A 519059-nucleotide genomic window follows, 5' to 3' on the forward strand; every position below is an offset into this window, starting at 1 on the left:
ATTAGCAGAATCTATGCTTGTGTTGTTCACCTATGTGTCAGTGTTTCTCCTCCCCATACTGCATCTGAAATGTTGCAGCAGACAGCCCTAGCAACATATCTTGCAGCCAATAGTAAATTGCAGAGCATGCTAATTTTAGCATGTGAGCAATGCAGGATCTCACAGTGTTCTGTCAGTGGATCATGGTGCTGTCAGTATACATGTGAGCAGTCCTATACCCTGTATTGTTCATTCTATTGATCCTGGTGCTACCAACTTGCTATATTTGGCATTATTCATTTTTTGGTACTGTCTGCATTATTGTGTGCAATCCTGTGAGCTTGCACAATAATCATGCTGCTACCTGCCCACAGTCTGTTCAGTTTCCATCTTGTCATTGATCTCTGTACAGCAGCACTCTGTCTGTACTACAGCGTCATAAAGTAATCATTAATATGCCTGATGTGTCATCAGAGAAAGTCGTTTCGGCTCAGAGCTGTGAATAATACTGGTTACTGCATGATGCATGCGGTCCTGTGCGGACATGCTGCCATGCATACTGGATTGTTCCTATTCCGTCGAGTCATTCTGCTCCCCTTTCTCTAACACGTTTCACGTTGAACAATGCAGTAACACACAAGGTTATTTATTAAACCGTGAATTGTCTGGAATTCAAAGTGAGTTTGAGATATCACAGCAGATAACTATTACTACCATTTTTTTTATATAGTAATAGATATTAACGGAAAGCATCGCTGACTTCAAGAGGTTTTAATTTCAGCACGTTTGGCCTAAAAGTTGAAATTCCCTTTACATTCCAGGACATACTTGAAAACCGAGATAAATGTCAATGTATCCATCCTGGTACAATATTGTATAAATAAATACATTTCGGACAATTCACACTTTTGAAAACCTCTAGATCAGGGGTCCTCAAACTCCGGCCCCCCAGATGTTGCTGAACTACAACTTCCATGATTCTTTGAATTACATAGATAGCCAGAGAATCATGGGAGTTGTAGTTCAGCAACATTTGGGGGTCCGGAGTTTGAGGACCCCTGCTCTAGATTGTAAGCTCTTTTGAGCGGGGTTCTCGCCAACCTATTGTTCCTGTAACAATGTGTAACCGTCTCATTTATTGTTAAATTTCCGCCTTTTGTTATATTGTACAGCGCTGCGGAATAAGTTGCCGCTATATAAATTATTACTATTATTTATATAGCGCCATCAGATTATGTAGCGCTGTACAATGGATATAATGACGATAATACTTATAACCCAGAGACTGCAAACACAACTCCCACAATGCTTTGCTGTGGTTGGCCATTAGCTGTGTGTTTTACTGTAATGAACAGGCTGCTGGTGTTTAATAATGGGGGGGGTTACCTCTTGGGGTCTCCCACACTCAGCTCTGTGGCCCCTGGCCCTGCAGGAAGCCCAGGGGCCACGCCCAGCCTGGAGTAGCACACAGGGTGTGTGAGGAAAGACAACTCAGTAAAGGAGGGAGGGAAGGGGGAGAAGCTGCACATCGGTTGCCATGGCGACAGTGACGTCATACCACCCTGCATCTCATTGGAGGAAACCCCGTGGCTCAAGCCGCAGCCTACCGTTCAACCTAACCCTCCCTTCTCCCCCTCGAGCCGCTGCCCCGCCCCAAGCTCCCGCGCTCCATTCTGATTGGGTGAGCCGGGTGAAGGCGGCCGGAATTGGCGGGCGTCCCCCCGTGCTGTGATTGGCCGAGGCTTCTTAACGCCGCCCCCTCGCCAACGCCTGTGGTAGTCGGGTTAGGTTGAAGCGGGAGGGTTCCTTGTGAGCTGCGCCTCAGTCTCCGGGTTTTCTCTTGTCCTTCCTTTTTTTTCCCCCTTTCCTTCCTCCGCCGGCCAGCGGCTCGCACTGTGAGGAGGAGCGCACGGTGAGTCCCACGGCTTCATAGTCCATCCCGCCATACAGCCAGGGGGCCATGGCTGCCGCCGCCTCCACCGGGGCTCCGAGCGCTGCCATGGCCGCCGCCTCCCGATACACGGTGGGGGCCCCCCGCTGCGGTCCCTGCCCGGTGCCTGGCTCCCACACCAGCCTGTCGGATGGAGCAGCACGGGAACTACACTTCCCTTGATGCTTAGCGAGCCTCTCACACCCTGACCAATAGGCTGGCTGAGCATCATGGGAAACGTAGTCCTTCACAAGCTAAGGCTGAGCCTTTCTTGATTCGCTGCCATCCCAGCAAAGCATGGTGGGAGTTGTAGTTCTCCACCAGCTGGTTTCTCCCTCTGGCTGGCCTTGGAGTTGGCCCTCTTTGTGCACGGGGTGCTGGGAGAGATGCTGTAGGCATTTAATATTTGTCATTTGTGTGTGGTTTATTGAATTGTGCAATGTATTAGAGATCTGAAGCATGTGCGGCCAGAAGGTGGTTCTCTAGATATAAAACTACGACTCTCATGATCCTTTGCCATCGTCTTTCCATGGCTAAGCATCCTGGGAGTTGTAGTTACCTTTTTGGCCGTCCCTGGCCAAGGTCTAATTTTAGAGCTGCTCATTGGGTGTGAGGGGGTTGCTGCTGTTACTGCCTTGTTCACTGCCAGTTTTTATGTATGTATGTATGACCAGCTTGTCGAAATATTTAGTATGCATTAACATTTATTTTCATTGTCTATATTAATTGAACTTCGACAAATATTTAAAATACCAATTAGTTTAACATTACAGCTGGCAGATTTTGCTGCACTTTATGCTAGTACAGTGTAAAAATGAATTGTCTGACAAGCTGCTGCGGTTTAATTACGCAATGAGTTTTGTTCTCCTTTAATCTATATCTGTATGCAGATACACTTTATCCTTTTAACATTCCAGGTAGTATGGGTGGCTGTCCCCAGGGCAACTGCATGTCATGCCATTATTCAAGGCACATCTGTAGCTGAACTGCTATCATTGGGCACACAATGTAATATTTCTCATCGGTCTGTCAAAATGTATGTCTAACGTGTGGAGCCTTACCAGGATATGAACTGTATTAAACCTTGACGGCATCATTCGATGTCTGCGTGCAGTCACTAGCCAGTTATATCTGGCATTGTGAAAGTGACCTTTCTGCTGTCATTCCTAGATCCATAGTCTGAATTGCCCCCTCCATGTGTTAAATCCCCTACCAGGCTTTATTCTAATATTTTTTTATTTTATATTTTTTTTGTGACAATTATCTCTCATGGCTTTGTATAGTAGCTTACAGCTTGCGTGTTGTAATACCAGCCCATGAGCTGCATGGAAGCCCAGTACAAGCATTTGTGATCTGCAATAAATGGGTTAAATGCAGCATGGTATAGGATTTTGTGATTTGACTGGTTATGTTGCAGTGCTGGGAAACCAGGCTCCCCTGAGGGGAGGGAGTAGAGGAGGGAGAGGCAGTCAGGGCGGGGATGATCCATGCAGCCTGGAGACAAAAGGCAGGGCAGCCAGATATGTTTCTTCTCCTCCCCCAGCTTGATTTCCGAGGCCCTCCCTTTTCACTTACTCATCCTTTAACTCCTTAGCTGTTGGCAGGTAGGCAGTTAGTACCTTGACATCTGTATGATTATTCTGTGTTGGGTTTGTTTCAAATCTCTTTGTAAGTATCTCCTAGTTTTTATGCTGGGTTATTTTAATCAGCTGCTCTCCTGTTTCCCTTGACTCCCAACATTTTAAAACCTGGTCATTTAATGTCTCTTCTCTAATGTCAGGGTCACTACATCCTTTTTAAGATTCCTGTAATCCATAACTGGACATGTTTGCTTAGGAATAAAGTCCCTATCTCGGCTGTTGCCTACAGTGTTTTTTTGGATTTTGTATTTAGCCTTTTTACTTGACATTATGTGGTATAGGCAATTGGTAATAAAGAATAGTAAAACGGATGCTTTCCAAAACTTGCCGAATATAGATACCTGACTTTTTTTTGTCTCCCTACATGGTAACTATTCCAGATAAATTTCACTCCAATTTTTTTTTGTCTCCTTGTACTGGTAACATCACTCACAAATGTATAAGTCGTTGATATAAATTACACTTGTTCGGTCTATGAACTCCCCTGTGGAGGAATATCCTACATATTGCCCTGTCGATGGTTATAAGCAGGGTTATAAATGGTGCATAATATATTAAACAATGCCTTGCATCAACTGCAGTGCCCATCAAAGTGTAGCCAACTGTGAGGTTCAGATAAGTATATCTTAAACTGGGCATTTTTTCTAATACCCATAGGTGTTAAATTATTTCTTCTATTGGAAGAGTACCTTGTTGTCCACTGCAAAAATGCTTTTTACAAAGTATGTAGGAGAAATTAGGCAATTTAAGCCATTATGTTCTATGTAAAACTAAGCAGAAGATGATGCTCTGGATTAGTAATCAAAAATTTGTTTCCCCAAAAGACAGTTTTTATTAAGATGGTTTGCCATCTATCCTGGTCCTACTGGATGCCTGGTCTCCACTGAAGTAGAATTTGCTAAATCTGGCTATGCTAAGAGCAACTCGCTGTTCTTAGCCAATGAATTTGATTACATATGCATCAGAATTTGCACAAAATGGATATTTGCATGACTTGACATTAATCTGACACTCCAGTGACACTGCTGGGGATGGAGTTACATCTCTAGCAGCAAATGGGCAAAACATGGTATGTGCAGGATTTCAAAGCTGCACAAAGACTCCAGACACTGAGACTACTTTAAATGACTGCAGTGATCCTGGTCCCTGAAGTAACTTGATCTGTTTATATTAGGTGTTATTGTACTTTGTGGCCTACAATGGGTTTGTTTTAAATTTGTATTGAGGGAGGAATTCCTAAAATGCCATAGGAGATTTTGAACTGTATCTTATTCTGTAGAATGTTATATATGGTTCTAAAATTTATATTCTATTTTCTACAGGTATTGGCTGTCGATCTGTATTTATATCCAACTAGTTGACCACCTTTTAGCTCCTCTCCCACTTTTTTTCTTAATCACTCCATCTCACACGAAAGCCATGACAGACAAAACCGAGCTTATCCAGAAGGCCAAGCTGGCTGAACAGGCTGAACGCTATGACGATATGGCTGCCAACATGAAGGCAGTGACAGAATTTGGTACTGAGCTGTCCAATGAAGAAAGGAACCTTCTATCTGTTGCCTACAAGAATGTGGTGGGTGCAAGGAGGTCAGCCTGGAGAGTAATTTCCAGTATTGAGCAGAAGACAGAGGGCTCAGACAAGAAGCTGGAGATGGTTAAAGAATACAAAGAAAAAGTAGAGTGCGAGCTCAAGGATATCTGCAAGGCTGTTCTGGTAAGTTTCTCTACCCAGCTATTAAAATGGCCAATTGCTTAAATTTAGCATTGACAAATGAAAATTAATCTGCTGGTTTAACATACTCTAGCTACCTGGCTTTGGCTGTCACCCATAGCCAAACCTCCTGAATGTGGTCTCATGCAGGAGAATTTGGATTGCCCTATAAAGCAAAGCAGGGCCATACAGGTCAGTTCTCACTGGGTAAAAGCATCAAGTGTGGCCCTCAGTCCCTGGTGGTTTATTCTACTGATACACCAGACTTCTCCTGCAGGAGAGACTATTGTCCCTGGTGGGACCCAGGTGCGTTATCAAACCTGTACAAAAAGTTTGTTCTGTTAATGTGAGATAGTGCTAGGTCACTCCTGCAGCCATAACATTATGGCCGGATGTAATTTTATGTCTTTAATAGTAGAACTGGTCAATTTCTGGCTGATTCTGTTTAAGAGATCAAAAGGCCGACTGTAGACTCTTGCATTAGAAGTCATACCTTTTCAGAATCCAGTTGCTGATATCCTTGTGTATGTCAGTTAGAATGGCTGCCAAATACTTCTCAAAGTTCAGCCTTCCTTAAAGGGACACTCCAGGCACCCAGACCACTTCTGCCCATTGGAGTGGTCTGGGTGCCAACTCCCACTACCCTTAACCCTGCAAGTGTAATTATTGCAGTTTTTTTTTATATAAACTGCAATAATTGCCTTGCAGGGTTAACTCCACCTCTAGTGGCTGTCTACTAGACAGCCACTAGAGGTCACTCCCTCCTTCATAGCACAGAAAACCTGTGCTAGAGCATCGCTGGACGTCTTAACGCTGTGAGGACCTCCAGCGTCGCTCAATTTCTTATAGGAAAGCATTGAAACGCATTTTCAATGCTTTCCTATGGGGAGCTCTAATGCGCATGCACGGCGTTTTCACCCCTTCAGCTACCGGGGGGTTTGAGGGAGAGGGGACCTGCAATGCCAGGAAAACTGATTGCTTTCCTGGCACTGGAGTTTCCCTTTAATGTCTGCAATAAGGTTTGTTGGGTGGCCAGCAATACATTGACAAAAGCTTTTACCACTAGTGGCAAGGATGGCAAACAGACACTGAACACAAACTCAGTGGTTCTTGTCTTTTACTGCATTTGTAAGAATCCTAACTTCCAAGGTGACATGGGTTCTACTTGATTAGTAAGACCCTTCCATGCCAGACATACTTTGCTTTCACTTTATGTGGAATAAAGCTATATGTAGGTAGTATTACCTCTCGGCCTTTAGTATGGCTATCTGTCCTGTAGATTGGAACCTTCATATCCCAGAAACACCTGTTTAACCCCTTAAAGGGAAACTCCAGTGCCAGGAAAACGATCCGTTTTCCCTGCACTGGAGGGTCCCTCACCCTCCCACCCACCAATCCCCAGGTACTGAAGGGGTGAAAACCCCTTAAGTCACTTACCTGAGGCAGCGGCGATGTCGACCGAGGAGACCTAATGCGCATGCGCGGCAATGCCACGCATTACGTCTCCCCATAGGAAAGCATTGAAAACGAATTTCAATGCTTTCCTATGGGAATTTGAGCGACGCTGGAGATCCTCACACAGCGTGAGGATGTCCAGCGACGCTCTAGCACAGGTGTCTAATAGACAGCCACTAGAGGTGGAGTTAACCCTGCAAGGTAATTATTGCAGTTTATAGAAAACTGCAATAATTACACTTGCAGGGTTAGGAGTAGTGGGAGTTGGCACCCAGACCACTCCAATGAGCAGAAGTGGTCTGGGTGCCTGGAGTGTCCCTTTAAGGACCAAACTTCTGGAATAAAAGGGAATCATGAAATGTCACACATGCAGTGTCCTTAAGGGGTTAATGGTTGTGTATGGGATAAGATCACTCCGTTGATATTCCTTAATGGAATCTTTCGTTGTCCAGGAAGGACTTGTCTGAAGCTCGTGTTGGCTTCTCAACCTGTGCAACATTGGGAACTTTGCAGAAGGATGTTCGTGTCCCCTATAACAATCCCCCAATGTACCGACATTCCAGAATTGGTTACCCAGTTTTGTCCCTGTGGGAATGACAGACCTGAACACTGATGTGCTGTTCAGACTGGGCTCAGAACCACTTATCTATTCTGCAGACCAACAGAACGGGCAATTTTGACTTTCCATTTAGTAAATCTGCTATGAAAGTAATTATATATTTTCTTCTTTCTAACTCTTAAACTGTTGGATTTGTTTTCCCACTGTGGTTTCAATGTTTGGTGTTAAGAATATCATGGGTATCTAATTCACTCAGGCAGGTGAAGTTGATACAGTTGCATGGCAACATTCACATACCAGCAACATTCCTCTAGTGCAGAGTTTCCCAATTGGTGTTCCGTGAGAACACAATTGGGGTTCTACCGTGAATTGCCACATTCAAGATGGCCGCCGCTCCCTGCTGATCCCAGGTCTGAAACAGCAGTTAAAAGATTGCAAGACTGCTGTTATGCCCGCACCGTCATCCACTCTGTGATAGAGTGGAAGCATTCAGGCAGACACTCGGCTCACAATATTGTCCATAGGAGAGTATTTCTCTTTACATTATTTTTCAGTGCAGTGTTATTCATACAAACTGATTTAAACAGAACAGTAGGAATGAGTCAGAAATACTGCACTTTTTTTTCTCTGTAAAAAAGTAAATCCGGCATATATAACACGTAAAATAGTATGGCATGGAAAGTGAGAGGATTTCTTCTACGGCATTTATTGATAACTGTCCTTTAGAGGAGTGCCCATTGTGGCATATGGGGATAGGTTTATTTAATTTTTTTTTGTAGATTGTGCTAAGTTTGCAGCTATAAACAAATTACTGGGTTGGGCTTACATAAAGTTATTTGTAAGCGCTTTATAAGAAACAGCATCCAATGTGATGTTGGTATACAATGTCAAAGGGTTCCATGGGAAAAATTAATTGTGAACCCTTGCTCTAGTGTCATCTTTATGAAAATAAAGATACTCCTACAAATTAACCTATTGCTGTACTGTTAAGCTGATGCTTATGACTTGCAAGAGATAGTAAAGGCAAATTACATTTTTGAGCTCATTGAACTGGCTTCTGTAGTTATAGTAAACCTTTGTTTGCCTAGCATGTACTTGTTTGTGTTGTGCATTGAATTGGCAAAGGTTTGCTTCTTCACTGGAAATATGTTCAATTGCGTTGAGCACCCAATTTGGCTTTCTAATAGTCACTAGGGGTGTTGGGATTGAAAAAAAATGAAAATAGTGCTTTCTAAAACTGCAGTTTTCAATGAAAGGATGTAGGATCCCTGCACCAAAATAAAGATGCCATAATTTGTGCCCACTGTCCCTTTTTAAACGAGCAGTTTAATTGTAAATGGGTCTTGCCAAGTAAGAAATGGCCCCATAAAAATGCATAGCACCAAAGGGTCCTTGCCTCATAACTGTTAAAATACACTGTAGCTGTTATAGTTATGTATCTCTCTCAACATTATGATGGATTCCCTGTCCATTGTGACCAGTGTCTGCAAAATGGCTGGTTTTACAGCTTTTTAGCATTCTGAAATACTTGCAAAGCAGAGTAAGAGTCTAAGGCTCCCTTTTCTAATGTATGTGAATAGGTGGGGTTTTTATATAGCCTTATACGGTATACAATTATTAAAAGACATGCATTATTGTATGCACTTGAACTTAAAGCAGAGTAACTCAAGAAAGCTTGTTACAGTAGATGGTTATTCCGATAAAGGAAATGCAAGATACTGCTGCAATAAATACAGCTTGCATCTGCATTATTTGGCTAATGTAGCTTTTACAGAGCTCTGTGTAGAAATATTGATTTAGATACTAATCATTCCTTGATAAACCGCCCAAGCCTGCATTACATGTCTGTTCCCTGTGGGTTAAATTCCTGGGTCTAGCAGCCGTGGAAATTAAGAGTGTCCTCACGTGCTATGCTGCAAAAGCACAATCCTCTCTTCGGTACTTTGTTCACTGAAAGTGGGAATATGAGGGGTCCTGGTCAAATGCAGCTATAGCTTTAGAATATAACCTTTTATGGAATTTTAAAACTACGAGAACTGAAGCAAATTATAATTGACTTTACTAATTATGCATAAAACAAACATTTGACTTCAGATGCCAGTTCCAAAAACTATGCAGTTTTCAGTGTCAAAAGAAATTTGCACTAAATGTTAGTTTTCTTTATTACATTTTTAGAACCAGAAGTCTGTCATTGAGTGCTTTTTTTTCAGTCAACTAGATTTCATTATACTCCGAAAATTCTGTAATCCTCTTGCTACTTTTGCCCATGTGGTGATTTTCATTGTAGTAGGGGACTTTGATTGGTGTTTGTAGTGTAGTACTTCTAGGGAGCTTTTGGTTTTCAGCATATAACTGACTTGTTTAAATTTTTTTGTCCAATCCTTAAGACCGTTAAAATTATAATATAGCTTTTTAAAATAAACGCTTTTATTCTTTGTCTGCTTATCTTCTCCCCTTCCCTGCAATATTTGTGTTGTACTTTGCTGCATTGTGCAGGAGTGGCGCCATTCAGACTTGCTGGATCAATAGTCATTGGAGCTGCATAAATCCTGTCTCTACTGCAGTAGCAAACATGCTGCAGATATACAAAGTCTTCAGACACTGCAAACGTCTGGCATGTGCTAAAACAGCAGTTTATTTTTAAGCTGCTCTAGCAGTGCAGATTGCTTTTGCTGATTCTTCTTCCATCAGAAACCAGGATATTATAGTGAAAATTAGCATCAACATTGCTTGGGTTAGGACATCATTGCAAAGTTATTAATATCTAACCAGCCTTTTTAATAGACTGCATCATGTTAGTATTTAAATCTACACAAGTGGCCCAGGCCACAGATGTGGCAACAAACTTCACGATTTTATTAGCCTGCAATGTTCTAAATTAGTGCTTCTCCCACTGACGTATGCTGGAGGGGGATGCTGAGCTACCATACCTGTACCTGGGGACATACCTGCATATGTGGTGGGAGTGCCCACACGTAAGATTCTGGAAGGCTATTAAAGACCTATTGACCCAGGTGTTTTCCAGAGCTCCAGACCTAGACCCTTCAGTATTTCTACTGAATAGATACATTGATGGATGGTCCAGAAGAGAACAAACACCGATACATAAAATTAAATTAGCCGCACGAAGGGCAATAGCATACACTTGGCTAAAACAAGTTGCCACACATAGCAAGCGTGAAGGCTAGAATCAAAGATCCATTTGATGGATGACCTGACTTCTAGAGTGCGGGGAACCACTAGGGCTTTTCAAAAACTATGGGAACCATGGGACAATCCTCTGGGCACTTAACAGTGGAGGGGAAGACAGTCTCATCCGTCCCCTGGATTACGCAGCATTGCAGGACAGTTCTTGTGGCCTGCTGCCCCTACCAGGATTTGGACCCTCCCTCGCGCCCCCTCTCCCCCGCTCTCACACTACTTCTTTCCTTTTTTTCTTATGCTCTCTCCTAAATCGACCAATTCTGGGACAATGCAAGCATACTTGGAATTCTTATAACGTACAAATGTTCCATGAGAACTTGTGAAGATATATACTACTTTGAAGACCAATGTCTTGGCTCACAATGATACTGCAAACCTTGTAAAGATACTTTGACATACTTTGTCTAGTATGTTTCTGTTAAAATGTGTAATTGTATCATGCCATGACAATACTTGTGCATTTATGTAATATATTTTGAGTCTGTTTTGGCTCCTTATGCTTACGAATGCTTTCTGCACAATGAAAATGTTTTAAAAAAAGTTTCTCTACTGGTGTACCTAAAGCCATCTAAGAGTACCACACATAATGACTTTAGGGATGTAATAAGTTGGAATGCCTCCATTAAAGCGACTGTCAGTCCTAACTTTCCTTTCTCTAGACTCCTACTTTCTTCCTCTCTCCAAATGTTTTCTTCCTTCCTGATCCTCTTTATAAAATATGCAAAATAACTGCACCTAACCAATAGTTGCAAAGTAAGGGCTGCTTTCTCATATTTTTCCTACTTTTGACAAATGGTAGAGCTTAAAGGACCACTCTAGTGCCAGGAAAGCATACTCGTTTTCCTGGCACTAGAGTGCCCTGAGGGTGCCCCCACCCTCAGGGACCCACTCCCGCCCGGCTCTGGAAAGGGGAAAGGGGTAAAAACTTACCTTTTTCCAGCGCTGGGCGGGGAGCTCTCCTCCTCCTCTCCGCCTCCGTTCCTCCCCGTCGGCTGAATGCACACGCGCGGCAATAGCTGCGCGCGCATTCAGCCGGTCACATAGGAAAGCATTCATAATGCTTTCCTATGGACGCTTGCGTGCTCTCACTGTGATTTTCAGTGAGAATCACGCAAGCGCCTCTAGCGGCTGTCAATGAGACAGCCACTAGAGAATTAGGGGGAAGGCTTAACTAATTGATAAACATAGCAGTTTCTCTGAAACTGCTATGTTTATAAAACAATTAGTTAACCCTAGCTGGACCTGGCACCCAGACCACTTCATTAAGCTGAAGTGGTCTGGGTGCCTAGAGTGGTCCTTTAACGCAGGGGTAGGCAACCTTTTAGCAGCACTGTGCCGAAATAGGATTGTGATGTAGTGTTGTGTTGGTTGCCATATTCTGCTTGTTATTTATACTGTAGTTGATTTTGTATTGTTTGTGCATATGAGCTTTTGTATATGTTCATTAGTAGTTTGTAGTATAGTGTATGGGCGCTACTTGTGGAAGTGTGGGTGTGGAGATGGATATGTCACATAGTGTTTGATGTGTGGGGCTGTTTGGGGTATTTTATGTGAGAGGCTGCATGTGGGGTTGTGTGCATATGTGGATTGTCATTGGTGTTGAGTTTGTGCGGATTGTTTGTGTGGGCTATTCATATTTGTATGAGTTATTATGCAGCACTGTGGGTGGGGACCAGGCTGGCCAGGTACATGTCAAGGACAGGAGCTGCAACAGCAGCTGTGAGCTGCTCTATTCCAGTGTGGATTCCTATTCACAAGTGCTGGAATTAAGTGATCTGAGATCACTTCCTCTATGTGCTGCAATGCATAAATTGAGTTTTTCCCTTCACCTTTTTATATTGGCAGATATCGGAAGTATCCCTGGGACTCCTTATAGGCCAGAGCCTGTTTGGCTCTAGCAGCCTTGAGTGCCATGCAAAGGCACCTTCAGACCTGTGCATGGCATTTCAATTTCTATCAGCGTGCTACAGATAAATGCAATATATGTACAGAACTGACATGAGCCCACCGCAGACTATTAAAAATATCTTTCAAGCAGAAGCTGCATATACATATTTCATATCACTTAAGTGATCATGGTGGTTGGAGTAACTCTTTAAAGAGGAATGGCAATTTCCTCAATTCTAGTATAATTTAGATGCTAAGTTAATTGTATGCCATGCTAAAATAATTGTAAAATTCTCTCATCTTTTCATTTGCATGCAAGTATTCAAATGAGTTAACATTTGCAGTGTTTTTTGTTTTACACTTGCCTCAACTGTTTTCTTTACCCTAGTAAAGACTGGAATGTCATTTATGATGGATTAGGTCCCTTATTTTTGTAATGACTGGCTGTAGCTGTCGGAAAACTGTCAGTGTTTTTTTTTTTTTTTTTTTAATCAAATTAGTATCTTGGGTTAGTACAGATGCCAAATAGCACATTCCATTAACTGGTTCCAAGTCAAATGTTAATGAAACCAAGCCAGAGAGACTGTCTAGTGTTAATAAATCGGAGCAGTATGGTACATCATAAAGACTTGCGTATGGATCCTTTAAAGGGACACTATATGCACGCAGACCACTTCAGCTCATTGAAGTGGTTTGGGTGCAATGTCCCAGTCTCACTTATTCCTGCAATGTAAACCATGTCATACAGCTTTGGTTTCCTTACTTATGCTGGATGTCATCACGCTCTACATGAGGACATCCGGTGTCCATTATATCCCCATAGGAATGCATGGAAGCAGTGCTTTGCTTTACTTTGTGGGAGGGTCTAATGTGCTTGTCACACATGTGCATTAGCCCCGTTGGCTGCTGTCGGAGGAGGTGGAGCGCCAGTGTCTCTGGTAAGGTTTTTTTTTTAACCCTCGACAATGCAGTGACGGGTTGGGGGGCTGCAGATGTAACTAGTATGGGGGGCTGCAGATGTAACTAGTATAAGGAACATTACTTTGTATTTCTTACACTATAGAATCACTTTAGGATCTTTTTTTTTTATCAGTTTGACACCAATTAGTCTGAGTGGTGGAAAGCTAATGGCGTCCTAGCAGGGGTAACTTTTTGATTCTTGGTGTCATTTTTAAATATTCAAATATAATATATAAATATTCAGTTTGTCTGTGCAGTGCTATGGCATGTTATATGAAAAGTATACAGGTAATGGTCAGTATTGGTGTATTGGTAGATCTGTCAAATACAGTTTTTGTTTTTATTTTGTTTTTTCTTAAATGCAAGGATCCATTGCTAACAGTTTAGATAATGGTTCTGACATGGCACATACTTTAATTCTAGTAAAATGCCACCTGGTCAGTGTCTGTGTGGAGTGAATCAGGGTGTAACTTAATGTGGTTTGCTCATCCCATGGACTCTCCATGGTCTAAAGACAAGACTTTAGTAGATATTCCCTCAATAGAATCACAAAAGCTTTTTTAATTTATTTTTTGCTGATATATCTAAAACCAGCTCCCAAAGCTGGACTGAATCCTCCCTTTTATTCCTCAGATCAGACTTCCCAATGAAGCTCAATGAGAAGTCTTTGCAAGGCAGGTGCTCTGAGCAATTACTTTCTGGTTTGTTTAGCTCAGTGGAGCTAAACTCAAAAGGAAGTTACTGTTCTATCAAATCTCTCCCTACCCTTGTCACTTCCAATGATTGAAATCAGCTGGATCCTGTGCTGCACATACATGCTAGCACTCCTGCTACTTCTCCACAGCAAGGTCCTGGATGGTAAGTAAAGCTAGTTTTACGTTTTCATTGTAGTTAGTGCATTCACTAAGCTTAGGACATGGGACATTTAGGGTTGGGTGAGGGTTAAAAGTAGACTTGGGTAAGTTATTTTAACCTGTGATCTTATTCTAACCCTTGGGGTAAGGGTTAAAATAGTGTTAAAAATCACGATTTATAGATATTCCCCTAATGTGAAATATTACTATTACAAAACAAAAAATATTACTAAACAAAAAAAAATCCCTAACCCTAATTTGAACCCCAACATTAACCCTAAAGGTCCCATGCCCTAAGCTTGGTGAATGCACTAACTACAATGAAAGTGTAAAACTAGCTACTTACCTTCCAGGACCTTGCTGTGGAGGAGTAGCAGGAGTGCTAGCAGGCATGTGCAGCAAAGAATCCAGCTGATTTCCCTCACCGGAAGTGACCGGGGTAGGATTTTCACGGGTAGGGAAATTTGATAGAATACCAGATGTCTGACACCCAGAAGGTGTCTTTTCAGGTTAATTTATCAATGACATTAAAATTTCCACTTTTTGTAGATTGGAAAAGACTCTTCACACGTATAGCATTTCGCAAACTAAAGTACCGGAGTATTCCTTTAAACGCAGCACTTGTAGTGAAGCTGGGAACACCTACTCACCTGCAGTTACTATATTTTGACATGCTGCTATTTTCAGTGATAGGGACTGAATTTTATATAGTGCAGCCTAGTTCTGGATGACAACTTGTTTAGCAGTATATCTAAGGACTCCTATAAAGTACATCCCCTTTTTTTTTTTTTTTTCAATCATCTTGTACTTGACCTATTCATGTTGTGTAGACTTTCCAAATGTAAAGGTAAATGCTACTCAAATCTTTACTGTATTCCTAATGCTATAGTTGCCTAGTCAGAGTAGCATTGGGAACATGATGCGAAAGTATTCAATCACATGCTTCTCATAGGAAAGCATGGAATTCAATGCTCTCCTATGAACTGCGATTGACGTCCTTATGGACGTCAAACATCCCATGACAGTTTATTCTGTTACGGCACAAGAGCCTCTAGTGGCTGTCAGTGTAACAAGATAGAAGTGTGCTTGACACTTTAAGGTAAACATTGCTGTTTCTTCCAAAGGCAAGATCTTTCAAGAAGTCTAAAACTATAGAGCCACGGCACAAAGATCACTTTAATGAGATATGGTTTGGGTACATTTGGTGCTCTTTAAAGCCTACTTATAGACTAGATTAATGCCTCCTGATCAGCCCTCTGTTTATTATCCTTATACTTGGACTAATGGGTATAGTTGTCAGTTTGTGTCCGTTACAAATTCTAGACTTAATGGTCATTACTTCGCCTTACTAGTTTGTGGTGATTGGCCACAATATATTCTGGTTTTCTTGGAAAAATATATATACAAAATGGGTAGTTTAATGATTCTGCTAATGTACATAAGCAGAAATCCTTAAACTACCCATTTTGTATATATCTATGCTGTATGGTTATCATATGGAAGATAACCTTGGGAGGCTGTGTACTTAAGTTTTTGTATTTTATTTGCACATTCACTTAGAAATTACACGTCAATTTGCAGTCTCTTTTGAGATTTCATAGAAAAATGACTTGTGGTAAATTAATTGCTTCTTTATAAAGTAATCTGGGCCATTTCAATGAGTCTTTCCAGTGACATCGAAAGACCGATATGAGCTTAGTTAGGGCTGTTGGGGACCTTTAAAAAGTGGGGTTAAACATTGACATATGCTTGTACGAATATCTGCTAGAGGTTGTCCCTTCATTTTAAAACTGAGGGAGACCAACCTTTAAATATTTAAGTTCTCTCCCTTTTCCTCCAGCACAAGACAAGACATTCCAGTGCTTTTGAAGTCTGAGATGAGACCACAGAAAATACCTCTTTATCCTGGTCTTTGGGGTCTGAGCTTATTATATAATTGTCCTGCAGGGATTTATTGGATATTTTTGCTCAATCCTCTGTAATAGTTCCACGGATCAGATACTATTTGGGTTTATGAAGGAAGATGTACCATGTGATTGGTCTAATGACTGAATGCACTAGTTTGTGGATTGAGCTTTCTGTGCTGACCAATAAAGTGGGGACCTGCATGGTGTATATGTGGAGAGTGGCATGGACATAAGGAGATTGTATAGGCTTCTTCTGGAACAGTTCATTAAAGCAACACTCTAGTATCGGGGGCACAAATGTGTATTCCTGACCTAATGTTAAAACACTAGCCCCCACTTTGCTCCCTAAATATCATAAAATCTTACATTCATTTGCTGAAATCAGAAGTGACTGTCTTGGCCATAGGAAAGCATTGGATTGGCTGTGATTGCCAAGGAGGTGTACCGGGGACGGAGTCAAATGCCACCTGGCCAATCAGCATCTCATCAGATGCATTGAATCTGAGGAAAGTTTAGGGTCTCCATGCAGAGGGTGGAGGCACTGAATGTCAGTGCGGCACTGCCCCAGGAAGTACCTCATCTATAATGTAAATACTGCCCTTTCCCTGAAAAGACAGTGTTTAACTGCAAGAAGCCTGAAGGGACTGACTATACTCATGAGCTGTAGCTGTCCTGTTGACTATAGTGTACCTTTAAGACTCCTAGCTTCTGGAAGTTGTAACTGGATTGTCCATGTCACCTAGACAGACTCCTAAGTAAAGGGTTTTGTCAAATCCTGTAATACAATTTTTTTTTTTTTTTAAATGATCACCTAGTGCATAACCTTTCATGTCCCTTCTCTTCAAGCAGATGTCAAGCCTATTTTTGTTGAAGGTCTTTTGATTCATAAGAAAGTAATTTGTGGAACTTATCATTAGTGCTGCTCTGAATAGCAAAGTATACTTTCACACCATGCACATGAACCAGCTGATTCTTTTCAGTATTACAATCTGTCTCTGTCAATTGTTCATGGAAGACCTGTATTTGAAGTAGAATTCATTGTTATGGACCAAAACCAGAAAATGGGCGGAAAACCTTTTAGATTAACCAACTATAGATATGCCTAGTTCTAGCTGTCACATTTGCATAAACAGTTTCTCTTTAAATTGTCAATTTCCAGTTCTGCTAACATTTTAAAGTTAATTTTAAGAACTCAGTGCTCAGTCAATAAGCTGTGCCTGGGCTCCTTGGAAGCTTCTAGCTCTATTGGAGATGGTGACTGCCTGGTTAACCCAAAGTAATTATCAAATCTTGTAATGGTTAATGGCTGAGTGCCAGGACACTCCTGACATCATAACCACTTCAGATCGCTTTAGTGTTTGATGCTTGGAGTGTTCCCAGAATTTACACTTTTGGTACATTTTACTCCTAAATCAGGACCCACTTTAAACACTGATCATTTTAATTAAAGCAAATTATTAAAGCTTAAATTCCATGTACTCAATGTAACCTGCAACTGTGTACTTTGTGAGGAAGCTTGCAGGTTTCACTGCAAAACACTCTGCAGTTATATGCCTAGGACCCTATTGCACTATATGCAAATAGTGTGGTGCTTGGAATGACCCTGTACACTACAGTAATGTGTGTCCCATGCAGTCTTAATCATGGGCATTTAGAGCTCAGTCTAGTAATCTGATACTCCAGAAACTGCATGGTGAAAGACTATATTGAGTTTTAGTGTCTTCAGTTTAAAACTCTCAAACCAGACCTGTCCTTTCAAAGTGTTTTGTAATTTACCACAACATTATGGCTAAATACCAGTCAGGTTAAAAGAAACACTAGTTTTTGGGAAATTACAAAAAATATTTTTATTTTGTTTTTGAAAACTGACTAAATATATTCAGGCTTGTGGGTGGAGTGGGGAGCTTTTTTCTTTTCTTTTTTTTTTTTTTATGCAATTGTAATTTCTTAACTTTTAAATGTATTCAAAATGTAGTCCTTGTCACCACAACCCAGTTCAGTCCATGCACAGCCTGGCCAGACATTGCAGTCAGCATGATAACCATGGCTGGCTGGAAACTGGAGTAACTAAATGTTTTCTACATTTTGCCTTATATTCACACCTCAAAAAAAGTTGTGCAGGTTAAAGTAAACAAACTTTGAAAATCCTGTGAGACCGTTGCCCTTTAATAATGCAGGGCTGCAGATGCCAATTGTGGTGCTCGTGTTATGCCGGCGAGCGTCAGCTGAGGATTCTCATACCAAAATATGTGCAGTGGACGTTAGCCAGCCTGGAACTCTTGTCGAAACAAGTAGATACACATCCAGCAGCAATATAAAATCTCAGTACATGCAGAGTTTCAAACTGAAATGCTTCAGACACTGATGCTGTCGTGTTTGGAGTAACACTTGTGTTCTATTTTTCTTCACATCACAAATAGATTTGGGAAAATATAAGGATAAGTAAACCTAAAAGTTCTGTGAAATGGTTTCCTCTAAGTGCTCTCCCTGGAAAGTTTGACTGTTTCTAACCCCTAGTCTCCATTCTGTAGCTCACAATGAGCCATTCAGAGACACAAATGTTAATCTCAGATGATTAACTGTTTACTGTGTTTCAAGTGAATTCTTCCAGGCCAACTGTATCTGCAGGAACTAGCATATAAAATCATTACATTCTGACTCATTTGTAGCACTTTAGATGGTTACAGACAATGCCCAAGCTTTTAATGAGTCAACTAGCTAATATTGTGAACCCTTCCTGGGCTGAATATTTAGAGACTAATGAAATTCCTCAGAATAAGGCTTATCCTGCTTCGTCTGGTTGTGGCCAGGACATTCACCCATAGCTTTCTATTGTGATTGTTCTGATCGTACTTCAATATTGTATTGAGTCCTCGAGATTCATGGATCCCAGGCTGTTGAACTGTTAACTGTAATTTTTAGTAGTAATGAAAGTTGCATGCAAGTCTTACAAAAACATGGCTTTACCACAGTCTAAATTTATTGAAAATAATAGTTAAAAATGTATTGTGCCTTTTTTGGGGTTTTGCAATTCTTGCAAATGAATACTCTACCTCTGCATTATTTTCTCCACCTGGTATGGTTAATTTCTGAACATTTAATTACATACAGTGGGACTACTTCTCAAGCATATTGCACATTCCTCCTCTCATTGCTAGGGATACCATAATGCAAATTGAATCTTTAATTGGTTTCAGAAATATATATTCCACACTTGGGTTTTCTTTTAAACGTGCAGTGCATAACCATAAACTAGTTAATCTTAAGTTATTTGTGTTGCTAGTTTTGTTTATCAATTGTTAAGATCACTGCTGTTTACTTTAACTTGAAGCCATTTTAATGTAACATTTTTCTAAATTGTTTTTAGGAATTGCTTGATGGGTTTTTAATACGCACATCCAGCCAGGCAGAGAGCAAAGTTTTTTACCTGAAAATGAAGGGAGACTACTACCGGTACCTTGCTGAGGTGGCTACTGGAGATGACAGAACCAGTAAGTATTGAACATGGTCTTTAATATGTTGGTGATCCACTCCAGTACATGGCATAGGAATATTGGTAGACCCTGGTGTAACTGATGAATGCATTAGTATAGTGAGCTGTTGGTTTCAAAGGAGCCTACAGACACAGGAGGCAATCTAAATGGTATTCTGGTCTGTTTGTATGCATAGATCTTGTGGAAACTACTTCAAACACTAAGTTTGTAAGACTAAATTTGCTTATTTGAACACTTCAGTGAGTCATGCGGCTGTGCACAATGCGGGGGCCTGTAACTTTCTTGCTCTGCTCCCTCGTGCACCTTGCAGTGGTGCTAGGGTATGTCACTCCAACCCGGATCACTATATAGCATGCGAGGGAGCAGTGCAAGAACATCTTGAAGATTATAGCAACTCCACTCTTCCCTAGGGGAAGGATCCACTCCAGTTTTCCCAAAGGTAGAGGCTGGGTGAACTTTAAAATAAAACAATTTGTCAGTGTTGGAGTATTGGTGTTTTAAGTAAAAAAAAAATACAAGTCCTATTCAAGGCCACAAGAAGCCAGAATCGAAAAACTAATACATTGAGTACATATCTGATGTGAGATGTTTTATGTGCTTTTTATCCCCCCACCCCAGTCTAACTACAGCTGGTCATGCCTCCATAGCAGAGATGATCAGCCAATCCAGTTCTTCCCTATTGGGAGGCTATTGTACATGCAGCATCTTCTCATAGATACATTGAATCAGTGCAGCTATATGGTAAACATTCAGCATATCCATGCAGAGTGGAGAATCTGAACATGTATACTGTACACTGTGCAGCCCTGGACTGGTAAAAGCCTTAAGTGGTAGAGGTGTTACGAAGCAGAAATGTCAACACGGCCTCTTCTATGAAAAAGCTGTTTACGTTAAAGCCTTCTGGGACAGGCTACAGACACTAGAAACACTACATTTAAGTGGTAGTGGTTCTTGTGACTAGTCTGGAAGTGTCTTGTTTGCAATTATCCCCATCTTTCAGGTTTCCAAAGTTTCACAGCTCACTGTTTCTTCCCACAAGGTCTTGCCTCCTATATGATTTAACAGATGCTTTCCACTTATCACTTCTCCCCAGCTGTAATTTCTGGTGCTGTACATCATTCTCTAAAGCCATATACCTTCACAACCTAGCTAGTTGTATACTACTTTTTAGTAGTGTGGTGCAGGGACTTTTTTTTTTTCCAACCATTGTTCATTTTAAGGTCAATAGGTTAGTTTTATAGGTATGTGAATATTGTCAAACATTTGTAAAACTCATAGCTGATCACTTCGTTCTGTAGTAACATTTTTGTAATTTTCCATAGCCGCAATAAAGAATTCCCAAGATTCCTACCAGGAGGCATTTGAAATCAGCAAGAAGGACATGCAGCCAACACATCCAATTCGCCTGGGCTTGGCTCTGAATTTCTCTGTATTCTACTATGAGATCCTTAATAGCCCAGAAAAAGCATGTCAGCTGGCCAAAGCCGTGAGTAAAAGTAGCAGTTTATAAGGAAACATTAAAAAAGCAGATTGACACAAAGCTTGTTTATAAAACATTGGTTTTCTTGTGGAAAGCACATGCCTGTCTCAGCACAATACATAATTTTGTATTCTTACCAAACACAGAAACCAGTCTGCCATGTTTAGTTCGAGATCCTTAATACAACTAATGGTTAATTTGAAACTTTTTGCGGAGTAACTTGGTTTTTCAGGAATATACAAAACAAACTTGTCAATTTTCATTGAGACTTTGATTTTAAGGTAATATATTCTTTTTATGCAGGCATTTGATGATGCTATTGCAGAGCTTGATACCCTGAATGAAGAATCCTACAAAGACAGTACGCTCATCATGCAGTTGCTTAGAGACAACCTAACAGTAAGTATCTGCTTTAAGTTGATAGGGTTGCTCACGAGGCACAGATTAAAATATGTAACCATGAAATGTCTTCAGAATAGACAATAAAACCGTACTGGGGATGAGAATGGGCTTTTACATGTTAACGTTATTCAAAACACTCCTAGCACAAGCACTACATACTACCATTCTAAACCGGTTTGACTACTTACAATGGGATGGTGGATGGTCCCAGGGCACTTCTGGCACCATAACCACTAGTGGTTATGGTACTTGGATGTTCTAATTGTCTTTACTTCAAAATTCTATTGTGATTCCCTGGCGTCTCATAGAATGTATCGTGAAAACTGCTAATCACTCAAAGATCCCTTAATGATATGCTTGCAGTCTTTGTAAAAATGATTTTTTTTGTTAATGTGCTTAGATAGCATGACTTCAATGTCTTCCAAAGCTATAAATGAAATTGTATCTTCAACCAGTGCAATAATGTTAGCCAAATACATAGCTTTGTATAGAAGCCTGTTTCATGTTAATAATTGCCCCTATCCCTGTAGTCAATGGGAGATGTAAACTCAAATTGATCAAATAAATTGGATAGATTACAAAGGATATTGTGGTTAAATGAGGCAAAATTTCTCAAACATAATTTGGCTAGATCACCCCTTAACACTTCGGCAGAGTTGCTGTACACATGGAATTGTGCTGTATTCAAATTTAAATAGAACAAATGGAATTGTATATTACTTTTCTTTGTAGTTATGGACATCTGATACTGCAGGAGAAGAGAATGATGCTGTAGAGCAAAGCGAAAACAACTAATCCGCTGGCACATCTTTATCCCTGAAGGACCCTTTTTACACGTCTCCATTCCTTATTGCTCCACGTGGATTTCCTATAGCAAAGAAAGTCCATCCATCTGTAATGGAAATCAAGTTTATAGTCTTTTCACACTGCAGCTTTGGGGAAACTCCATTCCTTAAATTTTTTTTTTTTGTTCCCCTCCCTTTTTTTAATTTGTCTTTGTCAAATTTTCTGGTGTGCGGTTACTGCTGTAGAAAAGTATTAATGGTTTCACTCATGTAAAAATTAATAAAAAATGCACATAAGTAATTTCCAGACACTTATGTAGAGGACTTTAAAGCCTATCTGGTATTTAAATAAAAAAGAAGAAAAATTGGAACCACCAGTTTCTGCAACTGACTTTTTTCTTTTTTTGTATTATAATGTAAAATGTATGAAACAAATGTAGTAAACAACTGCAACCAACCTTCATTCCCCTCCCTACATATTGCATTTTGTTTTTGTTTGTTTCCAAATACACACATTTAAGTCATCACTGTGCCCAGTTTTATTTGTTTCTTATAAAACGATGTCCGTGTTCTGGTGTATTTTGGGGTACTTAATATTTTTCAAATTCGGGTGCTTCTTGTATAACCAGATTGCTGCTGGCAGGGCTTGTTTATATACATGTCTGGCGGCTATATGGTTATCGTATCAAAGGCTGCTCGTGTAGTTTTGTGGACATTTCTAACACCTTGTCTTTTTTAATTTTCTCCTATTTTTGGGGTTTTGTTTTGCTGCTGTTTGACAACCTCTGCCTCCAATAAATCATTACACTCCTGGTTTTGGTGTCATTGTGGTTACTTAAGGTATATTGAGTAAACAATGTCATTAAAATTGTAATTTGTAAGGCTGCTGAGTAGAATTTCATCTGATATCAGATTACCATGGGTGAGTTGGTCCCAAGTGGATTAAGGTTTTTACTTTTTTTTAAGCTAAACTGTTTACTGTGTACTTTTAAGAATTATTCAGTTTAGAATTTTTGTTATAAAGTCTTTTGAAAAGACCCCACAGGTAAATTACAGGCAAAGCAATTTACTTGGGCACAGAGTAAAAGGCATTTGATTAATGTGTACCAGCTGAAACACAGTTGCGCACAAGTCTAGTATTTATAGATTTGTCAAGGTGTTAGCTCGGAGTCAAGATAAGGGCTTATCTGTTCCAGAATAATTATTTCTACAAACTGCACCTTTTGTACCTGTATGGGGTAGAGAATGAGATTAGGAGTGTTTTTCCTCCAATGCACGGTGTACTTAGAATGTACTGTATTGTGATTTCATTAACTAAATCCAATACACATCTGAAAAACAAAAAAGCTAGCGTTTCATGTCACAAGTTGTAGGTGCTGTTCAATGTATGTTAAAGTTCCGTAAAAATTTACCAGCTTTTAAAGTGGCAACACTTTGCAGGGCTTTACAAATTTTATAGTGAGAATATTAGTTTATTGACAGAAAAAAAAATGACAACAGATACAAGATGTAGCTCTTGTATCAAATGTACATGAAGGCGTCTTCATCAGATAGCATCCATTCAAATGCTAAGTTTGTAGTCTACTCCACCTACCTTAATCCTCAGATTGTCTGCTCATTTGAGCAGCACCTTCACTTCTAAATATCCCAATTTAATTATTGTAAAGTGCTTCCAAATTGATCCTATATAAAGGATATTACTGCTATGTAACACAAGCGGTTTAGGCTAAAAGATGCTTAAAGAAAACGATTAAGGTTATAGCATTTTGGATAGTGTAAGCTATATATTCAATGCTATAAAGTAGCCGCTTTTATCTTCCATACTATCTTAATAGTTACAAAGATATCTGTAAAATGCTAGAAGTATGTGAAGGGAATTCTCCCAGATTTCTTTTGCCTTTTAATCTTGGCAATCTACCAGCCATGCAACTTTTATCTCTCCACACTTTCCCTCTCAATATCCAGCTTCTGACACTTTATCAGCGATTGTTTGTTTGCCCTACTGTGTGGAATGTGGGCATCTAAAATGGAACTTTCACAAATTACATTTTATCCCTACTTTATTGTATGTATGAAAGCAAAACTAGTGTGCATTTAAAAAAAAAAATTAAGAGGGACACACAAGAAAGCAAAGCCTTAAAGAGAGAACATCCGATGCATTGGTTAAGTCTTGTTTATAATTTGGTCATTCGCAAATTGTAGCACATTAAAGTTCTAATGGTAGTTGGCAAATATTTCGGATCACCTAGTTTGCCCAAACTTTGCAACGAAGAATTCCTTCCAATTTAGTGAATATCCATGCTAGTTTTTTATCTTGTGTTTTTTTTGGTTTGTTTTTTTTTTTTTTTTTTTTTTAATGAACAAGAAAGCAAAGTGAGAACTGTAGCCTTTCTATAAACTTAATTTTAAATTGTGAAATAGAAGTTGAATTACTGCTTGGGCTATACTTTGTAAGGGGTCTGTAGCCTCAGTCGTTGCAGGTTATATCCTGTTGGACTTAAATGTAATTTTTTAATAAACATTGGAAAACAAACTCAACAAACGATTGCTTAAGATAATCTCTTGTGCATAACTTCAAAAAACCTATAAACAAATTACAATGGGGCCATAAATGGCAAGATTGGTGTAGTTGCCAGTTTTATACTATATTTTAGTTGGAGCATATTAAATCCTGAGGTCCTTTAAGAGGCAGTTTATCCAATTTCCTCAAATGTTCTCATCAGCAGTGAGGATGTTATGAATAGCTTGTTCCTTATGGAGTTGGAATAATTATTGAAGCCCATGATAGAATAGTTTTAGTAATTAAATTCCTAGCAATCATTTGTAAGCTACAAAATAGTGGTTACCAGACCTTTTCTGCTTTTTATTTAGGGAGACCACTCTAAATGTAGTAGAGCTACTGCTGGGGAGCCCTTTGCTTAAATCAGTCGTAGAACTATTCCAATTAGGTTGAACAGTGTCACCTTTTCATATTTAATGAGTTATACCATTTGGGATATAAAATCTTTATTCCCTCTCCAAGCTAGTTAGGGCAATTATTTATTTGTTCCCATTGATAATTTTGACAAGGGCTTTATTATGTATTGATAAAGTTGTTTTCAATATCTCTAGGTGATATACTAGTATAAATGTGACACTTAAATAATTCAGGCAGAAGTAAAATTAATTGGTTATATAACAAAATAAGTGTGTATGGCGCTTCAAAAAAAAAAAAACAAGAATATACACAAACTAAATAACAAATTGGTAAACAAAGTGCCTCCCCACACTCACTATAATGTAGAAAATGTAAATATTTACAAAAACCGTATGCAAGAGTAAATAAAATATTTTTAAAATGTATCAATAGTAAGAATAATTTTTTTTTTTTTTTTTTTTTAAATACACATATTCAAAATCTAAATTCAGACCATTTGGGGGGGAAAGGGAACTGGTCTCAGAAATCCACATCACCAAATATCCCAAAAGGAATGGTGTCAGTTCCATGGCTCTCTGCAAAATAAGATGAAACAATGTTCCATATACCCCTTCTATTAGCCACATGTTCACGAACTTTTTTTTTTTAAAAGCCCTTTAATGGTCAAACCTATTTATTGAAGCCCACAAGGGAAACAGAGGAGGAATATGATGGAGGATTGACACGTACTCAACTGTTTGATGGCCTTTAGGGTACAATATACACTGAACTTGGCAGAAAGTTTAGTGACTGTGTGTTCCATGCCATTATGAAGGATTGGACCTCAATGGAAAGAGCCAGAAATTATGTTGCAGCTGGTTACAGGATGCCGGAATTGGTATATACATGTATTTTATTTTTTTTATAATGGGTATATAAGCTGCACACCAGGAAAAATCTCATTAGCACTGGAAGAAGGCCTCCGATCTGAAACAGGTTTGCTGCTTCTTGATTGCAATCCTTGTCCTAGGATACTGTGGGTTTTTAGATCTTTTTGGGAGGGGACTTAGTGTAATCCCATCACTATCCTATTTAGTGCCTTATTAAGTTTGCATCAATAAATATAATATTTCTGCGGAACAATCTGGAGTCCTGCATCCTGTCATGTGGAAGTGGATCTTGTTGCAATACGTGGCACCCTTGAGCCTTTCTTACAGAGCCTGGCATGGTTCTGTGTCATGTGAGGAGAATTTTAACCAAAATTCATCAGTTAGCCTAGAAAATGATTTGTCATTCCATAATTATTCTATATGGATATTACCTTTTCCAATATGGTAGATCCAAAATCTTGAATTCCAAAATATCCAATTTAGATTTAATGCTATGGATTAAAAGTTTTTAATAAACTCCCTTGATCCTGTTAAGTGTTTCAAGATAATGTCTTTTAACTTTTGGTATACATCCTGTTGGACTTGATATTTAAATGTGAAGTGACTCCTTAATTCTTCACAAGCCCATAACTGCTTGTTTAACCAACGTTGGCTCTTGCCAGTCCTGCATTCGATACTAATTTGGTCGCCTCTGATTTTTTACTGCAGGGGGTGGAGTAGTGCAGTTAGCTTACTAGGGACACCTTTGTTCAACTAGACAAGAGTTTTGGGAACATACTTTGAAACTGACTGCGCTGGGTGCTAATTTTAATATATTCTATTATAGTTAATGCCCTAAGTGGAGCTCATGTTGTTCTTGTGGTGGAATGCTAGAAGATAATTGCGTTACACATAAATTGTAGCCAGCTTGGTCAGTCCAAGTGAATATAATGTGAGCAATGCTCAACCCAGTACCGTTTAGTGGAACTCACCTGTTCTATATTTCTCTCACAATACCATGACATATTCTGATGTGTTAGAGGCATCATGGTTTTGGCCCAAAAACCTCAGTGTTCTATAAAGGGAACTGCAAACCAATCTGATTTCAGGGCGCATTCCAGTATAGGAACAATGTATCATACCAGCCCCATCCCAAACAATAGGAGTACTTAAGGTGAAAAGTGGGTATAATATTTTCTTTCCTGTGTATAATGAGATTGTGAAATTTTGTGAATAATATATTTTATGTATATTTAATGACAGATGTCTAACACATCATCGGAAAAGACTAAGTTGTAGGTTCAAAAGAAAACATCTAATGTGCTAGTTGTTAAAATTCTATTACCAGATGAATAAAAAAAAAAATAATCTTACTCTGAAGAAGCATTGGGAAATCTAAACCGGAAATGTATTTGTTTCCTGGTTCTAGAAAAACGACAAACATTTTCTTAAGTAAAAACAGCAGCAATCCAGTCTGTTATAAATAAACCTGATTGAATCGAGAACTGGTTCTGCAAATACTTTCTAAAAAAAAAAAACATGAATGGAAAAAGTGACAAGATTCCATTGCCTTGTTGTCAAGTGACTTTTCGGTCAGTACATTAAAATAAAAATAGAAAACAGGATCACCTCTTTAGTTTTTGTTGAAGAAAAAAAACAACAGAAACAAGCTGCTAAATTAACATTAGAAGGTGGAGTACGGATGCTAATCATTTGACCTATGTCAGTGCGGGAAAGAATCCACATAGACAAAAGCAACCACGTAGACAGAGAATAAGTATATTACCACTAAAATAGATCTGTGGGATATTTAATCCTTAGTGAATTTTCACACAATAAAAATCTCAATACAATATACAATTGTTCAATTGTTTGTAGTGAAGAGGTAGTAAGCTTTGCGATAAACATGGACATCTCCCCCAGTTCTCCCTCTCAAAGCTTTTATGGAGCACTGTTTCCCAATAAAACATGTTCAAGAGTGTAGTTGGTCTGGTTGCATTTTGAATAGCCCTATAGCTCAGTAACAAAGTTATCCCCGGTATTTTCAATTCCGGACAAACTCTAACCCACACAGTTTAGCTGGGTCGTATTTGCCAGCTGCCACTGAGGTCGGTATGTGCTTTATCCAAAGATATTTAGAGATTTCTTTTAGTGCCAATTAAAATTCACTAGACATTGCTGTAAACGGTCTAATTCCGTCTTTATTTAAGATTTGGTTGACTGGGTGATGTCTGCAGCTTTGTAAGTTTAAATCTATAACTTACACTGCCAGGCAGCTTTGTTATTGGTGCAAATAATATAGACGTCTAAAGAAGGATATTATAGCATTAGAAAAAGTGCAGAGGCGGGCTACAAAATTAAACGAAAAGTGAATACAAATACAAAAAAAAACAAGTCCTGCGCTCACTCCCATCACTGTAGGAACCCACCTGAGGGGGTCTGCCTTGACATTGGCAGGCGGGCATTCCCTCCAATGGCCATTGGAGTAACTAAATGACCTCCAGTTGTTTAAATATACATAGGGATTTAGGAGAGAGCACAGGTAACTTCTTCTTTGGTTTTTACTGTATGTATTGGGGCTGATGTGTACTGTGGTCGTTGCTGCCGCCCAGAACTGATGGGAGTGAGCACAGGACTTGTTTATTTGTATTTGTATTCACTTTTTGTATCACACAGAGACTCTTTCTCTTGCGGTTTGCGGTTTTGACACTTATGTTGCGAGGTGTGAACATTCTAAACTAACATTCTAAATGAAGTATTGGGGTGATCACCGTTCGGGAGGTGAATTAATTTCCTTTGTGGAAGCACTCCCAAACGGGGAGCGGGCACAATAAACTAACATACATGTAACACATGTAAAAGAGAAGGGAGTTTCACGAACAGGCAGCGGTTCCGCCACAGTGGGGTTCTACCATCAACATTAATAGCATCCAGGTTAGGATCTAGTACACAGTTAATGTCCCCAAATACAAAAAACAGACCTTTTCGCATCTCGAGTTTGCATACATTTTTTCTCAATAACTGGGCTTGGTCAGTGCTGGGAACATAAAAATTTGCCATGGTAACAGGAGTAGAATTAAGAGTACCCAATATAATTAACAGTCTACCTTCTTTGCTATAGTACTGATTTTCATATACAAAGTCCCACTCTTTGTGTATCAATATGCTGACTCCCTTTTGAAGTGCAGGGTGGGTGGGATTGGCTCACAAAAATTTGTTTTCTGTAAGCCCATAAAGGTGGGATTTGTCCTATGCATTTCACTATTTGCCCATCCTTGCAGGGTAGTATTTAGCCCTGAGCAGTTGTTTGTGTGTTTGAATGTAAGCATGTGTTTGTATGGAGTATGTGTGTGTGAATGTATAAGTGAATTTGTGTGGTGTTATGTGTTTTTATGTACTGTTGTAGAAGTTTAGTAAAAGATACACAGATTCACACACTGACATCCATGCAAATACACAGATACACACATACTGTCACAAATGCAGATACACAGACACACACTGACACACATACATAACACACACACAGATATACAGGTACACACACTGACACACATGCAGAATCACAGACACACAGAATGGCACACATACAGATACAAAGACACACAGATAGATACACACACACACAGTAGCACACATACTCACAGGTACACACACTGACATGCATGCAAATACACAGACACATAAAAAGACTTACAGATACACAGAATGACACACATACAAATACAATGACACACAGATACACATACAGGCACACAGATAGATAGACAAACACACATACCGACACAGATAGATACACAGATTCACACACAGACACACAGATAGATAAACAGACACCGAGACACAGATAGATTCACAGTTTAACATACAGACACACAGATAGATACACAGACACACATACAGAAACAGGTAAATACACAGACACATAAAAAGACTTACAGATACACAGAATGACACACATACAAATACAATGACACACAGATACACATACAGGCACACAGATAGATAGACAAACACACATACCGACACAGATAGATACACAGATTCACACACAGACACACAGATAGATAAACAGACACCCAGACACAGATAGATTCACAGATTAACATACAGACACACATACAGAAACAGGTAGATACACAGATTTACATATAGATACAAGGGCCCTTTGATCGGGGAGAGAGGTAGCTACGACCTGGGGCTGCAGGAGAGGCTGACCTGTAAGGCAGATTGCCCCTCCCGCGAGTAGGTTGTGTGGAGCGTTGCTGCGCGTTACCACGGCAATGCTCCACACGCCATTCTGCGTGCAGGAGGACAGGAGACAGCCTGCAGCCAGATGATCTGCAAGCTGTACAGAAACAAAGGTAAGAAGAAGGGTGGGGGGGACATATAGATTTCATTTATATATATATAGTACTATTAAAAAAACATTTGCTACCTGTACCCTTCAACCACTGCCACACACACAAAGCTGGCCACACTCACATAGCACTCCACACACACACAGCACCCCCCACACACACAGCACCCTACACTCACATAGCACTACACACACACACAGCACCCCACACTCACATAGCACTCCACACACACACACACAGCACCCCACACTCACATAGCACTACACACATACACACACAGCACCCCCCCCACACACACATAGCACTACACACACACACACACACAGCACTTCAAACTCACACATACTGCACCTGTACACACAAACACATACACGGAACCCCTCACTGCAGTTTGTGTGTATTCAACAGTCTGTATGTATTCAGCAGTCTCTGTATGTGTATTTAGCAGTGTGTGTGTATTTAGCAGTCTGTATGTATTCCTCAGTCTGTTTGTGTATACAGCAGTCTGTTTGTGCATTCAGCAGTCTTTGTGTGCATTCAGCAGTCTGTGTGTGTATTTAGCGGACTGTGTGTATGTGTTTGTATTCAGCGGACTGTGTGTATGTATTCAGCAGTCTGTGTGTGTGTGTTTGTATTCAGCGGACTGTGTGTATGTATTCAGCACTCTTTGTGTGTATCCAGCAATCTGACTGTGTGTGTATTCAGCAGTCTGTGTGTGTCTATTCAGCAGTCTGTGTGTGTGTGTGTGTGTTCAGCAGTCGGTGTGTGAATGTATGTATTGTATATATGTATTGCATTTGTTGGAGGTACTAATAAATATAAGCTTAATTGTATCTATAATTTACGTTTTGTATTCCTGTGAGTTGTTGTGTAGGCAGGGCCCCAGTGCAATACTTTGCCCGGGGCCCATAATGTTGTTAAGATGGCACTGCTGACATCACTAAAGGGGCCCAGTCATGCTGTTGAAGGGCCGCAGTGCTGAATCCTGAATTTACTGAATTGGTCACCGAAAGGGCCCCCTTAGCTTGCAGGCCTCGAGGCAGCAGGCGGTAGTTCCGTTGCTGCTCATAACATTAAATGTAAGTATTTTAAACTGTGACATTGGTCTCAGGAGAAATGTGTTATTTGTAGTGTAGTGTAGAGGAATGTCCATAGTTAGTCAAAACCTGACATATTGCTGCTCACAACTTGTTGAATAAAATGTTATCACTGACTGAAATGTATTTTTCAATCTATTGCAATGAGTGATGTGAATTTCCTTAGCCAGCCACATGAGGAAACCAGGTATGCCCTGGTCCTTTCATTAATTGGGATAGACAAGCACAGTGCGGGACAAAAATCAGAGTAGGATTTGACAGATAAAGAATTTATTTGTAACTAGTTCAATTGCTTGTTGCAGGGACATATGATAACTGAGTCTTGGGAAATTAATCATGGTAATTTCACAAAGGAACGAGTAAAAATAGAGGAATTTTATTTTCAAAATGACAACTGTTCAGCGTGCGGATAATTTCAAGAAATTTCAAGATTAATTGGAAGTCACCGTCGTCCCGACCTTTCAGCTCCTGATTACTTCCTGTAAGGATATCTGAAGGAGCGGGTGTACAGTAACAAACCGCATACACTTGAACAGCTCAAGGAGAATATCTGTGCAGATATTCTATCGCTAAAGCCTCAAACATTACCTCATGTTATAAACAATGCAATCGAAAGAGTCCGAATTTGTGAGGCGGCAAATGGAGCTCATCTAAAAGATGTCACCTTCCGTACCTAGTGAAACAAATCTCCAGACGTTAAGACGTTAAGCATTCAGTGTATGCACTGTCATTGAAATTAGTTCATTAATAAAAAAGTTATTGGCTCCTCAAACCCTATTCTGAATTTTGGGCCACTCTTTATTATGGCAAAGGACTTGGAGAATTTTGAAGGACCGTTACTAGAGTTGAGTAAACACCTGGATGTTCAGGATCGCCGGGTTCGGATGAACTTTGGCAAAAAGTTCGAGTTCGGGACGAACTTTTGGGCACTAAAATGGCTCTAAAAAATTCCTGGAAAGGGCTAGAGGGATGCAAACGGAAGTAAAATGTATTGCCTAAGTACTAATATACTTACCCAGTGGAAGAAGAAGAATGTTACTTAATCCACCAATCAGAGAGTTATGAGTCAAATTAAACCGCGTGGAAAAATTTCAAAGAACTTTCCCACGCTGTGTAAAATGACACAGAGCACTCTGATTGGTGGATTTCAAGCCAACCAATCATAGTGCTGTGACAGGTAAATGTAGAGACTTAACTGTCAGTCTGTCATTTACCTGTCAGAGCACTCTGATTGGATGGCTTAAACCCACCAATCAGAGTGCTCTGAGCCTAATTGCAGGGTGGGGCAAGGCTTTATAAGCCTTCCCCCGCCCTGCAGAGCTCAGTCTGCACGGAGCCTTCCATGGGTGAAGATGGATAATTTTTTTTGCGCTTGTTTTTTTTTTTTAAGTGAGTCGGTTATTATGGATTTTTATTTGGCCTTTTTTGGGGCTGAAAAAATAAGATTTTAGAAGAAAGAAAACAATGGTAATGGTAAGTTTTATTTTATTTTTACAGGTACTTAGTTAAAGGTCCCCCCCTCATTATTTTTAGGGTGAGGGGGGTAGGTAGGGGTTAATTTTTGGGGGGAGGGGGGTGACTAGGGGTTTGGGGACCCCTAGTCAGCCGGGCGGGGGTTACATTTTTATTTAGGGCCCCCCCCTGCCGCTCAGGGATGGGGGCCAGGGGGGAGGACAATAGGTCCCCCCCTTATTCTAATTTAGGGCCCCCACCCACCGCTCAGTGGTGGGGGCCAGAGGGAGGACATTAGGTCCCCCCCAAATTTTATTTAGGGCCCCCACCCACCGCTCAGGGGTGGGGGCCAGGGGGGAGGACATTAGGTCCCCCCCCTAATTGGTATTTAGGGCCCCCACCCACCGCTCAGGGGTGGGGGCCAGGGGGGAGGACATTAGGTCCCCCCCCCCAATTTTTATATAGGGCTCCCACCCACCGCTCAGGAGCATCGTGGGAAATGTAGTCCAGAAACAATTTATGGTGTCAAGGTTAGCCATCACTGTTCTAGAGGGTTGGTTGCTTGAAATTGTACATGGATTTTATATTTTATTTACGGATAGACTTTAGCACAGCACATTAATTTCCATGTCCCACAGATTCATAATATTGTAAAAAAAAAAAAAAAAAGTTCATATTGTATATAGACAGGTTATTTACTAAACTGAAAACATTCTCTAACTGCGTTATTTCCCAGATTGTCTAACATGGGAAATTCCCCATTCACTTCCTGAAAATTCTCAATTAGATGTTAAAAATAATCAAAGTAAAGCTATAGCCAAGTTGGAGAATCTTTCCTTATTAAGTAATTTTAGTTTAAATTTTGCCATTCAAATATACATTTTCTACAGTCAGGAGTTTCAAGAATACATTTTTTAGGGTTATTCACTAAAGTGTGAATTGTTGATAATGCAAAGTAAATTTATATTGTATTTAAATTTTAGACCAAAACAGCCATATTGGAAAACTGCTTCAAGTCAGCAATGTCCCCAGTTATCCTAAATTGTAAAAATTCAAGTTGAATTCGCTTTGAATTCCAGACAATTTACACTTTAATGGAGGCAGGATCTGAATGCTGAGCAGAACAGATGCAGATTGAAGAAGCTCCTCTGGCAACCAAGAATTGGAAGCAAAAAGACCACAGTTTTAGTCACCTTTAGGCATTCAAATCCAATTTGTCACTTGGGGGAATAGACCTAAGGCAACCACAGATCTCGCTCTGAGCACAACAACTGGTTGTTTTACCAAATTTTCAGACTTTGAATTTGACGGCCTGGTTTTCTAGCACAGGCCAGGAGACCAGGCCAATCTTGAATCTTGTGTACTCCCGTGAGAAGTCCATACTCAGCTATGCTGCTTTCCATCCTTGAACTGGTAGAGGTTATCCCAGTCTACCCATGTCACAGAGCATGCCAGCACTTGTTTGTGCCCGTAGTGTCCTGGGAGCGGGTCCTCTATGGCTGCTGCTCTGATGGTGCTCTCGGCTGTCTGGATCTGGCGTCCTCCGTCGGCGCTGGGCTCCGCGATGGTACCGCCATGGAAAGAAGGTGCCCACCAAGTGGACGCCCGTGCAATGTGTAGAGCCAGTTGGAACAAACCGGGGGTGCTGGAGGAGTAAGTAGGAGGAGCCTTGGAGCAACTAAGATGGCTCCAGTTCCTGGCTCCTCCTTTACAGCTACTGGGGGTTCTGGTGACAGGGAGGTGGAGGCTGGTCAGAGCTCTCACGATAAATTCATGATAATATCCCTAGCACATACAGTACGTTCTTTCGCACTCTCCGGAACTCCTAGAAGGTTATGTGTACTTTGCTTAAACTAATCATCTCCCAGGCACAGAGGTACAATGCACAAAACATAAAACACCCCAAAACATATACAATATTACAAGGGACCCCCACAAGTCCTATATTCCCAGATAGCCTGGATCTGAGCACCCAAAGCGTTAAAAAAACGCTCATATCCCACAAATACAGTTGAATCGTCACCGGGGTAAAGTTGTGGCTGACCGCACACGTGGCGTCTGCCCAAAATAGTTCCAGGGGGATGGGGCCGGGCCGCCGGGCCGCCGAGCCGACTGGCAGCCATGAGATTTAGCTCCGGACCCGAGCACATGAAAGTGGCACAAAAAGTGGGTGTAGACCGCTCCCTAGACGACTTCTCTGCAGTCACGCAGAAGAGCATAACCCTAGCTCCAGAATGATAACCACGAAGAACATAAGAAACGTTATTCACAGGGACTCTTTCCCTGATGTGGAAGAGCGAATCATTTATTGCGAAATTGTCCGGTTCGTCTATCTCCACCTTTGGGTAAACTTAACATTGCCTTTGCATCCTGGAAACTCGCAGCCCCATCATTTTCCTATAATCACTCAATTCCTCTTTCCCTACAATGGGAAGATTAATAACAGGTCATCATTGGCAACACATTTTTTGCATGGTCAGTGCTTGGATATACTGGTGCTTGCCCCAGTCTCCTAGCATCCTGGTGTCTGATCCTGGTTCCTGATTCTTGTTCCTGATCCTGGTTCCTGATTCTTGATCCTGTTTCCTGATCCTTGTTCCTTATCCTAGTTCTTGTTTCACAATAAAACTTCTTGGCTTCTGACCCTTGGCTTTGACCCTGACCACGCTTCTTGACCCAACCCTTGACCTCTGACTTGCTGCTCCCAATTCATGGATTTCCTGGCTACTGACCTTCGGCTTATCTTTACTTCGCTCCTTTGCCACCAGTCCTGACCATTGGACCACCCAACACCACTTCCCATCTGCTTCTTTCTGGCTTCATCGCTTCCTTTGTAAATAAAGGCACCCATGCCCTTATAGCCCTATCAGGTTCCCGTATCACTCTCGGGCATTTGGGAAAGTCGCGTTTGCAAGGGGCTACCGTTCCATTGCAACTGAGTTCATCTCCAAGGAAACCAACTGGTAGATTGTCACAACCACTAGCCTCACTGTACCTCTAGCTCATAAATTCTTGGACCTTGCCTCCACACTAGAGTGAGCACCGACATTATTCCTGACTGCCCAAAATGGCTAACAATCCTAACATGAAAAAGGTGACAGCGAGGTATATGAAGCCGATTATGCGCATTGGTGACTTTCGAGAAGCATTCAACTGGATTTCTTCTGCCTTCTTGCAGGGTTGCATCTACGACTTCAGTGGAGAGGAAAGGGAGCAGCACTTTAACCCAGGCAAGCCTTCCATCAACACTTCCTAGGCAGTGAGCAATTTGGGTGATTACTCCAGTGCTGGAATAAGTGCCTATTGGGCTGGTGCTAATGATTATGATGGGCCAACTGTAGACTCTTATGGACAGAAAGCACTAAAACAGCCATAACTCCAACATAGATAGATAGAGAGTTTGCGTGGTAGGTACATATGCTTGCCACCAAAACGTATAAATATATACATCACATGCATATGAATATCTGCTGGTAAACATGTTCACTGCCGTTCACTCTTGTTGGGTGGCTGGGTCCTTTATTTGCCGTAAAGCCCCCGTTCCTCTTTTCTACCTTCATGTCCCTCTTTTCCAGGAGGTCAGAGTGGTGCAATGTGTATGATAGAGTCACAGAGCTCCACAATGATCATAAAATGATATGTGAAGAGTGCTCAGACTGCATATTGCTGTCAGTTTGATGCCTCACTAAATGATTCACACATACCGTTCCCACATTGCTGTAAATTTCATTTCTGTGGAGCAGTGCGGTGCACACACATGCTCTGCTCCTAGAATTATGTTGCTATGGAGCTCAAATAGGTTCTACCATATATGGTACAGTACATCCAGGGTTATTCCCAAGTGTGAATTGTTGTGAATAAAGAGTGGATTTTAAATTAAGGGCCTTGACAGCCGAACAGAAAACATAGCTGAAATGGACATGGGAACAATTATAGATCACAAGCTAGGCAACAGTATGGAATGCTGGTCTGCCGTGGCAACAGCTAGTAAGAGAAATTCACATAATTAAAATATAATTTTGCGTCTTTATAAATCAATAGTAAGTCCCTGCATTAAATATGTGTTGTGTGATTTTTGGCACCAGTTTTAAAGGGACACTATAGGCACCCTTACCACTTCAGCTCATTAAAGTGGTCTGGGTACAGTACTACTGCACTTAGTGCTGCAATGTAAAACTTTGCAGTTATAGAGAAACAGCAATACTTACATTGCACCAATAAGTCAGCCTCTAGTGGTTGTTTACCAGACAGCCACTAGAGGTGCTTCCGGGATCTTATTGGACTTAGGTCCCTTAACTGACGTTGACTGTTCTCAACGTTCTTAATAAGGACATCCAGCATCAGAGATATCCCCATGGGAAAGCATTGAAGCATGCGCAGTAGGTCCCCACTGTGGGATGATGTCAGAGCAGGTGGAGCGCCTATCCAGTGCTGAGGGACTTAGACGCTGGGATCGGGTAAGTAAATAAAGGGGTTTTAACCCTTTCTTGGCCGGGGTGGTAGCTGCGAGGGAGGGTGGAAGGCCGAGGGAGCTATAGTGTTAGGAGGAAAGGTTTGTATTCCGAACACTATGGTATGCCTTTAAAGTGCAGAGGTGAGCTACAAAATGAGTAAAGGGGTGGAAAGCATTAGTTATGAGGAAAGGCTAGAAAAACTGAATCCCTCTGAAGGAATATGATATCACTATACAAATATATACAGGGACAGTACAAACTATGCTAACCTGTTCATTAGGAGGAATCAGGGCCGGATTTTCCTATAGGCTAACTAGGCTTTAGCCTAGGGCCTCAAGATCAAGAGGGGCCTACATTCAAATTGTTAGCAAAATTAAAATTACACTATTCTAAAAACAGTGAACACTAAAACACTGAACCGAAAATAAGGAGAAATTCTACGCATATGATATGACCAGTGGCGTACTGAGGGGAGGGCGTGTCCGCCCCGGGTGCCACTTACTAGGGGGGTGCCCGGGGAAGACTGCAATGCCCCTCCTGTCGCGATCGCCGAGACCGGCGGTCTGCAGTTCCGCAATGTGCAGAGCTGCAGACCATGGATTTTGCGTGAACTGCCCAATCAAAACGTTGCCGCGGGTTACCACGGCAACGCTCTGATTGGGTCTCGCAAGATCCATGGTCTGCAGCTCTGCGGAGCTGCAGACCGGAAATAAGGGCCACCGGACCACCAGGGACCCCACCGGACCACCAGGCAGCCCCCACTGGACCACCAGGGATTTAAGGTAATTTTTTTAGTCACCCCCCTCTCCTCATCACCCCCCTCCCTCCAAAATCACCCCCCCTCTCCTCATCACCCCCCTCCCTCTCACAATCACCCCCCTCTCCTCGTCACCCCACTCCCTCTTACAATTACCCCCACTCTCCTCATCACCCCCTCCCTCTCACAATCACCCCCCCTCTCCTCATCACCCCCCTCCCTCTTACAATCACCCCCCCTCTCCTCATCACCCCCTCCCTCTCACAATCACCCCCCTCTCCTCATCACCCCCTCCCTCTTACAATCACCCCCCTCTCACAATCACCCCCTCTCCTCATCACCCCCCTCCCTCTAACAATCACCCCCCCTCTCCTCATCTTGCTTTTTTTTAAAATGTATTATCCGTGCCAAATTTTATATAAAGGTTAGTACCAATCACAACATGTTTCATTTAACATATTGATATATATCACAGTAACAATGTATTTTATTGTCTCTCATGTAATTTACAAACTTAAAAATGGGAGGTGAAAGGGCCTCATAAGTGGAATAGCCCTAGGGCCTCTTTTCATCTAAATCCGGCCCTGGGAGGAATATACAACAAACAAGCTCTGTGAGTCTCTCACAATGAGTTTTATTGCTGTGAAGCTCTGTGAGTCTCCTACAGTGAGTTTTATTGTTGTGGAGCTCTGTGAATCTCTCACAGTGAGTTTTATTGCCGTGGAGCTCTGCGAGTCTTTCACATTGAGTTTTATTGTTGTGGAGCTCTGTGAGTCTCTCACAGTGAGTTTTATTGCTGTGGAGGTCTGTGAGTCTCTCACAGTGAGTTTTATTGTTGTGGAGCTCTGGTTTTATTGTTGTGGAGCTCTGTGAGTCTCTCACAGTGAGTTTTATTGCTGTGGAGCTTTGTGAGTCCAACACAGTGAGTTTTATTGCTGTGGAGCTCTCACAGTGAGTTTGATTGCTGTGGAGCTCTGTGAGTTGTATTGCTGTGGAGCTCTCACAGTGAGTTTGATTGCTGTGGAGCTCTGTGAGTTTTATTGCCGTGGAACTCTCACAGTGAGCTTGATTGCTGTGGAGCTCTCACAGTGAGTTTGATTGCTGTGGAGCTCTGTGAGTCTCTCACAGTGAGTTTTATTGCTGTGGAGCTCTCACAGTGAGTTTGATTGCTGTGGAGCTCTGTGAGTTTTATTGCTGTGGAGCTCTCACAGTGAGTTTGATTGCTGTGGAGCTCTGTGAGTTTTATTGCTGTGGAGCTCTCCCAGTGAGTTTGATTGCTGTGGAGCTCTCACAGTGAGCTTGATTGCTGTGGAGCTCTCACAGTGAGTTTGATTGCTGTGGAGCTCTGTGAGTCTCTCACAGTGAGTTGTATTGCTGTGGAGCTCTGTACAGTTTTTGTATTATCAGAACAGAAAGTGAACTGCCAGAGGTATGAGAGGAATCCTGATGAATGTATCCAGTAATGAGGTCAGTGACAGCCTGTGACTGTATGTTGTACACAGGATAAATCCGCCCAGCCTCACTATACATCCAGCCCTCTGACTCGGACTATTTTCCAAGCCGGTGACGTGTTAGATACGTCCAGGACGTGCTTTTGTCAAATGACTGATGGCCTGTGCGGGGCGGATCACAAGCCTGCCTTCCCTGCAGTGTGGCGGAATGATCCACTGTGGTGAGATGGTGTTCCGGTCCGGTGTGTGGGATGGGAGCTTGTTAGATGAGCCTGTTGTATGTCAGCCCGGGGAGTGTAGTATCCTTCCGCCGGTACTGGGCGCCGTGTCCTGAGCGAGCTGTCCGCAGGAAGAGGGGGGTCCCTGCCGTACTCTACATGAGGTGCGTGTCCCGGGTGGGGGGCTGGGTGAAGGCTCAGTGCGGGCACTCCAGCTGCTGCGGACTACCTTTCCTGGGATGCTCAGTGCTAGTTCCCTAAGCATCATGGGAGACGTAGTCCACAACAGCTGGAGTGCTGGGGAGTAGGTTAGTAGATGGCTGTTCATCTCTGTGAGTGTGTTGCTCTTATTGATTTTGTTCTGTAAAGTGTTATTTATTTATTTTAAAACCACCTGTTTATATTATGGTTTATAACCAGGCTTGGCCTCCAGCTGTTGTAGGACTACACCTCCCATGATGCTCTGCCAGCCTTAATGCTTACAAAACACCATGGGCTTTGTAGTTGTTACACCTAGGGTTGAACATTTTGGTCACCCCCTGATCCATATTATTATGTCTAAAATGAAAAGTTCTAAACCTGTTGCCATCAAAACGAAATGTATCTTTTATCTCTATTTCGAATTCTGTCATAGAACTGCTTTCAGTTCACAGGTTTTTTTTTTTACATGTTTGTCAATTTCTGCTTGTGATTTAGTCACGATGGGTACTTCCCATTTAATCCCCAAGTACAAGAATTATTTTTTATATTTTTGTTTATTTTTTTAAATGGAACATTTATACTTTATAAGAAAGGGTAAAGAAGGAGAAAAGAAAGGGGTAACATTTATATTCACTAGTTTGAATTTTCAGGAATTAAGTGTGATTTCTTTTTAATTTGTAGGTCAAATTAGACGAGCTGTGTGTGCCATACCAAGGCTGCTATATATTTAAACACCGTCCAGTGCTTGATTGTGTGACCAAGTACAGACCAAGTTGTGCAGTATATGAGCATCTTTGACGTTTTATATCCACAGCCCAGAAAATAGAATTCTGACAGATTGCTGCCATTATAGTCCTCTTTTAGAGGTGCGATACGCTACACTATGCAAAGTTGTTATGGTACTTAGAGGGACAATTCAAAGACATGCTCTGTCGTATTATTGTCTTCTTATGGACAAACTACAAAGGTTGCACTGTGCTATAGTGAATGGAGATTAACCCCTTAAGGACACAACTTCAGAAATAAAATGGAATCATGACGGAATATATCCGTAATGCGTCCTCAAGGGGTTAAGCACCCAGTTTTTCAGCCTCATTTTGACTAGGTATTTTAGATACCTTCTCTCATCTCCTATGTGCTATACAGTGCCCCTCAAAAAAATAACAATACCTGCTATACAAATTATGGTGTTATGTGTCCAGTACATTTTGCTATTGATTTTCCAAAAATGCATGCAAAAAATAATAACAATGGGAATATTATGTGTTTGGACTTACAAAACTATGGAATTAAATGATGGCAATTATGATACTTCCATCTAGGCAAGTTGTCCACTTGATTGTGGGATTTTTAGTAAATTTTTAAATAAAATTCTAAATTAAAATTCTCAATTTCTTTTTCCTTTTTTTTTTTTTTTTTTTTTTTTATATTTTAAGTCAGAAGAAGCCATAAAATTATTTATAGATATAAATATAAAGAACAATGATGACTGTAATATCACACTTTATATATTTGTATAGTTATCCTGTTGTGTGTGTGTGTGTGTGTGTGTGTGTGTTTTATTTTATTTTTTTTGTTAATACAGATTGGCAAACTAATTTGAGGATTGTTCTACATGCACAGAACGCCGAATAGTGATTACAACACAAACCAACCATTGGATGCACAATTTTGATCTGTTGTGGAGCCGACCATCTTTGAGCATGCACGAGTGTATGAAACTGTTGATTGGTCCAACTATTCTTTGATACTTTGCCCCTTCCTTCATGTGAGATCAGGCAGAAGGTTTTTGGGGTCAAGATGAAGCCATGCTGGTGTTTAGGATGGTGCATTCTTGTTACACTGCACTTTATCGTTCTACTTTTGCCGCAACTGCCAAATGCTGAACGTGTGACATCTGGATATCCGCGTGAAGACACTGGAAAACACCACGGTAAAAAGAGTTTTTGTATATTCACTTTTGTTTGTAACAAGTTAATACTGTGTAAGGAGCATGTACTGAAACCAGTCCTCACTGGCCAGAAGTGATCTCCATTTTTATCGATGTACAGATATTTAATGATGGGCAATAGATTCTTTTTAACAAGTGGTGAAATCATATCAAATAAAATACAAAATTTTGAAGAGGGTCCTGTATGGCTAATACATGAATTTGAATTCTTCAGTTGCTGCTTATCGTAGTGTTAGATCCACTGCTTCTTAATGAGTGACTGGGAGAAGCTTGATTTAGGTCTGTCAAAATGTGTTCTCATGGAAACCCGTTTATTTATTATGAACGGAGAGGTTGATGGTGGTTTATTAAAGGTAACAACATGTGAGAGAGGCAGGTTACATTTTTTTTATTTACGTACCTGATCCCAGCGCTAATGTCTCTCTGCGCTGGGTTTTGGCTCCGTCTCCTCCGACGTCCTGCGATTAGCTGGCGCTAAGGCGCGGCAAATGCCATGCTCGCATCAAGCCTCCCCGTAGGAAAACATTGAATCAATGCTTTCTTATAGGGAGAAATCTGATGCTGGATGTCCTCATGCAGAGCGTAAGGACGTTCAGCGTCCATTACTGGACCAAAGGTCTGTTGACTTAGTGCTGCAATGTAAGCATTACAAGTTCTCTGGAACTGCACTGTTTAACATTGTGCAATAGGGACACTGCATCCAGACAACTTCAATAAGCTGAAGTAGTCTGGGTGCCTATAGTGTCCCTTTTAGACACTAAGCAGTTGCCAAGGATAAGTGAGAATCCAAATTAAGGTCTTTATGAGAAGATCCAGAAACACCAAACGATTATTCCTTAAAACAAAGCTAGAGTCCATTAAAAGATAGGGAACACAGAGTCCAAGTCAGCAGGCAAATTGAGGAAATCCTTAGAACAGTGGCAGGCACCCTTTGGCATTCCAAATGTTGTGGACTACATCTGCCATAATGTATTTACAGCCATATTGCTGACAAAGCATCAGGGGATTTAGTGCCCAAGCTCTGGAGTTCTGAAGGTTGCCTACCCCTGCCTTAGACCTGGGCTCGACTAATCTAAGGTCACCATGGTGACTAGGATTTTCTTCCTGGTGCCTGGGATTTGTCAGCCTATTCAACAGAGACAGTGAGGATGAATGCAGGTGGTCGGCTGATGAAGAGTGGAGGAGGCCAGCTGTGGGAGAGCAGAGAAGAGCGTGGGGCCTGGCAGTGCCGGATGCATGCAGTGAGGGAACTGTAATTCTCTCTAATGCAACCTGCAGTGATGCTGGGAACCGGAATATGACGTTGCACCGGCATCACTAAACAACGCAAGAGTGAACAGAGCAGGAAGATGACAGCAGCCCCACTGGTTCCCAGGGAAAGCAGAATTACTCCAGTTCTCCCAAAGGTAGGGAGGCTGGGTGGATATATATATATATATATATATATATATATATATATATATATAATGTGTTTAGGTGACCGGTCCCCCTCTGATTGCATGAGCGCATGTTAAAGGATATTATCCTTTTTTTTTTTTTTTTTTTTTTTTTTCAATGCTGTGCCGGTCTTGCCGTGGCTGGCCCAGCCTTCATAGCTGAGATAATCAATCTTGATGATCTCAACCACACCAATGCTTTCCTGAGGTTATTGTGCATCTCTATGGGGAAACATTCAGCGCCTCCATGCAGAGCGTGGAGATGCTGGACATAGGTCTAAGAATCGCCTCTAGTTTTGTTACTGGGCAGTAATGTAAACACTGCCTTTTCTCTGAAAGATACATGAAGGGTAAAGCACACAAAGCTCTGACTATAATGGTGCTGGAACAAAAGTGAGGTAATTGTATCTCAAAAATCTACATTGAATACATTATGTATCTTTGGGATATGGGATGTATTCAATGTGTATGGGGGAAATTCAAGGTAAGTAATTTTTCCCATTACAGGTTTATGTTAAACTCTCCCTCCTTTCCTTGTTGTCCTTTTTTGTTCCTGACTTCATCTGCCAGGTACGGTCATCACTACTGTCATTTTGCAAATGGGAAAGAATACTAAATGGTATTTGTGGTGGTTCCCACAAGAACACAGGGTCTTCCATAGATAATCTTTCACCTGTGCAGTGATATAATCATGTTCTGCGCATTGTGCAAGACAGAGCTGGTGGAAATGGCACGGAAAACTCTGTTTGCCAAAGATTGGTGAGACAAACTAGTGACTCCCTACTTTGCCTCATGAATAGGTAGAGCGAGCGCGTGTTTTTTTTTTTGCTAGAAAGTGCACCGAGTGTGTAATGGGATGCTGGGCTCTCACCGCAGCAGCTTCGGGCTGTTGTAATTAATTGGAAAAGGAAACGGAGGAAACACGGTGCAAGTCCTGGGGAGACCAATGTCCGAAGCCCTACTCACTGTAGCTGCACTTCACTACAGCTAGCATGGACTCTGCTCTTTACCACTTGGCAATGTAAACTCCTTCCCTAGGGCTCAGTGTCCTCTTGCATTGTGCAATAATGCAAGTGGAATTTTTGAGCTGGGCGAGTTATTAAAATTTTAACATATTATTCAGAAAATAAGGCCCAACTTGCCAGCTTGGAAGAGTCATGTTATTTATTTTTTCTTCATGCTGTTTTCCGATATTCAGGGTTCTTGTGGTCTACTGTTTTTGATTTGTTTAACCCAAAATTAGCCCCCTGTCTCCTCCTCCAAAGTTTGCCTTGGCTTTGCCTTAGGACGTTCTATGACTTGCAGTGGGCAGTTAAGTGACTGGCTGAGCGTGTCAGCTGATGTCAGCCAATCCCCAGCTGCCCAGGTAAACCTTCTACTGTACGGCAGATCGACAAAGTGAGGCAGTGCTTAAGGGCACTGAGATCCCATCTTTGGGATTAGACCATTCAAAATTGGTTTAAACCTGAAAGTAAGAAGGCACCCAGCATTGTAAGTCTTCATACCAACTTCATTGAGATGAAGTTATTATGGGGGCTGGGGTCAACTAGAAGTGTTCCTTTAATTGATAAATGTATAGGAGCAGGACTAAATTGCTTTAACATCAATCCCTGCCACCCACATCTTTGATGCAGATACTATATAGAATAATGTGGAACAAAAAAATACATCTCAGTACTCTAGTCTCTACTGAGTACCAGGAGCCTCTTCATGTCTACTGAGGAAAATAATTACTGTGATGTGTTTAGACATTGACATACGGACTTTTTTTTTAAGGGTCCACATGGTTTATTAAAGGAGCTATAGAGAATATCTTTGCGTTGAGTTGGATACACAATACTGAATTACAATTAGAACAGGTATAGTTTTTTTCTGTGTCCGCTTCAGCATGGGACCAAACATATAAAATGTTTTTTTTTTTTTTTTTTTTTTTTTTTTTTTTATATTCTTCCTCTTTCTGTGCTATGCTGCAACCCTAGAATTTCGTCCTTCTTCAAATACATGAATAGCACTGAGCTATAATTCCCATAGGTAGTAATGCAGGTGTTTGCACACCTCCATGAGGGATTTATTGGGATATTTCTTGCTGCAGGGACTGGTTACTATCATCTCCTGGAGGAAGACTTTACTACAGACTGGTCACACCCTGTCTTTCACATGGCTAATAATATAAATGTGACTCTTACTGTCTGTGTATTCCAAATCATACTTTCTAGTCCACTTATTAGGACTATCACTGTGTGTGTGTGCCTAAAACATAATGCCTGTCTTTACTCATTTGCATATCAAACTGGGAACTTTTGGGATCGTTGTGGAAACATGATTTTGTGGGTTTCTGTGCACTTTCCAAAGTCCAACATGAGATCCGCAGGTGATCCAAAACAATCTGTTATATTATATTCCTGTCTCTCTTGTTTATATTTGTCCTCCACAATCGGCTCTGAACTTATATTATAATTTCACTGGGAAGTAGAAATTCACCCCTGGTGACTGTCATGGACTCTAGAAGCTTGCTGTGGTGAGTAACTTTTTTTAATTTCTGGCTAGTAGTGTAGGACTTGGTGTGTGTCTATATTGCTCCATGGATTAGTTTGGCTTGGATTGGTTTGCATTGCAATGTAAGGTAAGTATTTAATTATGTCTATTCGAGTAGGTAAGGACAAAATTAAGTAAATTGTTTCTGTGTGATTCACACCCTGGTCATGCAGTGATTCATGCACGCTTATTCTATGCACATACTATGATGTTTGTCACATGCTCTTTGGCTCACACTTACATCATATGGTGGGTGGCTGATTGCATTTTGTACAAGTAACAACTGGGAGCAGTTTCCATGGTGAGTGTTTTACAGTGTCATTTAAATTTCCTACCTCAATTTGATGACTTCTATGTCTACAATAATTGGAACATTAGAGTTACATCCAAGTGTTTTATGTATTTATCATTGCAGAATATTTTAACCCAGTATAAATAAACCATATAAAAAAAATTGATTCATAACAAAACAAAATACAGTAGGCTCTGAGAGTCCGTTCTGCAGATTTAATAACAGATGAACTTCACAGCTGGCCTGTGTTGAGAACCAGTGCATTTCGCAACTGATCATGTTATGAGATACCAGTGTGTGATTTTTAAAGGGATACAGTAATACTTCATTGCAATGAATAGGTATTCTGTGAAAAACAAACTTAATAGAACACGACAATTCCCATAATAAATATCGAAATGAAGTTAAGACAGGGGTCCCCTGGTGCCTTCTTACCTTTAGGGGTTTAACTGTTCATGAACTGTTTAACCCCAAAGTTGGCTCTCCAGCACTGTTCCTTCATGTAGCCGTCCACATCCTCTTTCTCTATTTCTGGTCAAGGAAGCATGGCCTTTCGCTCGGCAGGGTTGAAGTGTCAGCAGACTGTTCTAAGCAAAGGCTAAACAGTGGCTCCCCATTCATAAAACGGGTACATACCCTTTTTTAAATTTGTACAAAAATTTTTTTTTGAATAGAGAGCTACTGATTGGCTTAAAGCACCGGTGGCAGGACTTTCTTCTTGGATCATAATTGGAGAAAGGGGATGTGGACCGTTACAGGGATGAGCGACACTGGAGAGCTAACTTAGGGGTTAAACCTTTCGTGAATGGTTTAACCCCTTGTGACAAAAGCTCCCATACGTTGGCCGAGTATCTCTGCTCAGATCCAGTCGCTGAAGCTTGATTTGGGTCTTTCCAGAGTTCTTCCACCTGACTACGCTGCAGGTATCGCTTCCTCTGCAGCTCTCCTTCCAGGCAGGTATATATGCCTCTACCTGCACTGGGATTAGCTCCTGCCTTTACTGAGGCACTTTCGCCTCTAAGCCTACTTTACTCCCATGCTACAAAGATCAAGCAGCCAGGCAACAGGTCCGAAGACTCCGTTACTGGGATCCCCGGACAAATCCACACATGACACACCGTTCCAAAAGGAACTAACATACAATTCCCTTTTTTTTGGTGGGGGGGACTAGTCCTTAAACATGCGGTGACAAACATTTACAATATAAATACACAGAACATTGGAGAAGAAGCAGTTATAATTAATATACTATATTAATACATGAACTTTATAATACAAATAACATTTGTATTTTTCAACTCTGTAAATCTGTAATATTGTAAACTTGTTTACTTGCTTATAGAGGAAGTTCATCTTAAGGTTCTTTTAAAGGACCATTATAGGCACCTAGACCACTTCAGCTCAATGACGTGGTCTGGGTACCTGGTCCTCTTGGTTTTAACCCTTCACATGTAAACATAGCAGTTTCAGAGAAATTGCTATGTTATCATCGAGGGTTAATCCAGCCTCTAGTGGCTGTCTACCTGACAGCCACTAGAGGCCGCTTCCGCGATTCTAACTGTGAAAATCACATGGAGATGACGCTGACATCCATTCGGCGCGGACATCGGCAGGGGGAGGAGAGGTCACCAGTGCTAAGGGAGTCTGGCGCTGGATTAAGGTAAGTGGCTGTAGGGGTTTTAACCCCTTCAGTCAAGAGGGTGGGTGGACCTAATAACCCTATAGTGACAGGAAAACAAGTTTGTTTTCCTGACACTGTAGTGTGCTCCTTTAAGATTTCAGGTCTTAACTGAAGCCTCTGATGTCCACATATTTGTCATAAAATCTATATGCTATTCTGCATTTCCTAGTTTTGAAAAACCTAGAACATAATTAAATGGACACTTTAGACACTGTAACTGCTTTATCTCATTGACGTTTTTAAGGTGCCTTGAGTCCTACTTTACGGTTTATGAGCAGTTTACCTCTGAGTTAGGTTCCTCAAGCTTAGCTTAATGAGTGCCATCTGAAGCTTCATACTTGAGCTTCTAGCACCCTGAGCTACTTCACTCCTGACAATATAACTGCTTTTGCTATGGTGCTTGGAGTGTTCCATTAAAAACACAATTCATTTCGGCTTTGAAAAGTTTAAAATCAGTTAAAGGTACCTGTCATGACAAACACAACTTCATCTTAATTTCATCTATATATTGTTACTCTTGCAGAATTACTAGCAGCTGTTTTTCAATCTCTGATTTTAGAGAAATCTAGACATTTTCCCCCTTTTGTGAGTTAATTCAGGCGGTGCCGATCGGCCCAGAGATACGAAGGAGGTGCTCTCCGTGTCTGTTATTAGGAAAATTATCTTGTTTGGGTCATCATGCTTGCATTCATCTGAAGTGAATGCAATGCCTGCAAGTGGAAGGAGGGGCAGGCTCTGTGTGAGAGCAGCAGCAGCAGCACGGTGAGAAAGAGCCAGAATGATTTATTGCAGGATATTTGTCCAGTTGATCTAAGAATGGAGAGTGAAAGAAAACAGATACTTTTTAACTTGTTCTGGAGAAGCAAATCTGTGCTTCCTATACAAGGGTACAAAGGAGGTGTGTCTTACAGCAAAGGTAACACCTACTGAAAACATGATTGATTGCTCTCCACAGGAGACAATGAAGTTAAAATATGGGCTTTTAATGCTATTAAGGGAAGAAACACTTAATTGTATTATGAGTCAAGCCAAACCTATCTATCATGACATGTACACTTTAAACTCACCTTGATAACATCGCCAGGAGAGTCTGCTTTCTGCAGCTACAACCTGCCTCTGATTAGTATTGGGACAAACCATGCATGCGCAAAGCATTCTAAATGTTATATCTACGTAGCAGTCAGTCCTGATTCTACAGAAGGAAGGTGTCAGAGAACATGATGAATCATGAGACCTTGTCAGGTTGACTGGTATAGAAGCACATGTGTGTTATACTCCCCTGTACATTGTACCTAGTAACTGATTCAGTACTTTTTGCTGAGGTGTGTAAGATTAGAATGGGGACCAAAATGCTAGTGAAAGTTTATTTTCAAATAAAATCCATCCTCTCTGTTATACATGATTCCTGTTTTGTGCAGACATTGCTTATATTCTAAAAGGAAAAAATCTTGCTATTGCTATTTGTGTTATTTTAAAATTGATTTTAAATGTGTTGTTTGCATATTCTTTATTTTAATTTTCAGCCAAATAATTTTGTGATGGTATTTGATACAAATTAAGTCCATCACCTGTGAGGAATCATGGACTTTCCTGCATATCCAATCTTGCTGCATTTGTGTTTTGTTTTGTTTTTGTTGTTGTTTTTTGTGTTAAACCATGTTGTTTTGGGTGTTGGAAAATCCCCGGTAACTAAAAAGGAAAATAGGAGGAACATGACGTGAATATGTGAATTTGTTTACTTGGCTTATTTTTAATCTCGCTCCTTCACGCATTGGATTAGAAAATAGGGGTCAGTTCCGGTCTGACGTTTTTCAGGGATATCCGCACTTTCCTCTCCATTTTTGTAGTGTATTGAAATTACTATAATTCTCTACCAACCGTTAATGTATTTAGAGACTGTTTATGGATAATAATAGTGTCTGAAAGAATCCTGTCTGCCCAGTTGATGGATTGCGTCTAATGGACATACCTTATTTATTTGTATATTTTGATTGACGACCTAATGAGTCTAGAAATGTTACCTTTTTATTATTTTTTTTTACTTGAATGAGCAGAACTCTGAATGCTCACTTGCTCCCCCACTATTTTCTCAGCAGTTAGAGCTGGCAGATTGATCAGAAAACAAAATGTGCATTAAAATATGTGCAATCTGCTCCTTGTTGTTTGTGCTATGCTCAATGCGGCCTCTGGACGTGGGGGAGGGAGAATATCTGCTCAGATAGATAAGGCGAGGATTGCAGTTCCCCTTGCTGTTCACTCTTCTTATCACATGCAGACGTAAGCTGGCAACCAAACAGAGGAAAACTAGTTATTCTACTGAATTTCTGCCCATATGGTATAATTCCTGCTCGTTTTAACCAAAAAGATGGACACTGAGGAGGGAAATAGTGTTGGATCACTTTAAAGAAGATTATGGAAATACTGATAGGATAAGGTATATATTTACTAAACTTAATGGTAATTCTGTAAAAACATAGTTACCTTGTTGTATCGAAGATTCTTTTTCTTAAGGGAGTTTCACAGCTAAACATTCCCATTCATTACTATTACAGGATGGGGAAACCATTCGCAGTGCATTTTTAATGCAGCCTATTGGTTAGTAAGTTATCACGGCCGTGTTCAACTGAAAATTCCTTTCTCCCAGAATGTTAAAAACAACATTCTTATTTTCTAATACCATTGTTTCTCTAAGTCTGTGGAACTTTTGTATGTTTGTAATTCTTGTTCGTGCTGGAATAAAAGGGAATCATGACATGTCACACATGTCATGTGTCCTTAAGGGGTTAAAAAAGTGACTTCCATTTTGTCTTTTTTTCCCCAATTGTACAGCGCTGCGGAATTTGACGCTTATAAATGCCAGTAATAAATAAATACCGGTCTCCCCCACCATTAGAATTTTAACCTAATTCATTACAATCACAAGATATACATGAAACAAAGCACTACTTTCCCTCACGTAGGATCTCTGGCATGTAGATGAGTCCACCAGTGATGTGAGCACCTGGAATATGAAGCCTCGGGATATGTTTGGTCTGAGGAAAACCATACCTCCCCATCTTTCTCTAGCTCAAGCATCCCAAAACAAATTCATTATTATTATTGCCATTTATATAGCGTCAACAGATTCTGTAGCACTTTACAATATTTTGAGAGGAGGGATTTAACTATAAATAGGACAATTATAGGAAAACTTACAGGAACAATTTGTTGAAGAGGACCCTGCTCAAACGAGCTTGCAGTCTATAGAAGGTGGGGTATAAAAGACATTACAACAGGAAATGGCAATCAGAGTGGGAGTGAAGAGAGCTGGAGGAGAGTGTAAAGTGCTGCCCTTTAGGAGAGCGCAAGAGTCAGATATGTGAGGTAGCGGTTACTCTCAGAGACTCGGATGGGTTTTAAGCCACTTTTTAAACCATTGAAGACTAGGGGAGAGTCTGATGGCAATAGGCAGGCTATTCCATAGGAAGGGAGCCGCCCGCGAGAAGTCCTGCAAGCATGTGTTGGACATACGGGTAGGAGCAGCGGACAGGACAAGATCACGGGCAGAGTGGAGTGACCGTGAAGGGCCATAGAATTGGTCAATGATTTATAGGTATGGGTCAGCACTTTGAATTGACATCTATAGGATACAGGAAGCCAATGTAAGGACTGACAGAGGTGTGAGAGGACCGACTAGGGAGGAAAATCAGTCTGGCGATAGCATTCATATCAGACTGTAGCGGGGCAATACGGCTTTTGGGAAGACCAATTAGGAGAGGGTTACAATAATCCATGAGGGAAATTACTAGCGCATGGACAAGCTATAGATTTGCCACCATTTCGGTGGCTGAGTGCATTTGTGCCCTCTAAACTGGTGAGGGAGCAAATTTATTTAATAAACAAACGTAACCAGCATGAGAGAGGCAGAGGGAGCACACAAAAGGAGGGAGGAGTGAGCAAATTGCGATTAAAAAAAAATTATATATATTGTTTCTTTTCTTTTACTAAAATACATTGTGCATTCGTCTTTCTGTGTTCCAGGGAGCCTGGACTCCATGTTGTCAGACTATGATGTCATATCAATGTCTGGCATCCAGCAGCACTCGCTGCGAAAGCGGGACTTGGAACCAGAATCACACGTAGAGCGCATGCTGAGCTTCTCCGCTCTGCACAGGTAACTGACTCTCTATTTTATTACTACTTTTTATTGTGGCCCTAAAAGCTCTGAAAATGTTAGGCCAGTAATGCACGGAAATAAGTGTAATGTTTAGAATTTAAAAGAGTCAATTTTCTGTAATGGGAGTTCTTTAACAAGTAAAAAGGAGAGCACTCCTACGGGGAAATCGAAGATGGGGAGCACTCATAAAGAGGAAAAGTACCAAAAGAAGGGAAAAGTGCATAATGAGACATGTCTCCTTTTTTGATAGAACAAAGAAGAGACGTGTACATATGGGAAAGAAAACAAAGTTGAGAAATGTGCAAAAAGAGGTGATAGAACAAAGTGGAACATTCATAAAGAGGAACTAAAAGGAAGGGGCGGGTGCGAAAGGGGAAATAGAGAAAAGAATAGTGTGTGTGTGTGTAATGAGGAACTAGAACAAATAAGAGTGTATCATATGGAGTATTAGAGACAGATGAAATGGTAGGAGAAGAGACAGTGTAGGATGCATGCAGAGCGAAGAAGAGAAAAATAAAGGATAGAAAATAAAGTTTAAATGGGAGAGGAACAGAAAAAAGGTCTAAATAAAAGGACAGGAGAAATAATAAGTGGCGTACATACGAAGAAGAAGAGGAGAGAGAGAGAGAGAAGATGGGGATACACCTAAAGGATAGCATTCCTAGTAAGGATTCTAGAAGCAATGTGACCTCAATGACTGAGAGTGGCAAAAAAGGAGAGATCGGACATAAGCGGATGATTCGGGGTACCTAACAGTTAGAGTGGCAGTACTCATTGTGTTCTCACACTTGTATTTTATGAGTTGAGACCCTGTTATTCTCAGAATGTGTACGTGGCATAATCCCTTCAGTTTAGTATTAAAATATGGTCTATACAGCTTTATCAAAATCTGTAGACACAATACATAGAATCTCCTCCTTGTTTTATTAAGTAGGATGTGCATATTGGGGGGTGGAAATCCTGCACAGTAGCTTATTTTCACCTCACCTGCACTGGAAGCTGACTTTATACATTTCCATTTAATTTTTTTTTTTTTTCTCCAGGCATTTTAAACTGTATTTGACATCAAGCGCAGACCATTTATCACAAAACCTGAAAGCCATCGTGTTGGACGGGGACAGCAAGGAGACAGAGTACCAAGTCAAGAAATCTGATTTCTTTACAGGGCATGTTGTGGGTTAGTATTATTCATATAATACCGCTCTACACTCTCTATTTTGGGCACAGACCCCTCTGTCCCTCTTTTCTATCCTCTGTTCTAGGAGTTCCGTATTGTTTGTTTGTGTGTCCGTGTATAACAGATTACCATAGCAATAACACTCACAGTAATGTGTCTTTAACCCCTTAAGGACCAAACTTCTGGAATTAAAGGGAATCATGACATGTCACACATGTCATGTGTCCTTAAGGGGTAAAGTACACTAGACATGTTTAGAAACCTGTCTGGCTGTGCAAATATGATGCATTGTTCTTGTTCTAAATTACATTTAGCTGCAGAACTTTCATGGTCTGAGGTTGTCCGCTGATGAACTTCACCCAATGAATGTCCCACTGTGCAAAGAATATCAAAGATTTGAGATTAGCCAGCCTGGAATTGGGTCATGACGTACAAGTGTCTCTGCCAGAGATGGCGTTACCTCTGGCAGTAGTATAAAATATGTCTGTATGTGCGGGGTTTTATATTGAAAAGCTCTAAATAAAGACTCCAAGTTTCATGAACTCGGGCCATGTAGGCAGAACGCACTGTGTGGCCGCATTACCTTAGGCTGCGTGGCCCGAATGCTCCATGTGACCACGCGGCCTGAATAGATATTGCTTACCTTTGGTCCTGCGAATGGCTCCCTCTGCTGGTTCGCGGGACAAACTGCAGCCACTATAAATAAAATTTTAAGCCATGACGTCATGACCTTAAAGGGACCACATCATCTAGGCAACCCAATGCTGTTTGGGGTCGCAGAGATAACGTGAACCAATGGGAACTCTTTTTTGAGCCTATTTAGGGCTTGTTTTAGCCTCCAATAGTTGCCCTACCAAGGTTTCTTGTTAGATCCTCGTTTAGTGCTCCTAGAGATTCCATTGTGATTTCCTGTGTTTGACCTCGGCTTCGTATTTGACTTGTAATTTCTGGTATCCTGGCTTCGTATTTGACTTGTGATTTCTGGTATCCTGACCCGGCTTTGTCTTGCCCTCGCATATTTCTGTATGCCTGACCTTGATTTATTTTTTACCTTGATTCTCGCTAATTTAATACGTTAAGTATGGCTATTCTAAGGTTCGGTAATACGTCTTTTGGATCCACCTTTTGTGGGTTTCCTATTTTCTGCGTGTTGGGGTACAACTCCCGTGACACTCCAAGCACCATGACTACTTCAAATAATTAAAGTAGTCCTGATACTTGAGAGTAACCCTTTAAGGAAAGCTGTTCAATGTGAGTACATAGATTTGCAGAATGGCAATGGGATTGAGGTTTTCTGAACTTGCTGTGAAAAGGTGCATGTTATCTCTGCAGACACGTTCAGTTAACTTGGATTATTATGTTATTTATAGAGCGCCAACAAATTCTGCAGCGCTTTACAGTGAGTGGACGAACAAACATGTAGTTGTAACCAAACCAGTTGGACACACAGGAACATAGGGGTTGCTTAATGAGCTTACATGCTAGAGGGAGTGGGGTAAAGTGACACAAAAGGTAAGGAGAGACTAAAGACAGTTGCAAGAGAGGAATCAGTCGGGAGCTATTAACAGTTTAATTGATACTTTTATGAAGAAGTGGGTTTTTAATGATTTTTTTTGAAGGAGTGGAGACTGGGTGAGCATCTAACTGAGGAGGGAAGTGAGTTCCACAGGAATAGTGCAGCCCTTGAAGTCTTGAAGGCGAGCACCAGAGGTGGGAGTACGGACAGAAGATAGACGTAAGTCTTCAGCAGAGCGAAAGGGCCTAGACGGGACATACTTGTGTATTAGGGAGGATAGATAGGTGGGAGCAGCATTATGTAGAGATTTGAAAGAAAGAACCAGAATTTTAGATTGAGCCCTATATCTTACAGGAAGCCAATGTAGGGACTGAATGGTGAGGAGTGGGAGGTGCGGGTGGACAGGCAGATGAGCCTCGCCGCCGCATTCATTATGGACCGTAATAGCGTAAAAGTTGGGAGCATATAAGACCACTGAGAAGCGGATTACAGTAGTCAAGTCGAGAAAGGACAGTGGAATGGACCAGCACCTTAGTCGCATCTGGTGTTAAGTAGGGTCGGATGCGTGTAATGTTTTTGAGATAGACTAAACTTGAGGAAGGAGAGGTCGGAGTCAAAGAGAACACCTGGGCAGCCATCCAGTTAGAAATAGCAGAGAGGCAGTCAGAGACACTAGTCGAGAGTACAGATAGATTTGCGTGTCATCCGCATAAAAATGATATTGAAAGCCAAGGGGGAGGCAGTATAGATAGTCATATCTTGTAGACCGATCTTGCGGAGGATGAGAAGAAGCTGTTGATGATCAACAGTGCCAAAGCCGCAGAAAGGTCAAGGAGAATTAGGATAGAGTAGTGACCATGAGATTATGCAGCGAGTAGATCATTGGATACTTTGGTCAGTGCCGTTTCCACAGAGTGCCCAGCATGGAAACCAGACTGAAGCGGGTCTAGCAGAGAGTTGGACTCAAGGAAGTCTGTCAATCTCTCATACACAACTCTTTCAAGGATCTTGGACGCAAAAGGCAGTAGCGAGATGGGATGGTAGTTGGATGAGGAGTTAGGGTCAAGGTTGGGCTTCTTTAGAATTGGGGTTATAGTTGCATGTTTGAAGAGCGATTGAAATATGCCAGAGGAGAGAGAGAGATTGAGAATTTTAGTGAGAGGTAGAGAAAGAGAACAAGACAGAGTACGGATGAGATGCAAGGGCATTGGATCTAGGGAGCAGGTGGTGGGGCAGGAGGACTTCTTGACTCTATAATGGCAATCAGATTTCTCATTGGATCATTATTATGTCTACATACATATTAATTATATCCTTTAATATTCTGTTTATGCATTAAGGCACCCAAGCCTTTTTTATATTTATCTATAGAATCTGATGACACAGCCTCTTACTGTTAAGAACCCTTTCCTCTGCTGTAATTAAAAACGCCTTTCTTTCAGTCTCAATGGGTGACCTCTTGTCTGCTGTATATTTCTGCTAATAAACAGGTTAGCACATAGTGGTTTGTACTTGCCTTGTATATATTTGTATAGTGCTATCACATTCCCTCTGAGGATGCCTTTTTTCTAATGAAAACAATTTCAGGTTTTGTTTTTTTAGCGTTTAGTCATAACTAATGTTAGTTTGTAGCTCGCCTCTGTACTCTTTCTAGTTCTGTAACATCCTTTTTTTTTTTTTTTTTAAAACGGGTGCCCAAAATTTTACTGCGTATTGAAGGTGGGATCTTACCATTGTAATTGTTTCCAAGGCCTTTTTATTTACTGTTATCCCTAACCCTACCAAATTTAATGTATAAGTGGCTTGTGGGTTCCTTATTCCAAAATGTTTCTTTTATTTGTATTGAATCTCATCTACCACTTGACTGCCTTTCCCCCAATGCATCCAAATCCCTCTGTGAGGAAGCTATATCCTGTTCAGACTGTATTTTCTTCCCTAGTTTTGTGTCAGGTGCAAACACACATGACTTGTGTCCTCTTGAAGATCTTTATAATCCTATGTTATAATTGCTTTTATCTCAATATTTCAAAGGTCTGTCGAATGTCCCATTTCAGAATAACCACTTTCTTTTTATCTCTATTTCTTTCTTTTCTTTTTTTGGAGTGTTGCTTTTAATAGCAATTTTTTTGTGTGTTTTCTTTTCTTTGAGAAGAAGGAATTGCAAACAGTAATAATGGTAAGACGTGTATATGGGAGCAGTGGATGTAGGCAGTACAATTGTTGAATAACACACACTCTATGCTTCTTTTAAAGGAGAGCACGATTCAAAGGTTTTCGCTCACATTGGAGATGGGGATTTTACAGCACGGATAACAACAGATGGAGAAGAATATAACATAGAGGTATGCCTGATTTGCATATTTGCCAGGAAATAGAAATCATGGAAAAACAATGTTTTACTGTATTTATGACAATTTAAAAAAAATAATACTTTCTGCTGATGCATTAGAACTAGTTGCACACAAATTCTTCCATTCAGTGCAAAACAATCCCTCTCCACCCCCGAACAAAATATGATTTTTCTAAATAAAGAGTTCTCTGCGATTTGGTTTATTTATTCCCCCAGGCCCCCCTCCCCCATCTAATTTGTATGTATTTGTGTACACATTAATGCTTTGTTTGTGTGTTCATACAAGAAACACAATATCACAGTGTAATTGTGAATGTTACCCATTCTGCAGGTCATCGAAAGATGCAGAATTAGATGAAACATTACATTTGTTTGCATTAGCCATAGTGTGTGTGTGTGTGTGTCTGATGGCTATTGACAGATCAATAGTGTACGAAACACTTAGAAATGGGGCTAGGAGCCAGAAGAATTGAATGATGGATGGCATGATAATGGGATTGAGAAATCTGCTTGTCTTGCAGTGTACCAGCTACAGCGTGGAGATCCATCATTTAGTTAGTTTTGTGTTTTAGCTTGCTCACTGTGTTCTCATTTACGAGCTGCAGTATTAGTCACTTGGTGAACGGTGTGAGCCAGTAAGGGCCGTTGAGGAATGGAAATGAAGCCCTGGTAAGGAATGTATCCCTGCATAACCTAAGCAACCACCGCATAAGATGCAAACTGTATGATATCCATCCACCCACTACAGTAATACATAGCTACTTGGCATCATACACTGCGATCTCACCGCTACATATTAAAACATGAAGAGGGGCTAATAGGTGAGGGCCTCTAAAAAACAATGGTTGGCAGGTGTGTGGCAGCCATTCAGTTTGTTAATGAACTGCCTCACGAGAGAGGCTATCCTGTAATAGCAAGTGCTTGCTACAATTACATAGTGTACTTTTATTAATGTCCTCTCCAGCTGCCTCACAGTGATGGGCATTGCAATTGCTGGGCACTGCTGTCCCTTGCCTTGTGGGACCTCGATATTGCTATTTCTATGACGTCACCCTACTGGCATCTGGAAGCAAGATACAGGGGCCGTTGCCAAGAGCATAAGTGAAGTTATCGTGTCCTGTACAGCAGCTGTCAAGGAGTTACACAGCAAAAAGCCTGCATGGCTCTCAGACTGGAGCACAGATTAATTAAAGGGAGAGACCACCAATAATCTATTTTTGCATATCGATGGGCAGGATACTTGAAAGTGGTGGAAGTTGATCTATACATTGCGCTTGCTGAATTGCTTGCAAATGTATTGCTTAAAACATTTCCTTTTAAATTTGAATTCCATTGTATTTGATGCTATTACATAAAATGTAAACACTGGTTTAAATAATAAACCATGGTTTTCCCTAATATTCTAAACAGAAACCCCAAAACATTTCATCTATACGTGTTGGGGATAGAGGGGATAACAAGTGAAATCTGTAAAACAAGAACTAGTGCAATATGTTTGATAAAAGTCTCCATGCTGCTGTCCAGCTTCTATGGCTGCGATCAAGACTAATGAGGTCAGCTAGCCCAATGCTTTCCTATGGGGCTAGTGCGCATGCATGGCAAAATGCTGCGTGGCGCCAATCAGATCCACTTTATGAGACCATCAGTCAGAAATAGTATCGTTTTACTTGGCTATATCTGAGGGAAGCACCTCTAGTGGCTGTGTCTGTCAGAGTGACAACTATTAGAGGCAGAACAGTCGTGTTTTACATTGCAGAGTTAAACAAACAGGGATATGGCATACAGACCACGTCATTGAGATGGTGGTGGTCTAGGTGCTTGTAGTGTCCCTTTAACTATCTTTGCTTCATCTCAGAGAATTGCTGTCAAAGTAAACAGTTTGTCAGGTGTAGTGTTTGGGTACTTGCCATATGTACGCGCATATAGCTTCATGTTAGTGTTCTGCTTTCAGCCGCTGTGGAGGTTTGTTGAGAACACCTCAAGGGACAGCATGTTAGTCTATCGATCAGACGATATCCAAGACTATTCCCGTCTCAAGTCCTCGAAAGTCTGTGGGTACGTCAAACCCAAGGAAGATCTCTTCATGAACGAGCAAGACACCGATCAGGACGCAGAAGGTTTGTAGATTTTCTGGTCTGTATGTTTTCACCCTATATATTTGGCAGTGTAGATTTTATCATCCTTTCACATTTAGATCTTTACAGTGTAATGATTTATTCAAAGCATTGACCATAATTAATTCCAGCACTGCCACTTGTCTATCATTGGTTAAGCTATACCTATGTAAGATTTCCAAATGATCATAAAATGCATATTCTCTCTCTTCTCAGCTCATTCATTTCCTGACATCTTTTACTCGCCCGGTAAAAAAGTACTGCGATTGTGTGGGTTGAGTCTTTTCAGACTTGCCTTGTAAGCAGCAAGGAAGCAGGTTCTTGGCCTAGAGAGTAGCCTATTACCTAAATGTTCCGTTTGTTGGCAAGTTTGAGCCATTACTAACTAGACTGGTGACATAAGCTTACAGAAGCAATTTAGGAAGAAGATGGGATGACACCTCTGTTCCATTTCGTTTATTTTACAGATATTTTTTTACAAATAAGGGAAAGCTTTTAATAGAGGTTACAGAACTGAAGTGGCTATTAAATATATACGTTTGGGATATTTGTCTTTGTTATAAGTAGGAATACATGTCAACTCCTTAAAATGAATCTGGCACTCATTCAGATAGGTATGGAATCGGTCTAAACATTATGCTGATTAAATTGCCTGCAGATGTGCAGATTAAAACATACTTACAGCACCCCTCATAGGCAGCATGGTGTCCTTGAATAAACAGAGTGCTTGCATGTGCAGCTGTTCCCGCACTCTGTGTGGAATCTTAAGATGGCAGGTGCACACTAGGGGTCGTAGGATGCTGCCAAAGCATTTGGGCGTAGGCGTCTGTATATCTCCACAATTGCAGCCTTTAACCAAAAAAGTTAAGAATAATGTGTAGTCATTTTGTATCTATGCATTTGCTAGCTCAATGTATAAGTGGCGAATAAGAATATTGAGTCAGTGGGTTAAAGGAGAGATGTACTAAGTAAGGGCAGGTGGAATGGAGGGGAATTAAACTAAGTAGGGGGGGATTAACGGAGATGGAATGGGGTGGGTAGATTCTGAGTGGTTCAGATAAAATGTTACCATGAAGATAATCGGGTAGATTAGCATAGATGAGTTGATTTTTATTTTATGAATTTTAAAATATTCTTTAAAGGGACCTTTAACCCCTTAAGGACACATGACGTGTGACATGTCATGATTCCATTTTATTCCAGAAGTTTGGTCCTTAAGGGGTTAAGGGAATGTAACCGATATTTTTAATGAATTTTGCCTTAGCGTTAGCGTTATTTATTGCACATTGATGATTTATTAGATCTTTGTGTCCTATGAATCTTTGAAATTCAATTTTCATGTTACGTAACCAAATCTTACCAGTAATTATTAAATGTTTGTTCACTGTTGGCAATTGGATGTTTTTAGTGGGCTTCAGGTACTGTAAGCAGATACAAGGTTTATATTATAAATTGTTACTCACATTTCAATACTTGGCATCAGCAAAACACACTTCATTCTGATTGAACTGCTACTTAATCCATGGTGTGCTTGTTCTAAAAACAAACCTGGATCTATACAGCTAACAGCTCATCCATGTGAAAAAATCCCAAAAGTACTAATCTATCCACATATGGCTAATTCTAGTCAACCAATGTGAAATTAGCAGCTTAAACCTTTCCTTGACATTAATTCCAGAGATTTTATTTCATTGACTTTTTAATGATGATGATTATTATTGTTGATTGTGATCTCCCTAACTCCTACAGCATCCCCTCCACTGATTACAATGTACTAAATAGAGAAAGTAGCTTAAATTATTTTATTTTCTTTGACCCTATCTCTGTTTTCTTGCTATGGATTACTGCTGTCCCTTCTCCTTCTCCTGGTTTTAGAAAGGATGCTTTAAGGATGGATGCACCATTAAGCTTACCTTGCTTGGTGGCAAACCTGGTCTCCATGTAATTATTTTCATGCATTCACACTCTGCACCACCATGCAATTATATCTATTCATACACATATTGCACCACTGTGCGCTTAAATCCCTGCATTCACACTCTCTGCACCACCATGCAATTATATCCCTTCATTCACACACTGTACCACCATGCAAGTATATCCCTGCATTCGCTGTACCACCATGCAATTATAGCCCTTCATTCACACACTGTACCACCATGCAATTATATCCCTTCATTCACTGTACCACCATGCAATTATATCCCTTCATTCACACACTGTACCACCATGCAAGTATATTCCTGCATTCACTGTACCACCATGCAATTATATCCCTTCATTCACTGTACCACCATGCAATTATATCCCTTCATTCACACACTGTACCACCATGCAATTATATCAGTTCATTCACACACTGCACCACCATGCAATTATATCCCTTGATTCGCTGTACCACCATGCAATTATATCCCTTGATTCGCTGTACCACCATGCAATTATATCCCTTCATTTACACTGCACCACCATGCAATTATATCCATTTATTCGCTGTACCACCATGCAATTATATCCCTTCATTTACACTGCACCACCATGCAATTATATCCCTTCATTCGCTGTACCACCATGCAATTTTACCCCTCATTCGCTGTACCACCATGCAATTATAGCCCTTCATTCCCTGTACCACCATGCCATTATAGCCCTTCATTCGCTGTACCACCATGCCATTATAGCCCTTCATTCGCTGTACCACCATGCCATTATAGCCCTTCATTTGCTGTACCACCATGCCATTATAGCCCTTCATTCGCTGTACCACCATGCAATTATAGCCCTTCATTCGCTGTACCACCATGCAATTATAGCCCTTCATTCACTGTACCACCATGCAATTATATCCCTTCATTCACACACTGTACCACCATGCAATTATATCCCTTCATTCACACGCTGTACCACCATGCAATTATATCCCTTCATTCGCTGTACCACCATGCAATTATATCCCTTCATTCACACGCTGTACCACCATGCAATTATATCCCTTCATTCGCTGTACCACCATGCAATTATATCCCTTCATTCGCTGTACCACCATGCAATTATAGCCCTTCATTCGCTGTACCACCATGTAATTATATCCCTTCATTCACTGTACCACCATGCAATTATATCCCTTCATTCACACACTGTACCACCATGCAATTATATCAGTTCATTCACACACTGTACCACCATGCAATTATATCCCTTGATTCGCTGTACCACCATGCAATTATATCCCTTGATTCGCTGTACCACCATGCAATTATATCCCTTCATTTACACTGCACCACCATGCAATTATATCCATTCATTCGCTGTACCACCATGCAATTATATCCCTTCATTTACACTGCACCACCATGCAATTATATCCCTTCATTCGCTGTACCACCATGCAATTTTACCCCTCATTCGCTGTACCACCATGCAATTATAGCCCTTCATTCCCTGTACCACCATGCCATTATAGCCCTTCATTCGCTGTACCACCATGCCATTATAGCCCTTCATTCGCTGTACCACCATGCAATTATAGCCCTTCATTCGCTGTACCACCATGCAATTATATCCCTTCATTCACTGTACCACCATGCAATGATATCCCTTCATTCACACACTGTACCACCATGCAAGTATATCCCTTCATTCACTGTACCACCATGCAATTATATCCCTTCATTCACTGTACCACCATGCAATTATATCCCTTCATTCACACACTGTACCACCATGCAATTATATCCCTTGATTCGCTGTACCACCATGCAATTATATCCCTTGATTCGCTGTACCACCATGCAATTATATCCCTTCATTTACACTGCACCACCATGCAATTATATCCATTCATTCGCTGTACCACCATGCAATTATATCCCTTCATTTACACTGCACCACCATGCAATTATATCCCTTCATTCGCTGTACCACCATGCAATTTTACCCCTCATTCGCTGTACCACCATGCAATTATAGCCCTTCATTCCCTGTACCACCATGCCATTATAGCCCTTCATTCGCTGTACCACCATGCCATTATAGCCCTTCATTCGCTGTACCACCATGCAATTATAGCCCTTCATTCGCTGTACCACCATGCAATTATATCCCTTCATTCACTGTACCACCATGCAATGATATCCCTTCATTCACACACTGTACCACCATGCAATTATATCAGTTCATTCACACGCTGTACCACATGCAATTATAGCCCTTCATTCGCTGTACCACCATGCAATTATAGCCCTTCATTCGCTGTACCACCATGCAATTATAGCCCTTCATTCGCTGTACCACCATCTAATTATAGCCCTTCATTCGCTGTACCACCATGCAATTATAGCCCTTCATTCGCTGTACCACCATGCAATTATAGCCCTTCATTCGCTGTACCACCATGCAATTATAGCCCTTCATTCGCTGTACCACCATGCAATTATAGCCCTTCATTCGCTGTACCACCATGCAATTATAGCCCTTCATTCGCTGTACCACCATGCAATTATAGCCCTTCATTCGCTTTACCACCATGCAATTATAGCCCTTCATTCGCTTTACCACCATGCAATTATAGCCCTTCATTCGCTGTACCACCATGCAATTATAGCCCTTCATTCGCTGTACCACCATGCAATTATATTAGTTCATTTACACTGCACCACCATGCAATTATAGCCCTTAATTCACTCACTCTGCACCACCATGCAATGAAATCCCTACACACACACACACACACACACACACACACACACACACACTGCCCCTTCAAATATGTGTGCTCACACACTCTGTCTCCATGTAATAATATGCTGTGGCTCCAGTACTCTCATATAGTCATTGTCCTCCAGTTTTGTATGAAGAAGGATCTTGGCGGTAGAATTGGGTGCTAGTAGAAACTTGAAGAAAGTTTGACAAAACCCAGTGCGGAACTCACTTCTGCAATAAGCTTTAAGGGATACGCTGTGTGCCATTAACATTTCAAATCAGAAATATATAACTAGCTGTATTGAAAGAAAAGGAAATGTAATGTTTTAAATGTCTTAACCATGTGAAATGGCCACCTTTTGTCAGTCCCACCGACTGGTAAATACAGCCCTTGGAACAGTACACAATCCGCAAAGTTAGTCAGGTAATAATACCTCCATCACTGCTCTGGGACACAAAGATAGTGTTCATAATGACCTATATTGGTCCCTTGAGTGGTGAGTCATATTGTTAAAGAGCCTTTTAGGGGTATGCTAATGGTCTGTGAGCTGATACACATTTCACATATTTTAATAACAACATAATCAGTCCAGGAAATGGGTGAAATGGCAGGATTTCAAGAAACTACGGTACATAATTTATGGACCTACCACAGAGCTGAGCTACATCAGATTATTATTCGTATCCAGCAAAAAAAAAAAAAAAAGGTAGAACGGTTTATTGAATGGGTAAAATTGTAGATTTCATAATGCAAGAAGCTATAAAACTGTAGATTTGTTTTTTTTTTTTTTACCATTATATTGTATTTTTTTTGTTTGTTAGATCTCTGGAATGAATATACATCTTTGTTTTCAGGGTTTATGTACTTAACTGTATGTTGAGTTAACAGGTGACTCACAACATTTTAGCTAAAATATTCAAGTTTAAAAACACCTGCAATTCAAACTTTCTGTTTTCCTTTTTGCATCTGTTTTTTTGGCCTCAATTGTGGAATGTCAGATTGACATTTAGTGAATAAAGACTGGTGTTTGGAATCTTTTGTTGATTTTAGTGAATTCTAATCGTTTTAATTGTAATGGCCATTCTGTAATAAAATACTAAACAAGTCGATAGCACCGTAGTAGACGTTAACATGAGTTTTAAGAGGGGCAGCTTCTAAATGGACAGTTGGTAAAGAATCTTTAACATATTGGATATTAGAAGTGTTAAGGTAAAGGGGAATCTTAAACTCAAATGTTGACACAAGGTCAATTCATTTTTTTTAAATTTTTATTATTTATTTCTACAAGTTTTCATGTAAGTCATCTGTATAGAAAGTGAGTGCTTTTACGTCTTTAGTTTATATGCCCTACATAACAATGGACTGCTTGATACTTATATAACTGTAAACTGCAGCCAGACACTTACAATTTGAGTGTTGCTTGAAACATGCAGATAAAAATCATAGTTAATGTCTTGTATGCTATGCTGCCTCTAGAACACTATTGATCTGTCCTGAATCGTATGGGCCATCTAAGAAATGTTTTATAAATGTTGCCTTTTAATTGATTTTTCTTCTTCCGGAATGGAAGTAGTGTGCTTCCTTGATACTGTGTAGAACCTTGCAGCAAGAATTTGCTCTTTAATAATGCATCCTTACTGAGAGCACATTATTCTAAACCAGACTGTAGGCTAGCATGACATCATTTGGTCTGTCATATTCTGTTGATTTGAATGAAGCATTAGCAAGCACAAACACTGACCGCTTCCTGTGCTCAGTAGGGAATTCTCTTCCAGTCGAAGTGTTAATGATGATGCCATATCCTGAATCTACAATCAAAGGCAGCTTATTATTCTGAAGAAAACTAAAACTACAAATGGCAAAGTCTCCACATTTCTCTTCTTAGCATAATAGTAAAAAAAAAAAGCAACTTTCTTTTACAAATAAACCTGCTCTAAATTGTTTCAGTCCGCATACCTATGGCGTGATGGCAAATAGAAACTTTGTTTCGACGCATTAATAAAGATAAATGATAAATAACAGGAAGGAGATAATCTTGAGTATTTCCTTTTCCACGCACGGTTTGGACAGATAAACACATTTTTTTTTAAATTTGGTTGTATGGAATCAGTTTCTTATTTAAGTGCTGGATAAGACCCTTGGGGGGCTAGATGCGGTCAGTAGCTTCCTGATTGACGTCTCTGGTGAAGATGAAGGAACATCCGCATATTATTGCCACTTGTGTTTAAAAAGAAACGGAAGAATGGTTTTCTATGATCTGTATCTGGGGTGGACGTGAAGATTGCTTTGAGTACCACAAATGTGTTTCCTTGTGCTAGCAGATGTGATCACCAGTAAAAATAGACAATAATAAGGAAATGATGACTTGATGATTAGTCACTTCCGCTAGGAGCATTGATCTATGTTAAATGAATATTAAGAAGCCGAATTGTCCTTCATACTCAAATGTAAAACCCAAATGGAGACAAATGACTGGGGCATTACACAGCTTGATAAATGCTGATTTTTAGACTGGCTATATTATTTTACCTAACACATCTGGGTGTACACTATAGACCGCAGTAATTTGACATGGCACAACTTGATATACACTAATAGACTGCAATGGTTTTACATAGCACATCTCGATGTACACTATAGACCGCAGTGTTTTTATATGGCACAACTTAATATACACTAATGGACTGCAATGGTTTTACATAGCACTACGCGATGGACCACAGTGATTTTAGGCCGCACTGATTTTATATAGTACATCTCGATGTACACTATAGGCCAGGGCTATGCAACTTTAGACACTCCAGATGTTGTGGACTACACTTCTTCATAAGACCACCCTCTCTACCACTCCACTTGCATTTTTGTCACTTTTACTCCAAAAATACTCTTGTGTGTAATATCTCAGGATTTAGGTCAGGAGTTGGCTTTGTACAGCTGGAAAGTACTAACAAGTCTCAGAAATCCAATATGGTGTAGCGCTGTATGTGCGTGTGTGTGTATATATGTGTGTAGCGCTGTGTGTGTGTGTGTGTGTGTATATATGTATATATATATATATATATGTGTATATATATATATATATATATATATATATATATATATATATATATATATATATATATATATGATCTACCTTAAGACAATATAAAATAAGTAGTTATGGTATCTATAGCTTGATACCTAAAAAGGAATAATAAAAAAAATTTTTTTCCAATAGTGTAAAATGTGATGGTATGATTACACTTGGAATAAGGAATAAACTTCAGCGATATGGAAAGTGAAAGTAAAGGTTATGACAAAGGTTTGGAATGCAAACCAGGAAATGAACGGCACATGCGGAAGTGAGCTTAACGTTCTCAGGAGTTTTGGAACGCAAGTGCCGCCCCCGGTAACAGTGATGGCGAATGCGCGTTTTTAGTTGAGTGAACTACAACACCCGTAATTATTAGCTTTGTTTGCTGATGGCATGACCAGCTGTCATTGGAGCAACGTTGCCGTTTGTAAGAAAGGGGCTATGACATCATACAGGTACAGTAATCAGCGAGATGGAAGTATTTTAAGGAGTGACAGAGCAAACAGATTTAAGATGCAGAATGTTTTTTTTTTTTTTACACTGCAAAAAATATACAAACATACTACTAGTTATTTAGGCCAAAAGCTCTAAAAGGCTTAAGGGTTGTGGGGGTGTCTGGAGTTTCCCTTCACGTTAAATGAGTCATGTCCTGGTTTGGCGAAAGTTCATTGCAGAAGCTGCACCGTCTTGGTATTTGCAGTAAATGCTTGAACGTCAAATGGGAGTATTTTATATATTTAATTTAATATATTGTTGTATCTTTATTATGCCTGGAGTGTCCCTTCCAGCAGTGCATTTAAAGCATAGCTATTTTATCAGATGACAGAGCAGGCACTTAGTCTTCAACAGTGCAGTAAGTTGTTGCTTTAAACTGTTTTACTACATATATAATATACTAAAAAACACACACAAAAGTTTAGTTTCTCAGTAACTTCCATTTAAGACATTCCGTTCTAATATGTACTTTCTATGTGTTAGCTTTGTGGCCTCTATTAATTTTATGGTTACCATAATTACTTACTCTGAATTTTATTTTGTTTAAAGGAACGTCCCAAGCACCATAACCACTATAATGCACCATTTTAGAACAGTTTTGATTCTTATCTGGGGTCTGCCAGGCATGCTCTCCACTTCCAGTACTTCCTATGGAGAGCTGTAAGCTCCTAAGCAAGAGCTTCTATTGGCTGTCCTGAGCCAATCTCTGCCATGCAGGGGTAGCTCATTGGCTGAGGATGAGCTGTACAGTGAACACACTGTTGTGGTTATGGTGCAGGGGAGCGTCTTGTTATGAGGGTCTCCTGCTTGCTCAGCTGCGGCTTGTGAACACATTTCTAAATGTAGACCAGAATAGTAACTCTGTAGTTCTGCAATTTTGAAATTAAATTGCCGGTCCTCGATTTGAAAGTTTCTGGTTGGAGTTGATGCTTAAACTCTTCATGGTGTGTTACTGGCAAACAGGGTTAGGTTGGTTCAGTGCACGTTCTATCTTTTTATGGAAATCTGTTTAATGACTACAGAGTACCTATCGGTCAGTGCCCACATGGATTTGATGGAACCATAAAATCTCAATAGTACCCAGTTCGACATGTAAAAATATATTTACTTGTAAAAAAAAATAAAAATGGGGTTATGTTACGCTATTTGGGACATGGTATGAAGGAGGAAGCAAAGTTAGAAATACCAAAAATAAAAAGTTCAAAAACTATGAACAAACTGTCTTAACAAAAGATATAAATCATTGCTTAACCTCCATGTTATTCCTTTCCTAAAACAGAACATCTGCACCGGGAAAAGAGGCAGAAATCTGGGCCAGACCCTTTAAAGAACACTTGCAAAATGCTGGTGGTAGCCGATCACCGTTTCTTCCAGCACATGGGGCGCGGAGAGGAGAGCACCACCATAAACTACTTAGTAAGTAAAATTACATAAAATGCCAACACGTCACAGCCTGCTCTATACAGTGAGAAATGAGACAAATCAATCCCACATAACAATGTTCTGTACAGAAAAAAAGCAGTGGGCGTAATTATTCAATAGGAGAAAAACAGTCAACAGTGTATACAGAAGGGAAGGTCGATTTCTACATGTACTGACAATATAGACTGTTTTCATAAATATATATGATGGTTAGATGTTGGCGTAAAAAGAGATGATGGGGTTAGGGTAGACAGTGGGGTGGGAGGGGGACTAATTGTGTGCTATAAAACATGGCTTTAGAGGGAAATGAATGACTACCGGTAGTTTGGTTGAAATGTCTTTGCATGTGAAGTAACTCTTTGGAGATTTCCTAATGGACTAGCGACTAACTGGACAAGAGTTGAGGTTGGGAGTGGGAAGACTATAGATGAAGGTCGTCCATAAAATAGATGGGCTGGCAAGGATCAGCTATATTAGGGAAGTTTGGAGCACATATGGGGAGAACTAGTGTACAAAAATCTTTTTTTTTTTTTTTCTTTTCAGTAGTCATAAAGGATTTAGTGAGACGTGAGAAGCACTTAACTCAAATCTACATGAAGCTTATCTTCCTTGTTTTATGCACGGTTCTCCCATTGAAACAAAAGGAAGGTCAGGATTGAAATCTAGGTCACCACTTGCTGTTCCCTCTAGATTTGCTTCAGCAGGGTTTTTCAAACTAATTTTATTTGGCTTTGCTTAACAATTCAGTAGCTATACCCCCAATGAAAAAAGGCATGCATTTATTGCTGCATTTTTTTTTTCTTCTTCTCATTGTGGGTATATCAAAAACAACTTGTAAAAGCTGCAGATCTGCTGTTTACAGCATTTGCAAGCCCTGTTCTTCTAACACAGCCCAGACTTTCTGCGGCTGTCCAGTTAGACACCAATGCAGCACAATTAGAAAGCTGAGCTGATCAACCAGGAAGTAACAGGACTAGTTGCCTGATTGACAGCCAAAGGGGTGTTGCAAGGTTAATTTATAAATATGTAAATTTCTGTTGAAATATGCCCTTTTTGTAAAAGGGGGGAAAAAAGTACATCCTCTTCACAGATAAGGCACTTCAGCTAGCTATTTGGAGAGTTCCTTTAAACAGTAGTTTTTATCAGGGCGGAAACCACAAAATCATTTAGCAGACCAGCTGAAAAGTACAATAGGCTAAACTGTACTTCAGCTACACAATATTTACATGAACTTCTGTATTCACTTTGGCAGATTACTCACCGGACGTTTGTTGTTCTATAATTTTAGATTGAGCTGATTGACCGAGTTGATGACATCTACAGAAACACCTCTTGGGATGCTCAGTGGCAAGGATATGGAGTACAAATAGAGCAGGTATGATTCAATTTCAAATGAATAAATAAATGACTTATTCCATTTTATCTGCATTAAGATAATACAAATATTGGTTCAGTCTTCACATGTATCCATCTGTGGCTTCGATTTAATATGTTTGGATCACAATCTGCTGTAAAAACCCATTTCAGATGTTTTATCTATAGACTTTAATGGTGACTTCTGGATATAAATAATGTAAAAAGTATTTTTTCTAACATATTTTGATGTTGATTCAAATAAACTAGATTCAGGTCTATGTTGGGAGATGTATACCTTAAAAGCTTCATACCTTTTATTTAAATGCTGATTTGTGCAAACATACAGTAACAATGTTACAGCACTTAGCTGAACTCATTTCAAGTTTTGTAATATAGCTGGTCCTCACTTTGCGACCTACCTGTTTTGCAACGGCTCGCACTTACGACCAGCTCTTTAGCGTGGGGATTCAAAGGATTCCTTTACTCCAGTCTGCTGCTGCTGCTGGCTCTGCCCCTGATCTGCCTGCTTGGCTCACCTCATCAGAAGTGTTGTTCTGAGCCAATCACAATGCTTTCACATAAGAAAACATTGGATTGTCTGAGACTGTCAAAGAGGCAGATAAGGGGCAGAGCCAGCACAAGCCAAACACAGCCCAGGCCAGTCAGCATCTCCTTATAGGGATGCTTTGAATCAATGCATCTCTATGAGGAAAGTTCAACCTCTGCATGCAGAGGGTGGAGGCACTGAATGTCAGTGCTGCACAGTATGCAGCACTGCCCCAGGAAGCACCTCTAGTAGCCATCGAAGGAGTGGCCAGTGGAGGTATCCCTATGCTGTAATGTCTTTCTCTGCAAAGACAGGGTTTACTGCAAAAAGCCTGAAGGGACTGATTATACTCCCCAGAACAAATACAATAAGCTGTAGTTGTTCTGGTGACTATAGTGTCCTTTAAATTAACTAGTCTTTACCTGCTGTGGGACATAAAGAGACACTACTTTGACGAAATTAAAAAATAATTTGGGGGGGAAGGGGGGGGTTGCGCCTGGGCATCATGGCGGCTGGCTGCAATTCAAGTGAGCTCCTGTACAACCTCACTAACTAGCCTGAAAAACAGGCAGCCAGCCCCATCAACAAACCGATCCAGCAACGCACAGTTACCTGAAGTCCAGGGGGAAGCTCACGCCACCGGAGCAAATTGCCTACGGAGATCCCGCTGCGGCCTGCCGACGGAAGGGCGAACCGGCAGATAGCCCAGACCACGCGGCACAGCTGCACGTAGGATCGACATACTCCCCGACCACCCCCACCCAGGACCGGCGGGGCTTTCCCGGTCCCCACTGGGGCAAGCACACGCCTGGAAAGAGACCAGCCAGTGGACACGAAACACACAAGGTGAATCCAAAATGGCTGCCGGGCGGAACACTCAGCAAGAGCTACAAAGCACGGAGACACAGGAGTGGCTTGCATCCTTCAACGACCGGTTTGAGGCAATATGCCAGCAATTCTGGGACAGACTAGCCAACAAATCTTGGGTGATATCACCCCCTGCCACCTCACAGCCCCAACAGGATAACCATCGTAGCCAGTCACCCACCTAAGCTATTACAGTCCTCACAGCGGAACGCTCGTCCACCCGCACCTCCAGCAACACAAAGGGAGATAAAAGCTGGCCGCCTTGCCCGCTCTTCTTCCAAGCCGGGGGCTCAAAGGGTGACAACTCCCCACCGCCGTCCATACACCCATGGGTCTATGCACAACTCGGTAGACCCTAGGGCCCACGATCCTGAGGATGGGATCAATGGACTACAGGTCAGGGCTTCCACAAAGGCCTTGGGCCGAAGAGGCAAGGTACAGGGGCCTCGCAACTCCACTACCTGGCAGCAAACCAGCACCCAGACCACACAGAGCTGGAAGCTGGAAAGGTTATGGGAAAGGACAATCTTGTCACCCATGGCATGATCTGTCTAACCACAGGACAGGGAAACCGCACAAGGGAATTGACTGAACGCCTGGCAGGCAGGATCCCAGCGGCACCCGCACCCACAAAGCATGAAATAAGCCTTTTTCTCAGTTAACATAAGCGATGACGTCCCTAGAATAAAAAGTCACCCCCCCCTCCTTGCGAAGCCAAGAACCGCGATCACCGGTCTGCACTTAATAACTGATCTGCTACTCTCCCAGACCTCAGTGGTATAATACTCACCCACCTACCATATAAAAAGCACATATCCCTGCTAGTTCCATAGCTAAAGCGAGCAAAGCGTATGTTAAACAGGGCATGCAAAACAAGCGCCTGATTTGTAATATGCTTGGAAATGGGTAACTATCAGCTTTCGATTTTGTTTTCTCTTGGATTTATTAGTTGATTTGACACATGTATACCGTACCCTAGTGGAAACACCTGTAAAATTAGCCTATCTTGTATACCCTATAATGTTTATGTAACTCCCACATGGTTAACCGGCTACTGTGATATGACGTACCTTACCATATTGCCTTTCTAGCGAGTTAACTTGTTATTATGCAACCAAGCATTAATTTACTAGATCAGTATGTCGAATCGTATAAGCCTGTTCAATATTCAACCTGTTACATATCCTGATTATCAAAACAAAACTAAAAATGTGCAATGTTTTTCAATGCCATACCAATGTCTTAATGTGTCTGCATATTAGTTTGCGCCAGCTGTTGTGGCGAAGCAAATGTGTTGTACTCACTACGCACAAATAAAATAAAGATTGACAAAAAACAAAAAATGTAAAAAGGAAAAAACAATCTCTATTGAGTAGCTATACCCCAATTAAATGAAAACATGTTCCACAGCCCAAATAAAAAGTAAATAAGTTAAATAAATAAAAGTTTAGTACATAAACCCCATTGAAACATGCATTCATTTAAGTGTGCATTTTCTTTTTACCATAGAAGTCTCTGCAAGGCAGGTGCTCTGGGCAAATTCCTGCCTCCTGAGTTTAGCTCTGCTGTGTTAAACTACCAGGCATGTTGGCTTTGAAGCTATTTTACAGTTTTACATTTTCTGTATACCTCTCTGACTATTTTGGCTTTAAATTTGAAAATAACTTGGAATTTTTGACAATGATCACTTTAGTGAATAAATCTATATAATATGTATATCCATAGATTTTTATATACTGTCTTATTTTAATCTAGTGTTTGGCCATTATGTGTAGTTGGTGCTTAGTCACCAAAAGGTGGCGGTCAGGGCCGCCATCAGGGGGTGACAACCACGAGTGTTGTCACGGGCCCGGTGGTCCTGGGGGGCCCGGACTGCTCTGGCAGTCTCAGGCCCCACTTTCCCTCTCTGCACACACAGATAGCGAATATCGCTATCTATGTGTGCAGCCACGGGCCCCCAGCTCCCTGTTACCGCAGAGGGGGCCCAGCAGACTGCCTTTCCTCTTCTCTTCTCTCTTCTAATAACTCTTGCGAGACCCGGTTACCATGGCAGCGTTCCGCGGGTCTCGCGAGAGTTATTAGAAGAGAAGAGTAGAAGCAGTGTGCTGGGCCCCCTCTGCGGTAACAGGGAGCCGGGCCCCCCCCCCCACCGGACCACCAGGGATCATGGAATCTCCCCCCTCCCTGGACACAGGTAAGCAGGGAGGGGGGAGAAACATTTAATTTACACTAACACAACACACACTCTGCATACACTAACACAACACACACTGCGGCCAGACCTTGTGCTTTGTCAGGTGCCCCAAAATTTCTGATGGCGGCCTTGGTGGCGGTAACCTTAAAAAATGTAGACAACTAGCCCATAGACTCATACACATACATAAAGGGGCACTATAAATACTTCAGATCATTGTAGTGGATATGGTACCAGGATTGCCCTACAACCTATTGAAACCAAGAGGTCTTCAGGCGTTTGATACTTTTAAACAATATGTGTAGTCTCTAAAAAAGTACCCTATATACTCGAGTATAAGTCTAGTTTTTCCGCACATTTTTTGTGCTGTAAAACCCCCACTCGACTTATACTTGAGTCAATGTCTGTATTATGGCAACTTACATTGCCATAATACAGACCAGGACCGCCGTGCTCATTACAAGCCTGGTGGTCCTGTTGGGGGCTGGCAGGAAGCGTTTACTTACCTTTCCTGCAGCTCCCTTCTCCTGCGTTCTGGTCAGCTCCCTTGTAAATCTCGCAAGAGCCGCGGCGTCAGAGCGTTGCCATGGGTTACCGTGGCAACGCTCCGCGTGGCACGCAGACCGCGAGACTTACAGGGGAGCTGACCGGAACGCAGGCGAAGGGAGCTGACAGGAGCTGCAGGAAAGATAAGTAAACGCTTCCTGCCAGCCCCCCTCCTGCACAGTACACACCACTGGACCACCAGGGACAAAAAAAAATTAAATAATAAAAAGATAATAATAAAATAAAATAAATGTAATAAAAAATATTAAAATTAAAAATAATTATAATATTAAAATTAAAAAATTGGAATTTTTAAATAAAAAAATTTAAAATAATAAAAATGCCCTCCCCCACACAATACACACACACACTCTGCATTATATACACACTCATAAAAACACACACTCTGCATTCACACAAACACACAGAGTGTGTTTATATAATGCAGAGTGTGTGTGTGTTTGTATGAGTGTGTGTGTGTGTATGTTTGTATGAGTGTGTGCGTGTATAATGAAGAGTGTGTGTTTGTATGAGTGTGTGTGTATATAATTAAAAAAATCACAGAATTTCATAGCCCCAAGTTTTACCCTCGACTTATCCACGAGGCATAGCATGTTTCACAATTGTTGGTCACAAAACTGCACTCGACTTATACATGAGATCGACTTATACACGAGTATATACGGTAAAGCCAATTTCTTCTGGCCAGGGTGGAATATCTTTTATTTGATCTAATTTTGGGTACCACTGACCACTTTAGTTAAGAACTCATTAAACAGGAGAAATGCTGAATGACTTGACAGCAAGGAGTAAGAAATTAAGAGAAAAGATAAGATTTTGAACAAAAAGGTATTGAGCTAGAAGAAAATGAGCAAAGTTGTGAAAGGAAGACCTCCGAATCCAAAAGCATTTAAGGAACACATGGACAAAAAAGAAAGAGAACCTTAATTCTAGTGTGAAAGACACATAAAACGGCTCCTAATTCAAAGATGAGTTAAATAGAGTAAATGGTTTTATACTACGCTTCAGGAGACTCGGTGGAAAAAGTCATGGATTACAGAATTATCATTTTTGTTAGTGTGCAACACTTTTGTGCAGGTGATGTTATAGAAGAACACTGCAATTCTACGTGTCTTGATTGATTGGATAAAATTAACAAATGCTAAATATCAGCGGCATCCTACCTCTCACGAACTAACCAACGCCTGCATCGCCATCGGCACATAAACCTGAAGCGGCCGATGCCTTTTTTTCAGCCCCAAAGCAAGAAATACCGCAACCGCGACACCAAGGCCTACCACGTGAGCAGCCAGCCTCTAGTTACCTTAGGCGGCCTCACACAGTGGAGCGACCCGGACACGGCAGCACTGCTGCTAGCCCAGCCTGAACCCCACACTGTTGCAGGGATGGGCAGGAGATCCAATAAAACGCCGGCGGGCTACAGCGGGACCCAGCGCGACATTAGCCAGATGCTGCAAACCCCGGCCACAGTCATGGCGGCGAGCTCCCGGGAACACTCACCCCCGCAAGACCCCCCACCCACGGGATCAGGCGGTCGGGCCTCACGACAGAGCCCAACACGGTCTGAAGGTGAACAACAACTCACGCAAGAGGTACCAACTCCGGCCTCCAAGCAAGACATTCAGGAGATGCTCACTAGCCTACAGCGCAACCTCAGGAGCATGTGGGAAGCAGACTTAGGGGTACTCACTACCGAGGTACAGGCCGTTAAGGTACGCACCCATGACAATGAAAAAGAAATATCTGACCTTAAAAAAGACCTAAAGGCTCTGAGAGACCAGGTCCAACATATACAAGCGACCCAAACAGACACAAGCAAACAGATGAATATACTAGACGACAGGGGAAGACGGAAAAACATCAAAATACGGGGAGTACCAGAATCCATCCCCCTAGAAGAACTACCGCACTACGTGCGGCGACTGGCAGCCTCCCTCCTGACGGCGACACAAGCCAAACGCTTTACCTTTGATGGGGTATACAGAATAGCAAAACCACCACAAGCCCCAGCTGCAGCACCACGCGACATAATACTCCGATGTCAAACAATGACTGACAAGATCACCCTGTTAGCGGCACTGAAGGGACAAACCCCTTACAAATTTGAAAGCAGCCACATATCATTCTTCCAAGATCTATGCAGAGCCACAATGCTGTGGAGAAAATCTATGCAGCCCCTGACGAAGATCCTACAGACAGCAGGCCTCACTTACAGATGGGCAACACCAAGGTCCCTGTGGATTACCAAGGAGGAGAACTCATTTAAAGCCACGGACCCAGCGGACATACCCACCCTACTCACAGCACTGGGCCTCCCACCACAGAGCGCAGCCAACCAAGGGACCCACCGTGCACTCTCAGACACAGCGGCTTCCAATCTTCCACCTGAGCCCAGAACTCCAAGAGCCCGAAGACCGGACTAGATACCTGAACCGGGACAATACTTACCGTAAAAGATTTTCCTTGGTGTAATGTTTGGCAGGAAAGTTTTGCTCTCATCCCCTGCCGACAGCTGTGGACAACGTATAATTGTGTTTTTTAGTTTTGCTTTTATCTTTATTTGGTTGTTTTTCTTCTCCCTCCTTAACACTAACGCTCTGTCTAGTTAAATGTGCAGAAAAAGGTTAAGTCGACGCACTCCAGACGGTGCCTCACATAGACAGGCTAGACACCTAGAAGTAATAAGAAGGTCAGCCAGCACCATGACGCTTACACCCCCCCCCCCCACACTACCCTGGGGACAAAGGGTAGGTTACATGAGGGAGTACCACACATAACTCCACTAGACTGACACAAAGGGGCAGACCAACAACTTCAAACAGTCAACCCTGACTGTACCCCAGCAAGACACAGACCATCACGCCCCACACCACCCACCACTCTCACGCAGACGAAAGTAAGCACACACAATATCACTCCTAGAGACGGGTGGCTTCATAGAGCTCACCCCCTATCAGAGATTTACCACCACTCAGGCGTCAACCTAAGGCGCGACTCGCCATAGACCACAAACCCATCACTGGTAGAGACAGTAAAAGCGCTATAACCAAACAGATGGATATATTAGAAAAAGGTGCACAAGACGACTCGACCTCAACGGTAGAATGTTTTGGAAAATGTGAAAATTACTTGTGTATGCTGTTGTGGCACACTATACTATGTTTGTACCCCTGACAACGCACCGAAAAATAAAGAATTAAAAAAAAAAAAAAAAATTAACAAATGCAGTGACCCTTAAGTAGATATCTCCCATGGAACAAATTTCTGGGTGGATAATGAGAACACCATGGGTCTTCCTTGATGTGTATCGGTCCTTCTGTTGATTGGACTACATAAGAGTATGTTGAACATGTCCAGCAACTGTATAAAACTGTCGCCTGTGGTGCGCATGGGCAAATCAGAATTTATTAACAACTTCAAATGCTACGGTTGTTGGGAATCCAGATTTCCACCAATTTTGTGTTGAGATCCTGAGAGGTTTTTTTGGCGGATCTTCCAATTTTGACGACTATGACCGATATTTTCCAAAGAGGGGCAGCAACCGGAAGAGACGAAGAAGTCACTTCTGGAAGTGACGAAACTTGCCTTTATCTGAAGTGGAAAATGTGAAGGCTTTGACGAGATTTTTGTCATCTTTTGACTATTCTTTCTCAACAATTGTTTCAATTCGGAAACGTCTATTATTTAATATCTAATATTTATTTATATAGTTTCATTTAAAAGTGAAAGAAGGCAGTATGGTCAAGAGACGAAAGCTTGGAAGAGAAATGCGAAGGGGTGTTAATTGCCAAAGCTTCTACAAACTTCAGACAAAATAAAAATTTAGGTTAAATATAAGAAATTAGGTCATTGTTTACTGTAACAGCCAACAATGAATACATGAGTTTGCTGAAAGTTTAAACAGAAATATTTTGACCACTAACTATTCAAACTGCTTTGTTTTGAGGCTGCTACAAAACACACACAAGTTTTTTTTTACAAACTTGGTTAATTTTTTATTTTGGCAATTCTGCTGCTCACGAAAGCACTTAAAGTCAAAATACCATAATTATTGCTAAAATTGAAGTCTTAAAAAAACCAAAACATTAAAAGGTAAATTGTTACTTCTTGACTTTTTGCACTGTTAATGTGTGTGTGTGTGTGTGTGCGCTTTTTGTCTCCATGTGCATTATATGCTAGGCTTTCCTGGCACAAGCAGTGCATAAAATCCAAATGTCATAGGCGCGGGTGTTGTAATGGTATATACTCACTGATCCGCCACATTATTAAAATCACTGAAGGTGAAGTTAATGACGTTAATTATTTTGTTAGTAGCATACTAACAAGAGGTAGGAAATATTATTAGGCAGCAAGTGCACGGTCAGAATAAAATGTCTTTGTTCATTAGAATATTCTAAGTCTATTGTAAATTTAAAGCGGACGTTAACTCGTTTAAAGAGACGTTCGGAATTAAAGACCAGTCCTTTTCTCAAGTATGTAATATGAATAATACATTAAAATTATATTCAAAAACTATACATTTAAAATGTGAGCGAAAAATACTTGCATTTGAGGTTCATTTATTTACCGCATATTCCCGTGGTCTATAATATTGAGCTAGTTTTTGTTTTTATTAATATTAAAAGGACACTATAGCTTAATGTAGTTGTTCTGGTGAGTATGATCATTCCCTGCAGGCATTTTCATGTTGTAATTACCTGAATCTCGTTAATATTCAGAAATATCTTCCCTTTCAAAGGTGATATTAGTTTTGGGAAAAGCCAGAAGTTGCAGGGAGCCAAATCTTTCAACAGATTATCGACCATCTCTGACGCGTTTTATTTGCTCTGCACGCATTGCATCGACCCCAAAAGCCTTCTGAATCATCCAAATAGTCTCTGCTGAGTAATGTTCAAGATTAACTTTAAGTTTGATTTGAACACCGTATACATGCTCACTCGATGGCGTCTAGTGCCCCCACTGACTAGTACAGTGAAGTCATCATTGTTCACGCATGCGCATTCCAGTCCACTTTCCTTGGCTGCCAGGTTACATTGATATCGTGCAAACAGTTCTCGTTATATTAACAGTTGGACTGTTTCTGGGCAGAGCTCATATATATATATATATATATATATATATATCATTTCAGATGATTTGTTTAGTTGCACTTATTTATTTAATTTATAGATGCTGACTTTTCAAATCTTTTTCAGTAAAGAATCTTGGATTTGTTTAAATATTCTTTCATTCTATTTATGAACTGTAAAGCCTTGAATTCGAACACTGGGAGCAAGTTATATTCCCAGACTGTGGAAGGCTGTAGCTCTCTGCCTAGCAATGGTCAAATTGTGCAGACCAATAATATGAGTCAAAATATCCTGCAGGTGATGTATTGCAAATTCTCACCTTGTTTTAATTTAATAGTTACATTAGACATTGGGGATGATTTTGCTACCTGTTCCCAACCCTCACACTCCACCAAGAGGCCGCCAAAGCTCTGCTTTGATCAATTCCTGTGGTAGGTCACAGTACGATGAGATACCTCAAACCTGTAGCACCTTGTTGACTAACGAAATGTCGTTTTCACTCCTGTTTGAGGTACCATTTCTGTTCTATTGTATGTTCTTCATTTGTACACACACACATGCTTGTGCTATGTCTGAATGTATATTTCAGTATGCTGCGCATGTACCAGCTTTGATCCCCTTCCTGCTTGTTACATTATGTACTTGTACCTTGCTTAAATCACTAATAAAAAGAGGATTGGAAAAAAAAAAGATCCTGCAGGTAAGCAAATGGATACCAAAAGCTGTCTCTGTTGTCACAACACGCAGAGACAGCTCGCTCCATTGCATACTGACTTTAACTTATGACTAGCAGGCCATGTTAGATTTGGTATGACAAGCTGACATCTTTTTGTCATGGTCTGTTTCATGTTAGATTTATTACATGCAATATGTAGATTTGGTAACTATGGATGGTTTTTCTTACATTTTTTTTATTTTATTGCATTCACAATAACATAAATACAAATAGAGTATGTGATCCTGGAATGTCTCTTTAAAGTATGGCTCCTAAATGTCTGTCGTAGATTGTACCAATATTTAACCTCTTTGTGTTAGAAAGCTTTTAGTGTAGTAGTTATGGTCAGTGTATTCAATCAGCAATTGAGTGCAGTAGCAAACTTACTGGGGCTGGCATGCCCAGGGTTTGCCAAAATACATTTCTGTCACTGGATGCCATGTAACATTGGTACACCGCACTGATCGAATGTTAGGGTTATGGGTAATGTAGACACTGCTAGGCTGTAGCTGATGTTGAGTTAAATCATCAAAGCCTTTTGTGGTTGTGATGCGGTTTCCTATTGGAATAAAGCAAGCACAGTAGGGTATAGAGATAAGAAGACGGGCACAGATGGCATGACAGTGAGATGGTTGACGGGAGAAGTCCTTGGCAGGAAAGATTGAGCTGGTGAACAGAAGGCTGGGGGCCCTGGTTAACCAAATGACGAGACTCAAAGGAACAGAAAGAGGAGTATGCAGATATAAACCCTTTCTGTGCTGAAATGATGTGTAGAACAAGAGTTCTGAAGCAAGATACAGAGCTCACTAGTAAAAATCCTAGTAATGCTGAGTATTTCGTAAGATGGCATTTTAATGAATTCACATTTATATCTCTTTTGTTTTTTAAATTAACTTTTATATAAATTTCTCTACCGTGTACAATGACCACATATCTTTACAAAATATGTATACACTGACAGCCACAATATTAATGCCTCTAACAAGTGAAGTGAATATCATTGTTTATATTGTTACAATGGCACCTGTCAAGGGGTGGGATATATCAGGCAGCAAATAAATAGTAATTTCTTGAATTATATTTATTGGAAGCAGGTAAAAATGGACAAGCAAAAAGATCTAAGTGACTTTGTTAAGGGCCTTTATAGTGATGGCTAGACAACCAATAACCGAATCTTCAAAATGGCAAGTCTTGCGGGTGTTCCTGGGATGAAGTGCTTAGTACCTAACAAAAATGGTTCATAGAATGACAATTGGTGAACTTGCATCAGCATCATGGGCATCTAAGGCTCATTGATGCACTTCAGGAGGGAAGCCTTGCCTGTCTGAGCTGATTATACAGAAGAGCTACTGTAGCTTAAATTGCTGCAAAATGTAATACTGGTCATGATAGAATGATGTCCGAACACACCGTGAATAACCTTTATCTGTGTATGGGGCTGTCTAGCCACAGACTGGCCATCATGTCCATAATGACCTAGATTTTGTTGCAGACCACATACACCGTTTCATGGCAATGGTATTCCTTGATGGCAGTGGTCTCTTTCAGTAGGATAATGCACAATGCACCACTGCAAAAACTGTTCAAGAATGGTTTGTGAAACATGACAATAAGAGTTTAAAGTTTTGCATTGTCCTCCAAATTTCCAGATCTCAGTCCAATTTAGCATCTGTGGTATGTGCTGGAACATAAATCCATTCCGTGGAGGCCCTAGCTTGCAACTTGCAGGACTTTAAATGATCTGCTGCTTATGTCTTGGTGCCAGATAACAGAGCACACGTTCAGAGGCCCTGTGTAGTCCATGCCTCGACACATCTGAGCTGTTTTGATGGCATGATGTGGCCCTGCACGATATTAGGCTGGTGGTTTTAATGTTGTGGCTCATCAGTGTATAAATGTGTGTGTGCATTGAGAAGTGCACGGTTTTTCGTTTATTGTAATTGATTATTAATTGCCAACTCTACACATATACCAAGATAAATACTTTAGTGATGTCAATCATTCATTCCAACAGAAGGAAAATATAATTTGTCAGAGGATTATCTCCTGACCAGCTATGATCTATATATGATTGACTCCTAAGTATTTCCTTGCCTGATTTTTAGGCCTCGTTTGCACAACCAACCTGTTGCTTCTTGTGGTTTTTCACATAGATCATTGTACACAAGGCACCAGAAAATGTTTCCGGTAACAAAAAACATTACAACATGGCAAAAAGCTGGCCAGACGAGAAGAAAGATGCCTGGGATGTGAAACAACTCCTTGAGGTAAGAGGCTCCTGTTATCAATAGGACAATATTTAACACCAAGTAAGTAAATCAGTAGTCCACAACTCCTTTCTTAGTTAAAAGCAGATTATAATTGAGCACTTATGTAACTTTATTTAGTATAAAAACAAACTGGGAGCTGATATGTATTTCTTTTAATTTGTTCTTTATTTTTTTTATTTTTTTTATGTATTTTGTCATTTATTTTCTGCTGATTCTCATGCTGACCACGCAGCAGTCGCCCAGATCACTTTACTTTTCTTCTATAGAAACTGCAGGGTTAAATCTACCTCTTGTGGCTGTCTTCCTGTCTGCCACTAGAGGCGCTTCTGCTGCCCTGACAGAGTATATCAGAATCACGTGAAGCGGAAGCCCATAAGAAAGCATGGAATACAATGCTTTACTATGGGGAAGCTTGCATGTGTTTGGGACATGTCCCCAATGCTCCTGTATGAGGATTGGTCCTCTGATCATGCCCCCTCGATCACATTACAAGTGGTGGCGAGGTGAGCAGTGTTGAAGGAATCTCAAACTGGAATAAGAAATCCTTTATTAATTTATATGGCACATGGTGGAGGGGGTGGGAGAGGATCTCTATAGAAGCAGCGACAGGGGCACTATAGGTTTTTATTTCTAACAATATGGTGTGCATTTATATGCGAACAATAAAGTGTTCCTTTAACAGAGGTATTTGTTTATTATGAGTGGTCCTAAAACAGGAGTAATCATTTGTGTAAGCAGCGAGATATCTCAATGGATAGAGCAGTGTGCAGTGTCTTGAGTTACACAGCAACAATGTCAACTTAACCATTGCTCTTTTTTTTAAAGTTGGTAAAAATGAGTTCCACAAAGCTGGCTAATAAAAAAAAATAAAATACAGTGATTTACTGTGGCAGCACAACACACTGGTCAGCGATCAGTGGTAGCAACCTTGTCTAACGTGCACCCATGTGATTTCAGCAATTCAGCCATGATATATCGGAGAGAGCCGCTAAGGTCTGTCTGGCACATCTCTTTACATATCAGGATTTTGATATGGGGACTCTGGGACTTGCGTATGTCGGCTCACAAAAACCGAACACCCATGGAGGCATTTGCCCTAAAGGTTAGTGAATCTCATTAAACTCGCATTTCATCTTGTTTTAGTCCTTTGCTTCAATGGATTGGGTTCGCTCCCTGAATCATAGCTTATGTTGCCAGCTCTGATAAAACTTTACTACTAAAAGTGCAACTTAATATTTTCCTTAATTGGAGCACTTTGTTTTGGATACAATGGCATGCAGTTTTTTTATAAAGCATTCCCGTTTATTACATTCCTGGAACATGTGGCTTAAAGTGAAGAATTCAGATTGATCTAGATCAGGGGTAGGCAACCTTTTAGCAGCACTGTGCCGATATAGGATTGTAATGTCCCGTATTGTGCTGGTCCTATTTTTTTTATTTTTTTTTTAATTATTCTGCTTGTGTTATTTTTACTGTAATTACTTTGTATCGTTGTATTTGTGCGTATATAAGCTATTATATTGTATATGTTCATTAGTAGTTTATGGTATTGTGTATGATACATATGAATGTGGGCTGTGTATGGGTGCTGCTTGTGGAATTGTGTGTGGATGGATATGTCGCATTGTGTGTTTGGTAGTGTGTGGGGGCTGTTTGGGGTATTGCATGTGAGAGGCTGCATGTGGGGTTGTGTGCATGTATGTGGATTGTTAGTGGAGTTACGTTTGTGCGGATTGTGCGTGTGTTTGTGTGTGGGCTGTTTGTATTATTTGTATGAGGGGAGGGTTATTCTGCAATTCTGTGTATATCTAGCAGTGTGGGTGGGTTCCAGTGGGGACCAGGCTGGCCAGGTACAGGTCAAGGACAGGAGCTGCAACAGCAGGTGCGGGCTGCTCTACTACAGTGTGGATTCCCATTCACAAGTGCTGTGAGGAAGTGATCTGAGATCACTTCCTCTATGTGCTGCACTGCTTAAATTGAGGATTGTCCTTCACCACCTCTTCGTATTAGCAGATATCTGAAGTTTTACTGGGACTCCTGATAGGCCAGAGCCTGTTTGGCTCTAGCAGCCTTGAGTGCGGTGCAAAGACACGTTGAGTGCCATGCATGGCACTAGTGCCATAGGTTGCCTACCCCTGATCTAGATGGTAACTATTATTTATTGCACTGTCTACTGTTTTTGTTTATTCTTTTTTGGGGGTGGGAGGTATTATTCAAATACAAAAAGATATGTCCTGCGCTCACTCCCATCACTCCTGGGCAGCAGCAATGACTACAGTACACATCAGCCCCAATATTTAGTTAAAAACCAAAGGGAAAAAAGTTACCGGCGCTCTCTCCTTAATCCCTATGTATATTTAGATAAATGGAGTCATTTAGTGAAGATTAAGGAGAGAGCGCCGGTAACTTTTTTTTTTTCCTTTGGTTTTTAACTGTATATTGGGGCTGATGTGTACTGTAGTCATTGCTGCCGCCCAGGAGTGATGGGAGTGAGCGCAGGACTTATCTTTTTGTTTTTGTATTCACTTTTCGTATCACACAGCTATGTTACAATGCAGCCGCGCATCCCATGTGTTTCCTATTAAGGGTTAATAAGTATATAGGGGTGTATATATATACCCCTCTCTGTCTCAGTGGATATATTTTTGCCAGAAGCTCAGGGAAGCAAGGTGAAGGGTCAGTGTAGGACCCGCTTGGGGGGTCTACCTTGACGTTGGCAGGCGGGCATTCCCTCCAATGGCCATTGAAGTAACTAAATGACCTACATTTGTCTAATTATACATAGGGATTAAGGAGAGAGCGCAGGTAACTTTTTTTTTTTTTTTTTTTTTTTTTTTTTTCTTCTGTGGGAGGTATTGTAACTACATGCTTTAACTATCACCATAGCTTCCATATCTCCGTTGTGGTACTCCATAGGTTAAAGAAATACACAAATAGAACACTAAAGCATAAAAAGGAATTCTAAAGACAATACGTTAATACCTGCAGTTCTCCTTCATCTGAAGACCAGGGGATGTATTCAGCTTTATACAGAACTGCTGTTTTAGGTTACCTATTCAGAAAGTTAAATTCTAGTTTTCTTTACTGCAAGTTGTTGGTGTACTCCATAATTGCTGCCGTGTTTCAGAATTGTTCCTTTGTTTTCCTGATTAAAAGTTGTATTTCACGTTTTGCTTCTGAGTCTTCATTGATTCTCTGCTTCCATTTTCTTCTTCCTCAGCTTATGAAACTGAGCTATCACGGAAGCCGATCTATTTAAACACCGGCCTAACCAGTACCAAGAACTATGGCAAAACCATCCTTACCAAGGTGCTGTGCTCACAGTAATTACTAATCCCTTTTTGTGCAATTTGGGTACATAATTCTAAAGTTTACATTTTAAAACGGGCAAAATGATTTTTGACATCGGATAAGCCAAATGGTGAAGTTGGTTATTCTGTATTTCAGCTGCAGCTAAGCCACCTTGAGCTCATGTTGGTTGCCCAATACAACCAAGGCAAATAAAAAGAAAAAAAATGAAATGTATTACACATTTAACATTCAAATAGGCCCTCCGGTCTTCTTTCTTCTTATCAGCCTAACTTGTTTCTATTCTATACTTTCCTTACTTACATTTTCTCGCCCCACAACCTTTTGTCTCAATGTACAATTCCCCCCCCAGATTGCTAGCTTACGGGACGGATTCTCTTCTTTCTAGTTTTGTTCTAGTGTGTCTATGTATCTCGTTTCTATTATTACCAATGTTATTTTTTTCATAAATTGTAAAGCCCCATGGATAATAGTACTATACAAGAACTGTTAAAAAAAAAAAAAAAAAATGCAAGGTATAGTTGCCTTGTAATTCTTTGGAAAGACGTCGATTTCCATGTGTTCCAGCTCCTATAATTGAGAATGCAGCTTCATGGCCGTCTTGTATATAAAACTTTAATGCAGCCTTTAGGGGGGTAGTGAAAATATCTGTCTTTGCACTGCATTAATATCACTTGTTTTCATGAGAGATCTTGTTACAGGGAAAATATCTGTATCAGAAGGTGAAGGCAGACTGGTTTTTAAAAGTGGTTTCCCCCCCCCCCCCCCCCCCACCCCCCCTCTGTTTGTTCAGGAAGCAGATTTAGTCACTACTCATGAACTGGGTCACAACTTTGGTTCTGAACATGATCCAGACAGCATGGAGGTGTGCGCTCCCACTGAGGAACGCGGCGGGAAATATGTTATGTATCCTATAGCTGTGAGTGGAGACCATGAAAACAATAAGGTACAATTACTCTGTTCTGTCGTAATAATTCCTAATACCCAATATTATCTTTCCGTCTTATCACATGATAAGAAACACTGTGTACGTGTAGTAGCATGTTTGAGCAGGTTCCTCAACAACATCTGTTCCTGTGCATTCAACTTGTCTTGCTACAAATACTTGTCTGTTAGTCCACCTATTGACCAGCGCTGCAGAATTTGTTAGCGTTGTATAAAAAGTAATTATAATTATAAGCTTGGAAGCCATGTCCTTTTTTGTGTTTCATTTTATCTTGATCTTTCCTTTTAACTACTAAATAAAGTGCAGTAGAAATTGTAGAATTTCTGTAAATTACTACTGTTTTTTTGACATCCCTTGTTGGGCTTTAGCCTGTTATATTTATGGGATACTATAGGCACCAAAACAACGTTGGCTTAATGAAGCGTATTTTTGTTTAGATCATGCCCCTGCAGTCTCACAGCTCAATTATCCACCATTTAGGAGTTAAATCACTTTGTTTATCCAGCCCTAGTCACGCCTCCCTGCACGTGACTTGCACAGCCTTCCTAAACACTTCCTGAAAATGAACCTCAATATTCCTAGGTTCCTTGATTGCACGGTCTGTTTAATCTAGAATTCCTTATCTCCTTGCCCTGTTAATAGCTTGCTAGACCCTGCAGGGGGCTCCTGTGTGTGATTAAAGTTCACTTTACAGAGCAGCAGATAAAAACTTCTAAAGCAAATTAAAATCTGATCGAAGAGTGATTAAACTAAACGGCAGTGACACTGCAGGGCCATGATCGATACACCAAAACTGCCTCAGTAAGCTAAAGTTGTTTGCCAATAGTATCCCTTTAATCAGCCTATAGGTATTTTCTTTAAAAAAGCTTCATACAGAAAAGATTGATGTCTCTAAGTGGAATCTGTGAAAGTAAAGTGTGGGTGTTTTGTTTTGTTACATTCTTAAAGGACCACTCTAGGCACCCAGACCACTTCAGCTTAATGAGGTGGTCTGGGTGCCAGGTCCTTCTAGGGTTAACCCATTTTTTCATAAACATAGCAGTTTCAGAGAAACTGCTATGTTTATGAATGGGTTAAGCCTTCCCCCTATGTCCTCTAGTGGCTGTCTCATTGACAGCCGCTAGAGGCGCTTGCGTGCTTCTCACTGTGATTTTCACAGTGAGAGCACGCCAGCGTCCATAGGAAAGCATTATGAATGCTTTCCTATGTGACCGGCTGAATGCGCGCGCAGCTCTTGCCGCGCGTGCGCATTCAGCCGACGGGGAGGAGAAGAGGCGGATCGGAGGAGAAGAGCAGGAGGAGATCTCTCCGCCCAGCGCTGGAAAAAGGTAAGATTTAACCCCTTTCCCCTTTCCAGCGCCGGGCGGGAGGGGGTCCCTGAGGGTGGGGGCACCCTCAGGGCACTCTAGTGCCAGGAAAACTAGTATGCTTTCCTGGCACTAGAGTGGTCCTTTAATGCAAGATAATTCTGCATTGTTTGTCTCCCATATTGCCCTCATACAGTGCACTTTATCAATCTGCGCAGGCATATGTGATGTACAATTACATTGTAATAATGCCGCTTTATCCCCCCGGCAACATAATCAGAATGGGGAAGGACTTCCCCTATCATTAAACTGACACTGTTCTTCTCTCTGGATGGGTTTTCTGGCTGAATTCGTTTAGCACTGTACAGGAACCCACCAGAACTAGACATAGTAAAAACTAATAGAAACCAATCCAGTTCTGAGTCTCCAAGCCCTGTCAGCTTCACCAGTTATAGTTTCAACAGTCATCGTCTAAAAGAAAATAAATAAAAGTTTGCTTGTACCTTTAACTATTTACTCCTCACTCCTACATTAACCATTTAACCGTTCTACTACTATTTATTACAGCTGGGCGCTGTCCTTGTCTCCCTGCACGCAGTTCTTTATAACTGCAACAATTTGCTAAATTTATTGCAGCTGTAGGAAGGACTGCCCAGTGTGTCTGATGTTAAAGGCGAAGTTTATTTGCCATGCTTTGCTGTCAGCTTTTCTGTACAGTGTGCGCGTGGTGGGTGGGTGGGTATGTGAGGTGCACATCCCTACATTCCCTTTTTGTGTGTTTTTAGATGTTCTCCAGCTGCAGCAGAGAATCCATTCTGAGAACGTTGATGACTAAAGCTTCTATATGTTTCAAAGAACGCAACAACAAGGTGTGTGGGAATTCCCGGGTAGACGATGGTGAAGAATGTGACCCAGGACTGTTGCACCAGCATGACGATCCGTGTTGCACGTCTGACTGCCTGTTCAGGGAAGGAGTCAGTTGCAGGTGGGTAGCAAGACCACAACAAAGTGGCAACAGTTCCACAGCTCTGGGTGCCTGGGTTGTACCAAATCCTTACAAAGCAATTCTTTAAACATACCGTTGGTAGTCTGACACCTGATTTCAGCTTAATTTTCAGTGTTTCTTTAGTCTGAGCGAAAGAAAAGTTAGTTCCTTAAAAATGCAGCTTATGTAAAACTTTTTCCATCCTTTGATTGCATGCTACCCGAATATACTAGAGCCCAGAGTAAGGGTTTCATCTATAGTAAGCGTTCTGTAAAGAACCTGCACAATCTGTGATGGAAGAATGAAAGTACACCAAAATATCAGATTAGCAAAACGGATGTATTCATACTGCACAATAATGTGCAATGAGCACTGTTGAGCGCGTTCTTGTTTCTTTACATGCTATTTTTGAGTACTAAGTATAAAGCTTAGCATTATGTTTTGGTGTATATATATATATATATATATATATATATTTTTTTTTTTATATCATTTTAGTTTAGACCCATATTTATTTCTTGAACATGATTGTATAGATTCTCCGGGTACTAAACTGCTTTGTTGTGGGGTGAGAGCCCGGTGCCTGGCGTCTACTAATGCTGATATGATACGTGTCTCCTGATGTTTTAGTGATCGAAACAGTCCATGCTGTAAAGGATGTCAGTTTGAAACTGCCCAGAAGAAATGCCAGGAAGCCATTAATGCTACATGTAAAGGAGAATCCTATTGTACTGGTAGGTGGTTGTAGTCCTGTCTCTTCAGAATCCCTTTAAAATTTAAAATTTCAAATTATTTGCTTCTAATATTTTTGTATCCTCTTACTTTTGTCTAAAGATCCATTTGTCTGTCTAAACATTTCATCTTATCTTCCTTGTATGTCTGTCTCCCTGCCTATCAATCTGTCCAACCTGTGTGACATGGTGGGTGTGTCTATACAGGCTCACGTATCTCCAGTTGAACATGTTTATTTATATATAAAATAAATAAATGATTATATATATATATATTTATAATCATTTATTTATTTTTCTTTAGTCTTTGATTTCATAGTATTCATAATCACGCAACAAAAACAAACCTACAAACAGATTATGTCATTTGTTCCAGACTTTATAGATCATTTACATATAAAACTTCATAGATGGTTACTACAATGAGACAAAAGGGCAAAAAGAGCCTAATTAGTGGTAAACCTAGAGAACCAACGTTGAATTGAGATCAAAATAAAACATGAGAAGGAAAAAAACAGAAGGAGCCTGGAAGCTAGAAAGGGGCACTCACAGGCAAGGGGTTAACCCTAAAGGAACTACGAAGGTAGTATACACAAAAAGGAGAATAATGAGTACCCTGGTGTAACTAATACATAACTTTTAATAAAGCCCTTAAAACGTGGAAGTCACCACCAACAGTGTGGCTCAATATAGTTAATACATAGCTTTTAATCAAATCTTTAAAATCACAAGTGGAATTAACCACCTCCAATATAATAAAAGAGGAGCTGTTCAAAAGTTGTCAGTCTCCTCAGAGCAAAAAATCTATTAGTGCACAGGACTAATATTCTAAAAGTCCTAAGTATAACGGCAGCAGTACAATAGATGATTCATGCTATAAAGGTATAATTAATTGCCCTTAAGGTATCCGTTAGTATACCTCTAACCACTAACGGATACCTTAAGGGCAATTTTGCCTCCTCGAAATCCCCTCCATCGATTCAGGCTCAGACCTATATTATTTCCACGGAGGCTATTTCCCCATCAGTTAATTATACCTTTATAGCATGAATCATCTATTGTACTGCTGCCGTTATACTTAGGACTTTTAGAATATTAGTCCTGTGCACTAATAGATTTTTTGCTCTGAGGAGACTGACAACTTTTGAACAGCTCCTCTTTTATTATATTGGAGGTGGTTAATTCCACTTGTGATTTTAAAGATTTGATTAAAAGCTATGTATTAACTATATTGAGCCACACTGTTGGTGGTGACTTCCACGTTTTAAGGGCTTTATTAAAAGTTATGTATTAATCAAAATAAAACATAAACCATTCCTTGTGAGGGAAGGAGGGGTGGATAAGGACTCCAGTCCATATCCAGTCCATATTTTTTGTTTGACAAGCGGTATAGTTCTCATGTCTATTAAATTAACGATTTCACACTGATTACAGCCATTTTCTCCCATGGTTAGGTACCAGCAGTGAATGCTTGCCACCTGGAAATGCACCAGATGACACGATCTGCGTAGATTTAGGAAAATGCATGAGTGGGGAGTGCAGACCGTTCTGCGAGATAGCAAACAAAAACCTTACGTCGTGTGCCTGCAGTGGTAAGTGGATCAGCAATACAGCCTCTGCTATAGCTTCAGATATTGAAGTGCCTTCCTACTGAGAACTCACAGGGTTTCCCAATTTAACATCAATTTTCAACCTCACTGTGTATCCTAAGCCATGGAGAGCCAACTGGTAGAACTACTAAGGCCATGAAACATCCCAGGAGCTGTAGTTAGACAACTTTTTCAAGCAAAAACTTAGTTATCCGTGAAGGGTGCATGTATTATATGTTAAAATACAAGTTCCCTTCACAGAAACATATTTTTGATAAAACAAACAAGAATGGCAGATTAAGAAGATTGGACTAACAACTTAAAGCCTTTCTGCTTGTTACTGTTGATAAAACGGAGTTTCTGTCTAAAGGGTGTTATTTTCTTAATCCTTAGTGTTTTGCTTTCAGAAATTGAAAATTCCTGTAAAGTCTGCTGCCGAAATCAGAGTGGGATTTGTAGTCCCTACGACAACGGAAATCCGCCATTTCTATATTTACGCAAAGGAAAACCGTGTACGGTGGGGTTCTGCGATATAAATGTAAGCTATCTGCTTCCTTCTCCATGAAATCTGTTTGTTCTCTCAACTTTCACAGGGTCCACTGTCAACTTTACTTTTGTAAAAAGGGGTTTTTAATAAAATGCCTCAAATGGGAATTTGTTATGAACACCCACACATTAGGGAATTAATCCAAACTAATATTTTACAAGTAACCCTCCCTCCTAACTCTGTGTATTAAAAAATAGTGACTTCTCATTTACCTTAAATGTGGCTACGTAATAATTTTCCCCTTTCCACATTTATGCATATGTGAGATGTTTATTAAGACATAGGGGTTGGCAGCGTTTTGACTGACTAGGAGATTTTACTCAAGGTTGGGAAAGACGCCTAATGAGTCGAAACACTGCCAACACCTGAGTCTGCTTTGGATCATCCAAAGTAGTGGGATGTGTTGGAGAGAGGCGTGTGCAGTCCCTTTTCTGTGTACATACCCTTTCCATAATTAAACTGAACCTGCTGTGCATATGTTACAGTACAGCATTGATAGCAGCTGAAGACGTGTTGGTGGTAGGGACCGGGGGGAGGGCATAGTGTGGTCCTTGGGTTATATATTGTATCTTATATAAGCATGTAGTTTTAAAAATTCCAGCAAGGTTATTGCAAATCTAGAACAACACATGATTTATTGTTATTTACCATGTATTCCCTTCTTTGTTGTAAAATTTATAGTGTCCCAATAGTGTTTCTGAACCTGTTGAAAGCAGCATTGCCGATTTTAAAGGATATTTGTTTTACCTCCCCAAATTTTTAGAAAACATTATGGAATGAGGATACAGTTGTAAATGTATCTGATTTTGCTTATTTAATCCTGAGCCGCAATATCTATGCTGTTTTGTGTACAAACGATGTATCTTCGTTTTATGTAAATTGTACACTTTTTAAGATGTTTTAGTAAGTAGGCTAATGATACCAGGGTGGGTTGGGGTGGAGTATGTCAAATAAAAACACGCACTTTTTATTTTATTTTTAAATACCCTGTAATTTCAATATGCTTGTTGTGGCTGTAATGAGAAAATAAACGAGTATGCCTTCATGCTAAACAGTAAGTTTTCTATTCCACTGAGTATGGAAAATTCAGTGTTTAGGATTTTGTGCCATGCTGGTTTTTGCTGGCAGAATAGACCTCCGATTAATGTAATGCTATTCATTCAGTAGTTATCAGCTTACGGTTGTGGTGGTTGTCAGGTGGGTATATAATCCTAGGTCACTCTTACCTTCTCCTGGGTAGAGGATTGCATTTTCCAACTTCTACCTGGGAGGGCTCTAATAATTTGTATTCCTAACGCTATAGTGTTCCTTTAAATACAAACCTGTATTCCTAATGCTTTAATGAGATACTCACTATAGCAGTAAAAATGTAGTTTTGTCCCCCCCCATCTCCATATGAGTGACCGAAAGGCCAACACAAGGGAAGACACAGGCGACTCGAACCCAGAAACCCTTAAATACACACACGACCACCACGCAGTGACTGCCTGCACCGCGACCCAACACCACACTACCAGACATGTAAAACACGCAAAGCAAAGAGACGCCAGCGCCCTTCATATATAATATGGAAAGGCCCACTCCCAACAACACTAACAAGAACAACTAATTAGGGAAGTCCCACATGCCCAAACCTAGCAGTTCATACCACCTGACCACCAACATTTAACTGCAGGTCCAGACAAAGGAATACGCACTGACCGCAAATTGACAGGCTGTGATAGGAGAGCAACCCACCTGTGTTATAAACCAATACAAAATATCTTCATGTTATATGTTCATCACCCAGTTTGCCTAGAGGCCTTCGAGTCTCCTTTTATGTTGTTAACTAGGAGATCTGCGCATCTCGATTGACCTACTGTTATGCTGTTTTCTTGAAACCTGCGCGTTTATACACACTTATTTCCATAATTTTCTATGAAACATTTGAAAAAAACTTCAATAAAAAGAGATTTACAAAAAAAAAATGTAGATTTGCTAACCTCTTCTCCGTGGCCAGCCACTTCTCCATGATTGAGATCCCTATCTTGATGATCTCAGCCAATGCAACGCTTTCTCATAGGGAAGCATTGAGAGGCTATTGTGCATGCGTGGCAAAATGCCATGCTGTGCCAATCCGAATAGAGATTCATTGAAGCAAACAGGACCTAACCCAGGAAGTCCCTCTAGTGGCTGTCAGAGTGACCGCCACTAGAGGTGTTACTGGGCAGCATTTACGGTGCACAGCCTGCAGGGACATGCTATAGACACCAGAAACCACTATATTAAGATATAGTGATTCTGATGACTGTAATGTCCCTTTAACTCTTAATTTTTTTAACCGTAGGTATGGTTTTTTTGTTTTGTTTTTTTATATGCTTTTGTTTACCTCTGGTTGACCCTCTACTGTTTCACTTGTACGATGGTCAGAGCACTCTTCATATTATCCTATAAGACCATGACTGTTGTAATGTTCAATGTACAGGCTAAATTATCTCTTGTAAATCTCCTTCCAAGTTATCGCCTATGTAGCCGGTGTGGCTGTTTGCTTTCCAGCACTGTGTTTTCAATAAGGATATTAGATTATTGTTTATTTGGGAAGGTCCTGAAGACCGCTGTGCTGAATTTGCCATGTACTAGTGCGTTATCAGCCCCAGTCAGAGTGTTGTTAACCTGTCCCTATTCACACAGGGGAAGTGCGAAAAGCAAGTTCAAGATGTGATCGAAAGGATATGGGATTTCATTGACAAGCTCAGCATCAACATGCTAGGTATGTTTGTTTTTGTAATTTTGTTTTGTAACTAAACTTTATCATTAAAGGGATTCTCTAAGCACCAAAACAACTTTAAGTCAATGAAGCTGTTGTACAGATCATGCCCCTGCAGTCTCACTGCTCAGTTTTCTACCAATTAGGAGTGAAATCTATTTTGTTTCTGTTTATGCAGCCCTAGCCACACTTCCCCTGTCTGTATCACGCTCTCACTAGGCCTGCATTAGAAAAAAAAAGTTTCATTTCGGATGTAACATCAGTGTGTTTAATTTAGAAGTTCTTATTTCCTGCTCTGTTGATTGAACTTTAAACACACACGGGAGGAATCTGAAGGCTCTCGCATGCTTTTTACATTGCAGGACATAATCCTGAGTTAAAAACACTGTGCAATAAAACAAGTTTAAACATTAGATCTCTCTTTACAGGAAGTGTATAGGAAGTCTGTGTAGGTCACATGCAGAGAGCCGTGACCAGGGTTGCATAACCAAACTAATTTTACTCTTGAATGGCAAGAAATTTAGCAGTGAGACATTACGGACATGATCTATACATCAAACTGCTTCATTAAGCTTATAGTGCCCTTTTAAATTCCAGCTAGGAAGTGTGTGTGTGTGTGTGTGTTTATATAATTTCTATTTATTTATTTTTACATTTACAGACCACCCCTTCTTCACAAACCCTTCCGCCTCTGTTCCTGGATGTGCAAGCTTTAGCTTCAATTTGTCAGGCTAATTGGAATTTTTTTTTCCAGCTTTGCTATTTTGGCATAATCTTTGCATGTAATTTGTCTGCTATTTGCCATCTATGTGAGTGCTGTGTTGCTGGGTGATTTTGTCCCTAGGACATTATCTGGACTTAACTGGTTTCCCATCTCACATCCAATAAATAGATAATAGGGTTCTCGGTAGAAGGACCCTATTATCTACAGGCATCTCCCACATTCTACGAGAACACCTCCAAAGAGAATAATCATCAATATTTAGCCACCACCTTGTGTGACCCTTAAACATATGACTCTCTTGGTTACATTTACACTGGGAACATTTTTTTATTTTTTTATTTCTATCTGCAATTCTCACACTCGGGTAAGCTGGTTAGGGACGTTAGCTTAATGGGACCTATTTTATCTTGGCAAAGCTGAGCCTAAGTAGTAAATCTTAAATTCACACACCATTATGCAGGGTTAGTAACTAAACCGTGAATTAATGTGAATTCACAAATTGCAGAATTTTCACATTTTAGGCCAGTCTGCGAGGATTCTCACTTTGCTGTTTGGCCTAAACATTGCCATTTATTGGTTAATTTATAGTGTTGGGGACAGGGTCACACAAAAAATATATATACACAAGAGAGGATTTTTCTGAGGGTTCGTTTTAAAGATAAAGACATGTCAAAGAAGTAACTGCTAAGCATGATCGGGCCTGTGTTCTGTTCTAGATTACAGCTCTCATCACTCCCAGCCATTTGGTGGTTGTTTAGCAGTCTGAAAAGACCTGTGGATGCTGTTATCGAGCAGTGGTTTCAATGAATAAGATTTGTGATAATCATGGATTAAATTAGAGATTTTCTTGTTTCTCTCCAGGAAAGTTCCTTGCAGATAATATTGTAGGCTCTGTCGTTGTATTTTCTTTGGTATTCTGGATTCCGCTGAGTATTCTTGTCCATTGTGTGGTAAGTAAGAGTCATATCGTACATTGTGCACAATGTCATGTAAACTTTATACTACAGTTAAAAAAAAAAAAAAAAAAAAAGTGTAATCTTTTAGCAGGAAAATATTTATATGTTTATAATATATTTTATTATTTCGTTGTCATTTTAAAGAGCCACTTAGGGCAATCAGATCAGTTACTTGATTTAAAGAGGTCACGGTGCAGTGGACCTGTATGTTTCCATTGCAGGGTTAAAGGGATACTATGGTGTTAAGAATACAAAGATGTTTTCCGAACACTATACTTCTCTTTGCCCGGCACTGTAAGGATTAATAAACCCTTACTGCACTGACCCGATTCCATTGCCAATCTCCCTTGATGCTGGCATCGGCGCTCCACTTCCTGCAACGCCTCCTGGGTGGTGTTTTATCGCTAATGCACATGTGTGGCAAGCGTCACAAACCCACTAGGCCCTAGAAATAGAAAAGCATTGATACAATGCTTTCCTATGGGATTTTACTATCGCTGGATGTCCTCATGCAGAGCAGAAAGTGCCTGTAGTGGCTGTCTGGTTGACCGCCACTAGCAAGGCATGCTTAGTCCTGCAATGTAATTATTGCTGTTTCTCTGGAACTGCAATAATTAATATTGCATGACTAAAAGGGTCTGGGACACTGCACTGAGCTGAATAATGTCCCTTTAACACACCTCTAGTGGCTGTCGTCCTTACAACCACTAGAGGCACTTTTGCATTGAGAACGGAGTCAAACTTGCTTTTCAAGTTCTCCTAGAGCAGCATTTAATTGGTGCAGGGATTTTCTGAGACATTTGAATTGCTGAGATCATCAAGATTGATGATCTTCTCTAAAGAGACGAGGCAGCCGTAGATTGAGCAGCACGGCAATGGAGAAAAGGTAAGTAAATGTAACTTTTCCATACACTCGGAGGGATCTGGGGATGGCGCCAGACACCTAAAAAGCTACAGCTTACTACAGCATTAGGAATAGAAATGTTTGTGTTCCTAACGCTGTAGTGTTTAATTTAATACTTTAAAATATATATTTTTTTAAACCTAATTTTTTATTTTGTAGTCACAATTTTTAATTCCTATGAACCCATAGCTTAAAGGCCAGCTTTGCTTGCTTTCTCATATGATTGTCATGTTGATGTGTGGTGCAGTGTGTAATCTTGGTTGCTGGGTAGGATGCGAGTTTCAGAATTTTCAATTTTATGTCTCTCTTGTCTTATCCAATAAACGTCTGTCTGATGGTGTTTGTCAGATCAGATTGGTAAGAATGCTGAAAAATGTAATAGCAACCATGCTGCAAATGGATTCAGTTTGATAGCCCTAGAGAACGACACTTTGAGCACGAAATAACTTTATCGCTCCTGTGCACTGTGCATAAAGGTTAACTCTTTCAAGCCCTCATAACTATAGTGTGCTGCTTCTTATTCGATGTCTAATAATTCTTTTTACACTCTTCAAATTGTCTTACGGTAATAACAAGCTATAATATGTTGATTATTTCATTATAATAGTTAATGTATACAACTACTGAGCTGTGATGTCACTAATGGGATATTTTTTTTTAATAATATTGTTTCTTTTGATGTTCATATGATTGAATTCCTGTTAGTGATCAACATATTTTCATTTCTCAATTTCTTAGGATAAGAAACTGGACAGGCAATATGAAGAAAACACCAAATCTTTATTTTTACCCAGCGTAAGTTATCATTACTTCTCCTATCTATTTATCTGCACAAGTTTGGAAAGCTTTGTCAGTGTTCGCTCTGTTTATGTAGATTGCAATGCCAGCTCTGCCCTGCGTGGTTCTATATTAGCAATGCCAGCTCTGCCCTGCGTGGTTCTATATTAGCAGCGCCAGCTCTGCCCTGCATGGTTCTATATTAGCAGCGCCAGCTCTGCCCTGCGTGGTTCTCTATTAGCAGCGCCAGCTCTGGTTTGCATGGTTCTATATTAGCAGCGCCAGCTCTGCCCTGCGTGGTTCTATATTAGCAGTGCCAGCTCTGGCTTGCATGGTTCTATATTCGCAATGCCAGCTCTGCCCTGCATGGTTCTATATTCGCAATGCCAGCTCTGCCCTGCGTGGTTCTATATTAGCAGTGCCAGCTCTGCCCTGCATGGTTCTATATTAGCAACGCCAGCTCTGGTTTGCATGGTTCTATATTAGCAGCGCCAGCTCTGCCCTGCGTGGTTCTATATTAGCAGTGCCAGCTCTGGCTTGCACGGTTCTATATTAGCAGCGCCAGCTCTGCCCTGCATGGTTCTATATTAGCAGCGCCAGCTCTGCCCTGCATGGTTCTATATTAGCAGCGCCAGCTCTGCCCTGCATGGTTCTATATTAGCAATGCCAGCTCTGCCCTGCGTGGTTCTATATTAGCAGCGCCAGCTCTGCCCTGCGTGGTTCTATATTAGCAGCGCCAGCTCTGGCTTGCATGGTTCTATATTAGCAGCGCCAGCTCTGCCCTGCGTGGTTCTATATTAGCAATGCCAGCTCTGCCCTGCATGGTTCTATATTAGCAGCGCCAGCTCTGCCCTGCGTGGTTCTATATTAGCAGTGCCAGCTCTGGCTTGCACGGTTCTATATTAGCAGTGCCAGCTCTGCCCTGCGTGGTTCTATATTAGCAGCGCCAGCTCTGGCTTGCATGGTTCTATATTAGCAGCGCCAGCTCTGGCTTGCATGGTTCTATATTAGCAATGCCAGCTCTGCCCTGCGTGGTTCTATATTTGCAGTGCCAGCTCTGCCCTGCGTGGTTCTATATTAGCAGCGCCAGCTCTGGCTTGCGTGGTTCTATATTAGCAATGCCAGCTCTGCCCTGCATGGTTCTATATTAGCAGCGCCAGCTCTGGCTTGCATGGTTCTATATTAGCAGCGCCAGCTCTGCCCTGCGTGGTTCTATATTAGCAGCGCCAGCTCTGGTTTGCATGGTTCTATATTTGCAGTGCCAGCTCTGCCCTGCATGGTTCTATATTAGCAATGCCAGCTCTGCCCTGCGTAGTTCTATATTAGCAGTGCCAGCTCTGCCCTGCATGGTTCTATATTAGCAGCGCCAGCTCTGGCTTGCATGGTTCTATATTAGCAATGCCAGCTCTGCCCTGCGTGGTTCTATATTTGCAGTGCCAGCTCTGCCCTGCGTGGTTCTATATTAGCAGCGCCAGCTCTGGCTTGCGTGGTTCTATATTAGCAGTGCCAGCTCTGCCCTGCGTGGTTCTATATTAGCAGCGCCAGCTCTGCCCTGCGTGGTTCTATATTAGCAATGCCAGCTCTGCCCTGCGTGGTTCTATATTAGCAATGCCAGCTCTGCCCTGCGTGGTTCTATATTTGCAGTGCCAGCTCTGCCCTGCGTGGTTCTATATTAGCAGCGCCAGCTCTGGCTTGCGTGGTTCTATATTAGCAATGCCAGCTCTGCCCTGCATGGTTCTATATTAGCAGCGCCAGCTCTGGCTTGCATGGTTCTATATTAGCAGCGCCAGCTCTGCCCTGCGTGCTTCTATATTAGCAATGCCAGCTCTGCCCTGCGTGGTTCTATATTAGCAGCGCCAGCTCTGGCTTGCGTGGTTCTATATTAGCAGCGCCAGCTCTGGTTTGCATGGTTCTATATTTGCAGTGCCAGCTCTGCCCTGCATGGTTCTATATTAGCAGCGCCAGCTCTGGCTTGCGTGGTTCTATATTAGCAATGCCAGCTCTGCCCTGCATGGTTCTATATTAGCAGCGCCAGCTCTGCCCTGCGTGGTTCTATATTTGCAGTGCCAGCTCTGCCCTGCGTGGTTCTATATTAGCGGCGCCAGCTCTGGCTTGCATGGTTCTATATTAGCAGCGCCAGCTCTGCCCTGCGTGGTTCTATATTAGCAATGCCAGCTCTGCCCTGCGTGGTTCTATATTAGCAGCGCCAGCTCTGGCTTGCGTGGTTCTATATTAGCAGCGCCAGCTCTGGCTTGCGTGGTTCTATATTAGCAGCGCCAGCTCTGCCCTGCGTGGTTCTATATTAGCAATGCCAGCTCTGCCCTGCATGGTTCTATATTAGCAATGCCAGCTCTGGCTTGCATGGTTCTATATTTTATTAGAAGTGCCACCTCTGTAGAATGCCTTTAGAATAAAACTTTATTTTGAAGAATAACAATTCATTATTCCTACTTTTCTCTGTTGCTGATTAATGTGGAAATAGAATGCGGAGATGATGAGCAGTATGGACTCTGCTCCAGTGCGGATAGTGAAGCCATTTCCTTCCTCCCAACCCACTCCCCGGTTCCAGTCACTGCAGCAGGTTCCGGTTGCGCCAGCCTCTGCCTCGGCCTGCAAGTCTGACCACCAAAGAATGGATACTATACAGGAGGATCCAAGCACGGATTCTCACCTTGATGATCAGTTTGACGAGGACCCCTTTCCTGCTAGTGGCTCTCCAGCAAAGTCCTTTGAGGATCTGACTGATCACCCTGTAATTAGGAGTGAGAAGGCCTCTTCCTTCAGATTACAGCGGCAATGTCGTGTGGACAGCAAGGAGACTGAGTGTTGACCCAGCACCCCGTAGGCAACTTAGACAATCATTTCATTTGTCCTAAAAGCTAGGCAGGTTAACTGTGGGTGGAAACAAGACCAAAACAGTGTGACATCAGAGGAAATGTGAAGAGCTTCTTATCATTATGGTTAAGCCCCATCAAAGCCAGCCCTTATTCCTTATGGAACTTGCACTCCAGTTGCTGCTGGGTTAGCTATAAGTGGGCCTCCAGCTGTTTAAGGTCTACATCTCTCATCCTTTAGCAGCCACTTGCTTTGTGGCTGATGGGAGTTGTAGTCCTTTTTACACTGGACACCTGTTTTATTGAGTACTTTAAAGTCTGTGCCCCACTTTCCTTTGCTGAGGAAGCTATAAAACTGGTTAACCCAAGAGAATGAAAAATTAAGATCTGGAAAGATGTCCGCTTTTTTTGGGTGATAAAACAATCATTTCAATGTGCTGCACACTTACTGAATATAGTTATAAGCTGTGATTTTGTTTGGGTCTTTGAATGGTAGTGTAATTTTTAACAAGCATTTGTCTGCTTCATGTCTTTGTGCCTTTGTAGAGTGATCCTTAATAGCAGGGTTATTCAGTTTGGACTAAAAGTCCCATCATTCTCAGCCAACAGATGGTGATGCCCAAGAATGGTGGGCTTTGCTTCTCAATCCATAGCTGGAATGCCATGGGCGAGCACATCCGTCATAACCCTTTAATTGCTTGTGGGCATTCAGTGTGTCAATTCTGTTCTTATCCTAAGGGAGTTCAAGTTATGTCAATATTCAAACAAGATTCCAGAGAAGCCATCAATTGCCAAATATCAGAGCACTTTGTAAAATAGAGAGAGGGAACATTCCTATATATGCTTTTCTATGCTGACTGTGTGTGAATTTCATTGCTTTTTTTTTATACGCCCCGTTACATGCTTTTCTTAATATCTTGTTTGGCAAAATCCTGGATGCTGTTTTTCATTTCACTCATTTTGCATAACCACAAAGCCTGATGTTTGACCATTTCCCAGTTATTGACCAAGCCTGAATGAGACCACTGCAGAGCTGATTTAAATTAAATTCTATGATTTATTGTGGCTGGGCTGAGGTTAAAGCCTCCTGACACGTTTTTTTTCCTCTCTAGTTTACTTTTCTTATTGACTGATCACTTAGAGGACAAAGAACATTCACAACTTTATCCAGAAGTGTCTCCTCTTCTTAAATTTTCAGTGCGCACTTTAAAATAAATCATTAAATCTATTTACCATTAAACATAGCCTTAATTAAGATTTGCGTCTTGTGTCGCTCCCAGTTGTCTTGATGTATTGTTTTCTTTAATGAATCCTCTATTACCCCATCTAGTGGTTTGCATATTTTTTGTCCAGTTAATGTGCCTATATCATTTTGATTTCTTCTTGCACAGTATAATAGTGACCTCTCAGTATGTGCACTGTACAAAGGATTTTAAGTTCATAATTTCCATTACAGATTGCCTTGATATACTAGTAGGACTGGAGGAACGATAAACTTTTATACAACGTTAGACTGATGCGTTCTAATATTGCATTTATTTAATCTGGGTCAGGGTGGATTGTATTAACCTCAATTTTTACCGTTGTGCTTTAACCCACTAAAAGGTAAACTGTCCACTCCTGATATGTGATTTTTTTTTTTTTTTTTCTTGCTTCCCTCCCCCTCCCCAAATTTTGAGTAATAATAAAATGTACTCGGCGGGATTATAGAACAATAATTCCAACATAGTGCGGCCATTGAAGGAATCCTGCTTTGTCTGACAGTACACTAACGTTTTTAAAAACCAGTGCCATTCCCTGCCATGATCATAACTGCAAGCTGGTCACTATAGACTGTAAGGTAGCTAGCATGAGCCGTATTTTGTATCAGGAAATTCCATCTTGATAGAGGATATATAAAGACTAGATTGCTGTGACATAATCAGTCACTGGAATACTCCTCTAGAAATGACACCATTAAATAAAACCTTGATAATCATAATTTGTGTTTTACATTTTAAAGAAAACAGAACAGAACATGAATCTGGTGTTTACATTTTGCAGTTGGTGTCCAGTGCAGTCCAGGCACAGGCAGTGCACACAATTCAAATGAGCAGAGAAACAATGTTTCGGTTTGTCCTCTTCCTCTTTGTTCAATAGGCAACATGTATAATCAGGATTGACAGGGAGCCACGTCTAAGGCATTCCAGAAAAGCTAAAGAGTTTAGTATAGTGGTGCGAATATCTACATTAATTTTATTTTTTTTAATCACAAACATTTTTGCTAACTATAGGGCAGGCATAGGCAACCTTTGGCACTCCAGATGTTTTGAACTACACCTCCCATGATGCTTTGCCAGCCTTATGGGGGATGTAGTCCCCAACATCTGGAGTGTCGAAGGTTGCCTATCCCTGCTATAGGGGATAAGTAAAAATACTGGGAAGTAAGTGTCCCTTTAAGAGGTAAAATAAACCAAATTATTCACGAAGTATTGGAGGTAAGTTGATGGTAAATAGATTTAATTGCTCATTACACCCCCTTCCACCAATGGGTTCACCCTGCCACCCGTGTAATATCTACGTATATATTTTAACATACCTCATTCAGTAATTGTTATTGATGTGGTTTGTTTGGTCACCAAGGAGCTAATTTAAAATACAGTTTTAACTTGTTTTACCGTCAATCTTTTCCTGCAGCTTCATTCTAAAGTGCAGGGTGTTCTGCAGCAGTAAAATAAACGAGGATATTCCATAATTGTTACACGTGCATGATTTCTCAGTGGGCTATAATTATACGAAAAGGGGGTTTTAGAATAAGGCAGCTTGTACTAACCGTTATTAATTCAAAACCACGTCTGTCAATACGAAGGTGTGTTTATTTCAATTGGCAAAGGAACTCTAAGCACCATAACCACGACAATGTGCCATAGTGGTTATGGTGCCAGGAGTACCCCCCCCCCCCCCCCCCCCATCCCACACTCCCGAAATGTAAGCAGTGGGGTTTTCTGAGTTTCATTGGCTCTTCGTAACAGGATTTAGCTCTGGAAAGATGACACATTAGCAGAGAGCTTGAGCTGGTTTCCATCAGCCAATGAACAAAGCCCTGCTCCACCATGCTTAGCCTAAAGTGAGTTTATGGCTCATATGGTCGGCGACCAGCACCCTGCAGACCCCAGTTAAGAAGTCAAATTGTCGACTCCTTATATTAGGTCACCAGTGCACTAGTGGTAACATAATCGTTACAATGCATTGAAGTGGCTATGGTTTTCGCAATGTTCCATTTTTGTGTCTGCATATTTCATTTCCTGAAAACCCTCTGCCATGTTTATTCATTTGTGAGTAAATTGCCTTGAATTCATAGTGAATTTTATATTATAGGCCACAAAAGACAATTGGAAAAAAAATGTCCACGTCCATTATTTATTCCGTTCATTTATTTTGGCCTACATTTTTAAATTGTCTTTGAATTCACTGCAAGTCACACTTTAACTGTTGTATTTAAGGGAGGAAAGAACTTTGGTTTACTCGCTAGCCTACCCTCAGTTTGTATAAAGATGGCTGCCTGCAGATGTCCCCATTCTAGTGTGTGCGAATCGGCCTCGCATTTTCCACAGCAGCATCTGATTTCAGAACCCAGGAGCATTCACGTCACGTTTTCTGTGTCATATTTTTGTAATGTTTTCCAGGAATTTACAGGCTGCTAATATCCTATAGTATGATAACTATAATGGGCCGTTAACGGGCTTTGGTGATCCCATAAGTGTATACACATATTTATTTGAATTTTGGATACTGAACATCTATAGTGGTGAAAACCACAGAAAGATAAACCAAGGACAATTTTGAGTGTAATCTTTCAACACCTTTTTCCTGTAGTGGTTAAAAGGAATTCTAATGATCACATTTAAAGCTTATACGAGCGTTGAATTGCTAGCATTATTTTTTGTGAATATTTCTACACAGTATTAAACATCTAGGTCTTTGATTCATTCATGTTTTTTTAGTTTTAAAAAAAAAATCAGCAAAAATTGACATTACATATCTCTTATCGCCCACCTGCCGTTTTTCATATATTTGGTTGTATATGGTTTTTGTAATTTGTAACATGAAATTTCTTACAAAATATTAATCGTTTGCTTTTTGTGTTTTGTATCCCTCTAACCACTATCACGGTACGCCGTACCCAAGCGCACCCGCAAAGGATAGAATTCTAAGTACTGTACATTTATTAGCAATTGTTAAATCCACGTTGTAATTATAATCAAACTAATTTCAGACTAACACTGATGTTATTGTATTGTAAAGTCTATAGCGAACTGCTGTAAATGTCACTTAATTTTTTTGGTTAAGAATTGTAAATGTATTTGTGCCTTACAACATGCTTTTAATACAAACTTTTTGTAATTCGGATATTTCAAGTGTTGATGTTCTTTAACAAAAAAAATTAATTGTTCTCAAAGTGGCAAAAGTCGAGCGCATTTTCTATTGTGTGTGCATTTTATAAAGATGTATATTTTTTACTTCAGTTGACAAGTCTTAATTTAAAAAAACTAAACAAACCAAAACCAACTACAGGTGCTACAGAAGCGGTACAATGTATTATTTTATAAAGGAATAAACATCCTTTACAGAGGTGCTTGATAGTAGGTTTCAGGTTTGACAAAGGCCAGCACTTTGGTCATATCTTGTCGCCGGTGCTGTTTGCACAATAAAGGAATGCTTGTTAATTGTGAGATGTTGGGTCATTGTTTTTTTTTTTTATATCTGCTAGTTTGTAAGAAGTCATGTTTGCTGACTGTGGCTGGTATATTATTCGGTATTGGATTTATAGAGTATTAAATACATTTTGGTAACTTTGTGCCTCAGCGTCTAGTTAGTACCGTTTAATATTCACCCCTTCTGGACCACTGATATCAGGACAACAAAGGATTTGATCTCAAAGGGTTAAAGCACATTGGTGTTGTACATTTAAAAAAATAAAGTAATAAACAGGCCCAAAAATGGTGATCTGCACAAATTCTCAGTACATTGCCTCTGGTGTCTGAGTTCAGTATGGAACCCAGTGAGTACAGAGTATTGTGTAACCAGTATTATTGGAAACCGGCGTCACAGATAGGTGTGGTGACTGTGGTCTGTATAGAGAGGCACTCTGTAAAGATATTTAGAACCTGTAAAATATGAAAAGTAATTATTAACACACTATTTGATTCACCCAGAATCACCTCTGGTGTCTAGTTCTTTGAATAAGACTCCACAGGTAAGTCTGGGGTAAATCTATTTATACTGGTGTCGATTTAAAATGATCTTGATTCGGGTGAACTGAATGAAAACCGATTTAGTCTAGTTTCCAATCACTCCAGAAAAGTAAAACAAATGCATCCCTACATTCTGCATTATCCAACAGTGTAATCTCTTCGATAGGTGATTCTATAGCAATGCTGCACTCTTATTTTTAATTTATTATTGGACAAACTAAATTTCAGTAGTTTGCTATAATTGACATCACTTTCTTATTCCCAGTGTGTCCAAGTATCCATTCAGAGCATGGGTGGCTAGGACAAGTCCATGCCTGTGAATTTGCAATGGAATTCTAGGACTCTGTTTTCTTGTCATGAAGCAAGGAGGCTTCGGGGTTTAAACTGTCCACATCGTTCCAGTAGGGGAGGATAAAAGGGAGATCTGAAGCTTTCCGCTCCAAGATCTGCCACAGCTGGGACTCCACAAATCTATTTCCTTCATCTGATAAGTGGAGCCCATCAGAGAGATATAGTGTAAAGTCCTAGAGGGAAGAGGAAAACAAATCTATAATTACAGAACATCAGAACATTTTCTACATGTTTGCACTTTATGTTAAAACAAACGCTTATACTATATCATTTAGATTAATCATTCAATCCCGTGAGTGACAAAGGTTGAAAACCAGCATTGTGACAGTGAGGATGTCATTGTTATATAGCTAAATGACTTTCTTTGAAATTCCAACACAGTCATGAGATATACATGACACAAAGTACTCATCTGAAAATCTGCTCCCCATGTGCTGCTGAATTATCTATTGTATTCAAAGAATACTGGGAGTTGTAAGTCATCAACATCTAGAGATATATGAAATAATGTAGTCAAAATTTCAGGTAAGACCCAATATACGGCAATGTGTGCAACCTCTTGAGGTAGGCAAACCTAATCGCTCCAGATTTTCACTACATGTCCACTGATGCTTTGCCAGCTTTATGATTAAAAAAAATAATTATGGGAAATGTATCCACAACATGTGGAGTGCCAAAGGTTTCCTACCCCTGACTTATAGTCACTTAAGTTAGAATTCACTTATTCTCTAGGGACATGTTTTTGGTTTTATTCATCCTTATTTTTATTTAAACAAACAACAAACCAAAACAATATAGGAGATATCACTACTCATCCTACCTGGCCACCTTCTTGCATTGTAGTCCACAAATCCAAGATTTCTGTTCCACATTCATTGGCAACCTGAATGCATGCTTTGGCATACACACCGGCTCTTTCATTGGATCGATTCAGTTTACATCCTTAGTAATGAGAATAGACGGGGGTCAGATATAGATGAAGGTGCAGGTGAACTGCAGTCAGTGGTCTGCAATCTACTGTTCTGAGAAGCAATAAAGCTAACGTATTCTGTTATTTAAACCACTAATGTTTTAACCACAATGATCAAAGTTAGCAGCACTATAACCACACAGTCTCTCTGCCCATTCTCATATTCATATCTGGGGTACACTTTACAGTTCAGAACAAAAATACACCCCAAATATTTTGCTCCCAGGAATCAATTATATTCTACATGTGTATTCTCTCTCTCTCTCTCTCTCTCTATATATATATATATATATATATATATATATATATATATATATATATATACATACACACACACACACATCATAACATTCTCTACATGTTTGCACTGTATTTTAAAACACCAACGCTTACACTATATCATTTAGATTATTCATTCAATCCTGTGAGGGACATATATAGAGAGGAGGGGGGGGGGAGAGAATAAAATAATGGTGATTTAGTTGCCGCAGCATACATGTAATGCATTTTTGGCAGGTTCTACTCCATACTAACCTAAGTACTGCACTGATGAGAAATCACACACTTTCTCCCTCTTTTAGTGAGAGTGTCGGAGAGAAACGTGGCAGTGATAGTAAGTGTGAATTACCTTTTAGGTGACATTCCTTCTCCCAGGCTGGCTCGTAAAGGGGAGGAGGTGTGATCAAGATAATTCTATCTCCAGTAATGTCAATAGACTTTAGATATTGTATCATACTTTGTAAATTGTCTACATATTCCTCCAAGGGGATGTGTTGCTGTGGATTTTCTTCTATTTAATGTAAAGAAGGGAAAAAAAAGCACAATTATTATATTGTTTAATGTATCTTTCAGAGTGCCTCAGTATGTCCTTATTATTAAAGTGAAATTCTAGACAGGGGAGGTATAATTATATACATATACGGACCGTAGGGGTAATTGACACAATCAGACTCACAAGATAACATGGCAAAAGGTATCATTGTTAAAAACATGTACAGTATATAAATTAACCTCCATTTATTAGAGGGTTACCAGCTATTCGGAATCGAAGGATTCTGCTTATCCCATGTTCCGAGCAGAGGGGGCCTTTATGTACAGGATACGTTTGCCCACATCTATCAGATGTTCAGTAACATAACAGATACAAAGTGAAGAGATGTAATACCTTTTAGGGAGCTGTCATTAGCTCCAAAAAAAATTGTAACTGCGGCTGTGTTTCCAGCATGACAGCCCTTGGAGACCAGCCTGGGTAAGATCAGTTTAGCCCATCTTGTGTTGTAACCGGACAGTCCTCGGTTTATTACATCACATTTCCTACATGGAAAACAAAATTAACAAAAATTCTGTCCATAATCATCTCTGGAATAATCTATGGCGCCTTCTCCCAATTAAGGTATGAATAGAAGAAAATACCAAAGATTTTGGATATTTAAACAGAAACCGTAGGCACTGTATCTGCTTCATCTCATTAAACTGGTTCTAGTGTCTGGAGTCTCCTGTTACTATAATTACTTTCAGCAGTAAACAGTTTTTAATGTCCCTGGCAGTCCATCCCCTCTGTGCTCCTTTGGCTAATAAGGAAGTATTAGCCTGAGCAGCAATGGGCAGCTGTGATTGGCTGAGAGTGTCAGCTGACTGCTTTTAGCCTGTCAGAGCTCCAACTGACGGTATGAATGGGTATGACAACAAGGAAGTGTATAATCTCTGCCTTAGCTACACATACAGAAGGGGCTGGACTGTGGGTGGCTAGGGATCTCTTATTTTGTGGCATTCTGCCTGAACATGGTGCAACACTGAATGGAGGGACAGTGCCACGGCACTCCAGGCACTATAACCAATTCAAGGAGATGAAATGATTATAGTGTCCCTTTGAGTATTTAATAGATCTACTCATATAGAAAACATGTATGTATTTATCCTGCATTTTTTATTTTTTGGGGGGGGGGAAAACTGCTTACAAAATCTGAATACTTGCTGTCTACAGCCCCTTCCCAGGCTTTTGCAAGCTTACCTTCTCCCCCGACTCCAGACACATAGAGTGCTTTACATTTTGACTGTTCCTTTAAAACCTTGCTCTCCCCAATGCTATCTTCTTATAAATAAACCACGTTCACCAATCACATACACATAAGGACATATACACATTTATATTGTGCTACACCCACCTGATTAGCTTATTAGCGAGAATTGACCCCCATCCATTTGTTTCAAACGCAAACTAAAACAAAGAAACAGTCAGCATGTCACTATATAGGCTGTATTACTACACGTAACAATTCTACATCAGGTAACCTCATTGTCACCATTGTGTGTGCTGTTCCCATTATGTGTATTGTGCACACACTTTGGGGTGTACAGCAGCATTTCTATTAATACGACCATGTTCTGGGTCTGACATCCTTATTCTTTTTTTCTGTATAAGTAATTTAACCTGCAAGTATTATAGATAGATTTGTGCACAAGTCACCTGAAACAAACAAAAGTCCTGTTAATCTAAGCCCGAACAAATCGATCTGTAACGTAAATAATAGACGGCTCAATTTATTTGGGCCTAACTTGACAGGAATTGATTTGTTTAATGCAGAGAAAAGGATTTGTGCACGTCTAATTGCAAAATACACATTTTATTAAGTACAGCTGATTCTTAAAGGGCCACTCCAAGCACCATGATCACTGCAGTGATTTAATGTGGTCATGGTGCCTGGAGTCCGTATATACAGCGTTTGGCTATGAAACACTGCACATACAGAGTTTAACTCCTTTGCTGCCGGAGGTGTAACTCCACTTATGACAGCATCACTGGGGCATCATTAGCCAGCCCAGACCTTAAGTACAAAGCTGTCTAATATCAGTTCTGTGCATATATCTATGCACTAACACTTTTTCATTGGTGAGAGTGGTCAGCTGACGCTCTCAGCCAATGAATGGTGATGGCCAGGCCTTGTCCTCTCCAGCTCTGCAGAAGTGCATTGCAAGACTTCCAGTGAGCCTCAGGGCTCGGCGAGGACCCAGGTAAGGGGACAAACCATGGTTTGCCCCATTACTAGGGAACTGGGCCAGTTCTGATTATTTGAAAAACTATTTAATCACATGGCTGCAATGCCAGGCATATAGGACGCATGCAGACATAGTGCAGATGTTTGTTTGCAAAAACACTAGAATAAGCAATATGCACAATGTAAGTGACGTTGAGAGTGATGAGATGATTGATGCCACTAGTGACCTCCTTGTGTTTTCCTGCACTACAGCCAATACAGCACTGTGGCTAATCTTTAAACGGCTGGGCATCATGGCAAATGTAGGTCACAAATATCTGGGGTATCTATACTAAATGTTTTGCATATTAAAATTAGACCCCTCTGTAGGGTACAGTTTTCATATACACAACCTGTAACAGGAACACCAAGTCCTCCTACAGTAGTGAGGGTTTGTCCATATGACTTACTATACTCAGCCCAATTTATTATATTGTAATACACACTGATCAGCCACAACATTAAATCTCTAGACAGGTGAAGTAAATAACATGGATTATAGCATTACAATGGCACCTGTCAAGGGGTAGGATATACTAGGCAGCAAATGAACAGTTAGTTCTTGAATTTCATGTGTTTAAAGTGCATACATGTATTATTTCCAGTAAGATGTATTATCCAACCTATTGTGTAAAATAGAATATATATATTTTTTCCACACCCAGGGTTCCCCAGTCCACGATATCTTCGAAATACCTACAGATTGTTTTGGCCGAGAGAAATCCACTAACCAAATGTAATTTATTCCGGATTGATGTAACTGACCTCACATGGCATTCAAACTGTACATAGTACATTTTCCTTGTAGTGCCCTACTACATGTTAAAATATCTGCTTTAGAAAACATGACCGAACAACAAACCCCTTTACAGACCAAGCTTGAATCATTTCCAGTTATGTGTGGGAATGCATAGAAATGCTGGGGGATTTGGAAAATCATTGATTAGCAGTCTAGAGTTTTAGTTGTTCAAATAGGCCGTTTCATTAAAACATGATCTATTTTTTGCTTCCTTTAAAGCAATCTTTGAGACAGCAAACTTGGAAGTCTCTTCTGAACCAAACTAAGTATTTGCAATTATGACACACATTCTACAGAAAGGGATTTGTGAAGAATGTTACTTACCTGAGTAATTGAATCTCCAAACAAAACGATACGAGGCCAGGAAATCATTCCCCTATCGAGAACAAGAGAAAAACCAAAAGATATACGTATCTGAAGTTCCGGTTAGTGTAATTTGGGCTGCTGGAATCAAGATCGGGAGATATTTATAAGTTGCAAAAGTAAAGCAATCAACAGGAATATTCTGTTGGTTTCCATGGTAATTGCTCTATTTCTATACATAAAAATAAGACTGCCAGGTTTATTCAGTAAACTGTGAATTTTAGTGAATCAAAATCCAAATGGCAAAAGTCTATAATAGCGAAGATATAACAATAACAGACTGGGAGATTTTCCTAAATGTTCGCCTACATTTGAAATGTAATTGGCTGTAATTGGGATATTTTATTGGTTTAAAGCATGGGTTCTCAAACGCCGGCCCCCCAGATGTTGCTAAACTACAACTCCCATGCTTCTTTGAATTACATAGCTAGCCAGAGAATCATGGGAGTTGTAGTTCAGCAACATCTGGGGGGCCGGAGTTTGAGGACCCATGGTTTAAAGGAACACTATATTGTTAGGAATACAAAACTGTACGGCATTAGACCTTCCCCACAGGAAAGCATTGAACCAATGCTTTCCTATAAGTTTTTTTAAAGACACTGGATGTCCTCATGCACAGCGTAAGGACATCCAGTGCTAAACTTTGTGTAAATGCAGGAAGTTCCTCTAGTGGCTGTCTGGGAGACCCCTACTAAAAGCAGTTCTAACACTGCAATGTAAACGTTACAGTTTCTCTAAAACGGCAGTGTTTTCAGCTGCAAAGATAAGGGGACAGTGACTGCACCAGGACCACTTCAATGAGATGAAGTAGTCTGGGCGCCTGTAGTGTCCCTTTAATAATGAATAATTCCTAGTCTAAGTGTTTTCAGTGGACAAAGAGTGAGCAGTTAAATCACCAACTGTAGAACTGTTGTTCTGAAAACGACGTCCGTGGCATTAATATAGCGTCAACATATTCACAATATACACACACATTCAAAAACACACACACTACACAAACCTGGCACACATTACACAGTCTGCATGCGCACAAACACACTATGGGGCTACAGGCGGTGAATCACTCTGGGATATCCAGGGACAGGCAACCTACGGCCCTCCAGATGTTGTGGACTACATCCCCCTTAATGCTATTACACCCATAATGCTTGTATAGCATCAAGGGAGGTGTAGTCCAAAACATCTGGAGTGCCAAAGGTTGCCTATGCCTGCAGTATTCCATAGTGAAACACTGGACATTCAGACTGCAGCCACCATAACCACTTACAGTCACTGAAGTGATTATGGTGCTTGGAGTAACCTTTTAACCCTTTGCTAACCAATGGACACTGGAGCACTCCACTCAACTTCAGCCCAAACCTTGAAAATGACTAACAGATATAACAGGAATAAACCATTGTGTTACTACCCCCACCCACGCTAAGACCCTGAATAATGAAATCACAGGACTCACACTGACTCTTCCTGCAGCTAGACCACAAGGAAATAGTTCCGGTAGGGGGCGGGGACAGAGGATGTCAAGTGATCACACCAGGCCACGCCCAGTACACCCAGCAGTGAAGTCCAGGAAGCTCAGGCGGGCTTGTGATAGTGTGCGGAAGGACACAGACGAACAGCTCACTGTGAACAAATAGCACCAGATACTTTGGATTAATGTTATCACAGCCTGCTTTATAGTTTACAGTTTACACAGGGGGGGAGTTATGTCGCTTAATTCATCCCCTGGGGGGGATTTACTCTCGTGATATTTTCAATAAAGATAAAATCTGTGAAAAACTCTTATAGACTCCAAAATGTAAATAATTAACATTCCAACACAGTAAAAACACAAGACAAAGCAGGGACTGGAAAGTCTTATTTTCTCTCAGATTTATGTCAAAAGGTGAAACTTTAAAGAAACATGAAAATGTACGATTACATTTTCTTTTTACAATTTTGTAGCAGATATCTCAACTTGCAAAAATGCATTTCAGAGAGGTGGCTTCACCAGCTACTGCTCCCCTCTCCCCAACAGCCACCAAACGTATCAACACCTTGACAAACAGATACACACACTAATATACATGTGATGTAATTCCAGTAAAATACAAGTTTAGCAGGCTAAGATTGCCACAAGGCATATGTATGTATATGTGTTTGTAGTATCAGTTGGTTAATTACACGTAGCTAAGATACTGTCATCACTGTACTGACCAGGTGCAGGAATGTAAGAACTGGAATTACGCGTCCCTCTCCTTTGTATCAGATGAGCCACGTGGTTAGACCGGATGGATGAGTTTAGACTCTATTCATTAAATAGGTTAAGGGTATGTGTGGGTGTAGTTAATTGTGGGAGGAGCTACAGTGCTATATAAGGAATGTACTCTATGTATTCAGTACTCAGACTTTGCTGTATTTTGGTGACGCTAGTCCCTCTGAGTCCCGATCGGTGATCCAATAAAGAATCTCTTCCTTCCTGAAGAAACCTGTGTCCATCTCTCTGTGCTTGGCTTCCGTCAGTTTCTCCGGTATCATTTGGTGCATTGGCCGGGAAGCTCATCGTTCAACGGTAGCTGAGAGGCAGAGGCGTGAGACGGTCTATCTTTGCCCACGTTCTCTACGGCTGCACCCCTGAACTTCTGCGTGGACCTCCCTTCGTCTCGGCGCCACTGGTCTGTTGTCCAGGAGATCATCGGCCTCTACGTAAGAAGTGCTGGGGTGTCCCCGTCGATGAGTGTGAACTCAGGTTCAGGAACGAGGAGGTAAGACAACTGCTGTTTTAGACGGCAGGACCCGCTAGGGGTATACCGATTGTGCGGTAGGCCCAAAGGGGTTTTTGAATCTGTGTATCTGCCCCCTCTGTCGGAGGGAAGGAGCGAAGGCGCACCGCTCGATCGAACGCTCTTTAGTCAGACCGTTTGATTTGGTTAGTCAGGCGGGGTCCTGGTGTAAGATAGCCCTAGCCGGACACCGGTGTCTTGTCTAGACTAGCGTTCTAGGGTGTATATTACGTTCGCTAGGTCGGAGGGACCGGGAGACTAAGCGGCGCCTGTGTAAATTCGGTTCGCTAGTTCTCATCCTATCTGGGCTAAGTGGGAAGGCGTGTAAATTTGGAACCCACTAGACTTTTGATAGTACGACTAAGAGGCGCCTGTGTAAATTCGGTTCTCTAGCTCGCTATGTATATGTGGTGATTGGGCAGTGTGGCTAACCAAAACGGGTGTATATAGTTTTAGGTAGTCCATTCAAGGTACTGGCCAATAGTTTAGTTGGGAATTGTAAATGTGTTAACGATTGTTTTAGTAAAGTGTATATCTTGTTAGATAGCGCGAGCTCAGCCGTCTAGCGAGAGTGTTAATAGTGTGTTGCTGTATTATAGTGCACGGTACCATAACCCTGTATATTTACTGACATTGTATAATAAGTACTAATCATTGTCGTCCATTGCATGTTTTAACACCATAACCACTAATAATTGTATTGTGACCTTAACTTGTGCTTTGACCTATGCTAACCGTACTGTAACCGCTATTTGTAAAAGACGATGTTACTGGGTGTGTTATAGACGGGTAATTCGTATATAGAGAATTATAGCGTGGGTGACTGTGTAGTTACGCCAAAGGGCATAATATTGATTATATAGTGACTGGTGTAGCAGCTGTGTGTGTATGGGAATTCCCTGAGTGTTTATTGTTATTGTGTACGTTTCACTTGGTAACCGTACCACGTGGTGCTGTTGCCAGAGGAAACGGGTGTGACTGTTGAATAGTACGCGTGTATAGTAATCGTTGTCGACGACGTTCCACTGTTAAATATGGGTGCGTCGCAGTCAACGATTCCGGATCCCTTAGGATGTATGGTTAAGAATTTTAAAAAGGGATTTAAAATTTGTGATTTTGGGGTAAAGATGTCTCCTGTACGTTTGGTCACTTTGTGCACTAGGGAGTGGCCTACTTTGGTTGCGGCATGGCCGCCACGTGGCAGTTTGGATCCAACTCTGGTACAGCGCTTACACGTGGCTGTATCAGGTAGGCCTGAACTTTACGGCCAGTTTCCTTATATTGATTGTTGGAGACAGGCCGTAAATGACTCGCCAAAATGGCTCCAGACATGCCACGAGGAGCAGTGTCGCCTCATGGTAGCTAGGACTTGTTCGTCCACTAGGACTGGTGTTAGGCCCATTTTGGACACGCCCCCTGAGTCCGAGATTCCTTTGCCGCCCCCTTACTTTCCGTTAAGAAGAAGTGACGCAAACGCAGGAAGTCCTGTAACCCTTCCCTCATTACCCTCATCCACTTCCGCTTCCTCCTCCAGTACAGGATCCACCCCCCCTCGTACTAAATCTCCCCTTCCGGAACCAGAACCCACCCCCATTAGAAACGAATATCCTGATTTGGCGCCACTTCAGACTTCCGGTCAAGCTTCATCTAGCTCGGCCCGAAGTGTTCTATTCACTACCTTTTCCCAAAACCAACCTCCCACATCCCCATGCCCTATCTCTCCCCGACCGGAACCCATGACTGACGCTTCCCTACGTAGCCCCATCCAAACCCGACAGTTGACTGGTGCCCAACAATTAAAGCACTATCAGATGCCTCTTCGCTTAAATCCCGGGTCAGCTTATATCGATGCCGCAGGTCAAATGGCACACGCTGACCCTGTCTTCGTATATGTCCCTTTCACCACTACCGACCTTTTAAACTGGAAGACCCATAATTCCTCGTATACTGAGAAACCACAAGCCATGACTGATCTGTTCACCTCAATAGTACAGACACATAATCCGACATGGGCTGATTGCCAGCAGTTATTAATGACTTTATTTAACAATGAGGAAAGGACAAGAATAAATCAAGCAGCCATTAAAGCATTAGAGGATAGAGCCCGTGCTTTGAACCAAGCTAATCCAGCAGCATGGGCCGCAACACATTATCCCAACACTGATCCCGATTGGAACGTAAATGGTGCTGATATGGTTCAACTCAGAGCCTATAGAGACGCTATAATTGCTGGCATGAAAGCCGGAGGAAAGAAAGCCATTAACATGTCGAAGACAGTTGAGGTGATCCAGAAAAGCGATGAAGCGCCCAGTGTCTTTTATGACCGATTATTGGAGGCGTACCGCTTGTACACCCCCTTTAATCCGGAAGACGCAGACAATTCCCGAATGGTTAACTCCGCCTTTGTCAGCCAAGCTTACGGAGATATTAAGCGCAAGCTACAAAAGTTAGAAGGGTTTGCAGGTATGTCAATCACCCAACTAATGGAGGTAGCTAATAAGGTTTATATGAATAGGGAAACAGAAAGCAAGAAAGAGGAGGAGCGCAAGATGCGTAAAAAGGCTGATATGCTAGCGGTAGCGATCGCAGGCGTAGATAAACGGGGCCCAGATAGAGGCAATAGTAGATGGAGTAGGGAGCCTTTGAGTAGGGATCAGTGTGCGTATTGCAAGGAAGAAGGGCATTGGAGGAACGAATGTCCGCAAAGAGAGCAGTACGAGAGGGTCCTACCCAGGGCAGGCTACGGAAACTTTAGAGGCAGAGCGAGAGGTAGAGGAGGCCCCGGAGGGAGTAATGGTTATAGAGGGAGTAATGGGAACAGAGGAAGTGTTAGGGAAGACAGATATATTCCAGCAGCGCAAAGGTCCCGCGATAGAGAAGGTAGGGACTTCGTAGGATTGGCTGACACGGTCATGGAGGACTATTGATACCGACCGGGCTCCATCCCCCTTGGTCGAGCGGAGCCTATGGTCGATGTATCAATAGGGGGGAAAAGGAGTGCGTTCATGATCGACACTGGTGCTGAACATTCAGTGGTGACTAATCTAGTTGCTCCTCCATCTGGAAGGACTATTACTGTGATAGGAGCAACTGGAAGAAGTGCTGAAAAACCGGTTCTTAAAAGTCGACTCTGTACATTGGGAGGCCACGTAGTAAAACACCAATTCCTTTATATGCCTGAATGTCCAGTCCAATTGCTGGGACGTGATATGCTATCCAAATTACAAGCGCAGATTACGTTCCTACCAGATGGAACAACATCTTTAAAGTTTAATGGACCTTCAGGTATTATGACTTTATCCGTACCAAAGGAAGAAGAGTGGCGACTTTATACAGTGTTGACTAGCCAAAACCCTAGGAGTGATGAGATATTATTTAACATACCAGGAGTTTGGGCAGAGAACAACCCACCAGGACTGGCCCGCAATATTCCACCTATAAAAATTGAACTTAAACATGGGGTTTATCCAGTGAGCCTGAGACAATATCACATCCCGCAGAAGGCTAAGAAGAACATACAATCCTACCTGGATAAGTTCATACGGTATGGTATCCTAAAATTCTGTACTTCCCCCTGGAACACCCCATTGCTGCCTGTTCAAAAGCCCGGCACAGATGAGTATCGACCTGTGCAGGACTTAAGAGCAGTCAATGATGCGGTTGTTAGTATACATCCAGTTGTACCCAATCCATATAACCTGCTTGCTTTAATTCCGGGCGGGGCTACTTACTTCACAGTTTTAGACCTCAAAGATGCCTTCTTTTGCCTCCGAATTGCCGCAGAAAGTCAATGTATTTTTGCTTTCCAATGGGAGAACGCTGTAACGGGCTCAAAACGCCAAATGACTTGGACAAGACTGCCCCAAGGGTTTAAAAATTCACCTACCCTATTTGGTTCAGCCCTAAGTCAAGATCTATTGGATTTCGAGTCCATCCCAGGAGAGTGTGTATTGTTACAATATGTAGATGACTTGTTGATAGCAGCAGTTACAAAAGAAATCTGTCAGCAAGCAACGCACGATCTACTACACATTCTCTGGAAGGCAGGATACAAGGTGTCTAGAAAGAAGGCTCAGTTGTGTTTGCCAACTGTCAAGTATCTGGGGTTCCATATCTCTGAAGGTCAAAGAATTATGGGGCCAGAGAGAAAAGAGGCTGTCTGCCAAATACCAATACCCAAGAATAGAAGACAAGTGCGAGAATTCTTGGGGGCAGCAGGCTTCTGTAGGATATGGATTCCCAGCTATGCGATACTGGCAAAACCTCTGTACGCAGCTATCAAAGGTACAGAGCACGACCCCTTCCTATGGACCCAAGAACAGCAAACGGCATTTGAAGATGTGAAGAAGGCTTTGATGAGTGCCCCAGCATTAGGTCTACCTGATCACACACGACCATTCTACCTGTATGTACACGAGCAAAGAAGAATGGCTGTGGGAGTATTGACACAGTACTTGGGATCATGGCAAAGACCTGTTGCCTACATGTCTAAACAATTGGATGCAGTGGCCAGCGGACTTCCACCTTGTCTAAGAGCCGTAGCTGCAGCCGCCCTGCTAGTAGCTGAAGCCGATAAACTAACTCTGGGTCAAGAACTTTATGTACGAGTCCCACATGCAGTACAGACGTTGTTGGATTACAAAGGAAATCATTGGTTTAGTAATAGCCGTATGACCAAGTATCAAGCAATGTTGTGTGAAAACCCAAGAGTGCATTTAGAGACTGTAAACACCTTAAATCCAGCTACCCTTTTGCCACAACCTACTGAAAGTCAACATGATTGTTTGGAAGTAATGGATGAAGTATTCTCAAGTAGACCAGATCTTCGTGATTTTCCCATCCAGAACCCCGATGTTCAATATTACACCGACGGCAGTAGTTATGTGAAAGAAGGGATCCGCTATGCAGGATATGCAGTGACAACAATAGACAAGGTGATAGAAGCTCGGCCACTGGCGAAAGGAACATCAGCACAAAAGGCAGAATTAATAGCACTAACACGAGCGTTACAATTGGCTGAAGGTTTAAGAGTAAATATCTATACGGACTCTAAGTATGCGTTTTTAACCACTCATGCCCACGGAGCTTTGTATAAAGAAAGAGGACTACTGAATTCAGAAGGCAAAGAAATCAAGTACGCAGCTGAAATCCTACAACTATTGGAAGCAGTGTGGGAGCCGAAAGAAGTCGGTATCATACATTGTCGAGCGCATCTGAGAGGAGATGGTGATGTAACCAAGGGAAATCGGATGGCAGATAGTGCAGCTAAGCGTGCTGCTGAATCAGGAAGACAGGAGTATGTAGGGCATATAGCTGCTCTTATACCAACTCCACTGTCCCAATGGACTCCAGTTTATACAGCTCAAGAAGAGGAGTGGTTAAAGACTGAACCGGGAAAGTATCTGGAGAACAAGTGGTATCAGCTAGAAGATGGAAGAATAGTTATACCAGCATCGCTAGCGGTAGAAATTGTCCAAAATTATCACAACGGGACACATTCTGGGAGAGACAGTACTGAAGAATCTCTTAGAAAACATTTCTACATACCAAGATTGTCCAACTTGACTCAGGCCATTGTACGCAGATGTGTAACGTGTGCTAAGAATAATGCAAGACAAGGACCAGTAAAGCCACCAGGAGTTCAGTTTATGGGGGGACTCCCCATGTCCGATCTACAAATAGACTTTACAGTGATGCCTAAATCGGGTGGACATCGTTACCTGCTGGTAATTGTGTGCACCTATTCAGGCTGGGTAGAAGCATGTCCTACTCGTACAGAGAAAGCAGGAGAAGTTGTGAGATTCCTGCTACGAGAAATAATACCCCGATATGGACTACCCTGTTCTATAGGATCGGACAATGGTCCAGCTTTTGTTCACCAGTGCCTACAACAACTGACTCATATGCTTGGTATAAAGTGGAGGCTTCATACTGCATATAGACCCCAGAGTTCTGGTAAGGTAGAGAGAATGAATAGAACTATTAAGAACCAGTTGGCTAAAATGTGTCAGGAAACCCAACTTAAGTGGAACGTTCTCTTACCCATAGCTTTATTGCGAATCCGCAGTACCCCTACCAGAAGGATGGGCCTCTCTCCTTTTGAAATCATGTATGGGCGACCACCTCCCGTACTTGGTAACTTAAGGGGGGACTTGAGTCAGTTGGGAGAAGGAATTACCCGGCAGCAGGTTGTAGAGTTGGGTAAGACTATGGAGGAGGTACAGAAATGGGTACAAGATAGATTACCTGTGAATATTTATCCCCCTGTTCATAGTTATCATCCAGGAGATCAAGTGTGGATTAAAGAGTGGAATAATGTACCGTTAGGGCCCAAGTGGAGAGGTCCTTATGTTGTTCTTTTGTCTACCCCTACAGCAATAAAAGTAGCAGAAGTGACTCCGTGGATACATCACTCCAGGGTTAAACCAGCAGCAGTCGATTCTTGGCAAGTTACAGCAGATCCAGAGAATCCCTGCAAGATCCGGTTAAAACGTACTACTCAGTCGGAGTAACGAGGAATTATTGTGGATTACAAATTTTATTGTTACAGGTGTGAGTGAGAAGGCCATAATAAAGCCTGTCCGCTTACCATCACATAGTGTATAAGCCAGGAAAGTCTCGAAGGGACACCTGTGAAGATGAGCAGAACTCCATTCCCTGCAGCCCCTCACATCCTGGAAGCTGAGGCGCCATCGCACGGACGAAGACTGAGGATGACGGCGAAAGATGTGCTTTTGATAGTGTTTATTTATATGTGTTTTTATATTCAGGAAGGTAGAGGTACCGACACTCCTAGCTGTGAGGTATGCATTAAGACTACGAGAACAGGTAACCATATTTCCCAAACCCTAATTTGGCATTCACAATACGAATGTAAAGGAGATGTATCGAGATGTAGATACTTAAATATAGATTATAGTGTGTGCCATTTAGGAGTAGGAGAACCTAAGTGCTTCAGTCCGGAGTATCAGCCTCGTACAATTTGGTTGACTCTCAGGAATGGAGATCCTCAGGGGACCCTAATTAATAAAACGGTGTTAGAATCCGTACATTCTTCGGGTGTTCTGCTATTTGATGCGTGTAAAGCGATATCGAGTGGTAGAAAGCCGTGGAATGTATGTGGGGATCTTAGATGGGAGAGGACGTATGGGTCTAACGATAAATATATTTGTCCCAGTAGCAAAAATAAATATGTGAGTCCTAGATGCCCAAATAAAGACTATAACTTTTGTCCATATTGGTCTTGTGTGGGGTGGGCGACTTGGGGACAGACAGTAGACAAAGACATGATTGTTACTAAGTTGCCTACCAATCCATACTGTAAGTCTATGGAATGCAATCCAGTCCATATTCTTATAAATAACCCCGACAAGTTCTTAGATAAGTATGGAAATTTATTTGGGTTTCAAATATACGGGACGGGTTTAGATCCTGGGACATTATTGTTTATAGGGATAGAGACTGATACGGTATCCTCCCAGACTCATCAAGTATACCATTCCTTTTACGAAGAGATGAGTATAGATAATAAGATCCCCCATAATGCTAAAAACCTGTTCATCGATTTAGCTGAAAGTATTGCCGGTAGTCTTAATGTTACCAACTGCTATGTGTGTGGAGGTACTAACATGGGAGACCAATGGCCTTAGGAAGCAAAGGAGGTAATGTCCGGTTCTGAGGCAGTTCAACAATTAATATCTTCACAAGCCGATTATCAGATGAGTGTTAGAGGTAAATCTGAGTGGAGATTAAAGACCTCCATCATAGGTTATGTTTGCATAGCAAGGAAAGGAATAATGTATAATACTTCTGTAGGAGAATTAACTTGTCTAGGGCAAAAAGCTTATGATGATGATACAAAGAATACAACTTGGTGGTCGGCTTCAAATGTCTCAGAACCATCTAACCCGTTTGCTAGATATGCCAATTTAAAGGATGTGTGGTTTGATCTATCCATCACATCTACTTGGAGAGCCCCAGCAAATTTGTACTGGATCTGTGGTAAGAAAGCCTATTCGGAGCTGCCACAGGACTGGGAAGGGGCATGTGTGTTGGGTATGCTCAAACCATCCTTCTTCTTGTTACCGATTGAAACAGGTGAGACTTTAGGTGTTAAAGTGTATGATGTGAATCATAGGAAGAAAAGGGGACCCATAGAGATAGGCGCCTGGGAAGATGATGAATGGCCTCCCCAGCGTATCATAGATTATTATGGGCCAGCCACGTGGGCTGAGGATGGTACCTTTGGTTATAGAACCCCTATTTATATGCTCAACCGTATTATAAGGTTACAGGCGGTGGTTGAGATTATCACTAATGAAACATCACAAGCGCTCAATCTTCTAGCGAAGCATAACACCAGGATGAGGACAGCAGTCTACCAAAATAGATTAGCCTTGGATTACCTTTTGGCAGTAGAGGGAGGTGTATGTGGGAAGTTTAACCTAAGTAATTGCTGTCTTCAAATAGATGACGAAGGGCAAGCAATAGCTGAGCTTACTAGCCATATGGTTAAACTAGCGCATGTGCCTACTCAGGTATGGAAAGGGTATAATCCAAGTAGTTGGTTTGGTAGCTGGTATGAGTGGTTTGGAGGGCTTAAGGCAGTGGTAGGTGGAGTCCTACTGATTTTACTGTTGTGTCTACTCCTGCCGTGTCTTATACCCTTAGTAGTTAGGTCTGTGCAAAGCCTGATAGGAAGTATAGCAGAGAGGAAGGCTGCTGCACAGATAATGGCGATATATAAGTATAAGGCTTTAGATCAGGGAGAAACTATGCAGGAAGATGAGTGTTGAAAAGATTCACATCATAAGATAAGTCTGGTTTGGTTCAAGGTAACTTGCGGTGTAAGCAAACCAAGGTTAAGTGATGCCTCAAGTAATTGTGAAATATCAGAGGCATCAAAGGGGGGAATGTGATGTAATTCCAGTAAAATACAAGTTTAGCAGGCTAAGATTGCCACAAGGCATATGTATGTATATGTGTTTGTAGTATCAGTTGGTTAATTACACGTAGCTAAGATACTGTCATCACTGTACTGACCAGGTGCAGGAATGTAAGAACTGGAATTACGCGTCCCTCTCCTTTGTATCAGATGAGCCACGTGGTTAGACCGGATGGATGAGTTTAGACTCTATTCATTAAATAGGTTAAGGGTATGTGTGGGTGTAGTTAATTGTGGGAGGAGCTACAGTGCTATATAAGGAATGTACTCTATGTATTCAGTACTCAGACTTTGCTGTATTTTGGTGACGCTAGTCCCTCTGAGTCCCGATCGGTGATCCAATAAAGAATCTCTTCCTTCCTGAAGAAACCTGTGTCCATCTCTCTGTGCTTGGCTTCCGTCAGTTTCTCCGGTATCATACACACACACACTCTGATACACACACATTGACACATAGACTCAGATACATACACTGACACACAATCAGATACACACAGTGGCACATACCCTCTAATACACACAGATGCATACAATGAAACACACACTCGGATACACACAGTGGCACATACACTCAGATTCCCACACTGAAACTCAGATATCCACACCGACACAGAAATACACACTGACATACACACACACACTGACACACAGATACACACACAGACACAGATACACACACTGACATACAAATACATACTGACATACACACAATCTGACACACATACATGTCATACTATACAAAGACAAAAAGGAAAAAAGGGGTGGCGCTAATTAACAATGTGCTGATAGTGCAGCATGCAGCAAAAACACCTAAGTGTAAAGTCACTTAAATACACTTACATATACAAGTAAACAAAACGGGAAAAAAAAAGGTGATTGCGCAAGTTGAGTATAGCTCCACAGGTTTTGTAGAACGTCCCTAGGTTCTGTAAATATAGAACTCCAACATAGGGTAATATGTTTAAACATAAAGTATAAAAGTTGATGGTGGAGCGAAGCGGTCGCATGCTCGAGAGGCTCCGTGACTGAGCGAAGAAATCAACCCGTTTTGGGGGACACTAACCTCTAAAACTGAGACCTATCCCCCTATAACAACAATGGGTCGAAAGACGAAGAAGCTGAAACCGGACCGACCCAAAACAGGGGCCACAATAGGCGATCTGTTCCGGCAGGCAAGAAGCGCATGTGGGCCCAATATGGCCGCCGAGCTAGAAGAGCTCTCAGACTCCTCCGGGGACTTCTACCAGGAGGAAGCCTTCAGTGGCCTACCCACGGCACAACCGCCGCAATTAAGCAGGAATCCGGGCGACTCGGAACCAGTAACTGCAACCTTACTGAAAACGATGCTGGGAGAGCTACAGAGAGCCCTGCAGGCAGATGTAGCACAACTGCGAGCTGACCTAACGGGCTTGGTAGGCCGCATTGACACAGCGGAACAAATCTCTGCCCAACACTCCCATGAGATTGCCGAGCTCAAGCAGGAGATATGTGCCCTGAAGCTACAGCAAGCGAAAACAGAGCACCACTTTGCGGCACTGGAAGACTCCAGACGCAACAAGAACTTAAAGGTCCGAGGTGTAGCAGAGGGAGTCCCTGCAGAAGAACTCCCACACTTCGCCAGGAGACTAGTGGGATCCTTGATACCCCCCAAACAGGCCAAAACAATCAACATAGAGGCGGCTTTCCGCATCCCCAAGCCCCAGAGAGCACCAGAAAAGGCGCCCCGAGACCTCGTGGTGAGGTTTAAAACTATTACTGACAAAATGGCGCTCCTCGCAGCCCTGAAAGGGACAGCTACGTACAACTTCGAAAATATGGACTTATCCTTCTATGCCGACCTGTCGGGAGCCACCATGCAATGGCGCAAGTCCATGCAACCACTTACCGGCCTGCTCCGGGCGCACCAAATACCATATCGTTGGCGTCCTCAACGCAAGATACAGGTACTGCACAAAGACTCAGCCCACCTAGTCACAGACCTCCAGGGCGCAACAGCGCTGCTAAATACACTGGGACTGCCGCAGTTGGAAAAGCAGACAGCACCAAAGAACCAGGGGAAACACAAATGGGATCCGGCCAGAATTACCCCGTTTGTCCCACAGGGAAAGGGCACAGCTACTGCAGGCACCAGCACGGCCCGCACATAGTAGGGGCCAAGCTCACCCCATCTTTCCAGTCGGTCGTATAGACCCATACAGCACTACTCAGCAGCAACCTCTGGACTGCCATTGCCAAGGGGATCACTAGATTGCTTGATACACGCATTTATCCCGAGACTCACCTCCAAGTCTGGAGCCAAAACGGGGACGACAATCCTCACATCAGACGCCTCGAGCGGGGCCCCCCCAGACTGCCAACTTACTGGACTTTCACCAGCCAGAACCCAGATCCAGGAACGTCGGTCTGAACGGGACTGTGTGACCCATTGGATGGTATACTAAGGGACAATCTGCTAAACGCTTCCAGTCATGGACTAAAATGTGGGACAATCACTATAGGGCACTAACTTTTTACGCTGACATCTTGTGTTTTGTTTACACTTCTACCCACAACACAATTTCACACACTAAGGCCACAAGGAGACCACGACCCATAGCATTCTTAACGTTAATCTCTAACACACAAAACCCTACACACAGGTTGCGCACATAACCCTCGTCAGAGTTACTGCCATTCTATTTTTCTTTTGTACTAGACCTCGCCAATCTCTGAGCTAAAGTAGCCTTTATACTGTGTAGCTAGGGACAGTTATCAGCTTAATCTGCAGTTACTTACGTTTATTATGTTGATTAGACAGTTAATCCACTCATATTACCCTGTAAATTTAGCACAGCTTACTCGTGAACACAATGGCCTTGTCCAGTTACCGTGAGCCATTCAAATGAAAATATTCAGCTGTCGCACACCTTGCACTCACTGTACATGTTCAGGTTAACCTAGCCTCACAGGTAATATATTGTGGTTATATGGTGTTTCCCACGTGCATTATCGCCACCGTTTAATGTTGTTTTACTAAATTTCTACGCAAAGACGCCTAATCGGGACTGTACATTGCCCCAGGCGGGAATTGGCTGAACGGGACATTTACCACCTCGGATGGGACAACCGCCCCATACCTCCCATCGCTCCTAATCGGTGTCTGAATATACAATGTGGCGAACATGTTTTATTCTAGGCCTGTTGCCCACTTGCAATACCTTGCTCCTAAACATGATAACTAGCTGTCGACTAACAAAGCGATTGTTTAGCCAATATATATATAGTGTATAGCCTAATTGTACAATATGTTCCAAGCGAAACTTTTAATACAAACTGAGCTGACATTGCATGCCACAAAGCGTTCTTAAATGCTCTTCTCTTTACCTGTACAGGTTGGTGCGGTGGCTCAAGCGGGATGTTTAAGCACGCTTTGCTAACCATTTGTCCGTTTACTTTATGCTACTATAAATGACTAATCGCCGTAGTTGAGATTATATTATACAAAAATGCCTTATAGTACTTGTTAACTTGTTAACTGACTTAAAGCAACAGTTGCAATCAACCTGTTTTATTATGTACACGAGCTGACTATCGTTTACCTAAATATTACTTTACAAAAATTGTGCAGAACATTCTACATGCTACCCAATGGTTAAATATTCTGTTTATATGCTGGTCAAGCTGTTGGGGCTTGACAACCTCACTTATTATATTTTCATGCACGCAAAAATAAAGAATTTAAAAAAATAAAAAAATAAAGTATAAAAGTGAGAAGCTTGGAAAAACCCACAATTTTTAGAGCATTTATGAGTTTGCTCTAAACTATGCAGGCAGAATACATCAATCATACTGCCATGTTTACATTTGCAGCCACCCTCCTGTTAGCTTACCTTTGTTTCCAGGAGTGTGGTTTGATTGGGGTTTTGTCCTGGCTGAGGATGATGGGAGTGAGCATGCAGCAGCAGCAGCTCACTCCAGCCTCTCCTCTGCCTCTGTGTAGCTGTATGTCTCTGCTGCCTGCAGCCTCCTCCCGGGGAGACTCTCTGTGAAGCAGGGAAGAAGTGACAGGCTGTGGTTTCCTTCCTGGGGATGGTCGGCTCTTAAAGGGCCGCGGCAACTGACCGGGCCCCTGTTTAGTGACTATTCGGAGGGATGTGGACGCAAATCATATACAATATATGATATTCATTGTGTGTGTGTGTGTGTGGCGAAACCGACCGCGCCACGTGTCCTTGGAGGGGGCTGCTTGCTCGCCTCTTGCCTTCTGACTATGGCCCGGGAAGATGTGGCCCTTTAATTACAAGATTTGGGCATAATGGATTTTTGGTGTGCTGCTGCTGGCCCTTTAACTCCCAGAGAAAGGGTTTGTACTTTTAAATTGGCAATTCGAATGCCGTCGAAGTGCCGAAGTAGTCGAAGTGGCCGCCATTTGAAAAACGAACACGTGGCGGCGGCCATCTTGGTTCATTCCATGCGGTCAGCGGTATGTGTAGCCAAATTCATGGAACTGAAATCGGCTACACAGTTCTGCGCGAACACCACTGAGCCTTACCTTCTCCCACAGTGATTTTGCAGCCGCAGAGACTAAGTCCCGTTCGAAGATTCGAACGCATGTTGGAATGGGACACTTATGAGTAATTTTTTCAGCCTGAAATAGACCGACCGCACAGCCCAAATCTATGGAACTGTTTTGGGCATGAAAATGTGTTTGCGGTCGGTCCTAAAGGACTTCCATATAACTTTTTAACCCCTGAACCGATTGCCCTGGTTTTTGAGTATGTGTTTATTTCCCGCATGCTGATTATGAAAATGTATGCTTTATGTTTGTGGCATGTATATTTTAGAAGTTATAAATATTGTGTAAAAACTGTATTCCTCTACCTGTGATAGTGAGATTGTTATAGTGTAATTTAGAAATAAACAAAGATGTTTAAATGTCTATCTGTTCCTGTCCAAATTATAGAAAATTAAATTGCGTATATACGCTGAAGTAATTCAGACTGACACACGGAGTTCAGGTTAAAATAACTTCGAGGAAATTTATTGGCAAGTGAAGCAAGAGCGGGCTCGCAGGCCCTTTTAAGAGGCATTTTGCGTCATCATTGATTATCAGGATATCAGTAAATATACATCATTAATTGGATTAATTGTTAAGTGTCTGGGTTAGTGTCCACCTATCAATATAATTAATTGGCTCAAAAACTAAGTGGTTAGCTAGGTGTCCACCCACCGATAGGTGGTATTGTTCTGGACACGGGTGGGGACAGAGGGCCCAAGCGCCATCTTCCCTAGCATGAGGTTTACTCGGTGGAAAGGGGGGCTTGAGCGTCATTTTACACAGTCAGTGATGTCAGGTCTTGTGGTCAGGTGCAAGGTTCTCTTATGAATAGAACATTTCATTAGTACAGTGTTCTCATGGCCTTCAAACTATACTATGTTGCAAGTTAAAGGAAATTCAGCAGTTCCTGGGTTAGTCATGTCTTTATAGAGAATACAGTCTCTGTTCATTGTATTAAATGTGCTGGGAAATTCTGTCATGTAATGTAGGTTTAAAATGGAGAAGTCAGGTTATGAGGACAAAATGGAGGTTTTGTCACAGTGTGGGGTTAAAATGGAGTTAGTACAATAATTCAATACAAGTTCAAGAAAGATTTTTTTAATAATTCTACATCAGTCCCCCCTATGAAATGTTAGATTCTAAGAGATAAACTTTATTTGTTAATACCAGAAGACGTGTTAGCCCAAAGGCACAGAAACCCCGTGGCCGCTAGCTAGGTGTTAATGCAAAGTGCAATTCTGTCCCTGACTCTGACCCTAACAGGCTAACTCATCGTCAGTATGGCTCTCGAACACTTCACTCCCATGGGTGGCCCATGGTGGCTTGCCCACCACTTCTCCACACGGGGCCTTTACCATTCACTGACAGATGCTGTCCCTAAGCTGGTCCCTTCCTAGAACTCTCGCACTTTATCAACAAAAGGGATAGTTTGCAGCGGTAAACAGGGTGAGTTGAGATCTTGGAAATCTTGGTCATCAACTTCGAGGTGTGTGAAAGTGGGTGCCGCTTGGTCAACAGTCTTCATGAGGGATTTTCTCAGACAAGGGAGGACACAACAAAAGAGAAGAGCAAAAAATAAAAAGAAAAATTAGTATTGCTATACCAATATGCATTAAAGCCTTTTGCCATCCTGTCATCCAACCACACCATCTTTCCCAGGGATCTGTTATTCCAGAATTCCTTTTTAACTCTTCAGAGAGCTCATTCAATTTTTCTATGGCTAAGGTAACTTTACCATTAGGGCCTGTGTTTTCTGGGATGTAGGTACAACATGTCATGGTGTCGGGCAAAATTTTACATACTCCTCCTTTTTCGGCTAGAATCATATCTAAGGCCATTCTATTTTGGAAGGCCATTTGGGATGTGGCCTGCAACTGTTCGGCTAATCCCTGGAGGGCATCTCTGGTATAATTAACAAAGCGCTGTTGGTTATAATAAATGTAATTTATCCAATTTAAATTCTTGTTTGCGGTAACTATGGTAAAAAGTGATTCAAATCCTGCAGCAACTTCATCTCTTGCTTTAAATTCATTGGGCACCCCCCTAGGTACCCCAATGGCATCAATATAAATGTGAGGATCAAAGCTTCCTTTTACTGGGGCTTCGCGCTTAACCTTAGTGTGACTGGACTCATGGGTGTTGAGGTGTGTGTCAGAGATAATGTGTATGGGCATAATGGCTTTAGCCAAAGTACACTCCCCCCACCATTCTTTGTCCATTCTGGATCTTAGCTGTAAATCCCCACACAACCAGTAAATATCCCCTAATGATCTAGTATGAAACTGCAACAAGTTCATGGAGACATTTCTGTAGGTAGCACAATACCCCTTAGAGAAGTTACCCAAGAATCTACCAATTCCATCATAATTAGCATAACAAGTGTAATTACCTTTATATACTGTAATACCATCTGGGGGTTTGACATCCTTGGTTAGAAGAGGATACTCTACTGTCCATGCTTTACATATGGACCTGTTGAAATCGTAGTGATAGGCAAAAAGACTCAAAACACATTCTTCTATATCTACTGGCAGGGTTAAAGGCACAGTGCCCAGATGAGGCCGGGCACCGCCACACACATAGCATGCGGTCTTGTTATGCTTATTGGCATTATATTTCATCCATTCTAACCATAGATTAACATCATTAAAACCTGTTTCAGCGGCCATGGTATCTTCAAAGGTGGGGTTAGCAATGGCCATCATGTCTTGGAAAGTCTGGATATGTGGTTTTAATGGATTAGGGACCATATGAGTGGCCCCTTGCCACTCAGAAGAGTTGCACATATCTTTGAGGTAGAAATGCCCTAACTTGTTATAGGAACCCTTTTTACAATACATTCCCATTACATATTGGTCTGCATCTGTTGGACTTGGATGCTCAATATTGAGGATTAATTTCATTGGTGTACCCCCCCCCCCCCAGGCTTTCTCAAAGTCATTCTCTGGAGAAGGGATCTACCATGGTCGTCTACTTTAGATAAGGCACTTTTTGGTTTGTAACCCCAGGCAGGCCCGGCATTCCATCCCGCCGCCCCCCAATGGTCACAATTGTGCCCCCATTGTTTGTCAACTACACAAACATATGGGTCTTTTGCATGAGGGATATCTCTATACATATTCTGAATTTGTGATGTAGGGAATGGGCATTCTACGATATCACAATAATCAAAGGTATAGGTAGCCACATGGGTACATGATGAATTATACCAGAAGGTGTACCCACTAACATCTTTGGTGATGGCTACCTGCTGGGCCTTAATTAGACTAATTAATGAGATTATGTACCAGAGGTACATGGTTGTGCGGTATCTGCTTCCTCTGGGAAGCGTGGATCCAATGTGGCCTGCCGGCCAATTTGACGGAGGTTGCGGTGATCAGGAGAACTTGGAATGGACTGTCAAATCTTGGTTCCAGGGTATTTTTCCGCACAAATTTCTTGACCAGAACCCAATCTCCGGGAAGCAGGTTGTGGGTACCTGTATCCAAATCGGGATCTGGAATTGAAGAGAAAACTTGGGCATGTATTTTGTTTAAGGCATTTGCAAGTTCAGTTACATAGTCTACTAAAACATCTGATTGAAGCTGTAACTGTTGTGGATAATAGCAACCTAGTCTGGGTGCTGTCCCAAATAGAATCTCATATGGGGATAATGAGTGCTTCCCTCTAGGTGTGTGCCTAACGCTGAATAAAGCTATTGACAGGCTTTCTGGCCAGGGCATCTTTGTTTCTTGTGACATTTTTAACATTCTGGCTTTTAAAGTGCCGTTCATGCGCTCTACTTTACCACTTCTTTGTGGGTGGTAAGGGGTGTGAAAGGCTAGGGTCACCCCCAGAGCAGTCCAAATTTCTTTAGTCACTGTTGCTGTAAAAGCTGGGCCCTGATCACTTTCAATGACTTCTGGAAGTCCAAATCTACATACAATATCTGCAAGTAGACGTTTTGGCAGTGATATTGGCCACTGGGTAAGCTTCTGGCCAGCCTGAGAACATGTCCACTATTACTAGTGCATATTCATGAGGGCCACTCTTGGGCATTTGTATATGGTCAATCTGAATTCTCTGGAATGAGTACATGGGTTTTGCCAGGTGTTTTGAAGGCACCTTGATTGGTTTTCCTGGATTGCATTTTGCACAAATGACACAGGCCCTACAGAAGCTGTTGATCAATGTTGTGATTCCAGGTGCTTCATAATACTTTTGTATGAGGGCGGCCATTAGGTCTTTTGACAAATGTGCAGGTCCATGTGCCCATTGGACAACTGCTGGATATAAATTTTTCGGAAGGCAGAACTTGAAGTTGTTGTAGTATATTCCGTCCTTTAGGATAGCGCCTTTCTTCTTCCATTTCTGGATTTCTTCAGGGGTAATTGCAGCTTGCTGCTCTCGCAAAATTCTGAGATCGGTAGGAAGGGTTTGCAAGGTAAAAATAGGAACTTCTTCTTCTTGTCCGGACACTTCTTCATCCACTTCCTGCAAATCTCTGGCCGCTTGCTTAGCAGCTTGGTCAGCCAAATGGTTGCCCTTTGCTTCATCTGTATCCAACTTCCCATGTGCCTTGACTTTCAAAACGGTCACTTCTTCAGGGAGTAGGAGGGCATCCATTAGCTCCTTGATTGCAGAGCTGTGTTTGACTGGTGTACCGGCAGTGGTAAGAAATCCCCTTGTCTTCCAAATGAGGCCGAAGTCATGTGCCACACCCAGAGCGTATCTTGAATCTGTATAGATGTTGGCACGTTTTCCTTGGAAATTTTACATGCTGAAGTCAGGGCTTGTAATTCAGCTTCTTGCGCAGACATTGCTGGCGGTAAAGATGAGGACTTGATAACTTCATCTGTTGTGGTTACGGCATATCCTGTATGGTATTTTCCTTCTTCATCAGCATACCTTGAACCGTCCACAAACAGGGTAAAATCTGGATTTGGTAATGGATTCTCATGCACAGTTGGTAAGTGTCTTGTCTCCATTTTCATCTGTTCAAAACAGTCATGAGGTGTTTCTGGGTCATAATCATTCACTATGACCAGATCTTGAAATTCTTTTTCCAGGAAATGGCGTGGCCATGCTTCAAGAAGGTCAGTTGTTGGGTATTTGGCAATACCATTTTCCTGTAGCTGTGATTCATCCATGGTGGCCCATAATTTTGCCATGGGCCCAAGATCATTCCATGACCTTGTTTTTAGCTTGGTAACGGGGACATGTGGGATAGCAGTATCCCAATGACGGTACAGGTAATTGAGTTCTGGAGGTAGTTGGATCAGGACCATGCTATTGCCTTCAGAGTCACAATAGAAATCTTGAGCAGTGAGCTTCACCTCTATCCAGTGATAAAGCTCATCTTCATAGCAGGGTTCAGGAGTAATGTTTGGCTTGTACCACATGGTACAGAAGGCGTAATCCGGGCCTTCACAAAGAGGTGTATTTTCTTCATAAAATGTTAAATCTGGATGCATTCTCTTGATGCACCCGCAGAGAAGGTAGATGTAGGTTTCATCCATGATAAACCCATAGTATATACCCCCCTCAGGGAGTGGAAGAAGAGTGGATGGATTAAGAACTTGACATCTTTGTATGGAAATGTTGTCGGGCAGAAGAAGATGACATTGTAGACGCAGGTGTCTGGCAGGAGACACGTGCTTGAGCTGGACTTGGTTGATAATGGCAGAGATATCATGAGGGGCCAAAACAACCAGAGGGTGACCGAGGACCAGGTCTGCAGTTCTTTCAATACGTTCTCTTGCAGCAAAAACAGCCCTAAGGCAGGAAGGAGTCCCTCTGGCCACAATATCCAGCTGGCAGGAAAAATATCCAATAGGCCTTTGGCGGCCTCTTAAGTCATTAGTTTGGGTAAGGACTCCTGTAGCATGGCCTTGTCTCTCAGAGACAAATCATTTGAAGGGTTTGGTATAGTCTGGTAGGCCTAAAGCAGGAGCTGATGCAATGGCACGTTTTAGAGTGCGGAAATTGTCCAGAGCTTCATTGGTCAGGCAAAATGGGTCTGACTTGAGTGCATCATAGAGAGGTTGCATAAGCAGAGAGGCCTCTGGGATCCATGCTCTGCAGTAGGAAATGAGGCCTAAGAAGGCATGAAGAGATTTTGAAGTCCTTGGAGGTGGAATATCCAGTACTGCTCTTACTCGGTCCCGAGTGAGATGTCTGGTACCTTGAGATAGGCAATGACCAAGGAAAATTACTGAAGGTTGACAGAACTGCAGCTTGAGGAGTGAAGCTTTGCATCCTTGTTCTGCTAAATAGCAAAGGAGACTAATTGAACAGTCTTCAGTTGTGGGTATATCATCTCCACAGAGCAGTAAATCATCCACATACTGGAGCAAGACAACTTCCGGGTGTTCAGCTTGCCATGGGTCAAGGATGGAGCACATGGCTCTTGCAAATTGACTTGGAGAATTTTGTGCCCCTTGGGGCATGACAGTCCAGGTATACTGTTGCATCTCATGGGTGAAAGCAAACAGGTATTGACAGGTTGGATCCAGTGGAACACTGAAAAAGGCATTAGCCAGATCAATGACTGTGAAATACTTTGCAGATGGTGGGACTCCAGAGAGCAGAGTGTGAGGATTTGGTACAAGAGGGGTGTCCAGGACAGTTGCTTCATTGACAGCACGGAGATCCTGAACCATCCTGTACTTTTCTGGCTCACCTTTTGGAGTTTTCTTCTTCACAGTAAATAATGGAGTATTACATTCTGATTTACATTTCACTAGAGCACCCTTCTCCAAGAGTGCTTTGATTTGAATTGAAATGGCTGCAGCCTGTGCTGGTCTTAAAGGATATTGTGGTTTTCTTGGTAACTTAGCTCCTGGAATAAGCTTTACCACCACAGGTGGGACATTGAGGTGACCTATGTCCTCTGGGCCTGAGGACCATAATTTAGCAGGCACCTTTGTTTTTAACACATCTGGAAAGTTGGACCTCTGTTCTGCTGCTTCCCCACGGGGTTCTTCTAAATGTAGCATCAGAGGTAGGGAGCACAAGGCTGAGGTGTCTGATTCAGATAGAGGTGTAGACATTTCTACTTGTCCATCTGGAGTGAAGGTGATAGATGCCTGCAGGCGTGAGAGGACATCAGCGCCTAACAGGTTAATTGGGCATGTGGAGGATACCACAAAATGAGCGAGCAGGCTAGTGCCAACTCGTAGTGGAGTTGTTAAAGGACTGTGTCTTGGCTGGCCATCCACTCCAACACAAGAGACATCAATATTTGACAGAAAAGATGGGTCTGGCAGGTCTTGTTCTCGTAGAACACTTCGGGCTGCACCTGTGTCAACAAGAAATGTGGTGGGTTGGCCTTCAATGGGTAAAGTTACTGTAGCAAGTGGCCCCCCCTTGTCCCCTGTAGACACTGCCATGACAGGGGTTAATGACACAGGCTTGCCAATTTCCTAATCATCTGGTTCAACTATTGGAACTGTTTTTGTGGCTTTGGGAGCCGGGGCAGGCTTAGGCAGCCTCTTGGGTTCTTTCTTGGGTTCAGGGCAATCACTTCTAAAGTGTCCCTTAGCCCCGCAATTAAAGCAATGTCCATCCTCCGGAGGGGTAATCAACATCACTTACAAGCAGATCTGTACTGAGGTGGCGGGCCATGCTGGGCCAATATGCATCCCCGGCTTTAATAGCACAAATGCTTAGTAAATCACGCCATGCTGCGGAATATGTCTTTTGAATTTGAACTATCCCTCGGTAAAAAGGCATAGGCTGCTTTTCTGGGTCAGGGAGTGATTTCATTAAAGCACTAGCTTGGGTAGGATTAAAGGCAACATATTTAGGAGGGGCCCGTTCTCCCCGACCCTTATGTCTAAAAGGATCATCGATGGAGCCTTTGGCCGGGGCTCCCGCAGCTTCCGATGAGACCTGGGACTCCCTGTCCTCCTCTTCCTCCTCTATTTCTGCGATCTGGGGCCTTCTGCGTGAGGGGACCGCTTGAGGTGACAGAACCGGGGGATGGGAGGGAGTCCCAGCTGCGGGGGTGGCTAGTGGGTCATGGTCTTGGGATAAGTAGTCCCCGGGAAGCACCGGCATCAGGGGTGCTGAATAACTGGGGGCCGCCATATTGGAGGCGTGAAAGGAAGCCGCTTTGGGGTTAAGGGAAGAAGTGGCGGCCATGTTGGATGTGGGCACATCCGGGGCAAACTGTGCCGGACTGGGCATGACCGGAACCTGGGGAGTGGCTTGGGGAAGGGGGTATGGGTAATTTGGATAGGGCAGGGACATGGGGTATGGGAAGGGGTATGGCCAAGCCATCTGGGTGGGGACCGGGGCGGAACCTGGGGAGGGCAGGAGAGTTGGGTAGGGGTTTGGGAAGGGGGTGGGAACTTGGGCCGTGGTAGGGGCGGGTAAGGGAGAGGACGGAGAGGAATTAGTAGACGTGGGTGTAGAAGGAGGAGCCAGAGCAGGTGTAGTAGGATTGGCAGCAGCAAGGGAGGAGGGGTTAATTAGTTGGGCGGAGGCAGGTGGGAGGGTAGGATTGTTAACGGAGAGAGAGTGTAGAGAAGAAATGGCAGATGAAATATTAGGATTAGGTACAGAAGGTAGTGCAGGGATGGATGAGGATGATGGGAATGTTAGGGATGGGGAAGGGGAAAAGAAAGATCCATCAGAATTCAGGACCGGGCAGACAGGGGAGGTGACGGGATGGGCATCGGGAGGATTGGGAGTGGGGAACATAGTCAGCTGGCTATCACCTATTGCTGACTGAACCTTGGGGATAGACATCCCCTGGGCGCCATTTTGGGGCGTTGGCTGAGGGAATGTCCCAGCAACACAGTTATTATGATACACAAACAATTTCACACCTTTGTGATTTATTTCTTCCTCAACCCAACCTTCTTGCTGAATAGCCTTCGCTACTCTGTACCACGCTTCAGCAGTCTTTAATAAATCGTTATCTGTGAGCTTGCCTTTCTTCTCTGTCAGTAATCTACGCCAGCTTTCTGGCTGCAATCTACCACATGAAGGCACAGCAATTTTACACACTTTAGCAATTCTTTCAACACCTTTAACCATCTCCTCTCCCTCTCTGTCTTCAACTAAATCACATGCGAGCCAGCCCTTACTGGGCCTACTCAATTCCTGCCCCATATTCCCCCCTTCCCCTATACAGGCGTCCCAGATACAGGGAAAGAAAAGAAAAATGAACCAGAACGTCTACAATGCTCGACTGCCACTCAAGAAGGGTGGGTCCCCCTCAAGTGCGTCTTCCCAAAACGTAGACTAGTCACTGAATCCGCCTACCCGGGGTGGTAGACACGGATTGGAGCGAGGTGAGAAGTGTGTGACCAATCACTTCTCTATCAAGAGAAATAGGAGTGGATAGAGTACTAATACAGGAAGTGTAGGAAAGGTAAGAAGTAAAGAGAAATTTTAGAGACAGACACAGGAGTTTGAATGACTCCTAATTAAACAAACAGGACAACAATACAATTGAAATACAGTGCATGCATCACAGTTCAAATAAAATCAACAACAATTCCTTTCCTTTACTCGTGTGACCTAAGTCACCTCCCTCAACCTCGTAGTGTCCCCGCTCGGAGAACGACTTTCGTAAGTCTCACTACCAGCGGCCACAGGAAACAGCAATCCTCTCCGACCCGAATCCTGTCTAGCCTCCCTCGTTACAGCAGTCCACAAAGTGTGGCCACCTCTATCCTCACTCCCGTAGTGCCCCTATGAACCCACTCATAAGTCTCACTACCACGTGGTGCGGGAGACAAGCAATGCCTGCTTGAATCCGCCCGCCACAAATAGAAAAATTGGATATCCACCAGCCTCAGCGCTCAAAGCTGTGGGTTACCACCTCTCTGCAAGCAGAGTTACGTGCACAATGAAGCTAGCTAGGCTATCAAAGTGACACAAGAAGGATCACAGGAAACTATGAGTCTACACAATTTCCACAGTTCCAACACACCTCTTTTTCCATACAGCCACAGCCACGAGGCTCCTAAAAGAGGTAAACAGGCAAAGAAGACCCCCAGGAAAACTTCCACAGGTCAACCCCCCTTTTTCCTTACAGCCACAGCCACGTGGCTCCTAAAAGGAGTAAACAGGCAACAGGACTCCAGGCAAATCCCCCGGGTCCACCCCCCCTTTATCCCAAAAGGGGCAACAGACAAACACAGGACCCCCAGGCAAAACTACCACAGGTCCACCCCCCTTTTATCCCAAAAAAGGGGAAACAAATAAACACTCAACCCGGGCACTCAGCTAAAACAGGCCAATTCAAACACACCCAGGCAACAGATAGACTAAATGCAGGTAAACAAGTGAGTAACGAGACCCCGGGCAAGATATTACCTGTCTTTGATGTCCTCCCGGGAAGCAATCACAGACACGTGGACGGGTCAATCAAAGGGGCCGGAACATACCGGTGGCTCTGCAGAAGTCTCTACCGTGTACCTGGAGGTGATCAATCTCCTTTCCTTCCCCCCGGATTCCTCCGTCCAACAGCGTCTTCCTCAGGACGGCTCACCGGCCAGACATAGCCCGGGGCCCCACGTTGGGCGCCAAATTTGTTATAGTGTAATTTAGAAATAAACAAAGATGTTTAAATGTCTATCTGTTCCTGTCCAAATTAGAGAAAATTAAATTGCGTATATACGCTGAAGTAATTCAGACTGACACACGGAGTTCAGGTTAAAATAACTTCGAGGAAATTTATTGGCAAGTGAAGCAAGAGCGGGCTCGCAGGCCCTTTTAAGAGGCATTTTGCGTCATCATTGATTATCAGGATATCAGTAAATATACATCATTAATTGGATTAATTGTTAAGTGTCTGGGTTAGTGTCCACCTATCAATATAATTAATTGGCTCAAAAACTAAGTGGTTAGCTAGGTGTCCACCCACCGATAGGTGGTATTGTTCTGGACACGGGTGGGGACAGAGGGCCCAAGCGCCATCTTCCCTAGCATGAGGTTTACTCGGTGGAAAGGGGTCTTGAGCGTCATTTTACACAGTCAGTGATGTCAGGTCTTGTGGTCAGGTGCAAGGTTCTCTTATGAATAGAACATTTCATTAGTACAGTGTTCTCATGGCCTTCAAACTATACTATGTTGCAAGTTAAAGGAAATTCAGCAGTTCCTGGGTTAGTCATGTCTTTATAGCGAATACAGTCTCTGTTCATTGTATTAAATGTGCTGTGAAATTCTGTCATGTAATGTAGGTTTAAAATGGAGAAGTCAGGTTATGAGGACAAAATGGAGGTTTTGTCACAGTGTGGGGTTAAAATGGAGTTAGTACAATAATTCAATACAAGTTCAAGAAAGATTTTTTAAATAATTCTACATCAAGATTACCGTATTTATCGGCGTATAACACGCACCTCATTTTAAGAAGGAAATTCCAGGAAATGTCCCCCCTCATCCCATAGTGTTCCCCCCCTTTCCATAGTATTCTTCACCCCCTCCCATAGTATTCTCCACCCCCTCCCATAGTGTTCCCCCCCTCATCCCATAGTGTCTCCCCCTTTCCATAGTATTCTCCCCCCTCCCATAGTATTCTCCCCCCCTCCCATAGTATTCTCCACCCCCTCCCATAGTATTCTCCACCTCCTCCCATAGTGTTCCCCCCCTCATCCCATAGTGTTCCCCCCCTTTCCATAGTATTCTCCACCCCCCCATAGTATTCTCCACCCCCTCCCATAGTGTTCCCCCCATCATCCCATAGTGTCCCCCCCTTTCCATAGTATTCCCCCCTCTCATAGTGTCCCCTAGTGCACTTTCCTTCCCCTTGTCCCATAATTATTTACCTGTCTTGAAGTGTGGGCCGGTTTCACTGCGCGCACCACGGTACTGGAACTTCAATTTCAGGTTCCGGTTTCCGGCGGGACTGAAAGGTAGTGTGCACACTTCCTTTCAGTCCCGCCGGAAACCGGAACCTGAAATTGAAGTTCCAGTACCGCGGTGCGCGCTGAACACCGGCCCACGCTTCAAGACAGGTAAGTAAATATGGTATATCGGCGTATAACACGCACACATCATTTCCCCCCTATTTTCAGGGAGAAAAAGTGCGTGTTATACGCCGATAAATACGGTACCCATTGTGTTCAGTAATCATGATGTAGAATTATTAAAAACCTTTATTAAACCTGTATTGAATTGTTGTACTAACTCCATTTTAACTTCATTTCATGACAGATTCTCCATTTTAACTTCATTACATGACAAGATTTCCTAACAGCATTTAGAATACTGAATAGAGAATGTATTTTCTAGAAGAATATGACTAACACCGGAATTATTGAGTTCCTGTAACATGCAACAAAGTATAGCCAAGGCCATGAGAAAGCTGCTCTAATGAAATGTTCTTTCATAAAAAAGGACCCTAAACCTGATCACGAGTCTGACATCACTAACTACCCAAAACGGTGCCAAGTACTCAAAATGGCTAACTGCCAGATTCCCCCTCCCATCGAGAGAGCCTCGTGCTAAAGAGCAATGGCGACTGAATCCTTGTCAGAAATTACGACATCCCATGATGGCCCCACTAGCCACTCAAATCCCTAAGCCAATTACTAATACAGATGGGAGGGCATTTAACTTATCACTTAACACATAGACCAATTAATGATGTTTATTTGTTGTTATCTTGATATTCAATGATGATGTAATTTTGCTCTTATAAGGGCTTGCAAGCCTGTTTTTTACCAGATGCCATTACATTTTCTCGAAGTGCTTTTAACCTGAACTCCGTGTGTCAGTGTGAACTTACTTCTGCGTATACGCAATTTAATCATCTCAGATTTGGACAGGAACAGATAGACATTTAAACATATTTGTTTATTTCTAAATTAATCTACATCAATTTGGCGCCCAGAACGTGGGGCACCGGGCTATGGCCTCTGGCCGGTAAGCCGTCCTAAGGAAGACGCTGTTGGACGGAGGAATCCGGGGGGAAGGAACGGAGATTGATCACCTCTGAATACACGGTAGAGACTACTGCAGAGCCTAGCCGGTATGTTCCAGCCCCTTTGATTGACCCGTCCAAGTGTCTGTGACTGCTACCGGGAGGACATCAAAGACAGGTAATATCTTGCCCGGTGTCTTGTTGTTACCCACCTGTTTACCTGCATTTAGTCTATCTGTTGCCTGGGTGTGTTTGTATTGGTCTGTCTTTAGCTTAAGTGCCCGGGTAGAGTGTTTATCTGTGTACCCCTTTTGGGATAAAGGGGGGGGGTGGACCTGTGGTAGTTTGCCTGGGGGTCCTCTGTTTGTCTGTTTACCCCTTTTGGGATAAAGGGGGGTGGACCTGTGGGTGTTTGCCTGGGGGTCCTCTGTTGCCTGTTTACTCCTTTTAGGAGCCACGTGGCTGTGGCTGTAGGGAAAAAGGGGGGTGGACCTGTGGAAGTTTTCCTGGGGGTCTTCTTTGCCTGTTTACCTCTTTTAGGTGCTGGGTAGCTGCAGCAGTAAGGAAAAAGAGGAGGGGGGAATCTGTGGAGGGGTGTAGACTCATTGCTTCCTGGGGATTCCCCATGGTGTCACTTTGATAGCCCAGCTAGCCTCATTGTGCACATAGCTCTGCTTGCAGAGAGGTGGTACCCTCCAGCTTCGAGTGCTGAGGCTGGTGGAATTCCAATTTTATTTGTGGCGGGTGGATTCAAGCAGGCATTGCTGTCTCCAGCACCACGTGGTAGTGAGACTTACGGGTGGGTCCGTAGGGGCGCTACGGGGGTGAGGATAGTGGTGGCCACACTTAGTGGACTGCTGTAACAAGGGAGGCTATACAGGATTCGGGTCGGAGATGGTTGCTGTTTCCTGTGGCCGCTGGTAGTGAGACTTGAGGAAGTCATTCTCCGAGCGGGGACACTACGAGGTTGAGGGAGGTGGCTTTGGTCACATGAGTAAAGGAAAGGGATTACTGTTGAATTTATTTGAACTGTGATGCATGCACTGTATTTCAATTGAATTGTTGTTTTTAATTGGGAGCCATTCAAACTCCTGTGTCTGTCTCTACTTTCACTTTACTTTTACTTTTTACTCTACTTCCTGTGTTATTTACACTTTACACTCCTATTTCTCTTGTGAGAGAAGTGATTGGTCACACACTTCTCACCTCGCTCCAATCCGTGGCTACCTCAGGTAGACGGAATTAGTGACTAGTCTACGTTTTGGGAAGACGCACTTGGGGGGACCCACCCTCTCAAGTGGCAGTCCAGCATTGTACACTCTGTTTAAAACCTTCTTTCCTCTATATCTGGGACGCCTTTTATAGGGGGAATGGGACAGGGATTAGAAAAGCCCAGTAAGGGCTGGTTAGCGTGTGATCTAGTTGAAGACAGAGAGGGTGAAGAGATTGCTAAGGTGTGTAAGATTGCTGTGCCTTCATGTGGTAGATTACAGCCAGAAAGCTGGCGTAGATTACTGACAGAGAAGAAAGGCAAGCTTACAGATAATGCTTTACTGGTACAGAGTAGCAAGAGCTATTCAGCAGGAAGGTTGGGTTGAGGAAGAACTAGATCACAAAGGGTTAAGAATGTATGTATATCATAATAATTGTGTTACTGGAAGGCTCTCCCAGCCAGAGCCCTGTCATGGCGTCCAGGAGGTGACCACTCCCATCATCCCGTCAGTAATGACCGAAATGTAGCTGACCACGGTCACCATCCCCATCCAATCTTAAATGCTGTGGGTTTTTTTGTATTTTGTGTTAGCCATTAGATGGTAAAAGCCAGTTTCACTGAGAGTATTACTAAATGTTGTGTTTTTGTGTCTCTTTGCTTTTGCAATAATTGTAATGTATCTATCCTTCTGTTTTGTTACTGTCCTTCCAGCATTGACATGGTTAAAAAAGATTCATGCTTACAGTCTCTCTCTCTTGTTCCTCTCTCCCACTTCCCCCGCCTCTCCCTCCTTGCCTTCTGTGAGACGCGAAGGGGGGGGGGAGTGAGGGGGGTGGCATTCTTGCGATTCAGTTTTTTTTGTCTCTTCAGTGTTAGCAATGGAATTTGTCTTATTTAATCCGTCAAGTCTGTCCATAGTTTGGTATTTCATTTTGCTGAACAGAATGTTGCTTCTCTGATTTATTTTATTAGGCTATAATTTAGTGTAAAGCTGAAACGCCCTAAAAGAAAATGGCCCCTAGAACAAAAGAAGGTTGTCCTTAAGTGACTGTAGCGGAGAGCCGATCTTCCACAGCTATTCTCCACTAGCGATCCCAGTGAGGCTCAGGAACAAGGTGATGATAAGTCCACAGGCAAGGTTTCTAGCAGGTAAAATCATACAGCAGTATCCCCATCGCAATCCCAATAACTGGACGACACACAGTTTCAGGAGCAGAACTGCTGGCTGTTACATCCAGCCTGCCTTTTATTCCAAATGTACACATACAGGCCACACCCCGGGGGAGGCATAAAACAACCAATAGTATCATGGGTACATCCCCCACATCCCCTCCCCTTAGTATGACACATAATCCCATTATTGTACAGTTTCAAATATAACTTTTACCCAATATTTATAACTCCTGCAATATTAGTGCTACAAACATAAAACATGCATTTCCGTGATCAGCATACTTCAATTGGTAATACTTTCAAAAATGGTCCCAATCCCTCCAGTAGATCAAAAGTTAGCTGGAGGTCCCTTTATGACCGACCGCAAGCACATTTTCCTGCCCAAAACAGTTCCATAGATTTGGGCTGTGCGGTCGGTCAATTTCTGGCATAAAAACAGCTAAGTCCCGTTCGAAGGGTGTTCGGTACTTCGACGTTAGTCGAAGTGTCGAAGTGGAGCGGATGGTACGGGTCGGCGGTGTTCGAAGGTAAAATGGCCGCCGCCACGTGGTCCTTTGTTCGATGCCGTGCACTTCGACGACTTCGACCGCTTCGACAAGTACTTCGGCACTTCGACGGTATCCGAAGTGCCCATTTAAAGCTGCAACACTGCCTTGAGGTAATCCATAATACAGGAAGGGGCAGCCAAAACAGGGTTCAGCTACACTGCTCCCCCTTGCCCACAAGCCGGCATACACAGTCTGATCCAACACGGATCGGCTTGGGGATGTCCGGGGGCTCACGGATCATTTTTCCAGGTCAGTTTGTCTTGACAACCCGTCAGCATTTCCATTCTGCTTACCCGGGCGGTACTGAATATTAAAATCAAAGGGCTGTAGCGCCAAGCTCCAGCGCAACAGCCTGGCATTGTCCCCAGCCACCCGGTTCAGCCAGACTAACGGGTTGTGATCCGTGAGCAAGGAAAAGGGCTGCCCATACAAATAGGGCTGCAGTTTCTTTAGGGCCCACACCACAGCCAGGCACTCCTTTTCGATGGCGGCGTAGCTTACTTCTCGAGGTAACAGTTTGCGACTGATGTAAGCCACTGAATGTTCTCCGCCATCGGCCCCGACTTGACTCAGTACTGCCCCCAATCCAAACATAGAAGCGTCTGTGTGAACAAGAAAACGTTTAGTTGGATTGGGAGCTGCCAAGACAGGGGCATTTATCAGTGCATTTTTCAGTTGTTGAAATGCCTGCTCACACTCCGGGGTCCAGTTTACTTGGCGGGGAAGGTTCTTACGGGTCAGGTCAGTGAGGGGTTTGGCCAGGGCGCTATAATTGGGAACAATCTTCCTGTAATACCCCGCTGTCCCTAGAAACGCTAAAACCTGGGTCTTAGTCCTAGGGGTGGGCCACTGGGCTACAGCCTCTACTTTGGCGGATTCGGGTTTCTGTTTACCGCACCCTACTCTATGTCCCAGGTACTGTACCTCAGCCATTCCGATACTGCACTTGGCCGGCTTCAAGGTCAAACCTGCTTCCCTTATCCTATCTAGCACAGCTCCTATGTGAGCTAAATGTTCCTGCCACGTATTGCTAAAAATAGCAATATCGTCCAGGTAGGCACAGATATAGTCCTGAAATCCATCCAGGAGCCAATCCACCATCCTTTGGAAGGTGGCTGGGGCGTTTTTCATCCCAAATGGCATGACCTTAAACTGGTACAAGCCAAATGGGGTGACAAAGGCCAACTTCGGGATGGCGTCTGGGGCCAGGGGGATTTGCCAATAACCTTTACACAAGTCAATAGTGGTGAGGTATTGGCCCCTGGCCATTCTGTCCAGTAACTCGTCTATCCGGGGCATCGGATAGGCGTCGGATACGGTCTTCTCGTTCAATCTCCTATAGTCCACGCAGAAGCGGGTCGTACCGTCTCGCTTTGGTACGAGGACTACAGGAGATGCCCAAGGACTATCTGAGGGTTCAATCACCCCCAGTTGGAGCATCTCGTCGATCTCCTTACGCATGTTTGCCCGTACCGCTTCTGGGATGCGGTAGGGAGTCTGGCGCATAGGTAGCTGCCCTGGGGTCTCGACCCGGTAAGTTGCCAGAGGCGTGTATCCAGGTACATTAGAGAACGTGTCGCGTTTCTCTTCTAATAGTCGCTGTACCTCGATCCGCTCCTGTGGGCTCAGCCGATCTCCCAGCGCAACCTCCCCTAAATCCCCGGACAACTGCCCATCCCCCAGCAAATCGGGAAGGGGTAAGCTGTCAAACTCTTCCGTGTTAGGGGCACAGATGGCGGTTACCTCCTCAGTACGCTCGTGGTAGGGCTTCAGCATGTTCACATGGAGCATGCGTCGCCCCCCAGTCCCTGTGCAGGGGCCGATAATATAGGTGGTGTCACATCTTTGCTCCACCACCTTATATGGGCCCTGCCAGGCGGCCTGTAACTTATCATGTCGGACAGGTTTTAAAATTAGTACCTTCTGCCCGACCTGAAAGCTACGGTCCGTGGCTCCCCGATCATACCATGTGCGCTGGCGGGTCTGGGTCTCCTGAAGGTTTTCCCTTATTGTCTTGGTCAACGCTTCTAGGCGGTCCCGAAAGGCCAACACATATGGTATGATGGGGGTGCCGTCTGTGCTCCGGTCTCCCTCCCAATGCTCTCTAATAAGATCTAATGGGCCTCGGACCCTCCTCCCAAACAGTAATTCAAACAGGGAGAACCCTGTGGATTCCTGCGGCACCTCCCGGTATGCGAATAGGAGGTGCGGCAGGAATCGTTCCCAGTCCTTGTGGGTCTCTGCGAAGGTTCGGAGCATCTGCTTCAAGGTACCATTGAATCGTTCGCAGAGCCCGTTCGTCTGGGGGTGGTAAGGGGCACTGATAATAGGCTTAATGCCACAGATCCTCCAGAGGTGTTGGGTGAATTCTGCGGTAAACTGGGTACCCTGATCCAAGATAATCTCCCTGGGTAATCCCATCCGGGAGAATATCCGCATGAGGGCATCCGCGACCGTTTCAGCGTGGATGTTGGTCAGAGCCACTGCCTCTGGATACCTGGTGGCATAATCTACTACCGTTAAAATATACCTTTTTCCTGACGGGCTAGCTTTACTGAGGGGGCCTATCAGATCCACCGCTATTCGGCTAAAAGGTTCCTCTATTATGGGTAAGGGGTGAAGTTTAGCCTTCCTGCGATCTCCCCTTTTTCCCACTCTCTGGCAGGTATCGCAAGTCGTGCAATATCTGCGTACTTCCTGGCTAATCCCTGGCCAGAAGAAACTCTGGGTTAGTCTGTACCTGGTGCGACTAACCGCTAGATGTCCGGATAGCGGAATATCATGCGCTATCCGGAGTAATTCAGCCCGGTACCGCTGCGGTACCACTAATTGTCTCCTCGCTATCGGGTCTGACCCGGTAATCTGCTTGCTGGTTTCCCTGTACAAAAGTTGTTTATCCCAGATAAATCTCTCTCCCTCCGCCCCGGGGGGACCCGTGACAACCATGTCCCTATACACCTGAAGCGTGGGGTCTGTGGCAACTTCAGCTACAAATTCATTAGGTGGAGCCCAGGGGACACATTCTAGAGGGGGGGTAGGGTTGCTTACCTGGACCTCCGGCAGTGTGTTGTGGTCCTGGGTGCGGGCCTGTTGTCGGGTGACTACAGGGTTGACCTCCCCTGTGGTGGGCGACTGGGGCTCAAAAGCGGAAGTGAGCCTCCCCAGATCGTTCCCCAATAAAACCTCCACCGGTAAATGCGGCATCAACCCCACCTCCACTTCCCCTGCCCCCGCTCCCCAATGTAAATGTACCCTTGCTGTAGGTAGCCGGTACACCGCTCCCCCAGCTACCCGGACGGCAACAGTTTTGTTCAGTTTTTCCTGATCTGAAATCAGGTGGCTCTGTACCAAAGTGATGGTGGCTCCCGAATCTCGTAACCCCCGGACTGCTGTACCATTCAGATATACGGTCTGTCGATGGTGCCGTAGATTGTCCACATTGGCCTGGACAGGATCTGCCTCGTGCAGTACCTCCCATTGTTCCACAGTGGTAATGGGGACTGCGGAACCATACGGGGTGGCAACTAGGTCCTGGTAGTGGTGGGCTGCGGCCGCCCTGGGTGGAGGTGGGCCTGGCCGAATCCAGGTGGAACGGTCCCGCAGCTGTGGACATTCCCTTTTATAATGTCCCCACTTCTGGCAGTGATGACAGGGGCCAGCGGTGGGTTGTCGGAACCTGGGCTGTGCAGCGGGTGGTGGAGGTGGTGGTAGTGGTCTCGGTGGAGCTGGGGTGTAGGTGGTTCCCCCGAATGTTTTAACAGTTGCTTTGGGAGCTGCAGGTTTTTGTTGCCTGCGGGCATCCAGGTAGTCATCTGCTTTTCTAGCAGCCTCGGTGAGGGAGGTAGGGTTTCTGTCCCTTACCCATTCCTGGACCTCACTGGTTACTCCTTCATAGAACTGCTCCATCAGCAACATCTGTATTACATCCTCCATAGAACGTGCCTTGCTAGCTTGCACCCACCCGAGTGCTGCCCTCTGTAATCGGCATGCCCACTCTGCGTGCGAGTCCTTCTCTACTTTCTTTAAATCCCGGAATCTCCGCCGGTATGCTTCTGGTGTTATAGCATACCTGGCAAGTATAATTTCCTTTACTTTGCTGTAATTCCGTATTTCCTCATTAGGTACAGTCCGATATGCCTCTGCTGCCCTCCCGGTTAACCTTCCGGCCAAAATAGGTACCCAGTCCTCTGCGTTAATTTTATGCAGTGCACACAGTCTCTCAAAATCTTGCAGGAAAGCGTCTATATCTTCCTCTGCCTCCACATATGTTTTAAAAGCCTGGTACGGTATTTTAGGCTTACCTTCCTGTGGCACATTACTTGCAGAGCTTGTTCTGGAACTGTTGTCGCCTGTGTCCTTAGGATGAATTCTTGTACCTCGGACACTGTCCTGGTAATAATTTCTGCTGGGGGGTTTTCCCCATAAAGGGATAGCCTGAACTGAACCTGCCTCTGGAATTCCGATTCTTGTGGTGTTCCTCCCGGCTCCCTCTGTGCAGGAACTGAATCGCCCTCCATTCTGTACTCTGCCATGAGTTCTGTAACAAGTACCGCTTTCTTCTTGTTGCTGGCTTGTATACCCCTTGCCTCTAGGAGGTCCTTTAGCGTGGAGCGTTTTAGCGCAGAAAAATCAATCTCCATCCGTACTCCATTTACGCTTGTTCCTCTGTGAGTCTAGATCCCAGCGCTGCCAACCAATGTAGCGGAGAGCCGATCTTCCACAGCTATTCTCCACTAGCGATCCCAGTGAGGCTCAGGAACAAGGTGATGATAAGTCCACAGGCAAGGTTTCTAGCAGGTAAAATCATACAGCAGTATCCCCATCGCAATCCCAATAACTGGACGACACACAGTTTCAGGAGCAGAACTGCTGGCTGTTACATCCAGCCTGCCTTTTATTCCAAATGTACACATACAGGCCACACCCCGGGGGAGGCATAAAACAACCAATAGTATCATGGGTACATCCCCCACATCCCCTCCCCTTAGTGTGACACATAATCCCATTATTGTACAGTTTCAAATATAACTTTTACCCAATATTTATAACTCCTGCAATATTAGTGCTACAAACATAAAACATGCATTTTCGTGATCAGCATACTTCAATTGGTAATACTTTCAAAAATGGTCCCAATCCCTCCAGTAGATCAAAAGTTAGCTGGAGGTCCCTTTATGACCGACCGCAAGCACATTTTCCTGCCCAAAACAGTTCCATAGATTTAGGCTGTGCGGTCGGTCAATTTCTGGCATAAAAACAGCTAAGTCCCGTTCGAAGGGTGTTCGGTACTTCAACGTTAGTCGAAGTGTCGAAGTGGAGCGGATGGTACGGGTCGGCGGTGTTCGAAGGTAAAATGGCCGCCGCCACGTGGTCCTTTGTTCGATGCCGTGCACTTCGACGACTTCGACCGTTTCGACGAGTACTTCGGCACTTCGACGGTATCCGAAGTGCCCATTTAAAGCTGCAACACTGCCTTGAGGTAATCCATAATACAGGAAGGGGCAGCCAAAACAGAGTTCCGCTACAGTGACATCAGTCCCAAGTCCTACTCCTATCATGCTCATCCTATCTTAAGACATGCTGTCTTCCATAAAACCCACATATAATGAACAGGAAAGTTATAATTACAAAAGGGAAAAGCCAGAGAGTTGCAATAATTTAATTTAATGGTAATACAATTAAGGATTGGTCTCAAAATGTTTTAATCTAATTGAAAAGGAACCAGTAAACATTACAAGCCTAACTATTAACAAATGGACAAGGTGGGAGTGTGTTCCAATCTGTCTTTATTGGATAATGATTGCCTCCAAGATTAAAGACTGACTAACATAATTTTTTTGTTGTAAGCCCAGATATTTTATTATTGCATATGCATAGAAGTTGAGACTTTGGGCATTATAGTGTATTGATTCTAGATCTGTTACTAGCAGCAAGTGCTTGGCCTTATGCCTATCCCACGCATGCTTAAACACTTTTACTGTGTTAACCTCTACCACTCCAGTTGGAAGGCTATTCCATGCATCCACTACCCTCTCAGTAAAGTAATACTTCCTGATATTATTTTTAAACCTTTGTTCCTCTAATTTAAGACTATGTCCTCTTGTTGTGGTAGTTTTCCTTCTTTTAAGTATAGTCTCCACTTTTACTGTGTTGTTTCCCTTTATGTATTTAAAATGCTTTTATCATATTTCCCCTGTCTCGTCTTTCCACCAAGCTATACCTGTTAAGATCCTTTAACCTTTCCTGGTAAGTTTTATCCTACAATCCATGAACCAGTTTAGTAGCCCTTCTTTGAACTCTCTCTAAGGTATCCATATCCTTCTGAAGATATGGTGTCCAGTACTGTATACAGTACTCTAAGTGAGGTCTCACCAGTGTTCTGTACAATGGCATGAGCATTTCCCTCTTTCTACTGCTAATACCTCTCCCTATGCAACCAAGCACTCTGCTAGCATTTCCTGCTGCTCTATTACATTGTACATTGTCATTAACAGCCAGAAACTGGAAAACAAGAAAGGTGAATTAATGTATAGCTATTTATAAGCCTAACAAAATCTCCATTATCTTTTCCATTTATTTCGCAGAAGACAATGTTATTTGTCTATTTTGTATGTTTAAAAAAAAAAAAAAATACATTGTCAGTGAAGAGTAGAATGAGTTTTATCCCATTTGCGAGACATAAAATTGTGATAGTGTATATTTGTGATATAAGTAAGAATTACATTTTGAGATGTTAGAAATAAATAAAATAAAGAACGGAGAGTCAGGGATAGCGTCTGTCTCCACGGGCACAAGTCTGGTGTGGGAGATGTAGTGGGTTAGCCACTGCGGGGCACCCACAGAGTGAAGCGTTCGAGGCCTGTGCAGACAAGATGAGCATGTTAGCCTTTTATTATTTTTCTCTAGGGAAAGCATAGGGCCAGTTAATAGTTATTGTACATGGGCTATTTGCAGCCTCCATAGCGGAAGAGAATCCTACCTGCCTCCTAATTTCTACCTAGTCTTGATTTCTGATGTATCCTCCACTGCTACATCACCTGTCTGCTCCCTTACCTGCCCACCCCCGCTTACTCCTTCCACCGATCCCTCCCCTTCATCTACAGACCCCTCTACTCCACTTTCTCCTCCTACTCCTCCCTCTACTCCACCTACTCCTCTCTCTTCCTACTTCTCCTCTACTCCTCCTCCCTCTACTCCACCTTCTCCTCCTCCTACTCCTTCTTCCTGCTCTTACTCCTCCCTCCTCTTTCTACTCCTCCCTCTACTCCACTTTCTCCTCCTACTCCTCCCTCTACTCCACCTTCTCCTCTCTCCTCCTACTTCTCCTCTACTCCTCCCTCTACTCCACCTTCTCCTCCTCCTACTTCTTCCTGCTCTTACTCCTCCCTCCTCTTTCTACTCCTCCCTCTACTCCACTTTCTCCTCCTACTCCTCCCTCTACTCCACCTTCTCCTCTCTCCTCCTACTTCTCCTCTACTCCTCCTCCTCCCTCTACTCCACCTTCTCCTCCTCCTCCTCCTTCTCTTACTCCTCCCTCCTCTTTATACTCCTCCCTCTACTCCACCTTCTCCTCCTTCTACTCCTCCCTCCTCCTCCTACTCCTCTCTCTACTCCACCTTGTCCTCTTCCCCTCCTCCTACTCCTCCCTCTACTCCACCTTCTCCTCCTCCTACTCCACCTTCTCCTCTTCCTACTTCCCCTGTCCTTCCTACTCCACCTTCTTCCCCTCTCGCTCTATCCACTACTCATTCCTCCATCTCCCCACCACCATATCTATATCCTTTATATGCTTCCTCCCTTCTTATTCCTTACCAATTTCCTCCGCCCATAGACAACTCTGCCTCTACCTGACAACATTATATTTTGAAGAAAAGTTGCTCTGGCCACTCTTCCGCCACTTCCCAGGGGGGAATACCACACTAACGAAAAATTATTCAGACTGGTGGAAGTGCACTTCATCATAAAAGTGTTTTGGGCACTTCCAAGGAAATAGTGCGGTCCTGACCCAGATACCCATGGAAGTAAGACACCTGTATCATCACTGGGAGGTGGCTGTCCCTCATGTTTTCTTCACTAAGTCCCCAGACATCTCATGAAAGGAACCTGACTCATTAGAACTAAAACATGAAACACTAAAAATCGATATCAGCTCTCTACAGAGGGGGGTCAGCAAGAGAACTGTAAATAGAAAGACAAATACCCCCAATCTCACACAGAAATAGGTGAGGAAACCTCTTCTACTGCTCCTCATGGTTGCTTTGAACAGATGAAATAAGAAACAAGACACCTCTCAACAGGGCATGCAGTAGCTTTACCAGATCCTGACTCCACTCTGTTTGAGGATAAAAGAGGAAAGGTACCATACTGGATTTGCTGTTGCTACAGAAGATCAGGTACGTCAAGCATCTTCACTTTCCTCACCCACATCTGCTCAAGACGCTGAATTGACAGCCTTCTCAGTGGCATGCAAAATGCCTGAAGGAAGACATGCCAATACCTACACTGACTCAAGATATGCCCTGGGTGCGGCACATTATTTTGGATCAATCTGGAAGATAAGAAGCACCACTCAGCTGACCAAGCTGCCAACCAAGCCACAAGTGCACCAAGGGAAGTGGGCAGAAGGGTGTCCGCTGAAGAAACTTCTATACTCACCATGTAGATCCTATCCACAGATCTCAAGCTTCTGAAAGAATGACAAGCAGCTGCTGACCCTGAAGAAATACAAAGCTGGAAAACAGAAAGGGGCAACCCTTGAACACGGGCTGTACTCCAACACTCTCAAGTTCTGTTTACCCAAAAACATGTACTGGACAGTGGGCCCATGGATTTTTTTATACCTATCCAAGACCCTCATGAACTCTTTGATCCCTAAATACTCTGAAGCACCTAGAATTACTCCTCTAATCATCAGTTACTGCCGATCCTGTGTCATTTGTGCCAAGGACAGCTCAGGCAGAAGAGGAGGAGAATCCTAAGCACCTAGCTAACTCTCACTATCCCTTTCAAGAATCCAAGTGACTATATCCAGGTGCCAAAGAGCTGCTGGGTCAAATATGCACTAGTTATAATAGACATTTTGTCAGGATGGCCAGAAGACTAGCCGGTCATCAATGTGACAACCAAGACCATATACCCAATAGTGCATTGTGAAAGTTGCAGAGATCACTCAGTGGATTCACTGTTCCAGATTCAAGACTCTCTCTGCAACATGGGAAGTAACATTTGTTGATTTTGACAAACCTTTGACTCTAAAGGAAAAATTACTTGTTAGAAGACAAAAAAGATATCAACAAGTAGGTGGTTGATGGCCATAATAATGCCTGATCACCTGCCATCGATGGAAAGCCGAGGACCCCAAAAGGAGACCTCGTGAAGCTAAAGAGATCCAAACGCCAAGCTTCCTCAGGATTATTTGCCCATCCTGAGTTTGTGGTGATATTAATATTGACTAAATGATCCGAGTCCACCTACACTGATGTAGTGTGGGACAGGTTTAATACTATGATGAATAAGCAAATGTGCCCTAGCCAAGGTTATTATGTCCATACACATAATACATGACAAGGTACTCTTGACACACCACATTCATGCTTCAAGAACACAAAGAGGAGCACCCCTCTAAAGGAAAGTTTGAGTCCATTTTCCCAACCGTCACTGCTAATAATAATATTTTTATTTGCATTTATTATATCTATTGCAACCAACAACGTTTTGTCAACTACACCAGAGATGCCCTCCAGGGCTTGGCCGAATAGTTGTAGGCCACATCCCAGATGACCTTCCAGAACAGAATGGCCTTAGACATGATTCTAGCTGAGAAGGGGGGGTGTATGTAAATTACTACCTGTCACCATGACTTGTTGTGCCTATACTCCAGATAACACAGGTCCATATGGTAATGTAAGCTTGTCTTTTTTATGATGTCCCTCTGAAGAACTAAGAAGACTTTAAGAACCGTTACTTCATAGGGTTTTGTGCCTTTGGGCTAACATGTCTTCTGGAACTAACCAATAAAGTTTATCTTTTTTAGAATCTAACATTTCATAGGGGGGCCTGATGTAGAATTATTAAAAACCTTTATTAAACCTGTATTGAATTGTTGTACTAACTCCATTTTAACTTCATTTCATGACAGATTCTTCATTACATGACAAGATTTCCTAACAGCATTTAGAATACTGAATAGAGAATGTATTTTCTAGAAGAATATGACTAACACCGGAATTATTGAGTTCCTGTAACATGCAACAAAGTATAGCCAAGGCCATGAGAAAGCTGCTCTAATGAAATGTTCTTTCATAAAAAAGGACCCTAAACCTGATCACGAGTCTGACATCACTAACTACCCAAAACGGTGCCAAGTACTCAAAATGGCTAGCTGCCAGATTCCCCCTCCCATCGAGAGAGCCTCGTGCTAAAGAGCAATGGCGACTGAATCCTTGACAGAAATTACGACATCCCATGATGGGAGGATGCCCCACTAGCCACTCAAATCCCTAAGCCAATTACTAATACAGATGGGAGGGCATTTAACTTACCACTTAACACATAGACCAATTAATGACGTTTATTTGTTGTTATCTTGATATTCAATGATGATGTAATTTTGCTCTTATAAGGGCTTGCAAGCCTGTTTTTTACCAGATGCCATTACATTTTCTCGAAGTGCTTTTAACCTGAACTCCGTGTGTCAGTGTGAACTTACTTCTGCGTATACGCAATTTAATCATCTCAGATTTGGACAGGAACAGATAGACATTTAAACATATTTGTTTATTTCTAAATTAATCTACATCAATCATATCACAGGCAGAGGGGAGGATTTTGTGTGGGAGTGTCTGTGTGTATTGTACAGATTGATTGGTTGTTCTGTAAAACCCTGTGGGCTGTACTATGTTTGTGGATTGGGAATAAAAGAGACTGTATGTGCCAGTACAGTCAGATTCTGCTTGACCCTCAAAACAAAGTGTCATCTCGTTATTGGGGGAATTGGATTGTATGCTGACTGCCAGGAGTGTAAACCTTTCGTATGGGTTTTTCCTGTTCGTCTGTTTCCAGTATTCGTGTGTTTCCTGTTCGGGAGATTGGTGTAGTAGATATAGTCCCAAAGGAGACATATTTTCTTTCTTTAGGTCTTCTTTGAAGTTATATGTAACACAGTTCAATGATAAAGCGGGAGAGGCAGGCACGTGCTAGTCTAGGGCGTCAGCCTCTTCCATGAACTTTGTGGAACTAACAGACACGGAAAAAACCTCCCTGTCTATCTGAGTGAGCAATCTGAGGTGCTTTAAAATTTGAGGCCAAAATAGTCAATAGTACAATAGTCAAAATAGTGAGAGAATAGCTGACTTGGAGAGGGTTTCCAGTTAACCTATTTGATCCTAAGATTTTGAATTCACTTTGAAGTTCGTGTTTTTAACATCTAGGCACTGGCGTATATACCGCGGTCGCAGGGGTCGCAGCTGCGACCGGGCCCGTCACTCTATATTTCTCATGGCAGCATCACTTATGGGTAGTTCCTCCCGTAGCAATCGATTAGATTAATTAATTAGACTGATCGGTATAAGAGTCCCTCCTCCCCTTACACCACAGTCCAATTATAAAGCTGAAAAAATAAAATAATGGGCGGGAACCCTAATGCTGCCATGAGAAATAGCCAGGAAAAGAAAATTACGGTAAGTTTGTCATAAATTTTCTCTATTCCTGGCTAATCATGGCAGCATCACTTATGGGTAATACCCAAGCTCACAGAATTATAGGGTGGGAATAATAAACCGAGAAAAAGACACTAAACAGACTCTCATGCTGCAAAGAAATTTAATATCAGTGGGATAAAGAAACCGTAGACAGAACACTCTTCCCAAAGGAGATGGAAGGAGAGGACACGTCCAGATTGTAGTGTTTTATGAACGTCATTGGGGAAGACCAGGTGGCTGCCCTGCAAATATCATCGTATGGAACCTCTGTCCAATTAGCCCATGAAGTCGACAATGCTCTGGTAGAATGTGCTCTTATCTTCATGGGAGAAGACTGACCTTTAGAGATATATGCTTTCCTGACTATTAGCGAAATCCAATGTTTAAATGTAGATAAAGAGGCCGCCTCACCTCTCCTAGCTCCTGAAGGTAGAATGAAGAGTAGGTCAGCCTTTCTGTATGACTTAGAACTAAAAAGGTACATAGACAGACAGTTCTTAACATCCAAACGTTGCCACCTAACTTCCTCTTGAGAAGTAGGATTGGAGTAGAATGATGGAAGGACCACGTCTTGAGAGAGATGAAACTGAGAGACCACCTTAGGAAGAAACTCAGGTCTTGGTCTCAGACACACCCTATCCTGATAGATCTGTAGGCATGAAGACATGGTAGAAAAGGCTTTAATCTCCAAAATTCTTCTTGCGGAAGTAATAGCCACCAAAAACAAAGTTTTGTAAGGGTAGTATCCAGATTTTCAATGAGGAACGAACAGATCATCAGTCAGGTAGTTGAGAACCAGAGGAAGGTCCCAAGGAGGGGTTTTGAAGGAGGTCCCAACCTGAAAGCTGCCTTGAAGAATCTGGAGATCAAAGGATCCGAAGCCCATGAGATGTTGCACAATGCCGAAAGAGCTGAGGACTGAACTCTAAGAGTGCTGAGGCTAAGGCCTTTGTCCAGACCTTCTTGGAGGAAATCCAAGATCTGATAATTGCGAGGATGCAAGAAGTCAGCGTTCTTGGCCGAAGCCATTCTCTAACTATATCCCAGATCCTATGGTAGCACGAGGAAGTAGAAGCCTTCCGAGACTGCAAAAGGGTATTGACCACCACTTCCGAAAGACCTAATTGTTGAAGTCTTTCCTTTTCAAAACCCATACCCCCAACTTGAGGCGTTACAGATGAGGAAGGGAGATTGGGCCCTGAGTCAGCAGATCCTTCATTATTGGAAGAGGCAAAGGCCTTCCCTGACTCATCATGGTTAAGAGAGGAAACCATGGCCTTCAACGCCAGATTGGAATTATGGCAATTATCTTTTTGCCTTCTGTCCAAACCTTCCACAGGACTCTGGGTATCATGGGTAGGGGAGGGAACGCATAACCCAGATCGAATGACAAAGGAAGAGAGATAGCGTCCTGGCTCATCACCCGATTGTCTGGATGGAGAGAGAAGAAATTCTCTGATGATTCCGGTAAGACGCCAACAGGTCGATCTGGGGTATGCCCCACCGATGGGCATGAGAAGACTGCCGGATGAGGTCTCCATTCTCCTGGAAGAATTTCTGTTCTGCTGAGGAAGTCCGCAGTAATGTTCTCTGAACCCGGAAGATAGATTGCCTTCAGACCTTTTAGACTGTTCATGGCCACCTTCATCAAGGGAGCTAGTTCCTCCAAGAGCAATCTGCTTCTTGTGCCTCCTTGGTTGTTCACATACAAGGCAACCGCTCGGTTGTACGTTTTGATTAAGACCCAAGAATCTTCATTGGGAGGAATACAAAATTGGCTTTGGAAATAGCTCTTAGTTTTCTTAGATTTGAGTGCAGGAGACTCTTCTCGGGGTCCACGTCCCTTGTTTCCATGTGGAATTGAGGTGGGAACCCCATCCAAAGGAACTGGCATCTGTTGTAATAACGTTCCAAGGAGGTTCCTCCAACGGGAAGCCAAATTCTTCTTGCTCTTCCACCAGTTCAACCCTTTTCTTACCGGCAGGGGTAGAGTTATCCTTTGCTCCAAATCTGTGTCTACTCTGTTGAATTGAAGAAGGAAACAATTTTGAACAGGGCAAAACTTCCATTGGTCCCATCCTAGAGCGCAGAATCTGAGAAATTTCACATGATCGCAGTTTATAAGGATTTGGTAGTAGGCGTCCCTCAAGAATATAGAGGTCATCTAATCCCCTCTTTTGATGCTTTTTAAGATGGTCTGAAAAAATATTCCATTTTGGACGTTCTTACGTCGAGCATGGAGTTCACTCCTTTTAAGTTCAGGATGAGACGCCACTTTCCTTGGGGTTTTGGAGCCAAGAAGACTGAGTAAACCCCTTGGAACCTTTACTTTTTTGGAACTTCTTCTATAACTTTTTGTTCCAGAAGAGTAGAAATGCAGACCCTCATGGCCCTTCGTTTGATGCCCGCTGACACCTTTGATTTCCTGAAAAAACAAGGAAGACCTTCAGAAGTTTTTCCCAGAGGTTCTAGCTCCTCTTACTCTGGAAGCCTTATTGGTCGATGAATGGGAGAAGCTTTTCCAAGAGGAATTTCTAGAATACTCCCTTCCCGGTTTATAGCTTCTCCTGTCCCGAAAGGACCGATCCTTGAAGCGTTTAGTCTTCCAGGAAGAGGAAAAAACCCTTTCTGCTAACTTGCGTCAAAAAAGCTCTTTTTGCCATCTGCAGCCTTTTGTATGGCATCCTCCAGAACCTTACCGAATAATACATCTCCCTTGAATGGAAGACCACACAAGGATGCCTTGGAGGCATAGTCGGCTCCCCACGAATTAAGCCATAAAGCCCTTCTAGAGGCCACAGTCAGGGCCATACTTTTAGCAATCATACGAGTGGTGTCTAGAATTCAGTGGCAAGACTTAAGTCCTTGAGACTCTCCAAGAGATGTTCCCTACCGACTCCCCGATCAATGTCCTCCTCCAAATTAGCGAGCCATACTCTTAAGGCCCTTGAGAGAGTGGTTAGAGCCACTGCAGGATGGAGGGCGGAGTCCAGGGCCAAATAGGATTTCATAAGATCCCCATCCATACGTTTTTCCATAGGCTCTCTAAGGTAGGCCATGGAGTCGATGGGGAGCGTAGTTTTCTCGCCATATGAATCACAGCAGCATCTACTTTAGGCACTGAGTTCCATAGTTTGCAGTCAGTGGCAGAGTAAGGATATATCCTTGTGAACTTATTTTTCAAGGTGGATTTCCTTACTGGCTTGTTCCATTCTTGAAAGATCGTGTCCCTGATTGAAGAATGTACAGGGAAAGTAGGTCTATTAGGCTTTAGGTCCTCAAAGAACCTGTCAGCCTCTCTCAACTCCGACTTCTCTTCCGTGAGACTAAGAGTGTCTCTGATAAGGGTAATAAGTCTATCAATAGGCATAGGTATATTCAACATCCTCCTCACCATCATCTGAGACCTCCCACAAATCAGGGTCTTCATCAGAGCTGGAAGACTGAGGTTCCGCTCTGCGTCTCTTACACTGACCACCTTTCACCATGGTAGACTTAAAGCCATCAACAATAGCTTAGGAAATCCAGAGTTTAGGGTCTTCCTGTGCAGGACACAAACAGTTAATGCATACGGTTTTTTTCCCCCCTTGATTTTCTTGTGAGAGAATCCAAATGTTTGCTGGGGCTGAAACAAAGCCATAGATAAACATATATTACAGGCTCAATCTGGCACTCTTTTAAAAAAAAAAAACAAAAAAAAAAAAACATGGTGTAAAAGATTATTGGCTCACCTATGTTTTCTAGAGAGGGATCTTGCAGAGGCAGAGGGGGAATCCATACTAAAAAGTGAAATCAAAGGAAATGTAAAACCACAAGTCCCAGCAAAACTCAGAGGCAAACTGACAAGGAAATGTCCAGAAATTTAAAAATCACAAGGACAAAAAAGGAATCCTACCTTCTGATAACAGAGACCCACTCCACGCAGCCAATAGCAATGCACAGACCAAGAGAGGAGAATCAGAGCGCTCCAGATCGCCAACAGCTGATGCAGCATGCAAGCAGAAACTCAGAACCCACAGGTTCAAATACTGCCGTGGAAAACCGACAGTTCCACTAATGCGCGGACCGCTGGAACGCACACCATGCGTTCCAGACCGTCGCGTCACAACTGTATGACCCACACATCACTTACGGTCCAGCCGGACCTGGATGCGACGTCACTTCCGCCCACTGGAACGCACTACTGCGTTCCAGCAATCAAAACACAGAACGAACATCCGCTGAGAGCCCCAGAAAACCCGACAGCCAAAGGTAAAACAAGGAGGCAAGAAGTAAAATCACATGGATATACTCTAGTATGGATTCCAAGAAAACTGCCTAAAGCGATGGGGGGATATTAGACCCCAATTTATAGGGGCAATGACAACAAAAAGGGGAATTTTTAAGGAAGACCAACCCCACAAATTACCTTGAAACTGTGTCTCCCTCAGAACACCAATGTAAATCCCACGTAGCAGTCCAGTACTTACACTGAACCTGACCCAGTTAGTTCTGCTCATGCAGGCTGTTTACTGGGTCCTTCAAATGAAGAGAGGCTGAACTCCATTTGGAACAAACCCACGACAAACGCAGGAAGGTGGCCAAAAAGAAAAAGTGTTTAAAATCCTGTAGAATCAGCTAAGGACAGGAAAAAAAGACTGTGAGGAGGGACTCTTATACCTATAAGTCTAATTAATGAATCTAATTAATTTCTATCCTGTGACTGCTAAGGGAGGAGCTACCCATAAGTGAAGCTGCCATGATTAGCCAGGAAATGGTTTGTCAGTAAAACCAAAAAATTCAAGAAACCACTGTGGTACAAAATAAAATAGTAAAAAACTAAAAGTTAGCATTTAGTGATTATGAAAAAAACCCAGAGTGAGGGAGACAGAATGATCTAGAAGATCAGGCAGAAAGAGGCTAAGCAAGTTATAAGAGCTTCCAAATCACACACAGAAGAGAAAATAGCACAGTCAGTAAAAAAAGGGGACAAAACATTTTTTAGATACATAAATGAGAAAAGGAAAGTAAAACAAGGATTAGTTAGATTAAAAACAAAAGAAGGAAGGTATTTAGAGGTCTAGCGGACTGCCTCAATTAATATTTTTGTTCACTGTTTACAGATGAAAATGAAGGAAAGGAAAAAAGGACAAATGAGTCATGTGTTACATGTGAGTTTACAGAGGAAGAGGTTCTATTTCAACTGTCAAAAGTAAAGACAAATAAGTCAATGGGACCTGATGGAATACACCCAAAGTTATTAAAAGAGCTTAGTGGTGTACTAGAAAAAACATTAACAGATTTATTTAGCCCCTTAAGGACCAAACTTCTGGAATAAAATGGAATCATGACATGTCACACATGTCATGTGTCCTTAACCCCTTAAGGACCAAAATTCTGAAATAAAAGGGAATCATGACATGTCACACATGCCATGTGTCCTTAAAGGACCACTCTAGTGCCAGGAAAGCATACTCGTTTTCCTGGCACTAGAGTGCCCTGAGGGTGCCCCCACCCTCAGGGACCCCCTCCCGCCCGGCTCTGGAAAGGGGAAAGGGGTTAAATCTTACCTTTTTCCAGCGCTGGGCAGAGAGATCTCCTCCTGCTCTCCTCCTCCGATCCTCCTCTTCTCCTCCCCGTCGGCTGAATGCGCACGCGCGGCAAGAGCTGCGCGCGCATTCAGCCGGTCACATAGGAAAGCATTCATAATGCTTTCCTATGGACGCTGGCGTGCTCTCACTGTGAAAATCACAGTGAGAATCACGCAAGCGCCTCTAGCGGCTGTCAATGAGACAGCCACTAGAGGACATAGGGGGAAGGCTTAACCCATTAATAAACATAGCAGTTTCTCTGAAACTGCTATGTTTATGAAAAAATGGGTTAACCCTAGAAGGACCTGGCACCCAGACCACTTCATTAAGCTGAAGTGGTCTGGGTGCCTAGAGTGGTCCTTTAAGGGGTTAATCAACATTGTTAACAGGAGTAGTCCCAGAAGATTGGAAGTTAGCAAATGTTGTGCCTGTAACAGAGCTCCCTGTACCCTGGCTGGGTACCTGTGCCAAGGACCGCTTCCTAGCAGTCGCCCTGGCTTGATTGGGACCCTGGAACCGCTCCCTTCCTGGAGCCGAATGGGGATTTCAAGATCAGGGACAACAAGGGTTTACTTCAGGGAGATCATGCCAAACTAATCTTATTGATTTTTTTTATTGGGTAACTAAAATAATAGATCAGGGTGGTGCAGTAGACATTGCTTACCTAGATTTCAGTAAGGCTTTTGACACTGTTGCACATAAAAGGCTTATCAATAAACAGCAATCTTTAAGTTTTGATTACAAAAAGAGGGTTGTAGTCAATGGAGTATATTCGAAGCTTGGGCTTGTCACCAGTGGGGTACCTCAGGGATCTGTACTTGGACCCATTCTCTTTAATATTTTATGATATTTTAATAAGATATGTTACAGGGTTGATGTTCCAGGAGGGATAAGCCAAACAACAAATGATTTAGGTAAACTAGAAAAATGGACAGAGTTGTGGCAGCTGACATTTAATGTGGATAAGTGCAAGATAATGCATCTTAGACGTAAAAAACCCAAGGGCAGAGTACAGAATATTTGATAGAGTCCTAACCTCAAGATCCGAGGAAAGGGATTTAGGAACAATTATTTCTGATGACTTAAAGGTAGGCAGACAATGTAATAGAGCAGCAGGAAATGCTAGCAGAATGCTTGGTTGTATAGCGAGAGGTATTAGCAGTAGAAAGAGGGAAGTGCTCATGCCATTGTACAGAACACTGGTGAGACCTCACTTGGGAGTATTGTACGCAGTACTGGAGACCGTATCTCCAGAAGGATATTGAAACTTTAGAGAAAGTTCAGAGAAGGGCTACTAAACTGGTCCATGGATTGCAGGATAAAACTTACAAAGAAAGGTGTATAGCTTGGAGGAAAGACAAGACGGGGGGGGGGGGGGGGGGGGGGCGGAATGTGATAGAAACATTAAAATACATTAAGGGAACCAACACAGTAAAGGAGGAGACTATATTTAAAAGAAGAAAAACTACCACAAGAGGACAAAGTCTTAAATTAGAGGCGCAAAGGTTTAAAAATAATATCAGGAAGTATTACTGAAGTGGTAGAGGTTAACACAGTAAAGGAGTTTAAGCATGCGTGGGATAGGCATAAGGCTATCCTAACTATAGGGACTAATAAAAGTATTTAAAAAATTGGGCAGACTAGATGGGCCGAATGATTCTTATCTGCCGTCACATTCCATGTTTCCATGTAAATTATTTTAGCATTTCTTATGTTAAAACCATGTTTTTTAGATGTGTCTTATACTATTCCTGCTTGATGAGACCCAGAGTTTTATCTAACTGGTTTTAAATCAGTTACACCGTGTTAATAAGAAATTATGTTCCTACTCAAGATGATATTGCCCAAGCTGGCATGTTTGGTAGGGCAGAGGTGGCTAAAATTAGGGAGATACAAGTACCTAAAGCTGTACTCCTCGTTGTTGCTGCATGCCATGCTTCTTTGGCTACTGATGACTTCATATTTCAGAAACGGTCATTATTACTAAACAGAGTGTTGGAGGATCCAGTAGGACATGTGTAATAAGGAGCAAAAAGCATGTATTGCGCATTGTGAATTAGGATACCTGTCCATGTCACTGATCATGACGAAGGGGTGTGTGGAAATGGCAGTGGAAACCTCTCCTTTTGCAAAAGATTGGCAGTTACATGAAGTTAAGAGAAGGTAGTCCTTACTTTGTCTCGTGTTATCTGCAATTTCAAGTACAGTCACTCTCTATGAAAAGCTCTAAAGCGAAATAGCAGCTTTAATATGTGGAGTGTTATTAAAAGAAAACCAAGAATATGAGAACATACAAACGCTTAGAGAAACTCAGTAGCTTGCCCTTTGGGAAATACCCGCTCAGGTCTCAAAATAGTTTTTGCTCACTTGTGCCATTACAGAGAGAACATTCTGAAGCATATTAGACTGAACCCACCCACAAGGGCAGTCCAGACCGGAAATGCCAGCAAGTTCTCTCTGCACAAGAGATACAGCAACCCCAGATTATCGTTTCGGCCTTCTTTGGTGGGGTGTAGTAGATACCCTGCTAGGCACAGTTAGCACGGGGTCCACATCTGGTGAACCCTTTTAACTTGAGGAGAGACAAGTTAATGCACAGCAACAATTAAAGGGCTGATTATGTCAAATTAAATAAAAGATCCCTGCATGCACACAAACTTACAGTAAAAGATTATAAAGGTACAGTGTTTGCATTTACTCACACCTACTATGTTAGAGACATAGTAATGCATCATAATTATCACAACACGGATGTAAATCAGCCCCCCACCCCCACCAACTAGGAAGCATATATTTGCATATTGCGGTCTCAAAAGGAATATACTGCCTGGGACTGGGAAGCACACGCATAGTACCAGAACTTGTTAACCAACACTTGAGACATGTTTAATCCCCTTTTGCAACCAAGTTCATTTTGATTCAATCAAGTCTGAAAATAAAAACCTTTAAAATTTATTTGAAATAGGAGAAGGATGCACAGCTATAACAGACATAAAATAAAACCACAAAATCCATGTAAACATCGCAGTTCTGATACAGCTTACAAAAATAAGATTTGAATGTATACAAATATGTACAATTTTCATTTATTTGAAAGAAAAATCTAACCCTTGGCCTTTCTGCAGAGATTACATGGTATCGCTTTCCTTCCAATATTTCAGACAGGTGTGATAAAAATAGATAGATTAAGTGAGCAAATGGCCAGTTTATAGCTATTAATATAGAATCCTGGGGCATTTCTGTGAAGGCACTTTCCTAAAATAATTTCCACACAATGTTCTCATGCAACTAGTATAAGGGGAGATTACCAATAGTTCCTGTTTAACCAATGAGTTGACTCGGTCACTGCCGGAATGCAGCAATGACATGTGATCTACACGTTTTAATAAACCTTAGTATTCCAAACATTTACTGGCTTCCAGTCCAAGTAGAACTTTGATGTGTTTAACTTTACAGTTGCCACCAGACTATCAAATGCCGATAGTGAAGGGAAACCATCACTTCTCTAGAAATGACACCAATGGGGAAAAAATTCAAATCACCTTTATCTTGTCTGAACTTTTTTTTCCGTCATGAGATAGGTTTTCTTTTAAAAGTATATTAAAGATTTAGCAAATGACATGAAAATCCAGCTCAGTCTAGGCACAGCTAGAGTACGCATACCTAATGAGGAGAAAGGAAATGGTTCTGTAAGCTTTCTCTGTGCTGACTGACAAGGACAGAGCTTATAACAATGATTGACAGGGAGCTAAAAGGGAAGCGAAGCACCTAGTGGCAGGACCCCAGTTGTAGAGTTCTACATTTTATTTTATTATACACACATATATATATATAGCGTGTATGTGTTGTGTTCAATATGCATATTTCATAATGCTTATTTCCTAATATTTAATACTTTGAAGAGGAAAGAAACAATCTTACCAAAAAAAAAAAGGTAATTTTAATGATAAATTATTATTTTTAATCCTACAATTCTGACATTATGAAAGTACAATGGGACAATCTCTATAGAAATAAAGAAACAAACAAAAAGATGTTAAAAAACAAAAAACCCGAATCCAATAGAGACATTGTGAAGATTAGTATTTTACAAGTTTGCCGGACAGAGAGAATCATACAGTCGCTGCGCCGATGACTGAACCAGTTCCCGCAGAGTCTCATCTTCATCGATTCCTTCCTCACACTCCACAACCTGGAGAATAAAAAATAAAACAGCACATAATTTAGCATATCCCATAGTAGAGCCACATGTCTAAACCGCATAGCACCAGTAGAGATCATCTAACACTATTTGTTAATAGTGACTATTGTCTGATTAGCCGTTCTGTCCAGTGCCGGCTGTGTAATTAGATCAGTTAAAAAGACAGGATGACCTGTGGCCCTCATTTAACAGCTTAACACTCATTTCACCATATGAACTAGTCACAGACATGACAAAACCTATACCTACATCTACCTTTTGGTCACCCCTGGATTATTTATGTATGATTACACCCCCACAATTACAGTCTATGTTGTCATTTTCAAACATTGCACTGGGTAAACATGCTCTCTGGCACACATACATGATAGAAGTCGGGGGCGTGGCTTGGCAGCCGATGAAAATGGCCGCATAAACTTTCCCGCCGCCCGGGTCCCGACTCAACAGCACAATCTTACCCGCTACCCTGCCGACATGGGGAGACCAAACAGGACCCCACAGACCGGGAAGACCCCAGAGCCCAAAAAGGGACAGCTCACCTCGTCCCTGCACCAGTTCCTGGTGACCCCCACGGACCTCACGACACAGCCGCATGGCGCCGACGGATCAATGGCGTCGGAGGAGTCCGCGCCTTCCTCGCCGGCATCCGACCTGCACACGGGAGGCTCGGAAAGACCCCCGTGGTTAGACCTCCTGAGAGCTCTGCCCACCAAGGAAGACCTCCGCTCGGCCACCTCAGAACTGGGAGCTACAATCAGGCAGGACATCCAGGCACTGAGGGCTGACATGCAGGGCCTGTCAGACCGCGTAAACCACATGGAGGCAGCCTGAGAGAAGCCCAGAACAAATTAGCTGAGGCTGCAGAAACCTCCTCAGAACAGGTACGTGGCATGGCCCTTCATATTGAGGACCTGGACAACAGGGGGCGCCGCAATAACTTAAGGCTGCGAGGCCTCCCTGAAACTGAGGACTCCCCCCAGCAGCTACAAGAAAGCCTCCTGGAAATACTAATTGGGATCCTAGGCCATGACCACCAGGCACCCATAGAATTTGTAAGAGCTCATAGAGCCCTCCGTCCTAAGGGCACGCCAGATAGCCCACCCAGGGATGGAATTTTGCCTTGAAGGAGACTATCCCCTTAAACAAGCAAGAGGCCAGCAAACGCTCACCTACCGGAACCAAGACCTGCAACTCTTTCCAGATTTATCACCGGCTACCCTGACCTACCGACGTGCTCTGAAACCACTCACGAGGGTACTGGTGGCCCAACAGATCCGGTACAGATGGCAGATGCCCACGGGGCTGCTAGTCCACACGCCGAGAGGTCCATTCCTGGTCCGCACACACAGCGACTACATAGCACTGGGCACAGAGCTCCAACTGCCCGCCATCAACATGAGATGGCCTGACCCATTGGACATCTATACCACCGCAAGAAACCCCTATCCGAGACCGGCGCTGCCGCAACGCACTCGATGGGGACGCCAGGTAGAGGGCACCCACAGGTACCGCCCGCTAGAGGGCATGACTTTCCCCCCTTCCCCCCCACACTGCGTCCAGCCCTGGCCGCATCGCACCAGCCTGGCCCTCTCTAGGGCACAAATAGTCCCGTTACAGGACTTGGACGCTGTCCCCAGGTACAAACTTAGCCAACCTACAGATTGGACACCCCACATTGGCACCCTGTCTCTCCGCCCCTCAGAACAGCACCTCATGCCGGGCGGACAGTTGCTGACCCACACTCCACCTACAGCCAGGCCACACAGAAGCGTCACCATGGACATAAGGGCCCGGTCTACCCCGATGGGGTTGGGTGGGTTGGGGGATGTGGCCCAAGGGACTGTGGTACCTGGTAGTGTCCGCCAGTGTTGACACTGGCCCGCTGGGGGCGCCTATTGCACTGTGTCTCTGTGGCACACGTGCCTGCACATGCCGAAATTGCCCACTGCATTGTACTTAACTTGCATATAAGCCAGCGCATGCTACAATTATTTACGGCGTTGCATATCACACGCACACCCGCACGCACAGGTTACAACTACCCTCTCCGCTGCAAACCACTGTTTATGCGCCCGCCATTACTAAAGCTGCCCACTGCAGAGCGGATAACATGGCATAGACGCCCACGCATGCTAAAATTGCCTACTGCATTGTATTGACCGCTGTAAACGTGCCGGCACATGCTCAAATTGCTTCCTGGCTGGTATATAACCCCGTATGCACGCCGGCGCATGCTCAAATCCACCAGTATCCTAGACATCTGAGCTGTAGAAAGGGGGTTAATGTCGGGACCCGGGGGAGAGTTCCTGCAGACACACAAAAGTATCACCAAGAGGTCATAGTTCCAGCTGGAACCCGACCATACCCTGGGAGACTCGCCCCAGGGACGCGACAGAAGTTTTTCACAGGTTTAAGTTACAACTGTTAGTGTTTGTTGTGATCCTCAGCCGCCTCTGTTGGCTGGTTGACAAGGCGCCTTTCACTCCCCGCGAGGTCGGTGTCTTCTGTATAGGGGGGGTCATCCCCCACTCCGGTTTCCGGGCCGGGGGATTTCTACCCCCCTGACACCAGTGCCTCTGCTTTATTACAGGGGCGGAACCCTCCGCACCCCGCCGCGTGGCGATACCCGCTACCCAGCTCTGCCCTGCTTGCCCCGGACCGGGCTCTACCTACCTGGGCCCCCACAGACCGGGGCGACTTAGACACTCGTGGGACTTGACAATATGGCTACACCCGCACACAAATACGCACCGGCCCCACTCAACTTCCTATCCCTAAACGCTAAGGGCTTAAACTCCCCCGAAAAGAGGTCACACGCACTACGCCTCTGTCAGAAAACTGGAGCCCGTGTGGTCTATCTCCAAAAAAACCACTTTAAAACCAACGCTGCTCCGAAACTCTGTAACCACATATACACCCAAGGCTTCTACAGCAATAACCCGGACGGGAAATCTAAGGGGACAGCAATACTCCTACACAAATCCATACCTTCGTAGCTGACTCGACCATGACTGATAACTTGGGCAGATATGTATTTGTTAGGGGTAAAATCCTGGATGAAACCTATACCTTTGCCAACACCTACGCCCCAAACACGCGACAGGACAAATTCCTCCGGGACACACTCCGGGCCCTCCACGACTTCACCACAGGCTGTCTAGTCCTGGGAGGGGACTTCAACATCGCTCTACACCCGACGATGGACGCATCCAGGGGCCACTCATCGACACATTGCCACTACACAAACCCAAAACCACGACATGGCGGCTCCACGAAAGCCTTCTATCCAACCCGCAGGTGGCCCAAGACGTACAACAAGCCCTGACGAACTACTTCGCCGAGAACTTACCACAGGACACATCCCCCCTCTTGACATGGGAGGCCCACAAGTGTGTGATAAGAGGGATCCTCATCTCACACTCCTCTGCCCTGAAAAAGGCACGGGAACATATGATCCCAGAACTAACTGCCAAGATAGGGACTCTAACACAGGCCCACAAATGAACACTAGACGACACACTTCTCGGGGAACTCACAGCAGAACGTGAAGAACTAGCACGGATCTTGCGGCAATCGTACACTAGGGCCCTCCAGCGCACTAAATCATTCTTCTATACAGAAGGAGACAAGTGCGGCATGTTGCTAGCCAGAATGATCAACAAAAAACGCTCCATGACATATATTGCACGCATGCGTGACACCGCAGGCCAACTACACCACATGCCAAACCAAATCGCTACAGCTGTAACCCGCTTCTACACGGACCTTTACGCGACCCCCCCCCACGCCCCTCAGGCAGACCCTAACTTGGGAGCGACCCGCATGAACGCATACCTCTCTAAATACACCAAAACTAACCTCTCCTCAGACGCAGCGGAGGCCCTAGAGGAGCCCCTGACGGAGGGGGAACTGGCCCTGGCCATCAAATCCTCGAAGACAGGCAAAAGCCCAGGCCCAGACGGCCTCCCCCTCAAATACTACAAAACCTTCCTGGCCACATTGTTCCCCCAATTTATCTCAGCCTTCAACTCTATAACAGAGGGAAATACTATCCCCCAGCAAACACTGGCGGCCAATATTGTCCTGTTGCCAAAGGAGGGGGGAGATACCGAACGGTGTACGGGCTACCGACCGATATCGCTACTTAACTGCAACCTACGCCTATTCGCTAAAATACTAGCTACAAGGTTGAAGCCACACATACCAGACTTAATCTCTCCTGACCAAGTGGGATTCGTCCCCCACAGGGAAGCCCGGGACAATACGGTCCGGGCCCTCTCCTTGATCCACCACGCTCAGCGCACCTCGGACAGCCTTCTCCTCCTCGGACGCGGAGAAGGCCTTCGATAGGGTGGCGTGGGACTATCTATTCTCGGTACTGGAACATGTCGGCCTGGGGACCCATTTGCGCCAGTGGATAGAATCTCTTTACTCATCCCTCACGGCCAGGGTGTGCATAAATGGGGTCTATACAGACGCAATCCCGGTCAGGAACGAAACAAGGCAGGGCTGCCCCCTGTCGCCGCTTTTATTCATCCTGGCCCTGGAGCCCTTCCTACAAGTGGTAAGGGACAACCCAGATATCTCAGGGGTGACGGTGGAGGCGGACCACCACAAAATCGCAGCATATGTGGACGATATGCTATTTTTTATAACTAACCCAGAAATCTCCCTCCCAAACCTCATGGCAGAGTTTAAGACCAACCTCAAGATCAATTACGCGAAATCCTCTATACTCAACATTGGCTACCCCCGGAGGAGGGCAGACCAAATCCGACGAAACTTCCCCGTCCAATGGCAGGACACAGCTATTAAATACCTGGGTGTGAAGCTCACGGCCGACCTATCCAAACTATACCATATGAATTTCACCCCACTGATGGGAACCTTACGGAAGAACCTGACAGAATGGGCCACACCTCACTTTTCCTGGCTTGGCAGGGTGGCCATTGCCAAAATGAACATTCTCCCACGGGTACTTTACCTATTCCAGACACTACCAATCCCACTCCATACCACCTTCTTCCCGGCACTCCGCACCATCCTCATTAAATTTATCTGGAAGGGCACTAAACCCAGACTCAAGTACACACAACTCACACTCCCCAAAACAGCAGGAGGCCTGGCCGTTCCTGACCTCAAACTGTATAACCAAGCATGCCACATGCAACGGGCCCTGGAATGGGCAAAAGAGGGGATTAGCAAACCCTGGAAGGCCATCGAAACACACCACGCAGGCAGGCCCCTTTCAGCCCTCCTGTGGCTGGACCCCTCGACTGGTAGGCGGTTAGTTTACCAACAACCCTTCATCACCGCCACCCTAACCATATGGCATTCACAAGCGAGGAAACTACGCCTCTCCTCCTTCCCATCCCCACTACTACCTCTGGTGTACAATCCGGACTTTGAACCGGGGGTAAGACCGGGGAACCTCCGCTGCGTCTTCCATCAAAACATACCCAGACTCCGAGATATGACTGCCAATGGGAAAATCTTGTCCCTACAGACGCTCACGGGCACGCCCACCCACCCCTTCATGACGACATTTAGATACACCCAAATTAAGAGCTACATCACCGCCATACCACAACACCCCGACGTATATAGGGCCCATGCTCCATAGCATTTCCTACCTCTACACTATGCTACAACGACAACAGGGACACCCCTCTTCATGTCCAAATGGGAGACTGCTGTAGGGGAAACACTTACCGAGACCCAGTGGCACAAGATCTGCGACCTAGTGCATCATTGCACAATCGCTAGCAAAACTCAGGAAACGGCCTACAAGGTCCTCACACAATGGTACCCGACTCCAGAACGCTTACAGAGAATGCACTTGGACACGGACGGCCTCTGCTGGAGGTGCAAGAGAGGGGCAGGATCCTTCCTCCACATATGGTGGGAATGCCCACTCATAGTACCGTTCTGGGAGAAAATAGATGCCATAGTGGCCCTGTTCACGGACAATGTCCCACCCTTCCAGCCCGCCCCGTACCTCCTGCACCACACAACAACCCCCACATCACGTTACAAATGCTCTCTGACCATCCGAATTCTTAATGTCGCAAAACACCTAATACCTTTGTACTGGAAAAAAGACACAACCCCAACGCTCTCCCTGTGGTTTACTAGAATGGAGGAGTTACGAGTTACAGAGGAAATCTGGTATTCAGCCCAAGACCGAATGCAGACATACTTAGACACATGGACACCCTGGCTGGCACGGGTAGGTACGGAGGCATTTCGGACTGTGCACTTGACCATGGGGGGAGGAACCGATAATCCCCAGGAGGAGACACCAGGAGACTAGTGGGACGATCCACACCTGGCTCAAAACACGGTATCTCACTCCCACCCCCTACCCCTCCCCCAACCCCCTGTCAGGTCCGGGTGACGCAGGGAGTGGTGCGGGGGCCGACCCCGCGGGTGCGTGCTGGGGGGCTACGACACCTGTCAGCGTGCGACCACTTGCAGTACCCAAAACGGCCTGCGGCCTCGCGAGTACGGGGGGGTGGAGGTGCGCCAGTTTTGTGAGCTACAAAGTTCATTAGTTTAGAGGGAAACGCAGGATGCCCCTTAGGTTATTCCCATCAACACCATATATATCGCTGGGCAGAGCCGAATCATACCAAAGTAGAGGGCCAACACCCCACTATATTGCCATTCAGGACCCTAGACACAAGGTCACTAGGGGGCTGCGTGTCCTGATGGGACCCTACACATTAGATGGCCCACATGTCTCACTACTGCCTAGAGGCACGGGGGAACAGACAAAAACCTGTGGGGCATACAAAACTACCCAATGTAGAAATGGTACATATCAAATATAACAGAGTACTATGCATAACTATGTACCACTGGACCTGCGAGTCCACAATACACATGCTATTTACTCAAGGAAGCGACCTGCGAGTCGCCAAGACACTGGGCTTATATGAATGACCAAAGGGACCTGCGAGTCCATGTTTCTCTTTTGTATGTTGAAAACCACCAAAAAAACAAAAAAAAACAAAAACAAAATGTTCAATAAAAATATATTTACAAAAAAATTATAGAAGTCGACATACCCGTGTTTCCAGAGACAGGTTAGCAGTTTTCCCATCTACAGAGACGGTGATAGAATTACCATCCTTTGCACTTATACAGTCTTCACCAAAAATATCCCTGAAAACAAAAACAGCAATGACCCGTAAGGTAAAGGATATCAGTGGATTCAGAGCACGCTTTCTAAATCCCATCGGGTTACTTACTGTAGCATGATCTCCAGCCTCCTACTATACGTATCCATATCCACTTGCTTGGGGAGTTTGTGAGTTGAAGTTGCAGCTGAGAAAATGAGAAATACAGTCACATTCAGATTACCAATAAGAGTTAGAAACAGTAAACAGAATGCATCGGAGAACAGAAACTAATCCTCGTTTATCTTCTAACAAGGCCTACTGAGTAACTTAGCCAGTGAGAGTGTCCGGAACCTTGCAGTTGGTAGTGGAGGGAATATTATTAGTTCTGCTTTAAAGAAAGTAACAAGGTCACTCACTAAAGTGGAAAATTTCAAAAACCAAGTAAATGGAACATTTTAGGCAAAATGAGCACAACTGGAAACATTTTCTATGTCCGATACATTTTCAATTGGGCTATTTTGGTCTACAAATCTGAAATTCAAATCTTGGAAAATTCATTTTCAGGTGGGAAGACATTGTGATACCCACATTTTTTATTTTGTTTACTTGTATTTTGCGGAGTTATTTAAATTTTTTCCGCCCAATTATTTTATTTTTACGTCCTTATGACTTTATTAACAAGGGAATCAGGCTAACAGACTCCAAGTTCATCTAACCCCCATTTTTTGGGTTAGTAGTATGGCTGGATGGTAGGTAGCAAATGATAGGACAGGTAAACATACACCGGGAGTTTGTAAGATTTCTAAAGACTGAGTAGTGTTAGATAAATGCAGTATTGATTACTCATGCTAATAACTTTTATAGGTCTCAGGACAATATACAATCGAGAGGGAACAAGCTGCAGGAATACAGGGGCAGGGGACTGTACCTTTTTGTATTTTAGGATTTGATTGGAGTTCCAGGATCACAGTTACTACAGTGTCTGCAAACATATCGTTGGTAGGATTTGCTACCCACTGAGGAGATACAAAGCAGGGGGTTAGTAGGTTGTAAAGTAACAGAACATAAGACAACAAAGGCAAAGCTAGATATGATGATTTAAACAGCGAGAAAGAAAAAACAAGCTATTTTTAAAATGTATGCATCCCCCTTGGTTGCCATAAGATAGCACAGAGGATCAAGACATAGAATACGTTTAGAGGATGAACTTGCAGATCACGGTGATTTTCAGTAAAGAATCGGGATATATATTACACAAGAGGTAAAATACATCAGATGTTTGTATGCTGTAAGTGGTTTCCAATAACAAAAATAAGTTGTTTTCAAGAAAAATTATAAAAATAAATCACCTCCAACAGAACCATGCCTTGCTCCTTTATCACAGTGATAGCCTTGAATATTCGCAGGGCATCCTTTTCATTGATTTCAAGTTCTTCCACCTCTCCTGAAAGTAAACACACCGAGGAGCAATGCATGAGACATATTTTTGCTGGTCAGTGATAGCTTTCCAGACTGACCTTTATAGTTACAGAGGAGAACGGAAATCATTGCTGTAGGGCACCAGAACAAACAACTCACCTGTAATTTGCTGTAGCTGGTAGCTCAGCAGGGCAAAAGGACCTGTATATGGGATGGCTTGTGTCTGTGTAACTGTGCTCATGGCTAAATCAGTGTAACCTACAGATGGAGAGCAAAAAAATAAATACATTTTAAAAAAAATATATAGGTTTAGTGGCTTCTAGAAGGCATGCAACATACACAGAGACAACAACCTGGGGTTGAAATATGGCTTTCACCATATACTGTACACACTGACTCTCTAAAATATTATAAAAATGCACTTCTGTAGAAAGCACAAAAGCAACAATTTTAGTGTATCAAGCCATGTGTTGGAGTAAACTCTCCATAAATAGCAAACCAAGCTAAAGATAAATGATACCCAATTATCAAGTATATTTGTGCGTATCATTGAAGAATCTCTGATAAAGTAACAGGATAACTTACTCAATATTCTTCTTATAGATAAGAACTGCCCATAAAGAGGCATTTTCTTATGTTGCCATAGATGATAAAAAATGTAATGCCCTATGCCCAAAGAAATACCCATAGTCCTGGCAATGTCTTTTAAACGTAGAGACTTCTGGTCAAGCCAAGCATGTACCCACTGACACAGAACACCCAAATAAAAGTATTTAAGGATACTGCAGGCACCATACCGATTTCATCTCATTAAATTGTTATAGTGCTTGGAATCCTCTGGCACGGTTCCCTTTATTCAATGTTAAACCATTTTCAAGCACTTTAAGATTAAGTAATGATCCCTTGCCACCCACAGCCCAGAACCTACTGGAGGTATGGCTAAGGCAGATATTACACACTTCCTTCTAGCCAGCAATGCTAGCAATGGGTGATGTGGTTGGCTGCAAACAGTCTGTAGAGACCAATCACAGCCACCCAATGTTGCTCGGGTTAATGCTTTCTCATTAGCCCAAGCAGCACAGAGGGGATGACCTGCTGAGGACTCTCATTTAATATTAAAACCAGTTTAATGCTTTATGGAAAGACTGTGCTTAATGTTGCGAATAATGCTATTCATTTTCATGACTATTGCACGTTGTGTGGCACTGTGCCCCAGAATTAGCAGTTTGCACCCAGAAAAGCTCCAATTTACCTTTGATAAATCCCTCTTTAGTATGATAACGTATGATTTAGATATCAAAACACTCCAAAGACGATAATATTTATATATATATATATATATATATATATATATATATATATATATATATATATATATATATATATATATATATACACAGATTTGGAGCAAGTGGAGATTATTTATTATTACACATGAAAGGAGGAGGGTTCACTAGAAAGAAGTCCAAAGGAGGAGAGTTAAACAATTATTGTACGGACTGGATTACATGTTCCAGGAGAATTCACAACAATTCAATCTCTGTAAAAACACTGCATTGTCACCTTAATATCTGTTCAAACCCAATGATAAACAGACAACCAATACATCCTCAAGAGACAACAATAATTATTTTCCATATAATATTTATATTCAAAGGCAATCCGCTGTATCTAAAAAAAAACAACAACCATATAACACAAATACAAAGGCACTTTGTATTACTGGAGAGCAAAGCAAAGGCACTTCACTTACTGGAGAGGTCACTTGGGGATAGAATATGATAATTGAAGTTTCTTTTCACAAGAATCCCTGAAATTCTCTGACTTTGTTCTGGCTTCTTGTCTGCTAGAGAACCCATTACCTGGAAGGTAGAAGAGATATATAAATATTCATGATTGGAAAAGTCTACAAAACAGGATCAGTCTGAAAAGAGCAACTTCTATAACAGTATGATTGGCTAAGCTCTGTACAGCCCTTGGTACAAAATATGTTCTTTAATTGATTTACGCACAGTAACATCGCAATGGTCGACTTGTTATGCATTGGCCCTGTGCCCCCTTTAAATTGCTTCTTCAAACACAAACAATGGGCAGAGGATGCCAAACATACATCTCCAGTATTTGTGGAACTACAAGCCTCATAGGGCATTTCTTGCCTTGAGTCTATTTGGAGAGTGGTGGGGAAAAATAGGTGGGTCCAACACTTGGCTACCCTTGGTCTAGGGAAGTGGTTCTTAAAAGTTCCTAATGCATATTGAGTAGTTTTCTAAAGGCGGAACAAACATCCAATTTATTAAACTGCCTACAGCAAACTGTTTCCTGTTAAGACAATTACCAACTGTCTTGAAAGTAATGTATGACACTAAAGGCCAAAGCACATTCTCCAAGAAGTAAATATTAATCTTATTTACCATAACCATATGTTACAAAAACAAGGTGGCCATCCATTCTATCATGTCAAGTGAACATGGGTTAAAGTAGCACAAAGTGGGCCCAGGCTTGAGGAGAAGCTAAGTTCCAGATTTACTGCCTTGTTTAGCTTCATGGATGATTTCAGCAGTGTCTGGACGATTGATGGGTTCAGCACAGGAGCTCAAACTCTCTGAGATGAAATGACTAAGGGACTACTACAGTGAGGTCCCACACAGATTGTGGTCAAGCTGTCAGCAAACGTTTGTTCTTCAGAGAATGCTAAATTACCCAAGATCAGAAATACTTAATGCAGTGAATCTCCAAGTATTTTAAAACCAAATATTACCTTAGCTAATTTCTCTCCTCTGAAGTTCAATGTGACAGCTTCTGTGTTCCTTGGGTTGTGCACCTCAATGTCCACTTCCTCATTGTCTTCATATTCTCGGATCAGAGCAGCTTTGAGACGAGCCATTTCATTTTGCTCACCATGCACCAGAATCTGCAAAGATCATAAAATATCATTACCAGCCCCAGAGAAAGGAACAGATAACCTCTTCCTTTACTTGCATTTTCATTGGTATGTAGAAAAAGACAAATATGAAATAAAATGCGGTACAACACTAAAACGTGTGTTCTAGAACTTGCCTGAAGGAGACCTCACCACCCATGCATTCATACACGGCAGGTCTACTGTATAAGAAGAGCAGACAAATACTGAATGATATAACACTACACTGGGAGGTACCAACATGCGCTCACCACGTGCGGAGGTTTCAGTGCCCGGATAAACTCGCTAGTTTGCTGGTAATCCGTGTGGGCGGAGAAGGAGATATAATCTACAGACATCTTGAGTCCTAGTTTCTGACCAGACATGGTGGTAATTTCCTCAGGTTCTGACATAATGTGCTGTGGAAAGAAATTTTAATTCAAACACTGTAAAACTGGAATCCCGCTACACAGCTAGCAAACGACACTCTCCCCAATTGGTTAACTGAAGTAATCTCGTCCCTATGAACAATTTAATGGCTTGTCTCGTTCTGTGAGCTTGGATCCTACAGCACTTTCACAGAGAGACCTCTCACTCACTGCTCCATCAATAATGCAATAAAAATCATTAAATGGTGTCCCGATTCACCCGATTTCCAACTATAACTGTGTAGTAGTGGAGTTCCCCCATTATTTACTACCCTCCACCCCCCCATCCAGTAACTAATTAATTGTTAGTTTTATTTAACCTTAATAAAAAGTCAGTTGTCTTCGTTGTATCTATATAGAGAAGATACAATCAGTAAGAGTTTGTTATTAATGTTCTTGCTTACATCCACCACTGAAGTCTTCTCTCCCATCCATTTGATGTTTTAATGCTGCTCAGTTAGACATACTCACTTTGGCAAGTGTCCCTTCCACACAGTAACCAGCTATAATCACGCCATTCCTCTTGTCTGTGCACCAGCTCTCAAACAGCTCGCGTGACAGACCGCTCTGCATCATACCAGGAGAGGCCATTACCACGCTCGGGCCAATGTCATCAAAATGATCCATGCTCTGGGAGTGAAACATTGCACATGAACTGAAACATCTGTATCAGGTCGCAGTAAATATTATACAGGATGCCCTTTACATAACAGGTATAATAGCATTAAAAAAGAGATCAGATGTACCCAATTGTTGGCCTGCACAGTTCGAGACAGACTACAACTACTGCAAGTCATTTGCCGAAACAAATCATGGGAAAAAACATCTCCAGTGCCAAGGGCGAACTTATCGCATACAGATGTATAATGAGTGTGAGATTGTATATTATATGTACACACAGTTATGAGTACACCAATATACTGCCTGTGGAGATTACAATCGAATTACTGTTGGCTGAAGGAGCACAACTAATTATCTCCCCAGGAGGGAACAAATATAAAAATCTAATCCCACACTTACTGACCACAAAAGTCCAATTAGCAAGTTAACAAATTAGAAGAATGTGTTTTAAAAAAAAAATTTCAGCTTCAAAATACATTTATCCTGCTTTATCAATAATAACTCTTTTAATGTTCATATTTGCTGTCCAATCAATGTAAGCTCGTTGGCGAGCATTAATTTAAACCTTTTAAAAGTTAAGTTATTTAGAGAAGTGCCCTCAGCACCTCTTAGTTCTTTACATTGAAGTGAAACCTGTCCTGTTTGCAGTAACAGGTATGTTTTCTTTGCCCACTGGACATTACTGTAGAATATTCAGTTTGCAATAAACACCATAATGCAGGGGAGCCCAAAAGGTATAAAAGGTACCCATATGTTGTAGAACAACAGCTCCCATGATGCTTTGCATGCCTTTACAATGATAAAGCATCATGTAAGCTGTACTTTTAAAACATCTGGGGATCAGTTTTTGGGTACCCCTGTCACAAGGTTTAAATGTTATGCAATCTAAAATAAGGAAACATTTACATTCATTATGCAAACTACAAAACACAACGCCAAAAAAAAAACCTTTACCACACCAACCTTAAGATTGCTGATATGTTTAAAGACGAATGGGTTGTTGATGTTTATTTGCTTGCGTATCTTGTCATTCATGGCGTTCACATAGGTTTGGTACACAGCCATGCACTTTTTGGCCAGGGACGAGGCATAATATATGGGGATGTCATGCAGTTCTGGATGGTTCTGCCAGTACTCATCTGGATGATAAATGACATAAGACATTAAATGTTGAACACAGGAATCTTACATGATAAATACATCATATGTGAAAATCACTTAATTCACATTCAAACTACTTAAACACATTAACTTCCTCTTTGCATTGTAAATGCTGAATCACAAATATAAGGTGTGCACAAGAGAGGAAAAAAAAAAAAAAAAAAAGTCTCACCCAAAATCAAGAGGAGCTCCTGCGCTCGCCCCAGAGCAAACACAGGGATTAGTGCTCTGCCTCCTCTGTTCACAATGTCATGCACCGTGTTACAGAAACGTGCCTCCCTCTCTTCTCGCTTCTCATGGATGTGAGTGCCATAAGTGGATTCCTGCACAGGAACAAACATAAGATATATAGTTTGCAGGAAACAAGACATTCTAACACATGGTCTCTGCGTCCCCTTCTACATTACCAATGACCAACATAGTCTTCCATTTCCCAGCATACACCCCTCACCCATGTGGAAACCCCCAATAGGACCATTATGATCGCATGGCATACTGTATAACAATGCACCATCTCAACAGCATTATCTCAAAATAGAAAATCATAATTACAATGATGAGAATATCTGGTTTTATGTTTGGGATTTCTGCAGCCATCAGATGTCTGTCCTCTTGCCTGGAGAAATCACCTGTGTAAAGAAGCTGGGGGGGAAAAAAACAATATAGGAATTTAAAGTATTAGCAAAGTATAATGCTCATGGCTAGGACTATAAGCCAACATCTCAATTAAGCATACTGATATACTCACTATGATCTATAGCCAGTAGTTGAATGCACTAGGCTTAAAAGGCTGATCATTTAGAAAAATACTCTCAACAAAACATTACTGTAATTATAAGATATAGGGACATAAACTGTTAATTTAAGAGAAAAAAAAAATCAGGAGTGTCCTACCTTGGCCCCATGAAGAATAATTCAGATTTATTTTATAGCTAAAACAAATCCCTGTAAACTCAAATAAATGTAGGGGGCAATGCACACTACTAGGAGTCCAAAACCAGCAGATTTTCTTATAACAACTTTTATTTCTAACTATTAAAGTACGCAACATCAGTTTGTTTACTTCTAATCAGGAATATAGCACTCAGGCGTAGCATTTCCCTTAATGGGAATCATGGATCAATTACTGTTTTCAAGTGAAAGTGTTGTGAGGAAACATTTTAAAACCTTTGAACGTACCTTCACACCAGCTATCTCAATCATAAACATGGCTGCACCCAATACGTGCCCAGCGTGGTAACACCAAAACTTGATTCCTGCCACTTCTTTCACCTCGTGAAAGTTAATGGTCTCAATCTTGTCCATGCTATCCTCCAGGTCGGTTTCCGTATACAGCATATCATCTGCTGAAATATTGCTGCACAAAATAAAAGGGGAGAGTTAAGAGCCAGAAAAATCATCTGCCATGAAAGCTACATAAAGGGTTAATGTGCCTAGAATACTTCAAAATGCACCCACCTGACTTTGACATAATCTGAAAGCAGCCATCGGTAAATAGCCTTGGTGGCGTGGGTCATGAACGTCCGGCCCTTAAAGCTGGTTTTCTGCAGGAACCATGGCAGGGCACCACAGTGATCCAAATGGAAGCTAAGATGAACAACAGGCTTGGTAAAACATCAGAACTATTCAAGCCAAACAACGTGCGGTTTGGTTGGCAATGTGTTACACCGATAAATAGATAGCTCCATTACATGGAAGCTTGTTTTGGGGTGATGTTAATATATATCCACTTTTTCCAGTATGGAATACCTCTTAAGAGATTGCCACAGTATGAATTCTCACGCTGATTTTATATACATACACACCCCAAAGTGAAACAAAATTCAATTCCTTTAGTGCGTTCACCTTTATTACATTCACTAAAAGGCTATGCCAGGTATCTACTAACCTTTGAAGTAACGTTTTCCTGTACTATTTCCTCAAGTTTTCAATAAAAGGAATATAGTATTGTTTGTTAAATGAACACTGTTCATATTTTACCGAATACACTGAAATTTCCAACTACAGCCAACCACCACTAGGAACAAAGCGCTGTAACAGCTCTAGAGAAGATTTTGGATCTTTCTCACTAAAACCAATTAATTCACATTATGCTCCCTTGTTATTTTGTGATTAGGTTTGTCTGCCAACAGCTGTTGACACTTTATGTAATGGCAGAAAATGAATAGTTACTGCCTGAAGAAACTGAGGACATTACTTACTGACTTATCAGAAGTAAATCAATCTCTGCTGGGTCAATCAAGTCAATGTACGGGAGCGCATCCATCCCTTCTAACCCAGGGTGGATCCCACAGTCCAGCTGAAAAGATAAATATAATAAGATAATGTATATTGCACTTAATATACATACATCAGCATCAGAGAATGTTCATGGAAACAGAAAAGCCGGTAAAGGACAAATAACCCGCCTAGCCTGATATTTACTTCTTAATAGAGTTTGACTTGCTATGGTTTCAGCTATCCTATATCATAAGAAAAATTATAATGTTTATACAGCGAGCTCCTGGGATGTTTCCTAACAAAGCACAAAATGGTATATTTGATAATGGATGTACCCTTTAGAATTCAATACCACATTTAAATTTGCTTCTAAACACATTTGTACAGCTCTGAAATTCTGCATAACCGTGTAAATGGACTTTGTTAGGGGAAACAAAAAAAGAGTTAATACTGAATCTACATGGTCTGAAAAGAAAGCTGTTAAGGATGTCCAGATATGGATAAAAACACACTATATTAAGTAGTTTTAGGAGGCACAGGGATAAGAGGGTGGGAGAGTAAGAAGTAATAATAATAGAATACTTTTATTAAGCTTCAGGAAAATGGGTTCTCAGGTCTGTTGGATAAGTTGTGAGTTTGATCAGCTGATACAATTGTTCCGACAAAATATTTGCTATTTTTGTAAGCACTAAACACTCTACTCATAGTTGTGGCCATAGTCAACATTTCCTTAATTTTAAACAGAGTAGCATCAATTCTATGATTCAGATCAATGCTTGCCAAATCCGATTTAAAACCTAGCTGCCATTCTTAATATTTAGGATTTATTCCCAGGCTTTGGCTCACAGCACACCAGTATTGTCATAGTTACCCACCTTCCAACAATCAGGAAACAACAAAAAGGCATTGCACCCACAAATACAAGTTAAGCAGCCGGTAGTGTTTGAAGGTTATATAAGATCAAGCCCAAGGTGCATGATGTAAATTAATATTGTGATGTCTAATGATCAGTAGCCGGTGACAGCAACTGTTTTACTATTTTTCTATTTAAAATATTAGCAACCGCCAGTATGGCTGGAAATAATTCATATTCATCACTTATCTATTAAGGTACTGGCTGCCAGGTGGGAGGAACAAGGTGCGTTCTGGGCTGTATTTGTCCACAATATATATATAATATGGATAACAGCCAGCAATTTGAGGACACTGAGGTATGTTATGTGAGATTTAGACAATTCCTCCCAGCTTGGCAACTGAAAATTCAGTTATTTGAAAGCACTCACCATTATCTTTCTTCCTTTGAATTCTAAAATAATACATGATCGTCCCACTTCCTGTCCAGCACCCCTGCATAGAAGAGATAATTATTAATTAATGCAAGTTAACTGTCATACGAAATCATTTGAAAAAGAAGAAAGAAAAATTATATTTTCCATTGTTAGACTATTGTTTTGTCTATAAAAATGGACACTTTGAAGACGGCTTTGCTTTTTTAACACTGACCCTAAATTCTTTTTTGTACCTAGCAGGTTATTAAAGAAAGATTATCATTTAGAGCATGAGGTGAGGGGGGTGGCATAGGGTGCTTGTTTGGGAGAGATGCTGAAATTATAAACATGGGGTTTATATAATAAAATATAAGATATATGAGGACTCACTGGGAATATTTGATAAATATTACACTATAAAATAATTAATATGAGAAAATTAGCTATATAATAAACAATATGAGGACTCACAGAGGGTATATATGATAAATAATTAATATGAGGGATCACAAGTGTTATATATGATAAATAATAAGATATGACATATAATAAGATATATGAGGACTCACAGGGGGTATATATTATGCATAATAAGCTATATGATTAACAATACACTGTATAATTGTATGAGGACTCACAGGGAGTATATAATAAATATTAATCTTTATGATATATAATGAGGACTCACAAGGGGGTATATAATAAATATTAATCTTTATGATATATAATGAGGACTCACAGGGGGTATATAATAAATATTAATCTTTATGATATATAATGAGGATTCACAGGGGGTATATAATAAATATTAATATTTATGATATATAATGAGGACTCACAAGGGGGTATATAATAAATATTAATCTTTATGATATATAATGAGGACTCACAGGGGGTATATAATAAATATTAATCTTTATGATATATAATGAGGATTCACAGGGGGTATATAATAAATATTAATCTTTATGATATATAATGAGGATTCACAGGGGGTATATAATAAATATTAATCTTTATGATATATAATGAGGATTCACAGGGGGTATATAATAAATATTAATCTTTATGATATATAATGAGGACTCACAGGGGGTATATAATAAATATTAATCTTTATGCTATATAATGATGACTCACAGGGGGTATATAATAAATATTAATCTTTATGATATATAATGAGGACTCACAGGGGTCTGATCAGCAGCTGGTCGCTCTCCTCGGCTGGGATCGCATTATCCGCTTTCCTCTTTACAGACATTTTAATTTCTCCCTCTCTCCGTTAGCAGGACTCCACTTCCGGTGTTCCAGGGCTGAATGATACACTTCCTCCTCCTGGTCCCTCTCAGTCTCTCCTCCGCCACTTCCGGTCTGCTCTGTGCTCGTGTTTTCCGTTCCGCTCTTTTTCCTGACCTCGGGAGCTGACACTCTATTTCACCAACTTACCATACCGAGACCGGCAGAGAGATAACTGGTAGGAGATCTGGGAAATCATCATCATTATTATTATAATAATAAGTATTATTATTATTATTATTATCATTGTACCCTGGGTATATCATCACACAGACTCACAGTCTGAGCCCAGGATTCATTAGCTGTGTATTATAAGATCAGCACACTATAAAGGGTTAATTCCCTGCCATATTCCCTTTATAATAGGACCAGGAATACCCTGTGTGGGATAAGGTGATTCCATCCATAAGGACTCATTCTGGGACAACATTCTAAAACTGGAAGTCACCATGGAAACCAGTATAATGTGCTGCTGGCAACATGTTTAGAACTTTACCCCAGACACAGCCCTCAATATATTCTATAATATTACCATTCCTACACACAGCCCTCAATGTATTCTATAATATTACCACTCCTACACACAGCCCTCAATGTATTCTATAATATTACCATTCCTACACACAGCCCTCAATGTATTCTAGAATATTACCATTCCTACACACAGCCCTCAATGTATTCTATAATATCACACAGCCCTCAATGTATTCTATAATATTACCATCCCTACACACAGCCCTCAATGTATTATATAATATTACCATTCCTACACGCAGCCCTCAATGTATTCTATAATATTACCATTCCTACACACAGCCCTCAATGTATCCTATAATATTACCATTCCTACACACAGCCCTCAATGTATTCTATAATATTACCATTCCCTACACACAGCCCTCAATGTATTCTATAATATCACACAGCCCTCAATGTATTCTATAATATTACCATCCCTACACACAGCCCTCAATGTATCCTATAATATTACCATTCCTACACGCAGCCCTCAATGTAGTCTATAATATTACCAGTCCTACATGCAGCCCCCAATGTATTCTATAATATTACCACTCCTACACGCAGTCCTCAATGTATTCTATAATATTGCCACTCTTACACGCAGCCCTCAATGTATCTTATAATATTACCACTCCTACACGTAGCCCTCAATGTATGCTATAATATTACCAGTCCTACACGCAGCCCTCAATGTATTCTATAATATTACCACTCCTGCACACAGCCCTCGATGTATTCTATAATATTACCATTCCTACACGCAGCCCTCAATGTACTCTATAATATTACCATTCCTACACGCAGCCCTCAATGTATCCTATAATATTACCATTCCTACACGCAGCCCTCAATGTATTCTATAATATTACCATACCTACACCCAGCCCTCAATGTATTCTATAATATCACCATTCCTACACACAGCCCTCAATGTATTCTATAATATTACCATTCCTACACACAGCCCTCACTGTATTCCATAATATTACCATTCCTACACACAGCCCTTAATGTATTCTATAATATTACCATCCCTACACGCAGCCCTCAATGTATTCTATAATATTACCATTCTACATGCAGCCCTCAATGTATTCTATAATATTACCATTCCTACACACAGCCCTCAATGTATTCTATAATATTACCATCCCTACACACAGCCCTCAATGTATTCTATAATATTACCATTCCTACACGCAGCCCTCAATGTATTCTATAATATTACCATTCCTACACACAGCCCTCAATGTATTCTATAATATTACTGTTCCTACATGCAGCCCTCAATGTATTCTATAATATTACCATTCCTACACACAGCCCTCAATGTATTCTATAATATTACCATTCCCTACACACAGCCCTCAATGTATTCTATAATATTACCATTCCTACACACAGCCCTCAATGTATTCTATAATATTACCATTCCTACACACAGCCCTCAATGTATTATATAATATTACCATTCCCTACACACAGCCCTCAATGTATTCTATAATATTACCATTCCTACACACAGCCCTCAATGTATTCTCTAATATTACCATTCCCTACACACAGCCCTCAATGTATTCTATAATATTACCATTCCTACACACAGCCCTCAATGTATTCTATAATATTACCATTCCTACACACAGCCCTCAATGTATTCTATAATATTACCATTCCTACACATAGCCCTCAATGTATTCTATAATATTACCATTCCTACACGCAGCCCTCAATGTATTCTATAATATTACCATTCCTACACACAGCCCTCAATGTATTCTCTAATATTACCTTTCCCTACACACAGCCCTCAATGTATTCTATAATATTACCATTCTTACACACAGCCCTCAATGTATTCTATAATATTACTATTCCTACACACAGCCCTCAATGTATTCTATAATATTACCATTCCTACACACAGCCCTCAATGTATTCTATAATATTACCATTCTTACACACAGCCCTCAATGTATTCTATAATATTACTATTCCTACACACAGCCCTCAATGTATTCTATAATATTACTATTCCTACACACAGCCCTCAATGTATTCTATAATATTACCACTCCTACACACAGCCCTCAATGTATTCTATAATATTACCATTCCCTACACAGAGCCCTCAATGTATTCTATAATATTACCATTCCTACACACAGCCCTCAATGTATTCTATAATATTACCATTCCTACACACAGCCCTCAATGTATTCTCTAATATTACCTTTCCCTACACACAGCCCTCAATGTATTCTATAATATTACCATTCTTACACACAGCCCTCAATGTATTCTATAATATTACTATTCCTACACACAGCCCTCAATGTATTCTATAATATTACCATTCCTACACACAGCCCTCAATGTATTCTATAATGTTACCATTCCTACACACAGCCCTCAATGTATTCTATAATATCACCATTCCCTACACACAGCCCTCAATGTATTCTATAATATAACCATTCCTACACATAGCCCTCAATGTATTCTATAATATTACCATTCCTACACGCAGCCCTCAATGTATTCTATAATATTACCATTCCTACACGCAGCTTTCAATGTATTCTATAATATTACCATTCCTACACACAGCCCTCAATGTATTCTATAATATTACCATTCCTACACACAGCCCTCAATGTATTCTATAAATTACCATTCCTAAACACAGCCCTCAATGTATTCTATAATATTACCATTCCTACACACAGCCCTCAATGTACTCTATAATATTACCATTCCTACACACAGCCCTCAATGTATTCTATAATATTACAATTCCTACACACAGCCCTTAATGTATTCTATAATATTACCATTCCTACACGCAGCCCTCAATGTATTCTATAATATTACCATTCCTACACGCAGCCCTCAATGTATTCTATAATATTACCATTCCTACACACAGCCCTCAATGTATTCTATAAATTACCACTCCTACACGCAGCCCTCAATGTATGCTATAATATTACCAGTCCTGCACGCAGCACTCAATGTATTCTATAATATTACCATTCCTACACACAGCCCTTAATGTATTCTATAATATTACCATTCCTACACGCAGCCCTCAAAGTATTCTATAATATTACCATTCCCTACACACAGCCCTCAATGTATTCTATAATATTACCATTCCCTACACACAGCCCTCAATGTATTCTATAATATTACCATTCCCTACACACAGCCCTCAATGTATTCTATAATATTACCATTCCTTTACACAGCCCTCAATGTATTCTATAATATTACCATTCCTACACACAGCCCTCAATGTATTCTATAATATTACCATTCCCTACACACAGCCCTCAATGTATTCTATAATATTACCATTCCTACACACAGCCCTCAATGTATTCTATAATATTACCATTCCTACACACAGCCCTCAATGTATTCTATAATATTACCATTCCCTACACACAGCCCTCAATGTATTCTATAATATTACCATTCCCTACACACAGCCCTCAATGTATTCTATAATATTACCATTCCCTACACACAGCCCTCAATGTATTCTATAATATCACCATTCCTACACACAGCCCTCAATGTATTCTATAATATTACCATTCCTACACACAGCCCTCAATGTATTCTATAATATTACCATTCCTACACACAGCCCTCAATGTATGCTATAATATCACCATTCCCTACACACAGCCCTCAATGTATTCTATAATATTACAATTCCTACACACATCCCTCAATGTATTCTATAATATTACCATTCCTACATACAGCCCTCCATGTATTCTATAATATTACCATTCCTACACGCAGCCCTCAATGTATTCTATAATATTACCATTCCCTACACACAGCCCTCAATGTATTCTATAATATTACCATTCCTACACGCAGCCCTCAATGTATTCTATAATATTACCATCCCTACACGCAGACCTCAATGTATTCTATAATATTACCATTCCTACACACAGCCCTCAATGTATTCTATAATATTACCATTCCCTACACACAGCCCTCAATGTATTCTATAATATTACCATTCCTACACGCAGCCCTCAATGTATTCTATAATATTACCATCCCTACACGCAGACCTCAATGTATTCTATAATATTACCATTCCTACACACAGCCCTCAATGTATTCTATAATATTACCATTCCTACACGCAGCCCTCAATGTATTCTATAATATTACCATTCCTACCGACATCTCTCAATGTATTCTATAATATTACCATTCCTACATACAGCCCTCAATGTATTCTATAATATTACCATTCCTACACGCAGCCCTCAATGTATTCTATAATATTACCATTCCCTACACACAGCCCTCAATGTATTATATAATATTAGTATTCCTACACATAGCCCTCAATGTATTCTATAATATTACCATTCCTACACACAGCCCTCAATGTATGCTATAATATCACCATTCCCTACACACAGCCCTCAATGTATTCTATAATATTACCATTCCTACACACAGCCCTCAATGTATTCTATAATATTACCATTCCTACACACAGCCCTCAATGTATGCTATAATATCACCATTCCCTACACACAGCCCTCAATGTATTCTATAATATTACCATTCCTACACAAATCCCTCAATGTATTCTATAATATTACCATTCCTACATACAGCCCTCAATGTATTCTATAATATTACCATTCCTACACGCAGCCCTCAATGTATTCTATAATATTACCATTCCCTACACACAGCCCTCAATGTATTCTATAATATTAGTATTCCTACACACAGCCCTCAATGTATTCTATAATATTACCGTTCCTACACGCAGCCCTCAATGTATTCTATAATATTACCATCCCTACACGCAGACCTCAATGTATTCTATAATATTACCATTCCTACACACAGCCCTCAATGTATTCTATAATATTACCATTCCTACACGCAGCCCTCAATGTATTCTATAATATTACCATTCCTACACACATCCCTCAATGTATTCTATAATATTACCATTCCTACATACAGCCCTCAATGTATTCTATAATATTACCATTCCTACACGCAGCCCTCAATGTATTCTATAATATTACCATTCCCTACACACAGCCCTCAATGTATTCTATAATATTAGTATTCCTACACATAGCCCTCAATGTATTCTATAATATTACCATTCCCTACACACAGCCCTTAATGTATTCTATAATATTACCATTCCTACACACAGCCCTTAATGTATTCTATAATATTACCATTCCTAGACACAGCCCTCAATGTATTCTATAATATTACCATTCCTACACACAGCCCTCAATGTATTATATAATATTACCATTCCTACACACAGCCCTCAATGTATTATATAATATTACCATTCCTACACACAGCCCTCAATGTATTCTATAATATTAGTATTCCTACACATAGCCCTCAATGTATTCTATAATATTACCATTCCCTACACACAGCCCTTAATGTATTCTATAATATTACCATTCCTACACACAGCCCTTAATGTATTCTATAATATTACCATTCCTAGACACAGCCCTCAATGTATTCTATAATATTACCATTCCTACACACAGCCCTCAATGTATTATATAATATTACCATTCCTACACACAGCCCTCAATGTATTATATAATATTACCATTCCTACACACAGCCCTCAATGTATTCTATAATATTACCATTCCTACACACAGCCCTCAATGTATTCTATAATATTACCATTCCTACACACAGCCCTCAATGTATTATATAATATTACCATTCCTACACACAGCACTCAATGTATTCTATAATATTACCATTCCTACACACAGCCCTCAATGTATTCTATAATATTACTATTCCTACACATAGCCCTCAATGTATTCTATAATATTACCATTACCTACACACAGCCCTACTACAGTATTCTACAAACACCTACTAGTATTATTTATAAGGATTATTGCCAGATAATTTTCACCCAAAAGATGTGGGTTTACTTTTATCTACATATTTTCATCTTAGAATGTCTGTGCCTTAACAATCTTGAAATCAATGTTTCACCTTTGTCAGATTATAGATTTTCTGAGATGGGTTATACATAAGCCTGGAAGGTGATGACTACAGTTAAAGTAGCGTTTCCCAAACCAGTCCCCAACAGTCTAGGTTGTATCAGTATCTCCATTGGAACATAACAGGATTGTTGGTGGGCCATGAGGACTGGTTTGTGAAACAGTGGGTTAAAGGATTGGGAGGTGTGGAAGATGAAAAAGGCTTGTATAGGCTTGTTGTCTGTGCTAGTCTCAAGGGCACAAAATTGTATCAAGCTTTGGACATTTCCTGATAGTATACTGGGGGCACAGAGATGGGTCTCTAATGAGGAGGTGCTCCCTTTGAGGCATATATGTGAGCTGTTTATAATATTGCTTATGAGGTCAACAGTTACAACATGTCCGTAAGTCCTATACTGGTATCAGGATTGGGTACCAGCTGGCATTTGGAATGCTGGATGACCGTTTTACCCCTTTTATTAGGGAATAAACCTTTCTATTTCAGCATGGATTCCAATGCATTTTACATATATTGATTTGGTCATGGAGTAAGTATTGCTGATAATAATCAATACAGGAACTTGGATCAGTTGTGGCAGTGTGTTTGTCCTTTTCATGTCTGATATTTCATGTCTGGTGGTATTGTAGGTCTTGGCGATATTTGTAGTTTCCCCAAAATTGAGTAAATTGTTACATGTCCTCTCCTCAGGCGCTCTGGATGGAAGCCCGCTAAAGAATGTTCCGGAAGGGAAAGAAAAGGCACAGCAGCAGCAGCTCCCAGAGCAGTGAAATAAGCACAAAGAGTAAGGTTTGTATCCTGAGGCCGCGGCTCCATTTTGAAGCAATAAATCAGTTGGCAGATGCAAAAAAAGAGCTGGTTAGTAAATAGCGCACTCTGTCTAATAAAACGAGTGGCTATTTTCATTTCATGCTCACGGAAAATGAGTGAGCTATTCTTTGTTATCACATATATATGGCAAAGCAAAATGTATCTTCCTTGATATTTTCTACATTTACACTATCTTTTATTCATAGTTTTTCAATTGTATTCTACATTTTAAAAGTTTTTATCATCAACCTCAGCCACCGCTTTTAATTATATTAATTTTGTTTGTGTGTTTTCACACATTTCATTTTCATGGGGAATGTCACAGATTGTGTCCCATTATTCTAAAGATCCCCATATTTTACAATAACCCACATTTATATCCTTGCCACCACGCATGTCAGGGACTTGTAGAGTCAGATAACTGACATGCCTTCATTTTGACATTACTCTTTGCTTGCTTCCCAGAGATGCTATTTAGTTTAGTGACATCATTTGAGTCACTATACTGATCAGCGTAAAAATAAATGAAGCCGCACTGTTATATACAGACCTAGGGCATGCAAACCCAATACAGTCATTGAAGAACTAAATATGGTTCAGGCACTCTAGGTCTATCTTCAAGCAGTTTTATTTGACCAAGAAAGGCAAATATGGTTCTGGATTGTTCTTTGTTGACTATACTGAGCAGCATCACACTTTGACACTATTCCTAAGATTAGCTTATTCTAGGAAAAAACCTAACCCTAACTATAGCTAACACCAAAATTTTCTAACGCTCACACTGGCTAACCTTACACTAACCACCTAGCTTTACTTCAATGCTACAAACCAGCCCTCTCTCTAACACTAAACCAAAACGTAAACCTAATTCTAACACAGAGAGATCACTTAACGCAGAGTGATTCCCATTGTGAGTGCTCTATACTGTGCAAAGCACTTCACTTGTTATCATCAGAGAGCCATGCAGCGAGACCCATATGGGATCTTTTCAAACTGTGAGTTCTCCTTCTCTCAGACAGTCACTGTGGCTGTGTACGATGGTTAACAGTCAGTATGGTGGTTACTAAAAAAACCAAACTGGTTAGTAGTACGGTACTTTGTCAGTTGCATTGGGGGCACAGCATGTATTGCCTATGTTGACATTTTACATGTTTTATTTCATTTTAGTCTGTAGATTCCAGCCTTGGGGGACTTTCAAGATCAAGCACCGTGGCTAGCCTAGACACAGACTCTGCCAAAAGCTTTGGTAAGGACCTTCTCATACTACCCTGATCAGTATCCAAATGGTTTCATCCCTTGAATACTGGAAATTCTGGAGCACAATGTGTGTCAGGGGCAATCTACTATAAATGAGACCGAGCATTGGGTAAAAATGAGCACCATGGATATCCCATTAAAGAGGAATCGTTTGCATGACCATGCACGAGAAACCAACAATCTCACCGATACAGTGTGGCCTCTCCCAGACATTATCCAACATCTGTTGTACATCCAGGCATGAGTATTGGATTACCTATCACTTCTGGGAGAACCTTCTAAAAGGATCCAAATATTCCAAGGTGTTAGCATCTTCACAAAGTTCTTGTATTGTTGCCAGAGACACGGATTTCATGTTTCAAAGTGATTTATAAACAAGGACACGTTTGTTTTAGAAATAAAAAAATAGAATTACTGCGTAACTTTCTAAAAAAATTATTTTTCTCTTTATTGTTGAAAAAAGCAGCACCTATTTTTCCTTTTGAATTAGTGTATTCTTTTCATTTATCAGATTAGTGTATTTTTTTCATGTTGTATAAATAAATAAGAGCGCCTTTAGAATAAAAACCAAATAAGTGTAAACACACCAGATTGGCCATACCAAGTTCCTGTTTTGTTGTGTGTACTGTGCCTTTAAGATCTTACTGTCGGCTTTGCTGATCTCACTGTATGATGTGACTAGAACACAGGAAGCAACCATCCGTTTCTAGACCACTAGCAGAGTGCGGTGCAGAGCTAATACTAGATTATCGGAGTATCACCAACATGCAAGTAAAGCAAGCTGCAAAGGACAAGGCATTGTCTTTGCAGAAGAGAGGTACAGGAGGGTGATTAGCCAGTGATGGCTACTGCCCATGTGTAATAAATTTACTTTGTATTTTATTTCACTCCAAGTATGTGTGTTAATATAACCCTTTTCTGTTTGATGTTTGCAGGGCAAGGCACTGGGAATTCTGAAGCAAGTTCTGAGTTTAAGGTGAAATACGTGGGGTCTATTGAAAGACTGAAGCCCGATGACTGCAAAACTCTGCAAGGACCATTGGATCTGATCAATTATATCGATGTAGCACAGGTACTAGGCATGCAGACAGTGTAACAGTAACCCCAACTACTGTGGAATGTTATGTAAAGAGGATCGTTGGGATGTGCTACTATGGAGTTAAGTCTAGAATCTCTGGACGTCAGGGGTTAATTCTTGTAACTGATTAATAATGCACAAGTCGAAAAAACATGTGTTGTGCAAACAATAGTGAATCCATGGCTTCAGTTTAAAGAGGAACTGTAAAATCTGCATACGGCTGCTGAATGTTTCTGGTGTATGTGTGCTACCATTTTTTGAATCATAATGGAACTTTTTTTTATTCTAACTTGATTTGAAAAAAAATTTGTAAACGATTTTCAAATGATAACAATCTGTTATAAAAACTTTCCGAATTACTTATCCGCACCTGAAAGTTCGTGGGAATGTTTCTCGATAAATAATTTGAAATGTTTTACTAACAGATCGCGATCATTTCAAAAGCTAATTTCAAGGCCTAAATGTTGGCTATGGTTTGCACTTTTTTCACTCACCACGAACCCCAGTAAGTGTTGACTGGGTTGAGGGAATTCAGATCTGCTACTCTGGAGAAATTAAAATTCTGCTTTAATGTTTGATTATTCACATTAAACAAAAGATTTCCCCTCTTCCTGCAAGTCTTTTAAACTTGGGGAGAGGGGTCAGCAGGACTTGATTTTGAGATTCTGTTCAAGACATTTGTCTATGATGGTAAATGAATGATGGTAGATTGGTAGATTAAAGCTGATTTTCCATCATAGTACATGTGTTACAGGTGTTACAGGTGTGAAAGCGTTGCATAGTTTGGACAGAGCTTGTGTATAGCTTGGGTTTGACAAGTTAGTGGGGTGCCATGGAGATGTTTCCTTTTGTATTTGTTATAAATGTAAATATGATGTAATTGTAACTTTTCTATTGTAGCAAGATGGGAAATTGCCTTATGTGCCTCCGGAGGAGGAATTTAACATGGTCGTCTCAAAATACGGGATCAAAGTGGTAACATCAGATCAGTATGTAAGTAACATTTTGTATTCTCATAAATAAACAGCAGGATGCAATTAAAACTGTCCTACACAATGCAGGAACGCTCATACATTAAAGGAACACTATAGTGTCTGGAACACAAATATGTATTCATGACATTATAGTGCTGGAGTCAGTGTTTAGGTGTCTTTCCCCTCCCCCCCCCTCTCCGTGGAGATTAAAAATGTGAAACCTACCTCTTCTTCTACGCCACACCGGTCACACTGCGACTGGCCTCGCCTCCATGGCTGAGATCATCAACCTTGATGATCTCAGCTAATCCAATGCTTTCCCATAGCAGCGCTGAACCAGTCAGCATCTCCTCTTATGGGGCATGTTCAGCAGGGATACTGAATGCCAGTTCTGCACACTATGCAGCACTGACCCAGGAAGGATCTCTAATGGTCATCTGAGTGACTGCCACTAGAGGTGTTACTTTTCAGAGAAAAGGCAGTGTTTACTGCGGTGGTTCTGGTGACTATAGTGTTTCTTTTAAATCGGGTTATTCACTAAACTTCAAACTGTAGCCAACAAAAATTCCACTGGCATAATTTAGGCTAAATTAGCGAACTTTGAGAAAATATTTAACACCTCTGTAGCTTTACTATTTCAATTTAATCTTTGCCATTTGGATTTTCATTAACTACAATCTGGCATTTAGTGAACAACCTTGGATATCTGTTCATCATATTACATGATGTAAAACTAAACTAAATGATACCGCAACACTTGTTGAATAAATTAGTTCGTTTGGGAAGGTTGAATAAATTAGTTAGTTTGTAGTAATCCTCTAACAAAGAAAAAACAGTTAGAAAATTAATAATCTTTATTGCGTTACCTTAAAAGCAGGGATCAAATGAAAAGAGTGCCTTGTGTGTTTCAGGCTGTATCACCGTTATACATAGGATGTATTTTATCTTAGCTAATATCACGATCAGATACATTTAAAAAAAAACTATTATATTCTCTTCATCTCCAGGATCTCGTCTTTGTCGATCTGGTCTTCTTCTGTTTGTCTTTTTAGTCTTTTCTCTTTAATTGGAGACCAATTAGAATCCCTTCTTTTTTCCAAACTCATTTTGGAGATATCCTGGTCTCCCCTTTCTGTCCTAAAAATCCCCTAGAAAAAGATAATCCTTTAAAAAGATGATTTAAAAACATATTTTTTTTTTTACCCCTTTTCATTGTGTTTCTTATCGAATTCTTGGCAGTTACTCTAGTTATCTGAGAAGAGGACCGGGTTCAGGGTGCTGTCTACACCTTGCAATGATGCAAAGGTTTTATGCTGCTTAGAGAAACCTTTTAATCATTGATGATACCCGATTATCTGAGCTGTAATTTTCCCTCACATCTGGCTTTGCAACAGAATCTGATTTAGTGCGGTCTCCTTTATTTCTGAAAATTGTAATGCAATACATTTCTAGATCCCTTGCTTTATTTTTGTACATTAGAATTTACACCACTTTTATGCAAAATAGTATGTGCATGATTTGTTGGTGATTCTGTTGCTTTTAAAGCCAAAATGGTCTGGACTAATTCTGCACTTCGTAGTCCTTTTCTTCAGTCCTCGACCTTTTAGCATTCATCCATCTGCAGAACGTTGGTACTGCCATCCAAATACAGTGGCACAACGCTATTCTTTATAGTTGCCATAATCCCTTCCATTTTGTTTCTTTTTCTTATTGTTTGTTGTATATTTTACACTTTACATTATGTTTCATATTTAACTTTTTTGGGAGGTAGTTTTGCCTTATTTCCTATATTATCTTCTAGTAGATAAAATGAATAAGCAGTAATAAAAACCAAAAAAGCCTATCAATCATAATGTACGAGTATGCTCAACAAAATACTATGGGGGCCGGAGCCTAGCATCCAAACCGAGCGGACGTGCCAGGTCCAAGCTCCTGCACAAAACACACGTTTTTGGGGCTAAATACCTCCACTACCTGGAGCAAATCCGCTCAGGAGAGGCATAGCTGTATCGGGGAAGCCCAGGCACATCTTCAGATATCCAAACTACTAGCCTGACAACCCGGGAACCCGCTCTGCGGTCACCGAGGCCTGCGGCACGGAGAGAGACGGCCGCTCTCCTATCTCCCACCCTGCTGCAAAAGCACCTTAACCCTCGAATCTCCTAACCCCCAACCCCCCTGGACCGGTGGGGGACATCCCGATCCTCGCTGTGAGCCCGGAGTGACACATCTGTACCAACAGCCACAACACAGAAGAACTCCAGGGCCGGCGACAAACGAGGCACGCACAAGATGGCGGCTCAATTCCCACCATGACCCACCATTATGCATTGCACGAGGACGTCCAGTATGTTGAAAACCTCCAAAGGAAAGCATTGAGTCCTTGCTTTCCTAAGGAGAAAGTCTAAAGCGCACACACAATGCAATGCATATTAGGTTCCTGGATTGCGCTGATGTCGACAGAGCCAGATCCAGCGCCGAGGCACATTGTGTGTTTAAAGGACCACTTTAGTGCAGGAAAACATACACGCCGGGCTCTTGGGGGTGGAAGGGGTTAAATTTACCTCTTTCGCCAGTGCCGGGCAGGGGACTCTCCTCCTCCTCGGCTGAATGCGCATGTGCGGCATGAGCCGCGCGCGCATTCAGTCAGTCCATTTTCCTATGGACGCTGGCGTCTTCTCACTGTGAAAATCACAGTGAGAATCGCGGAAGTGCCTCTAGCGGCTGTCAATGAGACAGCCACTAGAGGCTGGATTAACCCTATTATAAACATAGGGGTAAACCTAGCTGGACCTGGCACCCAGACCACTTCATTAAGCTGCAGTGGTCTGGGTGCCTATAGTGGCCCTTTAAAGGTATTTTTTAACCGTTTACATGGCTGGGGGGGTGCGCAGGACAGAGGGACACTATAATGTTAGGAATACAGCTTTGTGTTCCTTTAAGCTCCTGGATTATTTGTGTCATATAAATGTTGGACTGTTCTAAGAACCAACTTTGATGGTTTAACCATTGTGATCCTGTGTTATCATATTGAAAGCTCAGAAACTCTAGTTACTCCACCAAACTTGCTTTCCAAGTATTCATAAATGTATTTGATTAATAGAAATAAAATGTTAAAAATAAATGAGCACTTACTATGTATTATTTTCCATTTCAGGATGTTTTGCACAGACATGCACTTTATCTTATTGTCAGCATGGTGTGTTATGACGATGGGCTGGTGGCTGGAAGGAGTTTGTTGGCGTTAAAGACCAAAGATCCAACTGATGATCAATACAGTCTGTGGGTGTATCAGTGTAACAATGTGGTGAGTCTATTTACAAGCTCTAAATACCTCATATGCTCTTGTTGCGTGTACACATTTTCTTTATTATTATTTTTTTGCACATTGCCAGAGAATGACAGCCTCCTTTCTCCTTCAAAACCATAAAGAAAACTTAAATTGTCATAGTATTCCTACAGTCATTTGACTGTACTTACTGTATGTGGGCATTGCACTGAAATGCAGACATTCTAGTAATGTCTTCAAGGATCCTTACAAGTACCTGCAAGAAAGCCATTTTTATTTATCTATTTCTATTACACCTACCATGTGTAACAGGAGAGATATTTTATTTTTGCCTTTAGCCTAACATTTCAGGCCCATTGTGAAGTATTTCACGATGAAGGCTACTATACATTATCTAAAGCGTTTCTCCTCCAGTGTTTCTTTTGTTACAAAATTACAAGAATAACATTTACATTATGAATTTTTAGATTAACAATAATAATACACCATTTCTATAATTTATAATCTTACCTACAAACATTCCTAATAACATTCATACTGCTACATACTTCATTCAGACAGTCGCGGGGGGAGGAGGATTATGTCCTATACCCTATTCTTTATTGCTTACTTCCCATTATAGTAAACTTTTTACGGATAGCCAACTCCATTAGCAAAATGTTTGCCATTTGTCCCAATTTTTTTTTAAAAAGACTCCCTCGAATGTTCATTAAGTGATATCCTTTCTCCATTGAACATTGAGAGTTGATGTGATTTTTTTTTTTTTTTTTTTATCTCAATTTCCAATTTCTCACTAGACACATTTTTATTGCCAACAAAATATGAATCATTAAATAAGACATAGATTTCTCGCATTGGGAGGTCTAAATGGAAAAGAAAGAGATGTGGGGTCAAAGGAATCTCTTTTACCAAAATGTTATCAAGTCTTCTGAGGTTTGCTTTTAAAGTATCTAGTCCTGATCTCTATATATTTTGTGTAATTTTGTAGGACCCATATACCACCTATATAATACTTAATAAAGCTTGATCAAGTTCACACAATGTGTAATTTGTTTAACCCTCTTTAACCCCTTTAAGGACCAAACTTCTGGAATAAAAGGGAATCAGTACATGTCACACGTGTCATGTGTCCTTAAGGGGTTAAACTCTGTTTCCAGGATTGAATATCAAATGATTTTTTAAGATCCAGTTCCCATTTTATTATTGGAGATTATTTGATAAAAGTTTCAGAAATACAGAGGAACTTGAGTGAGTGAGATATTTTCTTCAAAGGGTTGTGATTATCTAAAAAGTCAGTAGGGTCATTATGTTCAGTAATTTGTTTTGTATCAAAGTAGTTTTTGACTCTCAAATATAACACTTCACTTGAAGCAAGAGAATAGTTAGATTGCAATATCTGAAAGGGAATTAAATATCTGATATTCGATTGATCCCATAGCTCTTCCACCTCCTCAAATCCAGATATTTTCCATTGATTTATAATATATCTATGGGAAAGGAAAAAGCCAATCCATTAGTTACATTTTATTTTTTTCCTTATGGTTTTAATCGTGGTCCATGACGCTTTAGTAATTGAATTCTTTATAATTTTGCCTAGGGGACAACAGTTATTATTATTTTATTATTTATATGGCGCCAGCAAATTCCGTAGCGCTGTACAATGGATGGACTAACAGACACGTAATTGTAACCAGACAAACGGACGCACAACTATCCAGTGTTTCTATAAAGGTCGAATGAATACCTTAAAAATAATATTGTTCAAATGTTTGCCTGAACAGCAATTTGTTGCATAATTGTATTTTGACTTAAGATATGAAAGAGTATGGAAATGGAGAAGAGAGGCGGATGTAGCAGAAAAGAATGCCTAGGATACATTATACCTTAACTTTCCATATTATTCGGAAAATATTTCAATGTACAATTTCTTCTAAAGGTGTGAATTATTCTATGCATTCAGCAAAATTACAATATCTCATAAGGATGATATACAACACATCTTAATTCCATGTTTCATATTTTTATGCGATTTTCTTTAGAAATGGCATTTCACAGCATATACTTGTATAGAAATTGAGTTACAAATTGTAGTTTTGGTCATGGTACACCCTTCAATTAACCATTTCTTTGATGTAGGATCAGGCACAGGCCATCTGCAAGGTCCTGTCCACGGCATTTGATGCAGTGTTAGCTGAGAAAGCAAGAGCTCCAATGGAATAGAACTCTCTATGCAACGATATCCTCAGATGTGCCTTAGCAAAGGGGGGATCTAACCATCGCAAGCCTTTATTGGACCTAACCATGCAAAATCTGTTTCCTAAATCCTGGACTGTTGCTGTGGATTGAGGACTGGATTGGGAACAACTGACCAAATATATTGGACACAGATAGACTCGGTGGACAAATACTTCTGTGCATCCTTGTATTTTACTGTGTGTGTATATCTCTTATATGCATAGTTTTATCCTTAAAGGAACACTATAGCGTTAGGAATACATATATATATATATGTCACCTAGAGGTGACTAGGGCCCTGTTCCGGGGCGAATAAATGGTAAATCAACCATTTATTTGCTTACCTTAATCCAGCACCAGGCTCCCTCGGCACTGGTGACCTCTCTGAAAGTGGTATGTTTTAAGCTGCAGGGTTAAAACTAGGGGCGCCTGGCACCCAGACCACTTCATTGAGCTGAAGTGGTCCTTAAATAATTGTTGCTGAAATTATCACTTCAGCATTTCTAATAATGCCTATGCACAGGATTTCTGTAATATAAATTGATAAGTGCTGGTTAGTTGAAATGGCCATAGCTTCATTGTTTTGTTCCTCCAAACCTCTCTTGATGACATAAATGAAGTTATATATTTTTGGTATTTTGACAGGTACTGTAAAACCAGATATTACAATTTACTAAGCGTTCGTGTAGTTTTATTGTTTGAACCAATGAACCTTATTTTTAAAGCACGGTTACTTGATGCTGATATATTTTATTACGTGCATGTTTCATATATTGTGCTCTAGGGGCTTTAGAATCCTATATAATGCAATTCTTTTTATTTATGATGCATTTGGCTACTCAATACTGCATCCTTGTCTAGGTAGAGTCATTGGCTATTTTAGCCAAGGTCTATGTAGTCAGACTAGTCTGGTCTCCATCCTTGCTGTATGGAGCTGCCAAAAAATAAGTAGGATATTCCTTATTGATAGAAAATCTTTTGGGACCAGATTGTGATTGTGTAAAGAAATAATAGTTAAACCTGTACTGTTATGAGTCTGAATACCGGGTTTGCTCAGCCTTAAAGGTACATTTCTTAACCAGTGTGAACTTGACGATTGGCCAGATCCAATACCCATGGTCCTTCACACGGGTATAATTACGCTGAAAGAATTACCACAATGTCTGGAGCTCAAACCTTCACAAAGTACAAGCAGTAGCATTATTTAATATAAACATATCTCTCCGTAGTGAAGCATTGGGAGTCATTTTTTGCCATATGTTACCAATGGTACTTTTTCAATATTTATACTTGTATATCTGATTACATATATTTTTTAAAAGTAAAACGGAATCCGATTTCCTTTTACCTCTCCTCATATAATTCTATGTATTGCTAAATTATTGTAAATCTCATTCAGCTGGATTTTGTTGAATAAAGTGCTGGATTTTTATAACCTGGTCATTCGCTTTTTGTACACATTCATCGGAAAATATACAGAATAAATTGTAGTTTTTAGTTTGCATGACAGACAAATTCTTTCCAGGGTAGGAGGTGATCCCACATAGACAGAGCTTGGAAAGAAAGTAGTTGGGAACAGGTGTGTTAAAACTCCCCCAATAATTATTTTGGAGCTTGCAGTTAGTCGTCTTAATTATCAGACCGTTCGTAACAATTACAAAATTTAAAACCACAATTCTAATGGCTGAAATAGATATGATTTTACAAGTTTTGTTGTGTAAAATTCCCAATTGTCCAAAGAACCTGGGTTGTTTTTCATATACAACCCCCAGATATTCCGAGGGGTAAGTATGTTTTGTATGTTATCTTTTCTTCTGTGAACACTTACACAGCGCTGCCCTCATACTAAGTGTTGGGAAGGTGGAAACACCAACCAGACTTTTAGCTGTGTTTTTTCAGTGTTTGACAAAACCGGTTGGAGATGTTTATTTCCATCTATTTGGATTTTATCACTTGGACTGGCACAATGTACTTTTGCACTTTACAATTACTTTTCAGGTTAGCACCGATCAACCATAGATTGCAGCTACAATACTTCAGCATCTGTTCCTGGACTGGATTTCTGACACGGAGCAGAATTTCAGCCTCTTTTGCCACTTAGGTGGCATTCATGTCTGTAAGTGCAATACATTGTCTGTCCTAGTGATTGGATCTGTACTGCTACACTAAGTGTGTTGTGTTTATGGTTTTTATTTTTATGGTGTGTTGAGCAAAAAATGGGTCTCAAGAGAATACTGAGAACGGGCAGCAGCTGAAATAGCCTGCCCTTCGGTGGGTCCCCGCTCAGTTCTTAAGCTGGTTTTTGCTCATCTTGTGCCATTACAGAGAGAACATCTCTGAAACATATCAGACTGGTCCCACCCATACGGGCAGTACAGATCCGAAATGCCAGCAAGTTCCCTCTGCACGAGAGACACAGCAACCCCAGACGATCGTTTCAGCCTTGTTAGGCATCATCAGTGAGGCATAGCTGATATCTCCCTAGACACCGTGAGCAAGGGGTCCACATCTGGATTATCCCTTTAAACTTGTGGAGAGCAAAAAATGGGTCGCAAGAGAATACTGAACGGGCAGCAGCTGAAATAGCCTGCACTTCGGTGGGTCCGTTCTCAAGCTGTTTTTTTGCTCATCTTGTGCCATTACAGAGAGAACATCTCTGAAACATATCAGACTGGTCCCACCCATACAGGCAGACCAGATCCGAAATGCCAGCAAGTTCCCTCTGCACGAGAGCCACAGCAACCCCAGACGTTCGTTTCAGCCTTGTTGGGCATCATTAGTGAGGCATAGCTGATATCTCCCTAGACACCGTGAGCAAGGGGTCCACGTCTGGATTATCCCTTTAAACTTGTGGAGAGCAAAAAATGGGTCGCAAGAAAATACTGAGAACGGGCAGCAGCTGAAATAGCCTGCCCTTCGGTGGGTCAGTTCTCAAGCTGTTTTTTGCTCATCTTGTGCCATTACAGAGAGAACATCTCTTGCAACCCATTTTTTGCTCTCCACAAGTTTAAAGGGATAATCCAGACGTGGACCCCTTGCTCACGGTGACTAGGGAGATATCAGCTATGCCTCACTGATGATGCCTAACAAGGCTGAAACGATTGTCTGGGGTTGCTGTGTCTCTCGTGCAGAGGGAGCTTGCTGGCATTTCGGATGTGGACTGCCCGTATGGGTGGGACCAGTCTGATATGTTTCAGAGATGTTCTCTCTGTAATGGCACAAGATGAGCAAAAACCAGCTTGAGTTCTGAGCGGGGACCCACCGAAGGGCAGGCTATTTCAGCTGCTGCCCGTTCTCAGTATTCTCTTGCGACCCATTTTTTGCTTTATGGTGTGTTACACTGTGTATCAACACTTTGTTGTTTTTATTACATCTCTTTGGACAATTGTACCGGAAAACCCCATTCCCGTTACCATGGTATAGTGTTTGATGTCAGTACAGTGCCACCACTACTTGTGTTTGTGGAAAATATATAATAAACTAGGAATAAAAACACCATTTCACTGAGCAGGCTCTAAAGCAAAAAAAAATCCCTTCTTTATTTTTTAACAGTTAAAATACATCATTAAACTCTCTAAATCACTAGAAAATTCAATATACACAGGTTTGGTCCCAGTAAGTACAAAATAAACACGTCTGATAACATACATGAGTATTGGATTACCCAGTCATTGCAGGAGTGTAACTTATTCCAGTGATAAATCTTCTTATATGCAACATTTATGGCGTGCCATCCTTTACAAACACAGGCTACACTTGGCATTAACAAGTATGTAACAAGATTCATAGCATACAGTGTATCACAGGTCACAGTTTGTGTTCTAAAAAGAAATGCCTTTACAACTCCAATCCAAAGAGGAAAACAGAACTACAATCAAAGCATCACAGGTGAACAAAACAATATTGTTAAACAGAATTACCAATTGTAAATTGAGGGCTGTGGTTTGCAACATACTGGCTATTCTGCCAGTCCTAGACTTAGTGGTTAATTGTAGGATATAATCAGAAATTATGTCCTTCCAGTGGCCTTGAGCTCTTTAAATGGCGGTCAATTAATATATTTAAAGAATGGAATATAAACGGTCTATCCTTGGTGATCAGGTGCAATAAATGTTGAACTACATATCTGTTAGGTGACAAAAATATCTGATTTAAACTAAAAGAAAGCACTTTTTTCATTGGCTATGTAAATATTGGTCTTTATTTTGGCCGATTACATGTGAATCCTCCTTATTAAAAAATATATCAGTTCCTTGGTTTCAAAATGCGGCAATACATACACCTGGCTAAATCGAAATGGCTCATATAGCGTGCATATATATACATAGATATGTATAGTCAACATCAACATTATGTTAGTGGACCGATTTTCCCTTCATTGTCAACAATGGTTCTGAAATTAAGAGACTATAGGCAAGACTCACAATGATTGGTATATTCTAATTGGTGTATCAGAGTTTTCAGCTACCATAGAATGTGGGCTTCTTAGAACAAGAAATCAAAAACATCTATAATATATATATATATATATATATATATATATATATATATATATATATATATATATATATATATATATATATATATATATATATATATATTGGTTGTTAAATTCTGTAATTAAAAAAAAGAACTTACCTAGTTCCACAGACGGCTGATTGTAATGTTCAGTGCATGTAAATTCAGTGTGTGCCTACACCTTAGACAGCATCACCCTGTGAACTGTCCCAGAATGCTTTGCTTTTGTGTCCAGAAAAAAAAATAATTACAGGAAGGTGTACAGTGAGGCGCAAGCACTCGCAGAACCTAGGACGCAACCGTTTAGGTCAGCTCTGAAATCACCAATAATATATACCAATATATTTTAGATCTAACTGAATACCTACTAATTTATATGCCTGCCAACATAAAATATAGATCAAATTATTACCTTTAATAATGTGATCCTGTCATGTTATGTTGACAAAATCCACGTGAAAAAACAAAAACTTTTTTTTTTTTTAAAGAAAATGCTGAAAATATCATTACGATTTGTATAGCCAATCATGTTGTACTAGTTGTAGCATCTTGTATCACTTAGATGTTGACTAGGCAAATCAGAAGTTGAGACCATATGTTGTATACCTCCCCAAAATAGGGTGAAGAAGTATAAAATACAGATGTCAAGATCTCTATTCATTCAAAGATCCTCTGAACAGAAACAGTTGCTGCTTTTGGTCTGGGGTTCCTCTACAATCCAACATGTAGCTGAACATGAGAAATTTGGTAATTCGCCTTTGCCAACTGGAACATGGGCATAAACAGTCCAACTATATAGTTTTTTTTTTAACTCTCCCATCAAATACACACTCAAGATTGGAATACTGCAAGTGACCTTCACCTTAGTCGGAACTGCAATAATCATTGATAGAGTGGTGTGAAAACCCACCAGGTTTTGTACAGACTTCATTTTCCACACGAGGAATCCGCTCCATACACAGAATGAGTTTTCACTCTCTTATGTATTCCCTTTCAATATTCAGCAGCTGGCCATGAAGCAAACTGAATGTGAAATGATTGTCTTGGCATGACTACAACATATCTGTCTTACCTAAAAAGTGACAAAATTGGGAATGTGTCTTTCCGAGCCTGCGGGATACTGATCTAATAAAATGCTGATTTTATGGTATATCACGAGTCACTAGCCAGGAAACTTTATGGCAAAACTCCAAATCAATAAAGGTCACAATACCCAATAAAATATAAACCGAAGACTCCAATAAGGATCGTCAAAAAAAAAATCTCACAGATACTGTTGGAGAGAGAAATGCCCATAATAAACACCCAGGCTGAATGTGAATCTCCAATAAATGCAATTTACTGTAATAACACTTCAAAGGCAAGACCATTTATTGGAAATAGAGTAGAATGTGATCTTCTGTTTTGTATAATATCTGCTGGAAATAAATACAAGATACCTACACAGGTGAGAGTATCAACCATGATGTGAGGTCATCAGGGTTGGTGGTCTGACCCACCAGACACGGCATAGATCTTGTGCTACCTTGTAGCGTGCAACACTGGGCCGGTAAGGGAAAACTTGCATAATGCGATCATGAAGAACAAATTAATCTAGGGCTAACAGGAAGACTAGAGGGCAATCTGTTTTGTCTATGTCACATTAGAACAATAAGAATTGGAGATACTTCTGGAACCCATTTACCATATCTAGTTATATTCCCCAAGTCATAGATTCGATCTATGATAAATGTATAATTGTATTATGAGCAGTCAATAAGTTCCTGCATTTAGTCCATGACCATTTTAGCATGGTACTTGTAACCGGCAGCAAAGGCCTGCTATATGAGAGACTTGCCTATTGTAGTCTATTCAGACTTCTGAATATTAAAGTGCAAATGGACAACTGTCCATCCTCTTATGTCAATCCCAGGAGGCCTCGCAGTCTCTCAATTTCACTGTACAAACTAAAGGTGAGTCAAGACACACAGCTTTATTTCCATTCATCTGGTTATTTATTAGAAGATCACAAAAGATTGGAATGATTAGCTCTATATAAAAATGTAGCGTTAATTTACTAACCAGAAAACAAACAAACAAACAAACAAACAATAGTATGTCCCAAAAGGTAATAGACCCCGCTAAACTGAGGGAGAGCGAGCAGTACATTGCCCTGCAATGTACCCCTGTCTCCAGCTAACATAGAATAGGACACCATTAATAAACCATTGGTCATATAAAGCCAGCGTGGTACAAAAATCCTTGGTGTATTAGAAGGCTGGAAAGATCTCTAGTGTTCAACATGAATATCTACATCCGATTGGTAAGAATCTTCCTTTGAAGAAAAATAAATATACAAGTTATACAGTTGTCCTAATAAAACATTATGAGTCTTATGTCTTTCTTTCCCATTGGTAGAAAAAGGAGTGGTTGTAGCTACAATGTAGATTCACTGACATTTGTGGCATCGATTTGGTGGTTTGCGGATCCCGTTACCATTACATCTCTGCAGAGGTCTTCTGTTTGGCTAGAGGTCCCGTGGAGAGAATGATGGAGGGAGGTTTGCTAGTGGTTATTCTGTAAAAAAGTGCACAAACGACACGGGAAATGCTCCTCTTCGTGTCGGCTCACTCTCAATATGCCCAATCTGTAAAATTCAAGGAATTCAGCTGTTATTAGTCTTTTCTATAACTATTGCCAGTAACTATTGTAGACTGCTACAGAGTTTTCATCAGTGTCATGTCGTAAAGAACACCCTTTACCTATTACAGAATATTTAAGCTGGAGGGTTACATGGCCTTCAAGTATTGGGTTGTAATTAAAACACACTTACTATTCTTTTTTTAAGCTCACATTGCCACTGAAGATATTTGGATTGTTTTATAGTTTGTTCTGCATTGTGATTGGTGAATTTTACATTACAGAGCCACTTGTCAGAAGCAGGGCCGGCCTTAGGGGTGTGCGAGCTATGCGGCGGCACAGGATGCCATGGACCAGGGGGCACCAAGTGGCCGGCACAGCTCGCACATGCCCGGTGTCAGGGGAGCTAAAACAGGTATCCAGGTGGAGGATTTCATTATTCTCCACCCGGGTCTATTAAAAAAAATGTGAAGACTTTTTCGCACAGGGCGCCTAATGGCCTAAGGCCGGCCCTGGTCAGAAGTAAAAGTTATTTTATGTTAGTGGCAGCTTGAAGCGCATGACACATCATCTTGCATTTCCATTATAGGAGCACCCCAATAATCATAACCACTCCACCATGCTGCAGCTGTGATGCCAAGACTGCCCTGGCTCCTCCCCAATGTAAGTAGTCAAACCGTTTAGTCACAGTTTGGGGTCTGCCAGTCACCACTCCCATCTTTCTTTCAGCCTCCAAGAGAGCTTGGGGCTGAAAGAAAGATGGGTCAGCCCTGCAGGGCCAGCTCATTGGCTGAGAGGGTGCCTCACTTTCTGAAAAGTGAACGAAAATAAACATTCCACCTTCTAAAAAGAATATACCAGGTGTTTGTGATTTACAGATTAGCTTTCTACTTATAACAGCAGAGAGGTGTGTGGCACTCAGTTAAATGACATATTTGTGGTGTCAATGCAGTAGGAAAGGATCTTGTTCACGGATCATTACTCAAATATTTAAAAGTAAGTAAAAGTAAGTGTGTGCTGGGGGTTCTGTCTTCTAAAGCTGTCTACTTAACGTTGCAGAGCCTAGAGATGACCTAGCTCCATTCATAAAACAACAAGATAAAGCCATCTGTGAAGAATAAAAGAAGTGGACTAGAAATAGCTTAATTTATAGAAACACATTGTGGCCTGGTCTGCAATGGACTTTACATTATCCAGCAGACACAGCCACAATTAGTATAATTAAGGAAAATGATAAAACAACGTATTAGTGTAGGGCCATATAAATTGCAGTCCATCTGGTTTTTGTGCATTTGTCTTTTGACAGCAATTTGCAGCAAAATTATGCACATGTTTTATGTTGGGTTGCGGGAAGAAGACATATGATAAAATAAATTAGAGGGAGAAAGGGATAGACTGAATGAACAAATTATTTTTTTAAATGAAAAAATTAATAAAACTTTAAAGAAAAAAAAAAATAGGCAAACATTAATCAACTAATTAGCAAGTTCTTATATTGGTTCCTGGAGTTCCCCTTTAATATAGAAAGTAAATATCTGTGAGTTACTTACCCACCACTCCTGGTCTTCTTCTCCATCCACCACTATGATCTCTCCCTCTAAAAATGTTAACTCATCTGGATTGTCAGCCGAGCAATTATATATCGCCTTCACCCGCTTTGGCTTCACTTTTGCCTAGAAGACAAACGAGATGCTGAATGAATATATATCCCAAGTTCAAAATGCATTAGTGATTCTTAGCATGCTTTATTGATTTTCAGAAAAAAAAAAAAAATTTTTATTCATCTGTCTTAACAAGAGCCAAGTGTTACCGCAGTGAATTATTTAATAGATTTAAAGCAAAAAAAAAAAAAAAAAAATCATTCTATTTCACATGCAGAATAGAACCAACTGGAGAAGCTATCAAACTTTAGAAGCTTGTCTGGGAACACATCCAAAACTGCACTAATTTGCTAAGTATTATCAAGAGAGACTGCTTGACATTAATAAAATACTTATGGATGGGAAGAGAGTTCTGGAAACTGCACGGTGCAGGTTCAATATAAAATACCGAGAACACAAAGAAAACCCTTTAAAATGGTATTTCTATTAAGTATGTTGGTTTCGTTTTAAAGTGGCTCCACTTAGAGACAGATCACACAACTTTGTTATCTTTTTCTACTAGGGAAATTTGATTGTCCCCCTAGTCGCCCCCCAAATGCTTCTAGGTCCCCCATATCACCTTTTATTACCTCTTTATTTCTTGTCTGGATCTAGGTCATGTGCGCCGGCATCTTAATGTTGCCAGAAAAGGGTCCTGCGGGACATGTCATGTGCCCACACTAGTTCGCACTGTGAAATTCTCGCGCATGCCCAGTTGTACACTTAGGCATTCGCTATTATCAGAAATTCGGATGGGAATTTTGGCTATTTAGTCATTAGTCAGAAAGACAAATGACCGAATAGAAATTACAAAGAACACCACATTTAAATTCTGTCTTCATTTATTCGTTTAGTTTATTACAAGGAGGGAGCTACTGACTCGTGGCTCCATCCTTGCAATATGGAAAAAAACTCCCCCTCCTATTACCTTCACTCTATGGGGGTCATAATGGAGATAAACATCTATCTCCTTTCCCTACTCACTATGTTACGATTAGGGGTATGTCTACTAAACAGTGAGCAGCCAGTTCCCCCATGGTGGGGCACCTATTAAATAAAAAGGGGGGTACATAGTGTGTACACCTAGCCCCCATCCGTTTCCCGTGAGTGGGCACTATTAAACTAAACAGGGGACCTAGTAACCCATTAGCAGTAGGTGGGGGTACTAAGTGATAAAGGGGGGGAACCTATTGTCTCCCCCAGCCCCTCCCCACCCATCAGCAGTGGGTGGGGTCCTAAGTCATATGGGGGGACCTGTTGTTGCCCCCTCCCAACCCCACCCATTAGCGGTGGTTGGGGGCCCTAAATGACAATAAGGGGGACCTATTGTCCACCTAGCCCCCACCCATTTGTGACAGGCTGGGGCGAATTACTAGGGGTCCCCAAGACCACCAATCAGAGTGCTCGGACAGGTAAATCTTGAGCCTTGTAGGCTCAGGTGGAGGCTAGGGGGTACCCTATGTCCCCCACTGTTTATGTTTTTCATAGGTAACCTACCAAGTGAGGTGGCAGAAGAATGGAGATTTTTACTTATTTACTAATAATAAATATTTGTTACTTAGGATTAGCAAAATTGTCTGAAAGACCAATTTTGTGAATTAGGGAGCTATCTACTAAATTGTGATGTAATTCCAGTAAAATACAAGTTTAGCAGGCTAAGATTGCCACAAGGCATATGTATGTATATGTGTTTGTAGTATCAGTTAGTTAATTACACGTAGCTAAGATACTGTTATCACTGTACTGACCAGGTGCAGGAATGTAAGAACTGGAATTACGCGTCCCTCTCCTTTGTATCAGATGAGCCACGTGGTTAGACCGGATGGATGAGTTTAGACTCTATTTATTAAATAGGTTAAGGGTATGTGTGGGTGTAGTTAATTGTGGGAGGAGCTACAGTGCTATATAAGGAATGTACTCTATGTATTCAGTACTCAGACTTTGCTGTATTTTGGTGACGCTAGTCCCTCTGAGTCCCGATCGGTGATCCAATAAAGAATCTCTTCCTTCCTGAAGAAACCTGTGTCCATCTCTCTGTGCTTGGCTTCCGTCAGTTTCTCCGGTATCATTTGGTGCATTGGCCGGGAAGCTCATCGTTCAACGGTAGCTGAGAGGCAGAGGCGTGAGACGGTCTATCTTTGCCCACGTTCTCTACGGCTGCACCCCTGAACTTCTGCGTGGACCTCCCTTCGTCTCGGCGCCACTGGTCTGTTGTCCAGGAGATCATCGGCCTCTACGTGAGAAGTGCTGGGGTGTCCCCGTCGATGAGTGTGAACTCAGGTTCAGGAACGAGGAGGTAAGACAACTGCTGTTTTAGACAGCAGGACCCACTAGGGGTATACCGATTGTGCGGTAGGCCCAAAGGGGTTTTGAATCAGTGTATCTGCCCCCTCTGTCGGAGGGAAGGAGCGAAGGCGCACCGCTCGATCGAACGCTCTTTAGTCAGACCGTTTGATTTGGTTAGTCAGGCGGGGTCCTGGTGTAAATAGCCCTAGCCGGACACCGGTGTCTTGTCTAGACTAGCGTTCTAGGGTGTATATTACGTTCGCTAGGTCGGAGGGACCGGGAGACTAAGCGGCGCCTGTGTAAATTCGGTTCGCTAGTTCTCATCCTATCTGGGCTAAGTGGGAAGGCGTGTAAATTTGGAACCCACTAGACTTTTGATAGTGCGACTAAGAGGCGCCTGTGTAAATTCGGTTCTCTAGCTCGCTATATATGTGGTGATTGGGCAGTGTGGCTAACCAAAACGGGTGTATATAGTTTTAGGTAGTCCATTCAAGGTACTGGCCAATAGTTTAGTTGGGAATTGTAAATGTGTTAACGATTGTTTTAGTAAAGTGTATATCTTGTTAGATAGCGCGAGCTCAGCCGTCTAGCGAGAGTGTTAATAGTGTGTTGCTGTATTATAGTGCACGGTACCATAACCCTGTATATTTACTGACATTATATAATAAGTACTAATCATTGTCGTCCATTGCATGTTTAACACCATAACCACTAATAATTGTATTGTGACCTTAACTTGTGCTTTGACCTATGCTAACCGTACTGTAACCGCTATTTGTAAAAGACGATGTTACTGGGGTGTGTTATAGACGGGTAATTCGTATATAGAGAATTATAGCGTGGGTGACTGTATAGTTACGCCAAAGGGCATAATATTGATTATATAGTGACTGGTGTAACAGCTGTGTGTGTACGGGAATTCCCTGAGTGTTTATTGTTATTGTGTACGTTTCACTTGGTAACCGTACCACGTGGTGCTGTTGCCAGAGGAAACGGGTGTGACTGTTGAATAGTACGCGTGTATAGTATTCGTTGTCGACGACGTTCCATTGTTAAGTATGGGTGCGTCGCAGTCAACGATTCCGGATCCCTTAGGATGTATGGTTAAGAATTTTAAAAAGGGATTCAAAGTTTGTGATTTTGGGGTAAAGATGTCTCCTGTACGTTTGGTCACTTTGTGTACTAGGGAGTGGCCTACTTTGGTTGCGGCATGGCCGCCACGTGGCAGTTTGGATCCAACTCTGGTACAGCGCTTACACGTGGCTGTATCGGGTAGGCCTGAACTTTACGGCCAGTTTCCTTATATTGACTGTTGGAGACAGGCCGTAAATGACTCGCCAAAATGGCTCCAGACATGCCACGAGGAGCAGTGTCGCCTCATGGTAGCTAGGACTTGCTCGTCCACTAGGACTGGTGTTAGGCCCATTTTGGACACGCCCCCTGAGTCCGAGATCCCTTTGCCGCCCCCTTACTTTCCGTTAAGAAGAAGTGATGCAAACGCAGGAAGTCCTGCACCCCTCCCCTCATTACCCTCATCCACTTCCGCTTCCTCCTCCAGTACAGGATCCACCCCCCCTCGTACTAAATCTCCCCTTCCGGAACCAGAATCCACCCCCATTAGAAACGAATATCCTGATTTGGCGCCACTTCAGACTTCCGGTCAAGCTTCATCTAGCTCGGCTCGAAGTGTTTTATTTACGACCTTTTCCCAAAACCGACCTCCCACATCCCCATACCCTATCTCTCCCCGACCGGAACCCATGACTGACGCCTCTCTACGTAGCCCCATCCAAACCCGACAGTTGACTGGTGCCCAACAATTAAAGCACTATCAGATGCCTCTTCGTCTGAATCCCGGGTCAGCTTATATCGATGCCGCAGGTCAAATGGCACACGCTGACCCAGTCTTCGTATATGTCCCATTTACCACAACCGATCTTTTAAACTGGAAGACCCATAATTCCTCGTATACTGAGAAACCACAAGCTATGACTGATCTGTTCACCTCAATAGTACAGACGCATAATCCGACATGGGCTGATTGCCAGCAGTTACTAATGACTTTATTTAACAATGAGGAAAGGACAAGAATAAATCAAGCAGCCATTAAAGCATTAGAGGATAGAGCCCGTGCTTTGAACCAAGCCAATCCAGCAGCATGGGCCGCGACACACTATCCCAACACCGATCCCGATTGGAACGTAAATGGTGCTGATATGGTTCAACTCAGAGCCTATAGAGACGCTATAATTGCTGGCATGAAAGCCGGAGGAAAGAAAGCCATTAACATGTCGAAGACAGTTGAGGTGATCCAGAAAAGCGATGAAGCGCCCAGTGTCTTTTATGACCGATTATTGGAGGCATACCGCTTGTATACCCCCTTTAATCCGGAAGACGCAGACAATTCCCGAATGGTTAACTCCGCCTTTGTCAGCCAAGCATACGGAGATATTAAGCGCAAGCCAGCAGCGCAAAGGTCCCGCGATAGAGAAGGTAGGGACTTTGTAGGATTGGCTGACACTGTCATGGAGGACTATTGATACCGACCGGGCTCCATCCCCCTTGGTCGAGCGGAGCCTATGGTCGATGTATCAATAGGGGGGAAAAGGAGTGCGTTCATGATCGACACTGGTGCTGAACATTCAGTGGTGACTAATCTAGTTGCTCCTCCATCTGGAAGGACTATTACTGTGATAGGAGCAACTGGAAGAAGTGCTGAAAAACCGGTTCTTAAAAGTCGACTCTGTACATTGGGAGGCCACGTAGTAAAACACCAATTCCTTTATATGCCTGAATGTCCAGTCCAATTGCTGGGACGTGATATGCTATCAAAATTACAAGCGCAGATTACGTTCCTACCAAATGGAACAACATCCTTAAAGTTTAATGGACCTTCAGGTATTATGACTTTATCCGTACCAAAGGAAGAAGAGTGGCGACTTTATACAGTGTTGACTAGCCAAAACCCTAGGAGTGATGAGACATTGTTTAACATACCAGGAGTTTGGGCAGAGAACAACCCACCAGGACTGGCCCGCAATATTCCACCAATAAAAATTGAACTGAAACATGGGGTTTATCCAGTGAGCCTAAGACAATATCACATTCCGCAGAAGGCTAAGAAGAACATGCAATCCTATCTGGATAAGTTCATACGGTATGGTATCCTAAAATTCTGTACTTCCCCCTGGAACACCCCATTGCTGCCTGTTCAAAAGCCCGGTACAGATGAGTATCGACCTGTACAGGACTTAAGAGCAGTCAATGATGCGGTTGTTAGCATACATCCAGTTGTACCCAATCCATATAACCTGCTTGCTTTAATTCCGGGCGGGGCTACTTACTTCACAGTCTTAGATCTCAAAGATGCCTTCTTTTGCCTCCGAATTGCCGCAGAAAGCCAATGTATTTTCGCTTTCCAATGGGAGAACGCTGTAACGGGCTCAAAACGCCAAATGACTTGGACAAGACTGCCCCAAGGGTTTAAAAATTCACCTACCCTATTTGGTTCAGCTCTAAGTCAAGATCTACTGGATTTCGAGTCTATCCCAGGAGAATGTGTATTGTTACAATATGTAGATGACTTGTTGATAGCAGCAGTTACAAAAGAAAAATGTCAGCAAGCAACGCACGATCTACTACATATTCTCTGGAAGGCAGGATACAAGGTGTCCAGGAAGAAGGCTCAGTTGTGTTTGCCAACTGTCAAGTATCTGGGATTCCATATCTCTGAAGGTCAAAGGATTATGGGGCCAGAGAGAAAAGAAGCTGTCTGCCAAATACCAATACCCAAGAATAGAAGACAAGTGCGAGAATTCTTGGGGGCAGCAGGCTTCTGTAGGATATGGATTCCCAGCTATGCGATACTGGCAAAACCTCTGTACGCAGCCATCAAAGGTACAGAGCACGACCCCTTCTTATGGACCCAAGAACAGCAAACGGCATTTGAAGATGTGAAGAAGGCTTTGATGAGTGCCCCAGCATTAGGTCTACCTGATCACACACGACCATTCTACTTATATGTACACGAGCAAAGAAGAATGGCTGTGGGAGTATTGACACAGTACTTGGGATCATGGCAAAGACCTGTTGCCTACATGTCTAAGCAACTGGATGCAGTGGCCAGCGGACTTCCACCTTGTCTAAGAGCCGTAGCTGCAGCCGCCCTGCTAGTAGCTGAAGCCGATAAACTCACTCTGGGTCAAGAACTTTATGTACGAGTCCCACATGCAGTACAGACGTTGTTGGATTACAAAGGAAATCATTGGTTTAGTAACAGCCGTATGACCAAGTATCAAGCAATGTTGTGTGAAAACCCAAGAGTGCATTTAGAGACTGTAAACACCTTAAATCCAGCTACCCTTTTGCCGCAACCTACTGAAAGTCAACATGATTGTTTGGAAGTAATGGATGAAGTATTTTCAAGTAGACCAGATCTTCGTGATTTTCCCATCCAGAACCCCGATGTTCAATATTACACCGACGGCAGTAGTTATGTGAAAGAAGGGATCCGCTATGCAGGATATGCAGTGACAACAATAGACAAGGTGATAGAAGCTCGGCCACTGGCGAAAGGAACATCAGCACAAAAGGCAGAATTAATAGCACTAACACGAGCGTTACAATTGGCTGAAGGTTTAAGAGTAAATATCTATACGGACTCTAAGTATGCGTTTTTAACCACTCATGCCCACGGAGCTTTGTATAAAGAAAGAGGACTACTGAATTCAGAAGGCAAAGAAATCAAGTACGCAGCTGAAATCCTACAACTATTGGAAGCAGTGTGGGAGCCGAAAGAAGTCGGTATCATACATTGTCGAGCGCATCTGAGAGGAGATGGTGATGTAACCAAGGGAAATCGGATGGCAGATAGTGCAGCTAAGCGTGCTGCTGAATCAGGAAGACAGGAGTATGTGGGGCATATAGCTGCTCTTATACCAACTCCACTGTCCCAATGGACTCCAGTTTATACAGCTCAAGAAGAGGAGTGGTTAAAGACTGAACCGGGAAAGTATTTGGAGAACAAGTGGTATCAGCTAGAAGATGGAAGAATAGTCATACCAGCATCACTAGCGGTAGAAATTGTCCAAAATTATCACAACGGGACACATTCTGGGAGAGACAGTACTGAAGAATCTCTCAGGAAACATTTCTACATACCAAGATTGTCCAACTTGACTCAGGCCATTGTACGCAGATGTGTAACGTGTGCTAAGAATAATGCAAGACAAGGACCAGTAAAGCCACCAGGAGTCCAGTTTATGGGGGGACTCCCCATGTCCGATCTACAAATAGACTTTACAGTAATGCCTAAATCGGGTGGACATCGTTACCTGTTGGTAATTGTGTGCACCTATTCAGGCTGGGTAGAAGCATGTCCTACTCGTACAGAGAAAGCAGGAGAAGTTGTAAGATTCCTGCTACGAGAAATAATACCCCGATATGGACTACCCTGTTCTATAGGATCGGACAATGGTCCAGCTTTTGTTCATCAGTGCCTACAACAACTGACTCATATGCTTGGTATAAAGTGGAGGCTTCATACTGCATATAGACCCCAGAGTTCTGGTAAGGTAGAGAGAATGAATAGAACTATAAAGAACCAGTTGGCTAAAATGTGTCAGGAAACCCAACTTAAGTGGAACGTTCTCTTACCCATAGCTTTATTGCGAATCCGCAGTACCCCTACCAGAAGGATGGGCCTCTCTCCTTTTGAAATCATGTATGGGCGACCACCTCCCGTACTTGGTAACTTAAGGGGGGACTTGAGTCAGTTGGGAGAAGGAATTACCCGGCAGCAGGTTGTAGAGTTGGGTAAGACTATGGAGGAGGTACAGAAATGGGTACAAGATAGATTACCTGTGAATATTTATCCCCCTGTTCATAGTTATCATCCAGGAGACCAAGTGTGGATTAAAGAGTGGAATAATGTACCGTTAGGGCCCAAGTGGAGAGGTCCTTATGTTGTTCTTTTGTCTACCCCTACAGCGATAAAAGTAGCCGAAGTAACTCCGTGGATACATCACTCCAGGGTTAAACCAGCAGCAGTCGATTCTTGGCAAATTACAGCAGATCCAGAGAATCCCTGCAAGATCCGGTTGAAACGCACTACTCAGTCGGAGTAACGAGGAATTATTGTGGATTACAAATTTTATTGTTACAGGTGTGAGTGAGAAGGCCATAATAAAGCCTGTCCGCTTACCAACACATAGTGTATAAGCCAGGAAAGTCTCGAAGGGACACCTGTGAAGACGAGCAGAACTCCATTCCCTGCAGCCCTCACATCCTGGAAGCTGAGGTTCCATCGCACGGACGAAGACTGAGGATGACGGCGAAAGATGTGCTTTTGATTGTGTTTATTTATATGTGTTTTTATATTCAGGAAGGTAGAGGTACCGACACTCCTAGCTGTGAGGTATGCATTAAGACTACGAGAACAGGTAACCATATTTCCCAAACCCTAATTTGGCATTCACAATACGAATGTAAAGGAGAGGTATCAAGATGTAGATACCTAAATATAGACTATAGTGTGTGCCATTTAGGAGTAGGAGAACCTAAGTGCTTCAGTCCAGAGTATCAACCTCGTACAATTTGGTTGACTCTCAGGAATGGAGATCCTCAGGGGACCCTAATTAATAAGACGGTGTTAGAATCCGTACATTCTTCGGGTGTTCTGCTATTTGATGCATGTAAGGCGATATCAAGTGGTAGAAAACCGTGGAATGTATGTGGGGATCTTAGATGGGAGAGGACGTATGGGTCTAATGATAAATATATTTGTCCCAGTAGTAAAAATAAATATGTGAGTCCTAGATGCCCAAATAAAGACTATAACTTTTGTCCATATTGGTCTTGTGTGGGGTGGGCGACTTGGGGACAGACAGTAGATAAAGACATGATAGTGACTAAGTTGCCGACTAGCCCTTATTGTAAGTCTATGGAATGCAACCCAGTCCATATACTTATTAATAACCCCGACAAGTTCCTAGATAAGTATGGAAATTTATTTGGGTTTCAGATATACGGGACGGGTTTAGATCCTGGGACATTATTGTTTATAGGAATAGAGACTGATACGGTATCCTCCCAGACTCATCAAGTATACCATTCCTTTTATGAAGAGATGAGTATAGATAATAAGATCCCCCATAACGCTAAAAACCTGTTCATTGACCTAGCTGAAAGTATTGCCGGTAGTCTTAATGTTACCAACTGCTATGTGTGTGGAGGTACTAACATGGGAGACCAATGGCCTTGGGAAGCAAAGGAGGTAATGTCCGGTTCTGAGGCAGTTGACCAACTAATATCTACACAAGCCGATTATCATTTGAGTGTTAGAGGTAAATCTGAGTGGAGATTAAAGACCTCCATCATAGGTTATGTTTGCATAGCAAGGAAAGGAATAATGTATAATACTTCTGTAGGAGAATTAACTTGTCTAGGGCAAAAAGCTTATGATGATGATACTAAAAATACAACTTGGTGGTCGGCTTCAAATGTCTCAGAACCATCTAACCCGTTTGCTAGATATGCCAGTTTAAAGGATGTGTGGTTTGATTTATCCATCACATCTACCTGGAGAGCCCCAGCAAATTTGTACTGGATCTGTGGTAAGAAAGCCTATTCGGAGTTGCCACAGGACTGGGAAGGGGCATGTGTGTTGGGTATGCTCAAACCATCCTTCTTCTTGTTACCGATTGAAACAGGTGAGACTTTAGGTGTTAAAGTGTATGATGTGAATCATAGGAAGAAAAGGGGACCCTTAGAGATAGGCACCTGGGAAGATAATGAATGGCCTCCCCAGCGTATCATAGATTATTATGGGCCAGCCACGTGGGCAGAAGATGGTACCTTTGGTTATAGAACCCCAATTTATATGCTCAACCGTATTATAAGATTACAGGCGGTGGTTGAGATTATTACTAATGAGACCTCACAAGCACTCAATCTTCTAGCGAAGCATAATACCAGGATGAGGACAGCAGTGTACCAAAATAGATTAGCCTTGGATTACCTTTTGGCAGTAGAGGGAGGTGTATGTGGGAAGTTTAACCTGAGCAATTGCTGTCTTCAAATAGATGACGAAGGGCAAGCAATAGCTGAGCTTACTAGCCATATGGTTAAACTAGTGCATGTGCCTACTCAGGTATGGAAAGGGTACAATCCAAGTAGTTGGTTTGGTAGCTGGTATGAGTGGTTTGGAGGGCTTAAGGCAGTGGTAGGTGGAGTCCTACTGATTTTACTGTTGTGTCTACTCCTACCGTGTCTTATACCCTTAGTAGTTAGGTCTGTGCAAAGCCTGATAGGAAGTATAGCAGAGAGGAAGGCTGCTGCACAGATAATGGCGATATATAAGTATAAGGCTCTAGATCAAGGAGAACCAATGCAGGAAGATGAGTGTTAAAAGATTCACATCATAAGATAAGTCTGGTCTGGTTCATGGTAACCTGAGGTATATGCAAACCAAGGTTAAGTGATGCCTCAAGTAATTGTGAAATATCAGAGGCATCAAAGGGGGGAATGTGATGTAATTCCAGTAAAATACAAGTTTAGCAGGCTAAGATTGCCACAAGGCATATGTATGTATATGTGTTTGTAGTATCAGTTAGTTAATTACACGTAGCTAAGATACTGTTATCACTGTACTGACCAGGTGCAGGAATGTAAGAACTGGAATTACGCGTCCCTCTCCTTTGTATCAGATGAGCCACGTGGTTAGACCGGATGGATGAGTTTAGACTCTATTTATTAAATAGGTTAAGGGTATGTGTGGGTGTAGTTAATTGTGGGAGGAGCTACAGTGCTATATAAGGAATGTACTCTATGTATTCAGTACTCAGACTTTGCTGTATTTTGGTGACGCTAGTCCCTCTGAGTCCCGATCGGTGATCCAATAAAGAATCTCTTCCTTCCTGAAGAAACCTGTGTCCATCTCTCTGTGCTTGGCTTCCGTCAGTTTCTCCGGTATCAAAATGGCTGCACGATGCTGCCACAGCAAGGAATCTCATTCTTCCAAATGAAATTCTGAACAGAACATAATGACCAGATTTTATCCAAACAAGAATGGACAAACTGTAGACATTTGGTTAGGACGAAATTCGGACTTTTCGCCGGCGCCCTTGTCTACAAGTTCGGTAATGGCGAATGGTAAAGAAAGGGAGTATTATGGGAATATTTCCTCTGACATAGGAAATGGAGCTGACTTTAAGCTCCTCTTTGTGCCAGAGAATGTCAGGCGTAGGAAAAATACACAGTGACACAGTGACAGTGCTGCTTAAATCCCTTAGGGACCAGATCTCGCACTTTTATATAATCACAATTTGGTAATGGCAGCATGAAATGTCTTACTCATTTAGATATGGATGCTCAATACAGCCTTGAGAACAATTACTGACTGGGTCATGTCGTTATAGAATAGGATTGTTTAAGAACACATTGTTTTGACAGCATAAGCCATAATCATTCCTTAGGGATAGAACATATTTACGCACCAGCTGTGATCTCCGAGGCATGGGTGCAGGAGCTTGTGTAGGAGCTGTGCTGCTGCCTTTAGGTCCTGGCTTGAGAGGTGCAGGGTCTGGTGATGGCTCAGCTGTTGTGACTACCATAGGGATGGAAATAAACATAATATATGATTACCTTGAGTCTCACTTCCTGGTGTGTGACCTTGAAAACATTAGAGGGACAAAGTGACCCACTAACCTGGAGGTTGTGTTGCTGCTGGACCTACAGGTGGAGCCTTTGTCATTGCGGGAGGTTTTTCTATCCTGTTAAGGAAAACAGATACATTTCAGTGACAAATGACAAATTCTTGCAGTCCGTTTGTAAAGAAATGGACATCTGTGCAGGTTGTCAGCCATGCTGCTTGTTGACGAGAGTTAACGTTTGATGACCTTTTATTATGGACAAAAAAAATATATCAATTTGCGAATATCTGTGACATGCAAGGGAGCACCTCGATTTTATAGCAATTACATTTTTTTTTTTTTACTTGCAGGTATAGTTTATTGCAAATAAAAAAAAAACATGGAAGACTGATCTACTTATTTCAGAATTCAAATAATCAGTAAAACCCTATTTTATGTTTTGAAACAGGGAGATTGTATTACATAATGTTCTCCTACATAGGAGACATGGACATGTTACGGACATGTTCCTGTGCAGCAAATGGGCAATATGTGAATACAGGCAATAAACTCTCTTTTAAATTTATCACCAACTCACATCATAAGCAAAGGAATCACACTGATATTATTAAATAGCTATTTCTACTCAAATACATCAATATTTCCAGGCTAGATAAAAGCACAAATCAACCAGAATCCTTACGCAGGCACATGCTTTTTTGGTATCAAGCGGTTGGTGGGTTGTGGTGGGACTGGGGGAGGAACGGGCTTGTTCTGGGGTATTGGAGGCGCAGAGCTCTGTTTAGAGTGCTGGTTTAATGCTTCTATGACGCTGGCAGTCTTTGCAACTGGAGGCGGAGGAGGATCTGAAATGACACCATATAAAGTTCCTGTTGAGACTGGTGTTCTTTATTTATAGTAATAAACACATACAACATGAGGCTGCACAGAACAATGCAGAATGGCAACAATAACTGGGATAAACATGTACTAACCATTCATAACAAATACACTGTAACACAGCTTATTTTTATTCACCAACCCAACAAGGACGAGATAATTGAATAGGATCTGCAAGCACATTTCACAGTTTCTATTTTGCAAATAATATATTAGATCTTTTTCATATTTAAAAATATATAGAACATATATATTAACAAGAACACACACATTTAACAACTTACTACACTTAGTCATTGGTCCCCACCAAGCATGCCATGCAGACATTAGATAGATGGTCCCCACCAAGCATGCCATGCAGACATTAGATAGATGGTCCCCACCAAGCATGCCATGCAGACATTAGATAGATGGTCCCCACCAAGCATGCCATGCAGACATTAGATAGATGGTCCCCACCAAGCATGCCATGCAGACATTAGATAGATGGTCCCCACCAAGCATGCCATGCAGACATTAGATAGATGGTCCCCACCAAGCATGCCTTGCAGACATTAGATAGATGGTCCCCACCAAGCATGCCTTACAGACATTAGATAGATGGTCCCCACCAAGCATGTCATGCAGACATTAGATAGATGGTCCCCACCAAGCATGTCATGCAGACATTAGATAGATGGGTCCCCACCAAGCAAGCCATGCAGACATTAGATAGATGGGCCCCACCAAGCATGTCATGCAGACATTAGGTAGATGGTCCCCATCAAGCAAGTCATGCAGACATTAGATAGATGGTCCCCACTAAGCATGCCATGCAGACATTAGATAGATGGTCCCCACCAAGCATGCCATGCAGACATTAGATAGATGGTCCCCACCAAGCATGCCATGCAGACATTAGATAGATGGTCCCCACCAAGCATGCCATGCAGACATTAGATAGATGGTCCCCACCAAGCATGCCATGCAGACATTAGATAGATGGTCCCCACCAAGCATGCCATGCAGACATTAGATAGATGGTCCCCACCAAGCATGCCATGCAGACATTAGATAGATGGTCCCCACCAAGCATGCCTTACAGACATTAGATAGATGGTCCCCACCAAGCATGCCATGCAGACATTAGATAGATGGTCCCCACCAAGCATGCCATGCAGACATTAGATAGATGGTCCCCACCAAGCATGCCATGCAGACATTAGATAGATAAAGAACTGCACAATGTTTTACCAGAAGTATACACAAAGATCTTTCCAAGTTTGTAGATAAGATACTTGTTGTGGTTTAGATATTATTACCAAACTCAATGCTTCCCATTTTATCAATCTTGGAATAAGTCAATTTAACTGGCAACGCAAAGGTTGGTGAATAAACCAAGTGATTTCGTGAGAGTTATAATAAAATTAGCACGAGTCTAATGGTCGATATTATTTGATTGTCACAGCAAACTCATAGAACCCTGCAGGGTTATAATCACAATAGGGTTTACTGCTCCAGGGTAGCACCATCGCAGTGGATTTAAATAGGATTGTTAGCAGATTTACTCAATAAAGTTCCCCTACCAGCATGTTTCATATAAAGAATAATGTATAGTAAAAATATTTGAAAAGGGATCAACAAACCAGCTTGATTTTAAAAAGTAAAAATGACAAATCAGTGTGCCGCGATCACATGATGACATGCACGCCGAGATCATACACAGTCACATCTCTAGAGTAGTGTGCGCTGTTAAGTGCATGCCCCGGAACAAAAAGAAACATACTTGTGGCGGAGGAAGTTATACGTATTGGTGGCACGGGCGGCTGAATAGCTGGCGGATCAGATGAGGACCTCTGTCTGCTGCCAAATTCATGTCCAGCTGTATTAACTTTCCAAGCTGGGGTAGTGGAGGAGTGTATACTACTGCCAAAAATAGTCGAATGGACTAGAATGGACAAAGAGGAGGAAGAAAGAGAGAAAATAGTTCCAGGTGTGATTCCTGACAGAGAATGCACTCATTCTATATTTGAATTACATTTAAAAGGAACACATAATGGCAAGGTATGTTACAGCTGTATTGGATATTCACAAAGGAATGCAGAAGCTTAAACTTTATATGTCCATTCACACACACTCATGATCCATGTCCCTGGTCTGGCTTGGAAACATACATAACCTGTGTATTTCCTGCATATTAATGTGAAATAAACAGAGGTGACATGCCAGACGTCATTCTTAAACCTAGAACACCTACTTACATACAGATATACTCACCCAGACATAGGCATCATAAGAGCTGTTCTCAGCGATAGACTTGTCTCACTGCAATTCCTGATTATTTTACCTGCCTAAAACCGAAATATCACATTCTGTGCTGCCTTGCATGTCCCTATAAGTCCTACACTTTTCATACAATGCATTAAGCATTTTGAGATTTAACACACTGTACAGTCAACAGCAACAAAACTGGATTGGAAAATCTGGCTAAAACGCTCATGTTTCAAAATCTGTTTTTCAATTTACTACAGTTAGCTTTTATTGAATAAACCCCAGACGTTCCTTTTTTAAGCTTTTATAAATAATACAGAGACAGACTGTACAGGTGTGAAGGAATGAAGTCTTCCTATGTTCTGGGATAATATGAACTTTCATTTATTAAATATCTACTACCATATATCTGCAAGCAGCAGGGATGTAATCAAGGCACAAGGCAAAACTGTCCATAACATATAATCTCCTGATCTCAGACACTGATCATTTTGAAGCTGCAGTCTGACAACATGACAGGTCCTCTATTACCGAAATTAAACATGGCCGGTTTTATGGCATGTCACTATAAAAGTGTTATTACAGGTTACAGTGAGTGACCTCTATTGACAGAGAATAAAATGTCAGGGTGTTGGAGATGATACACATTTTGCATTAAATCACGAAGACTCCGGCTGTCTGCATCAATAGATTTGCAGTAAACTGGTTTGCAGGGATCAATATTGAGTGGGATACATGGGAATTGTGTCTGTAACCTCAAACATTAAATACCAAAAAAACACACCAAATGATTCACTCAAATGAGGAAGTTTGAAATGGATTAATGGAAGCAAAGGCCAGTTCAGAAAAAGCGGGATGTAAGACATTGTAGTCCGTGCACATTTTACCAGCAGTTAGTAAGAAGAGACCATAAGTTTGCTACCCACTGATTAGAAAGGTACAGAGAGACAAATAGTAAGTTCTGTTTATCCCTCTACTCTCCATTTGTTGAAGTAAGTGTTACCCTCCTCAAGCCTGGTGTTTAGACCAAGAAAGGGAGGGCCAGTAACTTTGCCATAAATGTCCAACTCTCATAGCCTTATAGAGGTGGTTCAGGAGTCCATGGGCCCCTTGTTACCACTCCTTGTCCAGCACTAATGTGATAATAAAAATAGTGAATCAGTTTTGTGGTGGAATCTCGGTAAAAATAAATTTAGTAGGCCGAGATTACCACGTGGCATGTGTACGTGCATATGCTGACGTATCGATCAGTTGGTTGCACGAGGCAAGATACGATCAGTAGTGTACGGAGCATGTGCAAGAATACAGGATGTTGTATTCCCCCTCCTCCATTGTGCTGGACAAGCCATGCGGTCAAACAGGAAGTTAATTCTTATTTGTGTTGATTGGTTAAGAGAATGTGCGGGTGGAGCTTAATATGGGAGGAGTTATGTGCCTATATAAGGAGCCTGCACTATTGTCCGGGGCTCAGAACTTGCTGTATTTTGGTGACATTAGTCCCTCTGAGTCCCGATCGGTGATCCAATAAAGAATCTCTTCCTTCCTGAAGAAACCTGTGTCCATCTCTCTGTGCTTCGCTTCCGTCAGTTTCTCCGGTATCATTTGGTGCATTGGCCGGGAAGCTCATCGTTCAACGGCAGCTGAGAGGCAGAGGCGTGAGACGGTCTATCTTTGCCCACGTTCTCTACGGCTGCACCCCTGAACTTCTGCGTGGACCTCCCTTCGTCTCGGCGCCACTGGTCTGTTGTCCAGGAGATCATCGGCCTCTACGTGAGAAGTGCTGGGGTGTCCCCGTCGATGAGTGTGAACTCAGGTTCAGGAACGAGGAGGTAAGACAACTGCTGTTTTAGACGGCAGGACCCACTAGGGGTATACCGATTGTGCGGTAGGCCCAAAGGGGTTTTGAATCTGTGTATCTGCCCCCTCTGTCGGAGGGAAGGAGCGAAGGCGCACCGCTCGATCGAACGCTCTTTAGTCAGACCGTTTGATTTTGTTAGTCAGGCGGGGCTCTGGTGTAAATAGCCCTAGCCGGACACCGGTGTCTTGTCTAGACTAGCGTTCTAGGGTGTATATTTTGTTCGCTAGGTCGGAGGGACCGGGAGACTAAGCGGCGTCTGTGTAAATTCGGTTTGCTAGATCTCATCCTATCTGGGCTAAGTGGGAAGGCGTGTAAATTTGGAACCCACTAGACTTTTGATAGTGCGACTAAGAGGCGTCTGTGTAAATTCGGTCCTCTAGCTCGCTATATATGTGGTGATTGGGCAGTGTGGCTAACCAAAAACGTATGTAGATTGTTTTTAGGTAGTCCATTCAAGGTACTGGCCAATAGTTTAGTTGGGAATTGTAAATGTGTTAACGATTGTTTAGTAAAGTGTATATCTTGTTAGATAGCGCGAGCTCAGCCGTCTAGCGAGAGTGTTAATAGTGTGTTGCTGTATTATAGTGCACGGTACCATAACCCTGTATATTTACTGACACTGTATATAAGTACTAATCATTGTCGTCCATTGCATGTTTAACACCATAACCACTAATAATTGTATTGTGACCTTAACTTGTGCTTTGACCTATGCTAACCGTACTGTAACCGCTATTTGTAAAAGACGATGTTACTGGGGTGTGTTATAGACGGGTAATTCGTATATAGAGAATTATAGCGGGGGTGACTGTATAGTTACGCCAAAGGGCATAATATTGATTATATAGTGACTGGTGTAACAGCTGTGTGTGTACGGGAATTCCCTGAGTGTTCATTGTGTTATTGTGTACGTTTCACTTGGTAACCGTACCACGTGGTGCTGTTTCCAGAGGAAACGGGTGTGACTGTTGAATAGTACGCGTGCATAGTATTCGTTGTCGACGACGTTCCATTGTTAAGTATGGGTGCGTCGCAGTCAACGATCCCGGATCCCTTAGGTTGTATGGTGAAGAATTTTAAAAAGGGATTCAAAACTTGTGATTTTGGGGTTAAAATGTCTCCTGTACGTTTGGTCACTTTGTGTACTAGGGAGTGGCCTACTTTGGTTGCGGCATGGCCGCCACGTGGCAGTTTGGATCCAACTCTGGTACAGCGCTTACACGTGGCTGTATCAGGTAGGCCTGAACTTTACGGCCAGTTTCCTTATATTGATTGTTGGAGACAGGCCGTAAATGACTCGCCAAAATGGCTCCAGACATGCCACGAGGAGCAGTGTCGCCTCATGGTAGCTAGGACTTGTTCGTCCACTAGGACTGGTGTTAGGCCCATTTTGGACACGCCCCCTGAGTCCGAGATCCCTTTGCCGCCCCCTTACTTTCCGTTAAGAGGAAGTGACGCAAACGCAGGAAGTCCTGCAGCCCTCCCCTCATTACCCCCATCCACTTCCGCTTCCTCCTCCAGCACAGGATCCACCCCCCCTCGTACTAAATCTCCCCTTCCGGAATCAGAACCAACCCCCATTAAAAACGAATATCCTGATTTGGCGCCACTTCAGACTTCCGGTCAAGCTTCATCTAGCTCGGCTCGAAGTGTTCTATTTACAACCTTTTCCCAAAACCAAGCTCCCATATCCCCATACCCTATTTCTCCCCGACTGGAACCTATGACTGACGCCCCTCCACGTAGCCCCATACAGACCCGACAGTTGACCGGTGCCCAACAATTAAGACACTATCAGATGCCTCTTCGTCTGAATCCTGGGCCAGCCTATATCGATGCCGCAGGCCAAATGGCACATGCTGACCCAGTCTTTGTATATGTCCCATTCACGACAACCGATCTTTTAAACTGGAAGACCCACAATTCCTCGTATACTGAGAAACCACAAGCTATGACTGATCTGTTCACCTCAATAGTACAGACACATAACCCGACATGGGCTGATTGCCAGCAGTTATTAATGACTTTGTTTAACAATGAGGAAAGGACAAGAATAAATCAAGCAGCCATTAAAGCACTAGAGGATAAAGCCCGTACTTTAAACCAAGCCAATCCATCAGCATGGGCCGCAACACATTATCCCAACACCGATCCCGATTGGAACGTAAATGGTGCTGATATGGTTCAACTCAGAGCCTATAGAGACGCTATAATTGCTGGCATGAAAGCCGGAGGAAAGAAAGCTATTAACATGTCGAAGACAGTTGAGGTGATTCAGAAAAGCGATGAAGCGCCCAGTGTCTTTTATGACCGATTATTGGAGGCATACCGCTTGTATACCCCCTTTAATCCGGAAGACGCAGATAATTCCCGAATGGTGAACTCCGCCTTTGTCAGCCAAGCTTACGGAGATATTAAGCGCAAGCTACAAAAGTTAGAAGGGTTTGCAGGTATGTCAATCACCCAACTAATGGAGGTAGCGAATAAGGTTTATATGAATAGGGAAACAGAAAGTAAGAAAGAGGAAGAGCGCAAGATGCGTAAAAAGGCTGATATGCTAGCGGTAGCAATCGCAGGCGTAGATAGACGGGGCCCAGATAGAGGCGATAGTAGATGGAATGAGGAACCTCTAAGTAGAAATCAGTGCGCATACTGTAGGGAAGAAGGGCATTGGACAAATGAGTGTCCTCGAAGAGAACAGTGTGAGAGAGACAGACCTAGGACAGGTTACGGAAACTTTAGAGGCAGAGCGAGAGGTAGAGGAGGCCCCGGAGGGAGTAATGGTAATAGAGGGAGTAATGGGAACAGAGGAAGTGTTAGGGAAGACAGGTATATTCCAGCAGCGCAAAGGTCCCGCGATAGAGAAGGCAGGGACTTTGTAGGATTGGCTGACACGGTCATGGAGGACTATTGATACCGACCGGGCTCCATCCCCCTTGGTCGAGCGGAGCCTATGGTCGATGTATCAATAGGGGGGAAAAGGAGTGCGTTCATGATCGACACTGGTGCTGAACATTCAGTGGTGACTAATCTAGTTGCTCCTCCATCTGGAAGGACTATTACTGTGATAGGAGCAACTGGAAGAAGTGCTGAAAAACCGGTTCTTAAAAGTCGACTCTGTACATTGGGAGGCCACGTAGTAAAACATCAATTCCTTTATATGCCTGAATGTCCAGTCCAATTGCTGGGACGTGATATGCTATCAAAATTACAAGCACAGATTACGTTCCTACCAAATGGAACAACATCCTTAAAGTTTAATGGACCTTCAGGTATCATGACATTATCCGTACCAAAGGAAGAAGAGTGGCGACTTTATACAGCGTTGACTAGCCAAAACCCTAGGAGTGATGAGACATTATTTAATATACCAGGAGTTTGGGCAGAGAACAACCCACCAGGACTGGCCCGCAATATTCCACCTATAAAAATTGAACTAAAACATGGGGTTTATCCAGTGAGCCTAAGACAATACCACATCCCGCAGAAGGCTAAGAAGAACATCCAATCCTATCTGGATAAGTTCATACGGTATGGTATCCTAAAATTCTGTACTTCCCCCTGGAACACCCCATTGCTGCCTGTTCAAAAGCCCGGTACAGATGAGTATCGACCTGTGCAGGACTTGAGAGCAGTCAATGATGCGGTTGTTAGTATACATCCAGTTGTACCCAATCCATATAACCTGCTTGCTTTAATTCCGGGCGGGGCTACTTACTTTACAGTCTTAGACCTCAAAGATGCCTTCTTTTGCCTCCGAATTGCCGCAGAAAGTCAATGTATTTTCGCTTTCCAATGGGAGAACGCTGTAACGGGCTCAAAACGCCAAATGACTTGGACAAGACTGCCCCAAGGGTTTAAAAATTCACCTACCCTATTTGGTTCAGCCCTAAGTCAAGATCTACTGGATTTCGAGTCCATCCCAGGAGAGTGTGTATTGTTACAATATGTAGATGACTTGTTGATAGCAGCAGTTACAAAAGAAATCTGTCAGCAAGCAACGCACGATCTACTACACATTCTCTGGAAGGCAGGATACAAGGTGTCTAGAAAGAAGGCTCAGTTGTGTTTGCCAACTGTCAAATATCTGGGATTCCATATCTCTGAAGGTCAAAGAATTATGGGGCCAGAGAGAAAAGAAGCTGTCTGCCAAATACCAATACCCAAGAATAGAAGACAAGTGCGAGAATTCTTGGGGGCAGCAGGCTTCTGTAGGATATGGATTCCCAGCTATGCGATACTGGCAAAACCTCTGTACGCAGCTATCAAAGGTACAGAGCACGACCCCTTCTTATGGACCCAAGAACAGCAAACGGCATTTGAAGATGTGAAGAAGGCTTTGATGAGTGCCCCAGCATTAGGTCTACCTGATCACACACGACCATTCTACTTATATGTACACGAGCAAAGAAGAATGGCTGTGGGAGTATTGACACAGTACTTGGGATCATGGCAAAGACCTGTTGCCTACATGTCTAAGCAATTGGATGCAGTGGCCAGCGGACTTCCACCTTGTCTAAGAGCCGTAGCTGCAGCCGCCCTGCTAGTAGCTGAAGCCGATAAACTCACTCTGGGTCAAGAACTTTATGTACGAGTCCCACATGCAGTACAGACGTTGTTGGATTACAAAGGAAATCATTGGTTTAGTAACAGCCGTATGACCAAGTATCAAGCAATGTTGTGTGAAAACCCAAGAGTGCATTTAGAGACTGTAAACACCTTAAATCCAGCTACCCTTTTGCCACAACCTACTGAAAGTCAACATGATTGTTTGGAAGTAATGGATGAAGTATTCTCAAGTAGACCAGATCTTCGTGATTTTCCCATCCAGAACCCCGATGTTCAATATTATACCGACGGCAGTAGTTATGTGAAAGAAGGGATCCGCTATGCAGGATATGCAGTAACAACAATAGACAAGGTGATAGAAGCTCGGCCACTGGCGAAAGGAACATCAGCACAAAAGGCAGAATTGATAGCACTGACACGAGCGTTACAATTGGCTGAAGGTTTAAGAGTGAACATCTACACGGACTCCAAATATGCGTTTTTAACCACTCATGCCCACGGAGCTTTGTATAAAGAAAGAGGACTACTGAATTCAGAAGGCAAAGAAATCAAATACGCAGCTGAAATCCTACAACTATTGGAAGCAGTGTGGGAACCGAAAGAAGTCGGTATCATACATTGTCGAGCGCATCTGAGAGGAGATGGTGATGTAACCAAGGGAAATCGGATGGCAGATAGTGCAGCTAAGCGTGCTGCTGAATCAGGAAGACAGGAATATGTGGGGCATATAGCTGCTCTCATACCAACTCCACTGTCCCAATGGACTCCAGTTTATACAGCTCAAGAAGAGGAGTGGTTAAAGACTGAACCAGGAAAGTATTTGGAGAACAAGTGGTATCAGCTAGAAGATGGAAGAATAGTCATACCAGCATCACTAGCGGTAGAAATTGTCCAAAATTATCATAACGGGACACATTCTGGGAGAGACAGTACAGAAGAATCTCTCAGAAAACATTTCTACATACCAAGATTGTCCAACTTGACTCAGGCCATTGTACGAAGATGTGTAACGTGTGCTAAAAATAATGCAAGACAAGGACCAGTAAAGCCACCAGGAGTCCAGTTTATGGGGGGACTCCCCATGTCCGATCTACAAATAGACTTTACAGTGATGCCTAAATCGGGTGGACATCGTTACCTGTTGGTAATTGTGTGCACCTATTCAGGCTGGGTAGAAGCATGTCCTACTCGTACAGAGAAAGCAGGAGAAGTTGTGAGATTCCTGCTACGAGAAATAATACCCCGATATGGACTACCCTGTTCTATAGGATCGGACAATGGTCCAGCTTTTGTTCATCAGTGCCTACAACAACTGACTCATATGCTTGGTATAAAGTGGAGGCTTCATACTGCATATAGACCCCAGAGTTCTGGTAAGGTAGAGAGAATGAATAGAACTATAAAGAACCAGTTGGCTAAAATGTGTCAGGAAACCCAACTTAAGTGGAACGTTCTCTTACCCATAGCTCTATTGCGAATCCGCAGTACCCCTACCAGAAGGATGGGCCTCTCTCCTTTTGAAATTATGTATGGGCGACCACCTCCCGTACTTGGTAACTTAAGGGGGGATTTGAGTCAGTTGGGAGAAGGAATTACCCGGCAGCAGGTTGTAGAGTTGGGTAAGACTATGGAGGAGGTACAGAAATGGGTACAAGATAGATTACCTGTGAATATTTATCCCCCTGTTCATAGTTATCATCCAGGAGATCAAGTGTGGATTAAAGAGTGGAATAATGTACCGTTAGGGCCCAAGTGGAGAGGTCCTTATGTTGTTCTTTTGTCTACCCCTACAGCGATAAAAGTAGCCGAAGTGACTCCGTGGATACATCACTCCAGGGTTAAACCAGCAGCAGTCGATTCTTGGCAAGTTACAGCAGATCCAGAGAATCCCTGCAAGATCCGGTTAAAACGCACTACTCAGTCGGAGTAACGAGGAATCGTGTGGATTACAAATTTTATTGTTACAGGGATTTGGTGCGTGAGTGAGAAGGCCATAATAAAGCCTGTCCGCCTACCAACACATAGTATATAAGCCAGGAAAGTCTCGAAGGGACACCTGTGAAGACGAGCAGAACTCCATTCCCTGCAGCCCTCACATCCTGGAAGCTGAGGCGCCTTCGCACGGACGAAGACTGAGGATGACGGCGAAAGATGTGCTTTTGATAGTGTTTATTTATATGTGTTTTTATATTCAGGAAGGTAGAGGTACCGACACTCCTAGCTGTGAGGTATGCATTAAGACTACGAGAACAGGTAACCATATTTCCCAAACCCTAATCTGGCATTCACAATACGAGTGTAAAGGAGATGTATCGAGATGTAGATACTTAAATATAGACTATAGTGTGTGCCATTTAGGAGTAGGAGAACCTAAGTGCTTCAGTCCAGAGTATCAACCTCGTACAATTTGGTTGACTCTCAGGAATGGAGATCCTCAGGGGACCCTAATTAATAAGACGGTGTTAGAATCCGTACATTCTTCGGGTGTTCTGCTATTTGATGCGTGTAAAGCGATATCGAGTGGTAGAAAGCCGTGGAATGTATGTGGGGATCTTAGATGGGAGAGGACGTATGGGTCTAATGATAAATATATTTGTCCCAGTAGTAAAAATAAATATGTAAGTCCTAGATGCCCAAATAAAGACTATAACTTTTGCCCATATTGGTCTTGTGTGGGGTGGGCGACTTGGGGACAGACAGTAGACAAAGACATGATAGTGACTAAGTTGCCGACTAGCCCATATTGTAAGTCTATGGAATGTAATCCCATCCATATACTTATAAATAACCCCGATAAGTTCTTAGACAAATATGGCAATTTATTTGGGTTTCAGATATACGGGACGGGTTTAGATCCTGGGACATTATTGTTTATAGGGATAGAGACTGATACGGTATCCTCCCAAACTCATCAAGTATACCATTCCTTTTATGAAGAGATGAGTATAGATAATAAGATCCCCCATAATGCTAAAAACCTGTTCATCGATTTAGCCGAAAGTATTGCCGGTAGTCTTAATGTTACCAACTGCTATGTGTGTGGAGGTACTAACATGGGAGACCAATGGCCTTGGGAAGCAAAGGAGGTAATGTCCGGTTCTGAGGCAGTTGACCAATTAATATCTACACAAGCCGATTATCATATGAGTGTTAGAGGTAAATCTGAGTGGAGATTAAAGACCTCCATCATAGGTTATGTTTGCATAGCAAGGAAAGGAATAATGTATAATACTTCTGTAGGAGAATTAACTTGTCTAGGGCAAAAAGCTTATGATGATGATACTAAAAATACAACTTGGTGGTCGGCTTCAAATGTCTCAGAACCATCTAACCCGTTTGCTAGATACGCCAATTTAAAGGATGTGTGGTTTGATTTATCCATCACATCTACCTGGAGAGCCCCAGCAAATTTGTACTGGATCTGTGGTAAGAAAGCCTATTCGGAGTTGCCACAGGACTGGGAAGGGGCATGTGTGTTGGGTATGCTCAAACCATCCTTCTTCTTGTTACCGATTGAAACAGGTGAGACTTTAGGTGTTAAAGTGTATGATGTGAATCATAGGAAGAAAAGGGGACCCATAGAGATAGGCACCTGGGAAGATAATGAATGGCCTCCCCAGCGTATCATAGATTATTATGGGCCAGCCACGTGGGCTGAGGATGGTACCTTTGGTTACAGAACCCCTATTTATATGCTCAACCGTATTATAAGATTACAGGCGGTGGTTGAGATTATTACTAACGAGACATCACAAGCGCTCAATCTTCTAGCGAAGCATAACACCAGGATGAGGACAGCAGTCTACCAAAATAGATTAGCCTTGGATTACCTTTTGGCAGTAGAGGGAGGTGTATGTGGGAAGTTTAACCTGAGCAATTGCTGTCTTCAAATAGATGACGAAGGGCAGGCAATAGCTGAGCTTACTAGCCATATGGTTAAACTAGCGCATGTGCCTACTCAGGTATGGAAAGGGTATAATCCAAGTAGTTGGTTTGGTAGCTGGTATGAGTGGTTTGGAGGGCTTAAGGCAGTGGTAGGTGGAGTCCTACTGATTTTAATGTTGTGTCTAGTCCTGCCATGTCTTATACCCTTAGTAGTTAGGTCTGTGCAAAGCCTGATAGGAAATATAGCAGAGAGGAAGGCTGCTGCACAGATAATGGCGATTTATAAGTATAAGGCTTTAGATCAGGGAGAACCAATGCAGGAAGATGAGTGTTAAAAGATTCACATCATAAGATAAGTCTGGTCTGGTTCAAGGTAACTTGCGGTGTAAGCAAACCAAGGTTAAGTGATGCCTCAAGTAATTGTGAAATATCAAGAGGCATCAAAGGGGGGAATGTGGTGGAATCTCGGTAAAAATAAATTTAGTAGGCCGAGATTACCACGTGGCATGTGTACGTGCATATGCTGACGTATCGATCAGTTGGTTGCACGAGGCAAGATACGATCTGTAGTGTACGGAGCATGTGCAAGAATACAGGATGTTGTATTCCCCCTCCTCCATTGTGCTGGACAAGCCATGCGGTCAAACAGGAAGTTAATTCTTATTTGTGTTGATTGGTTAAGAGAATGTGCGGGTGGAGCTTAATATGGGAGGAGTTATGTGCCTATATAAGGAGCCTGCACTATTGTCCGGGGCTCAGAACTTGCTGTATTTTGGTGACATTAGTCCCTCTGAGTCCCGATCGGTGATCCAATAAAGAATCTCTTCCTTCCTGAAGAAACCTGTGTCCATCTCTCTGTGCTTCGCTTCCGTCAGTTTCTCCGGTATCAGTTTCTCATATGCCAATCTGTTTATGGATTATTTGATGTAATATAACATTCACAATCCAATTATGGCATAGTTGGCCTTCAATTGTCATTTAACTTCAGATGACATTGTAATTATTTGAGACTACCTCCTAGTGGAGTTTAGGTTTGTTTTGGAATCATATTAACAGTGGTCTCAAAGTCCCAGCGACAAATTGTGATAACCCTATATTTCATCCCTTTGTAGCCAGCCCAAAATGGAACAACAAAACATACAATTTAAGAAAAGAAAAACAAAAAGAATAAAACTAAACTCACAATAAAAAAATATATACCGTATCTCAGAAATAAGGACAGCACACATTTGGATAGTAGGCTTTAACCATTTAAAAATACAAAAAAATACACAACATGTGCCTGTCCAAATTCCACATGTCCCAAAATATAATGAAACCGAGCTGAGAAAATTGGAAGAAAAAACAAGCAAGCAAATCAAACAAAAAAAAAATTCATACTATTATTATTCACAAAATACCCGTTCAACACAAATTATGTTTTCAGTATTTACTACTGAAAGTTCACTACGTTATCACTATATCTACATTTCAAAAAAAATATATACAGGTTATTACGGGCAAATTACCAATTTTAGACTATAATAGCTGAGCTGGACTCATACAGTGAGGGGGGAAAAGTATTTGATCTCCTGCTGATTTTGAACGTTTGCTTTACCCACTGACAAAGAAATGATCAGTCTATAATTTTAATGGTAGGTGTATTTTTAACAGTGAGAGGCAGAAAAACAACAAAACAATATCAGAAAAACGTATGTCAAAAAAGTTATAAAAAAGTATATCAAAAAAGTTAGACTGGCTAGGCCACCCCAGGACCTTAATGGTCTTCTTCTTGAGCCACTCCTTTGTTGCATTGGCTGTGTGTTTTGAGTCATTGTCATGCTGGAGTACCCATCCACGACCCATTTTCAATGCCCTGGCTGAGGGAATGAGGTTCTCACCCAAGATTTGACGGTATGTGGCCCCGTCCATCGTCCCTTTGATGCTATGCAGTTGTCCTGTCCCCTTAGCAGTAAAACATCACCAAAGCATAATGCTTCCACCTCCATGTTTGACGGTGGTGATGGTGTTCTTGGGGTCATAGGCAGTATTCCTCCTCCTCCAAACACGGCGAGATGAGTTGATGCCAAAGAGCTTGATTTTGGTCTCATGTGACCACAACATTTTCACCCAGTCTCCTCTGAATCATTCAGATGTCAAACTTCAGATGGGCCTATACATGTGCTTTCTTGAGCAGGGGGACCTTGCGGGCGCTGCAGGATTTCAGTCCCTCATGGCGTAGTGTGTTACAACATGTTTTCTTGGTGACTATGGTCCCAGCTGCCATTTGTGAATAATCACACCAATTGTTGTTACCTTCTCACCAAGCTGCTTGGCGATGGTCTTGTAGCACATTCCAGCCTTGTGTAGGTCTACAATCTCGTCCCTGACATCCTTGGACAGCTCTTTGGTCTTGGCCATGGTGGAGAGTTTGGAATATGATTGATTACTTCTGTGGACAGGTGTCTTTTATACAGGTAACAAGATGAGATTAGGAGCACTCCCTTTAAGAGAGTGTTCCTAATCTCAGCTTGTTACCTGTATAAAAGACACCTGGGAGCCAGAAATCTTGCTGATTGATGGGGGATCAAATACTTAGTTCACTGGGGGGCGGGGCCGGACCGCCGAGCTGGATGGTCGCTCGCAAGACCAGCTCCAGCAAATGCAGTCTAATTAAGCTGCAAAATTAAGATTTACAACATAAAAACTGTTCAGGGACGGCGGCCCTTACCGGGTGGAGAGCACCAGAACCAGGGCGAGGCTGACCCAAAGGGTTTTAGTCCCCTGGAGGAAGAATCCTCACTGGCACACCGAGGCCTACTCCAGCGGTGAGCGGGGCAGACGGCCGCTGCCCAGCTATCCTGCCTACCGATGCTCCGCCAAGAGCCAGACCCGTGAGGAACCGGCTCCGTTCCCCCCCCTATGGACCGGGGGGGTGATCCCGGTCCTCACCCTCGAGCCCCGACCACCACACAGCACCCAAGGTGCCGCAGTAAGGGCGCCCCCGACCCGCGATGGAAACATCGAAACTAAGATGGCGGCGGCCGCGTGTGTGGGCACTGAAACCAGCAACTACCTGCCTACCCGGAGTGGCAACAACCAGGAGGGGTTGAAGGCATCTGCAGCACAGTCCACTACTGCAGCCACCCACCCACAGGCACCCCTGCCTTTAAACAAACCACACAGGCCCTGAAGCTGAGACAGGGATGGGGATAAGACCGCGACAGGCAGCGGGGAAGGAAACTACACAGGCAAACACCAGCCACACAGAACAAACCGCAGGACCCTGAACTGCAACTGATCATCACCCCGACACAGCGATCCATGAGGTACCCTGCCGGGAGCTATACTACTCAAGATCTGCCGCACGGTGCCCACCGCGCGACCCTGAAAGAGACTGAGTCCAAAGCAAGCAGAGACTATGGAGATATACGAGAGAACTCTTTGAAAGCAAGTCTCATTGCCACACAAATTTAGTGTATAACCCTGGACTGAAAAAGTAATTGGGGGGCGAGGGGGTGATACTTAGCACTCTCCATCGACAGTTAAAAGTGTTTGCATGTTACCCACTTCTCTAAGCGTGACACCTTAATTTGTATGTACACTCAGTTTAGCATGCCCTTTATATTTTGATGTTGGCCTTTAGTTTAATGTTTCTTGGAAAAAGGCGCAGACTCCATCCACTCTGGGGGCATTGCAAAACGTTAATTAACCTATAAGTAACCTATAAGTGGCTTTTCTTTTATGCATAGCCGACAATACTGTATGTTTCCCTAGCCCTCAGAAATACCAAAAATGGATGCAACTTTATGTTAAGCGACAACAATTTACAAAAATGTGCTATGATTACTAATGCATAACCTATGTAATTCTATGTCTGAAGATTTGCATGCCCTAGCTGTTATGGCAGTGTGTGCTGTTTGTAACTTTCCCTGCACAACTAAAATAAAGAATTAAAAAAAAAAAAAAAAAAAAATATACTTAGTTCACTCATTGACATGCAAATCAATTTATAATTTTTTTGACATGCGTTTTTCTGGATTTTTTTTGTTATTCTGTCTCTCACTGTTAAAATACACCTACCATTAAAATTATAGACTGATCATTTCTTTGCCAGTGGGCAAACATTCAAAATCAGCAGGAGATCAAGTACTTTTTCCCTCACTGTAGCAGAGTATTTGAACTACTTTGATCTAAAATGTTCATTTCCCTGGTCGGTCCCTGAGAATTCACAGTGTAAATACTTACAGGATTGTAAACAACACATTTGTATTGCCATTATACTTTACATTGATCACTGTATATCTGAGCACATGAAATGTTTATTTTGCAATTGCCCACGTTTTTCTTCTCTGTGTATTCATTAAGAAAAACTCCAGACTGGAACTGGAATATTTTGTATTTTATGTATTCACAATGTATGCAAAAACAATACATTAACGATAATAATAACAATAAAAAAGATGCTCACATTTGAAGTTCTTACCAAACCAGGAAGTGACTCCGTCAATGTTCATTTTACCTTACATCGCACTTTTAATCTTATGCCACAAGGAGTGGCTTAAAATAACACTGCAATCGTTTTATCAATCATTTATCTGCTCTATGGACTCGAAAGCTTCCCATTTACTATACATAAAATTTAATTTGCATCAGATTAAAATATGCTGCCGCCAGACTGATTTTCCTCTAGTCTGCCCTCTCACACCTCACCCCTGTGTCAGTCCTTACATTGGCTTCCTGTATCCTATAGGAGTCAATTCAAAGTGCTAACCTATACCTATAAAGCATTGACCAATTATAGCCCCTCTTATATCTCGTCACTGATCTGCAGGTATGCCCATTCTCGGTCTCTCCGCTCTGCCCGTGACCACCTCCGTACCACCCGTACGGCCAACTCACGCTTGCAGGACTTCTCGCGGGTGGCTCCCTTCCTATGGAATAGCCTGCCTACCACCATCAAACTCTCCCCGAGTCTTCAATCATTTAAGAAGTGCCTTAAAACCAATCTCTTTAGGAAAGCTTATGGCCTCCCAGAGTAACCTCTACCTCACATACCTGTCTCTTGCTCTCTCCTATAGGGCAGTGCTTTACTCACTCCTCCAGCTCTGCTTCACTCCCACTTTATTTGATTGCCATTTCCTGTCCTAATGTGTTTTACACCCCACCTCCTATAGACTGTAAGCTCGTTTGAGCAGGGCCCTCTTCAACATATCGTTACTGTAAGTTTTCTTGTAATTGTCCTATTTATGGTTAAATCCCCCCCCCCCCCCTCATAATATTAAGCGCTACGGAATCTGTTGGCGCTATATAAATGGCGATAATAATAATAATAAAGAATCATTTCACTTCTATTAATGTTTCTCAGATGCTTTGCTCAGTTTATACACTTCTAGCGTTTCATAATCAGGTGGCATTTCGTAATAAGTTTTTCAAAACCTTTGTGCCAAGATGCAAGATTCAGTGCAATCATTACTGTAGACTGCAATTTACCCCAGAGATGCTAATGGTGGCACCATTGACATTGAAGGACATTTCCCATTTAACGAATTTAGATTCAAATTACTTCACCTACACTCCATGTTTGTACCTCAAGATCACAGGTCCGATTCTGAGGCTCAACTCATCTTAACATCCTTCTAAGGTCAATAATATCAATACTAGTAGGTTGGCAGCAGTAACGTGTGTTTATCACCTGCCAATACAGCTAAATCAAAGAGAGTGCTCCAAAGTGTTTCAAGTCTGACAAAGAGCCCTTACTTACGGTATATAAATCACTATTATCCCATGAGAGGATGGTTGTGCATTATAAAATCATATGGGTCTCGGCTTACTCAATAATGATTTGTAACACTGTCTTTTGCTGACCCTCCACTAGTTTGATCAGCCTTTATGTGGAATACCGTGTTATAGACTGTCAATAACTACACCAGAGTTACATAAAGCAGGATGAGGAGTTTTTGGTTCCTTACCTTTGCCAATGTTCCTTGGGGGTAAAGGAGGGGCGCTGGTCGTAGGTGGAGGCACTGTATTTACTGGGGAATTGTTGTTATTAAGTACCGCTCCGTAGGTGTCATTCTGCAGCAGACTGGGCATGAACGTTTGCTTGTTCTTAGCAACATTGGCTACATCCCTGGCTAAGCATGCAACACTGGGCTGCATGGGGTTTGGTCCAATTTGGTAGAAGCTGATAGGTCGGTCATCCTTGCGATTTGGGCTTGGCTGCTGTGCATTGGACAAATGAGTAAGAATAATGAATTGGTTTTCTTTTCTTTTTGAATGGCAGAAAAATAAAAAATGTAAACAATTCATTTCTATTGGTTAGAGGGAAAGTCTGATCCGATTCTGCTAAAGAGGTGCTTCACATTTTAATGGAAATCACAGTTTAACCACTTCACTCAGAAACCTGCTCAAAGAACGTCAGTATCCTTTACTGGATTGATTTAATAATTCAGGGGACTTCCTTTTAGTAATAGTGATTAAATAGGTAATGAGATCCTCTTTTAATATATTTGTAGATCTTCAGCTGCTCATTATCACTTACCAGATTACTGCTGCTGTTTAATCCCATGTGCTATGGGCAGGCAAGTAATCACACACCAACCAATTAACTGGTTCATTGTACCTATTGTACAGTGCTACGGAATATGTTGGCACTATATAAGTAATTGTAATTGCAAACACCATCACAAACCTTTGCAGTTTTTTTTATTGCAATACAATGTGCTTTCCCCTAAGATTATTCTTCTATAGAGGTATTTTCTTCACGTCCTGAGCTGTACTTGCAATGTTAGATAATTGTGACTCTGTGAGGACTGAATACCACTGCTATAACTCCCTATTCTCCAAGCAGTCCTGTGTTTTTCAGCCTGTTCTGGTGGAGTACTGCCAGCTAACTAGGATACGTTAGACCAAAATAAAAAGGAGACAATCTGGGGTTTTATAGGTCTCTTGCAGAGGGAACTTGCCTGGCAATGTGGACATTGTACTCGGATCGGCTTGATCTGCACACAGATCTTTTACTTAATGACATTTGAGCAAAACATATGTGTTAGCAACCGAGTGGGATGCTTTCCACAGGAGAAGCTATTAGACTTTGTCCAACTCAGTCACACTGTTTTTTTTTACACATTCTTTGTTGTTAAAATGAAAGTGTTCAAAATATATTCCAGGTTACCAGTTTGGGTACCCCTTGATTCGTCACCTAGGGATTGTTAATGGGGTCAGGCAAATTCACGGCTCCGGGTTCCCGCTTTAAACCTTGGGCAATAGGCAGCTGCTTAGTGTCACCTTATGATAAGTGTAACGCATACAAGCTATTACAGAACTACATTCCAGCCTTACAGGCTGGCAAAACATCAAAGGATCTATCTTTTGGCCACTTATAGTTCGATGTCTCATCTGTCCATGTTGTACTGCCATAACACATAGAATAACATATATATAAAACCAATAAGGTGCCTGCAATGTCCCCACCAGTGCTATAGATTGGAAATATAGAAGGTGAGGGTATAAGTGAACATTATTTTGAAGCTCAGAAAGACACACTGAATTCTATTAACATTTCTAAACGTCCTGTATGTAAGTGCGTCATTGCATAACTTAGCAGCCTCTCATACAATCTGTTACTGTGAACCATGTTATTGACTTCTAGAGGACCCTGCTTCCAGTGAGTCACACAATCAGTCACCATATAAAAACATTTAAAAATAAATTAAGGACAAATGTAAGACAACTTGACTCATCTATCCAGGTTTCCAATTTTGTGGTAAATCTTTCTGTTTCAAAGGACCTGCGTGCCTTATCAATGAGGTCTGCTTGCCCTTCCGATATGCAGTTCAATCCAGCGGCTGCTAAAAGCCTTGATCGTTTGTCATAAAGAGTTTAAATGCTCATTGTGAACACACACAGATCATCACTAAATAAAGCTGGGTTTTTATATTATATTGCCTAAACAAAGTAACGTTCATTTTAAATTACTGAATTACAGTCTATACTTATTAAGAAAGAAAAAAAAAGGAGGCAATTCTGGGGCAAAGAAAAAAAAAATCAGTAAATCTGAAGAACTCATCAATGACACGTATTAAATATATCGGTTTATTGGAATAAATATACTAAGGCTCTACCTTGACAAATATTGGCTTTTAAACAAGTCTGTGGAGCGAGATTTACCATGTTCCATGGACGTGTACATTATTATCCTTTCTATTTGATCTCCCAAAACAAACTCAACTGGAAGCAGCGTGTTTGCCACTGCCTTCACACTGCACATTTCTCATGTTAAAATAATACCGATTATATGGAAAGTGAAACATACCTGCATCTTTTCATCAACATCATCATCGCTTTCATCCAGATTCATGTTATGCAGCCTCCACTCATACTCCACGTGGACGTGAGCATTAAATCTGCCCGTCAATGCTTGCATGAGCTTGGGAATAGCATGAAAGACATGTTAGCATGACTAATAAACATGTGCATGTTTGCTACATGCAGAACCTGATGTATTCCCAATACGTAGAGAAATAGCTCCCTGGAACCATTATATATTGAGTGCATGGCGAACAATGGCCAATGACTTCCCTCCTGGGCTGAGAGAGAACTTGGAATGGAGGCAAGTTTTATCTTTATCTTTTTGTTTTTTGTATTGGCTAGGAACCAGCAAGGGTTACTCTAAACAAAATAGTTATTAATGAAAACACCTTGATTGATTAGTGTAACCTTTTACTCCTAAAATGTGCCCTCTCAGTCTGCATGGCAGGGCTCATTTTTAGCATTTTATCAATACATTGTGATAGTCAATACATTGTGATAGCTTGCTCATCCACACATTAATATATGCATAAACAGATATTTTAAAGTCGTTAAGTCAATATTGTTGCTGCTTTGGCGGCAAACACCAAATAAGTTATGTTTTTATATGTGCCTCACACAGATCCCTATTTAATCTATTCTAAGTTAATATAGGAAACCTCCAGCAACCTTGCCCAAGATATACTAACTGCTGCCCCCCTTCCCTACACTCTCCATTACCCCAACGCTTAGCTACGTCTCACTGTCACAGGGATGCAGCCAACAAATAGTAACAAGGTACACAACTCGGATGGTCTCCCGTTTCGAGTCCAGACAGACAAGTGACCACAAGCGCCTGTTATTGATTGATTTATGTACAATTGATTGATTTATGTACAACTGGTTGTTGGGACCTATGTGATATGTGATGTATGGTGTATTATGTACCAATGTCCCCCCTCCCCTGTTCCACTTTTCTTTTCTGTACCCCATTCCTTTATGCACACTTTCATGTGACCAAAAATAAAATACATTGAGAAAAAAAAAAAATAAACAAATAGGACGACGCACCAAGTCTTCACACTGTGTATGCTTCAGTCGCTTGGCTATGTCCATCGGAGTTTCTCCTGCTTCATTGGCTGCAATCCAGAGAAGCAGAAAGCACAGCATTAATGTCAATTAATAAAACAACTAGCATTACAAAACCCAGGACGCTCTCCAAACTTAGCATTAACAGACTCATTTAATTTTATTGCGTCTGAACCAAGGATAATCAATTGTCTGAAAAATGGCAAATAACAAGACTACATAAAGTAACAGGGCCTAGGTATACCATCAGATACCCACATAGCACCGAGGACCAAGACTATATAAAGTAACAGTGCCTAGGTATACCATCAGATACTCTTATAGCACCGAGGACCAAGACTATATAAAGTAACAGTGCCTAGGTATACCATCAGATACCCACATAGCACAGAGGAACAAGGAAATATAAAGTAACAGGGCCTAGGTATAGTGAGGGAAAAAAGTATTTGATCCCCTGCTGATTTTGAACGTTTGCCCACTGACAAAGAAATGATCAGTCTATAATTTTAATGGTAGGTGTATTTTTTTTTTTTAAATTTGACAATTTTTATTTTTTATGCGGTTAAGGGATGGTAGGTGTATTTTAACAGTGAGAGACAGAAAGACCATTGCCCAGCAGCTTGGTGGGAAGGTGACAACAGTTGATGCAATTATTCGCAAATGGAAGAAACACAAAATAACTGTCGGTCTCCCTCTGTCTGGTGCTCCATGCAAGATCTTACCTCGTGGAGTTTCAATAATCATGAGAACGGTGAGGAATTAGCCCAGATCTCAAGGCAGCTGTGACCATAGACACCAAGAAAACAATTGGTAACACACTACGTTGTGAAGGACTGAAATCCTGCAGAGCCTGCAAGGTCCCCCTGCTCAAGAAAGCACATGTACAGGCCCGTCTGAAGTTTGCCAATGAACATCTGAATGATTCAGAGGAGAACTGGGTGAAAGTGTTGGGGTTAGATCTTTGGCATCAACTCAACTCGCCGTGTTTGGAGGAGGAGGAATGCTGCCTATGACCCCAAGAACACCATCCCCACCGTCAAACATGGAGGTGGAAACATTATGCTTTGGGGGTGTTTTCAGCTAAGGGAACAGGACAACTGCACCGCATCAAAGGGATGATGGACGGGGCCATGTAACGTTAAATCTTGGATGAGAACCTCCTTTCCTCAACCAGGGCATTTGAAATGGGTCATGGATGGGTATTCCAGCATGACAATGACCAAAAACACATAGCCAAGGCAACAAAGGAGTGGCTCAAAAAGAAGACCATTAAGGTCCTGGAGTGGCCTAGCCAGTCTCCAGACCTTAATCCCATAGAAAATCTGTGGAGGTAGCTGAAGGTTCGAGTTGCCAAACACCAGCCTCGAAACCTTAATGACTTGGAGAGGATCTGCAAAGAAGAGTTGGACAAAAACACTCCTGAGATGTGTGCAAACCTGTGGCCAACTACAAGAAACGTCTGACCTCTGTGATTGCCAACAAGTACTAAGTCGAAGTGGTCAAATAATGTTTTCACTCATTGACATTTAAATCAATTCATACCTTTTTTGACATGCGTTTTTCTGGATTTCTTTTTTGTTATTCTGTCTCTCACTGTTAAAATACACCGACCATTAAAATTATAAACTGATCATTTCTTTGTCAGTGGGCAAACGTTCAAAATCAGCAGGGGATCAAATACTCACCTCCCCTCCCCCACTGAATACCATCAGATACCCACATAGCACCGAGGAGCAAGACTATTTAAAGTAGCAGGGCCTAGGCATACCATCAGATACCCACATAACACTGAGGATCTAATCAGGGGGGGCAAGACATGTGAAGTGAGTAAACAAAAATAAAATCAATTTAAAAAAAGCACTTTTTGTAACACAACCCAACACACAGAACATATCCCTATGCCAGAAAAATATAAATATATGATGGCTAAACTTTGCACCCCAGATGCTTGTGTACCACATTTCCCTTGATGCTCAGCCAAACATATGGGGTAGCCAGGCTACTACTCGTCATCAACATTATATATAACCGTGCCCATCTAATTGAAGAGTTCCCTGTGACTGAACATGAAACCAGAGAAGGTATGATACGCAGTTCATACCAATTTCTATGGAAGCTTTTCCTCTGAGCAGTAGTTTAAGGCACTCCGCGTTGTCCGTTAAGCAGCAGTAATGAAGTGCTGTGCTGCCTTTCGCAGTCTGCCTGTCCAGGTTACCACTGTAGGACAACACACGAAACATATCATTAGATATCAGGTTTAACAAACCTGTTTTGTTTGGATGAAGATAAGATTAGCAAGCTGCACAAATTACACAAAAATTTAATACCTACAATGGCACTACATTGTAATTTCAAACCAATTCCTTTTCTGCATGTGCTCGAATAATGTATTAAGGCACAGTGCCGAAACATGTCAAACAAACAAGGTACCTTTACGTTAGTTACTGTGGAAACTACATTAAACAACAGTGGTTGACTACAGCTCTGAAAAGGGGCAATGGTTTTCCAGTCAAAATACTGCATTGGTGCTTGTTACCACCAGCTGGTAGTGACATTTTATACATGATATCAGTTACAAGTCATTACAATCAATATTGTTTATTGATTTTCTTGTTTATAAATAATGTACAATTCACAGGCTTCACAGTGTAGGTGCTAAATAATTACGTTCATTGGTACTTCGAATACAACAAAAAATACAACAAAAAATGCAACATTCCGGCCTGTATGGCCTTAGTCATGCAGTTTTTGCATGACCCTCAAGAATGTAAGCATGTTTGAGCAGGTCCACCAACCTCCCTGTTTCTGTGTGTCCAACTCGTCTTGTTGTAAATACTTGTCTGTGAGTCCACCTATTGTAGAGTGTTGTAGGGTTTGTTGGTGCATTATAAATAGTAATAAAAACAATAATGTCTAAGGACATCCTGTGAGTACCAAGGAACTTCATTATTTAGCACCTACATTGTAAAGCCTGTGGATTGTATTCCGATTATACTCTGGGGGACCACAGATCCTTCTTGCACAGAGCTCCTGACGGGTGCTTGTTTTGGATTTACATATAATATACCTTAGCAATGATACAAAATCTAGATTAATATAAGGAAAAAATGTTACCTGTTTTGTACCAGAAAATCTACTATGTGCAGTGAAGTGCGGTCTACAGATCGGACTGCAAGGTGAAGGGCCGTCTCCCCTTGTTCCTAAAATAGGGAAAATGCCAGCACACAAAGATCAAGAAGAAAAAGAAAGAAGATAAAGTATTATAATCTATGGAAATGCTGGATGCCATGTATTGTCATATAGCATTGTGTTGTTATCCATTTGAGTGTTGGTGAGTGATTTAGGGGCCCCTGAAAAAATAGCAAAGAATCTAATTTGAGAAGGGATCTTGAATTCTACCAGCACAGGATTTAAATACCTTCTTTAAGGTTCTGTGATGCTGAGCCCACTAATGAAAGGAATCACTTTGATTTTCCCAAAACAGTCTCCATTTACTATATCATTATGTCTGTGTCGTGTTTAAACAATGTAGAGATAGACATAACTGGTTGAGTGCCCTTAATGCAGAACTTGTATGAACATTTTTTAATTGTTTTGCTGGCCTTAAAAAGGCTAAATCTTTTTTAATTGTACAGGGCTCTGGTTAAACACTGAACCGAAAAGTCAGTACACTCACATGCCCATTAGCTAATGGAATGGTTTCTGTGAGGTCTACACCATCGGAATGCAGCTGCACCAGTGAATAAATGTCTCTTGCTTTGACTGCTTCACATAGACCGTGCAGTTTTGATGAATTGTCAATATATTTCTTCTTCGCGTACTTTCTTTCTATGTACTTTGCGGTTATGTAGTCCTTTCTTGCATTCCTGAAATGGTTAAAAATCAGCATCAATACAAAAATCACTGATAACAATGCAGTGGATATAAAGTAACACAGAGGATAAAATGCAGAGAACGTTAGCGGAGTGTGCGGATCCATCTGGAATTTATCACACTCAACATTATTGTACAGATACAAGCAGGCCTAACTGAACAACTCTAGCCCCTCTTATATCTCCTCACAGATCCATAGGTATGTCCCTTCTCGGTCTCTCCGTTCTGCCCGTGACCACCTGCTGTCCGTTGTCCGCACTCGTACGGCCAACTCGCGCTTGCAGGACTTCTCACGGGCAGCTCCCTTCCTATGGAATAGCCTGCCTACCGCCATCAGACTCTCCCCTAGTCTTGCATCTTTTAAGAAGTGCCTTAAAACCCATCTCTTTAGGAAAGCTTATGGCCTCCAAGACTAATCCCTACCTCACATACCTGTCTCTTGCCCTCTCCTAAAGGGCAGCCCACCTTATTTGATTGCAAATTCCTGTCCTAATGTGTTTTACACCCCACCTCCTATAGAATGTAAGCTCGATCGAGCAGGGTCCTCTTCAACCTATTGTTCCTGTAAGTTTATTTGTAATTGTCCTATTTATAGTTAAATCCCCCTCTCATAATATTGTAAAGCGCTACGGAATCTGTTGGCGCTATATAAATGGCAATAATAAATAAATAAATAACACACAGAACTTGGGTCAAGTCTAAGTAGATAGGAAAAATAGACATACAGGTAGCAGAATGGTCAGGTACAAACCACAGTCTGGGACAAAAGATCATAGAAATAACAAGTATTCAAGCCTGGACCAGGATTTCAAAAAGGAGAGTAGTGAAAGGCCAATATAGGTCAAATAACCAGGAATCAGTACTCAGTACTCTCAGATTCATCACAAGGGAAACCACAACATGGCAAAGTTTGGATAGGCATAGGAAAGAATTGACAGATTTGCGTAGTTTCTGCTACACCAAATGGTGTTTGGGCGATGTTGAATGAGTGGAATGATGTCGCTGGAATGTGTTGTGTTCAAAATGATGCCAGAATGATGCTGGAATGGCGGCAAGTGGTGGTCTGCATCGAAAAAGGATGCCAGAGTGATGAACCAATGCTGCTTGTACTGTTACAATTATAACCTTGTTCAACAGACACAGAAACAAATTACTAACTCATAGGTTCCAAGTACTTGTGGTACTTGTGTCATTTTATGCACCTGATCCAATTTCTCTCATAATTTATTAGAACCATTAAAGGGACTCTCCAGTGCCAGGAAAACATATCAGTTTTCCTGGCAATGCAGGACCCTGCAGTGCCCCCTCCCTCCTGCCCCCCCAACCCATGTTGCTGAAGGGATTTAAACCTGAATCCAGCACCCACACTCCTCCCCCGCTGTCAGCCGGCGGGGGAGACCTAATGCGTATGCACGGCAATGTCTGGACGCACTCATTAGACCTCCCCATAGAAAAACATTATTCAATACTTTCCTATGGGGATTTCCAGCGACGCTGGAGGTCCTCATGCAAGAACACGGAAGTCCCTCTAATGCTGTCTCATAGGATGAAAGAAGTATAGTATAAGTATATAAATATAATCCTTATTAGTCTTTCAAAAACTTACATATCACTACTAGGAGAAGGTTTCACCGAGTCATCAACAGGTAGACAGATCTCCATAATCTCATTAAATCCAGAGTTACCAATGTTTTTGGCAAGCTATTGAAACAAAAACATTGAAAATAACATATCCACATGTAAAATGCAACAAGCATTGCACAGTTGTAAAAAAAAGGGACAAGCAAGGTATGTTTAGTAATACAAAACAACATTTCAGTAATCAACTTAGGCTGGATAGAAATTTAAGGCTGAGTAGACCAGCTTTATTGAAGAAGTTTCACCATAAAAGTACATCTAACGTGTTTTGTCCTGTAGATCTTAGTACTGTGGGACTTTTTCACGTTTTACTAAAAACTAAAGCCATGCGATGTGGGGGCTACTTCCCTGAGCACACAAAGACTGAATTGGTGAATGGACTTTATTGCTTTGATATTGAAGTGCTCCAATAACTAATGAAATGCATGGTCATGGCAACAAGCTCTGTGGGATTCTCGTCATCTTAACCTATATTGTCTAAATGGATAGTAATGGGAGTGTCCAGTAAATTATATATGTATCTATATCTAGACAACAAAAGATAAAAGAGGCCACATTTTGCATGCATATATGCTTCTCTATATCACGTCATGAGGAACTGCGCTCAGTATTATTTGGTCCTCTATATTAATAAGTGACAAACAAAGCTTTAACATTTGTAGAATGGAACACAGGTGTTGTTCTTTGAATTTACAGTTAGTTTATTTTAATGAGTGGAATTCCAATACTTTTGGCACCAGATTTGATTGATTTAGGCACAGTACTAATTGAAGAGCCTGCCATGCTACGAAAGACTGAAATACAGAGTGAGCTATGAGTTTACCAAAAGTTCTGAGGTCCCCAAGACATCCAGTGTGAGCGACTGTATTCGGGAGTAATGCACTCCGAGTTCCCGATGAATCCCTGAGCACTCAATACAGGTTAATATGCCCAAATTTGTTGAAAGCCAAGTAGGTTCTAGAGAAAACAGAACATGAAGAGTGCATCAGATTAAAAGGATCTCTCACACTCAAACAATATTTTAAAAAGATATGGAGCAGATTCCTATTGGGACACTTTAACCAATATCTGCAATTCTCTTCAAAGTTCTCCAAAATCCACAGTTTAGTGAATAGACCCATGTCTTATATAAAGATAAAAAAATGACTGTCCTGCTCCCAGGGAGACTGACAGGGAGCAGGAGATTCAGTTTTTATCTTTCCAGTGAGGACCTCACCAAGTATCCCAGGTGGGGATTATACCATCTATGCAACCTATGTACTTTCACTCCTGGTTGAATATATTTTATACACTATCTTTGCACGTTTTTATTTTCACATATATTATTTTCACAAGACACGTGCTGGTCAATATCTTCCACCAATATCCCTGAAGTGGGGGATCAAATCCACTGCAAGCGCTTTATACTAGAGCTGGTTTTAGCTCTATCCCATGTGAGTAGGCCATTTGGATTTCTTTTTATTCAAGCTTTTATCTTATTTTACACATATTGCACTATTGGAGTTTTTTCTTCTCTTTTATGTTCCTGGATTCTGAACACGTGGAAGGTATACTAACCTGAAGATACAAGCAAACCCTTACAGACTTATTCATACTATTATATTTTATCCTGGACTTTTCGTTTGTTCTTTTTATATACACGATTTTATACTATCATATGGACAGTGTATAATTAGTTGTATTTCATTTGTTTTACTTAAAGCTATTCTGATTCCCAACCCTTTGGCGTACTCTATTGTTCTGTATTTCTATTAATCAAATATATAACAAACATTAATGAATATATATAACAAATATAACAAATGTTAACAGGAAATAAGTGGTTATTGGGGACCCTACTGGAGCAAGCTTACAATGTAGAGATGTAGCAATATTATTGGCAATCTTAAAATGAAAAAAAACTCCTCTACCGGTTTGCTGGTAGCATACATTAATCACATTTATATGTACTGCCAACATGTATTCTGGGAGATGTTAACAACACACAGACTGAATCCAAGAGGAACAAAAGCCAATTGACAGATTTAAACCCTCTTCAGAAATATATTCTAGGCCGGTTGCGCACCAGTTGGCCATAACCTCGTCCTATAGTTGTCAGGGGATCATGGGAATTCTAGTCCATCAACATTTAAAGAGACTGCTAGTCCTACTCCGGATACCAATAGGATACTTACTTATGTAATACTTTTTAAAAGTAATTTATTGTAAATTTATAAATTTTATATTTATAATATTACTTATAAAACACAAAAATGTGGACATTCAAAATGAGCAGCCATCATTTTACATAATCAGATTAACCCCTTAAGGACAGATGACATGTGTGACATGTCATGATTCTCTTTTATTCCAGAAGTTTGGTCCTTAAGGGGTTAAGCATTTTATTACACTATTACCAAGTAATATTTTTATACACCAATTCTCCCACTTAACACTGACTCCGGATAATGGAAATGTTAGTCTAATACTCCTTCTGTTTAAATGCTTTGCACTCAGCTCCTATTAGAAATTCAATTAGCTCTCCAGAAAGCGTGATGTTAACAGCGCTGTAACTTCCTCAGTAACAGGCAGTAAGAGGCCTTACTAATATCGTTTTGGACTTGAGCCATGGGACAGGACAGATCTCCAGGGAAATGGATAAAATCCCTTAACAATTAAATTAAAGGGGAAATCCCAGAATAATTCACAGCCACATTTCAATAAAACATTTAAGCATTATTATTTTTCATTTACACAGAAAAATGGCAAGATTTAGTAAACAGGGATTTAATTAGCTGTATATTAATTTATATTTTTGTATAAGTCTCTAATCGAAGCATTGGATTGTGAGTAGTATTTAGGAGCCTGGTAATACGTTTGTGTAAAGACATCACTGATATGTCTTCAAACTTTGTTTTGTAGCAGGAACAGCTTTGGTGCTTACAATGAACTAACTTATTTGTAGTCTGTTATATTATATGCTTTACCTGTTTTACCCTATGTTTTTGTTTCACACCTTGATCTGAGGTCAACAATTTTGATACATGGAGCGGTTTTACCCTATGTATTTTATATTGTCTTCTATAACTTTTCTTGTTCTCGTACAAGCATATTGTAATATTTTTAAATTGCACAAATATAGATTTTTAAACCATGTACATGTTAATATAACAATGCTCATCTAACTTTAATACTTTGTAGTAAGAAAATAGTATTTGAGGAATTACCATTTCATTAACTTTGTTAAAACGACATGTTCCAACTGGATACAAATATAAAATCAACTCCTGGAGTGGAGTATATAGATTGTCTATCTTGAGGGACATCGAGCTGGATTTATGACACAGGCACTACTGGTCAAAAATACAACATGGCACCCTCCTTATGGACATAGACACAATAGCCAAGGAGCTAAAAGGCATAGCAGCACTAAATCCAGTGCAGTGAAAGGCTGAGTCTGAATAAAAGACTAATTTAAAGCTTAGAATTCTCTGAAGATCTCAAGGCAGATACTCAAGGCTTGAGGAAGAAAACACATATATAGATACAAGCTGTATATTGGATATTTGCCTGAGGTCCTGACTCATTACCTTATTAGTACAAAAAACAGCTCTATTAGATATCAAGGAATAACCGGATCCATCTTTGGGTAGATTTACCTGATGCCCCGCAGTCACAGCACACGTCGTTGCCTGGCATTCTCTGGATGTCTGATATAATCTCCTTGGTGAGTTCTTGGACAATGTTGTTTTCTCCGGTGCTGTGGTCTCCTTTGAAGGCATTGTTTAGGGCTTCTTCTTTGCTGTTCTGGAGCACGGACATCCATCTAAATACAGAATATTCTATAATTAATCTGTTGGAGGCAGCCAGGTATTCAAACACAACTGCTGTTAACTTCAAGGTCATCAATGCCCTGAATAACGGTTGAATTTGTTAGTCCTACTGGATCCTCAGTGGGGATTGAACAATGCTGGCTGGGTAAGGTTGTCTAAAACTACGTGTCTCCCTGCTGAAAGATTTATATACTATGAGGAAATGGAAATGTTTTACTTCTTCCTATAATTAACCCTCTCCTTGAATGTGTATAAGATGTACATGTACTTGGCAGTAAAACACATGGGCTCATTTCACACAGCAACGGAATCCGATCACCAACATTACAATGTAGATAACAAAAAGTAACAGTTCCTCCGAAAACCACTAGATGGAGAAAAGAGCTCCTCACAGACTTCCCTTTAAATAATCAAATTGTCTTTGAATTGATATACAAGTCTACTTGTTGCTTATGTAGTATTCTCGCATTTGTGCCACATATGTTCCTATACTATCTGAAATGCAATGTGCCCTCCACCCACCTAAGGACTCCCAATAACTTGAATGGTTAGTCTTGTCCTTTATAGGCCACTGAGTAGGTAGCTTGTATTATCTCAGCCACTTCGCGATCCTGCTCTGGTGTATTCCAGGTTTAAGACCTTGACGATTCTGGACACCAGTGGGAGTACTACATTACTAGGCACCTTTTTTACTGGCTCTGTACTGGATTGAGTCCTGTAAGCAAATACTCTACATCCTGTTAGTCTACAGCTTATAGAGAATAATGGGTTTTACTTCCTGAAAATAATGCTGTCCAATTATTCCACATGTTTTATCACAACTCAATGTTTATTCTTATGCACCTCATCATACCAGCTCACATTACTGCCATTCATAATATGTACATCACGAATTCCCATAGCTTACATTTCATAAGAATCAGCAATACATAATGATATTCAAAGTTATCAAAAGTAACATCAGGGTAAAGGCCATACAAGGAACTCACATTTGACACTCTTGCTCATCTTCTGCTTGAAAATGATATGTCCGATCATCTGTAGCAAAATACAAGCACATGTATGGATCAATATCAATACAAGGTTATAGACCGTACCAGTGTTAAATTTAGCAGCAAATTTCTATTTAGTTTTAGTCATAGCCTTTTGACTAAAAAAGCCATTTTAGTTTTGGTTGCATTTTAGTCATCTGGATTGTTTTAGTTTTAGTCTAGTTATAGTCGACTAAATCTCCAGTCGATTAGTTAAAGGGACACTATAGTCACCCAGACCACTTCAGCTCAATGGAGTGGTCTGGGTGCCAGGTCCCTCAGGTTTTAACCCTTCATATGTAAACATAGCAGTAGCAGGGTTAATCCAATCTCTAGTGGCTGTCTTCCTGACAGCCGCTAGAGGCGTTTCTGCGACGTTGGATGCGAAATTCGCATCCAGCGTGCAGAAGGTCCATAGGAAAGCATTGAGGAATGCTTTCCTATGGCCTGTTTGAATGCGCGCACGGCTCTTGCCGCGCATGCGCATTTTGCTCCACTCGGGAGCTGACCTGGGCGGGGGAGGAGAGGTCACCAGCACGAGGGAGTCCAGCGCTGGATTAAGGTAAACTGCTGAAGGCGTTTTAACCCCTTCAGCGCCACGGGAGAGGGACCCTGAGGGTGAGGGTCCCCCAAGGATGACATAGCGTCAGGAAAACGGGTTTGTTTTCCTGACACTATAGTGATCCTTTAAGGCCTCTATGTGTCTCTTTTTCCCCTTCCGCAGCCCCTCTGTTTCTCTTTGTGTCTCAATCCCCCAGCGCCCCCCCATGTGTCTCAATCCCCCAGCACCCCCCATATGTTTCAATCCCCCAGCGCCCCCCATGTGTCTCAATCCCCCAGCGCCCCCCATGTGTCTCAATCCCCCAGCGCCCCCCACGTGTCTCAATCCCCCAGCGCCCCCCACGTGTCTCAATCCCCCAGCGCCCCCCATGTGTCTCAATCCCCCAGCGCACCCCATGTGTCTCAATCCCCCAGCGCACCCCATGTGTCTCAATCCCCCAGCGCACCCCATGTGTCTCAATCCCCCAGCGCACCCAATGTGTCTCAATCCCCTAGCGCACCCCATGTGTCTCAATCCCCCAGCGCACCCCAAGTGTCTCAATCCCCCAGCACACCCCATGTGTCTCAATCCCCCAGCGCTCCCCCCATGTGTTTCAATCCCCCAGCCACCTCACGTGTCTCATTCCCTCAGCCCACCATGTGTCTCATTTCCTTCCCCTATGTGTCTTACCACAGGTGTTAATTTCGGGGGCAAATTTCAATATAGTTTTGGTCATTTTAGTCGTAATTTAATAATTTTAAATGTTTTAGTTTTAGATGACTGAATTTGTTAGTCAACAAAATTAACACGGGGCTGTACAGAAAGAAAACACTAAAAGTTGACTCTCTTTGTGTGCATTATAGAAGAACAATGATCTCAGCAATCCCTTTAACAGATACTTTTGCCTGGGAGGAGAAACGCAATAATATTCAACTAGAAAATGTACAAAAGCGGTCAGACACAGTAAACCATAAACTCCAATACTATAATCTTTATAATAAGAGAGCTGGATTCGAAAATAAATGTATATGTTATGACAATCATCTGCGAGTGCCTGTAAAAGCTAGGATGCATTGGGAGTTACACATTAAAGTACATTCTCGGAGTAAAGTGGTGCAATTGTAGCACAATTAGTGCCTATGCTTACATTTAAAGAGAATTTTACCAAATGCACATTTTTGTGGCTGTGACAAAATAGAAAAGTTATCTAATTCTCCACCATCGACTCTCTGGCGTTACCAGCTCTGAATAGGAGAATAAAAGTGAAAATGTGCTCCATTTTATGCTCACGTATAAAGCCTGTGAAAGCATGTAGATACATACAGTACAGGCGCAAAGTAATAAGATGACCAAATAGAAAATGCTTCGTGTCACAGATTGCACCATTATTCATACATAACCCTTAATGTACTGTTTAATGGACTCTGACGTGCCATTTTGCTAGATCAATCTATATACTCCGCTCCAGGAGTTAGATAAAGAGTATACAATCTTTACTCTGTTAAACTACAGCATTAGTACAGTTTAACCCAGTCCTACATAGTTTTATAAAGATGTTACATTGCAATTGTGAAGAAAAGAGACCTCAGCTAACCTTTTCTTCTATGTTTTGTGTATTTAACTTCCCTTTTCTGCCTATAGTAGTTTATCCGTTCGGCAGTTTGCATCCACCGAACCACGACCTCCCTCCTTGCTTGTTGTGATCTGAAGCACCGACAATTAAGTGTTCCCTGGGTGGCCGTTGTTCGTATAGCCGAACGCCACGAGGAAAAGAAAACGGCGGCCATCTTGTTCGCACGAGGCGAGTCAGCGGGACTTGGTCGTCGAGTGTCTGGAACTAAAATCGGACACTCGACCGCGCGCAGTACCGCTGAAAACTACCGGACGGCCGGTTCTCCCACTTGCCGAACACCCAGAAGAGCGGCATTCGGTAGTTATATCCGTATGAACCAGGGGAACAATCGCTCCTATGAGCCAGGAGGGTATTTTCGGTACTTTTGCCCGCTTTCACCTTTTTCCCCAATTGACCGACCCCACACACTGAATTCGTGGAACTGTTTTGGGCAGGAGCCTCGTGTGTGGTCGGTAAACTAAGACTTCCACACTTTTTAAGAACCCCTGAACCGATCTGGGTGAAATTTGGATATGTTTGCCTCCCAGATCGGGGCTATCAGGGGATATGTATTTTGTGGGGATACCTGGTGGGGAAAGGGGTGTTCCAATGTTTGGGTAAAATGTGTGCCCTCTGCCTGGAGATAATTGATTTAACCTTTAACTTATCTCACTATCTTCCAGGCAGAGGAAGGGGCGTGTAGTAAGAAAATACTGTACAGTGATTGGTGATATGTTTGTTTGTTTTCGGAGGTCCTCTTGCATGAGGATCCCCATAAAAGCCAGCCTGTTTCAATAAAGTGTTAGTTCTGTTACACCCTTCATGAAGTCTTGGCTCATGTTTGGGGAAAGGATACTCTAACTACTGGGAAGGATTGTCGTGAAGCTGTATTCATCTCTACCCCCTGCTGGAGCTATGATCACTTATACTCAGCAACTGGAAAAGGAACAAGGGACCGCAGCAACATCTCCCCTGCAGGTCGTAACAGCAATACTAATCCTCCTCAGGCAGAGTCCACTATTGCAATATCATCCTATTTATGATATTGCAGCAGTGAAGCCTAACTATGGTACTAAAACACTTTTAGCCACTTACACATATATAAATCATCGCTGACAAGCTACAGCAACCCAACTAGTAAATGCCAGTCTTCAGTGTATATCCATATTCCAAAATAATTCACTTACGAGAGATGAGATCAAAATTCTTCTTCTCTTCTGGGTTAGTTTTTACTTGGCAGGTTAGCAGATTCAGTTTTGCAGGGGGGATGTTGGCCTAAATTCAGAGCGCACAGTTTATTACAATAGCTCATAGATTAGCCATATAAAAAGAACATCCTCACAGCCAGCGGTTTGCAATGTTGTGAGGATAAAACAACAGCAAACATGATTTTCAGCTGTAAAATCCAGCTAGTATTTGTAATGGATAAAAGACAAAACAAAGTGTAAAAATAAAAAAAATGGGAAAAAATAAAGTCAATTCATTTCTTTTTTTTTTAGCTAAAAACAAAGCAATATCTGTTTTATGTATGAGAGCCTGCCGACCAGATCAACAATTAAAACAAGCAGTCTACTTACTGTGCCATGGGATATTGTTAGATAACCGTGTTTAACAGAGCATTTCCTCTTCTGCCAAACTTTTCTTAATCTGGAGGAAACATTTTAAAATGGGGCTTAGTTTCAGATATAATGTACGCACACAAATAAAAAAAAAATTGTGCAAAGAGTATTTGTACCCATCACTCTTCTTGTACAGGTAGCCATTTCTCTCTGTGCCATGCTCCTTGTTGCCCTGAGGTTGATGTAAGCTGTAGGCTGCACTCTGGCGGACCTGTGAATCCTGATAAGTGAACACAAATATCAAAAGAAAAATAACGGATTAGAATTTTTGACGCGCAAAAGCATCCTATGCTCCCCAGTACATCTCACAGCAGTGATAACTAACATTTGTAACATTCCATTCGCATCATGGGAAATATTCTGTGCTGCAGAGGTAAGTTTAGTCATTACCGGTGTATAAGGTGTGAATGAAATATACAAATAAATGACAAAGAAAAAATTAGAGATCTGCTCCAATGAGCTTATAGTCTAAATGAAGAATGGTATTATTACGCAAAAGTATTCCCTCAAATATATTAAATACAATTTATCTAGAAGGAAAAATGATTGCCAAGCATTTATTCTGCATGGAAATATACATATTACTCATACAAAGGCATAACATATACAGGTAGGTGTAAAGTCATAAAATGTTTTGGCAGAGCAAAGAGAAGGAAGAAATATTGTGTAAAATCAGACATGTAGATGGCTGTGGGGACAAGCATTGTTTCAGTAATTTGATGTGCTTTTTTGATAAACTGTTCCAAGTATATTGATTTTTATAAAAAGGATGCACATCTTATAGGGTGTGGTAGGGCATTTCCTAATAATGCAGAATCCCTAGAGAAATCCTGGCAGAGTCGGAAGAGAAGTGCAAACTGAGAACGGTTGAAGGTCACGGGCAGAGCAGAGGGACCAAGATTGGTTGAAGTGCTAATTAGGAGTTATGTCAAGTCATTTAGAATACAGGTGTTGAGAGGTTTGTAGGAAAGAACCAGGATTTGAAATCACATGCGATCGTCACCAGGAAGCCAGTTTAAGCCATGTGAGCAGAGCCGGTTAAGGAAGCCTACAGATTTAATGGTCACTTGGTCTTATATTTTGTTTCTAATTCATTGTAATCTATGCATTTTTGTGAATTGTGTAATCTTGTATAATGTTGGTTCATGTGGTTTTGATTACAAAAAAAAGTTAGCAATTCCTGTTTGTTGATCTAAGTTTGTTGATCTAAATATGATTATTTCAATTAAAAAAAACAAAAACAACACAGGTATGATGATTCTGTAAGTCGTTCGCAGCAATCGTCTTAGAGGTTGAGAAGGACAGTAACTATGTCAGATTTATTTACTAAAGTGAGAATTCAAAGTGAATTTAAAATTTAAAGCCAGAGTAGCTAAACTGGCAGAGAATTTTTTCATTTCGGCTATTTTGACCTTAAAATGAAATTCCCTTTGAATTCTGATTTTCTTGTAATAACCATTCTGAAGGGATACTGGGAGATACATGTCGTGCTGCCATGCATATTATAACTCTTTAAATACAAAATCCCGACACAATATCCTTTGTACTCATGAGGATAATAGTATTGAGATTTCAATCTCAAACTAAATGGGTCTTTGAAGAAACATGTAGAAAGTCTTCTGTTTGTGACCTGATTTTCATTGCATGTATGTGTACTATAGCTATACATGTCTCCTGATTCTTATATACACTATAAAACTCTCTGGGACCCAATCCCCTTCTGCCAATGTGGAATTGATCATCCTATCTAACGGGAAAGCGGTGATATGTGACAGGCAGAAAGTCAGGCATAGGGATACTGTAAAAGCCTGTACACTGTCACAAAATGTATTTTTTTCCAGACATGGGCAATGAAAGACACCCAGCTGATTTCTTCTAGAGAGCAGCAATGAAAAGGCTCTGTGGGCTTTTCCTTGATAAGCCTTGGGCAACGAATGCCCTAATTAAATAATGTGATATACTGATGTATCTTTTAAGCATGCTCAGAGAGTGCTGGTAATACATCATGAAGAACATTAATAAATAAATAAGAAGATACTTTTATGAAACAATATACTGGATTTTTACATTAACGCGCATTATGTAGTGCAGACAAAGTGTGATCAATTTCATGTTCCACAAAATATTGCAGGACAACCTGAGGGCAGTGCAGTCGATCTTGACTTGGAGGATCCCCCTAACTTATGCTATGCCATTGATAAGTATCTTTACAATGATAGACATGCATTGCAGGTTTAAGCAGACATTAGCCCTGGATGTCAGACAGGCTACGTTGATAATCCACTGATGAAAGAGAAGCTAGAATCGAAATGGGATGGTTTTAAAACAATACTTCAATATTTAGAACCTCCAATTCCAAAGTAATCAAATGTAGAAATTCCCAGCTGTTAAAACTCCCATGATCTTCAGCAAGCTGTAATAGTGGCTACACATCATGGGAGTAGTAGTCCTACAGCAGTAATTCAAACATTTTCATTTCCAAAAGCTGACATTTCTGTTTGCTTTTCGATTACCTCCCCAGTATGCAGTGATGATGTATCGCTGTGAATTCTGAATACATAGGCAGATTTCCTGGGTACATAATTTGCTCTATGTTAAATCTGAAACCTGGTACATTGAATGAGGTTATGTTTTGTGGTTTTCCAAAGCACATACATTGCCTGCAGTGCAGATTGCTGGTGAGCTCCAATAATGCTTTGTGACACAGCTTTGGCATACGCTGCATCTCATACGGTGCAACAATCAATCCCTACCTGCTGGTAGATGGTTTAGTCTAATGAACACAAGGTTGAATTAGACAAAAAAAAACACCCATAATGCAAATCTCATCCAGTGATTGTGGATATGGAACCCAGGTGTCCTTCACTCCCAGGTAAGTTGTAAAGTCTCGTATTCACGATTCCATTACATCCCTGGTGACTGTCATTTCCTGTGGATTTTTATCTATGTGTATCTGGTTTCTCTTGGGTTTTGATCGCAGCTGCTTGGCTTCATTTGACAATCTCAGTGTAACACAATCTTAAAGCTGTCACTGGGGGACATTTTAATCTCATGTGGTTATTGCCATGAAAGGCAGAATTTTACTGTTTTACATGCCAGATTCATAGTAAGAGAAAGCAATCTGACTGCAGGGCTTCAGTCTACACGTATAGTGACTATTGGCAAACTCATTGGTGTACCAAGAGATTTTGCCAAGAGATTTACCTCCCAATGCTGCCACCTGTTCTAGACCATACAACCCTGCACTTTTTTTAAACTAGTGCCACCTGCTTTAATATGCGAAGGGGCAGCTGCAGGGCTCAATAATCTGCATATTGTGCATCCATTGCCTCAATGGTCCTCATTATGACAGGAGTCAGAGCAATGCTAATCAATGCTGGTAATTGTCTCACTGCCTTCCAATCAGCCATTTAAACTGCACTGAGGAAAGGATCACGAATGTCAGTCAGAAATCATGCTGAGCAGTCAGATGTGTAAAAATAAGACGCTTAGCATAATCACTGAACATTAAAGTATACGTCAATCAAACAACAGATGAGTCTTACAACGGATGTGCACAGTACAATCTGCAGTATAATGATAGTTATTCATTATACCTTAACAAGATGAGCCAATCTTACTCTATTGACTACAGTCAATATCTCATTACTGTTTATTCACGAATCTCAAATATACTGGAAAATGGGAGAATACAGGTGGGCCTTTAATGTAAATTAAAGTAACCTGGTTTCATTACTATTATTGAGAGCTGTGGTTCTGGCTTCTATATGATCAGAAACGCATTATTCTGAATTTGTTTGTGCTTCAAGGTAATCTACAGCGTTAGGAATACAAATCTGTATTCCTAACTCTATACAATGCCTGTACCTAGATAGCTTCCCCACCTTGTGCAGTATAATGTAAAAAATAAAAAAACAAAACAAAAAACTACTTACCTTTTCTCCAGAGCCAAGTCTACCTTGGCGCAACTACATGCTCCTCCCCACGTGATGTCATGTCTCCAGGATGACTGTCCAATCGAATGCTCCTCATAGACTAGTATTGGGGACTGTAGGCTTATGCGCAGCACTAACCGTTATTCGCCAATGATTCTGTCATAGAGAATTATTGAATACAATGATTCTCTAGGACTAGCTGTGCGCACGGTATGCTTCTATACCGAGGTATTGAAGGAGTGGCTTAAAGCCACACTTCCAAGCCTTCAAAATGACTTTAAAAAAATTAACGAATTTTGAGGTTGTATTAAAGAGTAGGGATAGGGGGTGGAGGGTGGAACTACTGTGGAAACTATAATGGCCCTTACGTGATTTTTGTTTCTTTTGGTTTTCAATTCATTATGCCCCTGTATCTTAAGGATTAAACTCTCTCCCTTGCCCATATTTTCTTCCTGGTGGTGGATCTCTACATCAGTGAGCAGACATTTTGTTGTACTTTGCCCATGATATTTGCGGTTTACCCTTCTATGAGATTTCACTCATGTATTTTTAGAAAACTGGAGCACTCCGGAATAAAAATTTAAAAAAGAGAGAGATTCAGATACAGAGAGCTATACAGAATTTTTGTAATAAACTATTTTTGGTAACAGAGTCACTTTAACCATACTAAGAAGAGGCACAGTTAGAGATTGTCCCATTACAAAGACAAGCTCAAGAACTTAATCAGCCACCAAAAGCATGTTTGATTAACATCAATCTGTATACAAAATGGAGGCAAAAATAGAGGAGCTGGGAAAAGCCTCCAAGCCATCTACTTTGCCCATCTAACGTTTCATAATTTTAAGAAACTGTTGTCCGTTCACCACAATTTACAGATTAGTTAAAGTACACCTTACCAAGATATCACACATTATCCATGTGCAACAAATGATATTACTGCTTGTTGATTTTCAAAGAATGGTTAAAACCCAAAGATTATATCTAGTCAAGATCTCACTTATGTCAGGAAGGTAAAATAGACAGTCCAATTCACCTCACCACACAATCATTAAGACCCCTGCTACCTTTGATATATTAAAGTATATGCCTGCAGTCCTGAGTGAGGAAAAATGTTTGTTTTTAAAACTGTAAACACATTACTTTCCAATTTAATTTCAGGTAAAACTCCTGTTCAACGAATGTTGAGGGAAGAAACAGTATCCATAATCTAGTAGGGAGGTCAGGATTGCATGCATGTAAAACACAAACAGTGGATTTCGAGGTGAAACATGCACTAAGACATATTGACGACATAATTAAAACACTTACTCTTCTAGACTTCGGTCACAAAAGGTATGAGCATTTCAGGGAAAAATAACAGAAAAAATACATTCTTGAGTTACAGCATAGAAAGCCACCACAGATTGTAGTTTAAATAATGTTAAACATGCCTCTATATAAACAAGCTACCTAGAACAGAGCCACTTTAATTCTTCTTTAATTCTTTCAAAGAAATAATTTCCCAATGCCATTTAGAGAACCTGATGATCTCAGCCATAGAGGCAGAGCCAGGCGGGCCAAGCCGCAGCAAGGCCAGACCGTTGAGGAAGAAAAGGGGAGTAAAACCACATTTTCAGTATTACCAGTGCAGGGCCGGCAATCTAAACAGCCACACTAGCAATATTCTGTCAAGAATACATGTTTCTTCAGGCTACATTGTTCCCGTACGTGTAGGCTGTGCTAGCACCACAATCCCCTCCATTACATAACTTCCAAAATGTAGCGGATGATGTTATGTGATACGTCATCATATTCCAAGTAAGGACTAACTTATTCCAAACTACACGATGCAAGCGATGCAGAACTGACCCTTAAAACTGACCCCCTATAAACTCTATAGTTAGGACTTTATGAATTCTCTAGAACAAGATGCTGATTTAGTTATATGAATCTTCTAAACCTGCAAGCAAATCAGATAAGAGCCACTGAAAAACAACCTCGATTTGAAGAACACATCCAGGCTTACAGAACACTTTGTTATCAGATTTATTTGTGATATAAATTACTACTTCGATCTGCATTGAAACAAACACCATTTAATAAATGTTAGGAATGTTTCCTTTAATTAGAAGCAGATCTCTTAAACTAATGAGGAATTGGTAGACAAACACTGATCTCACTACACTAATAATTTAATAGCAAGACTCAGAGCTATCTTATCAGTCCCACATTTTTCGATTGACTTGTTTGTTAAAGCAATCTGTTGGTCCCCACATATCCTTTAGTACATTCACTGATCTGGATAAGAGCGTACTTGTTTGTGTCTACCATGTACATTTAAACAATTACTAAAACAATGTTAAAAATGGGGGCAGTGTGGCCTTATTGCACGGCAGGGTTATATTCACATGTGAAACCAGGTGGTTACGGTGAGACTGGTCGTCATTTTCAGCGCAGAATCATGGTATCGATTGCGAAAAACAATCAAATTATGATCCCAAAGTTAATACAAACATATACACACTGAAAAGAAACGTGTCTTGTTAGGATGGGTAAGGTGTAAAATAGCTGATTGGATGCTTGTAACGTTTTCAGGCTTTTGAGTGATCGGTGTTTCACAAAAGGTTCAGACAAGGCTCTTCAACCTTTTAATCCCTAGTACAGAATGTCAATGACAAGCCAAGTTTAAAGAACTGGTTTGTGATACTGGAATGATTAAAGTATTTATTTCATGCTGCAGTAGTGGTCAATGCTCACCTCCTTGTGTTCGACTTGCAGCGCTGTTTTTAGGATATCTCGAAGCTGACTCAGCTGTTTCCTTTCTTCATCTTGGACCTGCTTGATCTGCAACAAAATATAGAATGGCACATCATATGATTGGTTGCTATTCGTGGTTATTAACACATTGACCAGGTACCTAAAAGGGAAGCATCATGGCGCAGTAAGCTAGGGGAGTCGAACTTTGGCTGTATTATTTACACAATCATTAACTCTTTCATGAAAAGTAGTTAGGCAAGTTTAATTATATCATGAAAATCCTTTAACGTCGTGTCTTGAAGGGTTTAAAGACATTAAAAACAATGCAAGTATGAATTGCACAGTAATGTTGTTCAGCACAATTACAACAGCACCATTTGTTTTATATTTATCAGTCTTTATTGAGTTTTGTGCAAAAGGTAAGGGGATGGGGGGTACAGAAAGGAAAAAAAGGAGGGGGTGGGGGGGGTCACATTTGTTATTAGCAATACATCCATAATTCCGCTCAACAACATCATTAGTACAGATACCTGTGACATTGTTGTTGCATTGCTATTGCCACTAGCAGCCTCTATGTTTGGTATCGTTATCATAACCAACCGTCTGCAGTTCGCCTTGCGGCTGGTCTCAGAGGAGGTCCCCTCCTCCCTTAATATGTACCTCCCAGTGCCTAATAACATGTATATTTATGGGTTACCTGATCTCCAAGCGCGCCATAGCTCCCAGGCCCCAGCAGCTGACGCAGACAGTGGGAAGACACCACGGTAGCAGTTCTCATAAATGTGCTGGGTGTCTATCTCTTTAGCGAGCTCTGATACCTGAGGTCGTCTGGTTGTCTTCCACAATCTCGCTATTGCACGTTGTGCGGTCAGTAAGATGTGTAGGATCAATTTTTGCTTACCCTTAGGGGTGACATTGGTACAATTCAGTAGGAGATACGTAAGGGGTTCAAAAGGTATGGTGGTGTGTGTAATTTTGGTTATCAATTGGTGGATTGTGCCCCAAAAAGGCGCAATCTGCCTGCAATTCCACTATATGTGGAGCGCCATGACCTCATCGGAACTGCATCTCCAACACATAGGAGGTGATTGGGGGTATATACAATGTATTTTGGTGGGTACCACGTACCATCGGTACAGCATCTTTTTCTGTTGGTCTAGTAGTGTGGCTGATCTAATTAGTTTCTTAGGTGTGTTAATTATTGTTTCCCATTGCTCTTTGGGAATGTTACTCTGTAGGTCCCGGGACCATTGTTTAGCCGGCTTCAAGTCGGCAAAATGAATCGAGGACCAGAGCAGCCGGTAGCACCAGGAGATTAGTTTGCATTTCAATGGGAGCACGCCCCTGATAGCCATTTGTTCCCATCCCGTCACCAACTGAGGGGTCCCCTCTTGGGAGGGTTTGGTTGGTCGCACTTATGTAAGAACGAGTTGAGTATAAGAGTATTGTGATGCCTGGGGTAATTGATATGTGGACTAAAGGGAGGCAAATTCCATTAGTTTGTTGTGTTGGTAAATGTGGGATAGATGTGTGACCCCCCTGTCTATTTATGGCTTCGCGTTAAAAGTCAGTATACAGTAGATAATTGCTTTTATTGGCATAGCCGTAGACAGGGAATTGGAGCTTTCCAACTTTATTCTTATCATGTCCCAAATCCTCACCATCAGCTGCTCCTGGGCTGGGAGTAGCGGCCTGTGAGTTCTACATTTTTTGGGTAACCTTAGTATGGTGGGCAGGTCCAAGGGTGCCAAAGGCTGTCTTTCTAACCATACCCATTGTGGTGGGTCTAAGTTGAGGAGGTGGGGCAGAGTCAATGCCAGTACTGTGGATTAGTAGTATGCTTTTATGTCAGGGAAGGCTAGGAACAGCACCATTTTATAAGGTGCTGATCTGTCTATACTAATTTAATAGTAAATCTCAGACCTATCACATCACATCAATCTCACGTATTTCTATTTACCCATTTCACTGCTCATCAATCATTGCTCCTCTATTCTCCCAGCAAGTGCTGCTCGCAACAGCTTTGTGGCAGGGGGCAAAAGACCAACCTGTAGGAGGGTTCTCCTGCTTTCAATTGACACTCAATCCTTAGCATATACCTTGTCTGAGAGGTGAAGTAGGGATATTTTTAAAGAGCATTACATTTTAAATCTATACAGTTTGCAGCATTACAGAAGAAATAGTATGCACTTTAATTTAATCATAAATTGTGTGTACCGTGGCATACTGTGAAGAGTTAAGCTGCCAACACAGTTAACCGTAAAGAAATCTCTACACTGCCAATTGTCGTTGTACTATTTATCTCTTTTACAAGAACTGCATTTTTTCCCCAGAGTGAAACATTATTGGGTTTGCTCATAATAAAACAAACAGAGAAAAGAACCACATGTCTGAAACAGGACAATGAGTAAAGTAAAGTAAAAATCAAACAGAACACCCATGGCGATACATGCATACAGGAACATTGTGCATGAGGTTTGAATGAATCATCCACATGCATAATTGAACAAAGAAAGAAAAGAGAAAGAATAAGTTGTGTGAACAAGGGAGAGTGAATTAAGTAACAAGCTACAGGCATAGTATCAGTCTGAGGGGAAGAAAGAGGGGCTACACACAGAGACGATGTGTGACGGTATAATCCTATGTTCCGTCAATCGTTCCCTTGTTCCCATACAGTAAAATTGCAAAATAATCCCCAGAGTCAAATATTGCTGTTATCGCCGAATAATCCACACATGAGCCAAGGCTTAATGCTGGAACAAGACTGATTTAATGGGAACAAGGGTGCTCAATTTATTCAACACATAACTCCTCCTTTGGGCCAGGCTAGATAACTGAGTTTAAGCAGCATATCAAACACAATTATCTACTGGCCACAAAAGTTAAAATTTTTCACAATTCTTAAAAATATACTTTATACAGAACATATTAATATAAAAGCTGAGGGTGATGTGAGCAACATATTCAAAATTCGTGAAAATCCGTTTGGTAGTTTTGGAGTTATACTGTGTGGAAGTTTGACCTGCTCGCCATGAGATTGTAGCCAACTCAGATTTCCATAGAATCAGTGGCAAGAGCCGGTCTCCGTTCAGATAAAATTTGCATGAAAACCGCTGTAGATATCTTCAATCTGGTTCCCTCTGCTTCCCTCGTTTGTCTGTTTCAAACTCCTGACCGCCGTTCTTCTGCCGTATTTAGAAGTGGTTCGTATGGGACTTCCAGAGGGGGACTGGGTGTACATTGAGTGCCATGCCGAAAACAGTTCCAGGCAATCGACGACCAAGTCCTGCTGGCCGCCGTTCGGGAGTTCAGATGGCCGCCGTCCATTGTTCTCGCCACGTGTTCGGATGCCAAAATGGCGGCCACCTCGGAACAGTCCATTAACTTGCGGTTTTCGTGCAGTTACTCAGAGTTCTAAGTTCTAATTGCTACCCAGGGTGGTCCTCGTTCGGTAAACTGACTACTTTAACGAACAAGGGAAATTAACGAAATTAAAGTAACTAATGAACCAGCAATAAAGGTAATATATCCAACAAATAAAGTAGCAGGGAGGGAGAGAACCAAATGAGTGGAGGGTGATTCTTCACACTATGTATCCATTTTAAACCTGCCCCTGGACTTACACGGACAAGCAGTAGTTGTCAAGAATTAGACAAGGCAATTAAGACAAAACAGACATGACTCCCCTCAACCTGGGTTAGCCAAAGACAGATTCATTATTACCCACAGCAGTAAAAATACAAATCTGACATCCACAAAAATTATTTAGGAGTAGACAGGACCTACCAATTAAAAAAAAAAAAAAAAAAAAAAAAAAAAACAACGTAACCTTTATTATTCAATTGAATACAAATGTAATAATACATGTTCTAATTTATTTTACTTGGTATTGGTAGGTACTTTCTGCTCACACACTCAAGTTTGGTAGAGATCCGATTTTCCTTTTTGTTGTCTGCCTACACTTGTTTAGAAATACTTATTGTACAATTCGTATTTTCAGTGGGTTTAACTCGAATTTAGACTATCGTTCTGCTAGTCCAGGCTGGTTAACCTGCCAATGGAATGTAGTGTTACCACTCGCAAGGTCAGCAGTGAAACTTCAGACACCAGTGAGAGGCATACAGGAAAAAAGGAATCAATTAATAGAAAAGCTGCATCATCATGTAACATGCGGTTTCACAGCTGTTCAAACATGATTCATTTCAGTGTTTCTGTAAACACACATTTTCAGCGCAACGCTGGAGAAATATCCGAAACGGCACCATGTTTAATAAGATGTCCTGAAAAGATCTTTTATTATGTTTATTTCTAGTTTGTTTAAATAGTTTTAAACACTGTACCCCCCACAAAGGGTTTGTAGTCAATAAACAGAAATAAAAATGGAACTCGGAAAAAGTAAGTCCAAAATAGCCACGCTGGAATCATTCTTATATATCTACATTGCCAGCTTGGTAATTTCAACTCACAAAACTCAAACTAAACACGATTTTAAATATTGAGACTTGGACGAGGAAATCGCTAAACTGGAAACATTCTGCTATTTAGCCATCTTTCCTGTTTCTGGAAGAAAATGAGCAATTCTGGGTGTAGCAAATAATGCTGCGCGATGATTAATTCTAAAGGTGTACATAGATCTATGAGATCTTTTTAACTTGGAATTTATAATGAAAAGGGATTTTCCAGCAAACGCAATTATTACTATCTTTCAAACAAACCATCATCGTGCTATTCTGTTAAACACACCCCTATGACAAGAGTAGGTATGATCTATTCTAAGAAACAGTTCTGCTGATTAGAACGAACTCTAAACAACAATTTTCAAAATCTAGAGAAATTGGCTTTAAACACAGCTATTTAGGCCATGGTATCAATATATACATACATTCGTTAAAAGGAACACGTGTTTGCCGCCCCCCCCCCCCCCCCCTTAACCCCTTAAGGACCACACTTCTGGAATTAAATGGAATCAGGGCCGGACTGGGAAGAAAATTCGGCCCGGGCATTTTTTAATTACAGCGGCCCACTAAAAAGGGGGCGGGCCAGATAAGGTGTGTTTTGTCATCACCAATGACAAGCACGCCCCATCACAAAGTAAACATGTTGGTTCAATGCTCTTCCAGGGTAGACCATGCGCAGAGCTCTGCTGAAGAGCTCTGGCATGAGAAAATGACCCTGTATTTGTTCTGCACAGCGCAAGCAAATTCAATAACATGCTTGCACTGTGTTTGCTTGACATTTGTCTCTGGTGTCTCAATAGTTGGGATACCAGGAGACAAAAATGCAAGCAAAAGCATATTGTGCAGTGTGTGTGAGGGTGCTGTGTGTGTGTGTAAGGGGTGTAGTGTGTGTGCAAGAGGGGTGCAGTGTGTGTAAGGGGTGTAGTGTGTGTGTAAGGGGTGTAGTTTGTGTGCAAGAGGGGTGCAGTGTGTGTGTGTGTAAGGGGTGTAGTGTGTGTGTAAGGGGTGTAGATTGTGTCCAAGAGGGGTGCCGTGTGTGTGTGTGTAAGGGGTGTAGTGTGTGTGCAAGAGGGTGCAGTGTGTGTGTGTGTGTGTGTGTGTGTTTGCGTGAGGGTGCTATGTGGGTAAGGGTGCTGTGTGTGTGTGTGCTGTGTGTGAGTGGGTGCTGTTTGCGTGAGGATGTCAGGGGTTCAGTGTGTGTGTGTGTGTGTGTGTGAGGGTGCTGTGAGTGTCAGGGGTGCAGTGTGTGTGAGTGAGGGTGCTGTGTGTGTCAGGGGTGCAGTGTGTGTGAGTGAGGGTGCTGTGTGTGTCAGGGGTGCAGTGTGTGTGTGTGTGTGTGTGAGGGTGCTGTGAGTGTCAGGGGTGCAGTGTGTGTGAGTGAGGGTGCTGTGAGTGTCAGGGGTGCAGTGTGGGTGTGTGTATGTGTATGTGTGTGCTAGTGAGGGTGCTGTGAGTGTCAGGGGTGCAGTGTGTGTGTGTTGTGAGTGTCAGGGGTGCAGTGTGTGTGTCCTGTGCACGTCAGGGGTGCAGTGTGTGTGTGTGAGTGTGTGTGTGTGTGAGGGTGCTGTAAGTGTTAGGGGTGCAGTGTGTGTGTGAGTGCTGTGAGTGTTAGGGGTGCAGTGTGTGTGAGTGTGTGTGCTGTGAGTGTTAGGGGTGTCTGTAAAGCTGAAAGATATTTGTACTTGTTTGCAGGGACTAGTTACACTCATGGCAAATTATACTTTGAGAGCCAAGAACTCTGTTGCAGACTGCAAAATGCCAATTCTGTACATTGTATGCTAGCAACAGTTACAACAATCTTCTCTGTTGCATGCATCACACCTGCAAGAGGAAGCTTTCTCACACCTCCCTCTTCCCTCCATTACCTTTTTATTTATTTTTTATTTTATAAATATAATTATATATTTCCTTCCTCACTTCACCGGCTCAGAGTGCACATGCTCTCTGAGCCGACAAAATGGTCCAACCACAGGCTTCCCTATGAGCGCGCAAGGCTATATCCCCCCTCCCTGCTTACCTTATGCCTGGGAGGGGGGAGCCTGCTGCTGGCTTCCATCCCTGGTGGTCTTAGTGGTGAGTGAACTCTAGCCTGTGAGGCTAGAGTTTACTCTCGCGAGACCCGGAGCGTTGCCATGGCAACGGTCCGAATCTCGCGAGAGGAAGCCGGCGGAGCTGTAAGTAGGAGCTCCGCCGGGTCCTCTCCTGGCTCCCTCACTCTCTCCCCAGCCGGCGGCCGCAGTATACTGTATGTGGGCCGGTGAGGGAGATCTTTGATCTCCCCACCGGCCCGCCATGGACTACAGCGGGGCCGGCGCTCGGATAGTGCCGGCCCTGCAAAGACCGGCAGGGGAGATCCTGTGATCTCCCTGCCGGCCTCGGCCCCTGGCCACCGCGGCCCACCGGGCATTTGCCCGGTGTGCCCGATGGCCAGTCCGGGCCTGAATGGAATCATGACATGTCACACATGTCATGTATCCTTAAGGGATTAAATAAATAAAACACTCTTCAGTAGATATACCCACAAATAAAAACTTTTTATATATTTAGTTATGCATTATTTTTCAGAGGGGGAGGGGGTTACAGCAGTTTTAAGTTATCAAAAAATGATAACTATAAAAAAATTTTTTTAATTAAAAATAATTTTAAATATTAATAATTGGACAAGGAATTTCTATTGAAATCTGCACTTTTATAAGCTGCCACAAATGTGAGTGTTCCTTTAAGAGGGTATACCCTAGATATGCACAGATTTTTAAGCCTGTCAACCTATCACAACTACCCACTTCATGCCAGAAGTCAATGCTAGGTGACTTCCGTTTATATATCGGAACTCAGGAGGCATTTAAATTACAAGCAAATCCCAGAAACGGTGTATAGAGAAAGATCACATTACAAATATATATTTATTATCAATAGTATCATGATATTAAGTATTCTTCTAATAGAAATCACTCCAAAATGATAAATCTACTGAGAAAAAGTGTCCGTTTTCAGGGGATTAATATAGCACAAACTCCTCACCGTGTGTAGATCGACTGAAAGTTTCTCAATGGAGGGCTTCAGGCTTTCAACAGCTTTCAAACCATCCTGGAAAAAGCTAAAAGAAAAGAGCGAACAAGGTGGTCAGAAAAGGAACAGCTAAAAATAATCTAAATTTCCTTCTTGTAGGAGGCAATGAATTAAGAGAAATTCTAGTAAACAATAATATGCTACAAGCAGCTACCCTGCCATAAAGGCATACTATATTAATTTCAGCGTAAAGGCAGTGTTTACATTGCTCCCTGTGGACACTTCCAGTGGCAGTCACTCAGACAGCCACTAGAGGTGCTTCCTTCCTGGGTCAGTGCTGCACAACCTGCAGCACTGACGTTCAGCGTCTCCACGCTCTGCATGCAGGCGCTGAACTTTCCTGTGGGACCGTGCACATATAGATGATGCTCAGGCAGATTTTATTGGGAAGAAAATCAACCAAATTCTCCAGTGGCAGCAGAAACACTGTATGGTTTATCAATAAAATCTGTTTAAACAGTATCTATATGTGCCCGTTCTAACTTTATGAATAAGGATTGGAAACCAGTTACTAAGTTGCGGCTCGCGTAGAAAATAATAGGAGCTGCTGCCCAGAACTCCTTGATACTATTTGTGAAATCTAGTGGTTAGTAAACAGACAATATTCGATAAAAGTAGCGACAGGCACGGCAACTAAAAAAAAGCAGAGAACATTGGAGACGAGCCCTGTGTTTGTTTGTTTCCCTGTCAAGTGTTTTTGTCCAGATGACTTTTTTTTTTTACTGAGAAAGTTAAACCTGTAGATCTTGGCCTTTCATTAGGCACTTAGATCTCTATAAATACAATTGCCATGATGCTGTTGCACTATGAAAAACCCTTGCTGACTGTAAAGCATTTATACCTTGAAATCTATCCCCCCCAAAAAAACATTTAGCAAATTAGTTTTCTTTTCTGATTCCTTTGGCAGTAGCAAGCTATAAGTCTGTGACTAGGTAATCTGATTACTAGATCCATTTGTGTGATTAGATTTTCAGTTAAGGGATGAGAAGGCAGAATTCAATTTGCTAAATGTGAGAAATCATTGCAGACAGGAGAAACCAAAGAAAACCTATAATACTGTAAAATCCAGACTAACGAGGCAAGGCACACAAAGCATAGGAAGAGGCAGATATTAACTTTGTTTAAAGGGTAACTCCAACCCTTTAAAAAAAAAAAAATGTAAAAAAAAAATAAAAAAATATTCAATTTAAATGCCTATTAGGCATTTGTAATTAGGTTCACCTCGTTATAAACGAGCAAATGAATCTAAAAGGTGAAGCTCTTGGTGCGCTTTTCCACACCTTGACTGATGTCACAGCATCCCTTGCGCGGTCCAATTAAATGCTTCTGAAAGAGAAGCATTTAACTGGTCCTTTCTCGACGGCTCTAAGCGCACTTAAATGCTCACAACAAACAAACGGACGGAGGAGGACTTTATTTAAATATATATTTTTTTAAAGTACATTTCATAAAACGGCGGGTGGCAGGGAGGGCCAGGAGAGAAGATCCACCTTCCCTGTGCAGCCATGCGCTAATGGCAGACATACATTTTGTACAGAATTTAAATGGATTCCGCGCGCATTAGGCCTCCCCATAGGAAAGCAATAAATCCGTGCTTTCCGACATTCACAACATGAGGACATCCAGCGTCATTTCACAGGGTCAAACTGCGTGAAACAGCAGGAAGCCACTAAAGGTAGTCTTAACACTCATTGCACTTTCTCAAAAAAGTTATACATTGCAAGGGGGTTAAGGGTACTGGGACACTGCACCCAGACTACTTCAATGAGATGAAGTGGTCTGGGTGCCTATAGTGTCTGTTAGAAATGTTTGGTCAGGTGGCTTAGGTGAGCATTGTATTATTTCTTCAAAGACCAGAATACCAGCTTATAAAATAAAGCTCTGCTATAGAGCATTCAATACACATGTTATATTAGTCTGCGTTATGCATAATGCATTGCTTTTAAACATCATTTACATCTACGGCACAATAAAACCTGTGCGCAGGAGACTGAGCCACTTCCATTTACCTGTGTATTTGTATACGTCCATTATTTCTAAATGTTATTTACACAAAAAAACGTCATCCTGTCAACACAATGTGATGGACAAAACTAACCAGTACTCACTGCTTTGATGTAAACAAAGGAATGACTGAGCTTTAATCTTTCAGTAGAACCATGTGACTAATAATTGCCTTAATTACAAAGATCTATCATGAAGCAGTAAACGGGCAGGTACAGGACACGGATGCCAAAAATCATGTAATAAAAAGGTGAGCGGCAGGTCAACAAATGGTAATTTTGATATGGCATGAAAACCACTTTTGTTCAATGCTATATTAGACAACAGCATATAACACTTAAAGGCACACTATAGTCACCAAAACCACTTTAGCTTAATAAAGCAGTTTTGGTGTATGATCATGCCTTTGAAATTTCACTTCTCAATTTTCTGCCATTTAGGAGTTAAATCACTTTTGTTTATGTACATATAGATCTAGCCACACCTTCCCTGGCTGTGACTGACACAGCCTGCATGAAAACAAAATGGTTTCACTTACAATCAGTTGTGACTGACTTGAAAAGATGTTATCTCCGGTTTTTTAAACTGAACTTTAATAACATACAGGAGGTTCCTGCATAGTCTAGCAAGCTATTAACAGATCAAGAGATAAGAAAAGGTAAATTAAACAGAAGTTGCAATAAACGAAGTATAAACATTAGATGACTCTTTACAGAAAGTGTTCAGGAAGGCTGTGTAGGTCACATGCACGGAGGTGTGACTAGGGCTGCATAGACGAAGTGATTTAACTCCTTAGGGGCAGATAATTGAGCAGTATGACTGCAGGGGCTTGATCAACACACAAAACTGCTTCATTAAGCTAAAGTTGTTTTAGTGACCATAGTGTCATTTTAACTGTATACTACCCACAATTAAAGGGACACTTTGTTTACTACCCATATTTAATAAGATACTCTAAGCACCAAAACCACTGCAGCTTCTTGTAGTACAGTAATTACTGTGCAAGGTAGTGTGCAAGGTGTCTTTGCATGCAGTCATTACAGTTTTTGTCAAACTCTTTGGGTGGACTGATAGCACCCATGCTGGTCTCAGCACACCAGGCGTGCCCCCTCTGCTTTCACACAAATAATGACTTTGTTATCCATACGAATTTGGACAGCAATGAGAGAGACTGTGAGCACTAATCAGAGTTGCTGTCAGTGCACATTTTATCAATATCGTCAAACTTTTAACAGATACGGAGGACGAGTAGTGCATTTGATTTAAATCTGGGTTTATTGAGAAAACAATGATGAAGAACAAGACCGAGATTCATCCACAGCAATTTAGAAGTACAATAAATCAATCATCAAAAGGCAGTGTACGAAGTCTGTAGTCAATTGTAGAACAGGAGTATCAGCAGAAACGACACAAGACTCCAGAACCAACATCATATGTGACTATCAATAAGAAAAGAAAAAGAAGTAAACAATATAAACAAATGAAAAAAATAATACATACAAATAATAATGAGTGACACCCAAGAGTGGCTGAACAGAATTCAGTGTAAAAGGAACAAAGCTCCCGAGATCAGATAGTTCAATAAAAGCACATAGCGCAAAATTGCAAAGACAGAAATGCTTCACTTAATAAGGACCACAGTACACGTCAGCCCCAATATATAGTAAAAACCATCACTACTGGGCCGGCTGCAAGGACTACAGTACACATCAGCCCCAATATATAGTAAAAAGAAAAGTATCACACAGCCTGGTTACAATGCTGCCGCCCATCCCATGTGTTCCCTATTAAGGGTTAATAAGTATATAGGGGTGTATATAAAAAATACCCCTCTCTATCTCATTAGAGATATCTTTGCCAGAAGCTCAAGGAAGCAGGCTGAAGGGTCAGTGTTAGGACCCGCTTAGGGGGGTCTGCCTTGACGTTGGCAGGCGTGCATTCCCTCCAATGGCCATTGGAGCAACTAAATGACCTCCATTTGTCTAAATATACATAGGGATTAAAGCGGCACTGTCATGCCGAATTCCGTTTTTTTTTTAACCCCCCTCCCGCCTCAACTACATCCAATCGATCCCCAAATGCCCCTATGCCCCCCACATTACCTATTTTTTATTCTTTATTTTCTGCCCCGATCTATATTCAGGGCGCCGCCATCTTTGTGTGGGTAGGTGAAGTCCCTGTGGGACACGTCATCTACCCACACTACACAGACTGTGAGATTCCCGCACATGCCCAGTGAAACACCTGGACATGCGAACGGGAATTTCACCTATTCATTCATTCATCAGACAGACGAATGAATGAATAGAAAAAATCAGACGAACAAACTAACACTGTGTATCAGTGTTAGTTTGTTCGTTCGGTTTATTACAAGGAGGGAGCTACCGGCGTGCAGCTCCCTCCTTGCATTATGTAAAGACAGAAGCGGCAGGGAGCAGTGCTCCCCACCACTTCATTAGCCCCCCAGGTCCTCCCCTCACTCTATGGGGGTCAATATGACCCCCATAATAGCACAAGGGAGATTCAAATCTCCCCAATGCCCCTACTCGCTATATCGCGAGTAGGGGCATGTCCACTAAACAGTGAGCAGCCTGTGGCTGCTCACTGTAAAAAAAAAAAAAAGGGTAATAAGGGGGGGACGGGGGACCTACTGTCCTCCCCCGCCGGCCCCCACCCCTGGACGGCGGGTGGGGGCCATAATGGGAATGAGGGGGGACCTACTGTCCTCCCCTCAGGCCCCCACCCCTGGGCGGCGGGTGGGGGCCATAATAGTAATAAGGGGGGGGGGGACCTACTGTCCTCCCCTCAGGCCCCCACCCCTGGGCGGCGGGTGGGGGCCATAATAGTAATAAGGGGGGGGGGACCTACTGTCCTCCACCCCCCGGCCCCCACCCCTGGGCGGCGGGTGGGGGCCATAATAGTAATAAGGGGGGGGGACCTACTGTCCTCCACCCCCCGGCCCCCACCCCTGGGCGGCGGGTGGGGGCCATAATAGTAATAGGGGGGGGGGACCTACTGTCCCCCCCCCCGGCCCCCACCCCTGGGCGGCGGGTGGGGGCCATAATAGTAATAAGGGGGGGGGACGGGACCTACTGTCCTCCCCCCCCCGGCCCCCACCCCTGGGCGGCGGGTGGGGGCCATAACAGTAACAAGGGGGGGGGACCTACTGTCCTCCCCCCCGGCCCCCACCCCTGGCCGGCGGGTGGGGGCCATAATAGTAATAAGGGGGGGGGGGGGATCTACTGTCCTCCCCCCCCCGGCCCCCACCCCTGGGCGGCGGGTGGGGGCCATAACGATAATGGGGGGGGACCTACTGTCCTCCCCCCGCCCCCACTAAGTAAATTCCCCCCCCCCCCCATCAAGGTGACTAGGGGTGCCCAAGCCCCTAGTCACCCACCCCCCAACCAGATAAAAAATGCCCCTACCTACCCCCCTCACCCTAAAAAATAGTGAGGGGGGAATAAAATTGCTAACCTGTAAAGTAAAATTAAACTTACCATTCGACGTCTTCTTTTTTCTAAAATCTTCATTTTTCAGCCCCAAAAAAGGCCAAATAAAAAACCATCATAGCCGTCGAACTAAAAATAAAATAAAAAACCCGAGCGCAAAAAAAAAAACCCGACGAAAAAGAAAAAACCCGAGCGCACAAAAAAAATAATCCATCTTCACCCATGGAGGGCTCCGCGCAGACTGAGCTCCGCAGGGCTGGGCAAGGCTTATAAAGCCTTGCCCCGCCCTGCAATTAGCCTAAGAACACTCTGATTGGTGGGTTTAAGCCAATCAGAGTGCTCTTTGTCATTTTACAAGCGTGGGAAAGTTCTTTGGAACTTTCCCACGCTTGTAAAATGACACAGAGCACTGTGATTGGATGGCTTGAAATCCATCCAATCACAGTGCTCTGTGTCATTTTACAAGCGTGGGAAAGTTCTTTGGAACTTTCCCACGCTTGTAAAATGACACAGAGCACTGTGATTGGATGGATTTCAAGCCATCCAATCACAGTGCTCTGTGTCATTTTACAAGCGTGGGAAAATTCTTTGGAACTTTCCCACGCTTGTAAAATGACACAGAGCACTGTGATTGGATGGATTTCAAGCCATCCAATCACAGTGCTCTGTGTCATTTTACAAGCGTGGGAAAATTCTTTGGAACTTTCCCACGCTTGTAAAATGACACAGAGCACTGTGATTGGATGGCTTGAAATCCATCCAATCACAGTGCTCTGTGTCATTTTACAAGCGTGGGAAAATTCCAAAGAACTTTCCCACGCTTGTAAAATGACACAGAGCACTGTGATTGGATGGATTTCAAGCCATCCAATCACAGTGCTCTGTGTCATTTTACAAGCGTGGGAAAATTCTTTGGAACTTTCCCACGCTTGTAAAATGACACAGAGCACTGTGATTGGATGGATTTCAAGCCATCCAATCACAGTGCTCTGTGTCATTTTACAAGCGTGGGAAAATTCTTTGGAACTTTCCCACGCTTGTAAAATGACACAGAGCACTGTGATTGGATGGATTTCAAGCCATCCAATCACAGTGCTCTGTGTCATTTTACAAGCGTGGGAAAATTCCAAAGAACTTTCCCACGCTTGTAAAATGACACAGAGCACTGTGATTGGATGGATTTCAAGCCATCCAATCACAGTGCTCTGTGTCATTTTACAAGCGTGGGAAAATTCCAAAGAACTTTCCCACGCTTGTAAAATGACACAGAGCACTGTGATTGGATGGATTTCAAGCCATCCAATCACAGTGCTCTGTGTCATTTTACAAGCGTGGGAAAGTTCCAAAGAATTTTCCCACGCTTGTAAAATGACACAGAGCACTGTGATTGGATGGATTTCAAGCCATCCAATCACAGTGCTCTGTGTCATTTTACAAGCGTGGGAAAATTCCAAAGAACTTTCCCACGCTTGTAAAATGACAAAGAGCACTCTGATTGGCTTAAACCCACCAATCAGAGTGTTCTTAGGCTAATTGCAGGGCGGGGCAAGGCTTTATAAGCCTTGCCCCGCCCTGCGGAGCTCAGTCTGCGCGGAGCCCTCCATGGGTGAAGATGGATTATTTTTTTGTGCGCTCGGGTTTTTTCTTTTTCGTCGGGTTTTTTTTTTGCGCTCGGGTTTTTTATTTTATTTTTAGTTCGACGGCTATGATGGTTTTTTATTTGGCCTTTTTTGGGGCTGAAAAATGAAGATTTTAGAAAAAAGAAGACGTCGAATGGTAAGTTTAATTTTACTTTACAGGTTAGCAATTTTATTCCCCCCTCACTATTTTTTAGGGTGAGAGGGGTAGGTAGGGGCATTTTTTATTTGGGTGGGGGGTGGGTGACTAGGGGCTTGGGCACCCCTAGTCACCTTGATGGGGGGGGGGGGGGATTTACTTAGTGCCCCCACCCGCCGCCCAGGGGTGGGGGCCGGGGGGGGGGCAGTAGGTCCCCCCCCCTTATTACTATGATGGCCCCCACCCGCCGCCCAGGGGTGGGGGCCGGGGGGGGGAGGACAGTAGGTCCCCCCCCCCTATTACTATTATGGCCCCCACCCGCCGGCCAGGGGTGGGGGCCGGGGGGAGGACAGTAGGTCCCCCCCCCCTTGTTACTGTTATGGCCCCCACCCGCCGCCCAGGGGTGGGGGCCTGGGGGGGGGGGAGGACAGTAGGTCCCCCCCCCCCCTATTACTACTATGGCCCCCACCCGCCGGCCAGGGGTGGGGGCCGGGGGGGAGGACAGTAGGTCCCCCCCCCTACTACTATTATGGCCCCCACCCGCCGCCCAGGGGTGGGGGCCGGGGGGGGGAGGACAGTAGGTCCCCCCCCCTCTTATTACCATTATGGCCCCCACCCGCCGCCCAGGGGTGGGGGCCGGGGGGGAGGACAGTAGGTCCCCCCCCCTTTATTAACATTATGGCCCCCACCCGCCGCCCAGGGGTGGGGGCCGGGGGGGGAAGACAGTAGGTCCCCCCCCCTCATTATCTTTATGGCCCCCACCCACCGCTCAGGGGTGGGGGCCGGGGGGGGGGGGACAATAGGTCTCCCTCCCTTATTTTACTTAACGGCCCCCACCCGTCATTTAGGGGTGGGGGGCAATATTTTTTTATTTTTTTTTCTACAGTGAGCAGCCACAGGCTGCTCACTGCTTACTAGACATGCCCCTACTCGCGGTATAGCGAGTAGGGGCATATTATTTACTAATACCAAGTCATTTTTACTTGGTGTTAGTAAATTTGGCTGAAAGACCAGTTTAGGTCTTTCAGCCTTTTAGTAGATAGCTCCCTGATACCGTGGGAATTAGGGAGTTATCTACTAAGCGGCTGCAAGATGCAGCCACAGCAATGAATAGGATCGGAGTTTCATTCATTTGAATGAAATTCCGATCCGAACAAAGTACCGAATTGCATCCTAACACCAATGGAGAAACAGTGCTCATTCTGTTAGGATGCAATTCGGCAGTTTTGCCGGCGTTCTGTCTAAGTGACAGGACTTTCGGCAATACTGACAGGAAGCATTGTGGGAACAGGGAGGAAAGCTAGGGATCATGGGAAAATTGCTCTGACCAGCGGAAATGAAGCACACTTTGCTCCTCCGCTGGTCAGAGCTGGTCAAGCGGAGGAATCCCATAAGACAAAGAGTCCCTACTTTGTCTTATGGTTTTAAAGAAAACTAAAGAAGAATGGAAGAAATGAATAACAGATCCCGAGAGAGGGTGAGAAGAGGAAGAGATTGAGGAAAGGTAAGTTCGGCATGACAGTGCCGCTTTAAGGAGAGAGCGCAGGTAACTTTTTTTCTTTTCTTTGGCTTCACTTAAGTTATAAAAAGACACATTTGAAAGCCACTGATAAAAATCAACTGGCAATTTTGCTTTTGTGACATAAAATCAAATGGTTCAACAGTTTTCTAGCTGCTAATAATGTGATTAATATTATTTATTAAGAAACGCAGTCTTGTTACCCATAGGGTCTCGATGCGCATACCAGCAATAAAAACAGATAAAACAATATCCAGCAAACAACAGCATTGAAATCAAGTGCAAAAATATCATATTTTTCCTTTTATCTGGTGTTCTCAGTCACACCCTTTACACATTTCATCGCATCCAGTGACTTTCCTCAGGAAATAGATCATAAATAAACAGAAACAAAATACAGAATATATACGTCACTAATAGACCCATCCTTCAACAGATTAATTCCACTGGTTAAAAAAACAAACAAACAAACAAACAAACCCAAACCCAATAAAATGGCCAGGTGTTCCACAAAGTTCAAACTGGAGAATTTTCTGTGAGAGTAGGTATCTCAAGACTTTCTGGGATTGTTCTAAATGTCGATTTGTGTGAAGGTTCAACATAATAATGCAAATTCACGAGGAATAAACCCACCACAAAGAGTCTAGTATAACAGTAACAGACGTTTCAGCCCAGGTTCTTAGAATGGCCGGGTTTAATGTACAATATAGAGGAAACATGGTCAAATACAAGCCTAGGTCAGGATAACAGAGAGATAGTGAAAACGAGAACCAGCCGGAGTCAGGCAAAGCAGGTAAACAAGTCAGGAAAGCGTTACAGAGAAACTCAGGGTCAGGAACAAAGCCAAGGTCAGGACCAGAAATAATGTAACATAAAAAGCAACAAAAGGGTACTGAGAACAGAAACCACGATAGGGTACTGTAAATGGGGCCAGAGGAGTTTAAATATAGTTAGCTTTGATTTGATTGGCCCATATCATGCCTGCAACTCCAGAACGTGTATGAACGGGAATGTCGGACTGACGCTGACCAATCCACTCCGAATATGAATGCTTGGATTCGGGCCCCACAACCAGTTATTTCGTCCGGAGTACACGGCATGTTCGGAGGGTCACGATCGGCTCGAGGACCAGGAAAGTATAGTTTTAATATATTTAAGTATGCGATGGGTTAATATATTTAAGTATGCGCTGAGCAGCAGAAAAATAAATAAATAACTTTAAAACAAGTTTGTTTATCAGTTTGTCTTTGCACTAAATACAGGGCAAATATGCTCAATCCACATATACACAAGCTGCGTTGCTAAAAACCAGGATGCCCAAAGTTATATATTGTCAGCCTGCGATGGTTTCCTACAGCGTCCATGGATAGATTTTCATTAATTTAAAATCGTGGCCATCAAACTGCTCGCTATCCAGTGTAATAATCTCCAGCAATCTTTTTCAGGCATGCAGCTTTGTCTTCTACCAAACCCAGGCTTTTAATTACTAAGAACTGTGACATATCAGCAGTAATATCCTGAAGCCATCATTCCCTGCTCAAAGTGCAATGTGCCTTATTAGAGAGCGCAATTACAGGGTTCGGGTAAAGTCTTTTGTGCCAGAAATTGGTGGCCATTTCATTTCTGCTATGTACGTGTTCAGTGTATAATTAAAATGCAGGTGGCTTGGATTATTACATAGTTTTTCATATAACAAACTCCCCATAACCTCAGGAAGCTACATGCAAACTCAACTCCTCAAATAATGTTCTTTTCACAGAGAACTTGGATACCGATGGGGTGGCTCAATATAGCACAGCATTGTGTTTATTCCCATCAGGACAGAGAATGTCAAAGTCCTACAAAATAACCCTTGGGAACAGACAGGGAAGAAGCCGTGATGCCTCAAAGTCATTGCCACCACATCAATTTCCTAGTATGTGGGGGCAAACCGAGCGCACCTGCCTTGGATTTTCTATGTTTGTAGTGTTTACCACTGTGCACCCAAACAGCAGCAAATGCTTAGAAAGTAAGGAAAATATTGGGAAATAATTTGTTTTGTAATTTATGTTTTTTTATTGAGATGATAGCATGTTACATATGAGCAATAGCACCAGTTACATATTGAAATTAATTGTACAAAGCAGTAGAATTAGTCAAAATGACACATAGAAAAAAAAAAAATAGCAGCACCATTGATCATTTACACGTAAACAGTAGCATTTTACACATTCTTCTAACCACCAGTGTAAGCATACTATGGCTGTCACTCAGCATTAAGTGGCAAAAGAGTACCTGCGCAAGTAAAAGTGGCAGGATTATTACAAGGCATTAAAGGGACACTCCACTACCCTCCTTCCCCCTCCGAAAAAAAAAATATAGTATCAGTTTAGTAGATATACTCTGAATGAAAACTTGCATGTATTTAATTTTGCATCTTTTAAATTGGTGTTATATATAAAAAAAAACAGCTTGCAAACCCTGCAGATCTATTTTCTGTTGCCTTTTCAAGCCCTCCTCTTCTAACCCCACCCAGACATTCTGTGGCTGTCCAATCACAGACTTCCCAATGCAGCTCAATGAGAATTCTTTCCAAGGCAGTGCTCTGGGCAATTGCCTGATTCCTGAGGTAAGTTGCATTGAGCTAAACGAGCCAGAAAGTGACAGGACCTGTTGTCTGTTTGAAAAGTCAGAGGAGTGTAACCAGATTAATTTATAAAAGTGTAAATTTATATTAAAATCTGAACGTTTCCACAAAAAAAAAAAGGGGACTCAATCTACACACATAAAGCATTTCAGCAAGCTAAAGTGCTTTAGGGGTCTGGAGTGAGACAGTACTATTTATTTATAAAATATTTTACCAGGATGGATACATTGAGATTTCTCTTGTTTTCAAGTATGTCCTGGGTCCACAAACACTGCATTGATAGACATATACATTTAATACATAACCGGTAATAAATATATTCAACCATGAGCATGCACCAGGTGCATTCTGTGCTGAGTTATACTATTAAGCTATACATTAAAGAAACATTATAGTTCAGGAATCCCCCTCCCCACAAGATTTATCACTGACTAATGCAACTTTAATAGACTTGCCACCAGGGACCTGCTTAGTCTCCAGAGAGACACGGGCACATTCTATGAGAAGTCCAATGATAGCGGATACATTTGACAACTTTTTACAATTTCCACTGCAGAGTCCCCACTTGGGATATCAATGAGCACTTCAATCTGCAATAAACTAAGAAACTAAAAGTAAATTGTGAATTTGTCACTGCAGAGTGCCATAGGTGATATGACTAGGTAAAAAGTTGCTTCAGACATTCCTCGTGTCCCCAGAGGACACAGAGAGAGCAATATAGACAGTGTGACAAATTGCTGGAGTGTTACCTCTATAGCTGGAATTCCAGCAGGGATTCTGAGCGGAACAGCTCTTCTCCTTCAGTCGTGGGGTATACAGTCTATACTACAGTCACTTTTAATTGAAAACCCTTCAGAATTCAAACCGGCACCGTCACTGCTTGGGGACTTTGCCAAATTTGCAAAGTCCCACAACGGTGACATTGCCGCTGGGAATTCGATGGCCGTAGGGGGCAGGTAAAGGTGAGTTTACCTGCCGCTATCTTGGTCCGGCATGGTCCTTCTTGGCGCTGATGGCACTGCTGTACTCTCGCGCATGGCAAAACTGTGGAGTCACTGATTGGCTGAGAGCACCAATCAACTGCTCTCAACCAATGAGTAGCGCCCCTAACCGGCACCACTCTGCGCTACCTGAAACAAGTTTCAGAAGCTGGATGCCGTCTGGAGGGAGTTGAGATTGGCAGTGGAGGCTCACTTAGGGGTTAAAGGGAAACTGTACTCACCGAAAATACAGCTTATTTTCCTCCCAAACTACATTCTACCCATCCCCTGCACCTCTGTAACCCCCCTTGCAAGACATATAAACTTCAATAAATATTATAATTCTTACCTTATTTCCAGCGCCGCGTCACACATCCATCCTCCATCGTCTACACCCCCTTCCGCGTCATCTGATCAGCTGACCCACCCTCCTTCCCTCCGCCAATGAGCTCATACTCATTGGGAATCATTGGGAAGCAAGAGCGCATGTGCATCTAACGCAGCGCCCCGCCCCTCGCATGCTTCACGCGGGGATTCATTGAATCCCCTTGTGAAGCTGCATTAGACCCACGTGATGTGCGACGTCCTCATACAGTGCGTGGGGGTGTCGCACGTCGTAACTCATCTTTCCTCTCCTATGGACGCGGAAGCACCATCTAGCGGCTATGTAAGAGAAGGCAGCTGGAGGTGGGATTTTCAATTTAATCAAAACACTGCGGTTTAGCAAAAACCACAGTGTTTTGACAAACTTGGTTAAGGGTAGAGGGTCAAGGCACCCAGACCACTCAAATGAGATGAAGTGGTCTGGGTGCCTAGAGTGTCCCTTTAAACTGTATAGAAACGGTTTAACCCACTGAGGTAAGGGCCTCCTGGCTCCATAACAACTTCACGAAGATTAAGTTGTTATGGTACCAGAAGTGCCCACTTAATTATGTTTCATATATAAATATTTGATGTGAAATGAAAGCCCTGAACAAAATGATGTATAATAAGTATGGATACATTCTAGGTCCAAGTTTTGATTCAGAACTTGGACAATTGCCTCTGTCCTTAACGGGTTAAGAAGAAATGGGAATACACAATATTGGGGTTAAAAGTTGTTTTCATCTCCACAGGTTTTACACATATTTTTAATTTAAAGCTATATTTCATGTTAAGTACAGGGTTGCGCAATAAAATAACAGAATTCATAATTCTCACTTAAAGTGAAGTTAATTCTAATGTGGAACCATGTCCAAATCCCCTCCACATGAAGCAGAGTTTTGGAAGGAGTCAGTGGATCCTCCTTCCGTCTGTCCTGCTGAATAGAGTACCGTATATACTCGAGTATAAGCCGACCCGAATATAGGCCGAGGCCTCTAATTTTACCCCAAAAAACTGGGAAAACTTATTGACTCGACTAAGACTAGGGTGGGAAATGCAGCAGCTACTGGTAAATTTCTAAATAAAATTAGATCCTAAAAAAATTATATTAATTGAATATTTATTTCCAGTGTGTATATAATGAATGCAGTGTGTGTGTATGAGTGCAGCGTGTGTGTGTATATGAGTGCAGCGTGTGTGTGTATGAGTGCAGCGTGTGTGTGTATGAGTGCAGCGTGTGTGTATGAGTGCAGCGTATGTATGAATGCAGTGTGTGTATGAGTGCAGTGTGTCACGATACCTTACCTCTCATCCTCGGACCCACGCACTACAGCCTCCTCCTTCACTGAGCGGCACGGCACCTCTGACGCCGGCCGCTCAGACAGAGCGGAATTTCTAAGTTCGGCGCATGCGCGCCACTGCCGTCGGCTTGAAGCCGATAAGATCCTGACGCAGCCACGCCCCCGGACCTTTTGGGGGCGTGGTTTTAAGGCAACACACACCACACTATAAAAGGGCTGTCCTGACAGCAGTAAGACGCCCTAGTGTGGTTCTTGCTGGTTCGACTAGTGCTATTTATGTGACATTTGTATTCTCTCCTGGTATTTGACTTTTGGCTACTCTATTTGACTACTCTACTCTCTGGTTCCCTGTACTTTGGCTTGCTTATCGTTATTCCCGTATTCTGTTATCCCTTGACCTCTGGCTATCCCATTTGACTACTCTAACGTGAGTCCGGCCATTCTAAGGTCCGGTATACGTTCTTTAGTTAGGTTACACTCTGCGAGAAGGGGTCACTATCGTGACACAGTGTGTATGTGTGCAGTGTGTGTGTGTGCAGTGTGTGTATGTGTGCAGTGTGTGTATGAATGCAGTGTGTGTATGTGTGCAGTGTGTGTGTGTGAGTGCAGTGTGTGTGTGTATGTGAGCAGTGTGTGTGTGTATGTGTGCAGTGTGTGTGTGTATGTGTGCAGTGTGTGTGTGTATGTGTGCAGTGTGTGTATATGAGTGCAGTGTGTGTGTGTATGAGTGCAGTGTGTGTGTATGTGTGCAGTGTGTGTGTGTGTGCAGTGTGTGTGTGTGTGCAGTGTGTGTGTGTGTGTGTGTGTATTGCAGAGCCTTGGTGGGGGTGGGCAATTTTATTTTATTTTTTTACTGATTTTAATATTTTTATCATTTTATTTTATTTAATAATTTTAATATTTATTTTTATTATTATTTGTAATATTATTATTTATTTATTTGTTTTGAATATATCTTTATTGATTTCACAATATAAACGCATATATCAAACTGGTTTGTGGTAAAACTAGTAGTTGCCCACGCAGGGGCATATACTTCGGCAAATAAAGGTGCAAACATTTGGTCGCTTACGCAGAAGCAGATGTATCATATCTTGTATAGCATAACATAGTCAGTGAAGGCAATCATGTGCGCCAAGAATCATGGTATGGCGTGTTATTTAACTACATAACAGAAAATAACCTAAGCCTATAGTGCTGATAAAAGGGAGGCAATATGTTCTTAGTATGACAGCGTATGAAAAAGCATTAACTGTATATTAGTTTCAAGTGTAGTACAGTCGATGCGGTTAGACGCCTACGTTGAGGCGTGCGTTTTAAAATTGTAGTTGGCATGAGGCAAACTTATTATGGTTTCATCTGACTAGCATGCGGTTGCCTGCGTAGAGGCGTGTGGGTCATTGTATGCACTTATTCACATATATTATGTATACATAGGCTGTTCAAGTTTAGGCATCATGCATTATTAAAATAAGTCAGTGCATGGTCAGGTAGAATATAAGCAGTACAGTTAAAGCTACAAACATGTAGGACACATTGTGATAGCCTGGCTTAATGTATAGCAAAGCTATTCGGTTGTCATGTAGCTGGCAGGAATTATGTATGCAGCAATAGACAGCAGCAATCATTGACCCCTTGGGGCATTATAGCATAAACTATTTATTCCTTTAGTATTTTAAGCTACCGTAGTAATGACCAACTTGTATCGAATAGGCAAAGCAAGTAAAAACCAAATTTACGTATAGAACAGTTACTTAGGCAAATCATAAAACAGTCCCTTTATCCTTATCTGTCCTTTGTTGTTTCATTCATTCCTTGCTTGGGACAGGGCTCAGGTGAAGTGGACCCGTAAATCTGCAATGAGTCTCTCCGCTGGAGGTGGCCCAGTAGTGCCTGGCAAAGTAGGTTGGAGCTGCACAGGCTGCTCTCTGCTGTGGCCTCTGGTACGCTAATGCCAAGGGTGCCTCTACTGGCCAAGCCAGTCTGTCGTCACAAGGGCTCTCTATCACCCCCGGTGCATCAGTCCCCCTCTGTTCCCCTCCAGGCCTGCTCCGGCCGTGCAACCAGGAACACTGCGGTGCTGTGGGCACTCAGGGATGTCGGCAGTCCGGCAGACTCCCACCCCTGAAAAGTCCTCGGCCCCTTGTCCCCTGCACCTCCCCAGCTCCTGCAGTTCCCCGTCGGAGCTCCAGCCCCATGGTGCCTCACCCTTCTCCGGTCTCATGCATGTCGCCGGCGCTCGCCTCCCCGGCCACCGGTCCGCCGGGGGTCCAGCTCACCCCTATGACACATGGCTCACAAAGTTGGGGGCATCTTTCCCTGGACCACCACCAAATCCTGGGGATAGGGCCGGCTCCGCGTCGACCATTCTGCCACCTGGGGGGGTCCATCCGCGGGATCCGACACACCAGAGGGCCCAGGAGACCACGCGTAACTCCCTGCAGCTTTTGCATGCAGCGGCCATCTTGGCTCTTCATGAGGAGGGATTCCTCATTCCTCTTGAAGGTGGACGGCTTCCACCTTATCAGCTCCCACATCTGCTGGCTGGCTGTGCTGTATGCAGCCTTTGCCAGTATAGGCGTCCAGCACGTTGCCGAGGCGGGAGCTCCCGTCACGGCGCGGGCGGCCGCCATGTGGCCGGGATAACCCCCACCGGCCGGGGGGGGGGGACAGGGCCGTGCCCCGGGCCGGGAGTTGCTCTTTGTCGGAGTTCTCCCCTCTTGTGGCTGCTTCAGCCCGGGTGCCTCGGCTCAGCGCTTCCCCGCGGCCCAGGTATTGGGCGCATGCGGTCGGGCTCTCAGCCGTTGGTAGGCCGGGGATGGCCGTCTCCGCTCATCTGACAGGTGAGGAGTGACATGCGGGTAGCGGGTGAAAGCATAGGCCATTCTCCGTGCATTGGTGTCGGAGGCTTCGTCTTTCAAGCGGTCAGTAGCCATATTTTGTGCTGTTTTCATGAGCTCACAGCCGGAGCTCAAGCTGATGGCCTCCAGTCGGCCCAGCGGCCCGGCCCCGCCCCCCTATTTATTTATTTGTATTATTTTATTATTATTAATATATATATATATTTTTTTTTTCGTCCCCCCTCCCTGCTTGCCAGCTGGCCAGGGAGGGGGGCTCTCCTTCCCTGGTGGTCCAGTGTCATTGGTAGTTCAGTAGGGGGGAGAGGGGGGCTGGCAGAGCTGTAACTTACTTGTCCTGCAGCTCCTGTCAGCTCTCTCTTCCTCCGCGCCGTCCGTTCAGCACCTCGGTCAGCTCCCAGTGTAAGTCTCGCGAGAGCCGCTTACAGTGTGAGCTGACAGAAGAGCTGACCGGACGGCGCGGAGGAGGAGAGAGCTGACAGGAGCTGCAGGACAGGTAAGTTACAGCTCTGCCAGCCCCCCTCTCCCCCTGTCTGTATTATGGCAATGCAAATTGCCATAATACAGACTATTGACTCGAGTATAAGCCGAGTTGGGGTTTTTCAGCACAAAAAATGTGCTGAAAAACTCGGCTTATACTCGAGTATATATGGTAGATAGATGTATCTGTGGATGATTAATGATGGAATATGGAACGGCCTATAGTGTTGTTCCTGAAAGCTGTCAGGAATGGAGAGGTGAGATTAAGGGGAACATACTTAATTACCATTTCCCTGCTGTGATATGAGCCTTGCAACTTCCTGAAAGAATATATACACTGGGAGTTATGCTTTTTCAGCTTGATTTAGTTCCATAAAAATCTGCATCAATATTAAGGGACAGTCTGTCATTCAGCTCTCTAAATGCAAAGATACATACCCTGCACACATCTGTGCATTCAAACACTAACACTACACACAAATAGACACCTGCATTCCAGTCCCTTATTCAAACTATCCATTGTGTCACAGAAAAAATAATATACATTCAAAGTGACGGTTAGGGTGCAAATTAAGCGACAGGTGAAAAAAATGATTTTGTGTCAACAACATTTTGAAAAATCTACGCCAACGTGCCCATGGACATTTTTTTTCAAATGTTGGCAACTATGTGGAATAGAGAGCCATACTGTATTCACTGTGTGCCAAATCAATATACTTTCAAATCAGGCAGCCTGAACCCTGCCTACTCCCATTCTGAAAGCGAATTGGTCGCCATTTCCAATCACCATGTGATGGATTTTTCTTTTGTCTCCTCTAGCTTTCTCTAAACACAGGGAAGGCAGGGAAGCTAGTAATGGGCAGTGCCATCTTCAAGAAGACTTTCAGAGTCCCTTAGATTTCATGCTGCTCTGACAGCTCTCGCACTGATTTGAGGAGTCTTGCTGGAGCTCACAGGCAGCGGGGAGGCAAGGGCCTAACCAAGGATCCGGAGCACTGAGCAATCAAAACCGGTCAGTTGATGGTGGCTGGGTACAGGGCAATGTGGGTAAAGGGTCCCGATTGGCACAGCAGGCAGGTATGCCATGAGTTCAGAAAACGAGAATCCCAATGGTTTGTTCCAGCACAACTCCCATCACCCTCAGTTATGGTGTGGATGGCTTAGGGTGTGGAGAGTTGCATCAATAAAGCAGCAGGAGAGGATAATAACCCATAATGCCAGTGAAGCAGGTTCATGTATTGGTCCTACACACACACACACAACTTACCAGCTGCTGCTAGCCTGTGCCAACCCATCTCTTAGCTGCTGCTGCTAGCCTGTGCCACATTCATATTTTACCTGCTGCTGCCAAATTATGTCTCATAATTTCTTTCCTGCAGCTGGCAGCCTATACCACATCATCTTTTGCCTGCTGCAGCTAGCCAGTGACATTTCATCTCTTACCTACAGCAAGGAGCTTATTGAAGGCCCCATCAGCAGAATCTTGCCCAGGGCCAAATGAATATTAAAGATAGCCCTAGGGCTGCACGTACAGAAACAAAAGTGATTTAACTTCTAAATGGCAGAGAATTGAGCAGTGTGACTGCAGGGGCACCATTTATACACCAAAACTGCATTCATTAAGCTAAAGTTGTTTTGCTGACTATATTGTCCCTTTAGGTTCAATTGTAGTCATATTGTAATTGAATTACTTAAAGCTTCGTACAACAAATATAGGTTTAATATCAGGCTTTTACAGCAGTCAAAACATAAAAAAAAATATCTTAAGATTTCTACACTTCTCATATATAATTAACGAAACAGGCCCACTGTGAGCATTCACTAGTCTATGTTTAACTCCTTTGGAGTGAGCAATGTATGCATTTAATAGCTAACTTGACATATGCATAATTAGCAATGGGGAGAAAAAGAAAAAAAAACTGTTTAAAAAGATTAAAAAGAAATTCTAATTAGACATCATTTGGTTTAATTAAACACACTATGAGTATTTCCAAAGGTATTGGCAAACTCTTATCCTTACATTACCTGCACTTAAGCAGATAATCCTGACTGCCAAACTTCAATTACATTATGAAGACTGTTTGATGGCAACAGCACAGTAATAGATTGGATATGACAAGTAAAGACCAATACAGAGTTCAGGGGCTTGGAGCTTGCAGCCTTTTCAAGATACAAGAAAAGGCATGGCAGAGGTGGAATATCTTCATTAAAAAAAAAAAGCATGTGAGGGAAGAAATGGTGAGAAGAAGAAGGTTTGGGGTAAATAGGCTATCAAATTATTACCACTTCATATTTTTGTTCCATTTTTTTTTCTTGCAAATGTCAGTGGCAAGCAATGAGATTGAAGAAGGTGTAAAGACGTGAACAACAGCTTCCTGATGTGTTCCCTGATCTACGGAATGTTCAAGTCACAATGAAAGCGAGTGGTATGCAATTACAAAATGTTAAATTGCTAGCTAATTACACATGACCATTTGTAAGCCACTAGTGATGATCAGCAAAGTTTAGTTAGAGTGTGTAGTTTGCCAACAATGTAAACTCTGGAATCTGAATAGATGTATTTGAGGCCACCACTCTTCACCCCCTCCACTTGCTGAATCATGAAAAGTAATAGGAAAAAAAAAAACAGGAATCGAGAGATACAGCTAACTTTAACATATAGATAGACTGGAAAGTATAAAACCGCCTTATCGTACTAACACAGCCAGTTGCGGAAAGTGATATACTGGAGAGTAAGGAAGTATTGTGTGCTTCCTGGCAGCCTTAACCACAGCTCCATTTATCCTTTTATACAGCCACACTACTGTTAACTATGTAAGGAAATATTTGTACATGCTCCAACATCAAGTTCTGCATCTCTGTTTCTCTCTCTGTGTGGTATATTAAAATAAAATTAAATACAAGTGTAGCAAACGTGAGAACCCAACTGTGCTAACCTGTTATAAAACACTCGGAAATGTTTTATACTCATATAGCCATTGGCGAATACCCTGCCGCCTTCAAACATACGCCATTATTGGATAATCACAAACCTGTTGCTATTTGCTCGTTTCTCTGAATGCACAGTATAGTTACATTGGAAAGAAAAGGCGATATATTTTACCAGGATGTCACATTGACAATAACAATTATATTATCTACTTACTTGCATTGCGCGTGGAAGTACTTAATTAAGTTTTGCAGTAGATCAACTCCTTTTTTGATCTTTATTTCATTCACTTTCAGCAGGTACTGTTAAAGAAACAGAAAAGGCACTTAATGCTTAAAAATCTCACCAGATTGTCAGGAATGTGAAGTGAATCAAAAAAAAATTGTAGGCCACGAAATCCAAAATGTTAAATGTTCTCCAAGCCAGCTTTTCAGTTAAAAGTTAATTTTCAATTCAGATTCTGGTTAATAATTCTACAAGTATTTTAAATTGAGGAATATTTTTCATATAGACAAATTAACAGGTGTGTGTGTGTGTGTGTATACATATATATATATATACACACACACACACACACACGGAAATGCATCTCAATGATACGCATCCCAAGTCTGCCATATATTTTTCAACCTAATCTATTATTTTCAAAGTCAGAGTGCCTTCGTTAGCATGTGCTTCTCACATGGTTATACGTAAATAACAGCTCATAGACATCCATCAAAGGCAATAAAATTAATTTCTTCACTGATTGACCTCTTTGGGACGGAGTATCACGTGGGCAAAGCAACATACATTTCTTGGAAGAGAACATCAAACTTATAATTGCGGTCTACTGGAAATAATTACCTGCTTTTGACATTGTCACATTAGTCACAAGTGAAAATATTATGGCATTCTAAATGAACCCTTTCAGGAGCCTCTCGCTGCACGTTCAGACCAAGGCTTGCTTAATAAAGCATATAAATGAATCTGACATGTATAGCCAGGGGTAGGCAATCCTTTTCCTCTTAAGCTGCTATGCACTACTACTATGATAAGTGTACAAAGTGTGACTCAATGGGCACATTAGTGCAGATTTACATTAAATAGTGCATGCACAAAGACACGGTTTTGAACACAGTCGATCTAAAAACAAGCCAAATGGTACTTGGACCCATCAGCATAGTTTGCAAGGGGATCCTATTTCCTTTACCACTTTAAAAATATAATTTTTTATTTTTTTAAGACAATTTTTTATACTGCAGTCCAGATGCTCTGCAAAACCAAACCGCTTCAATCTATGTCACCTTAGGAACAAAACAGTGCCTGTGATGAGAATGGAGGTGCGAAATGCTTAATATAGATTTATAAAGCTCCCACTCAGCATGTTCCTATCGCTCTACCTCACCTTTACACATTTTTTTTGCATGTGTATAAAAAAAAAAATGAATGTTTGGAATTTGCAGAGCCTACATTTTCATTACTGTACTTTAAATCCTGTGTGGTCTCTGCAGCCAAAAGTGTGACATTATATCAATATCTAGGCCCCTAAAGATTTAAAACTGAAGTGTGGGCTTCGCTGTTAAAATGTTTGAAAGAAGAAATGCAGCTATATTTAGAACTTGGAGATAAAAGTTACATATAGCTGCACTTTGTCCATTCCAAGACACCAACATGCAGGAAGAGATCTTTAGTGAAATACAGCCTTCCATTTATACCTTTAACCCCTTAAGGACCAAACTTCTGGAATAAAATGGAATCATGACGTGTCACACATGTCATGTGTCCTTAAGGGGTTAATGGTGATTTCGCCCAAAAAATTTGGGATGACAATATATCAACCAAAAAGTTGACAATTAGCTTTCTGATCTAAACATTCGTACCATTAGAGTTGCCACAATACATTTTTATTCAGTTTTAAGTTTGATGGGATCATTTTTCTTTATATAACGCTGAAAACAGACAGGGTTTCCAACTTCTTCAGTAAACAATGTTTGGTGTCACAAAAAAAGAGTCAACATGATATCTTAACTAAATCCCAGATCATCAGATCCAAATAAAGGGTCTTCCCATCAGCTAAAGGGGCTGGTGACCACTTGGACTTAAGCAGGTAGAGTGAACTGCTTGGATGAGGCACAGAGAGGAGGAGGAGAGGAAGGAAAGCCTGCACTAGCCCCAGACACCTATCAGCCTCACCCAGAAATTAGAGCCACTGGACCCCCGGGATGCTGCCTCATTGTCATGACAAGTGGGCAAATTATGCCGGTAGAGGTAGGTACCCTGATACAGAGGGGCATAAAAACTCCTCGCATCAGGGCCCTATCTGTATTGGTTCCACCACTGCTGCTAATAGCTAAATTTAAAGAATTGTTTGTAACCACAAAAGTATGCTGCCATTTGACCTCCCACATTCTTAGATGGAAGATCTTTTTTAGAGTTTTATGTTACAGATAACAAGACGCTGCCATTTTACCTCACACATCTGTAGCTGGAAGAAGCGTCTTTCTTTCTCCATTTCCTCAGCAATTTCAGCCCCGCTAATCTCAGTGCGGATCATCCCGTGAAGTTTGGCGTGCTCCTTTTTTTCCTTTTCTATTTTGGTCCTGTGTTGCAAATGACATGACATATCTGTGTTATTTCCTATCCACTGTACAATGAGTGGCTTGTCACATAACACAATACAAAACAGAGATGATGAACAAGCACAAAACCTGAAAAGTGCCACAAATCTACTTGTAGTTTTATTAAGTGTTAATGACAGATTTTACAGATTGGCAACCAGTTCTAATAGGTTGTAGATGGCAGTCATATTTAGCCAAACATCCATTTTGCTGGGATGATGCTGTGTTTTTGCACATGGCCTCTAATAACTCTTTTATTCTATGGATGCTCACAGGTGACCACTAAGGGTTGTATGGGAACATAAACACAGCTTGGTTTCCCAGTTGTCCAAATTCTGTATATTGGCACTCTGCATTCTGATCCAATGGATAACGTATTCCATGACTTCAAAATCACTGCATCTTTGTCAATGTAAAGCTTTCTGGCTACACCAGCTAATTATGATTTGTTCAATAAATGTCTTTAAGGAGAAAAAATATATATAAAACGTTACTAGATAGGGTAATGGCAATGATAACTATTTAGTAACCCACGTGTCGTCCTTTACAGTGCTGCAGGTGTTTGGTGCTGGTGTTTAAGCGATGGCTCTCTATGCTTTAATATTTCTTACCTTTTGTAAAATTGCTAGTAATGAACTGCAGTACTAAATTCCATCCTTTCCAGATTGAGATTTGTATCTGCCTCTACTCTGTCCTGCATCCCACTAGTGATACTGATAATATCTGAATCAATTGATCTGCTGCTTGTGATTTATATAGTTTAGCAAGTTGTTTATTTATACAAACTATGGTCTCGACTTAATAATGTTGGAGAAGCTTTTCAAATGATTTAATATTTTTAAATAAAGTTAAAAATAAATTCATACTATGAATATATGTTAATCTTGTAATATTTTTTTATATATACATTAAAATAAAAAATATTATATTTTTGTTTTTATTATTTTATTGATTTTAATATTTTGAAAAGAAACGTTTTCACATTTTATCCAAAAATATTAACTTACGGTATTTGATAAGCTTGATAACATCTAAATTAAAAAAATATTAAAAGAATTGCACTTTAAGAGATACATTACTGCCATTTTTAGTTCTAGGTTTTACTATACATTCATACACAACACACGTTCTGAGGAATGACACAATGGGGGAGAATTGTCAAAGTGTCAGACAGTTTTGTGCCTTTTTGTGGCACAACGTATTAAAACAGTCAGGTATGTTCGTCGTTTATTTTTTTTACTTTTTTGGCACAGCAGCAGGTTTATCAATCTGTTTGTTAAACCCCCACCCCATGAAAGTTTTTCTGCCATTCTAAATTCAGAGGCCTTTTCTGAAAAATATATTTTTTTACATTTCATTCAGAAACAAGAATAAACTTGTTAAATAAAAAAATAAATCCTCATTCCCGAGGGGACATAAACTGACAGTACAGCAGAACAACATGATTGTATCTTCATTATTCATGCTGTGCCGGTATACCTAGTTACACAAAAGAGAATGTGAAAAGAACTTCTACTAAGGTTAAAACAGAATAACAAATTTTGTTAAAAATATGTCTAACAAAGCTGATTTTTAAAGTGTACTTCTTTGAAATGTCTGATATATCTTGGCTTAATGTTTTATCTTTTTTTTTCTTGCCAAGAAAGAGAGTTTCAGAGGGAAACTGAAAGAGGGTGAGAACATTCTGAGACCTTTTCCAGTTTTGTTGAACAGTGAGTCTTTTCATTAAATAAATTTCTCTAAGGATAGAATCATAGAGCTCAGCCTCAGTTAGTATATTGTACAAAGTGCCAATATATTACACAGAACTGTCAAATGAAGAAAAAGTAAGGGGTTTATTCCCTAAATCTGAAATGGTAATGAAATGAAAACTGGAAAATGTAGGCAAAAACTCTCTAGCTTAGCTATAGGCACAGGTTGGCTATTTAAACCTAAATAGCAATAATAATAATATAGTAAGAATCAATTAAAAAGGGTGGTGCTTCAATCACCGTGTGTATCACTCCAAACACACACAATACAAGTGAAAAATACAATAAATAATGGTGAGAGCACACGGTAAGATAGAATGTTACCACAATCGGTATATACAGTAATGAAAAAGAACAGGCACATAGGGTAATATAGTAACAACTGACTATATGTAAAATAAATCTATGGACCCACTCACATGGTTCGGAGCCACTCCAAAAGCTGGCTCAGACTAAAAGCTCCATACTTGGAAGTATGGTGGCCACTTGATAATGATCTGGATACTAGGTTCACAGCTTATGCTTCTTAGATAAAACACCAAATGAAATCCAGGATGCCGGGTGTAGGTGAAGAAAGCACCTAACTTCTTTTTGGAAACAAAGTATAAAAAAGATTCCTTACAATAAAAAGATAGTCCACCTCAAAAGTGGTTTAAGCCTAAATGTTGCAAATGGGATCTAAATTCACTCCAATATGGTGTTTAGTGAATACAACCCTAAGTGTGATAAATACGGTTTACAGGAACAAGATGTGACGAGGACCCAGCACAAGTTAGATGACATGTTTATAATGGATAATGGAACCAGGATACAAGGTAAAAATTAAATGTAATCAGAAGGGAGGTTAAACTAAAAATTGTACTTAAGGGCTAATAAAAAAAATAAATGAAATCGTAGTCCCATACTATAAGCCAGCCAGGCATTAAAAAGTACTTGCCTCTGCAAGCCATAACACACACGCTGAACGGTGGTGGTTTGTGGTTCCTCACGGTTCCTGCGCTCTGTGAAGTAGTTCGAGTAAAGGCTTTCCAACCTGCACTCTGACTTCCACAAAAAAAGTAATTACATTATGGGGAAACACACAATAAACCACCATACATTATAACCCCCTCAGTCACCATGCCACTCTGCCACCGCCCTGCCTTGTCACAGTCACTCCCCCCTCACCACCCAACCAAATCACACGCACCACCCCTCTCATTATACCATACTTACCCTGTAATACTCATCCCCTCAACCAGCCAGACTCACACCCCCTCACCTAACCCTGTCACACTCTATGTCACACTCTACTCCCTCCCACACATGAAACACAGCTTGACCATAAATACAACACAGCACAAGCAACAATCCCACACACATACGCTCCCAGACATACACATGAACACGAAAACAGACACTCACATTCAAACACAAGGATGCTCAGGCACATACACAGGTATTCAATGCCAGAGACACAGAGACACTCGGTTAGAAATGTACACATGCAATCTCAGGCACTTACACGGGTACATAATTCTAGACACACTCAGCCACCCCCCCCCACCCCCATACAGCTACTCCTCCACACACACACACACACACTTCACCACCACACACAAACAACATTTACAGTATAGAGCCAAGGACTCTAGGATGGGGCCGCAATCTCGCACCCTGGATTGGGCCCTGAGTAGCCTTAATCCACCTGTGTGGCCATGTAGGTTAGTAGTTTAATTGTAAACCAATGAACGTAAATTAGTGGAGCTCATAGGTTTGCTTACCCCATATATTATATATATATATAATATATGGGGTAAGCATATATTTTCTCAACCCTCCTGGGTGGTATGTTTATTCCTCATTCTCGGGTCCTCTACCAGAGGCCTGGGAGCCTGAGGGTTCTCTGCAGTATCTTAGCTGTTCCTAGAACTGCACTCTTCTGGACAGCGATCTCAGATGTCCCACCTGGAATCTGTTGAAGCCACTCCCCCAACTTGGGAGTGACAGCCCCGAGTGCTCCTATCACAACTGGGACTACTACTGCCTTCACTTTCCACATTCTTTCACTATATATATACAGTTGCAAGAAAAAGTATGTGAACCCTTTGGAATGATATGGATTTCTGCACAAATTGGTCATAAAATGTGATCTGATCATCATCTAAGTCACAACAATAGACAATCACAGTCTGCTTAAACTAATAACACACAAAGAATGAAATGTTGCCATGTTTTTATTGAACACACCATGTAAACATTCACAGTGCAGGTGGAAAAAGTTTTTTTTACTTGCCAATGGCTTATGTAAAGTGGGAATTTTGAGTCCTGCCTTAGGTGCAATGTTGGAGGTGTGGATGAAAACAGAGCAGATGCACTTGCTAATTAGCAATGATATGTAGTCTTGGGCACACTATAATTTTAGCCAGAATTCTAAAGTAAAAAGGAAGCCCGTCTAAGCATTGCCAAAGGGCTGAGGTTTGACACAGAAAGTAGTTAAGGGAGATAAGGCTGGCAATGTAATTAATTCGAGATTGTTAGGGCAACAAATAGCGTTGGCTGTGGTTATAGTATAAGGTTAATGAATACAAAATAACAATATGCTAAAATATAAAAGTAAAAGATATTAAAAAAAATAAAACAGCTAGTGAGAACTGTAGTGAGGTCTTTAAAGGAAAAAAGAAAGTAAAAATCATCTGGTTGCACTTAGTTTAAAAGTAAATGTGTAATTTATTAAAAATAGATGTAGAAATCTGTCGTGAATACAATTTTGGAAGAAAAAAAAAGCTCATTATATAGCAGTCATATAGGTTAGCAAACAGAGTGCAATATATGGAGGGATACAAAGATGTATACACGAGCATGCAGATTGTCAAGGGGGTATTCTGAGTTTTTATTTCAGAATTACATTTCAAGGTAGCTTTGCAATTAATTCTCAAACTCAATATATGGACATCACATTTATAAATAAGTTCACACCCAAAAGGCTAAGCTCTCAAACCTTGGTAAGTAAATGGTTCACATTTGGTAAGATGGTTCACAATGGTAAGAGAGGTTCACATTCCAAACAGGTTTTCAGGAAGAGCGGCCTTGTATTTACTAATATACTCCATTTTACATTATTACTGGACCCCGCAAGTCCATCCATCTTTAATAGAGGAATTCCAGATACCCACACGTGCATGTGTAGTTTAGGCAAATTTTTTTATGTTTTTTTTTTTTTTTCTACTCAGTCTGCTTTAATTATATATGAAAATGTAAAAGTGTCCCTTTAATTATTACACACATAACCAAACACGCAACCCTAATATGTGGATTCTTGCAAGAAAGCACTGCCAGCGAGAGGTCATTCGCTCAGAGCAATGAGCTGTAATTAATTTCCTTTTTTCTGTATTAAATCAGACGTTTGGAAAGTGAGACATGACGGCCATCATTGAAATTCTTTCCAGTAACACTTTGTTTTTAGAATGCAGGGTGAGGTTTGGTTTTATTCTGCATTCTGTATCAGACACTAGAGCCTCAAAACCCAAACCAGCAGACTTTCTGCTAGATGCACTTTAATGAACCCTAACACTAGCTATAATTGTATCACGAAAGAGTCTTTATGAATTACTCATGATCCCGTCAGTTCATTTTGTTCCATCATATGACTTGTAAAAGAGCAGCACACATTTGATGTGCTGATTAGAAAGAGAGATTAATGGTTTATCTTCGGGGAGTCTAGGCAATTCTTTCCACTGACCAGGCCAGGAAAAAAGTTCAGAAACTAGCTGTTAGGGCAATTAAAAAAACAAAAAACTGCAGAAAAACAACTTGCAGCTTACACACTGAAAACCACATGCTTTTGTTTATGTTCTATCTAAATCATATTTGACATCAACAAATTATTTAACAAATTAAATGATAATAAAAAGATTACATTTAAAATCCTTATCCTGATATACAGACCTATAACTTGTGACTAATAAAATATCTACTACTTAAAGGCACCAATTATCCTAAATAAGCAATATCGGTGTATAGATCATGCCCCTGCAGTCTCTCTGCTCAGTTCTCTGTCATTAGCGTTAAATTACTTAGTTTATATAGCGCAAGTCACACCTCCCATCATGTGGCTTTCATAGCCTTCCTAAACACTTCATGTGAAGACAGATCTAATGTTTAAATTTCCTGTATTGCACATTCTGTTAATTTAGACGTTCCTATCTCCTGCACTGCAAATAGCCTTCTAGAGCCTGCTGGAGCCTCCTGTTTGTGAATTGGTGATGATAATTTAAACAATGACAAATTAAATATTCTTAACAGGATACTGTGGATTATAATTAGAGAACATATAAAGCGGTAATTTGATGTTCACCATTTACAGAGAACTCTGCTTCATTCTAGGTCTACCTGAAGGCTAAATGGATAGCTGACCATTACTGATATCTACAGCTACTCCTATAAATTAGATGGCCATTCTTACACCAATAAATAAAAACTACAATTGTATTATATAGTATTTCCAGGCTAAGGGAGGTACTGCAGGAGGCAAGTAACATCCATACCAAGAAAGAAGGGCAGCTGATTAAAGGGGAAATATATTTTGGAAACTTTTAAAAGGTTCAAGGGGGATCAACATCCCATATGGGAGATAGGTTTATGTGATTTCTCCAAGGCTACTTGCATTTGTTAAAATACTTCACTATTTAGACATTTACCCCCCCCCCCCCTCCACCCCCCCCCCAAAAAAAATAATAATAAATGATTATTTTTTTTAAACTTTGCGAGTAAAAAGTTGCTGATCTTCTGTAGCTTCCTTTGGCTGGACATATACCATGGTTCTTGTTCCTTTTCATAACCTCTGTAGTACCTCCTCAAAGCAGGTCAGTAACAAGTCTCACAGCAGGCGATTGACAAGTCAAAAGCCAGTTAGTAGGCCGTTGCATGTAACCAATATATCATTTAATGAAAGACAATAGACTATACGTTTTAGTTTTTTTCTCTTTCTTCAAAATAGTATAAAATGTTATATAATACAGCCACAATGATTACATTTATTTTATAAAGATTTCCTTGCCTGTAAGTACAGTGTGTGTCCTAACAGAATACTAGAAGCAAGTTCATTCTACAATACAAAGAAATGGTAAATAACTTACACTTTAGTTTCATAGTCTTTCCATGCTTTATCAAAAGGTTTTTTCAAATCCTGCAAAGCACAAGACATCTTGATTGTAAATACATAAACATGTTGCTTAGTATATATCCAATTTCTAATATTGAACATGTGAAGCAAGAACCTAGTGAAGGAGACTTGTATGAAGAATGAAGAATAATTAATTGCTGTGAATACATTTTAAAAAATAAAAAAAACCTGCATGACAGATAACACCAGAACCCATATACCGTATACAGATATTAACTATGTAACCAACCTTGTGCAGACCAGGGAATGTAAATCACAGTTCTGCTCAAGTTTAAAGCCACAGGCGTGATCCGTGTTCTGATTATTGGAAGTTGCATGGATTATATCAGGGCTCGACAGATCCAAGGCGCCAAGTCGCCACTGCGCCTAAGAATTTTGCCTTGGCACCTGTGATATGCAAGCCCGGCGAATTGGTGGCAAGTTGGGGGATTATGGAGGCGGGCGGCATGCTGGTAGGTCATGGAGGTCGGCGGCTAGCTGCGCATATTGCTGCTGGGAGGCGAGGGAGCTGTGATGTCCATGCTCTGCTCCCCAACCCTCGCGTACCGCTTCTTAAGAATATGACGTCATATTCCGACCCCGGTCTCACTAAGCGGGGTGCGGTGTAGCAGAGCCTCCCGGCAGCAATACGTGCAGTTTTCCGCCCGCCTCCAAGACCCCCCCCCCCAGCATGCCGCCTGCCTCCACGACCTACCAGCATGCCGCTCGCCTCCATAATTCCCCAACTTGCTGCCCACCTGCATGATCCCCCAGTGGACCCCACAGGTATTGTCTGTCTGTCATAGTGTGAGTGTATGGGTCTCTCTGTCATTGTGTGTGTGTGTGTGTGTCTGTGTGTGGTGTATGTGTGTTTGTGCTGTCTTTCATGGTGTGTCTGTGTCCGTCTATCATGGTGTGTGTGTCCGTCTTTCATGGTGTGTCTGTGTCCGTCTATCATGGTGTGTGTGTCCGTCTATCATGGTGTGTGTGTCCGTCTATCATGGTGTGTGTGTGTCCGTCTATCATGGTGTGTGTGTCCGTCTATCATGGTGTGTGTGTGTCCGTCTATCATGGTGTGTGTGTCCGTCTATCATGGTGTGTGTGTCCGTCTATCATGGTGTGTCTGTGTCCGTCTATCATGGTGTGTCTGTGTCCGTCTATCATGGTGTGTCTGTGTCCGTCTATCATGGTGTGTCTGTGTCCGTCTATCATGGTGTGTCTGTGTCCGTCTATCATGGTGTGTCTGTGTCCGTCTATCATGGTGTGTCTGTGTCCGTCTATCATGGTGTGTCTGTGTCCGTCTATCATGGTGTGTCTGTGTCCGTCTATCATGGTGTGTCTGTGTCCGTCTATCATGGTGTGTCTGTGTCCGTCTATCATGGTGTGTCTGTGTCCGTCTATCATGGTGTGTCTGTGTCCGTCTATCATGGTGTGTCTGTGTCCGTCTATCATGGTGTGTCTGTGTCCGTCTATCATGGTGTGTCTGTGTCCGTCTATCATGGTGTGTCTGTGTCCGTCTATCATGGTGTGTCTGTGTCCGTCTATCATGGTGTGTCTGTGTCCGTCTATCATGGTGTGTCTGTGTCCGTCTATCATGGTGTGTCTGTGTCCGTCTATCATGGTGTGTCTGTGTCCGTCTATCATGGTGTGTCTGTGTCCGTCTATCATGGTGTGTCTGTGTCCGTCTATCATGGTGTGTCTGTGTCCGTCTATCATGGTGTGTCTGTGTCCGTCTATCATGGTGTGTCTGTGTCCGTCTATCATGGTGTGTCTGTGTCCGTCTATCATGGTGTGTCTGTGTCCGTCTATCATGGTGTGTCTGTGTCCGTCTATCATGGTGTGTCTGTGTCCGTCTATCATGGTGTGTCTGTGTCCGTCTATCATGGTGTGTCTGTGTCCGTCTATCATGGTGTGTCTGTGTCCGTCTATCATGGTGTGTCTGTGTCCGTCTATCATGGTGTGTCTGTGTCCGTCTATCATGGTGTGTCTGTGTCCGTCTATCATGGTGTGTCTGTGTCCGTCTATCATGGTGTGTCTGTGTCCGTCTATCATGGTGTGTCTGTGTCCGTCTATCATGGTGTGTCTGTGTCCGTCTATCATGGTGTGTCTGTGTCCGTCTATCATGGTGTGTGTGTCTATCATGGTGTGTCTGTCATGGTGTGTGAGTGTATGGGTCTGTCTGTCATGGAATATGTGTGTCATGGTATATACGTGTGTGTGGGTCTGTCTGTCTGTCATGGTATATGCGTGTGTGTGGGTCTGTCATGGTGTGTGTGTCATGATGTGTGTGTTTAGGTTACAAGACCCCTTCCGTTCACAAGGGAATGGTGTTTTTACTTGCCTTTTTTCCCCCACACCATGCTGGTCTCCCTTTGACTGGCCCTGCCTCTATGGCCTCTATCAAGTTGATGATCTCAGCCAATCCAATGTTTTCCCATAGAATTGGCTGCAAAACGCTGCACTAATCAGCATCTCCTCATCAATGCAATCAATCAATTGAATCAAGGCATCTCTATGGGGAACATGAAGTGCCTCCACACAAAGCTTGGAAGCACCGCTAGTGACCATCTGAGTGACAGTCACTCGAGGTGTCACTAGGAAGCAACGTAAACACTGCCTTTTCTCTGAAAAGTCAGTGTTTACATTAGAAAAGCCTGCAGGGACGGGCTATAGACATCAGAACCACTACATTAAGCTGTAGTGGTCCTGGTGACTATCGTGTCCCTTTAAAATTTCTATTTTTTTGTTGAATATAAAGCTATGTAAATTTAAAAATCTGGCTCCTAACTTTTTTTTTAGCTGGCTCCTAGAATCAAGGCAAAATTGTCAAGCCCTGGATTTTATAACAAGACACGGAGGCTCACATTGCATATCCCTTTCTTTACTGTCCACCAATAGCAGCAAAGAATACAAATATAATGAAAAAATGAAGAACATACATTAACATAGGCCCCTCCCCGCTCAGGTCCCGGTATATTAGGCAGCACTTCCCTTCCATATCCCTCTTTCTTTGCTGCTCCGATCAAAGATAAGTACATGTCACTTCTTTCAATACTGTTCTAAATTTATTAATATTTATATTATCAGTATTAGTTGTTTTTTCTGTATAACCGTTAGCTATCGTTATTATTATTGTTATTATTATTTTTTATTAGTATTTTATATATTTTATTAATATTTTATTAATTTTGTATTATCATTTTTTCTATTCTGATTTACCATCTTGCTTTTATTGTTTTTCCTCTCTACTATACTTGGTAGTTGCTATTTGTGCCCAGGGTCCAGACCCCTCTATTTTTCTCTTACTCCCCGTTTTTACTTTCTTCATTGCTTTTCCCGCATCGGCGCCATCTTGCGCACATTTTTTCTCAAGCTGTCTTTTTCATAATACACACACATCGCTATCACCGTTCGGCAGTTAGGGCCGTTCGGCTGTTTTGCCGCGTTCGCCTGTTTCTTGCAAACGGCCCATTCGGCAGTTTTGCATTTTGTCATATACTCACCATTGTATTCACTTAATTCACCTCTTTTAACCGAATGTTTGGTTTTTTCTTTTATTCACCTTACTTTATTTTACCGCGAATCTCGCGAGATTCTCGGCGGCCATTTTCTAACCTCCTGTCTTCTTCCCTATTCCCTGTCAGAGTGTACTCTGGTCTGGGCCCTGGTGAGATCGCTTTTTTCTTTTGCTTGTTAGTACTTTGGGTGACTAACCCAAAAACTATTCCTTGTCAGTTTTCTTGAGATTTATTGATTCACTAATTATACCCACTCTATTTAAAATGCCTAAACCCAGACTAAATTCTGGTTCACCTCCCTCTGGGGAGTCTGATACCCCACTCAGCAGGGGAGAAGGCCCTGTCACCTCAGGTAATTCACCTGCTCGCTCCGACAGAACTACCCACTCAGATAGGACTCAGTTCTTAGCGCTACAGCGCTCAGTGACAGACGCCATTATGGCAGCCATGGGGTCCATGTCCTCTACTCTCTCCCACACCATTTCCCAGGCCCTCCAGCCACGTCCTTTGGACGAGCGCTACTCGGGCTCCACAACGCCTCAGCCGTGTCCTCCTGTGGACCCACCGGGAGATTTACCCAGGAAAGCTACCCACAAATCTAAAGGTCCCTCTGCCTCCAGAAACACCATGACTGGCGTACCTTCGGTCGCCCCTGAAAGCGTGTCACAACCACGCAAGAGAGCCTTTCCGCGCCAGGCAGAACGGGCGCGGCTATGGAAATGTGCCAGAGCACAGGTAGAGAGCGACTCCGACTCAGAAATCGGGTCAAGTGAGGAGGCTAGGATTGAGTCTGACAGCGACTCTGAAGCGGATGCCGCTCATTCAGGTTTTGACCTCCTTCCCTCTGCCCAGGCAGAGACGTCCGGAGGCGAACCAGGGACTAGGCACTCCGCGACCGCGGAGTCCGCCCTTGTGGACCCGTCGGGCGTTCCACTCTTCGACCCGGATGATTTACACCATCCGAGATCGGCAGAGTGGCTCCCGGCCGACCATGTTGCCACATATTTAGAGAAGTGGGTGCGACACCCACTTAGTAAAGCGGCACGCAACAAATTGAGGGCAGAGTGTCCAAGGCCTGTTGTGCCTAACAAAGTTTGCGACACTCCAGAGGTAGACCCCAAGATGACCCAATTCCTTACCAAGCTAGGCTGGAACCCCCGTAAAGGGCTCGAATCCGCCTTAAAATCCTGCCAGGATAAGCACCTGGACATATTTGGCCCATTGGCTAAACTTTTTGATTTGGCGGAAGACGCCAGAGCGGAAAACCGCATGGTTGACCCTGAAGACCTACGTGGTTGGGTCCAGAGAGCAATCTGTATTGCAGGGAATGTTATCACCTCATTATCTATTGAGAGACGTAAGGCTCTCTTATTTAAGATAGAACCCAAATTGGCTAACCTCGCCCTAACAGAAGCCGGTAAGGACGCCCAAGGCCTCCTCTTCGCCGATTCCTTTATAAAAGACCTGGGGCGTTTTGTTGGGGCATTTACTGCCCTGGATAAGGCTCAATCCTCTATGAGGCGAGTTTTCCAGGGACGGGTCTCTACCAGGGCCGGCAGATCCAGGAGCCGTCTGTCCGGCCGGAACTATTTCCAATCCCGTGGCACGGGACGAGGCTCCTTTCACCAACGCTCCCAATACCAGGAGGCTAACACCCGCCCCTCCTTCTTCCCATCTCGAGGACGTCCGTGGCGATCTAGAGGCTTTCGAGGACAACCGGGTTCGAGACGACCCTACGGTGAGTTACCTCAAGCCTCATGTTTTTTCTCATGTTTGTGTAGGGGGCAGACTCCGACATTTTTTGCCAGCTTGGTCACAAATTACCTCAGACCCCTGGGTACTGACTACCATTCGAGGGTTTCACATAGAACTGATAGACAACATCGTACACATTCCCCCTCCTCGACCGATCTGCTTTTCACTCCAGGATCGCAGACGGATCGACATGGAGCTTTCCACCCTTCTTACCAAAGGGGCTATAGAAAAAGCACCTCCCGAACCCACAGGGGTCATAAGCAATATTTTCCTAGTGGAAAAGAAAGGCGGACAATTGAGGCCTGTCATAAATCTACGCCCCCTCAATGCCATAGTCCGATACCGCCATTTCAAAATGGAAGGTATTCATCTATTACGGGACCTTCTCCTTCACAGAGACTGGCTAGCAAAGCTAGACCTCAAGGATGCATACTTGACGGTGCCAATTGCCCCGGACTCCCGAGACCTCCTACGCTTCCAATGGCAACGCGAGACTTGGCAGTTTACATGCCTACCCTTCGGCCTCTCCTCAGCACCGTGGTGCTTCACAAAGCTACTACGTCCTGTCATGGCATGGCTACGCAGCCGGGGAGTTCGTCTGATCGTATACTTAGACGACATACTCCTTATGGCTCAAGATCGCTCCACTCTCCTTGCCCACCTACGGCTGGCCATAGACCTCCTTTCCCGCTTGGGCTTCGTTATCAATTGGGAAAAGTCATGCCTAACCCCCGCCACGCGAATGGAATTCCTAGGATTCCTCGTGGACTCAAAGGAGGTCCAAGATTCTCGCCATACGCAAGGAGTTACGCAGAGCCCTAGTTCGGCCCCAACTCACCCTGCGACAGCTGGCACGGCTCATTGGCCTACTGGCCTCATCTATACAGGCAGTGTTCCCGGCCCCACTCCACTACCGGGCACTGCAGCGCCTGAAGATCGCACACCTGAGAACCGATGCGTCTTACGCAGACCAAGTGTCACTGGATACCGAAACGAAAGACGAACTGCGTTGGTGGATTCTCAACCTCTCTGCATGGAACGGCAAGGCAATCTTCGGCCCGCAACCGGAATTCACAATCGATTCCGATGCAAGCCTCCACGGATGGGGGGCCCATTGCGACGGGATATCTACAGGGGGTCGTGGTCGGCAGCCGAGTCACGGCTACACATCAACGCACTGGAACTTCTGGCAGGCTCCTTCGCCATCCGCAGCTTCGCGAGGGACAGAGCCCTAACCTGCATCCGCCTACGAATGGACAACGTCCATTCACGGCTACACATCAACGCACTGGAACTTCTGGCAGGCTCCTTCGCCATCCGCAGCTTCGCGAGGGACAGAGCCCTAACCTGCATCCGCCTACGAATGGACAACGTCTCGGCGGTGAGATATGTCAACCATCTGGGGGGTACACAATCAGCAGTGTTGGCCACCCTGGCGAAGGACTTTTGGGAATTCTGCCTGGAACGGAACCTGATGGTTCACGCGGAGTATCTACCTGGTCTGCACAACGTCCAAGCAGACTGGGGATCACGTTATCTCTCAGACTCCAGCGACTGGAAGTTGGACACGGAGGTGTTCTCCAGTTTATCATCTCTCTGGGGTCCCTTTTCTATCGACCTCTTCGCTTCCCGACTCAACACCCAGCTATCTCGATTCTTCAGCTGGAGGCCAGACCCGATGGCGGAGGCAGTAGACGCCTTCCTGCAAGTCTGGAACGGGGACCTCCTATATGCCTTTCCACCGTTTTCCATGATTCCACGCTCCCTCCTTCAGACCCGCAGACACCGGGCAGAATTAGTCATGGTAACCCCATTCTGGGAAACCCAGTCTTGGTTCCCCCAGATTCTCGAGATGACGATGGACTACCCACGGTTGCTACCACCACGCCACAATCTGCTGCTAGACCCGATGGGACGGTGTCACCCGCTCCGGTTGGACGGCTCCCTCCCACTCCTGGCATGGCGGATCTCCGGGGACCCTGGGAAATCCAAGGAGTTTCGGACACAACTAGACGCCTGTTGGCGGAAGCATGGGCCCCAGGAACTAGACGAGCCTATGGGTCAGCTTGGCGAGCTTGGACTGGCTGGTGCATGGCTAGGGACGTGGATCCCGTTTCGGCCCCTGTAACCTTGGTTCTGCAATTTTTTACGTCCCTCTTCGAGGCGGGGAAGGCTTACAGGACTATCAACCTTTACAGGTCAGCCATCTCGGCAATTCATCAAGGTTTCGATGGATGCCCGGCGGGTCAACATCACTTGGTGTGCCGGCTCCTCCGGGGCTCACGATTCTCCCGACCACCCAGACCTCGCTACTCCACGTCATGGGATGTGTCCATTGTACTATCCTTTATCTCGTCATGGCCCGCTAACTCAGCGCTCTCCCTGAAGCAACTTTCTGCCAAATTGGTCTGCCTGCTCTGCCTCGTATCCTGCAAGAGAGTTTCGGACGTTAGAGCCCTGGACTTCGATGCCAAGTCATACACCCCGGACGGGGTCACGTTCAACATCAGTCGCCGGACAAAAACCTCTATCAAGTCGGTGTCCTACCCCGCTTTTCCTACCTCTCCAGCATTATGTCCCGTGACTTGCCTTCGCGAATACGAAGATCGTACCAGATGTCATCGTTCACAGGTATCCCCACAGCTGTTCCTATCCTTTCGACCGCCTTTCCGACCGGTCTCTAGCACCACATTGTCACGATGGGTGCGATGGTTATTGGATCAGGCAGGCATCGATACCACGATCTTCGGCGCCCATTCGGTCCGGGGGGCCTCAGCATCCTCGATGATGACTGCAGGGGCTCGTCTGGAAGATATTATGAGGACAGCCGACTGGTCTAGGGAATCTACCTTCCGTGAATTTTACTTTCGCCCGGCCCCACATTCTTTTACGGCCGTAGTTAATCAGCTTTAAACTTGCAATATGAGCCTCCGTGTCTTGTTATAAAATTGCATGATTTTGCTATTACATGACGAAAAGTCATGATTTTATTAAAGACACGGAGGCGAGTATTGTCCCACCCACGTTTATTATTCATGTCTCCCCACCCCTTATTTTGTAGGTTGCAACGAGTCACATGGAATATTTGGGTACGGTAAGTGGGGCCATGTCTCAAGGATAGGTTTATGTTATGATAGGCTTACTAATCACCCTAAGATGTGGGTTTGTATTTATTTGGAATTTTCTCCTCAGTTGGTACCTGACAATAGTTGCAATTATTGATCTTAACCTCTCGGCTCCTGTCTCTTTATGTTTTCACATCCTAATCCAACAAGATGGCATGCTGTTATCCAAGTTGAATGGACTCTTCCCGCTGATAATCTCTGGTCCTACTGCTCATCTGGTCGTGCTTCCCTGTTGTGAGAATCTCTTATTTGGACTATTGGACTCTGTTTTTTGTTCTTGTTCGGACATTGTTACTAGGTCGCATCTTCAGAAAGAGGGATATGGAAGGGAAGTGCTGCCTAATATACTGGGACCTGAGCGGGGAGGGGCCTATGTTAATGTATGTTCTTCATTTTTTCATTATATTTGTATTCTTTGCTGCTATTGGTGGACAGTAAAGAAAGGGATATGCAATACTCGCCTCCGTGTCTTGAAAATCATGACTTTTCGTCATGTAATAGCAAAATCATGCAATTATGAAAATCATGACTTTTCGTCATGTAATAGCAAAATCATGCAATTATATCACCTTCTGTGTAGTATGGTGTGTTAAACCATGACATGCCCATTATATATAACAGCGAATGCATACTTGGACTTACAGTATGTGACTACATGCCCTTATTCCCAAAACCCTGGTAAAAAGCAACACATCAACAGTCCTAACAAAAATGCTGAACATTTGAGAAGAGAATCACACATTAAATAAAATAGGCTGGAAAATCAATTCAATATTATTATGAAAATTACTTGTGAATTGGCGTTGTGTGACAGTGTGCCACACTGTCACACAACGCCAATTCACAAGTAATTTTCATAATAATATTTAATTGATTTTCCAGCCTTTTCTGACAATTCATTGTTCTTGCCTATAAGGGGGAGGGGAAAAGAAGGGACAATTGCAGCATCTAACCTGGAATTTCAATGTACATCATGATTTCTACTATGTCCATACTCACAAGATAGTACAGAAGCATCTGTAGCATTTCTATAAAGTGTGCACACTTTTGTGATCCTGACCATATGGATCTGTGCTGTAAGGGTACAAACCTCTCCCTTAACAGGTTACGTAAGCAAGGTGGGGACGAGTTTGTAAATAGTATGCTCTGCGGATGTCCCAGTTTAAAGATGATTGAATAAAGATTATGAGCCCACGCTAACTCTGCCATTTCCAACAAACCTATACATATACAATATAACACGAGACTGAAATAAAGACACACTTACCCCTTTTACTCCCTTCAGGTCTCCTTTCAGCAAGCTGTCTAACGGGAATGTTATAATATTATTCATATTCTGGACCTGTCAGGTAAAAAATAGAGAAATCATTTATCTCTGCAGGTTAAAACAAACTCTACAAGGTATGCTACTAAAACCTTCTTTATCCTTCACTATTCTCCTGAACGTGATTGATTGATTGAATCTTCTTTCAGCCTATATTACTATATAACTATGCACAAGTCAAACTGTAGAAAGGCAATTTAATAATATTAAGGAATATTGAAGAACATTTTAAGACTTTCCATGAAACCTCAGCCCAGACCCAAACGATTTCGTCACCTTGGTTAGAGATTTACCACCCCTGCCTCTCTGTAATGTTCTCTTCCAATTCGCTCTCTGTTCTACCTTCTTATTTTGCCATTTATTCAGATGATTTCTATTGGTTGATATAGTTCTCTGTGTAAAAAAGTGCTTAGTTGATCATTTTTCTGATAATGGTATTTGCCGATTTAATTTCTTTATCCTACTGTCCAACAATAAAGCACTTAATAAAGATTTTAAAGGAAACGCACAGTAATTTTTATTTTTTTAAATTATTTTTGCAGGGGTAAATCCTTATTATTCAGGATATAGATGTGCCAAGTCACTATTTTACAGCCAGCCAGCGACAGATGAGTCAGCAATCCCACATAACACTTTGAATAAGTGTTTTGTCGTTTCATTGGGCTGAACGCAACTGCTATATAGTTAAAAATGCTAAACACAGAACAATGTTTTCATAATATGTTCTCTGTCATTTACAATATGTAATTACAAGGCAGGTGGAAAGCAATGGATGTTGTCAGATGTTTTGTCAGAGAACGGTAAAGCTTTTGGGATTATAACACAGTCTATCTGCACTGGGATTTATCTACAGAGAGCAGGGTCTAATGTAAAATTCATTAGCCAGTGTTAATCTTCTAGACAGATATGTTTGGATTTTGTGAATAAGAATACCTGTTTCTCTTTGCTTTTCGTCAAATAGAACATCAGAGAAATACAGAATCATCATGCTCATGAACACTGTAATATCATACCCATAAGTTTCCAGCACTGACTACAGACGATGATACCAGCATAGATTTGCCCCAAAGATCATCACTTATTTACTAAACAGGGGATTGCGGAGAACAGCAATAACTGAGCAGGAAAAATGTTCCCGCTCATTTTAATCTTTAAGCTCAGTTACTATTGCCTAAAAGTTGCAATGACCTCACCAAACTTCTTGAAATGCTGGTTTAGTGAATTAAATGGTTACAACAAACTGGAAGTGCCTCAATGTTTAAAGTTAATAGAGAATACATGAGCCATGTACACAAAAAAAAATAAAAAAATAAAAAAACAGTAATAATAATAATAATAATAATAAATGAACAGGATAATCTGTATTCCTAACACTATAGTGTTGCTCTGTCCCACGTGGCAATCATAGGATTAAATAACACCTTTAAACAAACACTCACCTTATTCCAGCGTCGAGAACTCTTGGCGCTGGCTCCATCTCCTTCGCGAGATGGAACCTAATGCGCATAAGTGGTGAGAGCCGCGCACGGGTTAAGCCGTCACCATAGGAAAGCATGGAATCAATGCATTTCTATGGGACGTCCAGCGTCATTTCATGGAATTAAGTTCTGGGAAACAGTAGAAAGCGCCTCTAATGGTTCTCTGGCAGACAGCCACTAGAGGCAGTCTTAACACAGGAATGAAAACATTACAGTTTCTCTAGAATTGCATGACACATGACTGAGCAGAAATATGATCCTGATGGGATGGATATGAGAGGCATAAAAGAAATGTGATCTGCCTGCATGGAACACACCAGCTGTAGGTAGAGAAATGCAGTGAACGCAGGGTGTGGGGGGAAAAGAAGAATACAATGAGAGATATGGAGGTAATTATATGCTCAGGAAGTATGGTTTATTTTATTTTTTTCTTACAGATATTTTATTTATTTATAAGGTACCATTCAGTATAAATAAATGCGGCTCTCCTTGTAGAACAGGTACAGAAGCAAGATTCCATTTGTACTATTCTCAAAAGCATTTATCAAAACAAATACATAAAAACACACACACGCACACAGCTCAAAATTTATGGACGTGTTTGTCGCCAGTGTGGTGCTTTCTCAACAGAAAGACAGTAAGGAAAGAACGCTATGAGTCCAGGAACACTAAAAAATAAAAATACAAAAAAACACACTATATATATATATATATATATATATATATATATATAATTTTCTTCAAAAAAAGAAAAGAAAAACTTACACACATTCTGAAGTCATCAGGCCTAATAAGCTTTGTTCAATTAAATGTGGGAAGCAATGCCATCATATGGCTCATGTGCGGTAATTGCCACAATCTGCCAATCCAATGCTTCTCACTTAGAAGCACCAAAATCAATCCTTCTGTTACAGTAGCACTGGGTGCACATCCAGAGTCCGGCATCTGCACAGTTTGCATGCAGACATGAATTTTTTTCAATTACTGAATCTATTTCAGCCTGAAGCCCTAGTGGTTGTATGAATGAAAGCCCCCAGAAGGGTGAAGATTACAAAAATAAAAAACGTGCCGTTTCTCAAAAATTGCACTGGTATTAAATGCAAAGAGACAGGGCAGCATCTATGCTCCCAAAGCACTACATTAATATTAAGTGATTTTGGTGTTCAGATCCTCCCGTTAATGCCATAATGACAGCTAACAGCGCAGGCCATGTGTGTTTGGACATATATCTACAGTTCTGCTTTGACTCTGTATTTCTTCACACTTGGTTTTGAAATCAAACAGTGATTGAAAGTATGGAAAGCGCAGACTCATGAAGGTATTTAAATCCATGAACTGGTAACTTTGCATGCATTACATTTGAGGTGAGCCAGATGAACAGCTGGCTAAGCATCATGGGAAACAGACTCCACAACAGCCAACAACACTATAGGGGCCCAGAAAAACGCTCATAAAAAGATATCCAAATAAACTGCTAAAATAGCAACAACTTCACACAACACAATTTTAAGCTAGACTAGCGCAAAATAAAACTTCAATATAATATGAATGATAATGAATCACAAAAGTGATTAATTTGTCTAGAGATTTGTTTGTGTTAACATAATTTGATTTTGTTAAAAATAACAAAACACCAAACAAAAACAAACAAAAAAACGTTAAATAATGGTTTACAGTTAGAATGAAGCTGCCTGTAATATATACTGAAAGAATTGTGGGCTGTGACTCATAAAACTAGAGCGTCCCTCGTCTGTCATCATAAAAGTTAGACGCGCTATGATTGCAGGACTGCCTGTCTTTAGGTTATTATGGTATAAGTATAACTGGCACCTAGTGCAATTAATCTGACATTTTTGGTAAACATCTTTAAAGCTCGGCAAGGTTTTTTGTTTTATTTTTTCCATAACACACAGGCCATCAGTTTATGAAAGCTGTGACCTTTTCATGCCTAGTTGATGAAATTAACATCTGGAAGGCTAATTAAGGATTTCACAGTCCACTGCCACTTCTCACACCAAAGGCAATGAATTAACAATTTATGCAACAGCCAGAAAGATAAAAAAATATTGAATCCTGTGATATGAGTCATCAGTTCCACCTTAAGAGCAACCAGAAATGCATAGGAAACACGCCGCATACTGAGTTTAACGCCTTAACTGCTGGAGCTGTAACTCTGCCTCTGGCACCTTTATGGGGTGTCACCAGCTAGCCCAGAAAACAAGCGTTCCAGGCTGGCTAATTTGAACTCTGTACAGTCTGCCATTCATTGCCTGAGAGTGTACAGTCAATGAATGGTAAATGGATCTGGTTCCGCCTTCTAGAACTCTGTAGAAGCTGTAATCCCGTCACCCAGTGGGGACCCAGGCAAAAGAGAAAACTGTTCCTAAACGTTTGCCTCATTAGCAGGGAACCAGGCCAGGGTACTCATTTCATATAACCGCGGGCTGGAGTGGTTACGATGCTTGTTGTAACCCTTTAAGAATTAGTTTGTTTCAAAAAGCAGTGTAACAATTTTACATAAATTAAGAGAAAATTACTAAAAACATTCTATAGCAAACACAATGCACCTTTAGCTGAAAAAAATCCAGCAAAAAGGATACAAAGAAATGGGTTACTGGGGTACTAAAAAGGGCCTAACCCTTATATTAACAAATATGCAAAAAGAATGAGGAGCGAGAATCCCAGAAACACAGAAAAACAAGTCCCCTCAGAACTAGTACCCCTTCTGGAGCAATAATAATGTATGCACCCACTACCGTGTATTATACAGAGTAAACAAAAAATAACAACATTTTATTGAAAGACATTAAAAGTCCCGTATATAAAATCTATAATACACCGAACTGCTACAGATTAGGAATAGAGGGACCTTGAGGATCAGCCTGAGGTGCACATAGCCAGATAATGCCCCTTGATATTAAGTTGCTAAATGTCAGTAGGGAAGGAGCAAAATACAAACTTCTTCAGATTAGCAACAGTATCAAAAAAGTGACACATATAGGCATAGTAACAAAACGGCTGAAAACTACACTTAGATTCCTACAGTAAACAGACGTGCTCTCCACTATTCAATATCCAAATAGGAATATCAGGTCTATAGCGTCCTAATGACAAACTACAAATATAGATTGGTGTATATTAGCCATAATGGCTCCAAATGTCTTATCCAGGTAGGTAAATCGAAAGGACAGAAAGATATCAGTGAAGAGATTTGAAAAATAAAGTGGGGAGGCAATAGAGAAAGTGGGCTTATGACAGGCGGCTACTTTCTGGCGCCAAATGTAAGTGTATATAAGGGAGGGGACGAAGGGATGGTATTTGCACACTACTATACCCTTGAGAAAGGTGGACATTGCCGCCGAAACGCGCGTTGGGCTTATGCTACATGTGTGGGGGGGGGGGGGGGGGGGTGGATTTGGGCATTTAGCTTTTTTACTATTTGAATTATAGCTCAGGGTCTTCTGACCTACTGAACTTTCTCTATTGCCTCCCCACTTTATTTTTCAAATCTCTTCACTGATATCTTTCTGTCCTTTCGATTTACCTACCTGGATAAGACATTTGGAGCCATTATGGCTAATATACACCTATCCATATTTGTAGTTTATCATTAGGACGCTATAGACCTGATATTCCTATTTGGATATTGAATAGTGGAGAGCACGTCTGTTTACTGTAGGAATCTAAGTGTAGTTTTCAGCCGTTTTGTTACTATGCCTATATGTGTCACTTTTTTGATACTGTTGCTAATCTGAAGAAGTTTGTATTTTGCTCCTTCCCTACTGACATTTAGCAACTTAATATCAAGGGGCATTATCTGGCTATGTGCACCTCAGGCTGATGATCCTCAAGGTCCCTCTATTCCTAATCTGTAGCAGTTCGGTGTATTATAGATTTTATATACGGGACTTTTAATGTCTTTCAATAAAATGTTATTATTTTTTGTTTACTCTGTATAATACACGGTAGTGGGTGCATACATTATTATTGCTCCAGAAGGGGTACTAGTTCTGAGGGGACTTGTTTCCCGTGTTTCTGGGAATCTCGCTCCTCATTCTTTTTGCATAAAAACATTCTAGATTTTTATTTCTATTTTATCATTTTTAAATGTATCTAGAACCCAAACAGACGTTGGCATGTATTTAAGTCCGTGTTTTAGGTGACACTAACATGCTGATATAGTACCTGGCTAACCCCTTTAACCCCTTCGAATCAGTGCCATCATGATATAAGAGTCTTTTCCCCAACACATTGTCATGAAAGGGGTAAGAGACAGAAAACACTGCATTCCTACTTTTCATGTGACCAGGACTATTCAGGTTGCAGAAACATGAAAAAAACAAACAAACACAACAAGAATCAAGTTTCGTGGCATTTTTCAAGGCATGTTTTGCGTTCATAAGTGCACACCTAATGTTAGCCGTCTTTCCGGTTTCCCAATCAGTCATCCAGCCCCTTTTGGTAAACCCCTGAAGCAGTTGACAAGATTTGCCTGCTGGTAATCACCTGGGGATATGGAAGGGAAGAGAAACCTGCAAATCTAAAGAATAATTTAATATATTCCAAGTAAGAGCGGTTTTCAGATGGTCAAAGCCAACTCCCAGTTCCTTGTTCTGGCATTTTGAAACATGTACTTAACATACAGCAAAAGACTGGATATACCTTGCCCAGGTGTATCTGTTGGTGAATGTATGTATCTAGATATAGTGAAAGAAAGAAGAGAACTCGCAAGGTCTGCATTATCAACGGCATTGTTCTTTAAAGGCATACAGCAAAAATAAACACAGTAAATGGGAGTCAATGTTTCAGTACGGCATAGGGGACATTCCCCATGACATCGACTTGCATTTTCAGTGTTTAGCTTTGCTTTAAAATAATCTTTAAAAAAAATAATACAGAGCGATAACACAACCTTGTTCAACCTTGATAATGGCAATAGCATTTGCTCATTTTATCATGCGTGTGAACTGCAATTTTAGGAGACCTTTCAGAGGTGTCCTAGGGCATGGGACACCAGGGGGGAGCAAGCCAGGGTTGATAGGATCATAGAGCCCTAAATCAGGACTACCCCACTGAATCATATTGCAGACAAGAGAATGTCATTTAGAATCCAGGAACATAATGCAGCTAAGGAGACTGATACTAATGCAGAAACATATAAACAAACTAAGGGAATGGAGAGAAAAATAGCTTGTAAAGAAAATGATTGTTCAGACCATCCAGCCGAGTCATACCACCCGCATTTCCATCGATAATTAAGCCATGACTCAATGGCAATCAAGAACCACTTTATACGGTGTTGGCATACAAAATCTACTGTGGATATGCAGAAACCGCACACGCTCCGCAGTTTTATTTCAGGAAATATTCATTAAAATAAACTTTACTTGACCCGATTTAGGAAATATAAAAATGTAATTAGTTCAAGCTCAGCCTGTGTTAAGCAGAATCCAGCTGTTGTGGTTTCCAACATGTGGCTACATAAACAAGATAAGACAGTGGGCTTATCCAATTCCAGTGTGTCTGACCTGATACAACGCCGCCCTGTTCCAGTTTTCCTGCATGCTGGATTATATATATATATATATATATATATATATATATATATATATATATATATATATTTATATTTATCTATTCATATACATGTGTACACAACTAACATAACCTTCATCTTGTCCCGCGAATGCTTTTATTGTTTTAGTCAGCAGTTTCACTACATATGGGTGGGATTTCTTCGGGTATAGTAAGAATTCTGTCTGAAAACAGGTTTACCATGACAGTATACCTCTTAACATTGAAGTTAGGGTGTGTGTGGCAGACCCATGGGGGTGGGTTTGTTGTGACGAGAGTACGGTCAGAACTACACAGAAAAAAAAAACAAGTGGATCCACTAGCACGCCAACTGACAGTAAGCCACGCCAGCCAGCCAAACTCATGGCTGCCCATATTCAGCGCGCTATTCAAGCACTTTTGCACGAACTGAATGCCCGGAGGACAGTTTGCAGTACTCTTTGAGGACATTTCTATGATTATTGATTATGCCAAGCTACAAACACAAGACAGCGAGACGGTTTGGGCAATCCTGCTGAATGAGGAATTTTTGGGAAAGATGGAATAGGTTAGCAGGTGTTAATACGGGCAGAGTTCACTGCAGTAAGATATTTTTGATTTTATAATTATTTTACTAATTTATTTAATGCAATTTTTTAAACGTATCTTTATCTGTATAACATTTAAGAATGGAGTCAACTCCAGTACAAAAAGTGTCCCTTTAACACACTTGAACAATATGAAAATAAAACCAGCATCCAAGCAGTGTCAGATAGAAAACTAGGATATCTTGTAGAAGCCTAACTTCCTCAAACCACAGGAACTGCTAGGCCTGCTGGCACATGTCAAACTGCAGCTTTTAAAATAAACAAAATCACACATCACTTCTTCAAATGGATTACAGACACGGATCCCCAGGTCTCACCACAGGAATGCAGCAGCATTGCACACACAATGCTGCAAATGGCACTTTGCACATGCTTCTAATTCCTCTGATTGCCAATTAGAAAAGATCAAAAGCCAGATGTAGCATCAGAGAGCAGCAACTAGGGGCCATGTACCAAGCCTGAAGGATTTATTATGAATTGAAAACGGAGTTGCAAAATTTAGTAAAATTCTCTAGCTTAATGTTCTTTTTCCAAAGCAGTTAGTCTGCCTACGTTTTGCAATTTAATATTTAGTTAACCATAGTTAACAATTTAGTGAATAAATGCCTATTTGTACATAACACAAAGTTAACCACTGACAGTCAAAGAATTTAATCTAATATGGACAGGTCCAGATTTTAGCAACACAATAAAGATTGTATTACAGACTGGGAAATGACTGTCCATCAAAATGCGTAACACTCTATAGGCACTCATTTACCTACTGGGTTCTGTTCTTACGACCCGTTCATAGAACTAATTGGTCGTTAAGTGAAGATGTGCTAACGAGCATGCGCAAGAGAGCAGGTCTACGTTCGGAGGAATTCCCAGAACATAGACCAGTTCACTAGAGCAGGGAATCCCACTAATCTATGTTCGAGGAAACTTCCCCATACATAAATCAGCTCACTAGTGCAGGGAATCTCTGAACGCTATGTGTTTAGCTTTGCTTTAAAATAATCTTAAAAAAAAATAACACATACTGATAATACAGGAGCTGAATGCGTGGCCCTTGTATATTATCTATCACATGTGTATGAACACATTTTACCAAGATGCTCTGCCAGTTTTTCATTAATCAAAAGCACAACCGATAGACCTAATGCTGTCAGACAGAGGCTTACATACATTCAGCCGTTATAAAGCTTGTTTATTTAACAAAGGTACAGACGTATGTCCCCGTAGCTTGCAGATTGTCTTTCCAACAAGAACATTTCACATGCCAGACAGAACAAGCAAGTGCGTGCCAGCTATTGTCAGCTTATGAAAAAGTTATCTTACTGAATGTTATCATAATCTTCCTAAAGCAGAGATTTATGTTAATCTTCAGCTATAAACATTTTTTGTGCATAACTCACTTTCCACGTTATAATTAAGTAGCTTTAATAAATGTCATTTCTATTGGCAGCTCATTAAAAGCCCTAATGTCAGAGTTTGGATTGGACTTTGATCTAAAAGTCATCGAGATCAGCTATCCAGTAAAAAAAAATTCTAGCAGATGTGTCACAAGTTAGCATGAGCTAAATTCAAACATTACATCATTGCACAGCCATTAAATATCTTTTCTTAATCTAGTTTAAGCAATAAAAAAAAAAAAAAAGTCAAAGGTCAAACACATAGATTAAATTAGGTCCTCCTTCCAATTTGGGTCAGGCTGCCACCCTGCTTTAAGGAATGTGTTTTTTTTAATGCCCCATATAATTCTAACTGTGCATCACAGCTACACTGGGATTTAGTTATTTATTTTCAATACACAAATATCAACATGCACTGGAAACAATTGGAGATGTACGGTATATGATTGTAACAAATAACTGCATTACAATAAAAAAAGATAAACACTAATACTTCAAGTTTACACCATTTCTGAATGGGAGAATGTAATCGTTTTGATGTTTGAGGCCCAACATTTTGAACTTACGGTATTTCCTGATGATTCACAGTATAGTAAATAGCTCTGTTTAGGTGTCTACTCTAAGCTCGGCGTGCTGATGCAGGGAAGGATAAATGCAAGTTTGTCTTAAAGGACCACTCTAGGCACCCAGACCACTTCAGCTTAATGAAGTGGTCTGGGTGCCAGGTCCTTCTAGGGTTAACCCATTTTTTCATAAACATAGCAGTTTCAGAGAAACTGCTATGTTTGTGAATGGGTTAAGCCTTCCCCTATTTCCTCTAGTGGCTGTCTCACTGACAGCCGCTAGAGGCGCTTGCGTGATTCTCACTGTGAAAATCACAGTGAGAGCACGCAAGCGTCCATAGGAAAGCATTATGAATGCTTTCCTATGTGACCGGCTGAATGCGCGCGCAGCTCTTGCCGCGCGTGCACATTCAGCCGACGGGGAGGAGAAGAGGAGGATCGGAGGAGGAGAGCTCTCCGCCCAGCGCTGGAAAAAGGTAAGTTTTTACCCCTTTCCCCTTTCCAGAGCCGGGCGGGAGGGGGTCCCTGAGGGTGGGGGCACCCTCAGGGCACTCTAGTGCCAGGAAAACGAGTATGTTTTCCTGGCACTAGAGTGGTCCTTTAAGGCAGCAATAGCTATGCTTGACACTGGAGATTTTGTGAACATTTCCCTTGATGGACAGAAAACAAGTTAGACAAAACCTGTGGCTGCCTGCAATACATATATATGAAGACACATGATAAATTATTGCAACATTAATAAATCTTCGAGTAACAACGATAATAAAGCAAGCCAAACATACATTATTTGTATGGAGCTTCACAGTACTGCACTGGATAGCTCGGCTTAGAGTGTCTCTTTCAAACAGAAATGAGGAAGAAACTCCACTATATGAACAAATAATAGGTACAATTCAATAATCCTATGTGATATGCCACCCTTCCAAGAACGAGTGACAAAACCTTTTACTGTACCTCCCCACTGGATGAATCAGAAATATCGTATTCATCAGGGTTTCCAAAGTGAATGGGGACCTCTGACATGGTGTTGAGTATAAAATACTTTGCAGAACGCCTTTCTAAAGTGTCATGTACACACGAATAGGTTTATACCAGTTCGACAGACAATCTAAGCTTCTTGTACTTATTATTCATTTATACCTTAAGAAAAATGTATACATGATGGCGAGCCCAATTGGGACTATTGAAGTATGATGTCATATTCAGGTGCGGTTAGTCAAATGTCAAAGGTACAGTATACAACATATCTCAGCTCACTAAGACACATAATTTGTAACTGTAGAAATAGGAGGAGATTTAATGCTGGGGTTCCGGCATGTTGAATAGTTTGTATATTCATTTAGAATTTTCCAAAGAATTTTTTTTAAAAGAAACGGGTCTATGAGCATTTTTTAAATGCTATTCTTTACATGTCAAACGGTCTGTGACACGAGGAAACGTATATAAAGAGACGGGTCTTTCCAGACCACAGGAATCGCTGTTAGAATTAGATATCATGGTGAGGTCACTAGCAATATCACCGCAGGTATTATTCTTCCCATCCAACACCGCACTCATTCTGCATGCACGGTCTACTCTCACTTCAAGAGTTCGAAACTCTCATTTGTGATTCTCTGAGCTGCTGACTCATACCTGTGTCACAGAACTGACTCACCCTGCCTGGTCACATATACGTACTGACCAGCCGGGTAGTATCACAATGGTTGTGTGATCTCAGTGCTGAGAGATGCAGGAAGACACAATCTGTTTTAAACCCAATTGTGCTTTAATAGACAGTGACATTACTAGCCCAACTCTAAGCATGCTTGTTCAATGAGATTAACAGCATGCCACTGGTCAGATCCAGAGTGGAAGCACTGAATTTGGCCCTGGCTGGACAATGACTATGTGTATAAGATATACAAATCTTCCAGGAGATAGAGCACTTATTAGTGTAAAACAGTTGAATAAACCGATAAGTCATACTACGCCTACAAAAGCAGAATATAACTGGAATGTCCATTTTTGGACCCACGCGGAATGCGAGGAACTTACCAGATTCTTGAAAAGTGCAGTTAGTTCCTTGGTAAAAACAGAGAATTTCAGAAAGGCTGTGCCCAGGTCGGGATCATCTCTACAGACACAGTTCCCTCCAAATTTTTCCAGTGCTTGGGTGTACTGCTCTTCATTTTCTACATGTGCTATAGAAAGGAACACAGACAAGAAATCCATTAACATTGCACCAAGTCATGAACATAAAAGAAAGCACACCATATCACATGCATGACAGCAAAAAACAGGAGCCCTGATAGTCGATTTACTAAATGCTGAAGTAGCAGAGTGCAAAATACACAACACTGTGCATATCACAGTTACAAAGTTATCGAGGTTGAAAAAAGTCCACCAAGTTCAGATTTTAACCAAAACTTTTTATGCTGCCGAATAGGCAAGAAAAGTCCAATTTGAAGTAATGGCTAACAATGCAACAAAAAATGGGGAACAAATTAATCTTTCTTGGATCAACAAACTGTTCACATGCATATTAATTATGTCTTTGCATATTCAGTAAAGCAGATATGAGCAATTCCTTTGATACCAGCAGCTATGGATTTACTTTTCACTAAAGCTGTTGAACCCGGCAGCAATGAAACGGCACATGGAATTGGTAAAACAGGTTAGCCTACTCTGATGTAGAAGAAAGTATAATTTCCAAACAGATGAGCAGATTTAATAGGAGACAATCAAATTTACCTCTTGGAAGGTGGTCATATGAAAAATAAAACAAATACACACTATATATATATATTTATGTTATTTGCTTGGTCACCTGTAGCTCATGACGGAGTATAATTATTCTCATTTCCCAGTTTATTACCAAAAACATTTTTTTTAGTTGCCAACTGTCCCGTTTTTGCTGAGACAGTCCCGGCAAACTGGAGTCTGTACCGGGACAGTCCCGGCAACTTGCAGAGCCATGTGCTATTATTTTTCCTAGGACTGCAACAGCCTGTTACAGTCTGAGGGAATTCAGGACAGCGCTGCTGGGGTCTATAGAGAGGTGCTGGGGGCTGTAGAGAGCTGCAGAGAGGTGCTGGGGGCTGCATTGAAAAATTACCATCTCAATTCCCTGTAATTCTCTCTTTATTGAGTAGACCCTGTAATCTGCCCTATAAGTAGGCGGAGATTAATTAGGTGGGTTTGACATAGTGGGTGGAGCTTTGCGGCAGTGGGTGTGGTACATTTTCAAGGTAGAAATTGATAGCTGTGCTGCAAAGTGTCCCTGGACATTTTTTTCAAATGTTGGCAACTATGACACACCCTGGTTAACCTGGGCAGACTAGATGGGGCAAATGGTTCTCATCTGCCATCACATTCTATGCTTCTACGATATTATCTTATACAAACGGAAGACATCGTGTTTACACTGCCCCTTTTTGTCACATGACTGATGTGTGCGTTTTATAAAGTGTTCTGTAACGCATTTGTCTTGAAGATGTAGGAATTCCCAAAACACAGTAGAGTCATTTGACTCTGAAAACAAAATAGTTACATCATTATATCCCTGTTGAAAAGATGAATTAAGAGGCTAAGTAGCAGACAGGGGCTGCTAATCAAATGCCCTTGATTAATTCATCATCAGCAAGTGTGACCAACTCTATAAAACCCAAAGTTTTAGCAGTTTGCTGGTCTGGAGTATTCAGGTGTGTGTTAACACAATGCCAAGGAGTAAAGAGATCAGCAATGATCTTCGAGAAGCAATTGTTGCTGCCCACTAGGGAAAAATTACAAGACCATTTCCAAATAATTTAAACTCCACCATTCTACAGTGATCAAGATTATTTAAAAATGGAAAACATTCAAGACAGGTGGTTCTACAAGCTATTGAATCATAAGGTGTTCTTAGCTTTTACACACATGGCTTAATTTTTGTTAAATAAATCATGACCTGGTATAATATGTCACTAGTGGTTCAGTCTGCTGATATTATATTATATAACTCCCTTCTGGAGCAATCAGTTGGGATTCTACATGGGTGTCCACTAGCAAAGAAGAATGCTAATGCTAGATTTTTCCCTACATTCCCTCTCACAGTTTGGAACAGATTCCTGTTGCCAGCAACCCAAGACTTCCCAAAGAGGGACAGCAGTGACAGAGAGGAGGTTGCCGCCTGAAAAGGCAGACTAGTGGTGGCAGGGGTTCTGTTGAGCAGGAGCCAAGTATGATGAAAAGACAAAGAAGACACAGAAGGTGGGTGAAAATGACCCCTCACATTCAGAAAATACACAGAACAAAAAAACAGTAATATAAAGCATTTTTATTTTTTTTAAATATCGATAACAGGCTCACTTTAATGTTCTCTTTTGAAGAGCATTATAAAATTGAAATATGCCCATATTATGGTACAGATAAAGGGAACATAAGGTACGAGCATTAACCCTTTAAGGAACAATTATGATCTGGGCCATCATAATCTGGTATTTTATGTATACTACTGGAAATTGGAATAACCTCCTGAGTTGATAACTGCAGGGCTTTATAGAATTGCCAAAGATAATTCGAGATATTCCATACTGGCATAATGTCTTTAGAGACCTCACTGTGACGGCAGAAACCTTTTGGCCCTAAGGGTTCATCAACGTTCACCAATCGTTTCAGCAATAACAAAGGAATCTTAATGCAGCCACGTTTGATAGGATTCATTTGTAAATTCACACGGCTCCGGATGTCAGTTTGCATATGTTCACTGATGGATTTCGGCCGTGTACGTTTCTGCATAAATGAATATTTACTGAAACGCAGTACTATTTTTACAGATACTGTAGCGGGAATATAAATAAATGAGATTGCATTTCACATGGGAATGAATGAAAACCAAGTGGAATGCAGACGGAAATATCTAGGAACAAGTCACTGCAGCCAATTTATACGTGACAATTGCAGATTACCCAACTCATCAAAACATATATGTGTGCAGTCTTTGAGCGCACCCCTACAAAAACACACACACAGGGGCAAAAACATTGCCATTTTGCGTTCTGGAGACCAGAACCACTGGAAGATCTTATTTGCCATTATGTATATATTTATCTCCCTGGAAAGGTAAGTTTTATCTTACAAATATTTCGTATACCATGCTTAATGCCAGCAAATCTGTCATTTTAAGCCAGGACAAAACATGTCTTTAAAACGGATGGAAATAAAAAGCAACGGCTTTGTGAAAAAGAAACAACAGATGTAAAGCCAGACTGCACAGTGCTGCTAAGAGATTTGTTGACTGCAAGCAATGATTTCAGTGATTAGCTACATTATCTTTTACTGGTTCCAGCGGATACCTGTGACCCATTAGGTTCCCCTGTGGGAGGCACACATCCTGCATGATTCTCCTAACAGTTTGATCATGCAACAAGTTAAAACAAGCAGTAAACCAGCATCGGCATAATGCCGCTCTTTATAATATTCTGCAGATCACAGTTGTCAGTCCTGCACAGAGAGAGAATATCCAATAAATATGGGATCACCTTAAAAATTTAGGAAGTTACTCCGACTAGCTGCTTTTAGCTGAGCATTTTTGTTTACGGGTCACAGTTTGTTTTCCTGATCTATTTTGACTGGCTGAAACACAAAGCAGCCACTCATAATAAATATTTGATATGAAAAAAAAAAAAATGTGATAATTTTTTTCTCTGTCTCTGCAGATCTCATTGCCCGATTTATCACACACAAGGCTTTTTGCAGCAGTAAAAAGGTAAAGTCTATACCAGGGATAGGCAACCTTCGGCTCTCCAGATGTTGTGGACTACATCCCCCATAATGCTCTTACACACATAATGCTGGCAAAGCATCATGGGAGGTGTAGTCCAAAACATCTGGAGAGCCGAAGGTTGCCTATCCCTGGTCTATACCGTGGCACATTTTACTATTTTAGAATAAAGCCACGGAGTCCATATACTTTTTGGGCTGTGGTAAAATAATTAATGTGATAACATGAAATGATACAGACAACCACTGATTAAACAAACAGAATGGCAAAATAATAGGTGCCTTGCCCTTAAAGGGACACTATAGTCACCAGAACAACTACAGCTTAATGTATTTGTTCTGGTGAGTATAATCTTTCCCTTCAGGCTTTTTCTAGTGAACACTCTTTTCAGAGAAAAGGTAGTGTTTACATTAGAGCCTAAGGATACCTGCACTGGCCACTCCTCAGTTGGCTACTAGAGGTGCTTCCTGGGGCAGTACTGCACAGTGTGACTGACATTCAGTGTCTCTGCCCTCTGCATGCAGACACTGAACTTTCCTCATAGAGATGCATTGATTCAATGCATCTCTATAAGGAGATGCTGATTGGCAAAGGTGGCAATTTGTCTCCGCCCCTCCCCCCCAGCCTGTCTCCTTTGCGGAGGTCATCACAATTGACAATCTCAGCCAATCCAATTATTTTCTATGGGAAAACTTTGTGATTGGCAGAGATGTCAGGCAAGAATGCAGAGCCAGCACCAGCAGACTGAAATAAAGTCTCAAATAAATAGTCATAGGATCAATTAAGTAAAAGTATCATTGTCAATTCCCAAAACCACGTTTAAATCAAGACTTGAAAAGTATGTCAAAATTTATTGACTGTCAAAATTACCATAAATTTCCACCAAGCTTCATAAAAATAAAAGCCCAGACCTTCCTCCCACTGATCCTTAGTCATCCCGTAAGCACTCTGGTATAGGCATCTGTAATATGTCTGAAGCTATTGCTGCTTGTGCTGAACCAAAATTCTTTCAAAAATCCCCTATTTCACTTAATTAAGACAACTATAAAAAAAAAAAAAAATAGCACAGCCAAATACGATCAGTCTCATTAAAGTTATGTATTTTGCATGTATTTTATTTTTCATCATGTTATTTATAAGAAGGTATGCAGGGCAATGCTTTTAATAATGTTCTCTTGGTTATGGTTTTTTGAGTGTTTCTTTAATTTGACAGAGAGGTACTACCTTATGAATAATACCCCAAAAGTGACGACAAAAGAAATGGGTTGACTATATGCATTGTATTATGATTGGTCAGCAAAGGCTGGATTTAGAACATTCACTTGTAAACCACTTTAAAAAGATTCATTTTATAGACAGAAAATTATAAAGGCTTACAATCTAAAACAAATTTGTGAAAGACAGAAAAGGAAATGCATGAGAGTAGCCTTAAAGGGATGCTAGACACAAAAACAACTATAGCTTTAATAAACACTAAAGTGTCAGAAATAGAAGGTTGTATTCCCAACACTGCGCACCACTGGACTAGGAAGCACCTCTAGTGGCTGTCTGAGTGACTGCCACTAGATGTGTTCCTAGGCTGCAATGTAAATATTGCCTTTTCTCAGACAAGGCAGCATTTACAGTGCTCAGCTTGCAGGCACACAGGCTAAAGGATCAGAACCAATACATTAAGCTGTAGCGGTTCTGGTGACTATCGTGTCCCTTTAATGAAGCAGGTTTGGCGTATAGAACATGTCCCTGCAGTCTCACAGCTCAATTTTATCCATTTAGGAGTTACATTAAAGGACCACTCTAGGCACCCAGACCACTTCAGCTTAATGAAGTGGTCTGGGTGCCAGGTCCAGCTAGGGTTAACCCATTTTTTTTTATAAACATAGCAGTTTCAGAGAAACTGCTATGTTTATTAATGGGTTAAGCCTTCCCCCTAATCCTCTAGTGGCTGTCTCACTGACAGCCGCTAGAGGCGCTTGCGTGATGCTCACTGTGAAAATCACAGTGAGAGCACGCAAGCGTCCATAGGAAAGCATTGTAAATGCTTTCCTATGCGACCGGCTGAATGCGCGCACAGCTCTTGCCGCGCGTGCGCATTCAGCCGACGGGGCGGAGAGGAGGAGGAGAGGAGGAGGAGAGCTCCCCGCCCAGCGCTGGAAAAAGGTACGTTTTACACCTTTTCCCCTTTCCAGAGCCGGGCGGGAGGGGGACCCTGAGGGTGGGGGCACCCTCAGGGCACTCTAGTGCCAGGAAAACGAGTATGTTTTCCTGGCACTAGAGTGGTCCTTTAAAGTTCAATTTACAGATCAGGATATAAACAAATTCTAAAGTTAACATCTGGTTGAAAATGAAAACATTTTCATGAAAACTGTGTGAGCTGTATGGCTAGGGATGCATAAACAGAAACAATACTGATTGATCCTAAAAGCCAAGTGTTTTGATGCATATAGTGTCCCTTTAAGAAAAGCAAATAAGCCAAAGGAAAGTTTTAGGAAAAAAGGGATGCAAAATGAAACGGAGTGGTATTGTATGTCATAGTTAAGTCTATCCAGAAGCAAGGTAAATAATACCTGCTTGACTGCACAGTAGCAACTGTAGATTCTGAGGAATAATGGTTTGGGATTGTTATTTGGGGATAAGCCTCTTAGCTCAAGTGTGTACATCTTACATCATACAATGACATGCTGAATTGTTGTGTACATCCAGCTTTGGAAGCAATGATTTACAAACTGCAGGAGTTAAAGGAAACTATAAAATGGGAGTCCGAGTACAAGAGATCGATCCGAAGGGATATATTGTTCTCAGAGCATCTCTATAAACTTGCTGATTTTGTGTATTATCTTCTGTGGCATACTCAAGCAGACTTTCCTTTTTATAGCCTACACCATCAAAAATATGTGAAGACTTAAAAACTACTATTTTAGATCATATAAAAAAAAAAAAAAAGGAAATCCACAATTGTTTTCAATGAAGTGCTGCCAGTATAGGTGATTGTTTACAATGTTAATATACGTAGTATATAGAGCAGCACCGTAACACAACCAAAATAGAGAGTAAGCATTTTAATGAGGCAATTATTTACTGCACACAATGATGCCTGGCATTGGGACACGCACACAGACAGAAGGAATGGCAAATGTTGGCACTACACTCTACGTGTCTGCAGACTGCAGAGTGTAATTAGAATGTTTCAGACTATTGTTGCGCATCTGTGAAAGAGATACTGGCTTTAGGGGATGAAGATAAGGAGAGGATAGTTTTAAACACAATTATTAAAAATGGGTCAGGAGAACAGCTCTAAGCAGACCACATGTCTAGAACAACAGATAATGAGAGATCGGGAGTGTCTGCTCTGATATAGAAAGCACATTACTTTGTATATATGAATTTGGTGCGTTTTTAAGCAGATAGACATACAGACAAGATGGGTAGACAAACCAATAGATTATAGAAGAGAGAGAAATGAGGATTGATAGCAAGTCAGGATACAACAATGTCTATAGATAGACAGATAATAATATAAGATAGAGAAATGTAAATTGATAGCAAGTCAGGATACAAGCACATAATGCCAAAAATTGTTTTTTCCTGGTAAATATTTGTAGAATAATTTTCGCCCATATTTACCAGACGTTTATTTTCTTGGCCATTCCCATGGCATCATCACGAATGGGTTAATTTCTCCACTCATTAGTGATGCCGTCATGTTGGCCAGGAAATCTTACTGAAAATAGCTATTCATATAATTCTTTTATAATGAAATTATATGAATAGCTGGGTGGCTAATATGAAAGTGCGGAGGGGCTGGGGAGCCCTGCTTTTTGTCAAACCACTTGAAAATCTCCTCCCACAAAATTAGGACTTTTTGCACTATAACCACTACAATAGGAGTTTTTTTTATTTTATTATTTGGTGCTTAGACTTGCCTGTTTAAGAAACACGTAGACTATCCAAACACATGTATCTTTAGTTTATTGATATACGCCGATTAGCCACAACATTGAAACCACTAACAGGTGAAGTAAATAACATTGATTATATTATTACAAAGGCACCTATCAAGGGGTGGGATATATTAGGCGGCAAGTGAACAGCTAGTTCTTGAATTTCAAGTGTTGGAAGCAGAAAAAATGGGCAAGCAAATTACTTTGACAAGGGCCAAAACAACTGGGTTAGAGTCTTGTGGGTTGATCGCTGTATGCATTGGTTAGTTCTTTCCAAAAGTGGATCAAGGAAGGACAACCAGAGAACTAACGTCAGGGTCATGGGTGTCCAAGTCTTACAGATGCACGTGGAGAGCGAAGTCTAGTCTGTTTGATCACATAGAAAAGTTACTGTAGCTCAAATCACTGAACAACTTAATGCTGGCCATGATAGAAAGGTGTCAAAACACACTGTGTATGGGACTGTGTAGCCAAAGAAAGGACAGCTTGCCAATGATAACCCCTGTCGACCTTCAATGGGGACGTGAGCATCAGAACTGGACCATGGAGCAATGGAAGAAGGTTGCCTGGTCTGATGAATTATGATTTCTTTTTTTTGATCATGTGAATGACCAGGTCTGTGTGCGCAGCTTACCTTGTGAAGACAGTGCGCACCTCACAACTTGGATGACTTGAAGGATTTGCAGTGAATGTGTTTGTGTCAGATACCACAGGACACATTAAGAGGTCTTGTGGAGTCCATGCCTCGACGAGTCAGAGCTGTTTTGGTAGGATGAGGTGGACCTACACAATATTAGGCAGCTGTTTTTAAAACCATTACTTGGGGTATAGACTGGATGTCAAGTATGTCCCAGTGTAAGGCTATAATGCTATGTTTTATTCTATAGTAATAAGAACACCGTTTTTATTTCATTTTAACTATATTCCTGTTTTTTTTTTTTTGTTTAGTACATACAACATACTGAAACAGTAAAAATGTAAATTAAAACATTTGCAGTTAATGGTCAGGACGCAGAGGCGGCTCTCTAATTAGGCGATTTAGGCGGCCGCCTAAGGCCTCATGCTGATGGGGGCCTCGCGGCCTCCTAAATCGCCTTAGGGCAGTGTGACAGGTCGGGTCCTCGGTCAGAGACCGAGGACCCGACACAGGAGGCGGCCCGGCGGCTTGCCCTTAATGCCGCCGGGTGCGAGGCCCCTCCTATGCCTGCCCGGGAGAGAGCCAGCCTGTCTGCAGCTCCGCCGAGTGCAGAGCTGCAGACTGAGTGGGTCTCGCGATCTCACCCAATCAGAGCGTTGCCGCGGGTTACCACGGCAACGCTCTGACTGACTGAGATCGCGAGACTAAACTCACCACGTGGTCTGCAGCTCTGCACCCGGCGGAGCTGCAGACTGTAAAGGGAGCCCAGGGAAACTGCCTGGCCGCCCACTGGACCACCAGGGAAACGTAAGGTATTTATGCCACCCCACCACCCACAGCCACCCCACCACCCTCTGCCCCAGCCACCCCACCACCCACAGCCACCCCACCACCCACAGCCACCCCACCACCCTCTGCCCCAGCCACCCCACCACCCACAGCCACCCCACCACCCTCTGCCCCAGCCACCCCACCACCCTCTGGCCCAGCCACCCCACCAGCCACTCCACCACCCTCTGCCCCAGCCACCCCACCACCCTCTGCCCCAGCCACCCCACCAGCTACCCCACCACCCTCTGCCCCAGCCACCCCACCACCCACAGCCACCCCACCACCCTCTGCCCCAGCCACCCCACCACCCTCTGCCCCAGACACCCCACCACCCACAGCCACCCCACCACCCTTTGCCCCAGCCACCCTACCACCCTCCTGCCCCAGCCACCCTACTTCCCCAGCCACCCTACCACCCTCTGCCCTCCTACCACCCCACTACCCTGTCACTGTCCTCCTACCACCCTCTGCCCCAGCCACGCTACCACCCTCTGCCCCAGCCACCTTACCACCCTCTGCCCCAGCCACGCTACCACCCTCTGCCCCAGCCACGCTACCACCCTCTGCCCCAGCCACCCTACCGCCCCAGCCACCCTACCACCCTCTGCTCCAGAAACCCTACCACCCTTTGCCCCAGCCACCCTACCACCCTCTGCCCTCCTACCACCCCACTACCCTGTCACTGTCCTCCTACCACCCTCTGCCCCAGCCACCTTACCACCCTCTGCCCCAGCCACCTTACCACCCTCTGCCCCAGCCACGCTACCACCCTCTTCCCCAGCCACGCTACCACCCTCTTCCCCAGCCACGCTACCACCCTCTTCCCCAGCCACGCTACCACCCTCTGCCACAGCCACCCTACCACCCTCTGCAACAGCCACCCTACCACCCTCTGCAACAGCCACCCTACCACCCTCTGCAACAGCACCTTATACACACAATGCAAACCCTATTTTTAACTTTAGATGTTAGTGGGGGCCTCATGTTTGAGTTTCGCCTAAGGCCTCACAAAGTCTAGAGCTGCCACTGTCAGGACGGATAGATAAACCTTGGATTGCTACCTGCAAGTGTGAAACCCTGAGATGATTCAGACACTGTGCTTGTGCCAGAGATATGTAATGTGTGCTTTCAGGAGATTTTCAAAAGCAAAAGCAAAAGCTCCTGCTACAATCAAAGGCTTTATACAAAACCCCAGTAAACCTCAGCCATCTTCCAAAATGGATTTTTATTTTTTGAGAAGGATTTAATTATTTTTCTTTCTTTCTTAACTCTTGTGCCCCGGTACTGAGGTGAAATTCCTCAGCCACTGATCACAGGAGAAGGTGGCATGCACTCCCACTGTCTGTGAGGGTCAATTAAATGCTTCTTAATGAGCTGCATTGGACTGGTGAAAACACACAGAAGTGTCGCGAATACAAAGTAAATTTTACATTGAAGGTCAAAAAAGCTGAACTTGGAAAAGGCTTAATTGTTAAGCCGAAATGTTGCTTAAAGGATCACTATAATGTCAGGAAAACAAAGCGGTGTTAAAACCCCTTTAGTTACTCCCTCCCTCGGCGCTGGTGACCTCTCCTCCCACTCCAACGTCACTGGAGCCGAATGCGCATGCGCGGCAAGTGTCCATAGGAAAGCATTTCTCAATGCTTTCCTATGGACGCAAAATTCGAATCCAACGTCGCAGATGCGCCTCTAGTGGCTGTCCGGAAGACAGCCACTAGAGGCTGGATTAAAGGACCACTCTAGTGCCAGGAAAACATACTCGATTTCCTGGCACTAGAGTGCCCTGAGGGTGCCGCCACCCTCAGGGTCCCACTCCCGCCGGGCTCTGGAAAGGGGAAAGTGTTTAAAACTTATCTTTTTCCAGCGGTGGGCGGAGAGCTCTCCTCCTCCGATCCTCCTCTTCTCCTCCCTGTCGGCTGAATGCGCACGCGCGGCACGAGCTGCGCGCGCATTCAGCCGGTCACATAGGAAAGCATTCATAATGCTTTCCTATGGACGCTTGCGTGCTCTCACTGTGAAAATCACAGTGAGAATCACGCAAGCGCCTCTAGCGGCTGTCAATGAGACAGCCAGTAGAGGAAATAGGGGAAGGCTTAACCCATTCACAAACATAGCAGTTTCTCTGAAACTGCTATGTTAATGAAAAATTGGGTTAATCCTAGAAGGACCTGGCACCCACACCACTTCATTAAGCTGAAGTGGTCTGGGTGCCTAGAGTGGTCCTTTAACCTCAAATGTAAACATAACAGTTTCTCTGACACTGCCATGTTTACATGTGATGGGTTAAAACCTGAGGGACATTGCACCCAGACCACTTCATTGAGCTGAAATGGTCTGGGTGACTATAGTGTCCCTTTAATCTAGTTTCTGAATAAAGTTGGGATTTGATACGGAGTGACCAGATTTCTCTTTGGATATTGATGTGACTGTCAACTCACCCTCACTAGCTGAAGGCATCTTATTCTGAAGGTGCTTTGTACATGAACTGGCGTGTACAATCTCACCTGGGCATCCTGATTCACTAGATGTGGGTGTTGGGGGTATTCTACAGCCAGAGTAAAGGAAAACTAAACACCTGTAAGACACTTCCGGAAGTACGAGAATGCTTTTTGTCACTTTGTAAAAGTGCTGATATTAAGACAAATTGTTGTGTGTGGCGTTTATTCATCAAGTTGGAGAAGTTAATGGACAGAAAGGGATAATAACAATACATTTGAATATACCAAGAGAGGGCACACCGGTTTAATTGATATACACTGGTCACAGATTAATGCCAAACGCAGTGAAGTAAGAGAACTATTATACTTGCTATGCATGATGTAACTTCATGTTCTTGGAAAATACACATTTGGTATGCAAATGCTTCTAATACATATGCAAATAGGCAATGGAGAACACATGGCATGCAATAACGGGGGAGCGGTGTACATCTAAGTGTACCTCGTAGGCCATGTTCAAAGCAGAATTCTTTTCAGTTTGTTTGCTGCAGAAGACGGATAAAGGAATCAAAGCAAAAATATATTCATCTTTGTGACAAACTGCCCTTTGCCCCTGGCTTTTTGAGGAGCCTGATTGCCAGCATCCTACCTTATGACTACGGCCCAGGGGTGTATGGCCCTTTAAAAACATTATTGGAGCTTATGGACTTTTATGAGACTGGTGCTGGCCCTTTAAGCACATTTTTGGGACTTGGTGAGAATTGGAACAGTGCCCCTTTAAAACAGTGTCCCCAGAGTCCCCAGACTGTGAAAATAACTTGTACCTGTTCTTTTCCCCACCTGGTTCGGTAACTGGGGCTTACCGAACCAAGTACTGTGCAGACGGACCACACAGAAGTGTGCGGCTAATTTACCTCCCAGGCTGGTATGTTGCTGTAGGTTAATTGCTGGCCGCTGGGTGGCCGCCGTTCGTAAAGTTGAACACGTGGTGGTGGCCATCTTTATTCAGCCGAACGCGGTCAGCGGTGTGTGCCCCTGAATCTTTGGAACTAAAATCGGCTACAAAACGGCACGAACACCGCTGACCCTTACCTTCTCCTCCACTTTGACGCATTGGCTGGAATCGAAGTGATTCGAACGCTATACTATACTGAGCCATTTGCCCGTTCGTGCATTCAAACAGGACTTAGTCACTTTTTCAGTGTAAAATAGACCGACCGTACAGCCCAAATCTATGGAACTGTTTTGGGCAGGAAAATGTGCTTGCGGTCGGAAGGACTTCCGACTAACTTCCGACTAATTTTTAAACTACTGGAGAGATTTGTATGATTTTTGAGAGTGTTTATAAAACCCTGTGGGCGGTACTTTGTGTGTAAAACCTGCATAAAAGAAAGCCCTGTGTGCTGATTAAACAGATCATCTTGCACCTTCATGAAGTTTTGGCTCATGTTTGGGGGATTGGAGAACTACACTCTGGGGATTGCTATAATCACTATACTCCCCAGGGTATAATCACTAAGCTCTGCTTAGAGCTTGTTCCTGTTCCTGCTTTCTGAAATTCAGAGAGGTCGACCTACTGGAAGCTGGACCCTGGTCTTAGATCCAAAGTGGGTGGAGACAGTGAGACACCAACCAAGCTGCGGCGGTTCGTGGGGTCTGCAGTGGTTATGGCGTCAGGGGGAGTGCTTGGAGTCCACGGAAAGCACTAGGAGCATCCGTCAACGGAAGGAACTCGGTCGGAGTACAGGCGTTCCGTTACAATCTTCAACTAGGTGATAGTCACAGCTTGGGTTTTTCTTTCCAAAACAGGACAGTTCATTGTTTAGTGAATTTGTTCAGTGACACATTCAGTATTAATTTTAGACTGTTCTACAAGACTACCTTTGTTTGAATGCATTGCACATCTTTATCTTATTTAAAATAATTTAACCAGTTAAATGGATACTACAGGCACTCAGACCACTTTATCTCATTGAAGTGGTCCTGGTGCAGTGTCCCAGACCCCAGCAGAGGGACACTATAGTGTTAGGAATACAGCTTTGTAATATTGGTTGAATTTTTTATTTTTATTGTCTGGCAATGTACAAGACTTTGCCATGTACTTGTTTAACCACATAAATGTTCTTTTTCAGTGCATCCACGCATATTATATACTGCCTTTCTTGTCATACTCATTATTATTGTTAATACATCTCTATCGGGATCGTTCAGTGACTTCATGTGGAGACGCTGAATGTTGGTCCTGCAATCTTTGCAGGAACCAACCCAGGAAGTTCCTCTAGTGGCTGTCTGAGTGGCAGACAATAAAGGAGGCCATAGGCAACAGTGGAACACTGCCTTGGCTCAGAAAAGGCTGCATTTGTATAATTAGACTCTAGACACCTGCGCATTTAAATGCTATTTTTGACAGCTCTGAATAAGAAATACCTCCATGGACTGTAACTCCCATGTGTCTGGGGGAGAAATCAGAGTTAAAAGGAGTAAAGTAGTATGAAAACAGCCTAGTTAAGTCAAGTTATTTTTCCCATAGATAGGTCAAGTACTCGGTAACTGGGGGGAGCAAAACAAACGTGGACAATCAATCAAGTTCCAAGGGACCAGGGGAGCAAGAGGTGGGGAACATGAGCAGAATGGGAATGTTCTATGTCAACCCAATTAAATGTTCTTAATGTCGTCATGAACATTTATACCTGTATACATTATAGAATAGCACTCATTTACTCTACAAGAATGCCAACATTCTACAAGAGTAGTGATTGGCATCTTACATGTATAGCGCAGCATTCACAATAACTGATCTTAGAAGTCTACATTATTCAACTATTGGTCAAATCTTTATCTAGCACTGGGCAATCTGTGATTCATTCTTAGTCATACCTGCCAAGGAAGAGTAAAGTATTTACAGTTCCTCCTAATAGGCTATAAACTTATGCTACGAGGCTTTTGATGTTTTCATGTCTTGAAATCATTACTTTTGAAGACGTTGGTGCAAATGTTTTGCAGATCGGAGGTTTCTGCGTGGCACTAGAATGGATTCCTGGCTCCTGAGATGGTCAACACGGTTTTATTCTCCCAATTATGACTCTGCATACATTATCAAGATCAGACTGTTAACAATCAAAATTTTATTCTGCTGATCTTATTAAAGATTCATAATATCAAGTCTCCCTGGTTACTCATTAGAGGAAGTATAGGATACCACAAGTGTTTTTAAGATGATGGAAAGGGGAGAGATTATATATCACTTGCTGCAGGCAAATAAAGTGCTTTCCTTGTATTCATGTAAGCAGTGGCTATTCTGCAGAAAATAAACGGTGTTTAAAAATTTTTTTTAAAATGCTTTAAATGGGGAATTCCAAGGAAACTGTAATTGTACAATATATCGTCAAGTTAAGTGATATATGGATTCTGCTACAGATGACTAATAATTACTAAAGAAATAGTATAGAAACACATGATGGTCTGTCCTCTCCTCTAAAATAACACCCACAGATGTCTGAACATGATGAAGCAGACATACTAAAATATGGTTCATAACAGCTTCTAAAACAACTAAATGTATATTTTATCTTTATTAAAAAAAATTGTATGCAAGTTCCTTTAGGAGCACTTCTCAATTAATATGAACGTGTCATTACATGTCCCCTTTAACATGTAAGGGTGCCTGGAAAGTCCCTTTAAGGTATCACTGAAATACTTTCAGAGAATTCACACACCACCCCCAACTTGTGAAATGGACAAAGCGGAACATTTTAATTTTAGGGTTGTGGTCAGGTGTCAGGACTGTTATGAGAAATTTTAGGTGACTTACTAACAATTTATATATCGAAAATGTAATTTAGAACAAGAACAATGTATCTTATTATTTAATTTCCATACAATTTTTTATTGCAGTTTAAATGCACATTACTTAGTATGCTGTGGAGCTCTGTTTTATGCTAGACATTTTTTCACTCAGCGCAGAGACTCCGTTGCGCGCCCCTTATTTCTCCTATTAAGTGCAAGCAGCCAGGGTATGCTGGAATCCGTGAGATCCCAGCATGCACCAGCCTGACAGCTTTCCCGGCAGACACCGTGGCTTCTAAAAAGATTGTATTGTGTGTAACGGAGGCTACTTGTGGGCTTGTGTGTTGGGTTTGTGGTGTTGTCATGTTTAATATGTGGGAGGTGACTGTGCGATGATATCACGATCTTCATGCTGTGGGTGTGATAGGATGATTAAGGGAGTAACTGAGGCAGGGTGAGCGGGATGTGACAGGCTTCGTGAGTAGGTGTGACAGAGTGAGGGTGGGTGTGTGTGCCAGAGTTAGGGGGCGAGGGAGATGAGTGACCATGGCAGGGTGAGGAGTGTGACATGGGCGAGAGTGAAAGTATGTAAGATGGCTGTGTTAGATTCTTTCTGCTGTGCAATAATTCATCCCCTGGTGGTCCAGCAGCCTCAATCCTCCAGACCCGGCCCTCCGTGAGGGAGTCAAATCTAAGCTGGGAAACCCAGCACCTGTGCGCTGACTCTCTCACAAAGCACCGGAACCCACAAGGGAGTTGCGGCTGCACCATGGACCACCATGAAGTCAGTTTCTGAATAGCTGGTAGGAAAATCTTTTGATCTCTCTGCCGGTTCAAGTAGGTTGAGGTAGGTTCAGAGCAAAAGATTATGGGAATCCAGCTCTGGCAGCGGTGTCCCCTTCCATGTGGTGCCACAGCGGTCAGACACACCAACAATATTGAGCTCCTAGAAAAGAGGGACATTAAGATGGAAAAGAGGGACAGAGGGATTTGGGTGCAAAATAAGGACTTTCCCTCTTAAATAGGGACACTTAGGAATTATGAATACATGATAGGCAATGTTGCGTTGAAGCTGGAGATCTTTACTGAATTTCCTTGGTAACTTTGAACCATTGACTAACCCACCTGTTTCCAAAGGTATGCAAGGTTGGGATTTTAAATCATGGTTCTGAAATTGCTGAAGATTTATCCATTTTCAATCAGAATAAAGTATAATTTATTCCCCTATTTTGGTCTTGTCGCTTCACTTGTGCCTACGTACAGAATTCCCATGCGTGAAAAAGCGAAAAAATCGACCGGAAAATATGAAAAAGTGGTAATTTGTTTCTTCCATCAAATATAATTGCATTGTTTTAAAGGTTTAAATCGTTTGAAAACTGTGTCATATTCATGTTGAATCCTGTTTTTATATTTGGTATGTGGTCTTTTCACCTTTTACAACTTGCATTAAAAGAAGATAGACTGACACCTGGGGATTCAATTTGGCTTACCTTAAATTCAAAATATAATTGGCAGCCTCTTAGACCACAGCCTAAAATACAGTAAAGCCTTAAAGTGAACCTGTTGTGACAGGCTGACTTTTGTAGGTAATATTTTATTGTGCAATTATTATATTATTTATGACAGCAATAATGTCATACATTACTTTATGTTATGTTAGTAAAATTCCCCATCAACTACTGCCTTAATGGTCAGGGGCATAACCCTTTTTGCTCCCCCATAAGAAATACACTGGAGTAGAATGTATGCGGTGGCTGGGCATGATATGCATATGTAGAGTTGACAGTGTAATTTTGTGTGAGGGTTGTCCGAGTGTGACTGAGTGTGAGGTTGGCCGGGTGTGATTGAGTGTGAGGTTGGCCGGGTGTGATTGAGTGTGAGGTTGGCCGGGTGTGGTTGAGTGCGAGGTTGGCCGGTGCGGTTGAGTGTGAGGTTGGCCGGTGCGGTTGAGTGTGAGGTTGGCCGGTGCGGTTGAGTGTGAGGTTGGCCGGTGCGGTTGAGTGCGAGGTTGGCCTCGCAAAGTAGGGCGCATCTTCCCTATGACCCCCCACGTGTTAGTGTCATTGCAAATTTCTAGTGCATCAGACTGTGAATATAGGGACATTTATCATTTTATATTGGTCTTCAAAATGGAAGTTGTGTGCTCTATAGGGATTATCACACCAAGTTCAGTGCTAAACGGATTTCTACTTTTTTGTGCCTTGGCCATGCATCAGCTGACACTCACTGGCCACCAGTGTGTGAAAAACTATGTGCTATTTCTCCAAAAAGACAGATTTATGGGCTGAGAGCATCAGCTGTTACACCCATCGACTGCCAAAACCTTACACATACTGCAGACCACAGAAGAAGGAAGTTAGATGGTTAGCAGTATCTAGCTTCAGGGGACCAACTTTGGGGGTTAAAGACAGCGCCCCCATGCCCTACAACAATATCAAAGGCCTTAAGTTGTTATGAGGATGGGGGGTTTCTAGTTTCCAAGAGTTTGCATAGTAGCTATGAAGATCATCTAATTGAACTTGTTTTATTGATCTCGAAGGAAAAAATTCAACTCTGCAGGGAAACAAATCTGTAACCCTGAGGTCTGAACTGCAGAGAGTGTTAAATTATTCACAGTGTTCTAACTAGCTGTTGTTTCAACCAATTTGCAGAGTTAGAATTATCATTTTTTTTTAAATGGGAAAGCTTTGGATTGGCCAAAATCGGCAAGGGGACTGGGCCAAATGCCGTTTTTGCCCATCAATACCTCCTCCTAGAGATGCATTGAATCAATGCTTCTCTATGAGGAAAATTCAGCGTCCCCATGCACAACGTGGGGACGCTGAATGGGAGGGCTGTTTACTGTGCAGCCCTGAGCAAGGAAGCCCCTCCAGTGGCCATCTAAGGTGTGGCCACATGGAGGTGTCCCCCAGGGCAATGTAAACACTGCCTTTTCTCTGAAAAGGTAGTGTTTACATGAAAATGCCTGAAGGCAATGATTATACTCACCAGAACAACTACATTAAGCTGTAGTTGTTCTGGTGACTATAGTGTCCCTTTAATGAAGTGGTTTTAGTGTATAAATCATGCCTCTCAGGTTTTACTGCTCAATTCAGTGCCATTTAGGAGTTAAATCACTTGGTTCTGTTTATTGCCACACCTCCCCTGGCTATGATTGACAGAGCCTGCATGAAGAAAAAAAAATGGTTTCAGTTTCAAACAGATGTAATTTACCTTAAATAATTGTATCTGAATCTCTAAATTGAACTTTAATCACATACAGGAGGCTCTTGCAGGGTCTATCAAGCTATTAACATAGCAGGGGATAAGAAAATCTTAATTAAACAGAACTTGCAATCAAGAAAGCCTAAATAGGGCTCTCTTTACAGGAAGTGTTTATGGAAGGCTGTGCAAGTCACATGCAGGGAGGTGTGACTAGGGTTCATAAACAAAGGGATATAAAGGGAATCTCCAGTGCCAGGAAAACAATCAGTTTTCCTGGCACTGGAGGTTTCCTCTCCCTCCCACCCCCCAATCCCCAGTTACTCCTCCGCGCCGCTCCTCCTTCTTACTCAGTCGGCCGGTTGGCGAGACTGATCCCGCCCACCGGCCGAGGAGACCTAATGCGCATAGACAGCCACTAGAGGTGGAGTTAACCCTGCAAGGTAATTATTGCAGTTTATAAAAAACTGCAATAATTACACTTGCAGGGTTAAGAGTAGAGGGAGTTGGCACCCAGACCACTCCAATGGGCAGAAGTGGTCTGGGTGCCTGGAGTGTCCCTTTAACTCCTAAATGGCAGAGGATTGAGCAGTGAGGCTGCAGGGGCATGTTCTATACACCAAAACTGCTTAATTAAGCTAAAGTTGTTCCGGTGACTATAGTGTCCCTTTAAACAATTTTATCTCTTGCTCTGTAAATTGAACTTTAATCACATACAGGAGGCTAGCAAGCTATTAAAGCAGGGGATAAAAAAAATTCTAAATTTAACGGAACTTGCAATAAAGAAAGGATAGATTTTAGGTGACTCTTTACAGGAAGTGTTTAGGAAGGCTGTGCAAGTCACATACAGCGAGGTGTGACTAGGGTTCATAAACAAAATGATTTAACTTCTAAATGGCAGAGAATTGAGCAGTAATGCTGCAGGGGCATGATCTATACACCGAAACTGCTTCATTAGGCTAAAAAAGTTTTGGTGACTATAGTGTCCCTTTAACTTTGAAATATATATATAATATATATAAATATATTAAACATATATAAATATATATATATATATATATATATTAAACAGGTCCAAATCAAGTCAATCCAATTGGTGGAGGATCACTACCTACTTACGATCCCATCAACTAAAACTAATCATTCACAACACCCCACCAAAATTCCTCTCTTCCCTACCGATAATGCATGGTGTCCGGTCAAGGCGGTAGACCACTTACGGTCAACCCATCACGCGCACTTACCAGACTCTCCGCTCTTATCACTACAAGTGTACCCGCTCACCACGGCTAAATTGACGACACAAGTCAGAACACTACTAGCTAAACTGGGTTACAATCCGGCTTCATTCTCCGGGCACTCCTTCCGCATAGGAGCCGTTTCATCAGCCTCTAGCACAAACACCCCGGTCCACATCATCTAGAGACTGGGTCTTTGGAAATCCTCCATATACCATACATATATACCACGACCGGAAAAAGAGCTTCGTCAAGCTTTCAGGAACTTGGTTATGTAAAAAGGCAATAAAGTGTGTATTTTCTCGAACTTCTCTTTTACCCTCTTTTATTTACAGGCCCACTCGTACGTTGGTTTTGGCACACCACAACCAACTTTGCCCTTTCAGATACGATCCATTACGTATTAAATTCCGAGCACAAGTAGAAAGGCCATTAGGCCTGAATTTGTGGGAGGAGTAAGTCCCCTACTTAAACTCCCAGCCCCTACTCACCTCTGCCGTTCCAGTTGATTGTCCCCACCCACCTACACCCTGTTATCATTACATTCTCCTTGGTGGGCCCTCTTTTATTTACAGGCCCACTCGTACGTTGGTTTCGGCACACCACAACCAACTTTGCCCTTTCAGATACTATCCATTACGTATTAAATTCCAAGCACACATACATACATATATATATATATATATATATATACACACATATATATATATACATACATACATACACACACATTATTATTATTATTATTATTATAATATTATTTATATAGCGCCAACAAATTCCGTAGCGCTGTACAATGGGTGGACTGACACATAATTGAGATCAGACCACTGGACGTACAGGAACAGAGGGGGTTGAGGGCCGTGCTCAATGAGCTTACATGCTAGAGGGAGTGGGGTATAGTGACACAAAGGGTTAAAGTAGGGGAATTAAATAGTTTGTTAGAGAAGGGTTTATTGAGTGCTTGGTAGGTCATTTTTGACAGTTGCAGGAAAGGAGTCATGGGGTGGGGGATGAGAAGCCTGCTGACAGTTTAATTTATCCGCTTTAATGAAGAAGTGAGCTTTCAAAGATTTTTTGAAGGAGTGTAGGCTGGGTGAAAGTCTGATTGAGGAGGGAAGGGAGTTCCAGAATAGGTGCAGCCCTAGAGAAGTCTTGAAGGCGAGCGTCAGAGGTGGGGATCCGGGCAGAGTATAGGTGTAGGTCTTGGGCTGAGCACAGGGGTCTCGACGGGACATACTTGTGTATGAGGGAGGATAGGTATGTTGGAGCAGCATTATGTAGGGATTTGTAAGCAAGCGCCAGAATTTTGAATTGGGCCCTATATCTAACTGGAAGCCAATGCAGGGACTGACAGAGCGTGGAGGCGTGGGAGGTGCGACCGGACAGGAAAATAAGCCTCGCAGCCGCATTCATTATAAATTGCAGCGGTGCAAGCTGGGAACATGTATATATATATATATATATATATATATATATATATATATATATATATATATACACATATATACACACACACACCCCGTGTTCATACGAACCAATTAGACGATGTGTGTATATATATATATATATATATAATATTAATATATATATATATATATATATATATATATATATATACACACACACATATACAAACACACACACACACACACATTGTGTTCATACGAGCCAATTGGTTTGACTTGATTTAGACCAGTTTACTACCTTTAAGCTAGACCCCAGTTAGAAGGAGTTAAAATGTCAAACCAAAGACAAAACAGACCATAAGGACTTTTTAAACCGATGAAACGAGCAGCAGCATCTACTCTGAGAGCCTCGGGTGCTTGTCACAAGTGGATGTGGCTGTGAGAGTGAGCAACACATGAAGATAGATAATAATTGGGCCTATGAGAAATATCTGGGAAAAAAAAAAAAATCACAGGAGTGTCTTAGAAGTATTTCAGGAATCACTCAGCATTGTTACACTAGAAAGCAGATAATTACTTTCCGAGCATGCTGTAAGAAGCATTGAACAGGCCAATTACGTTTAATGCTCACTGAACGTCTACAAAAATCATATTCTGCCTAATCACATTTCTAAATTCAGAGATTACATAAAAAAAAAGCTTTGTACTAAATAAGAGCATGCAAAAATGTGTTTTTTTGTTTGAGTGGTGATTTTTCTGAAATTAGAAAATGGGACTATTTTTGTGTAAAAAAAATAAAAAAACAACAACAACCAAAAACTATGTCCTGAAATTGGTTGTATCTCGGATTTATGAAACAGGTACAGCATCAGGAGTCTCTAGCCACTGAACTCCGGAAGATCTGCAAGTGGCCATGCAATACTTCCACTGATCAATATTTATTAAGGGCAATTCTAAAAGCGCCAACATATTCTGCAGTGCTGTAAAATTGTGAAAAAGAGAGTGCAATATAAACAGAGCAATAAATGACTCACTACTATTATTGCCAGATTAGGGCATCACATTTAATTATCAGCAACTTTGTTTGTTATCCAATTGAAGCTATAAAGAGTGTGTGTGACACATACATATACACATATATACATATACACACTATAGATTCTACACACACACACACACACACTTTTTTAATTTTAAAGACTACGGACAACCGAGAACTATTTACTAAAACTCTGAATGTACTTAATCTATGACCATGTTTGCAGCTTGACACCAAATTTAAGCCTTTAAACCGGTTTGTTTTCCTGACACTATAGTGATCCTTTAAGATCTAGTTATTATACTAAACATTTCCCAATAAAACAATTTTTAGAGGTGTCATTTGATTGGAACCTGTGTTCCCTTATAAGATCCATAGTTATCCTTGTCCTTTTTACTGCATGTAACAACAACACAACAAAATTTTTTCCTGTAATGTACTGTAAGCGCCATAAAATGGCATCAACCATTATCAATATTAATTTTAAAAAAAAAAGCCTGCCTGTTTATTTTTATATTGATCACTCTTATATTTCTGTTATATTAAATTTGAGAAGCATTATTTACTTAAAGAAAGAGCAATGGCCTTTATCGGAAAATTAATTTAAAAAATTTATGTTGATTCATGTGACATTTTATCCGGGACACTATATGGAATTCTTAGAAAATCATTATATATTCCTTGGCTCCTACTCTTTAACCCCTTAAGAACACATGACATGTGTGACATGTCATGATTCCCTTTTATTCCAGAAGTTTGGTCCTTAAGGGGTTAAATGACACTGGCTGCCAGGAACATGCACTGACGTGCACTGGTGATGATCACGCAAGCCAGGGCTCGCCCGGTTCAGGACTAGAAAATTCTTAAATTTAACCGATCAATCTTATATTAAACAAAGGGAATCATTATCTGGAAGATTGTGCCGAATATAAAGCATTTTCCGCTTAATAGATTTTCTAGAAAACAAGCTCAGAGACAAAGTGCTCTTTATGGACAGAAACTAAATTTAGCACATAAAACTAAAATGCCATTTTTAATGATGCCTCTAATTCAAGAGGAATAAAAAACAAACAGTAAAATGGAAATTCTACAAATCTCTACTAAGAACACTGTAAAACAAGCATAATAATAAACAGAGAAGTAATTGGTTGAATGGAGAAAATGTCACACAAATGCTTCATTATACTAGTTTGAGAAAGATAATTAGATGCATGGAACAGTCTTCCAGCAGAGGCGGTAAAGACTAAACTTGAAGAATTCAAGCACGTTTAGGACAGATTCACTGCTGCCCTGAGCATAACTTAAATCAGTAATAAGCCTGTGTTATGCAGACCAAATTGATTAATTGGTATTTATCCTGCATCTGCATTGTATGTTTCAGTATTAAAGCAGTTAGTTCTAGTTTTTTTTATTTCATGTAGCTCTGGATTCCCCTTCCACCTTTGTTCTGTACTGCCCGTGTGCACAATCTACTTGGATTCCAGGACTATGAGTCACAGACAGTACACAACATTAATCCTCCAACATCCAGTGATGGTTACAATGGTGCAAGGATCCATTTTATCTCAAAATCCCACTGTTTTGACATCAATAACTCCTTTAAATCTTCATGCCAAACAAATTCTATCACACTAAAAAAAATACAGCTTTCAATCCATTTAAAGGTGTGGTGGTCTAGGGGACGCTGTAAGAAGTCCGCATATACCTAGTATTACTCGGCAAAACAATGCTACACATGTGGATACAGGTTAAACTCCTGAGCTACTTTTTGCATAGACTGAAGCAAAACAGTACTGATGGAAAAACAAACCAAAATATTCCAATGTTACAGGTAAATCTATTTTACCAAACTATCCATATTCTTGAAGGGCAAAGTGAAATCCACCTCCTGGTATGTGCTTGGACTCCACAAGATAATCTGCCCTTGGTGACGACTGACCCTTTTGATTGTGGGGCCACGGATGGGATATCGCTTTCTATCTCACACATGGAGATTGGCGACACAGGCTCTCCAACCCCGTTCTTTCATACCCAGACCTGACCTGACTCTCAATTCAATTTATTAGAACTGGTCTTGTTTGTTTGTATGTAGCCATTTCATATATATTAATATATTGTCCTAACATCTCAAAGCACCAATATCTGAGGGACACGGAGAGAGGACAGTATACGGTCCATGCCTGATATATTAACTCTTCAACCAACACACACAGTGTGAAGTAAGAGTGGGTTTCTAATTGAAAATACCTCTCCTTTAACCCCTGTTCAATATTTGCTTCACCCAGTGTGCACAGTGCATGGAAAGAGTGAGGAGCTCTCAATGAGCCCAAGGGAAATACTTATTTTACTTGACCGCATGCATGGGGACACAGGTTAAAGTACTGCTTTGGTAATCTAAGCTGTGGTAGGAACAGGGTTAATATTAACAAAGAAAAGATGTACTAAACAGCTTTTTCAGGGGGGGGGGGGGGGAATTAAAAATCACATCTGACAGCAGATGTTGATGTTAGGTTTGCTGGTGAAGGCTCAGGAAGGGCTAGCTAGGTACCTTCCTTAGTGAGAAGGCCACTTCTGCAGTTCATAGAATCTCAGAACACGTTACATTCTGTTAGTGATCGTTGGGTTTCTCCAGTGATAAAAGTAAGCAGTAGGCAACGGAATCTTATAGATTGCTTGTGTCATTGTGGATTTTTCGGTGGGATTTATTGTCCCCCCCCCCCTTATCCCCCCAAAGTAACTTCCCTTTTTTTGTTTAAAGGTAGCTTTGTGGTGGTGAAAACACAGCAGAAAGACCAGTAATTAATCATATTGGCTGTTTTATTGCGTTTCGCTGCCAATAACATGGAACTAATAAGTAGAGGGTTTGAGCTCCAGCCAATCGGGCTGTTAGCAGGAGACTCATATGCTGTGAGAAGAATGTTGTCTACATTACATTATACTCCACAGTAATTCTGAAAGCTGGGCAGCATGAAAAACAATAAAAATAACAAAATAAAATAAAATAAATGTACTGTAATTCATCAGAAATGCTGTAACAAACCAGCTGTCAGAGTAAAGATAGTACGACAGTATAACATGGATCTCCCAAACATCTACTTTAAATAAAACAATGACAGCATTACATTGGTACCACTTCTCAGTTAGTTGAACTACATCTCCCATTATCATCAAACAAAGTCCAAACCAACTACTGTGCCAAAGGTAATAAACATCAAAGCGATATTTTGCATTTACAACCTGGCGCTGTGTTTCAGTCTCCAGATTACAGCCAGAGTAAAAGTTAGAATGATCACATTATGTGAAAGCTGAGTCTAGTAGGATGTGGCTAAAACATTGTTGGGCAGTCATACTTGCAGTCTGCAGAAACAGTGACACAAAGTGTAATATTCACTGGTGGTTAGACATTTCAGCTTATGATCCCGCTAACCTCGAAGATATGCGGTTAACCACATACTTTGCACTTCCTCAAATAAGTACATGCATTTATTGAAGAAAAAGAAAAAACGAAACCTGAACTGGGTATGCCAAGATGGAAACATACCAAGCAGGCTGCAGGCCAGAAAAACTCAAAACAGAGCACAGATTTTATAGTGGTCTAAATACACCTCTCGACAAGTTGAAGAGAGACATGTTTGGGTTTTTGGGGAGGTGAATGACTATTTTAGTCCTCTTACGGACCAAAAAAAAAGTAGATGCCACAACTGTTCTAGAATTGCAACTCCAATGAAAATTTGCCAGAGGTTCGTAGTTCCACAGCAGTTACTTTATAAATGAAAAGGTGAAACTCTCTTTGTCTGTTTCTCTATGGCTTTATGGTATATCAGCAGCTTTCAAGCGGTTTTATAAACTAGGCCTAGTCATGTATAAGCTTGAAACGAAAATACATTTAGAAAACTAAAACAAAGCAAACATTTTTTTAAAAGGTTTTCCATGAGAAAAAATTATCAAGGGATCCAACACAAAACATGAGAAGAACTAAGTTCATTAAAAAGAAGTGCAGCTGAGTGACACGTCATGCAGCCATAACAGAAATCAGGATGAATTTCGGCGACAGCTTGATGGGGAAGAGATACATACCCAGACCAGATGTGTTAATGGCTTTCACAGATTTCTTCATTTTGTAGAGGATGTTGCGATCCACATCAAGAGCCTACAAAATAAATAACAATATATTAGAAACTCCATATTCAATATACAAACGTGTATTAGACTGTAAAGGACTATAGCTCCCATGCCGCATTGCCTGAATTTCACCTAGTTGGGGTGGGGGGGCGGGGGGAGGGGGAGGTGGGGAGGAGTTCTCTTTGAACCCTGTTTTGGCTAGGATATCTTTTGTACTGAAGACAAGCAGAATAATATTAAGAGTTTTTAACTGGAAATATATCATCCCCCAACTTTTCACAGATCTCTAAGCCCCTTCAGTGAACCTCACGCCCCATTTCACAATTTGTTGCACATTTCTCTGTCTGACATCCAATGGTTTACAGGTCAATAGCAGTCAGCAATTCAGTGGTCAGTGAAAAAAAACAAAAAAAACAAAAAAAACATTTTTAGTGGACAAAGAAAATCAATAAAGCATCTCCAATGAACACCACAGTTAAAACAAAAAAAAAAAAAACACTTTGAGCAGGAGGTTATGTTGAGTAGAATTCCTGACCCAATAGGTGATGTGAACTGTACTGTGTTAACCTGGAACAAGACATACAAGACATACATCCCAATTATGTTCTATAACAGCTCTAGATATCTTGATAACGCCCATTATCTTACCATAGCAGAGCCTTTAATGCACTCAAGGATAATGAATGCAGCTGCAGTACCGAAGAAAGCATCAGAAAGACCTGATCATAGCTTGCTCCACATAGCTACCTGGCAGAATACGCTGTTATTTTCATACAGACCAGATAATTTGGGGACTCTGGAACCTAAATCTCCTTATATTACTTACTTATTTTTAATAACGGTGAACTGATACTTCCCCTAATTTATTTAGAGCATGTTTTCATATCTTAAAAGGACCACATACATTTAAAGGACCACTACAGACACCCAGTTCACTTCATCTCAATGGAGAGGTCTGGGTGAGGGGGCCATTTAGTTTTAACCCTGGAATGTAACATTGTAGTTTTGTTGGAAAGGCAATGTTCCCAATGCAACACACCTCTGGTGGCTATATAGTGGCCACTAGAGGCACATACCCTGTAAGAACCAAGTCAGACTCAATTCTCTATCAAATGCTGTTCCTATTGGCACATATACCCACTAGCCTCCCAGTGTTTACCTATGGATAAGCACAGGAATGGGTGAGTTTGTCAATCTTAGGAGATGGACTGGCCGCAGTGAGACCAGCATGATGCCGAGTGCTGAAAAGTAAGTAATACTCACCTTTCAAACTCTAACGGGAGGAGGGACACCTAATAGGTAGGGGACACTATAGAGTTAGCAATGCATGTTTGTTTACCCAACGCATAGTATTACTTTAACAAATATGTATTTGAGATCTGAAAAATCTTCCTGTCCCTTTTCTGCCAAAAAGGTGTTCCATTTCACTTAATTTATTTCCTGTCACAATTAGCAGTCTTTGCTGAAACACATATTTATGCAAACAAATTTCAACATTGATGCAGAGAAAAACCAACACTTTTAATACAGTTTAGGAAATACAAACAATTTAGAGACCAAAATGAAAAGACATTTTTCAGAACACTTTAATAAGCCTCACTCAATGTCTCCTACAACTGCATTGTGTGCCGTGGCTGTTACTGGACTTACGTGTATTGTGATTTAAACTGCTAAATTTTTACAATAAATTAAAAGAAAAATAAGCATCCAACGAAGAAAGGGATAACACAAGTTATTGAACGTGAGTTCAATGTTTTATTCAACAGTTCCCCTTTCAAAAGGGATCAGAATGTGGGCCCGTACATGTTCAGTAAGGCATGACCAGAGTCCCTGCTTGGAATCTCCCAAGTCTGGGAGACAATTTGATTGCACGAAGAGGAGAGAAATAAATAACGATAAATAATTACAAAGTCTCCTTTTATGTGACTGAATAGTTTATTCTTCCACTGAGATTACATTTAACATCCAGATCGTATTAACGCCAAGGATGGTTCTCTTTAAGGACTGATTTTAAACTAGAGAGGTTGTCATGGTGGTGAGCAAATATTTAAAGAAAATCATAAATACATCTCATGAAGGAGCAAGAATTTACTAAAATTAACTTAACCCCAGCAAGTAAAGCAGAGGATGTAAGAGTTTATTGCTGGTAATTTTAGATGGCCTAGGTTTTGGGGATGAAAGCCTTAAAGGAACATACTAGGCACTAGAATGACTAAAATGCTGAGCATAAGTATTACTGAGGAACACATCCCAGGTATTGCATATAATATTGTATATTAGCAATTGTAAACAGGGGAGAGGAGATATAACTGCACTAAAGTAAAAGCAGCCCTCTTCGACCATTAGAAATGTTGAGATGAAGTTACACAATGAGTTTTTGGATCACAAGATGCAGCATCTATGTACCCATGCAGGAATCATTATATTGAACATTATATTTTACAAACGTTTTCTCAAGCATCCTGCTCAGATTCCATTATTTGATGAAAAGGCAGATACCATTCAGGATTTGTAAAATGATCTCTTCTCAGAGATCAGCAAGTTTTACTTTACGAAGTACAATAATTGGATTTAGTATGTCATATTTGCTTACATTTTCATTCATATATGAAGTGATGGATGATTCCCCAAAACATTGAGTGATTAAAGGGACGCCAAGCACCAGAAGGAATACAGCTTCATGTAGTGCTTATGGGGTGAAGAGACTGTCCCTATGTCAGGATTACAGTATGATCCAGCACTTAGAATTGTGTTACACAGAGGACTGATGGGTAACGTATACCGGACCTTAGAATGGCCAGACTAACGTACCAAAGAATAGTCAGGAATAGCCAAGGTCGAAAGAGACACAACATACAGAAATAGACACAACAATAAGGAAAAGCCAAGGGTCAGGGATGCCAGAAAAGTCAAAATCAATGCCAAAGTCAAATAACCAGAATCAATAACGTGCTCTCGGACAACCACAAGGGAAACCACGATAGGGTTCTGAACAAGAGTAGAACTGGAAATGTTACTTGCGCTTTCTCCTTAATCCCTATGTATATTTAGACAAATGGAGGTCATTTAGTTGCTCCAATGGCCATTGGAGGTAAGGCCCGCCTGCCAACGTCAAGGCAGACCCCCCTAAGCGGGTCCTAACACTGACCCTTCAGCCTGCTTCCTTGAGCTTCTGGCAAAAATATCTCTAATGAGACAGAAAGGGGTATTTTTTATATACACCCCTATACTTATTAACCCTTAATAGGGAACACATGGGATGGGCAGCAGCATTGTAACCAGGCTGTGTGATACAAAGTAAATACAAATACAAAAAGAGAAGTCCTGCGCTTAGTCCCATGCTGGACCAGCTGCAATGACTACAATACACATCAGCCCCAATATATAGTAAAAACCAAAGTAAAGAAAATGTTACTTGCGCTTTCTCCTTAATCCCTATGTATATTTAGACAAATGGAGGTCATTTAGTTGCTCCAATGGCCATTGGAGGTAAGGCCCGCCTGCCAACGTCAAGGCAGACCCCCCTAAGCGGGTCCTAACACTGACCCTTCAGCCTGCTTCCTTGAGCTTCTGGCAAAAATATCTCTAATGAGACAGAAAGGGGTATTTTTTATATACACCCCTATACTTATTAACCCTTAATAGGGAACACATGGGATGGGCAGCAGCATTGTAACCAGGCTGTGTGATACAAAGTAAATACAAATACAAAAAGAGAAGTCCTGCGCTTAGTCCCATGCTGGACCAGCTGCAATGACTACAATACACATCAGCCCCAATATATAGTAAAAACCAAAGTAAAGAAAATGTTACTTGCGCTTTCTCCTTAATCCCTATGTATATTTAGACAAATGGAGGTCATTTAGTTGCTCCAATGGCCATTGGAGGTAAGGCCCGCCTGCCAACGTCAAGGCAGACCCCCCTAAGCGGGTCCTAACACTGACCCTTCAGCCTGCTTCCTTGAGCTTCTGGCAAAAATATCTCTAATGAGACAGAAAGGGGTATTTTTTATATCCACCCCTATACTTATTAACCCTTAATAGGGAACACATGGGATGGGCAGCAGCATTGTAACCAGGCTGTGTGATACAAAGTAAATACAAATACAAAAAGAGAAGTCCTGCGCTTAGTCCCATGCTGGACCAGCTGCAATGACTACAATACACATCAGCCCCAATATATAGTAAAAACCAAAGTAAAGAAAATGTTACTTGCGCTTTCTCCTTAATCCCTATGTATATTTAGACAAATGGAGGTCATTTAGTTGCTCCAATGGCCATTGGAGGTAAGGCCCGCCTGCCAACGTCAAGGCAGACCCCCCTAAGCGGGTCCTAACACTGACCCTTCAGCCTGCTTCCTTGAGCTTCTGGCAAAAATATCTCTAATGAGACAGAAAGGGGTATTTTTTATATACACCCCTATACTTATTAACCCTTAATAGGGAACACATGGGATGGGCAGCAGCATTGTAACCAGGCTGTGTGATACAAAGTAAATACAAATACAAAAAGAGAAGTCCTGCGCTTAGTCCCATGCTGGACCAGCTGCAATGACTACAATACACATCAGCCCCAATATATAGTAAAAACCAAAGTAAAGAAAATGTTACTTGCGCTTTCTCCTTAATCCCTATGTATATTTAGACAAATGGAGGTCATTTAGTTGCTCCAATGGCCATTGGAGGTAAGGCCCGCCTGCCAACGTCAAGGCAGACCCCCCTAAGCGGGTCCTAACACTGACCCTTCAGCCTGCTTCCTTGAGCTTCTGGCAAAAATATCTCTAATGAGACAGAAAGGGGTATTTTTTATATACACCCCTATACTTATTAACCCTTAATAGGGAACACATGGGATGGGCAGCAGCATTGTAACCAGGCTGTGTGATACAAAGTAAATACAAATACAAAAAGAGAAGTCCTGCGCTTAGTCCCATGCTGGACCAGCTGCAATGACTACAATACACATCAGCCCCAATATATAGTAAAAACCAAAGTAAAGAAAATGTTACTTGCGCTTTCTCCTTAATCCCTATGTATATTTAGACAAATGGAGGTCATTTAGTTGCTCCAATGGCCATTGGAGGTAAGGCCCGCCTGCCAACGTCAAGGCAGACCCCCCTAAGCGGGTCCTAACACTGACCCTTCAGCCTGCTTCCTTGAGCTTCTGGCAAAAATATCTCTAATGAGACAGAAAGGGGTTCTCTTTTTGTATTTGTATTTACTTTGTATCACACAGCCTGGTTACAATGCTGCTGCCCATCCCATGTGTTCCCTATTAAGGGTTAATAAGTATAGGGGTGTATATAAAAAATACCCCTTTCTGTCTCATTAGAGATATTTTTGCCAGAAGCTCAAGGAAGCAGGCTGAAGGGTCAGTGTTAGGACCCGCTTAGGGGGGTCTGCCTTGACGTTGGCAGGCGGGCCTTACCTCCAATGGCCATTGGAGCAACTAAATGACCTCCATTTGTCTAAATATACATAGGGATTAAGGAGAAAGCGCAAGTAACATTTTCTTTACTTTGGTTTTTACTATATATTGGGGCTGATGTGTATTGTAGTCATTGCAGCTGGTCCAGCATGGGACTAAGCGCAGGACTTCTCTTTTTGTATTTGTATTTACTTTGTATCACACAGCCTGGTTACAATGCTGCTGCCCATCCCATGTGTTCCCTATTAAGGGTTAATAAGTATAGGGGTGTATATAAAAAATACCCCTTTCTGTCTCATTAGAGATATTTTTGCCAGAAGCTCAAGGAAGCAGGCTGAAGGGTCAGTGTTAGGACCCGCTTAGGGGGGTCTGCCTTGACGTTGGCAGGCGGGCCTTACCTCCAATGGCCATTGGAGCAACTAAATGACCTCCATTTGTCTAAATATACATAGGGATTAAGGAGAAAGCGCAAGTAACATTTTCTTTACTTTGGTTTTTACTATATATTGGGGCTGATGTGTATTGTAGTCATTGCAGCTGGTCCAGCATGGGACTAAGCGCAGGACTTCTCTTTTTGTATTTGTATTTACTTTGTATCACACAGCCTGGTTACAATGCTGCTGCCCATCCCATGTGTTCCCTATTAAGGGTTAATAAGTATAGGGGTGTATATAAAAAATACCCCTTTCTGTCTCATTAGAGATATTTTTGCCAGAAGCTCAAGGAAGCAGGCTGAAGGGTCAGTGTTAGGACCCGCTTAGGGGGGTCTGCCTTGACGTTGGCAGGCGGGCCTTACCTCCAATGGCCATTGGAGCAACTAAATGACCTCCATTTGTCTAAATATACATAGGGATTAAGGAGAAAGCGCAAGTAACATTTTCTTTACTTTGGTTTTTACTATATATTGGGGCTGATGTGTATTGTAGTCATTGCAGCTGGTCCAGCATGGGACTAAGCGCAGGACTTCTCTTTTTGTATTTGTATTTACTTTGTATCACACAGCCTGGTTACAATGCTGCTGCCCATCCCATGTGTTCCCTATTAAGGGTTAATAAGTATAGGGGTGTATATAAAAAATACCCCTTTCTGTCTCATTAGAGATATTTTTGCCAGAAGCTCAAGGAAGCAGGCTGAAGGGTCAGTGTTAGGACCCGCTTAGGGGGGTCTGCCTTGACGTTGGCAGGCGGGCCTTACCTCCAATGGCCATTGGAGCAACTAAATGACCTCCATTTGTCTAAATATACATAGGGATTAAGGAGAAAGCGCAAGTAACATTTTCTTTACTTTGGTTTTTACTATATATTGGGGCTGATGTGTATTGTAGTCATTGCAGCTGGTCCAGCATGGGACTAAGCGCAGGACTTCTCTTTTTGTATTTGTATTTACTTTGTATCACACAGCCTGGTTACAATGCTGCTGCCCATCCCATGTGTTCCCTATTAAGGGTTAATAAGTATAGGGGTGTATATAAAAAATACCCCTTTCTGTCTCATTAGAGATATTTTTGCCAGAAGCTCAAGGAAGCAGGCTGAAGGGTCAGTGTTAGGACCCGCTTAGGGGGGTCTGCCTTGACGTTGGCAGGCGGGCCTTACCTCCAATGGCCATTGGAGCAACTAAATGACCTCCATTTGTCTAAATATACATAGGGATTAAGGAGAAAGCGCAAGTAACATTTTCTTTACAAGAGTAGAACTGGGCCTAAATACGCTGTTACAAAAACACCTCTAGTCGCTGTTACATAGCCTCTGGAGGCACTTCCTGTTTCGGTCCTGCAACATTAGACATTTTCGACTCTCTGCATGAAAATGCTGAATGCTTTCCATATAGATGTGTTCAACTAATGTATCTCTAGGAGTAGATACTGATTGGTACAGCGTGAAACAGGAGAGTCAGGAGATATAAGGTATGAAAAAAAAAATTAACTTTTCAGCAAGGCCTCATGATCTAAATAGTTAGGAAAACATAGTTTAAAATACATGTTTCTATTTCTATTTGTAACATTATTAGAGTGCTCCTTTAATAGGAAAAAAAAAAGTACTTGCACTTTTACGTAAAGGTTCGTAAAGGTACGTAAAGGTTATTGTTAGAAAAGTATTGTGCATAAATATCTAGATTTCTGGCAGTTTTCTGAATTTAATGTGTTGTTTCTTTTTTTCTAGAGTGTGTTAATGGGTGTTGTCAATAAAGATTGAATCTGGGATAATGTTCTAAAATGTAAGCAACCAACTGAAACATTCCATCAGTTTCCATGGTGATTGGTGCACTTTTACAATTTTAGTGCAGAATGGCTCTTTATATATAGACCTACTATTTTCTAAACTTTTTCGATGAATTACCCATTACAGGTCAGCTAAATGTAAACGTTTTTTAGTTATATTTTTAAAAAATAGATAGTTTTTGTCATTCATATGATGCATCCTTTGAAAGTTCTAAATACAGATACACAAGCTCACTGGGTGCAAATGGGTGACACATTATCATAGAAACTGTCAGTTTGCTAGTAAAGCTAAACATCTTTAAAAGGTTACTCCAACCATTTAAAAATATAAATCTATTTTTTTAATTTAGAATGCTGCATTGGGCATAACTAATTTAGTATCCCCACTCCCCCAAACAAAATGTTAAACTTGTTAAACTTACCTGCAATGCAGTGCCAGGCGACAGTTTACATACAGAGGTAAGAGGGAGGGCTAGAAGGAACTGGGGAGCGAGGATCAAGCTTCACCTTGCAGGTACACTGCCTGCAAGATTTATTTTTTGCACAGAATTTACATTAGGAAGTCCAGGCAGAGAATCGTCTCTCTGTATGGAGGATCCCGCGGTCTTGCTGTGTCCTCCATAGATCTCAAGGCTGTATTTGCCTCATTTTATATTTTTTAAACAAGCTTAAAACATTGAGTCATTCAAACAGGTGGGTTATAATGTATGTCTCGGTTAACCAGCTTAATTAACGTAACGTTGATACATCAATATACATTTTGTGTAAAAACATAGAGATATCAGGCTTCATAATAGTAATAGTTTGGTTTAAGTACGTTAAGCTTGGCAGATTTTTAAACAATCGGGTTCTGGAGCTTAACGATGCTAATTTGGTCGTCGTTATACAGCTAGCACATTATGTAAGGTTAACATTTCAGTAGTTTCTAATAGAGCTGCTATATGTTTACAAGCTAGGTTTGTGATGCGGCTTGTGTTGCCGTATATTGTGGCATGGTTTGTAAGCAGGGTTGTGTGAAGCAGAACTCATCGCCTACTAACATACTGGGCCAACCAATGCCATGAGGCCGGAGACACCAAAGAAACATGTGCACTGTCGTTGGCTAGTTTTAGTTGTATTAGGTATGCTCTATGTGTGCTATTGAACTGACCCCTATGAAACAGGCATACAGTGACTTGCTTGACGAAGGTGCTTAGCAGTGTGACATGCTAGAGTTAGATCAACTATGAAAACAACTTAAACAGCGACCACGAGGTTCCATGAGAGTGCTTGTCTGCCAGAAAATTGTGGGCTAGGTTGTGGTCCGAGAAATTCAGGACGTGATATACTATACTGGTAGCTTTACACTAAATACGGGCTATACATAGCGGAATATAAAAAGAGTGGGGTGCCTGAACATCAAGACTGTCTAGGCCCTATTACACAGCGGGCTGCCGTATATAATAGTTAAGCAAACATAAAAGTGAGATTAATTAAATACGGTCTAAGCAGCGAAAAACATCAAGTAAAGTAAGGCATACGTTGCACAGTTATAAGTTCAGTAGCCTATAGCTGTCAAAGTCCCGTGGTGTGCTGCACCGTGGTTTACCAGGGGTGCACTCCAGTCATGCCCAGATCCGTGGTATTTTCATCCGACGCCATGGATGTGCTTCAGGAGATAGTCTGTGAGGTGTCTCAGTGTGGTGTCTCCGTTCATCCTCTGGCAGTTCTGCGCCCGAAGTCGGTCTGCTTGATGGGCTCCCTTGCCTGTAGTGTGTGTGCGGGTCCGTGATGTGCGGACGCTTGCTGCACTTGCCCGGTGGTGTTGTACCTCGTTGCAGACGGTGTGTGTCCATGTACGTGGGGAAGTCTGCAGCTGGCCCGGAAGTTTCGGTGCTCTCAGAAGGCCGTCAGGCTGGTTCCGTTCACGGTTCTCACCCTGGCGTGCGCGGGAGCGAGTGTCTGTGTCTAAGGGGCTTGATGGCGACTTCCGCCTCGTTAAGTGTCGGCGTTGCCCGCTGGGATCCCCTCTGGAGGCCCGAGGAGGGTTCCAGTTCAGAGTTCGCCTGGTCGCCGGGCGGATCCAAGCCGCTGCTTCACTCCTCGCCTGCCTGAATGCTTGCTTCTGGGTGTGGAGCTTTGTGCAGAGGAGATCAAGGAGTCTGCCGCAGAACTCTGCTACATTCCCAGGGGGCTCGTGTAGTGGGCGCTTCGACCCATGCTGCTTTGCCGCCGCCATTTTGTGTGGGCCTCGTGGGTCCCGTTTGTTTGTCGCTTGGTGTCGTCGTTTTGTAAGGGTTGTCATCTTCGCAGTGGACCGGGATAACCCCCGCCGGTCCGAAGGGGGGGGTAGCAGGGCTTTGCTCTTCTCACGCCTGTGAGCGGGCTTCGAGTCGGGGGATCGGCCGCCTCCTCCATGCTCTAGGCCCCGCTCAGGATTAGGCCGCGTGGCCGGTTCGGGCTTTCCCGTGGTGGTTTGGCTCCGGAGTGGTACCATTCTGCTCCGCGTGGGGTCCCGGTTCGATATCTGGGTACCTTTTGTTGTGGGTTTCATGAGATCAGACAGATTAGGTATTTGTTTGCTCTCTGGTGCAGGAGCCCTCAGAGGACACGTCCGGCCATCTTGGCTGTCAGGCCCCGCCCCCCTCAAGGCTGTATTTAATGCTGAAGTGCCAGCACTGGCTAGAAGAAATAGGCAGAACCCGCAGGGGGGGAGACTCAGTAAAGTTAAACTCGCTTTTGCTTCCAAGTCCGCAATATTTTTTATAGTGGCTACTTTGACCTAAAATTGTCCCAGTTTAGTGGATAACCCTGTCAATAAATGGGTAATATCAGGACAACAAAAGTACTACCTTAGAGTTCTAGAATGCAATCATCTTTTACTTAAGTGACATGCAAATATGTATAGATTAGTCATCTGAATCACTTTACCTCTCCCCTAAAAGTACACCTGTAATTCTTTATTTTGACTGCATAAAGCCTCGTTTACTAATGCCTCTTTAATTGAATAGAAGATTACTTGATGCCTGGCTGATAAAACATGTAGCAATGAAATATGCAAATGGTTAAAAATAAATAAATAAAAAATTATTTCCTATACAAGTAAGTACATATGATGCAAAATATGAATGGTTTAGAACACTATTGCAGACGAGACAAAAAACTACGTACCTGGAAAACAGGACAATGTCACAAATACACAGTACTTAAATCTGATTTATTAGGCATACAATCTCAACCTAAACAGATAGCCATGATAAACAGGTGAACACACCTGTCTTATGTGTTGCTCACTGTAGGCACTTAATTATTTAACCCCTTAAGGACACATGACATGTGTGACATGTCATGATTCCCTTTTATTCCAGAAGTTTGGTCCTTAAGGGGTTAAAGGGATTAACTTATTTGGTTGTTTCTTTATACTCTATCCATTAAAGGAGGAGTCACATCTAACCTCCCCATATGAGATCAACTTGATTACATTTAGATAAGGCCTGCCATCTGTTGGCAATCCCTCTTGGTTGTACTCTAGATTTAAAAACAGAGGCTTCTTGGTGTCAACATATGTTATTCCTAAACTCGCAATTTATTTTATTCTAACATAGGAGTTAAATTATTAATCATGCACTGTAAAAACTTCTGCAAAGTGTCCATGTGGATATACTGCCAACCATAAGCTAATGGCTCCTCTCATAGTTCAGGATGTTTAGAATTCTTTGGTGAGCACCATGTAACTACCACGGTGGGTGGGTTGTCAGGGAGGAACAACTTGTACTGCTCATAGTAAAATATATTTAAAATATGTTTATAGACTACACAAATAAAGTCATCTCTCAAAGCAATAGTGAAACTCTAAGAATATTTAGTGTGAAGTCAAATCTAGCGGATTGTCACTATACACAGAAAGGCCAATACCATTGAAGAGACAAAGTAATACGTTGTTGGTAGAATTTAGGAGACATGATTTTTGGCTTATTGGGCCAAGGACTCCCTAGAAGAAGTTGACACTCTAGAAACTAGAATGTGGCTTTTTTTCCCATTTACAAAAAGTGCAGATTTCAGAAATTGGCAGTTTTCTAAAATAATCTTGTTACACCCCCCCTGTCTGTCAATCAGACAACAGGTCCTGTGACTTCCTGTTTTTTTTTAGCTTGGTGGAGCTGAACTCAAGAGGCAGCAATTACCCAGAGCACCTGTCTTTCAAAGACTTCTCATTGAGCTACATTGGAAAGTCTGTGATTGGACAGCCACAGAAAATCTCACCTGGGGAGGGTCTGCAAAGACAGCAGATACAAGATCTGTTTTAGATATAGCCCCCCAATGAAAACAAAATGAATTATTTAATTTGGGCAGTGGAGTGTCCAATTAAGGATGGGTAATAAGGAAGGAACAAGAAGGTGCTAGATAAGATAAGACACTGAATGTACTTCCTGCAGGATCACTTTTGTTAAGAACATACATTAGATGAGATTTAAGTAAGGAAAGTTAATTTCTAAAGTTTTCTTATTGAAGTACATTGCATTTAATTATTAACTGTTAAAACAATTATTTTACTTTTTTTTTTTTTTTTTTTTTAATTCTTTATTTTTGGTGCAAATAGAATTAACAAACATTCCTGTGGTGCCACGACAGCAGGCACAGGTGGAATAATGCTTACAAAGTCATGACGGTAGACAATTGCACATTTTTTGTTATGAAATAGTTGGTATACATACCAGTGGGCGTTGCGAGTGGAATAGTTACATCGGCAATTTTAGTAAAGAGTGATTAAAATATAAATTATATTCTTTGCCGTGAAAATAATAACATGCTTGGGAACCTAGGCTAAAAATATTTCGAACAAATATATCTCAAAACTTTCCTAGGAACAATCTGATTGAACAATATAACTGAGGTTCAGACGGTCAACAACATTCAGCTGCTAATGATCTGTCTAGCACTGTAGTGTACAAACAGTTAAGGTCATTCTGTGTGACATATTTCTCAACAATACATTCTAGGTTGCAGAGGATAAAATTGCTCACGTTGGAGCTAAAAAACATTGCGCTCTCGTTTTAAACTGTTTAGGACGGGCCCTAGAGCCCTTTAAACTGCAGCCTATCACTTGCAGTACCATATTATGTGGTAGGGGTAGTCTATTACATCAAAAATAAAAACAAAACATAATATAATAATAACAATAACAGGTGCTGGCATGGGAGCCTAAACTGTGGGTTATGGATTAGATCCCTGTATCTGGGCGTCTAGGAGGTGTGAGAGTTCAGGACAGTCCAGGTTGAAAATAGCCTTGTGAAGCGATGTGGCTGGTGGTTCGGCCTATACCTGACGCTTGTGAGTCCCGTGTGCCAGTGCTGATAGCTGAAAATAAAAATGAAGTGCAGTGCAGTCCCGACCTTGAATATCAGGTTGAGATGAGATCGGCGAGGACCCGTGAGGGTGCCCTCCGGCAGATCGGGTCGACTCCTTTCCTCAGCCGATGCCCTGTCTCTGGGGCGGTCGTTGGTCCTGTGGGGGCCAGCAGGCTTCTAGCCGCGATCTACCGCGTGTGGGAGTGCAAGGCTGTTCTGCCGCTGGGTGCCGGTCGTTGGATGTTAGGACCGCAGAGTGGTAGGGAGGTCGGGTCCTGTTCTGTGGCTGGAGGTCTTGTGCTTCGTCGTTGGAGGGGCCCGGTACCGTTTCCCGCCTTTTTGGATGTCGACTCCGTTCCAGACTGGATGCTACTCTGGATTTGCGAGGTGGATTCAGCTGCAGGTTGCGCCGGATAGCTGGGCGGATCCAGGCTGCCACCTCTCTCATCTGCAGCCTGTAAAGCTGTCTCTGGGCCTGGAGCTTTGCCCATAGGTAGGTGCGCAGCCGGTCAATGTACTCCAGTGCGTGCTTTGGTGGTTCAGTGAGTGTTTGTTTGTCCCTAAGCTGTTTCTGAGCCGCCATCTTGGCTGGGCCCTGTAGGTCTCGCCTGGTTGAGGGTCCTGTCGCCGTCCCTGCCGCCATTTTGGCTGGGACCTGTACTTCACGTGTGGTTGACAGCTTATTCATCCCCATGTGGGGTCTGCTAGAGTGCTTGTCGCTTGGTCGGTCGCTTGTGCCGGGATATCCCTCACCGGCAAGGGGGGGGTGATCAGGGTCTCAAGCTTTGCAGTCAATTCCCGCTGGTCCGTCGGCGGGGAGGTCGGCCGCCTCTCCCACGCCAGTGCGCATATGTAGGCCGCAAATCAGCGTCTGCATCAGAGTGCCTCCCTAAGTCCGGAGGTCCGGCCAGGTAAGTCCCCGGGTGACTCCGCTGCTCTGCCGTGCCTAGTTAGAGGGCTCGGTGTGAGTTAGAGATTCAAAGTCGCTTGTTAGCAGGGTTTTCTCCCGGAGCTCCTGTTCAGTGCGACCATTCCGCTCAGCGGTCAGGCCCCGCCCCCAATTATTTTACTTTTAACAGTATATAGCAAGTGGTGGATCAGAAGTTATCTTTCACATCTGCCATGTAACTTTCTCCTGGGTGGATAACGACATATGTCATAGTGTTACAAACCTGGACATTACTATGTTAATATTATAATTTTATTGCAAGACAGAAGGCTTCATATTTGCTTATCTTTCTTTACAGAAACTCAAAGCAGCAAAGAAACAGTTAAAATTAGTTTAAAAATATTTTTTTTTCAACCAATCAGAATGCATAACAGTAATATACAGTGCCATCATCCTCCTCCCAACTCCTCTTTCTTTGCGACACATGCCATAGTGTTACAAACCTGGACATCACTATATTAACAGTGGTGTACTTATAGGGGTCGCAGCTGCGACCGGACCAGTCACTCCAGGGGGTCCGGCCGCCCTGCAGACCCATGCGACCGGGTACCAGCCGCCAGTGGTGTATCTTGGTTTTGTGCTGCCCTAGGCAGGACAAAACTCAGACACCCCCCCCGCGCGCGCGCCACCCCCACCCAACCCTTCCCCCCTGCCCCGCCTTCTAAATACACACACATTCACTGACAGATACGCATACACTAGCTAACAGACACACACAGTCAGACACACACAGTCCGACACACACACACACACACACACAGTCGGACATACACACACTAACAGACACACACAGTGAGACACACACACTAACAAACACACACAGTCAGACACACACACTAACAAACACACACAGTCGGGGACACACACACTAACAGACACACACAGTGAGACACACACACTAACAAACACACACACTAACAAACACACACAGTCGGACACACACACACACACACACTAACAGACACACACACTAACAGACACACACAGTGAGACACACACACTAACAAACACACACAGTCGGACACACACACACAGTGAGACACACACACTAACAAACACACACAGTCGGACACACACTGTCGGACACACACTGTCGGACACACACTGTCGGACACACACTGTCGGACACACACTGTCGGACACACACTGTCGGACACACACTGTCGGACACACTGTCGGACACACTGTCGGACACACACTGTCGGACACACACTGTCGGACACACACTGTCGGACACACACTGTCGGACACACACTGTCGGACACACACTGTCGGACACACTGTCGGACACACACACACACTAACACACACAGTCACAGACACACACTAACAGACACACACACTATCAGACACACACACTATCAGACACACACACACACTATCAGACACACACACACACTATCAGACACACACAGTCAGAGACACACACACACTCACATTAACACTTTTTTTTTTTAATTTACTCCCCCGCCTCCCTACCTTTGGGAATGCTGGGGGTGGGGGGGTTCTCCAATTCCCTGGTGGTCCAGTGGCTGCAGGACGGCACTGGCGGGCAGGCTGGGCGGCCGGCGAGGGAGCTCTTCCCCTGAGCTCTCTGCTCAGCTCCCTCGCGCGCCGCCCGCAGAGTGAGGCTGGGAGGCGGAGCCGGAATTTGACGTCATATTCTGGCTCCCAGTCTCACTCTGCGGGCGCGCGCGAGGGAGCTGAGCAGAGAGCTCAGGGGAAGAGCTCCCTCGCCGGCCGCCCAGCAACCAGCCCAGCATGTCTGTTAGCCGCAAGGCTAACAAGACATTTGCCTTGGGCATTTGGGGGCGGCGTTTTTTGCCGCCCCCTGGAAAATGCCGCCCAAGGCAAATGCCTTGTTTGCCTCGCGGCTAATACGCCCCTGCCAGCCGCCATGTTTTGCGGCCCTGGCCTGCGCAGCAAATCGCCGGGGCCGCAAGTGAAGGGGTCCATCGGGAGGCCCATGCTGTTAGGGCCACCTGATGGGTATGATTTCCTGGGGGCCCGGTCAGTGCTGCAGCGCTTTAACAGCGATCACTGCTGGGAGGAAGTGACTGCCATCTATCAGAGAGCCTCGCGGGAGGAAGAAGAAGGAATCATAGTGGGAACTCTGGCTTCTATCAACCTGAGCCACCACTGGACCCCAGGAAAAGTTACCTTCCTGCACCTAAAAGGCAGGAAACAGGAGGGTGACAAACATTTTGTATATATGTATGTGTGTTTGTTTGTATGTATGTGTGCCTGTGTGTCTGTATGTATGTATGTATGTATGTATGTGTACCTGTCTGTATGTATGTATCTTTGTATGTAGCTGTATCTTGGGTGTGTGTTTCTGTCTGTCTGTATGTGTCTGTGTGCATGTATATTTATATATGTCTTTGTATATGTGTGTGTGTCTGTCTGTATGTATGTGTCTTTGCATGTATGTGTGCCTTGTGTGTCTGTGTGTGTCTGTATGTTGGGGGGAGGGAGAGAGTGAGGAGGGGAGAGGGGGGCCCCATGGATCAGTTTCGCACCAGAGCCCCATGTATTGTGTGTACGCCACTGTATATTAATTCTATAATTATCGTCAAATGTTGCTGTATCTCTCGTGCAGAGGGAACTTGCCGGCATTTCGGTTCTTGCCCTTAATGGGTGGGATCAGTCTGATTTGCAAATGGTATATTCCCTTTGTAATGTCACAAATGAGCAAAAACATGTTGAGACCCAAGTGGGGACTAACCGAAGGGCATGTTACCGAGTTTCTCTAAGCTTTTGCCGTTCTCAGAGTTCTCATATTCTCTATTTTATTACTATATATTCTATTACAGTGATAAAGATTGGCTCATCATCTGTGGAAATGCAATTCACATACATCTGGGATACCTAGGGCAAGATTTCATTTCAAAAATGCATCTCAGCTAATAGCTCAAATGTAGGTCTGTGAATTGTCACAGGTAATAAAAGCAAGAGATCATAATCTAAGGTATCCTCATTTTCAACAAATTTGGTTTCCACGTTAATTCTAAAATTAGACCAGCTGTGAGCAGGCACCAAGTGAACCCTATGTATCACACAAAATAAATGTCAGTTTGTGATCATTCTAAGTACACAGTAAAAACGGGTATTGCTTCTACCAAACAGGCTATTTGTAAACAGCATTTTCATGTCAACATCCTTTAAAATCAAGTCCCAGATTCTAGGAGCTATATTGGTCTAACTTTCAAAGTATGTCCATTGGACATCAAAAATCCCTGTAAGACCAGGGTTAAAAGAATATCATCATACAGTCACTGTTGAGAAATAAAAATAACAGTGGCTGAGTAAGTTTCTTACAAGCTTGCTTTCTATATTGATCAATGTCTTGTAATTCTGAGGAAAGGTAGAAATACCAGTTTTTATTCCTTGGGGCAGAAATTGTGTGGGAGGTTGTAAGTACAAAAGATAATCTCAGGAAAGGAGAAGCAAGGGATTCTAAGAAACATCATTTTATTATTTAGTGCTTCAAATATAGACAACATGCAAGGCCCAGCCTGGCTCTGTAGTGCAATTCAGAGTCTCCTGCAGGAAAACACTTGAAGCCAGGTATGGAGGCAGGGTATAGAGCCACAGATACCCAGTCATACACAGCCAAGTTGTCAAAACATAATCAGGGCAGAGCCTGTTGCAATATGTGGACCTGGAACATCATCTCCAAGAACTCCTATGTTAAACAAACACTACAAGCTCCCAAAGCACTGCAGCCTATGACAGTTTTACTTCTTACCTGGGGTTAGTCGAGCACCGCTCCCCACTTCCTGTCAGCCATCAGGAGACCGGGAAGGTCCCACCCATGCAATGCAAGGCTTAGTTCAGACAGAGAGCTTCTAGCTAGCCCGGAAGCTGAAGAGGAGGCAGAGAGGAGCGCCCAGAGGATCCAAAGTAAGAAGTCAAACCAAGAATGTGCCGTAAAGGGCGCAAAATTGAACATTTTTGGTTTGCTGTTTATAGTTGTACATAACGTTTTATTACTTGGTTTGAATTTATACAAAGCACCATACCACTTTCACTTGGTTTTTTGTAAGCAGTCAAACCATTCTAAAAAGGTTTTACTGCTTACATTGGAGTAAAACATCAGGGCACTCCTGACACCGTATCCTCTACAGCGTGTTGTAGTGGTCAATGGTTATGGTACTTGGAATGTTGCTTTGAGGAGCACATTCATTCTACTAGTCTAGTTGCTTTATAAAGCTTGAGAAACAACATTGTGCCACAGGTCTCGGGCAGGCATAGGTAACCTTCGGCACTCCAGATGTTTTGGAGTACACCGTCCATGATGCTTTGCCAGCATTATGGGTGTAAGAGCATTTTGGGGGATGTAGTCCACAACATCTGGAGTGCTGAAAGTTGCCTATACCTGGTCTAGAGTATCCCTTTAATGAATAGTCTACTTATTATATCATGGGCTTTATCAGGAGGACTGATAAGAGAACTGTTAATATTAGGCCAAAACAATCAATCAAACTGAAAAGTGGAGTTGGAATTTTTTACTTTTTTTTTTTTTAAATAGTTTGTAGGGTATTTAACGGCTCCTACACCAACAGCGAAGCATCGCTACTTCAAACAGCATTTTCAGAAAATACATACAGTTGTAAGCAGTTCTGCTAGAACAATGTACGGATAATTTTTAGAGCAGAATTTATACCAGATACAGGATAGATACACTCTAAAACACATTTTCTTTGATTGTACTAGATCTCACATATGAGAGAAGCATCGTATCTACGTGTCACTAAGCAAATCTGTGGCCAAGGCAAATCCCAAAGATTATTACAGTGGATTGGCTTGACAGTCAGACGAAATGAATTTGAATCTAGCTGTACAAAAACCTTAATATTCTAAGACAGATTAAAAATGTCATAGAGTCTCCTGCCAACCTTCTGGCATATTATATAGATGAAAATGTATATGACCTAGATTCTCAAGCGAGTGCTAATGTTTAGTTTGTTCATGCCACAAAAAAAAAAAAATAACAATGAAATGGAAAAAATATTAAAGTGCCTTGATTCTATCAAGAAAGTATAGCATCCCCAAAATATACATAGACAAAGGAATATGTGCACACACAAAAGCAGGCATTTAATCAGTCAGAGCAATATGTTTATTAATGCTCTTTTTTCATTATTTATTAAAGATTTTTTTGCAGTTATATCCAAATTAATTTATCTTATCTTCTTACCAGGAAAGGTTAAAGGATCTTAACATGTATAGCTTGGAGGAAAGACGAGACAGGGGGGTATGATATAAACATTTAAATACACAAAGGGAATCAACACAGTAAAGGATGAGACCATATTTAAAAGAAGAAAAACTACCATAACAAGAGGACATAGTCTTAAATTAGACGGGCAAAGGTTTAAAAATAATATCAGGAAGTATTACTTTACTGAGAGGGTAGTGGATGCATGGAATAGCCTTCCAGCTGAAGTGGTAGAGGTTAACACAGTAAAGGAGTTTAAGCATGCGTGGGATAGGCATAAGGCTATCCTAACTGTAAGATAATGCCAGGGACTAATGAAAGTATTTAGAAAATTGGGCAGACTAGATGGGCCGAATGGTTCCTATCTGCCGTCACATTCTATGTTTCTATCTTTGTTGATTTTGGTCACAAAAAGGTTTTAATAATTAAATCATACATTAGTATTTAATATGATCAGTTGATTAGTAATTCTGAATAAATTATTTCTTGCAGTTCCAGTAAGTAGAGCAAGTAATAAGACCCTATAAAAAGGACATCTTGAATATATTCCTGGTGTCTCTGTGTGATTGAGGGTCCCTGTTGTGATTTGTAATAACTCATAAAACAGGCAATAGAACATGCTTTATAGTTTAAACCATGTGTAATCAATGGGTTTCTTCCCTTTGCCTAATTACTACACTTCACATGGTTTTATTACGGACATTATAAAGAGATCACAGTAAATTAAAAGGAAGAAAACTATTTTAATGTTTACCTCTTATTGTAATGTAAATACAAAGTTATTCTAAAGGATTGAGAGGAAAATACCTCTATACATTATGCTAACAGTTGCTCGCAAATGCCATGTATGCCAACTATTGAGTGACAGGTGAAGAGGAGAACCCTCCTATAGGCATATGGTTCTGTATCACAGCACTGCATGGTTTGTAGACTTGTGAACAAATCTCTTTTAGCTGCACTTAAAGAATCAAATGCCTGTCAACTGAGTTCAAATGAATCGATTTGTTCATTTCTAGATAGACAGGTATTTGATCCATTCAGCACAGCTGAAACATATTTCTTCTAGAGTCTAATGTACTCCAGCAGCTGATTATTCCTCTGGCTAGTGAAATTTGCTAGAGAAATGTAGGGACGGAGTGGGAGATGTCAATATTTTCTGACAAAAAATATTTCCTATTAAACCACCATGTTGGCCCCCATACATATTCATTGCATATTCATAGATATGAGGTCATGACATGTGGCAACCCTACATTTGATCTACTGTTTTGGGAGCCTGACTTCCACAGTGAGGCACCCAATTTTTCACCAAATCTACTACATTCTGGACAATAAATGTCTCTGAGGAGCATTGGAGTGGACCGACTCTAGAGGAGAGGTCATGCCTTCTCCATGACTTCGCAGGAGGACAAGTTGTAAGCAGTGGCGAATAGCCTTGTTGCAGGAAAAAAAAAAAGTAAGTTAATCTACATTTTTAAAAGGAATTTTGCTGAATGGCAGGGGGAGTGGGAGGGGAGGGGCACACTCATCTCATTACTATAAATACATTTCATCAAGTAGCATTGGCTCATGCCTCAACTTTTTCACAGTTACGGAAAATGTTCTTGAGCCAGTTAGGCCATTTTAGCGCTGCCACTTGAGCCATGTATGTAGTTGCCAAAAATGTTTCCATGCTATCAGTAGATATAAATCACTGCATGCTTCGCCAGCTGTTTCAACCAGTAATTCCATCCCATTAATCTCAGCCAGCAAGTGGTGATGAGAAAATAATAGGAGCTTGGCCCGAGGCTAATCTGACATTCCCTTCCAGAGAGTAAGGAATGTAGTGTGAGACAGCTATAATGGCAGCTCACCATGAATAGTCAATTCATGCTTGCCTGGTTTATTATGAGAAGATAAAGAATGAATGCCAATCATGTCTTAGTCACCTGGCAGCCAATTACTCCTGGGCACAGCCTACAGCACTGTTCTCACAGTAAATAGAAACTGAATTCAGCATTTTCTTATTTCACATCTTACGTTTGGGCTTTACATATCAGAATGCATGGTGTCATCCGCAACAGAGTATGCAGAAAATTATTTCTAAATATAAGCAAAAACAGTCTGACTATTTTTAAAGAGTATGCAAAATTTTCAATGTATAGACTGTAAATAATTCATTCAAAAACCTTATTAGTACAGGATCAGAATCCATGAAAAAGTAACTAAATTAAACTAAAACTGTGTCAAACATAGCTCCACATGAAGTTTGTTCTGACATAGGCCTCGATTTAAAAAGATTTCTAAATAATTCAATACGGGGACGTTTTTTAGCTACACAGACTTAGATGCATCTTCAAATATATCCCTAATCTCCCTTTTGAAATTCTTTCCCCTTTTGGGTTTCTTATCCTCTCTTTTAAATGTCTTACAGTTACACCCTTTAGTATATCTTCTACATTTTTTCTCTTTGTGCTTCTCTTACACCTCCCCCTCTGTGTGCCTCTTACTCCCCTCAGCCCTTTTGTGTGTATCTTTCTCTCCCCAGCCTCTGTGTCTCTTTCCTCTCTCAGCCAATTTGTGTGTCTCTTTCCCCCCTTCCCCATCACCTCTGTGTGTTTCACCCCCCCCCTCCCTGCAGCCCCTTTTGTGTACATCTTTCTCCCCTCCCTCACACACTCTATGTAGGTCTCTTTCTCCCCTTCCCAGACCCTCTGTGTGAGCTTCAGCAGCCTCTATCCGGTCTGACAGGAAGAAGTCCAGGGCTCAGCGAGCACTTCCTGTATGATTAAGGCTCTATATACCTGAAACGTTGCACCATTTTATGTGGTGGCTTACCCTTTAATAAAATTCACCATCAGTACCTTCAAGTGTCGCCTGTGTTCCACACTTTTCCAGTGAGCACTTCCTGTCAGACCAGGTAGAGGTTACAGAAGCTTCTCTACTGTGGTCTGAGGGTCGGCCACGCTACAACAACTGACTGGAGGGGAGCATTGTGCAGTGCATCAAGAGTTGTAGTTTTTTAACCTGCTGATTAATTCATACCTACAGACTATTTGATTTTTCTCTTCATCATGCCAAAATGTTCAATCCTATGGGCAGATCCCTGTCTGATACAAAATGCAGACTAATATCAGTTCCATGTCTGTATAAAAGCTGTTTTTGTTTTGTGTAATAAAAGTTAAATAAAATAAATAATAATAAATAGGCAAGTCTATGCATTTTGACATATATGCTTAAACTTTTCTAAATATGCTCTTTCATGTAGCAAGGATTTAAACTAAAGATTTACTGCCTTTTTAATGACCTGTAAGTAATAGTTTGGCCCGACCTGCAGAAATATGAATGTACTTGAGGACATGTTGGGGGAGTGAAATACATCACTCCACTTTTTCCTCCCCTAAAGCTCTATGGGAGGACCCACAGAAAGGTAAAATGGGATCAGGTAGCAGAATGGATATATCTTAGCAATACTTGAAACATGCCTTTCTATTTTTATTTTCAGAAACATAAAGATTCTGATGGAATTTTATTTTAAAGGAACACTATAGGGTCAGGAACACAAACATGTATTCCTGACCTATAGTGCAAAACCCACCATTTAGGTGGCTTGCTCCCCCCTTAGCCCTCTTAAAAGTTAATAAAACTCACCTTATTTCCAGCGACACTCAGGTCTGCCGGCGCTGGCTCCATCCCCTTAGTGACATAATCAGTATTGCCGATTTTTAGCCAGCATTGGATTGGCTAAAATATGCAAGGGGCGGGCCAAACGCTGTTTTAGCCAATCAGCACAACCTCATAGAGATGCATTGAATCAATGCATCTCTATGAGGAAAATTCAGCGTCCCCATGCAGAGTGTGGAGATGCTGAACGGCACTGCTGCTACTGTGCAGCACTGAGCCAGGAAGCACCACCAGTGGCCATCTGAGGAGTGGCCACTTTGAGGTGTCCCTAGGGCCAATGTAAACACTATCTTTTCTCTGAAAAGGCAGTGTTTATAATCATTGCCTTCAGACATTTTCATGCACTCACCAGAACAACTACATTAAGCTGTAGTTGTTCTGGCGACTATAGTATCCCTTTAAGTTTAGAGAAGCTAAATAAAGCACGTTCTTATCAAATGTGATATACAAGTTGACATCTAAAGTAACATGGCAGGATATTTTGAGCAGCACATTTATGGGTGCAGTCCCTCAGTCTTTTTCAAACAGTTTTGCAGCAGGAGAGCTTTTGTCATTTCTGTGACGTGAAAAGGGAGAGTGTAGAATCCGTACAGCCAAACCCTGCTCACCCATCAAAATCTTAAGACACATAACGCAAAAGGTGTAAAATATGAATTCCTTAGCCTAGAGAATGGTTATGGTGTGCTGGGGAATGTCAGTTTTTGTTAAACTGCTTGAAAATTGTTTGACAAATCCAGAAGGACTGCACCTATAGTTACATAAACCAATGTAGTGGTTATGGTGCTTGGACAGTCTACTTTCATTAAGTAAAAAATTGATTCCCAACATTTACCCGTAGCTTGTACTTTACTGCGTTTGTGTAATAAACATAAATAAAAATGTAGATGAGGCATAGGCAATCTTCGGCACTCCAGATGTTTTGGACTACACCTCCCATGATCCTTTGCCAGCATTATGAGTGTAAGAGCATTAAGGGGGATGTAGTTCACAACATTTGGAATGCCGAAGGTTGCCTATCCCTGATGTAGATGTTAACTCCTCTTAACATGAGCTACTTATAGAAGCACAAACATTTTCTAGGAAACTAAACAAAACACACTTAAAGGACCACTCTAGGCACCCAGACCACTTAAGCTTAATGAAGTGGTCTGGGTGCCAGGTCCAGCTAGGGTTAACTAATTGTTTTATAAACATAGCAGTTTCAGAGAAACTGCTATGTTTATCAATTAGTTAAGCCTTCCCCTATTTCCTCTAGTGGCTGTCTCACTGACAGCCGCTAGAGGCGCTTGCGTGATTCTCACTGTGAAAATCACAGTGAGAGCACGCAAGCGTCCATAGGAAAGCATTATGAATGCTTTCCTATGTGACCGGCTGAATGCGCGCGCAGCTCTTGCCGCGCGTGCGCATTCAGCCGACGGGGAGGAACGGAGGCGGAGAGGAGGAGGAGAGCTCCCCGCCCAGCGCTGGAAAAAGGTAAGTTTTACCCCTTTTCCCCTTTCCAGAGCCGGGCGGGAGGGGGTCCCTGAGGGTGGGTGCACCCTCAGGGCACTCTAGTGCCAGGAAAACGAGTATGCTTTTCTGGCACTAGAGTGGTCCTTTAAAAAAAGGTCCAATGGAGCAATTCGGAAGATCGTACAGAATAGATGGAACATGAGTTAACTTGTAAGGAATTTACAGAGGCCTCATGAGCTCATTAACTACAAGTAGCCACTGCAGTCAAACAGATACAGAGGTGACCATCACCTAAAAATAACCACATTAATCAGGAGCATGTCATGTTTTGCAAAATATAACATTTTTTTCCCCGGCTGCATGCTGTAAAAACGAAAGATAAGAAGATAATTTGGAACAGTAGAGACTAATGTGGAGAATACTTAAAGGGACACTGTAGGCATCCAGACTACTTCAGTCCTATGTCCCTTAACCTTGCAATAGTAGTTATTGCAGTTATTGAGAAACTGCAATAATTACTATCCAGGGTTAACTCCACCTTTGGTCCAGTATCTGACGCTGGAGGTCCTCACACTCTGCATGAGGACCTCCAGCGTCAGATATTTCTTATGGGGAAATCCTAATATGAGCGCGGCCATTGCTGCGCATGCGCATTAGGACTCCCCCGCCGTCTGACATTTGTGGGGTAGGAGCATGGGCAGAGCCTGACCCAGTGCCAAGAGACATCGGCGGTGGATGCAGGTAAGTGACTGAAGGGGTTTTTCACCCCATCAGCACCGCGGTGGGAGGGCACTGCAGTATTCTATAGTGCCAGGGAAATGGCTTTGTTTTCTTATGAAGGGGGACCCATGTGTATTTGATCTTGTATATAAAAGTGTTTATTCCCTAAACTCTGATTTCAGCTATTTTTGCCTGAATTTTGTCATTCAGATTTCAGTTGTTTAAAATAGTTTTTCATGTGATAACACACACATACACAGAATAACAAGTAAGGAAATATAGGTTTTACCCCCAGGGTGAAGCAATACTGAATCGGCTTGTCCTGTAAAGACAGGTTTAGAGGCAACCCAAATGCTTTTTGATAGAAACGTCTGCTTTGCTAGGAGATAATTACAGATGTGCACTAACAGGAACGGTGAGTGAAATCGAGACATTTAAAAAAAAAAAAAGAAGAATAAGGTAGTGTAAAAATATGTTTAAACATACTGGTGCATGTGTTTAAGCATGATCTATTCTTGAGTAGTTAAATGTGTGAACACATGTAGTCGTTATGCTTAGAATTGGGTGTTCTCAATACTCTGAATTATGGAAATGACCAGGTTAGACTAGTGAACCTGGAAATCAAAAATGTGTGTTTAGACCTGTTCAGAAGTAGCAATTGCAAGAATTCACAAGAGCATGAGAAAACACTTATGCTCCTTGCATATGGTGCATGGCAGTGTCCCTACAATCTGTTGGCAAAAAGACCATTACCCAAACATTGTTCAATTATAGCACAATGAGGAAAACAAAGCTATGCTTCCCCCTGTCCATACAAGTACTGATCGCTCTCAGCCAATTGATGACATTCTGTGCATTGTTCCAGGAACGCTAATGACGCACCAATAACGCTGCTGGAGCCGGAGTTACACTCGGTATCATATAGCGACTCACACGGATACAGGCCACCATGACGACTTCCAGTCACTGATGGTCTTGATGCTTGGAGTAAACTTTTAATTGTGTTGGTGCCTGTAGTGTTCCGTTAATGAACATGGTACTGCACTGAATGTTACAGCGGGCCACAATGCAAACAATAGAGGAAATATTAACCACTCACAGACCGTTTATCTAGTCTCCAGTTTTCAAAGCCTGCATTCTAAGGATTTGAAACCTGTAAACTGTAAGCCTTTTGAACGCAAAAGGAATGCTTAAGCTACTGAACGACAATGTGTTGGGTCTACTCTGGGCACCCAAAAGGTTAAGCTTAGTTCTGTGTGACTATAGCGCCAGAGAGCTCTCTGCCGTAAACCGGGACCAAAGGCTGAAAAATTCTTCCTATTCAAAATTCATTCCTTAAATAGGAAGATTGGGAACAGATACAAACACTGCTGTAAATCGGTACCTTTCTAGTGCCAATACTATTGTTCCTGTAAGTTTTCTTGTAATTGTCCTATTTATAGTTACATACCCCCCTCTCATAATATTGTAAAGCGCTACGGAATCTGTTGGGGCTATATAAATGGCAATAATAATACCATGAATTTTGGTTTCATAGCCTGTTTGAGTTTAAAGTGAAAGCCTGTATTTTTTAAAGAAACTCCAAATACACCTTTGATGGTCTCTGATGATTGCAAGTGTATGAGGACCCACCTTATGATTCCTGGGAAACCTAATAAAATAAATAAACAAACAAATAAATAATAGGCCAATGGCCAAAGTGAAACATTACTATTTTTTCCATCCAGTAATAAAACCACTCAGGATGCAAGCCTTTGATTTTGACTAGTGTTGCTAATGGTTGTGAACAATCCTAGTGTCGACTGAGTGAGTCAGTGTAAAAAAAAAATATTCAATGTCACATAAAAACCACCAGATTGCCAAATGAGCAGTTATTAGCAATTCCCAGTTGCTTTAATTTAATTCTATAATATTGTAGTGATCGCTTTTTACATTTTCCATCCAGCTACTGGCCAAGAAAAATGAACCCAGTGGTATCAGATTCAGTATCTTAATCAGGATTTCCTTTTACTGGGGAAGCATTGAATGTTTACTCACGCGGCTGTTATTCTGCCTTTTAGTTCACCAGCCACAAAGATCAAACTGAAAGCTCTCAGTCTGTTTACTGCTGTACAAAAGACAACACGGGGCTGGCCACTCAAAAACAACTGGTTTGCAGATTTGAGCTATTGAGCTCCAGAGATGTGTTTAAAGTTACAGACTGGATAAACCTGATCGAAAAGATAAAAATTTTCTCATCTATCCAAAATATGTCGATTACTAGCATGACTACATTCCCATATAGAATATTCACAAATCAATAATACCTATTTTTACTGAAAGTGTACAGCTTCACTGATACAACGTGCCGAGACTGAATAAATCTGAACAGACGAAAATGTTTAACAGTATCAAGTAAAAAAAAATATGTATAACAAACACACAAACATTTTGGTGATTGTTTAGGGTTTTCAATGTGTACGACTGTTGAATATACATACCGAGAAAAACACAGAGATGTGGTTTATTTAACTTTACTCATTAAAGTGTCTGCATCTGTTTTGTATTTTATTAAGAGAGATAGGTGCGCTCTTCTCTGTTCATTTTTTTAATGTATTTATCTTTTGATAATTAGGAGCCACCTGACTGGCTGAACCGGTTCTAAAACTCTTAAAACTAATATACACAGAAGTCCTACAAATCGAATAATACATTTTTGAGATTGTTTTGCTGTAACGTTCTTCCTTTCATATATTTGTATTAGAGTATATACAAAAAAAAAAAAAACACAAGAAAAATACATCAAAAAAACTGATTATAAAATACAAAAAAAATAAAATAGGGGCGTGGCCGGACCAGCAACGCGAGCAGTCGCATGTCAGCGGTGCTCCGCACACTAAACGGCAAAATCGATACAACTAACCCGAAATACAGCAAATACCGACACCCGCTAGCACTCCAGACCCGTGCACGATCATGGGGAAGAAGCTTAAAAAGCTAAAGACGCACCCGGGAGACGGCAGCAGGAAAATTGGAGACCTCTTCTCAGTGAGGCCTACCTCTAAGATGGCGGCCGCAACAGACTCCCAAGGCTCATCCTCCGAGGAGGAACCCCTGGACGCACCCGATGCCATACCAGAGGCCAGGGACCCGTTCGCAGCAGCCTCCATGGGTGACCTGGGGGCCCCGGCCACAAAAGGCGACATAGTAAACCTGCTGAAAAATATGCGCTCCTGGTTTCACGCCGACATGGCAATACTGCGAGAAGACGTGACGGCGGTGACTGACCGGGTAAGGATCACGGAAGAAGATCTATCCACAGTCACACAACGCCAAACAGACACGGGCACACAAATCCAGAAACTCGAGGCCTCCCACAAGTCGCTGCAAGACAGGCTGGACATGCTAGACAACGCACGGCGACGGAATAATCTAAAACTACGGGGCATAGCAGAGACAATAGACGACAAGGAACTCCCCCACTTCCTCCGAAGGCTACTATCAACAATTTTACAGCCTAAACAAGCAAAACACACCCCTCTAGAGGGTTACTACAGGCTACCAAAATCCACAAGGGCCCCGACAGCAGCATCCCGCGACGTCCTTCTTCGATTCCAAACCTTCCGTGACAAGATGGCGGTAGTGGAAGCATTCAAGACCCAGAGCCCCTTTACATTCGAAGAAATGCAACTCACAGTATTCCAGGACTTATGCAAAGCCACTCTGGACTGGAGGCGCGCAGTCCGCCGGGTGACACTAACCCTCCAAGAAGCCGGCATAAGGTACAGATGGGGACCAGCCCACTCCCTCTCGGCCACCAAGGGAGGCAACACCTTCCAACTTACCTCGACCGACGACCCCGGTGCCTTCCTGAACAACCTGGGGCTAACGCAGATCATCCGTACCAGCACCCGCGCTGGAAGCTCATGGGACGTCACGAAAATTGTGCCCTTTGTGCCCAGCACCGCAGCAGGCACAGGCCGAAATCCTCCGCCCTAGTCCGGTCCTCCCACTCTCACAACGGACTTAATGGTGGAACCCACCGTCTGCTGGACTTAATCAAAAGTCGTTATAGTTATTTTCTCTCATTTTCTCTATAGTTAATGTATGTTCCTTTACCACCAACAGAGGGCCACATGGAGAAAACTCTTCGAGACCATCACACATGCCTCTAACCACCACTAGCAACACCCTAAAGCCTAGACACCCGCCTAGCGGCGAGCACACAAGGCTCACCAACCGCTGGGAAGCTTAATCACACGGCCTAGACCCCCCGCCAGGCCCCTACTCTAAGGTACTAACTATCCAACCAGTACGAGAGTCACGCTAATTAATGTCACACCACCCTCCTCCCTATGACTTTCGACGGCTAGGAAGCAGCAAGCCCCTTAAAACGTGGGCTAAATACCAGCTCTCACTTAATGGTCCGTGACAGCACATACACCAGCATAGGCATATCATACAATACTAAGAGTTATCATTCTATTATGCCGTTCTCCTACTTGTTTTAATTATGTTTCAAATCTGTTTCAATGCTATAATTAACTTTTATCCTCCTCTCGCTGCTATCAATGTTTAGCGAAGCCAGAATAATCACCTATTTACACAACCAACACAACTGACTCTCCACAGACAAGTTGCTCCTTATAATTAACTCTTCGGCCTACTTTTTCCGGTAGAAGTGCACGCCTCAACACCCCACCATAATGCTGTAGCAGCATACAGCACAGCACCCTAACTCACACACTAGGCGACCTACATAGCGTCAACGCTTCACCCTTCTTAAACCTGCTGCATGGATCTCACTTGTATTTCATTTTATATCCTAAAATGTGCATGTACCCTTGCCAATGCTAAGATTGTATATCTTTATATATGTACGCTGTTGTGGCGCCTGTCACTGTCTTGTACCCTCCTGCACTACAAAAATAAAGAATAAAAAAAAAAAAAAAAAAAAAAAAAAAAATAAAATACATAATTTCAATTAATGTTAAGAGTAGAGATAAAGACCTAGGACTTTCTGCTTTCACTGATTATGGTACATTATAGGGCAAATTCATCTTGCTTCCAAATGCCCTATTTGTTAATACCGGCCTCTGTGTCATTATCCAAGTTTATTCTTAGTATTATTCTCAGCCAGCCAACCATCCTCTTCTCTTTCCCTTTCCTCTAATATAGAACCCCAGATTTCCCAGAAACTGCTCTAACTATCTTAACCCAGAGAAACAGCATTCCACACATGAGATGAGAATCTGCCATCGGCCTCATTTTTTAAGCTAGTCTGAGGTCGCACTCCACACTTGTCCCATTGTTTTCAGTTTTAGAAATTTTCAGGAACCGAGAGAGGAAGGAACCTAGCATGCTATGAGTAATTCACATGATGTAACGTGGGAAATCAAAACATACTCTAACTCTGACAAAGAGCAGTGCAAGGATAGATAAAATACACAGAACAGTACGCTGCAAGTCATTCTGATGCTTACTCCAACACATGAAATAATAGCTGATGACATTCCAGGAACGATAAACCAGAAACACAGTTTAGGCAGAATCCAGAAACATTAAAAAGCTATTATTTAATCATCGGAGATATGTACACTTTGAGTTGAAGACTGTTCTGTCTCCCACTGTCCCAGTAAAAGTGACTTTTTCTTTACCTTAAAGGGACACTATAGTCCCCAGAACTACAGCTTATTGAATTTGTTCTGGTGAGTAGAATCATTACCTTCAGGCTTTTTGCTGTAAACACTGTATTTTCAGAGAAAATGTAGTGTTTACATTACAGCCTAGTGATAATGTCACTGGCCACTCCTCAGATGGCTGTTAGAGATCCTTCTTGGGTCATGGCTGCCTAAAATGCATCCAAACATTCAGTATCTCCCCCCTCTGCATGCAGACACTGAACTTTCCTCATAGAGATTCATTGATTCAAATCATCTCTATGAGGAGATGCTGATTGGTCAGGGCTGTGTTTGAATCATGCTGGCTCTGCCCCTGATCTGCCTCCTTGTCAGTCTCAGACAATCCTATAGGGAAGCATTGTGATTGGATCAGGCCACCACTTCTGATGATGTCAGCAGACTGCTTGTTTTTTTGTTTTTTTTTTAGGCAAACAGCATGCAGATCCACAGCTTCTGGCTTGAATACAGTCAACGAGGGGCCCAGGGGGGCTAGATGGTGGGTTTAACACTATAGGGTCAGGATTACATGTTTGTGTTCCTGACCCTATAGTGATCCTTTAAAAACTCATGCCTCCTCTATACCCTCTCAATCTCAGTTTGTTTTTTTTGTAAAATGTATAGCGTTTAAATTGTATATATACATACATATACACACACAGATATAATCAATTTGTATGCAAAGAATCAATTTGTCATTATTTTTTCTCTGGCTATTATTTGCAAAAGTCATGTGTGTGCACATAGTTTCTCATGAATGGCGATTTCTAGTGCACATGAAACACAGATGGAAGGGTGGGGGGGAATTAATGGGTGGGGAGGGCGGTTGTAGAAAGTCCCCTAACCGAGAGGCATGCCCAACGATGCATCTGACAAAACTTATAGTAAGTTTATAAATGTTAATTAAAATGTTTTATTTGCAATATTTTAGTTTGTATATATTTGTTTACAAGTGTTTGCTTGCTAGTTTAAAAATTGTCAAGTGGATGGGGGCGGAGCCAAGCTACTGATCGAGACGGACGCATGTCGGATGAGCTCCGACAATTACCGCCGCATTTTGGCAATATCTAACCCCTTACCTCCGCTGGCAAAACGGACCACGGGTGCTAACAGTGGTCATGGGCCGCAAGCTGAAGAAGCAAAAGCCCGATAAGCCCAAAGCGGGCATGAATATAGGAGATCTACTCCGGCAGGCCCACGGTTCAGGCAGGCCCAAGATGGCTGCCGAGATGGATGAGTACTCAGACTCCTCAGAGGACTCACTACTGGGGATGGGATCCGCCGTGGCCCCTCTCCCACCGCGGCCCCAGACGGCTCCAAAGACCACTGATTCAGCTCCGGTGACAAATGCCACCCTGAAGGAGCTACTACACAGCCTCCAGCTCACCCTGCAAGCCGACATGGCCTCACTCAGAGCAGACCTAACGGGCCTGGTAGGCCGCTTGGGGACGGTGGAGACGACAGCAGCTGAACATACCCAGACAATCACCACTCTCTCTGGTGCAGTCCAGACTCTCCAGGCACAACAAGCCACTTTGGAACAACGATTGGCTGTGATGGAAGACGGCAGGCGCCAAAACAACCTCAAGATACGTGGGGTCCCAGAGGCTATCCCAGACGCAGAACTCCCGCACCTGGTGAGAAGGCTGCTAGGATCGCTACTTACGCCCAAGCAGGCAAAAAGCGTTATGACTGACGGGATATTTCGCATACCAAAGCCTAAAAAAGCCCCCGAGACCGCATCCAGGGATCTGGTGGTCAGATTCAGCAACGGCAGGGAGAAAGCAGCGGTACAGGCAGCAACTAAAGGGAATTCGCCACTCTCCTTTGAAAACATGGCGCTCACGTTTTATTCAGATTTATCTGGGGACACTCTGAAATGGAGGAAGACTCTCCAGCCACTTACCTCACTGCTGCGCACCCATGCTATCCCATATCGCTGGAGACCACAGCGGCTACTCCACATCCTGAAAGGAGACTCCGTGCACGCGGTCAGAGACATTAAGGAAGCAGCGGCCATGCTGGAAACCATCGGCCTCCCACGAGATGCGCTAGCCCAATCTGGCTCGAGCTATACCGCCACCGCGCACATTTGGGACCCCTCTAGGGTTGCCCCGTTTGTCCCTCAGAGGGCTCGCTTGGATACCAATGCGGTGGTCACAACATGAGGCGAAGCAGGACTACCCAGGCTCCAAAGGGGCATCACCCACTAAGTACTTTATTTTTGTTTGTTTTTTGTTTTTGTTTTTTTGCTAACCCATGGTTTGGGGTTCATGTGACACTCCTCTTTAATAAGTTAAATATCAGCTAAAATGTACATAGTTCATGTTGGCTCCTCAAAGCCACAGCCAATATAGCCTCCCATAAGCTAGACTAATTGCAGGACAGTAATAGGTTTATGCAGCTGGATATCAATGTTCTAGTTATGTTTGTTTCTTGGACCTGTCTACTGTTTAGCCGTACCCCATACGTGACTAATGCCTCGTTTCCACTGAGCGGATCGGTTCGGTTCAGTTCGGTACGGTTCGCTATTTTGGGTGTTTCCATTATGAAAGTGGTCCATACAAGCGAACCGTACCGATCCATTCAGGGCCCTGCTTCAGATGTAGGGCCATAGAAAATGGAACGGTTCGGTTAGGGCGGATCTACTATACAATCCATTGATTGGTGGACAGGAAGAGCATTTTTTCTAAACCCTGCATGGCCCTGAAGGTCTGACTTGCCGTGGAAACGCTCACCAGAATGGGCTGGTCCATTCTAAACCTTCCAAACTGTACCAACCCGAACCGATCCGCTCAGTGGAAACGAGGCATAACTGTACATTGCTAGACAGAATGTATGCCATATCAGGTAGTTTCTTGGGGACAATGTTAGTCCTACTTTAATCACCCAGATGATACACATAGTTGACGGAGCGGGTATAATGTTCAAAGTATGCGACCTATCAAGCCGAGGTCGGACTGTAGCGAAAAATGAGAACAGGCTGATGTGATGCTGACCTATAGAATTTTTCTCAATATACTCGTTATGATAAACTAACTTACTCCTATGTCTTTCTATAAAAACAAAAAATGTGCACTGACATATCAATGTGCCTATATTGTTAACTTCATTGTTTACCTTTCACTCGCAAGTGCTGTTGTGGCATAGCGAGAATGCTTGTTACCCTCATGCACGTCAAAATAAAGAATTTAAAAAAAAAAAAAAAAAATTGTCAAGTGGTGCATGTCCCTTGCTGCCTGAGATATAACTCCGTCTCTGACAATTCCGTGTATATCTGGCATCTATCATCAGTTAGCATAGCATACTGGCAATAGACAACCAATGGCACGCCCCTCATCACCATTGTGCTGTACAAGTCCTCCCAGTCTTCCTCCCGCTGCAGTGATGAGGAGTGACATCACTGGATTAGCATTAGGCTGTTGGCCATTCACACACACTGTGTATATTATCACAGAATTCTAAAAAAATTACACTGTATGCCAGCCGGTGCCTGTAGATTACCAAACATGAAGTAAATTGCAGTTTAAAATAAAACAGAAATACTTGGGGAGAGGGAAGGGGGCGGCAGGAAAAAAACACAGTTTCTAACTTTAATTACCTACTGGAATGTACAAAAATCCCAAAGCAGACAGTTCCTCTTTAATCATAGCATCCGCAATACAAGTTTTAGATAGGACAGAATGTATTCCTGTAAGCCTGTTTGAGCAGGCCCCACATTATTCTAGTATTCCAGTTAATATTAGTAATGGTCTTCAATTGTAATAATTTTCCGTTATACCACTCTATGGAATTGTAAAGCACTTTGCAATATGCAGGGACAATGTAAATGCTAATAAGAATTCTGAGAGTTTAATATGCAATAGAACATAGCAGCCAGTCTCAATTTGGCCAGCTGGTCAATCCAAGTCACAGTTGCGAGCTGTTGCAGTGTCTGTTTCTTTTCGGGAAAAAAAACAAAAACACTCTGCATGCTGATGTTGTGGGGAGTTAATCCCAATAAACAGACCCTTTGGGCAGTCAGCTTTGCTACCATGTCATGTAAAAATGTTGGACTGTATTTAAAAGGACACAATATATTAAAACAATAGTTCATATTAACAGTTGCTGCATCAGGTAATGCTAATGTAACACAATTCATGCTACAGTGACGTTACTCAATACATCCAAGATAAATGTATTAACATATAACCTGCTTGTTTGGAAATCGACAGAGCAGCAGCTACTGGGTTAGAGAAACAGGAGTCCGCTTACGTTATTAAAGTTAATGAAAGATCCATTACATATAATGGTTATTCACTAATGATCAGTTTGTAAATGAACCTCTTGGCCTATGTAGGGTCATGCACAATATTCCACTGATGAAGAATCCTGCTTAGGAGTTTCCATTAACTTTTCTGTGCTGATAACTGCAGTGCAAAGCCTTGCACGGCTGAGTTCAGCTCAGAGAGATGCCAGCTAGACAGGAGACGGCCATGCTCGGCTCAGAGGGTTTTCAGCTAGAAAAGAGACTGTAGTGGAGGATGGGAGCCACAACCAGCAGATGCCTAGTATCGCGCGCCACTCCGTTTTATACTAGCTTAATATTTACATTGGGGTGGGGTGCAACAGGGCAATCAAGTGAACTGTAGTGGTTATGGTGCTTGAAGTGTTCCATTAAAGTATAATTGTTTTCCACCTTCTCTATTGAATACCACAAATCTAGAAAGAAATACATAATTAGGAGCAACAGCATCCTTATTTTGTATTATCGTTTAAAAATGTAAATTCTAACACATTTCTGTTTTCTCTAACATATTCCTTATAGGCTGTGCTGCTGTGACAAAAGCAAAAGTAATTAAATGGGGAAAAGTTCCTGTTGCCTAAGCAACACTTATATACTTTAGTTTATTTGTCTAACAAGATGGAAAACGTTATTAATTTTTAATCAAGGTGGAATAACAACATTAAAGGGACACTATGAGCACCTAGACCACTTCATCTCATTGAAATTTGAGAGAAACTGCAATGTTTTTATTACAGGGTTAATATTGCCTCTTGTGGCTGTCTACCAGACAGCCACTAGAGGCGCTTCCTGCTGTTTCACGGAGTTTAACTGTGAAACAACGTTGTATGTCCTCACTCTCTGCATGGGGATATCCAGTATCTTTTCAATCCTCATAGGAAAGCATTGTTTTAATGCTTTCCTATGGGGAAGACCAAATGCATGTGCAGCGATTGCCGCTCATGCGCATTGAGTTCCCCCTAGCGATGACCCTTTACTAGCCGTGGGTAGGGGGTGGAGCAGAAGCAGAGGGACAGTATAGCTTCAGAAATACAACTTTGAATTCCTTTAATGACAAATAAATGGTAATTGACACAGATTATGAACTCCAGAAAAAACAAAACATGTCTTAATAATTTGTTGCAATTGACAGAGAAGCATACTACAAAGATGAACAAGAAATAAAAACACAGGTTTCTTTGAAATGTTAAAATGTAACTATACAGGATAGCAAAGATTTAGATTTTCAACAATAAACTTTCTAAGCATGAAAAGGTCAAGCCAGCTTCGACAGGATTCCAATTCTCTGCACAGTGTGGGAACCTACAACATGCACACTATATTATAGGACTTATTTTATCAAAAAATCGCTTGGTTTGGAAAGTGCTGGACAGGCGACACAATTTTCTAAATAAAAATTCCTCGAGATCGGATTAAACTAGAAGTTCATTCACTCATTCAGATTGTCTGTGATGGACAATTTCTGAAAGCATGGTTAACCAAGATGGGTTGCAGGCTTCATATGAAGTAGTAAATTCAAGTATTGTTTACATTTGGGCATTTACTGGATATACCCCAAATATCAAAATAACCAGAGTTACCACAATATGATTTACATTAAAAATCACAATGTAAATAGAGCTCTGCATTTTGTGATATCCAAGACCACTAATCCCGGGGTCTGTATAAAAACAGCATATGTGCTCACCTGCAAGGCCCAATGGAGTCGTAGAACATCACGCTAATACTGTACTTTGTCTGCACTGTGATCTTTGGAAACAAGAATCACGTTTTAACAATGTAATAGTTCTTGACTGGACTGGAGATTTAATAAAATGACAGTATCACGCTATGTATGTTTTATGTACATTTTAAGGTACTCATAAGTGAATATAGCAGATACTCATAGGCATCGGATACTGGACAACACAAACCGCTTTCATTCACAATCTGATTTTTTTAAGCCGTTTTAACAGCAATTATTAATATTTAAGGAATTCTATTTATATTGTGATTGGCAATATATGTCATTGTGCTAACCCTTGTTATTTTGATATTAGAGTTATATCCATTAGGCACTAGAATGTTCCATTTCCACAAAATGGACATTTCCTCTTTATGTGAAAAGCCACATTCACTCACAAAAGTGAATATGTTCTGCAGTTGTTGAATAGAAAGTTAAATAGCAAAAATGTCATCAGTAAAAAGACACCGCGGGCATTGTAACTGCTTCATCTAATTGAAGTGGTTATAGTGTCTGGAGTCCGCTGGTGCAGTCCTTTTATTCAGCATTCAGGAAATTACTATTATAATTTTTTTTTTAATTCTTTATTTTTGTTGTGCATTGATTTAGACAGTTTGCAATGCCACAGCATCTTCAGTAAGTATATCAACATGGGGTAATCAAGTACATGGCATATAAAAAAAATTCTGCACATTTTTATATTGAAAGTTAAAACTAGCTAAAGAAACATGTCTAGGTGCAAGCGAGGACAGAATAATGAGAGATATCAAGACATGGTGCAACTAGTGGAACAGGAGGATAAACCATCCCCAATAGCTCCAGAGACTATGTATATCATACTTATGTACCATATTTACTAGGAAAGAAATAGTAAAAGGGTTACAACAGAATGGGTTAAATAAAGCAGGCGGGGGGCGGGGCCTGGCCGCCGAGCTGGCCGGTCGCACGGCACAACAGCTCCAGCAAACCTGGCTTAATAATCTCCAAATATGGACCTACTGGAACCACTTGTCGACCTACCGCGGTGGACCGGCACCTATGGAGACACTGGACCCGGGGAGAGGCTTGCAGCTGCTGTTTTAGTCCCCCGGGAGGGCACGCATTGCTCCCTCTGGATGAGGCCTACTCGGGCGGTGAGTGAGGCGGACGGCCGCCGCCCACTATCCTGCCTGATGCGATCCAGCCAGACTCCCTCGGCAGGGCGGACCGGGCCCTGTTCCCCCCCCTCTGGGCCGGTGGGGGTGATCCCGGCCTGCACCCTATATGCCCTGTGGCCCCGACTAAGACCGAAGCTTTCAAGGCCCAGTCAGGTCCCCAAAACGCAACCCAGACCACATCTACGATGGCGGCACCGGGAATCTACTGGCTCTCACGAGCACTTCTGGCCTCCAGGGGGATGTTCTCCCCCTGAATTCCACACAGGCACTGAACGCCTGCATGAAACATCCAGTAACCGCTACTCTACAGCCTCACCAACCGCCAGACAAGCGCTAGTAAGGCCCGGAGCACACCCTCGACAAAAAGGCGGGAGTGGTTGCCTGCTGACCAGCGAGGCTAGACTCAGCACAGCGCACACCCAAACTCCATACCGAGGATCTGGCCTACACCGTCTCCACAACGGCACATCGACACTTACCGACCGGACCACAGAGAAGAGGCACCAAACAGCCAGAAGAGAGCGGCGGAAGAGTGCTCCACACCACAGGGGGTCTCACAAGCCATCACCACCCAAGTTACGACCCAAGGCAGCAACAACGCAGCGAAACAGCTCTGGACTCATTGGGCACAGAACCAGCATGACATCCCTCCTTGGACCACAGGTGCCTGACGGCCTGCCACTGGGGTATCGGGGTGCTTTAATAACATAAGCGAGTGACCTCAGGACTCTTACTGTATTTTAGGCTTACTTATCTGCAACATGCTACAATATAAGAATGTGCAACACATACACCTCTAAGCTATGTACTTCTAGGTTAATTCGTATAACTTGTATATTTTCTGCATGCTTAATCATAACGCTTGTTTCTTCTTGTTCTTATCATTAAAAAATGTGCCTGTTTAATCTGTGCCCCGCTTGTTGAGCGAGGGAAAAATTTGAGGACTGCTTTTGGGGCACCTCTTACCTGCCTGTGATAAACTTATGCACAACAAAAATAAAGAATTTAAAAAAAAATAAAAAAAAATAAATAAAGCAGGCTGAAAAATAAGAGAAATAAAACACTCTATAAAGGGTCAGCATATTGGGCTGTATTGTGCATTTAGAGTCCCCACATGGCAGTCAGCCTACCCCCTTAACTGGCATTTTACAGTCCCATATAGCTTGGGTTTGCAGGCTGTGTACTGAAGTTGGCATCGTTGGGGTTGGTGGCTGCAGATGCTTCCCTCTTTCCTCTCTCCTTCCCCACCTCTCTGTCTTGATGGGCTTGGAGGGATGTTTCAGTGACTACCGATGTATTGCTTTACTTCTGATATGCCGGTGTGACTTCCGCTGCCTCGAGCGCAGCGGGCCCATGGTGGGGACTGCCTTGTCGGGATGCGGTTCGGGTACCGTGTGGCAGGAGCCTCCTCCGTCTTAGGTAGGGTCATTTTACTCTCCAGCTTTTTCCAGAATGCTTCAAATAGAGCATTTAGTTGTTGGAGAATAGTGCTCTTCTCTCTTCCTAGCGCTGGTGTACTCATGGCATCAGCCATCTTGAGTGTGCCTCCGACGGCCATGCTGGGGTGTGCAGCACTGCCATAGAAATTTGGGAGCCATCAGGATGGGGACCGGGGTCACCCCCGCCGGTCCAAAGGGGGGTGGGGGAGGGAATAGGGACCATATTTGAAGCCCTGCCAGACCTGGTCTGGGAGAGGGCCGCTACAACCCACCTCAGCACCTGCTAGGCCACACTGCTTGTCAGCGACTGGGGAGATTTGCAAGACCGCGTGATACGCTCCCAAGTTGGTCAGTGGGTAAGTAGATTGAAGACTAGATTATCCTCTAGTCTTCAATCCACTTACCCACTGACCGGAACAGCTTGATAATGGACTTTTAGTACGTTTTTCTCGAGGAGCTCTCAGGATTAACATCCAGTCACCATGCAAGTCAGGCCCCACTACGCATTCAGTAAATTGTAATGCTAAATGAAAGGCCTCATGCATTAGCCTGAGCAGCAATGAACGGCTGTGATTGGCTGAGAGTGTCAGCTGACTATTTTCAGTATAGCATAGCTAATTGCTGGCATGAATTGGAATGGTTAAAATGAAGTGTGTAATCTCTCTGCCTTAGTTACACCTCCAGTAGGGGCTGAGTTGTGTCTGGCCAGGGGTCTTCATTCACTGTTAAACTGCTTTTAAAAAATGGTTTCACACTTAATGGAGGGACAGCTTAAGGGGACTGTGAGCACTAACCAATAAAACGAGATGAAGTGGTTATAGTGCCAACAGTTTCCTTCAAGAGCAACACTCTTCTGGTTCAGTACTTGAATTCTAAGGTGGTTTAATTCATTACAATGTGAATCATATGCATAACATTTTAAATTGATCGACGTAGAAAAAAAAAGATGTAAAAAAAAAAAAAGACTGCAGTATATAAAAGTCAGGTTTTAAATCAGTGCAGCTTGGTGTTTAGTAAATAAATCTCACAGTTAATTAAATAGAAGATGCAACATTGAGGACAAGAGGCAATACACTTCACGTTAGCCATAGTTCCCATCTATTTCGGACCAACTTATTCAAATTTAGGTTTCAGTTACACCACAATCAACATGTGAGCAAATCTAGCATTCAAAGTTTGCTTTTATGGAAATCAAACACACGTGTACACATGGTTGTCATCAAGAAGTTACCGTCTGTGCACAAACTACAAAGATTAAAGGGACTTTATACAACCCAGGTTGAATCCATTACAGATCATCTACTGTGGAGTTGTGCAGTTTTGAAACCAACATACAGAAAAATAAGTAACTCAATAAACAATGGAGTTTTGCTTGCTCAAGTGCTTTAGGGGTTAACTGCTTGTTCCCTCAGCCTTATTTTATATATGTGCCATTTTCAAGAGAAATTGGTACTTTTATAAACACTCTTGGTAACACCTCCCAGCTGTCAAGCAGACAGATGGAAAGGTTGCTGTTGGATTCCTCACTTGTTTTGTGCATTCGCTGAAAATTCTTCTCACACTAAGAGAAGCATTGCAGGCATATTGCAGAGCTTGTCCAAGAGATCGTCAGGACTGTAGGACAGCACTTTTCTCATGTGCTGCCCAGGAGCATGTACAAGTTATATGTCCATAAAAAAACAAACAAACAAAAGCATGGTTGAGCTTGCAACCCCTAATTTAGGTGTGCCCAAAACGTAGATCTCTAGATGTTTTAAAACTACAGCTTCCATGATGCTTTGAAATTCGGGAGTTGTAGTGAGTGGCGGAACTACCTGCACGGAACAACTGCCGGGGCCGCATTGAAGAAGCCCATCGGGTGGCCCAAGCTCTTGGGGCCACCCAATGGCAATGAAGTACCTGGGGCCTGTTCAGCGCTGAGGCGCTTTAAGAGTGCGACCAGGCCCCAGTGATGACGCCAGAGCGCCCGCTGGCGCTGGGAGTAAGCAGTCACTTCCTCCTAGCTAAAAGAACCACGGGTGGAGAGCGCCAGGAGGAGAGGAGGGAGTCAGAGTGGGAGCTTTGACTCCCATCAGCCGAAGGCAGCCACTCGACGCAAGGGAAGTCACCCTCCTGCACCTAAAGGTAGGAAACAGGAGGATGACTAAAAATGTTTCAACAGTTTGTGTGTGTGAATGTCTGTATCGGTTTGTCTGTATGTGTGTGTGAATGTCTGTATCTGAATGTGTTTGTGTGTGAATGTCTGTATCTGTGTGTATGTATGTCTGTATGGGTATCTGTATGTGTATATGTTTGCATGTGTGTCAGTGTGTGCCCCTATGTATCTGTGTGTCACAGTTTATATCTGTATGCGTGTCATTCTGTGTATCTGAATGTTTGTCATTAAGTGTGTCTGTGTATCTGCATTTGTGTCTCTGTGTATCCGCTTATGTGTCTGTATGTGTATCTGTTTTTCTGTATCTTATGCGTGTCATTCTGTGTATGTATATCTGCATGTGTCTATGTGTACATCTGTTTGTATGTGTGTCTGTGTTTGTATCTGTAGAAGTGTAATTTTGTGTATCTGAAGGTGTGTCATTATGTGTGGCTGTGTATTAGCATGGGCGTCCATGTATGTATCTGTATGTCTTATATTAAACAAATGGAGGGTGGGAAGGGCAGGGCATATTGTAGTTTCTAGTTACGCCTCTGGTTGTAGTCCTACAACATCTGGACATCTACCGTTTGGGCACCCCTGCCTCAAACCTTACAACAGGGTTGGCAATCACATGCTCCAGCTATTGTGGACTATGTGTTAAATGACGCCCAACCACCTGTTTGACTATTTAAGCATTATTGAGGCAGAATACAAAAGGGTAAGAAATAAAAAAAATAATGAGAATTTTAAAAGATGAATAATCACCATGGAAACAAATTAAATATTCTAATTATTCAATTGTTTTCTATAAGGATTGCTGCACTCAGTACTCAGCAAGGCATGAGCCACATTTTGACTAACACTGATTTGCACAACAAAAATACCATAGCTACAGAAGTCATCAAATGTCAACAATGGTCGGAACCGGGGAAAGCCAGATACAAAAACAACACAGGTCTGTTCCAAGAAATGCTACCATAAAGTGTTCTCTTTATAAGAGAACATTTTACATTAACTTAGTTCAACTGTAGCTCTAGTTCCTACTAATTAGCGTCATTTTAGAACAATGAGTGTAGCAGACAGCTGGGATTTCTAAGGAAGTCTTCAATACAGCGAAATTAGGAAAAAACCTGCTTTAACCCCTTAAGGACACATGACATGTGTGACATGTCATGATTCCCTTTTATTCCAGAAGTTTGGTCTTTAAGGGGTTAAAGGATATTATCCTTTTTTTTTTTTTTTTCTTTCAATGCTGTGCCTGTCTTGCCGTGGCTGGCCCAGCCTTCATACCAACCAACAACCCCACCCCTGAATGGCAATACTACTCAGACAAAGGCAACAACGACGTCAGACAACAGTAAACACATTTTTGTGCGAAATATGATAATGATAACATCGTTAACATTAGTATTGGATGAGAACTGATGGAAAGCTTAATCGACTAGATCTGGGGTAAAGGCAAATGTTATCTTCAAAGAACTTATAAGGATTAAAGGTCCAGGTTGTTCAGGGTTTTCAAATCAGGATTTACAAACCATGTCACTCAATTCTAGGTAATCGTTTAATTTCACAGACTGTGGCAGTTTCGGGGTTTAAAAAAAAAAATTAAAAAAAAAAATTGTTGCCAAATAAATGGTGGCCTTTCCTGATATATTGTTAATCTGTTAGAAATATGTGCATTTGGCATGCTTTCTGTAGTGCTATTTACACGCTCAAGAAAACGGCGTGCATGACATTCTGCCTACAATAAATTTAGGTTGCATTAGTCCACCGTTTATACCTTTAGCCCTACTCATTAATATTTTATGGCGTCACATTCTTCTACCTTGACAACTGCCCCTCATTCGATTGTTTTGTTTATCACAATCACATATATGATGTAACTTTTGCTTAAAGGACCACTCTAGGCACCCAGACCACTTCAGCTTAATGAAGTGGTCTGGGTGTCAGGTCCCTCTAGGATTAACCCTTTTTTTTTATAAACATAGTTTCAGAGAAACTATGTTTATAATAGGGTTAATCCACTGAAAATCACAGTGAGAGCACGCAAGCGTCCATAGGAAAGCATTGTAAATGCTTTCCTATGCGACCGGCTGAATACGCGCGCAGCTCTTTCCGCGCATGCGCATTCAGCCGAAAGGGAGGATCGGAGGCGGAGAGCTCCCGTCCTGCGCTGGAATAAAGGTAAGTTTTAACCCTTTACTCTCCATCCAGCCCGGCGGGAGGGGGACCCTGAGGGTGGGGGCACCCTCAGGGCACTATAGTGCCAGGAAAACGAGTATGTTTTCCTGGCACTATAGTGGTTCTTTAATATATTAGGCTTAATATTATAGTAGTTACAATATTTTAAAAACATTTAATATAACAAAAAAAAAGTAATAAAATGTAGGAATTTTGGTTAGGCCCGGTCGCCACAAACCCAACACAAAAGGTCACTAAAGTCACCATTCTCAATGAACTGGCCTGGGTGCAGTGATCCTTTTCTATGGGGAAGATTGGATGGGTGCGGCACTCAATGTGCATGTGCATCAGGTGCCCAATACTTCTCTATGATGGAGGGAGCCATGCCAGAGCTAAGCAGTGCAGAGTGAGCCTTGGCGCTGAAAAAACTTAATAAAAAGCTTCTTTTTTTTTTCCAGTTTCAATTTATTATTATTATTTTTTTATTTTTTTTAATTCTTTATTTTGGTGTGCATAGAAATTACAAACATGCCGTTACTGCCACGACATTCTGGGATATACATAAGTTACAACTGCAAGCTTGGTTCCAGGCAAAGTAGTGGATATGTCAGTGAACAGGCAACTTGGAGCGTAGGAGAGTTAACAAAAACTGGTATGCAATCTGACTTGAAAATAGAATGAGAAGATTGTAGACTTGTACATGCTTAGGTGTCTGACATTGTGATATTTGCCCTAAGTCTTGCTAGTGTCACGTCCTAGGCACTGAGTCACACTATATGTTATGAGTATGTCTCGTTGTTGTAGGATGAGTGAAGGTGGCGTCATATTGTGTGCCATGTTAAACATGTCGAGAAACAGCTAAAACTTAAGTCAGTAATGTGCTAAGTACATGAACGGGAGACATAGTGATATGAAGTGCAGGCTATGCAGGACACGTCTAAAGGAGATTATGAGAGGGAGTTTCTATTCTATGTATGCAAGTTTATAGGCCTGTATTTACAGATATTGTAGATTGTAAAACATGCTTATATAACTGGGTTAGAGTCAAACAGGTTAAATATTACACATCTATGCTTTCAACCCTCGATATTGTCTCTGGCTATACATTGTACAGTGCTTAAAGCCAAATGCTGCTTGTAATAAATGCAAACATTGTAGCATGGTAAAAGTATGCAGTAGAATCAGAACGTAGATAAGGAGAGTGTGGGAGACCGTGGGATGAGGGTGCTCTGGTCAACCAAGGGATCGGCCGTCTCTCCTGTGCTTGCCTCTTGTGGGCCTCCGGTCAATCCCCGAGGAGGTGCCGCCGATCTTGGTCGCTTGATCCGTAGGGTGTTACCGCCGTGGTAGTCCCCTGTCCCTGAGGCTTCAGGGAAGGTATTATTTAAGTTTATTTTCCTTTGTTTTGGGCTGTTTGGCTCGGAGCACACGCGATGTGCGACTGGTCAGCGTGGCTGCTAGGCTCCGCCCCCCCCTCAATTTATTATTTTTAATGCACTCATGAGACCTATATAAACAGGGACACAGACACTAAAGCGTTAGGAATACAGGTCTCCTTTTACATTTGTGTTACTTAGCAAGTAGTATCCAGCCTTAGATATACTCTATATAAAAGCACAGCAAGTGCATTAGGACAGTGGTAAGGCATATCAGTAATGTTATAATGCAGGAGTATAATGACTTCCTGATACAATCCTGTAAAGCACTCACACCACATCTATGTCACTTTTGCTCCAAAGGACTGGCAGAAGCTAATCTTTTATGCCCTTAGCTATCCCTCCCCCAGCCCTCTTTTACCTTTCAGAAACAGCCAGGCTACATAACGTTTTGCTGACAGTGGCTAATGGTTCTGGCAGTTTTGTATGTGACAAAATCCAAGGGGGAAAAGGGGGAGGGGGTGCATTTTTTTTCCCCCATAACAAAAATACCACAGTCCTCTGAAAGGAAACATGGCTTTGAACTCCAAACTGCTCATTAACCTGCAAAGTGTCAACAACTAAAGCAACTAAATATTTATTGTGGACCGCGAGTTTGACATTTGCTTTAAGTCCTGCAATTTGTAAAGTGGGGCCTCCGTGGATTGGATTTGCTGTTCCAGTACATCCAACAAATGCTCAAATCAGATTGAGATCAGGAGAATCTGAAGGCCAACGTAAGCTTGAACAGTTTGTTGTGTTCCTCAACCCATTCCTGAACAATTTTTGCAGTGTGGCAAGGTGCATTATCAGTACATGGTAAGCAACTAAAATAAGACTTTGCTGAAAAATAGGTCCCTACTCTTCTTAGGTAGAACTAAAACACCAAGGTGAATTTTAAAAAACTGCAAAGTGATAATACCACTTTAATTCTAATGAGTTTCAAAAAGTGTTTTTCAACAAATTTAAAAAATAAATAAAATTATTTTAAAAAGTATCTGTACTCTTATTTTTTTTTTGTTTTTTTACTACATCATGTTATATTTATTCACTCTGAAATATATTGTATATACTTTCACTCGATGACAATTGTCTTCTAAAAATACACAACCTGGGTTTCTAACATGTGCAATTATTTACTACAATTCCAAACTTATGCTGGAGAACTAACCGTCTCAAACTCACAGGAGAAGCCACTATTAAAATCCATGTATGCTAAAACTGCAGTTAATTAATTATAGGAGAGAGAAGTAAACTTGCAAAAAGAGTGGGTCATATGAATATTATATCATTAAGGTAGAAAGAGACCTAATCCAGTCTGGTCAGCTGAGTTGAACTGGCCTTTTCACCAACCTTAAAGGGATACTATAGTCACCAGCACAACTACAGCTGAATGTAGTTGTTCTGGTGAGTATAATGATTATATGCCAGCATTTCCATGCAAACACTGTCTTTTATGTCCCTCCTAGGGACACCTCCAAGTGGCCACTCCTCAGATCGCCACTGGAGGTGCTTCCTGGGGCAGTGCCTCACAGTAGGCAGCACTGCTGTTCAGCGTCCCTGCTGCATTTTCCTCATAGAGATGCATTGATTGAATGCAGCTCTATGAGGACGTGCTGATTGGCCAAAACTGTTTGACCCCCCGCCCCCAGCCCGCCTCCTTGCCGATTTTAGCCAATCCAATGCTTTCCCTATGGGAAAAAAAATTGGCAATTCTGATGATGTCATCAAGGATGCGGATCGGGGTGGGGCCAGCGCAGACAGACCACGCAGTGCTGGAAATAAGGAGAGTTTGAATTCCTTTAAAGGAGGCTGAGGAGGGACAAGCCAGCTAAACAGTGGGGTTAACACTATAGGGTCAGGACACGTTTGTGTTCCTGACCCTGCAGTGTTCCTTTAACGTAGTTGTTCTGATGAGTATAGTCATTATTGTTGCGTGGGTGAACACATCAAATCTTATTAATAGAATAATGTGAGTCTGACATCAGGAACATTGCTTGAAAATAATGCCAACAAATTTAGTTTGAAATCACTTCATTTGTTTACACAGTTTGATCTCTGCATCACATTACAGAGTTAGAAAACTGAAGTAAAACTCAATAAAAGACTCAAGTCCATCAGGTTCAACCATTTACACATATGTTCCCACAATGTATATCGCAGACTGGCTCGGGAGGGAGGCGGTGGGGGAGAATGTGGCAACTATATTAGCAATGCAGGCTGTTGTTTCGCAATAAATATCTCAAGCAGAACCTTCAAACAGTAAGTACCTGAGCGAAAACTGATCCACGCCCTAGTGTGTCACTGTTCACACTGGAAATATAGCTGTATCCCTTTGACCCTGAGTGATACGGGAAGCATACAGCATGAGCCAAACTGCACTAATCATTCTGCTTGAAAGAGACAAAGGCATTGGGAGAGAAACTATACTTACTTGTTGATTTAAAGGGAAACAAAGATGTTTAACAAATACAAAGAAATCAAATGAAAAATACAGTTATTTGGAAATCTGGCATGTGTTCCAGTAGTGAAGAATACTGCAGTCGGAAATCAAAAGGACTTCTAGAACACATTTGTCAAAATCAGAGGCATTCATCCAAAGTAGTTTCTAGGGTGCTGTCTACAGTTACTATTTTGGCACATTTTGTCAAATAAAGGGGCTAGTCCTATAACCCTCAGGTACTCCCACCTTTCCAGGGTCTTGTTGCTCCATTACAATTGTTAGCGCACACTTTTCACTCCAGTTCAGAGGGAGCGTTGACAATTGTAATGGACAATTGTAATATTTTGCAGTGTATCTTTCATCTACCCTTGTTAATATTTGTTTTGTAGCTTTTTATGACATCGGATTAAAGCAGCCTAGAGGTCTGTATGTAAAGCACCGCCTCCCCTCTCAAGGATTAGGTCAATATTGGACCTGTTCACCTTTGTTTTTTGTGTGTTAATCTTTATATTGTGGGTTTACTTTTTGTTGTAGTGCATAAAGTTTTAGTAGACATTCTTAATGAGATTTAATAGAGGTAAATCAGTTTAGAATCTTCTTAGAATGTTTATCATAGTGGTAGAAAGAAAATCTGACTTTTCGGAATGAGAAAAAAAAAACGCAAATCTACCATCACGTTTCCCTTTCACAGACAGAATACATTACCACTATTTGCCACAGACAGCTTGTAAATCTAAGCCAGTGTTAACCTTACAGATGTACAGTAAAACAGCCATAATCCCATCAGTTCCACAACATTCATTTACGCTCCAATCTTTATTTCTAACGGATACCCTGCACGCCAATATATCAAACCCAGCTTCTTATACAGGACGTATTTGTGGCTTTCTGCCCTGAAGACAGTGATTATGTTCAATCGCGTTGGCCTCTTTCAAAGTCTACCTTGGGAAGGCTCACAGGCCTCTTAATGATTAGCAATCTGCGATGTTAATGGGTGATCGAAACAACACTTCAAATGGTTTAAATAAAAATAGAAAATCACCACATCATTGCTACAATTGCTTTTTCATTTTGGAAACGAAGTGCATCTCTTGTCAGATCTCCCTTGGCAGACTACTTTGCAGCTGCGTTGATCCAATAATGAACTGGATTCCTACTGAACAAAAACAGAGCTTCATTTCCAAACTAGTGAGCCGCACTCGAAGACATCTGCTCTTTATTATGTCTGGGAGGACAACGCTCCATACATATGATGACTTCAAGCAAGCCTCTTTTTGATCTCGAGCAGAATTCTGTTATAAAAGATGATGAAGTATAGTTATGATAGCGCATGACCTCTAGATGCGACATAATCAGCCATAATTGCTTATTTCCTTATTTTCAACACCACGGGCCATGTACAGGACACACAGCTCTAAGTCATTCCGTGATACAGCTCGATTACTATTAAGCTGGACTGGCGAGCACTTCATCAATGATCTACTGTCACTGCTTATTATGCAACATTGATGGTTAATGACAGCAGAATTCCATTTACGTAATTATTTCAGTGGTGATAAAGATTATTTGTTTATTTAAAACCAGTATTCGTTAAAAAAAAATAATAATAAAAAAAAACACTATGGTTCTTTTTAAATGAAGCAAGATTTTTTGATTGTTTTTTTATTATAAAGAAATTCCTATGCCCCCCGCTGTTTTTAACTCATGAGAATGAAGGGATGAATAAGCATAAAAATTGTAATTATTTTGATCAACTAGCCATTGGACACTTGTTCACAATATAGAAAATGTCCCCAAAAAGTGGCGTTTCTCAATTTACGTTATTTGTTTTTTTTTAGCTCAAATCATACATACTGTTTCAAATGCTCATGCTGCCGGGGTTTAACCAGCAATGATTCAGACGTCAAATATTTGAAAAATGTGTTCCAAGACATACCATATGACAAGTGGGGAGTGGGGAACACTGTAAACAGCACAGGTGAACACACAGGGGAGAAGGCTTGTGTTACAGATAGTAGCTCACATTCATATCATGTGGCAAAAACAAGAGTTAAACACACAGGAGAACACTTGTGCAGCACATTGCAGATCCTATCTATTCTTGTGATCAGCACGGAAAGCAAGCAGATTTGGGGAAAAACAAGCATTTTCCTATATTGCACATCCAGCTTCTCTAGCAAGCAGACTGGGAAGGTGATAAAACATTAGTCTGCTTGGTCCAGTGTGTGTCAAATTGACCCACCTCATAGAATAGAGTTGAAGGTATATGAAATAGAAATTATGGTCTGGCTCAGCACACACAGATTTAGATAGGAAAGGTTACCAGACATCAAAACAACCAAGGACGTCCCACATTTCAGGTGAAATTTAAAGGACCACTATAGGCACCCAGACCACTCCAGCTTAATGAAGTGGTCTGGGTGCCAGGTCCACCTAGGATTAACCCTGCCTGCTGTAAACATAGCAGTTTCAGATAAACTGCTATGTTTACTTTAGGGTTATTTCATTGACAGCCGCTAGAGGCGCTTCTGCGCTTCTCACTGTGATTTTCACAGTGAGAAGACGCCAGCGTCCATAGGAAAGCATTGACTATGCTTTCCTATGGACTGGCTGAATGCGTGCGCGGCTCTTGCTGTGCATGCGCATTCAGCCGATGACGTCAGAAGAGGGAGCCCAGCGCTGGAAAAAAGGTAAGGGATTACCCCTTCCTCCCCTTCAGCCTGGCGGGAGGGGGCCCCTGAGGGTGGGGGCACCCTCAGGGCACTATATGGCCAGGAAAACAAGTATGTTTTCCTGGCACTATAGTGGTCCTTTAAGAAATAGCTTTTCACACAGCCCTCTCTTATCAGCCCGAACCTTTTATGTCCGTTTTCTTCCTTTACCTCTCCCACTATTTTATCTGGTTTTGTTTCTCTTATTTTTGTTTGGTTTGTTTTAGTTTCCAAGTGCATAGAAGCAGGGTTTGTCTTGTTTATGAGCTGTGTAAATCTACACATGCATACAGATTGGTTCTAAATAAAATCCAGTATGCTAAACAAAATAGACTGTCTGCATTTGGACCACTTAAAGGACCAGTTTAGGCACCATAACATAATTGAAATAAAGTTGATATTGTGCCAGCAGGTCCCTGGTGGTAGCTCAAAGTCTGTATTCCAGTTCCACATAGTTCTGCTCCCACTGTCCTGCTTTCTCAAATCCTACATAGCGGAAGGCTCGGACAGCATCAGGCGGGGGTGACGCTGATTGGCTTAGAGTGGTCAGCTGATGCTCTAAGCCAATCAGTAGCTTATGTATCTTTTTTATGAATGGGTAATTATGTCACAGCTGATGCTGTAAGCCAAACAGTGGCGCCCCTGCACAATGCTGCCCGAGCCTTCGATTATCAAGGATTTTGGAGAGTGAAAGGATAGTGGGGTACAACAATCCAGTGCTGGAAAACAGACTATGGGCTTAAGCCGTTCATAAATGGTTTAACCTCTGAACGTGTTCCAGCGTCAGGAACCCTGCAGCACCAGAACAACTTAAGTCTGATGAAGTTGCTGTGATGCCCAAATGTTTAACAATAACACTTAGTCATCAGAGGCAGAAGGTAAACTTGATGATTTTGGTCACTCTAATTCAAAACATAACATCTAAGTTGATGTCGGGCAAAAAAAAAAAAAAAAGTTACGTATAAGATCACAAGAAAGTATCAGCAAAAGCTGAATCATAGTTCTCGAATCCGGACTCCTCTGTTTGTAGTGCAGGAAACGTACAGAGTCATTGCACACTATAACATCACTTGATGACAATATGAATGACTTGCACAGGATATATAGAGCATCTGTCCTAATGTTCAGTAGGCAAAGATTCACCTCTTCACCGGATGTTGTTTTTGGACCGTTCACTCTGATACATACAATGCAGATGTTAAAAAATAAATACATTTAAGAAAGAAAAAAAATAAAAAAATAAAAAATTAGGTCAGACAAAAGTCACAAGCACAGATGACAATCACCACAAGGGAAAAGAGGAACAATATGATTTACTCCTCTGGTTTAACCCTTTAATCATCTCGTGGAAATGTCTGGCAGCAAGTGCAAATAATTGAACCTTTGAACTAAGCACTCAGAATTAATCACGCACCCATCAAGCAAATATTTACCTTTTTTTTATTTTTTTATTGCTGGGTCATGTTTAACTGGATTACACTTGTATGCTTTATTATCTTTTAGAAGACAGGGATTCCATTATTTAGAGCACTCTTCGTCTACACTCTGCATTGTAAAGATTGGCAATTACTTGTAAGTAGGTGGTAATACCTACCCACAATGCATCTTTTGTATTTTACACATTTATTGTGGTCATTATTTTTGAAATTGGATTAAATATGAGGAGCTACAACTCTTAAAGGGAATCTACAGTGTTAGGAATACAAAGCTGTACAAAGCCTCCCTCCCCAGCATGTAGTAACTTACCTTGGTCGGTGATCCACCTCCTCTGACGTCATCTGACGGGGAGCTAATGCGCAAGAGCATTAAGCCCTCCCCATAGGAAAACATCAATTCTTGTACAAATTTGAATGGATAATAAGAAAGTGAAATTCTTTATTATTTCTGCATTGCTAGATGGCTTGGGGTTTGGTACAGGAACACATGTGCTTTGTAAAAACACTCAAAAATAGATTGATATAATCCAAAAATCCTTGTATTATATCAACTACAACAAGCTGCAATGGTTTCAAAGCTTAGTGTGCCCCTTTAGGAGAAATGTAAAAGTAATTTCTATAAAAGAGATTCCATTAAGTAGGGTGATTTTTTATATATATATATATATATATATATATATGACTATAGTCTACTTTCTGTGATTGGGTTATTGTTTTTTTTTCCATCTCTGTAATTGTTTTGTTGTTTGTTAGTAACTGGGAAATGTAGCAAAGATGCTGCGGTCATGTTCACAGGCCCCACAAATTCTTAATGTCCGACATTAAGAAATGTCTCAGGACATTGGAGAAAACAAGCAACGTAACATGACAATATGCTTGTACATGTGAAGCTTCTGCACTTGCAACCTGTAATTACTATGACGTTCCATGTGTTGTAATTTCCATGAAATAATGAACATATATTAAGCATTAAGATCCACATTTTCTCGCTGCTGACCTCACACGGATGTTGTCTCCCATGTTCCCTATTGTCAGAGCCTTCTATTCTTGCATTTTAATAAGTGGAATGAAGGTATTGCCCAGGTTCCGAGCGTCCTTGGCATAGTGACAGTTTTGAAATAGGGAAATAATTGTCCTTAGCCTGGCCAATTTCCAGTTTTGCTCAGCCTTCCTTTCGTATTGCAGTCATAGAAACAAGTGACTGTAATATTTGCACCTTCATTTCTTCATTGCTATGACATGTGCTAGAAAACGGGCCTATGAGTAACTAGCAGAACGCAATCCCCTGCTTCGTTTTATTCTACAAACAATGTAAGAGGGCACCCTAGGCATATTCGGGGATTACTTTTTATCTAACAATTTGCTGGCAATTTTTCAAGTCCAGCATGACGATTATATTTTAGTTCCTACCTGAAATGCTTTGTGGCCAACATGTGCATTTAAGATGGACCCACCATGTGGAAACATTATAACATTAAAATTATCTGAATAAATGCCTTAGCATTACAGGAAATTGTTTAATGGTTTTTCATGTGTGGCAGGTACTCCCAATACATTAACTTGCATGCATCAGAACTCTTTAACTGTTTGTTTAACTTGTGTTGACAACACTTTGTAACATGTTTCAGAACTATGAAGGGTGGATAGAAACATTGAGAGTGTACAGGAGGGAGGTCAAAGCACATGTACCTCTTCTGAAAAAGAAAAAGAAAAAATAACGCCAATTCACAAATGACTAATTTTAAATGACAGATTCTGTGTTGGAGTGTCTTTAAGGAAACGTGGAATTTATTAACACAAGTGTCCAGGAAGAGCATATATGCATTGCCAGCAGTAATGCAGGATTCTTATCTCCATACCATTTAAACACTTGCATACCTCGAGAGCTAGAGGCGTGGGCAGTCAAATATATGTACTAAATACAAGAAGTAAAGCGTGAAACCCAGGCACATATATATCTTCAAGTCCCTTGGCATGCCGATGCTATTTTTTGTTGAAGTGTGTACGTATTGTTCACACAAGTGCTGGGAGGATGTGATCTGAGATCAATTTCTCTAAGTGCTGCTATGAATAAATTGATCACTGCTCGGTTTGCACTAGCAGATATTTGAAATTCCATTGGGACTCCTGATAGGCCACAGCCTGTTTGTCTCTGGCAGCCTTAAGTGATGTGCAAAGGTACCTTGAGTGCCATAGGTTGCCGACTCCTGTCTTCATGTATGCACTGGATGATAGGAAGCAGAGTACATGGCTGCACTGTTTGATCAGTGCCACTAGGTCAGCAACATCCATCAGTGGAAAGTGAGGACACTTCATTGACAGGTTCTTTACAATGCTTCAACACGGTGTATTCTTCCTTTGACTGTTCTAGAAAGCTTCTAAAGTGAAACTAAACCAAGTGTGAAGTGAAGCAGCAATGTTGTAATCCAATTCTATTATCAGAATTTAGTAAACAAAGCAGTTTCACATTTCCCTTCTGCCTGTACCCATACACATCATTATTATGCTTTTATTTTCAAACCTAAATGGAATGTATTATCCACTTAGCCCCCCTACAGATGGGAAATGCTGATTTTGCAGTTCCGTCTAACTCCTCTCCTTTAAAATGGAACATAAAGCAAACATGATGGAGGCTATCATTTGGGTCCGACCTCTTGATCTTCATTATTAGAGACATGCTCAGCAAATACCAAATTACAGCCTCCAACTCCCACTGCCTGGGGACACTGGTCCTGAAATTACATAGGATAAACTATTGTATTGGAAAACATAAAGGCTGATGTTTAGCAAGGAACACAGTGTGAATTCAATGAAGGTCCGGTGGATATTAGCAGTAACCCAAATCCTTTCATTAATTTTTCGCTAAATTCACATTACTATAAAGCATCACTCAACTGAACATTTAAAGTGTACTGCTGGGGGCTAACTAATGCAGTACACAGCAAACACCTTTCCAATTTTTATCTACCAAATTTTATATATACACACACACATATACATATACATACACACACACACACATTTACATAGCTGAAAAAAGACTTGCGTCCATTAAGTTCAACCTTCCTCACATATGTTTTTGCTGTTAATCCAAAAAAAAAAAAGGAAAAAAAAACACCCAGTCTGAAGAGCTTCCAATTTTGCAACAAACTAGGAAAAAATTCATTCTTGACCCCAAAATGGCAGTCAGATATCTCCTTGGATCAAACAGCTATTACCCCACTAATTAGAAATGATATCCCTGTATGTTATGTTTTTGTAAGTATTTATCCAAATGCAATATATATTTATTTATTTTAGAAAAAGAACACATGCAGGCTGATTTACTAGGCAATATAAATGGCTGCATAACTGCTGAAATCAGTTTGAAGAGTTACTCCAACATCAATGGCCACTTCTGCTTTAAAAAGTGATTATGAAGGAAGTAATCTGTATGTGCAGCATTTCAGCTTTTTTGCTACTGTGGCTAGTTACATCCCCAGCACTGGTGATCCAATATCAATTCTATGCAAAACACAAGTCTGTAGTCAGACGTATCTCCCTTCCTGCATTGTATGATCCAAGCCAGCCTCCCAATATTTCTTCATAGGTGTCAATATTTTTTTTCTAATTCTCTCCCTCTGTCCCTTCACTAGCTCAGACCATGCACAGGTGCGCTGAGCCAGTGAGAAAGCACAATCAAATAATAGTGAGCCAGTGAGAAGGTCCAATCAAATAATAGTGAGCCAGTGAGAAGGTCCAATCAAATAATAGTGAGCCAGTGAGAAGGTCCAATCAAATAATAGTGAGCCAGTGAGAAGGCCCAATCAAATAATAGTGAGCCAGTGAGAAGGTCCAATCAAATAATAGTGAGCCAGTGAGAAGGTCCAATCAAATAATAGTGAGCCAGTGAGAAGGTCCAATCAAATAATAGTGAGCCAGTGAGAAGGCCCAATCAAATAATAGTGAGCCAGTGAGAAGGTCCAATCAAATAATAGTGAGCCAGTGAGAAAGCCCAATCAAATAATAGTGAGCCAGTGAGAAGGTCCAATTACGGAGGGGAAGTGAATGACAAGGTGACGTTGTACGGGGAGTGAAAGATTCTCGTCTGGTGATGGATTATGTTTTGTTTTTGTTTTTTTAAGTAATAACAAGGGAGGACTTTTACTATGAACTAGTGGCCAATAGGGCACTATAAAGGGGGTAGGGGTAGGGGGAAAAAAAAGTTGGAATAACCCTTTGAAGACCACGATCACCTTGTCTCTCCTGGTGAAATCACTACAACATCAGTAAATAGCATAGTGGTGTCTTTGGTTTTCGATGCAGCTGTCATGCACATTATAGTACAGTTAGCTGGGAGGGCCAATATAGGACCAATATTAAAGGACCACTCTAGTGCCAGGAAAACATACTCGTTTTCCTGGCAATAGAGTGCCCTGAGGGTGACCCACCCTCAGGGACCCCCTCCCGCCGGGCTCTGGAGAGAGGAAGGGGTTAAACTTACCTCTTTTTCCAGCGCCGGGCGGGGAGCTTTCCTCCTCCTCTCCATCTTGATCGCGACGTCATCGGCTGAATGCGCATGCGCGGCAGGAGCCGCGCTCGCATTCAGCCGGTCGCATAGGAAAGCATTTACAATGCTTTCCTATGGACGCTTGCATGCTCTCACTGTGATTTTCACAGTGAGAATCACGCAAGCGCCTCTAGCGGCTGTCAGTGAGACAGCCACTAGAGGATTTGGAGGCTGGATTAACCCTCATTATAAACATAGCAGTTTCTCTGAAACTGCTATGTTTATTAAAAAAAAGGGTTAATCCTAGAGGTACCTGGCACCCAGACCACTTCATTAAGCTGAAGTCGTCTGGGTGCCTAGAGTGGTCCTTTAAGTATATCACTATGTCTATCTGCTACTCAGTTGTCAATTGAATGACGCAGCTTTATTGAAAATTACAAAAGGAGTATAGGAAAGTAGTCACATGGGCCAAACACTATAATCCAGCGAAGAGGAAACACAGACAGATTTATTCACTAAAGTGTGATTGTTCAGGAATTCACAGTAAATTCAAAGAGAATTTCTAATTTTAGCCAGCGGCCACCTTTTTATTATTTTCTTCAGAAATGAATTATGCAGGATTTCAGTTCCTACGGTAGTAGTACCAATCTTACAGCTATTGCAGGGAAGTTAGTGCCAGTCTAGGGTCTTTTTGAATCAATTCAGAGGTTGATTGGTGTAAGTTTGAGAATATCTGCAAAAAGTTATCTTACTTTTCTTTTCAAAATTTGCTTCAAAAGGTGAAAGCTTAGTAAATAGGAGAGGAGACTTATATTTTTACATTCACACCCGATGTATGCAAACATTTTACAGTATTAAAATATCATATAAGTGCAACATAATCTAATAAAAGTATTTTTCATGGCAATCTACTGATGTTTTCCAGAACATAATTTCCATTCATTTCTCAAAAACGCACCAAAATGGCTATTCCAAACATTATATAGTTGATAAAAACAGTTCCAGATGCAAATGACCAATACTTCTTTGTACAGTGACTTAAAACACATGTATAACAAAAAAAAGACAAAAAACAAAACAGCAAAACATAGAAAAACATTAAACATTTTATGTTAAACATATTTTAATGGCAAAATGTATAGATATACTAAGGTATCTTTTAAATGAAACTCCCCCAAACATTTAAACAGTTACTTGATCCCATGTTTCTGGATGGGCCCCTCCTCCTCCACCTACGTCAGCCGATGAGGAAACCTAACGCGTATGTGCAGTGACTGCCGCATTAAAGGGACTCTCCATTGCCAAGAAAACAACACGTTTTCCTGGCACTAGAGAAACCTGGAGCCCCCTTGACCCACCCCTCCCGCCCCTCATCCCATCTCGCTGATGGGGTTAAAACCTGAATCTAGCGCCAATGTCCCTCGGTGCTGGGTCAGGACCCGCCCACAATCCTCCCAACGTTGGCGGGGAGACCTAATGCGCATTAGACCTCACCATAGGAAAGCATTTTTAAATTCTTTCCTATGGGAAAAAAATCTGACGCTGGAGGTCCGTGAGGACCTCCAGTGTCAGATAACCGACCAAAGGTCGGTTTGGATTCCGGATGTGCCCCCAGTGGCTGTCTGTCAGATTCAGAGCTGCAATGTAAACATTGCAGTTCTCTGGAACTGCAATGTTTTGCATTGCAGCACTAAGTGCAAAAGGGTCATGGCACCCATACCACTTCAATTAGCTGAAGTGGCCTGTGTGCTTGGAGTGTCCCTTTAAGCCTTCCTTATAGGAAAGGATTGAATCAATGCCATCCTATGGGGTTTTAGAACTCAGATAAACTGCAGGAAAGCTTCTATTGACTGTCTGGTGGATTTTGTATACACGTTCTTTTTTTATTTTTTATAATAGAAAACATTGCAGTTTTGATTAACAGCATTGTTTACATTTGTCTGAATTCAGATCTCTGGTGGCTCTTCCTCCTTAACCCCTTAAGGACCAAACTTCTGAAATAAAAGGGAATCATGACATGTCACACATGTCATGTGTCCTTAAGGGGTTAAAGGACCAGTTTGGGCACCATAACAACTTCATCAACATTAAGTTGTTGTTGTACGAGGAGTTTACTGACGCCGGCCTACCTTTAGAGGATAAATTGTTCATAGATGGGTTAACCCCAAAGTCTGTGTTCCTTCAGAGCCCCTCTCCGAGCCTTCCGTTATCTAAGCGGAAGGATAGAGGAGTAGAGCAATCCGGTGTTGGAACACTTGCTCTGGGGTTAAACCATTCATGAATGGCTTAACCCCTAAAGGTGAACAAGCGCCAAGGACCTCTTGTCAACATAACAATTTTTATGTGTTCCTTTAAAGTGGCTCTGTCACCATCTGGGGTTTTAATAATTTGACTGCTCCATTAGGTGTCTGGAAGCCATAGGGTGCAGAGGAAAAGGAGTCTGTTCATGCACTGCAATAAAAGAAAGTTTTACATCAAATGTATAGGTATTTTGTTTAATTTGTATTAAAATCTAATAAGAATAAGGAATAAAGCTCATTAAAAACAAGTTTATAAAAAATAACAAAATAAATAAATAGATTTGTTCCTTCAATGTCCAAGTATACTGTTTAATTCAAAATTGTCCAACAACTATTTTTGTAAAATATTCAAATATATCGCTATAATTTAGTGACTAGCATAATACTGGCCCATGACCAATTGTTTGTGTTGTTTAGTCATCTCAGGCCTTTTATGAAACTGGAAGTTGAGTCATCAAAACTGTCTACAAGGCTATCCAGTCTGTACTGAGATCGTCAGTGGATTCATTAACGTTCATCACACCACCACTAGAATATAGCATTGCACGATATACTTTACTGTTGGAAGCTGCACTGGTGTAACAGTGAAATCAATGAAACTGAGTAATATCTTGGCAAGTGTGATGCAAGTGTGCTCATATCCCTTAATTGTTGTCAGTCATGCTTAAATCAATAGCTTATTACAGCAGAAGCAAGATATTAAGTCTGACATTTCTGTCTATGCAACAGTTTAGTTAAAAAAAAAAAAAAAAAGCAGAATCGGGAATTACATTATTCTAGTAGCTACAGACGTTTTCAGAGATAGAACTTGGTTGGAATGGTAATATTTTCTAGAACATAGCTGACATATTTAATTACACTATACAGACCACAAGCAGGAAAATTTAACATGTTACATCACAGTGGAACAAAAGCCTAGCATATGTTTGACTAGATAGAATGTATGTAGGCAATTCATACACTTAGCCAATAAAATATTGTAAAAGAAGAATTGAATTTTAAGCTGATAGCTGCCAAGAAAGTTTCACACGCATTTAAAATTAAACCCCTGTTTAAGAAAACACATACAGGAGTTATTCACGAACGTAGGATTTGTCTGGAATTCATACTGTATGAACAGAAAATATAGCCTGACTTGGCGACTTCAAATTCGGCTATTGTTGCCTTAATCTGGAAATCCATGTTTAACTCTTGACTATTTACCCCTAAGTAAATAAACCTTAAGCGACTGGGTCAATTTTTCTACGTGAAGTTCAGTGGAGAAATCCAGTTTGTGCAAATGAACATAAAACATAGACGAACATCAAATTTAACAAGTACCTTATTTTAATAATTTGATGTAAACCAAAAATACCCAATCAACATAACCTTTTTAATTTAACCACCTTCCTATGGTTTTAAAATCCACCTTATTCTTCCAGACACATTTTGGATACATACAGATGTGCAGTACCTAAAATGCATTGGCCTACAGTATGGAGAATTCAAATGAGGCAGGTAGAGAATCAAGCGATTAATCAGTCATGGCTCAGGACTACTGTAGCACATTAAATGGACAATATAGTCACACAGACCACTTCATCTCAATGAAGTGGTCTGGGTGCAGTGGTCCTGTCCTTTTAACCCTGCAATGTAAAACATTGATGTTTTTGAGCTTCCGCTGTTCTGACTGACTGACTAAAGCAAGTCCCATAAGAGAGAATTGATTTAATAGTTTCTGCTGGGGAAGCTTGAATGTGCGTGTGGCACATGCTGCGCATGTTCTTTAGGTCCCCAATGATGCTCTATGATAAGCATTGGGTTGGACAAAAAATGGAGGTGGCTATGCCTCCTCCATGAAGTTGAGGGAGGCAGAGAGGGAAGTAGCACTAAAGGTACCTTGGCACTGGAAAAATTTAAGTAAAACTTTTTTCTTTAAAATTATATGGCAAAAAGGGGGGGGGGGTCCATGTAGAATTGGGGACATGGGCACTATAGCGATAGGAATGCAGGTACTACTATTGTGTTCCTTTAAGTATATATAGTAGAGGACTACACTTTTCATGCACACATTCTATGTATCCAGGAAAACATTCTGAATGAGACACGCTTGGCTCCTTCACAAATAGTTTCACACTCATAAATCAATGGATATTGAATTCTTGTATCCTCTCGTTTCGGACCCTCCTTATTAGGGTCACTTTAGAGTTCATTTACTAAACATTAACATAAACAAGGTGACTTGTAACAGATGTATTAATTGCATAAATGAAATCAAAGAATATGATTGGTTTGGTAACTTATTTTTTTTGGCCTACATTTTGCAAGCTGGCCATTTCCCCACAACTTACTGTTTAATGAATAAATCTAATGAGCTGTTTTATACTCCGCAAGGAAAGTCAAGTAATAAATACTGTGCACAGGTTCATCTCAGAACAAACCATGCTGAAATGAATTCAGATAGATTAACCCCTTAAGGACACATGACATGTGTGACATGTCATGATTCCCTTTTATTCCAGAAGTTTGGTCCTTAAGGGGTTAAAGGACAGGGTCAGGTTAGTCAGTGTCAGGTTTAGTATTTGAGATACAGAACATTTAAAAAACAGGAATTATGAATGAACAAGCATAGGTCTACATGAATTTGAAAAGAACAGATGCACCTTAGCTTCTTTTGATCTATACTTTGCAAACATGCACACTTATACTGGGGGTTTATTTTCCAAACCAGAACATCTACATTGCAAACTTGTTGGCGCAAGCCCTCTTCACCTCCTATACTCTTAACATTCATTTGTCTGCCATTTATTTGCAATTTTATAATCTCGCTGTAAATGTTGAGGTATATGATGCCACTATATATAATAAAATAATGACAAAAACGGTGGGGATTTGACCCAGAAATAGTAAACATTAAGCTAAAAGATACGGGTTGGAACAATTTCTCCAGTTTGGCTATATTGGCATACAACTTGGAATTCCCTGGCTAAAAATCCATTATTTTGATTAGTGAATAAAACCAACATCATCATCAATGTAAATCACTGGATTTTTTTCTGTTTTTAAAAAATAAACAAAATAGAATGGTGGCCCCATTAAATACAGTACCAAAAGTGAGACCATGATATGACCTTGAATAACTAGCTGTGTACCTGCAGGGTCAATATTATTATTAAAGCTACATTATATTCTGCTAAACCTCATTCTGGATTACAATAGGCAGTTTCTGTAACCTAACCTTACTCTTCTTACTTTGTTATCACAATGAAGATCTGTCATAAGACCCCCTCCCACCTGACAAATTCTGACATTTAGTCCCAAATCTACATACACATATAATGTGGCACTTTCAAAAGCATATTTACAAAGATATAATACAGGATTTCTTACACCAAATATTATACATGTTCCCAGTCCCATATCCATGTCACAGCCGCCATGCTCTGATTGCCCCCTGCCCTCAATGAGCCAGACTGGCAGAGTTTGGACCCAGTATATGAGTGAGAGCTCTTACCTCTTCTATGGCTGTCACCGTGTTCCTGCATTGGCTCAGTTTGGTTGTAAAGTTGGACGCAGTGGGAGACTTGTAATCCTCATTGGTCTCAGATACAAATTCCGACACACTGATCAGATCCGGCATGGTGATGGGTGAGAGGAGCAGGTTACAGTGGAAGGGGCCACACACACACACTTACAGATACAACACTACACAACTCCCACAATGAGGACAAAACAGAGCAGACCGTGTACAGCATGCAATCTCAGCACTACACAAAGACACAACAAAGGCAGGGAGCTCAGGGAAATGCCAGGCTGGGGAGCTTAGGGCACTGCCAGGGTGAGGAGTGCAGGGCACTGCAAGGCTGGGGAGCTTATGGCACTGCCAGGCTGGGGAGCACAGGGCACTGCCAGGCTGGGGAGCTCAAGCACTGCCAAGCTGGAGCACACAATGCTCACACACAGCAATGCCAGGCAGGGGAGCAGGGTGCACACTACAAATACACAGGGGACAATAAAGGTGACAGCAGCGATCAAATGTGCCCGGGCTGCACCCCCAGCAGCAAGAGCAGCCGCTCCATGAGTCCAGGATCCACTGAGCAGGGCAGTGGCTGCTGAGTGCACCTCCCAGAGTCAGCACTCCTCCTACCCAGAGTCACCACTCCTACTCCCCAGTACACTCCTATCTGCCAGGATCACCACTCCTCCCCAGAATCACCACTCCTATCTGCCAGATTCACCACTCCTCCTCTCCAGTACACTCCTATCTGCCAGATTCCCCACTCCCCCTCTCCAGTACACTCCTATCTGCCAGATTCACTACTCCTCCCCTCCAGTACACTCCTATCTGCCAGATTCACCACTCCCCCTCTCCAGTTCCACTTCTTCCTGCTAGGATCACCACTCCTCCTCTCCTGTACACTCCTATCTGCCAGATTCACCACTCCCCCTCTCCAGTACCACTTCTTCCTGCCAGGATCACCACTCCTCCTCTCTGCCAGGATAACCACTCCTCTTTCCCCAGTGACCTCCTTCCCAATATAACTCCTCTATCAGTAAACCTAACACCTTACATATCAAATTGTTACTCCATCCTGCCAATGTTACACCCCCTTCCCAGTACTTCCCTCTCTCCTCCCAGTGCCACAGTGCGTCTACTGACCGCCCCCCCCCACATAAACTCTCAGTGTCACCCTCCTTCCCTCACTGCTTCCAGTATCACCCACTCCTTCCCTGAGCCCCCCCCCCCACTGCTTCCTGTGTCACCCACTCCTTCCCTGAGCCCCCCCCCTCACTGCTTCCTGTGTCACCCACTCCTTCCCTGAGCCCCCTCACTGCTTCCAGTATCACACCCCTCCTTCCCTGAGCCCCCCTCACTGCTTCCAGTATCACACCCTTCCTCCCCTGAACCCCCTCTCACTGCTTCCAGTATCACCCACTCCTTCCCTGAGCCCCCCCCACTGCTTCCTGTGTCACCCACTCCTTCCCTGAGCCCCCCCCACTGCTTCCTGTGTCACCCACTCCTTCCCTGAGCCCCCTCACTGCTTCCAGTATCACACCCCTCCTTCCATGAACCCCCTCTCACTGCTTCCAGTATCACCCACTCCTTCCCTGAGCCCCCCTCACTGCTTCCAGTATCACCCACTCCTTCCCTGAGCCCCCCACTGCTTCTTGTGTCACCCACTCCTTCCCTGAGCCCCCCGCACTGCTTCCTGTGTCACCTACTCCTTCACTGAGCCCCCCTCACTGCTTCCAGTATCACACCCCTCCTTCCCTGAGCCCCCTCACTGCTTCCAGTATCACACCCCTCCTTTCCTGAGCCCCCCCTCACTGCTTCCAGTATCACCCACTCCTTCCCCGAGCCCCCTCACTGCTTCCAGTATCACCCACTCCTTCCCTGAGCCCCCCCCCCCACTGCTTCCAGTGTTACCCACTCCTTCCATGAGCCCCCCTCACTGCTTCCAGTATCACACCCCTCCTTCCCTGAGCCCCTCTCACTGCTTCCAGTATCACCCACTCCTTCCCTGAGCCCCCGCACTGTTTCCTGTGTCACCCACTCCTTCCTGAGCCCCCCTCACTGCTTCCAGTATCACACCCCTTTCCATGAGCCCCCTCACTGCTTCCAGTATCACCCACTCCTTCCCTGAGCCCCCCTCACTGCTTCCAGTATCACACCCCTCCTTCCCTGAGCCCCCTCACTGCTTCCAGTGTCACACCACTCCTTCCCTGAGCTCCCCTCACTGCTTCCAGTATGACACCCCTCCTTCCCTGAGCCCCCTCACTGCTTCCAGTACCACACCCTCCTTCCCTGAGCCACCCTCACTGCTTCCAGTATCACACCCCTCCTTCCCTGAGCCCCCCTCACTGCTTCCAGTATCACACCCCTCCTTCCCTGAGCTCCCCTTCACTGCTTCCAGTATCACCCACTCCTTTCCTGAGCCCCCCTCACTGCTTCCAGTGTAAAACCCCTTCTTCCCTGAGCCCCCCTCATTGCTTCCAGTGTTACACTCCCTCCTTCCCTGAGCCCCCTCATTGCTTTCAGTGTCACACCCCTCCTTCCTTGAGCCCAGTTTCAAATGCTTATCTACCCACTCCTTCCCTGAGTCCCCATCACTGCTTCCAGTCACACTCCCTCCTTCCCTGAGCCCCCTCATTGCTTTCAGTGTCACACCCCTCCTTCCTTGAGCCCAGTTTCAAATGCTTATCTACCCACTCCTTCCCTGAGCCCCCATCACTGCTTCCAGTGTTACACCCCTCCTTCCCTGAGCTCCCCTCACTGCTTCCAGTGTAAAACCCCTTCTTCCCTGAGCCCCCCTCATTGCTATCAGTGTCACACTCCCTTCTTCCCTGAGCCCCCCTCACTGCTTCTGTGTAAAACCCCTCGTTCCCTGAGCCCCTCCCCTCACTGCTTCAAGTATCACACCCCTCCTTCCCTGAACCCCCCTCACTGCTTCATGTGTCACACTCCATCCTTTCCTGAGCTCCCTCATTTCTTTCAGTGTCACACCCCTCCTTCCCTGAGCCCAGATGCTTATCTTCCCATAGTCCATAACTCCTCCCACAATCACGCCTCCTCCCCAATATAAAACCCTTCTGGTCAGCCTCCTGCTGTCACAAAGTATATCTTCACAATATGCTGCCCTCCCTTCCTCACAGCAGAGTAACTTTAGCAGACTATGAGTACTCTCTCCATACTGTATTCTCTCAGTCTAGGAGTACTCTCTCCCTAAAGGAGTACTCTCCCCATACAGTATTCTCTCAGTCTGAGTACTCTCTCCATACTGTGTTTTCAGTCTATGAGTACTCTGCATACTGTGCTCTCTGTCTATGAGTAATCTCTCCACACTGTGCTCTCTCAGTCTATGAGTACTCTCTCCATACTGTGCTCTCTCAGTCTATGAATACTCTCTGCATACTGTGTTCTCTCAGTCTGAGTACTCTCTCCATACTGTATTCTCGAAGTCTATGAGTATTCTCTCCATACTGTGCTCTCTCAGTCTATGAGTACTCTCTCCATACTGTGCTCTCTCAGTTTCAGTACTCTCTCCATACTGTATTCTCTCAGTCTATGAGTACTCTCTCCATACTGTGCTCTCTCAGTCTGAGTACTCTCCCCATACTGTATTCTCTCAGTCTATGAGTACTCTCTCCATACTGTATTCTCTCAGTCTATGAGTACTCTCTCCATACTGTGTAATCTCAGTCTATGAGTACTCTCTCCATACTGTATTCTCTCAGTTTAAGTACTCTCTCCATACTGTGTTCTCCCAGTCTGAGTACTCTCTCCATACTGTATTCTTTCAGTCTATGAGTACTCTCTCCATACTGTGCTCTCTGTCTATGAGTACTCTCTCCATACTGTGCTCTCTCAGTTTCAGTCCTCTCTCCATACTGTGCTCTCTCAGTCTATGAGTACTCTCTCCATACTGTATTCTCTCAGTCTATGAGTACTCTCTCCATACTGTATTCTCTCAGTCTATGAGTACTCTCTCCATACTGTATTCTCTCAGTCTATGAGTACTCTCTCCATACTGTGTTCTCTCAGTTTCAGTACTCTCTCCATACTGTATTCTCTCAGTCTATGAGTACTCTCTCCATACTGTGTTCTCTCAGTTTCAGTACTCTCTCCATACTGTATTCTCTCAGTATATGAGTACTCTCTCCATACTGTGTTCTCTCAGTTTCAGTACTCTCTCCATACTGTGTTCTCTCAGTATATGAGTACTCTCTCCATACTGCGTTCTCTCAGTTTCAGTACTCTCTCCATACTGTATTCTCTCAGTCTGAGTACTCTCTCCATACTGTATTCTCTCAGTCTGAGTACTCTCTCCATACTGTGTTCTCTCAGTATATGAGTACTCTCTCCATACTGTGTTCTCTCAGTTTCAGTACTCTCTCCATACTGTGTTCTCTCAGTATATGAGTACTCTCTTCATACTGTGTTCTCTCAGTTTCAGTACTCTCTCCATACTGTGTTCTCTCAGTTTAAGAGTACTCTCTCCATACTGTATTCTCTCAGTCTATGAGTACTCTCTCCATACTGTGCTCTCTGTCTATGAGTACCCTCTCCATACTGTGTTCTCTCAGTTTCAGTACTCTCTCCATTCTGTGTTCTCTCAGTCTATGAGTACTCTCTCCATACTGTGTTCTCTCAGTCTATGAGTACTCTCTCCATACTGTGTTCTCTCAGTCTGAGTACTCTCTGCATACTGTGTTCTCTCAGTCTGAGTACTCTCTCCATGCTGTATTCTCGAAGTCTATGAGTATTCTCTCCATACTGTGTTCTCTCAGTCTATGAGTACTCTCTCCATACTGTGTTCTCTCAGTCTGAGTACTCTCTGCATACTGTGTTCTCTCAGTCTGAGTACTCTCTCCATGCTGTATTCTCGAAGTCTATGAGTATTCTCTCCATACTGTGCTCTCTCAGTCTATGAGTACTCTCTCCATACTGTGCTCTCTCAGTTTCAGTACTCTCTCCATACTGTATTCTGTCAGTCTATAAGTACTCTCTCCATACTGTGTTCTCTCAGTCTATGAGTACTCTCTCCATGCTGTGTTCTCTCAGTCTACGAGTACTCTCTCCATACTGTGTTCTCTCAGTTTCAGTACTCTCTCCATACTGTGTTCTCTCAGTCTATGAGTACTCTCTCCATACTGTGTTCTCCCAGTCTGAGTACTCTCTCCATACTGTGTTCTCCCAGTCTGAGTACTCTCTCCATACTGTATTCTCTCAGTCTAGGAGTACTCTCTCCCTAAAGGAGTACTCTCCCCATACAGTATTCTCTCAGTCTGAGTACTCTCTCCATACTGTGTTTTCAGTCTGAGTACTCTGCATACTGTGCTCTCTGTCTATGAGTACTCTCTCCACACTGTGCTCTCTCAGTCTATGAGTACTCTCTCCATACTGTGCTCTCTCAGTCTATGAATACTCTCTGCATACTGTGTTCTCTCCGTCTGAGTACTCTCTCCATACTGTATTCTCGAAGTCTATGAGTATTCTCTCCATACTGTGCTCTCTCAGTCTATGAGTACTCTCTCCATACTGTGCTCTCTCAGTTTCAGTACTCTCTCCATACTGTATTCTCTCAGTCTATGAGTACTCTCTCCATACTGTGCTCTCTCAGTCTGAGTACTCTCCCCATACTGTATTCTCTCAGTCTATGAGTACTCTCTCCATACTGTATTCTCTCAGTCTATTAGTACTCTCTCCATACTGTGTAATCTCGGTCTATGAGTACTCTCTCCATACTTTATTCTCTCAGTTTAAGTACTCTCTCAATACTGTTTACTCCCAGTTTGAGTACTCTCTCCATACTGTATTCTTTCAGTCTATGAGTACTCTCTCCATACTGTGCTCTCTGTCTATGAGTATTCTCTCCATACTGTGCTCTCTCAGTTTCAGTCCTCTCTCCATACTGTGCTCTCTCAGTCTATGAGTACTCTCTCCATACTGTATTCTCTCAGTCTATGAGTACTCTCTCCATACTGTATTTTCAGTCTGCGTACTCTCTCCATACTGTGTTCTCTCTGTCTATGAGTACTCTCTCCATACTGTATTCTCTCAGTCTATGAGTACTCTCTCCATACTGTGTTCTCTCAGTTTAAGAGTACTCTCTCCATACTGTATTCTCTCAGTCTATGAGTACTCTCTCCATACTGTGTTCTCTCAGTCTATGAGTACTCTCTCCATACTGTGTTCTCTCAGTTTCAGTACTCTCTCCATACTGTGTTCTCCCAGTCTGAGTACTCTCTCCATACTGTATTCTCTCAGTCTGAGTACTCTCTCCATACTGTATTCTCTCAGTCTGAGTACTCTCTCCATACTGTGTTCTCTCAGTATATGAGTACTCTCTCCATACTGTGTTCTCTCAGTTTCAGTACTCTCTCCATACTGTGTTCTCTCAGTATATGAGTACTCTCTCCATACTGTGTTCTCTCGGTTTCAGTACTCTCTCCATACTGTGTTCTCCCAGTCTGAGTACTCTCTCCATACTGTATTCTCTCAGTCTATGAGTACTCTCTCCATACTGTGCTCTCTGTCTTTGAGTACCCTCTCCATACTGTGTTCTCTCAGTTTCAGTACTCTCTCCATACTGTGTTCTCTCAGTCTATGAGTACTCTCTCCATACTGTGTTCTCCCAGTCTGAGTACTCTCTCCATACTGTATTCTCTCAGTCTATGAGTACTCTCTCCATACTGTGCTCTCTGTCTTTGAGTACCCTCTCCATACTGTGTTCTCTCAGTTTCAGTACTCTCTCCATACTGTGTTCTCTCAGTCTATGAGTACTCTCTCCATACTGTGTTCTCTCAGTCTATGAGTACTCTCTCCATACTGTGTTCTCTCAGTCTGAGTACTCTCTGCATACTGTGTTCTCTCAGTCTGAGTACTCTCTCCATACTGTATTCTCGAAGTCTATGAGTATTCTCTCCATACTGTGCTCTCTCAGTCTATGAGTACTCTCTCCATACTGTGCTCTCTCAGTTTCAGTACTCTCTCCATACTGTATTCTCTCAGTCTATAAGTACTCTCTCCATACTGTGTTCTCTCAGTCTATGAGTACTCTCTCCATGCTGTGTTCTCTCAGTCTACGAGTACTCTCTCCATACTGTGTTCTCTCAGTTTCAGTACTCTCTCCATACTGTGTTCTCCCAGTCTGAGTACTCTCTCCATACAGGGAGTGCAGAATTATTAGGCAAATGAGTATTTTGACCACATCATCCTCTTTATGCATTTTGTCTTACTCCAAGCTGTATAGGCTCGAAAGCCTACTACCAATTAAGCATATTAGGTGATGTGCATCTCTGTAATGAGAAGGGGTGTGGTCTAATGACATCAACACCCTATATCAGGTGTGCATAATTATTAGGCAACTTCCTTTCCTTTGGCAAAATGGGTCAAAAGAAGGACTTGACAGGCTCAGAAAAGTCAAAAATAGTGAGATATCTTGCAGAGGGATGCAGCACTCTTAAAATTGCAAAGCTTCTGAAGCGTGATCATCGAACAATCAAGCGTTTCATTCAAAATAGTCAACAGGGTCGCAAGAAGCATGTGGAGAAACCAAGGCGCAAAATAACTGCCCATGAACTGAGAAAAGTCAAGCGTGCAGCTGCCAAGATGCCACTTGCCACCAGTTTGGCCATATTTCAGAGCTGCAACATCACTGAAGTGCCCAAAAGCACAAGGTGTGCAATACTCAGAGACATGGCCAAGGTAAGAAAGGCTGAAAGACGACCACCACTGAACAAGACACACAAGCTGAAACGTCAAGACTGGGCCAAGAAATATCTTTTTCTAAGGTTTTATGGACTGATGAAATGAGAGTGAGTCTTGATGGGCCAGATGGATGGATTGGTAAAGGGCAGAGAGCTCCAGTCCGACTCAGACGCCAGCAAGGTGGAGGTGGAGTACTGGTTTGGGCTGGTATCATCAAAGATGAGCTTGTGGGGCCTTTTCGGGTTGAGGATGGAGTCAAGCTCAACTCCCAGTCCTACTGCCAGTTTCTGGAAGACACCTTCTTCAAGCAGTGGTACAGGAAGAAGTCTGCATCCTTCAGTAAAACATGATTTTCATGCAGGACAATGCTCCATCACACGCGTCCAAGTACTCCACAGCGTGGCTGGCAAGAAAGGGTATAAAAGAAGAAAATCTAATGACATGGCCTCCTTGTTCACCTGATCTGAACCCCATTGAGAACCTGTGGTCCATCATCAAATGTGAGATTTACAAGGAGGAAAAACAGTACACCTCTCTGAACAGTGTCTGGGAGGCTGTGGTTGCTGCTGCACGCAATGTTGATGGTGAACAGATCAAAACACTGACAGAATCCATGGATGGCAGGCTTTTGAGTGTCCTTGCAAAGAAAGGTGGCTATATTGGTCACTGATTTGTTTTTGTTATGTTTTTGAATGTCAGAAATGTATATTTGTGAATGTTGAGATGTTATATTGGTTTCACTGGTAAAAATAAATAATTGAAATGGGTATATATTTGTTATTTGTTAAGTTGCCTAATAATTATGCACAGTAATAGTCACCTGCACACACAGATATCCCCCTAAAATAGTTATAACTAAAAACAAACTAAAAACTACTTCCAAAAATATTCAGCTTTGATATTAATGAGTTTTTTGGGTTCATTGAGAACATGGTTGTTGTTCAATAATAAAATTAATCCTCAAAAATACAACTTGCCTAATAATTCCGCACTCCCTGTACTGTGTTCTCCCAGTCTGAGTACTCTCTCCATACTGTATTCTCTCTGTCTATGAGTACTCTCTCCATACTGTGCTCTCCATTTATGAGTACTCTCTGCATACTGTTTTCTCTCAGTCTATGAGTACTCTCTCCATACTGTATTCTCTCAGTTTGAGTGCTCTCTCCATACTGTATTCTCTCAGTCTATGAGTACTCTCTCCATACTGTGTTCTCTCAGTCTATGAGTACTCTCTCCATACTATGTTCTCACAGTCTGAGTACTCTCTCCATACTGTATTCTCTCAGTCTATGAGTACTCTCTCCATACTGTGCTCTCCATTTATGAGTACTCTCTCCATACTGTATTCTCTCAGTCTATGAGTACTCTCTCCATACTGTGTTCTCTCAGTCTATGAGTACTCTCTCCATACTATGTTCTCCCAGTCTGAGTACTCTCTCCATACTGTGCTCTCTCAGTCTATGAGTACTCTCTCCATACTGTATTCTCTCAGTTTGAGTGCTCTCTCCATACTGTATTCTCTCAGTCTATGAGTACTCTCTCCATACTGTGTTCTCTCAGTCTATGAGTACTCTCTCCATACTATGTTCTCACAGTCTGAGTACTCTCTCCATACTGTATTCTCTCAGTCTATGAGTACTCTCTCCATACTGTATTCTCTCAGTCTATGAGTACCCTCTCCATACTGTGCTCTCAGTCTGAGTACTCTCTCCATACTGTATTCTCTCAGTCTATGAGTACCCTCTCCATACTGTGCTCTCAGTTTATGAGTACTCTCTCCATACTGTGCTCTCTGTCTATGAGTACCATCTCCATACTGTGCTCTCAGTTTATGAGTACTCTCTGCATACTGTATTCTCTCAGTCTATGAGTACTCTCTCCATACTGTGCTCTCTGTCTATGAGTACCCTCTCCATACTGTGCTCTCAGTTTATGAGTACTCTCTGCATACTGTATTCTCTCAGTCTATGAGTACTCTCTCCATACTGTGTTCTCTCAGTCTATGAGTACTCTCTCCATACTGTGTTCTCCCAGTCTGAGTACTCTCTCCATACTCCCAGTCTCCCCTCCCATTGGCTGGCCCCATTATTATTTATTATTATTATTATTATTATTATTATCTGTCGGACTCTCTCATCTTCCACACCGGCTTTTCACCGCCCATTGAATCTTTATTCCTCACAATGATGGCCAGGCTGACTCTATTCCCTCCGCACAGGGCCGGATTAACATAGGGGCTGATGGAGCTGCAGCTCCAGGCCCAGGCCCAGGCCCAGGCCCAGGCCCATGGAATAGGCCCATTTAAAAAAAAAAAAAATTTAGTTTTTTTTTTTACACACACACACTACTCTTAGGTTTTCAACCTGACTGGTATTTTACTGGCACAGCCGGTATTTGAGGCTGCCAGGCCGTGCCGGTATTGCAGTAATACCGGCAATACAAATGCAGGTATTTTTCTCAGAATAAGTGGAGATTACTCTGCAATACCAGCACCGACCAGTAGGGGTCACTGTGTGTGGAGAGAGGCAGGGATACAGCATATCCCCATAGACATATAATACCTAGATGCTGTATTGACCTCGGGGAATGAAATGCGGGCGCCATTTTGGGCCGGTCACCCGGTGTGGTATTATATGTCTATATATTAGGACTTCTATCCCTAATTTTTTAAATTTACTTTGACTTAGTGACAAATTTCACTTTAGTAAATAGTGATGTGATTGTTTGAGTTCTCCTATTCTCTTTATGCTATCTCCATGCGGACTTCAAAGTGCAAAAGACAGAGCTCACAATAATAAAGAGTTGTAGATACCTACATTTTACTTTGCACAGTTCCAAAATCCATATTAGTTAAAAATAGGTGAAAAGTAAATACATTACAAATCAGGCAAAGATCCAGTCCCACTTTAAAATATATATATTAAGATGATAGATTGTGGTGTTAGTTCACTAAACTTTTAATTTCAGCAAACCTAAATCCAAATGCAATGCATAGTTTCAATCTGGAAATTCAAATAATTTCAATGTATTGAATAAACTTAGTCGATAATGTAAATAACCACAGAGGTCTTAAAGCAGCAAATGTCAGTAAATTTGATTTAATATGCCAGGATTAAACATCATGCTACTGGATCTATACACCCTCCGGGTGGATTTTAAGACTAACCATGTTTACTTTGAGGACCTTGCTCTGCAGATCATAGACATATATATTTTATATATGTCTATGCTGCAGATCACACTGTGACCGATCCAAGATCGCGGCCCCGTGGCTCATCAGCACCAATAGGAAGTAGGGGTCAATGCAGCGTCTAGGTATTATATGTCTATGCATATCCCTGCCTCTCTCTACTACTAACTGATCTGTGGGGAGCAGCAACACAGCACAGAGTCCAGACAGCAGCTCTACAGCTCAGGTAAGTGAGGGATGGGGGGAAAGGCAGTAGGGACACAGGGGGACACTGAGACACTAGGGGACACACGTGGACACTGAGACACTAGGGGACACTGAGACACTAGGGAGCATATGGGGACACTGAGACACTAGGGGACACATGGGGACACAGACACTAGGGGACACATGGGGACACAGACACTAGGGGACACTGAGACACTAGGACACATGGGGACACAGACACTGGGAGACCTGGGAACACTGAGACACTTGGGGACACTGAGACACTTGGGGGCACTGAGACACATGGGTATGCTGAGACACATGGGGATGCTGTTTCTCCCAGTGTCCCCATGTCCCCATCCAGTGTCGTTAGTGTCTCAGTGTCCCCAAGTCTCCCAGTGTCTGTGTCCCATGTCTCTCAGTGTGCCTAGTGTCCCCATGTGTCCCAGTGTCCCCATGTGTCCCGGTGTCCCTATATGTCCCAGTGTCCCCATGTCTATGTCCACAACTGTTCCCATGTCTCCCAGTGTCCCCAAGTGTCTGTCTCCCAGCCAGTGTCCCCTAGTCTCCCAGTGTCTGTGTTCCCATGTCTCTGTGTCCCTAGTGTCATAGTGTCCCAAATGTTTCAGTGTCCCCATGTCTCCCAGTGTCTGTGTCCCTAGTGTCTGTGTCCCCATTTCTCCCAGTTTCCCTAAATGTCTGTGTCCCCATGTCTCCCAGTGTCCCCGGGTCTCTCAGTGTCCCCATGTCTCAGTGTCCCCATGTCTCAGTGTCCCCATGTCTCAGTGTCCCCATGTCTCTCAGTGTCCCCAGTATCCTAGTGACATGGGGACACACTGAGACACTGGGAGAAATGGGGACACTGAGACACTGGGAGACTAGGGGACTGTGCGACATGGGGACACTGACACTGTGATACATAGGGACACTGGGTGACTTGCGAGACTGGGAGCAATCCATCTATACAGCAGAATCAAACTGTGAGTAGTTTTTTGGTGATTTTACAGAATTTTCTCTGATGTCACTCCTTTTGATTATACAAATGATTAAGGCTGGTATTTTTTTCCAAGAAAGGTGGAAACCCTAACTACTCTTCACATACTCTTGCTTAAAGTAGCACTAAAGGGTCAGGAACACAATCATGTATTTCTGACCCTATTATGTTAAATCCACCACCCTGGCCCCTTTTTGCCTCCCTAAGTATAGTAAAATATAACTTGTATTCAAGTCTGCAACTGCTGCCTCTGCCTCTGAACTGACTGTCTGCTGGCATCATCAGAAGTGGTGGTCTGAGCAAATTACAATACTTCCTCATAGGATTGGCTGAGACTGTCAACTAGGCAGATCAGGGGCAGAGCCAGCACAAGTCATAGCCCTGGCCAATCAGCATCTCCTCATAAAGATAAATTGAATCAATGCATCTCTATGAGGAAAGTTCAGTGTCTGCATGCCGAGGGTGGAGACACTGAATGGCAGTGCTGCACACTAGGCAATACTGCCCCAGGAAGCACCTCTAGCAGCCATCTAAGGTGTGGCCAGTGGAGTTATTTTCTCTGAAAATACAGTGTTTACTGCAAAAGGCCTGAATGGAATGATTCTACTTACCAGAACAAATACAATAAGCTGTAGTTGTTCTGGTGACTATAGTGTCCCTTTAAGTTTGGAAGCTTAAGAGGGATGTATGGGAACAAAACTTGTGTGGACTGGCTGACAATAAAATTAGTTTAGGTAATGCAGACATTGGTCTCTAACACTGTGGCATGTCCGCTTTCTTCTACACTCACTACATACACCTTTTCTCTGTCTCAGACTATATACCACAAACTTCTGCCTGCTAGTAAGAAGGTAAGGAGACAAGTGGACCATCGAGTGCTAGGGGACAGTCCTTAGAAAGCATGGAGTGAGCGCATCATTAGACGCATTTATGTCAAGCTCAGGCTGCTGTCTGCATAGTATGCCCTTAGTTGGACAGCCTGCATGATTGGCAGGCAGCCTGACATGCATTCATGCCAGGCTGTCCTTCGAATTCTTTGAACAGACATGCCCCCATTTTGGGCATGGTCTCCCCTTTTGGCAGGTCTGGTCACGTGATTCGCACCAGTGGCACACCTTTTTACCCTGCACATTGACTTCCTGCTTCACTGGACACTGCTGTTAGGAGGTATGGATTTACTTGAAAGATGAAAGCATACATTAGAGAGATTAGCATAGCGTATGTGTTTTCATATAGCTGCATCCTTTGAGTTTCCCTCCAGCACCATCTCCATCAGATACATGACGCTTGGGAGGTATGACTGTTTTACTGTTTTTGATCGATATGATTCTGTAATTAGGCCCCTCATAATTGTCAGCATCAGGCCCACTGGGCTCTTAATCCGGCCCTGCCTCCGCAGAGCGCTTCCCGCTCTCACTTACTAATGGACAGGGAATTAAAAGGTTAATATTTAAACCAAGGTCTTTTTCAAATAAACTTTATCAACAACGCACAATGACATTATGGCATTGCTTCCCTCCAGCACTGAACTAGTGGGAACTAATGTGTTAATATCCAACGGACATAGTTTTTTTTACCCCCTTTTTCTCCCAACAAACTTTATTAAAAACGCAGAATGACAAACTGACAAATCACCTGACTGACACAGGTGGCAAAGGAGGGGGCGGAGCTTGTTATGAGCAGGTGTGAGAATGTCTGTATTTGATAAATGGGATTATTAGCTAAACAGTGAAAGGTAGATAGAAATTTACAATTTGGTTTTCATTTTAGCACAATAAAGCACAATTAAATAATCCCCCATGTTTACTTTAAAGGGACACTATAGTCACCATAACCACTACAGCTCAGTGTAGTTGTTCTGGTGTCTATAGCCTGTCACTGCAGGCTGAACACTGTGAACACTACCTTTTCAAAGAAAAGCCAGTGTTTTCATTACAGCCTAGTAATACCTCTAGTGGCCACTCCTGTGATGCCGACTAGAGGTGCTTCCTGTGTCGTACAGTGTGCAGCGCTGGCATTCAGTGTTTCAACGCTCGCCATAGAGCAGTAACGGCTAACTTTAACACCATAAATTGTTTCTGGACTACATTTCCCATGATGCTCAGCTAGCTTTTAGACTCTAAAAGCTAGCTGAGCATCATGGGAAAAGTAATCCAGAAACAATTTAAGGTGTTAAGGTTAGCCATCACTGTCATGATGTACTGACCCATGTACTTACCGATCGCCACCATTCCCCCGCTGGCAATCGGTCTTCTTCTGCGGGGAAAGTCTGGGCTGAGCCCAGACAGTTCCCCCTCTGCACTGTAGGATCCCCCGGGGCTGTTCACATGGCCACAATAGGTGTCCACAGTGCCTTCCAGCAGGGGGACTGCCTGAACTGACAGGCAGTCCCCCTGCTGGTGAAAAAGTCAAAATAAAGTTAATAAAAGTAAATAAAATATTAAATTAATAAATGTCAAATAAATATATATATATTATATCTATATATAATATGTGTATATATATATATATATATATATATAAAACGTCATACTAAGTGTATTTTTTATTAATATATACATATATTAATTTAAAAATACACTTACAGTAAAATTACACACGCATATATATATATAATATATAATAACTATATATATTGCATATATATTATTATAAAAAATAAATAATGATTTCAGAGAAACTGCTATGTTTACATTGCAGGGTTAATCCAGCCTCTAGTGGCTGTCTTCCTGACAGCCGCTAGAGGCGCTTCCCCGACACTCAATGTGAAAATCGCATTGAGCACGCAGAACGTCCATAGGAATGCATTGAGTAATGCTTTCCTATGGTCGTTTTGAATGGGCGCGCGGCACTGGGCGCACATTCGCATTCGGCTCCACTCGGGAGCTGACATCGGAGGGGGAGGAGAGGTCACTCGAGGGGGAGCCCTGCACTGGATTAAGGTAAGTTGCTGAAGGGATTTGAACCTCTTCAGCCCAGCGGGAGGGGGGCCCTGAGAGAGGGGGGGACCTAAGGATTATATAGTGTCAGGAAAACAAGTTTGTTTTCCTGGCAATATTGTGTAATGGTCCTTTATGTAGCATTTTAAAATTGCAAACTGTATTTTTTGAATGTATTTTTTGTGTGCACCTAACCTGTATTTTCTATTCCAGCTGCCGACATTGAGAAAATAGCAAGAGGTTAAGTATAAACCATGAAACAATGAATATTGTATCTATAGCTGCCCTTGTTATACATATGGCATGTGTGTGTTTGTTTTACATTAATATAAAATTTTACTTATTGTCTTCTTTTCCTCTGTTTGTCTTTATTTGAGCAATGGCTATGTTATTGAAAAATCGCTCCATAATCATTTATTATTTAGAGGGCAAACAACTGCTTGCAGCTGTTTAAACTGTTATAAATTGTCTTTGGTCTTTTGTATTTCATAGTCACGAAATCCTTTCATTTACACATACTTAACTTCCAAATTCACTTCTTTCTGGCTGTTGGGAATCTAGGACTCTCATTAGTCTGAGCGAGCCATAGCTTTGTTACAGCCCATCCCTGGTCCTACCTGGTGCCTGGCTCCCCCTGCTGGTCAAACAGAAATCTTAGTGAAGTGATTCAGATCATAAGCTGCAGTGTTGTGGGGTGTGTAGTTTAGAGCAATTCTGTAAGGAGACTCCAGAAACAGGGTAAGGGGCTGCAGGCGCCCCGGCAGAAACCATCTGTGTTTTCAAATCTTTCTAAAATAGTTTGACAAATTACAGTAGGACAGCGTCAGAGTACTCCCAGCACCATTGCTATAGTGATTGTAGTGATTATGGTTCTTGGAGTGTTCCTTTTAAACATCTTGCTGTCGAAACAGCACGTTTTAAAAGTAAATGTTGCTTACACTTAAACAGTGATGCTTTGTGAGAATGACGTATCGTTACACCATTGTTGACAGCAACAATGTTTTAAATTACGCCATTAAGGTAAGTTTGTGGGTTGGTTTGGGATTGTCTATGACGTTAAGGTTTAGGAGGATTTAGGGTTAGAGTGGACTAGACTGACTGTTTGGATTTTTTATGACTGTTCTTGAATAGTACTAGTTTATGAGTAACAGCAGTCTCTGATGCACTTAATCTGATAATAACTGTGATGGACTACCTGGCACCCTGACTGGGTGCCTCCGCCAATCGATGCTTCCTAGCTGACGCTGAGGACCATAAGCACCGTACCAGACACCGTAAGCACCGTAGCCCCTTAGCCGTGGTAGCTTGGCTGGGGTCTCGCCGTCCCTTCGCACCCTGGACCAACCTCTTGGATCCAGCTCCCAGTGGGAAGGCCTCTCCTTCAAGAGAATATAGCTGTGAAGCTCTTACAAGAGCTAGTGGTTATAGCAATCCAAAGAACAATCCCAAGAGCAGGGATTATAGCTGGTATAGCTGTTCCCTACAATCACAAGACAAGGCTTCCCCATGCAAAGGGCACTCCCACATGGACCTTGTGGGGAGGTACGGTACAAAGTCACAGACCAATAATAACAGTGTTACAATGCCTGACACTCCCACACATCGCATACAATCCCTTCCCTCTGCCTGGGAGATAATTGAGTCAGATACTGTATTAACTCAATTATCTCCAGGCAGAAAAACATTTATTTTTATAAAACCCCCAAAGTACCCCAAAACACATAATATCCCCACAAATGTTACATCCCCTGATAGCCATATCCAAAAATCACCCAGATCAGTTCAGGTGGAATTCTATGGAAAACACATGTTGAACGACCGCATGCATGGTCCCATGCCCAAAACAGTTCCAGAGAATCAGGGCTTGCGGTCAGTCTAGTTCGGTAGTTTTAAAACGACCAAACTACCGAACAGAGTTAATAGTCTTACCCTGGAGCTTGTTCCCCTCATCCAGATGAATGATTTCATCGAACAGTGCCCTTCAAAATTGTATAGAACCGAACGCAGGCGATGATAGATGTCCAGCAGTGTTCGGGAGTTTCTGTGTCCTATTTTAATTCCATGAGATTCATGCCCGAACACTGCTGCCTGCGTTCATGCAAACAAGATGGCCGTCACCTTGTGGTTGTCCATAGGAATTGTGGCCACCCAGATGAACAATTAGAACACTGTGGTGAGAAACGTTCCAAGTTGTTAATAGGTGTTAACAAGCTCCAGGATGACCTCTGGTTCGTGCAGTTATTCAGGAGTTCGAAGTGCCCCATCGAACCACTTCGGGAGTTCAAAGTGTTACTGTGCAAGTCCAAAAAGGCACAAACAGTGTTTTTAACCAAAGTCTACTACAGGGGCCATAGTCACAGGGCCGGAGGCTGGCAAACAAGCTCCTCCAAAAGCCAGTGGCGAGGTTACTTTCGCCACAATAACTAAATCTTGTTGATTTAACCCAGGTGTGTGTGGCACATGGGTTAAACTCTTCTGTGTGTGCATCATGCCTCATTCCCTGCACTTTCTACCCTCCCTGCAACTTAAAGGCCCAGTTCCACAAACCAACCAAAACAAAGCACTTCATTTCTACTAAGCACTACCCACCTGCCTATTCGCGTACCTTCTAACTATATAGCATACTCTTCCAGCGGTTTGACATCACATTCAATCACCTCTGAATTCCCTATACATGTTACTGGTTACTGCAATCAGGGCTGTCTTTAACGAGGGGCAAACAGGGCAGCTGCAAGGAGAGCCCGACCCCAACTCCCAAGCAACCCAGACAGCACACTGGACCCCAGGGAAGGTACTTTCTTGCAAAAGTAGGAAACTGGAGGGTGGCTTTAAAAGTATAAAGTTTGTGTGTGTGTGTGAGTGTCAGTATGCCTGTGTGTGTGTGTCTGTATGTCTCTCTGTGTGTGTGTGCGCCAGTATTCTTTGTGTGTGTGTGTCAGTATGTTTCCTTGTGTGTATGTTTATGTGCATACATCTTAGCATTCAAACGCCAACACTACACACAAGTGTACTGCATTCAAACTTCAACAGTACATACAAAAACACCTCTTTGTTAAACACTAAAATTATATGTAAACTAAATTTAGCCCTGCAAGAATGGGAAAATAGGGGCGTGGCCTGACTGCCGACAGCGATGGACGCCTAAAGTCAGAGCTCCGCACCAGAGGCTCCATAAACAGCACAATAACTAGCTGCAACCAATTTTAAAAGCACCAGAAAGAGCAACATACTGCCCCCAGACTGTCCAGGTGGACCCATTGCGGATGTCAAGCCGAAAACTCAACAAAAAAGGTCCTAAGGACGCCATCTCAGTGGCTGACATGCTCGTCACACAGCGACCGTCGCCACGTGGCAACATGGCTGAGACCAGCAACAGCCTCCTAAGCTCCCCGGACGCAAGCACAGCACTGGGACCGGCCACTGAAGCCTCCTCCGGCGCCATACTCCAATCGCTGGCCGAAGTCAAAGGTTACCTGGCGAACGAAATTAAGCGCACGGTGGCGGAGGTGAAGGCCGAGATTGCCGCCATCGGAGCCCGCACAACAGCAGTGGAGCGCAAGGTAGCCACGATGGCCGCAGCGCAAAACGACACAGCCACGCTCACAAGCACTCTACAGAAAAAAATAACCGAAATGGAGATTGAGCTGGAAGATGTCTCCAATCGATCGAGACGCAACAACTTGCGTATTAGGGGCCTACCCGAAACGGTGAAAGAGGACGAAATAGAAGCGGTACTGGTCCAATGCTTCCGTCAACACCTCCCGAACATCCCAGATCACCTCTGGCAAGTCGACAGGGCGCACAGGGCTCTCCGAGCCAAAGGACCGAGATCCGCTCCACCGAGGGACATCATAATAAAATGGCACTACTTCACCACTAATGAAGCCATCCTGAAGCAAAGCAGACTGCGACCATTCGAGCACGAGGGCACAGAAATCCTCCTATACCAAGACATTGCACCGGCAACTCTTCTCCGCAGGCAGGCATGGAAGCCAGTCACAGACCTGCTCAAGCAGAAGGGAATTCGCTTCGCATGGGGTTACCCCTTCAAGATCATCATCTTTCACGGCCCCACACCGGCCATTTTGCTACCAACAACGAACATCCGAGATTTCATGAAAGATCTAGACATAACAGTCCCGGATGATCTGCCACTGCCGATGACAAGTGGGGCAGCGGCACCAATGCTACCTGACAGCTGGGAGGATCGCAACTCCCGACCAGCCTGAAACGAGGACATTCAGTAATGTATAATAACAGCCTGAACGCACACTAATGTTTTTCTTAGTTTATTGAAAACATTTTTTTTGCCATAGTTAAAGCCATGTGGCCAGGAGAGGTTATGTTTCTTTTTAAGACAAATGTGATGGGGGTGCCGCGGGGAGAGCATGAAGGGACTGGTGGATCGGGGGAGTTCCGGGTATCTGGAGGGCTAGGAAGCTGAAAGGGAGAAAGAGGTCAGCAGAGTAGCCCTTACAAAACGCCTTGGATATGGCCATGATAGTAAATGAAACATGGCGGCGGATTGCCCCTAGAGACAACTTCCACACCATGGTGGATGAGCGGTTCGATACATTGCCCCCTCCCCTGGGCCTATGCATGGTGTCTGCCGAACAACATTGACTTTTAATGTGGAACCTGAAGGGGAACTCACTCTAAGGGATCCCTGTGATATTAGAGGGAATGAGGGGCATGATATGGTGGACCAGACTCAGTGGTGGGGGTAGTAGGGGATTTCACCATGTGGAAGGGAGGGGCCGCGCCCTGGGGAGAGCGGGAGGGTCGGGCCTAGTGGCCTGGCGTTCCCGCTCAATCTTGGGCGGCGGAGGAGGGGACTACAGATGCGAGGCCCATCCTGCTGATGACGCAGATTAAATGACGCATCCACCCTCTGACGTTAGTATGGAGAGACTGATTAGAGGGGGACACGGGCTTGGGGAGACCATGCACGCAGACGCAGCCATAGGACCGGACCCTGTATGCAGACACTCCGCAGCCTTAATGGGTACCCCAGCGCCGGACTATACGTGCAAGTGGATCATGACTACGCCCCCCCCCCCCCCACCTAGCACCTTAAATCCGGGGACCCGGAAGGAGGGAGGTTACAGACAACGCTGCCCATCATGGCCTCTTGTAGGAATGGCAATCTACAACACCAGTGCTGATAGCAAGGTTTTACATAAAAGGGTACCCCCCGACGGAGATAGGGACTCCTGTGGGAAATAGACAGGGAACTGACCCCCCCCCCCCCACGGCACACAAGCCAACTGTTGCTAATAAAAAAATGGGAGCCTCGCCAGGGTGCGTATCGGCTGAGCTTCCCCCCCGTTAGAGGAGACACCCTCAGCGCGGTGGACGCCCACCCCCTATAGCTCCTGGCGACGGATAAGACCCGGATAAAGTTACTAACTACTGTTCTGTTTTGAACGTATAGTGAACCTGCGAGTTCACAAAGTTTATTTGCTTGTATTTTTAATCTACACATCTGTTTCTACCTAGGTTGTAAACGCACTACAACCTCTTCCTTTTCTCACCCCTTTTCTCTATCCCCCCCCCCCCCCCCTAAAACTTTCTCTACCCTCTTCCGGATTTGGGCACGATCCAATCTACGGGGCTCACACCCACGGGGGTGATCGGTACAGCATCAGACGAGACCGAGCTCCAGTCAAATATCTCACCACCTCTGGGGTAAGTCAGCCCACATCAACCCAGCACGAAACATGGCCTTGAAAATCACATCCCTAAATGTGAATGGCCTCAATACACCCACTAAACGCAGACTACTCCTCAGAGAAGTGCGTCGCCAAAAGGCCGACGTCACTTTTGTACAAGAAACACACTTGACGCGAAATGTGAAAATTACTCTAACAGATCACATATACACAAGAGCGTATGCATCACGTGCCCTAGGTAAAAAAAATGGGGTGGAAATATTACTCCACAAACGATGCCAGCTGCAGGTCACAAAAGTACACACAGACAAGGAAGGCCGGTACGTGGTTCTATCGGGCACCCTACACTCCCACACGTATCACTTGGTGAACGTATATGCTCCAAACTCCCCCTCACCGGAGTTCTGGGCAGATCTGGAAATAATAATAAACACCCTACCGAGGGGAATCCTGATACTGGGAGGGGACCTAAACGCCACCCCGTGCCCTGCGGTAGACCGAACTGGGGGCCAACGACTCCCGCGATCGCAACACAGAGGGGGACAGGACAAACTCCTACACAAATTCATGCTTGACACAGGACTGCTAGACCCCTGGCGGATCCAACACCCAAGTGATCATGACTATACATTCTACTCGGCCCCACACGCCACCTATTCCCGCATAGATCTTTTCCTCACGAATAGAATGGGTATGCAATGGGTGAAGACCACCGCTATTAACTTAATATCCTGGTCAGACCACGCAGACATTGAAATCACTTTGAAAACAGCAGGCACACAAACACCCTGGAAGTGGCGACTGAATACCTCCCTCCTTAAGATGCCACACATACAAGAAAGCATTAGGCAAGAGATTCGTAACTACTTCCAGGAAAATGATACACCAGACATCTCCCCAACAACCCTCTGGGCAGCCCACAAACCAGTAATAAGAGGCCTCCTCATAAAACTGGCCACACAACATAAAAAATAAAAATACGACAAACTCATGGCCCTACAAAAACAATTACGCAAAATAGAAATGCAACACAAACAAGCGGCAACTCACACCACAACGAGAGCCCTTCAAGACACAAGACGTATGCTACGGGAGTTGATGGTGGAAGAAGTCAGCAATGACATCCGACACACAAAAAGACTCTTTTATGAGAAGTCCAATAAAATGGACACCCTCCTGGCGAGAGCTCTAAGGCCCAAAACAAGCAAAGCGCCAACCATAGCCATACGAAACAAACATGGTATAATTCTGACAGACCCCACAGAGGTTAATAACGAATTCACGCATTTTTACACCGACTTATATAACCATGCCCCTACCCAGACAGAGACTAATACAGAATATATGGGGGAGATCACGAACTTCCTCAACAAGGCACTACCACCTAGACTCCCCACACAACTTGTAGAACAGCTGGGGGCCCCCATTGAAATGGACGAGGTAGTGGCAGCCATGACAGGACTCAAAGGGAATAAAGCCCCGGGGCCGGACGGCTTCGACGGCTCATATTATAAAACCTTCAAAGACGAGCTGGCGCCGCATATCACTAAAATGTATAGAACATGGACAGAGGGGGAGATACCACACCAAGATCTCACGACAGCTGACATAGCCCTCATTCCCAAGCCAGACAGGGACCCCACGCAAGTCGCTAACTACAGGCCAATATCCCTCATAAATTTCGACCTTAAAACATATGCCAAATTACTTGCCGGCCGAATGAACCCACTGCTCACCAGATACATTCATGCGGACCAAGTGGGCTTTGTTCCCACAAGACAGTTGTATGAAAATACAAGGAGGGCTGCAGACCTCATATGGAGGGCTCGGGAGACGAGAACGCCTTCTCTGATCCTCGCCTTGGATGCGGAGAAGGCGTTCGATAGGGTGCTCTGGCCCTATATGTTCACGCTACTACGTAAAATGCAACTGCCAGTCGCTTTTGTTAACGCAATACAGGCACCTTGCCATGCCCCTTTGCCCTCAAAAATGGAACGCGCCAGGGGTGTCCACTATCCCCTATCCTATTCATCCTAGCTCTAGAGCCACTATTGATACGAATTAGAGATCACCCAGGGATCAGGGGCCTCCGAGTAGCGACAGAGGACTTTAAAGTCTCGGCGTACGCCGACGACGTTTTGTTAACTCTTACTGAACCGAAGGACTCTGTACCCAACCTCCTAGACCTCTTGGAAGAGTACAGACGGGTTTCGGGGTATAGAATAAATGTTGAAAAGTCGATGGGCCTGCCACTAGGCTTACAGGACACAGACACCGAATGGCTAACCAGCACCTACAAGTTAAACATCACAAACCGACCGCTAAAATACCTAGGCGTCACCCTCCCACCAGACAACAACGACCTATACATAGAAAACTATAAACGCTTACTGACCACCCTAACGAAAGACCTTGCGACATGGCAAGTCAAACCTATCTCCTGGATAGGAAGACTACATAGTGTAAAGATGAATTTGCTACCGCGCCTCCTGTTCCTCTTCCAGGCTCTACCGGTGAGGGTCATCAAGGGAGACCTCAAGCCACTCCAAACAGCTATAGACGAATTTATATGGGCCGGGAAGAGGCACAGGATAGCAAGAACTACCTTACACACACCCAAAAGCAAAGGAGGCCTAGGCCTCCCCAACTTACATGCCTACTATCTGGCGGCACAGCTAGCTCAAATTATAGAGTGGCATTCTCCACCCGACACCCACAGGTGGGTCGACCTTGAAACCCTGCTAATGAACACAGACCTTCCACAGTTCTGGATCTGGGTACCAAGACCCGATAGACCAGACCTTACCACAACGTGCCCGGCAATCCTGAACTCCATCAATATCTGGGATGCCGCAGCCCACAAACACGCGCTTACACACCCAATCTCCCCTCTCTCACGCCCTATCTACGTAACAAGGCATTCCCCCCCGGGCTGGCCGCTAGGGACTTCAGAGGAATCGAGAATACGGGTATACAAAGATATCATCAGTTATACCACACTAACACGATAAGAACATTCGAGGAACTCAATGCCCTTGCCCCACTAACCACCAGAGACCATTTTAGATACATTCAGCTACGGGACTTTGCAGGCACGACACAGGTCAAAACAGCCGCCAGGGCCAAGCCCACATTCTATGAAAATTTATGCGTGTCGGAGGGACCACGTGCCGGCCTCATCACCCTTTTATACAACCAGCTCAGTGCACCACCAGACAGGGCCTACACCCCCTCATATGTTACACAATGGGAGAATGACCTACAGCAAACTCTGGAGGGGGGGGAATGGCAAGATATCTGGGAGGCAGCAGCAAAGGCATCTATATGCGTGATACACCAAGAGCAGTGCTACAAAACACTCATGAGGTGGTACACCACCCCGGTTAAATTATGTCGCATGGGTAAAACACCTACCGACACATGCTGGAGGGGTTGCGGAGAGAAGGGCACATATTTACATATGTGGTGGACATGCCCCAGGTGGTGACCTACTGGGAGGAGGTAGCTCACCTCCTGACCGAAGTACTAAACAAACCAATCAGGCCGGACCCGTGGTCATTCCTAATAGCTAGACCTGTTGACACATTGATTAATAAAGAGCAGAAGCTGTACAACAAACTCACACTGGCAGCACGACGAGCCCTAGCCCAGACGTGGTTACAAATTGACATGCCACAAAAGGAAAGAATCATAAGCAATATCCGAGAGGCCTACCTCATGGACAAATTAACGGCACAAGTTCGAGACACATACCCCTTGTTCCTTAAAACATGGGAGCCATGGGAAGACTACACCAATCGTTGAGAGACACGCCTCAGATAGATTTGACCAAGCACGCTGATAAGAAAATAACGACCCAAGTGCCGCTCACCCCACGATGGATATGCCCGTACCCAATCCTATCCCCCCATCCTCCCCTCCCCCTCTATTCTTTTCTCTCTTCTCGTATACCGGGACCTGTCGATTGGTCCTGTTCTAAAAATGTTCATGCTAAAAAGGAGTGTATGGGATGTAGATGATATAACATGCTAATTACATATCTGTACCCCGTGAGAATGGAGGTACACGGTGACAAAGGACATAAGCAATTTTCGACATATACAACCGAAGGCAATCTATAGCCCTGAGTTATAGAATTATCGGACACACCACCAGAACGGAGGACACCACCTACCTACATAGTACGAGTTGAAAACGACAAGGACTTGCTACCTTCCCCCGTTCACACTATATGAAGGCATTATTGCACTGTATGTTGTCAAATTGTAAAGCCAATGTCTAAATGAGACCTATGCTATAGAACAAGCATGTCCTCTCGCTCAATTAATGCTATACACTGCTACGTGCATGAATTGAAAAATAAAGATTTATAAAAAAAAAAGAATGGGAAAATAGGAGAGCCCCAGCTGTCAAAGCATTGTTGGAGTTGCACGACAGATGGGGATCTACCTTTTGGCCACTCTTGCAATAGGGGGGCCCCAAAAAAAAATAGAATGCACTAGAGCCCTCTCTACTTTACATCTGCCTCTGTGTCGGGATGGGGGGCTTATTGCATGCCAGGGAGTGAGGGGGGGGGGGGAAGGGGACAGAGTCCAGGGGGATTCCCCTCCCTGAGGCTTACCTTGGACAGGAAGGGAGAATCCAACTCCCTGGTGGTCCGGTGGGAAACGCAGCCTCTTCTGGCCAGCGCCGGGAAATGCATCAGAGCATTGCCACGGTAACCCACGGCAACACTCTAATAATGTTTTGGCGCGAAGGGTGACACAGCGCCGGACGTCTCATTCGCTCTTTTTAGTGCTGCGCGGCGTGGATGCTGCCGCGGCCCATGTAGATGCGCCGCATGAAGCGGCGCTCCTACCAAATGTGCGCCCTAAGCCAGCGCCTACTTCGCCTATAGGTGGCGCCGGCCCTGATTACGTGAGACTTGCTGTATGGATGTCAGGATATAGCTGTCGCCTAAATGCATGGTGGCCAAATTCCAACCTATCACAGCACCACTGGGCCACAAGAGATATATACCACAAGATATATATATATATATACATTTAACTGTTGGTTCATCATATGTGTAGCACAAGGTTCTGCCAATACATCTGAATGAGACAACAGACAAAGAAACTATGTACACCAATGATGGTATTAAAGGGACACTGTAGGCACCCAGACCACTTCAGCTCATTGAAGTGGTCTGGGTGCAATGTCCAATGTCCCTTAACCCTACAGTGGTGATTACCTCACGGGGTTAATTCCACCTCTAGTGGCTGCCTACCAGAAACAGCCTTTCCAACTCTCAGAGTTATTTACTAAATAGGCAATTGTCAGGAATTCAAAGTAAATTTAATATTTTAGCACAAAATAGCTGAACTGGAATTCTTCTAGCCAACTTTGTTTTCAGTTTTGCTGTTTTGGCCTAAAATTTGAAATTCATATTAAATTTACTTTGAATTCTTAATTAGTCACACATAGCTCTGTTTACATGCTGTTGCCTGAAATCATCGTTGGTCATTTGCATGTATTAATCAGATCTATTATTTCATTTTAGATCTGCTTCCTGTAAATTAATTCTATATAATCTTGTGGGTAGGGCCATCGGCGTGACCTCCATTGGATTGTCTGTGTCTTTCCCGTTTTAATCTGATAATACATTTTAATTGTGCTGTTTAACAGTGTGGAATTTGTTGTTGTTCTACTTGAATAATAATGCATACCGTATATATTTTATTATTCATTGTACTTCCCGGTTTAGTGTTTCTATTATTGAATATCTTATTATTAAAGCCACAATTGAAATCTAAATATTAAAATAATCCATATTTTAGGATTTCCCAGAAACCACCAAGTATTTCATATTGTGGTGGTTTACCAACATGTTCCACATCCTGCCTTCTGTAGGAACACATTTTTAGAGCAGGCACCATTAAAAATAGGATAGCAGTAACATTTCAATGGGAATTCATGGAATATTTAGTCTTGTAAACAGACTAAAAACTAACAGTATGGCTGCCTTTTGGATACAGCAAAACAGACATCGGCCCTGCACTCTGTGCTTGTGTGACAGCCTATTGGTCTCAGGATGTCTGTGTGGGAGCTGCACTGTTGCAGTTCTCACACCTACAGGGCCACTGAAAGTGCTAATAAATTCACAGAATTAAGTGGTGCTAGGATGTGACATCAAATGCCAGCACCTGCAGCCTGAATTATTGACAAGAGTGGGCACAAGGGAGTACTGTACACCCCAAGGAGTGCAGTCAGAGTTTTCCCACTCTCTCAGGTAGCAGGTAAGCAAGAGAATAGGGAGACATATATTTGAATGTCAATGTCAGTGCATGTGTATCACTGTATGTGTGTCAATGCGATTCTCTTTATGTCAACGTTATGTGTTAGTGTATGAGTGTCAGTGTTAGCCTGTCTCTGAATGTCAGTGTATGTCTGTGTATGAGTGTTAGTGTGAATCTGTAAGTGTCATTGTGAGTCTGAGTGCCAGTGTTAATTTGTGTATGTGTGTCAGTGTGTGAAGGAATGTGTGTCTCTGTATGTATGTTAAAACTCCAATACAACTAAAGCTTAATGAAGCAGTTTAGTTGTATAGATAATGCCCCTGCAGGCTTCACTGCCATATAGGAGTTGAGTCATGCTGTTTATGCTGTCCTAGCCACATCTCCCCTGGCGGTGACTCACACAGCTCCAATGAAAAAAACACATAACTTTAATTTTACTGCATAATGTGTTTACTTTAGAAGTTCTTGTTTCCTGATCTGTTAATTGAACTTTAATTGCAATATGATTCTGCCCCAGGCTCTTACAGGCAATTAACAGACCAGGAGATACAATATACTAAAATAAACAACCTGGTCAATAAATTAAGCTAAACAATGTAGACTTCTTTTTAGGATGTGTGCAGAGAGAATGGATGAAGCACAGCCAGGCAAGGTATGGTTAGGGAATAAGCAAGGTAATTTAACTCCTAAATGATAAATCCTTAAGAACTGAGGTAGACTGCAGGGGTATGATCTATACACCAAAACCACTTCTTTAAGCTAGAGTTGTTTTGGTACTTAGAGTACCCCTTCAAAGTCTGTGTATGCATGCATGTGTGTGGTGCTAATTAGTATGGGGTTTATAGAAAGTTATGTCTGTGCAAGTGGCCTAGTTATGTCTGTACAAGTGGCAGTATACATAATAAAGCTATATTTGTGTGCATTTCATTATGAATTTGGTAAACTACATGTATTCATTTGTGTGAACGTACGGTACATGGGGTATATGCAGGTCCAGCTAATTTTAGGGCCCTGAAAATGGTGAGGGTGGCCCTAACAACCAGCAGCTTCTATGTGTGAGCACAGTCACATGACATAGTTAGAGTTAAGAACCTGTCCAACCACATCCTACACAAGCTTCTACGACACATGGAAATTCTCATGCAAAGACAGAGCATTCACAATGTATCATTCTTGATTTAATAACAAAGGACGCTTACAAATGTTCAATGTTTACGTGAAAATGTTACATTTAATTTAAAAATAGGCTTCAAACTTGTATTGTAGAATGTATCATCCTGCTTCTTCTTGGGCCAAGCAATTGTGTTACAATATCCTGCAGGTGTATGGAATGCCTCCAGACCAATAGGCTGTGTGACGTTGTTTTAAAAGATGAATAGAAATGCACAATTTGTTGTGCTGAAAAAACAAACATTTGTGCTGCTTTGCTGTACCAGCACTACATTGTAGTTCAGTAGGGGAGGCTTAATACTGTACCGAATGACATCGCAGCCACTAATTAGCTAAGTGACTTCATTAATAGGCAGGGTAATCCCTTTAACCCCTTAGTGACCAGATCATGTTAAGGACCAGGGCTGTTTTTACATTTCTGCGGTGTTTGTGTTTAGCTGTAATTTTCCTCTTACTCATTTCATGTACCCACACATATTATATACTTTTGTTTCTTGTCATTAAATGGTCTTTCTATAGATACCATTATTTTTATCATATAATATAATCTACTATAAAAAAATGATCAAATATGATGGAAATTTTTTAAAATAAAACACTTTTTCTAACTTTGACCCGCAAAATCTGTTACGCATCTACAACTGCCAAAAAACACCTGTGCTAAATAGTTTCAAAATTATGTCCTGAGTTTAGAATTTTATTTGCAAGTTATAGGGCTATAAGTATTTTTTACTCTAAGTGTATTTTATATTAATATATGTTTTTATTAACAAAAAAATACCTTAGCATGACGTTATATATAAGATATATATAGATATTTTATATATATATACATATATTATAATTTTTTTTTATTAACTAACATGTTTTTTTTTTATTTAACAGAAGCAGGTAGACTGTCAGTTCACTATGCAGCACTATGGACGCCTATTGTGGCCTGGTGACCACTCTTTCAGAGTGATTGCATGGCCCGCGGGAGCCTAATTTTGCTGAGGGGAGACTGTCTGGGCTGTCAGGCAGTCCCCCCAGACTGGGAGCAACACTGATCGCCAGCAGAGGAACGACAGCGATCGGGTAAGTAATCTATTTGCCGCGGACGTAAGGAGCACCACTAACAATACTTTAATTTCTCGATGAAGCCGCCAGCATTCACCAAAATGCCCATCAACATTTGCTTTATTATTAGTTTCATGTTTGTGATTTTGGGTGATGTGAGGGGTTTCATATAGCGTAAGAGGATGTTTTCATATGGAAAGATTTAGATTATTATTACTATTATTATTATTATTTATAAAGCACCAAAAAAATTTCACTGTACTTTACAATAGGAGGACTAACAGCTATGTATTTTTAAAAAAGACAAGTTTGACGCACAGAAACAGAGGGGTTGAGGGCCCTGCTCAATGATCTTACATGCTAGAGGGAGTGGGGTAAAGTGACACAGAAGGTAAAGGTAGGGTAGAAAAGTAGTTTGCTAGAATTGTATTCACTGATGGCTTAGTGGATTCTTTTTTTTTTTTTTTTTTTGTAAATCTTTATTTTTCGAATGTGAAAATGATAAACATAAGTGTACGATCACAAAAGCCTGTACGTATCGAAACAGTAAATATCATGTGCATGGATGACTAGAATCGCTTCACAAAATTTTATAATTACAGTTGGTCTCAATGTTATAATGAGTTTAATACAAGTCTTATAGTTGGTATGGTAAAGGGTACCTATTTGCTAGTGTCACCTCTAGTATTTTAGGGGTGCGAGCTACGGGGAGAGGGTGGGATTGACTAGGACGGAGTACTATGTCTAACGTCTTGTCCTACGTCCCGAGGATGTGGGTTTATTATGAGGCCCTTCTGCGCTTAGGTCTAGGAGTAGACCATGGTGGTCTTGGTCGTGGGGTCCCTCTGTGGGTGTCCCTTCTAGTTCTGGGTCCGCTCTCATGTTCGTACCTGACTAAGGTGATTAGGTGCACCTGTGTGCATGGCATGTAAGGGGTCTTAAGGTGCCCTTTTTTTTTTCTATTGGTGGCTGCGTGTAGTCGCTAAATCAGTTCACAGCTATGGCTGGTGTGTCTAGGTGGTTCCAGGTTGCTACAGTATGACAGGATCAGGTCGAACCCGTGTGGTTCCAGGTTACTGTTAACAACCTATTTGACGTGCCTGATGCCAGTCCGTGTGGTTATGTCGCCCTTGTTATCGGTTCCCTATAACCCCAGGGAGAGGGGGGGTGTGTCGTCGGAGCAAAGGTGTTTGGCTCCAGTGAGCCTCATTCGTACTGCAACAGCGTGAGAACGAGAAAAAATGAAAATAAAGAACGATATATGATTTAAAGATCAGGGTTAACTACACAAAACATTTAAGAGAAGTAAAATGTTCGAACTGAAGCCTATTCGGCTCGCGGTCTAATTATGTCTCTCAGGTCTTGGGTTTGGCACCCCTGCCTCTTCCAGGAGTCGCGGTAATGTCATCTTCGGGTGTCCCAGGCTAAAGGTCTATTGGTGTCCCCATATTCGCTGCGGTGGTTGGTAGTCCCAGGGCAGTCATCAAGGCTGGGCCCTCCGTGGGTTCGGTGGCCTTGAAGTGCTTGCCGTCCTTGGTGATCCAGAGAGTTCCTGGGGTCGCCCATCTATAGGCTATACCCGCCGCTTGGAGTTGCTTGGTAATCGGGTGCATGCTTTTGCGCCATTGTAGTGTGGCTCTGCTCAAGTCCTGGAAGAAGGAAATTTTGCAGGTTTCGAAGTCGAATGGGGTCTGCCCTTGTATCGCTGCCATTAGCCCCAATTTGTCCGCCATTGATTGGCATCTTAGTATTACATCCCGAGGAGCTGAGGTGGGTGCTTGTGGGGACTTAGCTATCCTATAGATCCCGTCAAATTGGAACGTTTTTGCCTGCTTGGCTGGTAAAAGTGTGGCCGCCAGGCGTCTAGCGAAGTGCGGCAGTTCTTCCAGGGGCACAGATTCTGTCACCCCACGAATTTTAATATTTTTGCGGCGCCCTCTGTCATCCAGGAGATTAACTTGCCTGGCCATTGTCAATTGTGAGGTGTGTAAGTGCCGCACTTTCTCCCCTAGGGCTAGGTAGTTCTCCCTCAGTCCCTGGACCTCTACGTCGGTTGCCTGTGTGCGCGTTGACACCGCGTGTACATCCAATTTGAGTACTGCGAGATCTGCCTCCCACATGTGTCTGAGATTCTGCTGAAGGCCTGTCAACATGGCCTGTATGTCACTTTTGGAGGCCGGTGCGCTAGCGTCTGATGTCCATGTAGGTGTTGAGTGCTGGGGACTGGGGTGTGGGTTGTCTTGTGTGTCCCCTTCCTCTGAAGGCTGTGGGGATGTGTCTCTGGGAGTTTGGGCCTTCACTGCGTTTGAGGCCTGTAGCATTTGGCCTATATCACGCTGTGGCTTTGTGGTGTTTTGGGGCGTTTTTTGCGTCTTGCGGCCCATCTCACCTGAGCTCAGTGTGTCGGGGTACCAGTCCTCAAAGTCTGGGACGGTCCAGGGCCAGTGTGTTCCCGAAAGGGTCTGAGGTTGCCCTCTCGTCCTGCAGGCCTTGCCACCTCGGCGTTTAGTTTTGGAGCCGGGTGTCAGAAGGAACGGCATCGGCGGGTCGGTGTGGTACTCAGAGGTCAGTGCTCTGTTGTGTGGCTGAGGGTGATGTGGATTCTCCCCGGTTTCTGCGGATTGCAGTAGATTGTACCGGAGCTCCGGTAGTGTGCGGCCGCTCCGGTCCGTCTTTTATTTATTTTTTATGACAGTTGCAGGAGAGGAATCAGGGTGCAGGGAACTAGGAAAGCTGCCAACAGTTTAATTGATATGCTTTCCTGAAGAAGCAAGTTTTCAATGATATTTTGGAGGAATGGAAACTGGATGAGAGTCTACATGAGAAGGGAAGGGAGTTCCACAGGAATGGTGCACCCCTAGATAAGTCTTGAAGGCGAGCATCAGAGATGGGAGTACGGACAGAGGGTAGACGTAAGTTCTGGTAGAGCGTAGGGGCCTCGATGGGACATACTTGTGTATTAGGGAGGATAGGTAGGTTGGAGCAGAATTATGTAGAGTTTTGTAAACAAGTAATCAAGATAAGGGCAGTACTGTCACAAAGCTACTTTTTAAGCATAAGTGTGGGATAAAAGCGGAGAGCTTAATAACCTCCCTTCAACCCCCGCTCTGCCTATTGTACACATCCATCATCTCACCATACCTCACTTACCTGTGGTTAATAAAGAATTGTACCATCTCCTAACTATAAGTAGCCGTAGCTACTAATTGTCATCTCTAACTAGATATTTCTTTATACATAATAAAGCTGCATGTTTGGGTGCCTGGTCAATGGAATTTCATCTTTATCTAGATAAAGGGCTAACACATCTGTATTTATGGCTACATTTTGATGATTTTGCAATAACTATCTGTTTTCAAACTTGCCCTTCAGTGAGGGGAAAAAAGATGTCAGTAAATGGAAATTGTGTCTCTTTTATATTGACACAAAGTCCAGAATTGGGATATTTTGGTTACATGGTTCCAGTTTTTAGTTTACATGTTCCTTAATGGTTGAATATTGCTGGTTTGGGAGAAGCTAGCTTCAATCAGAACCCGCCCGCTATGTTTTTACAGTGAGAGATGATTACTCCCCTTCCTGTGCCTTTTATTATTTGGGGTCCCATTGTCCATTAATCACCACATCATTTTTGTATTTTTTCCTTTTTTTTTCTTTTCTACTGATTGATGACTGTTAAGAATTACAATTAAAGTGATGGTATTTTTTTCTCTAGGCAATTATTGGAGTTAAGCCTTTATTGACTTTGTTGGTAATTTTTATTTGTAATACAAATATAGGCAATTAAAGGGTTAGGCCCTTCAATTGCCTTTGTCGACCACCTATTTGCCACATAGATTATATATTTCTGTGACAAAATAATTTTCTTTAAGCACACACCTGATGTTGCTCCCCACAGCTTGAGGCTATATGCATGCACAAATCTTACAGAGGAAGCGGTTTTATTCCAACTGTCAAAAGTAAAGACAAATAAGTCTGTGGGGCCTGATGGAATACACCCAAAGTTATTAAAATAGCTTAGTGGTGTACTAGCAAAACCATTAATGGATTTATTTAACCAATCATTGTTAATGGGAGTAGTCCCAGATGATGGGAAATTAGTGAATGTTGTGCCCAGTCACAAGAAAGGTATTAGGGAGGAGGAGGGCAACTATAGGCCAGTAAGCCTTACTTCAGCAGTGGGAAAAGTGATTGAAACCATTTTAAAGGATAGGATTGCTGAACATCTAAAATCAGATGGATTTCAAGATTAGAGACAACACGGGTTTACTTCAGGGAGATCATGCCAAACTAATCTTATTGATTATTTTGATTGGTAAATAAATAATAGATCAGGCTGGTGCAGTAGACATCAGTAAAGCTTTTGACACTGTCGCACATAGAAGGCTCATCAATAAATTACAATCTTTAAGTTTGGATTCCAATATTGTTGAATGGGTAAGGCAGGGGCTGAGTGACAGGCAACAGAGGGTTGTAATCAATGGAGTATATTCAAAGCAAGGTCTAGTTACCAGTGGGGTACCTCAGGGATCTGTACTTGGACCAATTCTCTTTAATATTTTTATTAGTGATATTGAAGAAGGTCTTGATGGTAAGGTGTGTCTTTTTGCTGATGATACAAAGATTTGCAACAAGGTTGATGGTCCAAAAGGGATAAACCAAATGGCAAATGATTTTGGTAAACTAGAAAAATGGTCAGAGCTGTGGCAACTGACATTTAATGTGGATAAGTGCAAGATAATGCATCTTAGACGTAAAAACCTAAGTGCAGAGTACATAATATTTGATAGAGTCATAACCTCAACATCTGAGGAAAGGGATGTAGGGGTGATTATTTCAGATGACTTAAAGATAGACAGACAATGATAGAGCAGCAGGAAATGCTAGCAGAATGCTTGGTTGTATAGGGAGAGGTATTAGCAGTAGAAAGAGGGAAGTGCTCATGCCATTGTACAGAACACTGGTGAGACCTCACTTGGAGTATTGTACGCAGTACTGGAGACCATATCTCCAGAAGGATATTGATACTTTAGAGAGAGTTCAGAGAAGGGCTACTAAACTGGTTCATGGATTGCAGGATAAAACTTACCAGGAAAGGTTAAAGGATCTTAACATGTGTAGCACAGAGGAAAGACGAGACAGGGGGGATATGATAGAAACATTTAAATACATAAAAGGAGTCAACGCAGTAAAGGAGGAGACTATATTTAAAAGAAGAAAAACTACCACAACAAGAGGACATAGTCTTAAATTAGAGGGACAAAGGTTTCAAAATAATATCAGGAAGTAATACTTTACAGAGGGGGTAGTGGATGCATGGAATGCCCTTCCAGCTGAAGTGCTAGAGGTTAACACACTGAGGGAGTTTAAGCATGCGTGGGATAGGCATAAGGCTACCCTAGACTTAAGAAAAGGCAAGTGACTTAAAAAGTATTTAGAAAATTTGGGCAGACACGATGGGCCACGTGGTTCTTATCTGCCGTCACATTCTATGTTTCTATCTATTGAAGGACAGCATGTCTGTATATTTCTGTGCAGAGCTTTCTTTAACGCAATGTATTTTACATGGAAATATATCCGCTATCCATTTTGTCTTTCACAAGCTGTAGTTTTTTGTTTTTTTAAACAATTTTTATTTTTCATACAAGCTGTATTTTATATAAAAATTGAGCAGTTGGGAGCACAGTTATGCTGGAAGCCAGCCTCACAGAAACAGTTTAGACTGGAAGGTGGTGATCATGTAACGTTACATATACCAAAGTTCCATGTCTGCTGGACCTCAGTAAATACCCTCTCAATCCATGTCTGCTTAAACTGCAGGGAGTGTCAAAGTTTTTACATTTTGTGTAAATAAAATACTTTTTTTTTTAGATCCAAATGACTTACCTAGTTTTGAACTAATAATTCTTACATATTCATTTACCAATCGGTTTCCTAAAGCAGATCCCTCAATTTGAAATAACGTGAGGCAGGAAAGCACATAAAGATGTCAAACATTTGCTTGAAAAGTACACAAAACAAGTTTGGCCTTCACAGGCATTCTGAATAAAAGCCTTTAACCCCTTAAGGACCAAACTTCTGGAATAAAAGGGAATCATGACATGTCACACATGTCATGTGTCCTTAAGGGGTTAAGCCTCATGTAATCTGAACATAGAAAATAATAGGGCCATTTGAATTTAATTATTCATTTTGCATGCAGTAACAAAGCAATTTTAGTTGTAAAAATATATTTTTGCCTTTAATGACCAAATTAACAGGTTCACACATCTTGCTAATAATGTTACGTTTTATAATCAGGAAGGAAATGACCATTCTTTGTAGTGATCTTGCATTCTGATAAACTATTCTCATAATTCCAACTAACTCTTTCTTCCAATTCTCCCTAATCAAAGCTCGGTGATTTCCTGGAGACTCAGGTAAACTCCCCCAAGGCAATTCATGAGTATCGAAAATATATAGTACCACAGTTATTGTCCAGCTCCTGCCCTGTTCAGCTAGCAATTAAAACTGATGGGAGATTAACTCTTCTTAACTTGTCAGTGCTTGGGGCGGCTCACACATTTATTTTTCAACCAGATATGAGCTAACTGAGCCAATCTGATGCTTGTTCTAAGCATTAAGGCCAAAACTGAAAGAAGCACCCAAACTCATAATGTATACCTGCTTACTGAAATGTTCAAAGGGTTAATGGAATGTGGCTGTATAAAAAGTGCAGCTTTCAATACATGTCTTCACGTATAGAAACTGGCAGGCCTGCGCTTTTCGAGCTGCCTATGAGAGTGCTCTTTCTGGTTCCTTTGTACCTTACAGATAAGTGCAGCCATTGCTGTGCACAGGGCCTGATTTATCCTCCTTGCTGTCCCAAGGCCAGTATATAATATATATATATATATATATTATATATATGCAATTACCGGCACTCTACCTTACTGACTCGGCCAGTGGCGTACACATGACCCATGGGGCCCCGGTGCGAAAATTGATCCGTGGGCCCCCCCCCTCGCGCTTACTCTGCGCGGGCCGGGGCAGCAACACATGGCGGCGGGCACCTGGTCGCAGGGGTTGCAGAGCTGCGACCGCGGTATGTACGCCACTGCATGCAGATGCACACACACTTAAAGGACCACTACAGACACCCAGATCACATCAGCTCAATTAAGTGGTCTAGGTGTCAGGTCCCTCTAGTTTTAACCCTGCAGCTGAAAGCATAGCAGTTTCAGAGAAACTGTTATGTTTCACTGAGGGTTAATCCAGCCTCTAGTGGCTGTCTCACTGACAGCCGCTAGAGGCGCTTCCGCCATTTTAAGACACTGAACGTCCCTAGGAAAGCATTGAGTAATGCTTTCCTATGGGCGGTTTGAATGCGTGCGCGGCTCTTGCCGTGCATGCGCATTCGGAGCTGAGAGGCGGAGGGATCCCCAGCGCCATGGGAGTCCGGCGCTGGAGAAAGGTAAGTGCTTAAGACACAAACACACACTCTCACGAACAAATGCATACACACTAGCTAACAGACACACACATTTACTGACAAAGACACACTCAGCGGCAGACATACATACACACTCACTTACAAAACATACACTCTCACTGACAAACATACACTCACTAACAGACATCAAACAGACTCACTAACATACACACACAAACACACTCAGTAACAGACACACACAGTAACACACTCACTAGCAGACACACACACTCTAACACACACACTCATACACACACACACTAACACACACACACACACACACACACACTGACACTCACACACACACACACTGACACACACACACACACACACTAACACTCACACACACACTAACACTCACACACACACTAACACACACACACACACACTCACACACACACTAACACATACACACACACACACTAACACTCACACACAAACACTCACTAACACACACACTCACTAACACACACACACTCACTAACACTCACACACTCACTAACACTCACACACTCACACTCACACGTTTTTTTTTTATTTAATCCCCCCAGCCTCCCTACCTTTTGGAGTGCTGAGGAGATTCCCTGGGGTCCAGTGGTGCTGCTGGGCTCCTGGGGGGGCGGTCACCCGGCGGCCGGTCAGGCTGGCTGGTGCGCGAGGGAGCACTCCCCCCTGAGTGCTTCCTCTTCAGCTCCCTCGCGCGCCGAGTACTGATACCGGCGCCGGAAGATGACATCATCTTCCGGCTCCGGTATCAGTGCGGTGCGCGAGGGAGCTGAAGAGGAAGCACGCAGGGGAGAGTGCTCCCTCGCGCACCAGCCAGCCTGACCGGCCGCCGGGTGTAAGCAGGGCCAGCCTCGGGGGGCCCGGAGGTGGCCGGCTCCTGGGCCCCCCAGGAGAAGAGGCTGGCCCAGAGCGTACATACCGGGTCGCAGGGGCGGCCGGGCCCCCTGGTGGGCCGGGCCCGGTCGCAGCTGCGACCCCTGCGACCCTGGTATGTACGCCACTGGACTCGGCGCCTCCAACATTGTTTATAGACTTTTTACCAAAAATAGGAGCACTCACAGGACTTTTCTTCAATCAATAATCTTTTTTAATTTGTTTACAACAACTCGTGACAATTACATTTGTGACCGATGTTTCTCAAGATCAAACATAAATATCAAAACATGGTGTATATATAGTGCAAATATTTAATTAGACTTACCTATCCAGGTGGTTTCTTACTCGTGTGTTATACCCTCCATGTGTTAGGTACAGCACACCTTAATAACGCAAAAATATTTGTTACCCATCACCATGGTAACCAATGATGTGTGTTTGTGATAGAAATACATGATTATATTTAAAACTTATTCTTGTACACAATAAACACCTAAATGAAACACAGAGTTGTTAGTGCTACATTTTGATATTAATATTATTATTTTATTATAGATATAGCGTCATCAGATTCCATAGCGCTGTACGATGGGTGGACTAACAGACATGTAATTGTAACCAGACAACTGGACGTACAGGAACAGAGGGGGTGAAGGGCCCTGCTCAATGAGCTTACATTCTAGATATGTGGAAATATTCCAAGTATGTTGAAACATTATTTCACACACTCCAAGTGCAAACGGATCTCAAACTTTTCACAAGTCCTGAAGACCTACAATTTACATTAACATACTAAACATAAATCAATACATTAAGATAAACAGGTGGTACAGACTATATCCATCTGATTCAATTCAGACTTCAACATATCTAAGCCCTGAAAAACCCAGGGGTGTATCATCTAAATGCCAATTAGGCTATACCATGGTAAACGTTTATTTTAGCCATGCAAAAACATGTCTGGCCATCTTGAACATTAGGCCTTGCCCCCCAAACATGGGAATCTTACGCAAGTCCTAAGATCTATAGTTTACAGAAAACTGTGGTGGGGTGACTGGGGCTGTACTGCTGTGACAGTGAATATGGGGTTACAGGGACTGTGGTGGGATGACAGGAAATATACTGGGGTGATGGCGCTGTGAAGGGGTGACAGGGGATATACTGGGGTGATGGGGCTGTGGTGGGGTGACAGAGGATATACCGGGGTGATGGGGCTGTGGTTGGGTGACAGGGGATATACTGGGGTCAGAGGCGGCTCTCTAATTAGGCGGTTTAGGCGGCCACCTAAGGCCTTGCACTGGCTGGGGCCTTGCGGCCGCCTAAACCGCCCATGGGCAGACTGTGTCAGGTCCTTGGTCAGTGACGGGTGCGAGGCCCCTCCTGGCTGCCCGGCCAGCCACCGCAGACACCGGTCTGCAGCTCCGCAGTGAGCAGAGCTGCAGACCATGTGTCTCGCGAAAACCGGCCAATCAGAGCATTGCCGTGGGTTACCACGGCAACGCTCTGATGGTCTCGCGAGATTACATGGTCTGCAGCCCACTAGACCACCAGAGAAATTAAGGTAGGTTCTCTCTCACCCCCCTCAGCCTCATCACTCCCCCACACCATCCTAAGCCTCATCACCCCCCCACCACCCCAGCCTCATCACCCCACCACCACCCTCAGCCTCATCACCCCCCACCACCCTCACCCTCATGACCCCCCCACTGCTCTCAGCCTCATCTACCCCCCCACCACCCACAGCCTCATCACCCCCCCACCATCCCCAGCCTTATCACCCCCCACCATCCCCAGCCTTATCACCCCCCCACCACCCTCAGCCTCATCACCCCTCCACCACCCTCAGCCTCATCACCCCCCACACCACCCTCAGCCTCATCACCCCCCACACCACCCTCAGCCTCACCACCACCCTCAGCCTCACCACCCCCCACCACCCTTAGCCTCACCACCACCCTCAGCCTCACCCCCTCACCATCACCCCCACCACCCTCAGCCTCACCCCCACACACCACCCTCAGCCTCACCCCCACACCACCCTCAGCCTCACCATCCCCCACCCCCTCAGTCTAACCAACCCCACCACCCTCAGCCTCACCACCACCCTCAGCATCACCCTCACCACCCTCAGCATCACCCCCTCCCTCTCACATCACCATCCTCCCTCTCACATCACCCCCCTCACTCTCACATCACCCCCCTCTCACTCTCACATCACCCTCACTCTCACATCACCCCCCTCTCACTCTCACTTACCCCCCTCTTCCTCTCACCATCACCCCCCTCACCATCACCCCCCTACCATCACCCCCTCATTATCACCCCCTCATTATCACCCCCTCATTATCACCCCCTCACCATCACCCCCTCACCATCACCCCCCACACCATAACCTCCCTCTCACCATCGCCTCCCTCTCACCATCACCCGCCTCTCACCATCACCCCCCATACACACAACATACTTCAAGCAGCTACCCCATACACATAGGGTCTCAGACAAAAACGCAAACATGCTCACAGAGACATACATTCACACACTCACACAAGGATACTCTCTGTCAGACACACTCTCAGGCACATACACAGATAAACTGTGCATCAATGTGTATATGTGACACTTTTTTGTTAGTGGGGCCTCATGTTTGAGTTTCGCCTAAGGCCTCATAAAGTCTAGAGCCGCCTCTGACTGGGGTGATGGGGCTGTGGTGGGGTGACAGGGGATATAGTGTAGTGATGAGGCTGTAAAGGGGTGACAAGGGATATACTGGGGTGATGGTGCTGTGGTTTGGGTGACAGAGGATATACTGGGGTGATGGGGCTGTAGTGGTGTGACAAGGAATATACTGTGGTAGGGTGAAAGAGGACATACTGAGGTGACGGGGCTGTGTAGGGGTGACAGGGACATACTGGGGTGACGGGGCTGTGAAGGGGTGACAGGGGCTGTATGAAAGTATGTTCCTTCCTCCCTCCCTAATGTTTACCTTGGGACAGGGAGGGGAGAATGTATCAGAGCATTGCCATGGTAACCCACCACAATGCTCCAGTTTAATACAGACAAGGGAGAGCTTCCCTCTATTTGGGTGGCCAGCCACACGGCAGGAGAATGGGCTGGCCGGTGAATGAGATCTTTGATCTCGCTATCCAGCCATGCCATTCCTCTTCTGCCTGCCTCCCTGCGGCAGTAGCCTTGTGACAAATTGGGTCCTGGCTGCATTGGATTGGTTGGGAAAACCTCAGTTCTGATGTGCTTCAGTAAAACAGAGTTATCTGCTTCAGAGAATCATTTCACCCCTGGATTAACTAATGGTAACCCTTTCATGTACATGTACTGGATGGAAATGGGGGCCTCCCCAACACCCCAGCATTATAAATCCTGGCTAGTCTTTATACCACTGCATTTGAGGACAGATAATTAATGTTTTAATTTTATTTCTTAAAGAATTACTGCAACCTCAGCACAGGCTCCTGGAGGAGCTGGCTTGCCAGCCTCCTGCCTCAGGACTATGGAACTGCAATATACCTTGCCCAGTGCACTTTAAAAGGCTCCATTCATGTGACATGTACTTTTGTACTCCATAATGTAGTGGAGAAGCATCCTGGAGACACTGGTTTTGGATTATTACAAATTGAGGGCAATGCTAGTATTTGTACAGCGCCCCTGTCTACAGCGGTATGGAACCAGCTAGTCCCCAGACACCGTTCGCATACGAGGAGGAGGATGACCTGGATTGGAGGGATGCAGCCCGGAAAGACAACTGGTACGAGGCCCTGGAGGGTGTACAGCGTCGGTGGGGTGAGGGTCTCCCCAGTGAAGAGCGGCGGCTACAGATGCGAGTGGCCCTGCGAATGCGTGTGCTGGGAGAGGAGCCCCTGGATGAGTGGGTGACAGAGTTTGAGAGCCTGGTATGAAAGGAGCTTTGGCTAGATGATGCATACCAGGCACACGGTGGTACACAGTTCGGCATACCCCCTGGGCACGACAGGCCCGGGGTTGAGTACAATGGCCCTGGCCTGTTGTGGGAGGCCTTTGCAGAGCTGGAGTTCTTGAGGGTCCCAATTCTGGTACATCTATGATTACAGGGAGGGCATGCATGATTGGGCTACAGCTAATTACCAACACCTGCTCAACTCAATTCGGACCCAATATACCTTGCAGGGAGAGCAGGAGAGTTGGGTGGCAGACCAAGACCTACAACCCTACAGCTGGGGAGACCTAGCTGAGGTACCCCCTGCTTCACTACCAGCTCCAGAAGTAGGGGACCTCATAAACTGGTCCTGGGAAGACCCCCAGTCGGCAAGTGGAGATGGGACCAAGGCCTCTCAACCGGCCCTACAGGGATGTTGGGCAGCTGGCCCAGAGCCCCAACCACAGCCGGAGCTACCGGGAATAGGGAAAGTCGGTCCTACTCCCCAGCGGCAGAGTACAATGCAGGGAGAGGAGACAACCGGTCCCTCTCCCCAGTGGCAGACGGAGATAATGGAAGAGGAGACAGCTGATCCCTCTTCCCAATTACTGAGGGACCTTATAGACTGGTCCAGGGGGGAAAACCCAACTGGCAGGTGGAGATGGGGCCGAGGTCTCTTCACCAGTCCTACAGGGATCCCCAACTACAGCTAACGTTACCTGGAGGGGAGGACAACCGGGCCCCCTTCCAACTGCAGCCAGAGGTCCTGGCAGAGGAGACAGATGGCCCCTTTTTCCCACTACAGGGGTCCCTGATGGTGGAGACAACCATTCCCACTTCCCCACGACAGATGCCCACCCCAGCTCTGGAGATAGTGGATGGGACGGCAGTCTTTACTAACCCCATCCCAGCAGAAGAGCTAGCACTAGGGCAAAGCGCAGCTGGCTTCTGCCCACTTCAATTATCTGAAGTGGTCTGGGTGCCTACAGTGTCCGTTTAATGCAGAACATGGCGTGGAGGTCGGGGTAAAGACAAATCATTTGCTTAGCAGTACCTGACAAGATATAACACACTGTTTGGTATTTACTAATAGGATATTTGTTTATACATGAAGGATGAGGCAGCATCTGACTCATGTCAGGATAGAGATTTCCAACCTTTCCTGTTTTCTGAATTAGCTACCAGATACATACTAATGCAGAACCTGTTATAATGACAGCGTCTATCAGAGTCCCTCACATGACAGATCATTTAGAGTCATGGATATGTCAAAGTGTCCACTGGGAACGTCTTATTAGAAAACAGTGACGGGACACAATCTGAGCACTGTAGGCTTTTTACAAGCAATGCATGAGAAATTGTAACCCTTTCTAACTCATCTTTTTTAATTTATTTATTTTGTAAAAAGCTTTATTTTGGTTGTGCGTGAGTTAACAAGCAAATTTGCACTGCCACAACAGCTGGTGCAAGCATATCAATAGTCAAAGTGAAACATTGGTGTGGCATTGGTTACATGGGAAAAAGGAAAGAGAAAAGTGACCACTCAGAGTAACATAGATGTGCCAGCTTAAGTAGGTACCTTTAAGGTCAAACATTTTAGGAAGCTGGATTGATAAATCTCCAATTAATATTAGTACACCCCATGGCCTCCACACCATCTAGTTGGAGTGCAAGACCCTTAGTAGGGAGATCATGGTCCCCACAATCAGATTTAGTGCAACATATGAGTCCAAGGAGTAGGCTTAAAACAGGATCATAAGCTTAAAGAAACTCAAGTTGAGAGAAGCACAAATAAACTAATATATCACCACCAGGCAAAGTGAATGCATCTGTGCAGAGGTATCTGTTTGTGTGCATGAGTCTCAGTTCATGTTCAGCCTATGCCCCTCTGGGGTAGATCGGGGCTCTTCTGTAGCAGAGAGGTTTTAAGGCAGTATGTCTCTAAGGAAAACCTGGGCATTTTGTTGCTGTGATACGGCAGCCTGCAGATTTGCTGGTCCGACGAGGGATTGCTCCCGGATACTGCCACTCGGGCCTGATGTGAGCTTTCCCATCATTTTCTGAACCTGTTTGGCCTTTGTCCCTATGCTCCATCTTCAGTGTGAGACTTTGAGGTGTGTGGGTAGCCATGTTCGAAGGGGCCACAATTTGCTGCATTGTTGCCATCTTCTCCCCAAGGGAGTGGAAAGGTCTGCTTCAGCCTCCCCTGCCCCAGCTCAGGTTGGCTTGTATCTTGTGGGGGAGGGAAAAGCAACGTCCTCCCTGGAGTAGGCTGACGGGTTTACAGCTGCCACCATTTTGTAGGAGATTCCTGATCCGTGCTGCAGGATTGTGGTACCATGGAGTTGTGGAGTCACAGTTGTGGTAGGGGCCATAGGGTGCGGACCAGGATCACCCCCCCGGGGGGGGGGGGGGGGGGGGGGAGAGGAGACATGGCCAGGTACACATAGTTTCTGGAGTCCGGCCTGGTACATTCAGGCAGGATAGCGGGGTAGCGGCCGTCCACTCCACTCACCACCTGGGCAGGCCTCTTCTGGGTAGAACAAGTATGTCCCTTGAAGGGACTAAGACACATTGTTCAAGCCTCACCTCAGAGCCAGTTATTGTTTAGCCTAGTGTACATTGTATAATACACTGTTCAGCCATAACATTAAAACCACTGACAGGTGGAGTGAGTAATGTTGATTATATCTGTAAAGGGGTGGGATATATTGGGCAGAAAGTGAACAGTCAGTTCTTGAATTTCATGTGTTGGAAGCAGAAAAAATGGGAAAGCGAAAAATCTGAGTGACTGAGGGCCAAATAGTGATGGCTAGACAACTGAGTCAGAGTATCTCCATAACGGCCTGGTGTCTTGTCGGTGTTCCCGGTATGCAGTGGTTAGTACCTACTAAAAGTGATGCAAGGAAGGACAATCGGTAAACCACTATCAGGGTCATCAGCACCTAAGGTTCATTGATTTACATGGGGAGTGAACCCTATCAGCCTCTTTCTTCCATCCCTGGAATGCCCCTGCCATAGACAGTAGTGCCTCGTCTGACAAATGTAGATTTATACATTGCCTTAATCTCATTGAACTCCAATATAAGATAGCAACAAGATGGTGTCACGGCCCCCGGTTCGCCACGAGGTGCAATCGTGCCCGACTGGCACGACCGCGCTGACAGACTGAGCTTACCTGCTCAGCGGCAAGTCGGAAGCCGCTCCACCGGGACTTCATGGCAGCCTTCCGGAAATAAAGATGGCTCCGACCGACCATGCGGTCGCAGCCATCAATGACTCCACCCCCCAGGGTCACACAAACGTGACAATTACAGTCTAAGGAGGGATATTTAAATCCCTGAAGCTTTCCAGTTCTTTGCCCTGTCGTGGTTTTCTTGTCCTTGTTCCCGAGAGTGCGTTTTCTATTCCTGTTATTGCTATTCCCGGTATTTTGACCTTGGCTATTCCTGACTACTCTTATTTCTGGCTTCCCTGACTTGGCTTGTTTTATGGTATTGTGTATTTCTGGCTTCCTTGACATTCTCTGGTCCGGCCATTCTAAGGACCGGTTTACGTTCTGTCCTTTCCGTTCTGTCTATGTAGATTTTACACAGTTTTGCGTGCTGGACCACACTAGCAGCGTGACAGATGGTATCTAGTCCCAAAGAAAATAAATAAGATGTTTTCCACATCCTTTATACTTTCCTGGCCCTTGCTGCCATGGTAGGCTCTAAGACCCACATATTGTAGACATGCCAGAAACTAAAAGTCTTTTGGAAATTAAATAGGTGTTATGGGAATATCCTTGGCTTTCTCTCCTCTGATAGCACTTTTACATTTAGGGTGGCCCAAAATGGGTTTACAAGATCTATATATACTTATTCATATATAGCTGTCAGCAAAGAAAAGTATTGTAAGATTCTGGACACAAAGTGAGATCCCAACTTGGGGAATCTTAAAAAGCCAAAACTCCTATCAACTGTTGGGGAAGGAGTCTTCGCCTATAGCTAAATTTGGTTGGATAACATGGAACACATATATCCTGGGAGATTGAAAGGTATACAATATGTGTACCCTCCTTTTAGTTTTAAGCACCCCATACAACTGAGCAGGGCAGCCATCAGGGCATGACAACCGCAACGGTTGTCATGGGCCCGACGGTCCTGGGGGGCCCGGACTGCTCAGGTCGTCCGGGCCCCACATTCAGTGGGAACATACCGGGTCGCAGGGGGCCCTGTGACCCCGGTATGTTCCCACTGGGCCAGCCTCTTCTCCTGGGGGCCCAGCAGCCGGCCACCTCAGGGCCCCCCAGAGGCTGGCCCTGCTGACACCCGGCGGGCGCGCGAGGGAGCACTCTCCTCTGAGTGCTTCCTCTTCAGCTCCCTCGCGCACCGTACTGATGCCGGAGCTGGAAGATGACGTCATCTTCCGGCTCCGGCATCAGTACGCGGCGCGCAAGGGAGCTGAAGAGGAAGCACTCAGAGGAGAGTGCTCCCTCGCGCGCCCGCCGGGTGTCAGGAAATTTGAGTGGGTGGGGGAATTTGAATGAGTGGGGGGGAGAGGGAAGGCAGGAAATTTGAGGGAGGGGCGAGGGAGGAAATATGAATGAGTGGGGGGGAGAGGGAGGGAAGGGAGGAAATTTGAGGGGGGGGGGGAGAGGGAGGAAATTTGAATGAGTGGGGGGAGAGGGAGGGAAGGGAGGAAATTTGGAAATTTGAGGAGTGGGGGGGAGGAAGGGAGGAAATTTGATGGGGGAGAGGAAGGAAATTTGGGGGGGGGGAGAGGAAGGAAATTTGAGGGAGGGGAGGGAGAGGTAGGAATTTGAGGGGGGAGAGGAAGGGAGGAAATTTGAGGGAGGGGGAGAGGAAGGGAGGAAATTTGAGGGAGGGGGGAGAGGAAGGGAGGAAATTTGAGGGAGGGGGAGAGGAAGGGAGGACATTTGAGGGGGAGAGGAAGGGAGGACATTTGAGGGGGGGAGAGGAAGGGAGGAAATTTGAGGGGGGGAGGGAGGAAATTTGAGGGGGGGAGGAAGGAAATTTGAGGGAGGGGGGAGAGGAAGGAAATTTGAGGGAGGGGGAGAGGAAGGAAATTTGAGGGAGGGGGAGAGGAAGGAAATTTGAGGGAGGGGGAGAGGAAGGAAATTTGAGGGAGGGGGAGAGGAAGGAAATTTGAGGGATGGGGGAGAGGAAGGAAATTTGAGGGAGGGGGAGAGGAAGGAAATTTGAGGGGGGAGGGAGGAAGGAAATTTGAGGGGGAGGGAGGAAGGAAATTTGAGGGGGGAGGGAGGAAGGAAATTTGAGGGAGGAAGGAAATTTGAGGGTGGAGGGAGGAAGGAAATTGGAGGGGGGAGAGGAAGGAAATTGGAGGGGGAGAGGAAGGAAATTGGAGGGGGGGAGAAGGAAGGAAATTGGAGGGGGGGAAAGGAAGGAAATTGGAGGGGGGAAAAGGAAGGAAATTGGAGGGGGGAGAAGGAAGGAAATTGGAGGGGGGAGAAGGCAATGAGAGGGAGGGGGAGAAGAAGGAAATTGGAGGGGGGGGAGAAGAAGGAAATTGACGGGGGTAGGGGGAGAGATTGACATCCATCACACACACAATGCACCCCTTGCACACAGAAAAACACACAATGCATTACACACAGACACACATACACAAGCAATGCATCCCTTACACACAGCAACACACAATGCACCCCTTCCACACACTCAGTGCATCCCTTACAGACACACACACTGCATCCCATACATACACAAACTCACCTTGCAGCCCTTACACATACAAACACAGATTCACACAATGCATTCCTTACACACATCAGGACACCCCCCCCCCCCCACACACACACACCCCTGTGAACAAACTCATTGGTGGAAGATGAAGGTGGACCCAGGGACCCAGACCTTGAGCTGTGTAAAGGGCCCTCAAAAAATGGAGCTGCTTCTCGTTCTCCCAGAACATTGATTTTTGTGACCACAGTTACAAAGAGCCTCCAGAGAGCCTGTTCTACACCAGACCAGTGGAGCCAGACGGCAGCTGCAGCCCATCATCATCCTCATCTGGTTGTAAGTAGGCAATCTAGTATATTATTTGTGGCACTAATCTTTAATTTACCTCACATTAAAGGGACACTATAGTCCCCAGAACCACTGCAGCTTAATGTAGTGGTTCTGGTGTCTATAGCCTGTCCCTGCAGGCCTTTTATTGTAAACACGGCGGCACTGCAGCACTGTGTTAGTTAACATGGCAGTTCATATGGATGGGGCACTGTGATGTCACATGGGGGGGGGGGGGCGGCAAACTTTACTTTTGCCTAGGGCGGCAAAAATCCTTGCACCGGCCCTGCAGACACTGCATCCCTGTGGGCGGACTCGGGGTGGGGGGAACTCGGGTGCAGGCGCCGGGGGGCCCAGACCTTGAGTTGTGTCAGGGGCCCCAAAATTTCTGATGGCAGCCCTGCAACTGAGAGAAATCCCTGAATAAATAAGAATGAATAAATTTGACCTACCTTTGTACATATCTCAGGCATACCCCCCCCCCCCCCACGTCTCTCCTACTTAGGATCTCACTTTATATATGTTGTTGTTTTTTTATATTGGCAGTTTTGTATGTACTGTGTTACTTATGTTATTATGTAAATCTTAAAAACGTTAATACGTGAGAACCATAAAGCGGTAGCTTTTATAATGCTTAATAAAGATTTTTAAAAATTGGATTTCTGCTACAAAATGTGGATTTGGAATAGACGACATTAATCCAGGATCCATGTCCGCGCTTCAGACAGGTGTAACGAAGTGTTAAATTGTTTGACGGCATGCATTAGGTCATTATTTAAGTGCCACGTCCTTCCTGGCTACTATTGCTGACCGTGTGGATCACTTTTGGCCCCAGTCTACCTACCCCCTAATGGCTGCTCCCAGCAGGATAACATACCGTGTCACACAGCACATGTAATCTTAGGATGGTTCCACTAATGTATCACCAATGGACTCCACAGTCACAGATCTAACAGACCCCCTTTGGTATGTGGTGGAATGGGACATCTGTAATATATGCGCAGGCTACGAATATGCCACAAGTGCAGGACAATGCAGTCATGTTAACAAGTACCAGAATATCTACTGAATGTTTTCAGCACCTTGTTGTGCCAATGCCATAGATAATTTAGGATGTTCTGGGGACAGAGAGAGGGTGATACCCATTGTTAGATAGGAATACTGAATAAAGACAAGAGTCACATTATTAGCACATAGTGTCATCTCCCACTATAGTACATAGGACATGGGAAACGTATGCGGGTATACTGAGCCTCTGCTTAGTCCTGTGAGTACATTTTCTAAATATCAGATATTTGTGTTTGAATAAAGGTTGATCTGTTCATCTTTGGCTTTAAATATCGTTATTAGATGAAGATATGGTACTATAATAAATATCAGGATAATGATAATGCACATTCTGCTGTACAATGAACACTAGATTTTTCCTGTGGCCGCACAATTCCAGTTAATTACGTAAAAGCTGTATATTCTGTGCAGTGAATCCATCCCATCTTTAAAGAAGAAGTTGTGTGACACGAGAGAGCTGTTAAATTAAGCTCCAATAAAATACTTTACTGTGTAAAAACTCAGCAGTGAATTTGATCTTGCATTCAGACCCACAGTTCTCTCTGGTTATTGATTGAAACATTCCCCAAAGACCACCTGACCGTGTATCTCCATTATTTCAGATGTAATTATCTGATTGTACGCAGCATCATATGAGACGGTATAGTTACTAACACAGCGTGGGGACAAATACCGTGCCACGCACATTACCAGCTGCAGCCACCGATTTCAACATCACAGCTTGGAGCGTCATCTACAAAATGTAATGGAAAAAAAAGAAACATGCATCAAATATGAGTTTCTTTGTTGATTTCTATTATTTGGGCTGTTTGTTTTTACATATTTTAATACATTATTTATGCAATGCATTAAAAAGAATGAGAAAATTTATGTCTGAAAACTGTTACATCCTTTACATTCACTTATTTCCTAACTTTGTCCTGTGGCGATTTGCCAGGGGGTAGTGACAAGGGAAGGACCTGCCTAAAAAGCTGGCATGTCAACCTTATTTAAAGCACACTACGCTGACTGACAGTTCCCTGGCTGGCCCCACTCAGAGACCATCACACTCAGGGCACTGCTGAAGTGCTTTCTGCATGGTCCTAGTGCACAGCGGGAGCATGTCTTATGATGTTGCCCTTGCTGGATGCGTGACACCAGGGAATCAACCCAGGATAGTGCGAAAGGGACTATAGGTTTTCGGGACTATAGGTAGGTATGCATTCTTTCATGGACCTTACTGATCTTGTGTTATTGATTAGAAGAGGAGACTATAGAACTAGCAGATTATCTGTAATCAGATCACTGAGTTTCCATTCACAATTACGCCTGGAGAAAAACTTTCTACAGAGAAGATCTTAGTTTGAAGCCAGAGTCCGGCCAAATTAATCTCTAATCTGCAGACTCAGTGTGAGCCAGGACCCTGACAACATTAATAATGAGCATGGTGTTTCTTGCCTGGGATCCCACCCAATAAAGTCATTAAATCAGCAAACCCATCAAAACGGCTAACATTAGCAAATCAATTCCCTTCATTCACTTTGCCTACAAGGGCTTCTTAATGCCAGGGGGCACTTCAGATCTGGCAGCTGGTACCGTGTAAAGAATTCATATGTAGCATTCACAAAAAATAGCAGAGGTGTCATTGTCAAGTCTCAATGTGTACTGCAGCAGAAAGCTCAGAAATATATTGTTAAAACAGAAATATCAGCCTTGGATGCTTAAAGGGACACTCCAGGCATCCAGACCACTTCTGCTCATTGGAGTGGTCTGGGTGCCAACTCCCATTACTCCTAACCCTGCAAGTGTGATTATTGCAGTTTTTCATAAACTGCAATAATTACCTTGCAGGGTTAACTCCACCTCTAGTGGCTGTCTACTAGACAGTCACTAGAGGTCACTTCCTGGTTTGTAGCAAGGATTTTCCTTGCTAGAGCATCGCTGGACGTCCTCATGCTGTGTGAGGACCTCCAGCGTCGCTCAAATCCCCATAGGAAAGCATTGAAATTCGTTTTCAATGCTTTCCTATGGGGAGCGCTAATGCGCATGCGCAGCATTGCCGCACATGCGCATTAGGTCTCCTCGGCCGGTGGGCGGGATCAGTCTCGCCCACCGGCCAACGGAATCACAGGGAGGAGCGGCGCAGAGGAGGAGGCAGCGACGAGGGACATCGCTGCTGCCTCAGGTAAGTGACTGAAGGGGTTTTTACCCCTTCAGTACCTGGGGATTGGTGGGTGGGAGGGACCCTCCAGTGCCAGGAAAATGGATTGTTTTCCTGGCACTGGAGTTTCCCTTTAAATAAGCTCCTGCCTTAGTCTATTGGCCATCATACGCTAGTAACGTGAGTGACCATTCTGTGTGTTTATTACTAATTCAACTGGTAAACGTCACTTCTCTGAAAATGAAAACATTGAAAATCTCATGCTAAACCTTTTATTTGATGCTGAGTTATTATTTAAATATTAGACATTTTGACATCACAATCCAGCTTAGTCAAGGCACAGCCAGGGCACACGATGCATTTGGAGAGGACAACTAGAAATGATGTTTCTGTGTCTCCTTTTCTCCCTAAGCTGACTGCAAGGAGCAAAGAGCAGCGTTTATAACAATGATTGACAGTGAGCCAAGATGGAGGCATCCAGTTCTAGAATTAAACTATACGCTCTCATGTGGATATCTGCATACATTTTTTATTTTTCAGAACTTACAAAAACTTGCAAAAACATATATAATAAACATAAAGGATAAGTAAATATAATAAAAAAAATTCTGGGATGTGACTTTCCCTTCTATCCCAGCCCAGAGCTGAAAGCCAGCCATCGATCCCTTATTCCAACAGGTGTTTCACATAACTCACAAAACCCTGGGTTTGTTGATACATTACACGCCTGGCTTCATGTTACTTTTGAAATCCCAGAACTGTTAAAACAAAGAAGGGCCATCATTTTTAATGCCCCTGTGTCTGTTTGGACCTTGACAGACGTGTCATACGTTGTAAAGAGTAATCGTTTCTGATCAATCAGCTTTTACGTTTCAAACCATAGCTCAGTAATAAAAAACACACTCAAGGAAGATTCCAAGTGAATATCAGTGAGATCACTCGAAACAGAGCAAAGATTCCAAGTGAATATCAGTGAGATCACTCGAAACAGAGCGAAGATTCCAAGTGAAAATCAGTGAGATCACTCGAAACAGAGCGAAGATTCCAAGTGAATATCAGTGAGATCACTCGAAACAGAGCGAAGATTCCAAGTGAAAATCAGTGAGATCACTCGAAACAGAGCGAAGATTCCAAGTGAATATCAGTGAGATCACTCGAAACAGAGCGAAGATTCCAAGTGAATATCAGTGAGTTCACTCGAAGCAGACCGAAGATTCCAAGTGAATATCAGTGAGTTCACTCGAAGCAGAGCGAAGATTCCAAGTGAATATCAGTGAGTTCACTCGAAGCAGAGCGAAGATTCCAAGTGAAAATCAGTGAGATCACTCGAAACAGAGCGAAGATTCCAAGTGAATATCAGTGAGATCACTCGAAACAGAGCGAAGATTCCAAGTGAATATCAGTGAGATCACTCGAAGCAGAGCGAAGATTCCAAGTGAATATCAGTGAGTTCACTCGAAGCAGACCGAAGATTCCAAGTGAATATCAGTGAGATCACTCGAAACAGAGCAAAGATTCCAAGTGAATATCAGTGAGATCACTCGAAGCAGAGCGAAGATTCCAAGTGAATATCAGTGAGTTCACTCGAAACAGAGCAAAGATTCCAAGTGAATATCAGTGAGATCACTCGAAACAGAGCGAAGATTCCAAGTGAATATCAGTGAGATCACTCGAAACAGACCGAAGATTCCAAGTGAATATCAGTGAGATCACTCGAAACAGAGCAAAGATTCCAAGTGAATATCAGTGAGATCACTCGAAGCAGAGCGAAGATTCCAAGTGAATATCAGTGAGTTCACTCGAAACAGAGCAAAGATTCCAAGTGAATATCAGTGAGATCACTCGAAACAGAGCGAAGATTCCAAGTGAATATCAGTGAGTTCACTCGAAACAGAGCGAAGATTCCAAGTGAATATCAGTGAGTTCACTCGAAGCAGAGCGAAGATTCCAAGTGAATATCAGTGAGTTCACTCGAAACAGAGCGAAGATTCCAAGTGAATATCAGTGAGATAACTAGAAACAGAGCGAAGATTCCAAGTGAATATCAGTGAGTTCACTCGAAGCAGAGCGAAGATTCCAAGTGAATATCAGTGAGATAACTAGAAACAGAGCGAAGATTCCAAGTGAATATCAGTGAGATCACTCGAAACAGAGCGAAGATTCCAAGTGAATATCAGTGAGTTCACTCGAAGCAGAGCGAAGATTCCAAGTGAATATCAGTGAGATCACTCGAAGCAGAGCGAAGATTCCAAGTGAATATCAGTGAGATCACTCGAAACAGAGCAAAGATTCCAAGTGAATATCAGTGAGTTCACTCGAAGCAGAGCGAAGATTCCAAGTGAATATCAGTGAGTTCACTCGAAGCAGAGCGAAGATTTTAAGTGAATATCAGTGAGATCACTCGAAGCAGAGCGAAGATTCCAAGTGAATATCAGTGAGATCACTCGAAACAGAGCGAAGATTCCAAGTGAATATCAGTGAGTTCACTCGAAGCAGAGCGAAGATTTCAAGTGAATATCAGTGAGATCACTCGAAGCAGAGCGAACATTCCAAGTGAATATCAGTGAGATCACTCGAAACAGAGCGAAGATTCCAAGTGAATATCAGTGAGATCACTCGAAGCAGAGCGAAGATTCCAAGTGAATATCAGTGAGATCACTCGAAGCAGAGCGAAGATTCCAAGTGAATATCAGTGAGTTCACTCGAAGCAGAGCGAAGATTCCAAGTGAATATCAGTGAGTTCACTCGAAGCAGAGCGAAGATTTTAAGTGAATATCAGTGAGTTCACTCGAAGCAGAGCGAAGATTCCAAGTGAATATCAGTGAGTTCACTCGAAGCAGAGCGAAGATTCCAAGTGAATATCAGTGAGATCACTCGAAGCAGAGCGAAGATTCCAAGTGAATATCAGTGCGATCACTCGAAACAGAGCGAAGATTCCAAGTGAATATCAGTGAGATCACTCGAAGCAGAGCGAAGATTCCAAGTGAATATCAGTGCGATCACTCGAAACAGAGCGAAGATTCCAAGTGAATATCAGTGAGTTCACTCGAAGCAGAGCGAAGATTCCAAGTGAATATCAGTGAGTTCACTCGAAGCAGAGCGAAGATTCCAAGTGAATATCAGTGAGTTCACTCGAAGCAGAGCGAAGATTCCAAGTGAATATCAGTGAGTTCACTCGAAGCAGAGCGAAGATTCCAAGTGAATATCAGTGAGTTCACTCGAAGCAGAGCGAAGATTCCAAGTGAATATCAGTGAGATCACTCGAAACAGAGCGAAGATTCCAAGTGAATATCAGTGAGATCACTCGAAGCAGAGCAAAGATTCCAAGTGAATATCCGTGAGATCACTCGAAGCAGAGCGAAGATTCCAAGTGAATATCAGTGAGATCACTCGAAACAGAGCGAAGATTCCAAGTGAATATCAGTGAGATCACTCGAAACAGAGCAAAGATTCCAAGTGAATATCAGTGAGATCACTCGAAACAGAGCAAAGATTCCAAGTGAATATCAGTGAGATCACTCGAAACAGAGTGAAGATTCCAAGTGAATATCAGTGAGTTCACTCGAAGCAGAGCGAAGATTCCAAGTGAATATCAATGAGTTCACTCGAAACAGAGCGAGGATTCCAAGTGAATCAGTGAGATAACTAGAAACAGAGCAAAGATTCCAAGTGAATATCAGTGAGATCACTCGAAACAGAGCGAAGATTCCAAGTGAATATCAGTGAGTTCACTCGAAGCAGAGCGAAGATTCCAAGTGAATATCAGTGAGATCACTCGAAGCAGAGCGAAGATTTCAAGTGAATATCAGTGAGATCACTCGAAACAGAGCGAAGATTCCAAGTGAATATCAGTGAGATCACTCGAAGCAGAGCGAAGATTCCAAGTGAATATCAGTGAGATCTCTCGAAACAGAGCGAAGATTCCAAGTGAATATCAGTGAGATCACTCGAAGCAGAGCGAAGATTCCAAGTGAATATCAGTGAGTTCACTCGAAGCAGAGCGAAGATTCCAAGTGAATATCAGTGAGTTCACTCGAAGCAGAACGAAGATTCCAAGTGAATATCAGTGAGTTCACTCGAAGCAGAGCGAAGATTCCAAGTGAATATCAGTGAGTTCACTCGAAGCAGAGCGAAGATTCCAAGTGAATATCAGTGAGATCACTCGAAACAGAGCGAAGATTCCAAGTGAATATCAGTGAGATAACTAGAAACAGAGCGAAGATTCCAAGTGAATATCAGTGAGTTCACTCGAAGCAGAGCGAAGATTCCAAGTGAATATCAGTGAGATCACTCGAAACAGAGTGAAGATTCCAAGTGAATATCAGTGAGTTCACTCGAAGCAGAACGAAGATTCCAAGTGAATATCAGTGAGTTCACTCGAAGCAGAGCGAAGATTCCAAGTGAATATCAGTGAGTTCACTCGAAGCAGATCGAAGATTCCAAGTGAATATCAGTGAGTTCACTCGAAGCAGAGCGAAGATTCCAAGTGAATATCAGTTAGTTCACTCGAAGCAGAGCGAAGATTCCAAGTGAATATCAGTGAGATCACTCGAAACAGAGCGAAGATTCCAAGTGAATATCAGTGAGATCACTCGAAACAGAGCGAAGATTCCAAGTGAATATCAGTGAGTTCACTCGAAGCAGAGCGAAGATTCCAAGTGAATATCAGTGAGTTCACTCGAAGCAGAGCGAAGATTCCAAGTGAATATCAGTGAGTTCACTCGAAGCAGAGCGAAGATTCCAAGTGAATATCAGTGAGATCACTCGAAACAGAGCGAAGATTCCAAGTGAATATCAGTGAGATCACTCGAAACAGAGCGAAGATTCCAAGTGAATATCAGTGAGTTCACTCGAAGCAGAGCGAAGATTCCAAGTGAATATCAGTGAGATCACTCGAAGCAGAGCGAAGATTCCAAGTGAATATCAGTGAGATCACTCGAAACAGAGCGAAGATTCCAAGTGAATATCAGTGAGATCACTCGAAACAGAGCGAAGATTCCAAGTGAATATCAGTGAGATCACTCGAAACGGAGCGAAGATTCCAAGTGAATATCAGTGAGTTCACTCGAAGCAGAGCGAAGATTCCAAGTGAATATCAGTGAGTTCACTCGAAGCAGAGCGAAGATTCCAAGTGAATATCAGTGAGATCACTCGAAGCAGAGCGAAGATTCCAAGTGAATATCAGTGAGATCACTCGAAGCAGAGCGAAGATTCCAAGTGAATATCAGTGAGATCACTCGAAACGGAGCGAAGATTCCAAGTGAATATCAGTGAGTTCACTCGAAGCAGAGCGAAGATTCCAAGTGAATATCAGTGAGTTCACTCGAAGCAGAGCGAAGATTCCAAGTGAATATCAGTTAGATCACTCGAAGCAGAGCGAAGATTCCAAGTGAATATCAGTGAGATCACTCGAAGCAGAGCGAAGATTCCAAGTGAATATCAGTGAGATCACTCGAAGCAGAGCTCTGAACTGGAGATAGTTTAGTAAATGTCTCTGTAAAAGTCAGCATGTTGTCGTATGGCTTTCAATGAGAGCACTTGTACACTGATTACATGCAATCCAAGGCATAACTTGTACTACCTCGTGCAAACAGCTTCATTCATGGTTATTATGAAATAATCTAATTTTGATTGGGTCTCATGCGATCTGTATAGCTTTCAGAAGAAAACTGGGAACTGAACTACCTATCCCTTAAAACCTTGCACATGAGATGCAGGAGATTTGCAACAAATACAGGATATTCCTAAAATCCCAAGTTAATATTTATTAATTCCATTGAAACATGTTTGCATTATTTTTTTCAATACATAATAGCCACCCAGCAATGTTATCATAAAATAACCTACCTCTATCCCATTGTACAGCGCTACGGAATTTGCTGGCGCTATATAAATAATAAAAGAAAAAGAAAAAAATTTCTACCCTCACTTCCATTGTTTTCTTTTTTTTTATTTTAATCTCGTGATCCATGCCAGATCAGTGCTTTGCTGGGGACAAGAATGATGTAATTTGCTTTTCAACCTATGCCTGTTTCACATTATAAAGATGTGCCTCTACAAAGATATATTGAGCAAATTATAGCCCTGGGCATCAACACTGAGATTCAAGGTGATGGGTGTGAGATAAGAATACCCACAAATTGGGTCTAATTTTTGAGCCTGCTAACAACAACTTATATTTCGATTAGCAGAGATCATAGTCATTGTTAGGGAATGACTTTTGACTGAAGCCCCAGACTGTCCCTTGAGGGGGCAGGATACTTATGGTTTTATACAAGCAGCCACATTATATTAAAGGAGAAACATCTAGTATTTATAATTTGGGAAGAATAGGGAAGCGTCATCAGATGGGCGGTAAAGACACAGGAGAGTCACCTAAGTGAATTGTCTCTGGAAGGATGTAATAATACAAATAACACATCTATTTTTGGTTTTATTTTAGGATTGATGCCCATGAGCCGTGATGGCTGTGTGACGTTACATTTCTCTGTGGCTGCTATCCGTTACATCCTATACTACTCTTATACAATTTATCTAATCTACATCTCAGCTTCATCTCTCTGCCTGTGGGAGTCTGTGTCATATCTAATAGTAAACTGTCCAGCTAATCTCTATATTCCTGTCTTGTGGTCAGCCTGTTCAATCTCATATAGAAGCCTCTCTTACAGCTATCTACTTTAACTTATTCTAACGTGATATTCTAATTTTAAAGGGGAACTGTCACTTTTGTGGAATTTATATAATTGAATGAACATTTAAAACCACCTGTAACGTGTGTAAACCTTTTCTTCATGACATGTTCCATTTTGGCAATCCAGTTCAGACAAGGCAAAGTCAGGACAACCATGCAAATACGGAGGAGAAACAGAAACATTGTTTAAAGGGACACTATAGTCAATGGTGTATCCTGGTTTTGTGCTGCCCTAGGCAGGACAAAACTCAAGCGCCCGCTCCCCCCCCGCCCCTTCCCCCCGCACCGCCTTCTAAATACACACACACACATTCACTGACAGATACGCATACACTAGCTAACAAAAACACACTCACTAACAGACACACACACTCACAGGCAAACACACTCACAGACACACTAACAGACACACACTCACTCACTAGCAGACACACACTCACTAACAGACACACACACTCACTAACAGACACACACACTCACTCACACTAACAGGCAAACACACACACAGTCAGACACACACACACACTGACACACTAACAGACACACACACATTAACAGACACACACTAACAGACACACACTCACTAACAGACACACACACAGTCAGACACACACACACACACTAACAGACACACACACACTCATTAACAGACACACACACTCACACTAACAGGCAAACACACACTCACACTAACAGACACACACACACACACACACTAACAGACACACACTCACTCACTAGCAGACACACACTCACTAACAGACACACACACTCACTAACATACACACACACTCACTCACACTAACAGGCAAACACACACACAGTCAGACACACACACACACTGACACACTAACAGACACACACACATTAACAGACACACACTAACAGACACACACTCACTAACAGACTCACACACAGTCAGACACACACACACACACACACACTAACAGACACACACACACTCATTAACAGACACACACACTCACACTAACAGGCAAACACACACTCACACTAACAGGCAAACACACACACAGTCAGAGACACACACACACACAGTTAGACACCCACACACACACACTAACAGACACACACACTCACTAACAGACACATACAGTCAGACACACACTAACACACACACACACACTCATTAACAGACACACACACTCATTAACAGACACACACACACTCACACTCAGAGACACACACACACAGTCAGACACACACACAGTCAGACACACACACACTAACAGACACACTCACTCACTAACAGACACACACACTCACTAACAGACACACACGCATGCATGAAAATTAGATTTCAGTGTATAACTCCTATGAAAATAATTTAGCTTGGATGTTCTGTAAAGATAATACTCGGCTTGAGAATGATAATTCTTGTTTCTTACCAACATATATTCCACTACCTCACTTTCCGGACTTTTATTTTGTGGTGTTTTACTTGGTTTCTTTTGTTTGTCTGTCTTTGATTTCCATTTCCTCTGCCTTTGGTCTCTACCCTATTTTTGTCTCTACATTCTATGTTTTTGTGTCATTCTCCCTATGTCTCCATCGTTAGCTTTTCCTGTGCTGTGATGTTTTAAGGCCGCAATGTATGTAGAATTTCTTTTGAACTTTCCCTGTAAGACTTAACTATTTGGTTTTCAAAAATCTTAGGGGGTCTTTATAAGCAGAGAATCTGGTCAAAACGCACTCTTTTTCATTTTTTTTTTCCCTCTAGAGACATTTTCCATCTTAATTTTTTAAAAAAACAGTATGTTCCCTCGTTATCTCCCTCTTTATCTCTCAGGAAACCTACTGCACCATCTAATCATTCTTTATTCTCAAAAACTAGACACAGATATACAAAATCAGTTATGTAAGAACATGGCAAGTGGTTTGTATTTAGTTGTCGTATGTATATTATATTAGCCATTTATTCAATTAAATACTTTATATTCCAATGCTGCTTCTACCACCCCAACTGGTCATATGGATCAACTCGTCGTGTGAGATCTAGGCTCACAAACTCCAGGAACATGGATAGCTGTTCTCATAACGATTGCACAGTAAAGGGAGTAGGTCCAGCGCCTGGATGTGTGTCTGAGATTGGCATAATGTTGTATTCATCCTTCTCTCCGTATCTGTTATCTCTGTTGGTCTCCTTTTTTTCTCTGTTTAATTTAGGAAACTAAAGGCTACATATCTTTGTCTATCCAAAAATTGCGCACTTGGGTATCGATAAAGAACAAAGCCTTTTGCCTTGTCACATATAACCCTTTAAGGATAATGTATTGAGGTATTATACGTGTTAAATATGCACGTTAATTATCATCAGAGGTTTAGAGAACATTCAAAACATTCTTCAGGACAGACTTTAACATTATCATACACTTGTAAGAAATAAAAAAGAAAAAAAAACCTTTACCAACTTATGTGAACAAAAAATAAATCATAATTTGACATGGTAGTGTTAAATATATCAGCATTACAGAGGAAGTTGGGCTGAATCAGGGTGAAATGCGTTTACTCTTAGAATATTTTATGGAACTATCACATGTTCTGGCAATGTCCTGGTTGATATGTTTAGTTTAGAGTCTCTATAAGATGCAGTTATATACAAGAAGCCTATATAGTGGAACGCAGATAGTATCCAGCTATTGCTTGTGAGACAGGACAGAACCGGACATTTTACACTTTGGTAACTATTTGATGTGCAGGTTGTTATAGGTTCTTAGATTTGCATATTAAAATGTATATTACTTAATTTTCTGTCATTTTTTACTGTACTCCTGTACTCAAGCAATCCGAGGTGGGGATCCTTAAAATGGTTTACGTTTTATGAAAATGCAAGAGTAACATGTGAAAGTAGACGGGACTGTACGGACTGTACGTGTCCAAAGCTTTCAGCACAGCTTCTTAAACAGGCTGTATCAGAAAGCTTTAGTGACACCTAGTGGAATAGTTGGAAGTTGCCTAGTGCATGTTTTCATTTCAATGACATTAAAATAATCTTGAATATGTTTGAAAAACTAGTAAAAACTTAAAAAATTACTTTTTTCTCTTACAAGGCAATTCATTTTTCTTTAATTCCGCTAAAACAATTTCTATTTCAGTTCTCAATAAGTCATTTAATTGATGGGGTACATTTGGAATAGGAGGTATGCGAGTAATTGCAAATTTCAAACCAAAATAGCCCAAATGGACACAAAATACATTCAAACTTAGCTATTTTTCCAACATGGCTCCACAATAAGCATGGTTATTTTAACTTATGTATTTTATAAAAAAAAGTTTTTTGGTCACTCAGTTGTGCCAATCTTCTTTTTATTGTATTTTATATACACTTTTTAAAATGTATTTTACTTTTTCCTGGCATTTTATTGTTCCTGTACTCAAGCAATCCGAGGTGGGGATCCTACCACCAATGCCTTAGCTGTAGAGCAGTGTATCCTGCTCTAGACTTGTGAGTATAATTTTATTTATCTTATACTGTATTTTATCATATTGAGAGCACCATTAGTGCCTTTTTATTCTATTTCTTGGAGCATTAAAGAACTAGACTGCACTGAAGGACACACTTTTCCTACATATCCTATAAGCAGGGATTATACTGATGTAGTCCATCTACACTAGAACTGGTCATAGCTCTTTTAAATGTGAGTGAATTGCCATCATTTTAATATATCTCACTTTGGGTTTGACTTATTACACTATTGGTTGCCATTGTATCTCCTTCTTGTCTCCATATATCCACGAACACTCTCACGTATCCACTCCTGAAGAAGAGTCTACCCAAGGACCTCTGATCTAGTGACACTTTATTTGGGACTTATACTCAGTTAAATAGGTGCAGCCCTATCTCTTTTTTGTATTGTTCTTCTCTGATTTGTTGAAGGGCTTAGAGGAATTTCCCTTCGCTAGGTTTGCTGCCTGTTCATAAATTGTTTGTTGACTAGCGCCGACCTACTGTTGTAGTGTGTAAATCCAAACTAATGCTTGCTGGCAGCACTAGTTAGTCTTTAAACCTGATGTATGGTATCTACTAAACATTTACAACGAGCAACTGGGCAGCCATTGGGTGGCTCCATCCTCCATCAGGTGGAGGACTTTAAAATACATAATGGGGGGGGGGGGGACTTTGATAAAATAAATGAAGGGGGGGCATCCTAATTTTCTCTCCCACCCCCACCCATGGTCATCGTGTGGGTACTACTATAATATAAGGAGCACAACTGAAATGACCAAGCTTATACACAGTTCATACCAGGAGATCAGCTCTCATTCTGGGACATATTCCAGCACACAGAATACGTATGTATCAGATCTTTTTTTCCCCCATTCTCTGTGAAGATCTCTCTGTGGAGACACTTGACCCCTCTTCCTTCCTGATAAAGGCATTCTATTATTGAAAAGGAGAGAGCTTGTTAGATGAGCGTTTCAACATGTAGTGAATTGTATGAGAAGGGAACCCTGCTGGGAAGCAGAATTATAAATAGTAATAGTAAAGAACATGTTAGAGTTGAAGGAATTTTTCAAATTGACCAGAAGCACCAAAATAAAAAGAGGCCACATTTTCATTGCTTTTAATTAATATTAATACAATTAATTAAATAATTGCTCAAAACATACTAGGGCAGGAACAGAATTCTTACTTTCGGACAGTTTGTGCGGTTAAATACTGGCAATCGATATATATATTTAATGGACAGGGGCTTTGCACTCAGGGCTACACTGTACTTTATCTTAGGTGTATGCTCTGGGTTATAGCATGGGTTCCAACAATTCAGAATTTGCCAGGGCAGTCCTGCATTTTGGGGTACAGTCCCAGCAAACCATTTAAGAACCATGGTAAGAACAAAGCAGGCAAATATACACCAAGCGAGCTGTGAGTTTCACATGCTTACTGTTAAGGCAGAGTAGGCACCTGCGCTCCCCACATTGAAGGTGCCTACTCTGCTAAAATTTAACCGGCCGGGGGAAGAGGACACTGGCGGCAGCGAGGGAGCTCAGTCTAATCTTCCTGCTCCTCACTGCTCACGCGTGTCTGTCAATGTGTGTGTGTGTGTGTCTGTCAGTGAGTGAGAGTGTCTGTCACTAAGTGTGTCTGTCAGTGAGTGTGTGTGTGTGTCTGTCAGTGAGTGTGTGTGTGTATGTCTGCCATTGTGTGTGTATGTCACTGCGTGTGTCTGTCAGTGAGTGTGTGTTGGTCAGTGTTGAGATGGCTGCGGCTGGACAGTGGAGGACCTGGGGTTGCATGGAGGCACACAACGCCACGTCACATTCCGATGTGACGTAAACATGCTCCACCTTCACAGGGTTTCAAGAAGTAGCAGGAGGATTCGTTTTGGCACGGAGTGCGGACAGCGCCATTGGGGGTATACTAGAGGCTGGACTCTGGAGTCGCATACTGGCAGTGGCAATGTGAGTGGAGTCTGATTGTTGGCTAATATTATTTATTTTTCAAAAGGAGCCGGGGTTTAGTAGAGGGGGGGACTGGGAGTTAGTATTGAGGGGGAGACTAGGATTTATTATAGAGGGGGGGCTGGGATTTAGTAGAGGAGGGTGCTGGGGTTTAGAAGAGGGGGATGCTGTTTTTGTTTATACAATACTTTTCAAGATAAACCTATGTGTCAATGAAGATGTAAGTTGTTGTTTTTTGCGGCCCACATAAATTTAAACCTTGTTTATTTGACCCGTGCTAGCCTTTGTGTTTGACTTGCTTGATATACACAGTTGAGTCAGCAATCATTTGACATGTCATATTATGTTAGGTGTACACAGGGCATAACGAGGAATCACAGGGCCCCTGTGCAAGAATCCTAGAAGGGCCCCCTTTACGCCCTCACTGATACAAATTCACTGACATACGCACAGTCATTGGCACACAAACTGTTTAACCAACACCCATTTTCAGTGACAGAAACACACACTCACTGACGAACATACACTGACATACAAACATACACTGACATACAAATATTCACTGAAAGACGCACAAACTCACTGACATAGAAACACACTGACACACTGACAGACACACACTCAGTGATTTGACATATACTGACAGACACACTCTCATTGACAGACACACACTCTCATGGACACACACACTCACTGAAAGACACACTCTCACTGACAGACAAACTCTCTGACAAGACACATACACTCACTGACAGACACTCTCTCTCACTGACAAGGCACACTCATTGACAGACCTAAACACACTCACTGGTAGACACACACTCAGGCAGGTTCCCTCAGCCTCTGTCTTTAGGTGCTTCTTCCAACCGCTGCCATCCTCCTGTCCTTCCTTCAGCCCCACCGGATCGGCCTGAGGGGCTGCTGGAACAACACACCACTCATCAGCTTCGGGTCTGGCAGGATGAAGTCATATGGTCATGAACCAGCTCCCGGAGCTGGAACTTCTCTGTGAGCCGTAACCTGGACACATTTCTGCACGCGGGGCCCAACACAAGAGCAGGGCTCAAGACCCCACTCCCCCTCCTTCCCCAGAGGACTCCTTTTTGACTTTCCTGGTACCAGGGTGTAGTAGAGTTTCTGGGAGGGCAAGCAATTATGCCGGAAGGGGTGAATTCCTCACTCTTCAGCAGGGGTTGACAGAGCGGCCAGGCCCCCTGGAGTGACAGCATGGTCGCAGCTGTGACCACAGCAACCACAGTAGTTCCACTACTGAGTGTACATAGAAACCAGCATATTTTTTAAATGTGAAAGTAAGGACAAGAAAAACACATTGCAGGGCAGGTATAACATTAGGGTAGTAAGAATGTATGCTGTATGCACTAAGAGTGACAAACCACAGGAGGCCCCCTAGTTAAGCTAGCCATGAGTCCCACAGGTAGAAAGCAAAAATAAGAGTCCCACATAGCATATTGTAATGTCGAGTGACATGCTGGACTATCATGCCAGAAAGAGATAATTCCTGAGCTGAGTCCTGAATTCAGCCAATGCCCTGCTGCTGGTGGGTCGCAAGGGGTCATTTCAGTCCTGAAACCACTAAAGGATCTGTATGTGTGGATACATTTAACTTCTTGCACATCGGAGATTCTGTAGGACAGGAAATGGTATTGGTATTCTATTATTAAACATCGTGACTGAGAAGAACAATGCTGAGCACGCTGCCGCGTTGGCGAACAGGTGTGTTGTGATGATGTATGCCGCTTCCAGGTGCTCTCAGTCTGAACATGTATAGTATTGTGTCCTGTTTATTGATGTGAGAGACAGAGGTTAAATGCTTTCAATCCCCATTAAAAGTGAACCCAGTGATAGAAAAACATACCTTCAGCACTCCTCCAACTGTACATATACATACATATATATATATATATAGCGGTTATTATATAGACTTGGTTGCACCAATTATATCATCAATATATATGTCCTGTAAAATTAAACTTCTTGTTTTCACGCAGCAAACCTGGGACCCAATACTAGACCTCCCATAACCCCCTGTGTAACTGTCTGTCTGTCCGTCCGTCCATATCTAACTATCAATATATCTGCCCAGTTGTTCAAAGTATAGTTGTTAATAGAGATTGCTTTTTATTAGTTTGGTAGGGGGAGGATGGAGGGGTTCTTGAGAATTCTGTGTCTACAGACCTCCAGGGGCTCATGATGTTCCCCGGGTGGGGAATAAGGCTAGATAATGTCGTTTGTTTGGCTTAGAACCCACAATTCCTGCATGCGTTAGCATGATAACTGATAGTGATTAAGGAACTGGTACATGCACGTGCATATGATGCTATATCAAGCTGATAAGTGTAAGCAAGTAACAATCTGCCATGATGAAGATTTATCATTATATATTTTTTGCAACACCTGCAAAAAAATCTCCCATGAAATTGGAGTGGAAGGACAACCTACATTCTCTGAAACATGTTTCCCGCTGCAGGTCATTCATCAATATCCAACAGCAAGACGTGTCCTGGCCCAAAACAAGGGGTATTTATTATTAAAACAGTGTATTCACAATAAGAATGTTAACAGATATGGGCCTCGTCAAACTCTGTTATTCACGGTAGCAGTTATGGCTACTTGTCAGATGTAGAACATTTTGGACCTGCCATTTTGGCTCCATACAGTTGAGGACTATAATATGTATACACCCATGACTGCTACACAGACTGTATGTGTGTATAACTGAAACAACAGTTACGTTTATTGTAGAAATGTCCCGTTTTTATTTATTTTGACCCAACGATATCTCACCCATGTTTTTCCACTTTATGGGAATACAATGAGATTCTGTCATGGTACCCCAGTTTTCTCATCATTCTGTATCTCCAGCCTTGACCCAGTTTGATTAATTGATCTCTTCTTTCTCCACTTATAGGAGACCATGTCTCACGTACAAAGAAATTCCCTGAGGAGTTTCTAAATCACACTGGCCTAGATTTCTCAGTTTTATCAAACATAATTGAAGCAGTGGTGGAGGAAATACTGTGTGTAACGAAATTGCTGATACCTACATCCTGTATAGTTGCCTTTGATGAGGAGAGTCTGGTTTCAGAATGATAACCTCTTCTGCTGGTTTCCAAAGAGACCCAGACATGTCTCTCCTTCACTCCTCAGCATCCCATTACCTTTGAAAGAATGGTCGCTGCTGCCGCTCAGGCGTAGTGGGAGTCTGAGCGCAGGACTTATTTTTGTGTATTTGTCTTCACTTTTGTATCACACAGCTATGTTACATTGCTAACACCCACCCCATGTATTCCGTATTAAGGGTTAATAAGTATGTAGGCAGACCCTGCTTGTATATATTACCGGGGTTGCGGGAAGGGGACGACCCTCTGCCCCCGCAACGACTGCCCCCGGTACTGGGACATAGTCACATCATAACCCTCCCCCATACACCGCATCCACATAACTTGACGTAGACAACAAACCTAGACGCATTTCCTGACCACAGGCCACACCCCGCTATGACCTCTCTTTCCTCCGTGCCCTCCCCGGAGCGGGCACGTGGCCGCCCCCCTGCGGCGGCCAGGGGCGGCTTCGCGCCGGCCCGGCTCACATACTGGTCGAACACTGTCTAAGGGCTCAACGTACCGGAGAAGCGCACACACCTGCTCAACAAGTGGTGGGCCGCACGGGCGTCGATAGTGTTTTTGCAGGAGACGCACCTCAGAGGCAGCGATGCTCCCAAACTGGAGAACCGACGTTTCCCAACAGGATACTACGCGAATCACCCGGATGCCAAGAAAGCGGGGGTAGCAATACTGTTCGCACACACGGTACCGTTTCAATGCAAGGCGACGATGGAGGATCCTAACGGGCGCTATCTTTTTATCAAAGGCACCATAGCAGACCACACGTACACCTTCGCAAGCATCTACAGCCCCCAATAGGAGACAACTTATTTTCCTGAATCGGACCCTGACCAAGCTGGAGAGCTTTAGGGAAGGTCTGCTGGTGGTGGCAGGGGACTTGAACATCCCGCTCGACCCCCGCCTGGACACTTCCAGGGGGGCAAGCACAGTGCCCGCACACTGTATACGCACAACACTGAGGGCTCTGAGCAAACTGGGGCTGGTGGACTGCTAGAGGGTGACCCACCCAGAAGACCGAGACTACACCCACTTCTCGGCGGGCCACTCGCGCTACAGCCGCATCGATTACATTTTCCTAGCACAAGAATACTTGAACCTCCTGCATAATACTGACATTGAGCCACTGGACCACTCTGACCACGTGCCTGTGGTAGCCCACACACGATCTCCTCTGTTCAAACCCAGGGAACGACAGTGGAAACTCAACTTGTCCCTACTTGATGACCTGGCACTCAAGTCCACGATAGCCGAAACTATAACCCAATACTTTGCAGAAAATGAGAATTCAGAGGTGCCTCCACTGACGCTCTGGGAAGCGCATAAATGCGTCATCCGGTGCCGCTTCATTGCAGAGAGCACGAGACGCAAGAAAGGCCGACGTGCACACCTAACCACCTTGACGAAGCGCATAGCTGACCTGAAACACGAACATAAACGCACACTGGATGAAGGCACATACCTCTGCCTCACAGTAGCACGTAGGGAACTACGAGACATCCTGTCGCAGGGACAACTACACACGGCTAGAAAGTCAGCTAGATTCTTCCACGAACATTCTAATAAGAGCGGCAGACTGCTGGCGCGGATGCTACAGGACCAAAGGAGAGCACAGCACATCCACAAGATCCACACACGAAGCGGAGGAGTCACACGCCTGCCAGAGGGTATCTTGGAGGCATTCCAAGAATATTATGCAAAGCTATATGCACAGGCGCGAGCAGGAGAGGGACCCGCGGGACAGCACCACAGAAACAGAGTCCGGGCATATCTCGAAAGACACCCCGGAGCAGGAGGCGGAGTTAGACCAACCCCTGACACTTGAAGAATTGGCAGGAGCATCCACGCCACATCGGGCCCCACCACCGCACTTTCAACGATATACTACTACCGAGACTCCTAACAGGCCTCAACTCAATCTTAACTGGGGGCTCCTTCCCCTCGGACACCTTGAGTGCCATCGTCACCGTCCTCCCGAAAGAAGGCAAAGACCCCACTAACTGCGCCAGCTACCGCCCCATCTCGTTACTGAACGCCGACTTGAAGATATTCGCTAAGGCAATGGCGCTCCGGATCACCCAAGTCCTACCTGGTCTGGTACACCCAGACCAGGTCGGTTTCATACCAGGGAGGGAGGCCAGGGACAACACCATCAGAGCCCTCAACATAATCCACACGGCCAAGCCTGGCAAGCGGGAGGTTATGCTCCTGTCAACAGACGCTGAAAAAGCGTTTGACCGGGTGGACTGGGCCTTCCTCGCGGAAACGCTACGCCATGCGGGATTCGGCCTCAACTTACAAACATGGGTGGCCGCTCTGTACACCAACCCAACGGCACACATCCGGGTCAACGGAGCCCTGACAAAACCGTTCAGCATCCACAACGGCACCCGCCAGGGCTGCCCCCTGTCACCCCTCCTGTTTGCCCTCACTCTCGAACCATTTCTGGAGGCGGTCAGACGGGACGAGGGCATAGTGGGGACCCGACTGGGCGGAGCGGAGCACCAAGTAGCGGCATATGCTGACGATATGCTCTTCTTTATAGAACAACTCTCGGCTCCAAACTTACTGGAGGCGTTTAAACAGTATAACATAGTCTCTAATTTCAAGCTTAACTTGGAGAAGTCAGAGGCAATGCTGTTGACGCAGGACAGAGCCCTAACACAACATATTGAAGCACACTTCCCTTTCAAAATCTGCACGACAAAGCTCCGGTACCTGGGGGTCTGGCTGCCGAAAGATCTAACGCAGATATACCAATTGAATTTCGCACCTCTACTGGTGACGCTACAACAGGACTTAAAACGATGGACGTCCAAGTATATATCGTGGTTTGGCTGTATAAGAGCTATAAAAATGAACATAATGCCACGTATCCTATACTTGTTTCAAACGCTGTCTACCACCATCCCCCAAGTCTTCTTCCAGACGCTAACCACAAACGTCAGACAGTTTGTATGGAACCGACGGCCTACTCGGGTCCGGAGATCAATACTGGAACGCCCAAAAAGCGAAGGGGGAATGGGACTCCCCTCCGCACTCATGTACTACCAGGCGACACATCTACATAGACTGGTCGACTGGCACGCCAACCCAAACACCAAGCAATGGGCGGACATGGAGCTTCAACAGGCACAGGGAAAGATCCCGGCACTCTTATGGCTGGGCGAGGCTACACTCAAAGATATGAGCACGGGCAACCCGATGATAGACGCTACTCTTAGGGTCTGGTGCGGGATACGGTACGCCAAGCAGCTCACCACGTCACCCAACCCGCTCACACCTATAACCAACAACCCGAAACTAGCAGGCGGCCTAAACCCTGCAGCCCTCAAAAATCTCCAGGCGACGGACTGGGTACACATACACCAATGGTGCAGCGGGCGGAACCTTAAACCCCTGAGAGACTTGACACAGGACCGTGCAGTGACCAGGCTGGATGAATTCCATTACCACCAAATCAAAACCTACTATAACGCAATCAAGGGTAAGGACCATGTACACCGCCCACTCCTATACTTGGAACAACTATGCACAACTAGGCAACACCTCTCGCACGCCGTATCAACGATGTACTCAGCACTAATGAGTAGCGGAGACAAGGGCACCTTAGGCTTCACGGAACAATGGGAAAGGGATACGGGGATTGAACTCACGGACATGGAATGGGACAAGATCTTTCAATTGACGCACAAAGGAACCATAAGCTCTAAGTACCAGGAGTGCAACTATAAAATCCTGACGCACTGGTACAGGACCCCGGACATCTTAAAGCACATCCATGACACGATTCCCGACGAATGTTCGAGATGCGGAACCGAGAAGGGCACGGCCTACCACATCTGGTGGACTTGCCCAAGCATAGTCCCGTACTGGCAAAAGATAAATCGCACAATAAAAGAAATCATGGACACCGAGCTACCTCTGCAACCCCTGACGATGTTACTTAACCATCCGCATACGCCTCTGAAGGCATACAAAAAAGGGCTCACCATACACCTGCTCACGGCGGCCAAAACGCTCATCCCCACACACTGGAAAAACACGACAGTGCCCTCCCTTGGGCAGTGGATCGCCAGGGTGGAAGACATCTACAACATGGAAATGATGACGGCCTCGCTGCAGGGACGAGGTGACAAGTGTGCGCTGACCTAGTACCCGTGGCTGGACTACGTGGCTAAGGGAGCTGCGGCGACTGGGCCGGGTGGGGGGGCGGGGGCTGCGCGCGTTCCGGGGGGGCCGGAGGCTGGAGACTAATACGGACCAGACTCACACGAACAGGAAGACGATTCACAGGTGATAACACGACTCAGGTCCCTACCCGACCAGCCTGCAGATGAGCACAGACCTGGCACACCACAAATAGAGACTGTTGACGCCCTACCATGAATGCGGCCTGACACAGAACCGAATCCGAGTCTCGTAGACACAGGGGACACAGACCCCGCCTGCCAAGGAACAAAACGCTGCCCACAACCGAGGGGCCATCCCAGCCACACACGACAAATGACACAACAGACAAACCGAACCCCTACACCCACCGCCTATATAGGGAAACCCGTGAAAGACCAGCAGCCGATACTCACCACGCATGGTGCACCTCCACAAGGGGTACTAGGGTGGGGGGCGGTAGGAGACAGGGACAGGGGCACATGGACTGACAAAGGACTACACACAGCCCAGGACAGTGAGGGTGCGCGGGCGGGCACCAGACGGGCAAAGATTGCAGGGTCACAATAGAGGCCCAGCTCAGGAAACAGAGAACCCGCACGCACACACGACACACGATAGAGGAACGAGGTAGATAAACCAAATCACAAGCTCAACACAATAACTACCTAGCATCACAGTTCTCCACTCAATGGGGCTTCCCCGTACACCCTCGCCTGCACAACCAGGACAATAACGACAGAAACCGGGGATGCTAGGGGGGGAGGGAGGGGGAGAGGAGGGATGAAATCCACGCAACCACACGCGCCTAATCTGGGACGGGGGCGCAGACACCCCAATATAGGGGGGTTCTTAGACCTCAACTATCCCAGAGGCCCAGCCTCAGAACACCTGAGGCCATCTCACTGACCAGTTACACACGACGGACGTCAGGTCTAACTCAGACGATGCTCCCAGGCACGCGGAGCACGTACTACCTATTATATCACCTAGCATCAGCAACATAATTAGAACTGGGACAAACAAGCGGAATTTTAACATGTAACATGATAAAGCTACTTTGTCCGACTGTCAAGACACTCCATTTCAAATGTATTGTACAAACTGCTTGTAACACTTCTTTACTTTTCAATAAAAAAACTTGATTGCTAAAAAAAAAAAGTATGTAAGGGTTTAGAAAAAATACCCCTCTCTGTCTCATTAGAGATTTTATTTACCTGAAGCTGAAGGAAGCAAGGTGAATAGTCAGAGTAGGACCCACCTAAGAGGTTTGCCTTGATGTGACAGGTGGGCATTCCCTCTAATGGCAATTGGCGTAACTAAATAACCTCCATTTATTTAAATATGCATAGGGATTTGGGCCAGTGCGCAGGTTACTTTTTTATTTGTATAAGATAGGTAAGGACAGGAATAAACTTGTCCAGAGAGAGCGGAAAAACTGGGAATGAATATAGGCTGAAATGGATAACATAAAAAGTAAAATAGATACTGCACAGCCAGCAAGATACTAATAACAGGATCAATCTAAAAGACAAAAATATAAAACTTAGTGCAAACTGTATATACACATAGTAATCCCCTATATAGGATAAAACTCACAGGATTTATAGCCGTCCTAGGCTCTATATGATGCACAGGAGGGTGCCTATCAAGGCCCTGGGGAGATAGCGCAGCTAAGCGGACAAGGGCACATGTAGGAGTGTGGGGATAGATGCATGGGATTGGTTGGGAAGAATCTGTGGGTGTGATTATGTTCTGTGTAAGACAGTGTGGGGGAGGTCTTACCTCAGTGCCACTTGGGATTCGGGCCAGCAAACAGCTTCCTGTCCTCCTGCTCCTGTTTGCCTGGGCCTGCAGGTTACACAGCCTGATGGTTGAGGCTTCTGGCTTCCCTCAGGGCTGCTGCAGCGTGGATGGTGGCCGGCACCTGTGGGGACAATTGGCAAGCATTAATAAAGGTATGGCTACCGGTGTGGGCCCCCCCCCCGCGGCCTGCCTCCCCCTGGAGCAACCCCTGCGGTCTCCCCTGCTGCCTCCCATGCGGTCCCTGCCCCTGGGGGCCGCAACAGCACTGTCCCCTGATCCCACTCCTCGGGCCCGGTTGCTGAGGTGGAACCCGGGCCCGAGGCATCAACAGGACCCCCCAGACACGCGGCCTGACAACTGGGGCCTGGATTTGCGGCCTTTCTTCGGCCGCGCGCTTGGCACGGCCTTCTGCCACGAGGCCTGCCACTGCCGCGCGGCCTGCCGCATCCATTGCCGCCCGGCCTGATACTCCCAGGCCGGGGATGCGGCCTCCTACCGCCGCGCGGCCTGTTGTGTCCACAGCCGCGCGGGCCCTCACTGCAAGGCCGGGGATGCGGCCTGCTAGTGCCGCGCGGCCACCTGGGGCGTCTGCCGCGCGGCACACACATGGGCCCCCTACCACACCATCCGCCCCAGCCGCCAGCGCTGGATTGCGGGCCGGGGGCGGTGGGCGGCGGATTCAGCTCTCCGGGCGGCGGGCGGCCACCCGGCACCAGTCCAGGTCCCCCCGCGGCCGGCGGGGGGTTGGGGCAGTGAGTAGGCCCCCGCGGGCCGCGCGGGGTACCTTAGTACCGCCGTTTGGGATAGGGGGGGGCTCTTTGCCTATCGGGAGCCTTCTCTGCCAATGAGGAAGGCTCCCAGGGCTCTGTCTCCCCTTCTTCTCCCAGGGGACCCAGCTTTCCCTGTCTTGGGCCCCCTGGTCCCCCCTCCTCGTCCCCATTTTCTGCTTCCTTCCCCCCCTCTCCTCTAGTGGGCCTGTCCTCTCCCCTCTTTTTTCCCTCTCCTATGTTTTCTTTCCCCCTCCCCTGGGTCTCCATTCCCTTTCTGTCTACCCCTCTATGTCCCCCCCCTCTATCTAGCCTGGTCCCCCCCCCCCTTTCCCCTGTTGGGCTGTCCGTTCCGCTGGGGGGCCCCTTGGCTGGTCCCCCCCCCTCCTCTTGCCTGGTTTCCTCTCCACACTACCCCCGGTGGCCCCCTTCCCCCCCCCCCATCTGCTCTCATTCCCCCTCCTGTCCCCCCTGTTCTGCTTTAACCCCCCCCCCCTTCTCTGTCTCTCCCTGGCTGCCTCCCCTCTGTCCCCCCCCCTTCCTAGCCTGCCCCCCCCACCCTGTGTAGGTCACTTACCTCGGCCATCTCCTCTGGGGCGTGGGCTCTCATCTTCTCTGCTGCTTCTTCTCAGGATACTGCTGCAGTTCATGGACCGTCCAGCAGGTGGCGCCTGGATCACAGCTGAGGTCTTCTGTGGATGCTGGGACTGCTGTTTCTTCGCCTCAGCCTTCTGTGAGCGCAGTGCCGGGCTTGGATCGCCAGGCTGCGACCGGTGAGTACGCTTCCCCCCTCCTTTTCGCGCTTCGCGTGCATACGTTGTTCCTTCCTTTATTCAGTCTGGTCCTCTTGCACACTCAAAAAAAAAAAAAAAAAGAATGCACTGTAAATTGCCAACTGGAATAAATTATCAAAAAAAAAAAAAAAAAAGAGAAAAGTAAAGTGCATACGACAAAAGTGCTATGACTTATACATGAAGATTGATCGTTCACAAAAAAAAAAAAAAAAAGAAAAGAAAACTGAAAAGAAATAAAAAACAAAACATATATAAAAGAACAGCAGAACAACAATTATAAAAAAAAAAAACAAAAACAAAAGAACGAAACGTAAGTAAACAACTGAAATGGAATACAAGTACTTAGGTGCATGGCCGCCGCTTCCCCCTCCCCCTTGAATTTCAGTATGCATCGTATGTTTCAGTGCGCCTTCCTGCAGCGTCCCGAGTTCGTGTGACTCTGGGTGTTGCTGGGCTTATATGGCCCGCTTGGCTTGCGCGCAATGCTAGGGAGCAGATGGTGGGGAGGGGCTTTTATTGCAGGGACGTTCCCTCCTGCCACGGGGGTCCCTTGACTAAGAGGGACATTAGGGGCTCCAGGAGGGTCGTGGGGAGCATGCTCTGGTCGGTTACACCCCATGGCACATGTTCAAATGCACCCTGTGTTCTGGTTTGCATGGTCGGGGAGAGGGCTCCCCGGGCATGCGCTGCGTGGTTCTGCGGTCAGGACACTTTCCGGACGTGTATCGTCCGTGGGAGGAGCTGGGTTGGTGGAGGTACGTTTTGCACTTTAGTTGGCGGTGCAACCCTTCTTGGCCTGGGGCCGGATGGGCTCCGGCCTCTGGTTTTGCTTAGGTCTCACCTGGTGCCTCAGCACGGTGCGTTTTTTGTCCTCTCTGCGATCTGTCGGGATGGGGACGTGGGTGCTCTCGGTGCTGGACCCCCAGTCCATGGGAGAGCTCGTTCGGGTGGTGTGGGTCCAGTTTCACAAGACCGCTCGATTAGCTTACTTCCCAATCGTTATAGGTGCCGTTTCCTTCCGGGGGCTGGGTTTGAGTTGGTGGCTCGGCGCAGCGGTATGCGTGGGTGGGGCTGCGGGGCCTTGCTGACGAAGGCGGCGGTGGAATTGGTCTTCCGGCTGCTGCCGGTACGCCCGTCGAGTTGTTGTTTCTGGGCTGTGTTCTGATAGTCAGAATTGGGTGGCTATGTGCCTCCACGTAAGTTGCTCCCGATGTCGCTTATGTGGGGCCGTCAGTGTCGCATGTACGCACTCTGCTGTTGCAGTGGTTTTCTTGGGATAGTGTTTTGGAGTTTCTGAGTTCCGTGGCCAGGCCTTATTCGTGGGTCGGGATGTGTGCTCTTGTCTCCTGGATAGTGGGATCAATTCCTGTGAGGGAAACGCTGGTGCCCCTGGCTGCGGTTTGGGGCATCAGGCAGGAGGCGTCCGGGGTACGCTGGGCTTTGCCTGTTGGGGTTGCCCTTGGGACTGTATGGGGTTCCTGCTGGGCCTCCTCTAATGCTGGCTTGTGCAATCTGGCCCCCTGTGTCCTTTTCTGCTGGCTTCCAACTGTTTCGCCGCCGCAGCAGGTTTTGGGCCATTTGGGCTCTCGGGGGTGTGCTGCCTCTTGCCAATACGCTGGCTCTGGCGGACGCTGGTGTTCTTGGAGGTCCCCCTTTCTGGTGGAATGGTAGGCATGTGGTACCCAGCTCACGAACAAGGGGGTGGGTTTTCCCTGGGGACCATCGTGGGGTGATGCGGGCTGTCTTTCACATGTTACAGTACCCTATACCCCGGAGGTACTCTGGTACTCTGGCTCGGTGCTGTTTGAGGCTAGGGGCGGCTGGTCAGGGTTTGTCCGGTGGTTACCGATATGATGGCCGATGCTCTGTCTTGTTCATTATAGAGCGTACTCGGGTGGAGGTGTCACGGGGTCGATTTGTATGGCAGTGGAGGTGTGGTCAGTTGGTCCAGCGGTCTGCTGAAGCTGGTCTGTAGGCAATCTCTGGGGCGGCGTGGGGCCCGCTCCAGTAAGGTTGGAGGGTTCGGGACGGATGGGTACGTTTCTTTTTTGGGTTCCGGGATTTGACTGCTCATATACATGTTTGGTTCCGTTGAGTAAGCGTTGGAATGGACTTCCTTCAGGTTTCGCAGCTCGATGGCTGTTGTCATTGGGAAGGGTAAGTTGGTTGAGGTTGGCTGTTTCATCGATAGAATCTGTGCAATTCTTGGATGTTGCAGGGTTGACTTTCTGCATCCTCCTGGGGTAGGTGGGATGCACGGGGTTATGGTTGGGCTCCTACCAAGCTGTGGAAGTCTCTACCTACCTCTATTGAAGTCTCATTCCATTTTTGGTCCGCTTGGAGTTCCAGTGGAGAGTGGAGACGTCCAGCCGCCCAAGCTTATCCGGGCAGGCACATGTTCTGGTGATTTATTCACTTTGATATTGTGAGTGCAATCTTGTTTCAGCGCATTATCTTTTCTTTTGCGGTATTACACTAGGTAATTTATTTATTTATTTTTTTCTGTTCCTGTTTTAGATTATGTACAGCCGTATCTCATTCCCCTCTGTGTCTATGTATATGTTGTAAAAGGTCAGGAACTGGGCCACGACCTTGAGAGGCTGTTGTAACTACACCAGATAAGTGTGGGTATATCTAGATGCCATTGTCACTAATTTGGAGGTATCATATGTAGATATACTGTTTGTATTTTGTCCTGGCAAGCTGTAATGGGTTTCCAGGATGGTCTGTATTATACCGTTCCGATCGGGGGCGGTGCAGGGTTCCGTCATTTGCCTGTTTTCGTTGGGAGTACTGTTCCGTCCCTGGGATTGTTCGGCCTCCTCCCCGGTTTGTTTCTCGGAGATGGGTTTTTTCACCCCCGCGTACATCTAGTTGGGGTGTTCCTCTTGGGGGCTCGACTTCCTGGATAGGGATGGTGGGGAATTCAAAGGGCATTTATTTTGGTTGGGGGCGGCTACAGACACCGCCAGGCTGGGCGTGCCTGCGCCGATGGTTCAGAGGGCTCGAATGGCGGAGGTTCGGTGGTCTGCCTCCGGCTACGTGAAGGGGGTGTGGCTCCTCCTCATACGGGGTCAGCTGCCCCGCCTCATGGGGTCCAGGGGTTTTGTCATCCCTGGGTGGAATGATGTGGGTCGGTGGTGGTTTAGGACTTGGGTGCTCTTCGATCGGAACATGTTACGCATTCTGTTTCTTCCCTGAGGTTCCCAGGGGCTAGGCTGCGCCTATCGCCCTTTCCTGTTGGCAGTGCACTCCGCAATGTGAGTGCCCCGGTGCGCTGCTGTCGGTCATCAGAATGGATGGGTTTCTAGGTTTGTCATGGCCATAACAAAATGACTAAACGTATAACGGACAAAATGAATAACTAAAACATGAACACTTCCAGTTCGCCTTTTGGGTTTGGCCAAAGGTGGCCTGGGTATCTTGAAGGGAGGGGTGCGCTTGCTGGAGGTCGGACTTGACCTCTGTTACTCTAGCGCTGCGTGAAGTGGTGGAACAGGCCATGGCTGGTTGTGGTGGGGTCCCCCGCTGATTTAGGCGTAAAACAGCGGGGTTGTGGCGGGGGTATGTCCTTGCCAATTGAGTTTGAGGTTACGTTTAAGTAGATGGAATGAGATGAACAAGTTTTTTAAGGTCTCAAACCTCCCCTGCTCTAAAGGTTTAACTTTAGGTTGCCTGAGGTCTCGTGCCCATCGAGCGTGGATAAGGTCGGCTGATGGCAGGCATTGGAAGGATTTTTATGACGAGGGGGGAGGTGAGAGGGAGTGGTGATTAGGAACCACTCCATGTTTTTTATTGGCAAGGACGGTTGGGTCACTGTATAACACTATGGGTGGAGTTATATATGTATATATGTTACGACATCCCGGGTACTGCTAAAGAATAATTTATAACTATTTTCTATTGTTAAATCTAGGTTATAGCAAATCAGCCTCGAATTATTCCAGCTCCTGCTATTTATTAACAGGAGTTTTCAATCCTGATAGCGGATACATATCTGCAACAAGGTATCACCACTTCCACTGCTACAGACTTTCTACCATATGGACCAGGGGTAGGCAACCTTCGGCACTCCAGATGTTGTGGACTACATCCCCCATAATGCTCTCACACCCAAAATGCTAGCAAAGCAACATGGGAGGTGTAGTCCAAAACATCTGGAGTGCCGAAGGTTGCCTATGCCTGATATGGACTATCAGTTGATGTTGAATATCAAATATATCTATATCTTATAGAATTGTATAGAGTCACATTTTTATTGTGTTTTACTTTACACTACTCTGTCACGTTTTCTTGCTCAGTTCACTGTTTAGTTAATAGTGCCCCTTTTTTTCCTATTTGGGGCATCGCTTTTGCTGTATATACCTCTCTTTGTTTTGTGTACGAATCTATTGTGGCTGCTATCTCACATTTTATTTCCTGGTACGTTTAGGATCTAGTATCCTTATTTTATACTATAACTTTTGTATTTGGTTTTTGTTTCATGTATTTAAAGGGACACTATAGTCACCTTAACAACTTTAGCTTAATGAGGTTGTTCTGGTGAGTAGAATCATTACCTTCAGGCTTTTTGCTGTAAGCACTGTCTTTTCAGAGAAAATGCAGTGTTTACATTACAGCCTAGTGATAATACTGGTCACTCCTTAGATGGCTGTTAGAGATCCTTCCTGGGTCATGGCTGCCTAAAATGCATCCAAACATTCAGTATCTCCTCCCTCTGCATGCAGACACTGAACTTTCCTCATAGAGATTCACTGATTCAATTCATCTCTATGAGGAGATGCTGATTGGCCAGGGCTGTGTTTGAATTGTGCTGGCTCTGTCCCCGATCGGCCTCCTTGTCAGTCTCAGCCAATCCTATGAGAAAGCATTGTGATTGGATCCGGCTACAACTTCTGATGATGTCAGCAGACTGTTTGTTTTTCTTAGTCTAACAGCATGCAGAGTTACAGCTTCAGGCTTGAATACAGTAAGATTTTTACTATATTTATGGAGGCAAGAGGGGGCCAGGGGGGCTAGATTGTGGTTTTAACACTATAGGGTCAGGAATACATGTTTGTGTTCCTGACCCTATAGTGATCCTTTAACTCTTATGTCTGAACAAAAATTGAAAAAAACTTTAGAAAATCTATTACTCAAATTTAATTTGGACTCCTCTTATCATCATTCTTCAGTCTTCTTGTTGTGAATCTGATAGCGGCCAGCTGTCGTCTAGTAGGATAATGTTGGTCGCTGGACGCAGGGCCGTCTTTAAGGAGGGGCAAAAGGGGCAGCTGCCCCAGGCCCAGTTACTCCTAGGGGCCCTAAGGCAGCTGCCCCATGGGCCCCCTGCAGCACCTGAGGTAATCAGGGGCCACAGCCCTTTAATACTGCTCTGGATCAGGTCCCTGTAATATGTGGGTTGGCTGAATACATACTCACAGCTAGCCCCCTCACACACTGCCCTGTGATCCCTTTTCTTCTCTGTGGCATGCTGGGAGGAAGTGAGGTCAGATCACTTCCTCCTCAGTGCTGCTGGGGAGGAGGCACACACCACAGGAGGAGAATACTAGCATTGTGGGGGAGAGGCACTGAGAAAGCTGATGGCAGACTCCCATCAGCCTGGGCCAGCAAGCTCTCACTGCACACCGGGGAAGCCACCCCACTGTACCCGAAAGGTAAGGAGACAGGAGGGTGGCTAAATATGTTTTGTTTTTTGTTTTGCTTATTTCTGATATCACTTCAAGTGTTGGTGTTTGTAATGTAACACACAGGGAATAAGTACATGTTAAAAATCTTAGAAGAACCTGACAGTTCCCTATTAAATATAAATTTAAAAAGTATTTATTTTAACATATTATTGCATCAAGTGTTATCAAAGGCTGTACACCATTTCCAAATGTCACTTTTGCCAAATTCTGGACCAGGGTATGTAAGTTGAGACATTATATTGGCCAAGGTTGCTGGGAGTTGCTGTCCAAAGAGCTTTTAGAAGGCAGAGATTAAAATATGTAAATGTACACATATGTGTGTGTGTGTGTGTGTGTGTGTGTATCTGGCTGTGTTTATGTCCTTGTATGTATCTGGCTGTGTTTGTGTCAGTGTGTGTATCTGGCTGTGTTTGTCTGTGTGTCAGTGTTTCTGTGTGTATGTATACCTGTGTACTTGTGTGTCAGTATGTATGTGTACTTGTGTGTCAGTGTGTATGTGTACATGTGTGTGTGTTTGTGTGTGTGTGTGTGTGTATGTATGTGTCAGTGTGTATAAGTGTGCATCTGAGTGTGTGGTAATGCATACATCCCAGCATTTTAATGCCAACACAAATACACTCCTACATTCCATCTCTAGCACTGTACACATATACACCCCTGCATTTATACCTTTATGTATGTGTGTATCTGAGTGTGTGTATACATACCTGTGTCAGTGTGTGTGTGTGTACCTCTGTGTGTGGATGTGCCAGTGTGTGTGTGTATCAAAGTGCTTGTATCTGTTTGTCAAAGGGTGTGTATCTGAGTGTGTTTGTGTGTGTGTGTATGTGCCAGTATGTGTCAAGGTGTGAGCATGTGTCAGTGTGCTTATGTGTGTATCTACATATTAATGTGTATGTGTTTTAGAAATCACACAACATGCAAACAGACCCCTGCAAACACAAACATTACATACAAACACACCAGTTTGCTGAAACACCAATACTACACACAAATGTACAAATGTATTTAAAACACAACACTACATCCAAACACCCCCCTGCATGCAAATACAAACATTACATACAAACACATTCCTGTATTAAAACGCTAAAATTATATACAAACACCAACTCGACACACAAAAGTACACCTGCATTTAAAAAGCCAACACTACAGACAATCACACATCCCTGCATTCAAACGCAAACACTACACACAAGTACACCACTGCATTCCAATGGTAACAGTACATTTAAATACACCCCTACATGCACACATACACTCTATACAATAACATGCTGACATTCAATTGCATAAACACTGCTAAAAAATACAACCCTGCAAGGATGGTAGATCCCCAGCTGGCATAGCATCGCAGGAGTTGTATGACAGATGGGGATCTATATTTTCTTTAATCTTGTGCTACAGGGCAGGCCTGAATTTTTTTATTTTTTTTGCACCAAGGCACTCTCTACATTAGTTTCTCCTCTAGGTTGGGGTGGAGGGAGTGATTGCATGCCCGGGGGGCCCAAGCAGATGCTTGCCCAGGGTCCAATCAATATTAAAGACGGTCCTGGCTGGACGGTTGGCCTGGTCACACTCGTTTTTCTGTTTCTGTGTTGATTGTTTCTGTTTGAATTGTTTCTCAGCCGATTAGATCATGATCTATGTTCTAGTTCGTTGCGTTTCTGTTCGTGTATTTTCACAAATTTCTGCCACCCATACTGTATTTTCTATTACCTAGTCAAAAGGAGCCGCAGCAGATGTTGAAAGTATATTTGTGTTCTGCTTGATCAGCGCTTTCTATTTGAAAAGTTACCTACTTAGGTGTCTGATTGCGGGCAGCTGAAAACTGTTTATTTATAGCAGGTGATATATCTTTTTAGATGCAGAATTTGCTTATGATTCACTATAGAACACAGCATAATCATCAGAAATAAAAAAAATTAAAAATTAAATATTTGCAGACCAGGTGCTTCTGACTACTATTCTCATTATCCTGAGCCAGCTGAAATTGTAGCTGACCTTACCTGGGCTGACAAAGATTTTTTTATAACTACATTCAATAAATAACGTGAAGCTTTTTGAACAAAGGTACATGTAGGTCTGTCAGATCTAGCGTGTTTTCCTTGACACCAAATCATTATCCATGCTGATTAAAGCACCATAACCATTACAGCCCGCTGCCCACCGCAATGTTTATGGCGTCAGGCGTTTTAGAACAGTTAGCCTTCTTAGCTATGGTCTGCGGCACACCGCTCCCATCCTCTACCTTAGTTCAGTGAGTGCCCGAAGCTCCTGCTCAGGGAGGCAGGGAACAGAGGACCCCAGGGCACACCTGGTACCATAATCACTAGAGTGTGTTAAAGTGGTTATAGTGCTTTGAGTGTTCCCTGTAGTATGCCCAGTAGTATATAGCACTCATATACAGGCGGAACATTAATTTGTTTATCACTGTAGTTACTTTTGGATCCACAATTAATTGACTATTTATTGATTTTCAAGCCAGCTACTAAAATAGATTAAGGAACAGCGCACACATATAAAAATACATTTTTAAATCTTAGGCTACTTCTAATCACCTATCTCAGCAAACAAATATGAGATTCAGTTCCACCATATGGCCATATTGTGTCAAGCCCACCACTACGTCACAGTACCCCAATATCAGTGGGTCCTGCACTAATTCCATGTCGGAGACAAATTAAACAGTGCTAGTGCTAAATAAACTAAAAGTGTATTTCATTAATGTGTAGTAAAAGTATTGTAAATATATATAATGCAAAATTATTGTGATAAACGCAATTTGAAAAAAATGCATCATTCTGTGATTGTCACTAAGTTTAAGGTCCCTGAGGAAGTCCCCATATAGAGGACGAAATGTGTAGGACCCATTGCCTTTGATTAATTTTTACTAATTATTTTATACTGGCTGTATCTATGTGAATAAAGCTGATTTTGGTATACATAACAGACCCCAGAAGGGATTTGGAGCCCCCTATCTTCATCTGGGGAGGCACCTTTGAAGTGTGTGTTTCACCAAAATTCTGTGACCGCATCCAATTAAGTGCTTCAAATTTAATTTTACTGAATCACACTATGTTCCGTGTATTTTGATTCTTCTGGGTTATATCAGCTGTATCCCTCTGTATATGGGTATACATTTTTGGCTATTAAGATTACTACCTGAGAGGTGATCTAAGGGAAGCTGTTCTATTCATAGATAAGTATAATTAATTCCTTTGTCATTACCACACTTATTGTCAGGGCCAGATTAAGAGCCCAGTGGGCTTGGTGCTGACAATTATGATGGGGCCTAATTACAGAATCTTATCGACCAAAAACACTAAGACAGTCATACCTTCCAAGTATCTGATGGAGATGGTGTTGGAGGGAAACTCAAAGGATGCAGCTATATGAAAACACATACTCTATGCTAATCTCTTTATCTAATTTATGCTTTCATCTTCCAAGTAAACCATACCCCCTAACAGCAGTGTCCAGTGAAGCAGGAAGTCAATGGGCAGGGTAAAAGGGTGGGTCACTGACATGAATCACATGATCAGAACTGACAAAAGGGGTGAACATGCCCAAAGAGGGGGCATGTCTGTCCAAAGAATTGGAAGGCCAGCCTGGCATCAGTGTCCAGTGTCAGTGTCCACATGTCGCCCTAGTCTCCCAGTGTCTGTGTTCCCATTTCTCCCAGTGTCCCCATGTCTCAGTGTGTCACTAGGATACTAGGAGACACTGTGAGACATAGGGACACTGAGAGACATGGGGACACAGTGAGACATGGGGACACTGAGAAATCCGGGGACACTAAGACACTTGGGGACACTGAGAGACATAGGGGCACTGAGACACTTGGGGACACTGGGAGACATGGGGGCACTTGTGGATACAGACATGGGAACACTGGGAGACATGGGGACACAGACATTTGGGGACACTGGGAGAAATGGGGTCACAGACACTAGGGACACAGAGACATGGGGGACACAGACACTGGGAGACATGGGGATACAGACATTTGGGGAAACTAAGACACTAGGGACACTGAGAGACATGGGAACACAGACACTGGGAGACTAGGGGACACTGTCATAGGGAGACACATTGGGATACTGAGACACTAGGGACACTGGCTGGGAGGCATGGGGACACAGACACTTGGGGACACAGGGAGAAATTGGGGCACTTGTGGACATAGACATTTGGGGACACTGGGAGACATGGGGATACTAGGGACACAGAGACATGGGGACACAGACACTGGGAGACATGGGGACACTGATACCCTAGGGACACTGGCTGGGAGACATAGGGACGCTGGGAGACATGGGAACACTGAGGCACTGGTTGGGAGATATGTGGACACTGGGGGACATGGGGACACAGACATTTGGGGACACTGGAAGATATGGGTACACTAAGAAACATGGGGACACTGATACACTAGGGACACTGGCTGGGAGACATGGGGACACTGGGAGACATGGAGACACTGTGTATCTAGTGTCTCCCTGTCCCAATGTGTCTCCCTATGACTCACAGCATCCCTATGTGTCTCAGCGTTCCCATGTCTCACAGTGTCCCCATGTTTCCCAGTGTCCCCATGTTTCCCAGTGTCCCCACGTCTCCCAGTGTCCCCTAGTGTCTCAGTGTCCTCCATGTGTCCCCTAGTCTTTCAGTGTCCCCATGTCTCCCTGCTGCCTTTCCCCCCATCCTTCACATACCTGAGCTGTAGTCTGTCTCTGCAGGTTCGGAGATGCTGTTTGGACTCTCTGTGCTGTATAGCTGCTCCCCCGTGGATCAGTGAGTAGAGAGAGGCAGGGAGATGCTGTAACTTACTATCCCTGTCTCTCTTCACACACACTGACCCCTACTGGCCGGCGCTGGTATTGCAGAGTAATCTTCGTTTATACTGAGGAAAATATTTGCATTTGTATTGCCGTTATTACTGCAATACCATCACGGCCAAGCAGCCTCAAATACCGGCTGTGCCTTAAAATACCAGTCAGGTGGCAAACATAAGAGTAGTGTGTTTAAAAAAAAAAAGTAAAAAAAACAACTTTTTTTTTTTTAAGGGGCCTATTCCATGGGCCTGGACCTGGAGCTGCAGCTCCATCAGCCCCTATGTTAATCCGGCCCCGCTTATTGTACACTTGTGGTGGGAGTATTTTATATATATTGATTGACTCCCACTCATGCAGGGTGGACCATTACCTGTCATAAGTCTCACATGATCGAAGCGAAATCTGAAACGTTCCCTTTTCTGTATAGCAAGATGTACACTGCCCACTCGCAGAGTGAATCCTTTGATAACCTCGAGGTGCGTTGCATCACTTCTGGTTCACAATTAGTCAATCCGGCGACCTTGTTCTCACACTTTTTGAAGTCGCATGAGTAATGTGGACCAATCAATGCCCTGCTAGCCTTATATACACTTGTTTTAGCCCATAGTCATTTGCCCTATCATGGTTTTTGTTATAGCAGCCTATCATTACATTCTTGATATAGTTTTAGGTGTTTCTGCTTTGACCTTGGCTTGTTGTTTGGATTCTGAGTACCTCTGCAATCCTGACTTGGCTAGCGCATACGTTTTTTCCAATATTTTGTAATCTTGATCTGTCTATTACCTCTTATTATCTAGCTACTCTGACCTTGGCTTCTCTATTGACCATGATTTCTTGATTCTATATGTTAAGTTTGGCCAATCTATGGTCCGCTAATATGCTTCTTCTGTCTCTTCTGTTCGTTTTCCCAAGTTCTGTGTATTAGGGTATACTTACCATGACATTACTGAACTCTCTGCATGTCCATAGTGCCCCAAGCATAACACAACTCCATCTAATGATGCACTCACGGTACGTTTTCTGGGGTCGGTTCCCTAGTGTGCCGCTTTTGGGGACAGCCAGACAGGACCCTGACATAGGGACTCCAGGCAAAATTGGTCTGAAATTGGACAGATATTAGACAGCAAAAGAGGAAATATAATTCCTCCTTGAATGTCACTGATCTAGTCATAGTGCTTTGAGTTACCTTTTAAGGTCAAACCAAGAAAGCTCCGATGTTTGATAATGTCATAAAATGTTTTTATTATCTGTTTACCAGCTGTTACCACCATTACAAACTGCAACGTATGCTGCCGCACGCAGAAAAATCTATTTAACTTTTACATTTGCTTAATTTCTTCTCATTCCCAGGTGGCAGATGAGCGTCAAGGCTGTATAGTCCTGTTATTTTTATCTACTGTAATTCACTGCATCCTCGTTGGAAACACCATGTCCTGAAATGACAGCAAGGCTTTTTATTTTACAAACAGTTTGCAGTAATCAATATTGCATAGATGTTATTCAGAGAGTGTATTAACTAATTCCTTCCCACAAAGCACTAAAGCTAAGTACGATAGAATACATCCTTGTATCGTCCTTGTATCAGTAACAATAAAACATAGATTTACAGTAATTGATTTTAAGTAAAATAAATAAATTTTGATACATTTCCTAGCATATTATTATATATAAAATATATATAAAAAAATTAATATACGGTACATAAAAATACATTGTTTGGGTCCAGGTTGACTATATTGCTTATTTAAACATATTTAAAAATGCCGTATATTTTAAAGCTGCTTTGAAATATAATGACGATTGTTGACTGTGTAACATTTGAACAATTTCAACCCAGCAGGGATTTATTCACTAAACAACAAAATGTGGTGAAATAACAACATTCTCAAAATTAGCCATGGAAGATTTTTCAAAATTAACTATTTTTGTTTACATTTTCAATTTGGTTCACTGTAATTTGCAGTGTGCATTATTTTTAGAATTGTCCCTCGAGTAATAGATGACGTACTCAGTCTTATCCACATCAAAATGTGCAGTGCTCTGTTTTTTAGTGGAAAGTAGTATTTCTTTTTATGCAGCCTGCATCGAAGCCCCAAAATGTGCCAACTGTCCCCTCCTTAGCTGCCAGAGAGCAGTAAGTATATTTTGAGCCTGTTCTTGTTCATTCAGGGTTGAAAAGGGTCATTTTTGTGTGATACAGAGGGAATCTAGTGGATTTTCCCCCCTTTCTCCTGTTGCTGAATGGCAGTGACCCAGATAGGTAATTAAGTGGGAGATTTTGATTTTCAATATAAAAACAATATTTAGCTCTTGTATCCACTGGTTTGGAAGAAGCTGAAATGGTCTTACATATTTACATTTTTAATCACTTATGAAAATACAGAAGCTGCCACATCGGCCATCAATAGCAGCGGTTAGTGTTTGGTTGAATTGATGTATATATCATACAAAGCCTTCAAACGAAAATAACAAAACAATTCACGTCAACGAGTCTTGTCGTTATTTGGACGTGCTTCGATACTTTTTGTGTCTTGTCTGGGCACATTCTCTTTACATACTACTTTAACTGTTATAAGAGTCTTTGCTAAGCAAACAGAAACACTCCCTTTGTTATGGCGCCGGGCCAGATAAACAGAGTGGCTACAAAATGACACATCAACAAGAAAAAAAAGTATAGTAACTCTCCGGGGATATAATAAACTTCGACTGACACTTCTCTGTTTAATCTGGTGTATTAATCTGCTGTATTAAAAATGTATGTTCTAGGTTGTTTTAGGCAATCTGCTGACTGGAACTTTAAGTGTAATTTTTTATTTTTTATTTAATATTTAAACACTGATAAATTATCGAATTGCCTCAAAACTGACACAGTTGATGGCACATTTGGGGAATCCTATTTGTCCTTGGTTTTATGGTAAAACTACAGGAACCTGCAATATTTACAAGCAGGCCATGCAAGCAATTTGTGGGTACATTTTAAATCAATCAACCAGCACAAATGAGGTCTTGGGGACCTCTTGTAACAAGGAGGAACTTGGGGGTCCGGCGTCCTACTCCCTCACACCATAGGTGGCAATGTGAAGGTTAATAACATGGTGGGTGGTTCGCCAAATTAACTGAGCATCATGGGATTTGCAGTTCTATACCCACAAGAGGTGTACTTTTTGGGTGCTCCTGCTATAAGAAAATTGTATGCAGTTAAAAAAGATGAAGATAATCAGCTCTTAGCACATTTATAGAAGAAAAGAGAAATGGAGGGCTCAGGATGTAGAAGAGGTAACAAATAAACAGATTTTAGATAAACCTGTTATCATTAATTTAACAGGGACCACCCTGTCCACTGCTCAGCTGAGATTCTTAAATAAAGGACTTTAATTTGTCCCAACTAAGCCAATTATAAAATCTGAGATTTGTGTGTGTTTAAATAAATGTAAACGTCAGCTATGCCTTAAACAATTTTTGTTAAGAAATGATAGACTTAACTCTTGATCAGTCTCCCCAATCAGATTATATGCATACAACTTTGAAGGATAAATCCACCTTCTTCCCTAATAACTATAATAATTTCAGATAAGATGGTAACATTTGGCAACATTAGTTCAATAAAAATCAGATGAACCCTGGTAGAGAAGCACTGAAAGAACTACATAGAGATCAGCAAAATGTAATGAAAACAGCAGATAATGCACACTACAAAATACACGAGGGCTTAAGATTAGTAGGAGATGTTAATACATATCAAAAATTACCTGGTGATCCAGCGAAGGAGATGATAAAATATATGGGGAATTTTTCCAAAAAGGACATTTTAAATGAAAATGAATATAATTATTTAAAAATTAAGCTCTCCAAAATCCCAGTGTTCTACCACCTACCTATATTACATAAAGATCAACAAACCCCCCAGGTACACCGACAGTCTCTGGAATAGATTCTATTTCCAGTAGACTATTGGAATGCATATGTAGATGTCTTCAACCTATAGTACAAATTGGACGAAAGAACTGGGTGTCCCACACTGGGGACTGGGGTGTGCGCAAGCGAACCTAGACAGGGGGTAACACTAAATTTTAAAACATGAAGAGATAGTGAGTGTCCAAGGGATCAAGTCACACTGGGCACAGTTGGGACTAGGAGCTTCGATTTATTTTATGTACATTGCTTCAAGTACTTAATTTGTAGCTTAACCTGTTCCTTTCCTTCTTTATAAATTCTATTTTTGAAAGTGCATAGGTAATTACAAGTTGTAATACTGTCAGAGGATGATACAGTCGTTAATAATTTGTGACATTTTGCTGACATATTCAAGATGCGTTGCACTTTTTTTTTTTTTTTAAATCAAGAGTAAGCATTGACAGGCGTAGCAAAATAAAAGCAACGAGCAGGCTGTACATGCTGTCTAAAACAATGTAGCTTGAGATATATTGCAAGCGATCTGCACAATTTTAAGTGATTAGTTACTCGTGGGTTAACTTTAAGGAGGCAATAAACGTAATATACAACCCAGTAACCATAGGCTAAACCAACATGTTTGTACAATATTCAGGTGATGTGCGCTTTAGCCGAGCAGGCTAGCCAATCATGGATATACTGTAACATGCGTAAACATAATATATAGTAAATATAAAGATTAAATGAAAAGTTATTTGACTATATATTCAAACATGCTATTCTATATGATAACATGCTATTCTATATGATAACATGCTATTCTATATGATAACATGCTATTCTATATGATAGACAAAGTAAGCTGGTTTAAGACTTGCTATCTAGTATTGTAGTTTACTAATAAACAACATGTTGCTGAAAAAAGGGATCTGCTGTGTCTAGAGCTTGGTCACAGCACCTTAACAAAAAAGCAGAGACTCAGTGATTAATTTTAGGTACTCGCCGTGGGACCCAAAAAAGTGTGTTAGGGGTAAATAGGAGTCTAAACTTGAAGGGTGCGTCAAAAGTTCAGTTTCCATGCAGGATAGCGTCCGGGCAGAAGCAAAGTTCACATGATGTGAGCGTGGGCTATGGCTGGAAGCCAGATGATGAGGCAGTCCCCATATAACTAGCCGATACCCGTTCTGGAGACCGTGGTTGCAGATCTAGAGTGGGGTGCCAGTGAGGTGCTGGTCCGCTGTGGCATCTTCGGTCTTGGTGGTGGTAAGAGGTTGTTGCTGGCCAGGTGCGTGTTTGGTGACTGAGCGCCTCTTCCCTTCGGGAACAGTCACAAATATTTCCACATGAACAAACTGATTTTATTAAGCCAGGCATCCAATTCATTTTATTTAACAATTATTATTGGTTCCAAAATAAATTATTATTTTTACAAATATGTGGTAACACAATGGGGACCAGATTTGCACCAAGCTATGCAAATTATTGTATGGCTTTTTGGGAACATTCTTTTATTTTATTTTCAGGAATAATACCTGGAGTGAAAATCTGGTTTCCTATGGGCGGTACATTGATGATATTTTTTTTCATTTGGGTGGGGCCTAGAGAAGACTTAATTATCTTTTTAGCTTTTTTAAATGAAACTGATTGGGGTATTGTTCTAACTACCAATTTTATCGATATTGTGGTAACTTGTTAGATTTAAATATTTATATAAAAGAAGGTCTTATAAAAACAGAAACTTATTTTAAGTTAGTGGATATAAACATCCACTTAAAACTTTGAAATTTCTTAGAATTCTAAGAAATTGTATTTACCTTGACAACTTCCGCATTTAAGCCAATACAACTAAAAACTATTTATAGAAAAGGGGTATGATAAAGTAATATTGGTAGACATAGGCGTGCGCACGGGGTGTGCCGGGTGTGCCTGGGCACAACCTAATACCCGCGGCACGCCTATGTATTGAGACCGGCAGGGGAGATCTCAGGATCCCCCCTGTCGGTCCATGCAGAGCCGGCGCTATCCGAGCGCCGGCTCTGGTCTCAGCCTCCCTCCCACCGACCCATATGCAGGGAGGGAGGCAGGAGAGGACCGGCGGAGCTATTGCCAGCAGCTCCGCCGGGTTCCTCTCGCGAGATCTGAGCGTTGCCGCGGCAACGCTCAGATCTCGCGTGAGTGAACTCTAGCCCTGCGGGGCTAGAGTTCACTCTCCACTGGACCACCAGGGATGGATGGCAGCAGCAGCAGGATCCCCCTCCCAGGCATAAGGTAAGAAGGGAGGGGGGATAACTGATCTGCCCCCACCTCCACTGGACCACCAGGGAAGGCAGCAAGGAAGGATCCCCCCTCCCTACATAAAGTAAGAAGGGAGGGGGGATATTGAGTAATGTACCCCCACCTCCACCCCCCACAATCACCCACACACACACATACACAGCACCAACACACATACAGCACCCACACACATACACGGCACCCATAGACATACACAGCACCTACACACATTCACAGCACCTACACACATTCACAGCACCCACAGACATACACAGCACCCACACACATACACAGCACCAACACACACACAGCACCAACACACACACAGCACCCACACACATACAGAACCCACACACATACAGCACCCACACACATACAGCACCCACAGACACATACAGCCCCTACAGACACATACAGCACCCACAGACACATACAGCACCCACAGACACACAGCACCCACACACATACAGCACCCACACACATACAGCACCCACACACATACACAGCACCCACACACATACACAGCACCCACACACACAGCACCCTCACAAACACACAGCACCCTCACACACATTACACAAACACCACCCTCACACTCACACAGCACACTAACAGTACCCTCACAAACACAAACAGGACCCTAACAAACACACACACAGCACACTACCAGTACCTTCACACGCAAACAGCACCCTCATACACAGTACATTTACAGCACCCTCACAAGTGCACACACACACACAAACAGCACCCTAACACACAGTACATTCACAGCACCCTCACAAGCACGCACACACAAACACCCTCACCCACATAGTACACTACCAGCACCCTCACATACACATCACACTAACAGCACCCTCACACAGCACACACACAGCAGTGTGTGTGTGTGTGTGTGTATATATGTGTATATATACATATATATATATATGTATGTATATATATATATATATATAGAAAGTAAGAATCAGGAGCACTCGCTTGGATTTTTCAGCAGTGGATCAAGACTGTGTTGTTACCATGGTTATGAGGTATTACTCTCGTGATGATGTCATCACGCGGGGGGGCACGTTTTCACGCACGCACGTCATCACGCACGCACGCACGTCATCGCGCACGCACGCATGAACGTCATGATACGGACTTTCTCATTTTTCCTCACACACTTCGCCCGGCTTATTGCACTTCCGGAATCACTTCACACAGGTGGGGTAAGTTAATCACTCACTTTTGTGTATATATTTGTATGCTATGTGCATTATCACTATCTTGATAAAGACCCTGAGGGGTCGAAACGTTGATGTTAAAGTTGTGATTAAACACTTGATCCACTGCTGAAAAATCCAAGCGAGTGCTCCTGATTCTTACTTTCTATCTACTGGCCTGGAGGCACCCTGGTAATATATATTGCATATATGTTGCTTTAAGGTTGAGTGCCAGAGTCTGGACTAAATATATTGTAAGTGTGCTTGCCACACACTCTCTGTTAGCACCACCGTATTATTCACCTATATTATCTTACTACCATCAAGTTTGGGGATTGATTCCACTTGATCTTTGATCAAGCATTTTTCCATGGAGGATTTTTTACTTAGGGCTGGGGCCCTAGTGGACACTGCCGAGATACTACAAATCTCAGAAGCGGAGGCAGAGAATATTTTGTGGCCGAAGGGCACTGATGAATTACAGCATGTGGATTCCATCAGGGATGTATATAATGAACTGATCAAATTAAAAAGGCGAGAAGTAGATTTGGATCTGCACGGGATATTTATCTCTGATTATTATAGATCCAAAAGGATCCCTAGAGGATTCAGGGTACGCAATGCACCTACCATCGGCAGACAGAACCCTGAATTTTGTCGCAAATGGGCTGGTATAGCCAATAAGTGTGCTTTAGATTGGATGATTATCACTGTGGAGGAGGTGAAGAATGAATTGGTGGTAGTCAAAGAGTCGATCAACAAGGTGGAAACATCCAATACATCACTAATAACGGCTTCAGCTTCTGCACAACAGATGATTAAACTACAAGATGAGATTATGCGATATAGAAACGATTTGATTAAATTCAAAAAGCAAAAACTGGCAAAGGTTGATCACGATTACACGCATCATCAGGTATATCACTGGTTATGTGGGGGAGAGAGACGGAGACCGCAATTTCCACGGCAGAAAATGAGGATTAGGAAACCACAATTCATGTCCATTGATACTAGCTCTGCAGAATCAATGTCTGAAACTGAGGGCGCAGACTCAAGGCAACGAATGGGAACCCAAATGAGATATGATTCCTCCCAACATTTTTTAGGTGGGGGACAACACCCCAACGACCCACCATCATCAATATTGGCAGCAAGAGCAAACACAAACATAGACCCATCAGGAGGGGACAGAGGGGCAGGATCTATAAAACTCAGGTCCAAACCACCAATGAAGAAGAAATAAACCCCGTATTTAACCTATCAACTAAACAGTTAACAAGGGATCACATTAGCATACTGTCCAAGGGACTGACATTTGTACCATTTTCCAAACCAGATAAGTTCGCATTAGATGTTGAATTATTTAAGATGAACCGTACTCTTAATTTGAACGTTACACGGGACCAATGGGGCAATAAAGAAAAACATCCATTTAAATTGAAGAACACATGGGAACCGAAAACCTCTCAGGCCTCAATTAAGACGTTTGGACAACTGATCCGACAAGATATAAACCAGACTCTTCTCCAGCATAAACCTATGGGAGAAAACATGACTGCTGGGGAGAAAATGGCATTGCATGATCTGAAGACAGACCATACTATAACGATTCGACCAGCGGATAAAGGAGGTGCCATTGTAATCCAAAACTACTCGGATTATAGAGCTGAAATTCTCAACCAATTGAGTGACAGTGTTACATACCAGATGATCACCTTTGATCCTACCACCTCTTTTTTGAAAAAACTTCGAACATTAGTGGACCAAGGTATGGCTTCAGGATGGATTGATGAATACACGGCGGCATACCTGATAAATGAACACCCGAAAATCCCGGTATTGTACACATTACCGAAGGTACACAAGAACCCCAATACACCTCCGGGCAGACCGATCGTTTCGGCAAGAGGGGGTCTATTAGAACCCTTGGCTAAATTTGTGGATTACCATTGTAAAACTAGCATTGAGACCATACCTACATCCCTGAAGGACACTCAGGATTTCCTGGGGAAGATCAAAGAGCTCGCTTTACCCGATTTACCAGTAATATTTGCTACTATTGATGTGAAAAGTCTGTTTACGATTATCCCGCATGATGCAGGGATGGCAGCACTTCGTACTTGGTTATGCGAGAGCAACTGTTACCATGGCCCCCCCATAGAATTCTTGATAGAATGTTTGGAGTTTCTATTGTTTCATAATTATTTCAGATTTGAAAAGAATTTCTATATTCAACTTCGGGGAACTGCGATGGGATCGGCCATAGCTCCATCCTACGCCAACTGCTACATGTACATCTTTGAGCGTAACAAGATTTTGGATATGTTTAGTGCCCACATTATTTCATACCACAGGTTTGTGGACGATATTTTTATTATTTGGTCTGGAGCAGTGGAAGAACTACAGTCCATGATTAACGTGATCAATAATGATGAATCCCCTGTGGAACTCACACTTCATTGGAGCACTGACAAGATACAATTCTTGGATGTAGAAGTATACAAATGTCACAACAAAATTGGCTACAGCCTATATAAGAAACCATCTGACCGGAATACGTTATTGCACTCCACGAGCTTTCATCCTCAGGCATTAAAAAAGTCTTTACCCATCTCCCAATTCCTCAGGGTACTGAGGAACAATTCCGACAGCACAAATTGTGAAACACAACTTGGGATGATGCAAAGAGCATTCCTGGAAAGGGGATACTATAAGGATACGCTTGAACAAGCCCTTAAACGGGCACGAGAGATCTATGTCAAAGGCACCACCCGATACAATGTCCCACAAATTACGATCCCGATGACATTCAATTCAGCCAGTGGGAACATCTCACGGAGTATTAAAAAACGTTGGGATATTCTATCTGCTGACAACTCTCTGAGTACCATTTTCTCCAATCCCCCTAGGATTGCCTATAGTAGGAATAAAAGTCTCAAGGATCTACTGATGAAAACAGATTTACCAAGGGAAAAGCTGACTTCTGCTAAACCCACTAAGATGGGGTGCTTCAGGTGTACGGGATGTGTCACGTGTGGACATATGCTACCTGGCTCTACATTTGCACATCCACACTCGGGCACTAGATACAAGATTAATCATTATATCTCTTGCCTGACAGACCACGTGATATATCTCATCTCATGCCCATGTGGATTATGCTACGTGGGGAAGACGGATCTCACACTCCGAGACAGAATCAGGGGGCACCGATCATCAATTATGACAGCCTATAGAGATGGGAAAACAGACAAGCCGGTGGCCAAGCACTTCTTGGAATTTAACCATAGACTACCCACCTTGAAATTTATCGCCATCGATGTGATACCAACCCTCATGAGAGGTGGGGATCGATCCAAACTACTACTCCAGAAAGAGACCTTTTGGATCAAACGATTGGACACCCTACAACCCAGGGGACTTAATGAGTATATCTCATTTTCTTCATTTTTAGATACTCGTTAGATTATCTAGATTGGTTTTGTTCTCTTTTCCTTTGATTTGGATCTTCCGTTTTTTAAAAGCTGATCTCTATCATGTTTTGGTTTGTAGTTTTTGTTTAGAGAGGTTTATCGTCAGGGCCAGGCTGGCTCGAGACGGGCCATACGTCTATAATTAAGACGTACACTTTGATATACATTCTTTTGTACAATTCTTTATCGGCTATGTCCTGCTATGTAGGGTTTTTATATTGTTTTCCTTCTTTCCTTAGATTTTGAGGTTAGGAGGGCAGTGAGGGTTTATTATGGAGATATTTGACAAGCTGTTCTATCCTTATGGGCTTTCTCCTATTCAAGAGATAGGGGGCTGGTATTATTTACTTTTTTGTATATATAGACAGGCTTATAGTGAGGTCTACCAATTGGTTATAGCTATAGATTATTTAACCTGGGGATGCAGACTTGTTTATGTTGTTATGTGTTTTCATTGGGGTTTCTTGTATTTACTATTAGGACGGAGGTATCCTCATGGGTTCACTTCTTCACTTGTCTATTTCTTTTTGGTCTGTGTCTTTCTTTTCTCTTTGCTCTCACACATATTGGTTCACCTGCAGGGTAGGACTTATTCCTCCTTCTTATGGTTCACACATTCCAGATCTCACTTTCAGATTTATACACACACTTTTTTCAGATTTCTTACATTTCTTCCACACTTATATATGCACATACATTCCATGTTGTCTCATGGGCACTTGCGTTATTACATTTTCCTGGTTTAGATCATATTATTGTAGGATTTACTTTCCCATATATTGGGTTGGATTCAGTACACATACTCACCTTATGTCCGCACTTCCTTTGGGTTTGCTTACTTAGTTACCATTGTGGGTCGTATTTATGGTATGACTACACATGTCTATATATCTTCTTCCCTCTCTAACTGTATATAGAATTCTTTTAATTCTTTTATTGGTTCCTCCTTGGTATGGGTAGCTACACTGGGACTGTGTTGTTACCATGGTTATGAGGTATTACTCTCGTGATGATGTCATCACGCGGGGGGGCACGTTTTCACGCACGCACGTCATCACGCACGCACGCACGTCATCGCGCACGCACGCATGAACGTCATGATACGGACTTTCTCATTTTTCCTCACACACTTCGCCCGGCTTATTGCACTTCCGGAATCACTTCACACAGGTGGGGTAAGTTAATCACTCACTTTTGTGTATATATTTGTATGCTATGTGCATTATCACTATCTTGATAAAGACCCTGAGGGGTCGAAACGTTGATGTTAAAGTTGTGATTAAACACTTGATCCACTGCTGAAAAATCCAAGCGAGTGCTCCTGATTCTTACTTTCTATCTACTGGCCTGGAGGCACCCTGGTAATATATATTGCATATATGTTGCTTTAAGGTTGAGTGCCAGAGTCTGGACTAAATATATATATATATATATATACACATACATATATATATACACGGCGTGTGCTTGTGCTTTAGGGTGCACACCCTAATGCAATAGGCTGCGCACGCCTATTTTGGTAGAGACCAATTAAGAAGTTACAGATACAGACAAAGCATCCCTTTTAAAAAAGAGATGGAGCAAGTTAAACAATAACACAGAAATATCTTTTGTTTGCAATTTTAATCAAAACAGTCTACAAGTTCGTAACCAAATTGTGGCCAATTTTAAGAAATGAACCTATCCTATATAATCTGTTGCCCAATAAACCAAAAATGATATATAGAGAAGCACCAAAGTTGAAACCATACGCAACCATATTAATGAAAGAAAGGTTTTTATGTAAAAAATGTTTTTCTGGTTGTGGAATGTGTTTTAATATAGTAAGGACCTTTTTATGAACCCTATATCGCTTTAAGAACTATTTTTATTGCAGTATCCATTGGAGGAGCCGAGCCCGAAATGCTGAACCTCGATGCACACTAGATGGGGGTTTAATAGTAACGGATGAAAACTTCCTGTATACCGACTCGCCATCAAGAAGGGATATATACCACCTCCTGTTGAAAGGCACATCTGTGGAAAAGAACCCGATTGGACAATTGGAATAAGAAGGACGCGTTGTATTCAAATGTGAGGACCGGCAGAACAATATTTACTAACTGAAAAGGCCATTGCAAAATGCAAAGGAGAAAGGCACCATATCCTCCTAAAATATTAAATTTGCATCTTATTTGCTTTTTATTTATTTATAGTAAAATAGATATTTTTTGAAATTACTTACCTTTTCTCAAGTCCTCGTCTGTATCATGGTTCCATAAGGTGGTGTCACCCAACAAATTGACACAAGGTCTGCAAACTTGGAGCCAGTTATCTATAGGTTCTTGAAAAATACGTCAGCACACACCTGTGTACACTATTAAACATGTGCTTGTTTTTATTCACTGCTATTTAAAATACTGAACCAATATTGATTCTTTCTTGTTTTTCATCCCAATTCTGGAGAAATATATTGAAGATCTACTTAAAGAATGCAGCCTTAAAGTCACAGACATTCCTTTTTCCCTCCGAACATTTATGTTAGGTTTCGTGAATCTGGTAAAAGGGTATAACCAATAGATGTTGATGGAGAAATAATTGGTAAAAAAAAAACCTTACAGCAAACGTACGATTGAAGCCACAGGGCTAGACGGTGCCTGTGCAGCTTAATGTCCTAATGTTTTTTACACCCCACCTCCTATAGAATGTAAGCTCAATTGAGCAGGGTCCTCTTCAACCTATTGTTCCCGTAAGTTCTTTGTAATTGTCCTATTTATAGTTAAATCCCCCTCTCATAATATTGTAAAGCGCTACGGAATCTGTTGGCGCTATATAAATGGCAATAATAATAATAATAATAATAATAAAATGTAGAAATAACATAACCACTGTTTTTTTTTTTAGGTCTTCCAGGATTCTTTCCCCTCAGGAATTGTACTAGCTGAATTGAAGAAAAGCAGACGTGATGACCATTTCAAACTCCGAGCCCAGAAATTACAGACCCATGAGTTTAGCGTGTCGTTGAGAAATTGTTTAAAGTGTTCTCAAAAGATAATATTGTGAAAAATAATATCATATAGGAAGCAGCATGGTTTTATGAAAGACATATCATGCCAAACTTACTTAATCGTAGAAATTATTACAAATACAGATCAGTGTCAGTTCATGTGATCAACCTGTTTTTTTGATAAAGGTTTGACATGGTTCCACACAGAAGGTTACTGGACAAATGAAAAGCAGGTGAGCACACCTGTCTATAGGGTTTCATGGGATAACGTTGGTAGATTTTTCGCTCTTCGGGACTTTCCTTTGTCCATTGTTAAAATATACACACATCCGTCATTTAGTAATGCGATGTTGAGACAACATCTTGCTTATCTTTGTACCATCCACTGTCTAAGGTCTAATTAGAGAATTGGAAAGAAAAAAAGAGGGAAAAAATAACTAGGAAACAGGGCTGACAGGGCGGCAATGAAACATGTGGACATTATAGTGTGTGTTCCCTGCGTGCAACCTATGTCAACTGTTTATACAATGTAATTGCAATACTCTGCACAATGTGTCATAGATGCCCTTTTTTTTGTCTCCCGAACGCCTAATGTACAAAATGGAAAGTGTAGAGGACTACGGGTAAACTGGTTGGTTACCTCTGCTAATTCCTTCACTCAGCCACTCTGAAACCATTAAAGCATACAGACATCCATTCCCCCAGTAACCAGACAAAACATAGTTTTGGGAGTCAACTGATTTTATTCAGGCCACACACGGCTTTTATGCGCAGACCCCTACATATGGTCTCTAACACATAAATACAGGGTTTTCAATCCCAGGATCCTCTGTGCCTGAGAGATAATTGCGTGAGAAAAATCTATAAACCAATTATCTCTCTGGTACAAAAAATCTCCACAAAATATACAATACCCGAAAAGTCCCCCCACCATACTCAGGAACCCCACAAAAGTTACACCACTGGATAGCCCTGATCTTAGTGTATGACATATTCAAATATCACTCAGATCGGTTTGCTGAAACGGGAATGCCATTGAGGCCGGTATCTCTTCGGGGGCTTTCTGTGCAAGCACCATGCAAGGGATTGTCTTAATTCCAGGATACGAATGCTCCCCCTGTTCGGTAGTTCATATCTCCCGAACGTCATTCGCATAGGTGGTCGGGAAGTAGAACGGGCAGCGGTCTAATCTTTACCGGGGTTCGTGCGAGTGTCTAGCCGAAAAGAGTTCCAGGCACTCGACGACCAAGTACCGCTGCCCACGTTCGGGAGACAAGATGGCCGCTATTCTTTTGTCGACCTCGTGCGTTCGGTTATACGAAATGGTGGCCACCCAGGGAAAGCATTCATTGATTATTTGCCTTGCGGTTTCGCACTTAAGTTGCTGGTGTGAACGTTCTAATGGGGTACAGGGGAGGATCTCGTTTGGGAGAGGAATGGGTATAGTTTGTATGCAGTACTACCCTTTTATTTAGAACTATATGTTTGTTATAATTCTGTTACAGGTTCCTTGGCTTCCTTCTGCCATTGACACAACCAATCAACAGACGATGCAAGCTATACCAAAGATTAAAATACTATAAAGTTAGACCTATTTGTCGACAATTTGTTTTTGACAATTTTTCTATCTTATTTCTGTTACTATTTTACTGTGGGGCATTTTTCATACATCAGAAATAAAATGTTAATAAAAATAAAAAATCAATTAGTTTTAATGAAAATACTTGTTCTTGGTTTAAAACTCAGTTTAATGGAAGTGTGCACAGAGTAGCTGTTCATGGAAAATCTTTAGGATGAACAAAATTGAAAAGTGGGGCACCTTAGGGATCTGTAATAACTTTTCTATAATCTGTTTATCATCTTACCATTGGTTACTGAAAGTTATGTATTTGGAGATAATACAGAAGTGTGAACGAGATTTTACATCAGAGGAATTTTGATAAGTAAGGCGACTAAGGTGAAATTTAATGCAGTTAAATGCAAAGCTATGTACAAAGTCTTTCCAGAGAGTATCCATCCATGTTATATGGACAATAGAGACATTTATTGAAGGAGATACAAAAAAAACCATTGTACATAGGACAATGACACCTCAGTCCCCTTCAAAGTAGGCACCTTGAGACTTCACACAGTTCTCTCAGCGTCCTCCCACTGTTCAAAACATTCTGTCTGCAAAATCCTTTGTTGAAATTGTTTGTTGTATTTACCTGAATCTCTTCCCTTTCAAAGATGATTTCAGGTAGAAAATTATTTCAACATATTCTCAACCATCTTTGAAGCATTTGTGTCTCACTTTTATTCATGCTGCACTCATTACATTGTCCCCGAAAGCCTTCTGAATCATCGGAATAGTTTTCACAGAGGAATGTACAGACTTGACGCAGAATGTCATGCCGATTCGTTGCTCTACTCACTCAGAAATTTAGAATTAGATGGCCACACAGTACACATGCTCACTCAACGGCGAAAGTAACCTCGCCACTGGTACTTGGAGGGGCCTGCTTGCCAGCCTCTTGCCCCAGGATTATGGGCCCTGCAAAAAAGACATGTTAAAAAGTGACATCCATGGAAAAACCAAACCACTGAACCGATCTGGGTGATTGATGGATATGTTGGTCACCCAGATCAGGGCTATCCGAGGACTCTTGTGGGGTTTCCATTGATCTTGGGGATACTTTTGGTGTTTGTAAATTGTGTGTTTTTCTGTACCTGGAGATAATTAGAGGAGGAGTATGTTGAATGTATTGCTTATCTGTGCCTCTTCCCCTCCCCCTTTTTTCCTGTCCTATTGTTTCCCCAGCAGGGCATTGTCCCAGGGACACTGCCAGACCAGTTTAAGCTGGCTGCTTTGTCCCTCCTCAATCTCCCATCAGCCCTTGCTATTGTCTGACCCAACCCTTCCTTGTACTATAGTGCTCTATGTAACCTATTGTATGTAAATGAGGCTGTTGGGGGTTTAAATGTACAGTATGTATAAATTGTAAGTGCTGGCTTGCATTAAACAGACACGCTTTACCCCGTCATGAAGTCTTGGCTCATGTTTGGGGGATTGGGGAACTACACTCTGGGGATTGCTATAATCACTATACTCCCCTGAGTATAATCACTAGCTCTTCTAAGAGCTGTTCCTGCTACACTCTCTGGAGGAGGAGAGGTCTACCCACTGGGAGCTGGATCCTGGTCTTGGGTCCAAGGTGGGTGGAGGACGGTGAGACTTCAACCAAGCTGCGGCAGTTTGTGGGGTCTACAGTGCTTATGGTGTCTGGTGGAGTGCTTGGAGCCCTCGGAAAGCACTAGGAGCATCAATTGGCGGAAGTACTTGGTCGGAGTCGTCATTGTTCACGCATGCGCATTCCAGTCCACTCTTCTTGGCTGTCAGGTTACATCGATGTCGTGCAAACCGTTCTCATTATATTAACAATGATTGGGATTTTTCTGGACAGAACTCATATTTCGGGATGGGGAAACATCTGCAGCATATGCAAAAGGAACCAATGGAATAGGTATATTACTAAAGAAGAATGATCTAGGATTGATTATAGACAACATATTGCACAATGCGAAAAGAGCTGTTAAATTGGAGGATGGAAATATAAATTTGCCTTTTCATTAAGCAATTGTAGGTCCCAGTATTATTCTGGGTAACTTTGGGTACAAGTTTTAAAGGGAATAACATTATGCAATTATTCAGAGGATTAGAACAAACTGCTGACCTGATCATTAACAGGACTGTATAAAATCCTACATAAAATTACACTTGGAGAAAGGATGGCTATTGGGTAAAAACCATAAAGATTTGGAATTCCTTTTTTTTTTTTAATCCAATTGAGGGAATATAGTTAAATCCTTGATGTCTGCTCGGGAGAGCAGGATATTCAGGGATGAAATAGTTAATACACACGGTATTAACAGCTTGCTTGTCAAAAGAGGAATCTGATTGCTAATTTGAATTCACAGAATACGGAGCTATTGTGCTGTATGATATAATTCTACACATGATATAGTATATACTATCTATCTGTCTGTCTGTCTGTCTGTCTGTCTGTCTGTCTATCTATCTATCTATCTATCTATCTATTGTGCCAGAGAGCTCATGAGAGTGATATGTAAGGTCTGCACTGGGCCAGTACGGGAGATTTTTGCTGTTGTCACCCTCTCTGTCTAATCTCTATCCAATTCTTCCAACCTCAAAACTCACTCCAACCCCACACACACTCAGGAATTTCTGCACTGGAAATGCTGCATTGTTCACAAGAATTCAAATAAATTCTCTTTGACTTGTTTCGTTTGCAATTCCCTGATATGTGTTCCTGTTGAGTCCTTAACCCCTTAAGGACCAAACTTCTGGAATAAAAGGGAATCATGACATGTCACACATGTCATGTGTCCTTAACCTCTTAAGGACACATGACATGTGTGACATGTCATGATTCCCTTTTATTCCAGAAGTTTGGTCCTTAAAGGGTTAAGGGGTTAAGTAACCCCTAACACCTTCCCTCCAAGCACTGTGCTATCGTGGGCTGAATATTATTTTTTTGCATTGCAAAGAATTCAGCCTTATAAGCCTCACGTAACTTCTTCTCTGTTTCAACAACCAATCTTTCCTTGGCGATTGACTTTAGAGTTAAAATATTAGTTTTTTTTTTTTAAAGTGAACATTTTTTTTTAGTTGATTTTTCAAGTGCCAAAGTCTGATTTAATCTCTGGTGAGTGAACGAGAGACTCTGTCCAGCAGGTGGCAACATTTATTTTGTCCTGTTTAGCAGGAACTGGTAAACTACAGAATGCCTAAACGTTTATCTCTGGGATTCTAGGGGCCAGTTAAAAAAGCCTTGGCACGCTGGGGTCTATCCAGTGAGCCCTAGTTTGGACAGACTTTGGATACACTTGTCTATTATTGATTCTGTGATCAGATCATTTCTAATAATGCAGTTTTTGATATCTGATCATACGTAAAGGAAAACGTCAGAAGAGATAGATGAATTCCATTTTTCACGACTCCTTGAAGACGGAACGTCCACTGATTCAGTTATAGAAATCAATGCAAACTGATTTTGTGTATTCTTCTAAAAGCATTTAGTGGAGATGAGATTCTGCTCTGATAAACCCATAAGCTGTACCTTCTGTCTAGTGATATATGTAGCACGGCACTGCTCACTTTTCCCATTTAAAGTATTTCATAAAAATAGAAGCTCTATCAAAAATACTCCTTTTGAATGTATTGGGATTTCACTGAATTACCAACCTTGTCAAGAGACATACAGAGACAATGTAGGGACTACTTTGTCTTTGTATTTCTCCTCTGCCTGTCTGACAACTTTAAATGGGGAGTGCGACAGGACATTCCTGGCACCATAACCACTACAGTGCACTGGAGTGTTCCTTTAACATTCTTTGCAATTCGACTTTCAATTCACTACAATCTGGTGTTTAGTAAATACGGCTATTAGTTTCTCCTTGCAGCCATTGTGAATCTTTCATGAATCTCACTTTGTCAGTAATACCTAACGTACAACTAGCTTTCAGCAGCTGGCTGCAGTAATTTAGCTGAATTTAATAGGGTTAAGTTAGGCTTATATGTCGTGTGACTGGAAAGACAATTCACTTAACCAACTCCTCCAGTTTGCCCTGGACTCTAACTAATTGGGTGACGGCTCCTTGCAAATGGAAACGATAAAATCTGCGAGTCTAGGGCAGCACTTACTTGGCAACATAATGATCACACGTCTGACAGACTGGAGAGTCATCTGACAGTCTTATCAAAATCAACAGACCGTTACGTTCTATTAATTCTATTAAAGCGGAAGTGCTTGAGACTTTCCTTGCAGTCATAATTTACAACACAAGACTTGGAGGAACAGAATACTTTTTTTTTTCTCTCTTAGTTTATAGAAGAAATAATTAGTTTTACATGGCGTGGTGAAAAATATCTGTGTGTTTAAAATATAAAACAAAGACCTTTAGTTGTCCGTACTTGGAACCTGTATGGTTTAAGAAAACTGGCCGATCTGGTTAGTCACGCTCCCAAAGATAATGGCTAAAATGTGTTACGTGTCAGTTACTGGGAATACAAAGCGAATTCCACTTTTAGGAAAAAAATAGTCAGACTAAAGACATAGTCGACTTGGGGAATTTCTCCAACTCGGCTACTCTGGCCCAACATTTGAAAGGATTTTTCCAATTTAGCTACTCTCACCTAAAATTTTAAATCCACTTCGATTTACTTTCAATTCCTGACAATTCCCGCTTTAATGCTGTTACTGTTGGCACAATGAGAGTGCCATTAGCTTGATTCATGGTAAGGGTTAAATAGTATTCTCAGGAGCCTTGATTTACCCCTCTGGGGCTGCAATATGTATAATATATTTTATCTTTAAAGTTCAATGTCACTTGCCACTGACAAATATGTCCTGTTTATGTCACGTCAGTAGTAGCTGTGCAGAACTGCTGGTGATTAATTAGTAGCAATGTGTGGCTATAGGTCTTTCCCACCAAGAGTATGATGACAGTAACAAACATTACTTGTCTATAATGTGTTAAGTTGTAGGCTGCTTGCCGCGCTACAGGGATCTACTATTGTATTTTTCTTGGTATGGTAGCACGGTATTTCTTATAGGCATCCACAACCCATTTTATTGGAGGAGAAGGCAACCTTCAGCACTCCCGATGTTGTGGACTACACTCCCATGATGCTTTGGCAGCATTATGGCTCAAAGAGGATTGTGGGAGTCAACAAAATCCAGAATGCCGAATGTTGCCCAACCCGGAATTACAATATACATTCAGGGGCCTAGTGCGTTCGCGGCTCTAGCCGCGCATGTGCATTGCCCCGCCCCCGTCAGATGAAGTTGGAGGAGGTGGAGCGCCAACCAAACGCCAAGGGAGATCGGTGCTGGAATTAGGTAAGTTACTAAAAGGTTTTTAACCTTTTCCATGCTGGGTGAGGGTTGGGCGCATTGGGAGGGTATCAGAGGGAACCATAATGTAAGGAATACAACTTTGTATTACTTGCACTATAGAATTCCTTTACGTTTTTAAAATGTACTCTTGGGGAAATGTTACTTAGAAACACAAAATGTTAGAAATAAGTAGGTGCTAATCTTAGGTCACAATTGTGGAAGTGGAAAAAATGTTGCAATTCTCATGTCACTTGGAATTCCCAGCACCAATCAGAGCTGGCCGTCAGACAGACAGACTGCTCAGTTCCTTGTCTACATTGTGTATGCAGTGTTTGCAAGCCACCCACACAAGTTGGATTGTCTTCTCTCTCCTGGGCAACGGACAGCAAGCAGTTGTGCTGATCAATGCAGGTACCCAGTTCAATACACCATGAACCAGGCTGTGTATAAATTGGTAGTAGCTGCAGTATAGCTGCTAACAGTTATCAAAGAGTTCAACTCGTCCTATGTGATTGGTGGACCTGCTATTGCAGAATAAACTACTGCCTGACTAGGGATTATAGGATAAGACTAGACGCCATAGATCAGATTGAGAATCTCATGAATGGAATGTCTTTTCCTCACTAAACAGTGTATTTACAAGAACCTTTATGCATTAAAGGATCACTATAGGCACCCAGACCACTTCAGCTCAATGAAGTGGTCTGGGTGCCAGGTCCCCTTAGTTTTAACCCTGCAGCTGAAAACCTAGCAGTTTCAGAGAAACATTGCAGGGTTAATCCAACAACGTCAGGGAGACAGCCACTAGAGGCCGCTTCCGCGATTGTCAGTGTGAAAATCGCATTGAACTCACGTTGGACATCCACATGAAAGCATTGAGTAATGCTTTCCTATGGGCGGTTTGAATGCGTGCGTGGCTCTGGCTGCGCATTCGGCTCCACTCTGGAGCTGACGTCGACAAGGAGAGGTCACCAGCGCTAATGGAGCCCGGCGCTGGATTAAGGTAAGTGGCTGAAGGGGATTTAGGGAGGGGGCTCCGAGGGGGGGCAGGGACCTAATAACGCTATAGTGCCAGGAAAACAGGTTTGTTTGCCTGGCACTATAGGATCCCTTTAAGTATACAATATCTCAACAATATGTAGTAATGTTACCTCAATAATTTCCCTTTAATATAAAGGAAAAATCTTACCTTATAAATATGTTTCTATTTAATTTAATCTCCAAAGCATAAATAAAAAGTTTCTGTGAACATGCCACAAAACAGGTTAACAGGTTATGACCCTGCAGTCTCACTGCTCAATTCTTTAACTGCTCAAGTGAGTTTAGTCACTTTTATTTATGCTTTTACAATTCTCATGGTTGTGACTCATACAGCCTGCATGTAAACAATGGTTTCATTTTCAATCAGATGCTAACTTGCTTTATAAGATTTTATCTAAGCTATGTAAATTGGTCTTTAAAGGGATACTGAAGTCACCAAAACAACTTTAGCTAAATGATGCAGGTTTTGTGTATAAATCATGCATCTTACGTTTCACTGCTCAATTCTCTGCCACTTAGTAGTTAAATCACTTTTGTTTCTGTTTATGCATCCCTAGCTACACCTTCCCTGATGGTGACTGACACAGCCTACACGAAAACAAAATGGTTTCATTTTCAATCAGATGTAACTTTATTTTTTGCAATAAAGGAAGTTTTTAGGAAGGATATGTAAGTCACATGCAGGGGGGTGTGACAAGGGCTGCATAAACAAAGTGATGCAACTCCTAAATTGCAGAGAACTGAGCAGTAAGACTGCAGGACCATGATCTATACACCAAAACTGCTTCATTAAGCTAAAGTTGTTTTGTCTTTAAGAAGCATGTAATAGTGGATTTTCACTCTTTTGTGCTTAGAACATAATTCCCACAATGCACTGCCCACCACACCATGATTGTCTATTCATTTAGTGACATTGTAACAAGTGCAGAACACAGGAAATAGTTTAAAGAATGTATACATATAGCATAATGTTTTTTTCCAGCAATGAGTTACAAAAGATTTATATTTCTTTTAACACAAGATAATGATTTTTGTGTTTTATTGATGTACGTTTTTTTTTTTTTTTTGCTTTGCTTTTTAATGACTGATTCTATTGAAATTGTCCATCATGCTGATAGATTTTCAATCCCGTGTACAGAACAGAAGCGTGAGTTTGGTTTTAATACTCTGAGACAACAAACAGTTTTTAAGGACAATCCAAATATAAAAGAGAATGTACAAAGAAATACAATGGATAAGGTGGGCTCAACACTTATGTGAGGGATCCCCTTAACCCCCACAATAGAATTAACCAGCCGACGGACAGAACGTGCGTTCCACAGAGAATAATTCTGGGTACACAGATGCCGGCGATTTTGCTATTAAGACGGTATAAAAGACGGAACTCTCAATTACACTGTATTCACCAACCGAGGAAGCCAGCTTATGGCGAAACGTGTTTTGGACTGAACACTGCATTGCTTTTTAAGTATATTGATCACTTGATCAGATTTTGTTTTATTTTATTTACATTAATAAATGTACTTATTTACCAATGTCCTCAGTTTCCCTGCTGACATTTATTTGGGTTTTAAAGACACAGAAGAGGGCGGTGGATCTCCCTTAAGGATCCAAGGGTGCTACCCTCTAAAGCCAGGTGACCTATTGGCTCTCTCCTTATTTGTGTAAATTGTTTCCCCATTTGTACCCATCCTCAATATCATTACTCAGGTACACTAGAGCTCCACTTATATTATTTTTTTAACGACAATTAGAAATGTAAGTCGTAGATAAAGTGACAGAAAATAAAAAAAACAACTCTACAGGGAGAAGGGATTAAAATGGCCCGCGACGACGCTCTCCCAGGCCAGAGATTAGAGTGATACAATTAGCCTTTGTAACATAGTTGCAAGTCAGGCCTGTCCCTGTCTGATGCTCTGATTTGACTATTAGGGTTATTTGCTAAAGTGAGAATTCAAAGTAAATTTTAAATTTAAGGCTAAAATAGCCAAACCGGAAAAATTATCTCAGGCAGCTATGCTTTCAGTTCTGCTACTGTAGCCTTAAATCTGAAATTCACTTTGAATGCTCACTTTAGAAAATAATCCTTATATGTGTGGTTCCCAACTTCATTCTGTGTCATAGGGTCTATAATGTTTTTAAAAGACACAGCAAACTACCCAGAATGCCCTGATTACTGTAGCAGCCCTGTATTCCCTAATGCAATGGAGACCCTTTAATTACAGGGAGCATGGCAATGAAGAGGCCTTACAGAGTTAATAGTGTTCTATATCATTCCATTTATGGAATGTGTAACTGAGGTAATGTTAAAATCGTAGATTCGTTTTTTTTAAGCTAATTCTATTTA

General features: G+C 42.6%; 6 protein-coding genes across 16 annotated transcripts; 3 read left to right on the plus strand and 3 right to left on the minus strand.

Moving 5' to 3' along the window:
• The first annotated feature begins 1740 nt into the window (after positions 1–1740).
• Positions 1741–23063, plus strand: YWHAQ (tyrosine 3-monooxygenase/tryptophan 5-monooxygenase activation protein theta). The gene is made up of 6 exons (XM_063442185.1): positions 1741–1891; positions 4872–5265; positions 19456–19579; positions 20905–21068; positions 21366–21461; positions 22197–23063. The coding sequence occupies exons 2-6, from the start codon at positions 4969–4971 to the stop codon at positions 22257–22259; spliced, it is 744 nt and encodes a 247-aa protein (XP_063298255.1). The 5' UTR covers positions 1741–1891; positions 4872–4968; the 3' UTR covers positions 22260–23063.
• Positions 23064–39788: 16725 nt separating this feature from the next.
• On the plus strand, positions 39789–103077 carry ADAM17 (ADAM metallopeptidase domain 17). 6 transcript variants are annotated; one of them, XM_063442178.1, is made up of 20 exons: positions 39789–39807; positions 41591–41938; positions 51921–52053; positions 53100–53233; positions 57003–57091; positions 59051–59216; positions 68763–68899; positions 70194–70280; positions 82374–82487; positions 83448–83592; positions 85711–85799; positions 86593–86745; positions 88838–89037; positions 89668–89771; positions 91223–91360; positions 91765–91895; positions 94575–94653; positions 96236–96324; positions 97973–98029; positions 100494–103077. In XM_063442178.1, the coding sequence occupies exons 2-20, from the start codon at positions 41806–41808 to the stop codon at positions 100839–100841; spliced, it is 2526 nt and encodes an 841-aa protein (XP_063298248.1). In that variant the 5' UTR covers positions 39789–39807; positions 41591–41805; the 3' UTR covers positions 100842–103077. The 6 variants fall into 6 exon arrangements, with proteins under 6 accessions (XP_063298248.1, XP_063298246.1, XP_063298250.1 ...); XM_063442176.1 differs by lacking the exon at positions 39789–39807 and adding an exon at positions 39820–39968; XM_063442180.1 differs by lacking the exon at positions 39789–39807 and adding an exon at positions 39820–39968 and having other exon boundaries at positions 41629–41938.
• A 3171-nt stretch (positions 103078–106248) lies between these two features.
• On the minus strand, positions 106249–113092 carry IAH1 (isoamyl acetate hydrolyzing esterase 1 (putative)). Its single transcript, XM_063442186.1, has 7 exons — positions 113051–113092; positions 111559–111610; positions 109566–109618; positions 108566–108714; positions 108029–108190; positions 107251–107372; positions 106249–106603 (listed from the first exon to the last, which is right to left on the minus strand). The coding sequence occupies exons 2-7, from the start codon at positions 111604–111606 to the stop codon at positions 106415–106417; spliced, it is 723 nt and encodes a 240-aa protein (XP_063298256.1). The 5' UTR covers positions 111607–111610; positions 113051–113092; the 3' UTR covers positions 106249–106414.
• Positions 113093–164925: 51833 nt separating this feature from the next.
• On the minus strand, positions 164926–183543 carry CPSF3 (cleavage and polyadenylation specific factor 3). Its single transcript, XM_063442168.1, has 18 exons — positions 183431–183543; positions 182256–182319; positions 180954–181051; positions 180211–180339; positions 179932–180109; positions 179305–179394; positions 178925–179075; positions 178555–178730; positions 177442–177600; positions 176815–176961; positions 176402–176554; positions 175397–175505; positions 173803–173901; positions 173574–173668; positions 173153–173240; positions 172354–172429; positions 172171–172267; positions 164926–165091 (listed from the first exon to the last, which is right to left on the minus strand). The coding sequence occupies exons 1-18, from the start codon at positions 183499–183501 to the stop codon at positions 164987–164989; spliced, it is 2085 nt and encodes a 694-aa protein (XP_063298238.1). The 5' UTR covers positions 183502–183543; the 3' UTR covers positions 164926–164986.
• Positions 183544–183621: 78 nt separating this feature from the next.
• ITGB1BP1 (integrin subunit beta 1 binding protein 1) lies at positions 183622–201112 on the plus strand. Of its 3 annotated transcripts, none has more exons than XM_063442169.1 (7): positions 183622–183714; positions 190812–190910; positions 192099–192177; positions 193124–193260; positions 194167–194259; positions 197398–197547; positions 199666–201112. In XM_063442169.1, the coding sequence occupies exons 2-7, from the start codon at positions 190839–190841 to the stop codon at positions 199747–199749; spliced, it is 615 nt and encodes a 204-aa protein (XP_063298239.1). In that variant the 5' UTR covers positions 183622–183714; positions 190812–190838; the 3' UTR covers positions 199750–201112. The 3 variants fall into 3 exon arrangements, with proteins under 3 accessions (XP_063298239.1, XP_063298240.1, XP_063298241.1); XM_063442170.1 differs by having other exon boundaries at positions 183635–183758; XM_063442171.1 differs by lacking the exons at positions 183622–183714; positions 190812–190910; positions 192099–192177 and adding an exon at positions 192929–193005.
• Positions 201113–206253: 5141 nt separating this feature from the next.
• On the minus strand, positions 206254–411566 carry ASAP2 (ArfGAP with SH3 domain, ankyrin repeat and PH domain 2). 4 transcript variants are annotated; one of them, XM_063442173.1, is made up of 28 exons: positions 410920–411566; positions 349033–349105; positions 322733–322878; positions 311046–311120; positions 301355–301404; positions 294339–294468; positions 292103–292188; positions 271554–271629; positions 264076–264162; positions 257521–257624; positions 257363–257432; positions 256973–257060; positions 253591–253639; positions 252428–252594; positions 249613–249746; positions 248758–248852; positions 246955–247144; positions 246393–246478; positions 245380–245495; positions 243261–243328; positions 242215–242328; positions 239870–240119; positions 223122–223283; positions 221160–221322; positions 220533–220597; positions 220322–220431; positions 208452–208574; positions 206254–206908 (listed from the first exon to the last, which is right to left on the minus strand). In XM_063442173.1, the coding sequence occupies exons 1-28, from the start codon at positions 411043–411045 to the stop codon at positions 206834–206836; spliced, it is 3078 nt and encodes a 1025-aa protein (XP_063298243.1). In that variant the 5' UTR covers positions 411046–411566; the 3' UTR covers positions 206254–206833. The 4 variants fall into 4 exon arrangements, with proteins under 4 accessions (XP_063298243.1, XP_063298242.1, XP_063298245.1 ...); XM_063442172.1 differs by having other exon boundaries at positions 239870–240122; positions 410920–411565; XM_063442175.1 differs by lacking the exon at positions 223122–223283 and having other exon boundaries at positions 410920–411565.
• Between the last annotated feature and the right edge of the window lie 107493 nt (positions 411567–519059).

Source organism: Pelobates fuscus, chromosome 2, assembly GCF_036172605.1.
Source record: "Pelobates fuscus isolate aPelFus1 chromosome 2, aPelFus1.pri, whole genome shotgun sequence".
Taxonomy (NCBI): domain Eukaryota; kingdom Metazoa; phylum Chordata; class Amphibia; order Anura; family Pelobatidae; genus Pelobates; species Pelobates fuscus.

Bases quoted from the DNA above. Each gene is read 5' to 3' on its own strand.
- YWHAQ (XM_063442185.1), top strand. From the start codon at position 4,969: ATGACAGACAAAACCGAGCTTATCCAGAAGGCCAAGCTGGCTGAACAG. The intron at 21,069-21,365 runs GTGAGTAAAAGT...CTTTTTATGCAG, and splicing joins CATGTCAGCTGGCCAAAGCC to GCATTTGATGATGCTATTGC. The intron at 21,462-22,196 runs GTAAGTATCTGC...TTTTCTTTGTAG, and splicing joins TGCTTAGAGACAACCTAACA to TTATGGACATCTGATACTGC.
- ADAM17 (XM_063442178.1), top strand. From the start codon at position 41,806: ATGAAGCCATGCTGGTGTTTAGGATGGTGCATTCTTGTTACACTGCAC. The intron at 57,092-59,050 runs GTATGCCTGATT...TTCTGCTTTCAG, and splicing joins GAGAAGAATATAACATAGAG to CCGCTGTGGAGGTTTGTTGA. The intron at 82,488-83,447 runs GTAAGAGGCTCC...ATGTGATTTCAG, and splicing joins ATGTGAAACAACTCCTTGAG to CAATTCAGCCATGATATATC.
- IAH1 (XM_063442186.1), bottom strand. From the start codon at position 111,606: ATGATTTCCTGGCCTCGTATCGTTTTGTTTGGAGATTCAATTACTCAG. The intron at 108,191-108,565 runs GTATTACATCTC...TACATTAAATAG, and splicing joins TAATGACAGCTCCCTAAAAG to AAGAAAATCCACAGCAACAC. The intron at 106,604-107,250 runs GTAGGATGAGTA...TCTTCCCTCTAG, and splicing joins CAATGCAAGAAGGTGGCCAG to GACTTTACACTATATCTCTC.
- CPSF3 (XM_063442168.1), bottom strand. From the start codon at position 183,501: ATGTCTGTAAAGAGGAAAGCGGATAATGCGATCCCAGCCGAGGAGAGC. The intron at 180,340-180,953 runs GTAAGTAATGTC...TGTTCATCTTAG, and splicing joins GATTTACTTCTGATAAGTCA to CTTCCATTTGGATCACTGTG. The intron at 172,430-173,152 runs GTACAGTCCCCT...TCATTTTCTCAG, and splicing joins AAATCCTAAAATACAAAAAG to CTGCAACTTCAACTCACAAA.
- ITGB1BP1 (XM_063442169.1), top strand. From the start codon at position 190,839: ATGTTCCGGAAGGGAAAGAAAAGGCACAGCAGCAGCAGCTCCCAGAGC. The intron at 192,178-193,123 runs GTAAGGACCTTC...TGATGTTTGCAG, and splicing joins AGACTCTGCCAAAAGCTTTG to GGCAAGGCACTGGGAATTCT. The intron at 197,548-199,665 runs GTGAGTCTATTT...TCTTTGATGTAG, and splicing joins TGTATCAGTGTAACAATGTG to GATCAGGCACAGGCCATCTG.
- ASAP2 (XM_063442172.1), bottom strand. From the start codon at position 411,045: ATGCCGGATCTGATCAGTGTGTCGGAATTTGTATCTGAGACCAATGAG. The intron at 257,061-257,362 runs GTAAGTAGACTG...CTCTGAATTTAG, and splicing joins TAACAATATCCCATGGCACA to GCCAACATCCCCCCTGCAAA. The intron at 249,747-252,427 runs GTAAATCTACCC...TGTTTTCTCTAG, and splicing joins CTGTGACTGCGGGGCATCAG to AACCTACTTGGCTTTCAACA.